Source organism: Salminus brasiliensis, chromosome 11 (genome assembly GCF_030463535.1).
Source record: "Salminus brasiliensis chromosome 11, fSalBra1.hap2, whole genome shotgun sequence".
Lineage (NCBI taxonomy): Eukaryota > Metazoa > Chordata > Actinopteri > Characiformes > Bryconidae > Salminus > Salminus brasiliensis.
Genome location: NC_132888.1, coordinates 21,253,516 through 21,776,632, shown reverse-complemented (window position 1 = coordinate 21,776,632; position 523,117 = coordinate 21,253,516). Strand labels below are relative to the sequence as shown.

The 523,117-nt window shown below is 41.1% G+C and overlaps 7 protein-coding genes and 1 non-coding gene across 17 annotated transcripts in view; 3 read left to right on the top strand and 5 right to left on the bottom strand.

Moving 5' to 3' along the window:
* acad8 (acyl-CoA dehydrogenase family, member 8) overlaps positions 1–5,568 on the bottom strand; it is a 6,184-nt gene extending 616 nt beyond the window's left edge. The window contains exons 1-11 of the mRNA XM_072692172.1: positions 5,444–5,568; positions 3,872–3,972; positions 3,612–3,781; positions 3,374–3,483; positions 2,563–2,639; positions 2,345–2,482; positions 1,605–1,740; positions 940–1,037; positions 602–754; positions 254–356; positions 1–36 (exon numbers count right to left, since the gene is read on the bottom strand). The exon at positions 1–36 is cut by the window's left edge and continues 616 nt beyond it. Coding sequence (XP_072548273.1) covers positions 1–36; positions 254–356; positions 602–754; positions 940–1,037; positions 1,605–1,740; positions 2,345–2,482; positions 2,563–2,639; positions 3,374–3,483; positions 3,612–3,781; positions 3,872–3,972; positions 5,444–5,561 — 1,240 coding nt within the window. The 5' untranslated portion in view covers positions 5,562–5,568. The remainder of the gene's footprint in view (positions 37–253; positions 357–601; positions 755–939; positions 1,038–1,604; positions 1,741–2,344; positions 2,483–2,562; positions 2,640–3,373; positions 3,484–3,611; positions 3,782–3,871; positions 3,973–5,443) is intronic.
* thyn1 (thymocyte nuclear protein 1) lies at positions 5,377–8,321 on the top strand. The gene is made up of 7 exons (XM_072692176.1): positions 5,377–6,019; positions 6,113–6,297; positions 6,386–6,454; positions 6,729–6,821; positions 6,897–6,992; positions 7,098–7,248; positions 8,140–8,321. The coding sequence occupies exons 1-7, from the start codon at positions 5,971–5,973 to the stop codon at positions 8,184–8,186; spliced, it is 690 nt and encodes a 229-aa protein (XP_072548277.1). The 5' UTR covers positions 5,377–5,970; the 3' UTR covers positions 8,187–8,321.
* Positions 8,322–8,864: 543 nt separating this feature from the next.
* Positions 8,865–14,857, bottom strand: vps26b (VPS26, retromer complex component B). The gene is made up of 6 exons (XM_072692175.1): positions 14,190–14,857; positions 13,934–14,090; positions 12,312–12,476; positions 11,394–11,569; positions 11,144–11,286; positions 8,865–9,955 (listed from the first exon to the last, which is right to left on the bottom strand). Exons 1-6 carry the CDS (start codon positions 14,410–14,412, stop codon positions 9,821–9,823), a joined length of 999 nt encoding a protein of 332 aa, XP_072548276.1. The 5' UTR covers positions 14,413–14,857; the 3' UTR covers positions 8,865–9,820.
* A 1,333-nt stretch (positions 14,858–16,190) lies between these two features.
* On the bottom strand, positions 16,191–28,985 carry jam3a (junctional adhesion molecule 3a). The gene is made up of 9 exons (XM_072692169.1): positions 28,904–28,985; positions 23,005–23,073; positions 22,782–22,895; positions 22,495–22,647; positions 21,194–21,396; positions 20,730–20,829; positions 20,433–20,562; positions 20,214–20,265; positions 16,191–19,127 (listed from the first exon to the last, which is right to left on the bottom strand). Exons 1-9 carry the CDS (start codon positions 28,971–28,973, stop codon positions 19,092–19,094), a joined length of 927 nt encoding a protein of 308 aa, XP_072548270.1. The 5' UTR covers positions 28,974–28,985; the 3' UTR covers positions 16,191–19,091.
* Positions 28,986–47,676: 18,691 nt separating this feature from the next.
* igsf9ba (immunoglobulin superfamily, member 9Ba) lies at positions 47,677–147,857 on the top strand. Of its 5 annotated transcripts, none has more exons than XM_072692166.1 (21): positions 47,677–47,968; positions 69,721–69,918; positions 78,042–78,188; positions 99,806–99,957; positions 109,630–109,747; positions 116,386–116,527; positions 119,136–119,281; positions 123,387–123,529; positions 123,622–123,762; positions 124,426–124,545; positions 125,773–125,923; positions 128,933–129,056; positions 129,820–129,995; positions 131,637–131,863; positions 132,358–132,442; positions 132,992–133,153; positions 133,277–133,322; positions 134,029–134,115; positions 134,702–136,360; positions 136,971–137,016; positions 138,536–138,621. In XM_072692166.1, the coding sequence occupies exons 1-20, from the start codon at positions 47,905–47,907 to the stop codon at positions 137,011–137,013; spliced, it is 4,131 nt and encodes a 1,376-aa protein (XP_072548267.1). In that variant the 5' UTR covers positions 47,677–47,904; the 3' UTR covers positions 137,014–137,016; positions 138,536–138,621. The 5 variants fall into 5 exon arrangements, with proteins under 5 accessions (XP_072548267.1, XP_072548266.1, XP_072548264.1 ...); XM_072692165.1 differs by lacking the exon at positions 138,536–138,621 and adding an exon at positions 137,668–138,462; XM_072692163.1 differs by lacking the exon at positions 136,971–137,016 and adding an exon at positions 140,863–147,857 and having other exon boundaries at positions 47,678–47,968; positions 138,536–138,666.
* A 1,197-nt stretch (positions 147,858–149,054) lies between these two features.
* arhgap32a (Rho GTPase activating protein 32a) lies at positions 149,055–182,719 on the top strand. Of its 5 annotated transcripts, none has more exons than XM_072692157.1 (22): positions 149,055–149,311; positions 152,678–152,795; positions 156,666–156,756; positions 156,864–156,958; positions 157,454–157,538; positions 170,438–170,524; positions 171,345–171,482; positions 172,889–172,981; positions 173,897–174,019; positions 174,109–174,186; positions 174,638–174,719; positions 174,806–174,955; positions 175,047–175,149; positions 176,001–176,145; positions 176,282–176,364; positions 176,571–176,678; positions 176,978–177,123; positions 177,247–177,448; positions 177,582–177,727; positions 177,840–177,911; positions 177,996–178,679; positions 178,793–182,719. In XM_072692157.1, exons 2-22 carry the CDS (start codon positions 152,707–152,709, stop codon positions 181,117–181,119), a joined length of 5,127 nt encoding a protein of 1,708 aa, XP_072548258.1. In that variant the 5' UTR covers positions 149,055–149,311; positions 152,678–152,706; the 3' UTR covers positions 181,120–182,719. The 5 variants fall into 5 exon arrangements, with proteins under 5 accessions (XP_072548258.1, XP_072548262.1, XP_072548261.1 ...); XM_072692161.1 differs by lacking the exon at positions 149,055–149,311 and adding an exon at positions 149,589–149,609; XM_072692160.1 differs by lacking the exon at positions 149,055–149,311 and adding an exon at positions 149,632–149,652.
* Positions 182,720–212,228: 29,509 nt separating this feature from the next.
* On the bottom strand, positions 212,229–468,400 carry cadm1b (cell adhesion molecule 1b). Of its 2 annotated transcripts, XM_072692170.1 has the most exons (11): positions 468,293–468,400; positions 314,179–314,199; positions 295,692–295,838; positions 284,674–284,826; positions 281,798–281,935; positions 273,208–273,366; positions 271,102–271,198; positions 268,933–269,105; positions 249,981–250,040; positions 220,138–220,263; positions 212,229–218,086 (listed from the first exon to the last, which is right to left on the bottom strand). In XM_072692170.1, exons 1-11 carry the CDS (start codon positions 468,366–468,368, stop codon positions 217,968–217,970), a joined length of 1,269 nt encoding a protein of 422 aa, XP_072548271.1. In that variant the 5' UTR covers positions 468,369–468,400; the 3' UTR covers positions 212,229–217,967. The 2 variants fall into 2 exon arrangements, with proteins under 2 accessions (XP_072548271.1, XP_072548272.1); XM_072692171.1 differs by lacking the exon at positions 249,981–250,040.
* A 45,036-nt stretch (positions 468,401–513,436) lies between these two features.
* Positions 513,437–513,507, bottom strand: trnag-gcc (transfer RNA glycine (anticodon GCC)). The gene has a single exon. It is a non-coding gene; the product is annotated as a tRNA-Gly (tRNA).
* Between the last annotated feature and the right edge of the window lie 9,610 nt (positions 513,508–523,117).

Here is a 523,117-nt window from a genome sequence, read left to right as displayed (position 1 = left end):
TCCTGGCAATGATCATCCTCATCACTTCATTTGTTCCTTTAAAAAAAAAGTAAAATTATTAAATATATATAACATTAAACAAATATATAATAAATATAGGCTGTTTACATTGCCTAAATCAAAGTACTGCCTGATGATTAGTAGTACAATACAATACACCATCAGTGAATCTCCAGGAAATGTTAAATGGCAAAAGTAAAATTACAGCCCAGCTAAATAGATTTGTGGGTCTCGTCCACTGTTGCAGGTGTACCTTCTAATATCTGATGCACTCGAATATCTCGAACAAACTGCTGGACTGCATAATCCTTCAGGTACCCATATCCCCCATGCATCTGTAGAGCCTGGTTACAAATCTGCAAGCACAGGAAGAAACAACTATTTACAACATGTCAGTGTCAATCTACTCACAGCAGGATGGACAGACAGACAGGATATTTAACACATGTATCCAGAGTAACACAAGATCTGCGTTCAGAATCACTCCTTTCCAGCAACACAGAACTTAAACGATTGCAAACTTAAGCTACTACTGTAAAAAAACAAAAAACAACAACAACAAAAATCAGAACTCTGACCTACTCTGAGCTCTGACACTCACTGTAAAGCACTCGTCAGTGGCAAACAGCTTGGCCATAGAGCAGAGTGAGACAGCGTCGGGCCGATCTTCCTGCAGAGCCACAGCCGCCTGTCGCACCAACAACCGAGACGCTACCAGCCTGGTGGCCATCTCAGCAAGCTTAAACTGCAGAAACTGAGAAGAACACAGATAACAAATCATGCTATTAGCAATAATTCCTTCCTCATTATCATCCTTTAAAAGAACACTTAGTAGAAGTTCAGTGCTCCACTTAACATTACCACACTAAAACTGATGAAAGATGACGAGGTTAATATGCAGTAATAATAATAATAATAATAATAACACAGACTCGTCACCTGGCTGTTTGAAAGAGTTTCCCCAAACTGCTTGCGTACACACAGATGATCCCGGGCCAGCTGAACACTTGCATGTGCAGCCCCAAGAGAGCAGGAAGCTGTGGATTCAGCAGAAGTACCACAAGTACACTTAGATGATGGAGCAAAGAAAGTTATGTCAGAAATAACGTTGGTGTAAAAAAAAAAAAAATACAATATCTGTGGGTTCTTAGTGAATAACGTCCTGATCATTCTAAACAGCACAACATGGAATTTGCATGCATGCTTCAGTAAAGCATTACTGGAAATATGCAGGAGACAGGCGCCAAATGACGAGGGTGGAATTCAATTTTGCATGCTTGTCCAAAATGACAGTAATAAAACTGCCTATGGTCACATTCATATGCATTACTTGATTATCTGATCATATCAATCTATCTTAAATATTTTCATGTATTATTTTTACATACATTATTATATAAGCAAGCATGATGTGAGACTACTAGTCTTACCATGAACTGTACATAACAAATGTATGTCCAAACAGTTTAAGAGTTTTCACCAAGAGGCATTCAGCACAGTGGTTGGAGAGATTTTTCTTTTTGTATCTTAAAGGCTACAATAGCTCTGAGAAACAGACCCCAAACAGTGAGCACACTGCACTCCTTTCTCCTCTGATAACTTACCGATGTTAATCCTGCCCCCATTCAGGCCTTTCATGGCAATGTTGAAACCTTGTCCTTCCACTCCCAGCCGATTAGTCACAGGAACTGCACAGTCTTCAAATATCACTGCTCTCGTCGGCTGGGAGTTCCAGCCCACCTATAGAACACAGGCTGCAGTTATACTGGTGATGGTTATTGGGACGGATTGAATGATTGCCATTAGTGCCCTCTAGCGGTGGAGCTACAGCTACATTCAGACTATTGCATTTTAAGAACAAACCAGTGTATTGGTATTACTGCTGATTAATACAGCACTTTAGTGCAATACTACTGATCATAGTAAGTATTTTTGCATGCAAACAATGTCCTAGTCTTAACAATACTGTATTGGCCTTTTCAATGTAAGTAGTACTATTATATACAAACTATATACAAACTATATACAGGGATGCACTTCAACAATAGACGAATAGAGATGGTCCAAAATAAAACTAAGCTTGTTACATTAATGTACATTAGTATGCTACATTAGTGGATTTTACAGTTAATTCTTTACTTCCGCTTCTATAAATGTTCAGAAATACTAAGTTTTGTTACAACAGTGCCAATAGGCATTGATGTTATTAGAGAACACACACAGTTTATACCATCTGACCAGCACAGCAACTTGGTCCAAGAGCAAGACCAAGAGAACCTATATGTATTTCCACAGAGTAATAACATTAATAACATTCCCTGTATCTAATCATATTAGAGCTCACCTTCTTCTCCTTTTTGCCGAAACTGAGTCCTGGAGTTCCTTTCTCCACCACCACACAGGAAATCCCTTTAGGACCCTTCCCGCCAGTACGACACATCACCACATACACATCTGTGTCGCCTCCTCCGCTGATAAAAGCCTAGGAAATACACACATGCAACTATAAGGGCCTGTCTTTTCCCACCACATTAAGACCTTTATGATGAAGAACTCGTGTACCTTAGAGCCGTTCAGTATGTAATGGTCTCCTTGTAGCTTTGCGCTGGTTAACAGTGACGCTGCATCACTTCCACTACCTTAAAGCAGGAGGAGAAATATTGTTTCAGTGACTGATGACATATTATGAGGCTCTCTCACCATAAAAACTTCAGGCTTCAGGCTATGACATACATTATTTAGCCATAACATTAGCACCTTTAACAGAAGAAGCAATAATCTTAATCTGGCATAGAACCTATTAGGTAGCAAGTGAACAGGGTGTCAGGGTCATGGGCACCCAAAGTTCATTGATGGGATCCATGGAGACCCCCACTCCGAACTGTGACAGGACTTTCTTGATGCCAGATACTACAGGACACCTTCAGAGGTCTTGTGGGGTCCATGCCTCAAATGGTCAAGATCAACAGAAGGAATTTGGAAATAGGCTTTGGATCACAAATATCACTCCCACTCACCACAAAGGTTCTGGGTGGAGATCCATCATTCCAGAGATCACAGTCCAAAGTTGGAGAGATTCACACCCCTTTAGCTAATGCTACTGGGCATGTTTGAACTTAGGCTAATGTTAGGGTGTTTCAGAGCATTTTGTATGTACGTTGTACAAGTTGTGTGTGCACAACTGATTCCCCATGTCAGATAAATTCATTAATTTAAAGGGTGTCTAGATACTGTTGAACAAATAGTGCAGTTCTGGTAGAGACCGAAAGCCGAAATCCAACACAGACAAATCCTACATGAAGGTCATCTACACATCACATAGAGGAATTAGATGTACTGAGAGTGTCGTATAAATCGGCACCATCTTACTTACCAGGCTCTGTCAGACAGTAGGAGGCAAACTTCTCCATGGAGCAGAGTTCAGGACAGAACTTCTCTCTCTGCTCATTACTACCAAACACGTCAATCATCCAGGCACACATACTGCAACGCAAGCGGCAAAGGTCTATTCATCCTAAACAGTGCTAGGAAAGCCAGTGCATTTGCCGTTTAGAGCAGATGCACTGCTGACAGTGGAGAAGAGAAAGCATGCACTGTAAACTCTGACTGACTTGTGAATACTCATGTAGGCAGTGGTGCTGGTGCAGCCCGTGGACAGAGCTTCAAAGATGATGGAGGTGTCAAGCCGAGACAGCCCAGAACCTCCCACCTCTGGGCGCACATAAATCCCCCCGAACCCCAACTGGGCAGCTTTTCTCATGGTCTCCACGGGGAAGATTTCCTTGAATAAAACATACATATATGACTCGACACTGAACTGATCTAGATGGAAAACACCAGGATCAATTAGAGCAGAAAAGCGTCTCCTTACATTCTGGTCCCATTCTGCCATATGTGGAGCCATTTCATTGGCGGCAAAATCAAATGCCACTTTCTGAAATTCTTTCTGTTCATCTGTGAGACCGGCTGAAGCTGTAAAGACACAAAAACAGTCACTTACTTCTGTTTTTTGTAGCTTTTCTTCAATTATTAGTGAAATCCAATTCCCACCCACTATCTAGGACTCCCCAACCACATGACACTAGCAGTGCTGGAAGGGTAACTATCAGGTACATCAGCCACCACAGACTGAGGCTGCTTCCCAATTATGTACTACACACTAATCCAACACTACTACTACTACTACTACTACTACTAATAATAATAATCCTAAAAGTGCAGGTTTGGAAGACTCTTTCTTGGAGAATTTTGGAGAATCTGGTCCCTGCTCTGGCTTAGACGGCTGTGCCACTCAGGAGCCCCACTTCCTCCTCCAATGATAAATGCAGTTGACAGGTGATGCAGATATTAAAAAAAGACATTAAAGGCTTAAAAACATTAATCATTAAAATGTATTAATGTAATGCTTTGTATATGTGTTCTTATAACTACATTCTTAAACACTGCTTTGCGTAGTTTTAGAGAAACTAGAAAAGGGGACGAGATTAGCTGCAGCAGCTAGATTAGATTTACATTACAGAAGGCTAACATGCTAACAAGCTGCTCTACTGACGTTCAGTTAAACCTCAGTGTTTATATATATATATATATATATATATATATATATATATATATATATATATATAAGTAAACAACTGCAGTGTATGTTATACATTTAAAATGCCTCGTTATTCCTGTGACTGGAGCTGGTCTAAGCAGTAAACTCTGTAGGAGCTGGGAGTGCACCGTTAGCTTAATGCTACATTGCTAACACTGTAATTCACACAGATGTTTTGCTGCTATTGGATCATTTTAGAGACTCAGAGTTCCTCTCTGACTTTTTCTGCAGCACTGTGTTTCATATTAAAGCATGTTTAGGTATTTTGTCATCGGTCAGAATCTCCGTTACTGTTCAGTTAAGCCTGACTGTTGATCTTTACACTTGTCCTTGTCCAGGTTTCTGACCACACCGGTTTCGCTGCGCTGTGCTGTGGCCTCTATAAGGCAGGAGGCGCACACACACCCCCAAACAGGAGTGGTGGGAGTCAGCAGGTCCTGACCAATAGTGGAGCTTTTCTCTCTGAGGGCAAGGAGGATTCAGGTGTACAATCCTAAACAGCCTTCAGGAACAGGCTGTACAACACTGCTGCCTTACTACATTACTCTACATATTAAACTTCACTCTACACTGAGAACCAGGGCGTGCTGTGAACAGTAGCTAGGAGCGCTAGCTAGCTGTCGGTGTCAATATCAGCAGTTGTTTGTAAATGTATTTAACAATATTCTCTAATACTGTTTCTCCAGCAGAAGCTCATATGATGATTTAACAGCCACCACCAGAAGAACAGAGCTGCAGTGCACCGACACAGCTGATGATCTGCTAGCTAGCTAACTTTCTGCTGTCTGTGGTCAGACATCTTTATTTACCTCTTTATCTCAGATAACCTCCGAGCTTCTTACTTACGGTCAATGCAGGCTGCGATCCCCCGTCTCTGCACTCTGTTAAATATTAAACCTCTGCTTCTTCTAATGCCGTACGAGCCCAGCTGAGCAAGCCTAGAAAGAGTTGCAGTCGCTGCCATGTTGATTCCCAGACCTAATGTGCTGACATAAGCCGTGCTCATGGGTAATGTAGTTCAGCTCGACGTTATTTGTAGTTCCGCTCAGCGAGAGACGGTTTTGCCTCAATCGCGTCAAACGTGCGCAATATTTATGCGCACACACAAACCCAAACGTGGCGTAAATTTATATAATTATGTTTTTAAACCACGAAAACTGTCTTGAATTTAAAATGAAATTAAAGCACTGTTTACATTAGTAGCTGAATAGAGAATTTATACACATGGCATATTTGTCTGTGTGCTGTTTTAACCACTAGCTATGTTTTACGGAATGTGCGCATGAGCTTTACATGGCGACTTGCTCTGCTTGTGAATGTTTAGCAGGTCTGCTTCTCTAGCTTTTTACTTTTCTTAAGCATCGGTGTGGGAAATGCCTCCCAAGAGGACAACACGAGCTGGAGTGAAATCCAGTAAGGAGAGTAAGTTGGACCAGACCAAGCTGTATGAAGTTCAGAGATTCTGGGCATTACATTAGCTGGGTCACATACTGAAGTTCTGATGATTCTGTGCAGGTAAAGGTCCAGAGGGATCTCCTAAGGATGATGCTGTTCAGAAAGGACCTGGCAAAAGGAAGAGAGCTGCAGACAAGTCTGAGGAGCAGAAGAGTCCAAGTGACACTTCATCAAGCCCCTCATACAGCCACTGGCTGATGAAGTCTGAACCTGAGAGTCGGATTGAGGATGGGGTGGATGTGAAGGTAAACCTGACACCTCTACCCACTTAACTCCATCTCAGGAGTCTCATTCACTCATCTGGTGTCTCTTTAAAACACATGCTTGTTGCAGTTTGGCATCGAGGACCTTAAAGCTCTACCCAACCAAACGAGCTGCTGGGATGGAGTGAGAAATTATCAGGTAAACTTAATGCACTGGCTACATCTAGGTTGCACCATCTTCAGACACCATGTTTAGTTTGCTAGTGGTTCTATTGAGCTATGCACCGACATGGGAATTGTGTGCTGATGCCTGATATCTGATATGAATAATTCATAAATAATAAATAGAGGGCTACAGATGCAGTCGAATGAACCCAAAGAAGATTATACACAGGTGACCTCCTCAGACCATACATCTTTGTATTAAAACCTTTGTATCATCATGCATCCCTACTTCTGCTTATTGTTTTCAGGCCCGAAACTTCATGAGGGATATGAAAGAGGGCCATCAGGCTTTCTTCTACCACAGCAACTGTAAAGAACCTGGCATAGCTGGTTTAATGAAGGTGAGGATGGCTCTTTGGTGGTAGAAATTCTTCATATTCGTTTGAAAGAAGACAGCTGTGTAACTCATGTTCCAGATTGTGAAGGAGGCCTACGTTGACCATACGCAGTTTGACAAGAAAGATGTGCATTACGATCCCTCCAGCAAATCCGAGAACCCAAAGTGGAGTATGGTAGGTCCCAAGCAGTTGGATACAGTCAAAATGTAACGCATCCACGTCTTTTCTACCATTAAAGCTTATGAACGTTCTCTTGACAACTCTTGTTTGTGTGTATAGGTGGACGTGAAGTATGAGAGGATGACCGAACGCTTCATTCCATTGGCAGAGCTGAAGAAATATCACTTGCAGCATAAGAGCAAGGGCGGCCCACTCCGGAACATGGCTCTGTTCACCAGGGCTAGGCTTTCAGTTCAGCCATTAACTACAGGTAAGTCACATACCAAAAGAACTTGTCTATGGTCATTACTTGTGCTGTTAGACATGGTTACCTTTCACCAAACACCAGTGCTGCATGGATGTCATGAGGGCATGTGTCAGTGTTGAGAAATGAGGTACACCACGAAATTTAACACACTATTTTAGTCCAAGAAGCTACAGTTTCATCAGAGAGTAGTTTCACAAGCTCCCATGTCAATGTCGCATTATGATCCCATGCTGTATTTGATGTGTGTACAGCTTTTTTAGTGTGGTATTGGTCTAAACACCTTCACAGTAAAGATTGCAGAGAACCAAGGGTCTCCCATCTGACCCAAAAAATATAATTCCAAAAGTGAATGAAGACTGCTTGTGCTGTTACACGAAAACTACAATACTGCTATTTAAAATCACATTTGGGTACTAAATGTAAAAATAAATCAACTATGTTTATTGTAAACATGCTATGCTATAGATTCTTAAAGGGCCATTATCCTATACTATTTCCTTGAGGCCCACTTATAACATTTATGAGGTTTTATGTTCCATACTTTACGTTTCCAAATGTAAGTTTTTTTAATAACTTTTTATGTTGTAGAATTATACAGGCTGTTTCTGTGCCTTTATGATGGATATCAGATAAACAAGCTCTGTCTTGATTGGCTGTTCTGTATTGCACCTCATTCAAAAAGCACTCAAAGCTGCACTATGAATGGGGGGATGGCTATACTGTGGTTGGTTAGTGCTTGTGACATCAGAAAAAAATCTAATTGAGATTTGGCTATTTTTGCAGCTTAGTTTTCAAACACGCAAGTGAAATTCAGTTTTCCATTTTATGAACACTTTAAGGTTACAGTTTCAAAGTAGTGACTGTGTCTTGTTCTTGTGTTTTTGTTGTTCTCAGAGGAGTTCGACTTTGTCTTGAGTCTGGAAGATGCAGATCCAATCTAACAAAGGGTAAAGACTGTGGGTCAGTTTAGTAAACCTCAGTTCAGATTTTATAAGCTGTCCTACATGTAGTCAGACACTGATGCCCATGTTCATGTTAAACACATGATTATCTAATAAAAAGATTCTTGTATATTAGTTCTTATTGTCTAATATATGCCTGTTCGCTCTGCTTCCATGTGCAACACCACCGGGCAGTTATTTCCAGTCACTCAAAAACAAGCTCTGATCTATATGAATGGGCAGAGACCAAAATACTGGAAACTGCAGGTCAGATTACTGTTACAAAAAGTGTAAATCATGGCTAAAATGTGGCAAAAACCCCATTAATAGTTTATAGCATTTGGCTCAGGAATGCACAAAGGAAATGTTTTTTCACCTTGTTCTGGCTACTGCACTTGCTTCAAGGGGGGCTTTCCCAGCTAGCTCATCAATCCTCCTCCACTCGCAGCATGACGAGCCAGCAGATTGCCCATTTTTGCTGAAGGGTGGGACTTTTTGTACGAGCACCCCCTTTCATATATGGAACAGAGGCTGGTCTCCTCATTTAGTAAAACAAAGTTTCTGATATTACACTTACTACATGTGAAATTGCAGCCAACAACACAGGAAGCTAAAACCTCACAGGATGTCCTGTATTCCTGTTATTCCTGTAAGGTTTTAGGAGGAATCGACCACTCGTTGACCCAAAAGTTAGCCAAGTTTATTTACAATATGGCTCATCAAGCGTCCATTGTGCAAAAGTGCTTTCCAATCACAACAGCGTGAATGATCACTCTACCTGAGCAACGTCAAAATGGCAAGATATAGGAAACGTAGAGCTCAACATCCATCAGAAAACTCACTTTTTGATTATGCAGCATATATAAACACCACTCATACAGCTTGGCTGTCTGGAACACAGTGGGCTTGTTGAGAGCACTTTTAGGTACAAAGTCACATGAGACACATCCCAAAAAAAAAAAAAAGTTCTCAATCAGAAGTACAAATACATTTGGAAACGTGGACAGCCTTTGCTCAGCATGTAATATGATTTGTTCCCTTTCTGAGAAGCGTACAGAGCACTCTGTGCCATCCCTCCTTTCTAAACTGTAAAATAATACTGTGCAGATTGTACTTTTTTATGAATAAAAGAATTGTAAATATACAAACATTTGACACTAATGCAAAACACAAAAACTCCCAGTGTTTACTTCAGGCTCATTTACCAGAACACAAATGCTAGATTTTAAAAATAATTAGTAGTAACTTGATTATAAAGATAGGAATGTTTCAGAATAGACAATTAATGTGAAAGTCATTTTTGTAAATATATAATGTTAATAAAAAAACAAAACAGCAACAAGCCACAGCTTGGGTTTTTGATTTGAAATAGGAAGTTAGTACAGCTTTGATTTTTCTTCAATTCATGATCAAGAAGTGTGATAGAGAAGCTTCAGAATTCAATCAATAACAGCTTTGTAACTGTACAACGTTTTAGGAACTGAGCACCTGCATGTTCTTTGTGGACGATTTCCTTTCCCTAAATCTGCCTTATAGTCTTCACGTTATTTCTGCTTCCTTAGATACATGATGTAAGACAATTTGCATCAGAGACCATATATAGACAAATATACTGTGCCTCTAACCAAGTCTTCTTAATTGCTGCCCTCTTTGGCTTGCGCCAAAGAGGCATTTGCAGTGCTCGACCCTTCGAATCTCTGAGAAGCGATGGCAGCCTGTTGGGACATACTCCTCTTGACAATGTCTCCTTTCCTCCAGAGTGTGATTTCCTTGAGTGGATCAGTGCAGACAAGACATTTAAAAGACTTTGATTAATTGTGTTAAATAAGGCCTGTCTATCTATAAGGATGCACCATATAGACTATATCAACCAAATCAAATTGATGTGTATAGCGCTTTCTACAACTGCTGTTGTCACAAAGCAGCTTTACAGAATCAGTACCAACCAAGTCTCACAAGGGACCCATTTTCTTATGGTTCTTATTATTCTTATTATTGATTAAAAAGTCACTGTACTACCACAAAAGACTGTTCTTCCCAGGAGTAATGATAATGTAATTAAATTATATATATAATCATAATTAGTATTACAATTAAACAGCTTGTGTTTTGTTACAATGTTAAAATTTTTAACATACATTTTCTATGGTTATCCTTCATTATGCTTCATTCAGGAAAATCTGTTCAAATAATTTGAACATGAACGTAAAGGAAAACCGATCTCTATATGTTTCTGAAGAATACAGAGTATGTAAATATGTTTGTCTCAGAGACAAAAACAATTAACCTTAAAACAGGCTTAGGGCATTTTCACACTATTGACATTATTGATTTTTTTGGTAAAGTGTGAAAAAACATTTTCTAGACCAGAGGTGGTCCAGAGAATCGCGCTCTGGTCCTCCTGAAATCAGTGCTGTTTGCTTTAAGTCTACTCCGCTTCTGGCACAGTGTGTGGGGTTGCATGGTTGATTCCTTTCTAATGTGACTGCTTCTACTCATCGCCTGTATGGGTGAATGCCCTGACCTCAGAAAGCGCTTTTGTTCGCTGTTTTGTGATTGTATAGGAAAACAACCAGTAATAATAAACAAACAGTAATAAACGGATAAAGCTAGGTCCTACGTTTTTGCAGAAACCCACACTTAAAATTGGTGTTGGTCCATGCTTCAGATGGAATTCTTCTGTGTGAAAGCAAACCAGCGATAATGGGCCCTTCTCCTGAACGAGCCCAGAATCGATCAGGGGTGCGGACATGAATATTCCTTTATACAATTACGTTTAACTGGATGTCTTTTCCCTTTTCTAATGCCCACATTCTGACTTAGGAAGGGCTTGATAATTAGCTGATGAGTTCCCTCAGGTGTGCAGGGCTGGGGGTGCTCCACAGGAACACATCTGGAAGGTCCATCATTAAGTTACTACTGCAAAGGCCAGTGTTGTATCAAACAGTATACTGTACCTGCTGTTTGAAGTACCGCCTCTCTTCCTCATCTATCAGGACTAGGTTCAGGTAATATCGCACAGAGAACTTCTTATTAACGTCCCTCATGGTGGGGGTCAGTTCATAGCCAGCGAGAAATAATCGGATGGGGATCGATTCACCTAACGGAGATAAACAAGATGTGCCAAACATTAGAAAGTGGACCTGAAAAGTAACATTATGTGCTTGCTTATCATAATTTCATATTATATGAGGCTCCTAGCCTTACCTCTCACTGGTGCACCATCCATGATCTCGTATTTGGCAATGGTGTCATTTTCATGGTACACGCTGGGTCCTGTGCCTGTTGTCTCACGTTTTATTATATCGATCTCCATGTGCTTTATTTTTATCCGCACAAGTAGGAAATAGATCTTTCCTACAATTACGTCCTTCATGTGATATCTAAACAAAGCATGTACATGTTGATTTGTGTACTTAGTGCAGGACCTGGCTTCAGCAGAGGACATTTAAACAGTTAAGCTCACTGGACAGAAGATCAGCAATATTGCTTTTCTAATACTTGTTTATGCATCCCCATGGCTTAATCCTATCAGGTAAACTCAAAGCAAAAAGGGTTATTTGACTCAGAACAATGGGGGAAACCCTTTTTAATGTATATTAAGGACCATCTACAAAAGGGTTCCACCTATTTGAAGAATCCATTAACCAAGCAAAGGACCATTTAAGCATCCAGCTGGTTCTCTAAGGTGGTTCTATAATGTACCGCTGTCTTAACTAAAGCACAGAGTTCATGCATGTCTGCTTCAGCCGTTCACCTGCTGGTCCAAATATGAGAACTCGGATTGAGGTCTGGTCATTTTGCTGGTGAGTCAAAGTGTCCCAGCATGTCTGTTGGCTGGATGTTGACTAGTAACATTCAGATTTGGACCTGTGCTCCCTAAAGTTGTTATTCAAGTTGGTGGAAGAGTGGACCAAAAATGGCAGGAGCTCATAAGACTCATAAAGAGAATTGGTCAAGTGGATGCATTACCAAGTATCAAGAGAAAAAATATCTTGCCCCCGGAGCTTATAAGCTACTTTATGCAGCTTCTAGCAATGCATTTATGATGTTTACATTTTTATAATAAAATAATCTGAATAATAATATAAGGACCTCTGTGCAGTAGCATAACATGAAGCTTACTTGGATTTGTTGTACTCAAACTCAATATGCAGACAATCTTCAATTCCAACCTCCATCTTTATGGAGGAGTTTAACTCTGGATATGTACACAGGGTGTGCACCACAATATCCATTTCTTTGGTGATGTCGTTCAGTCTTCGGCTAATTGTTGCACGAAGGAAGTACCTAAATAGACATTCAGAGATCAATATAGGACACAGTACTACTGTATTAGGATAAAATGTCAGTCCTTACAGGAGAAGATCCAATCTGAGTCATTTCTGGTATGCGAGCAAGGGAAGCAGTCATGGTAATTCAAAAACCTCCAAAATTTACACTTTACAGGAGAGGAAAAACCCTTCTGTGTAAAAGAATGTAAAATCTAACAAGTCAAACGTGAGCAAAGTACACATTACAGGATATTTGCACTTTTTTTTTTTTTTTTTAAACACAGTCCTCCTCATTTCAGAGCACCATAATGTTTGGGATATATGGCTTCACAAGTGTTTATGATTACTCAGGTGTTTCATTGCTTCATTAGTACAGACATAGGATACACAGGCTTGCTTCTAAACTTTCAACCCCCTTTTGGAGTCTGTTGTTGAGGACGAGCTATGCCAATGATGAAGAAGAAAAGACTAAAGAACAAGAATAAAACCATTAGAATTAGAGGAACCCCCACTAATCTTCAGACAAATCCTCAATTGTCTGTCTGACAGATCAGAAACAGCCTTCAAAAGGTGTGTGTCAATTGGTCAGGGACTGCTCTCTGCAGAAGACTTCATGACCAGAAACACCGAGGCTACACTGCATGAATGGCCAGAATACAGTTTCCAAGAAAGTACTTATGGACAAATGTCTGTCAAGATTAACCTGGATCAGAGTGACGACAAGAATAAGGGCGGACTGCCCATGATCCAAAGCATACCACCTCATCTGTAAAACATGGTGGTGGGTGCCATGGCTTGGGCATGTATGACTGTCTGACTCTATGTATGACTATCTTCACTGATGAAATAACTGCTGAGCATGGTAGCACCATGAATTGTGAGGTGAATAGGAACGGTCAGGATCTTATCGGCTCAATTCTGGGGAAAGCTTTCTACCAGATTTTGGGCCCAACCCATCCCAAAAGTTTTGAAAGGAGCACCATCAATCATTCCAGAGATCACAGCTCCACAGCTCAATGCTTCGGGGCTTTATACCCCTCTAGCCTACACCTGCCATTAGGCATGGTGCCAACAGGGTCATGCTTATCTGCTCCAGAGAGTCCTATTCCATTGCCAATACTTCTATATAGGGATTAGACAAGCTGAGCGATGAAGCTGTGCATTTGCACATCGGTGTCAGCAATGGGTGCAAATTAAAGTAGCTGAACAGATTCATTAAAAGGGGTGTCCACACACATTTGGATGGTACTCTGAAATTAGGGGGTCTGTATTAAAAAAGGAAAGAAAAAAAAAAAAAAGTGTTGCAATTTCAAGACCCTTAAACCTAAGTGTGGGGTGTGTCCTTTGATCACGTCTGATCTGATTGGTCTGATCTGAGAAGGCAGATCAGAAAAAAAAAACACGTGATACACACTGCTGTAGCAGAGCATCTACCCCAGTCCTACTGCAGGTGTGAAGTGTAGGGTGCTTCACCTTAGCTTCACGTTCTGGCCGGTGTATGATTCATACGGCTTTTCCACATGGGCGAACTCGAAGTCAAACGACTGGGAGTTGGGAAGTTCGCCAGGTCGAGCCAGATCCTTCACAAGCGAGACGAACTCATGATGGTTCCCCCGGTCGTAGTACAGCTCTGCACACAACAAGCGAGGCAGAAGTCACACACCTCCACACACACCTCCACACACACCACCGCAACCAGCTGGTCAAACTAGTCTAGCCCTCCACTCACCGATCTGACCCACGAACTCGATTTTGATCCCGTAGTGCTCGAGTCTCTTCCCCGGGTTTTTCAGCGTCACGTTAACTTTCCCGCTGACCGTCTCTCCGTCATAAAACAGGAAATATCGGTCCTTCTTGCCGTCCTCGCTCTTGTGTTCCGCCTTCTTTCTCGTCTCTCCGTCGTTCAGCACGATGTCGATGTCCGCGCTCTGGCCAAAGCCGAAGAAGCTCATAGCTGTGGCTGGGTGCGAGCGGTTATCTTCTCAAACACTTGCAGCAGGTTGGATCAGCTGGATCAGATGAGGATCTTGGTGGAACTGGAGTGAAAACTGTATAGCTAGTATAAACGATAGAGTAGATTAGCTAGCTAGCTAAAATATCCACTGTAAAACTTCCCCCAGACACGAACCAAAGCAGAGCGGAGGTTACAGGTAGCTAGATAGACAGCTACTTTATTAGCTATAGCTAACTAAGTTAGTTATCTAGCAGGCTGGCTAACTAACGGCTACTCAAAACACACGTCTGCAAACGTCTATAGGTTCTTCTCATATCAGTGTGGCTCCCTCGGTACCAGAAGACGAGTATGTCTGACAAATACACTCAAAGAAAGACCTGAAGTTCAGTGGAAACGAAACGACAGCTAATGTTATTGCCTCCACTTACTTCCGACTGACAGCGCTGTGAATGACGGCGGGAGGCTTTTCAAAATAAGAGCACAGGTCAGACTGACAGCGCTGTGAATGACGGCGGGAGGCTTTTCAAAATAAGAGCACAGGTCAGACTGACAGCGCTGTGAATGACGGCGGGAGGCTTTTCAAAATAAGAGCACAGGTCAGACTGACAGCGCTGTGAATGACGGCGGGAGGCTTTTCAAAATAAGAGCACAGGTCAGACTGACAGCGCTGTGAATGACGGCGGGAGGCTTTTCAAAATAAGAGCACAGGTCAGACTGACAGCTGCGTATAACGGTGCTGAAACTTTTCATAATACAATTTACATTTCTTTATTGCACAGATGACATAATTACATCATTAAGTAACGATCCAGACATCGGTTCGCACTAGCAGATTATATTTAGACTAGAGGATGCAGAAATCAAATTAAATATAGTGAAGTGCAACATGTGTATAACAGCTGAGTCAAGTGCAAATATAAAATCTGATGTATTGGAGCACTGGAAAAACTCCCTGGTTGGCCACATGGACAAGCAATGCAGGCTATAAATATGTTCATACATAAAATGCAAATATTCCACTGGGGATGTTGCACTGTTGCAAATATGAACAAGTAATATGAATATAAACATGCTAAAGTAAACATCAGTGCAGTGATCTATACGTGCAGCGGTTGTGTTGTGGTGCATGCACACCAGTCAGGGTTAGTGTGTTCAGCAGTGTTCAGTACATGTGTGGCCCTGGGGTAGAAGCTGCTCTTAGGTCTGAAAGAGCTGTGCATGATGGCAGGGAGGCTTTTCAAAATAAAAGCACAGAGACAGACAGCGGTGTATAAGAGCGGATAGGCTTTTTAAAATAAAAGCACAAAAATCATTGGATTTGTTGCACAGATTACAACATAATTAAGTAGCAATCCTGATGATGGTTTTCACAAACATATTATAATTAAACTCAAGGTGCAGTAATCAAATAAAATAATCAGATATAAAATGAGGTATTGCACATTTTCTGAATTCCTGAATAGCCCTATAAACAAGCAATGCAGATTAAATGAGTATGATCATATATAAAATGTCAATATTCCACTAGGGATATTGCACAAATTCTAAATATAAATATGCTAAGATGTTTAGAAAATTAAGTACGTATCAGTGCTGTGATCTATAAATGTAACTGTAGTGTTGTGGTGCATGCAGTGAGTGTTAGTGTGTGGCAGTGTTTAGTACATGTATGGCGCTGGGGTAGAATCTGCTCCTAGGTCTGACAGAGCTGTGTACAAATGTAAGGGGGGTTTCTTTTTATGAAAGCACAGAGACACAAATAGCAAGAGTGAAATCTTCAATTACAACATCTTTATTATTAAAATGAAAAGAAAACAGATTTGAACCTCTCACAACATACAGAAACGGTTACTTGTTTTAAACTGTTCCTGAGTAATATTAGAATCTAGACTGTATAGAGACTGAATATATATTCATTGTACAATGGTTTAATGCTATTCATATATTACGATACCACTCTCCCCGCCCACCCAACAGCACGTAAAACAATACACTTTTCTTACAATACAAAATGAACTGGACAACAGTTAAGCTTGTGAATTTGTTACGGAAATGACATACATTCAACACTTAATCATTTCTGGAATGTCACATATAGTATCTGATGTTGTAATGGTTATTGGTTCAAATGGCAGATAGATGACTGAACTTATTGTGGCTCTAAGGAATCGATTTGGCCGATAATGCACCTTTTAGGCCAAATATGTAGCTAAATATGTCAAGCAGCAAATCTGACTTTACCAGCACTGTCCATAAAACTGGCACACAGTGGTTAAGAAAAGAGTGATAAATAGTCTAATACTCTGGTAATACACAGCAAAATAGTTTAGTATCAAACAGGCAGTTGTGGTGAGATTATATACTGTATATATAGATATAGATTTCTATGTTTTTAATAAATAACTGTAAGCATATGTTTTTTTTTTTAAGTAATTCATCTGGCATCATTCTACTTAAATCATGCATATTCAAGCTTATTCTCCAATAGAGCCTCCAACGAGAATAACATCAGACAGTTTGGTAAGAACTTTCAGGACACCACTCTGCCGATTTGGTTGAAGCTCAAGAAGTCTAATTTGAGAAATATCCACGCTGCGCTGCCCGAACCCCGACTCAGACCCAAGCTGTTTTCTAGGTGCGTTCTTTTGCAGCACTCGTCTTACTGCTATGACGTGCTATGATGGAAGACTAGTATATAAGACAGCTTTACAAGGTAACAGTCGATAATAGCTCGTTTTGAATAGTAAAGCTAAGGAACATTACAGTTGTTGGCCTCAGGTCCACAGGTGCACTGATCTCTGTTAGCAAAAACAGTCTCCTGGGAAAAAACCTAATACTGTGATGAAAATACTAGTCAGGATTGGTTCAGGGAAAAATCTGATGTACACAATTTCATCCTTAAGACATCAGTAGTCGATCAGCCAAGACATGTCTGGCATCCAAAGTTTAACCTCTTGAGGCTAACGAACACTAGAATTCAATAGTCACCCAACTCACTTTGCTCTAAACCACTCAAACCACATCATGCTCTATTTTACAGTGCAGCAGTCTTGTCAGTGAGGGTTAGGAAAAACTGTCAGGTGGCTCTGCGCACATATTGTGACCAACACAAATAATCATTTAGCTACAGAAACGTTTTTTGGGGGGTTCTATAGTTCACAGTAAGATCTAGATCAAATCTGTGTCCCCTTGAAGAAGAACTGGATGTGGTTTAAGTGGGCTGAGAAAAGTGTTGGCATGTATGGGGGGGTGGACTACTGACTATTGATTTCTCTTTGTTAGCAACCTAGCCTGTTAGCGAGCCTAGCTTTGAGGGAGCAAAATTCAGACCCCAAGCATGTCTTGGATGATTTACTATGTCTGAGGTGAGGAAAAAAAATGTGTACATTAGATTTTTTGCCGAACTACTCCTTTAACTCAATTAGAATTTATAGGGGAAAAAAACAAACAAACACAAACAAAAAACATGAAATCAGACAGAAAACTGAAATGCCTGAAGTGTTCTCAAAACCCTTATTATTTATTTGTCATGGCCCACAATCTTTCCAGCGATTTTACTTGAGTGAACTTCAATACAACCACAAATCGCGAACAGAGTCAAACAATAACACAGTCCAAAACCTGGACAATATGTCCAAAAATGTATAAAACAATTCTAGAAGTATAGAAGGTCACTTAAACACAGAGAAAGCACTCTGAAAAAAATATAAGTGCATAATCTGCATCTTTAGAATTATTTCAAAAATGAAACCAAGTGAAAATAATAAGCTTGTGTCATTTAGCACAACCGAGTCTATAGACTTTATACACATATTTGATTGACCCTCCAACTAAACTAAATGTTATACCTTAAATTTACAACCTGTACAACGATCACTAAAACACCAACACGTCACGTCCCACCACATCCGTAATATCGAAAAGTGGCCCAGGCAGAACAGTCGTGGCATGGCATTGTACACACGCGTGCAAACCCTGGCTTCTTGACTGAATCCGCAGAGTCAAAAAGATTGCGTGTGTCTCAACAGTGTGGTATTGACCTCGCTGACTGACTGAACCACGCTCTGTAGTACTCGGATTTGTCTGAAGGAGCACGATGCAGCAGAAGCTCAGTGCAATTTAGCTTTCCCCAACAGCAGAAATCAGCACCATCTGTGCTTTAATTTACTGTTGCGCCGGCTTCTCAGCCTTTCACTCTGGACATTCCTCCAGTGCACGTCATCGCCTTATTCGCATTCAGCATTCTTGAAAGACTGCTCAGTTGTAAACTTTGTCTGTGGCTGAACGGGTTTTGAACTATGGCTCGGTCACTTATCCGATATGAAAACATTCTTCTCCATCTCCTCTAACCTAACCTCGTCTCTCTCGGCTGGATGTTTCTGCTATCTACAAGTATGAGTGTAATCCGCAGGGCAGTCCTTACACAGTGTACAGACTGTGACAGTATGGATGCTGAGTCAGTCTGGTTGAAAGTCTGTGATGAATTGAAAATAAAGGGAGTAAAACGTCCCCAGAGGATTGTAACACTTTAACTGTCTGTTGTGATAATACCTTTGGCAAGCTAAGAAGCTCATGTTTCTGCACCTCTGAAAAAAATGCACAAAGTGATAGCTCGTATGTGTGGCACAGCGCTCACATAGTCAGTGGCTCTTCTGTGTCTTCGGTTTCACTTCATGGTCATATGACAAAAGAGGACTTGTGGCGAAAATGTCCCTGTAAAAAAAAAAAAAAAAAAAGAAACACACACACACACACACACACACACACACACACACACACACACACACACACACACAGAGAGAGAGAGAGAGAGAGAGAGAAAGTCAGAAGTTACTGCCTAAAAGATAAATTGTTAATAGGACTTTATTGAAAACCTAAAAGACTATTTAACGATTTAAATTCCTCTACAGAGTGTACAGTGTGTTTTTTTCTGCATATTTTAAAGCACAGTTATTATTTATTTGAAATATATGAAAAAATATATATATTTATAATAATATCAATATTTTATATAAGCCTAACTGCTTTGGTGGTCCTTGCAGGAGCCAGCCTAGCAACTGGGTCAGTGGTTTTTATGGTGTTGCTAGGTGGTTGCTAAGTGGTTGCTATGGTATTTTCGGTAGTTGCATTGGTGTTGCTTGCTGGTTCCTAGGGTATCCCAGGCAGTTGCAATAGAGTTACAAAATATATTCAGATTAATTCAGACGACACAAAGTCCAATTTTTGAAAATCGGATCCAAACCACAATTTAGATGGTTTAAAACGCGATTGCAATCAAATCTGTACAGCTCTGTCTCAGTCTGAAAGCGTTCCAATCAGATTTCAAAGTTTATTTTGTGCCACCCGTAATGCGACAGACCACGACCACGTCAAATCCAGATGGACCTCCATCTCTCCTGCTTTACGCGGATGAAAGCAGCTTGTTTAGTGGCAACGTTGTTCCTATAGCAGTCCGTGCAGATGGGTACCTCAACAGATCTGATTTGAGAAACAAATTTGCCTGCAGTCTGAACACAGCCTAGGAGATTACTAGGTGGTTGCTTTGGTGTTACAACATGGTTGCTATGGCATTTTAGGTGATTGCTGCTTGGCAGTTGCAATAGAATGTCAGGTGGTTGCTATAATGTTACTTAGTGATTGCTAAGTGGTTCCTTTGCAATGTGCAATCGACCAAAATTTAATATGTTCTGTGCAGTAAATGTTGTGCTAATGTGCTAATGTTATACCACTGGAAAAATGAGGTAAACCGAGCAAAAGTACATTAAAATTAGCTGTGATCTCTCTTAAGCAAATGCTCACCTCATCTGCGCTGACGTAATCCATCGTACTGTTGTGTTGGGGGACTTTATAACTGTAAGAGACGGTGTATCATGATAAGCATTTCTCAGTACACCCAACATGGCATCATTTCATAGACTTCAAAAGAGGTCTTTAATGAGTATTTAGAACAGACCAGTATTGTGCGGTGCTGACCTCCTGAACACATCCCACATATTTCTGTGTGAGGTCTTTACTCACTTGTTTTCTCTGTGGTCCTTGCAGGAACAGTAGCCGTGTTTCTGAGCGTGACAGAGCCCCACTGTAACAAGAATGAGCGCACTCACTCCCCCCAGAACCTTTAAGGAAATCCCCATGATGTCCGGATCGTCTGGAGAGGGAAAGAATGCAAAGGATTTGAATCCTTGATTAATGACTAGTCTCGGGTTATAAAAGGAGCAGAGAGCTCTAAACACGGATATTCACATCAGTACTCTTCATAACACAAGATTTGTCTCTTTTAACTGATGCGTGTTATGCTAAGAGAGCATGACTTACAGACTTCCATAAGCTGTGGCTCACATTTGGAGTACCCAGCCTCATTTCTGGCCTGGCAGTGGTACTCGCCTGCATCCTCTTTCTTCACCATCCTAAATTTCTAGAATAAGACAAGAAAAATATACATGAATAAAAATGTACAAGAAAAAGAAACAGACACCCTTTTTAGATCAAAATCAATCCAAAGGGGACAGAGTTAAGCTTGAGCTGATAGACAATGATATCAGCAACCACTGATCCATCAACACTTCCTACGCTCAGCGCTGTGCAAGCCAGGACTCTTTTCTTTACTCTGGTCAGGCTGCCAAAAAAAAAAAAAAACTACACCAATAACAGAATACAGAGTTTGACAGAGGCTAGCTCAACACATACGCTTATACTGTATGACAAGAAGCAGTTTATAGGTTGTTATTAAGCCCACATCAAGGAAAAAATACACAGCAAAAATACCACACCATGCTTACCAGTGAGCCAGTGTCAGTATTCATGACATATGAGGAGTTGGTGAAGCGGGTGCTGGTTTTGGGGTCTTCGGGAAGTTCCTCGCTGTTGCGGAACCACTGGTACTGAGATGGAGGGTAGCCCTCATTCTCCATGCAGCGAAGCTCTGTGGTGGAGCCCACAGTGACGGACTCTGGCACGGTGCATCTCGGCGCTACTGGTTTCACTGGAATCCCATTGGAAAAGAGCATAAGTGTTACCTCACCAGCAGCATTGAACCTTATGGTCATATAGTAATGATGGACCTGAAAAAAATCACTCTGTTGGAATAGATGAATGTAGAAGTACCGGGGACATTTGTTATACATGACCATGGAAACAACCAATCAACATCATGCATATTAATGAACAATACTGCCTGTTTTGAAGTCAAAAATGGAGCAAGAAACCGAGCCATAGATTCTAATTAAAAGACAGAAGTTCTTTTTGGTTTCTGCTTGATCATTACGACAACAAATTCGCAGCTGAAAAAAACAAACAAACAAAACAACACCACACAAATACAAATACTGGGTAAACGATCAATCAATAGCAAAGTGATATCAAATGTAAGAACTTCCAACATCAGGACACACAAAAAAAGCATCCAGACATACAGTCAGTTTCAGTGCTCGACAAACTGCACAGATGAGCTGATGACTTCATAATGAGCAACAGCAGATCAAAATGTATATCTGAAAAATATCTGCTGAGTGTGTGTTTGTACATCAAGGCATGCCCGTGAGGCCAAACATGTTTGAAAAGACTATAGAAAAGACCTCTTACCAGGACATGTATAGTCAGCATCATTCAGGTGAGTTTGTTTTACAAGGTGGTGTGGTTCACAAACACTGCATGAAGCTGAAGAAAGGTGCAATACTGCTACTTTTCACAGACAGTAAAGCATGGCAGTAGTCTTTGTTTATAAATGACAAAGCTGGTAAATCTGGTGGTGTGTTTTATGATTCTGGCTATTTATTTTAAATAAAGTAATTCAAACAAATACATGATAAAGTACAATGAGCAGAGATTTCCCTGCTCATACACACCTGATGTTCAACACCGCTCAAACACTCTTTTTAGTGAGTGTTTAAGCAAGGAATAATGAAAATAAATAAATAAATCAGTCAATCACCCAGCTGTTTTGTACACAAGCCCCCACTAGAACTAGAAATATGGACCCTTGTTCACCTCAATACACAATATGACCCAAATACTGCTAATGCTTGTCACTCACATCTATGATGTGTAGCTGTTTATGAATAAATGGTAAGAATCAAAGTACCTCTAACAGCCAGGCTGATCAGTATTTCATCAAAGGGTTTCTGGTCGTCGATGGCGGCCACCTCACATCTATACAGAGCGCTGTCCGATCTGGTGGTGTTCAGGATCAGCAGGTTTGCTGGCTCTTTCAATGTCGCTCTGTGCTCCAGGTCACCTGTCAGTAATAGCCAAAATTAGTGTCTGGCTCCTTCATCATTTCAATACATAGAACGCACTGAATGGTTTGTGGACCATTGTGGATTCAATTACATCTAAAAATAATCAGGAGATGAATGTAAAACATGTTACCTGATATTTTATTTTGGAAATACACATAACTGGGAACCCCATTTTTAATTTTCTTCCATTCAATCCTGGGATTGTTTGTAGATATAGACTCTATCAAGCAGGTCAACTCAATTGCTTAAAAGGAGAAAGAGGGGTTGTTATTAATTTCAGTAGTCAAAGTCACATGAGATGAAGGCTGGGCAGTATTATGACTACAGTAATAATGTACAGTGTGTTTACTTACGCTCAAATTCATTGGCCCACACGTCTTTATCTGTAGTTCTGAGTATGACTGCAAACGTTGTGATGCAACCTGGGAAGGACCACAGGGGACATTTCAGTTATCAGTACACTATAAAGGGCAATTTAATTCTGTATTTGTCTTTTTACACAATGTTTACACAAAGTTGATCAAACTGCTGATTTTTTTTACAGTACATTATATACACACAGATTTTCAAGACTTCTTCCTACTAGTTCACTTTTTTTATTTAATACCCTTAAAGTTCATGTGCCTTACAAAATTACGAATTGCTGTTTGGGGGGGTGGTACATTTCAGTTCTGGTGTGACACTGAGCAGTATTGACTGTATTGATTTTTTAAAGTATTGATTTGACATTGCTGTCAATGAGACTGCTTTGATGTCGACAGAACCAATTTTAACCAATGGTTAGTCCTTATTTAGCTTATCAACTGGTTAACGAAGACCTTGTGGATTGGTTGATATTATGAAGGTCTTCCAGAGCTCATTAAACATGATGCTCTATACTAAGGCTTCCACTGAAAATCATGTGTCAGGATATGCTCGTTCAATGAGAACTGGCCGCACTATGTGAACCTGCCACAAATGCAGATTTAATTCATCATCAAACCATCTGCCATGGGCTAGTTCTTGGAAAAGAAATGAAACAACTACATGCCTTTGACTTTCATTGTGTGGGACAAAACAGTATGTCCTAAAAATACACAAACTGAACCTGATCCTGCTGGCAAATCCTTTCATTTTTGCTGTGTTTTATGCATTTCTTTATTTTGCTGCTCAGAAACATGAATAACCCACATAGTAGAGCTCATCCACACCTAATATTCTGTTTCTCAACACTGAGGTTTTCTGTCATAGTGTCAGTCTAAAAATATTGAAATGTCTGCTGTCTGATGCCAATTATCTTTCCAGACTGATGTGATTCTGACATCATTTTGTATCCTCTACATATTTATATTACAGACAGATATAACAGCATTTTGGAAGGATACTTCATATGCAATATGTAAGTGCACACACAGCAGCTATGTTATTATAATTATAGGTAATTTGATTAAATGTTCTGTCATATTCCTATGTTAAAATTATTACCATTACAAATCAGTAGCACATTGGATTAATCTTCACTTTTAACAAATGTTCAAGTTTACTAAAATAGCTGACAAAACTAATAGGTAGATAATGAATATCATTTACATAATTAACCTGACACAGTGCTCATACAGTGCTGACCAGCAATCAGTGCTGTTCTATGCCCTGTGGAGCCTTTTGGAGGTCATTGTAAAAGCACTGATTATAAAAAGGAAAATAGTTGTAGTCTGAAAACTGGGGAAAATGTATTTTGAGGAAAAAAACAAAACAAACATTTGACAAGATGAACAAGAAAGGACTCATCATGATAACTTTAATAAAGATTTGGGTAGTCTGAAGTCATGGTCACTTACTCAATGTAAAATCAGTGGTAAATGTATAGCTACAAAGCATTTAACTGATCAGAAAAGAAATGCTAGGCCTCGATAATACTCTAAAAGTAGCAGCGCTAATCAGGAGCAAAAGAAAAGTGCCTACGTTCTCCAAGTGGGGTCTGGGGAACCCCAGGGCTCCTGCAGGCCAAGAGAGACTTAGATATGAGCCAAAAGAAACATATGAGACATGTCACATCATCACCACACTCATCACTCGGTAAACAGCGGAGAACAGTGACAGTAGACCAAAATGGAATCTGCCTCAAGGTTCAAGCAAATGAGGCCAAGAATCTGGTTTCAAAGCAGCCTGATTATCCCAGCAAAACACAAAAACATGAGAAGAACCACATCCAGAAACAAAAATAACCTGGACACAAAAAGCCACTGGTGACTATAGAGGAGCTTGAGCTTGCGGATTTACGTGTTTAGATCATATTTGGCTTATATTTGCAATATGACAGTATAACAGACTGTAAGAGCGTGACTGTATTCACACAATAAATCTGCAGGGGCCTTTGAGGCTCTGGCTGAAATACATCAGAGAAGCCTCGCTGAAGACCACTGTATGGATTAGGGTTAAAACGGTATGAGATTTTCATGGTTTGATAACCATCTCTGAAAATATCACAGTTTTGCTGCATCACAGTACTTCACAATCCTTCCTTAGACTATTATTATTATTATTATTATTATTCATTGACCCTATCAGAATCAGAATCTCTTTATTTCACCAAGTATGTTACACATACAAGGAATTTGTCTTGGTGAGGAATAAAATGAATGAATAAGGAATGAATGAATGAATGAATGAATGAGGAATAAAAAAAAGTTTTTTTTTTGGTTGAAGAAACTATTGGTAAAACCTAAAACAATTTACTAATTGAATTATATGTCAAATTTCTCCAATTGAAAAAAAAAAAGAAATAAAATAAGAAATAAAATAAATAGGAATTTCAGGATGAGCTTTTTCCTGCTAATGATTATTTTATTATGAATTAATCTGATTATTGTCTCCATTAGTCACTTGATTGATTGATTATTATTGAATATTAAACACTATTCTATAAACATTTTACTTTTTACAATACTGCAATACTGTATTAAGCAACTGTACACAGCATGATAACCATCAGTTTTCATACTGTGGTATACCTTACAACAGCATACCGCTGCAACCCTAGTTTGGGTGCTGAGGAGCTAATCTCCTTGTGGAAGTCAACTCTAAAACCAATGAGGAGACACCCTACTGTTTTTTTTTCCGAAAACATGGGAAGCCCAAACAGAGTCACTGCATCACAGCTGGAACTGATGGCACATGAGGGTCTCAGCTGACGTTTCCCAGACTTTCCCAACAAGGGCTATTTTTACATCTGCTGCTGACATTTGACCATTAGTAAGACCGTTATGCGCCACATTTTTTCCCCTGTCCTGGAGCGTGGACGGACTTTGTGACGCTTGTCCTTTAGTAAAGTGGAGTGGGATGTTGGTTATTGCTTCATGTATGTTAAAGACGGCTGGAGACCCCCCCCCCAAAAAAAAAAAAAAAAAAAAAAAATGCGCTTCCACAAGGCAGGATAAGAGGTCAGACTGTAACTGGGAGCTGGGCCAAAGTGAATGCGTTTACATTTTCATGTTGACTCCCCAATGATTCAGCTCTCAAACTCAGAGTAGTGAGTAGGCTTGTATGAATGTTAAAACATGTCGATGAGAAGCTACAGAAAACGCTTGCATAGAAACATTTGACACCGTCCCCAAAATATACATATATATGTTTATATAAAGCAAGCATAAGGCAACTCAACCTCCAAGCGATCACTTTAACAGTAAATGAACATGACAGGCTAAGATAAACAAAGCCCATGCTAACACAGATAGGTGTTCACAAATCCCAAAGGCTGTTAGAGTGTGCACTTCATTGTTAGTTTAAAAAAAATGGATGATTTGTCTTGGCAAACTAAAAACTAAACATTCCAGCGTGCAGTGCATACTCAAGTCCCACTGGTACTTAGAGGGGAGGTTTGCTGAAAGTTTTTATTTTCACAGTTCTCCTATTACCCCAAATCCAGTCGATTGCCCAAGACATATTTTGTATCCAAATGTTTGCGTCTCCAGTCATTTTATCTCCGCAGCGACAGAGCTCTCACATCCAGACTATACAGGCTATTAAATGATGGCAGGGCATGGGAGTTTCTAGTCCTTGAGTTGTACTGTCCTCGAACTTTGACGTTTCCCTCAAAAAATGCCCATGTGACAATAGTAAACCAAATGTTGATGGTAAAAATCAGCCTGCGGACTCTTACATGTGTAAAGAAGGACCTTCATTCAGCTCCACAGCTAAATTTGCTCAATTCCTGGACTGCACTGCCATGTAGTCCTTCTAGCTCAGACTACTGCTTATTTTCCAACGCTGAATCTATGAAAACATGTTCCTAAATACACATTCCTTAATTAGGAATACATACATACATACTGGCCAAGTCTTCATGTTGCTCTCAAAACAGCTTCAGTCTACACATCATGGATTCCACATGATATTGGGAACATTCCTCATGAAAGTCTCGTAGGTTCTTCAGGAGGACTCTCATCGCAAAGGTGTTCTACTGGATTCAGATTCGGTGCCTAGGAAGCCAATGAAGAACACTGAACTCTCGGTCATCTTCATGAAACGAGACGGAGGCGGTTTTTCGCTTTGTGACTAGCAGTCCTTAGAAGATGTGTAAATTGCCTTCAACTGTCTTTAACTGTCCAGTTCTGGTGAGCCTCAGATTTCTGTTCTTGGCTGGCAGAAACGGACGCCAGTGAGGTCTTCTCCTGTTGTAGAACATCTGCATGCATGTTTTCCTGCTCACCACAGCTGGGCAGGGTGGTTATAAACTTTCTATCAGCTTGAACCAGTCTGGCTGTTCTCTTTTGACCTCGCTCATCAACAAGGCTGAACCGTCGCTGTTTTTTTGTGTGTGTGTGTTTAGCATCTCTAGCATCTATGCTAAGGTCATTGGGAAATTCAAATGATTTACTCAAAATAGAGGTGAACATGTCCAGGTAACATGGTTGAGTGCAAGTTGTGGAGGACAACTCAACTCATCATGAAAAAGTCATGATCGGTTTACATGGATTCCCACATTAATGCAAATAAAAAGGTACAATTCAAGTATTTTAATTCATATAACTGGTGCTGAAGATCAGCCACGGTGACACGGGCTCACATGACTGGACAGCTACATTCGCCTCGCACCCTCAGTGCAGAGCTGACGGAGAAAACTTCAGCGTGCTTGGGGTTAGGGTGTGTAAGTGTTATTTTTGGGTGAACAGCTCCTTTAAAAGGTTGTGCAAAACAGGCCTGAGAGGGTGACCGAGTGAGCGAGTGAGGGAGACAAAGAGGGAGAGAGATGTTTCTATTTGCTGGTCAAGCACATTTTAATATTCAGAGCACACCGCCTGGCCACCAAACACTGTCCAGAGCCAGAGACCACCACTACAATCCTCTTCCAGCTACATTTCCAGCTCCTATTTTCAGCTGCCAGCTTCTGTGACTAAAATCAATAGCCTGGCTCTCCTACACTGCTTCAGCACAGCCTATAGCTAAAGTCTGCTCTGTCAGTGAAAACACACACACACACACACACACACAGTATAGCTATATATATATATATATATATATATATATATATATATATATATATATATACACACACACATACACACATATATATATATACACACATATATATATACATACATACATATATACACACACACACACACACACACAGTATAGCTATATATATATATATATATATATATATACACACACACATATATATGTATACATATATATATATACACACACACACACACACACACACACACACACACTCCCTCCCTCCCTCACATGTTCACGACCCCTTCAGTGTCAAATCAGGAGTCCAAATGCGACAGGGGTAACGTACCCCTCATATCCCCCCCCCCTGAGCTAGCTGAGCAGATGGAGCTATATTTGCCAATGCAAACACAATGGTATGAGAAGGACTGTGACAGGCAGGGTAACGTTACTCTCCCCTCGTGGGTGGGTGGGTGGGCTAGGGGGTCCAATTTCACTCAGATTTGATCATACTGACATCTATCTGAAAAACAAACCAGCAGTTTTAAGCAGGCAATACGAGGTTAGCGCTATCCGTTGTTATGTAAGATGATTTCATATAGCCATATGCTAAACCCAGCCCGGTGTGTGTCAGCGCTGAGCGGTATCTATCGTTAAACCGAGCCTCCAGCCTGGCGAGGCGGATTACGGCCAGTCAGCGAGAAAACCCCGCCGCCGCCGTACCGCCAACACGAAGGTCAACCCTTCCGAAAACAAGCGTTTAAATCGAAAACACTAACCGGGAACCCGGTCGTTAAAACCCCGTGTACTTACAGAGCGAGCAGAGCAGCAGCACTACGAGCGTTCGTCGTCGTATCGCCATTTTGAAGGCGGTGATTTCCATGCGCGGTCGGAGAGCTGATCAGCGCGAGGATGCTGCCAGTTTCCATGGATACAAGGACATCCGCGCACGCGAGGACAAACGCGCATTTATACAATGTTTATAATCAGTCCTGCTTATAATTAGGAGGAAATTCTAAATAATTCGAGTAATTATCGGCAGATAAAGGCATTAAAATAATACTGTACTCACTAATGCCCTTAACTCACCATATGGTCATGTGTTCTAATAAGATAAATAGCAAACACGGCCCTGCGGCCCCGCTCTCCATCAGCAGATGGCGCTGCTGGACAACAAAAAGGCGCTGTGACTACAATCACGCTCAAGTGAGATTTTCCTCTTTTTTTATTATTGATTTTATTGATTTTTATTATTAAATTATTATTATTTTGTTATGTTGGAAATGTGCATAGTTGCTGAAAAGGACTACAAAAATGTAATATATTAAATAAAATCATTCAATCAAAACTACACTATATAAAGATAAAATATTTGCTTATATTGGCAACTGAGATTTTTTTTCTTGGGGTCAATCAACCCAAATTAACCCAGTTCCAAACCTAACCGACCAATACCCCCAATTATTGTCTTGTTCTTCAGTAGCTGTGCAGCGTTCTGCAACCAAGGATCCCTTTCTCTGTGAAAACAAATCCACAGACCGGCACAGATATGTTGTATGAAACATGAAATCATATTTGTTGGATTAATTGGATGGATAAGATAAGATAAGATAAGATAGTCCTTTATTAGTCCCGCAGTGGGGAAATTCACAGTGTAACAGCACAAAGGGATAGCAAGACACTCAGTTACAAAAATTTAGATAAATAAATAATTTACACTATATACACACAATATAGATAAGAATTAAAAAAGCAATAAACAATATTATTTACAGTAAAAGACTCTTAATAGAGAAAGCTCAGAAGTGAGCAGGAGCTGCTGCAACAGGCTGCCACCTCCGCGGCGCCATCTTGGATGGGAGGATGGGAGCTCATGGGAGTTTTTCTCCAGTGATGTGGAGCCTTTGTAGCTTTTAATATTCCCACAGTGACCTACAGTGTGTGCAGATCACTATTACTAGCGTATGTGTGCTGCACAGCTACAGCAGGGGTCTGGTGTAGTGGGTTCAATCCTTGCTCCGGTCTCCGTCTGTGAGGAGTTTGGTGGTTCTCCCATAGTTCTCCCATAGGTGTCCATGTGGGTTTCCTCCACGTACTCTGGTTTCCTCCCACCTACCAAAAACTCAAGTGGACCCACTGTAGAAGCAGTAAAATCAGGGTGCTTTGTAACCAGACGTGGCTTGGTTTGCTTTTTTGCCTCGTTGGCTGGAATCTTAGGACAGATCACATTTTGGTCAAAGGTCACAAGTGATATTAAGCGTATTACTCTTGTGATCTATCTCATATTACTTATGTATATTTTGGCGTGTGTCAAAATGTGTATCGTCTCAGATTCCCTGGTTAAATGGCTATGAGACCCATGCCTGTGTTCATTCTTAGGAGACAGGTCTGAAGCACTGGAGTTATAAGGCTAAAGTAGCTACCAAGTAATGGCGGTCCGTGTCACCCAAAACACTTCTGAAGAGCAGTGAAGCCGTATTGTCATTTTGTAGTCGGCACCATGTTAGGCTCATATTTTGAGTCCAAAATGAATTTTCAGTGGCAGAAATGAATGGGGCAGTAGTTTGATATCAGTAAAGCTACACCAAAGTAAGGCAGACTATGACGGTTGTATCACTGTAGTAGTGAAAACCACTTTTACTGGTCATGTTCACAGTTTAGCCTGAGTGCAGGTCAACTTGTAGGGCTTGTCAAAGCAAGCTAGGATGGTAAAGCTCAATGGTGTTTCAGTAGGTATTAGATAAAGAACAGGTAACAGCATTGTAACCTACATTACTTCCCTGCTGCAACATCCAGCTTGACACCAGCCTTTGCTGGTAACTGGTTTCAGGTGATGTGGTGGTCTGTGGTGGTCATCCAGGTAAAAACACATTCTATGAGGGTTGACCAGATTGCTCAGGCTGGTCATATTGATGGGCTAGCGTGGTAAACAACTGCTTCTCAAACTGAACTGCTGCCAGGTCTAATGACATCAATTCTGTGTTCTGTAGCATTAGCTTACATGTGGTAAAATGTATATTTTGACCGGCGTAATTCAGAGGATCCAGTGATGTACAGGAGAAAAATGTACACAGCACCAAATGTATAGTGCTCTGGATATATTTATTTACCACAGAACGGGATAGAGGGCATTTTTGCCACATATGGGCATAACATGGGCGGACTACAGAATGACATACGACTTCAGTGGTCTATTATGATGGCCTAACAGCTCCAAAGCAGACACCAAAAAAGTTCATTTCAGACACCAATCTGGCTGATCGACCACAAATAATACATTAATACAATAATACACACAATATTTTGGGCAAAGTAATTTTACCACAGACTGCAAACTTTTATTTGAGGTTATTTACTGTATATTTGGAGCGATGCGGCTGGTTGTTTGGAATGGCTCACTTTCCATTAGCCGGGGTCTGTGATATAGCCTAGAAAAGGAAACCGAAAGACAATGTTGTAAGTTTAAAAGTATCCCCTACACTTATGTTATTGCTAGCGCTCAGTCCAAGCGTACTCATCACAGAAATACAAAATGGATCCTATATTATTAGTATACTGTATTATATTATTTTAGCCGGAGTTTCATTATCTTGAGATTTCTAGCATGAAGTGGAGCTCCCGTAGACTTAAACAATTCTTTTCTTTTCCTTTCAGACGTGTAGCTCTTTGTGTATGGTAACTGTCAGGGTCTGGCACACTGATTCACTTGAAGTAAATCTCCTGTGACGCTTTGATGGAGCGCAGTGTGGAACGTGGTTGTGCTGACACTGCTACATGTCAGCTGGAGCAGTAATATGTATTGTAATCTAAGAGTCAAAGAGCACATTAACATTAGTGTTCTATATGCTAATGGGGCTGGAGAATGCATGATTGCAATCTTTAGGAAGCCAGTGCACTTGCTGAGTGGCACGGCCAGTAAAAGGTGTATCCTGCAGCGGGGAATAGGCTTCACAGTGCAAGCTGTGGGAGGTGCAGTGGATGCACAGCAAACAGAGATTGGCTGATTTCAGTTACAGAATTGGGAAGTTGACCTGACAAAGTAGGAGAAGTTAGCCGGAGAGCAACACGTTGAGATCGTTTACAGTGTACTGGGGAAATCCGGTTTCCTCACCCATTCCGAAAACACACATGGTAGGTGAATTGGCTATGCTAAACTGCCCTTAGGTGTGAGTGGACGGGTATGTGTGCTACCCTGCAATGGACTAGCACTTTGTCCAAAGGGTATTATTGGATATTCATAAGCTCCGACCCACCGCAACCCTGTACTAGACATGCATATAAGAAGATAAATGAATGAATGAAGGGCAGTAAATATACTGTAGACCTAACCATATATACACAATGTCTTTTCTTTGACTTGTGTCCAGAGCATTGTAGTGCTTTTACTGAAATATGCAAATTAACGGTTGTTCTCATTTAAGTGGCCTGGATGAAAGCAATAATAACCTAGTCAACAGACCAATCCATTCATAAATTGGACTAAACTCTGCAATAGAAAACATAAATAATGAATTTAGTAATGACTGCGTATGAATTACCATGCATCTTACTGTTCATTTTTGTGTATGACAAGGGTCTTATACTTTGGGTTACTATCCCTCTACCCATTTCCTCATCTCCATATACATGGTTGGACCTAAGCTCTTGGCCTCTGAGGCTCTCAGCTTGGGATGGTGTGGGAAGCGAGGGGGAAATAACAGGAATTTATCCAGAAGGGTCCCTGGAGAGGAACAACATGTTACCAGCTCTGGAGCATAACAGAGAAGACACAGCTTTACTATCACACCCTGCCTTCACACCAGTGCTCTATATGCTATGACCAGACCGGCCTGCTCGTTTCTCGTCTGATCAGGTCACCTGAAAGGCCTGAGGTTGTTCAGCCGCTGGGAAGAAGACGCCCTAGGAAAGAATGGTCTTGGTGTTTGACTCCAAAGTGCTTTCACATTCAAAATGTTTGTGAAAGAATTGGAAGCTTTTAAGAGCACAAGATGGATTTTGGAGGTAATTTCGTCAGGTCCTTGGCATCTCATGACTGGTGCGTAATGTCAACACGAAACCATGGCAACCATCTCTGGGGTGCTTTGGCGGGATATAATAAGGACTTGAGAAGGTGTGACACAAACCTTCATCACCACCGAAATGGTGTTAGTCTAACACATCAACAGTGCATTTGCAAAAAAAAAAAAAAAAAAAAAAGTTGTCAAAAACATCTCAGTTTATCTCAAATTAGATACATTGAGTGCGTTATTAATTTCACATATTTTTGTTTTGCGTGCGTATGGAAGACCACACTTTTATGATTGATTGGGTGGCAGTTTTTGCAGTTCACATGGTACCCAATGCTGGCCCTACCTGGAGCGCCCCCTGCCCTGTACATTTCAGTATTTTTACTAATACCAATACAAGCTGATTTAGTTAACCAAAGCTTTAGAGATTGTTAAGATACTAAAAATCCTAATCAGTCATATTATGTAACATTATTTGTCCTGTCCTGTTTTTCCACCATGTTTGCATATTTCTTGAAAACATTTTTTATTGAAGGATTTACTTATATAGAACATTAGAACCGTCAGTAAGTCAATGAGAACATGAGGAAAAACAAAACAGGTTTTAAATGATTGTTTATTTATTGAAGGAAACACGTTTGTGACTCCTGTATCATGAACACCTGTATGTGAACTGGTTGTAACGCCATAACTGTATCACCTTATCTGTTGACCAGATATTTTCCTGCAGGATGTTCTGATTGAGAGAAGAATTCATGGTTCCTTCAGTTGTGGCAAGTAACCTAGACCCTGAAGCCATAAAGCATCCCTACTCTATCACACTTCCACCACCATGTTTGACTGTTGGTGTGATGTTCTTAATGTGGAACGCTGTGTTAGCTTTACGCCAGATGTAACAGGACCAGAGGCGCTACCAGGGATTTTTGAAAAGATATCTTCCATGAAAAGATATTACATTGGTCCCCACAATTCTTCACTACAATTCTGCCAAAAAAACATTAGAATCGTCCTTGAAAGACAATACTTGCCAATCGTGATCATAGCCTTCAATGTCCATGTCTTTTCCATTTGCAGATAACAGCTGCCATAAAGTCTCACAGCTTTAGAAATGGCCTTGTAACTTTTTCCAAACTTATATACATTGATTTTCTATTTCTCAGAATTTATTTTGATCGCAGCATAGTGTGCTTTTAGTCTACTTCACATTGCTGGAAAAGTTTACTTTAGTGATGTTTCAATCCAACAGGGCTGGCAGTAATCAAGCTTGGCTGTGTCTAGTTTATTTAATCCCAATATTATCTTAACTGTCTTAACTGAGTAAATAAGACATGTATCCTTTACCATGAATGATTAATAATAAATGCATACAAATGCATATTAAAAAATTATATATTTAAGCCAATATCTTATATATTAACATAAATTAACATCTTAGGCCTTAAGCAGTGTATTTATAGCTATGTCATGTAATATATGTTTGAGGTATTTTTTGGATGTGCAGTTTCTATCACCACCACTGTAACAATTCTGTGTAATTTTCATATTAGTATTCATATTTCATATGAGATTTAAAAATAAACCCCTCTGAATTAAACCGCTTCCATCTTAGCCATTAAATTACGGTGAAATATAAATACATCTGTGGAATTCTTCTTTAAGCAGCATTTCCTGAATTGATGTGAGAGTTTTAGATCAGGAAAAACACCAATATGTGCAGGACAGGGGTTCTCCTCATACCATCCATCCATCCCTCCATCCATTCATCCGTCTTCTCATCTGCTTCTTCCTGGTCAGGCTCAAGTAGGCCCGGAGCCTATCCAGAATCGGTGGGTGCAAAGCAGAAATACCCCCAGGACAGACCACCAGTCCATCGCATCCCAGTATTCACAAGAGGGTCAATTTAGCATAGCCGATTCACCTATTGTGTGGTTTTGGGAGGGGGGGAGAAAACCGGAGCATCCAGAGGAAACCTACATGGACTCAGGAGGAATGCTCTCCTGAACCATTATTTCTACTGGTTTAATGCAGAAATAATTCAAGTTGTATTGAACTGAAATGAACTGAATTCAATTTAAAGGGCGGAGCTTAGATATGTAATTTGTGGGCCAGTGGCTAAGCAATGCTACAATGCTGCTAATGGAAAATGGCCAGATGATGCTTAGCTTTGATTATCAGCCTCTGTGTGTGCATGTGTGTTGGACTGCTAATAGTGTAATCACTGCTGCTGGCTTCCTCATGTTTCTAGGCATTTCTTCATCTTGCACTCTAATCGTGAGCATGGCTGGACAGTATCATTAACACAGCTGGCTTATTATGAAGCATATCATTACAGGATAAAGTGGATTACAGATATATTTGCTTTCTGTAAAGGTTTTGCAGTGGATTTAGGCACACAATGTGGCTCATAACAATCGCATACAGTCCCCCTGTCCTGTTAAGCTATTCTCAGTCCTTGTGCCAGAGCATATTTTCATAATATCCTGCCTTTGTCTCCAAATTGCAACTAATTGACTTAATTTGCCATATCATTAGGCTTGTTCCTTCATACTACTGTTTCAGGAGGTAGTTATTAAATTTTTTCTTTTGGCACATGTTTCGCAGTGTGTTTGGTTGCTTGGTAACAGGGGATCGTCGTCTAAACTCAATTTACGGAGCCCTTTCAGACTGCAGTAGTGGAAATCCACCTGTGAACAGTGGGCCAATACTTTACACTAATAGTTTTGTATACTGAACAACATTACAATAAATACTATAAATGGAGACACTAGCACACTGACACACTTCCATCTGCATTCACTGTAATACTGAGTACTTGAGCAAAGCAAAGGTTTAGCGTACTTGACTAAGCCTTTAAAAGGAAATCTTTTGAAATGCACAAAAAAGAGGTTTGCATTACAGTACATTTATGAAGTATGTCTGTATGTAAGTGACATTTACATAACTTTAATGTAAATATCAAAACCAAAATTTTATAGACCATTAAAAATCTAACTTAAGTCCAAACATGGGGATAAAATGTGTTACTGTCTATCACCAGCAGTTCAGACCGTTCTTTATATTGTATCAACATTACGTGACAAATGGACCAATGAAATTGTCTCAAATTAAAGGAATTAACCATTTTGATTTTGTTCTGATAATATTTGCAAAGGCATGAGAGAATTGAAAGACATTTTAACTGCTGAGATATGGGGCAGTGGTGGCTCAGCACTTTGAGCTCTGGGGTTGTGGGTTCGATACCCGGGCTTGGCAAGCTGCCACTGTTGGGCCCTTGAGCAAGGCTCTTCACCCTCTCTGCTCCTTGGGCACTGGAGTTGGCTGCCCACCGCCCTAGTTGAGTAGTGTGTGTGTGTGTTCACTACCACAGATGGGTCAAATGCGAAGGACACATTCCGCTGTACTTAGTACAGTGACAAATACGTCCAGGTTATAGTACATCTACCCATTCATCTACTGTCTCCTTAAATCTGCAAGTCCAAAGTAATCCCATGTAGATGGCTCTGGTGGAATTGTTACTTGGAGAAAATATTAGTCATGTACTCCAATGCAGACTAAAATACAGGAGCAACTACAGCCGAATTACAATACAAGGACAAAAGTATTTAGACACCTGCCCATTAATTGTTATTTCTAAAATTAAGAGTATTAAAAAAGAGTTTCTCCTGCTTTCGTTGGAGTATCTGTCTCTACTGTCCTGGGAAGGCTTTTTACTGCATTTTGGTGCAGCATTGCTGTGAGGATTTTATTGTGTGTCTGTGACAAGAGTGTGACAAGAGTGACAATACTTCTCTGCAGGACCTAGACAAGCTGTGTGTGTGCATTTGCACATCTGTTTCAGCAATGGGTGCACCTTAAAGTAGCCGAATGCATTCATTAAAAGGGGTGTCCACCCACAATTTGGACATATATTGAGTTCAACACCTACAAAAAGTTAATGCCCAAAAACTGAACCTTTGTCTTGGCAGTTTGATTTATTTGTTAAAATGTCAATGGTATAAAATTTGGCTGATAATTGAATTTCGCTTTAATTACAAGTAGGTTCTTGCAAAGGTCGTTGAGTATCCTACAATCGACTGCATTGCTGGCACAGCGACAATGAACAGCCAGTTGCATATAGCCCTCCTCCACATTTGAATAAGTACATCAGTCAGTATTTGAGCCTTTGAAACAGCATTTGCCACCTGCTCAGCGGGCTATGACATTGAAAAGCGATGAGCCTGTGGCAGCATGGCATCTTTGCTGCTTTGCAACGTGCCCAAGATCCTCTGTGATTATTGATCATCTGATGAAGGAGGTTTCACAATTAAGTTAAAGGTCTTCGTAGGCATTATTCTGTTCTCCAGATTTATAGCTATAATATCAAACAGCAACAAACTGCTGGTCTGCAAACGGTTTGTTCCTCTGCCCTCTATTTACTCTGTCAGAAGAAGGATGTTACACACAAATAATCTATCCTGGATCCATCCTCAAGTACTAAGACGTGAGGTGTCAGCAGTCTGTCGGCCTCACTGGCACTTATAATCATGTCACACTTAAAATCACTGAAACCACAACTTCCCTCATTCTGATGGCTGCTCAATCGTATCTGCATGATGTTCTGCACTGCCTGAGTTAATAACTGCATGAGTAGGTGTACAGGTGTTTCATAATAAAGTGCTCAACGAGTGTGTCCTTTACTTTTCTACCATGTAATGGTCATTCCAAAAAAGACAAAAAGGGGAAGATTATGTAATGTGCAACACATTTTGAGGGAAATTACAATACAATATTCTAGACTTGCCTGCTGAAGAACCCAGCTAAGAACATCTTTAACTGGTTGCTGGTTCCAGATGGTCTATGCTAGCCTTTAATGGTAATTAGCACGGTTCTTGCAGGTCCAAAATTTATAAAATGGTTTGAATGGCTGGATGTTCACCTAAACTAAGTGAAAATATACCTTTTACTGGTAATGCTGGTAAAATGCTAAACAGTCAAACTCAAAATGTAAACATATACTAGATTAAACATTGTCTGCATACACAGTCTTATCAGAATATTAAGACCACCCCTTGTGCCAGAAGGCTGTGACAACTGATAAAGGACCAATACAAACCGTATCGAAACAGCAACAGATGACCTTCTGGCTCTGACTTTACATCTACAAGGTGGACCAACTACGAAGGAGTGTCTAATAGGATGGACATTGCGTGGACACAGTGTATAAAAACTCTAGCAGGACCGCTATATTGGATCCACTAGTACCAAGGGTGGTACCATAGTATTTAAAAGCTGCATCACGCATGATGCCGCAGCCATCCATGGCCAGGCGTTCCATTGATCACATTGGGCCTCTCTTTTCCCCTGTTACTCAGTGTGATGTGAGACAGCGCAGGCATCTGTTAGCTGACACAACAGAACTGACAGTTAGCGTTCTCCTCTAGGGGTGTTTAGCTGTCCAATGATTTTGTGTTAGCGGCAGTTTGAAAACATGTGATGTGGCTTTACGTGTCCTTGAGAAAGCATGTGCTAGACATCACCTTTCCCAGAGCTGGTAACGTCTTTATTAGCACTGATGCATTTGGACCCCATCTCCAAGCATAGCTTCTCCCAGTTGGCTAGTGTTAGCTTTTAGCTTTTTGGCCCCGCTTAGCTATTGCACTTAGGCTTTAAAGGCTTTCTATGAAAACTTTTGGGGCATAGTCAAGACTGTCCTGAAAGTTTTGGGTTTTTGAATGGGTCCGTTTTCCCAGTTTTTTCAATGTGGGGTTTTCTGTTAGAGGAGGAGACAACAGTGAGAGTTTCACAGTGTTGCCTTCATTCTAGGGCACCTTAAAAGAAAGTGCCATCACTGCTAATCTGTGGTCCTGTAAAGTAAGGTAGAGTCACCTTTCTGTTCTTGTCTGCAGACGGAACAGGACGGTGTGTGGGGAATCTCTTGTTCACTGGGTTAGTAACAGCTGGCAGTGTCCTGCAGTGACTCTAGGCTGTGGGCCAGGCTGCGCTGGTAAATGTTAGCAGAATCTGCGTTCGGAGCCAAAGCAGCACCTATGGAGCTCCGCTTCCATGCTGGGAGAATGTCACACTTCTGTTTAAGTGTGTCCAGTGTCCTTTGCCTGTGCTGTGCCTGAAGAGTAAAATAGAAACCATATGCACCTCCGTTTCAGATACAATATACTGCGCTTAGCCCCATCTGTTAAAGAAACATGTGGCTAATAGTTCCTTAGTTAAATCTGGAATGTGCCTGAGCATGAAAATGAGTAACACTGCACACAGCTGTTTCACTGCCCATCACACATGAATAGCAGCGCCCCACTCAAGGCCTTAACAGCAAACACGCTGGTGTAAAGGCAATCTGGTTTGTGGGTGCTACCTAACAAAGCAGTCTTATCGTTACAGCTCCACGCCAGAATTGTGAACATGAGGGAGAGCTCTAGTGCACATTACTGTATGTGCAGTTTGCGTGTCATGTGACCGCCAAGATCATGCTTACATATAATGCGCTGAATTTGTTATTGCTCAAGAACAGGAGCTTTTTGGACTTCTGGCTTGTGGGTTTTCCTGGATTCATATGTCAGTGTTATAGTCCTACTGAAAAGAAGACAACACCCAGAACATGAGCTCAAACTAATGAAAATACTCGATGCTTATTTTCGTCTAAACTGTTGCAGGAGGAAGAAGGGCAATATATCTCTTTAATATTTCTAACATTTCTCTTTAATGTAGCTCATTGATCTGACTTTTGACCTCACTGTGGAAGTGCTCAACATGGTGGTTGTATTATGAAAAGTAAGTAAACTCAAGGCTCAGTAGACGTAGACAAAAGCTATTGACTTTTAATTGCTTGCTACTAATGCTAGCCCTTCCAAATAATGTAAAAAAATGTTTGACCCTTGCAGTTATATACACCAATCAGGAACAATGTGAAAAACACTGACAGGTGAAGTGAATAACATTGATTATCCGCTTACAATGACAACCTGTCAAGGGCTGGGCTATATTAGGCAGCAGTTGATTTGTTGAAAGCAGGAAAAATGAACAAGCGTATTTGAGAGACTTTAACAAGAGACACATTTTGATGTCTATACGACCGGATCACCAAAATGACAGGTCTTGTGGAATTTTTCTAATCTGCAGCAGTCAATACCTACCAAAAGTTGTCCAAGGTCGAGAAAAAACCGACAGATGCAACAGTGTTTGAGGTTTATGGTATGTTGTTTGCCCTTCTAGGGCTCCTTTAAAGAACATGAAGTGCGATTATCTATTGCTTATCTTTGGTCCATTAAAGTAAGGTAGAGCCACCTTTATGTTGGGTTTTCTCGGTCTGAAGTTGTTAGTACCTACCAAAAAATGCTCCAAGTATGGACAACTGGTGAATCAGCGACGAGAGTCAAGGGTCCTCAAGGCTTATCGATGCCTCCTGTATTAGATCCACGGAGGCCATAACTCACAACTTATTTAAGACTGGTAAAATCTTGGTGCCTGATTTGGCCTGCACACAACCTTATAAGAGCACTGGTATAGAACCTTTACATTATGTACATTTTGTAATTCTTCAAAGAACCACTCATCAACATGTTCTCTCCAAAGAAACCTTTTAGCACTTTTTTAGAAGAGTTTATTATTGTCTTGATTAATACGTACACTTAATTGTTTTTGTTTTGGATAAGTCTGTATGCGATATGCTGGTGTATTGGTCATCATTTCTACAGTTTTATTCATTTTGAATTGATGAAATGCAAAAATAAAACAGTAATTCAGACACATTCTGGATAATTAATGCACAGGGAACTTAACTGACTATATAGGATTGCTTAGGAAGGCCAAGAACTGCCATTCTTATTAGCAGCCAGAGTCCACGAGAGCACAATTGGCCATGCTCTCTCTGGGTAGGTAGATGGCGATAGAGGGGAGTCTTAGTGGAAGGGTGAGGACTGCCATCTGTGAGCTGATTCTATGATAAGATATCTCAATATTCTCAGCTCGCACTCCACTCTCTGAAATAGCAGTTCAGGGGAACTGTGGACATCACAGCGAGATCTGGAAGACCAAGAAAACACTTTTAGGTCTATGCTAAATATTTAAAACTTGATGTGCTTTTTTTTAAAAAAAACACTGCGGAACTAGAAGTGTTCTCCAAGGAAGAGGGGATGAGAATTCCTTAAACATAAACAGAACGAGATTGGCTACAAAAAGCTGTATATGGGGAGTTCCTAAACACTAAACACATGCCACAATTACCATTTAATTGTTATTACGTGTATTTTTTTGTGGAATGAATATGAATAAATATTTCTAGAAAAGTGTCAATTAAGTCTGCAATTTGCTTTCAATTAAATGTCTGATTATACTACAGAAAATGCAACAGATTGAGCCCCTGCTTGTAGGATGCATGCCCTTGCTTGGGACAGCAGATGTTCGGGAAATGTGGCTGTAAGCATTTGGAAAAGGCTGCTTAATTCCAAACTCAAGCTGCCCTACTAGGAATCACATGTAGCATTGGTGTGTGTGTGTGTGTGTGAGATGGTGGTGGGGGGTGTGTGGGGATTACATGCATTGGAGCCATTGTGTGTTGGCACTTTAGCCACAGCAGATGAAGCCTTAAATGCAGAAAGGCTGATGAGGTCAAGTACTGCATTGCTGTTGGTGTGACTGTAAAAAGCAGGTCTTGCAGTCATTCTCATTTTGCAAACCAACTTTAGCCGTTTTTAATTAGATTCTGTACCATTTGTTCTGTGAAAGGTTTGTGCAGGTTTATATCCTGAATGAATCGGCTTAGGGATTAGTTTGTGATTTGAATGATAAAGAGGGTATATATCAGTCCAGATTACTAATAACAGATATTGACAGCTGTACTGTACATTAATGCTTTATACACATGAGCATTTTACACCGCAGGTCAGTGGACTTTATAATGACAATGTACCACTATTTAGGCCAAATTCCAGGCTAGCTAACTGACAAAACACTGACAAACACAAATGAGCTCACCTAAACAGCCTCACTGTCTCTGTGAATGTAATACAACATGGCTAAATACAGCTTCGAAAAAAAAACCCTTGTTGTTTGTTGCTCCTGCAGCAAGAAGCCGAGGTAATGCCATTACACCATACTTTGCGTAAAACCAGGCTCGTATTTATCAGAGCTTGTTTCCTCAGAGGGTCAGGAGAGTTGCTCTGGTCTCTGGTCAGGAGGTGATGTGTCAGCACTTCTGAACTTGCACTGTGCTTCGGAGGGGGGGGGGGCCTACGGAGGGAAATGACCTTGCACCCCGTCCTCCATGCGGCAGTTCGATGAATGGAGTCCACCCATCAAGTCCTGTTTCGCACTACGACCCACAGACTCACCAGGTGGTACTTTTTACTGCTTCAGGAATTCTGCATTAGCTCTGCCATTCTTTCAAAAGAATATTTTCCCCATTTTGTTGTGTGCGTGTTTTACCGCTTTGTTTGAGCTCTGATATCAGTTCTACACGATAGGTCATTCAGTTCACTCGACAGTGTTCATGCTAAATCTTTCAACATTTGAATAATAACATTTATAAAGGGCCCGTGTTTCACCATCAGATCCACTTAGGACTTTTATTTGGGTTTATGGACCAAAAACAAAGCGTAGCACTTTTTTCAATTTTCATCTTTAGCATTAAACAGGTTGATTTAGTACTGTGCCTTTAAGACTAATCTATGTACATGACCTCTGTTCTGATTGGCTGCCCTGTATTACATCTCATTCAAAATGTAGTCTGGACTGGGCTAATGTACTGCTAATAAATGTGGCAACACTGGCATCAGCAATAAAAATAAACAAATAAATAATTAATACAGCCTCTATCCATCTTATTTTGCCACAAATTTCAGGTAGTGTGGACTGCTGTGGACACTGATCGTAAAGGGGCTAGCTGTGCTAACAACGTTACGTAGAGCCATCTAGAGAAGAGCTAACTAGCTATAATACAAAATGATTGGCGAATCCAAAAAAGAAAGGGACCTGTGTCTGTGATTAATATAGCTTAATGTCTAGATGTCTGCCCTTACCATTTTGTGGCAGGGAAAACTCCACCAATACATCCATACCCAGTAAAACAGCTTGGTCATGAAGCTCTGCTGAAGCGTACGTGTTGGGTGTTTGGAAGGCTATTGGGTAAGACGTTAGCATAAGCACTAACTTACCCAAGAGCCTCACAAGCACCCAATGCATCCATTTAACCAGAGCTTAATAACCAAGCAATTCCTCAGTGTAAGGACGTTCTGGTGTTGGTTTCCCCTCCACAAAATGGTAAGAGCAGACGTCTAGACGTTTAGGTAGATGTTTTTTAGCCTGTTCAGTCACAGGCCCAAGTCCTCTTCTTCGGAAGGCGGTGGATATAAAAGTTATATATTCTCGTCTTCTTCGGGTCACTGGGGCTCCCTCTAACTGAGCATATTCTACTACTCATTTTTATGTTTATCATCACTGTGGTGATTATCGATATTATCTGATTTGCTGTTGCATCGGAAGTTCTACACAAGATAACCAAAGTCCCCCCTGATTGTTTAATGGAAAATAAGGTGGATACTTCTATATGGATCATATGAACTGGAAAGTGACCAAATGGTTCTGAATTTTTTATAATTCTACATTCTAATTCTTATTTAAAACCAAAAAGGAGGGAGGAGGGTTTTTTTTTATAAAAGGCCCTTTAAACACCCAATTTCAGTCTTTACATTTGTAGCCTTAGTGTTATAAATTAATTAATATCGTCTCTGAATTCATTTGAAGGCAGTAATGAACCTCAACAATTGAAGTTACACTTCCCAAATAAATCCCCAGGATCTCACCGGCGTCGGTTATGAAATGGGAATATTACGACACCCATAAACTGAAACGAATTAACCCAGCAGTTCACGCTGACTGACTGGCCTAGATTCGCCTTCCACAACGCCAGAACCAGAGCGGGGCTGCCATGCCAAGCTACCCCTGGACTAAATGGATATGGAAGCGTTCCAAACCCAAGGGACTGGATAACTATGTAATTATGCTCCGGCCTCAATGAAGCCTCTGTGAGGTCGGATTTTATCAGCCCATCCCTTTGTACAAATATTTGGCTCCACTTGTGACACCAGTGCACGTTCTGTTTGAAGACGGCCATTGTAATTGACATACTAAGGCATTTAGCTGAGCATGTTTTGCAGGAGATTATTAACAGCCTGGCACAGAGGCCACTGGGCTCTATCTATACAGCCTCATGCAAACGTTTGGGCACCCTATGCATTGCGAAGGGCCCAGGTTTTGAGTCGATGAGCAGTGCAGGCCTGATGTACGTCACCAGCTGACTCTTCAAACCTTGTACTAGCCCTCAACTCATACTCAAACATGCGCTCCTCTAAGCAACTGTATGCTGACCTGAAAACGAAAGTAACTGATGCCCACAAGGTGAAGACTGAGAAGACAGCCAAGCGTTCTCAGCTTGAAGTGTCTACAATGCAGACCGCTATTAAGAAACAGCAGTTGAGGGGAAGTGTGGAGATCTAGTTTTATAAAGCTTGGAAATTTGAGTGTCAGTGCGAGGTTTGAAGAGTCAGAAATTGCATGAAGCTCGGAAATCAGATGCAGCATTTGGGCAAATTTATCTATATATATTGTTTGAAAGATCAAATATGTCCATATTTAAAAAATTTTATCAGGTGTACTAATTTTTTTCACATGACTGTATAGAAAGAGAGGGAGGGAGGGAGGGAGAAAGAGGAAAAGAGCTTGTGTGTGTGTGTGTGAGAGAGAGAGAGAGAGAGAGAGAGAGAGAAAGAGAGAGGGCTCTATACGAAGGTGGGCCTATAGGAGTGGAATGGGGGCACATATAGGCCTACGTCTGATTCTGCCAGCATTTGGTGCAGCTCCACAGTGAAAGTGAAGGACGGTGTTGCGATTGGTCGCATGCAGCAAATGAATCCTCCTCGCGTCCCTGCAATTATTTCATTTGCTTAAACGAAGCGACTCGCTTGTGTTTCAAACTGGCTCCCTCCTTCTCTCCTTCCACTGCAGTATTGGCGTCCGTGCAGACGGCACAGACAAAACCTTCTGGTCTTCAATCAGCTATAAAAGCCTGTCCCTCTCCATTGATCGCATATGCTTTGACCAGAGCTCACCTATCTGTAATACCTCTAGGTAAGAATAACATTTGTCTATTAGGAATGATTCATTTGATGTGGAGAGGACATGAGCTGAGCTGTGAATTCCCTCCTGAAAACAGTGCCAGTCAAAACAAACTGCCCCTTATTTCTGTGCGTTCATTATCCCTGATAATTGCTTTCTCATGGGAATCCTCCTTTGTTTTCCCTCTGGAATTAGCAGCACAAAGGACAACTGTGTCCAGCAATGAGACTTCACTCAGGCTTCAGTGTTCAGTCAATACAAATGACTAAACTACATACACTACAGCAGCCTCTCCACACAGGCCACTGGCACTAGGCTGTGCCTTCAGGGGCTCGCAGGGAGAGCACTGGACTGCACTGCTGTGTGGGATGTAACAGGGATGTACGGTGAAAAACAGCCCCTGCCTGAACAGCCCTAGAGCCAAATACCGTCTAAAAAAGGAGCATACAGAGACCTGGTTGTGGAGATGTGAGGAACATGCCGCTCAGCGACGTCGCCACACCCTGAAAACGCAGTGTGACTACAGCTCCAACACGCCAGAAGTTTGCTCTCCACACCAGCCCTCGCTCCGTCTCTCCCGCACCCGCGAGCCGTTAGGGTATAATAACGAACGAGCCAAAACGGGGACACACACCGGGAGAGGAGGCAGCCCAGCGTGGAGGCTCCGGCAGTGCGCATGATGCTGCAGTTGTACTCCGCCAGCACGCTCCAACTCACCTTGACCGCGAGCCGCTGCCGCCGCCGCCGCCACGCCATTTTACTACCAAAAGGGGAGAGCCAAGACACGCCCCGACGCGGCCAGGCAGCCAATCGTACTGCGGCACGGGGGCGGAGCCACCGGCCGAATTCCCGCACTGGGTTTCGCTTCTCGTGATGGGAAGTTCGATTCCGTTGACCGAACCGAATCCTTCGCCGTGCCCGGTTCACTGAATCCACAGAACGAGTCAACGATTCACTGCTGATTCCCTAGTCAAGCTAATTTCAGCCCCATCCTCCTCCTCCTCCTTCTCCTCCTCCTCATCATCATCATCATCATCTGTGGACACTGAGATTCGGTTCACTTCACCTCACTGATGGAGGTGAGATGGAGCGGTGCTCATGCAGTTAAGTCAGTTGAGGTGGACGTTAAAGGTGGATGTTTCTGAGGTAAATGGTGGCAGAAATGAGTCAGTGAAGGTGTACAATGAGGAACTGGGCTAAATGAATCACATTATCAGCCTTTAATCCTTCAGTAGGTTTTTTGAGGGGAAAAGGAGTCGTGCCGGAAACATTCTGAATGATGGGTGAGGCGTGTTGGAGCAGAGCGTTAAAGGTCACTGAAATTTAGGAATGTAAAAAAATGTGGGTTTTGGGAACACTGTTTTCAGTGTTTTTGTGTGGACTTTTTTTGAACGTTGCCGACTAACGACATGGTTTAGCCTAGTCTCTTATTACACTGTGACAGGCCTGCGCTTACCAAAAAAAAAAACAAACAAACAAACAAACAAAAAAACTTGCTTCTTTTCTGTCTAATTAAGAGTGTATTTCTGGTTCAAGACAGATGTGTCACCATGGCAACAGAAAAAAAAGCACTTAAAAAATCCACTGTAAACTTTTTTTGTAAACTCTGCTGTTCGAACACGGTGAGAAAATCTTTGCTGTTATTAGAAAATGTGGTTCAGCTTTGCGCTGTACTTAGGTCTGTTTTGGCCGTTATACTGCTTCTATAATAAAATTGACATCAAACCTTGTGAGATGTTAGCACCCCTTGATGAATTGGCTTGATCCCAGGAGTGGTTTGGAGTTGTTCTCATGTTTTGGTGCGGACAAAGACATGTTTTGAAGCGCTGCTGGAGGATACTTCTTGTGGAGATGACACTTGAAAATGAAAACCACAGAGTTTACTGTTAAAAACAAAGGTACTACAAAGTGGTCTTCAAGCGATGCCATTGAAGAACCACAGTTCTCCCTTCTTTACAGCCTCCTTGAGTTCTTCTATGGTGTCGCTTGAAGAACCCTTTTTAGCACCTTTATAAAAAGAAATTATAAATATTATAAATATATATAATAATAAATATTATTATAAATAGATATTGTAGAGATGACACTTAACTGGAATACAAAGTATTTTAAAGAGTCATTTTTTGGTTTGAGAGAAGTGAGTCAAGTAGTTCTTTCTGGAAACACAAATGATTCTTCTAGAGGTGCAGCCAGTGATTTTGGGTCCCATGAAAGTATATTATACCCAATTTTAGGGCACCTGTCAGTCACAGACCCTTAGAATGGTCTTGAACCAGTAACGAACCAGTATGCCCACTATTTGAAGAGTGTTCATTAGTGTAGTGTGTGTGTGTGTGTGTGTGTGTGTGTGTGTGTGGACGCAGTGTAGGGCTGGACTCAGACGCTCCGAGAGGAAAGCTCGATTCAGCTGACTTGTGAATCGGTTCGTCTGTCCTGCTGAGAAGAACCGGTTCAACAGCACGATTCGTTGGCGAGTCGGACTTCGCCAGTCTTCCGCCGAAAGCTGCTGGTGTTCGCAGGTGCTCGGTGTGTGTGCGTGTGTGTGTTCGGAGGGGGGGAGGATGCCATTAGGACGGACGGGCAGGGGAGGCATGAAGGGAGCGAGGAGGATAGAGCAGAGGACGTGAACGCCGAGGAGGACGAATATGAGCACATCGTTGAAAGGGGCACGTTGAGCCGTTATCTCTGGCCGGCAACAGTACTATGATTTGGTATGTGGCCACTTTGATAGCAAGTGTATTCAGCACCCGGGGAACGACAGCTCAAGGTGAGTCGAAGTGCGGCGTTTTCCCAGTGTGTCAAAATCCCATTCTCCCATTCCCATTTCTTTTAGGAGGAACGGCACTGTTGGCGTCGCGGTGGGCTTACTCTGCTCTTTTTGCTCTGGAATGGTGCTTTGGTGCGTAAAACTTCAATGCATGGCTGAGATCGCCTGGTGTTGTCTCAGCCACAGTCTCAGCACGAGGCCGTGAGCGATGGCCAGACACAAGGCGTGTTGCAATGTGCACACAGCGGCTGTAGTAGCTGCAGCCCACCTCTCCTATGAGGACAAATGAGCCTCTAAGAGGATTTTAGGTGCCACTGCAACCATTTAAGAGCGATCGATTGCAGTCGTCGCCCTGTTGGAGGATTGCAATTTGCATTGCGCGCGAGGGTGAAGCCCCGCTCCGGAGGAAGACTGTCCAGTGAAGGGGCCACATATGAAATCCAGTTAGTGCTGAAAAAGGGGCGTGCATCACGTTAAAGACAGCAGCTGACTTAGAGGGATGTGGGAGAGAGAGAGGGAGGGAGGGAGGGAGGGATGGGGTGGGGGGGGGGGGTGCCATTGTCTGCCCGTCCCTATTTACTACTGCTTGCATGCATGCATGCTGCTGTGCCCTTACTATAGCGCCCGTTGTCTTAAAGGCTGTGGATAGACCAGTCCTGGCCCTGCTCTGCTTTGCTGTTTTCCATGGTGAATTTCGCGCAGTCGCCATTGGTTGCCTTCAGCAGCCCGTCTGCATGTCAGACCCCAGCCGTCGACATCCTCGGTGCACTGGTCTGGTGTGGTCTGCTGCTGGCGTGTTATTTGCTGCCCACAAATCGGAGGTTGTCTCACCGTCATTTGCTTATTTGTCTCATTTTTGTTTTCAGCACCCTGGACACCGTAGCCTGTTGACCAATGGACTTACTTAACCTTGCGCTTCCAGCCGCGTCCGCTAGAGGGGGTCGTTTGCTCGCCGCTGTAATTGCCAGGTTGAACGTGCAGTCTGTGTAATTAGTGCGTGGCTTGAATGGGAGGTGTGTTAGGGGGATTGAACTCGTTAAATGGTTCAGCAATCTCACAAATACTGAGTTTGTAATTATCATAGCACTAGCAACAGCTCCTCTGGGTTATTTTGGCTTGTTTGGCTTGTTGTGATACTGACCTTAGACTATAGCTAGGCATGAACTAGGCCAGAGGTGTCTCCAGGCCTAGATTTTGTCATCAACAAGTGGTTCGTCTATATCAGAGCTCTTCATTCTCAACATGGGTTGGTGATTTCCCTCACTAAGTCCCACTAACTCCCAAACTTACTAAACTGTGCTGGAAACTGTCTCACAGAACTAAACCTTAAGAACCGGAGTTTCTCATTTCTAGTTCTGGAGATCCACCGCTACCCACTGGTAGAAATAGTGCACACATCCTTAAAGAGAGAGTAGGGGAGTAAGAACTAGGATATGTCTCTTGAATTTGACTTAAGACCTATTATTGAAGTACCGTCAGTACCGTCTGTGGGACTAATATGTAACTTAGGGTGGTTTAAGGGTGAGGAGTTGAAGTAAGGGCCCAAATAGATGCCATTAGTCCCTAGGTTCCTAGTCCTGGGCCTGGAATAGCCCCTGTCCTGCACATGTTAGTGCTTTCCCTGCTTTGGCACACCTGATCCAACTAGTCTGCTGATTGGCCTGCCATCCTGAGGTGAAGTGGGGATGCTCGGTGCAGGGTGTACAGCACTGGGGGTACTCCATGACCAGGGGGACTGTAAAAACTGCTCATCCATAGTTAACCACTTAACTAACCAAGAAGGTGAAATAGGGGTGCTGGAGCAGGGAAAACACTACAACAGTGGTGCTCATTCCTGGTCTTGGAGATCCCCAATCCACACACCTAACACAGCTAACATTCAGATGCTCCTACACATCATTTTTACCCTTCCTTGTTAGCTTAAAATTGCTAAAAGCTACACTCTGCAGGGTGGTAGGTCACCAAGACCGGGATTGGGCACTCCTGCTTTACAACATGTAGGGCAGTGGTACTCCAGAGCCAAGTTCGAGAACCACTGCTTTAGGACTTCTCATATCTCAGAATAAAACCACGGAGAACCACGTCTTACTTCTTAGGCCACTGTTTTAGTTCCTCAAAGAGCAAGAACATGCCTGGAGGGGTTTAAGGCCAAGGAATGTGATTATATAAATCTCGAAACCTCTTACACAAACATTGACACAACATTGTAACTCTGAAACCATCGCTGCTAAAAGGAATAGCTGTCGCTGGAGGCCCTGTCGCATATCAACAAATGAGCGGCCGGAGACTGCTTCCAGAACATCAGGCTCTAAATACTGGCCCAATGAGACAATGAAGAAAACGTGAGCTCTCTTTATTGGCAGAGTCATTTCTGGGCCCTACAAGTAGCCTTCGTCGTGTAGAGGCTTGTGGTTGTGTACTAGTGTGGCCTGTCAGAGTGCTCATTTGCAGTTGATGTGTGTGTGTGTGTGTGTGTGTGTGTGTGTGAAACCCAAAAATCTGAGCTGCTGGTTTTCTTGAGCGAGCACCTGACAGGCTCACGGGACTGTGGGAGGGATTATGCACTGCAAATACAGCTGAGGCAGTGAAGGAGAAAATTGATTTCATCACAAGCTGCAAGGTTTCAGAGATGTAAATGTGAGAAATAATGGCAACAGTTATTCTATCCCACGCCGTTTTAGAGATTCAGTTATGCGGTCATATTGATGGGCATATTGACAGTTAAGGGGAGGGGCAATGGCGCATGAACATGAGTCCCTGCAAAATGATAATTTCTGAAGCTTCTGGCTAGTCCTTAGGTGTCTATGACACAAGCCTAAAAAGCCATTAGATGTATAATTGATGGTTTCACCTGTATTCATCATGTATATGTAATGTTTTTGGCATTCATAGATAAATCACTAATGAGTCACTAAGGTCAGGCTAAGGGTGTAACGATACACACCATTCAAAATTCTAGTTGATTTGACACGGCAGTGTCTTAATTAGGGACGTACACAGGTACTCGAGTACTTGGTTATCAGTTTGAGGTGCCAGTATTCAAATACTGAGATCACTGTCGGGACATTCATTAGATTTCATGTTTAAGACGGGCTTGTATTTGTGATTAAGCCTGTTATACACGATTACACTTCACTCCTCTGAAACCCAACTGCCTAAATGTGACTTCATTGCCAAGCAAGCGTTATTAAGGCTGAGACAACGCGCTTGGAAATATTCTAGATTCTAGATGATGTTACCTAGATATTAACTACTTTAACTGATGTTAAAGCAGCATTGTGTAACATTTCATACCTTATAATAACAGCTTATAAAGCAGCCATTGACTTGAAGTAAGAAGAACAGTGTCTCTAGCATTGCTACTCCGAGCTCAGCTCGCTGCAAACTGCACTATGTAACTTTGGTGAAGTGGGCAGGACAGTGCTCACGAGAATGACGCTACGCTGCGTACCCTGAGTCAAAAACTTGTAGTCTTACTCTACTGCCTCAGTCCACAGTCTTCTTTCTCTCTCACTGTCGGTTCTGTATCTCTCAGCTTGTCCAAAAAGGTGTGTAAACATGTCCTCCTTGGAGGGGTGATTGTAATTAGTCTGATGCATCTATGTAACTTATTACATAAAGTAAAACCTGTAGCCCACTCTTACTGTAAAATACTTTTCTTTATATGTCTTTATATATATATATATATATATATATATATATATATATATATATATATATATATAAAGAATAATTGTCACCCTTTCATGACATTTGTGTGTTGCACCACAAAAAAACACCAAAAAACCAAATCAAGATTCATTTCTAAAGGACAAACAGGACATGTTTATACCTTAAAATTAAACAGAGCAGTTTTGTTATTCTGTCTTTAAAATTGCAAATGGCAGATGCTGTGTTTTGCTTCCTTATATTGTGTAATTGCTTATTGGTACAGTGTAAATATGTAGGGTTATGTGACTGTAAGTCAAGTCAAGTCAAGTGGGTTTTATTGTCATGTCAACTACATACAGAGTACACAGTGAAACGAAACAACGTTCCTCCAGGACCATGGTGCAACATAAACAGTGCATACAAGACACAAGTGAAACACAAACAAACAAGTGCGGACAGACAACACAACACAGTACAGACAGAGGATAATAAATAATGACGGTAGTGTGCAAATTGTGCAATGTGTAATAAATAGAGTCCAGTGAGGTAGTAAAGTAAAGTTATTAGTGCAATGCTTTGTGCAAAAATGCTTCCCCTTTTTTCCTGGGGTAAATGGTTGGAGAGAGAGAGAGAGAGAGAGAGAGAGAGAGAGAGAGAGAGAGGGAGAGTGTACATGTACCAGAAAGATATCAGTTCAGAAGTTGAGTTGTGTTGAGGAGTCTGATGGCTTGGGGAAAGAAGCTGTTGCAGAGTCTGGTAGGCTGAATAAGTGGATATACTATTATTGTGACATCAAACATACAATGAACTGAAAACTGACTGTTTTGTATGGGCCCTTTAAGTTACGAACCGTAATACCTAATATCCTATGTGAAATGGGTTGATATGTGAAGGATATGAGAAATTTCTGTGTTTTTTTTTCTTGCAGTTAACCACCTGAACTCATCATTCAGATATTAAGCTTTGATTAATGTTTTTATGTCATTTTAAAGAGCATGAGGAACTAAAGTGAGGAGCTTAAGGGGTTAAATTTGGCCATACGTGGCCAGACTATATGCTTAGATCATAATGAGGCAGTGTGATGTGTGAAAAGTCGAGAATAAGTAGCCCATGCAGAGCTACGAGGAGGAGTACTTGGCACAGTAGGCTGATTGCTGGTAATGGACACCTCTGGCAAAGCAGCCTCCTTTTTCACTCTGCCAAGCAGCGTTTGTCTGACCTGTGGCCTTCTGACGTGATGGGTCCATATTACACTCCTTAGCCTGATTCAGTTAGAGCACAAGCTACTCGCTTAATGTAGTGCTTCACTCTCCACTGTAGGTAGTTCGTGGTTTCGTATGTTTTGTTGAGCTTCTACTACAAGAACCTCATAAGACAGGACAAGGCAACCAAATTAATCATATGTGTTGGATCCACAGCTGGAATTTGGCCTTATACACTTATACACACTACTGAGCACACACACACGTGCTGATACGGGGAGCACACATGCCCAGAGCAGTGGGCAGCCATCGCCGCGGTGCCAGAGGAGCATAGTGGGTAAAGGGCCTTGTTCGAACCCACAACCCTGTGCTAACCGCCAAAGGTATTGGTGGTAATAAAAATATCTTTATATACTAGATTGTTGAGCATTGCTGTGAGGATTTGATTGCAACGATTCAGTGATCATGTTGGATGATCACCACCCCACCTCATCCCCAACTCTCAAATTCATCCCATAATTTTACTGCTCCACAGCCCAATGCTGATGGGGCTGTATACCCCTCTAGCCCACACCTGGCATTTGGCATGCACCAATAGGCTCATGTTTATTTGCTCCAGAGGGTCCTATTCTATTGGTAGTAACCTCTACAGCTTGACTTTACTGTATTCAATACTATATTCTATAGATTTTTTATGCAAAGAGATCAACAAATCACAATAAGGGAAACTCTGTGCTTCACCTAAACGTGTCTGACTGAAAAGTGTGTTTTTACACTGGTGTGTGGCCTTGTCACTGTGTGTTTCGCCTCATATGGGGGGGGGGGGTATGTTGTTACAATTGCAATCCCCCCTGAACCGCTCAAGGGTTGCATGTAGATGCAGGTGCGCATTTTACGCAATGTAGAAATCCTAACCGGACCTTTTCTTTATCTCAAAAAGAGGACATATCCAAGATAAACAGGACGTCTGATCACCCGACTGTAAACATGTTCAAACGCTTTCTAGAAAAGCCCATTAAATTGGGATTTTCACCCCCAGAATCATTCAAGTGGAATGCTTTTACATAACAGCACATGCAAATGAGGGGAGTAAAAGGCCAGTAAAGTTAGTTTAGCACTAGTCTGAGAACATAAGCAAACAGGCAGTTCCAAAAAATCCCTCGAACCCAGAATAAATGTCATAGTAAGAACATTCAGTTATCTCATATGGCTTGATTACGCGTTTAAAAGTGAGTCGTGTTTAAAAGTCAGCCGGTGTTTGTGGGTGGCCCCAGTCGGCCTGCGAACGTGTGGCTCAGCGTGGTCTTAGCGCTGCTGTCAGCGCTGGCAGAAGCAGGCTGAGTTGTAGCTGTGTGCGCTCGCCTGAGCTAGGACAGTAGCTCCTGCCAGAGTAGGGCATGCTGCCACCGCACTCTCCCTCCCTCTCTCCACATCCTCTCTCTGTCTCACCTTACAGTCTGTCTCCTCCAGCCCTCCGTCAGCTGGAGTTGTGTCAACTCGGCCCGTGCTGTCTCCTTCAAGGCCATTAAATATTCAGCAGGCTGCTTACAGAGACCGGACTGCACTCTGCACTCACCACTTCTGCTCGGCCCAGCGCCGCAAACTGCTCTGTACCTCTTCCTCTTCCGGATGCACTGTCATTCTGCTCATTCTGATGCTGCCATAGCGCACACAGGGCTGCATTTTAGATGGACCTGTCTTGTGAGTTGCTCACTCATATTTGGCAGGTTTAAGCAAGATTGAGACGGTGTTCAGTTGTACTTGAAACTTGGGAAAATACTCCCTGCAACGTAAGCTGTAATTCCCAATCAGAAACCAACCTCACATAAAATTCCCTGACTTCACAGTTAAATTGGTGGCGCACTTGACATTAGAACATTGGGCATAATTCCTCAGCCTCTATTTTACTGTATAAAACAATATATTGTTGCTGTCGCGTAAAAACCTTACATCTCCACTGTCCGTTTATTAATTTTTATTAATTTTTTACATATTTTTTTTTAAATAATTTGAATCTGGCAGTTGTTATTTACCCTGTGTCAGAATTTTGAGATGGATGGACCAATATAAATGTTCCAAAATTTTAACTTGGAAGAAAATTACTATTATACATTATTATAAATTACTAGTATTATATTAATTATTATTAGTTAAGAAGGTTTTTTCTATCTCCTGTAAAGTTCATGTCATCTTGGAGCATGCTAGCCCTGTATGGGACGACAGTACCTCCCAGTACCTTAAAAAGACGAAAAAGGAAGAAAACACAGAGGTTTAATCCCAAATGACACACTGCTCCCTATGCAGTGCACGATTCAAGTCACAGAATTACGGATTCTACATCTAAATGGAGCAGTACATATAAACATATCTATCTCTAATAGAACCGTATTTACATTTATTCATAAGTGGAAATCTGAAATCTGGGGCTGTCTGGGTGTAGACGTTGTAGTGTTATGATTTGTGTAGTTCACTATATAGGGAGTAAGGATGTATTTGAGATTCAGCCAGAAACATGTGTGCACTGTGACGTCAGTGTTTTCATGAAGCTCCGTTTCTGTTCTTTTCAACAGGTTTGGTAGGGATGCGTATGATATGGGAATTCTGTGCTGATGCTTATAGCTGCTGATTCTGAAACATAAACATTCATAAAATGTAGAAACTGGGTCTAAATCATTACGGAAATAGCATATTTATTTTCCATAGATGCAGTCAAATGAATAAACTGCAAATATTTTAGCGAAGTAGTCTGGCATTACCTAAACCTTCTGCTCTTCCGGAGTACAAGAAATACTTCATCCAGTACTGTTGTAAACTATTTGTCAAACCTGCATGATTTCAATACTGTCCTGCACTTCTACCGAAAACCGTACATGAACAAACACCAGCAGGATCTCATGAATACGTGCATGTGGTCAAGGGCCAAAACAAAACCTATGCAAGCTAATGAATGCAAGGTAAATGCTGCTGCCAGTACTTCAGCTAGCTCATAAAGATAAGAAGGCCGCTCCATAAGAGTAGTGCTTTTTGTCAGTGATACTGCGTGTCCTTCTTGGGGGTTCTAGGAGGAGTTGCAGGAGTGGCTCTTGCATTTGGTTGTTCTTCTCTCCTGAGCTGGTTCTGGTGAGGTATTCCACTACTTGCCGTGTGTTTTAGAGGTTGTGACAGCTCTAAGACTGCCTTATCAGCTAACACCCTTCATTATCTCACAGTGTCTGCTCCTGATGAGGAACCGCTATAAAACCAGGGTTATATGCCTATAGACGTCCCAGGATCGTGTTAGGTTTACTTTATAATTCGTAAGGTTCCATTCGAGTTATAAAGGAGATGCTCTAAATGTGGTCGTCACAGTGTTTCTGCACTTGCTCTTGCTGATTTGATCATACTTCAGCGTAATGTTGAGAAAGTCGCTGCTTGCCCCGCTTTGTTTTACTCAAGATGGGATTTCCTGCTGAGAATGTGCATTGCTTTCTCAGCTGTCATCAGTTTTAGCTATAACGGTAATCAAATGCCTCCGTATGGATTATGGAGAGGGAGATATGCATCCTGCCTGCAATGACTGCCATGTGCCCTCCTCTCAGGCCTTCCTCTATTGCCACGCTCTGTGATTTAGCAGATGACTCCGAATAACTGTCACTTTTTATTATGCTAGCGTACCCCCTTTTTACTGGGCAGAAAAAAGGCCGTAATGTTCAAACATTCTCTCCAAAGTGGTGCCTGGAGGGGACTGTTTAACGTATGGTGCCTTCAAATCCATGTCGAGGCCAGGAACAGATTGGAATGTTCAGGGACACCAGGCTCCAGATGGGACGGGGCGATGGGACAAGCGCAGGGTGTGCTCCATCAGGCGGACACCTATGACCCTGTTGAAGTGACCACGTCTTCCGTTTCCAAAGAGCCGAGTGACCATCTGGTGTCCCTGAGCTCTCAGCTGCAGTTTTTGTCCTGTGCACTTGAGTTAGGGAAAGTCTTCTGCAGATATTGTAACTTTGATGATGCAACAGCGAGTTTATCTGATGCACCCTCAGATTTAACCTTTTAAACTGCAAGAGGACGTATGTGAGCCCCCACTCGCTTCCCTGGGTTTGTAAATCCGCTGTTCTTGTAGCCGCTATCTCAGAATTTTCATAGAATACGTGACTAAGAGAAATAGTGAAGGCTAGAACTTTGATTATGTGCTTTGGGCTTGACTGAATACAACCCATATCTAATTACTTTGTTTGGCCATTATTTTAAGCACATTTCTCTGTGTAGGAAACGACATAAATACAATACATCACATACACTTTGACAAGGAGTATAAATACCCCACTGCTCTGCTGACTGTTGTGCTGGGGTTCTTGTTTAAACCTACAGTTGTCCAAATACTAAGAATTTGTCAATCAATAGAAAATAATTGTAAATGGCAGCCCTACTGTCATGTACATTTACAGATCTGCGTTCGTTTTTCCCAGCAATGTCAGGAGATGATTCCGATTACTCTTATCTTACTGGTATTACCCTATAATATGCATTACTCTAGCTGTACAGGGACACATTCCACTCCTGGGGCTTCTCAAGTGTCTCCAGCACCTTTATCCCTACCCTCAACAGGTTATTTGTAGGATTTTAGCCCTTTCAGTCTGAAGTCACATGTTTTGAAGCATTTCAGAAGTTGTGCCAGACTGGCTAGCGTGCTGCAGTGCACCAGCCCTGTTTTGAAACGTGGTGTGGGAGGGTCTCTAAAACTGAATCTCCACACTGATTGGATCTGCTGAATGGTGTGTTTTATCCTCTGATTGGTTCCCCAGCGTTGACAGAACAGAACAAAATGAGTGCCGGCTACTGAACTTCAGAACACTGATCTGTTTCTGATCGTTTTAAACACAACACGTCCTGAACGCACCCCTGGCGTTACTTAAAGGGCTAGTAGCTGTTCTAGTGCCTAATGGGTCACACGTTGTTGCCCACAGAACTGTTCTTGCAGTGTTCCATGTGTGATCTATAAACTGGGCAGAAGTATCTGTGGTGGATATTACACTGATATTAGAATAAATAAACAAGTAAAATTCATACAGAATGTAGTGGATTTACTAGGGATGTACCGATACCACTTTTTCCTTTCCGATATGATACCAGATTTTCAAGAATCTGCCAGTACTGAGTATCAATACCGATACCAATACCGCTAACTTAACCGGACTTAAATACTCCATACATGGCATACATATAAATCCTGATATTTATAGTATCCCACTTGTTATAGGTTGTACGTTTTTATATCTGATCCCAAATAAGATCTAATAAGCTTGAAAGAACAGCATTTAACTGCTTGAGTAACTGCACATTTGAAAAGTTTCAGAGCTATGGAAAATGAAAATGTGCACATGCAAGTAGGGAAGCAGAATTTTGCTAAGCTTGACCAAACTTCACATTTCAGAGCAGTTAAAAAATGAAATGTAGAAATGTAGAAATAAAAAAGCCTTAATCACCGATTTCACATTCAGGTCCACGTCTCTGTGTAAAAGGTACTAAACTTCAGTGTGTGTTAGTGTTTAAACAAGCTGCTGAAACTCAACCTTTGGTTTCAGAACCAAAAAAAACATGAAATGGAAAGAAAAAGTGCTGTAAATGTAAAAGTTCGTAAATGTCTGTTTAATGGTAATAACTGTTTAGCACTAGCTTTACCTGGTCGTTTGAAACGTGAAACGTTTGGTTTCATAACAAAGTATACCAACCGAAAAAAAGTAGGCATCAATAAGGTTCAGGTATCGGTGTTCTCTGTTGCCGATACCGATGCTGTAAGTGCCGGTATCGGCGCTGATACCGATACGGTATGGGTGCAACACTAGTATTTACGTCCCTGTGTTTATTAAAACATCTCCAAAGCTCTCTTTATGGGCGTCTAGTATTATTTACAGTTATATTCAACGCCTGGTTTGGTAAATCAGCGCTTAATGATGGTAAATTCATATATTATTCAAGCCTTTGTCTATATAAAGAGTATATACTCTCACCGGCCTCCTTATTAGATACGCTGTTTTTGGTCTGCCTTTCTGGCCTACAGTTAGACGGTAATCACTTCAATTCGCCACATTCCCATTCATTGTAGGTACTGAATAATGATTAATAATTCAGATTAATAATTGGACAATAAGCCTGTAAATTAAGAAGCTAATAAAATGTAACCTTTGCAGTGATTGTGTTGAGTCCATTAGCACAGCAATCCACATATGCACAACATTTGGTTGAAACAGCTGTGTTTCTCGGTCCATTTCTGAGCACTAAGGTCATTCGGAGAGACTCCAAGTCTGCAGCAGTCTGCCGGGTTTGTGGTGCTGTTTTGGCCTGGTCACTCACTCGTTCTCATGCGTGTCCATGTGTTTCTTGCATGGCACTGCTCTGACCAGTCGCTCTCTGTGAAGTGACCTTCACCAAATGCAGGCTGGCGTTCAATTACAGATCTATCAATGGCCCACGCCGTGGAGAGTGGCCCTCCGTCCTTGAGAGTCCACTTCAGCTTCGGTCTCCGCCTGACTGCCCATTCCTAGTTTGTCTCAGAGCCCCAACTGATGATGAAAGGGATGCTGTTCAGCAGGGCGCAGATTGGGGTTGAGCCCAGGCTCCACGTTCAGCTCAACAGAGGTCCTACAGCCCGTATAGTGTCAGGGCTGGTAAACAACCTGAAATCAGGCCTCAGACGATGAATAGAAAATCATTTTAGGAATTTGCTATATGTCCTTAAATTTCCAGATTATTAGGTACATCTGCGTATATAAGGCAAGTAGACAAGAGGGGATTTGACCCATCACTCTAACAATCTGCAGTAGCCCATAAAAAGACAAGCTATAATCGATAACAACAATGTGCCTGTTTACACCTGGGTTTTGGGGGCTTTGGTAATTGTGTCTTGTACGAATGAAAAGTCAGGTGACAACACCCCCCAAGATTACGATTGGATCAGCCAAACAACATTTGGAGGTGGTCAGAGACGGATCTCGTCCACATTTGATAAGTTTTTACCTTTTTTACATGTGTAAACAGAATCCGGTCAAAGTAGATCCAGATACTGTCCAGATACCAAACGCATGTTAACGCCTGGTGTAAACAGGCCCTATGGGTTGGGGAGTGGGGACAGTCTAGGTCAGTTAAAGAACCATCCGTTTCTTCTTGGGGTGGGTTAGGGTGGGTTGGACAAACTCAGCAGAATTAGTCCCCAATCTTCTCCCCAATGTAGTCACCTTCCAGTTCCCACCCAGCAGCTAGATCTCCCCCAAGATCACACGATGCCACCAGCACTGAGAGGGTGAAGGCTATCACACGCTTTTTCTGAGACACATTAGGCACCACCACAACGGCCACTAACACAACACCAGTGGACAGCTGAACACGCTTGTAGGAGACCACTAACTGCCAATTCTTTAATATCTGGAAAGCATCATGCTTATTGATGAGAGAGAGGAAGGGCTAGTCTATTTGTCTTGGACTTCTAGCCACGAATGACTGTGGCAATATCTGTGAGGACCACTAGCTTTTAAGCTGCTCTAGCTTTTTTTATTCTACTCGTCAAACATTATTCACAATGGCAAGCTAGTGACACCATTCTTTATTTTGATCAACTTTTAAAAAGCAAGAATTTTGTAATAACTGAAAATATTCCCACCCAGGCCAGGCCTCACTCTCTCTATAAGACCTCATTGATATTTCTGAGGTGATACATCATGAAATCTTCCCTATGCCCACTCTCTGCCTTTATAAAAAGGCCGGGTCACTGTAATATGTAATTTCCATTAAGGAGATGAAAACAGTGGCGGAAGCGGCCTGCCTTGTGCTGATCTTCTCGTTGGTATGATCTCGTAAATGTACTGCAGAGTTATTAGGCAGGCTGTATATTATAATGTTATTCTCAGCCTTGATAGGAATTCTTTAAGTCAGGCAGTCGCTGCTGGACTTTCAGCTGACCAGGTTCAGAGAAGAATAGGTGTTCTGGAGCAGCTCCCAGTGTAATTATGCAGGTTATGCTCTCTTATATAATAATATAAGGTTCTGTAGTTTGTACCGTCGATAGGGTTAGGTGTAGAGAAGGAAAGGAATAAATGGCCACAGTGCACCCTATAAGTAACTGGACAGTGAAGCAATTTCTCTTGTTTTGGCGCTACTCCAGCACATTGAGTCAGAGACGCAATAATGAGGTTAAAGTGCAGAGTATCAGCTTTAATTCAAGGGTATTGCTACATAGATGTTGTATTTTAATAAGAATAGCAGAAGGTTATTTTATACATCCCACGTCCCTACAGGAGACTTGTTGGTGAAGCAGGTATTAGCAGTGTTAAAATCTGCTTTGGTGCATTGTTAAGCAGCAGGAACACACCGGAGAACACAGCAATTCAGTTACACGGATACACTATTGAAAGATGCAGCGCTGGGCCGCAGTATTTATCCACAACATTAAAACCACTGGTGAAGTGAATAACATTGATTTTCTGGTTACAAGGGCACCCGTCAAGGGGTGAGATACAGCAGACAGCACGTAAACAGCCTGTTCTCGAAGTTGATGTGTTGAAAGCTGGAAAGTGGGCAAATGTAAAGATCTAAGCCATTTTGACAAGAGCCAAACTGTAAAGGCTAGACGTCTGGGTCAGAGCATCTCCAAAATGGCAGGCCTTGTGTAATGTACCCAGTATGCAGTGGTCGGTACCTACCAAAAGCGGTCCAATGAAAGGACAACCGGTGAACCGGCTCTCGCAGATCACAGGCTATTAACGTATTGGTGCTAGGTAGCACAGGACACCTTCCCTGTCTCGATGAATCAGAACCTTTGGCAGCACAAGGAGGACCTACACAATATTAGACAGTTGGTTTTATATCCAGACATCCCAGCACCATTGCTGATACAGAGAATCAGCTGCACATGCTTGGAAAATCTCTATAGAAACAATATAAGGTCACTAAGTCCAGTGCCAACTGTGAGTTAGAGGGGTATAAAGCCCCCAGTATTGGGCTGTGGAGTGATGGAGCTCGGTGGAAAACTAGTAGTCAAACATCAGTACCTGACCTCGTAATGCTCTTGGGACTACATGCAATCAAATTCCAGAGAAGTAGAAGCAATGGGGGTTTATATCATTGACTTTAGAAGAATTGTTGGGTAAGCAGGTGACTTACAACCTTTGGACATACAGTGGTGGTTTCTCAGACCTAGCCTAAGTCTAAGCTTAGATTCATGGAGATTTTTAATGGTGTAACATCATTTTAAGTGCAGTAAATGGGCTTTAGGCCACAATCATCAAACAGGTACTAAACAGGTTCCACTTTATTTAAAATCAGCTCATCAGATCATATATAAAACTGGCCAATGAATATATTTTATTAAATATATTTTAAAATATGTTTCTTTTAATTTAAATAAATGATATATTATATATAAATAATAATAAATGGCATGTTAAAACTTAACATGTACATGTGGGGCCTGCTGGCATATGCGTTTTTTCCTCGGGTTTCAGTTTGCCCCTACATATGGATGCCCACCAGGGTAAATGCTGGAGCAGGGGGCGTTAAACATGGGTCCCATCTGGGTTGTACTTACTCTAGACCCATGTGAGATCAAGATGGGCTGTTACAATGGGGCCCATTTGGGAAGTCCCAGTAACAACGTATATACAAACCCACTCAGAGCCCATGCACACCTGGAACCCATCAAGCCTGTGTTCCACCATATGTGAGCATAACAACATAAGCATGTTGGCTGGGACATATCTGTGTTTAATTTTTACCCATATATTTTAAAATATATATTTTGGTATATAGGCATTATATTCTGAAATACTGTAAAAATACTTATATCCTTAGATTAGTGTAGGCAATGATGAGCTGTGCTCGAATCGGAGCTGTGTGCATATTTCTAATGCAGTTAAGTGTCCCACGAGTACGACCGGGACAATCCCATTCAGACCCTGGGGGGATAAGATATGCACGCTGCCCAGTGCCGGTCGTGGCATGCATGTTTTTGCAGTGTAAATGTGCAGTGTGAGTGATGGGTTTGTGGATGTGTCATGAAGGGTTCATGTGACTTTGTTGTGCCTGTGGGAGCACGAGCGGACTAAAGTGGATTAAAAGGTGAGCACTCCCACGAGTGTGGTCACAGCTCCTGAAATACAGAAGCTCCACTGACCTACTCAGCCTTCTGCACTCTCATTTAGAGCCGTGCCGAGGTTTCCTACACTTGTACTCGGCATCAGAAATAACCAGGGGGCAAAGGGCAAGAACATTTTTTGCTCCATTAAATCCAAGTATGGCAAAAATGCCCCCTAAAACTGTATGCAGTAAACGTGAACGATTAGAGTGAATAAGCGCATGATATGAATGAATGTCACAGTAAAAAAATAAAAATAAAGACACCAATGAAAAGCTGGTGTCTACTAACGTCACTGTCACCACAAGCCAGATCTGCTCAGTGAGTCAGCTTCACTCCCATTGAGAAGTGGAAGTTTGACTGGCTCAAGAGTGAAACTGTACTGATGGTATTACTCTCTTTGAGGGGTGTAAAAATTCACAAAATTCAGAATTTGATTCTACACAATATGCTAATGTCTCATTTTCCATGTTTGTGAAACATAAAAAATAGAGTGACTGAAAATGTGCTTTTTATTATTAACATATTACATATTAATGTTATGTTTATTAGAACATTCAGCATTATAAAAACACTAGATTTAAAACAAAGCTGTGCTTTACTATCTCTTTATCTAGCACTCTATCCACTAGCTAACATGCTAGCCCAAAGCTAACACACTTACATCAAGCTAATACGTAAGTCCCAAGCTAACACACTAGATATGAACGAACACATTAGCTGAAGGCTAACACGTTAACAGCAAGCTAATATGTAAGTCCCAAGCTAACACACTAGACATGAACTAACATGTTAGCCCAAAGCTAACACACTAACAGCAAGCTAACACACTAGACATGAACTAACACCTTAGCTCAAAGCTAACACACTAACAGCAAGCTAATATGTAAGTCCCAAGCTAACATACTAGACATGAGCTAACACCTTAGCTCAAAGCTAACACACTAACAGCAAGCTAATACGTAAGTCCCAAGCTAACATACTAGACATGAGCTAACACCTTAGCTCAAAGCTAACACACTAACAGCAAGCTAACACACTAGCCACAACCTAAAGTGCTTGTCCCATGGTAACACATATGCTGCCTGTAAGTCATGTCGGATTTATCGTATGTACAAGATGAGCGCTCATAAACACCACCACAAACTCTTATTAAGTTAGCTTTGGGCTAACATGTTAGCTTATATCTAGCATGTAAGCTTGGGACTAACATGGTTAGTGTGTTAGCTTTGAGCTAATGTGTTAGCTTGCTGTGAGTATGTTAGCTTTGGGCTAACATGTTAGCTTATATCTAGCATGTAAGCTTGGGACTAACATGGTTAGTGTGTTAGCTTTGGGCTAATGTGTTAGCTTGCTGTTAGTATGTTAGCTTTGTGCTAATGTGTTAGCTTGCTGTTAGTGTGTTAGCTTTGTGCTAATGTGTTAGCTTGCTGTTAGTATGTTAGCTTTGTGCTAATGTGTTAGCTTGCTGTTAGTATGTTAGCTTTGAGCTAATGTGTTAGCTTGCTGTTAGTATGTTAGCTTTGTGCTAATGTGTTAGCTTGCTGTTAGTGTGTTAGCTTTGGGCTAATGTGTTAGCTTGCTGTTAGTGTGTTAGCTTTGAACTAATGTGTTAGCTTGCTGTTAGTGTGTTAGCTTTAAACTAATGTGTTAGCTTGCTGTTAGTATGTTAGCTTTGGGCTGATGTGTTAGCTTGCTGTTAGTATGTTAGCTTTGGGCTAATGTGTTAGCTTACTATTAGTGTGTTAGCTTTGGGCTAATGTGTTAGCTTACTATTAGTGTGGTAGCTTTAAACTAATGTGTTAGCTTGCTGTTAGTATGTGAGCTTTGGGATAATGTGTTAGCTTGCTGTTAGTGTGTTAGCTTTGAACTAATGTGTTAGCTTGCTGTTAGTGTGTTAGCTTTAAACTAATGTGTTAGCTTGCTGTTAGTATGTTAGCTTTGGGCTAATGTGTTAGCTTACTGTTAGTGTGTTAGCTTTGGGATAATGTGTTAGCTTGCTGTTAGTGAGTTAGCTTTAAACTAACATGTTAGCTTGCTGTTAGTGAGTTAGCTTTGGGCTAATGTGTTAGCTTGCTGTTAGTGTGTTAGCTTTGAACTAACGTGTTAGCTTGCTGTTAGTTTGTTAGCTTTGAACTAACGTGTTAGCTTGCTGTTAGTATGTTAGCTTTGGGCTAATGTGTTAGCTTGCTGTTAGTATGTTAGCTTTGGGATAATGTGTTAGCTTGCTGTTAGTATGTTAGCTTTGGGCTAATGTGTTAGCTTGCTGTTAGTGTGTTAGCTTTGAACTAATTTGTTAGCTTGCTGTTAGTGTGTTAGCTTTGAACTAACGTGTTAGCTTGCTGTTAGTATGTGAGCTTTGGGATAATGTGTTAGCTTGCTGTTAGTATGTTAGCTCTGAGCTAATGTGTTAGCTTGCTGTTAGTATGTTAGCTTTGAGCTAATGTGTTAGCTTGCTGTTAGTATGTTAGCTTTGGGCTAATGTGTTAGCTTGCTGTTAGTATGTTAGCTTTGAGCTAATGTGTTAGCTTGCTGTTAGTATGTTAGCTTTGGGATAATGTATTAGCTTGCTGTTAGTATGTTAGCTTTGGGCTGATGTGTTAGCTTGCTGTTAGTATGTTAGCTTTGGCTAATGTGTTAGTTCATGTCTAGTGTGTTAGCTTTGAACTAATGTGTTAGCTTGCTGTTAGTGTGGTAGCTTTAAACTAACGTGTTAGCTTGCTGTTAGTGTGTTAGCTTTGGGCTAATGTGTTAGCTTGCTGTTAGTGTGTTAGCTTTGAGCTAATGTGTTAGCTTGCTGTTAGTATGTGAGCTTTGGGATAATGTGTTAGCTTGCTGTTAGTATGTTAGCTTTGGGCTAATGTGTTAGCTTGCTGTTAGTGTGTTAGCTTTGAACTAACGTGTTAGCTTGCTGTTAGTATGTGAGCTTTGGGATAATGTGTTAGCTTGCTGTTAGTGTGTTAGCTTTGAACTAATGTGTTAGCTTGCTGTTAGTATGTTAGCTTTGGGCTAATGTGTTAGCTTACTGTTAGTGTGGTAGCTTTGAACTAACGTGTTAGCTTGCTGTTAGTATGTGAGCTTTGGGCTAATGTGTTAGCTTGCTGTTAGTATGTTAGCTTTGGGCTAATGTGTTAGCTTGCTGTTAGTGTGTTAGCTTTGAACTAACGTGTTAGCTTGCTGTTAGTATGTGAGCTTTGGGATAATGTGTTAGCTTGCTGTTAGTGTGTTAGCTTTGAACTAATGTGTTAGCTTGCTGTTAGTATGTTAGCTCTGAGCTAATGTGTTAGCTTGCTGTTAGTATGTTAGCTTTGAGCTAATGTGTTAGCTTGCTGTTAGTATGTTAGCTTTGGGCTAATGTGTTAGCTTGCTGTTAGTATGTTAGCTTTGAGCTAATGTGTTAGCTTGCTGTTAGTATGTTAGCTTTGGGATAATGTGTTAGCTTGCTGTTAGTATGTTAGCTTTGAGCTAATGTGTTAGCTTGCTGTTAGTATGTTAGCTTTGAGCTAATGTATTAGCTTGCTGTTAGTATGTTAGCTTTGGCTAATGTGTTAGTTCATGTCTAGTGTGTTAGCTTGGGACATATTGTCCTGCTGTTAGTGTGTTAGCTTTAGGCTAGCATGTTAGCTGGTGGATAGAGTGTTAGATTAAGATTATTTGATGAACAGACCAATAGAAATGCTCCAAAATAACTTGTATTCTCTGTATTTTATTTTCATTTTATTTTCATTTTTACATATATTTTTATATATTTATGTATATTCTATTTATTTAAGTACTGCTGTCTGGGTAAAACTGGGTCCTTGGGTACCACAATTTCGTTCCACCCCATGTACCACATGTGATGCGAATGACAATAAAGTCTCCTTGAATCCTTGAATCCTTGAAATAGGAAGTATTTTTATCTTGACTTCCACTGAACATTAAGGAGCTGTTTTCCCTTCTCCTGTAAAGTTGTCATTTTGGGGATACACATTTATTGCGTGACGATATGCTGGTGAACAACTATGCAGCTATGCCGGTAATGTCCTGTCCTGTCCTGCTTCTGATGTAAATACCCAGGGTCTGTTGCACCCACAATAAAGTCTCATGCTTTTTTCAGACTCTGCTGTAGCTGCTGTAAAACACAATATTTCTGGGTAGGAAATAAGCTTTGTGTAATTGATGCCTAAAATGTTTTAATAAGGCTCGAAGTAGAGTGTATGATATCCACACACACAAGTTTAAACCTGCAGCTCCTCAACCCATGTCTTGTGCGTGTGCTGCTGAAAGGCTTTCGGGGGGAGATGCCGTAAGCCTGTGCTGGGCTGGTCATGTGCAGGATCTGCTGAGTTTAGGGGAGCGTGCACATGCCCCATTGGCCTTTTATTAAAACCTAAAGCCACCCTTTCATGTGGCCCACATTTACACCCTTTTGCTGTCACAATAGCCAAGTGGATTTCAGGGCCTGGCCCACGGCTGGACGGCCCTGGGCCCCACTTTAGAGAGAGAGAGAGAGAAAAAAAAAATGAAATTATAATTTGATTAAATCTGCTCTGTTTCAGTCCAAAAGCTGTGCTGGCTAAATCAAATAAAGTGGATTAACTCTTCCACTGGATAAAGCAGATTAAACTGGTAAATACAATCACTAACTGATGCATGGGAGCACTTGGGAAAGGGTTTGTGGAAATAGATAGAGATGCGAGATGATATCGGAATCGTCACGTTTAAGGAAATACAGAACCGGATGCAACTGCAGACAGACGTTTCAGTGGGACTTAGTCAAGGGAGTCCAAAAATCAACAGATGGATAATAAACACTGAAGGCAGCGGCTTAGGCAGAGGTCAAACATGCAATAGGCTAAAATAGCATAGAGAACCTGAGCTTTCACAGTCGTGTTTAACCCATCTGTGGTAGTAAACACACACTGTGACATTAGTGATTAGGGCAGTGAGAACACACACCTGCTGGGCAGCCACCTCAGCACCCAGGAGCAATAGGGGGTTAGGATGCCTGGGGATTGAAGCAGCGATCTTTCGATCACAAGCCTGCTTCTCTAACCTCAAAAAGCAGTCTTCACTGACCGGGAATTGAACCCAGGCCACGGCAATGAGAACACTGAATCCTAACCACTAGACCACCCTGGAATAATTTATATATTTGCCGATAATTGCTTGGAAAATATGACATCAACCCGCAAATCCCAAATCGGTGCATCGCGGAAATAGATCCTGTTTTAGAGCAGCAACTCTATAAATACATTAAAAAGTCATTTTGAGCTTTGCTTTAGAAAGTTTCAAAGTTCTGGGGATAAGAAGAAGGAAACTTTCCATTGTTCCTAATGACTACATTGTAGTTTCCATTTTGTGGCCCTCTTGAGAAGTTTTTACTGTTACTGAGTCACTTAGCTTTCCACACAGTGTCTAGAGTGGTGGGGAACGCACTGTCAGCAGGTTTTTTGATTCCGGAGGTGATTTTCCCCTTCATTGAGGCGCTGAAGCCATGCTAACTCTGATAGAGGGGAAAGTGCTCAATGCAAGCAGTGGAGCCAAGGGGCGAAAATCCATTCTTGAGTATATTTTCTGCTGAGGCAGGTACAATGACCTTTAGTGGTGCGATAGGTCACTCATAGGCGTTTGATGGGCCTGCTCATTGATTGGCTAAAACTCAGGCTCCCTTATTGTAAAATCCATCCAAGCGTGAATTAGCAGTGATCAGTGAGCTGGCCGGACGAGCTGCTTATCATCTCAGTAATGCTGTGGTCAACTCATATCTGCTGGTTAAAATGTAAAGGTATCCACGTCTGTTAGTGCTAGTTGGATTAGCTGGCAAATTCAGGTAATCCAGAATTTGAATCGTTTTTAGAGATTAATGAAATTGAATTGTGAAGTCATATCAGAATATAATGACCACCTATCTAATAGTGGGCATAACCCCTGGCTTGGTTGACACCAGCGAGACAGTGGCATGACCTGTAGTAGGTGACGGAAGATGTTTATTTTGCTGTGCATCATTGGCCCGTGGGGCACCATTGTTATGCCGTTGGGAGTCACTTACTTAATGTGCAAAAAGACTATTCTCTGCACACCTTCACTATGCCGGCTTTTGAACATCTCACGACGTTAGCGGTTTACCAAGCTTTGCCTAGTAGCCTATTATCATGCCCTTTTGGACATCAGTCAGATCGCTTGCTTCACCCATGAAAATCAATTTGCATTCTTGTACAACTGACTGGTGTGCTCGCTTAAACACGACTACAGTTATATTGTAAAAACACTGTGACAAGGAGTACATTAGAAACGAATGTACTGCTGCAGTTCACAGAAACTACTGGAATCCAGGCACTGAAACGTGTAGGAGCTCACCGAGTGGTGAAGTCATGCTCCGAAAACGGGAGGGGGAAAATCAAGCCCACTGTAGCTGTGAATTTAGCAAATTTATGCTAAGTTCACATAAGAGGGAAAGCTAGCAAACCATTCACTCATCTTTGGGCTCTCAGATATGAGGCTTTATCTTCTAAACGGGTGATTTGAGCCTCAGTTAGCTGGACCTTCCTGGCTACACAACCGTGTCCAAAAACCCTGGGCCGAGTTCATTCCACCCCAGGAGTGGTCATAATGTTCTGATATGGCTGTGTATTTCCAAAATTGCCATAACTTAATAAAAACAAAAACAGTTCCTGGATAACTGATCATCAGGGATTTGCCGGTTTACTGCAAAATATGTTGGCTTTATTCTGGGATGCTTGATTTATTTGACATCTACAGTTATGGGCTGTTATTCAAACCCTTCACTTGTGTCTGGTTGCCTCTAGGTGCCCACGGAGTGAGAGAGGAGCCCCAGTTTGTGACGGCCCGTGCAGGAGAGAGCGTAGTTCTGGGATGTGACGTGAGCCACCCCCTCAACGGCCAGCAGACCCCCTACGTGGTGGAGTGGTTTAAGTTCGGAGTGCCTATCCCATTCTTCATCAACTTCCGCTTCTATCCTCCCCATGTGGACCCGGAGTATGCTGGTAAGTTTGGGATATGATAGGTGAACTGAGTTTGATCTAATGTCTGTTTTGGATGCTTATCATGTTTATAGTTTCTGTTAGAGCCTGAAGCAGTAACCCAAACCCAGCTGAAACTGACCTTTCACGCTGGGTTTGAATGCCATTTGTCAAATCTTCGGGTCAGAGACACAAGCATTACATGCTTATTTGCAGTTTCTCACCTTTGAAGATGCGCTAAAATGGAAAACTGTATTTCTCTTGAAATAGTTGAATAATGATAAGACGTCAGTACATGGAAGTGACATATCGTGAACCTTGAACACTGGTGTCTCTTCACTGAAAGGAGAATCCAGCATAACCAAAATAGAGCTGTGAAACAGGCCAGCTCCAAAACTCCAAAACCAACAGTCTTGACTCATTATATTTATGCCCCCAGAATGTACAGACACCCAGCCCACTAGCAAAAGCCCTCTTAACCCTAGTCAAAGCTGGCAACATGGTAAATTCGCAACGGGCACTTGTGGTCCAGAAGTTTTTGCTATGTGTAGTGAGTATTCTGAAACATGTTCCAAAATATGTCAAAAGCAGGGCCTGAGGAACCAGAAGTCAGGAAGTGAGTGAGTATCAGTGCTAGGTTAAAAGCTAACCCAAAACTTTCAGCTTCAGATAGCTAGCTACACACCGCGGGGCAGGGTAGCAGCACTATCTCGCAACTCATGAATAATTACAATAATTACGATGCTCTTGTTACAGTGCTATAAAAACTATGCGAAGACTATGTGATGCTAGGCAATGCTTTGTGGCTTATGCCATCACAGTGCCTCACAGTAAACCAGACATTCAGAGCAGAGCTCGTGAAATCATTCACTAGCCCACTACGAATGGAAAACTAGCTTGTTTTGTTCTAAGGTCAAATTACAGTATTGGTAATAAATGTGTAAAATGACAAAATTCACCCGATTAGCAAAGTAACAAGATCTTTGGTTGTGATGTGTAGCATACCCACATTTCTTTGTTAGTAATGCTAACCAGTCAACTGCCTTTCTTTTGGTCATGCTCAGTCTATAGACAGCAGAAGCAATCTTCCAATGACATCCGTTTGAAACATTAAGCTGGCTTCATGTGACATGCTGGCCTTCACCCTCCCAGCACCGGTAGCATTGTTTGGTGGTCCTAGTTGGTGGGTGGGAAATGGAAATGACTAAATTGGAGAGAATTGGATTTGGAAATATTAATTAAAGCGTCAGTCCCTGTATGGAACCCAGCTTGTTTTGAAAGTGGCCGTCGTCGTATTTAGATGCATTACAAACAAAATCCTGTGATGTACATAAAGCAGGCTCTGTTCGGCCCGAACCTGCTAATGAGAAGCTAGTTGAATCCGATCTAATGTTTAACTGGTGCAAGGGTTTGTAGAGCCTTAGCTCGTGTTTTCATTCCACTAAGCATGAGCCATGTGAGAGAGAGGCCTTAACCCTGAGCCTAAGAAGCAGGCAGGGGCCAGAGGGGGCAACTAGCAGGCACTAGTAAGGGTTTAGCAGTGAGGCTTTAGCAAGGCCCCCTGCTAACCTGCCACTTGCTCCTGTTAAAAATGCATTACACTGCCTATTAATTATTGTCTGATTTGGTGAAGAGTCGCACTTCACTACGCTCACACATGCTTCTCTACATGCACACAGAGCTACGAGAGACTCACCCACACTATCTTCATCAGCCGTACCCAGTGTGCAAAGCACAGCAGCAGACTTGGAAGATGCGGTCGCCCCCTTGCCCGAGTAATACTCATTTACCTTGGCTCGTGGACAGTTTTCGCATAATTTGCCTCAGACCGGAGATCGTGGTTGACCAAAAAAAAGAGTTTGTCATCTGTTATGCAGATGAGGATATGTCCCGGGATAAGCATACAGCATGCGAAAGGCCGTGGTTTAACACCACTGCAGCTTTATTAGACACAAAGACACGATGATTGCTGATTAGACGCTCCCACAGGGAGGGCATGCAATTTTAATCGGGCGGTCACCCTCTCCCTGTGAATCAAAATAAAAATAGACGGCCATTCAAAGGGGTAGGCCCACAGTCCAAATGCACTCTCTGATCCATGTCTTTATATGGCAATTCCCATAAATCTGCACCTCGCATAAAGTAAATAATTGATTTTTAGTGGGAGAGAGGAGGGGAGTAAATGAACTGATTGCCGTGCTGTTTGGCTGCCGCTTCATCACATTTTAAATGAAATTTGAAGTCTGATGTTGAATTTAAGCAAGTCTGCAATGTGGCTGTGCTGCAGCTCATTCGGCACAACTACTCCTGCCTCCAAGTGGTGTTTGTCTACGACTCTGACTGGCGGCCTCACACAGGTACTTAGCAGCTGCAATCGTAGGCTCCCAAGATTTAGTTTTTCTACATTTATGCCAGGGTTTCAGCTAGCTGGGTAAATACTGGTGGCTCTCTAAAATCTCTGGGAAATTCTACCTGGATTCCCCTGTTTTTCCTCATGTGGGTGAGATACTACTCCTAAATTACAAGCAGCACTACACTTCATTTCAAATTTAATGCCATTTTATTCTTGTAAAAGTCCCATGAATTGTTTTTCTCAAATAGCAATGTATGTTTATACTGATCTGAATATCAAACATAGACATTTATTGAATTAGTCATCACCAAGAAATATATTATTAATGAGAGGGGCACATATCAACTCCACCAGAATGCCAAAACTTGGGTTTTCTGATGAGTTCTGAGCTGATATTATATTATAAATTTGCTGTGTTTGATGGTATTAAGCAGCAGCACATTAATACTGCAGTCTAAAATATTTTTTTAATAACTTGCTCTTATCTACATCTTATAAAAAAAAATTATTCTGATGCTGTTTACTGAATAAAAACATTGTTCACCTGATGCTCTACTACTACCAAACTCTACTACTTTGTTCTGTTTCTGTAATATCAAAAATGTGTGCTCTTATTTGGCGACAGAAAAACAGGAGTAAAGAAAAAGGATTTTCATGTTGTGTTCATGCTGTTTCTGCTGAAAACCACGTCAACATGAATCTTGCTGTATTTACTCCAAAGTTGTAAGTAGGAACTTCTGAGGAGTACTTGAAGGCAGCATCTGATTAAGATGGATAAATTGATAAGATTTTTCGTTCAGGCCGCCACACTACAGTGTAAAACTAGTTTCAGTAAAGCTGGAGAAAGAAAGTAATTTTTAGGATAACCAGGATGCTGAATTCTGGTTCTGGGGGACTCGATTTGCGCACAGGTTGGAGATGTTCCTGCTGATTCAACTGATCAGTGAACAATATACCAACAGTATCAACAGTATATGAGACTGGTGGTTGTTTATATCTCATGATGAACGGACCAATAGGAATGCTCAAATTTACTTGAAATAAAATATTTGTACATCGACTTCCATTGAACATTACCTTCCATTTAGGTTTTTTTTCTTGTTCTGTAAACTTGCCATTTTAGAGACATGACGTTTTTGCATAAAAATTATGATATGCTCTTTATAATACATTTTTAAATTCTAATTTCTTTTTGTATACTCTATTATATATAACACATAATTATATTGTATACTGTATGATATAGAACATATATATGTGAAAATATGTGGTGTTTTTTTTTTTGGCTCATTTGTCCGGTATCTGAATCAATCTCTGGACACAAAACATATTAGCGGAAACCCTCATTCACACTTTAACTTAACTGGACAATAAGACAGTCGACTGTTTCATGAAATTTACGCAGTTTCCTGTTTAGATGGTCTGCAGATAGCAAGAGATCACTTTCGCTCCTAGCAGGCTGTGTGTACAGTCAGTAAAACACAACATGGACATCACAAATCCTCCCCCCATCAGTGCATGTGTGCAGCCTGCTGCAGGATTATGTTCATTAAGCAGCTAAAAAGCTTGGCCTGTGTCCCTGACAACAACATGTGTGCAACACTGCACTAATGTAAACCTAAAAAAAACCCCAGAAAACTTTCAATAAAATTCAAATACCAAGCTTTTAAAATGATCTCACAAATTCAGAACATAAAATACATAGTTATTGTCTATTTAATTTGTTCTATTCTTGGGGATTTGGAGCCCTCACTGGTGGAAATATGGAATTGCCAGCAAAGTGTGGAAGAACATTTTTGCAAGGTCTGTTGTAATGTTCCGCTCTCCTGTCACATATTAATCCAGGTAACTGGGACTTGAAATATACTCTTTGCTTAAGAAGGTATTTAAGCTCTTATGCTTTGTGACTTATTACACCCTAAGAATTACCAATTGGTAACTACATACATAGCAATAAAAACTGTTGTTCCAAAGTTATAACAGTGTGGGAAAAAAACTCAGTTGGTTCCAATGAGTTTAAGAAGTTAAAATTGACATATTACACCCCTCATCTACAAGTTAATGCAGTCCCCTGGGGTCTCCTTTTCCTCTGTTTGCACCAGCAAGCAATTACTCCACCTTGAGTTCATGTAGTTCCTTATTTTTCCAGCATGATGCTGTTAATTTTATTTTCTGCTATACAGTTTTCAAAGGGATCCAAAAAAAACAGACCCTCTGACCTGACAGTCATGGCCCATGGCTGCCTTTTGAATTTCTGCCCTCTCAAAGATAGTGGGTGGAGCTATTCAGATAGGGGGGTGGTATAAATTGTAATAAGATGACCGAGCCAGATCTGAACGTTATGTTCAATGATCTGTTGAACACATCTTTGAATTTCCAAAAAAGACTGACTGGGTTGTGTCATTTAACACTGTGGGTTGATAGACAGTCCATAATAATCCAAACCTGCCATGTTTACCTGCAGTCTGAATGGAGTCCCAAAGTCAGTGTAAATTTTTTTTTTGCATATATCAGAGCAGGTACGCAAATAGGTCATCCCACAGCCTGCCCTGTGTTTGGTCCATTTAGATGTCTTTGGTCTTGTGTTGGTTTCATATGTAAAACTGTAACATATGTAACTGTCCTGGGGTTCGTTCTAAACGAAACAAACCTGAAAGACGTCAGAGTCACCCGCTGGACTGAAGGATGAGGATGAATATAATGCTAACTAGATGTGTGAATCAATGAATCGCTGAATCGCTGGATATTTGATTCTCTGAGGGGCGGTTTGAATGAACTGGGTCGGTGAGCCATATCGAACTGGACCTTTGCTATGAGTAATCCATAGTCTATAGAGGTGATGGCAGGGAAAATGCCTCCCTTGCAGTGGTTGAGATAATCTTTTTTCAATTTGTGTGTAGAGCACGGAGAAGCTCTCCAACCTCAGTGCCGATTCCTCCCCTCATCAGCACTTTATCACCTCATGCAAAAATAGATGTGATTTTTTGAAGCTGTGATATATAGATATATATATTCTCTATGCTGCAAGGCTGCTGCCTCATTTTTCCCCATGGCTTATTGATTTTCTACTGTGGAAACCTGCAGTTTCCTCTCTCAGGTGCTGCCTCTGATCCCAGGCCTATGATATCTACTGCTCGATACAGCAGCACACTGAAGCGTGGATGCAAGCTGCAGCGGTCAATACGCGAGTCTGCAAAGGCCAGGCCAAAGCAGCCTCTGACGTTTTTTGGTCCAATCGCTTAATCCCAGCCACAGTCTTCCGGGAGGGAGATGAGAGATTGCATCTTGCTTGGTTGCTGGTGCAGGCCTTACCGATGCACTGGTCCATGTGCGCCTATAGAACAGCACAATGCCTGACTTGCGTGATCTCGCGCGCTCTCGTGAAGCTCCTTTCCATTCGTGAGAGCACCGCTAAGCCTCTTAGCTAAAGAAAGTGTAACATTCTTGCTGCAAGCTTTGACACTTTGTTCTTTTTTTTTCCTTTTTCAAGTACAGTACACTTCTCATTTGATAGCGTGGGAGGGATGAAATCAAGGGAAGATTGCTTTCCGAGCAATGTTATACACTGATCTTCATGCTAGCTTGCAGGGCTGCCTCTAGTCACTTTGCGCAGTGCAAGAAGCCTGTCAGTGAGACGCTGGAAAAACGCTGGAATCCAAATGGATTATTTTCTCCACTAGATTGCTATTCAGTGTTTCTGCACTGCTTGCTGGTTTGAATGTCAATTAAGGCTAAATGCGTCAGACAGATTAGGAATTCATAAAATGTGTGCTGGTTATGATATTGTTGTTTTTCCATAAGCATTTTTCCAAAAGACATTAAGGCTTGTTATATTCAGCTTGCCTCGTATGCCCGTCTACATCTATATAAAAGTGAGGTTTGGTACATAAACCATTCCCGGCATTGCAGAAACATGTATGCCTGTTTAAACCTTGTACATCTTAATGTCCTGCACATCCGCTCATTCAGGCCATTACCTAATCAGCCAATCACATGACATCTGTTCAGTTAACAAAATAGACAAGGGCCAGTGGCTTTAGGTAATATTCACATTTTGATCAACCATCAAAATTGTTTAAAAAACATGATCTCATGATAGGCATGGCATGAATGTTGACAAGAATGGCCAGACTGGGTAGAGCTGACAGAAAGGCTACTGTAACTCCAATAACCACTCAGTACACCTATGGTGGGCACGTCCAACCTTGTGGCAGATGGGCTACAACAGCAGAAGACCACATCAGGTTCCTTAGTATTTTTGGAGTAAATCATACTGGTAGTAATGTGAAGCTGAAAAAAGACACTGTACTGCATTAGATCAACCATAATTAGCAAAGTAACATTTTAGGCAGTCCTTCCAGACAGTAATGAATAGGGGCTTTACAATATATCATTTGTTACTAGTATTGTGATATTGGTCTATTGGCCTGCATTACTGACATCTCAAGATGCAATATTCCAATGACTGTAATACTGTAATTCGGCAGGGTTCGGCAAGCTGCCACTGTTGATCCCTTGAGCAAGGCCCTGCACCCTCTCTGCTCCCCGGGTGCTGTAGCCATACCATAAACTGTGATGCCACTGTGGCATTTTCTGAGACGGTTATCATACTGTGAAAATCTCATACCGTTTCAACCCTGCTACTCAGACAGTATTTTGGGACAGGAAGGTATTCAGTCTGAACCGACTGTTGGTAAGAAAACACTTCCTGCTGGGATGTTTTCGTTTAGCTAGTTTTCCTCCATTATAATGCGTTTCTCCAAATATTCTGTGTCAAAGGCAACATGGTTAGGAGAAATAGATAAACCATAAAGCAACATTATGTCGCTTTACCTTAAAATAGCTTCAAAATTATTGTGATGCTCCACTGACTGTAACAGGGAGAATGGCATCTCTGTCAATGCCACTCTGTTCAGGAACGCTGCTACAGCACTATGGAACTTTGGTGGAGCAGCACAAGACCTCTTATGAAAACTGCATAACACTGCATAATCCATGTAATATATCTATGTAAATATTATTAATATTACTCTACCACATCAGTCCACATACATCTTCCACTTCAGATGCTGGTATCTGTATCTCCCAGCTTGTCAGCAAATGCAAAAAGGCTAAAAGTTAATGCTAACTAAATGCTAAAAGTTAGTGTTATGGCATATTGCTTTCGTATCACGTCTCAAATGTAAATATAAAGGCTACAGTTAGTACAGTTAGCAATTGCTATGCTGCATTTTTGAGGGACTGACAGATAGGGCAGCATGGGCTACAAAGCATTGAGGCAGCTGCCTTTGGTTTTGGACACAGACATTATTTCCACTGAAGTTTAACAGGATGTTGGCTAAAAGGTGGACATCATGGCTACATTTTATACATCTGCAGAGCACTTGCAGAGTTAGTGAAAGGTTAGTGAAAATAACATTGTAGAAATGTTCTTCCCTTAATAAATCCTCATGTGTGAAAGTAAATAAACGTTAAAATATGCCGCTGAAGACTGTGGTTGGTGTGGCGCAACAGATAACACCACTACCAGCCAGTAAGCTACCACATCATGTGGGAGACTGGGGTTCGAGTCCTAGTCTGGGTGACTATGCTGCGCTACACCAATAAGAGTCCCTGGGCAAGACTCCTAACACTACATTGGCCCACCTCTGTAATTTGAGTAACCTTGTAAGTCGCTCTGGATAAGAGCGTCTGCTAAATGCAGATAATGTAATGTAATGTAAATTTAAGACTGTGAAGGCTATGAAGGTAGATGCATTACAAAATGCTGTGCTCTTGTGCCTTTCTTCTGCAGGAAGGACCAGCCTGCATGGAAAGGCGTCTCTGCAGATTGAGCAGGTGCGCTCAGAGGACCAGGGCTGGTATGAGTGCAGGGTTCTCATGCTGGAGCAGCAGTATGACACCTTCCACAACGGTAGCTGGGTCCACCTCACCGTCAATGGTGAGTCTCATACACACACACACATACGCACACACACATACAGATTTGCTGTGTGAAGCTCCAACTCACTTCCCCTATTCCCTTCCCTTTAGAGTAGTGCAAGGGATAATGAGCTTCTCTGTGTAATGGTACTGATGCTGTCAGTTCAAATGGAAGAACATCTAAAATTTGAATAAGCAACACCATCATTTGGAGGGTCCATACCTTACATTTTTCTGTATTTTTTATTTCCTTGAGAGCCACTTGAAAAAAATACAAACAGACATTTCATTCATTTCATGAATATGTGGTTACTGTGACTTTAAGACTGATATAATGTATCTACAACTTCAGCATGAGTGGGGGAGGCTGACCTGCAAAATAGACAGATATATGTAAATGTGGCCTATTTTTGCAGCCTAGTTTCCATATATGGAAATTTCAACAATGTTGACATTCCATGTCAAATTCCTATTTCAATAAAAGTGAGGGAAATTCAGTTGTCCATGATATGGGCCCTTTAAAGATCGTTTTGTGGTTACTTGCCATAAAATGCTTTTTGAAATCCAATATGAACAATTGTATGCTCTCATTAATATGCTCTTTTTAAATTAATATTTCAACATTACTGTAATGAACAGTAAATCAGTAAAAACAGTAATAAAGATGTTCTTCCTGCCTGTGTCCTCCATATTCACGTGGCATAACTCAACAACACCACTAAAAAAATAAAAAACAATACCAATTTCCCAGTAAAAATAAATGCATTTGATGACAGTTTGTATGATCTTTTCAAACATGTTTGGTCACACAGGCAAGTCTTAATGTGCATACACACACTCAGCCGAATAGCTGAAATGCTTATTTTGATTTCTTTGAATTGAACATGATGATGAACATCACAACTGCTACCTTCCTGGGAGGAATTTAGGAGCACATTCACTCAGAATTCAGTTCTGAATACTTGGCTCTGCCAAGGAGAGATTATTCTGCAGGGCTTCCTGCAGTTTGTGACTTGAACTGAAACTGCATGCACGCTTGTGAAATTACAGCATTTACCATAATAACATGCACCGTATATTCTTTACATGCCCATATAGATACATCTACTGTTACAACCCTACATATCCTAACCTATCCTAAATTATTTATTGGGTAAAAAAAAAATGCCAAAAGCTAAAACGAACAAATTTAATCGTTGGTGTCTTGGTGATGTTGTGACATGTTGCTTTTAAAGGACGCCTCAAGCATAAATATAAACGCTACAGTTAGCCTTATTACTTTGCTGCCTGAACTGCATGCTGTTGGATGGACGTTTGCTAAAAGGTGGACATCAGGGCTAACTCATATACATAGAAAGATAGTAAGCACTTACAGAGTGAACATTGATACAGTAGACATTAGGGCTAATTTCACACCTGTGAGATTACCTTAAATACCATAATCGCATGCACTGTGTATTCTTCATGCGATTACGTGTACCAAACCATGCCCCCAGACTGTGACGATTACATTTGTTTTTCCTTTTTTACATTTAGTAGTTACTAATTATTTTCTGTCTATTTTAACACTCTATGTTCTTTATATTTTGACATAGACACATAGAATTGATCATTCATATATCTCAATAACATGGCCTATCTAATTGCTTTTACCAGGGTCATATGTAAAAATACAGTAGTAGTAAAAAGACACTGGTGCACTGGGCAATGCCACAGTGAGGTTACCTTACTATGCCACACATTTATGTATCTGGTCCACTGAATCAAGCCACACTTATAAACAAAGCCAGAACGCAGTTGCTGAATTCAATACATAAACACTTGGAATACGTAACTGAATAACACTGCTCAGTAACAAGGTGCTTAGTTCTAAGGTTTTTCAGTGCATATGAACGCAGTTCTGGTTACCTTCACTTTCCCTAAGGTTCTCTTGTAGCCATGCATAATCAGGCAGTAGCCTGTGAAAGCTCCACCCACACTGCTATACCGCTACCATATGACCACAAATTCTTCCCACTGGAAAAACTATTCCCATCTCATGAATTATACAGATTTACAGCTTTTGGAGACTTGCACTTTTGTGCACTGCATTCATAGCCACTTTCAGCTCAAGGTTCCTAATAAATACTGTACCATGTAAAGGCAGCAACACAGCTGATATGATATTTGAGAATACAGCGTTTTTGTTGAAGTGTTTTGTAGAAGTGTACAGCCTCCTGCCGAGTTGTATTTGACTGAGTAAATCACCTATCAGATGTCCCAGAGGGTCCATTCAATCTTGTGTGTAAAGAATACAGCTTTGAAAGGCCAGTTTTTGGCAGGTTTGCAGTCGCCGATCCTAATGACTGTGCGGAATCGCCCGTGATGCTTCACTCAATTTTGTAACAGATCACAGGCGGCCTAGAATAGAGAATTGATTGGAATCCGTCAAACTTCTCCAGCCTTGGAGCTCCTTCAGATGGCCCGCAAGCTCCTGAACTGATGACGGCACAGAAACCCAAAATGCCCATTCGCATTTCCTCACGAGCCGCCTTTGCAGGTTGTTGGCGTGTGATGAGAAGGCTTTTCTGCTCCTTTGGGAGCAGAAGAACGTGAAATCCACATTGACGGTGGAGACTAGGGGTTCAGAAAGGCCGAACACAATCAGGGCGAGATGTTCAAAGCTTGTTGCAGCAGGTTTCAGGCGCAAATACGACCTATTAGGCCCAGAAAAGCATGTATATTGCTAAAGAAAGTGGCTTACAAGCCTAAGTGCTCTCGTAAGCACACTAAACAGATGACACATACATGATTCAGACGTGTCAAGCGAAGACAATCAAGAAATTATTACAATTAAATAACAACAAAAATGGAATAATAAATAATTGATGTCACATTTTATTCATGTGCAGCCACTTGATACAACTTAATCATGAATATTGTTTTTCCCAGTTTGTTCATTGGAGGAAGGATTGCGTGAAAATATGTGCAGAGCAACTGAGACAGCAGCTGATTCCCCTCATATTTCATGTTTTAGTGTTGGATGTGTGAACCAGGTGCAAATTGATGGAAGCGTCTCAAAGGTACACTCTAAGCACAAATGGTTGTGTTTAGTTCTTGAACATTTATAGCTCTTCATCAATAGGGAAACACTTTTCTGTGCTACATAGAACCACCTACAAAAGGTTTTTCACCATCTTAAGAAACCCTTAACCAAGTAATGACCCATTTAAGCAGCTGAAGGATTCTTTGAGTTGTCATGGTTCTATATAAAACCATGGCCTTTAGCAAAGAACCCTTGAAGATTGACCAATATTGATCAGAACACTTGCAGACCTACTTTAAAATTCTTCATTCATTCAAGGATCAAGTAGGATTTTTTTACATACATGTTAACATACACTTAAGATTTGATGTACAAATGTACACTAGTTTATTTTTGCCCCTGATGTATTTGATCAGCCATGGCATCTTTGGTGCCATGTCACTCCACTGCTGCGTTCTCTCCACTGGCTTCCTGTAGCTGCCCGCATCAGATTCAAAACCCTGACGCTGGCCTACAAAGCCAAGAGCGGACCAGCCCCTCCATACTTGATGGCAATGGTCAAAAGCCGATCTGCACCAAGAGCCCTTCGAGCTTCAAGTACGGCTCGGCTCGACCCGCCATCCCTCAAAATCTGCGGAACACAAGTGTCCAGGCTTTTTTCTGTCCTGGCACCAAAGTGGTGGAACGAGCTTCCCCCGGGTGTCGGAACGGCCAAGTCGCTCACTGTCTTCAAACGCAGACTGAAGACCCACCTCTTCAGAGAGTACTTGGGCGAATAGAGTACTATGGTCGCCTTATTGTATTGTGTTTAGTAATGTCTAAACTTAGAGGTATCATTGAACTATTAGTCTATTCTAACTAGCTGAGGTTTTCTTGGGTAAATAGCAAAGCACTTTGTAAGTCACTCTGGATAAGAGCGTCTGCTAAATGCCATAAATGTAAATGTAAATGGTGCCCAAAGACATTGCTGACAAAGTTTTTCCATAAATGCCTTGCCCACATATGCTCTTCCCAACCCTCTCAGACCTTACCATGGTGCCATACTGTATGTATAAAGAGCATGTAAGCATAACAATAATGCTGAACAACAAACTACATAATAAAAGATATGCTTTTGAAAGTCAAACAACATGCAAACTTGTGTACTCCTCCATATTACTCTGTAGGTGGTGTTGTAGAAGAGAGTGTGAATTACTGACAGCTGGTGGGAAGGAATGGTACTGCAGAATTAACTGGAAATCTGACTTTTCCTAGAAGTCAAATCAAGTCAAGTGGCTTTTATTGTCATTTCAGCTCTGTACAAGAGTGCAATTGTGTTTATTTCCAAAACAAAAGGTGCAACAAAGACAATACAGTACAGGACAGACTGCAGAATGTGCACCGTGCAGACGTAGGTGACATCAAAAAACAATAAATACGACTCATTACTGATTTTAAGGTGCATAGATATTTAACAGGTAGGACGTGAGAATAGGTCTGTTTGTGTCTAAATGCAGTAAAGGCACAGAACGCATCACCTGTGTTTTAACCAAGCTGAATGTACTTTTTCGCTCCTAAAAGCAAATCTTAATCCTATTAGGAGTTCGCATGTATGGTAATGCTGGAAAACAGATGAGGAAATTCTTAGATAAATGCGCATGTCCACTTTCCCAAATGATCAGCATGTATGCTTATTACTGTTGGCTGTTGTGAGGACAAGCTGGGCCACTGGAGACCCAATCAGATATGACTTGGTGTCTTCACTTACAGAAAACTGGCTTGTATCAGGTAAAGTGGAGAAACCTGTAGCTACATCGGTAATGGCTAACTGCTGTAACCGCTGCACCATTTAAAAAGCCTGTATCTGACATTTGTCTTGTATCTGGAGTCAACTTATAACATTTTATGTTTTATGCTGGAACTGCTGCATCGTTTAAAATGCCTATAATCTACATTCTTCATGTTTCTGAGGTTCCAAAAATCATAATTTTACCATTAACTACATTATAAATACATTTCAGTATTTCATACATAAAGCTATTTAATGTTCCACGATAATGGCTCTTTAACATGGAATGGACATTTGGCTACGGTGTGATGAAGGAGAAACTTAACATCAGTGTTGTAAAATGACTTTATCAAGTTGTTCTTTGATGGATAAATAGTGTGAGTTTGGGTGTTAAATGCTCAGATGCGGTTTTACAAACCTATTTACAACCCTGTTATTTCGTCTCAGAATTAATGTACACAGATTTTTTCTTTGACGTTGGGCTAGTTTGAAAAAAAAACAGCTTTTATTGTCTAGTTTATGTAAGGCGGCCTCAGCCACATAGCATAGCCTAGCCTAGCATAGCTTAGACTCGCTGTCCTCTCGTTTTTCAGTCAGTGTGGTATGTGAGGAGCTAGCGTAAGAGACTGTCGGCAGTCGGCTAGGTTAGCTTTCAGCACTGTGTTGGCGCTTCTCTACTTGACCTAGCTTTAGCTTTTAGCACGTTTAGTCGCTTCTGCTTGCAAAACAGCTGCTCTGGTTGGCCATTCTCTCTTCTCTGTTTGGCCTGGCGTCCATATTCGTGTGTGTATGTAAACTTTAGGGGCTTGAGTGAAATTATGTATTCAAGACTGTGATGTAACAGTTTTGGGGTTTTGGGATTGGCCCATTTTCCAGCTCTGTTTTGGGTATGTTGGCTCAGCAGTGTTTGAGGGTCATAGTTGATCATTCCCATTTACTGAACTTTTTTCACTATTCCAAGATAAATCGTTTTCTCTCTAGGGCACCTTCACTATGCATCAGAATCATCACACAGTTAGTATGCAAGAGTTAAATGGCTACAAATTTAATAAGTAAATAGAAGGTGAATTTCAGACTTCTCACGTCTGTACATCTGCTCACAGCGCTGTGTATCACTGTCTTTCTGTGCTTTTTTTTCGTGGCAACGTGGCAACTTGTTCTGTTCCTGAGAATTGCTAAACTAGGATGATTGAGTGTGTGTGTGTGTGTGTGTGTGTATGTGCGTGTAATATATGTGTGGTGGGGTGGGAGGGAGGGTGTTACCAGCATCTATCTTGAGAGCCCCTCCTACACGGCCAGAGCTGACAGGCATTTCTTTATGCGGTCTTCCTCTCTATGTACTCTTTCCCAGCCTGCTGCTCACGTGTAATGGATGTGTGTTGTTGGTGGGGGCTGAAAGATAAGATAAGTAATCATGGCTTGATTTCATATTCATCAGCAATAGAAGCGGTGAATTAGAGCCGTCTAGGGCTGGAGAAGGTGGCGACGGGGGGTGATGAAGTGCCATTGCGTCCCTGTGTTATACTCGACTATGCTATTCAAACAGTTAGAGATGTTTATGACAGGCTGAAGCAGTCTTTTGCGATGTTGTAAGTAGGGCTGTACAATTTATCACCTCACAAATCACAAATTTAGTCCTTTTATGCCTAATTTATGTGAAAAAGCCACAAATGCACCACTCCATTCAGCAGCTGCAGCACATTCATCACTGCAAAACACTGCAAACAGCACTACTCGAGTGAATGGCATGTTCGATCACTTTTGGAAAAAAATCATTAAAGGAACATTATGTGAAAATTGGCATTTTTTGCTCTTGGGCTCCCCCTACAGATGGGAAGAGTAATTTCGCTTTTCTTTTTGCATTTCTGGACAAGCTGAGAGATACAGAACCTTCACTGACAGTGAATGTAAATGGGGTGGACAGATGTAGAGTTTTAATGAAAAAGTCTACATAATGCTGCTTTAAAACAAGACGCAGGCCATAGATAAAAAGGCCACTTCAGGTTCAAGGGTAAAACAGGCTCATGCCTTAAGTATATTAAGTTAGATAGGGTTAGAGGTCATCTAATTTGATACTCAGGTATTCCATTGTATGTGTCACTGTGTAGGCTATTGTCCCTGCTCCACCAAACTTTACAGCTAGCATTGTGTGGGTAGCTAGCATACCTTATTAGTTCAGCAGACTTCCAGATAGTCCAGTGTAATTCACCAAGCCCTGCAGAGAACCAGTCCAGCAGAAATGTGCTTTACACCGCTCCAGACGCAAGACATTGCGATTCATGGTGATTTTCTGGTTGCTCTGCCATAGAAACCCAGTCCATGAAGACCAATTCTTATAGACGCAGTTTAAAACTTGCCGAAGAATTGCAACCAAAGGCGGATGATCGTACATGTTGTAAGCTCCAGTGCTTGCTAGTCCCGTTGTGTGGCCTACCACTGAGCAACCGCTGTTGCTGCTTTTAGATGTTGGAGAAGGGGTGTCCACACACTTTTGTAGTCAAGTCGTTATCAGGTCACTGCTTTGCATGTCTATATATCACAGGTCCAGATGCTTTGACTTATCACTACTAAGTCATTCATAGTGACCAGGATTTAAGGAGCGACCTTCACAGACAATTTTTAATTTGCCATTATCATGCAGCCTGAGTGCAACATCCCCCCAGACGTAACCCACACGTCTCCACACTGTGCCGTCTACTCTGGTGCATGAAAATGAGGGGGAGAAAAAAATAGTGTAACAAAGGAAAGCAGTGTAATGTGAACCTATTGTCATTTATACTCATACAGTCCAATGGACTCCTACTCTCCACATACCCCAGCTCAGAAGGACAGGGTCAGCCATGCTACAGCACCCCTAGAGCAGAGAGGGTTAATGGTGCTGTTAGGTGGGTTTTCAGGCTCTATAAGGCATATACATTTATTTAGCAGTTTAAAAGCTTTAGATACCTTAATTATCATTGTACTTGTACAGTTCCACAAGACTGTTCCCCTCTCCCCCATAGAGAGGGTTATAAAGGCCTTGCGGTTTCAAACCCACAACCCTGTAATTAATAGCCCAGCACTCTGACCACTGAGCCACCAGTGTGATTACTGTGCTGCTTGGTTAGTTATGTTCTGGGTTTAAGAACAGATGCTTCCCAGTGTGTCCCACATTGGTTAAGATGATAAAGAATCCTGAACTGTCCCTGCGCTGTTACTGGATTTTGAATATTTTTTTAATATATATATTCCTTTTTAAAGAAACCCATTAGCCCCCTCCTGGAATCGGTCTGCCTTTGGTGTCAGATAAACAGAGCAATATTTTACCCTGCAGAGTATCGAAGATTTCCATTAAACTAATGGAGATGTCCGCTGTGGTGCCAAAGCACAAAGGCGAATTCAAGCTTTGGTCCCTTTTGCTCCTTTTGAGCATCACATTTTGCCTGATTCATTATTTATAGCGCAGATTCAGCGCTGCCAGAAATGTATGATCTCCTCTTTGCATTTTATTAGATGATGAATTTAATATGACCCATTACCCATATGTAAACTATCATGCTTCATGGCTCTGTAATCATTGCCTGAAGGTCAGTTTTTTCAAAAGACCCTCCATCGCATATTAATAGTATCGCCGTAGGCTTTGCGTATGTGCTGACAGGGCAGATTAATTCGAACACTAGTGTGTTTTGTATTCTGGCCGCACAACACACACACGCACAGGCACACACAAACACACACAGACACACAAAAGCCCTAGCACGCTAAATCTTCAGCACTCATTAATTTACACATGGGAGCTGCAGGAAAAAAGTGGAATGAAAGGTGGTCGTTATGGTCGCCAGTACTGGGTTGCACGGGTTCGGTGTAAACTCTCAATTTAAGTGCGTAAAACCCTGAGTGAGCACACATTAGCCGCTTTACTCAATTCCTTTGGACCCTCAAGTAAATAAGTAATGTTTGCGGGTCAGGAAAGGTCAGAGAAATCATGCTAAAGTGCGCATGCTACATACCAGGAAGCCATGCCACCTGCTACCATACTGAGCATACTATGATGAATGTGCTACTAATAATGGTAGTGTACTATTTTTACACACTAATTAGCATGGTAGTTTGTGGTTTGGGACACAGCAGTAGTCTCAGCCTCAAATGCTTAGCACACACTAGGCAGAGAGCCTCATGACTACACTGCCGCGGCTGTCCAACAGGTCGTGCTGGGAGAATGGTTAGGTGGTTAGGGGGCTGGGTTATTAATCACAAGGTTGTGGGTTTGGGTCCTGTGTCTGCTAAGCTGCTGTGCCCTTGAGCAGGGCCCTTAACTTCTCTGCTCCAAGCTGGGATATGCAAAGGGAGCAAATTGGCTGTGTTTAGTATAATGGCTCTACTTAAGGCTTTCAGGCTTTCTCACTGTTTCAAAGCTCTCAAAACTCAGCTTGTTAAGTCACGGTCAATCTCAATTTTTGCTATTTTTTTTTTTTGACGTAATGTGGATCTGGCAGCTTTTTCTTAGAATATAAAAAAATAACAATTCAGAATGACTGTAATTCTTTTTTTTTTTACATCGACTTCCATTAAAAGTTAAGAAGTTTTTCCTTCTCCCATAACGTTTTGCAAGACAGTGACGAATGCATTGCGAAATCTGAATACCAACGATTTTTGCTAAGTGGTTGCTATGGTGATTTCAGGTGGTTGCTATGTTGTTGATAAGTGGTTGCTAAGGTGTTGCCAGGTAGTTGCATGGCAGTTACTAAGTGGTTGCTGTGGTTTTGCACCCCATTCATTCCAGAAAAGCAGCAAATCAGTGCATGTATTTAGTAGCCACAGAAAGCTGGTGTAAACACTGTCATTATCGCATATAACGAGGCTCAGATTCGTCATGCGATGCAAGAATTATATTTTACGTTCAGCTTATAAATTCTGTTTGTCCACATCCCGCATTGTTGTGGTGAAATCATCAGATCGTCATATTCTCTCCATCTGCTCTTACCGGTTGAAATTCGCTGTTGAGTGCTGTTCGTTATACATCAGGAAGCTTTAGCAGCTCTCCAAACTTCTTTGTCTCCTGTCAGACGCTGAGGTGCCATCCACAGGAACAGTGTAATTAGCACAGGAGTGTGCAGAGAGCTGTCAGCTCACAGTATGCACTCCATATTTGTTCACTAAACATATGCTTGTGAGGTGAGGCTCATGCATATTCCAGCCTCCAAACAATAATGCCTGCAAGGGCAACAGGGGCACACAATACCTGCATGGTAACTGAGCAATGCACAGGACAGAGTAGCGTTGATAAGGTGGTTGTGGCGTGTGTGCCGTGTGCAGTGCTCAATGGAGTACAGGGGGGAACAGATGCACACTTGAAAAGCGCTGCGCTTATAATTAAGCACTATTTGCTACTCTCTAAGTTCTATGGCTTGTTTTGTAGAGCATCCATGTAAATGTGGAGTTCTTAGTACAGACAGAGTCCTTCATGGCAAGTCTGTTCACTCCGCGGCCATGTTTGCAGCACTGAGGAGCAGATATTTTCAGTTGTATGAGGCCAGGCTTCTGTCTCTGTGAATAGGGGGAGGCCAATATACTCTGGACACTGAGGGTCAGCTTACCTTTTTTAATTACTGATAATTTCTGACAAACGTCATTAATTATTTTTAGTGTTCGGCTCAATTATGCAAAATCCTGCTTTTTTACTGTGCAGATCTCCAGATAGTTATATATATATATATATATATATATAATTTCATATATGGAAACTCAGCTGTGAAAGCAACTCACTTTGAAATCACTTCCAATCTTCCAAGAACCAACTGATTTACATATCCCCGCCTATTCAGCCTACTGCAGTCTAGCCCTGCCCACTCATACTGCAGCTCTCAGCAGGGTTTCAGTGTTTTTGAATGAGGCACAATACAGGCAGAATTAGCTCTTAGCCTAGCACGGATACCTGCAGTGGCCCTGTTCTTAACAGTCCTTCCCCGGGTCAAGTAGAGGTAGCTTTTAGTCTAAGCCCAGGTAAATGTAAATGCAAATGCAACCCTGACCGGCAGTAAAATACATCACATGGTACATTACAGAGAATCACAGCCAACAATAGGCGGCATAATATCTCTTATTTAAACGATCACGACATTCCATATCAGCAACATCAGTCATTGGACCAAGGCTTCTATAGAAGTGTGTGTGATGTTGGATGCGGCCTTCAGTGAACAGAGATGGAGTGTGTTCTGTAAGAGCGGTTGGCTCTGTGTGAATGGCTCTCTATGTGCTGTGCTGCGTTCTCGTTTCTCTGTGAATCGTCACCTGCACAGCTGCGGCGCAGGAACCTCTGCGGCTTCCTGTCCACCACATTTACATTCATGGTCAGCACACACACACCTCCACCCTTAGACACGATTGGGCACACACACACACACCCACTTCAACTCTGCAGTGCAGCATTAAACGGTACATGCCTTCAACTTTAAACACACACCAATGTACACACACACACACACACACGCACACACACATATAGATTCACCTCTGCAGTGCTGCATTACATGCTTTAGACAACCTTGACACACTCGTGCACACACCAGCATATATTGTATGTGTGCATGCCAGCACGCACCATCTCTGCAGTGCTGCATTAAATACATTAGACTGCCTGCACACACACACGTGAATGAATACACACCTATACACATACACGCGCTCCACGCCCTTCCCCCTTAAACAGTGTATGAAATGTCAGTATCAGTGGCTGCTCAGTGCAGATGGTTTGAGGCTGTTTTATGTCATGAAGAGATTTTAAAGCCAGAACACAATAGCCTTTCAGCAGCATTACTCGGGGTGCTGCATTGCATCTAAAACTGCTCTAAGCCTGCTTGAGATTCATTGTGTTTGCTGGGGATACAGGCGGGCGGAAATGCAGCAGGAGTGGCATGCGGCGTCTGGGCTGAAACAGAAGAGGGGAAAGCCACCCAACGGGCTCCGGGACAGGGTGTGTGGGAAATTTGTGTAGGAGAAAGCCTGTCTTGCTCAAAACACAGGTCGTTTCTGTGTTATCGCGTCTTCCCTCGTCACGTCAAATGACCCGTAGTGTGCTATTACATGCTTCTTTGTGTTCATTATGTATTCGTTTTGCAAACATCTGGATGTGACCATCTGGGCATTCTGGGTTAAAAATATCCATATCCAAAAATCAATCCAGTTATTCCTTACCTATTTTATTATTTTCCAGGCCTTTCAGTGTGTAAAACCAAGAATTACAGTAAAATGAACTGCACTGTAAATAAGAATGACATTTTACAGAAGCTTTTCCACCATTAGAATTACAGCACATTCCAGGGTTTGTATCCCAAATGTGTAATGTATTAGGGATACACCTTTTTCCTATGTAAACATACACATAAGAATTCTTAGGGGTCATTCCAGAGGAAATTAGCATTCTTTTTTACCTATAAATCTTTACCTGTAGGTTTCTAATTGAATAATGTAAGCTTTGCTGGGTGACCTGCAAAAGCATAAGTTCATCAGGTTGTCTCCTACTTGCTCACTTTCATTTTGACATAAAAAAAAGCATATGGACAAAAAAATACAGCCCTTTAAGATCAACACAAACAAGGCAAATGGAACTGTGGTCAAAAATGTACGTGCCGTTTAGGTTGTAGTTTGAGGTTATGTAATAAAGAGAAGAGGTAGTCCTCCTTCTTGATTATTCCATTCACTTCATTCCATCCAGCCTTAGAGCGAGATGCTACCACCACCATGTTTAACAGTTGGGACAGTGCTCTTGTGGTTAAAAGCCTCACCTTTAGTTCTCCTCACATAATTCTGGTTAACTCAAGATTCTTCTTTTTATGGTCCCATCTGATCATATAACTGTCCTCCAGAAGACTTGGTATTTCTCAATGTGATCAGCAGCAAACTTTAGCTGAGCTTGAAGGTGTCGATTTTGGCACAGAGACCTCTATCTTGGACGGTAGCCTCTCAGCTTATGTTGCTATAAAACTCGCTGGACTGTAGACAGGGACACTGTTGTTCCAGCAGATTCCACATTTATGACAGACCACTGCACTTTGGTGGTCTTTGGGTTGTTCCTGGCCATTCAAACCAATTTCCTGCCAGACGAGGGTGACAGTTTGGGTCTTTTGTGGCAAAGTGGTTACACCTGCCAATAACTTGTACCTATACAAAGTAAATTGAACTTATTATTTTACATATTATTTTTCTGCAAGTTAAAAAATCTGACTGGTGTAAATCTGTGATCAGAGCCTACCAACTGTAGTCCATCATGATCACTAACAGGAAGTTAAGAGGCCTCGGCAAGTTAAGGTATTTTGGAACTTTCGGCATCACTGAATTAATCATATGAGTGGTTGTAAGTATAGTTTTGATCCTAAGTGTTTTGATTTCAGAAAACCCCAACTTGTGCATCAAACTGTGTATGATGTACAGCCAAACCCTGTGTAAATAATGCAATCTGACAATGCCAAAACAGATATTTATGTCATTAAAAACATATAATACATATAGAAACACTGTATTTGTTATTGTTACTGTCATGAATAAATCAATAATAAGTGCTTACATATTTGAACTCCATTCCCAGTGTGTGCGCAATCACTCTGTGATCACAGTTCATACAACAAGGAAGATAGGAAGAATTGTGCTTCTCCTATGTAGTGATAGAAAACACTGTAGCACACAGAAAGCACCAGTTCATAGGGGTTCAATATATCACCAGCCAATATATTATTTGTCGACATGTAATTACTAGTATTGATGTTGGAATTATCGCTCATAATTAGGACCAATAATTTAGTGCCCTGTTTTCAGTTCACACATGCATACATTGGTAGGTGCTGATCGATCGGCTCAGGCCTGCATTAAGTCAGAAGAGCCTAACAATGACAATGGACTAATGAAGAAAGCAGAGAAAATAATGTTGTTGTTGATCTGTAGATCCACAATAAGTGGTGTTGGGACCACGCCCCAACTCCTCCTTCTCAGCCCTATATATACCTTGCCACGGAGGGGCTCGGCTTCACGCACCAACCACCAAGCCTCCTTGAACTCCAGCCAAAAAGTCTTCTGCGTTTGCCTCCCTATTCCAGCTCCACCGGTGTGGTCCATTTTACCAAAGGTGTTAATTATCAATTATTTTACCAGCCTGGAAATTTCACATAAGTGTATTTCTACCATGATATCCATTTTAATTAGCATATTGTTGCTGTCGCAAAAACCACTTGCATCTCCATGTTTGACACTATAAATCTGGCACTTCTTTATACTGTGTTCAAATTTCATGATGAATGAACCAATAGATGCTCCAAAGGTTTTTTGCTTCTCCTGTAAAGTTAATATTTTGGAGATACAAAGGTTTTTGCATGACAGTGACGAGTCTATACGCTGTGGTCACTCTGGTGGCAGAACAGTAGTACACCTGATGCTGAACTCCTAAAGCAGACAAAGGCGATTCCGGACACCTCGTTATGTGTGAGAGCTCATTGCTTTGCGACAGCGGATTCGTCACATTACCACAAAGTCAGTCTGAAAGTTGGTCTTTTTCAGAGAAGCTTCATGTTCAGAGAAGTGTACGAGTTCAAGCAAAACAATGCAGTGAATTATGGGTATCCCATGTCTGATAGGATACATTGTTTGTACACTACTTATTGTGGTGCACTGTGGGATTGTTATAGTGCACTGAAAATCTGCACTGCGTTTTCAGACACCAGAACCCCTAAGTGGTGCACTATATAGTGAATAAGGCAGTTTTGGACATGGCTTATTTTTCTAAAATTAGGAAATTAGCAACCATACAGGAAAAGGGAAAAATATTTTCAATGGAAGTCAGTGTAAAATGATTTTATTATTTTTATCATATTTCATTCATTTTGGAGCATTTCTGTTGGTCCGTATATCATGAAATTCTGACTGCCAAATTGACATTAGGCTAAAAAGTGAAAAACGACGAGAATGGAGATATGTGTTTTTTGAGTGACAGCGATGTCATACTAAGAAGAGTTCAGATATCTGCATATTTGAATACTTATGCCCATCCTTATATCACACAGTGTTTTTATGTAGCCACTGTTGCATCTCTTGGAGCTCTGACAGTTTAGTCTTGTCATAAAGGACAGAGACGGGTGCTGAATTGGTATTCATGCTGCCGCCTCCTCTTGTCAAAAAGCGTCTTTGTCGGGGCAGGTGCTATCTGGCCTTCACTGAAGCTGAAAGGTTTCCTGTGGCCGGCTGCATTAGCATGCGCTTGTGTATGGATCTGTGTATGTGGCCAGTGTTTCACTTCCTGCCAGAGAAGGGTAAGCAAGCGAGAAGGAGAGAGAGAGAGGGTCTGTCTGTCCACTCTGGAGCCCTGCAGGTGTCAGATGGGCAGCTGTAGCCCTGCTCAGAACAGTAGCAGGTTTGAGGAAGCTTCTTGGACCACCACACACACATATATACACACACACACACACACAAACACACCCTCCTCATCAGTGCTGTCATTGCACTCCTCACTCCCCCAGCATCCTCCCAACTCCTACTGCAGCCGCAGGTCATTAAGTGCTAATGCCAAGAGTAAATCTGCCCGGCGTAGGAGGCAGTTTGAGAGCGATGATGATAGTCCTCATAGCTGTATTAGGTGATGGGATGCATTTAGGACTGAAGCGAAATTAACACTGTAGGAACAGTGAGTCGCAAGTGTATATTTATGAGGCATCTGGGTGAAATTGTCAAAGCCCTACACTGTATGTTTCTGGCTTTGCCGAGACCATGCATTTAACTGTGGCAAACATGTAGTGTCATGGTTTTGGAATTAGGACAGGCCTGTAGCATTCGCTAATGCACAAGCACCTTGTTGGTTCGAGCAGACAGAAAGGCTACTGTGACTCATATTATCACTCTGTACAATTATGGTGAGCAGAAAAGCATCCCAGAATGCAGCATATGTCCAGCCCTTAGCCGGATGGTCTACAACAGCAGGAGACCATGCCAGGTTCCACAAGCCAAGAACAGAAAGCTGAGGCTGCAGTGGGCAGGAAAACCATAGTCTGTGAGTTAGATAGATCAGTATAATTGCATCATGTTCTGAAATCTTCTTTTCAGAGATCCCTCTACCCCAGAGTTTCCAGGGGGTCGAGGATCACCTGTATTTTGCACCTAGCAACAAAACATTGTGTTGGTGTTGGGTAGCCTGACAGGAATTAAGGCTAGTCATAAACTAAATTTTACTTTCAATGGAAAAAGTCCATTCAAAATATTGTGTAGTCCAGGACTAGGCTTGATCCCTGTCTGGGAAAGCGGCTCATAGTGTAGTGATTAATTAAATATGGAAAAATAGCAGCGTACAATGGTGGCTCAATGCAAGCCCTAGACTGTATATAAGCATGGACTGGACAACAGCACTTGAACCCACATTTATACCCCCCCCTCCCCCCACCACCAGTTATTCAGTGATATTTAAAGAGGTAATTGCCAGTAGTGAGCAAGTTGATAGACAGCTATTACTGACCATCCGATATTGGGAATGCACAGGTATTTCGAGACAAGGCGTATTGGTGTAATCACAAGCTTGGTGTACAGTTGGTTGAGCCGTTATTGTATGGTGATTGCATTTTCTCATTTCTCATGAAAGTGAAGTTTGAGAATTTGGGTGGGGTTTGGCAGTCACACAACCTTGTCACCCATTTTACTGTACACGTCCCTGTCTCCAATTATTCTTTACTGCGCAAGCGCAAACAAGATGGCTGCTTCCATTTTGCCCATTTCATCCACATGTTGACTTGAAATGGAAGTGAATAGGGAAATACTGTCCACTTTTAGGGGCTCACTGCCCCCTAGTTCACTAGTTTGTGCATGTGTGTTCACTACCACAGATGGGTCAAATGCGGAGGACACATTTCACTGCACATAGTACAGTGACAAATACATGCACCTTCACCTTTACCTTTTATGTACAGTCTATGTTACGAGCTAATAGAGTGTAATAGGCCCCTGTTCACTGACTTTAAATTTTGAGACTACAAGCTCACTGAAACCACTATGTGAAGTGTACACTGTCCTTGAGGAACTTTTAGGAGTTCTTCGATTTAAAACTATGGAGGAACCTCCTAAGGTGCTTTGAGGAACCTTGAAGAAAAGGGTTTCTTGAAGGTTCAAATTGACGAACCTCTGAAAGTTCTTTAAGGAACATTTAACAGCGTAGGCAAAGAAACCACTGGAGTATTTAAAGAATATGCAGCAATGTACAGCTAATAAGCTAATCTTTTTTTTTTTTGGTCCTCAGCCCATCACAGACACCCCTGATCTACACCTTACGTATTTTTGTTGTTAGCTTACCTTGAAAATGTCAAACACCAATGAAGGAAGCTTTCCTCAGAGAATGTGTCAGGACTCAGCTCTTGGAACAGAGTGGACTGGAGAAAGAAGGAGCAATGCTGTGAGCTCCATCCAGACCATCTGTTCACATGGACAGGACTGCGTAGAGGAGCAGGCTGAAATATGTCTCCTCGCCGTCTACTTTACCAGAACTCAGACCAAAATGTCTCACAAAGAGCGAGAGGAACGAGGGGAAAGTAGGACAAATATGTGGCGGGGCTGAGGTTTGTGTTGCTGAGAAGCTCCAGAGCTTCTGAGGAGGAAAATCACCATTGCTTTTTAGTATTTCTAAATGTTGGCAAAAAAACGTGCACCTCCTGTCTGTCGTTTAAACACTTCATATGGACTGGACCAGCAGAAATGCCCACATTTTTTTTTGTTTTTTTTTGTATAATGGCGAAGATTTTATTTACTGATGGCATATTGAATATTGACAGTGGTCAAGACTATAGTACAAAGTGGTGTCTGGAAAAGTGGGAATGCGCTGCCTTTTTAAGGACTCTGTGAACCCACACTGTTACTCTTGGCCAAGCATATGGCCAGCAGGTATTGGACAACTTTGGTTTTAGCCAATTACTATGAAACCTGATACAGTATGTATCTCCAAGTATGTTCTCTCTGACAGTTCGCAGTATTAAATGCTTTGACCTATAGGGGGAGCAATACTCATGTTATACATATTAAGTAAAGGTCTTTTACCCGTCAACAATGCACATGCAGTAAGGCTTATGCTAACAATGCTCCTCAGTAGGAGTCATGTTATACATTTTTCAAACTAGTCTGCGGACTGGCAGCCAGTCAAATTGAAATGTTAGCAAATGATTATCAAAAGAATTTCGATTTCGAAAGTGTAGCTACAACATGTGGATAGAGCATTTATCACTTTTTACAACAACTCAATCATACATTGTTTGTAAATTTGGTACTGATTTGTTTTCTGCTTGAACTTTTTTATAAAAATAAATGTCTTCAATTGTATTTTTGATTTATTTTTAGTAAATACAATAATGTTCCTTTTTAAAACTCGGCAAGTATTACAGAAATACTCTTTTTTCCATTATTACATTGGGGTTGGCAATGAATTGGGAACATTTGTGAACCACTAAATGCATTGAGCATTTAAGCATCATTCAAAAATTGGTATTTCTTGTAATTTGTGCTTTGAGGCACTTGAGTACACTCTGAGTACACGTTTTACACATGCATTTCTGGACAAGCTGAGAGATACAGAACCATCCACTGAAAGTGAAAGAAGCATGTGGACTGTCTTGGTAGAGAACCATTACAGGATTGTATCTAAATCCTTATGCAGCTCTTGCAAACATTTTTTTTTTGTCCGCTTCACCAAAGTTGCTTAGTGTAGTTAGCAGTGTTTCAGGCCTAAAGTGGGAATGGTAGAGACCCCGTTTTCCATATTACAGATGTCAGTGGAGAATCACCATGATTTTGAAGCTGTTCTTGTAAGGTAAAAATTCTACATAATGTTTCTTTAAACAGCAATGTTATCCCATTGGGTAAGACTGAAGGCCTAATGCATCAGCTTAACCATTACGATTTTTAATGGGTGGGAACAATTTTCTCCAAAGGGCAGAAGCAATTTTCATCATTCTAAAAATAAATCACTGAGTGGCAATAAAATACGAGTGGCAGCCTAACCAGGATTCAGTCAGTTTTCTGAGAAGACATGCCTTTTACCGGCTCTTACTGAAAGTGACACTGTTAAACTGGTACATGCAAGGTAAAATCTATGCAAATGTTAAATATTCTTTCACAAGCTATGAATGTTTGTGTTTAATCCAGAGCAGTCAAAACACTTTGTATCGCTGTAAGCTTAGTGCTCACATACTACCGGACTCTCATATCATAGGGGGGCTAGCAGAAATTAGTCTTTTTTTTACTTTTGACATTTGTGGCCTAAACCTAGGATCTAAATCTGATAGTCACAGTTCACCACTGTATGTAGCACTACACTGCTGGGTGTTTTGGGATTCATGAAAATATCCTTGCATGCTGTGCGTATGGCAAACGCACCACGTAAGCACAGATAGACAGATGTTCTGAGGTATTAATTGCTACCTTTGTTTGTTTTGCACCAGGTGTGTGATCCATTTTAAGTGAAGGCTAAACTCCCATAGGCCGATTGTGACCCACATGCATAAAAAAAATTCAATTGTATGTATGTATTGTACATGCTGCAGGGAGGTATGTCTTGTGTAAGTACTAACTCATGAAAAATACACATGCACATACACAATATATATATAGAGTGACTTCTCATCTATATTCTGCATGTGGGCCTATATAGCTAAAAGTTGCGTTGCTATAGAGATGGAAGCGTAGGCTGATTTGTCCCTAATGTATAGTGGAAACTTGCTCTGAAGTGGGAGGTTGTGGGCTTAGAGAATCTCAGGTATTAACCTTCCTTAGCAGTACTAACTGTACTGCATCTGAGTAATGACTGTACAGGGACCCTGATTCAACAATTTCGAGACCTTGTCTTTAAAGCAAACTCATCACTGGTATATATTAGAGCCGTCAATGTTAGCAGGTTAATGCACACAATTAATCTGCCCATTTTAACATGTTAACCTTTATTTAGCACAAATAAATCATCTTACCCCCAAATTTGCCCCAACTTACTCTTTATTTATGCTGAAATATGGATTAAATCTCATAACTAACTCTCATTCTCTTACACACACTCACACAACACACTAACACACAGCTGCTCCTCTCTCAGCTCTCAGCTTAATCCTCTGTGTCCGAGCAATGTTAATGTTCAAGGCTAAAGTTTTCATATAACTACACTGAGATCGGATGCCTCTAGACTAGTTTAGATTTAACTACTCTAGTTTATTTGGCACACATTTATTTTTCCCCCTGCCCAATCATTCAAGGACATCCTAGCTAGCATTTTAATGTGTGATTAGTCATAAGTAATCACAGAATATTGTTGTGGTTAATGTCATTAAACTTTTTAATCGATTGACACCACTGGTATTTAGTATACAGTCTTACGCAAATGCTTAGACATGTGTAGTTTTTGTTGATTTGATTTGCGCACTGTTCCACTGTGCAGCGTTGCTTGCACAAAATAGAGAAAATAGAACTCTTCGACCACAATCAGCAAAGATATGTTGGGAGAAAAAAAGAACGGCATTTCATTAAAAGAACACTTTGCCAACTGTGAAGCATGGAGGAGGGGCATCGATTATGCTTTGGGTTTGTATTGCTGCCAGTGACACTGGTAATATTGCACGACTGAAGGACAGAATAAATTCCACCAAATACCAAAAAATCCTGGATGCAAATCTCAGTCCATCTGTTAAAGGGCTGAAGCCAAAAAGGGATGGCTTGTACAATAGGATAATGATCCAAGAATATCTCAGAACTAAACGTAGAGTGGGGGAAAAATGCGCTACAAGAAATGAAAGAAGAAAGCTGCTTAGCTTAGCTGCTAAAAATTCATGAATTCTGTCAGAGACTGTATTACTAAATCTTGACTGTGTAAGGTGCCCAAACCCAAATGTTTGCACAGGCTACACTGAAGGTTTTTTTATGTAATGAAAGACATGGAAATGGTGCATTAGCATTTACGTTCTGTTTGAGTAGCTAAAAAGGATGTGTTTACTGCTTCTCTGTAAAAAAAAAAAGACAAAGGGTGCTCAAACTTTTGCATACAACTGTAGTCAAGTCAAGTCAAGTCAAGTCAAGTGGGTTTATTGTCATTTCAACTACATACAGAGTACACAGTGAAACGAAACAACGTTCCTCCCGGACCATGGTGCAACATAGACAGTGCATACAAGATACATGATAACCCCTAAGGTTTACCTATATAAATGTTTTCTTATATTATGTAATTCTGGAGGTATGTGGGTATCTAAGGGCACTTGAGTAAGCACCGGATCTGGGCTCGTTTGGGGGAGGGGCTCTTTAGCACTGGTTTGCTTTTACACTGTAGAATTCCATTTGAACCGTGGCTCAATTTAGAAACAAATTCTGGGCATATTTTTGCAAAATAGTAGAACTTAGATCTATCCGTTTATTGATTTGTCTTATTTTCCTTGGATACAAACACTTAAGCAGCAAAGAACAGAGCTTTCTGAAGTTCTGGCCTTTCACTGTGTAGCATCTGCCAACAAGGAGTCGTTCTCACTGGAGATGGTTTTAGCCCTACAGGCAGGTTGAAGGAGTCACATGAAAAAATTAACCAATCACACAACACCACACATGGGACCTGCAGTGGTCCACAACCGAGTTCACTAGAATCAAAATCCAGACCACAGATTTCAGGAGGACCAGAGATCGGTGTTGTGGACTGCTCCCGGGCTCGAAACCAGGTTTCACACTTGAGCAAACTCACAGAGCAAGCGGACCTGTGTCCGGAAAAAAGCTCTAGTGTGAAAGCGGGAATAGACAACAGCTGGAACTCATCTGGGACAGTGCAGGCTGTGTTGTAGAACATACTTAGACTCTAACTTGTGTGTTTTTTTTGTTTATCTTGCAGCGCCCCCCACGTTCACGGACACGCCGCCGCAGTACGTGGAAGCGAGGGAGGGGGGCAGCATCACACTGAGCTGCACTGCCTTTGGGAACCCCAAACCTGTGGTCACGTGGCTTCGGGAAGGGGAGCAGCTGACCAGCAACAAAAAATACACGGTAACTGAGCTCTGTTTGCAAACTCGGACGCTTTGAGTGGAAATTTGACTGGAATGCACACGTTCAAATCATGGCCTGATCTACCATATGGCTGACCTGGGTGAGTGCCCAGTGTCACCCAATGTCCAAAATGTTGCTTAGAAACAACATAATAAATATAAAAAAATAGGTAGTGTCTATAGACCGCCAAGTCTTCATCCTGCCCGACTGTTTAGCCCTGTTCGCACCTGACATTAACATGCACATAGGCGTTTACACCTGGCATTTTGAATGACCACTCGTGCTGTGGAATTTCCGCTGGAGGAGGACTTCTGAGCACACTCACTTCTATGAAGGCCAAACTGTCCCGTGAATCCTCGCTTGTGTTCCAGTATGGGCTATTTCAGACTTTTAAACCGCGTGGTTTGCTAGCTGAACCTTCATATGAGTATGAGAGAAAAGCTATTTATTTAATATGTTGCCACTGAACACATTTACTGAGTATTTTTGATGTGTAAACAATAAGTATGTGATTTTATATGGGTTAAAAAATGCTCAGATGCAACCCTGTATACAACCCTGTTACTTTATCTCAGAATGAAACAGGCTAATTTTCCTTCAGTGGTGGGCTTATGGACACAACCCTGCTTTTGAGCCCTGCTTTTATAGATTTTATTGCTTTTTACAATGCAGAGATGACCCACAGCTTGGCCTAGCACCACATAACACTTCAGCTTACCAAATCAAACATATTTTGTAATAAATATACTGAGTAGCATTGCTGTCCTCTCCGAGTCCTCTTGCTGTCCAGTTGGCAATGTGTGAGCGATTGTAGCAAGTCAGCCTAGTATTAGCTTTTAGCCTTTTCAGAGTGTATGTCAATTTTGGGGAGTAAATATATAACAGCCTTGTAGAATTGGCTCGTTTTACTTTTGAAAGAGGACAGAACTGTGTTTGAAGTTCACAGTGCATCACTTCCAAGTACCGAACTCTCATTTTTCAAATATTCCTAGGAAAATGCAGTTCCAATCTAGGTTCCCTTTCAAATACTTCAACTATTGTTGAAAATTTCCTGTGAAATGTGAAACCTCAGGAAAGTTGATGCCAAAAGCCACCTAACCCACCTGTTCCAAGTAATCAGCTCATTAACAAGCCCTTCCTGGTTAAAGTAGGGGTGCACCAGAACCAGGAATGGGAATCACTGCAATCGTTCTCTTTGCCGTGAAAGAATTGAGCTCTGAAGAAAGCTCCATCAGGCATTGCTGCGCCAGTCGCACTGACAGATGAAAAACGCAGTGGTGCTGAAGCCGTCTGAAAAACTGGCAAGCATGTTTGCACCTTGCGCTGCCTGTGTTGGAAATGACAGAGCAGACAGACAGTCTAGCTTCAACAGCACTGTCGGCAGCACATCACCCCTGAGTAACAGGGGAGGGTTGAATAATAGGCCACGGAGGAGGCCCACACTTGTTCCCTGTAGTGTGTACTGTGTGTTTTGCCAAAGTTCTCAATTAAGCTCAGTGAAAGGTTGTGGGTTCGATACTCAGGTTTACTATGCTGCCACTGCCACCCTCTCTGAGGTGTTGTAGCATGCCTAACCCTGCACTTTGACTCAGGCTTTCTGACCAAAAGGTTATTGGGTTTGATACCCAGCTCTGCTAAGCTGCCACTGTTGGACTTATCAGCAAGGATCATAACCCTCTCTGCTCCAGGGGTCGTCATAGCATGGTTGACCTCTGCGCTCTGACCCTGGCTTTCCATCCAAAGAGGTAATTATCGTGGCTCAGTAGTTACAGCACAGGGCTGCGGTATCACATGGTTGTGAGTTCAATACCTGGGTCTGCTACATTACATACAGTATATCCATCTAATTAGCCTATATAGTTTAGCCCACTTTAGTCACACTGAAGTTATAAGGAGTGTTTACATACAGGGCAGCCAATCAGGGCAGAGGTCATTTACACACACCAGTCATAATAACACAGTAACCAAAACAACCTGTTTAATTCTAGACAGCCGAGCTGGTATGTTGACTTAGTTTTAGAAGAATGGTATTATTTTATTTGTATTTTATTTATTCTATATTTAACAATTTTTAATTTACAATTCCATTTTCTGAACATTCTCAATGATAATAAATAACTTTATTGCTCTTTAAAAGGGTGTTGTTATGCTTTTGTATTAACATTGTATCGTTGGCATAATGTGGTCTTTAAAAGACAAAAAGATTGTTTATTGCAGTTATTTCTGTGATAATTTGTAGTCCAAAAAAGGGCCTACAGTGTAGGACATTCAGCTACCGACACTCACCAACAGCCTACTTGGTGGGTAAGTGGCTTTAATGCAGGGCATGTTAATACAGAATGTAAATCAAATGTATATAAAGGCAAATTAATCCTAATAATTAACCATATTTATGTAATGATGTAATTACAGTTGAACAGTTATGAAATGTAAGTAGAATATATAGCAGGATAAGTCTTCTAAGAGTTAATGCTCAGATTCCCACTGAACCTTCCCTCGCTTGCTCTACGTCTCTGATCCTGCTGTTGGCTATAGCTAACATTTACACGTTTTGCTTTTTGAGTGGCATTTGCCTTACTCACGCTGCCACTTTTACTCACTGGTGTGTGATGAACAGCGAGTGAAGGCCGGCTGCTGTTCTGCCCTGCATTCACTTTCAGGGAGCAGCTTCCTCCCGGCACGTAGCCTCTCTTGGCCTTTCTCCCGCTGCTGCAGCGCCGAGAAGCGTTCACAAAAGGTCACGTCCGTAACGTACCATGCAGTGAGCTGGTCATGGAGATGAACGCTTTCAACCTCCTGCATATGCTTCATCGCAGCATTAATATTCACATTGTGTTAGCTTTATTTTATGCTAAAGCTAAGCGGCCTGGAATCAGGAAGTGTCTTAGCATCAGGAATTAGATTAGAAGCAGTTAGATTGAAGTCACGTTACAAACAGTTTTGCTTCCAATTGTTTTGTTAAAAACACTGAAATTGTCTGAATTATACTGGAACCTATTAACATGGGACTGAACTAGACACAAGACTTAAACTGTACTTGAACCTAGAGACTCAAGACTCAACTAGGACTTACATCCAGAGACTAAAGATTTGAATCTTAATTGAACCTAGAGACTCAAGACTCAACCAGGACTCACATCCAGATACTCAAGATTTTAATCTTACTAGAACCTAGAGACTCAAGACTCAACTAGGATTCACATCCAGATACTCAAGATTTTAATATTACTAGAACCTAGAGACTCAAGACTCAACTAGGACTCACATCTTAAGACTAAAGATTTGAATTTTAATTGAACCTAGAGACTCAAGACTTGAACTATATTTGAACCTAGAGACTCAAGACTCAACTAGGACTCTTATTTGAACCTAGAGACTCAAGGCTCAACTAGGACCCAAACATTCAAGACTTGTTTGGGCTTGAACCCAGAGACTCAAACTTGCATCCAGGGACTGGAGACTCGAATCATACTTGAACCCACATACTCAAAATTCAACTTGTACTGCACTTGACTCATAACCCAGAGACCCAGAAACTCAGAATTCAACTCACACTCATAATCCACCAACACTTATTTAGCTCGGACTCACACATAGAGCCTCCAGACTCGATTCATACCATAGACTCGATACTCAACTCGGACTTGCACCCAGACACTCGAGATTTAATTCAAACTCATAACCCAGAGACTCGAAACTCAGCTCGGACTTAGACACTTCAGAACCTAGACACTTAAGATTTGACTCTAATTTGTACCCTGGAGACTCAAGACCCAACTCGGACTTGCACCCAGACAGACCAGAGGTTCGAGATTTGACTGTTCCACACCCTAGAGAGACTCAAACTTAAATTAAGTGACTTATGTAACTGGACTGGACAGATTTTAAAACTAAAAATGAATATGTGCATTAAAAATAATTGTTTTAAGCTGTATTCAATTTACATCTTATTAGAAGTACTGATTTTATAAAGTGTACATGAGTGTAGGGGTCAACAAGATTAATCTGCACAATACAATGAAAAACTAATGTCTTGTTCACCACAACAGAAGGCCAGGCAGGCCATAAAAGCAAAAACTGCATCACTGAGATATTGACATTTATTAGCCAGACACATTAGAATTTAAAAGCTAGACATGTCTGGTTAATGCATTTTAATATCTCCAGGGATTCTCCTTTCAGGCCTGTCTGGTAGGGTGACCACCTGTCCCACTTTACGTTGCACCGTACAGCAATTTTAGCCTTTGTCTCGCGTCACGCAATTGGAGCATCCTGTCCCGCTTTTTAATTTGACCCTACCTACTTAAAAAAAAGGCTTACTACTGACTTTTTTATCCAATAGTTCAGAGGAGAGCAATTCAAGCGGTAGTCGGCAGGTTGAGTCGTATGTCATTCAAGCTGTTGACACACGCGCGAACGCCTTCTTAACTTTAAATTTGAGAGCACGCTGTTTGGTCAGGTTAGACAGCAGAAGATACGGTTTCAGTAGCGAATGGGACGTAGCATACACTTGGATAGGACGGGTGGAAGGTGAAGCAGAGAGATGTTTTTGCATTTTATGTAAAATCTGTTTTTCTGTCGGGCATAAGCACAACAACAAGAAACATATTCAGATATTCAATATATTCAATCGGTTTTCATAGGCTAGGCCTAATATAGGCTAGTATAGGCTAGGCCTGATACTTTTTGTGCCTTGTATATTAAGTTAAATGTGATCAAAACTGAGAGCATACTTTTAGTTGCATAATGCCTGGTCTTTTGGACAGTTGACTAGCTAATTTAATAGTCCCAATATGTTTAATAGTCCCGAGATGTTGCAAAATTAATGTTTTGTCTTGTATCGGCCTAAGCCTTAAACTGTAGCAACTGTGTTCTAGCTTTTGAGTCAGGTAGTGTCTTAATCTCTTGGTCAGTGGAGTTGGACATTATATCTTAAGCCTAAAGTTATTACGTCTGTCCCGCATTGTCCTCCTTAAACTTGCTACTTGTCCCACATTTTGCCTGTCTGGAGGTGGTCACCCTACTGTCTGGCCTTCTGTTTTGTGGGGTTTTTTTGTATATGAACAAAAAAAACACGATAATTGTGATCTGAGGGAGTCTCATTATGATCACATGGCCGTGTATCCCATGTGTGTCATATGAAACCACATCTGAAAGATTCTGACTGTTCACACTGTATACAGATCAATGTAGGAAAAACTGGATTTGTGCCACTTTAGCACTGTAATGTATACGCATAGTCTAAAGTTTCATTTACACCGAGGACGCCTGGTCAGCCTCTGATTCTTCCCGTTTTTAGAGTCATTCCGGTAAAAGGCATTTACACAATAGCGCTGTGTCGTGACCTCACCTTTAAGAGAAGTGCCGACGCAGCCAGTGAATTGCCGCTCGACACCCAGGCTGCCATGGCCAGAGGGCGGAGAATAGAAGGAATGTGAGGATGGGGCAGCGAGCGTAAAGAGCAGGAAGGACGAGTCTGGTCTCAAAAAGGCCGTCTGTTTAATCTCCCAGCGTTCTGTGCTCACAGTGTGTAGAAAGCCTCCTTTCTCACCCTTCCTGACTCCCTTCTGCCGCACTGCTGCGTGCGTGTATTCAAATGGAGCTCTTAGCACAAGCAGCGTTTGTGGAAGTTTATTACCTTTCTCTTGTCTGGGTCTTCAGTGTGGGGGCTCGGACACTGACGCTAAGGTGATGGGGCAGTAAGGGGAGTGCTGGGTGGGTTAGAGGTGTAGAGCAGTGTGGCAAAGATGTGATATCATGATACTTAAGGCAAGTTTCATGACAGTATATTGAGGTCATTGATCAGAGGGTTGTGGGTTTGTTACCTTGGTTTGTTAAGATAAGGCTGTTGGGACCTTGAGCAAGGCTCTTAACCCTTTCTGCTCCAGGATCACCATAGCATAGCTATGCTGTAGAAGTATAATGACAGTAAAATCAATTAATTCATTCATTAAAATAATCCTTAAAATGTCCTAAACCATTTCTCTTCTTGAATTTTGATTGTGCATGCCCACTTGTGTTTAATTTTGTCACTACAAAGGGCATGTAATAATGATGATAATATTAATAATAATAATAATAATAATATAAATGTTAAGTTTCCTTAAGCCCTTCCTCAAATCCAAGGTCAAATCCAAACAATAAATACACATTCAATAGATACACTAGACACACAAAGCAACAAAAGACAAAATGCACACGCGCAGACATTTCAAAAGCTGGCTGATTGCTCCCTACTCCCTATATAGTACTTCACATAAGTCACAATCTTCTACATGCTAATAGTGATCTAAATGTAAATGCAAATGCGGGAGTCTTGCAGCATATGGCTGAATACTAATGGATTTCGATTAAATATGTAAGGTATTAATTGGGTGCATGAGCTTTCACTATATGCCTTACATAGTGCACTAAAAAAGGGAGCCACTTGAGATTCAGCCTTGGGCATTCTCTTTTGCTCTCAGTCAGTGGATTTGCTGAATGTGCTATGCCAGTATCTCTCCAGTCAAACAAAGCGTCCTGCAGACACATGCACCAGTACAACCCCAACTTGTGACCAGGGGGGGCAGCTTACTTAGTTCCCCACATCCTTCCCTCAGTGTAGTTGTGGTCAACATTTCATATCACGCCCAATTTAGGTTGGGACTTGGTAAACTTGTTGTTATTACATAAAGCTAGTTATACTGTATCCACACGCTAGTCAGCTAAAACATTATGACCCCAAAAAACCTAGTATGCTATTGGTCCACCGCATTCTGCAAAAAACGCACCGTTACCATGGATTCTACAAGACCTCTGAAGCCGAACATTGCACAGAGCAGAGCATCACACTGCCTCCAGCAAGTTGTTCATTTTTCCGCTAATAAACTGCGCAGATGTACATGTGGCCATTCAAGTGATGTAATGGAAGACAGGACTCATGGGACCAGTAGACTTTCATTGCTTTAAGGTCCAATTCTGATGTCCTTTATTGGTGCTTTTGACGGTGGACAAGGGCCGCAGTGACCCTCCTGTCGGTTCAGATTAGATAGCATACGTTGTCCTTCAGCACCTTCAGCACGTGTTTTCTCTCCTTCTGTCTTTCTCTCTTTCTCTCTCTTTCTCTGTCAGAATCCAGGGCTCTAATACATGTAGTGAAAGCACTTGCAGCAGGTCATGTATAGAAAATCCAGAAAATGCTCCCACTTGCATCTGAGGCGTTACAGCACAAGGCACAAGGCAGTTTGCTTGGTATAAACTCAAGAGATTAGCTACTGAGTTTAGAGTATAGCTGGTGTGCTTAATATAGATGTACTCAAATGTACACACTCCTACACGGATAACTACCTGCATTGTAAAAGTGTCCTGATAATAGCCTGCAGAGAACAGCATGCATAGAGATGCTCCACTTTGGATTTAAGCCATTTAGATGTGGGTTGTAGATGTAAGCTTGTCATGTGACAGAAAGGTCTTAAATGAAGTGATTGCGAAATAAAGAAATGTTCATGACTACACATAGCAGCACCATTTAACATTGATCTCAATGTCTTATTTTACATATTGGAACATTGGAACAAAAAGGCTAGTGTTAAGGGTTAAGCCTAGTCTCAGACTACAGAGCATTTTGAATGGGGATTCTCTATTTAAAGGAAATTATAGTCTGGGAAAACAACCCCTTCAATATATTGTATGAATTACATGAACATGTTGATAAAAGTGAAAAACAAAAGGTAAAAGACAAGATTCCCTTGATTATATATACAGTACCTTGGTCATCAGATTGTATTATTATTATTATTATTATTATTTAACCCCCATAGAAGTCATTATTAGACTACTTTAGTCAAGTGCTTGGCAAAAATACTTTTTTATTGAGATCTGTACTTTGACTTGGCCACGTGGAGGGTGGCAGCATCTCGGAAGCCGCTAACTTCATGGGACGTTCTAGAGCCGCTGTAGTGAAGGTGCACCGAGAATGGACTTGCCAGAGGAGAACCTCAACTCCAGCCAGTAGTACAGAGCAATTGATGTGGACCAGCTAAGCTCCATAATAAACACCTTCCATCACACCACCTAATACAGTTCCCTGCCATGTTGTCTTGTTAGTGTCACCCGAGCCATGGAGAGCTAGTCCCACTATAAGGCAGGTGGTCATAATCTTCTGATTTGACTGCATATACGCAGTATTCATGTTTCAGGAGATCTGGATCTTTGACTTGGCCATTGCAGAACGTTCATATGTTGCTTTGGCCTGGCGCTTGTTTCTCCCTAGCTTTATTTAGTTAGACTGAAGCTGGTTGTCTTGCATTATCTTAGTTATGCACCTAACAGCTTAATGCTGCCACCGTCATATTTTGCTGTTGGGATAGTGTTTGCGAAGGAATGTTAGGTTTTTGCCCCATTTTGAATTTTGACTAGAAAGCTCTATTTTTCATATCTCACATTTTAGCCGAGTCACTCTGATGAACTCCACATGGGCTTTAATGTGTTTTCTCTTCAGTAATGGCTTCTTTCTAGCCATCCTTATATACAGGCCAGTTGTATGCAGAGCTCTTGGTATTGTTGACTGGTGCACCTTCACTCCAGTCTCAGATATTGAACTCTGATCTCTAGCCTCTCTGTGGCTGTGGCTTTTGAGGGATGGCCTTGTCCAGGCAGTGCCTGGGTGGTGTGATGCAGCTTCCATTCCATTTCCTCACAGTTGATCCAGCAGTGCTCACTGCGAGATCCAAACAACGGGATATTGTTTTGTAGTCTACAATTTCCTTAGAATGTTCTGTGGTCATCATTTTCTCAGCTTTTCTTTAGCTTTATAGAGCTTCCACAGCACAGAGGTCGAATAGTGAGCCAAGCAGCATTTTTCAGTCAGTAGTTTCTGTCACATGTCAAAAGGGTTGACGTGTCAGGTTCAATTCAATTCAGTTTGGTATTTCTTGCTTCTGGCTCCCCCTACAGTTGAGAAGCATAAGTCCCACTATGAGCCACCACTATAGGGCTTGTTTTTCTGGACAAGCTGAAGCAATGCAAGACAGAACCGTCACTGAAAGAAGCGAGTGGACTGATGTGGTATGGTAATATTCCCGTGCTTTACACAAATGTGACTCGGGCTATGCAGACGCTACACCGTTCTCGCGAGCGTTATCTCCAAAGTTATATACGTGCCAAGCCTGGAATGGCAATGACAGCTAGGCTATTCTCCTTTATAACGTCAATGGAGCATCACAGTTATTTTGAAACTGTAATTTTAAGGTAAAAATGCTACGTAATGTTGCTTTAAAGGGGTTCAATAATTTTGTAAGGCACTGTGTATGTGATGTGGAAATTATATACAGTTTGAGATATGGCTTTTTAGGCTTTTATGATGGGGTAAAAAAAAAGAAATAAAATGCTAATGCATGGTACTAAATATGAATCCTTTCTGTACTTCCTGTGCCTCAAATTGAGGCTTTTACTTTGTATGCCACTCATCTATTGCTCCCTGCGACAGGAACGTGCTTGAAATCTCTTACCATCCGAGTTGTGTACTGCAATTCATCTCAGAGCCCAATTCCGGGAAAAAAAGAAACACTTTAATGCATGGTATAGGAATTCTGATACCACCCGATTCTAATGGCTGCTATTACTGGTGTTATAATGGATATAAAGAATCTGAGATGTTGTGTTGGCTTTGTATGTGTGTGTGTGTGTGTGTAGGTGAGTGATGGCAGTCTGACGGTGCAGGCCATTGCACGGGAGGACCGAGGAGCGTACAGCTGCCGTGCTCACAGTGACCAGGGAGAGGCCGTTCACACCACACGCCTCCTGGTACAAGGTGAGGAACGCTCTTTCTTTGGTCCCATTTAACCCAGATAAGATTAACTTAATGGGAAAATACATGTTCAGTATTTTTTGTTTCTTAGTTTTCACTGAAGCTATGAGGTGTGAAGAACCTCTAATGATGTAAAGGTTCTTTACCAATTATTCAAACATGGTTCTTTATGGAACCAAAAGTTGTTCTTCTATTGAAGCCCTGTCCATCACTATTGTATTCATAAGCTTTCTGACCTTGTAGGTTGAACTGTATGTCCAAAGGTTTGCATACACATGCTCCTCCAACAGTTCTCTTCTCTCCTGCCCAGCCTTTATGCCAGATGCTGGAACATTGCTGGGAGGATTTGATTGCTTGCAGACACAAGAACACTAGTCATATTGGATGATTAGAGCTGAAGCACAAATGCCGCTCCAGCTCATACCAAAGGTCTTGGATGGAGCTTCATCACTCCAGGGAACACAGTTCCTTTGGTCTACAGCCCAGTGCTCGGGGGTTCTTTTGGAGATTATAGATACTATAGCTGTGTGTACACAATTGCTCTTGTGTCTCGTCAGCATCTTTTCAGCATCATAATGTCTTGATAGCGTTATCTCTGACTAACTGACTAATGCGGTCTACAATTTTAGGCTACACTGAGATGTTACCACATTCAATATTCTGACAATAACACATTTAACACCACGGTAACCCTGTCACAGCTTTTTCTGTCAAGCTTTTTTATTCAACAGTATAACTAGAAGGCAACAAAATGCTTTTGATTGATAGAGCCAAGCCTCTGCAACATTCAGCCCATTGAGAAGCAGCAGATAACCAGAAGCCTGAAGAAGCCTGAAGTGAAGTAGTACCATAGATATAGTTTGTCCACTTATCCACACTGTCCATGAATTAGACTAATTGTCTGAATCGTGTCTGGACCCATTGATGTCTTTCTTTCATGTCTGCCCTCCCTAAGCACAACGGTCAATACTCTCACAGCCATTCAGAGCACATAGATCACAGCCTGTCACTCAGCTCCTAATGGAGTCTTCCACCAGAGCATGTTCATGACCCTGATCAGGAAGATTGCAGCAATGTGGGCCGTCTGTTTTTTCCTAAGTCTCAGCATGCATTCATTACTCTTTAAAGCATAAATAAAGAAGTAGAAAATATTGTTACTGTATATAAGTATTATTTGATCTCTGATTAAGAGTTGAGCTTTACTATTGCAGATATTGTTGAAATTGAATAGTTTAGTTAATTAGTTAATTTAAAAAATGTGTCCATTGGCAATTTTGGTTATTGGTTATTATTTGTGATAAACATTTTTTCCTGAAACATATTTATTACTGAAATATTTTCCCACTTGGTTCTCTCCAAAAACCTTACTAGACAATAAATAAATTAATTAATTTATTAATGAACCAGTATTTTTATGTATAAGTACATATTTTAATTAGGGATTTCACAATAGCACTTTTTTCATGTCCGATACCGATACTGCAACCTTGAATATCTGCCAATACCAATAGCAATCCGATACCATCGTTTCCCCTCTCCTAACTCCTCTTTTAAGACATCTAGGCCAAGTGGGTATGATTTCTGACAGACTGACGTAACTTGATTTGCCCCAAAGATTTCTAAAGAATTTATAAGAGGCAGTCACACATGCCACGTTATTTCTCGAAGAGTTTAGTACAAATTGGACCATATTTTGGTCATAAAGTTACTTCTCACCTGCAGTTGGAGTTTGTAAAGATAATGAAAACCTGGTTAGCTAGGGTAAGTATTGCTACTTGTTGCAGTGTCTGTAAGTTACACTGATCCTGTGCTATAAAGCCTGAAATACTGACATGTAGGCTTGAACCTATGCAACCAATGCATTTACGTGATAGTATCTAGGGAATTGAATCAGATTATACTTTTTTCCAAAATCTAATCCAGTTTGGCCAGTATCAAACCAATACCGTTATTAAGTATCGGATCGGTGCACCCCTAATTTCAACGCCATATTTTCTGCATATACCCACCTTGGTTTACAGATTAGACAAAATTCGAAATCAATATAATAAGGACAAACCTTATGCTAGAATTTGTTTTAGGTGTTAGCTGAGCACAGCAAAATACTCAACATGAAATATGAATATATGTAATTATATACGGTGGTGCTAGCTCCCTAAAATGAGGTGTTGCAGGGTGGGATGTCTGACATCAGGTCTGCTTCTTCTTAATAATGTGACATCGTTATGTCAGTTGCATTCTAAAGATTATTATTTAGTAATTACCTGGAAATCAACATCTGCTGGCTGAGTTTTTCTTACCTTATAGTAGTGAGAACCGCAACTGCCGCTAGTTCTGAGGTGCTTAAGAGCTTAGGAAGAATGAGGTCATGCATGTCTGATGGCTGTTCAGAAATCAGAGTCTGAATCAGACTGGTCTATGAGTTCATATTTGGAGCAGTGTAGCCTCTAAACATTGGCCTGGTATTCTGCTCTCATGGCCTTGAGCTCTGAGATGCTCCAGAGTTGTACCTTTATCCTTTTATCCCGGCACTCTTGTGCAATTTTGATTTTGTAAGGGAAAGCCTTTTGAGAGAAGACTGAAAGTTTAAGGGGGCTTTTTCCATCGTTCCTCTTTTGTGATTTGCTACGTTTTAGACAGAGAAAAGGCTCAAACCTGTTTTCTATCTCTCCCTGAATGTAATTGCTTATAAAGATTAAATAAAGGGATGAAAAACAGAAGTGATACGTCTTGGGTGCTTGTTGCCAGAAACATGTCCTGATCTCTGAACAAATGGAATATAAAAGTAGAACAGCCTACCCTGCCTTCAGCTTATTCGGATAAGACATGAAATGTTTGCGTGTGTTTATTTGTGTGTGTGTGTGTGTGTGTGTGTATAAGCGCAGGCACTTGTTGCTGGTGCTGGTGCTGGAGCCTGTCCTCCGTTTGCCCCGGTGTACGTGGGTGAATGATGAAGTGGTCACGTTTATTACCCCTGCTCTGTACGCACAACAATGGCAAACACCATCAGCCTGCCTGTCGCCCGCTTTGCTTTCACTGCAGCCAGATTTATGAGGGCCAGTAATCCTGGACAACACGCCCCCGACTTCACACACAGGCTCTCTGGGACCTACCATATAACATCTCTTCCACTTTGTCATTCAGAACATTTTAAGGGTATTAAATGGATCAGTGCGTCTGACGGGGGCGATTGAACTGCGTCTATGAGAGATTAGAATCAATTAGAATGAATCAGGATTCATTAAAATTCAAATTCGATAAGCTGTACGTTTATTTCTGTGGCCATAATGAATGCTCAATTCTCTTGTTGTCTTTAATAAATAAATAAACTAGAAAAGTGCATTTTCTAAAGGAAACGCAGAAGGTTGCACAGCTTAAATGGTTCTCACATCCGGGCATTTACGGTCACTATAAAATTGTAAATGTTTTTCATTTATATTACATTTTTATAAAAAGAATTTAAATGGTGTGATGTGTGTTGAAATATGTTTAATAGCGTTTATGTTACTGGCCCATAATCAAAATTATTATTATTATTGTTATTATTATCTGAACTACACCGCTATTTGGTGGTGGTATTTGCAATGGTATTTCAGGTGGTTGCCATAGTGTTGCTTAGCAGTTGCTATGGTATCTCAGATGGTTGCATTGGTGTTGCTTGAAGATTAAGTGTTTGTAATTGGTTACTATGTGGTTGCTATAGTGTGTGTATAAGTGGTTGTTAAATGGGTGCTGTAGTGTTGCAAGGTGGTTGCTAATATATTATAGGTGGTTGCTGTGGTGTTGCTTAGTGGTTGCGAAGGTGTTGCTAGCTGGGTGATACTAGTTACTATGACTTCCCAGGTGGTATCTCAAGTGGTTGCTATGGTACCCAATGTGCTTGTTTGGGTGTTTGTATTGTAATGACATGGGAACACTACTGTCAGTACATCCTCCAGTCACATCTGGTAAGAGTCTGTGACAAATAAGGCATTTCAATGTGATTGTTAAGAAATGTTTCATTTAAATATTATTTAAAATAATTATTTTATAAAAATATTACAAATGGTATTGTATCTGCAACAATCTCTTCAGTGTCTTAAAATGTGTTTCATGGCTTTTATAACAAAATATAAAAAAAATGTTTTTAAACAGGTCGTTCCATCAGATGTTCTTAGACTTTATTTTGAAACTATATTACAGAAAATATAATATATATTATATTATATTAGAAAATAACAGACTTGATTACAATAAAAAGCATACCATGTGACTGACCCATAATTAACCATATTATTATTATTATTATTGTAGTTGTTTTTATTGTTGTTTTTGTTATTATTACCTAAAATACACCGCCACGTGATGGAGTAAAGCCTGTTCCAGTGGAGAGTCAGATGGAGTCGCAGCCAAGCCGTGCCAAGCCTTTTCTGGCCCAAGGCTTGTTTTCTTAGATTTTTAGTAAACTGGCAATATTGTTTTTTACAAAAAGCAATATTCTCACAAAGCCTCCGGAGACACACTTCGCTTAAGTCTTCCACAATAACGGCATGGGAGCCTGCCCAGGACATTTTCAGGACCGCTTGTGCGGTTTCTCTTGTGAAGTCTTTTTAATATTCAAAAAACCCACAGTATTGTCAGGAGTCCCTTTGTTAGCAGTATCACTGACTGCATTTAAAGGAAGTGTTTAGAAAGCTCAGGGCATCCTCCACATGTTAAGCTCGGCGCCTGTTCACCGACAAGGCAGACGCTGCATTTGTTTATGCCGAGAGGGACGGCCATGCTGTGACCACTCGTCGAGTGTGTGTAAGCATCACTGGTCAGAGGATATTGTGCCAGTCTGCTTGTATGCGCAATTAAGGGGATAGGGGCCCAATTTCAGTGACAGCCTCTAGAGAGGAGGCCTGTAGGGACAGAGGGAAAGGCTAATGCTGGTTAACCTGCTGATACACTGACCTCAATGTCAGAAGTAGTTTGGTGAAAAATTCAGAATCAAAATGACAATTTATTGGCTCATTACCAATGCAGACAATGAGACTAGGCTTGTTTGGCAGCCGGAGTGCGTCTGAATAGTCATTTTTAAGAATCTGACGCTACTGATGTCTTTAGTCTGTGATTACATGTATTGTGATAAATATCGTGTTTTGCGAAAAAAGTCTTTAAATATCGTGATACAGTATTTCTGCCCTACTGGAGTCTTATTAGTCAAGGCATTTTCCCAGGCATATCCTTTTTTTGGGTCTAAGCAATGCAGGTTTTTTTTTTTTTAATTGTGTCCAGAATTTTGCTTTGATTGTAGGCCAGTATTTGCTTCTACAGACAAAAAACACATTCTGTGTACATTTTTAGAAACACGTCTGCTTAAGTCCTGCCTTCTCTCTGCCAGTATTGGTCTGTACGCACATGGACAAAATTGTTGGTGCCCCTCGGTTAATGAAAGAAAAACCCACAATGGTCACAGAAATAACTTGAATCTAACAAATAATAATAAACAGAAATTCTGTGAAAATTAACAAATAAAAATCCAACATTGATTTTGAACCATGCTTCAACAGAATTATAAAAAAAAACTCATAAAATAGTTAATATAGTCATAAATTTAACTTTAATACTGTTAGTTTAGCCAACCAGCTAAAGCTAAGTTGTGAGAAAGAGGCGTTTTAACTAAGGATGCACCGATCCATCTTTTCAGATTTTTCTTATTCTGATACCGATACGATACATGAACTTTGCATATCGGCCTACACCAGATACCGATCCAGTACCATTGTTAAATACATAACCATATACCTGACCATCTGGGAGAGACTTAAGGAATCAGGATTGATGTAATCACTATTTCACAAACTTTGTAAAAGAAACTATAACAAATAAACACAGATATAAATGAACCCAATTTCTATTTATTTGTCATTAAAATATAAATATAATGATGGTGCTGGACCTTGACACAGTGTTGTCTGGGCTCAGGACTTTTATACTTAAATTCAAAGTCTGTGAGACTAAAGAGGAGCTAGCAGCTCAGACGAATTATCTGAAACTCGGTCCAGCTATTTTTGTTAGTATCAGGACTGTTATTCGATCCTAGTTTTAACCCTTTATTAGTTATTTAAAATAAATAGAGATTCATAACCATATGGTTATGATTGAACTGTATTAAAAACAATAAAAATGATTTTTCTATCTTAGCCTAACTGTAATTTCAACCAGTTTGTCCCACCACTGTACGAATAGATGTTTACATGGTAAAAAAGACGCTAAATACTTTAATTAAACTTTACATTTAATCATTTGAATTTGACACACCCTGTTCTCTCTCCTTCCCTGATCCTGATGCTTTTAGGCTTATTGTTTTTCTTGATCACGTCAGAAGTGACACACAGAGTTATGGCAGATATAAGGAAACAGTCTAGTCTGTTTGAGATTATTGAACAACCTGATGCAGTTTGAGGTGAGTGTGTGGTGATTTAGGCATGTAGTTTGCACAGTGTAATATCTGAGGGTTTTGAGCTGGACATTAGTTCCAGTAGCTCCAGTGCATAACAAAAGATACAAGCTGAACTTTCCCCTTAGAAGGACGCATGCTTGCAAAACAGACGTTTTGTGCTTTGTGATATTTTTATCTGCCAGCACTCAGTGAGTTGTTTTTAAATTTTTTCCAGGTCCTCCGTACATCGTAGCTCCTCCTGAGAACATCACTGTAAACATCTCCCAGAACGCCCTCTTCACGTGCCAAGCAGAGGCCTACCCCGGCAACCTGACCTACACATGGTTTTGGGAGGAGGACAACGTCTACTTCAAGAAGTAAAGTTATGATCGAGTTCACTACTGTGCCATGCCATAGACATCTAAGTGTAGGCGGCATGATGTGGTCAGGGTTACACGCTAGTTGTCATATTATTGTGACCATGAGATCAATACATTTTGATTAAATGACAACATGACAAAAAGCCCATTCACTATGGGCACCCCTGGTCACTGTTACAGTGCACTGGTACTGTGAATAGCTAAGCGAGTAAAAGATGACATTGTTTCCAACAAGCAAATAAAGACATAATTCTGTAATATTTTAAGCAAGATTTTTTTTTCTCAGTATTTTACAGTTTCAAATAATAAAAGCCATAAGTAAAAGTTTAGGCACCCTGCATGGTCAGTGCTTAAAAAAAAGTATCATAACTTTTGGTAGCAGCGTCCAGGTCTTGTTTGGGGGATTTTCACCAATTCTTCCTATTTAATTCTGCTAGATTCTTGGCCTGTCTTGCATACACTGCAGTTTTGAGGTTCCCATGGATTGTCTATAATTTTTTTCTGTTACCTTCTTCTTGCATTGTTATCCTGCTGGCACAGGGAAGATTTCAATTCCAGCATTTCCAAATAAATTTTCAGATCCTCATCATCTACTCACTTAACTTATAACCAGGGATGCACACACACTCAATTGCATATTGAAATATTATATATATATATATATATATATATAGTATAATAATTGCAAGGTATATCACAATTGCAATATTAGAGAAAATAATTTTAAATGGTATCTTGTCCACATCCATATGGCGCAGCCCTATTGCGTGTTCAGGAGGGAGTTTGGCTCTGCATATGTTCAGAGACGTACAGTCCTTGAGTCTCTGGCTAGCTGCAGCTGTGTTGCGTGTTGGGTGTGGAGAAGCACACACAGCAGGTTTTGATGCTGGAATAAGAACAGCTCGGGATAGTGTGCTTGTGTCATCACATGCCTAAAAAAACATGCTGATCATCTGATGTGGAGCCAAGAGTTGCTCTTCCCTGCCTAAGCAGCGCAATACTGCCCCTCTAATTCCTTCACTCTGACTGTAGCCTAAAATAATATGCTGAAAGCAAAGTGTCTCAGCTTCTGCTCATCCCAACCCCCCATGCCCTTTCTGCTGAGCAGGACTTTCTCATCTCTACAAAACACGCAGACTCAGGAAACATCAGTATTGCTGTGAAACATATGTGCATTGATCACGTACTGACTTGATGACTATAGTGTTACTTTTAGGTGCCACAGTTTTCGAGTTCAAAGCACAGCCAGCACACTTACATGGGACTTTATAAGGCATATGTTTTTTAGTCAGTTTGCTTTTCTTGCCATCTGCTAAATTTGTCTCTGATGTAAATGATGCTTCTAAACTCATATACAGACATTCAGCAGTTTGTTCCACATCTCTGACTGTTTCATCTAGTTTAACTACTTTCTCTTATTTAAGCCTTCTGTTATGTCCAGCTGTAAGCAACAGCAATAAAGTATGTAATACATATTACTATTACATACTGCATTTTATTAACTACTTATTACTTATTGTTGTGACGTATACATATTTACATGTATGTTATAAATATTGGGCACATAATTATTACATATGCAACATTACAAGTACATATTACTTGAATATATTGTTACTGTCTATAATATGTGTTATTACATATGATATGACACAATACATGTATGGTTACATATACCAAACATAGTAACTTACTAAACATTGTCTTTAGCTCAATTAATATTAATTTTATCAATATTTAGTCTAATCAAAATTTTTACTCCCTACCGGTTTACTTATTATAATTCCTTAAAAAAATAAACACTAAATAATATAATAAAAAAAATATACATCCACAATATATATAAACTTTTTTTTGTGAATTATAAAATCAAAGTCAAAATGTTGATTATATATATGTGTGTATTTCATTTTTTATTCTAGATTAATTCTTATTTTAATTTGGCTTTTTAATGAAATTGTATTTTGCCTAAAGACACATCTTCCTGCCCCCCCCCCCAGTCTTTTTGGAGTTATAAAACTTTCTGTTTACATGTTTTAAAGTAGCTTTTATAAGCATTTTGAGGATGCTGTTGGTGCTTCAAATGATCAGCTGCAAACAGTTTCATTTGACTGGTTTAATTAGATGAAGTGCAGCAGATGTTGAATAATAAAAATCACTGTATTCAGTACGGGAAAGTCTCAGAATAGTACTTTTTAAGAGTCTGTCGCTACTGATGTTTTTAGTCTGTGATTACATGTATCGTGATAAATATTGTGTATTGTGAAATTGTCTTTATATATCGTGATATAGTATTTGTACCATATCGCCCAGCCTTATGTTAAAGTGCATTTTTTGTTCAATTACAAATGATGTCTTGCCTATTTTGGTGTTTCCTTGCTGACCCACCCTTCCCGACCGATAAACTCATTAAGAAATCCATCCCAAGCTGAATTTGCTGTGTCAGTGCAGGAAAACCTGCGCAGGACAAGGGGCCTCTTGGGAACCCGAGCTCTGATGCTCTGACTGTGGATTTGACATTATAACCCTTCAAAGCTGTCAGGGTGTGAGCAGGCATCGGGCGGCGTATGTTTCACACGTGTTCTCTGTTCTGCTGTCTTTGCAGTGATCTGAAGCTCAGAGTGCGCATTCTGATCGATGGCACCCTCATAATCTTCCGTGTGAAACCTGAGGATGCTGGGAAATACACCTGCAGCCCCAGCAACAGCCTGGGCATCTCCCCCTCTGCCTCAGCCTACCTGACAGTACAGTGTAAGTACAACCTCATAAACCGATCATAAACTGTTAAGGTATTTAGATTTTGTTAGTTATTAATTGTTTATTAATATATTAACATTAACATTGTTTAAGTTATTTACTGTGTGAAGTTATTTTGGAAGTTTCCTGTTCCTGGCTCCACCCTCTTATGTCTACTCCCTAGCCCCGCCTTATCATTATTGTTTCCATTTGTGTCTAGTTTTTCACTCCACTTTTCCCAGGGGTTTCTAGTCTTGTCTGTGGTGTGAGTAGCTTTTATGTTTTGTGAGTAGCTTTGTTGTTTTTCCTGTGCTTTAGTTTAACTTGTCAATTAAAATGTATAGATATTTATATAAACTTATGCGTAATTTGCAAGTTTAACCCCTCGCCAGCCTATAGACTGCCTATAGACAAGAATACTCCTCCTCCCAAAACACAGATATTCCATAACTCTATGTTTTAATCATGGCCAAGAAAATCATTGTTGTTTGTTAATATTTAGCTTGTCCTTGTATTTTTAGCATTCTTTTCATGGGTATTTGCAAAGAACACATTTTTGTTGTATAATTAGTGAAATTAGTGAACAGTATATATTAACTAATAATAACTAACATAAGCGTACATCTGTGTATCTGTTTTAAATTAGAGATATATTAATACAGGTAGACTGTTTAATTTAATTAGTTTTACTTATTTAACTTAATAAGTTTAACTAATATAATCATATATTATATAATAATATAATAGTGCAAATTATTTTTATATTAGTTATTGATGAATAACTATAAAACTTAATATAATAATAATAATATATATAAGGTAATATATTAATTATAATATATTATAATATATTATTTAACTTTAAACTATAACATTAACAATAACTATAATATTAGGCTAAATTCACTCTATTTCAATACTACTATTTCAAGATTTGGGTGACTTTTATATGAGGTACCGAAATCTAATACATATCCGATGAACATCGCTGTGACTAGTGTCTAAACCACCAGATGAGAATTTACAGAACATACCTGCGTGTACACTGCAGGTAAAAAAAGACACAACTCTGATCTGGTTCTCCTTATGTGATGCAGATTTCATAAACACACTGAATGTTCAAATTTCAATCCTGATTTGGGTGACTTTTATATGAAGTACCGAAATCAGACTTTATGACTTTTATGTCAATCCAGATCAGTCTGGATCCCATCTTGTAATATGTGCAGGAACAGACCCCTCAAAACCTGCAGTGTGAACATAACCCTTGATAGATTGTACAGCTCTGGATAGGAGCACAGGAGCCGACAGTATGTGATGCATGTGTACGCATGATCTTCATGCACTGTTATGCATTGGTGTCCCTTGGTTGTCAAGGCATCGTTTTATGTGAAACTCATCGATTTTACATCAAGTGTTGACAAGTGATCCATTTCTGATAGATCTGTACATGTGAAGTAAGGACCATTTTCTTTCTAGGAATAACAGTTTTTACCTTTAAAGAGGTTACAGGAGACTAACTATGCATAACTATGGGAAAGCATGTTCATCTGTAGGCTGCGTAAGAATGCAAAGGCATTCAAGAGAAAAGAAGACAGAAGCCCAAATTATCATAATTGAATTAAATCATAGATAATTTAGATCATAATCTAAAGGCAAATCAAGTCGACAAATCAAGTATTTATTTACCGTAACACCCCTACTCACACCACACTGCCGTTTTTCTTTGTGCCTTTGAGGTGTTTTTATGTCGTACAGTCGGAGTGGGTAATTGGTGTCTGTCACGTACGGAAACAAGGCTGTTTGGCTCCCTCTGAGATGCTGTAGATGGTGCCTGGCGCCCGAGCTGTCCTAGTTTTCAGACTCTCTGTGGAGTACGTTGGGGCTTGTTTCCATCTGTACTGTGCTGTATGTGGGACTGTGAGCGGCGGATGGCGGATGAAGCTCGGAGCGTGAGGCAGGGCGGTGAGAGACGCCTCCAGCCTCTCACTGGAGTCAAGGCGCGAGTCATCATGACCTTTACGCACATCGTCAGCCTGCCGCAGAACGTCACTGAGGCAGCAAGTCTCTGACGGTGCAGATAACCGAGCCCTTGTTGTTTGGTTTTTAAATGTCCAGTTTAAAGCAACAACTTGCTGAAAAAAGAAAGGATCACATGATTTTCCCATTACTTCAGTTGTTAGGAACATTAGCATGTATGGATGAACTATTCCTTTAATCCTTTAACTTCAATGATGTGTGTAATCTAATGTTAATAATGTGACGCCTCCCTCATGTTGCTGCATTTATCTGATATGTTATAAACATAACAAAAAAACAATTAAACAAAACAATAATTAGTGCTTAGCGATCGTACACCCTGCGCAAGGTGCTATCTTACACCGTGCCAACAGTCGATGTTCACGCCTTCTGCCTGCTTCATTTAAATAGCAACGCTGCTTGTGAATATATCCACGCTGATAGGCGTGATGGTCTTGACATGAGGTGTCACCACTGACTGAAAACAACCCAGGCAGATGTCAACAGTCAGACATTCATTGCTATCTTGGCAGTGAGTTGTCAACACAGGCGCGTGCAGCCCAACGCTCGTACACCCCCGCTTTACCCCATTGAAATAGCAATCCGCCAAAGTCAGACCGTACTTGGCTCTTAACGGGATGGCGAGTGACACACTGATTGATTTATTACATGTTATGTCCAAAACACACCCATGATTTATTAAGAGACGTTTCGAGCAAGGCGTACTGTTCCCAAGTAATACTCTATAGAGCAGATAAACATGAACCTTTTGGCCCATTCCTCTATGCAGATCTCCTCTAGAGCAGTAATGTTTTGGAGCTGTTGGCGGGCAACACAGACTTTCAACTTTCACTCCAGGACCTTGAAATGCTTCTTACAAAGCCACTCATTTGTTGCCCTGGCAGTGTGCTTGGGATCATTGTCATGCTGAAAGACCCAGCCACGTATCATCTTCAATGCCCTTGCTGATGGAAGGAGGTTTGCACTCAAAATCTCACAATACATGGCCCCATTCATTCTTTCATGTACACGGACCAGTCGTCCTAGTCCCTTTGCAGAGAAACAGCCCCAAAGCATGATGTTGCCACCCCCATGCTTCACAGTTGGTATGGTGTTCTTTGGATGCAACTCAGCATTCACTCTCCTCCAAACACAATGAGTTGTGTTTGTACCAAACAGTTCTACTTTGGTTTCATCTGACCATTAGACATTCTCCCAATACTCTTCCGGAACATCCAAATGCTCTCTAGCAAACTTCAGACGCGCCCGGATATGTACTGGCTTAAGCAGGGGAACACGTCTGGCACTGCAAGATCTGAGTCCCTGGCGGCGTAGTGTGTTACTGACGGTAGCCTTTGTAATGTTGGTCCCAGCTTTCTGCAGGTCATTCACTAGGTCCCCCCGTGTGGTTCTGGGATTTTTGCTCACCGTTCTTGTGATCATTTTGACTCCACGGGCTGAGATGTTGCGTGGAGCCCCTGATCGAGGGAGATTAGCAGTGGTCTTATAGGTCTCCCATTTTCTGATTATTGCTCCCACAGTAGATTTTTTCACACCAAGCTGCTTGCCTATTGCACATTCAGTCTTCCCAGCCTGGTGCAGGTCTACAATTTTGTTTCTGGTGTCCTTCGACAGCTCTTTGGTCTTCACCATAGTGGAGTTTGGAGTGTGACTGTTTGAGGTTGTGGGCAGGTGTCTTTTATACTGTTAACGAGTTCAAACAGATGCCATTAATACAGGTAATGAGTGGAGGACAGAGAAACCTCTTAAAGAAGAAATTACAAGTCTGTGACAGCCAGAAATCTTGCTTGTTTGTACGCAACCAAATACTTATTTTCCACCATTATTTGCAAATAAATTCTTTAAAAATCAATGTGATTTTCAGATTTTTTTTTTCTCATTTTGTCTCTCATAGTTGAGTTATACTAAATTCTTGAGTTCTGACTAAATACTTTTTTCCCCACTCTATGTATGTGAGTAGGTAATTCTGTTTTTCTAGGTGATATTATGTTCGTGTATCAATGGTCACAAAAGTAATGAAGCAACTGTGGCGTGTTAGAGTTCATGAGCGTCCTTGGTGGTGTTTTGGTGATTTCTGCAGACCCTGCCCGTGTTCTCAACATGCCACCGGTCATCTACGTCCCAAGGAAGTTGCCAGGAGTCATTCGCTGTCCTGTTGATGCCAACCCACCCGTTACGTCAGTCAGATGGGAAAAAGATGGTTACCCCTTAAGAGTTGAGAAGGTCAGTCGTCCATTCACCATTCTGACCAACGTTTCATTTGTATGTTATGTATGGCAGTGAGCTCATAGGTCATTGTGTCTGGGCTCTCACAGTACCCAGGCTGGAGCCAGATGCCAGATGGAAGCATTCGGGTGGCAGAGGTCACTGAAGACTCTCTTGGCACCTACACCTGTGTGCCTTACAATGCCCTAGGTACCATGGGACAATCCCCTCCAGCCACTTTGGTGCTAAAGGTTTGTTCGTGCCTTTGTTATACAGATTATATACTCATCATTTTTAATGAATTGCTTTAATGCACTGACACATGATGCCCAGTGTTGTGGAATTTAACCCTTATCAATCTAAGCATTATGCCGGTAATCCATTCAGATGGTTTATCCCCCCAAACTCATTTAAATCTGCCGCCAGAGGAGGTATGGTGTGTGGTTTTGCTAATTTGGCTGTGGTAAAATGTGTCAGTGTGTAGAATGTGATATCAAAAAGAGTGTGCAGGCTGCTTTCCAAGGGTAAAGTGCTTTGTTACAGTTCAATTTTGTACATATTAAATAAAAGCAGCTACAGTATTGAGAAATTACGCTATTAAAGGAGAACAGTAGATTAAATGTTAGAAATAACCACTTTTTTGCACCTCAGCCTCCCCACACTACACGTACACTACTTTTAAAGCATAGTTAATTGCCTTGTTGCTATGAAACAAGGTAAGTTTCCATCAACTTCCATCTGCCTTCTACTAAGCAGAAGGCTGCAAATAGCTTTAGTACATCTCTTACATTTTTATAGGTATAGCATAGTAATAATAGATCATCCACTGTAAGTCACGAGGGATCAGAGCAGTCAGAGCAGCGTAGTTACAGAGCATGTAACTCAAATACTGTGATATCTGTTCCCACATGTAGGACCCCCCTTACTTTAATGTAAGGCCTGGGGGGGAATACCGTCAGGAGGCCGGGAGAGAGCTAGTCATCCCCTGTGCTGCTTCTGGAGATCCCGAGATTCCAACCATCACCTGGAGAAAGGTATTTGCCTCTGGCCTCAGGTAGTAGAGTATGTGCATCACACACTTCATCAAACTCAGTGGTATATGTTCTTTTTCGCAAAAAAAATGAGCAATTGTGGTTCTCGTGGTACAGTATTTTAACATGTGAACTCAGTAACAACCAGTCAAAATCAACATGTTAATGAGATCATGCATATTACTGCCTGTCCAAAAATAGACCAATACTCTTATAATCAGAGCCATGGATTCTATTAAAAGATAGTAGTGGTATACGTGCTGTTGGCTGAAATACAGCAGCAACTAAAACACAGCTAAAAATGTTAGTAAAAAAGTCTTTTAAATGCTTGACACAACCTGCAAGGATGCGCTAAGTTTATACCCTTCAACACTTTACAGAGCAGCAAAATAATCTCCTCCTAGTCTACATCTTGTTTTGGCTTCTGTATTACTGTACAAGGAAATCAGGGCAAAAGCACAATAGTACAAGGAAATCAGGGCAAAAGCACAATAGCATAGAAGCTCAGAAGTTGCAGTTTACAACCCTTTAATATGCCTCTTTACAACCCTGTTACTTGGCCTTAGAATGAAACAAGCTGACATTGCTTTTTTGGTGGGTTGTGATTAATTTGATGAGGCGCCGGGAAAGTTCACACAGAAGCCACATGGAACAGCATAGCATAGCATACCATAGCACAGGTTGCTTTTTAGCACTGTACAAGAAATCTTTTTTCAGAGTTTTACCAGATAGTGCTGCAATCCTCCCAGCATGGTGTGGTTAGCTGGGTGTTGGATATTCACCTCCCCACCTCATCTCTCATCCCCAAACTCCCCAGCCTGTCCATTTTTTTTTGTATTGGATGGAGCACCATCATACCAAAGAAAAACAGTTCCATTGCTCCACAGCTCAATGCAAGGTGCTATAGACTCCCCCAACCCTGGCCTTGCATTAGGTATGGTGCCAATAGGTTCATGTTGATCTGCTCCAGAGAGTCCACTCTTTTGGTAGTACTTCTCTACAGGGACTAGACAAGCTGTGTGTGTGTGTGTGTGTGTATTTGCACATCTGTGTCAGGAATTGGTGAAAGTAGCTAAAGTAGCTGAATGCATTAATTAGAAGGGGTTTCCACAAACATTTGGACATGGAGTGTGTCTTACTACTTGTAGTATTTTGTATTGATATTAAGATATTTGTTAAAAGGTATAACCTGTATGTAAGTGTATATCATTTGTTTTTGTGTGATTGAAGGTAGGGAAGCCCAGCAGAAGCAAGCACAACATCTTACCAAGCGGCAGCTTACAGTTTGTGTCTCTGAGCAAAGAGGACCACGGAGAGTGGGAGTGCGTTGCCACCAACGTCGTCACAAGCATCACTGCCAGCACACGACTTTTTGTAATAGGTACAGAGATCATGTTGGAGATGTTGCACACAATGCAAGTTACTCAGACACACTGAGAGTTAAAACTTGGTCTTGGATAAAACCAGCACAGCACTGCGTTTTTAGGGCTTGGATACAGTGTAAACATTGGACCTCTTGACAGTCAAAGCTAAAAATTGGTCTCCAAGTGCCGTGGTATTTTTGTATTTGGCTCACTGCAACACAAGCACATCACACTTTGCAAGAGTCCTTTTTTAAAGAGTCACGAAATCTGTCAGTCATATGATTTCATCACAGCCTAATCTGAGCCTTGGCTTGGTCTGTGTTGGGAAATTACACTGCATGCCCAAGCGACAGGACTGAGTCAGTGTGGCAAATGGCTTTGGTGCCTGCGGGTGCTCAATCCCAGCTGTCACCTCGTCAAGTTTGCCCTCATATGACAAGTGACGTTTCCGCACACACTCACGCCTATTAGCACGCGCTGTTTGTTTGATAATAGGCCACTTTTATGACTGTCCAGTTCTTGTGTTTAATGAGGGGCTAATTAAGACCCTTTGGACCGCTGTTCTTATTCTGCGATAAGAGAGCTGATGGTGCTCCTGGCCTGGTATGCCAGAGAGTATGAGAAAAGCTCGAAATTCTGACTTCACATGGGGGAAGTAGGATCTTCGGACTAATATGTGAAGGCAGCATTAAATTCAGGGGTTCACTTACTTTTTCTAGCCTGCTCTGTGGATGTTTAATCAATGTACTTTCACACAAAGGTGTATTACTCAGTAACTACAGGGACTTCTGTACAAACTGGTGGGGCTCTTCTTTGGTAATAGAAGTTTGTAATAACACTTTAGGCCCACCAGCAGTCCATAGGCTGTTTAAGGGGTTAATAAAAGACATGAACAGTATAACTGTTATTATTTTAGTTATATTGTTTTTTAGTTATATTGTTGTGTATATTTTTTTATCTATAATTGTGACTTGAGACCACTTTTTTCATAATCAATGCAGAAATCCTGGTGATTCCAAAGCGTCAGCTTACCTTTTCTTGCAACTGATTGGTGATTTCCTTAGATCTACTATAAGAACTATAAAATAATACTGATCTAGACCAAATCTGTTCTGACCAAAACATTGGTAAACAAGTTCAAACTCAAAATAATAATTTTAGATTTTTGATTTGGTTAGAATGTGTCTAACCATGCTTAAGTGTTAGAAACCAACATTGTGGACATTTTTGACATAAACCTTTAGATCACAGTGTCTTTAAAAGGGCTTTAAAACTATTAAAAGTAAAGATGTTTGGCTTAGTTGTTGAAAATAGTAAATCATTAACTGCATTTAATATGAAAATATGAAAATATGAAAATACTTTTTTGGCGTGGAAGGATAGAAAAACTCTGTCTAATCAGAAGTCTGTGGGTGTTTGAGGCCTCTCAGTGATTGACAGTAGTGTTGCCACGGCAACATGAAGTAACCCATGGCAGCAGATTTTCTTTTCTTACTGTTTTTTTTTTACTGTAAGCATTCATACACTTAGAATTTCTCCTCAGTTTTGCCAGTGCCATTTACCCACCCAATATATCTACTCCTATCCCATGATACTACCAGTGCTGGGAGAGTGAAGGCTAGCATGTGCTTCCTCAGAGACACTATTTTGCTATTGCAACGACATTGGACAATTCAGCACACTTGGAGGTGAACTCTAACTGCTTTTCTATCATTCTGATTGGTTCAAGGGATCATTTGATGGCAGCGTCTTCCAATTTAGCCCTGCCTAAATCAAATGCACCAGACCAAGACAAAACCCCAGAATTCTCTCTAATGAATGATCAAAATGTATTCTTTATTTGACTGTTAATAGCACATTTATGCACCCCTACTATAATTAAAAGCAACTTACGTCAAAATAAGTGGACAGTCCCTTTTCGGGTGTGTTTATACTTTACTGTAGTTTGGTTCTCTTGGTCTGGACCAAGCAAGAAAACGACACATTGTTACAAGCCTGCAATTAAACCAAATGGGAACAAATATGACCCAGACGGATGTGTTCGTAGGTTCTGCGTGATCTGCGCAATAACAGAAATAAAAATTGCTGGACCCTTAAACCTAGCTTATATCAGTCTTGATATCAGTATTACACCACAGTATTGATAATGTACACATGCCAATGTGTTCCTGGAACAATGTACATTAGCGTTGTTGGTATGGTGCAACAGATAACACGCCACATGGGAGACATGGGGGTTCCCAGTCTGGGTGACTATGCTATGCTACACCAATAAGTCCAATGAGTCCTTGGGCAAGACTCCCAAAACAACATTGGCCCACGCCTGTAATACGAGTAACATTGTAAGTCGCTCTGGATAAGAGTGTCAGCTTACATGCCATAAATTTAAGTCAAATAAAAAAAAATTAATGTTACTGTGGCTGCATCCCAACTCACACACTGATTGACTTTATTATTCAGGCAACTACACTAATGAATGCAGTTCTAATGGTTTTGAAACACTGTAGTGTGGCTGAGTGTGGTTTGGGACACAGCCCGCTAAACTAAAGCATCAGACAGGAGACTGTGTTAAAGCACTGAAAAGTGGGCAGGTCTCCACGGAGACTCACCCGTAATGAAGTGGGCAGGTGGAGGCGGTGTGATATTGGTGGAGCGAGCAGGCTGGGTTGAACTTGGGGAGTGAACTTAGATGCCTTCACCAGAGTTTGTTTAGAAACTCAGCAGGTGGGTCTCGGTAGCGTTCACACTTACTCTAACAGAGCAGTCACACCAGGGTTCAGTCGATCCAAAGCTGCCAAGTATAAACACACCCTAAAATTCTGCATAACTTGCATTCAGCCAGGTGTGCCTGGAGTTTGGAGTGTAACTTCCTGTTTATTATGATTCTCCTCTTAATCACTTTGCACACTACAGTAGCTGTGATTGCCTTGTCTATGATTTTCTATCAGAATATTACCAGAGCATAAGCTACAGAAGCATTAAGGTAGGAGACAACTGGACAATAACAGAGTTTCTCTGTGTTGCAGGCACTAGTCCTCATGCGCCAGCCAACGTCCACGTCTCAGCGTCCACAACCTCAGCTAACGTCTCCTGGGAACCTGGATACGACGGCGGCTTTGAGCAGACCTTTTCGGTCTGGTACGGCCCTGTGTAGGTCCCCCCCTAGCGTTTATAGCATAGCAGCGTGCACTCTCTTCCCCCTAACGTTATTTCATAGACCACATTAGCCTTAATCGTCCCGTACATTCTCGAGTATGAACAAAGGAAGAGAAAAGCGGACTTCAAATTCAGTCTCACTGGACTGTAAATAGTCTGTCCGTGTCATTTAACTGTGCCACGTTTGCCAGATGTCAGATGATCTATAATTTGATTCAATATGCATGTGCTTCTTTTAGTGGAACTGTAATGTACGATGTTGCTGCACATATTGATGCAGTAGGATAAGTTATACTTTAGTGTATTTCATACCAGGTTCACTGGGTTGTGATACACAAGAAATAGTGCTGGCGCTGGCAGAGTTATGCAGTTACTTATCATTTTCATTACACTTCTGTCATGCTCTGATGGTACAAACTCCTGGTGAATTACTTATTAAATCAATGCCTTGCGCTGCAAAGCCCCGTTCTCTGGTGCACTTAAATAATGTATGACTTTTGCTGGGGAACGCCACAGCAACAAATACATGGAAACAAATCACGCGATTACGTTGGGACAAGGCTAAAGACGTGACGGTTGTTAAAGGCACGGTACATTTATTTGACAGTATATTAAGAGGCACTCTAGATCAGAGGCCTGACCTTTGATGTATTGAGGTTTACATGTATGCTTGTGTGTAGAATTTGACATCAGCTTTTCTTAGCACTCACCATCGTGATTGTTTTCTGCTGTTTAATGAAGTGCTGTCTTTCAACAGGAAGAAGAAGACAGATTTAGGTCCTCACGATTGGCTCTCCATCCCTGTTCCCGGTTCTCAGACCTGGTTGGTTGTACAGGGGTTGGAGCCAAAGACTGCCTATCAATTCAGTGTGCTGGCCCAGAACAAGCTAGGCACGGGCCCCTTCAGTGAGGTAGTCACTGTGAATACAGTAGGTGGGTGCATGAGGTGTGACAACTTCCCATTAATGTATACACTGCAAAACATGATATTTTGGCAAGTGAAAACATCCTGAATCCAGTCAATACATGTAATTCCTACCATTTGAGACTGTTGTAAGAATGTTATAACATTTTTAACTTTTTCACTATTTCACCATTCAACATATTTTCCATTTATTGAGCATTTTAAGTAGATATTGGATGTATTAATAAGTACTTTTTGGGTACAACCCTGTTATTTTTCCTCAGAATAAAAAAAATGCTACGGTCTCTTTTACAGAGGGTTTGGGGGAAAAAATTATGAACTCTAGCTTTTATTGCCTGGTTTGCATCACCTAGACAGCCCACCGTATCCATATAGCATAACATAGCCTTACCTATAGCATATCTTACATGAACAAGAACATTTTTTATTATTCCAGACCGGATTGTAAACCAGATAGCGTTGCTGTCCTCTCTGGGTCCTCTTGGTGTTCAGATGGCATTGGTGTTACCTTTTATATATAAGAGCATTTTTCGGCTTTTGTGTTGTTTGCCTAATGTTAGCTTTTAACCTTCCTAGCCTTACTTTCTCCTGGAGTAGCCGTTGCATAGCTTCTAGCTAACCAGTGTAATGGGGGAATGAAAATTTAAGGCGAGTAAAGTGTAATGTAATGTGTAATAGTAGGAATAATAGTAGTAATTTTTTCTTACGACATTAAAATCAGCATGTGCACGTGTGGAACTGTGAGATGCAAAGTCTCACCAAGTCTTTGTAAAACCTGCTGTGACTTTAAAAGTTGTGTAGCTATGCCAAAATAAGGGGCCCCGGGTGGTCCAGTGGACTAAGGCACTGTCACTGTGATCAGAGGATCGTTGGTTTGTATCCCGATCACGCTGCTAGCCATCAGCAGCCGGGGCCTCGAGAGAGCGCAATTGGCCTTGCTCTCTCTAGGGTAGTTAGATGGCGCTCTCTCCCCACATTACTCTAGTACGGCGCTGATCGTCACTGGAGTCTGCTAGCCGGTGTGACAGAGCCATGTATACAGCGCTTCCCTCCAGACGCGTTGGTTGCCTGGTGACGTCGCATAGGCGTCAGTTCAAAAAAGAGGTGTGGCTGGCTGGGCACGTGTCGAAGGGGGCGTGTGTTGGTCTGGCCCTCACTAGTGTCCGGGGTGTTGCATGTGTATACCTACTGTTTGGGTAATTGGTGATCTAAATTGGGGAGAAAACAGGTAAAAAAAAACTATGCCAGGATGAATAGAGCCATATTGCCTAGATCTAATTTCTTACAGTGCATCTAGTGCCCTGTTGGGAGTGAGCAGTATCACAATACATGATCCTGATATTTCATTTTAAAAGTTGGAACAGGAAAAAATATACCATTAGTGCCACAACCAGTCTCTTTTCTTTATGACACATCAATCATCTTGTGTTCTGCAAGTGCTCTTTAAATAATGATCATGCACTTACATTTACAGCACTTAGCATGAACTACCTTAGACCCTTCAAGAAACCACACAGCATTACACATTCTGAAAACTGAATTGTGGCATAAATATTGTGATACTAATGTAATACCGTCATATCACCCACCCCTACACTCTCTCTGTTGTACTGTTGAATAAAAGTGTCTGTTTTACGCATTCTTTTCAGTGTACCCTGTAAGTACCCCGGAACCACTGGTGCTTCTTTCCCCACCGCGGTGCCTCACAGCCAACCGGACACAGCAGGGTGTACTGTTGACGTGGCTCCCTCCGGCCAACCACACTTCGCCAATAGATCGTTACATCATCGAGTTCCGTCTGGGAGAAAGATGGGAGGTGCTTGATGACTTGATCCCTGCGGACGAGACAGAGATCATGGCTAGAGACCTCATTCCGGTAAGAGTGTTGAAAGGAAAACCTGTGTGTTCCTGCTTGAATGAATCAAAGATATCAAAAATATATTGCAAAAATGATTCTCACGCTCATTCGAAGGTGGATCCCTTGATATATGAACATACTGTACATGCAGATGTGTTTCATGTCAGCAGAAGAAGCATGACACTCAAATACAGCACAATCTGGTCATGCCAGCCTTTACAATCATTTAATAGTTAAAAACAGGTTTGCTGAAACATGGAAAGCACTCAAACTAGAATCCCTGTTTTATGCTATACCTTGTTTGTCTCTCTTTCTTCTTCGTGTACCTCCTCATCACCTCCTTGTGGAAGGAACATATATCAGACACAGTTCGCTCATTAGTAACGCATTTGTGTAATGGATGGAGTCGCAGTATTACATTTGTTTAAGCTTCAGCTTCTTTGATGTATCTGACCTACATCCTGTTAACCCACTTTAAGGACCTTTTAATGTATTTTCCCCTCTTCCTCCAGGACTCATGGTATGAATTCCGTGCCCTGGCTGTCATGGATGATCTCATTAGTGAAAGCAGTAATGTAGTGGGAGTGTCAAGCACAGGTGAGAATTAGAAGAAGCTATTTTAGACCCCATGATTTCACTGCTTTAACCATGTGGAGCTTTAATGCCCCCTGCTGATCATAACAGATAGTGCGCTTCTTTTCCATACTGTCTATGTGGACATTTACCAGTGGCTTAACTATTGTCTGAGGCAGTGCAGGCGCCATAATGTCCCTATTGGACCTATTATATTGCCACTTGTGCAATTTTACAACCATGAGTTATGGGTAGCCATGTTGCCTTCATAATATAGTCAGCCATTAGCCTGCATTATAGCAGCAACTTGAGCTAGTCGAGATAGTAAGTAAACCAGCAAATTACAGTGTCAATTATTTAATCTACAATCATTCTCAAATGGGGGCCTTTTTTTTTTGCACTAAGGTCTGTAAGATCTTGGTTACGCCACTGACATCCACAATGGCTGTAGATTGTAATAGTGAAATAGTGAAAATAGCATAGATGCTGTGTCGGCTGCTCTGTAAATAACTGCATGCTACCCCACCATGCTTCCATCTTATTTCATGCTCTGGAGTGTGTCTCCTCTCTCAGACCCCTTCCCTCCCACAGAGATCACTGACGAAGGGCTGGCCAGGCCAGTGGTGGCCGGGATTGTGGCTACCATCTGCTTCCTGGCCGCTGCCGTCCTTTTCAGCACCCTGGCCGCCTGTTTTGTCAACAAGCAGCACCGCCGCAAACTCAAGCGCAAGCGAGGTAGGTCTTGTCACTCAGAACCGAGCGATGCATGGCATGTCCTAATGCCCTAAACTGGAGCGTTCCTTATCCGCGGACGTGTAGTCACCCCTGTTTTCTGTTGTTTTCTGTCTGTGTCTCTAGATCCACCTCTGTCGATAACCCATACCAGGAAAAGTGTCGAGTCACCGTAAGTATTGATGCATGGTAACATCCATCATACTTTGCATTGCAGCAGATCTGTTGAGTCCCAGGGTCCCTCTGGCGCACTGTGTGTGTGTGTATGTGTGTGTGATCGTGTGCTTATGCGTGAGAACAAGAGTGGGAGGGAGGTAATGCATGGACAGGGGAGTTAGAGCAAACGGCTGACCGTAGCAGCTGCCCTCTTACCGTGAGGGACGCATGGAGGAGGATTTGAGTGGTCCACTGAACGGCTGCTATAAATGCATCTGCGCTTACCTCTGCTTTTTGGCAGCGAGATGCATTGATTTGTCATTACCGGCGATCTTATGCAGCTTTTTCGTAGTCTGCTCAGGTGGGGCCTGAGCCTTATCGATAGAAGCAGAACACACGATCAACCTGACGCTTATGCATCAGCTCCTGAGAATCGATCAGTGCAGGCATGGCAGCAGGTCACCTCCACATTCAGACCATATTGAAGTTCATGGGGAGACTTCATTGGAGGAGAAGGCTGCAAACTGCATTTTTGACCCCCCCCTCCCCTCCTCCCAGCCCAAATGGGGAAGTCACTCTTCCATCCCGATTCCATGACGGTCCTTTGTAGTTTTAGGCCCATGCACCCATCCATCTCCATCCATCTCCGCATCGCTGTTTGGAAGCCTGGTCAGGTCTGACAGCCACCTCTTGCCCCCTCTCTATTGTGTCTCTCACCGCAGGCCTCCTCTTACCCCCTTGCCTGGCATTGAGCCCTACTGGGAAGAGCCAGACAGGAGCAGCTACAGGCCCCCATCCACCAGTCCTCAGTGAGTGCCTGCACCTGCACCCCTCTCTCAGCAGATGGCGCTGGCCGCGCCTAGCTGCCTTAGCTGCATGCTTTCTGTTTTGTGGTGCGGAGCTACTATGGTTTGAAGTCCATTTGGGGAGATAATACACAGCTGCTCCTATGTCTTCTTATGCTTTGATATATATCTATATCTATATATTTTTTTACGATCCCGAGGTGGACAGTTCTTGAATATTAAACGCAGCATTTATGTGTGACATAACGATAGCATCTATTAGCTCAGTCTGTCTCCTCTGTTTTCTGTCTCCTGGTCTCATTCTGTTGTCCTCATCATGGCGTACCATAACACTGTGTTTTCTTTCATCCCCAGTCCAAGTGGCCTATAAATAAAGGTCAAATGTGTGGTGTTACTTTGTTCATCATCAATATTAAACAGAGATTTGGGAGTTACATAATGTTCTTCAATCACTAAAGCTTCCCCAGAGCTTTGATTTAGCAGAAGAGATACACACAACACTAAAGGCAAAACCTACTACCTCTACTTCCTTTTTGTTTTAGTGCAGAGAGTGCCCCCTGCTAAGTACCTTGTCTGCTCTGATCGACAGGCTGTCCTCTGGGAAAATCAGTCCAGAGAGCATCGCCTCCTCCCGACCCCCGTCCCTGGCCAGTGTGGGAGTGCCTGGCCTTTACGTGAAGAAGCTGCCAAGCCCGAGGAAAGAAAAGGAGCTCTCTCTGTACAAGAGAACCAAGCGAGCAATAACGGGCAAAAAGTACAGCGTGTCCAAACATGAGGCCGAGGTCACCACACCCATTGAGCTGATCAGCCGCGGGCCAGATGGCCGCTTTGTCATGGAGTCAACTGACGGCGAGATGTCCCTGAAGTCGCGGCGCATCGAGGGCTTCCCCTTCGTCGAGGAGTCGGACTTGTACCCCGAGTTCCGGCAGTCGGATGAGGAGAATGATGACCCCGGGCCCCTTCCCCCAGTCATGGCCACGCTCAGGCCCCAGATATCCCCCGTGTCCTCCAGCCAGGAGTCCTACATGCAGCCCCCAGCCTACAGCCCCCGGTTCCAGAGGCCCATGGAAGGTATGAGCATCTTGGAGGGTAGTCGGCTTCAGGCCGCAGGGCAGAGCCGGGTCTCCCACTTTCACAGGGTCTTCCCCCCAGGCCCTTTCTACGGCTATCTAGGTAGTGGCGGCGAGATGGAGCTCCACCCTCCGTTCTACATGCCTGACGTCAGCCCGCGCAGCTCTGCCATGTCCTCCTCCTCACCCCCATACCCCCCCGAGGGGCCCTTCCGCCATCCCGCCATCCCCGAGGAGAGGGAGGGGCTGAGGATCCCACAGTATGGCGCCTCTGGCCACGCCCTTCCGCTGGCGCACAGCCCTCCCTCCTCTCGCTCCACCGAGACCTGGCAGCCTCCTGACTTCCCCTTTCTGGGTCAGGAGGGTGCCCGGCTCACTCTCCCACCCCACCATCCCTCCCATCTCCACCGGGACCTCCCTGAGCCACCGCCATACTTCTCCTCGCATAGTCGTGCGCTCAGCGCCCCGTCTCAGCCCCCCTCTAGCTCGGCTTTCCTGCAGCTGGAGGCGCCCCGGGCCCACCTGAGCCGATCACCCGGCGATTTCCCTCCTCCTCCTCCTCAGGGCCTCGCAGCCACGCATGTAACTATGCAACAGGCCCAAAGTCTGGGGCAGTTGAGACACACTGCCCACGGCATGGGCGTACCGGTGTTGCCTTACCCCGGGAGCCCCAGCACGCTGCGCAGCGAGAGCTCGGATGGCTGGCGGCCCGAGCCGGCGCCCTGGCTCAGCCCCAGGGCGAGGGCGCGCCGCCTGGATCTGGGCCTGCAGCAGCAGCAGGTGGTGCTGCAGCCGTCGCGCCTCTCGCCCCTCACCCAGACCCCTCCCAGCTCCCGCGCCGGCTCGCCGGACATCCTGGTGCGCCCGCCACCCCGGCCCAGCATCCTCCGCCACTCGCGCTCACAGGAGATGCCCGAGAGCGCAGCCCGCCACACCGCCAGCGTCTCGTTCTCCCGGAGGTCCCTCTCCTCTTCCCCAACCACCTCTCCCACCCAGGGCCTGGGCACTGGCCGTCGGCCCGGCCCCGCCTACCGCGCTCACATGGCCTTTGCCACCGCAGCGGCCAGCTACCCCTCCCAGTCCCCCTCACCCCCAACGGAGAGCAGCGATGCTTTTGGCCAACTGCCGTCTCAGAGGAGGACGGATGAGGAGATGCTGCCCTCAGAGCCCTCGCCAGGGTAGGTGAACCGCACTATTGGAAGACTCCGAAAACATGACAAGGAGATCACACTTTCATCAAGTAGCCTGCAAAAGCAATGCCTTCCATGCTTTTGCCATTTTTTGACTACAGCAGTAAGCTAAATTATATATACTTGTTTTTGTTCTGTTTTTTCGTCTTAAATTATAATTCTAAAACCAGCTATTTTTCTTTTCTTTTGTCTTCTTTTTTGTTCAAAGCTCTGTAATGTTGGTGTCAGCAGTGACATTTGTAGGCTGTAGCATTTTGAGTGGTTCAGTATTTTTCTAATGCATTCATGATGACCTCATGACTCTTTTCCTCTTTGTCCTATTATGTGGGCTGACCACCTCACTCACCTTCTCCAGCTCATTCCCTCCATCTCTCTCTCTGTCTCTCACTCCCACTGACTCAGGGCTTTCTCCATTGCGGTGGCCTTCTTAGGCGGCCTTCATTGCCAGGGATGAGCCTGCACTCGTCTCTCGCAATGCCCATCCTCATCTAGAGTAGCGACGGCTCTTTTGTTTTCCTTCCTTTCTTTTTTTCTTTCTTTCCTTTTGTCCTTTTCAGGCTCTTGTAGTCTTACCTTCTTTGTTTTTGATTGATCTCAGCTATCTGGGCAGCATTGTTGTGACCAGGTCCTCTACACCATAATAGGTAAGGGTTGAATCCATGTCTGAAAGGGGAGGGGTTAGCAGGCGGGGTCTTAAATTTTCTCATTCTCATTTAAAGGGGAATGACATTTATAGAGATTTCTGTTTTTATTTCTGCTTAGATTTTTTTTATTTTTTTGCAAATCAAACATTTGGACAGATTTCACCTGCATATTGAATTAATTGCATATGAATTTAACATTATAATGTTATAAGCACTTAAAAGGCAAAGGAACAAAACACAATTCGGTCCTTTTTTTTGACCAGGAAAGAGGATATGCTAAGGTGTAATTGTAACAGATTTCCTATTTAACCTGAAGACATGCATATTCCCCTTTAAACTTTTGTTCCATGTCCAAAAATATCATGCATGCTTTTCTCTAAGTGCTCCTCCTCAATGCCGAACCAATAATGGCGATTCTTGAACTAAAATTTCCGTCGCATTTGTCGTCCCAGTGGTTTGGTTTCTTTCTTTCATGTGACCGTTCTTTACCGCCATTCTTCCCCCCCTCCCTGCCATCTCTTCTCCTGTCAGCATGGTGAAGCCACAGTACACTGTATTCATGGTAACCGGAGTGTGTTTGATGTGACGGACTGTAGTGCTCGGCCATGTCTCCCCCCCTCTACTAATGCCTTTCGCTTTCTCTCTCCACAGCCTCAGCAGCAGGGGAGACTGTCTATAAACGCTTTGTGTTTCTATGCCTTGTGAAACCCATGAGTTGTTGGCTGACTCTTCCGTGCGGACTGTTCAGTTTTCATGATCTCCGTGTCATATCAGAGGGATGGCATGTATAATTTGAACCAAACGAAACAAAAACAAAACATAAAGCAGCTTTTTCCAGGAAAACTTGTGCTGGAGCTCGAATAAGAACCGCTGCCCGGTGACACGGTCACTGGGCAATGGCCGATTTTAACTAGTTTTTTTTTTTTCTTTTTTTTCTTTTTGTCTTTCCCTTATTATACAAGGGAGAGTACTTACAACATGGGGCAGGAGCTTACAGCACGAGGTAAATGTCTCAGTTCTGCAATGCTAATGTTCATTCACTGACCCTCTGAGGACTCAATGAGAACATCTGAGAAGAAACTGACCAAACTAAAAAGACAACTAACTTATAATCAAACACATATGAATTATCTAGATCATTTCTATTTAGGCAAAGTAATCATGATCTTGCAGGATTTGCCAAACACGACCCTTTATTTGTGTGCTTATTTTCCTTCATTCTTTTCTTCTTTAACTTTTGTATGTTTATTTGTATCTTCACTGGTCAAGGTAGAGATGTTGCAAACGATTCACTCACAAAATCAGTGTCTCTAACAGGTAATCATGTGACAGCTCAGTCATGGTTGATACGACTTGATTTGACTCTCCGTTGCTCAGTGAGACTTGTTCCATACATGTGTAATTATAAAGCATCTCCAATGTGTAACACTTGAACTGAACAGATGTGGGGAGGGTGGCGCTCTCTGGTGGCCGTGCGAAGTAACGCTGCTTGTTTTGCCTCTACCTGCTTGTCTTTTAGGGAACCTCTAGGTGCAGTGAGAGTCCCTGCAGGGTCTGAGAGCTTTGAAGCACTGATTTACCATTGTATTAAAAAAGCCAAGAAAGTAGCGGCCAACAACAACAACAACTCCAAAGCCAAGAAAAAAACAGGTCAGTATTTTCCCCGTTCTAGTTTTTGTGGTTGCATTTAATATCAGTACAGTCATGACTGTGTTGCTTAAGGTCTTAATTAAATTCATATTTGTCTGCTGTAATGGCAGAATATCAGTCACCCCAGATGCTTATTTTCAGGCTATATTCATTCACTTTCTTAATCAGTTCTAGGCTTAAGTTTTAACATAGACATAAAGCATCACAACCTTCCAGCCTAGAGATTCATGTTTTAATTAATTCATTTCATTCATTTAATTCCTAGCTGTGTTTTAATGTCAAAAACCTCCTGCAGTCAAAAACTCTATTAAAATAGTTCACTACTATTGGATGGTATTTGTATTTGCTGATTGGTTGTATTTGTACCTCATATTTTTTCCAAATAGAATTCGGGAAATAAATTGTCATAAAAAGGTTCACAAACCTCTATATTAAACACTATATATTAAACCCACTAAAATGTTATATTAGCCAGGCCGAAAGACAGCATGCTTGGCAACCACTTGCTACTGCGCCAGATTTTGAGTATATTAGGTATGTAACTTTAGTTGGGGTGAAATTGCTTAAGTTCAGTTTTACACACCTATTTACAACCCTGTTATTTTGATAAGCTTTGCCTTTATTAGCTGGTTAGCGGCACTGTAACAGATCACAATAGTAGCATATACTCCTGGCCTAATGTGCTGTTAGCTTTTCAAAGAGATCATAGATGGTTTCATTTTTAAGCTAGCCTTTTCCCACCTAGCATGCGGTCGGCCCCCTCCTAGCGTTAGCATTTAGTCTAAAAAAAACTAACAACTTGATGGTACCTGTCTCTTTTTGGGCCCTTGGAATCATCCTAATCCACCCTATATATGCAGTACTCATACCTGTACTAATTACAGATTTTTTTTTATTTGTTTTACGGCTTTTTATCACTTTCAGTACTTTTTAAACTTTTTTTTTTCTTTTATTCTATTTATTGTTTAATGTATTCTTCAGTCTGTCTGTTTGTTTGTTACATGTCATACTTGTGTTGCTCTCAGTAAAATTCCTTGTATGTGGTGTAACATACTTGGCGAAATAAAGAGATTCTGATTCTGATATATTAACACTGCCCCAGGTATAAACGTCTGTTTAGTTTGAATTAGTGCATTATGTCTTGTGAAAGCGATGAACTGTCAAAAAAGGGTTCAAGTGTTCTATAGTAAAATTATTGGTTCTAGATAAAAATCAATAGATAGCAACTCAGTAATGATTTGGCTACTTTAAATGGTTCTTTGCCTGATTAAAGGGATCTTGGTGTGATATCATCGAGTCACATGTCTAGAAAACCTCTAGGAGCACACACACAGACCACGGTGTGATGTCACCAACAGTGTTTTTATTCACACGTGCACAAAACACAAACCCCGAAAAATAAGCAGACTGATCCACAGGCTTTAAAGAGTCACCCAGCAGTGCTAGGTCTGCTCCTTGGACTAAAGTTCCTGGGCCTGGTGCTATCTTCTCCCATGCGTACTACTTGGCCCACTCTGTGTCTGCCTTTTACGGAGACGTTGAGCTCTCTCAGCTCCAGAGTGTCTTAATCTGACTCTGATCTGTTCTGGTCTGCTGTCTGCCTCTGTGTGAGAGCTGAGCTTTTTAACAGGGCTGGGAGCCCCTCCCTAAGCAGCTGCACCTGTCTGTGACCCGAGAGTCCTATCCCAGCAGTCAAAGAACCTTTAACGCAGTGCTATATAGAACCCTTATGTCGTAGAGTGTAGCAGAAGCAGGGGTTAAAGGGTTGGGTTTGGGTGGCCACAGGAGCATTTCTTAATTTTCATTTTACTTATTATTCAACTTATAAATTTTAATGCTTTAAATGGTCAATTTAGGGTCATTTAAAGCCTGTAGCCACACATTTAACAGCACAGTGTTTCATGTGCCTTCCATCAGATAAGCTCACTCTAGGGTGACTGATAAACAGCCTTTGCTGTGGAAAACACAAAATTAAAAATACGACTTTCATCCTCTATACTTCAGTGGATGCCCAGAATTAATAGATGGTGAAATCTTAATGGAAAAATGCTAAGTCATCATATCTAATCATAGACTTGATGAGTAGTGTAATAAGTAAGTTTCTGCTCACTTGCACTTGTTCGGCCCACCCACCTCAGTGGCAGTGTTGTTCAGTCTTGCATTCTCCTTCTCTCTCCTTTGCGTTGCTGTCTGCAGATGTGTCCTTCTCTCAGACCCAGCAGCAACATGCATCTCAGGCACCCCTGCAACGACAAGACATCGGCTCTCCCACCAGGAAGAGTAGGAAAAAAACACTGAGAAAATCTCCCTATCTCCACTTATCTTCCATTCTACGCTGGTCTCCCCCCAGAGAAGACCGCAAAGCCCTACTGGCCAGCGTGAAGTCCGCCCTCCCGAACTACGGCTCTCTGCTCTGACCGGTCTAAATCCTGCAGGGAGAATCATGTCCCAGTCCATTAGCAGCAACAAAGCGGATATGCAGTCAGTATTGTCTTGAAATGACCTAAAAGAATTCTGTTCAGATCTGCTCTCCTCCTTTCGGCACAGCATGGTTGTGCGTATACATGCATATATAAATATATATATATATATATGTATGTTTACATGCATTGACAAAGAGGAGAGAAAAGAGAAAGTAGAGTTCTGTTACTTATCTTAAAAAGAAACAAAGCTTACAGACAAAGTTAGGTTTGTCTGAATTCTTGTGTATATCGTGAAACCTGAAGAGCTCTAGGCTGTCCCTCAGAAAACGTAGAATTAATACAGGGTTTCTTTTCTTCCTCTTACAAAATATACCTCAGATGAGAAAACAAACAAACAAACAAACAAACAAAAAAAACTATTCTGGCACATGTTACAGCACTTAGACCATCGTTTGTGCAGAATAACAGTATTTTGTAATGAGTTCAATGGCCTTGGTTGTCTGTTTTTGGCAAAACTCCAATAACGTTTAGTATTCTTTGTTCCAGTGACGAGGGGGCATCGACCCAGAGAGTGTTTTTCCTTTGGCTTTTGTCAGTTAGGTATCAAGTGTCATCTAATGCAAAGCACAGAATCTCATAGAAATTGTAAGCTACAACTTAAAAGTCTTTGGATCACAATGCAATACTGGTCTGCTGCTATATTTGGATCTTTCGTCATGAACCTTTCTGAGGGGGGCTCTTATGTGAATTTGCCATGTGCTAAATATAGTCGCTTTAGCCCAGTTTCTCTCCAGTATCAAAACTCAGTGTAAACCCATTTTTATTTGTAGTTTATTTTGGAAGACAGACAATTAGTGCTATTTTTTGATATACTGAATAGTAAACGTGGGGACTGAACATAGGATACGAAAAACATACTTTTGTACTTTTTGGGAGAAAAAAAACGTGTGTAGTTACAGTGAACATAAAAAAAAGAAAAAACTGAAAAAAAACCAACAACAACATCTTTGGCATGTTAAACCGACATTAACTCTAGACTGCTAGTAATGTTTGTTTTCTTAAGATGTTTAAAAGACTGCCTTTTCCAGGGGATTTTTGATCGAATTAATGCTCACGCCTCAGATTCTCTTTTGTACGCTAGAGATCGTCGGGCGAATACATTCAGCTCTGAGAGAAGACTAACGTAAACCAGTATAACGTGAAATTCTGCCCAGAGGTTTCCTCGGCGTGTGCTTCGATCAGAATCAGGGCCTCAAAATTGGAGCAACTGATTTTCTTTTTGTTTTATTTTATTTTATTTATTTTTTTTGCCAAATCCTGATGTCAGAATGATATGATTTGTATGTCTCTCGGGCTGCGTTCGGCCCCTACAAGCTTAACATGTGAAAAAATGAAAAAAATAATAATTGCCTTTAGACATTCTTTATTCCAAATGACTTAACTGATCTTGATATGACGCTTACAACTGTAATTTTGGAAACATCAACAAGTAATGTAAGTATTGTACTTTGGTGACCCTTGCACAAATGTAACTAGAAGTGGTGAAATGCATTGTTAGTGTAATGTTGAACTGTTCCAATCAGTTTGATAGAGATAATCAAGTATTAATTCATAGGTTACATTAGATAGACACCAAGGAAGTACTGTAGATATTGTGCCGACAAACCAAGACGCGACGCGACGTATAGCGATGAGAAATGAACATCAGTCGAATCGTTGAAAACGTAGCGTACCTGCGAGTTCGTCTAGATCGCTTTATACCTGACAAAGTCAGCTACGAAAAGTAGCTCTGCAGAGATTTTATTAGGGGGAAAAAAGCATGGATTATCCTCATAATCTTTGGTTTTCCATCCATTGTAACTGTTCGTAGAGCACAGCGCAGGTCTGTTTGTGTTGCCGGAGTACAGCTAACCAGTAACCGCTTAAATGCTTTATATCTGTCTGGAGCTCACTAACAGCTGCTGCCGACCCGCTCTCTGCAGCTAACCCTCTGCGCTGGCTCAGTTTAGCTCTAACCGATGATGAATGTATGGTTTAGTTTGAGGACTACTGATTTCTTGTTGGGTTTTTTTTTTTTTGAGGGGGGGAGGTGCTCATTTGAATGCCTGCTGTCATATATGACTTAATTACTTAGAGCCTGCTGTTAATATTCCCATTCGTCAGAACGGACTCCTCCTTTATGATCGTTAACGATTTCAAGAACAGCACTTCCTGCAGTATCATAATCACAGACGGAAGAGGTTATGAACCGCAGGTGTTTTGAGGAACAACCAGAAGTGAATATTTGAAGAGCAGCGCTCAAAAAGCATTCAAAAGTTTGGAATCAACAGTGTAAAACGAATATGAGCAGTGTGTAAAAGGACCTAAAACAGTTCTGCTCTCCTCCTTTTGGCACAGCCCAGTTGTGCATATACAGTAGAATACAGTATCAAATAATGGAGATGTGCTACTCCTGTGCGACCTCACAGGTTTCACGTCACTAGTATGACACTAAGAGCCATTCCACGTCTCTAGGAAAGCTACCAGCGACATAGAAGATTCCACAATGATGGAGAAAGCTGTATAGCAGCAAGTCCTGATCTCAGAAGGCAATGTATTTTTACAGTGGCATGCAAATATGTGGTCACCCCTGGTCAAGTATTTCACGATTCAGAAGCAAAGGTTTGGGCACCCTGGTTGGTTAGAACACACCCTGTGGCAAGTACAAAGAAATCTACCAAAAATGTTGCCAGTTAAGAGTCTTTCCATTCTTTTGTGGGGATTCTTTTCTGCCTGTTTTTCTTTGCAAAAGGCTTCTAGTTCTGTGAGATTTTAGAAAGGCTTGCATGTTTTTTTAAGTGTCTGACACTGGATTTTGTGATAAGGATTGCAGGAAAAGGTTCCTTCTCATGGCTCTACCATGAAGGTCATATTTGTGGAGGTGTCGCAGAACAGTAGAACAGTAGAACAGTTTTCCGAGTCCCTCTGCAGGTCTTTTGGAGTAAAAAAGGGGGTTTAATTTGATTGGATATTAATGTTGGTGAACCAGGCGTTCTCTCTGAACATTTTCTTGGTCTTCCAGATCTCAACTTGACCTTCACCAATCCTGTTAACTGCAATGCTGTTGCTGTCTTATTATATCCTTCTTTATGGGCAGCAGTTATTTACATGTTCAGAGCGCTAGGCAGCTGCTTACCATCAGAGCCAATGGCTGCTGATTGTTGGGGCAAGGTTTTACAAAGGTTCATGAAAATTGGCATCACCTGCCCTATTCCTAGCAATGATTGTGAGCAAGCCATATCCAGAACAAGCCAATGAAGTGGTAAATAGGGAAAAGTAGAAGTCTAATCTATTGGACAACAATGTTTCATCAAAACACATTTATTTATATATTTTTTAGATCAGTTCACCTGGTAATTACTTAAAGAATTTTTGACCGGGGTACCAAAACTTTTGCAAGCCACTGTATGTCTCTCTGACTGTGCTTGGCCTTGGCCAGGTTACTTAACTAATCTCGATTAGTAAATGTAAGTATTGTACTTTGGTGACCATTGCACAGCTGTAGCCACAAGTTGCATTGACAGCATAATGCTGAACTGTTTCAGTCACTGAAGTAATGTAGATATTGAGCGAACAGTGACATGACATATACCAGTGATTAATTACCATCAGTCTGAGCAGTATTTCATTTCGCATCTTAAAAGCGGAGCTCAAATCTTGAGGCAGATCATTTTACAGACTGTAAGACTGTATTTTAATGACTGTAAGTAGGTCATTGCAGTATATATCATACTACTTACTCACTTATTTTTCACAGTATGCTTACAATTCTACCCTAACAGATATTATTGGCAGTATAATATATGATATGGCAGGTGATTCCCAACTTTTGAGAGCTAATATCCGTTTTCATATTTAAAGGAGTGGTCACTGAATGAAAGCTAATATAGGTTTCTTTCTCTGGCACAACATCTGGCTAGCATATCTGAGCTACCGCCGACCGCACAGGTCCCTGTTTGCTTCTGTTGCTGTTTTCCCCTCATGTATTATATGTATGACTTTGTAAAGCTGCTTTACGTGTGTAGAAGGTGGAGGCCGCAGTAAGGCGTCCACATTTTTACTTGCCTTTAGCCGGTGAGCGAAAAAAAAACAAAAAAAACAAAAAAAAAGAAAAACAACCCTAAACTACATCTTCTGCTTGAACGTTTGTTTCTTTTTTGTTCGATTTTTTGTTTATTTTTTGTCAACATGCCGCTGAAGAAGTCCTACGAAAAACGTACACATGTTTACATTACTTAGAAATAACCGTGTGAGGATGTAGGCACTCCGTACGCATTATGACTTGGTGCTATGTCTTTTTTGAACTCTCGTGGTGCTGTGTTTCCAGAGGTCGACACGTAATGATTCATGCACAGTCCTCTGTCTTAAACTAACTCAACTAGCTCCATTGTGGTCCCTCTCGTCAAGGTGTCATAGTGAGTAGGGTTGTAAGCAATAATAATGCCATTCTAACAGGACAGAACCTGCATTCTCACTGCATCTCACTACGGAAAATGAGGGGAGGGGGAGGGTGCGTTTAAATATTGGTGTCAGAAGTGGAAGAGGCTGCTTAACGCTTGTAGAAGGAAATTAACCGGAAAACTGAGAAAGGTTTGCTGACCTTTCGGAAGGGGGGAAGGAAAAAAAAAGGAGCAAAGCGAAGCGTCATGCTTTTCAGTGCAACCAGGGTAGAGTCGACAGCGTTCCGTGGAGCAAAGGGCAGTCTGGAGAATCCGATTACAGTACTGTCGTTTTTACAGTCATTTTTACAAGCACTGTCACGAACACTGCTACGTGGTGACAGGTATTTCTGTACATCCAAAAACAGGCATTCTTCAGACGATGGTTGATGGGATTCTTCTTCTTCTACTACTTCTTCTTCTTTTATTTATTTAATTAATTTTGATTTGATTTATTTTTATTCTTTTGCCTAGTTCCTCCAGTACGTGCATGGAGATGAGAGCGAGTATGCCTCTCTTGTAGAATATAACTAATACTGTACATGTAAACACCCCCCTTTTTTGCTTGTTATGAAAAAAAGACTAACTCTTAAGAGGGCTCATTCGCAGGAATTGTCATTATTCAACTGCCTGTATTCGCTTATCACGCTTTTTATCATTTTTGGGTTTGGGTTTGTCTATTTTTTGGGGTTTTCTAACGTAACGTATTTGATTTACCGCGCTTTGTGAAAGTCAGAACTTTAGGCCAAGTTTCCTGGGCCAGGGTTAAGCCTAGTCCTGGATTACGCAGCATTTGGTCTTGAAAACCGGCCGGTGTTTAATTTCAAACTACTTTGTTTGTTTTGTTTTGATTATTATTTTTTATTTGCATATGTCAGCTTTCGTTCATGCGCTGTTCTTACTTTCTCCTCGTGGCTTTTCATGTTTACCAGCACTGAGAATCTAGAATGTACTACTACATTATGCACTAATTTATGACTGTTTTAAGATTTTAACCTCATACGTAGAGAAACGTAGTGCTCGTCGGAAGCATATGTCAGAACTGCGTCGATCGTGCATTTTTCTAACTGCGTTTGATTTGTGTTGTGAGTTTGACTTTACAGTTTACAGATTACTTTATTGTCGATGGTTTCTGGGCTGACTTTTTTATTATTATTATTATTATTATTATTATTATTGTTTGGCATACATGGCTCATGACTTTCTTCCTCCACCTCAAATGCAGTGTACTGAGACTGTTCACGTGTTACAAAACACACAAATAATACATTTCTTTCCTTTTTTCTTACTTACTTTTTCTTTCTGTTTTTGTTTTCTTTCTTTCTCTTTGTCTTTCTTTTCTCTGATTTATATGGTCGAATGACGGACGGACGTCCTTAGTTTTGAGGCTTCTTTCTTTCGGTAATCTGATTTGTTTCAGGTATTCTTCTTAAACAGTATGGTGCTGTACCAAAGCCTTATGTAAAAATATTATTCTGCTGTATTGTTTGACTCTTCTGCCACTGCTGTTAAGACAAGTGAACACTCTCTCCAACCAATTGTGATATGTCGCTCGCCAAAACCGACCCCATACGACTCCAGTGCAGTGTGCCTCGAATTCCTCGTCCTTGAACAAGTTCTCCTCAGTATGGTCACGGACTTACTACTACAACAACAACAACAACAATGCCAACAACAGCAAACGAAAAAAAAAAAAAAAACATGTACCACATGCTCAGTAAGACAGTAGGATTTGGTGCCTGGTGTGTCTTCTTCTTGCCTGCTGCTAGGAGTAAATGTAAACGGTGTCTCATATCTGTATAACATTACCCCAACCATGTCGTGGGTCTCCACACTTTTACTCATTTGGACTTTGCGGAGCAGCATCTTATCTCAGCTGAAAGGGATCAACCTGGTAAAGGGTAATTAACTGGCTTCATACACCAACAAGGGACGCGTCCCATTCTTGCTTGTTTGTGTCTTTCTTTTATTGCTTTCCATACGACCACATTAGAACATGAGAAGAACATGCTATCCTAACTTGAAGCATTGTTCCAGATCTGCTCTCAGGAGCAGGGCGGGTGGTGGTAGGTCTAGGAGGTGTAGGCTGTAATATCTGAATGCTGTCTCAGAGGGTCCAGTTGAGGTATTGTAATGTGGAGCAGTTAAAATAGCATTGTTTACATCACCAGATGCCCAGATATGCACATGTTGGCAGGTTCTATTAAGTTGACATTTTCCAATGCTTCGTTCCATCTAATAACCCTCTAAAATTTTTGTATTTTGATATAATAAAATACATAAGAGTGTATTCCCATGTCTGTGAGTGCTCTGTTCTCTGTTCTGCGAGTCATTTGGGTCAATTCCAAACTGTGAACTTTTACTCACTGACCACAAGGGGGCTCAATTTCCAGCTTGTACATGGACTCTAATTTGGGTCTTGTCAGGAAACTATGCAAATATGTTTCATACCATCAACAATCACATTTGGACACATCATAGGCCATCATCCTGCAGTCCTGCAGCATCTTACAATCATTAAGATGTCCTTATATATGGATTTCATGAAGCTCCCATGCCTACTGCTAATGGTAATCAGCAGGATGATGATACTGATCCCATTTAATGGGTTTGCACAGTCCCTAGTGAAGTACTACCACCAAGCAAACTCTTAGAGTTAACCACATGTCTCAGTGAGAAAAATGACAATTGGGTGTCTGGGAGTTTGACTGACCGCATGGAGCTTTCTACACAGACCACCTGACCAAATAGGCCTAGCTGCTCTACGGTCAGCTCTTAAGTGACTTAATACAAGGTTAAATAGAAACAGGTACGGACAGAGTAGAAGATCCCCCTCAGTGTTCTCTCAGTGAACACACACACAGTGACAGTCAGCGGTGGGCAGCCATTGCTGCGGCGCCCAGGGAGCAAAGAGGGTGAAGGGTGCCTTGCTCAAGGGCCCACCAGTGCCAAGCCCGGGTATCGAACCCACAACGAACCCACATTTTGTACCTCCTGGTCAGGGTCATGGTGAGTCCAGAGCCTACCCACAATCATTGGGCGCAAGGCAGAAATTACCATGCCCACCAGGCCATCGCAGAGTAGTACACAGCCATTCACCCACACTCACACCTCTGGCCAGTTTACCCAGGAACCCCTGCCACCATGACGTCAGAAATACACTTTCACAGAACAGAGGGATGTATATTTGATGTATATGTATGTAGCATTAGCATTAGCATTAGCATCCACTCAAAAATCCATGAAATGTGCCCTGACTACTGCCTGCTCACTTCTGCCTGTAGTGCCGGAGGTCCTCAGCATTCTTCAGGATTGCCTCTGCTTTCATACGTTATGGTGAGAATGACATCATCACTTCTGCGCTGCCAGTTTAATGACGTCACTGCAGGTGTCACCGCATGCAAGGCAAAAGGTTGCGGTAACGCCCCGCCCATTCGGATTACATCATACCGCCGGCGACACGCCCCTCCGCCGCCCAGGCAACACAACGAACTTTTCGAGCTCGAGCTCGTGCTGCGGGAGCGGAGTTGCTGCAGTAGCCGCAGCAGCAGTAGCAGCAGCAGCAGTAGTAGCAGCAGCAGCAGCAGCAGTAGTAGTAGTATCTAGTAGTAGTAGACTTTATCGGTCATCAGTCTCCTCTGTTCACTCGGCGTGCCTCCAAAAGACCCACAGAAATGGGCAGGACGTCCAGACGAAGCCCTGTCCGTAAGGCAACCACGCTGTGAGACGCCGAGCCGTGGACAGGTGAGTCGTTTATAAGGTGATATTGAGTCCTTCCTCATCTGAGGAGGAGGAGGAGGAGGAGGAGGAGGAGGAGGTGGAGGTGGAGGTGACTAGCTGTGCGGCTAACTCTCATGCCTTCCTTCTGCTGCATGTTTGTTTATTTTTCTGAGGAAAGAACCCCTGAAGCCATGTTTCTCCTCTGTTCTGGCCTGTTCCTCTCAGTCTGTTCAATTCTGGGGTGACCGTGAGGATGGACTGACCTGCTGCAGGAGACCGAGCACAGCCTAACACGATAGGTCAACGTTTCACTTCATCTCAGGTCCAGAAGCAGCTCTGTGGACGGGTCCAACTTCCTCTGCAGTGTGTGTGTGTGTATATATATATGTGTGAGTGTGTGTGTGTGTGTGTGTATATGTGTATATGTGTGTGTTGGTGTAGTGGAAGAAGTCCTGTCGCTTAGCAACTAAACATTAATCCAACATTTATCTTTTGCCATAAAATCCCACACACACACACACACGACTGTGACAGATGCAGATCTGAGCATGGCCATCAAACAGTGTGGATCTCCACAGTAAGAGCTGCATATAACAAATAAGGGGCCTGAACATGGAGATGGAGATTTTATATACCGTCCCTTATATACCCTATAATATCACATGGTTAAGGTATATAGTATAAGGTATATAGTTAAAGGATTACCCACTTCTAAATGCCCTACAGATCATAACTTTATCCCAGTTCCTAATTTTTGGAATATAGAAATGTATATCGCTGCTGTTCAATGAAAAGCATTCATCTCCATTTTTGTCCATTTATATTTTCCCCAGGGTTTGAATTTTACATTGACTTCCATTCAAAGTTGAGACTATCATTTTAGAGATGCATGTTTTTCATTGGACCGTGATATGTATAATATAAATGTAAATGTATATTATGTATGTTCATATGTTGTTCTTTTTAATATGTAAAGAAAAAAAGGCGTCTAATTCAAATGTTTGTCCTTAACCACAATATGTCAAAATATGCTTCTCTGAGTGTTTTTCAAAACATAGTGCAGTGAAGTGTGTGAAATGTGATAGAATGTATAAATACAGTGTTTTATGTAATATTAAATAGGGCTGGGTAATATAACATCAGTTATTATATCCTGAACCATTTTGATCAATTTACACCTTTACTGATCCTTAGTGCTTACAGAACACTGGCCAGTTGTTTAATAAAATATCATGATGAATATTGCATATTTTTATACCAGATTTTAATAACATTTTTATCATATTGCCCAGCCCTAGTATTAGATAGTATTTTTCAGTGTGCCACCGCTGATTCTTTTTCTGACCATTGCACCTCATCAGATCGTGCCATATTGGGTATCATGAAACTTGCTTCAGTTATGGTTATTATTGTATTTATGCCATATGGCCCACCCCTTAGGCAATGTTTGTTAGTTCAGTTTGCCCTACATAGTCATAGGTTTAGGTGAAAAGGACAGAACACCGGCTCTCAGTAAGTGCTTTTATTGGAGGTACACACTCTGGGATGGATACATTTAGCCTGCATGTATTTTAAGTCTGTCCTGTCAGATAAAGGTAAACTCTGCTGAGTCAAGGTTTCAGATGATCTTAGTCAGCAAAACACGTATCTGTTTGTTAAAGACTCATATTTTGCTGTTACACCTACTACATGTATGCAGGTCCTTTAGTATTAGCAAATTCTTGCCCTATTAAGGGTAATTGTAGCTTAATCCAAGTAGTGACCATTAAAATAATGACTGTTGTGCTTGTGTTGGTGCTTTCCCATGCAGATGGAGGACTATATAGAAGTTCCTTGGGAAACTAATGTTATTTGAGCTGAACATATGGATTGATAGGAAATTTGTAATCGTGGTTGTATGTATGGATTTGGTAGTGTAATGTACCATATACAAACATGTATGTGCTGCATACTGAGTACTGCATTTACATGACCAGCCATAATGTTAGTACCACCTTCCTAATATTGAGTTGATACCTTTGTGCTGCCACGTCAGAGCTCAACATTCGAAGCGAGAACTCCCCAAGATGCCTGAAGGTGTCCTGTGGTATCTGGCACCAAGACGTCAGTGAGCCTTAGCTGCCCATGAACCTGTCGGTTGTCCTTCCTTGGACCACTTTTGGTAGGTACTGACCTCTGCATACCAGAAAAAACTCACAACACCCCAAAGACTCATCCCACACGACCCACCTTTTGGACCTAAAATATCCCACCCCTTCACAGATGCCCCTGTGGATGAAGATACTCACTGTTTTACACTTCACCTGTCAGTGGTGCTAATGTTATGGCTGATTGGTGTATATTCACACGTGTATGCACTTGAGGCTGTCTTTTAAGTCCAGAAAGCATAATTGGGCTCATTCTCTGGCCCTCCCTCTCCCCCATCCCTTAGCATAATGCTAGTCGTCTTGATGAATCCTCAAAAAATAGTCGGCCATGTTGATTGATCTGTAGGTTTCTCAATTTTGTACATTTGTCAATAAAGCAAAAACAAGGATTGCTCCTGAGTCCAGTATTTTACAATCTAGCACTAGCCACAAGCTAATCTACGTAAATCACTATGTTCTTATCATGAATGCGCTTTTCCTCTGTCAGTTTTGGAGGTGAAGTGGAAGTGATATTTTTGGAGGAGGGTTGGTTTGTTCTCATTGTGGTCTTAGTGGTTTAGGGCTTGTATGGGACAGTACAGTAGTATGATATGATGTATTGTTAATGTATGTCCATACTGTACTTTAGTAGATATATTAAATTCTCCTCCTGGGCTGTATTACAGTACAAAACACTGATGCACTTTGTCCAAAGGTTTTTATTTGGCTTTTTTTAAAGTATTTGTTTTAAATAATCTTCAAAAAGTTATGAATTTGTTATTTTTATAATTGCAATTATGTCCAATATTCAGTAGATTACTTTATCACTAATATAACCAATTGATTAATTGCTTAGTTAGATTGCTTACTTTATTGCTTCCTTGATTGAATCACATAATCGTAGTTGTCTGATAATGATTGGGTTGATTAATCGAGCATTCGATTATCTCCTGATTATCAATTGCTCCATTAATTGACCAATTTGTATTTATTTATTTATTTATTTTATTTTTTGAAAGACTATACATGGTTTGTTATTGTCCATTTTTAATGGTTTGCCTTTTACAAAAATGTTGCCGATTAATCGTCCGAATAATCAGTAGAATGTTCGATTACCAGTTTTACATCCACTTTACATTACTGTTCTAGCATACTTGCCGCGCACCACAGCTCGGCGTGGGTTAACGTCTAGCCCTTCTGCTAGCCAAGGTTGAAGCTTTATTCTGAACAGAGGACCAATCTCTTTTCCTCCCTCCCCTTGCAGACGGGCAGCTGTTGCAGTGAGTCAGTATCATGGAGGCAGGCAGCGAGACTGCTGCAGCGCCACACAGCTCAGCTCCAGCACCTCTGGGAGACGCAGCCAGTCATGATCCACTCCAAGGGTGAGTCTCAGCCTGCCTACTGCAAACGTCTGTCGCTCCTCTCCCATCGCTTTCACATTCGCTGTAGCGGAGGATTATGATTAGTCATGCTGTTGAATGTGTACAGGGTGTGTGTGTGTGTGTATGTACGTACGTACGTGTGTATGTGTGTATATGTCAGAGACTTTTAAATGGCTGGCTTGAACCTCTGTACATGTTGCAAGACTCAGAACGATCGTCTTCTGGAGGGCAATGTATGTAGAACGCCATGGTTATGTTTGGACAAGCATTTTCCCTGTTCAGATGATTGATTGCCTCTTCTGTTCGCTTTGGCCTATTTCAGTTGCGCTGCAGCAGTTCCCTGGAAGGTTTGCCCACGGACTAGAAAGATGAGACTTCCGTAGCAATACAACAGGTCATTTGTATGCAGCTTGAGCGCTGTAAAGTGCTGCATATATACAGCTGATGGTAGAGTAGGGCTCCAGCATCCTTTACATAAGATTAAGATAAGATTACATACATTACTGTTCCTAATGGACTTTATTTATTGCTTACCAATATGCTTTACTTAATTAGTTTTCCTTAGTATATAACTTGAGTATTTTCTTATCGGCGGTGTTATGTGACAGATACACAAGCTCTATTAATTAATTGTTGTGGTACATAATCTCTGTCACTCAAGAACCTGGTATCTCCATTTTTGCCATTTGTCCCTTTTTTTTTGATACTAGGAATCTGGCAGCTGTTCTTTATATTGTGTCAGACTTTCATGATGAGCGAACCAATAGAAACGCTCCAAAAGTGACTTGGAATCAAATCTTTTTAGTTTGACTCCCATTGAAAGTTAAGAAGGCTTTTTCCTTCTTCTGTAGTTGTCGTTTTGGAGATATGAGGTTTTGCAGTGCTGCACACAATATGCAGTACTTTCTAGACTTCTGTCTGAATGGCCTGTTGTTGTCAGTAACATAAATTTGTTGGTATCTTTTACAGTATCGTTAGGTTCTCCTGCATCAGAATGCATTTGCAGTTGCTGCACTCAGGCCCATTTCCATCATAAAGGTTCTCAGATCTCACTAATCCTAGTGCTTGCCCACATCTCTGGGGGCCAGAGGCTTTCCCCAGTTCATATTGTCCTCAGTGCAGCAGACGGGCCGCTAAAACCCACCTTTTTTAGGTGCAATAAAAGGCTCCGCTGTCCCCACTGCTACACTGAGTCACCCGAGTTCCCTGCCCTGCACGGCTACTCCAGTTTCAGGGTATTATTCCAGTAATTCAGGCCAGTTCTTTACTTCAGATTTCGTTTGTGACTGACTCACTGAAGTCACGTCTTTGTTCGCCACTAAAGTGGACAATAGCTTGCTTGTTGGGTGCATGTGGTCAGATCAGGCAGGTCCAGTGTGCCTTGCCTTCACCTCACTGCGTCCTTTTGCGACTATGTGTAGAATAATGCTGCAGCTTTGCAGTCTGTCATGTTATAGGTTACTTCCTTCATTGTGTGGATGTAATGATTAATGGAACCAGTAGGAATGATGCAAAATGACTTGGTGTAAAATATTGTTTATTTATATTTCATTTAGAGCTGCAGAAAGTAACAAATGTTTCATGCTAACACACTTTGTTTGAATGATCTAGCAGCAGGTTGGCATCTTCTTTTGCCATAGTAATGTTTCATATCGTGCATTGTAACACTACTTTCTCTGTTATTGATACTGATGTTGAAACCGGGTCCAACATTTTTTTTCTACTAAGAGATGTTTTAAATTGAAGCACTTTAAAGCCACATAAAAGAAGACTCTCATGCTCAGACACTCCACCACACCACTGGAAGAAACTCACAGCTAACAACATCACACCAAAGTGAGTAAAGTAACCGCACCAAACTTCTAGTGTAATGAATAACTTACATTCATTTAATATATATATTATATATTATTATATTCATCATAATTTTTTACTTCTCTTATATATATATATATATATATATATATATATATATATATATATATATATATATATATATATATATATATATATATATATATATTCCAAGAGAATCCTTCCTAATGTAAATTGTGTATTATCGTAGATTTTATTCTATGTAATTTTTGAGCATTTCTATTGGTCTGTTCACCATTACATTTGAAACCATTTAAAGATTAACTGCCAGATTTACATCATGTTTGAAAAGTGAAAAACTTGGAGATGTGGAGATACAAGGATTTCACATGGCAGCAACAATATACAGTATGTAATGATTGTGAATCTTTTTTTTTCCCCACACACTGCACTGCGCCAAATCCAGTTAACCAGGACTAATTGTGCTTTCTCTGTAATGAAACATGCAGGTGCTTAGTGCCTTACTGTTGATATCCGAGATACACTCAGAAATCTATACTGTAACACACTGTAAAGTAGTTTATCACACCAATGGTAAATGTAGTCAGACCAATGTACTATAATATCCTTTAGAAATGGGCAGAACTGGCACATGAAGCACATGAGCCTAGTGTCCTTTAGACACGTGTGTATGTTTAACCCACCCGGTGTTAACCTGTGACTTGTTTGAGAATTGCCTCACTCTCAGGTCAGAAGTTCAATAGACTGACTCTAGCACTCTGAGCTTCTCTGAGCTGTTTATTAGGAAGGATTAGGAAGTTGGTATTTACAGTTTTTATTTATTATATATTGATTGGCCATAACATTAACACCAACTACTCACTGACCTTTAAATCGACTCCACTTGCCATAAAGGAGCACTTTGTAGTTCCATAATTCCAGACTGTAGTCCATCTGTTTCTCTGCATACTTTGTCAGCCTTCTTTCATCCAGTTTTCCAATAGTCCGGACCCCACAGCGCTGACCACCACAGAGCAGGTAATTATGGATCAGATTTTAACCCAGTTTAAAAACAGTGTCCACTCACTGTCCACTCCTACCTAGTTTGTCCACCCAGTAGAAATAAATACAGAGATGGTTCATCTTTTGCTGCACATTTTTTCCCCCTAATCCTTCATCAGTGGTCACAGGACGCTGGTTGGTGGACTATTCTCAGTCCAGCAGTAAAGCTGAGGGGTTTAAACACTCCAGCAGCACTGCTGTGTCTGATCGTGTCGTACAAGCGCAGCACACACTGCTAACACACCCCCACCATGTCAGTGTCACTGCAGTGCTGAGAATGACCTGCCTCCCAAATAATACCTGCTCTGTGGTGGTCAGTCCTGTGGGGTCCTGAGTATTGGAGAACAGGGTAAAAGGAGGCTAACAAAGTATGCAGAGAAAGAGATACACTACACCCCTTCATGGCAGTGGTGTTCCCACTGCACACAGTTCAGAAATCTGACTTCTAGATCTCAATATAACCTACACCATGTAGGATGTTAACAACAGCTCCACCTCCTAATCTTCAAGACTTAGTGGATGGATGGATCTTCTGGTTCCAGATACCACAGTATACCTTTAGTGGTCTTGTAGAATGAGTTTTTTTGGGGGACATGTGTTGGACCAGCAGCACATTGGCCAGGCCATAACATTTGGCATATCTCTGTTCTAAATATACCATGTGCTAGCAGGTTCTAGACGTCCATGTGAAGTTTATGTTGCAAAATGGTAAATGCTTGGTCTGTTATCCAGTACAGGTAACCGACACCTTTCAGTAAGGAGTATTACTCAGTAAAGGTAAAATAAAGCATATGAAGGCATGTCCTCTCTTTGATTTGACTCCTTTTTCTGCTGAACGTGTAATTGTGTAATTTGGCTAATAATGACAATAGTAATTAATCTATGCATATATTAATAAATACATGAAATCTGTACCCCTCAGACCTGAACTGAACCCCCAATTATTGAATTATCATTTTCTTCAAATGCTAACCCTCTGTATCTGTGTGTCAGAGTGTGCCTGCCCAGCCCCCACCCGCTGGAGGTGGAGAGGAGGCCGCAGTCAGCGGAGAGAGCAGGCTGGGAGGACGCCATCGCTCTTATGGTCAGATTTTACTGCGCATGCTCCAGACTGCTGTAGCTCACCGCCCGCATATAGACTGCTGTATAAGATGTGTGTGTGCGTGTGTGTTTGTGTGTGTATGTATGCAGGCGAGGAGCGCAGATGTAGTCCCTGAGCTGCCTGCTGAGTCGTCTCTTCGCTCATGCACCAGCACTGCCAGCATGAAGGTCAAGAATGTGAAAAAGTAAGTGCCCCTCCCCTCAGAACAGAGCACTTATAGGATTCGGTTGTGTCTTATGACCTTTTTCTCTCCTCGCTTCTCTCCCACCCCCCCCTCTCTCACACCTTGATTTTTTTTACTGTTTTGCTCTCCCCCTCTCTTTCACGCTATAGTTTCCTTCTTTTTTCTCTCATTCATTTTCATTCTCTCTCTCTCTCTCTTTCTCATTCTGCCTCATTCTCTCTCTCTTCCTCCCTCTCATTCCACCTTATTCTCTCTATCCCTGTCTCATTTTGCCTCATTTCTCTCATCTCACCTCATTCTCACCTCATCCTCTTTTCATTTTGTCTCATTCCCGCTATCCCCTTCTCATTTTGCCTTATTCGCTCTCTCATTCTGCCTCATCCTCTCTTATTCTGCCTCATTCAGCTGCATTCTATGTCTCATTCCGCTCACTTATTCACTCATCCACTCACTCCGAGCCCCAGCTGCATACTGATGAGTTGTGCTATCTTACAGGCTGACCCTCGGTAAAGGCCATTTTCCTCGTCTGGCGGAGTGTGCCCACTTCCACTATGAGAACGTGGACTTTGGCTCAGTTCAGGTGAGTACTGAAGGACGCAGATGCCGTGCTGCTTAAGGTGTTCTCCTGATTGTGGTAAACAGCTTAATTGTGCTCTTGGCTGTGGTTCATAGGAGATGCAGAGTGTCAGTGTTCTCATTGCTCATCCAATTCATTGAATTAAGCGCCTCATTTGGAATTACAAGCTAGCTCTGTCCGTTCCTTCTGGCTCGTTGGTGTGACGTACCATCCATCAGGTTAAATGGAAACCCCTTTCAGTGCATCTTGTCTTTGATGCACACAGCCTTCCGGCAAACCTTTCTGCAGTTCCTTTTGGCCTCCAGCAGAGAGCAGTGGTTATCTATATTGACTGTGAGCTTCTCAGTTGGTCTGCGTATTCTAGAGCGCATTGATTTGGGTGTTATTCTGGTATTCATGCTGTAGCTCACAGTGCAGTAATGTTGCCACAAAAGAGGATCTCTCCTCTTACTGATCTTCAACTGTAGTTTCTGTTGTAAACATAGTTTTTGACGCAAAGCTCCACAAGCCCTCTCAGTTTCAAGGTCACTCATATGCGCATGTGTGCACATGTGCAGGTGTGTGTGTTCGAGCAGTACTGCAGCAAACTGCTCACTCCTCCCGTGACCGATTCACAGTCCTTAGTGTGACATGCTGCAGTGAGGAGCTGCGGCCTACACTGGAGCGCACACACACCGTACACACTGCTGCTGCTTGCAGAAAGGTCCATAACGGGCTCTTCAGTTTTCGAATGACCAAGATGCAGAAGGTGTGTGTGTTATATGTGAAATTTGCTCAGCTCTTATTGGCATATAAAATACAAATGCCACTAATGCAGTGCTGTGTCCTTGTCCAGCACTGATGCTGTATAATGCTGTATAAATGAAATCATATTGGGCTACTCTTACTATTATCCACTTTACCTTTGTGAATGGTTACTATTTCTTCTATACACTGATTTTCCAGTACTTTTGTGTGCATACTTAAAGCCCCAGTATACCCAAATCCATTTTTTTTACTTTCTTTCTAGGTTAATCTTTCTCTTGTAGGCAATCAGCATACTTTGACAAACTGTGCTGCCCCAATAGCATTCCATTAATGCCAATAAATAACCAAGATATGCCAGAGCTTTGCCCTGTCGATGCGAACTGGGATGTGCTAATCTGCTTTCCTAGTCACTGGGCTGATTGGGTTTGTTCCACAGCTGTAACTATCAGTTTTACCAGCATGTCAACCATATTTCTGTGACAGTTCTAAGATAGATCTGATAAATGTTTTTACTAGGAACAGCGCACCATCTCACAAGTGAATCCACCATTGGTTGCAGAATGCAGAATGATTTGTAGCTCCGCCCATCCCCATATGTTTTAGTGCAGCCCATCTCTGTCTTTTCAGTGTCTAATTCCAACAGTTAGTTTTTCCTCAGCTAATATTGGCACATTTTGTTTCCCCCTAAAATTCAGTTGTTTTTTTTTTTATTTCATTTTTTTATATTACTCTCTGTTGTAAGAAGGCAGAGTTACACTTAGGAATGAAGCGATTGACAGATTGGTTGGAAGAGACCCTTTTTACAGGACCTTTCGGTTTACATGGAGTAGCTGCGAGCTGTCGGGCATCTAGCTAGTCAGTCGTACTATTATTTAGCATGTCATGTGCTGTTGGTCATGCTATCAGACACTCTGTAAGTCTGATGTTGGTGTAAAGTGGCCAGTGTGATCTAAATAGTGGTTCCCACTCTCGCCACATGTATTTTGTGGTCTGGACCAAGTCCAAATACGGTTTCAAAAATGTTTTTTTTGAAAGTATTATATTTTCTTCTTTAATCTGGACTGTGGTAGTGTCAGGTTCATTACGGCGGTGAACAGGGCAAACAGAGCTGAGCTCCAGTTCTGTAATTTGATGGAAATATGAATAGTTTTGTAATAAAATACATGAACTGCACTTAATGGATAACCTTGATATACAAGGGGAAAAATCCACTTTGCGTCTGGTTCTTTAGGCTGCACAGTAAACTCTGTGTTTACCACAGGGTGCAATGGCAGCGATTTTTACGCTGTTCCTGCGCGTCAACGCTCTAACATAGCCCATTTGTTTTCAATTGGTAGCATCGGTTGCATCAATTGCAGCCGTGTGGTGCATGAAGGGTCCAGTATGTCGAGTCCGGAGGACGTGGTGCGGTGAAAAGTTGAGCCGAAACGAACACTAGCTGGTGTTTGGGCCAGAAGTGTTCACAATGCATTGCATCCCTCCAAAATTCAAATCACCTCTGCCTCATCACCCATAAAAACATACAATTTTAAACCTAAATGTTTAAAAAAAAGATTTTTAATAATTGGAAAATTGACAGATTTATTAAGTATAAATGGACTTGGCAGGATAGTATTTCAATTCGGCGGCATGTGTTCATGTGCGTTGCCACCCCTGAGTGGTGTAAATGTGTATGGAAGTTTGATGCAACAAGTATGTTCCATGATGAAACACTGGCCTGCATAATTTTGATAAAAAAATTCCGTTTGTTCAGTCAGGAGTGTCTTGACTCATATACACCCATCAGCCATAACATTAAAAACATTTCCGACCGGGACTTCATAATACCTCTGGAGGTGTTCTACACCATAATGTTAGCAGTAGATCCTTTAAGTCCTATAAGTTGAGAGTGAGAAGCCTCTAAAGATCACATCAATGAGCTTTGGGTGCTCATGACCCGGTCGCTGGTTGTTCTTCCTGGACCCCTTTTGAGGTTCCAACCATTGCATTCCAGGAATACCCCACAAGTCCTGCCTGATGCTTTGGAGATGCTCTGACCCTGTCCAGTCGTCTAGACATCACAGTTTGTCTCTTGATTGCTCAGATTTTTACTGATTCCAACACATCAAGCTTCATTAACTGACCGTTCACTCGCTGACTAATATGTAGATCCTCCCCTTGACCGTTGCCATTGTAACTGATCTGTGTTCGTATTTGATTCATATCACTTAGTAGCCAAAACCCAATTTAAAGTCCTCTCTGCTTCACCTGCTTCCAGATCCAGTTTTATCTGCTTTGTGATTTGTTCACACATGATTACTCGCATAGCTGTTCGGCTGACATATCAGAGGGTGTGGCTCCCTAAAATGTCTTCTCCTGCTTTGTTGCCCCTAGATTGCTTTCAGCAGCCCTACAATAGAATATTAAAACCATTGTGGATCAGATATCAGCAGTATCCTGCCATCCTCTAAAGATGAAAGCCACCATCCTTTGGTCTATGTCGTCCATTTGCAGATCTAATCTCACTTTTCTGCATGAGCACAGTGTCTTTCCTTAGCTGTGTGTCTGATAACTGTGAAGCCGTAAAGCCACTCCACAGAGAGGCACTCGCTCTCAACAGTTGTCAACAATGTTGTCCTTTTGTGTTCTGTCCTGCAGGTTGTCCTTAATGCAGCTGTCTTCACTTTGGGTTCATTTGCTGGGCTGTAGATTATGGAAGAAATTGGTAGGGCTGTCCCGAATACCATGAGTACCATTGTAGTAATCTGTGGTGAATATTCAAAGCCTAACCTCGGGGGGTGGGTGGGAAGGGGGGCGGTTAATAACAGCAGCACAGCACATCTTAATAAACATGCAATTTCTTGACAGTCTTTTAAAGTCTTTTAAATAAACAGATAAATTAATCAGGCCTACCTACACTATTGCTACCCACACTGTGTGCGGGTTTGTCCACGGTTTCAGGTAAATGGGAACCTCTGGTCTTGTTCTTAACGTAGCCAGCCTTTGAGAAAATGTGCCCAAATACGGTTGCCTGCAAATACCAATTTATAGGGCAGCAGTTGGCTCATCTGCTTATTTGCGTACACATGTTTTCAACATGTGTAAAGTTACTATTTAAACAGTGCATAAAAGCAGCTTCATAAGAACCCTTATAGCTTATATACAGATACTCACACATACACAAATATATAAGAAAAAGTACTAAAAGAAACATAATATACAAATATAAACAGAGAAAAGAATTACAGCAGCGGGACAACACATTAGCCAAGCTAGGCTAAGTTTGCTCACTGGTGGGCTAGTTTTTCTTGTTTTATTTTTTACACCATCATAAAATAGCTTAATGCTTACAGCATGCAGGTTATTTGTTTTTCTTTAGCATTGGCATGATTTGTTTTTATTTAGCTAGTATGCTAGGTTGTTTTTAGAGTTACACAATAGTCTAATGCTATTGTATTAATACAGCATTTTCCCCTCCCCCACCTAGTTTTTTAGTTTTTTCGTTTTTTCCCTAGCACTCAGGTGATTTTTTATTTTTTTTCTATTTTCAGCATTAGCATGATTTTATTTTTTTTTAGCTAGTATGCTAGCTTGTTTTTACATCGTCACACAGTAGCCTAATGATTTTTTATTTTTTTTTGTGTGTTGTGTGTTTGTGTCAATCGAAGGTCAGCCAGATTTCAGATTTCTCATGTAGCACGCTGCCATTTCCTTGTCAGAGTTTAATTAAAAGTGTTCCTCCACTGCTGAGCTGACCGTGGTCAGCGTAAACTAAAGAGTGATGTCTGAGCAAGAGAGTCAGACGCCCAAGCTGAGAGTGTATTTAACTCCACGGTTAAAACACTGCATTTAAGAAGTATACATCTTGGTCTGTATGTATTTTGCATATTGTTTATTGATCGCCTAAACAGTAAACCAATTTTGCCAAATTCTAACCTTAGCTTAGCTTGATTTGTGAAACGATCGTGAAGGGTTTGCTGAGTTCATTTGGTACTCTGTTTCTGCAGAGGCTGCCACATAGGGAGTTCTCTGAGGAAATCTTAACGTTGATTTATAGTATCAGGTCATGGATTCTGACCTCCTACAGCACAAGGCTCCTCTTACCCATCTGCTGTGCCAAAAATTCTAGATTTCTCTGATTTTCCACTACAGTATCGAGCTATGAAAAAAAGCTTGAGCATGCAGGGTGGATATTTAAACCAGAAAATGAATCAGAGGTTGTAGCTGCATGAATAGCCAGTCCATTTGCAGTGAGAAATTGAAGCACAGAATCAAGCTCCTTTCAGCTAGGTCTTTACTGCATTCCCAGAGGCGGTATGGATGTCCCACATACCTCGGGTCCGGTTTACAGAGGAGCCAACAGCAAATCTTCCCTGAAAGAGGAAGCGGGCTGCATAATACTAGCAATGCTAGATAAGAATCAACCTTATATTTAAAAAATAATAATAATAATAATCTTTGAGTGATGTTTAAAGTGATATGTGATTATGTATTTGATAAACACAAAAAAAAAAGCAGAAGCTTTAGTTGGACTACTGCCTCAAAATAATGCTTACAGCATTCAGGTGATTTGCTAGCTAGCATGATGGCTGTTTTTCAAATAAATAGTCAAATAAATATTATCCAGATGAGTTTCTACTGTTACTCTGTTTATTCTGAATGAATGTATTCATATAATACAGCATTTTCTTTTGCCAACATATTGCAAGTTAGTGTCTAAGTCACACTAGTGATTCTCCAGTCTATTTTAGCTTCTTAATCTTCAAGCTCACTATTTAGTATGTAAATTAATGGTGTAAAAAAAACATATTGAATTATATTAAATATTATATTATATGGTGATTGCCATACATAGCATTACAATTCTGTTGGCAAAGCCCTGGATGTGACCTGGAGAAACCTTCGACTGCATTTACTTGGTTCACTTGCCGAGGGGCCTCCTCAGGTCATATATGTCATGTATTTTAGATATGTTAAGACATTTTAACAGGACTTGGTTAAAACAAATGACTTGCCAACAGTAACTATTTTATGCTGATACATTTCACTTTTGCTGCTCCAAGCCTGGCTAGTACACCTCCAAGTAGTTGAAAGACCAGTTCTTTACTGTGTGTAACTCCACCCTGATTAATAATGACATGGCAACCTTCCAAATGTTCCCCACTTCTTGCTGCGTCGTATGATGCATCATCAGCCCCCTAAACTGCATTTTTTAAAATGTGCTGTGGGGACTGGAAACCATCAGATTGATAGATATAAGGGTAGATGTACTTATTAAAACAGCTTTTTTGCTGCGTTTAAGTCTCTTGTACACATGAACACTGCGCTTTAGGTGACTCAAACCGGAGGTGGAGATTTGACTTTAATGACTGGAGGGTGACTTTAATTAATATGTGGAAACAGCTAGGTTTGCCCTTTCATTCAAAATCAGCTTTGCTGTGTATTTAGGTCTGTTTTGGCCGTTGCACTTGCTGCTTTATCAAACTTTGAGAGTTGTTGGTGTCTCCTGCTGGGGTGATAGGTTCACATGAGCAATTTAAGGACTGTTTTTGTGTTGTTTTGTCGACAGAGATGTTTAGATGCTCAAAACCTGAATTTCCTAGAATATTCGGATACACATGGACATGGACTAAGGTCCACCAATTTGTGGTGGTGTTCACAAATCAAGTACAACAATTATTGTTTTTTTTTGGGGGGGGTTATAGTTTATAGTTATTGTTTATTATTATTATTATTATTGTTTTTTGTATTTTGTTTTGTTTTTCTGTTTTGTTTTGGGGCAGTGGTGGCTCAGCGGTTAGAGCGCCGGGATATCGATAACAGGGTTGTGGGTTCGATTCCCGGGCTCGGCAAGCTGCCACTGTTGGGCCCTTGAGCAAGGCCCTTTACCCTCTCTGCTCTCCGGGCGCTGGAGTTGGCTGCCCACCGCTCTGGGTGTGTGTGTGTACTCACTGCCCCTAACACATGTGTGTGTGTGTGAGTGTGTGTTCACTACCAGATGGGTTAAATGCGGAGGACACATTTCGCTGTACAGTGACAAATACGTGCACCTTTACCTTTGTTTTGTTTTTTTTGGTAACATTTTACATGGAGGTTTGACAACTGGATGCCGGTAGCTTTATACAGGCATCATTTCTATAGGCCACCACAATGGAGAGCCACCTCATTAGAGAGCGAGCGAGCGAGCAAAAATATGTGGAATCACTCTGCCACTCGTTTGTTGCCACTAGTTTACAGGCAGGCTATGCTGGCAAACGGTCATGGGGAAAATCTGAAAATCCTTACTCCCTATGTAGTACACTATGTAGGTCATGAAATGATGATCTCTGCACCCTAAAGTCTGACTTGGGGCCACTGACAGAAACACAAAAGAAAGTCAGATTTGCACGGATTTAGTCCGGATATATTGCAAGTTGCTAAACAAACCCAACATATAGCAGTTTTAGCACAATGCTAGTATTTTGTTATGCAGCACTAAAACACAGCAGTGCGTGCATGCATGAGCTCTTGCTGATTTGAGACCAGCGTCTCCTCGGGTTTCCCCGTCCTGGTCGCTGCGCCTGCTTCAGACTCAGATTAACTTTCCTTCCCTTCATCCGTAAATCCTAAAGCTGTAAAAGGAGGGGGGTTGTGTGTAGCTGTAGCTTTCATTCAACACTATTTTATTAGAGCGCTTTCGAACCTGAAGCTTGCCGTAGTCTCTGGTCTACTGTACGAGTGCCTGGCAGTTCCTGAAACGTCTCCACTGTCCTTGTGCAACCTCAATTCTTATTTGATGATGCCATAGAAAAGATTAAACTAAGAGATTTGGCTTCTTAGATTTAGGGATAATATATTCTGGAAACAGTCAGATCCTGTGTGTGTTTTGTGGAATCTTGCAACATTTATCTAGGAAGGGAGAAGATCTGATGCACACATCATAATCTGGGTCAGCAGTGGATTAACTTTTCTCATATTTTAGGCTCTGGTGAAACTAGATTAATTTCTGGTCTTTTAAAGATGATATCTTGCTGGTGTCACAGATACTGAGTCACAATTTTGCCTTTGCAGTACTGATGTTGCGTAATGCTACTATATATAAATCAGTTCTATGCTGAATAAAACAAATATGTTCATGCGCTATGAGTGGTCCTGATCAGTCTCAGATGTTCTGTATGAGCTTTGTGGGTATGTTCATGCATTAGTGCGCTCAAAAGATCCAACGAGCAAGTATAGTCCTAATAAAATAGTGCAGGCTCGTCTAACCAAGTGAGTTGGCATGTCAGTCATTGTATGTAGCAGTGTAATTGTTGCATGTTATTTTGAGCTAGTTTGAGGTCACAAGGTTGGATTGTTCAGATTTGACACTGCTCAAGGGCGAAGGTGGACTAAAGATCAGACTAAAGATTGGGTTATTGTGCAGTTTGTGGAATTTCTTTGATGATCATTGTTTCCTCGATTGCAAAAGGCTTATGCTGTATTTATTGCACCATATGAATTTCAAGCAGTTTGTATTGCCATTGGCTTCCTAGTGACCTTTTGGTGCTGCTTTTCACCCAGTTTTTGAGCTGCTGTGCTCACAGTTTTTGAAGGAGATGCACTAATGGTGGTATGTGACTTTGGTTGTTTTTTGTTTTAGTTTTTTTACCCTGTAATTTGGCCTCATAATGAAACACACTGGTCTTTTATTACAGAGGGCCTGTGGGGAAAATTGGTGGTGAATTTTATTGCCTGGTTTATGGCACCATGGCGGATTACAGGAGCTACGTAGCATAGCATAGCGTTTAGTCCTACTTCTTTATCCTGAGTCTTACAGGATATTGTTGTTCTCTCAGTGTCCTCTCAGTGTCCTCTCAGCGCAACGTGGCATTATCAAGCTGAAGAAATTGTAGCTTATTAGCATTTAGCCTTGTACCCGTTGTCTGCCCCTGGATTGACTTTCTTGAGTATTACAGGTATATAAAAAATATGTTGGTGGCACAGGAAAAGCCACAGAGTTTGAGGTGCACAGTGTTTCACTTTCATGTACCAAACTATCATTATTCCACTATTCTACGGCACTTTTAGGTACTGACAATACTACTGATCTACTCAGAAAAGCATTAATTTTGAGTTTCTGCGTATGTATAGCTCAGATTATCGGGACTGCCCTAAAGACATTCTGATGGGAGCTTCTGTCATGCGTAGCTGTCTTTGAGTCCTGCCCTCTCTCTCATTTTCTCTCTGGGCTGTGTCTGATATTTGTGGAGAGAGTGCTGAGCTGGTAGAGGGAGCTGGGCCAGCTCTCAGTGCCACTCCACTCCATCCCAGCGCTGTTCTCAGTACAGCCCAGCCCAGCCCAGCCCTGTGCAGTCCTGCATCTCCTCAGGGCTGCCATCCAGCACAGCAGAGGAGAAAAGGGGAGGGGGAGGGGAGAAGGGAGAAGGGAGGAGGGGGGGTGCCGTAGGGAAGCTCCCTCTCTAGATTCGTTCTTCTCTCCAGTTGCGTTTAGACACGGAGGTGTGCGCAGCTGCCTGCTGCAGCAGCTGAGCCAGGGGAAGGCTTTAGAGGAGCAGCTTGTGGAGAAGTACACAGAGGGTCTCTCATGCTCTTGTTGGCAACATTAGTGGAAATCTTGGTGGAGATGGGCTGCTTTTCTGCCTGATCCAAATTTGGCTCTTGGCTCGCTGCGTTTGATGAGCCCGAGCAGAAGCTGATGGGATTGCGGAGGTGTGCGTCAGAAGCGTGAAGGGCTGCTGTTCGTCGGCGTGCCTGTTTGTGTGTGCGCGCGTGTGTGTGTGTGTGTGTGTGTGTGTATATATTTATGTTGTGCACTGCGAGCTTGCAGAGTGATTGAGAGAGGCCTGAGGAGGGACGGCTCAGATGTTGGACCAGAACGTTCATCAGAATGGGGCTGGCCTAGGCTGATGAGGCGAGACGGACTCTATCCTGGTGAGGCTCGATCGTGGCTGGTTTCCTTTCTGTCTTAGGCAGATGTTTGTTACGGTATGGGTGAAGGGCTCTGTGGCTGAGGGAATGCAAATTATAGTGAGATAATAAGCTAGCATGTCTAAGTACTAGCTTTGAAGCATGCACATATACCTCTATCAAGAATTGTTAATTATGGCACATCAGTAACAACACAGATCTGTACCAAACAGAACAGTCTACTGTGATGGGGAAGTTTAGCGTAAGCCGTTCCTGCTTACACTCTTAAGTCATCAAATGTATAGTTTAGTTGCTTCTTCATTTTATATTGGCAGTCTTTGGTAAAGTGCGCTAGATAACTGGTCTGCAGTAATACTGTGGATGAATGTGTGCTATTTTCTGCAAGTAGGTTTTCAATACTGCGGTATCGACCCAGCAACTTATCATTTCAATTACAATGAACCGCTTAACTGGGTCATTTAGTCTCCTGTGACATTGCTGTAGTTATAGCTATAAATAAGACATGCTTTCATATTTTGGGGCTCTTTGATGTTCTTCGTTATTGGTGTCTCTATAAATTAGGCATCCCACATTTTTGGTTCTTTGATCTGCGCAACTGATATATATTGTATGACGCATGAAGAGGGTGCATTAATGAGATGATGCAAACTAGTAAATTGCAGCAGGCACTGCAAAGCTGTTCATTTGTGTGTGTGGTTTTTTGTGCCGGTTGCACAGGCATACACTTATTTTTGTTAATTGTTAATAAGAGTGCATCTGTTGGATGCAGAGCCCGCAGTGCATGCTTTGAGCGCATCTGATCAAATTTGTGACATAAATATTTAATGGAAAGTCGCTTTTCCTCACTGGGGATCTTTCACTACTAACAGAACTTCCAAACCATCAGAACTTGGGTAAAGTGGGATAAAGAAATACATACATATATGTCATAGAGGATAGAGGATTTTATTTTTGACATTATACAAGATTTTAGAAGATTAGATAACGTTACAGACCGTGCCAGGATGATCGTATTTTTTGATTAATGAAGTGGAAAGACGTAAACGTCTCTGCAGCAAACTATTAAAAAATTATAATAATATTGACAGTTACCGTAGCTGACAGTTACTTGCAAATTATGCAAACTATGCAAATTACTTAAAAAAAACTCCTTCTATTACAAATAGAAAATGGAGAAAATGGTAATTGTGCCTTGTGAAAAAGCCCTCTTTCATTTGTAATGAAACTCATTGGAAATTGTCAGCTGATGTCAGTTCCTGGATTATTTAATTTGCTGACTTTACAAACCTTAGCAGCTGCTGAAGGATCTGGAAAAACATGTTAATTAGCAGAAATACTGGTTTTATTGTATCATGGTATGAAAATTGGTTATCATATCATAATATATTTGCTTAATACCGGTAAAAAAAAATGTAAAAAGACAGAATTGACCAATTTTGAAGGCCATTCATGTGGACCCTCCCTATCACTAGCAGTGCCCTCATCTCTTGGAGCGTAAAGACTAGCTCATCTCCCACAACACTTGCGAAGTCAGACCATGCCTATTTTTCGTACTGCCAGTGATGCAGCATCGCTAGGTAGCCAGAATGTTCGGTGGAAAAATGACTTCCCAGCTTCGATACAACAGCTAACAGCTACCTGTGCAGAGCAACGTCACACTAGGAGTGATGTGAGTAGGAAGTGCTGTCAACCCACTTCTAAAAGAGGAAGGCCAGGTGTGCTCTCTCGGACTCCAGCTGCTGATGGCAAACAGCATGCCCCAGCGATCCTTGGATTATAGTGGCATGGTCTTAGTCCCAGAATCTGGGGCTCCGATCAGTCGAATAATGAAAAAAATGATCAGCAGATTAATCCATAATGAAAATAATCATTAGATAGAAATAAATGAATTTCAAAGGGAGATATTTTACATGTACTCCATTAATAAATTGTTTTAATTATAGTAAACAGTTTATTAAAACAAAAATAAATCCTTAATGGTTCAGTGTGTCATAATAACAACAATAACAACAACGACTTTATCATACCATGAAAATCTCACACCACTGCAATCTTAACCCTTGGTTATAAAACTTATAAAAGAAATTTCGCTGTCTGTAATATCATTAACGTATAGTACTTAAAGTGAACTTTGGAAATCTGTGCAAGATCTGAAACACCAGGAAACCTCTCGCATTGAACTGCTCATATGCTGACCAAAAAGGCAAACTAATAATTGATGATTTTGTGATAGGGTCACAGGATGAAGTCCTCCTCAATGTGGAAAGTACACACTTTTCAGTGCAGACGAAATGCTGCAGTGTAGAACAGTGCACCACTACTCGTGTTGGCAAAAAATCCCATATGGGTGGACTGTAGTACATAAAACAAGGACTAAATAAGCCAGAGGCGATTTGTAAACAAGTACTACAGACTCAGATAATTACTGCAGAAAACATGACCTCGTTGGAGGAGAGAAGCATAAAGCTTTTTATGAAAAGGACTTCTGGCCAACTGTGGATTTACTGTGGTTGTGTGGCAGTTGGTGCCACAGGAGACTGGAGTGCTTGGGTAGCTGGGAGACCTCGCTCTGATTCTGATTCTAAAGGTTTAACTAAATAACAGCAAACAGGCTTCTACAGCAGGACTGCACTTGTTGACTCTCAGTCCCCTGGTCTGAGCATCATTACAGGTCTTTGGGTAGATCTTAAACCTGTGCAATAAAGCCCACGAATATTGCAGAACTAGAAGCAGTCTGCGAGGAAGAGTGGCATACATTTCCTAAAACAAGCAAACAAAGACTTGCAAGCTGTGATTTCTGCCAAAGGAGGTACCTACAAACCTTTGCATGTGTTTTTTTAAGTGCATCAAATAATAGCCATGCAACATTTGCAGAAAAGCCTGCTTCGTTTTCTGCAGAGGTTGTGGTTACCTCTCTTCGATGTGATGTGATTTAATTTGGCTGGTGTGGCCAAACTTTTGCACACAGCAGTTTAAAATGATAAAGAATGTCTCGCTGCTATTAATGGTTATATTAAATATTGTGGTTCTGTCTAGACATCCGTGCTCTCTCTTGTAAAATGATTCCTATGTTCTTTCATTAATTCATAAATAATTCATTCATACAGGTAAGATCTCATCGTTGTCCCTTTTTATCTTCGCTTTCAAAAGAGCTATCCTTCTAAATTAGAGCTGATTCTGCTGACATGACTCTTCCCCATGCTCTCTTCTCCAGCTCCTGGGCTCTCCGTCCTCCTAAATCATTCTTCTCTCCCTCCATCTCTCTCCAGCTCTCTCTAGCCAAGGATCAGAATGATCTGATGCGCAGCAGCCCAGACTCAAAGGAGCTTGTGTATCTCATCCAGATCTGCTGCCAGGTATGGCTGTGCTCTTTAGAAAAGATAAGGCTCCATGTGGATACATGTGCATGCTCTGCAGGGTTCTAGAGACGGAAGCCTCACTCTGGATCGCTGGTTTGTTATGGCAACAGTGCTGAAGCCAGGCTTTGCCGTTATGGTCGGAAAAGGGGGAAGTTAAAAAAAGAACTTTGAGTTCGGAAAAAAAGGCAAAACAACCACATGCAGAGCCTTCAGTATTTTTGTTTTTTTAAACTTCTTCTGGCCTGGTTGTAAGTTTAGAAGGAAACAGGACTATAAGCATTGGGAGACTTCACAAGGACGAATTGGAAGAGCTGAATGAGGAACAATGGCTGCTTCCAATATGCATAGGAAAGGTTTTATTTTGTGAAAAGGCAAGGGTGTCTTGTAACAATTGCTACTTGAGAAGTTCTAAAAATATACTTTGAGCTCCATTTTGTAATTGTGGAATTGGGTATATTGAGGCCAGTATATGTGTAAGAGAACTGGGGGATTTTGGTCCTATGAGGCGTGTGCTGCTCCACTGATATGAAGTCGTCTTTCTTTACTGCAGCAAATCTTATTATCTAGATGTATAAAATCTCAGTGCTGCAGAGTGAAATTCACAATATTTAGGCCCTAGATTTAGCTTCCTCAACCCACAAATGTTTTGTTTTGTTTTTTTGCAAAATGGCACTAACGCCATAAGCCTCTATAAGACTGCACTGGGCTTTATTCTCCATTCTGAGGAGATTTGAAGGTTATGCTCAGTCAAAGGGACCTCTGTTCTCCCTACACTGCGCTTGCCCTAATGTCATATATTTCTTTCTCTGCGTGCCAGGGGCGGAAATGGATTGTAAGACGGTCATATGAAGACTTCCGTGTCCTTGACAAGCACCTCCATCTCTGTATATATGACAGAAGATTCTCTCGGCTCACAGAGCTGCCCCGATTTGACAGCCTAACGGACAAATCAGAGGTAACACAGCCCTGTTGTATTTTACAGCTGAATTATCAGCTATCTTTATTTTCATTGTATACAACTATTTTAAAATCATTTTGTAACTGCTGCGAATGTAATCTGCTATGAATGGAAATATACATTTTGTTTTTAAGGCTAGTTAAAATACAAAGGCTAGTTTTTAAGGCTTGTTTTTAATAGTTCTAACAGTCAATAAAACGTTTGGTGAAATCGGTGAAAAACTCCACCGGTTCAATTAAATTTCCAACCTAAATACATACAAATATCTGTTAACAATGTCCAGGAGCTATATAAATAAACTTGACTTGGCTATCTGCTTCCAAATGAATAAAATGTAAATATTAAAAAAGACCTCAGGGCAAGTTACAAACTGCAATAAGGAACTGTCAGCTGATTTACATTTCCAAGCTTAATAAATTTGTAAAAATCTTCAGACCTTGTACTAACTACTCAGCAACGATGGGCTCCTCTAAGCAACCATCTAAAGATCTGAAACAAAAGTAATGGATGTTTGCAAGACCGGGGAAGGCAATGAGAATATAATGATGTGTTTTCAGCGTGTATGGAAACTGGTTGTATGTTCATAGGATTAAAATCCTAATATGTCTGCCAACAGCCTGTTAAGAGAGTGGTGTACTGTTAAACTGTACAGCATTGTTTTTTACAATCGTAATCTTTTTCACCCTTACTCATGACCTTACCTTCGTCTCAAGTATGCTACAGAGCATCTAGAGAAGCCAGATGAAGCCTGCAGAAGTCATGGAAACAAGTCATGTGGACTGATGAAGGCAAAATATGACTCTTTGGCCACAATCAGCATTTTATGAAATTAATTCCTTGCCATTTGTGAAGCATGGGGAATGGACCCATCATGCCTTGTGTGAAGACATGTGGTACTTCTACAACAGGATAATGATTCAAAATATACCTCATTATAACTCTATAATGAACAGATACAACGTTCCCCAAACCCGGACTAGAAGAGTAAAACACCCCCCCAGCTTTGGATTTGTGGAGCAGAGAAACTGCATTTTCTGTAGTGATGGAATCCTAAGACTGTATGCCTTATAATTCATTACTCAGCAGGCACCAATCTGGGTTTGTTCTACAGCAAATCGTCCAAAGAAAATGCTAGTTTTTATCATCTTCTTATATGCTGTTCTAAAATAGAGCATTATATAAACCCTATAAATAAACAAACACCACTAAACTAGGAGAACATGGTCGTGAGGAGGGGGGTCGGCACACTGACACAATGACGACAGTACTGGAAGGAGAGTACAGTGCAATGTATTAAAGCTGATTGATACAAACGCTTTGGGATGCCGTTAGGTCAGCTTTTTAGCGGAACTGAAGACTTCATTACTTCCCTTGTTCATCTGTCTCTCCTCCTGCTTCCTCAGCCACTTTCCCAGATGCTTACTGCCTACCTTTCCCGCCTCTCAGCCATTGCTGACAACAAGATAAACTGTGGACCTGCACTAACATGGATGGAGGTAGAGTACAAAACAGTGCAGCAGTCAATTCCACTTTTGCTTTAAACTGTATTACTTCAGTCAGCTTAACCTTGTGTTTTTCAAGACCTAATAGCCTAGTTGCTTTTCTTATCCACTGGACAGAAAAGAAGGGGGGCAGGGTGGCAGCAGAAGTGATTGATGGAAGTTACAGTCTTGTGTCAGGATGCTTTTGGTCTTGCAAGGCAGTATGAGGCAGCTGAAACCAGATTTGTGTTACTGAAGCTGAAGCACTAGTCTCACACACCCATGTTCTCATATAACATTTGTCATTTGAAAAATACAAAGCATCTTTGTTCCCGAATCAACTTGTATTTCACCAACACAATGAGTATGGCTCTTTGTGAAGTCTGTGGCTATTAGAGCTGCAGTATTTGTCTAAATTATACAGTGTGTAATTGTAATTACAGTGTCTTACAGTGTACTTGCAATTTGTCAAATTACACTGGTGAGCACTTAATATTGACTTAGGAAAGGGTCAGTGTTGCATGGGATGTGTGCTCGTGAGATTTAAAAGAGAACAAGTAATTGAGATGAGTCAGTCTGCTGATAGCACACAATGGTTCTTTCAATGATTTGTATCCTTAGTGAAGGGTCACTATTCAATGGTTGGAACTAGAAATACTTGCTTTGTTTTGTGCTTTGCCTGAATGCACTTTCTTGTGGCATACTACAGAAGCCACTATAGCTATTGACTGAATTTCTGTTGATTTTGATGGCTTAAGGCATGGGTGTGCAACCCTGTGTTTTTGTTGGAATGAAAATCTGCAGCCACACCAGCTCTTTGCAGATACGCCCCTGGCGGAAGGTGACTCGCGGTTGTTCTTGTTAAATGACATCAGTGGATTTGTTGGGGAATACTCACCCACTCACGCTCTTTCTCTCTCTGTGTTTTAGATTGATAATAAAGGGAACCATCTGCTAGTCCATGATGAGTCCTCCATTAATGTTCCAGCGGTGGCTGCCGCCCATGTCATCAAGCGCTACATAGCCCAGGCTGCAGATGAGCTCTCCTTTGAGGTGAACCTTTTTAGTTCAGCTTTTGCATTGCTATTTGCCAAAATTTTTCTCACTACACAAGTACATGTGGCATTCTCTTCTGTTTTTAGGTTGGAGACATAGTCTCAGTCATTGATATGCCTCCCAAAGAAGACACTGGCTGGTGGAGGGGGAAACATGGCTTTCAGGTGAAAAAGAAATACTTTAGTATTTAAATTGTTTTAATTAGAAGGATTTACTGTTCTTACAGTGACTGAGACATCCGTTATGCTCTAAAATTCTACTTTTTAAAATAATTCTGCTTATTATTTTAGCCCTGGAGCTCAGTGGTCTATCCTAAACCCAAAGCTATATGTGATAATAGATTTGATCAAATAAATATTAGTGTTCAATACCTATCCATCTGTCAGATTAACCTAAATGTGTGCCAGTGTCCCAGTCCTCTTTAGAATATGGAAGGCAGTCTAGTATATCAGATAAGAATGGTGTGTGTGTGTGTGTGTGTGTGTGTGTGTATATATATATATATATATATATATATATATATATATATATAAAATGTGTGTGTGTGTGTATGATCAGTGTTTAGATTTCCACTGCATCCAAAACTCGTCTGCCCTTTTTGTTCTTTCTGTGAAGGTGGGGTTTTTCCCTTGTGAATGTGTGGAACTAATCAGTGAAAAAATCCCCCCACACGTGACCAGTTCCCTGCCCAAACCAGGTATTTACTGTGTAGTGTACACTGTATTATGTCAAAAAGCAAAGTGCTCCTCTAAAGAGTTTTTGGTCTTTGTGTCGGGTTCCCAGTGTCTAAGAAGCATGGGAAGCTAATCACGTTCCTGCGGACTTTCGTAAAGTCACGCCCCACCAAGCAGAAGCTGAAGCAGAGAGGGATCTTGAGGGAGAGGGTATTTGGTTGTGACCTGGGAGAACACCTCCTCAACTCAGGCCATGATGGTGAGCAAGAAAGGGAAAGCAGTAGAGTGCTGGTTTAGGGTACAGCATTACATGATACTAACTGATATGTTTGTTTCCATATGTTTGTAAGTCCCTCAAGTCATCAAGAGCTGTGCAGAGTTTATAGAAAAGCATGGGGTAGTGGATGGAATTTACCGTTTGTCTGGGATTGCCTCCAACATTCAAAAACTGCGGTAAGAGGAAAAAAAAGATTGATAGATTATTGCGGACACCCCTTCTAATGAATGCATTCAGCTGCTGCCCTCACTGCTGACACTGATGTGCAAATGCTCACTCACAGCTTACATTTACATTTTATGGCATTTAGCTGATGCTCTTATCCAGAGCGAATTAAAAGGTTACTCGTATTACAGATGTGGGCCAATGTAGTGTTAGGAGTCTTGTCCAAGGACTCTTATTGGTATAGTGCAGCATAGTCACCCAGACTGGGAATCGAACCCCAGTCTCCCACATGATGTGGTAGCTCACTGACAGGTATTGGTGTTATCTGTTGCACCACACCAACCACTAGTCCCTGTAGAGAAGTACTGCCAACAGGACAGCAGATAAAGATGAACCTATTGGCAACATGTCTAATGCTAGGTTTGGGCTAGAGGGGTTTAAAGCCCCCGGCACTGATCTGTGTAGCGGTGGAACTGGGTTCTCTGGAATTATTGTGCTTAAGTACTTTTGGGAGGAGTTGTGAAGTAGAAGATAAGGTGGTGATCATTCAGCTTCTGGACCTTACTAATGCTTTGGTGCTCTTACAATGGACTCCTCACAGCAATGCTCCAAAATCTAATAGAAAGCCTTTCATGGACAGTACAGACAGTTTATCCACCAGTTTTATTTTTTATACGTTTGATTTAGGAAGAAACTGTGAATCAGCAGGTGTCCAAATAGTTTTTTTTCAGTATAGTGCATGCTAAACACATGTGGGATCCACTGAATTGGGATTTAGAACCACTGCAATAAATATAAACAGTGAATCAGCTGTACTATTATGGTAAATTAATAAAGGCTGTATTTTCTTCTGTTTCTCTAGCCATGAGTTTGACTCCGAGCACATTCCAGACCTCACTAAGGATGCATATATCCAGGACATCCATTCCGTAGGCTCCCTGTGCAAGCTCTATTTCCGTGAGCTTCCCAACCCCCTGCTCACCTACCAGCTCTATGACAAATTCTCAGTAAGCACAGAGGCATTAGGGATTTGACACACTAATCTACCTTACCTAAATCTAATAACGTCTAGCTAAAGTGTATTATGAACACAGGTGGTGTGGTTGCTTTTTGTGTGTGTGTGTGTGTGTTTTTTTTCCCTAGGATGCAGTATCAGCAGCCACAGATGATGAGAGGCTCGTTAAAATCCATGACGTTATTCAGCAGTTGCCTCCTCCGCATTACAGGTTTGTTTGGTGTACAGCGCACTCTAGCGACAAGAAGGAGAACTGCACTATACTCACTGTTGTCACTCTTATGTTGTGCTGCTGTAGGCTGCATAGACCTGTTAAATAGATCTCACCAAATGAGGCATAGACCACTGGTATTATGCAGAGTTTAAACTTTTCTAAACCATTTCTAAATTAGGCCTCCTGTTCTCCATTTTTTCCAGAACTCTTGAGTTTCTTATGAGGCACTTGGCCCGTATGGCAACCTTTAGCTATGTCACAAACATGCACTGCAAAAACTTGGCAATTGTCTGGGCTCCCAATCTCCTCAGGTAAGTTGCCATATGTTGTGTGAGATTTGTATAAATAAATTCATGTTAATAAATTCATGCTTCTAATTTCCATACCTAAATCTGGTAACATATGGATGTCCTTCAACAGCAACACTGCATCCATTAACTCATACAGTAACAACATGTAATTTACTTTTCCATGTTTTCTGTTATCGAATGTTGTGAGGTAGCCATGGTGCTGCACATATACTAAGAAGTTAGCTCTTTGGGACAAAATCCCAGTAAAATGATGAGTTGGAAAAATGTTCCTCTCCTTAATTGTTCCTGTGTGTTTGCAGGTCTAAACAAATCGAGTCAGCCTGCTTCAGTGGCACGTCTGCATTCATGGAGGTTCGCATTCAGTCAGTGGTGGTGGAGTTCATCCTCAATCATGTTGATGTGCTTTTCAGTCCCAAACTCAGCACTCTGATCCGTGAGAGCACAGGTACCAAGAGAAAAAACAAAGCTTATTTTTATGCCGCCACCACCAGCGTGGATCGACTTTTCAATGAAGCTCAGCTAACAAAGATCTTAAATATTAACACGTTTCAGTCATTTGTCTTTGCAGGCCACAGCACTTTGTCCCGGCCCAAATCTTTGCTGGTGTGCTCCCCGTCCACTAAGCTACTCTCTCTGGAGGAGGCGCAGGCCCGTACCCAGGCTCAGCTCGTCTCTCCTGTGTCCCCTGACAGCAAGTACATTGAAGTTGGGGAGGGGCCTGCTGCCCTGCAAGGAAGGTTCCACACAGTCATAGAGTTCCCCATGGAGAGGTGTGTCTCTTTGGGTATACAGATTCTTCATGTAAAAAAAAAATGATATACATATGGTATATGCTTTTTGCCTTCTCTTTTTGTTTCTTTCTCTGCGTACGTAAATTGACCATAATATTGCATGTGCTCATAGAAAGAAGGCCCAGACCAAGGTGAAGAAATCTCCTGTTGCAAGCTGGCGTTCATTCTTCAATATGGGAAAATCCTCCACCACAGCCAAGCGCAAATTGCATCGGCATCCCAGTGAGCCCAACGAGATAAAGACCATGGCCCTCCCAGGTTAGGACTTTTGATGGTCATTGCCGATACTGTTGGTGTGCGTAGCACGTGAAATGTGTTGAAAGGATATGAAATGGCCCTAATATGATATAGCCTTGTCGTAATTTTCCAGGTGGTAGAGGAGATACTGGAACACTGCGATCAGCTAAAAGTGAAGAATCTCTTTCTTCGCATAACCTTGAGGGTAAAGTCAGATCTAGACTGTACACTAATGGAATGCTTTTTCTTTGATATATCATTTGAACTAACTCCTTTGCTATTTTAATAGGATCAGGGGCCTATCGACCACGTAGACCTCGTTCTACTAGTGATGCCCTGTCCACCTCATTTAACGAAGAGCTACTCAACAGCAGAGTCCACAGAGACTTCTCGTCCAGCCACAAAGACAGCAGAAAGGACCCAGCTGTGTCTACCTCTTGTGTGCCTGCTCTCATATCGCCCCCACACTCTGCTGAAGCTGATCTTGGCATGGCTTTTCCAGACTTTGACCCCATGTCCTTTCAGTGCGGTGCACCTCCAGCTGAGGCCACTGTATCTGATGGGAGAAAGAAAGGCAGCAGAAGGAAGAATGGAGGTAGCTCCAGTGAGTCAGAACCCTTGAACAAAGTCACCAGTCCTGTACTTTTATCCGATGCCAACCCAAAGGCCACGGAGGATGCAAGTCATAGACATTCAACTTCAGGGAAATTTGTGCCAGCTATTAAAGCTAAAGTAGAGCTGGAGTCTTCCGAGATTGTTCCAGAGGGCCTCATCCAGAACACTGAGGTTGATTTGGAGACGAAAGGTATGCCTGTGGCTCCCACTGAGGTGATCTCGCCTCTGATTAAGCCTGGTGAGTCCACGAGAGGTGATGAATGTCAAAATAAGCCCTTCTCTTCAAGTCAGACAAAGGCTGGAACTCCAGAAGAAAGTCACGGTGACCAAGCCCAGTCAATGAAACAAACAGAATCAGGTCAGTCCAAAGACATTTTGCCTTTAAATGTTTAAACCACCATTTGGTAGCTTTTGCAACTGTTTCATGATTTATAAATAAATGCATGATTATTTTACTTTTCTAATTCATAGGTGCAGTGATGTTCGATTGCACTCCAGGCCTGGTGAGGTCTGTGTCTCTCGTTACCCCCCAGCCTTCAGTGAAGAGTGCTGCCCGTATGCTGGCTCTGGCTTTGGCTGAGTCTGCCCAACAGGCTACCCGGCTGAGGAAGCGAGGGAGTTCAGAACCACCCACTCCTATTTCTCCAGTACATCTCCAGGATCCACTCTCCATGCTGCAATGGCCTCAACCGTCTTCTCTACAACCTCAAACATCTACTACTAGAGAGGACCGCTGCAAAAACTGCAAAACCTTTGTAGGTCCTTCAAGCACCTTTTCCACTGAAAGCCGCACTGACGCTGGTAGCCTACAGAGCACCTGCGCCTGTCATGGCAGTGAAAGTGGACTTAGCTATTCTGATGGAGGTGATTTGTCTTCAACAAGTCATGGAGCCAGTGTTCTCCCTCAGGACATATCTGCTGGTAAAAGCCTTGACGTGGGTCAGGCCCCTGAGAACCATGCGGCCATGAGAGAGAATGTCCGCCATGTTGGAGTTGGTACAGATGCTGGAGGCACAGACCAAAGCTCTGAGATGGAGTCCTATAACAGCCTGAAACCCTCTCTCTCCCAGGCAGAGAGCTCTCTCCATTGCACCTCTGAGAGTCAGACAGCCACGGCTGCTCTCTTCAGCAAGCAAGTTGCCAATGCATCCAACTTCCGTGCTATATTAGCTGAAGCTTCCATGCCAGCTTCTGTGCACGAGGTTCTTCCACATGCTCCAATTACACCACCGAGTTCAGGTTACCACTACAGCCCCAAGGAGGAGAATATGCAGAGGTCTATTGGACACATGTACCCCCATCATTGGTCGAGTCCAGCTGAACAGAACACTTCATACATTCAGCCTGACTATGTGCAGCACCAGGCCAAGATCCACTCCAAGGACCACTACAACACCCTGGCACCAAGGTCCCTCCACCAGTCCATTAAATACAAAGGTCAACCGAGGGATGAATACTCCCCGGGTCGTCTTTACAGACACGGTGGACCAAGATACCCGCCAATGGATGGCGCCTCTGTTTACCCCACCATCCGTAGGGTACGCTCCATGCATGCACCACCAGAGGACAAATTTTACTTCTACCAGCATCCGTCCTGCCAGAACAATCCTTACCAGATACCGGTTCCCTCAGATATCCACCATGTGCGGCCTTACTTTGAGGATGGTAAAGTTCAGTATAGGTACAGCCCCTACTCAGAGGCCCGATATAACAATATGGATCAATACAGAGTAAACAGCCACGGGTACAGCCACTCCTACACCCTCCGTAGGCTACCTTCCCATCCTGGCAGGGTGATGAGTAGTATCGAAAACTATCACAACCCTTGCCTCAACCCACCTTTCAGCAGAGAAGGCAGTTTTATAAAACAAGATGCTGGTCAGCTGCCAAGAGGGAAGAACAGCTCTCTGTACAAGATGTTTGATTCTGGTTTGTCCGATCAACATTATGGTCCATCCAATCGACAAGGGAATGCAGGCAGAAAGCGACTGCCTGACCCTGCTGTGGCTCAGCCCCATCTTCAGAAAGGGAGCCAGAGGTGCCAAGAAACGATGCACACAAGGAGCAAGTCTGATTCAGGCAAAGATCTGCTTATTTCCACCGAAGGGGCTGATGGGAAATACAGAGTGACCATGGTGTCCCATTACTCTCCTGAGCACCCACTCTCTGAGCCGGACATATCCCTTCCCATCCAGTTGGAGAGGCAAGGGAGTGGGCATGTTGCCAAAACCTCCCTAAGGCTAAAGCAAAGCCGCTCCATGTTCAACTATCCACAGCATGTGCTGGAGGCCCAACCACTGCCACGCAACCTGACTCTGCATAAGGAATACAGCTGCCCTGATTTTAAACACCCTGATTCCTCCGAAGGTGGACCTACCCGATTTCACACCCAGGATAAGCAGATGTTTAAGACCCTCCGAAGTTATCCTAAAGAGGACTACCAATACATCTGGGTCAAGGGGCACGATCTGCAGAGATCGGAGAGATCACAGAGTGTGAAAAGTCGTCAGCCACCCGGCCGGGCTAAAATGACTCTGGAACGAGATCATAGACCCTCGTATCCTGCCCAGAGCAGGGCGAGGACTCGCAGCATGTATGTGCCGTCTCGCACCGATTACTTGGATGGATATGTGTCTGTGCAGGCGAAAGTACCTAAGCCCAGTCGAATGGGAACTGGCGTTTTCCCTAACTACGGTTGCATGCCCCCTCATAGTAACAGACTGTACTCCACAGCTGTGGGCCAAGGAGGATTTCTCCATTCCGAGCTTAGGCCCGAGACTGAGATATATGCCGAATGAACAACGTTTATCGGAATTTTAAACCTCAGAAGTGTATAAAAAAGAAAAATAGCCTCTGCTGGCCAGTGGTCTTTTATTGTTCAGAGATTACTGTATAAAAGAGAAAGGAGCTTTAAAAGTTTATTAATATGGTGTTCATTTATATCATTTCATATTAAATCACATCAAATAACACACCTCTTACAGAGCTAGGAGCCACTCCATTCGAAGAGTCTAAGACCCTGTTTACACCCAGTCACTTCATGTGATTAGTATCTGGATTGTATCCTGATAAGATTTTCACCACATGCATTTGCAGTGCTGTGCTTAAGACTGTTGCTGTCTCAAAATTCATGATTTTCACATGCCGTCGTCCTCCATGATCATCTTCTTTGCAGACGCTGATCACATGCCCAGCGACGCACTGCACGGGGCGGTGTTTCTGACACAAATGTGTCTCAGGCCTCCTCCTGAAGTGGCTGAGTGATGGGATTTGTATCTAGTTATGAGTCTTGGGTGTGTTTACCCTTGCATTTTGATGTGGCTTGGTCTTATCCAGGTATAATCCTGATACTCAAAGACATGTGACCAGGTGTAAATGGGGCCTAAGTCAAGTCAAAGGTTCTGCTTGAGAATTTTTCTCTTGAGATTTTTTATAAGATATGAAGAAGTGAAGTAATTTTCTGAAGTGGAAATCTTAAACTCTGAAAATATTAATTTTACCACTGAATGCTGGGCAGGGATAACAGTCCAGAATCTTGTAGTTTACATGCGTATGCTGATTTCTGCATTGCTGAAATAGTTTACATGGTTCCTCCAGAAACATATCCAGAGAAATGATTGATGGTTCCGGTTTAAAGTTGTTGGTTCCTCTTAATATATTATATTTTAATTATATTTTAATTTTCTGTGTTTTGACGATATGCTTGGACAATGTGAAGCAGATGATATTTATTTTTGGCCTATAAAAATGGAAGTATTCCTATGTACAAAACAAACAAACCATAGAAATGACGAGATATTCTAAGCTGTTTCTTAAACTCTAAAAGCTAAGGTCTTAAACTCTGAAATTCTGAAAATTCGAAAGTATGGTTACAGTGTGGTTTCATTCTCAAGCAGTGCCTTTGTTGTGTTGTGTATCACTTGGTGGTGTGTCTCCCAAATCTGAGCAATGTGGAAACCGGTGGTGATTTAACATGGAATGCTACACATCTTTTTGTTTTATGCACTGTACGCACTGCATACCTTTTTACACAAGGCTTTTGGGTGTGCTTTTGGGGGAGATCACTTCACTCACACTCACTGCGGGAAATAGGGATGTTTTAGTTGCTTTTTGGGCTTGTTTATCTTGGGGTTACATTGGTTCTATTATCGAAGGCTGGGGATTCCAAAGTATTTGAAATATTACAGATATAAAGATATTTATTTTAAGCATATAAAATGCAAACTGTGATCAATTTTCTTGCTTTACATTTCACCAGAGCTCCACTGCATTTCCTCATTCCTCTCCTGTGTTTATTTATGGCTGTGAAAGTGTATCACAGTTCAACGTGTTCAGATGAAACTAACCGATTAAAAGTAAAACAGCTATCACAAATTGGAGCTGAAATTGCTGTTTGCCCAGTAATACTGTATCGTATGAGCCTCTCGTGGTGGTGAGTTGTTGATCTTTTCCTGCGACTTTTGCTTCTCTGTAGTTGTCGGATAGGCAAGCACTTTACAGTTAGGCCTAGCGTGCGTTAGGTAACGACAGGCACTTTAAGAAATCGGATGTCATCATTTCGTCACCTGGGTATGCAAAGCAGGATCGAAGACGAGAGTGACCCTAAAACTGCCGACCACTGGCAGACAGACGGGGTCATGTGAGGCTGAACTGACCATTAAATGGTTACAAATGGAAATATGTAAATGAATATATTCATTCAAAATGAGAACTCTTGCAGTGTTGTTCAACAAATGTGTACTGTTCTTTATTCTAGATTCCTATGTTGTCTACTCCTTTTTATGTTGTACTATTACTTTCATTAAAGTTATCTATTCAAAATCACAACACCTGCATCCTTGTTTAGTCTTCTTTAAAAGTTTAGACATCAATGAGCAATTATTATTTATTTTTAATTTATTATGTTTTCTGTCTACACTGAAGCTTGTGTTTAGTATTTCATTATATTACTCAGTTCAGTTCGTAAGTACTTGAGTTTTCTGGGGACACACTGGAATGCAATCTGTGCAACAGACGTTGACATTTCTCACTGTGGTTTTTCTCCCATTGGTTAAAAAAAACAGCTGGTAGTCACGCTCCAATTAAGAGTGTCTTATATTAATTACTACTTTGGGCTCTGAAGGGACTCTGGCACTTTCTTAGGCACTGTTACAACAAGACATTCTACTATTATGGTGGTAGTTGAGTTAGAAATATTCGCATGTAATGGGTGGTCTGTTCTATCTCAGCTGTTCTGAAATATAGTCCACAGCCTCTTTAGTTTCAGTCACACTGGATGTAGAACATTACAGATACTGGAGTCATGCTGTTTTACAATCTGTCAATCTGTCAGTCATCTTGTCGCACAAGCAACTCTGCAGTCTAGGCAAGTGTGTGTGTGTGTGTGTGTGTGTGTGTGTGTATTGTTGCTGTTCAATGAAAAATATCAAAATCTCCAAAATGGTGACTTTACAGGGGAAGGCAAAAATGGCCTTAACTATGAATGGAAGTCAATTTAATAATAACAGTTTATTCCAAAGACCATTTCTATTGGTCTATTCATCCATAATTATTTACATGGTGTACAGAGCAGCTTCAGGGTTCAGACCATGGTGAAAAATGGAGATGCATTTTTTTTGGACAGCAGTAAGCTATAAATATAATTATATTAATTATATATATATCTGTAATAAATATGTGGGAAATCTAAAAAAAAGTTTTTCTGTAATGGTAAACTAGTAAACTGATATTTATACACTTTACATTCATAAGAAAAGTCAGACTATATTTTAAATCTCAATTTGCACTGTATTTTATTCTCATTTAGAGCTCATTTACTTGACCTCCGCTTTTCTCCCTGTGATCCTAGAACAACAGATCTTCTCAAACTAAGGCTCGCCTGGTCTCCTCTCAAACAGCACACATGTTGAGTTGATTGTTAAAAATCTTATTAATTATAATCTGACTGAAGTTTCACTGGAGTGCTTTTAAAATCATTTTCAGTAATAAGCTGTAGAGGGCGCCACAGCACTGGAGAAAGATGGAGGGCGTCCCAAGGATCATGCATCAACCTTTCTCACTACTGACATATCAGTGCCCTTTTAACTTCTCCAAATACAGAACTAGAGAACTGCAACTGCACTAATTAACTGCAGTAACTGCATTACAGATTTATTCCTGGAAGGTTTTGTATTGAACACAGTTCATATAAAAACATCTTTAAATGTTTCATCAAGAAGAGAAAATTCTCCACCCTCCCATGAATAAGAGTCAACTCCAGTACTGGTTCCAAATGAGTCAATTCCGAGAGCTGGTTTCACGCAAATAGGCTTAGGAAATAAGATCTAGCTAGTTAATTTAATATGTACACTATTACCCAACGACAAATACACTATTTTATTTGCACTGATAGTATGAATGACATGGGATCTTTAACTTACTGCTCTCTCCTCAGTTGTTCCTTAGGGACACAAGGGCTGTGTCCCAATTGCGTACTACACACTAACACTGCTAGGTATACACTACGTACTATTCTTATATGTGTGTGTCTTGAAAACCTGCGAAACAAGACAAGACAACCATGTTCACTATTAGTGTTGGACACAGATGGAATTTGGCCTCCATGCAGTTAACACCCCCAGTGACAGTGAGCACATGTGCCCAGGAAGGTGGGCATCTATCGCTGTGCCGCCCGGGGAGCAGAGAGGGTGAAAGGCCATGCTCAAGGGCCCAACAGTGGCAGCTTGCCGAGCCCGGGTATCGAACCCACAACCCTGTCATCAACAGAGAGATCATCATACTAACATACTAACAGAAGTAATGAAGCGCTGCTACACCATCACACACGTCACTGTATCAGTTCTCCAGCAGCACTTGTATAATCACTATCTGCCATTTTCCCCCCAACTGTTCCAGACTTGAGTAGCCCCTCCTCTTGCCGTTTCGCATTGCATTGTGGGATAATAGTGTACATCGTAAGCATACTCAAAAAACGGCCGCTTCTGAGTATGCATCTTGGATGTTTGTACCACATACTTGAAAACTAGTTAGTATTAGTAATAAGAATGCAATTGGGATGAACCTAATTTAACATCAACAGCTATTTGACATTAGCAAGGAGATGCTGGGAGTAGAGCTGGGCAATAAGGCGATATTTTATCGTATCGTGATACATTTAGTTATTGTGATAATATGATTTTCTAAGCATATCGGGGTTATCTGCTAGTGCTTAAAAAACACTGATCAGTTTATATTACAAACAGTGTAATTAGATTAGTTTAATTAGATGAAGAGCAGCAGATGTTAAATAAAAATCACTGTGTTCAGTACAAGTTTTTAAGAATCGCTACTGATATTTTAGTCTGTGATGTACATGTACTGTGATAAACATTGTGTAGTGCGAAAAAAAGTCATGAAAAAGTCATGAAATACTTACTTTAAATATTATAAAGTATTTTTACCTTATTGGCCAGCTCTACCTGTGAGCTAATGCTGGCTAAATTAAACAGGGTAGCTTAAGTAAACTGATTGATTCCCCTAGGTCAGTTGATCTGGTGTGTGTCCAGATGTGTCCAGCACTGGCAGTGCTGTTTTAATGTATCCAAGTTTAGTACAACATGTCTCTGCGTCTCTGTGTGGAATCGACTCCGACGTTTTGAAGGCGTCCCTCGATTCCCAAACAATTAGAATCTGAGAATCGACTCTTTTTTGATTCAAATCCAAGCCCCTGTCTGAGAGTCGAAGAGTTTACCGGCGATGTAGCTGGAACATAGCTAGCTAACACACCATGCTGTCCTAAAAGAGCACCTCTACAAAGCGAAAGTGCAGTGTGTGTGTGTGTGTGTGTGTTGACGTCTGACCTGTGCGATGTGTCCTAATGTTTACAGCGAGAGTTTCAAAGCCGCCGCTAGCTCTCATTTGCATGTTAAGGAACGGTTACCATGGTAAGGATTGAAAGGCTTGTATTTCTTCACCAGAGTAATTTTCCTGTCCTTCACTTTCAGCCAAATAGCCCGTGAACCCCGCTGGCTTATTGTGAGGGAACCGTGTCGTGGCTGTCAAGCTTTTCAACACAGCAGCAGGTTCTAACACCGAGGCAGAACAAGCTGCTTAGCTCCGACCTCCACACTGGCCCGGTGTTCTGTCGAGCTGCGCTACCCAGCGATATGTGCTACTTAGCGGCCTTGCGCATGCGCAGACCGACAACTGTATTATACTGTTTTCCATGATTTTGTCGGATGATTTATACAGTCTTAACTTAGTTATTATTTTCTTGAGTGTTTCAAAAGTGTACATCGCGAAATAAATTAAACAACAAAAATAAATACAAAAATTAATTCTCCTTAAATTACCTTACCCCTGATACAGGGGTAAATGCCGGGAGCATTTTCCGACATGGTGCTTTTCCCTGTTTACTTTTATTAGTCTTTTATTTAGGCAGCTGTACCTATGAACATACACTAAGGGATTACACTTAATATACAAAATAACGCAAAGTCAGCGGGCCAACTGGCCAAATCCAGGAGCAGCGGAGGGTGAGGGTATCCACGCACGGTGAAGGCAGCTCACAGGCGGCACCGATGGCCCTGACCTAACCCTCTCAAGACCTCTGTTTATGTACTCTCGCACGCGCAGCCCCCCCTGCGCCCTTGGATTCGTGAACGCGCACGCGCGCACCCGCGGCACCGCAGAGCTCGTCCTTGTGTTTGGACGGTAACACAACAGCCCTCAGCTACAGGTTGAATGAGAGGCAGCAGTTTCTGTGGCACAATGGGCACAGCAGCGAGGCAGTCATGTAGACCAGCGGATGCCCTTGAGAGAGGCGCTGTTCTTGTAGCTAGCTAGTTCAGCTGCGTACGGTGCGTGTTTTCCCTTGACCCAACTCTCCGAACTCTGTCGGTAATAAGTTGTGGCAGGGAAGGAGAATTGCGAATACGACTGCTTTTCATTTGCCAGCTTCGGTACTGTGTCCATTTTCCATTTTCTGTGATTCACTATCAGGCCAGCAGTCCTCACGCAGCTTTGAGGCGAACTGAAAGGCAGAATTGAATATTTTCCACTTTTATTACGATTTCCATCTTTTTTTCTTTTTTTTTTTGATAACACAACCACTACTTTTGTTGTCAGGAGATATTTTTTCAGGAAAAAGACCTCATTCCTGACTCTCTGCTCGCTTTTAAGGAGAGTGTTTTAACGCTGCTTCCGGCTCGTATGTGTGACCCGGTGCAGGTGTTATAGTGAGGTGTACCGCAGCCTAGAGGGCGCTGTTGATTTCCATCGATGCAAGGCGCGCTCTCGACCGGCTGGCGCATGCTCGAGCACTTCTCTACCTGTTAAAAACAGGGCTGCCAACACACACACACACACACACACACACACACACTTTTTCCTGAAATAGGATTCAGGCTGGACCAGCCCTGAATTTTCATTTTTTATTTATTTTCATTTTTACATATATTTTTATATATTTATGTATATTTTATTTATTTAAGTACTGCTGTCTGGGTAAAACTGGGTCCTTGGGTACCACAATTTCGTTCCACCCCATGTACCACATGTGATGCGAATGACAATAAAGTCTCCTTGAATCCTTGAATCCTTGAATCCTTGAAAGGACCGTGGTGGGGTTAGTATTACCTGAGTTTCATCGCACTGCAGTTTTTAACTCTGCTTTTATTTGCTAAGTGAATGGTTTATTAGGGGCCACTTCAGATCAGACTGTTGAGCATACGGGCACTTTCTACAACTGTCTTTATAAGGATTAGTAAGGATTAGTTTAGTCCCCACCATTTAATCAGGAGAGAAAATAAGGCGGTTGGTGGGACAACTTCCCTTCGCCACCTTCTTACCCTACAAGTTGTTTAAGGGTTTGATGGGATGCTCATGTCTGGGGTAGGATGCTGATCATCAAACATCCTGACCTCACTAATGCTATTGTCGCTGAATGCAATCAAACCCTTACAGTAATGCTCCAACATCTAGCAGGAACTAGACATTCTCTGGACAGTAGAGACAGTTTCTCCAACAAAAGCTGGATAAACTTTTTTTTTTTAGTACCCCCAAGGAATTAGCAAGTGTCCCAATACTTTTGTCCATATAGTGTATAATATATTTAGGAATATTGTGTATTGCGATGTGTAAGGATTTTAAAGTTTAGTCAGGAGAGAAAATAGGGGGGTGGTGGGACCGCCTTCTGACCCTACAATGCTCATGTCTGACATTTGATAAAACTATTAAATAAAACATGCTAATTTTCATCAGGCAATTAATTCATTTAACTTGAAAGAGGCTTTAATGAGAAGATATGTAAAAAGCCTGCTGCTTTATCCTCCTACAAAAAAAAAAACTGAATGTGGGCTGAATCCCAAGAAACTTGAAATTGTGGAGCTGCAAGGCAAACATGCCATAAAATTTGAACTCAGTCTGGAATATGAAATTATCTAATAGAGTGCTATATATATATATATATATATATATATATATATATATAAAACTGACAGTAACCATATCTCTGTATGTCTATGTTCTTAAAGGGAGTGTATAATGTATGTGCACTGCTGACAAAAGGAAATCATGCACTACGCATGGAGTGGATTCACTTCATTAGGCTCCTCTGCTGCTCATGCTTTTGTGGGCGTATGGGGTTGTGATTGGTCCTGGTGAGGGAAGATGGTGCTTTTGTGTTCTATGCAGTTGCTTCAGACACATATCAGTGTAGGAATGATCGTTAGCTCTGCACGAGGAGCAACGCCAGCTGACCACTTTAAATCCCTCCTCAGGTGCCGGCTGATGGCCCCTTTTACCGTTTGCGGTCCGGCATGTCACTCAGATCCCTTTTGGAACTGATTTTTGCTGAAGCACAGAAGTTTGTCGCTGATGTTCTACGCGTGTGCTAAGGAAAGCGGTTTAGAGTTCATGTCAATGACTTTTGCTGTTTGTCATGTACCTCCCCCCACATCAGAATACTTTTATATGCTTGGATCTAAAAAATGAAGCAAAATAGGGAGCTTGTTGAGATAGCAGATGGTTGCGGACCTTGATGCAGCAGGCTCTCTCTCTTCCTCTCCCTCTCTCTTTTCACCGTTTATCCAGGTTCATTCAGGGTGCCTCTGTGGATTTATCTTGTAATCTAAACCATCCTGCTCTGGCAAGCCCCTTCAACAGGGGGTTGACTCAAGTACCACCAGCACCAGATAGGCCTAAATAGCTCACTGGAGAGGGACCTAGAGCAGTTCGTTGAGTAATACAGCCAGGAGCTGTGCTAGAAATGCTGTTCCCAGGTGGAAAGAAATTAACATCTTTATAAACAAATAAACAGTGTGGTATCTTGAGCCCCTTCTGTTTATGCGGAGCCCTCTGAGTTGATCTTCCTTTCACCCTCTTGAATGCAGGGGATGCTCTTAGCAGACATCTGGAAATAGCAGGCCTTAAGGAGCCATAGAAGCCTGTGTTCTATTCTTCAGCATCGTTTGCTACAGTAAGAGCCGTCGGTCTGTAATTACTGAGTTCAGCTGAAAAATAATAATCCACTCGTTGTCTGATCCAGAAACTAAATGACAGAATTCTAAAAAAAAGGATGAAAACCAGTCGTTAAAACCATTCTTGCACACCAAACACGATTTTTCAGCAACATTATTTTATTTACCCCCCGTGTTCAGGTTTTCACTTTCACGAGCAACAGGAACTCTGTCCACCAGTCACTGCTGTCTCAATGGTTGACATAGCAACAACCTAGCTGAGTGAACGGTATGGTCCCATTAAAGAGTACACCCACCCTCAGTATCACCCAGTCTCCCACCCTCTCTGCACATTTGAAAAATGCACGTTATGAGGGCGATAACAAGCATGTGGAGGCAAGGCTTAGTGAGACACGGGCAGGATAGAAAGTCGCCAATGGCAGGCTTTTCAGCGTTTGGAAGGTCACCGCCCACCGCTATGTAATAGAGGGTATGCGTGTATGATCATGACCCCCGAAACACGTAGGAGCTCAGAATTCGGTGATGAGTGGGCAAAAAACAAGCCCACCGTAGTCGAGCTGTCTTTAACTTCAGCAGATGATCGCTTGTTTTATTCCCTCTTTGGCTGTCTCCCTTATAAAAGCAGCCATGTTGCCCAACTACAAGTGGTATGTTTCAGTGGGAAAATCCTCTCTGTTGCATCATCAATTGAGGCGGAGTTACAGGTGCAGCAGAACTGGCTTTCCAACCACTAGGGGGCACACTAGCCAGGTTTGGATCAGCAAAATTGTAATCTATCAGTATCGAGTGGCTTTAGTTGGACATATTACTTTTAAAAAACATCGTCTTCTACTTTTTCATGTATGATGCAAGCAGCTTGTCGTGTGGAAGGTGTGGGAGGGCCATCCCTCTCACCTAGAGACAGAGACAGAGACAGAGACAGAGACAGAGACAGACACGCTAATTATGCTTTCTGGGACTCCCAACCACAGATGACTTTGGCATCACTTGGGACTTGTGTACACAGCACCACCTGGGAGCGCTGTTTGGGAACAGTGTTTTACGGACACCACTTCTTATGAACGCTTTCAGATACTTTAAGCTGCTCTCGTTGCTGACATAGATGTGCAAATGCGCGCGTACACACACACACACACACACACACCACTTGTCTAGTCCCGTAGAGATGTACTGCCAATGGAATATGGCTCCCTAGAGCAGATTAACAAGAGCATATTGGCATCATGCCTAAAGCCAGGCGTGGGCTAAAGGAGTATAAAGCCCCCCACATTGAGATGTGGAGCAGTGGAACTGTCCTTTGGAATGATGGTGCTCCATCCAGTTGTGTAGTTGGGGATGAGGTGGGGTGGGATCATCCAACATCCTAACCTTACTAGTGCTTCTATCGCTGAATACAAAAGTCCTCATAGTTGTAAAACTGCAGCAAAAACACTGTAACACTGTCCTCTCATGTGCTGTTAGCAAGCTGAAGAGATTGTAGCCGGTTAGCTTTTAGCCTTGCCCCCCACTCACTTTCTTGGGTTTTCTGGCCATTCAAAAAATAAGCTGGTAGTTTCCCCTCTCACGTGTGTTTAGCTCCAGTTTGGTTCAGATGAGGTAGCCCTGAGAGATTTTTTTTTGAGGGAGAGGATGTTTGATTGAAAAGAGACATGGCTAGTGTTAGCCTTTAGCCTAGCACAGATCACTGTTTGCATTGACAGCTTTTGCTTCATTGCATAACGAGTCCCCTTTAAGCCGCCCTTCTGCAGACACTGGCACAAGAAAAGCCACGGTCACAAGGTCTGGTTCACCACATAGCAACCTGTCTCGTATATCATCACCACCACATTCTCCATTGTGTCAACACTGTTAGGTAACAGTCTTGGGGTTTTGGAATTGGCCCATTTTACAGCTCTGTTTTGGTTATGCCTGATTTGTGCCTGACAGTGTTTGAGGTTCCCGGCATGTCACTTCCATAACTCCGTATTCAACGACGCCAATAAATATACCATATGACATGGTAGGACACCCCTAAACCAGGAAAGTCAGTGTGCCACTGTATTTTCAGACAAGCTGGCACTGAGGGGGGAAAAAGGCATGTCCTAAAACTGAAGATAAAAACTACTTTTGCTGACAATTAATGCGGTTGTGACCCGGTTCAGATTGTGCTCCCACCTGGATGTGTTGGATGTGCTAAGACGTGAAAAGATGTGCAAAGACGTGTCTTCATAAAAGATACGAATGGGAGAGCGGGAAAGTGAGGTGGTTAAGGAGACTGTCACAATAGCTTATTTCAGAGGATGCCATTTTCAGCTGAAATAATAGGCCAGCGTGCATGCATGTACCCGTGCACACACACACATTATCTATCTCCCTCTCTCTCTCTTTCTCTCTCTGTCTTTCTCTCTCCACATCCTTCACCCCTGATTATACATTTGAGATTGTACCTCTGGCATCTGCATGCTGATGACTTGATTATCCACAAGAAGCAAAGCTCTGATTTTCAGTTTAACTCTCAGTGGAACAGCCGTGCCACAAAACGCACCGGCAGCCTCAAACCCACGACTGAAACACTGCACAGGAACAGATTTCAGCATGTTATTCGCCTGTCATTTTCATACAGTACCATACAGTAGTGGTGTAGAGGAGGGGGCTATACGCTATTGTGCTCCTGTCATGATATACTGCTGTTCATTTCTCAGACAGGGCAGTGCATTTCTTCCGATAGTTAAATAATAGTATGGCCACTAACATGTCATCATATTTGTGCCTCCTCCTATAAAAGAAGCATGTAGCTGATGGTTTATGGTTATTTGGAAGAATTCTGAGGTAATCTCCTTCTTCATTACTCCATCCACTCCGTGCAATATATAACGCACCAGTTCTAAAATCCCAGAGCATGATGCTACCACCACCATGCTTATTGGCTGGTACAGTGTTCTTGAAGTTACATGCTTTAACAACCTAATCATCATCTAATCTTACCACACAATGTTTCCCCGGAATGCTTTTTTTCTTTGTCAGTGTGGTCAGCAGCAAAGCAGTTCATGGCAGGCATGGTGTTTTTTGGGTTGTCCCCCACCATCCAACTTAATTCAGTCTCAGCTGAGGGTGACAGGGTGAGTGGCTACACCTCTCAATATCTTGTCGCTGTGTACAATTGTTCAACTGATGATCTTAGAAATGGCTCTAAAAGAAATGTCAGGTATAATCTATGAACATCCTTCGCAGATCTGCACTGAGCTCCTTGGATTTTCCCACTGTGTGTCGGTCAAGCCAATATGTGCTGTCAAACTTATGTTTTCTTCTTTTAATTATTCTTAGTTTTATTCTGTTTCTAGTTATGAACATTAAATATGTGTTGTACACTCATTCTGTCCCAGAAAAGCAGTTTAAATAAATAATTAAAACGCATTTATTCCATGACCTTTCCATGACACTTCTATATGTAAATTATCTCTAGTCTGATTGTTGGCACTGTTTTGTGCACGAATCGAAAAGCAGTCCAGGCTGAGACAAATATGGTAAATATCACAAATAATGATGACCACAACTGTCTGTCTATGAAGACAAATGTGTTCAGAATTCAATGTCACCTTGCAGTGTCAAAAACCCAGTCTACAGGAAATACTTGTCAAAATTTGTGCCCTGTCAGTCCCAGTCCATCACGTTTGCTTTCGGCCACAATTGTGACAAGAATGTCCTGTAGACTGTGTATTTTGCCACTGCTGGTAGACCTGTATGACCGTATGCTTCCATACATCTGCAGATTCAGCTACTTCCTTCACACTGTGGCCTTTTGCATGCCCAAATGCAATCACTTCTTTTTGCCCATCCTTAACATCTACTTTCTGACCCTCGAACAAGACATTTACTGCACTGCACCACCTCTTCTCAAACTATGAATCCACTCAGACACCCCTGATCATCCTTGTACAACGCCATCTGCATGAGCCTGAAGATACTACCACCTTAAACACACAAGGTAACTAAATTTTTTGTCCGGGGGGCTTTTTTGTTAATAGCATGGAAGAAATAATATATGGCAGGGGTGCAGTTAAAAGCACCTTTTTCTAATGCTTGGATGTACAACAACATTTAGTTTCTCCCAGTCTTCCCAGTTCTTTCAACCTTTAATCTTTAATTTGTTTGCGATCGTCTCTCTTTCTCAGCCATTCTTGGGTGTGTACTTTGCTCCTTATCCTGTTGGAGGCCTCATTTAGTTTAACCCAAACCCAGTTTTCTTAAACGTAAGCACATTTCTCTCTGAAATGTCTTGATATTCCTCTCATTTCATTATTCCTGCAACACGTTCGAGGTGTCTAGTCCCAGAAGCCACAAAGCAGCCCCACAACATTATTGATCCTCCATTATGTTTCACTGTAGGGTAGGTGCACCTTTCCTTATAGGCTTCATTTCTTCGTCTGTAAAAATAAAGCTGATATACAGTGCCTATAAAGAGCTCTAGTGGTGGCTTCATCAATCCATAAGACGTTTTCCTCAGAGGGACTGTGGTCTACACAGGATTTGGCAAAGTTCAGTCATCCCTTTTAAGCCCTTTTTCTTTGTCTTTTTTTTTTTAAAGAAGTGTTGAGTCTTCGCACATAGAACCCTTCACTGTTCAGTGTGCAGCGTATGTTACGTGCAGCATATCAATCCATCTGTCTCCAGCTCAACCTGCAGTTTTTTGGTGTTTAATTTCTGATTTAACTTTAGTGTAAATTGCTGGAGATTGCTGAATGCAATCAGAATCTGCAGCAATGCTCCAACCTAGTAGAAAACCTTCCCTGGACAGTAGTCAAGTCAAGTCAGATTTATTTGTATAGCGCTTTTTACGACTGTTGTCATCACAAAGCAGCTTTACATAATTAGTACTTAATAAAGGACAGAGACAGAGAAGAAAGAAGAAATAACATGAAGGGTCAAAGACCCCCGTGAGCAAGCCAAACGGTGACAGTGGCAAGGAAAAACTTTCTTCCTCAGAGCTGGAGGAAGAAACCTTGGGAGGAACCAAGACTCACAAGGGGGACCCATCCTCCTCTGGTCAGAACTATTTAAACATTAATGATAGAAATTACTAAACCAGATACAACAGAAAGTTAATAGTGGTGATATTAATAGTGGCAGACAGCCACGAGTCCATCTAGGTTTCAATACGGCCACCAAACCATAGGTGGTGGCGGGTGCGGGGGCCCGCTGGCCGGACTGGTAGGTGGCAGCTGGTTTGACGCAGGTAGAGGGGACCTCAGCGGGCAGTCTTCCAGCAGGTCGGGCTGGGTGGCCGTTTACTCGGAGAAGGTAAAAAGAGAAAGAGAAAGTTAGTTCTGAGAGGAATTTTATGGAGGGCGGAGAATGTTGAGCATTCGCATCAGAGTGTGTCTGACGACTCCGGCAGGTCTGATTATAACAGCCTAATTAAAAGGAGAGAGCCAGAAGGTAACACGGACACGGGAGCACCCTGAAAACACCAGCATCTATCTGCTTCACCGTCAACAAACAGTAGAAGCAGTTACTCCAGCAAAAGCAGGAGAAAACCATTGAAATCAAATAGATTTGGATGCATTGCTTTATGGATTTGACTGCATTCAGCGACAAGAGCGAGATTTCGGATGATCACCACCCTACCTCATCCCTAATTTCCCAACTCATCCCAAAAGTATTGGATGGAACACAGTTTCACTGCTCCACAGCTCAATGCTGGGGGCGTTATACCCCTCTAGCCCACACCTGGCATTAGGCATGGTGCCAATAGGGGTGTGTGTGTGGGCGTTTGTACGTCTGTGTCAGCAGTGGGTACAACCTAAAGTAGCTGAATCCATTCATTAGAAAGGGTGTCCACAAATATGTGGCATGTGCGTCTATATGAATAAAGAATGGTCTAACAGTCAGGGTTGTTGTTGTTTTCCTGTTAGTCCATCGCAGTATGGCTCACGTCCAGAGCACCAGAGTATCCGAGTTACTGCAGTCATCTGTCTCAGCAGGGGTGCTCAGGGCTAAAGCTTTCTGTTTTTTGTCCTGTTACCGTCCTCGGGAAGAGTCCATAAGCGGCTGGGGGACTGTAAGAAATGAGATGGCCAACGCTACAATCATTGTGCACTCAGCTATAGAGGGGCAATGGGAAGCCGTAATTGCCGAGCAGGAACCATCAGCTCAGTCTTAGATGTCACATCAAGGACTGTCTTAAACGTCCGGAAATGTGCTGCTTTGTGTGAACCGAAGCCCAAGTGGAAACAGTGGCATATGGGCAAATGTGCTGTTTAATAATGGATGCGGCGTACGACTAAGCATTGTGTCGTCTCTAAATAAGCCGTGTCATTTATGATTAATAGACTTTAATCCCCAGTGGTCCAAACTACTTTAGTTCATTGTAAACGACTGCTTACTCTTCAGCAACTGTTTTTTTTTCATGAAAAGGAAGTAATAAGAGTTTTTGTACATTCCAACAGTGGAGTAGGAGTGTAGCGATACAATGTATCATACTGTATCGAACTGAACCTCAGCTTTTCACATTATTTCATATAATTTTGTCATGACTAGCATGCGTAATTGTGGCTAATGTGGTAGTTTGGGGCTAATGTATTATGCTTGAGCTAATGCTCGAGTAGTAATTTGTTATGTTGGTATTCGTCTCTTTATTTAAGTACTATTTAGACCCCCCCCCCTAACACACACACACACACACACACAAAGCCAACTCGCACCATTTCTTTAAAATATTTCAGAATGATTGGTGAAGGATATTAAAATAACAAACAATGGATACACAAAGAGGAGCTGATTTTGACTGATTTTGATTCTTATTTTGACTCTTGAACAACATTTAGGTGAAGTTGAGTGCATGCTCATTCACTCTGACATTAGCTATGTTTACCTACACACAATAGTACAGCTTCTTAGTACATTTAAGAAACTGGATAGAACCAAGACAAAGACTAGACTAGTTATAACATAACAAACTTTTTAATGATGCAGGAGGTTTCTAAACGTATGAGTTTCCCCCATTTTAAAATGATCTGTATTTTTTTAAGCTGCATCTACAGGTTATTAAGTTCAAGGGTTCACTTACTTTTTCTAGCCTGCACTGTAAATGTTTACTCGACATATGAGTTTCCCCCATTGTGAATTGATCTGCAATTTTTAAGTAGGATCTAGTTTATTAAATTCAAGGGTTCACTTACTACTTCTAGCCTGCACTGAGTTTTTACTTGATGTGCTCCATTTTAAAAGGATCTGTGTTCTAACCAATATCTACAGGTTATTAAATTCAAGGGTTTACTTACTTTTTCTAGCCTACAATGTGAGTATTTACTCAACATGCTCATGTATGAATTTCCCCAATTTTAAAAGGATCTTCATTTTTTAAGCGGAATCTACAGGTTATTAAATTCAAGGGTTCACTTACTTTTTCTAGCCTGCACTGTGAGTGTTTACTCAATGTGCTCAGTAAAGGCATGAACTAAACAACGGTTAGTGGTATTAGTTTAGTTAGATTGTGCTATAATTGGGACTATAATTGGGGTTCAATGGTGATCACACACTCAGTTTAGAAATCCAGGTAAATCCAAAATGTTGACTTATTTTTCTTGCAACTGTCTTACACAGAAGTGTAGGAATTTACCACAGTTGTGCTTATTTGAGAAGTGTTCAGCTCAAATAGCCGTCAGGCTGCAGCATTTGCAGCATTTGGGCTCCCAAAGTAAACAGAGACAGAAGTCATTCCACACTGAGAAGATTATTGAACTGATAATCAGACACGAAATGAGAGTCATGATTCATTTGCATGTGATCGCGCACAGGCCGACGCTTCCAAAATGTATTTTAATAGCTCTAATTGGAAAAGCTCGGTCTCCATGGAGAGCATATCAAACATCATTTAACCTCATCAAGTAAACTAGCTAATTAACGACCAATAAAGAAACTGCACAAGTAGACAAAATCCAAATAAAAAAAGTTTTGGCTGAGAACAATGAGGAAGGAGCGTGACTTGGCCTTCCAACAATGGCGTGTGTACTCTCTACTGTCTCTTTCGCGCAGACGTACAGAAGCCGTAGTTATGTTTCAGGCTTGATTAATTAAAAAAACAATTAGGCTTTAACAATGCTAAATATGATGCCGGAGAGATAAAGGAAGGTACCAATGCTCTCTGTGCTGTGACGGTAAAGGAGAGCAGGGAATGTGCTATGCGGTAATGGTTAAGGAACTTGCTTGAGGTGGGGGTGGGTGTATTTCAGTGGCCATCATTTGTGTAAGGCAGGATTTCAAGACTGAGTCACAGCTGCAGTTAAGCTACGAGCACTACCGGAGAGCTTAGCCATGGACGAAGTGAATAAAACCCCTGAATTACACGTAGCAGTGGTCAACTGGGATATTCACAACAGGGGGGGGGGTGGGGACGGAACTTATGCTTGGGTCAGAACCGTAACACATGTCAGAGTGGGGGAAATGTCCAGGAGTGATGGGGTGATTATTAGCTACAGGGCTTAATGTCATGTTGGCCATTTATCAAGGCTTTTTCTTTCCCGCTGAGTGCTTTTCGGTGCAGCGTTTGAAGTACAGCTGGCGAAACGATCTTGCCTGGTTGCCTTTGGCCCCCCTCGGGATATTGCTAGCATTAGGTGCAAGTGCCTGTCAAGTGTCTGTGTAGCATTCATTTGAGCCTGCCATTCACCTGGAGCTGTACACATACCCACATTCACACACATGCGCATACACACAAGCCCAGCTCCTGAGCCCTATTTGCCAAATTACAGTCTCCTTCCTATTCTTCCTGTGTCATATTCTTGTTGTTAGAGATGACTCAACAGCAGTGTGTGGTACGGCGCCCTCTCTCAGCTCAGGCAGGCTGCCTTTCCCACTGACAGCAGCCATGAGAAAGATCAAGCTCTCAGACACAGAACCTCTGACAGCGATGAAGATATTTATTTGCCGCCTGCTCTGGCCGTGTGGAGTTTGGAGCCGGAGCGAGGCTACAGAGCGAATCCGAGCCAAAGTGCATGAGCCTGCTCTGCCTGGATGGAGGACATACTTTAATGCAGGGCTTCAAGTCTGGATGACTCGCTTTGCCATCAGGGGTGTGAGTCTCTCTCTTTCTGACAATGGGATACAATACAATGTGAAAACAGCACAGTGAAACAAGTAACGAAGCTGAAAGTGGCAGTGAAATGAGATCCCCCACTCATGTACACATTTTGGCCAAAAGTTAATGGACCCCCTGTCTTACCAGTAAATTCAGCTGCATTACAGTTAAGGCCTTAGAATGCAGGCCTATGTACATCTTCACAGAAAAGCACTGCTAAGTAGAATGGGACACACTGGGTTCACATATAAGCCGAAGCTCAGCGTGGCCAATGCCAAGCATCAGCTAGAAGGCTATAAAGCCCCCCAGCATTAAACTGCTGTGAAGCAGTGGAACTGTGTTCTCTGGAGTGAAAGAGCTTTATCCAATACCTTTGGGATGAGTTGGAGTGAAGTTTGTGATCCAGAACCAATCATCTAACATCAGTACCTGACATGAGTAATGCTCTTGTGACTAATGCAACCAAATCCTCACAGCAAGGTTCTAAAATCTAGTGAAAAGCCTTCCCAAGAGAAGGCCTTCCTTTGACTTTTGTGTTTCTCTGTATGAGGAAATGAGGCCTGTGGTGTGTTTATGGGGTGTCTGTTGTCTTTCTGGATGGACATCATCTTCGAGAAGGTCGTTGGGATTCAGATAAGGGCTTGTTTATGCCCGTCTCCTCCAATTACTCTGCCTAGGTAAACTGTGGAGATTATTCTGGAACGTTTGAGACCTTGAAGGCTGACTCAAAGGTGACAGTTTTAAGCAGGACAGAAGGTGGTACATGATTGGACACTAACGTGTCTACCATAGTTTCTCTTTTCCTTATTTAAGATCCTTAGGTAAGTGTTTTTCTGATGAGATGCTTTATTTATATATATAATGTGTTTATTAAGTCAGGTCAAGAGGCTTTATTGTCATTTCAACTATATACAAAGTACACAATGAAATTCTGTATATAGACAGACACCACAGTGCAGACAGTACAGTCCAATACACAGAGTGTAGACGAGACCCAGAGTGTAGACGAGAAATTGTAGAAGGCAGGATACAATAAATAAATCAGACAGACTGAGCTTTGACTGAGATTGTAGTGGGAAGTGCAGCACAGGTTAGTATGGTACTCTAGCAGCTACTTTTAAAATAAATACATAATTGTGTATGTAAAAATGCTTTCATATTGTCTGGGATTCACATTTAGGGTGTGTGTGTGTGTGTGTGTGTGTGTGTATGGAGTCCATCCATTCAGTCTCTGGAGTGGAGAAGTCTGATGGCTTGTGGGAAAAAGCTGTGGCGGCACTAGCACTAGCACTCTCCCCATTCTTCTCTGATACATGCGAAGCCAGCCACTGCCTCTTTTCAAACTGCCACGGATGCGGCATCATTAGACAGCAAACACACTCCGAGGAAAGCGCCAGGATCCACAGCTCTGTCACCCCAGTTAACACAGAGGCCTGTGACAGCCAGCGTCGCTTCAAGAGTGATGAGTAGAGAGAGTCCTGTCTACCCACCTGGAGAGAGCACAGCTAATTGTGCTCTCTTTGACTCTGGTCGCTGATGGCAAAGCGGCATGGGTTGGGTTTCGAACTCACAACCACTGGGCCATAGTGGTAGGGCATTAGATGTTCCATCAAACCTGGACATCAATATTTTTATTATATATATATATATATATATATATATATATATATATATGAATCTAATTTAGAATTCCCCTTGTCCCAATAGGAATAGGAGGCTAAGAAGATGGTTGGATATATGGGTATTACAGCAGTGCCAGTATCCTGCTCAGGTATTAAGGCTACTTTTAAACTAAATTACAGTATCAGGGTTCAATTCTCTGCTGGAAGTCTTTGTAGTCTAGGCTTAGGCTTAATCTGGGTCTGGGTTACTGACTGTAATTGTTTACCTTAGTGTTTATAAGGTGAACACTTGAAGCACTTTGATATAATATGATTCTGTTCAGTACTAATACGATTCGGTTGAGGCCTGATTGGATGAGATTTGGTTTAGTTAAGATAAAGAATCCACACCTTTAACAGAATTTCTCAGCTTGTCTTTAGTATGAAACAAATTGACTTCAGATACACTGATTTACCAGTTCATCAGGGACACCTACCACACACAGTCTGAAAAAAGATGCCATAAAGACTACTGTGGGACCACCACTGGTCAGAATTTATTTGGATAGTGGACAGTTCTTAGCATAGTCCAGGAACCAAAAATATCTAGTCAGCAGTGGTCCAGCAGTGGTCAGAAACACTCTTCATTGCTGTCCACACCTCCCATGGTGGTTGGATTTTCTTCTCCACACTGTTGGTGAATACTTAAAGACTTACTGTGCATCACATGTTGTCTGATGGAGCCTCATCACTTCAAAGAATGCAATTCCACCATTCCACAGTCCAGTAGCTAGGCACTTTACACCCTACATCTAGTTGCCACTCACTGTGCATGGAGATGTTTACAATGTAAAAAAAAGTAGAGGGCAGAGGTTGATTGGATTTGAATGACCCCTCTTAAAAGCACCTGTTACCGTACAAATAATGTTTTTGTTTTTTTTAGATGGTTGATGTGCAATGTCTGTAAAAGTGCAGGCTAAGTAAATCGTACAGTTTTAATTTATCATTTCATTTATTGAAGAAAAAAGCTATCCAACACCAGCTGACCCTTTCTGAAAGAAGGTACTTTCCACAGTTGATCAATAATTTAGATTTATTTGATAACCAGAATCAATTAAACTAGACACAAGATTACTTAAATAGGACCTTTTCAGCAGCATAAATGGGACTAAAAGGAACATAATTGTAAACATAAGCACCTGACAGGCATCTTTTGCTGTTATGATCTGCAGCTTTTTGCATTGTTCCTGAGGACTCAGCCCATTCCACCAAGCCACTGCCGTGCTTCACTGTAGGCTGTTCACTTTTCAACATATGCTTCGTTCTTCTTCCTCCAAACATATTGCTGATCCATAGGCCAGGATTTCAAAACCTCTGTAGAGGTTCAGCAGAATGTCTGGAGGAAGAAGAATAAAGCATACATTAAAAGAAAACATTGCCTACAGTGCAGCATGACGTTGGCTTTGCTTTCTCTGCAGCATGTGGAGGGCAAGATGGATGCAATCAAGTATCAGGAAATCCTAGGAGAAAACCTCATGCCCTCTGTGAGGAAGCTGAAGCTTAGGGGTCATTGGACCTTCCAGCAGGACAATGATCCTAGGCATGATTCAAAGTCCACCAAGGCTTGGTTTCAGAAGAAGTCCTTGAGTGGTCATCGCATTTGCCTGACTTGAACCTCATGAAAAATCCTTGGTGGGATTTAAAGAAGGCTGTTGCAGCAGTAAACCCAAGGATATTAGTGAACTGGGGGCCCTGGGATAAGATTATTCAGAAACACAGCAAGACATGGTGTCTGGCTGTGCGTCATGCTTGCAGCAGGTAATCACAGTAAAAGGGTCACTACTGAGTCTACTGAGTATTTAAGACGCTGTCATGAAGAGGTTGAATAGTTGAATAATAAAAGTGTCATTCTGTGTTGAATTTGGCGAAACCACTTGTTCTATTAGTTGTGTTGAGTTATTTCATTTGTTAGCTGAAAGTTTATACATTATGCTAATAAACTGGGCAGTATTACAGTACTACTGTATACCGTGGCATTTAGAAAATGTTGACAGTATCTCAAAACAAGGACAGTACATCAAAATGACGACGTGTCTGATGTGTGAAATCTCTGTTCTATGTCTATCTCGTATATGGGCAAAAAAGCTTTGAGATTGACTAAAAGACAAGGAAACCTGGATGAACCAGTCAACTAAATGTGCCGGAAGACAGTCGAAAACTCTCATAGCTCTATTCAACGTTGTGCTCTCAGATATGCGCTTTTATCCTGTGTGATTTGAGCCTCAGTTAGCTGGAACATGGTCTATGCTGTGGTTTTTAGCCTGCTTGCTAACTTCTCTCAGTCTATAGCTAGCTGCCCGTCCAAACACCGCAGAACCAGTCTCTCGTTTCACCTTTCTGTTACTCCCAACACCAGTCGATTGACTTCACTCTCCGTTTTTATTGTCAACACCTGTGTCTGCAGTTCAGCGCTTAGTCAACAGCAGCTGAACTGAACGGATAGCGCCCAACCCTAGGCCTGGTCGAAGTCCTGACTTGAACCGTATTGAGATGATGTAGCAGGACCCTAAATACCACCCATGCTTAAAAACTCTCCAGTGTGGCGGATTTAGAGCAATTATGCAACCAAGAGTAGGTTGAAATTGCTCCACAGCCGTGTGAAATACTACTCTCCGGTTAAAGGAAGCATTTGGTTGCAGTTGTTGCTGCTAAAGGTGACAAGAGCAGTTGCTAAGTTGCTAAGGCAATTACTTTTGCAGATGGTTGATAACGGGTTTTGCAAAAAACGTTTTCATGGCAATGTCGATACCTTTTATTTAAAAGATTATATGCATGTTTTCACGCCAGAATCAGAAATAAATGTAATTTAAAGTAGACAGCTTCACTAATTAGATCAAGATCCTTTAAGATCATGTTTAGTTCCCAAATGTGATCATATTCATATTCAGATTCACACCACAGGTAAACAGGTGTCAGATAAATGAGGAATTAAGCAATATCAGTGTTAATGCTAATTAGACACTTTAGGACATCTACTTCAGGAGCCTGATTGATACCCCCGCATTTACAGTGATGGTAATCTCTCTCCGCAAGGCCACGAGTGGCTGCCATTTCTGCCATTTCTCCATTACTGTTATGTCTCGCTGATATGTCTCAGTGTTGCACATATCAGTTCTGTGTCTTTCATGATTACTGTGTTCGGTTTCCTCGGGCTGATCAGTTAATTTTTTGAGCTATGATGAGTCTTGAGAGTGTAGTCCACCACCTTTCGCAGAAATTAAGCATGATTGTTATGTAAGGAACGCATTAGACAACCGTCCTAAAAAAATCTGCATATGCTCTCAGTGTAGTTATATTAAATAAGCTATAGAGAAAGAAGATTACAGCTGGCAACGAGCAAAGTTCACCAGTGACCAAGTGTTTTACCCCCCATCTAGCTGGCACTTGGACGAATGACACTTTATTACAAAAAAAGGGAAAGGGCACAGGTTGATTGGATTGACATAAACCCCCTAATAAGTGTCTGTTACCAAACAAAGAAGGTTTTTAATGGTTGAGTTGCTTTTTTTTTTTTTTTTTTTCAGAATTAAAAATCAGGCAGGATGAGATTGTATGGCCGCCGCATAAACGTAAGACCACCCACGGTAATATCATACACCACGTTATTATATTATTTTAAGGTGATATAACTCTAGAAAAACGTGGATACCACTCAACCCTAGGCCTCGTCAAAGTCCTGACTTGAACCTCATTGAGATGATGTAGCAGGACCCTAAATAGGCTGCCCATGCTCAAAAACTCTCCAGTGTGGCGGAATTAGAGCAATTATGCAACAAAGAGTGGGTCGAAATTGTTCCACAGCCGTGTGAAATACTACTCTCCGGTTAAAGGAAGCATTTGGTTGCAGTTGGTGCTGCTAAAGGGTGACAAGACCAGTTATTATGTTTAAGAGGTAATTACTTTTTCAGATGGTTGATGACTGGGACTGCAAAAGAATTCCATGGCAATGTAGAAACTTTTTTTCAGTCTCTCTCCAGTGCGGTTTATTATAGCAATCAAGTAAAATACAAGGCATGTGCAGCATGACAGATGTCACATATTAAAAGATATAATCCCCATCCCTCTTCCCTAGGTGATGACTAAATGTCAGAGGTACTAAAATGATGAAATATGACAAAAGAGTTGAAATACAGCAGAGCTAGACTGCAAAAAAACATTTTTATAAATATGGCAGCTTCCACTGAAAGCTGAAACTGTACAGGACTAGGATAGTAACGCTAGCTGAGGTAACTGGGGCCTTAGCATTTGTTTAGTGACCAATAGATTAAATTAAATTGTAAATTGTAGGTCACAGGTCATCTACTGTGGCCTTTTGTGGCCTTCATACGGCTTAAATGTAATGCAGTGCTGTCAAAATGCTGTGTGGCGTGTTGTGGCGCACTGAGATTCAAGATTCAAGAGTTTATTGTCATGTGCAAAGCAGAAACACAAAGCAGTTATACTGTACAATGAAATTCTTACTTTGCATTTCCTTCATTTACCAACATAATCTTATAAATATCTTACAGAAGGTAAATCTGAAGTATGAGGTGCACTTGTTCTATCAGACAAAACTTCAGATGCCCCCAAAAATTAGCAGCAACTTGCGAATTCAGTGACGTGGAGAAAGAAATAAAGTTGTAGACAATTCCGAGATGCAATTCCTTAAGGTTTTGTAGGATGGTGCTCAAAAACGACTCTGAGACGCTTAAACGGGCTCTTGATGTCGTAGGATTACAAGAAATATGAGAAAGGCAAGCAAAGTGTATGAAACAACCACAACCATCACACAGAGGTGAATTACCATTGCATGCAGAACAATCAGAGAGGCCATTACACAAGAGAAAGTCATTACACAAGCATTTTCTGTGGAGGGCAGTTTCCCCATGATAGTGGTCAGTTACATCGTCCTGCAAGAGGAAAGCTGTGTAGAGCATGCTAAAAGTTGAAGGTTTACAAATCCCAGAACAAGGAGGCATACACTTGAACATCTTAAAGTCAAGGCCCACAGTATTCCACCGCCCAGTCACTGTGCCGGACGGCAGGACACCTCATCAGCCGCAGATGATTATTATGTATATACTGTCTCCACACTACAAAAGCCTACGCAGCCGCACAGGAAGGTTGACATTTTGCATACACCAACAGATGCGATTATAGATTCAGAGTCCAGTGATTGAAACCACCTATGAAAAAGTCAAGGACCACTGCAAGTTAGACCACTCCAAGGCCAGAATATGTGTATATGGGTCCACAGAGGCATTGCCATTAAAAGGCTAATCCTTTGCTGTGGTGAGTTCCAAGCATAAGCGTGTTCCGGCGACATTCTGTCACTAATGGCAACTGTGGCTCTCTGAGGCAGCTACAGGCAGCTGCTCAAAATGATAAACTCCCTGTCCACTGTGGCAGAGTCGGCAAACCCAGGCCTTATCAACCAACTCATTGAAGACTGTGACGATCTGTTTCGAGGCACTGGTAAGCTAAAAGGATACCAAGTCAGACTGCACATAGATGACCCTGTGTAACCTCCTGCTCAGTCACATTGCAGAATACCTTGCCACAGGAGAAAGCAGGTGGAGAGCCATGACAGGAACAAGCACTGGACCAGCATCATGTGTTTCATCCATAGTCGTGCAATAAAATATGAGCGGCACATCATGCCAATAGTTGATGACCTTATCCATGATCTGAATGTTGCCGTTGTCTGGCAGCTGCTCAAAACACCATAAAGCCAGTGCTGGAGGGTATCTGTTATGCCAGAAACATCAGCGATGATGTACTTGTGTATGGGAAAACACTAGATGAGCACTACAACAGCCTCAAAGCTGTGCTCCAGAGGCTCCGAGAGATACACCCCACCCTAAGCTTAGGGATGGTTCTGTCACCATGACGCACAAGATGACCAAAAGGTGGAATAACGTTATTCCCAAACGAAAAGGGAAGCACTGTTCATCCGCAGACCATACCGTTCCCAAAGCCATGCCGCATGCAGAGGTGCAAAGTCATGTGTCTGTTACCTTCTGGAACCTGGTCCAGAACCTGAATAACCATTGAATGAAGCTCTTTTCCATTTAAAGGAGGAACTTTGTAAATCTTGGTCCCAGTGTGCTCCTGAGAGGCACAACGCTCGTTCTCTCAAATTCACTGCAGGCACAAGCTGTTAGTCTTGCTCACACAGGACATTTTAGACATTGTAAAATCAAAGCAGCTACTGAGGGAGAAGATACGGATTCCAAGTATGGGCAGCATGGTTGACAAAGCAATCAAACACTGCTTTCCTTGCCCAGCCGTCACAGTGCAACATCATAGAGAGCCACTACAAATATCAGAGCTCCCCAGAGGTCCACGGCTAGATGTCTCTATAGATTTCATGGGTCTGTTTCTATCTGGGGAAAACCTGATGGTAGGTTTTGATGAGGGATACTCTCAGATATCCTGAGGTGGAAATTGTGAAATCCACTTCTTCCATCACAGCCATCCCAAAGCTAGACAGGAGCTTTTTGTCCTATGGGATTCTGGAAGCTGTGCAGGCTGATAATGGGCCTCCATCCAATAGTCAGGATTTCAAAAAGTTCAGTCAACACTAGGGATTCAGACATTGAAAAAGAACACCTTACTGGCCAGCAGCTAAACAGTCACTGCTAGGCTTCCTTTGCAACTACAGGACTACACCACACAGCAGAAGCTGACAAATAGCTGCTGAACTGCTTTTTGGATGCAGATTTCACCCAACACTTCCCACCATGAATCAGTCACGGAGAGACACCATACTTTAGCAGGCCGATCCTAAAATAAAGCAGCATATGAAGGATCAAGCAGACTGCAGCTAGAAAACAGGCTTCTTGTCCTCTGTCGTCAGCTAGCAGGATTGACCAGAGAAGTCCATTATGTGTGGTGGCCACTAAAGTAAGAGCAGCACCTATGGCTACAACATCTGCACAGCATCTTCACCCACAAACCAACCAACGACCACTACAGTTCCTTATAGATGAACTCTGATGAACATTGCCATTTTGTGTTGTTAACTGTGCAAGTGATCAACGTGAACACAGCATATTAATACAGAGGGAGAGATGTAACATGGTGGGCGTAGATCCTGTATCTTTGATGCTCACTGTATGCAGTTCCCTCCGAGTGATCTGTTCCATGTTTTGGGTCATGGGACCTGATAGGCCAGCCCCGTTTGTGAAAGTCCATGAGTGTTATGTGGGGAATACATTTGTACTTGTTGCAAAGTATGATCTAGAGGGAAAATAGAACAATACCATTCCTCCACAGCTTGCAGCAGCATTAGGTCTGAAACAGCTTCAAACAATTAGCCTTTCATCATAGAAAGTCTGAAGGGCCTAACAACGGTCTGAGAATTCGTACAGATATCACTATCGTGTGCAGCCCAAGAAATTTGTAACGCTTGCTTAAAGATATTTATACACATTTTGAAATTTATTTTATATTCGCAAGGAGCTCCCGTCCACTGGTGGTGCTGTTTTGCCAAGTACACACAACCCAGCCTGCCATGTGCTTGAAGAAGAACTGAGTAAACTGTGGTGCCTCAGCATTCAGCGTTTCTCCATTTTATAGCTTATAAAGGGATTCATGGATGGAAACTCTTGCAGACATGGTTAGACATTTCACATTTTACTATGGTTAAGGGTTGGTGAAGTTAAGGGTTTGGTTAAGGGTCTGGCTACGTTTAGGTTATGGTTAAGTTTAGGTTATGGTTAAGGGTCTGGCTAAGCTTAGGTTATGGTTTAGGTTAAGGGTTTGGTTAAGTGTAGGTTATGGTTAAGGGTTTGGTTAAGGATCTGGCTAAGTTTAGGTTATGGTTTAGGTTAAGGGTTTGGTTAAGTGTAGGTTATGGTCAAGGTTCTGGCTAAGTTTAGGTTATGGTTAAGGTTAGAGTTAGGTTGAGGGTTTGGTTAAGTGTAGGTTATGGTCAAGGTTCTGGCTAAGTTTAGGTTATGGTTAAGGTTAGAGTTAGGTTGAGGGTTTGGTTAAGGTTAGGTTATGATTAAGCTTAGGTTATGGCTAAGGGACTGGCTAATTTTAAGTTCTGGTTAAGTTTAGGTTATGGCTAAAGGACTGGCTAAGTGTAGGTTATGCTTAAGTGTAGGTTATGGCTAAGGGTCTGGCTAAGTTTAGGTTATGGTTAAGGGTCTGACTAAGTTTAGGTTATGGTTAAGTTTAGGTCATGTCCATTTTTGTCTGTTTTTAGTTTTCAATAATGAATGGATCAATAGAAATATTTTACATTGACTTCCATTCAAAGTTGAGAACCTTTTAGTCTTCTCCTGTAAAGTCACCATTTTGTAAATGCATGTTTTTCAAACTATATTTAGTACACATTGCACAAATCCTGAAGTGGTCTTTTAGTCCATTAGTTCAAGTTCAATCCCACTGTATTTATTGTGGGTAACGCTTTAGCTCAGTTCTTCAGATAGAATGTTTTTCTGCAGTTAAAGACATCAAACCTGCCATGTTTTTGGAAGTGTTTTACTTTTTCTTGCAGCAAATAGCAGAAAACGTAATAGTAAAACTTGCAGAAAGGCTAAACACCAATTCTCAACTAAAGACATAAGAGATTGACAGACTCACACCTCAGTATATGAACATGGGCTGAACAGGTTTAAATAAGGACTGTTCAGGTGTCTCAGAAGTTCACGATTCTTTAGCACTGATGCTTGGAATCATTTCATTAACCAAATCTGAAATGAGGAACGTGCAGAGCAGTTGAACGTACATTCTTACAATGTCCATCCTAATGGCAACTGCTTCAAGGCATGGCAGTGGTTAATCTCTGTGGCTCACTAAACTACACAGTGCACTGTTTGCCACAGTTCTCGAAATTTTGGATTTCCTTCACTAGCTTGCTAATTTTACTCCGTAATCCTTTAAGAAATCTTTGTTTAAAGAGTTTTAGTTGAATCCACCGGGCTGTTGAGCAGTCTGGACTCGTGGCATAAACTGAGGATTCATACAGCACCCAATCTGATGACCGCTACAAGATAGACTGACAGTGATTAATCGCTGTGGCCCACAAAGCTCACACTGCCAACAATGTTTGCCACAGTGCTCAAAGTGGAATACTGCGACGCTGGAAAACTGGAACGGTGAAGCCGACAGAAGGGCAATAGACAAATCAATGACCCTCTTTAGAGGAAGTTGACCTCCAACCTACTCTGAGTCTGGTTCGGCACCTCCTTAACCCCCTAACATGTTGGTGTGTTCAGCCTTCTGTCTCTCAGTGCTGCACTCTTAAAAATGAAGATGCCAAAAAGAGGGTTCTTTTGGAGTGATGCCACAGAAGATTTTTTCATTCCTATTGATCCAGTGGATGTGTGGTGTGAAGAATCATTCTCCTTTAGAGTTCATTCTCCTCGTAATGTAAAGGTTCTACAGCAGAACTGTTTAAAAGCCCCTATTTTAATAGTGTAATTTTATAGTACCTCATATTGTACTGTATTGATTTGATTGTAGTTCCTGAATTATACAAACTGAGCATTTGAAGATGGATACAGTCAAATGACCTGTGCCCTGACTGGCTGCCCTGTGCTATGACCCTAGTCAGGTCTAAAACAATTCCGCGCTAAGCTGCTGTGGGCTGAATAGGTAGATATACTGAGTGCCCTATTAGAAACACTATAGTAAAAGTGGGGAAGGCACTCAAAAGGACCCCTGTTCTTTATAGCATGGATACCACAAGATGTTGGAAACATAACTCTAAGATTCATAATTGCATCACTCTATTTTTTTTAGATAATGTGAACCTCCCATTCTACCACATCCCAAAGCGTTCCATTGGATTCAGATCTGGTGATTGGGAAGACCACTGAAAAACACTAAACTCAATGTAATGTTCATGGAACCAGTTTGAGATGATTTTTGCTTTGTGACATGTTGCATCATCATGCTGGAAGTCGTTGTAGTAGAAGATGGTAAATTGTGGTCATTAAGGGATGTGTGTGGTCAGCAACAATACTCAGATGATACTCTGAAGTGTGCCAAGAAACCATTCCACACACCATTACACCACCTCCACCCGCCTGGACTGTTGACACAAGGCAGATTGGCACCAAACTCTGCCCCTGCCACCTATGTACCTCAGCAGAGACCGAGATTCATTAGACCAGGCTATGTTTGTGTAGTGTTGGTGAGGCACTGCAGCCTCAGCTTTGTGTTCTTGGCTGATAGTAGTGAAACCAACTGTGGTTTTCTGCTGTTCTGAGAAGACTCTAGAGGCTGTTGTGCTGAAAATCCCAAGAGATCCACAGTTCTAGAAACACTCTCTTTTGGCACCATGCTTAAAATCTGATAGTTGATGTAAAGATTGCCTGAAGCTGCTGAACTGTACCTGCATGATTGCATGCTTTCTACTACGACCAAATGATTGACTGATTAGCTCATTTTATGATTGAGTCAAACGAGTCTTCCTGTTTTTGCAGCCTAGCTGGTCCGTGAGGTCAATGATAAGTTTCCAAAACAGTGTTCACGTACTACATCACTTCATTAATTTTGTAAAGCAAAGACATATGATCTTAGTGATTCAGGATGTTTTTTGATGCTTTTAAAGTAGTGCTGTCAGCATTCTACACATTAACCTTCCATTGGTCCCCCTCTTTACAGAGCCTGGTGACGTATCAGTGGTTTTATTGAGTGATGTAAACACAGCTTCGCTACTGTTGAGCTTAGAGGGTTGATTACCCTTTATTTATGCTGAAATATGGATTAAATCTCATAACTAACTCTCATTCTCTTAGCCCTCACTGCTCTATCTCTCTCGCTCTTTATCTCTCAGCTGCTCCTCTAATTTTTTCTAATAAAACTTCTGGGTCTGAGCTTCTTCGTGTTCCAAAATATCCTAAGAAACAAAAAAACTGATTCCTCTAGACAGTTTTTAGGCATACATTTATTTGTTCTTCTACCCAAATTCAAGGACATGCTAGCTAGCAGTCATCATTACTCACAGAATATTGTGATTAACGCAATTAAACTTCTTGACAGATTGACACCACTAGTTTAGTTATCTTTTTGCAACCACTGACCGAAAAAAGAATCAAATTAAGGTTGTTCAGCACCTTCATTTTAGTTGAAGAGATAAAAATATTTCTTACAACACGTTTAGTTTCCAAACTAAAGCGAAAATTTCAACTGATGCAGGTAAACAAGTGTCAGATAAATAAGATGAAGATTTAAGCAATAACGCCGCTGATGCCAAAGCAGTTGACAGGCTCTTTCGGGCTTAGAGCTAATCACCTCTCCAGAGACTTTTCCAACAAAAGGTTTAAGACCAAAACAGGAGATTAGCTGTACTGTACTGCCACAATACAGTGGATATGCTCAGCCATGAGGAGTAAGACATAACTATAGTGCTTCCAAAGGAATTACAATTACAGGGAAGAGTCGACTGCGTCGCTTTTTGATGGTTTTAAAGCTTTTGTTCTGTATTAAGATTGCAATTGTAATTGGCATCACATTGACAAACCCTGTTCAGACGTTTCCTCAGAAAGCTCACCTTTGGCGTGGTTGGTGTCAGTGTTCTGGAAATAATTAGCATCTTTGATCCACTGTTTTCTTCACTCACTGAAGTCCAGCCTAATCCCGCCCCCCCCCCAGCATGTTCTGTAGGGCCCACCAAATCGAAGACATTAAAGCATTTTAAGAGGCGGTAATGAAGGGACGAGGACTGTAGAAGAAAAGAGCTGAAGCAGTGTTTGAACATTTAATATATCTTTTTTTTATTAAGACAAGTACTGCTCCATTTCTTTAAAAATGTACTTTTATGATCAAATACAAATCGTAGATGGAAACATGTAGATAGCTCTCATTACACAGAAATACAAACTACAGAGATGAGACAAAATATCGGACAGAAAATCTATCTGAACAGTGAACACCAACTCACTCTGGGCGATGCAGGAGGTGGTCTAAAAAGAACGGAACGGTGAATCGTGAAGGTGGAATTCCAAAAATCACTTTTGAGAGAACTTTTTCACAAGCCTGATAGCATTTGCTGTGACCTATCTATACAAAGTATCAACATTTAAAACAGTGCACTGCATTTGAAGGACTGATTGAACGCACTGAATGGAAAACATGGGGTGCTGAATGGTGGACTATAGGTGAAACCAGTTCAAACGTTGTCTCTTATGCTATGGGGCCTAATTTTTGCATTCTACCTGAGATGCAATAAAATGGAATAGCGGACACAGACCTGTAGACCTGAGACAGGAAAGAATCAAAATGACGTTGGGAAATGGTGCCTGTTGCTGGTAATATTTCTCACTTTTTTTGTGGTAAACCACAGAAGAGAAATCATTCCTTATTTTAAACCCTTGTACATCTGTTGGTTACTTTTGCAAAAGTATGGGCACCCATGGCTCTTGGCCAAAAGACACATTGTGTCATTTTGTTTTTAATTGAGAAGCAGCCTCAGTAGCTAATCAACCATTATCAAATTAAGCAAAACCTAATGAACAGTTTCTTTGTCTTCCATAACATGAATCTAAATCATCAGTGTGGCCTGTGCAAAAGATTGGACACCCTAGGTGTTGCAAAACTCTTAGACCTTAATTAGCATCAGACCTAAGGCAAGGACTGTCAGCTGAATTAAATCTCCAAGCTTTAGGAATTCGCTGACTCTTCAAGTAATGGATGTCCAAGAATCAAGAAGATCAAGAATACCTTCGTATAAAACAGCTCATGTGCTGGTAAGACAGGCAAACCAGTGCCCCAATATGACTGGCTAGAACCTGCATGAAAGTTTAGCTACAAACGTCAAGAGGCCTTGGAGATGCCCAGTGGGTTTTGGGAACAATGACTGTGGACTGAACAATCAAAACAGAATGATTTGGCCACAATTAGCAAAGGTTCATTTAGAGAGAAAAAAAGAACACCTTGCCAACTGTGAAGTGAACTATGAGCATGAAGCTGCACCTCAGCTGCATTGCCAATTAACTACGGGAACCTTTGCAACTGTCTGCAAGATTTTATTCTGACACCAGTGTGATGTCCAAACCTTTACACAGGTCATACAGATTTAGATTTTTAGAAGTAGCTACAGAGGCTTTATTATATATATTATTATCTTTTATTATTATTATTTTTTAAAGTAATTGCTGTTTCAGAAATCCAAGGTTTTGTTAGGACAAACCTCTGAAGTTCTGTACATTCTGTAGCCAGAATCATGTCCTTGTTCGTAATTTTGGGTCTGTGGTAGATTTTCTATAACAAAAATTAATGGATTTCAAAAACTTTGCTACTGCACCCTGTAGAAATGTTCCAAACCCCATACAAGATTACGATATGTATTACAAGATGTATTAATAAGACTGTTGTTACATGCAAGCATTGGACTGACCTTCTAAGACAACCTCACCAAAATACTGAACCTGCAGGCTTAATCCATTGTGGTAGGTAGGCAAGTTGCTTTGGCAGTAGTAGCCATTGGTTTGACCAGCTGGTGTGGTAAGATGGTGTTAAAGTTTAGTAGTGGACTTGCTTTCGCATTCAGGAGTGTTAGCTTTGTGTAGCACAGATGTAGCAATATATTAATATACTGAATATACTGATTTAGAGGCTCTGGTGACATTCGGGAGAAAATCTACACAGGACAAACGTCTGGCTTTGGAACATCTGTTTACCACAGGGTATGACTGCACCAATTTTTAAAACCACTTCATTTTGTCATAGAAGCCCTGGAGCTGCGAACATGGGCATGATGCTGACTACAGAGTCATGACATGAACTTCAGCGATCAGTGCTCTTGTTGGAAAGATCATGCAATGTGGAATAAAATGGTGTTGAACTGGTGGTGAAACACTAGGGGTGGAAATCTCTTGACCCCTGTAGGTGCTGTGATGTGAACAGATAACAGTTCTTAATCCATCTGTTTATTTTAATAAGATCTCATAAAATGTGAACATATAACTAAAAGTGTACCTCGAGACATATGTAACATTTGCTCATATTCTGCACATATTTTATGACTTCCACTACAGCTCCAGTCCACTGGTGGCGCTGTTTTGCCGAACACTCGCAACCTGTCTGCCATGTACTTGATGAAGAATTGGGAAAGGACTTGAAGGACAGAAACTCCTGCAGAATGGGTAAGAGTTTCCCATTCTACTGTGGCTAAGTTTAAGTTAAGGTTAGGATGATGGTTAGGTTAAGTTTAGGTTGTGGTTGAGATTAGACTTCGAAAACTACACTGGTTGCTTTGTAACATTTGTTTGATTCCTGCGTATTTGGGTTGTGTCTAATTTGTACACATCGTTGCTGTCCAATGAAAAAAAAACCAGATCTTCAGGTCAGTATATATTTAGTAAACACTGTACGAATGCAATGGTTATTTAGTTGCTTATGTACGAATTCCTCTTGAGACCATTATTAGTTCATCAAGGTTTTTACTCTAAAGAAGTGCAATAGCTTTTGCTTGATGTTTGTGAGCTTGTGGCCTGGGCTTTAAACATGCCCAAAAGCAACTTGTGTGTAATAGTTCATCATTTTGTAACCTTAATGAACCACTGGGGCACTTAAACTGCATGGGAAATTCAGAAAATTAACTGCGGATGATAGGCACACTCTTGAAACCCCCAGTGTAGTTTTTATTTGTACTTTATATTTAGCTGTTTGCATTCTAACGCTTACAAATTGTTAAAAAGCCTGTGTTCTTACATACATTTCATTACTGTCAAAAATCTTTAATGTCATGTTAAACGGACTAATAGAAATGCTCCCGAAATCCTTGGGATATAATCTTGCTACATTTCCATTGAATGTCAAGTAGGTTGACATTTTTGGGATACGACCTTTTTTTTTTTTTCCATGACCACAACAATATGTTTAGGAATCATTGAATTCCTAAATTTCTTTTTGAGTTTGAGTTTGTGTTTATATGACACTGAATGTGTCTTTGATGCTAAAATGAATTGATTACTGGTTGTCACTGTAAAAGCCACAGAAGTCCCCCTCAAATAAAAAAAAAGCCTTATTGGTAACGGGATATTAGCTTTGGTAATACTTGATATTGAATGGGAAAATGTTTGATATGAAGGTTTTTAAAGTCAATTCAGAATCTTTTTAAGAAAGATTTGTGACTCTTTTAAGAATCAGTTTTTCCCATCTCTGGTGTCACACCACCTGGTATTAACTGCCTCAAAATTTTGAGTTTACTGAATGTTCTGTTTGGATCATGCTGTCAGCATGTGACTATATGGGAGGAGACTGTAAGAGACGAAGGAGAACTCCGAACTTGGAGATAAAAGGCCAGTCCCCTCTCTGATAAAGGAGGCTAAAACAGAGACTTGGCCGAGTTAAAGGTAGGAAACTGGGTGGTAGTGCTTTATGGTGAACATGTAGAGATGGGACTTATATATGCTCCTCCTCCCGGAATTCAGGTATTTCAGATCTCCGCTCGGATGTTCAACAAACACAAAATGTTAAGGCAGCCTGGATACTACATTTTAGTGTCCTTTTACTGAAACACCAAATAGTTTTTTACATTGTGAACGAATTTAAACTTTGACGTATTCTCAGATGATGGGTCAAGAAACATGACGAAAGTTAGACAAAAGGCTTTAGTGATACAAAATGTTTTATAACCAGCTTTCACCAAGTCACTTATGGCAGAGTGGTGGATGACAAGATGTTGAAAATGTTTGTTTCTACTTTTTTTTCCCCCATTCAGCTTTTAATTCCTTCAGTAATGCAGGCGAGTTGTTTGAAATTCAAGGCATTGTGCATTGGAAAAAAAACCCACATATGCCTAATAAAACCGAAAAAACACTGTACAACAAACAATCAAAAAAGCAAAAGGAAAGCAAGGTAAATGAACAAACAGCGATGCTGGCTAACTATGAGACTAGCATAAATATATCATAATATATTAGCTTTTTTTTTTTTAGACTGTAATAAGAGTTCCCAGGTTCCAAATCCTGTTAAATAGTCTTGGCCAGATTATACAATAAAATTCAAATAATAATAGTAATAATAATAATAATAAAAAAGTAGTAGCATTCTATATTTCACAAGTCATGTAAACTCTATGACCAAGAAAACAATGTGCAGCCATGAGAATTTCAAAGTCAACAATATATTCAAACTTCTCAAATACTGTCACTTTATGTATTCTACACTATTCATCATGTGGTTCATCCTATTTCAGCCCCCTAGGACACTAAATGGCATGAAGGAAAAACAAAGAATAAGAAAACGATATGTAAGGCCCCCACAGAATTACATGAAACACGTACCATCAAAGCGGCGGGCGTCTATGTAGGATGCGAGCTGAAGGGAGTTTGAGGATGCAGAAGTAGGTTTTAAAAAAAATTGCGCCAGTAGGAGGGCACGCAGCGGCACATGGCTCAGAACGTACAGGCTGATGTTACTGTATGCCTTATTGCAGGGTGTACACATAAGCGCAAAACCGCTAGTGCTCAATCTTGCAGCCAGTGGCAGCCCGCCAACCTTGAGGACTACACCTGATGCCATCTTCTGAAAACAGAAATAGAGCACAAGCTACTTTATAGTCTGGAGCATGTCTGTTTTATGATATGAGGACGGTGGTGGGGGCTTGCTGGCATTAGAGAGTTTCTCTATCCATTTGAACCGAGGCCAATTTAATGTATTTGCTTTGGCATTCATTTTTAATGCACGGATGCAATTACCATTAAACCGCTAGGTGGGCATTTACGGCATGGCGCTAATGAATGAATACTAACACAAGCAGATTATTTGCACACACGGAACAGCTATTAAATAATGCAACAACACAAGAGGACCGGAATGGGTTTCAGCTCAGGTTTGTCACAACAATGTCACCCACTTCTAAGCTTAATATCAGGAGAGGGATGAAGAGACCCAATAGGCGATAAATCACTCAGAAACAAGTCATTATAGAGACCTAAACAGTACTCCCAAAACTGAATCTCATGTCTGAACTAGTGTGTGTTTGTGTGTATGTGTGTGTGTCTGTGTATGTGGCGTGTATTCCACTCAGCTGGCAGGAGAGCATGTGAATGCTGGAGTGTGTGCTTGGTGTGCGGGCGTCAAAAAAGCACAGCATGACGGGGCCTGCTGTATGAAGGGAGCCAGCAGTACGCAACTCGTGGGTGCGGGAATGAGAAAGTAGGTGTTTTCCATCTAAATAAATAGAACAAGGCACAAAATTTCTCTTCTTTTTTCTTTTTTTTTTCTCGCGAAAATGTCGAAAAAACTAAACAAAACTGGCACCAGCAGGAGGTGTTGGGAGGTGTTGGATGGCGAAGCTTCTCTAAAAGTGAGCTCTCCTTCACGCTCCTCCATCCCACACCCCTTCAGTCTCAATGGCAGCGCTCCTCTCCTCTCCTTTCCTCTTCTGCTGCGCAGGGTTGACCCCCAATCCAAAAAAAAAAACCCAGCCTGACCTAACCCGAGCCCTCCCTCCCAAACCCAGCAGGACCCCCTCAGGCTCCTGGTCCGGCAGGGGGGGTTGGGGTGGCTAGCGGCTCTAGTCAGAGTTAGATATAGTACTCCTTCTTGTCGTCCGTGTTGTTGTGTCCGCCCTCGGCATTGATGATGGCCGTGTCGGCGTCCGCAGCATCTTCTGCTCCTTTAGCTTCATGAGTGAAGTAGGTGCCTGAAGCAGAGAGAGAGATTTTTGTAATGTTAGAAAGTGTTGAAGTGAATTAGAATAATATTCAGTGAAGCATACACTCAGTTTCTGGCTAAATATATTTCCACTTGTAAAAACACACCGTTTATAGTCTGGATTTAGTGTGAATAGTTCCCCTAGTCTCATCTGTCTGCATTTTACATTAAAATAATGGAACTCACATACCATAAACCACCCAGCCCACAAGTGAAAGCCTTTCAAAGCTAAACACAATGCCTACTCTAGTCGAGTGGATGAAGCATCGCTCAGTGCGGGGGCTACCGGAGGGCTGGGGAAGAACCAGAGAAGTGAGCAGGTGCTAGGCAAAAAGCTACCATACCTGACCCTGCTACAGTCTCTTCGGCTAGCTAACCACACACTGTGCCTTCTGGACATTGAGAAGACAGCAACACTCTTGTCATTTTTCTTGAATCTAACCAAAGTTCTTTCTTGCTACGGTGTTAAAAACTGGACTAAGCTAGGCTATTCTATGCTGGGCCACTATAGGCCATCTCGTAAACCAGCCAATAAAAGCAGAGCTCTTCTCAGAAGCTCTCCATAAAAGGTGTTACAGTCTGAGGCAAAATAACAGGGTTATAAATAGGCTTATAAAACCACTTTAGCACATTTTTCACCCCAACCAAAGCCACATATTTATTAGAGATGGAAAAATTGATTAGTTGTGTATCAGTATCGGGTGATTTTTAGCCAACATATGCAATCTGCAATATTTCTCCAATTTCGCTGACCCTGAGAACCGATCAGCTCATATTTCCATAGTAAGGGATTATAGCAGCACTGCACGAGGCTTCTCAGTCACAGGGTCCTGCAGTTCCTTGTCCAACCGCTAGTGCAGTAGCAGCTCACTACATGTCCTGTGTTGTGCAGGATTTGCTCAGTCAGTCTGGCGTTTTATTATTATTAATATATTTATTTATTTACTGTCTTACTCAAACTCACATATTTATAGAATGTGTGAAGCTAACGCACCTTGTGGAGAAAGCAGAGCTAAGACTTTTAACACCACTAACCGGATACCATGCTACGAAAACATTGAGTACTGTGAGAACACAGCAGAGAACGCAAACACCACTAACCACAACAGCAAACACTGCAGACCACATTTAACCACCACCAAAAGTACAGCAGCAGCTGTCGGAAAGCTAAAAGAAGCTAACAGAGAGCTCCACAGTGCAGTTCTGTAGGGGACTTCACGCGTGGGCTCGCTCAGCTGGTGCTCGGAGTTCCACGGTGTGTTAAATGTGGTTGATTCCACATCTAACACACAGTGGAACACAGTGGGTGCACGATGATACATTACCAAGTTTACCTGAAAAGGTTAATGTGGAATCCAGCCCTGCCCTGAAAGACGATCAATGATCGGTATCTGCCCCAAAAACGCTGATCGCTCCTGATCTCTACTACTCTTAATACATCAAAAAACGACTTGAAATGCTGCTATTGAATAATGCATTGGTTAATGTGTTAAAGTGTAGTTTGATCTGATTGTGACTGCAGACATTCAGGAGATGCAGATAGCCTACAGGTTAAGGGTCAGAGGCTTCAGGATCAGTCAGAAATAGCCTGTCGCAACTGCCTAGATCGTAAAGATTGAGCATCTATTTAAAGAATATACATGTTGCCCCTCCCTAAAGCTGTAAACCAGCTATAAAGCTGTATAATGAGACACAATACAGGGAAACTTGGGGAATTTAGGGTTGACCTGCCTGTAGAACAGACTGTGAACTAAGATGAATTAAAGAGCTTATTCATTCAGCTTATTTTTTGGGTTCAAATAAAACACAATTTTCCACCACAATGGTTGAATGACCCGTTCAGCTCTACTGGACCCACCAAAATCTTTTTTCTTTTTTTATTCCTTCTTACTCAAAAATAATCAGAAAAATAGCAGAGGACTTGCACCATGTTAATCAATTCACACAACTACCTCAATGTTTTAGTGATCATTTCAGCTGTTGGAACAGCAAAACACCACTGAAAAACCAGCAGCATCTATGAAAGGGCAGTTGATTTACCTTTGTGTCTGGCAAAGTAGCGGCCCAAAATGATGAGCAGACAGAGCATGGCGAACACGACCACGGCAACAACCCCGCCGATGACTGCGTGATCGATTTTCTGCGGCCCTCCGTCCGCTCTTGAATCTGCAAAAAATACATATATAAATAACTAAAAAATTGAGGGGGATAAACAAGCAGAAACAAATGATGGCGGCTCACGCTGTTATCTGAGGTGTCCGCTGCCGCTTCAGTGACCCCACCGAGGTATTATTTTAAATAAAGTCCCAAACATGTCACTCTTCCTGAATGTGTTGCTCTTGTACAGCAGGACAGCCTTGAACATTTGTTTTACAACAACAGCTTAGTCTCTCAGATTAAAGATGAAAAGCTGGTTTTACTTCAGATTAATCACAAAAATCTGCTACGTTATTTCTCAGTCCTTCATTTTTGTCCTTTAGGAAGGAAGGATTCGGCTCGCCAGTAGCCTGCTAGCATTTACTATACTTACCAATATATATATATGCAATTATTTAGTATACTAGAGGTATACTGCCAATATTAATGCTAGCAATTAGTATACTAGAGGTGTATTGGCATTAGATGTACTAGCATTTAGTATATTAAAGGTATATTGCCAATATTTATGCAATCATTTAGTATACTAGAGGTATGTTACCAACAGATGTGCTAGCATTTAGCATACTTGAGGTATTGTACCAACAGATGTGCTAGCATTTAGTATACTTGAGGTATATTACCAACAGATGTGCTAGCATTTAGTATACGTGAGGTATATTACCAACAGATGTGCTAGCATTTAGTATACGTGAGGTATATTACCAACAGATGTGCTAGCATTTAGTATACGTGAGGTATATTACCAACAGATGTGCTAGCATTTAATATACTTGAGGTATATTACCAACAGATGTGCTAGCATTTAATATACTTGAGGTATATTACCAACAGATGTGCTAGCATTTAGTATACGTGAGGTATATTACCAACAGATGTGCTAGCATTTAGTGTACTTGAGGTATTTTATCAACAGATGTGCTAGCATTTAGTGTACTTGAGGTATTTTATCAACAGATGTGCTAGCATTTAGTATACGTGAGGTATATTACCAACAGATGTGCTAGCATTTACTATACGTGAGGTATATTACCAACAGATGTGCTAGCATTTACTATACGTGAGGTATATTACCAACAGATGTGCTAGCATTTACTATATGTGAGGTATATTATCAACAGATGTGCTAGCATTTAGTGTACTTGAGGTATATTACCAACAGATGTGCTAGCATTTAGTATACGTGAGGTATATTACCAACAGATGTGCTAGCATTTAGTATACGTGAGGTATATTACCAACAGATGTGCTAGCATTTAGTATACGTGAGGTATATTACCAACAGATGTGCTAGCATTTACTATACGTGAGGTATTGTACCAACAGATGTGCTAGCATTTAGTATACTTGAGGTATATTACCAACAGATGTGCTAGCATTTAGTATACGTGAGGTATATTACCAACAGATGTGCTAGCATTTAGTATACTTGAGGTATATTACCAACAGATGTGCTAGCATTTAGTATACGTGAGGTATATTACCAACAGATGTGCTAGCATTTAGTATACGTGAGGTATATTACCAACAGATGTGCTAGCATTTAGTATACGTGAGGTATATTACCAACAGATGTGCTAGCATTTACTATACTTGAGGTATATTACCAACAGATGTGCTAGCATTTACTATACTTGAGGTATATTACCAACAGATGTGCTAGCATTTACTATACTTGAGGTATATTACCAACAGATGTGCTAGCATTTAGTATACTTGAGGTATATTACCAACAGATGTGCTAGCATTTACTATACGTGAGGTATATTACCAACAGATGTGCTAGCATTTAGTATACTTGAGGTATATTACCAACAGATGTGCTAGCATTTAGTGTACTTGAGGTATATTACCAACGGATGTGCTAGCATTTACTATACGTGAGGTATGTATTAGCAACAGATGTGCTAGCATTTAGTATACGTGAGGTATATTACCAACAGATGTGCTAGCATTTAGTATACTTGAGGTATATTACCAACAGATGTGCTAGCATTTACTATACGTGAGGTATATTACCAACAGATGTGCTAGCATTTACTATACGTTAGGTATATTACCAACAGATGTGCTAGCATTTACTATACGTGAGGTATATTACCAACAGATGTGCTAGCATTTAGTATACTTGAGGTATATTACCAACAGATGTGCTAGCATTTAGTATACTTGAGGTATATTACCAACAGATGTGCTAGCATTTACTATACGTGAGGTATATTACCAACAGATGTGCTAGCATTTAGTATACTTGAGGTATATTACCAACAGATGTGCTAGCATTTACTATACGTGAGGTATATTACCAACAGATGTGCTAGCATTTAGTATACGTGAGGTATATTACCAACAGATGTGCTAGCATTTACTATACGTTAGGTATATTACCAACAGATGTGCTAGCATTTAGTATACGTGAGGTATATTACCAACAGATGTGCTAGCATTTAGTATACGTGAGGTATATTACCAACAGATGTGCTAGCATTTAGTATACGTGAGGTATATTACCAACGGATGTGCTAGCATTTACTATACGTGAGGTATGTATTAGCAACTGATGTGCTAGCATTTACTATACGTGAGGTATGTATTAGCAACAGATATGACTAAGAGTGGTGCAAAATGTCAGTTACACCTGTAGCAGCCAGTGAAGTGATGCAGTGCCTCCATTTGTAACAGCTTTTGTGTGAGATGAAATCACAGCTATGAGATGAAGAGGCCTCCATTATTAAACATAAAAAGTATGTCAATGAACAGGTGCAGCCCAATTTTAGACAGAAAAGGGAGCAATGAGGGCTAATCATAAACTGAAGAATATTTCCTCTCAGAAAAGGATCTTTCAGTACTGGTTTACATGTAAAAAAAAAAAAAAGGTTGATGATTTGGCATACATTCATTTAGCAAGTTTACACTCACTTCAGTAATCTAATAAGAATAAAATGGGTATATACACAACAGGACCCATTTGTGCATTTTTTTAATATTTTAAGTGAGATTACTCCACTCCCCATATTTTACAGTTTCAAAATAATAAAAAAAAGGGCCTAAAGCAAATGTAAGTACCCTGCCTGGCCAGTACGTACTGCACATCACTGCACAGTAGAACAGTGCACAACTACTCCAGAGACTGCTAAATCTTCACTTTTGATTGGCCTCTCTAGCAACCCTACCAGCACTTCTCAGTGATCGTGAACAAGCCATAGCCCTCATAAGCTAATTAAGGTCAGTGACCTTGATTGACTAGCCCTGTGCCAGCTACACTACATGGACAACAGTACTGGGACACTTGCTCTTTCATTGCTTCTTCCGAGTATCTCCTGCCTTTGTTGGAGTAACTGTCTCTACTGTCCAGGGAGGGCTTTCTATTAGATTTTGGAGCATTGCTGTGAAGATTTGCATTCCACGACAAGAGCGCTAGTGAAGTCGGGATGTTGAAAGGTCACAACCCCACTTCAGCGTCACCTCCAGATCCAGATCCACCTCCAGATCCAGACCCAGCTCTCTCTCTCTCTCTCTCTCTCTCTATATATATATATATATACTGCTCAAAAAAATAAAGGGAACACTTAAACAACACAATATAACACCAAGTAAATCTAACTTTTGTGAAATCAAACTGTCCACTTAGGAAGCAACACTGATTGACAATCAGTTTCACATGCTGTTGTGCAAATGGAATAGACAACAGGTGGAAATTATTGGCAATTAGTAAAACACACTCAATAAAGGAGTGGTTCTGCAGTTGGGGACCACAGACCACTTCTCAGTACCTATGCTTTCTGGCTGATGTTTTGATCACTTGTTGGTGGTGCTTTCTGCACAAATGTGCATGTGTCTGCACAAACGATTAGAAACCGACTCCATGAGGATGGTATGAGGGCCCGATGTCCACAGATGGGGGTTGTGCTCACAGCCCAACCGAGTCTGGAAACGCCGTGGAGAGCGATCTGCTGCCTGCAACATCCTTCAGCATGACCGGTTTGGCAGAGGGTCAGTAATGGTGTGGGGTGGCATTTCTTTGGAGGGCCGCACAGCCCTCCATGTTCTCGCCAGAGGTAGCCTGACTGCCGTTAGGTACTGAGATGAGATCCTCAGACCCTGGGTTCCTCCTAATGCAGGACAATGCTAGACCTCATGTGGCTGGAGTGTGTCAGCAGTTCCTGCAAGATGAAGGCATTGAAGCTATGGACTGGCCCGTCCGTTCCCCAGACCTGAATCAGATTGTAGCACATCTGGGACATTGTCTCGCTCCATCCACCAACGTCACATTGCACCACAGACTGTCCAGGAGTTGGTGGATGCTTAAGTCCAGGTCTGGGAGGAGATCCCTCAGGAGACCATTCGCCACCTCATCAGGAGCATGCCCAGGCGTTGTAGGGAGGTCATACACGCACATGAAGGCCACACACAATACTGAGCCTTGTTTTAAGGACATTACATCAAAGTTGGATCAGCCTGTAGTGTGTGTTTTCACTTTAATTTTGTGTGTGACTCCAAATCCAGGCCTCCATTGGTTAATAAATTTGATTTCCATTGATTTCATTGAACAAAGTATTCAATGAGAATATTTCATTCATTCAGATCTAGGATGTGTTATTTGAGTGTTCCCTTTGTTCTTTTGAGCAGTGTATATAAAGGAAGTTTTGAGAAAAGCCAAAGCTATTCTGCCCTGCCCAGACCATGTCTTGGTATTAGATTTGTCATACGAACAACTTTTGTCAGGATGGATGTTTAGGGCACCTGTTGGAAGAACTAAATGTGTTAAGGTAACTGTGTAAATGTTGTGTGAACGGTGTAAAGTTTTAAGAACCTTGGTCTAAAGACTCTTTACTTGATGTAAAGTTGTTGTTGTTGCTGTTTTGTTTTAACAATTGAAAGATTCTTTACATTCACACATCTCTATTACAAACATGGTTCTTTATGGAAACAGTGGTTCTTCGATGCCATCCCTTAAAGAACCTTTTAAAGCATCTTTTGTTTTTGAGTGAACCTGTATGTTTACGAGTATTCTGATTTGGTCTATAAACACCTTCACTGTTGTCTCTAGAACAGCAGGACCAAAACCTGTCCAATTCTAAAGCTTCAACACATTAAACAATTCTCTGGACTAACAGCAGATTAATCCAGACAACATTGATTCATACAGGTCATCTGAAATCTCAAAAAATCATAGCTGCTAATCGTACAATTGCACACATGGTTCAGCAAACATATCCAGAAAAAACATAGCATCTAGTTTCTAAGCAACTAACCTTAATAAAGGGGGTGGAAGATTTGACAGTTTGGCCTTTAAGTGCAGGGAGAAACGACCATGTTCCCTACGGCAGTGGGCATTCAACTTAGCGATATACGGAACTTTCATGACCAGTTCTTGGTATGCAACCTTTACATAAATTGAGCGACTCTGAGAAAGCTGCTGGAGACTGACTGCCTGGCTGATACCACAACACATCATTATTTCTACAGACACTTTCACACCGGAAATGATGAATACACCTCGCAACCTCCACCTTAAGAGTTTTCTAGGTGTCAAAACTGTCCAGCATTTCTTAGCCCAAACACAGGGTTTTGCATCAGTTAAACGTCCCCGCTAAACTCTGAGGCAAACTCAAAGACTTTCATGTGCTAATTTGAATACAAAAAAGATTTAGCAGCTAGATTGGCTCTTGTCTGCAGCGAGCAGATAGAGGAAGCCCCCCATGGGGGTCTGCTGGGTTTATTCCAGACGCTGTTTCTGCTTTTGGGTATCAGACAGGGATGCCCCTGCATTGCGTCACGTCCCACCAGGGGCCCTGAGAGCTTCACATTGGGGTCCGCGTGCTTCTGGAAAGCCTCTTCGCGGCGGCGCTAATTAGCATGAGACCGGGAACGAAGAGAAAAGCACTGTCACGATCCATTCACTCCCTCCGCACAGCGCTCCAGCCCTCAACTCGTCTCTCCTCCCCTGCTGCCTTCCGCTTGACACCCCCAGATAAATTAGCTGTCTAAGGGCACAGACATCTCAGCCAAGTGAAGGGGAAATTTGGCCTAGCGCTTTTCCTTTCCCGCCCTGGCTAGCTCGACTTCTCAAAAAAAAAAGGAAAAAAAAAAAGAAAACCAAAAGGTGTGCTGAGATCAAACGGCACAGTGTAATTATGAATTAATGAAATGTCACTGAGAGAAAATAAAGTGCATACATAATGCATCAAGTCGTGTCATATAGGTTAACGTTCGGGACGCTAATGTCAACGGCCCTGCCCCTCTCTGATCTTCTGCTGGTTCACTGCCAGGAGGAGAGTGAATAACTTTTTTTTCAGCCATTCGTGGAGAGATGATAATAAAACTCCCCGTGCACCTCTTACTTTGACATGTGATAATAGGCTCTTTGGACCTCGTTTAACTGGGCCCTTATTGCATCAAAACTAGGCCCCCGTTAAATGTTTACCGAGTGCCGAGCAAAACGGCTTCCTAAGCTGCGGCTGCTGTGCGATTTGGAAATTTATAGGGGAATAAAGGCTTGCGCATTGATTTGCGGCTGGCCCAAGCTGGGGGGAGCCATATGCGGCTGCTGCGGGGGCCTGGGATGCGTGCTTTATGAGCCCCATTCCGCATCTGTGCTGGAGTGACTAATTAAACTGCGGGCCCACCGTCATTACAGCAGCTGCAGACTGGCTGGAAATGGCCGGCGTCAGAGCACAGCGCACATGGCCAGCCGCCGCCGTCTGCTCTCCCTACGGCTAAAGAACCTGCTCTCGGGGCAAGGGCAGGCTCATGGCAAGCCTGGGAAAATGAGAGCAGCTCGGGTTTGTTTGCTTCGGAGTTTAATACAAAACAAGCAAACAAAGGGCATCAGCGCTAGTCCTCTGAAGTGCCTCTCATGGTAGGCCAGGCACCAATAACCAAATACCCCAGGTATTTAAAGATAGCTCACTTAACCCCTTAAACTGCAGGCTTATTATTCAGTTAGTACCCATTTGAGTTTTTGGGCCATTATCCCAGACTCTGTTAGGCCCAAGTCTATAGTAAGAATTTGTTAATCGTGAATCACCACTGGCACGGCTGTTTAGTTCAAGACTGTGGAACTGGTCCTTAATTCAGTAAGTGCATTTACATTCAAACTAATAATCTGGTTTAATAGTTATCTGATTTCGACAGCACTCTACAAGGTCTTACATTGGATAAAAGCAGTTGCTCACCTGAACCTAACCCAATAATCAGTTTGTTCAGGTTGTTAAGTAAATGTAGAGCTGCAGAACTCTATATAATCTGTAGGAATTTACTAATCTACTATGCAGCAACTTGGAAACTCTCAGAACTGATGGACACTGCTTCCTTAACATCATCTACATGAGCCGCTTCCCACAAATTCTTCTCTCAAATCTTCGACACCAATATAATGGGTTAGATCCCTATCCCTATCTTAAAGAGATTCCAAACATCAGTGTATGGCAGAGGTACATCTAAACAATCCTTATAGTGAAACTTAAGAGACTGTGGACCTAAGAGATGCATGGACCAAAGCATGTTAGAGGGTTGCAATGATCTGCTCAATGCTTCACTGCTTCTCTTTCACACTTCCTAACATTCATGCAGGTATGCTATTTAGCTGGGGTTAAAGAAAATATATCTCCGAGGGCCAGCCCTGCTACCCCACTATTAACAACCATGCCGACGTACCTGCGGAGTCTTGTTCACCCAAGACCTCAGCCATGTGCTTTCAACAAAAGACTACCAAGCAGCCAGTAGATAAGTGGATAAAGAGGCTATAAACAAGCCAATAAACACTGCTTTCTTAAAAAAAAACTCCTACAGCTAAGAACGCAGAATGTAAACAAGAATCAAGACAATGAAAGAGCGATAATGTAAACAGTGGGCGAGACTGCAAAAAGAAGCGTTTTCAGAAAAGTTGATCTTGAACTCGGAGCTATTAAGACGAGAGCAAGGCTTTAGCTGGGGGAGTAGAAGACCTTTCCAACCACAGAGGGGACTTGGAGCATGTGGCGTCTTTCAAACACACTCTTCTGAAAGAGCTCATGCCTGCTGTCTCTGAATTGAACTAAATGGTCCCTGAGAGCTCAATCACAATCCTAGGGTTAACTCGCTGAATACAAAAACTCTGCACAAATGTGCTTTCAGAACGGTCAACTATATGCGACAAGCACACGGCTGCTGACATTTTCCAAACGTGTGGATAAAATGATAACGGCTGCTGCTTTAGGCTAATGCTAGTTCCATGACCACTCTTAGCTAGCACTACAGCAATATAAATATAAAACCAGCATATGTAGGCCAATGACAATAACCAATATCTCTCAAATACATATCTGCTGATGCATTCGGATACATTAACATTGATAAAATATGGAAATTTGACCTACATCTGCCTGCATTACTGAGATATGAAACATTTACTTTTGTGGGGCTACAAATGTCGTGAAATTGGTCTCTATTTTGAACGCAGATATGCAGTCACCAACATGGAAAACTGGTATGCTGTCCCCCTCCCAAAAAAAAAAAACAGCATGTTGTGTTGTGTTTTAGACACCAGCATGATTGCACTTGGTGACCAGCTAAACCAGTGTCTGACCAGCACGTAAACCATAAACCAGTTGGAATTTCACGCTGATCCTGGGTACTCAGAACCTATGTCTAAAACGGAGTATTTCCGTAGTGTATTAGTCACTTTAAGAGCATGTAGCATACTGTTTACGTAGCAGCAGGGGTGCCGTAGGAGGGGAATTAGGATGATTTTAAGGGCCTGTGATTGACGGGGGCCCTAAAAATATATGTATTTTCGCAGAATTGTTCGAGTTGTGGGGCACAGTGTGATATCTTTTAATGGGACTCAACATTTCTGGCTGTACCCCTATGTAGTTACATTGCAAGTGAATGTAGCTTACTGGTGTAAGCTAACTGCTAACCTAGGCACGGTTCCATGTTTTGAAATGCAGAAATATGGAGATCTTATAATGAGAGATGGTCTAGACTACTTTCAAACCATACCGTCTATCTTTCTGCAACTCGTTCTGTTAAGTTTGCTCCCACCCATCCTGTTCCAGTCATATGAGTTGTTGGTAAGAGGTTACATATGACATTACTGAAATCTCAGTGCTGATTTGACCTCGGTGAACAAAAAGATTCAAACACATGGATAAACACCTTTAAACGTCTAAACTGGAACATAGGATTTACAAATTCAGCAGTGAAGAATTGTGAAGGCTTTTGATCTGATCAGACGAGCTCGTGTCTGCTGTCACCTTCCTCACAATGAAAAGGCACCTTGTCTTTGATGAAATCACCCAGCCTTATTTTCACTCCTTCCGGCTTGCTATCTTTGGCGGCGCTACGGCGAGCGAGGAGCCGACGTTATAGAGCGTTTCCACAAGTAATGCATTGAAAACCATCACATTCTCATTGGATCCTGTTAGAGCTGCTCTATTTTGTCAGTCAGTGTGGCAGCTCAGCACCTTGGTGCAAACTCTATTCCATTCCAGATGCGTTCCTTTAGGGGTAGGCTGGGTAATGCTGGCACTCTTCAGCATTCGCAGATTACATAACGAGACTTTTCTGCACGGATGATGGTGCGTTCGAGATGCAGCTCGACATTTGCCACCTGATTAATTACGTAATCATCGCAAGACTTCATCAGAGCTTATACATTCTCGTTTCGTGTAATTCAGAAGGGCACAATGTATAAAAACAAGGATAACAAATAGCTGCGTTGCAACTGAAAGCGGCCTTCTGAAAGCGTGACTTTTTGTACAGGGAGCCGTTTAGCATAATTTAGGGTGGTACCATTAGCGCTGAGAATGTAGGAGGTGCATGGTACCAGCTGTGACCTACATTGAGGCTCACCACTACAAGCAACCCTCAGATTACTGCAATCTAGAGTCTGATTGAGCTATAACCTCTATTCATGCCATCTGAGAAGATGATGCACATCCTGCACATCCTGCACATCCTGAAATTCTCACATACACTGTGCAAAGTGTGTACAGCTTCCAGCAACTCAGTTTCAGTGTCCAATGATTTCTGGTGAAATGATAGCTCATGTGACGTGACCTCATGCTGGTGTTTTTCCACGAATGGACAAAGTACTGGGTAAACTGTGTGGTTGCACCTATATATATTTATACTGGTAACTGCTTCGGTGTAGATCTGCTTCATACTGTACATTATCCTAACAAACCCACAATAGGTCATACCCACATTGCTGCCCTGTTGCTTTTGGAGTTGCTGTGGAGCTTTGGTTTAAGACGTTGTGTTGATTTGGAGCTTTGCCTTAAGCACATCAATAGAAGCTTGGAGATAGACATACTCAACCCATCACTTGTATTCTTGGCCTGGGAATCAAACCAAGAACCTACTGGCTCTTCTATGTTGAAACCCTAAATAACTGAGTCACAGTCCCACAACACAACACATGATACTGTGAAGCGAAGTCTTCCGGTGCACCCGAGTTGGATCTGGGTTCCACCAGAACCACGAGCACTTAGTTTTAAGTTCAAAGACCACCTCAGGCTGATGAATGGACGAGTATTTGCGGATACGGCGTGTAATTACATGAAAGAGGGGAGCAAACCGAGGACCATAAACATGGTCTCTTCATTTGCGCCTCTCAATTTGCTGTCGAAATGACTCTCGAGGGTCCGACTCATTTGCACGTTATTACCTCCTGAACAAAGCAAGGCGATGGCACGCGGTAGAGGAGTTCACCTTTTTCTCTCCTTGGATTGCTGCCTATAAATCGCCTCTCACTTTGCTGAAGGGACAGCAGTGCCAGTGGTGTCGGTTGCTTCATTTCAGACGGATCGCTTTCATTTCGCCGTGATCAAAGATGACTCTATCTGCAAATAACACACCCCAGACCTGCGGTGCTCCACGTGGTGAGACGGCGTGGGATTTTGTCCTGTGATGCAGTGGAAAAGGAGCATGGCGAATGGGCTTTTGTCATGGGAGAGCTGTGACTACGCCGAGAAATAAAGCAGCGTACTGCCACTAACATTATCGCAAGAGAGCAAGAAGAGTGCGCTCTGGTGAATGGATCTGTTCTGGGAGAATCTGAAATATATTAGATTAAATAAAAATGATTTCATGAGCTGCAGATGTGTACATTCACTTCACTTCCCTCACCTTGCCTTATGTACAGTGCTGCAGTGGAGCTTTTTTGAAAACTCCAAGAACTGCATCGCTGGACCCAACAATGGGATGCATTTAGTACACTGTAAACGGCACAGTGTGGAAATGTGAGGTGAGGTGAGGCACAAAGCGGGTCATTTCCCCCTCATATTTGGCACTCCCCAAGACCCACTTAGTCTTCTCTTCAGTGCCAATTTTGTAATTCATTTATCTGTGACAGGCAAATCCATCCACAAATGTATGGCAAGTACATTTCTTCAAAACTCCTCATACATCAACTTGATGCCCTTCATTTCACCATGCTTTACAACTGCTACTGGCAGGCAGCAATGGTGGAAAATAAAGGAGTAAGTAAATAAGAGCATTATTGTAGCCATTTTAAAATGCTCAGCACCCTCCTAAGTCATAATAATGCTGTATAATGGCTTGTGGAGACAGGTAGCGCTGTCTCGCGGGTGAAGAACGATGGGCTGAGGTAAATTGCAAGCAGAGCCACCGATTTTACTCCAGTTGTATGCAGTCAGCCAGGCTTCCTCATGCCAATGTGCAGCATGACATTCCAGAGGTGGGTAGAGTTGCCTAAAACCATCCTTGTGGAGGCCTTATACAACAATGTAATACTGACTTGGACAGAAGTAGAAGCACCTACTAAAAACTTTGGTAGAAGAGGGGAGGGAAAAGTGTCAAAATCCTTAAAGAACCGCTGAAGAACTTCTAGTACTTCCAGCATCTCTCAGCACAGGGACTGAGGTTTGTCAGGATCTTTTCTTCTCTGTTTGGGATCTTTTTGGGATCTTTTTGGTCTGAAATTGCAAAAGCTTGAAGGTAGGAGGTCTAGGCAGGAGTACAGCAGTCCAAAGACTTTTACAAACACAATAGAATGAAATGAAGCCTGGCTTCATGGGACTAATGTAAAGGAAATTCCTTTCCTCACAGATGTATTAAAGTGCCAGGGCCTGACCAATATATCTGTCTCGTAACATACTGATGATACAACTATGCCAAAGGTCTCCAGACCAAATCTTTAGCATGAATAATGCTGAGATACTTTAAGTTGCACCCATTGCTGACACAGATGTGCAAAGGCACACACAGCTTTAGAGAAGTACTGCCAGAATAATAGGACTCTCTGGAGCAGATAACCATAAACCTTTGGGCATAATGCTGCCTAATGCCAGGTGTGGGCTAGAGGGGTATAAAGCCCCCCAGCATTGAGCTGTGAAGCAGCAGAACTGGGTTCTCTGGAATGATGGATGGTGCTCTATCCAGTACTTTTGGGGACGAGATTGGGTAGTGATCTTCCAACATCCTGACCTCACTAACGTTGAATGCAACCAAATCCTCACAGCAGCATCCTTAAAAAACACCATATTACACTATAACAGCTGCAGGTGAAGAAGAATACAGTGAAAAGAGTAGAAGAAACTAGTTGAGATCTTATGAGCTAGTCTGAAGAACAAAGCTTGGGTCCAGGTTTCCCCCAGCCAGCACAGCATGCATGTGTTCAGTTCCATCTCCAGCTCACCTGATTTGCCATCATTAAGCACTAATTTACCAAAGCAGGTGTTGGATGAGGACTCTAAATAATATTAGACTCCTTGAGGAGAGCTTTGAAGATGGTTTAATGAACACTGATGTACAATCACTACTTTTAGAAGGAGTACTCTAATATTATTATAATTATTACTTTTAAATGAGTGTTTTACTTCCTGCCCAGATAAAGACCTTATTAATTCTATCGTTTGCACATATGTAATAATTATACTGTCTGATATTACTTATCAGAATTTGAGTACACATAAGTGTCATCATTTGAAAACCTTTAACAAATCTATCCTAACGGAGCTAAACTACATGTAGTTCAGTAAATGTGACTAGTTCAGCATCATGCACATATACAAAGCATCTGCTCTCCTCTAAAAGCCCAGTCTGATTAAAAACGGCAACACTAAATAGGGAGCTCAAGCACTCACAACCTGTTTTGGGGCAGCGGAACAGCGTTCAGTGAAAATTAATCACCTGTGAAAACTATGTGCTGCGATATAATGAAGCCGGAATGAGTTTGGTTTAGTGCCATTGACAGAAATCACCTGCCCGTGCCTAATGTGCCTCTGAAATTAAATACAAGATGTCTTCTGATCTGTAAACAATAGCTGGAGTCAGGCAGAATTGATCTCACACATTCTCATTTTTCCTTCTGTCATTATATAGCAAATAATCAGAGCAATTACAATACCAAATACTAAAAACAATGAAATAGCGCGTGATGTGTTGACTGTTAGCCTACACAGCAAATGACCTGTTAGCAGACTGGATGCTTGTTAAACGATTAGCATAATAGTTGGTCTCACTTTATATGGATAGGTCCTTATATATTATCTACCGATGTTCAACAGACTATAGGGTTGGTGATTCGGCCCATGGCTCGGTTTAGGAGCAGGGTGAGGGTTAGGACTGAATTGAGGTTATGGTTAGGATTAAAATACATTTAATAGATTTAGCTGAATGTAGTTATTTTTTTTTATTTATTTTTTTACAGGATTATAACACACCTCATTGTTTTTACATTTACAGTTAGGTCCATAAGTATTTGGACAGTGGCACAATTTTTGTAATTTTACAAACATTTAAAATATTTTTTACAGCTTTTTTTTTCATCATCATCAAACTTTTAACAGCCTCAGAAGTAAGCATTTTAAAGGCAGAAGATATGGTCTGTTCTCTGTTTATTTTATAATAAATTAACAACATAAAAGGTCTGGAGTGCATTCCAAGTGCTGCCATTCACAGTAACTATGCAAGTGAAGAAGGTCATTCATAGGCTGGAAATAAAAGACGGAAGAAAATTCAGAAGTGGCTAATTCAACAATTCAGCAGCCTGTAAAAGAATGGCAGACAACTAAAGCACATGAATGCACAATTCTTTGCTTTGTAAAGTAAAAAAAAAAAAAAAATCTAATTGAGGTGATGTACACAAAAATTACAATATAATGAATCTGACTGACCATGTAAGTGCCCATCAGTTGAATTTCTGTTTTATTATTATAAGTATTATAATCAAGTAAAATTAAGTAAAATGAAACTGCCCTCGACAACACTAATATACAAAGAAAAAATGTAATAATTGTTTTTACTTCATATAAGATAAGATAAGATAATCCTTTATTAGTCCCACAGTGGAGAGTATGCTAAAATGTAGAACATCTAAGTATTTTATTTTTGTATTCATGTAGCATTTATTCAATATATTCTTTACCATCCCACTTTTTTCACCCCACAAGTTTTGATTAAATTCTATTCTATTCTATTAATTCTTATTCTATTTTCTTTTCTTTTCTTTTCTTTTTTTATTCCTTTAACATTTTCCTTTACATTATTTAACACATTTTCTTTCTATTTTCATTTATTTTAATGGTGCAAATTATACAGTACTTTTCCAAATGTACAATAATGTTCACACTTTTTACAATTAAATTACAATATATTGTACATTTTATGTGTGTGTTCTTTTTATTTAACTACAGTAAATCGTGAACCAGTTTACACTGCTATTATACAATGATTTTTATATATTTATTCTTTTAATTTAAACCCTGGTCATTCGTATTAGTAGGAAACGTAACACTAGCATGGCTAATGTACATTGATGTACGCTAAAGTCTGAACACTTCAGAGGCGATCATGTATTTGAAACGAAATACACAAGCTGAAAACCTTTTTTTTATCATCATGACGTAACATTCTTCTAAATTACTTTCAGGGATTACATTTAACCATATTAGATATGGCTGGTATCTTCAGTCCCCGCAGGGAAAGCCTGCCCACAGTGTGTTATGACGCATGCTATCTGAGCAGTCAAAACACAGGGGCGAGCTTATAGGGCCTTCACACCGTCCTGATTAGATTACTGCAATGAAGGTATGTGCAGAAAAGTACGGTAAATTACATTCCGAAAGTGCTAGAGCTTCCCAGAGAACTGTGTCTGAGTAGAAGGCAGACTGTGCTTGACTGAAAATTCATCTGACCAGCCTTGGATGCATTTAGAGTCCAGACTAGATTTTGAAGGATGTGCAGTAAGAAACGGTCAGCATAGCATCTCTGTCCAAACAAACAAAATTTGGACCATTTCTTGTGCTCCCTTAATTACACAATTTAAAGGATATCTGATGTGTCCAATGGTAATAAAAAGACACAGTGGCATGCAAAAGTTTGGACACCCCCAGTAATCATTTCTGTTACTGTAAATAGCTAAGCAATATGACTTGTCCCCCCCCCCCCCCCCCCCCAAAAAAAATGCTTTGCAGGCTTTTACAGTTTTTTACAGTTACAGATGATTCTTTAAAAAATTAGGACGCTAAATTTTGTGGTTAGGATGCAGGAAAGTGCACCACAGCTCCAGAGTTTTGGGGAGGTTTCACGGGGTGTTTTGATTTGCCTTTCTAGCAAGCGGTTTCCCAAGATCCTCCCTACCATGATTCCTGTTAACTGACATTTCTTAATTACATTATGAACCGAGGAACTGGCTAGTGTTGGGCAACTCCCCAAAAGACCTCCTGCGGCCCAAACATTGCAATGGTACTCTTTGTATTTCTTTAAAAATAATACAATAATCCTGTTTAAAATGTTGAGGAATCTTTCATCTTTAACTTTGTCTTTTGGAGATCCGTTCAGCATGTTCATAACAGACATTTTGACCAGAGGTGCCCAAATTTTGCCCCTTACCATTGGGGTTTTGGCAACAATCACTGGCAGGTTTGAAGAAATCTAGTGAATCCTCAAATCCAGTATCTAAATGAAGTATGATCATGTGGTGTTGTCCCACTACTGAAAAATGCAGTCCAGTGCAAATTTGGACCAATTACATATATGCAGGAATATTTGCTTGAATTTGCTTGAATTGTCTCAAGCCAATCAATTAATGCCTAATCAAATCTATGCATCACGGTTGGCCCCCAGGTGATGCTCTTCTTGTTTAGCAGCCATCTTAGCAGTGACTTTTTTTTTCTATCACTCCACCTATCAAACCTGCAGGTCTTTCTCTTCACAGTTGAAACTGAGACTTGGTCACTGCAGTGTGAGCTACAAGGTGTTACCATGTGAACTGCCTGTCACACAAGCTGTTGACTCTCAGAACCTTGTCGTCTGATGAGTCTTTCGATGGTGTAAGGAGCTAAACACGCGACACTCTGGCTTTATTGGTCATTTCTGTAAAGGAAAGAGCTTCACTTAGTTTGAACCTAATCTTTCTTTTAAGTGTGTTTTTCTAGACATTGTAATAGCAATCCCGACGTGCAGTGTTTGGAAAAAGACAAAGCCGAGCCGGCCCAAGGCATACTCAAATTATGCGGCCGCTAGAGGCCCAACATCACCAGGGGACCCCCGAGAACACCAAGATATCATGATAAAAAATATTTCTTTTAAAAATAACATTGAATAATAAAATGAAATGGTAATAAAATGCCGCTTGGGTGGTCTATAAAGGCCCGGGTGCTTCAGCATATTGCACTATATTTCTTCGCAAATCGCTCTAAGAAAAAAAACACAAAAAAACGCCAGCTTCCGCCTTAGACCTTCCACTTCCTTTTTGTGTTTTTTTTTTCTCGCCCAGAGAGAAAGGGAATTGTGCAATATGCAAAGGTGGTCAGAGTTAGGGGACCTGTCGATAATAGGTGCCTTCCTCACACTTTTGCACTGCATCTGTTCAAAATTTTGTTAACTGTAAATGCAGTGTCTGCTGATGTTACTGAACACGTAAACACCACACCAGGTTAAAGCAATCGCCAGAATGACACCGGTGTGATGTAAGCTAATGACAAATAATGCTAATGATAATGGGTACGTATGTATGGAATGATGAAGCATGGTGGGCCCCAAATGAAAATCTGCTTAGGGCCCTATAAGGGCTTGGGCCGGCCATGAGACCAAGGGTTTGTACGTTGTTCACCATTTGTAATTTTTATTTTAAGGTCAGCGGACCATTTCAGGTTATTCACTTAACTGTTAACTTCTTAAATGTCAATGTTTTTTTGGGTTTTTTTTTTTTACATTTTTCTACGATGTTCGACAGGTAGTGTACATCATTAAAATATATGAGAAGCATAAAGTTAGGGATTTTGATTAGTGTGATTAGATTACTGTTGGTTCTGCAGAGCATAGTAGAGCTGTAGAGATCATCACAATAGTCATGAACATGCCACTGCCATAGCCATTTCTTATTTCCATGAGAGCACCAGCTCAACAGCAAGCAAGTATTCAAATGTATTATCGCATTGCACGATCTTCAGGAAGTCTACACTGGAGATGTTGAGTCTGTGTGTCAAGTCTGAATGAAGACAAACTACCGACCTGTCAGTCAACTGCTCTAAGTAATAGCTATGAATTCTATAGTCTCAGAAAATGTATGTTTTAGCTCTACAACATCAGTTCCTCCTCAGGGTTTAACCAGTTCGACCATGTTTTGCTTATGAAGAGGGCTGGCTGAACCAGAGTCTTTGTCCAAGTAGTAGAAGGTCAGCGCAAAGCGATGCCATAAATTAAACAAATAGTACCATGGCATCCAGCAGAAGTGGCACGTTGCATTGCACGCCGACTATTGAGGCTGCTTTAGGCAGCTTGGCTGATTATAATGCCAACACTTTGATTTTGTCCTTGGCACTCTCTCGCGCTGCTCGCTGGCTGCTTGCTGTTAAGACAAGGTGTGTCAGCTAATCAAGGAGCTTCTGCACCGCACTGCCTGCACAGAGCAAGGGTTGCGCGAACACCGTAGGAAGGAACATACGGTCAGTGTGTTCAAAGCTTCAAGTCTAGCTGTGTGCCACTTGAAACTGCATGAAACACTCCCACGGCATTTCTTACTCACGGAACCCTTTTCTGCCACTTTACCTGGCTTTTGGTAGCACTGCAACGGCCCAAACAGCGAGTGCCTTAAGCACACACGCACACATTCTGCTGTATACGGGCATCATTAAGTAAGGCTCCCTACAGGCAACAGTTGGTTTGTATAGTTGATCGGTACAGGCTTCTCCTTTTCTGCAGTTTTGCAGTTACATTATTTAACTTTTTTTACTTTGATATTATTTCAACCTGGCAGTTGTGCTTTTACATTATTTCAAAATATCAATAGAAATAGAAATGTAAAGTTGCCATGTTGGAGATGCAAGGTTTTTGCGTGACAGTGACAATATATGTGTTTATATGTTTGTAATATCTGTTCATATTGAACACCGTGATTTACTGATGTGTTGAAGTATCTTAAGTGGTAATCTCTATTTTAAGCCAAAATGATGGGCATCATTTTTTGTTTTTTAAATTTTCAATAATTTTAATCCCATTTGTCCCATTTAGTCAAGAATAGTGCAGTCCCATGCCAGAGACACTGTTTTATGGTTTCTTTTTTGGGAAGATCAAGCACACTAGGGATGCCGGATGACGTTTGGAAACAAGTGCTGTGGACCGATGCCATCTAAACAGAACTCTTTGGCCACAACCAGCTATGGTAAGTTTGGAGACTTACCTTTATGAAAAGAACTCCTTGCCAACTGTGAGGCATGGGGGTGGATCTGGCATGCTTTGAGATTGTCTTACTGCCAGTGGCACTGTCAAAAATACTTGGGTAGAAGGAAAAAATCCACAAACTACCAGCAAACCCTGGATATCAGAACATGGCTTCTGCAACAGGATAACATATCACCAGGGACTACCTGAAGCTTTTGAAATGACCCTCGCAGGCCTGAACTGACCTAAACATCATAGAACATTTGTTGGAGATCCTTGAAGCTATCTAAACTTCAAGAACTGAAAGAGAGTTTTAGCTGCAAAGTGTTTACAAGCTGTGGTTTATGCAAAAATGGGGTTGTTAAGTCCACACTCTGTAAGATACCTGAAATTTTGTGCAGCTTGATCTATTTTTTTCTTTTTGTTTTATATTTCTTTAATTAATCTTTCAAGGAAATACAGAATAGGTACGCCTAAGGATTTGCTGAAAATCATGTTTTATGTTTGACTAGCTATAGACGCTGTGTTCACCACTCCTCAATAATTATAACAATAATGATTAATCATTTCAGCCACTTGAGCAAGAAATAGCTTTCCAGGAAATGCCATTTCATCAGAATGGTTCCTTTTAAGCTCTGAACATGTTTTCAACAACTTTAAGGGAAAAAAGAAAAAGAAAACAAAATGGTGTGTGTGTGTGTGTGTGTGTGAGAGAGAGTTTGGCTGTGGCAGTGTTTAAGTGACTGTGTGTGCTTCTTTGAAGCACTGTGCCACTTGCTCCCCCCTTCCATAGAAAACCATATTTAGGCCTTGAACTGTTGCCTGCTGCCTGTTGCTAGGCTACACGGCGTGCGGATGAAAAATAAAACACTTATCAAATGAGAGAGAAGTGTGCGAGGGGTGTGAAAGCATAAAAATGCGCTTGTGAAAGGCAAAAACTCCTCGCGTACCTGTTCTCAAACGAATAGGTAGAGGAAGAGGCGTTCAAAAACCTGACATCTCAATTAGCCATCGCCTCCTGAATCCCCACAGCCGCTCCCCACAGCACCCCACAGCAATGCCCTCCATGAAGAGTTTATTTGTGTACACGTCTACAGCATGCTATTCGGAATTGAATTTGGCATGAATAGCAAGGTGGTTTTCGTTTCGCCCCCTAAAATATTGGCCTGTTGAAAGAAGGTTTAGTGCAACTAGCTGGTGCAGACAGTAAGGGAAAGTAATTCAGTACAGCTGGAGTGGAGCAGGACGAGCAGCAGGAGAGTTAGTCAGTCATGCTCGGTGTTTGATAATGTATACTTACATTTGAATGAGCAACCTAACCATTAATAGGCCCATGTGATGAAAATTTGAAATAATATATGTATGTATTTGACATCTTTACACCACCTCTGTGGATTTGAAAAGAAGCAGTCAAAATATGAAGTATAAACTTGTGGCTTTAATTCAGATGGTTGCATTAACCGTTTAGGAATTTATATGCAGCCCATTTTCACAGGCTCAAAAGTAACTGGAGTAATGAACACAATTATAAATATAACAAGCAAATCTTTTGTAGTCAATAATTGCCTGAAGTCTTGGTTTTCCTCTTGGCATTTACTACAGCGTCTTTCAGTTGCTGCATGTTTGTAGGTTTTGCTGCCTTCATTTTCATGTCATCACTGAGTGAAAACCGAGCTTAATTGGGTTGAGCTTAAGTGACTGCCTCACCCATTTAAGAAACCCCCATGTCTTTATTATCCAGCCTGTCCAGTTTTGCAGGATTTGACCGAATCTGAGCTGAAATGAAAGCTCTGTACAACTTTAGAATTCATCCTGCTACTTCTGTCAACAGTCACATCGTCAATAAACACCAGTGACTCAGTTCCGTTGGCAGCCGTATATGGCCATGCAATAACAGTGCCTCCGCTGTCCAAATGAAATCTTGCATCTTGTTCTGGAGATGGGCAGGCTTTTTAAGATGTTTCCCAGCAGTCTCGTCAAACCTTTGTGTTCTTGTGTGGTACTAATGGTCATAATTTGTCATAAAATTAAGAAACAGGCCACATCAACCTTTCAGCTAATGAGGAAATTACTGGAGGAACTGCGTTAAAAAAAAAAAAAAAAAAAAAGCTGTAAATGTGGTGGACTAAGGTGCTGCCATTATGACCTGAGGATCGCTGGTTCGAATCCATGGACATGCTGTCTGCCATCAGCAGCCAGAGCCTGAGAGAACACCATTGGCCTTGCTCTCTGTGGGTGGGTAGATGGCGCTCTCTCTCCCCACATTACTTCAGTTTCACGCTGGCCGCCATGGGCGTCTGTTAGCCAATGTATCGGAGCTGGCTTGCATTGGCGGCACTTTAAAAGAAGAGGTGGTGGCTGGTTGCACGTGTCAGAGCAGGCACATCAGTCCTCACCCTTCCAGTGTCAGGAGCATTAGATGTGATAGTGGGTTGGATAATTGGCTAGCTAAAATTGTGGAGGAAAATTGTGGGAAAAAAAAGCCTCTACCCCACACTGATTGCTTCATTTCACATCCATTGAGGTCATGTGCACTAAATATTGTCACTGTCTAAATACTGCATATTGTGTGTGTGTGTGTATCTTTATTTAGTTAAGGTAGTTTTATTTATTTCATTTTTATTTCAATAATTATCTAAATTATTGGGAGCTGTGATACTTGGGTATGTTTTTACTCCCCGTCCCCTCTGGAAATGAGTCCAAGTCCCCACGCTGCTCGCATTAAACATATGCAACCCACAAGAAATATAGTCTAAGAGGTACATGCACTGTGCATTTACAGCTACATGTACATGCTCTTTCTCGTAGCTCCACAGTGAATTAGGCACCGTCCTCGTCAGCCCATCATGATGGCATTTCATTCCCCATTGGCCACAGCTCACGCAGCGAACCCCACGTTGAGCTAATCTACCAGGCTTTTATCTCTCCACATGGAACCAAACTGACATCCGCATACATGGCCTACGTGCGCCGGGGTGTGTATTATTAAAGCAGGCTGAGGGACCGGACATGAAAGAGCAGGGCTGGCGGGTGGGGTGTGTTGGGGGGGGGGTGGGGGGGCAAACGGGTTGAGATAGTGGAGCACCAAAAAGAGAAAACGGGCTAGAGCAGGACAGAGGGCAGAGGCGGCATGCAGAAGAGGAGGAACGGTGGTCTAAATGGGACAGGTGGCATCCGCAGCATCAGGCTAAGGCTTAGTGCTGCAACAGGCCAGACCGGCCAAGAGAAAGAAAGGCCATTACAGGCGATGGTACAGGAAGCAAAGAGGGGAATGCTGAGAGAAAGGGTCATAGAGAGCTGCAGGGCCATCTGGACAACAGACAGGACAGGCCTCTAATGTATGTGGCCTCTAGAATTTGGGACACCTCAACCTTCTTTTAAAATTGTCCATGTAATGTTGGATTTTCACAGTTTTATTCCCTGGATTAACTCTTAGAATCCCAGGCCATTGCCCAGTGCATTTTCTACCTTTACGTTTGAACTGTGAGTGAGCATAGGTAAGAATTAATGTAAGTGTTGCATGTCTGCAGAATCTACACCTTGCATTAACGTGTTTTTGGTGATCAGATCACGTTCGAATTTGACTTGACCACACGAAAAGCCAGGTGTAACCACAGGGGCAGTGGTGGCTCAGCGGTTAGAGCTCTGGGCTATTGATGACGGGGTTGTGGGTACAATACCTGTGCTCGGCAAGCCACTGTGGGGCCCTTCACCTCTTCACCCTCTCTGTGCCCTGGGTGCCGCAGCAATGGCTGCCCACCGCTCTGGATACATGTGCTCACAGTCCACTGTGTGTGTTCACTGCACGGATGGGATAAATCAGATTCCATCTGTGTCCATCACAAATAGTAAAAATGGTTGTCTTGTCTTGTCTTAGAAAACACGTTAACAGAGTGTATGTATGTGTTTACCAGTGCTTTTTTACCAGTAGATGATCGACCACACCTTGCAGTTTTACAAAGTGAATAGTCCTTTTCTGCAAACCGTGTTGTGGAATTCCCACCGTACCTATAAACTGTTTATGCTCTGCCAGAGCTGGACCACCTTGGTGAGAAACCTACAGTTCCAGGATGTAAAATGAAAATGATGTGCTGATTATGCAGGAAAGTCAAAATGGTCTGGTTACTCTGGGAATGCATGTCATATCTGGATGTGAAGCACATGTTGATGCCAGGTGTAAACAAGGGAAAAAAGTACCTACAAAGTAATGATGCACTGATCCACAACACTGGACCAGTACCAGTACTAATACTTAGCCCGTTAAACACATCCACATTCAGTACTGTTTCTTAGTCATGGTTGTTCTGCCATTTGCAATACCTCTTGGATCAATAATGTGTGAGAGACTACCTTTATATAATTCCAAAATCCAAACTGGGTCTAAGTTATTCCCAGGTAGATAATACAACACACACACACACACAACACAGCTCGTTTTGCACAGTATTTGTAATGATGTTCATAAACGATAAAAATGATTTAGGATTCCACCATATTTAACTACCGCAAACATCGAACAAAGGCTTCCCTTTGTATGTGTAATCAAATTTTATTAGCTAGCAGCTGCTATGGTGAGGAAAAGGATTAGCCATTTGGGATCAGGACTTTTTCCCTTTATTGTCTGAAAACTTCTCGCCAGCTAGCTACACTAGGAGCTTTACTGCAGGATCAGAAAAGGACACATCCTTTCAGACCTCTACTCACAGTGGAAGGATGGACAGAGCATCTGTGGATGGTTTCAGATCTGAACTGAAAAGCGAAAGCGGGGCTTGATCTTCTGGTTTCGAGGGTCTACCAGGTCTGTGGTTGTTATGAGTCCCATTTTCTCTGTATCTAAAACTCCCTAACTCTCCCCAAAACTAAAAGTTTTTCATATAAGCTTGTTTCACTTTCTTCTTCCTTCCTAAAACAGAATAATGTACGGAAAGTACGCCTGAAAACCAATAACTCCTACTTAACAGCTGTTTTGACTGAAGACTAAATAAGGGTTGGAAGGGTGCTCTCTGAATTTTGCACAGCTCTCTGCATTTTCTACATTATACACCTTAATGCAGAACTATCAAGTTGTGTACATCAGATGAAGGTTCTTTAGACCTTTAAAAAGTTCTTCACACTTGCACAACTCAAACTTTAGGAACCAAAAGTAGCTCCTCTGTGGCATCGCTAAAATAATCATTTAACGTACCTACATCTTTAAGAGCGGATTCCAGTGGTGTAGGTGGGGTAGGTTATCCTCTACTCTAGCATACATTTATGCATCTTGCCACTGCGAGTGCTAGCTTTAGCACGGAACAGGTATCAGATCGGTGTTCAGTATTGGCCGGTGTCATGGTTAGTCAGGGTGTCTGATCAGATGGCTGCCTCAGTATTCTCTTATTCCAAATACAGATTAAAATGTGCTTCGTTCTGTTAGACTCTGTGCATTGGTTTTCATACAATCCCCCCACAGCAGCACTTATCAACCTATTCGAGCCGTGACCTCTTCCCTCTTGACACACTAGAGCAACCTTCTTCACATTTCTCTGCGTTGACATCCGAGCACTGAATGGTCTATTTCTGTAAACACATGCTGCACAGCTAACCCTGATGCTCCGCTGCTACTCCATATGTTCCAGGATTTATCCCATTATCACATACTACTGCTAGCAAACACATGGAGGAACATGCTATTGTTCAGTGTATAAATAAATGGAGCAACTTGCCTGACGCTTCGTTCAGAGCTGAACAAAACAAACCTCTATCTGCTTTCTGTACACTTTTTTATTTTTACTGCAGTTAATTATAATTCCAGTGTTGAGACACATATGAGATGGTTTGGCTAGGCACACTGCAGGGCTCAACACAGCCTTTACGTTCGCAGTCCCTGTTTTGGCTTATAATGAAGCTCACACTACAGCAGTATCAGTGACGTGAGTCATTAATAGAATTACATTACCATAATATCATAATTCGCCTCCACAAGTCCCCAGAATTAACCCAGAGTTTTGCAAAAAAAAAAAAAGTTCAGTAATCAAGGTTACCTTTTATATAGCACCAGTTGAAATGTAGTAAAGGATAATCTCGGTTTCATTCACTTGGCTTTTTGTACTTTTCTTACACAGACCTAGAAAGATTTAAAACTTTGCGAACTTAATGTTCAATAAAAACACCATTGAATGTTAATTTAGATGCATTAGTGAATGGATTTTAATTCAGTTTGTTTTTAATGTTCATAATGTTTATGGTTTAAACAGCCAACAATAAACATCTGACATCACAACAAGTTGATAAACTGGAGTCCTGGCATCATTCTTGATGTACTGGTTGCTATGACAGTGTTTACATGTTTATTTAAAAAATGTACAGTCAAAAATATTTATATAAATATAAAAAAATAATATAAAAAATATTACTGCTGCAACGATGCACAACCTGTGTCATTTTTGATATTGCAAAATATGTGCCTTGTGCCTTTCTGAGGTTGTAGTTTAATTACATTTTTCAAAAAAATTGTTATATAATAAATATTGAAATAATTATTTATTTATTACCATATTTAAAATGAATCATTCCTTTGAGTGTAGACACAATAATCACATAGTAATACAATTAAGCCATTTGATATTCTTAACTAATAGTTTATAAATGATACAACTTCATGTATTACACAATATTGATTATGAAAAACTGCTTGTTAATTATCTACACTGAGATTTGAGCTATGACTTAAGAGTATCACAAACCTAAATTGTCACAAAATCTTCTTAATATTTGTTTTTTCATTTATTAATCTTAATATTAATTACACACAAAAGCATTAACAATCTAAAACAACCAATTGGAAATTGATTAAGTGGCTATGTAGAGAGGTATAAATGTCTAATCTTTAAAAAAGACCAACTTTAAATTTTTATTTTGATTTTAACTTCAAGGCTATATTTTTATGTGGAAGATTAACCAGCTAGATTTAAAGGTTTTAAAGTATGAATGGACAAATTTTAAAAATGCAATATTTTTGGAAAGATGTTCTTTACAAGCAGTGTAAACGAGTGCAGTTAAATTGTTAAAATGCGTAGTAAAAAAGTAGGTGTCTGAAGAGCTTAAAAACTCTCCAGCTGTTAAAAACTGTTAATTTGACAAAATCTGTAGAATTAGCTAATTTGTCTAAAGATCATTCCAGCTCTGTCTACACCTCCATTCAGGTGATCCTCAAATACAAAACTCTACTGCTCATTTTTGAGACTTTCTGTCTTGTTAAGGTTTCATTTCTTGCAGTGTGAAAAGTAGAGCTCGAAGTGGACGTCACACCGAGAAAATGAAATATGCCTAATAATAAGCCAGCTCCTTATCTGAAGCTCTTAACAAACCTGAACTTAACTTGGACCTTCGGTTCTCGCAATGAAACTAGCTGTTAATGCAAATCACCTCATGCCTCAGTGTGTAGAGAAAATGTGTAAAATCGTCCTGGCTCAGCGTGGCTGTGGGAGTGGGCTGTAGAGCTGTTCCTGATGAAAAATTAAACCACGGCTGAGAGTGGAGAGCCCATTGTAAGAATAATGAGCCACCTTGTCTTGTGTGTGTCATTCGCCCGGCGGCAACTCCATCATCCCCACACACAGCAGCATAAATGCCCCCCTCATCAGACAGATATATGAGGCTACCTCGCCGTGCTTTACCTAAGGGCGTCCAAGCACATATTGGAAAAAGCCCTGAAAAATATCCTGGGAGGAACTCATTATATGGGAAAACACTGTTGATGTCAAAACGTGGACTTAAGACACAGTTCAACACTATTCATCTATCGAGAGGAGGAGATTAGACCCAAAGTCCAAAGTCTATAAGGTGTATTCCTCTGGTGATCGAGAAAATACAGGCCTGCTAGATGGGCCGCCGAGTTTCACTCTCCCAGCCAAGGGAAAAAAAAAAAAAAAAAGGTTAGCTAATGATGTTAGCCGGTAGGTGGCTTATTTATTCAGCCATTTAATATAGATGCATTTCCTGCCACAACATTTTTAAAACCTGACATCCACCTACGAGTTTCCAAAACAGACCCACATTATAGCAACCTACCCTTATATAATACACCATGTCCCATACCCACCTTTATCCAGCATAAATCTCCATCTCATTTTACATTTTGACTACAGCATCCACAAAAAGCTTTCACGTCCAAAAAAAAACAAAAAAAGCTACTCACTTTTCACTATTGACCTGCGATTGCTTGTCTTTCACTTCCAACGTTATTGGGCGAGATCCACCGGACTTCGGCATCATTGCAGGGTCTATCGACGACCTGATAGAATGAACTTTCACGGCTGATAATGCTCAGGCTGGTGCAAACTGGCCCGCGACCCCCTGAGCTCTTCGCTGCCCACGGTTCGACTGGATTAGCTTGCGTGTGTTTGAAAGCTTGTACTGCTTGAATGCTAATCCGAGGCTAAGACTGACACACCGATAATGCACCTTCTTGTAGCTTTCTTCTGTATTCACAGAGGCTTTACAGATAGGGGAAGAGAGAATATGTTCTTGATATTCTTCACAGATGAAACATACGTCTCAGTTCAGCCGTATGATCACGCAGAAGCAGGGCCTTGAAGGTTCTTCTGCGGTTCTGGGAAGGCTAATGCTGCACCCCGCTCCTAGCATATCAATTATAAGGCGGTGTTTGATGGCGGGGGGGTGGTTCAGGCACCTGTCAAAAGTTGCAACTATTGGTGTGCAGAGCACTTCCATTTAGCCATTTATTTTGTGTTATAAATGGCAATCATCTCGAAATGTCAGCGCCTAAAGCTACCCAGCACTTCAGCAAGACATTATGGCTTAATTGATTTTTTTTTAAGTGGAGTGCTCCCTATCCTTTATCACTCTTTGCCAGTTCATCAAAAATGCATTACGGTTCTAGGTTCCCTGGACCTCCTAACATTGATTTATTTGGCTGGCATTCCCGGTACTAAGCTGCTGTCTTTATGTGGAGGAGCATGAATTAGACCTGAAGGTGCCTACATATGGCACTGGAGCACACAACACAGATGTTTTCTAAGCAAGACCCCTTCAGTCCTTGTCAAGATCTCAAGTTCGTTTCGTTTTAGCCGGCAAAGCAGCCGGTCTGTTCACACAATCTGGAATTCCACACTTACAGTTTTAACCCTTACAAGTTGCACTTACTGACGGCAATAAGAAAAGCGTGGTTCAGTAAATTAAGTGAGAATGAATATTCATTACTTCTCACTTGTGGTTCATTGGAACAAGCTGGGAAATGTAAATTTCTGACAGTTCTGTGTCTATCGAAAACCTTTAAACCGTGCTTGTAAGTTTGTAAGCTGTTTCATTATTTAAATCTGAATTTCAGATTTAAGAATTATTTCCCCTGATCAACCTCTACAACCACAGACAGATGAGGTGAATAACATTTATTAACTCTGTACAGTAGCACCTGTCAAGGGGTGAGCTATATTACACAGCAAATCAACAGTCAGTTCTTGACGTTGATGTGTTGGAAGGGGAAATGGACAAGCATAAGGAACTCATTGTGTATGCAGTGGTTAACACCTACTAAGAGTGGTCCAAAGAACAACAACTGGTGAACTGGCGACAGGGTCATGAGTGCCAAAGGCTCACTGAAGAGGTTCCACCTCACATCATACAGGATTTAAAGGATTTGCTACTATCATTTTAGAGCCAGGTACCAGGTCTGTGGGAACCCAAGACTTGAAGGGTCAGAGCAGTTCTTGTGGCCTGATGGGGACTTACACAAATTTAGGCAGGTGGTAATGTTAATGTTATGGCTTATGGGTGTATATAAATGAGTTCTATTCTGATTGGCTGCACTGTACTGTACTGTACTGTGCCTTTTTTTAAAAAGCAGCAACGTCCGTGTAAATAGGTAGGGCTTAACTGTTGTAGGCTGAATAGGTGGAACACAAATCAGATAAAATCGAATCCAACAAACTGTTCTGATTCGTCCTTCAGAGTGAACAAAATCTATGTCAATGTCGCCTCATTTCACAGCCCAACCACCCCCCCCCCCTCCCCCGAGGGCCATTCCACTGTAGAATGGAAATCAATTGGTACTGGTTTAAATCAGATGTCATCAGATAAGTACTTGTCATTACTGGGGACAGTGGAACTGTGTCAGTGTGTACTGTAGAATCAGAGGTCTTCATGAGCTACCATATTTGTCAGTGTATACAGTACATATACGAGGCTTCCTCATTTGCAGGATGAACTATGTTTTTTTTTAGATAGTTTTTCCCAAGCAAACGTGAGAGCTCATTCAGAGCACAGTTTGAATCGGTAAGTGTTTATTATAACTTTTTTTCTCCAACTGATTAACAATGGAATGCAATTTATATGTGGCTTATATTCCCTTTCCAGTGTTTACTAGTTCAAAATAAGAGTTTGTGACACTAACTAACTACTAACTAAATGTGAAATTCTGGCTTTCGTGAATCACATCTATTACATTTGAAGAAAGTACCCAAACATCAGTAACTCTAAACTGCAATATGACAGCAACTACAGATGTCTTCACTGTGAAATATTTGTTAAGGTGGTATAAATTTTATCTATAAATAATGAATCCTTGCTTTTCTTTTTTAATCATCCGGTCAACATTTGGCTCTTGCTGTTGATGACTTGGCTAATAATGCCGAGGTCTTGTGAGGAACCACGAGCCGGAGAACGGCAGTGGCAGATTGGGGAAAAAGATTCTCTCTGTAAAAATGAATCTCCAGCGCTGAAGATCAAACAGGTGACAGGAAAAGGATTTGACAAGCACAACCTGACAAGTGCTGCAGCCGCGCGGCCACTGAGTGTGTTATCAGCGGGGTGATCTTATTACAGCGGCCTGCCTGCCCTGCACAAGCCCCTGATCTTTCACCCTCTCCTGCTGTCTGTTACAGCTTATACTCCATAAACATGCACCTCACTTCCTCTCTCTCTCTCTCTCTCTCTCTGTCTCTCTCTATTCCGCTCTCTCTCTTCCTCTTGCACATACACTCACAAGACACACAGACACATACATTTACACACATAGGCAAAACAGAACACAGGAGGCACAAAGAAAGAGACCAAAAAAAAGGCAAACAGGTGAGATGGAAGCAGCACCCTGAAGCCGGGAGGGCGTACGGTACCTTGGGCAGCATCAGGGTTGATGGTGGTAGTAGTGGGTGGGGGGGTTGTGGCGAGAACATCTAGATGGGAAACAAAATGAAAAACACACACACAAGAGGCAGAAAATGAAAAAAGGGAAATAACCCCCCGGAATAAAGCATTCTGAAAGCACTGAAATGTTAGTACAACACGAGAAATCTGACAGAACTGAGTTCACCTCTCCGGGAAAGACCTGCTGCTCACATGAAACCAACAGAACAGAGCTCGTTAATTCGCCTGTTTCAAAGTAATGTCGCATGCGTCTGACAGTTCTATAGTGAACCAATGCCTTCTGCATTATTATTGTGTTATTATCTTAATTAGACAACCTGAAGGCGAGCTGACCTCTAAGAGACGTTTTGTCTATTTTCATGTAAATAACCCAGAACGAGAATCAGAGCACAACAGAGAATGATGCTTTTGCTTAATTATGAGGACAAAAAGATAAGGTTACATTGTCCAAGGAGGGGTACGGAAGTGAACATGGCGAATACGTGACCTACAGGGGCTCTTCGAAAAGACTATGGTAATCAGCCACACATCAAAAGAAGGCCCTTCGAGGTTCAAAGTCCACCGATCGTATATTTTTGGTAGTTTTTCAGCACATACAAGACAATCACAGCAGGCCTGGACAACAGGGCAGTGTAATCAGACGGTACCCTGAGGATGATGAACTGACAGAAAACTAGAGAGGAAAACCAGAGATGGCACTATACCACGTTTTCTCTTTCGAGTAGATTGTTTGTTTGTTGGTTTTACAAAAGTTCCAGAATTTGCTGGTATTTAATTAACTCCATACTTTTCCTTCTACCAGTGTAAAGTTCCTCCTGCCACTGGCTGCAACATAAACCCAAAGCCTGATCAACTCACCAGTTGGAAAGATGTTCTTTTTCACAAGACTTGTCTCTAAAATGCGTCAGGCTTGTTTAAATGATCCACTTTAAAAGTCTGATGCTGAATTTTGTGGTAAGGATGACGGTTTTGTTTTGTTTTTTTATCTGATGACTCTTCCGTGAAGGTCCTATTTGTGTAGGTGCCACTGCACAGTAGAACAGTGCACCGCCACTCCAGAGTCTACTAAATCTTTCTGAAGTTCTTTTGCGGTCAAGCAGAGCTTTTGATTTGTTCGGAAAGTTTTCTCTGAAAGTTTCCTTGGTCTTCCAGACCTCAACTTGATAGAGTGCTCGGCAGCTGTCTTGGGACAAGGCTTGAGGAGTCAGAGTATTTATAAAGCTTTGGAATTTCTAACAATAACTGCCAACAAGCCCAAGTTAATTAAGGTCTGAACCCTTTCTTCTACTCACTTAGCTATTCTCAGTAGCAGAAATCTTGACCAGGGGTGCCCAGCCTATTGCATGGCACTGTAGATCTGGTCTGAGTGTGCATTTTAGGATTTGGGCAGTAATGACACCTTTGGATACCTTTGCTAGCAATGTAAACATGGCCTGAAACTCAAACACTATCCCACAGAAAGAAAGGCAGGATTTGATCGGTTGATTCTTCTTTTCCCTCCTGGTATCCAAATCAATGCCGTTCCGATGCCAGTACCCATCAGTATCCATTTTTAGTTAAATCAGTGGGTTACAGCCTGGCATTAATACGCCAATAGGCTACAGCAGAGTCAATGTTCCGCTGTCTGTGGATTTCCCAAAGTGCGGCACAATCTGAGGGAAAATCAAAGCATTTTTCCTTACAGCTCAGCGTCCTGGTGGGGTACAAGAATACTTCGTGTTTTCCCAGGAGTGTGTATAACAATGGAAAAAGATTTGTTATTTTTTTTCTTTTTTTGTAAAGCAAGCTAATGTTGCTTTGCGGCTTTGTAACTTTGTGAAGTGCAGCAGTGTGTGAAGTTAGCACACAATTAGCGTGGGATATTAGCGGCAAATCTCTTTAGTGTCAGTAATTTAAAGACCATCCACACGCAAAACATCACATAATGATCAAAACAAGAAGTGATTATCAAAAAGAAAAGAAAAAAAAACAAGCTAAAGAACTGCACACTAGCACATAGAACATACACTACCGGTCAAAAGTTTTAGAACAACCCATTTTTTCCCAGTTTTTATAGGAATTTAATCAGTTCAAGTCCCGAGAACAACCTAAAATGGTACAAAGCCCAGTGTCCTTAAATGTTACGAAGGTAAGCAGTAAACTGTCTGTGTTTTTAACCCCTTAAACAGCCTTTAAGGGGACCGCCGGCGGGTTATTACAAACTTCTATTACCAAAGAATAGCCCCACCCATCTGTACAGAAATCCAAATCTAAAACCTGAAAAATCTGATAACACTCTGCTGCAGTATTTAGACAATACTGCACATTCAGATTGCTCTTATAATCTCTATAAAGCGAGTGTGTTTGCAGAGAAGGGGTGATTATGATCAATAATGCCTTTTTCTTAACAGGAAAGTATCGTGTTGAGTATTTTTAGATATCACCCAGCAACAAACAGTACGCCTGGCACACTGTATTACAGTGGCCTCACTGGCATCATTACATTTCTTAAAGCCCGGAGAATCACACACATAATGCAATGATGGTTTCCAGAAGCAGGTGAGCTTTGTGCTGTGGATGTAGAAGGCTGTCTGCAGTGTGCCCATCATCATCCTTTGCTTTCTCTCTCTCTCTCTCTCTCTCTCTCTCCCCTGCTTTTTTTTATTTTTATTTTTTTTACCACAAATACTCAGCCCCCTTGCTGGGGTAGAGTCACAGCGGGCAAAATTGGCTGGCTGTCTCCACCGCTTTATTGTCTGCGCTCCATCAAAAGATCTCAGTAGGGGCCCAAACACTTCCCAACTAATGATAAAACATCAAGAACGGCATAATGTCCACGGACGCGGGGAGCTGCAGGCCCGGATTCTCTGATGAAAATATTTCGGAGAGGATTTCATGCCTTGTGACCGGCTGCAGACGCGGCTATTGGAAATGTCAGCGTCTCCTGTTCGGGAAAGAGGGGGAAAAAAAATAAAATTGTGCATGCAGAGGAGACGGCCAACACCAAAAGGTCTGAATGGGATGTGGCATGCATAATAGTCAAGCAAACAAGCGTTTTCCATGGGCAATTTGCAGGCCGGGTGACTCTTGGCTTAACGTTATGAGCGCTGAAATATGAATGTGTTCTGGACGTGCAATATTTCTTTTTTTCTTTTTTTCCGCAGGCTGCGAGGACGAGAGCGCGGAATTCCAATCAGCAAGGCACACGGGTGATCATCGCCGGCGGGATCCTGACAACCCTCGTGATTTGCCCCTAATCTCACCCACAGTGTGTCTCTTCTCTTCCTCCTTCCGCCATGATTTGCCACCTCTCCAAATGTTGGCTGAAAATGTTGCGCCTTGATTTAATTACCCTGCGGAAGTTTTGGTTTTAGCTTAAGCTTAAATCAACAGTTATTAATAGGTTTAATATTTATGTTTAATATTTATATTATGTAGCATTTTTTACCTAAATATAATTTAAAATTTCAAAACCACTGTGATGCTTCACTGACTGTAAAAAGGATAATAGCATCTCTATCAATTCCATTCCTGGCTCCGCCACTGGTAACTGACCTATGTAACTTTACATAGCGGGCTGGGCAAAGCTAGTGAGAATGCTGCGTAACCTGAGTTGTATTTGCGAATAAATTCTCATAATTTATTCTTCCATGTCAGTCCACATGCTTCTTCCACTCTCAGCGATGGTCCTGTATCTCTCAGCCTGCCCAGAAATGCATGTGTAAAGCGTGTCCTTCAGTCAAACTGCGAATTTCACTTCCCAGTTTAGGGGGAGCCCAGGAGTGAGGAATAACAATTTTCCCATAATGCTGCTTTAAAACCTCAAAAACACTTCTAAACACTTCTGCCATGTTTTAGGTTTGTGCAGTGTAGGGGTGGGCAGTACAACGACATAATGCTAGATATAACGGTTGTTATAAACTGGCCCGGGTTCGCAGCAAAGGTCACTGGAGTAAATTATGTTTCACAAATGAGCACAGCATGAATTATGGAGCAAATGAAAGTACATGCTTCTGGTTTAACATCATTATGGTTGCGCATTACAAATTTGCTCTTTAATTTTAATTTTAGAATTAATTGTTTTGTGACAGATTGACGTTGTGTAACTCACCCTGCAGTTCAGTTCAGATACTGACACCATTCTAACTGCAGTTTATTCAGTGTGATTGTACGATTTGGGCAACTTTTGGCGTGCAAACGTTTGTGCACACTTGATCCAAATACACCTTTAACACCAAACCAACTGCATGGAGTATCAAAGCAGCCACTTGATAATACCTGATTGACCACATGCAACACCAAAGCAACTGTCTAGCAACCACCAAGCAGCATCCTCTCAACCACTGAGCAACACCTTGGCAACCACTTGAAATAGAATAGCAATCACCTTATACTACCATAACATCTAACAAGCACTTAGCAACCCCATATCAACCACCTGGGGTGCTATAGCAAGCACTTAGAAACACTTTAGCAACCACCTAGGATAACATAGCAAAACCCTAGCAAGACCATAGCAACCACCTAGCAGCCACTTACCAATACCATAGCAACAACATAGGATAACATGGCAAGCACTTAGCAACAATTTAGCAACTACCTAGCATAACATAGTAACTAGCACTTAGCAACCCCATATCAACCACCTGGGGTGCTATAGCAAGCACTTAGAAACACTTTAGCAACCACCTAGGATAACATAGCAAAACCCTAACAACACCAGAGTAACCACCTAGCAGCCACTTACCAACACCATAGCAACCGCATAGAATAACATAGCAAGCACTTAGCAACACCACATTAACCACCTGGGATGCCACAGCAACCACTTAGCAACACTTTAGCAACCACCGGGGATGCCATAGCAACCACTTAGCAACACTTTAGCAACCACCTAGGATAACATAGCAAAACCCTAGCAATACCATAGCAAGCACTTAGCAACACCACATTAACCACCTGGGATGCCACAGCAACCACTTAGCAACACTTTAGCAACCACCTGGGATGCCATAGCAACCACTTAGCAACATAACATAGCAAAACCCTAGCAATACCATAGCAAGCACTTAGCAACACCGTAGCAACCACATAGCAACATTACTAAAACTGCCTGGAAGTGGGAGCCACTTAAGCTGTGCACTTTTCTAGTTGTTCATGTTGACCTCGGCACACAGAAAAGGACTATGATGGATCTGGCTTTCTCTTGTTAATACCAGCCAGGTGATTTGCTGCTTATCATGATATAAGTGGTAAGGAAAATGAGAAGCCAGTAAATAAATAAGTAAAGCAGTGTGATGTAATAGAAGGTGACAGGTGCACGTGTACCCTGCTTTTGCTTGTGTTGCCAGAGACTACAACTGATGTTAGACACTGCTACCTGGAGCAGTAAACCTCCTGGAGATAACGCACACGTTTCCAGAGGAGCGTAATCTAGCTTAATTACAGTCTTCATCCTAAGTTTACTTTACTGCATTTTCTCCAGAGCTCATCTGAAGATGCAGAAATGCTAACTGGAGGTGCAGTGCATGTGTTTGCATCCTCATATATCTGAGCACTGTGATCAATTCCATCGTAATATACTTCTCTGACTATTCAACCGTGCCGTCAGTGCAACAGTGTGACTTTAAAGATGCTGTAAAATGCATTTATTAGCATTTCTGTGTTGTTCTTTAATGTACAGAGCATAACCTAAGCTTTGGGTGAAAAATGCTTAGCTGCTACTTAACAAGACTGTTTGTTTACAACGCGACGATATTCCTTTTATGGTGGTACTCTTTTTAGCACTGTAACAATAGCATTGTAAGATTTTTTTGTAACAATTTAGGTAGCTAGAAATGCATTTTAATTATTATAAATTCATTTCACAAACACACACACACACACACAAACACTTTAGAATAATCAATAAAGTAGCTGTTAGATAAATTGACTAAAGCAAAAAATGGTACCACTTCACGTGGATGGTCTGTTGTAGATGCCTCAAAAGTGCAGCTGAACACTAAGTTGAATCTGAATGATTGACTAATGAATGTAAACCTGCACCTAATCTTAAACCTGCAACCTTACTCTTTTAGGATTAGGTTTAGATATAAGAGTTAGGGTTAGGTTTTAGGGTTGATGGTTAGGGTTTAAATGTTAGGCTTAGATTTGGGGTTAGATTTAAGGTTTAGGTTAGGTTTTAGAGTTAGATTTAAGATTTAGGTTAGGATTTAAGCTTGAGTTAAGCTTAGGATTTAAATTTAGATTTAAGGTTTAGGTCTGGTTTTAGAGTTAGATTTAAGGTTTAGGTTAGGTTTTAGAGTTAGATTTAAGATTTAGGTTAGGGTTTAGGCTTGAGTTAAGCTTAGGATTTAAATTTAGATTTAAGGTTTAGGTTAGGCTTTAGGGTTAGATTTAAGGTTTAGGTTAGGTTTTAGAGTTAGATTTAAGATTTAGGTTAGGGTTTAGGCTTGAGTTAAGCTTAGGATTTAAATTTAGATTTAAGGTTTAGGTTAGGCTTTAGGGTTGAGTTAAGGTTAGTTTTTAGGGTTGATTTAAGGTTAGTTTTTAGGGTCGATTTAAGGTTAGGTTTTAGGGTTAGATTTAAGATTTAGGTTAGGTTTTAGGGTTGCGTTAAGGTTAGTTTTTAGGGTCGATTTAAGGTTAGGTTTTAGGGTTAGATTTAGGATTTAGGTTAGGTTTTAGGGTTGAGTTAAGGTTAGTTTTTAGGGTCGATTTAAGGTTAGGTTTTAGGGTTAGATTTAAGATTTAGGTTAGGTTTTAGGGTTGAGTTAAGGTTAGTTTTTAGGGTCGATTTAAGGTTAGGTTTTAGGGTTAGATTTAAGATTTAGGTTAGGTTTTAGGGTTGAGTTAAGGTTAGTTTTTAGGGTCGATTTAAGGTTAGGTTTTAGGGTTAGATTTAGGATTTAGGTTAGGTTTTAGGGTTGAGTTAAGATTATTTTTTAGGGTTGATTTAAGGTTAGGTTTTAGGGTTAGATTTAAGATTTAGATTAGGTTTTAGGGTTAGATTTAAGATTTTCGTTAGGTTTTAGGGTTAGATTTAGGATTTAGGTTAGGTTTTAGGGTTGAGTTAAGGTTAGGTTTTAGGGTTAGATTTAGGATTTAGCTTAGGTTTTAGGGTTGATTCAAGGGTAAGGTTAGGGTTAGATTTAAGGGTAAGGTTTAGGTTAGTTTTGAGATTTAGGTTAGGGTTAGGTTGTGGAGTTAATTCAAGGGTACAGTTAAGGTGAGGTATAGGGTTACATTCAACATTGACCTCAGTTGTATTTAATAGACATTCAGTTCAATGTTAGTTGAATGTCAGGTGAGCATCTATGAGGGCATCTACAAAGGACCTTCCAAGTAAAGTGATAAATCCTCAATTAGATGAATCAATAGAGAAATAATTGTGAGGTGGAGCCCTATTATTAATTAGAATCCATACTGTGCTTTTGAGAATCTGTGCAGTATTACAAAACATATTGTGATACTTTAATATATCAGTATTTTCTAACACTACTATTATAAAGAGCAACAAAGTTCAGGAGAGTGCTTCAGTCCACACCGCTTTCCGAACAGAGGTCAATTACAAACATCTCAATGCCACACGGTCGTACTGATGATAGCAGAAAAGTAAAAGCTGTCATTAATAGAATAATATAAAAATACTATACGATTAAATATTCTGTCTGTTTCAGCTTGCTCACAAAACTCACACAAACTAATGCGGTACATATTGTGCATCCATACGTAATCCATTTTCTCAATGACAGGAGAGTTAGGAGAGCTTATTTACAGACCCTCTTTGATCTGTGGGCTGAGGTGAAATCTGGGACAGAGGCAGCTCGGAAGCTAACAGATGGACAGATAGGCTTCTTTTCTCTGCCAGTAGACTCTAGGTGTGACTTTCAGCACCTGGCTTCTCTGCTTCTCTACATGAAAATGTAGCGCAATACTGACCGCAACATAAGCAACACCCCAGCAATACTGTGCAGAATGGAGCAGGCATTTTAGCCTAAAAAAAAAACAACAACCCTGAAACTAACGGCTCCAAACAGGTCTGCATGCAATACAAAGGAGGAAAATTGACTCTAAGGCTTTCCTATGAATTGCAACACCTATGCTCTGTATGGATGCCCATTCAGTTACATTATGTGTAATAGCAGTATAGTAAGGGCTGTAATAGTGTGTATAATAGTGAAGCCCTCAAAGTCTGAAATGCTGTCGCTTGTGGCTGAAACAAATACAAAGGAAACAGCACTACTACCTACTCAAGGCCATTTATAGACACAGCAGATCCTTCATACGGAAAAATCAATGCAATCAGCCACAGCTTGAGCTCAACACCTTCACAGTAAAAGAGCTACTTGCTTTTATGCTTCTTTCTAAACCAGTCCAAGAACAAGGCTGCAAAAGTCCATGTTGTTAATTAGAATCGTAAAGACATGGAGCTTTTTTGAAAAAAAAACTACAGTATGTAAACATATTCATTCACCAACCGTCAGGCCTACAATGCACAGCGTAGGGATCCTCAGTCCATTTCAAACACTGTCCATTTTAAATGAACTTTAAAGTTTTAATGTTTGACTGTACTGCACTTCTGACCGTTGACTGTTCTAATGAGTTGTGGTCAAAAGACTAGTGTATCCTTTGTCTTCTGTACCATTGTAGAGTGAAAAAGGGCACGAAATATCATGCAGATGTTCAAGAACCCAGGTTTCTGACCTTAATTAGCTTGTTAGGGCTTGTTCACAATCACTGCTGGAAAAGGCCAGGTGATGCAATTTTACTTTAAAAATACTCAGGTTTCAGGTAGCCATTGGAATTATGGGGGTCAAGTTGAGGTCACTGGGGATGAGATACCAAGAAAACTTTCACAGGGGACCGCTTCTAGAGTTGCTAGAAAGGCAAATCAAAAGCCTTCAGGATGATTCCACAGACTGAATCACAGAGTGATGGTCCACTGTTCTACCTTTCCTGCGTCCTCGCCACAAATTTCACTCATCTCAACAAACCTGATGCATTTTGGAAATTAGTCCAGTGGACTGATGATGTTCAAACAGAATCTTGTGGCCTTAATTAGCAAAGGTATGTTTGGAGAAAAAAAAAAGTATTATAGTGTTTCATGAAAAGAACATCTCTCCAACTGTTCAGCGTTAAGCACGGGAGTAGATCGGTCATGCTTTGGCCAGTGGTATGGGGAACATCTCACCGGTAAAAGCAAGAATGGTTTTTAATTAAATAGCAGCAGATTCTGGATGCAAGCACCAAATTATTCAGCTTCTTTGACACAACTCTCTGTGAAGCAAGCTGAAAAGGAGCAGAGGATGGCTTCCACAGCAGGATAATGATCCTAAACACACCTCAAAATCTACAATGGACTGCCGCCAGAGGCGCAAGCTAGAGGTTTTGCCATGGCCCTTACAGTCTGAGAACTGAGAAATCCCCCAAACACGAACTGAAAGACATTTAGCTGCTACAAAGCGTTTTCAAGCTGTGCAACTTGCCACAGGGGGGTGTTACTAAGTACTGACCATGCAGGGTGCCTAAACTTTTGTTTTAGGTCCTTTTCCTTTTTAGTTAAAGCTGTAAAAGACAGAATAAAAAAATCTGGTACAAAATATGAACCCCTTAAAAAGATTAGGGCTCGCTGCCGGACTGAAAGTATTACAAACTTCTATTACCAAAGAATAGCCCCACCAATTTGTACAGAAGTCCATGCAGATACTCAGTAGTACACATTAGTGTGTAATAAGCCTTGCTGCATTAAGGAGTTAAAGAAATGTTATCTGTAACTTATGCATTTTGGAAATTAGGTCATTTTTGCTTCACTATTCACTATTCACTATTTTGACCAAGAGTGCCCAAACATGTTGCTGTATACAGCATGTGTAGTTCTACATTTAAAAGGAGTATTTCAGCAAATACAAACACAGGTGATTCACATACATCAATCCTAAAGACACAGTAACATAACCAGCCAATTTAAAAGGTTATTTAAAAGGTTTAAAAGGTATTGCCTGAATATGGTACATGTACAGATACAGTGGCTCTGCAGTAATGGCTACAGTTCACTTTGAAGTTTGTTAATGTTTCAGCAAGGGTTTGTTGGACAGTGGGGTTTCTTAGCAGGATATGGAGGTTAATGCTGGACACAAGCTCCATCAATACTCTCCTCTTGCTTTTTACTTCTATTGGCCAGGGCTCACCACATCCAAGTGAGTGTAATTGAAACACACCTGGGGGCCCACCGGGAGGAGAGTGGGTAAAAGAAGCGGTCAGTAACAACTTAGCAAACCAGCATGTGCCAAATGGAAAATACTGAAGTTTACTGTGCTCCAACCATGCACTATAAAATCTGTCAAGCTTAATCTGGTACTGGAAAAATGCAACTTCATGGTTGAAGCATACTGGTAAAAAGTAGCTATAAAAGGCTGTTTTAGTAATTATAAATGACATGGGCTGTTTTTAATATGTCGGGCCAGATAATAAATGAGAAAATTGGTCCTTTATGCAACTGCACATTCCTAATCATGATCCACTGACTGGTGATTAAAAGGTAAACATGCAATTAGCTAGACTAGATTGATTAGCTCTACCAACAAATGAAATGCTTTGCCTGAATCACACCTGCTAGCCGTATTCCACTGTGAATACCATATAAAAACGCACATGCTGGGAGATAAAAGACATACACTAATTAAGCAAGATCACATGATTACTGAGAGAAATCAATTCCCCTGTGAGCAACAACATGTATTTAGCTGGTTGTGTTTGGACCAGGACCTAAGCTGAAAATAATGAAACGCTACTATTAACATATTCAAACCTTCAAAGGAATTATATACATAGACCCTTTTCCTTCTTTTAAATGGCTCTTCTGCAGTTGTTAATAAAATAGCATGCACATACAGTAAATACACATACAGTTAGTTTTAGGCGCATTGTATAATTTCCAAAAGCCAATGGATTGGCCATTCTGAAGGTCCTGTAATGTTGATAAAAGACCAATCAAATATTGCTACAATTCAGTGGACGCACACATCATTATTACTCGTCATAACTTTACCAAATAATACTACTAAATAATAATAAATTTATATATATATATATATATATATATATATATATATATATATATATATATATATATATGTTTAAATAAAAAACTAAATCAAAAAACATGTTGCTACTTAAAACTACTGAATCCTTACTGAATCACTAAGCATTGCCTCACTACTGAAAGCTACTGTATCATTACTGAGTCACTAAGCATTGCTTCACTACTGAAAGCTACTGTATCATTACTGAGTCACTAAACATTACTTCATTACTGGAAACTACTGAATCATTACTGAATCACTAAACATTACTTCACTACTGGAAACTACTGAATCATTACTGAATCACTAAACATTCCTTCACTACTGGAAACTACTGAATCATTATTGAATCACTAAACATTATCTCACAATACAGTAATACTGATTCACTTTTGAACCATTACTAAATCACTAACTACTACTTCATAAATCTCAAACATTTTAAAAGACAATAAATTATATTTGAAATTTGAGATTTAAAATGAATATTGTTTAATATTATCATATCAGACATCATTCATCATGAAGCTGTTTTGCACACCATTCAAAGGTCTTTGTTTTGGTGTTTAATTCTGTACTTTATATATATATATATATTTGTTTTTGTTTTTTTTTTTTGTTTTTTTTGTTAGTTTGTTTTTTTGTTTGTACTGTACTCCTAAATTTCAGCTCCTCATGAAAAGCTGTCAATTTGTTTTAGTCAAGTGATACTTCTGCAGCTAGATTAGTGATACTAGTATTGTTATGTTTCAAGTGGAGAGAAATGGTGGATAATTAAAATGTAATGGCCATATTTAGTGATTTACAGTTGGTTTGTTTTTTTTATTAAATGTTTTTCACCTGGGAATGACACACCAACACAAAGTAGTCAAGCTAAACCCCTCATGCCAATATCTAAAAATAATATGAGAATTTGTGGCTTTGTGTTAGTTTGCTAATCAGGTAGATTAGCTGGGGAAATGTATGGACTAGCCACGCGGTTATGTGTGGAAATTGTTTAAAAAAAAACAATATTAATATTAAAGTACTTAAAATGCCCTATTAGTTAGTTTACACAGAAAGATACAGAATCTGTCATCCACTGTCAAACTGTCCAACACATAGAAGGAATTTTGATTCTCCTGGTCATGAAATTGGCAGCTAGGTCAGACAGAGTTAAGTCCAGGAAATCCATTGTTCCACTTCAGACTATCATATTCACTAACCACAGCAAGACGCTTTTTGTCGTAAGCAGCCGAAGCATCACAAAGGACAAAAAAGCCTTTCAAAAGAACTGAAAACTTTCTTTCACTTTTGCCAAACTTATAATAGAAAAGGGGGAATGTTGAAAGATGGAGTGATGATAATGGTGTGTCCATGGTGAAACACGAAAGGAATAAGACTTCAAGACAGATCAATGACGCTATTCCCTGTCTGCCACCCAGGTTCGGCATTGTTTTCTGTTTTCCTTTTTTCTTTCTGGCTAATCCTCATTCCTGTTTTGACATCTGTCGCAATTATGTTGAGATTTGAAAATGGATGATTTTTGACTGTGCCTGTGTGAGGCTAGCACCACTAATGCATTCACGTTCATATACAATACACTGTAAATTAGTAATGTAGCAGTAGTGAAGAAAGTCCACTGTGAATCCCACAACTGTGAATAATGTGATGTTCAAAACACTCTGCACAGTGAAATGTACTACATAATGAAAAATTAATTATAGGAAACATTAATATTCTGTCATATTCATAGTTACTATTAGAATTGGCATGCAACGCGAAAGAAGGGTTACCGCAGTCTACACCCAAGCTCACTAAACTGGGACACTGAAAAAAGTAATGCACTGGATTTATTGGATCCAAAACTTCTTGTACACTTTCATTCCAATTCTACCTATTTAAGATTTTAAGAAGCATTCCCTTGATGTAAAGGTTTTTCCCCCAATTTAAAGGTTCTTCATACTCACATCTCTAATACAAACATGGTTCTTTATTAAACCAAAAGTGGTTCTTCTATGGCATGACTCAAAGAACCATTTGTAGATGTGTACATCCTACAGTTCCACATAAATGTAATATATTACTTGGGAATGATGCAACACAGGCTTTACATTACCTGGGAATGATGCTACACTGGCTAAGCATTACTTGGGAATACTGCTACACTGACTTAGCATTACTTGGGATATAATAATTGGGATATAATAATGCTAAGGGGCAGTGGTGGCTCAGCGGTTAGAGCGCCGGGATATCGATAACAGGGTTGTGGGTTCTGTACAGTCCACACTGTACAGTGACAAATACATGCACCTTTACCTACACTGTATGATGCTTCATAACAGTATTCCAAATTGAACAAGCTTTAGTTAAGTTCATATAATGTACACTATAAACATTTCCATCATAAAACACCCTTATGATTTCATTCACCCTTATTATTTTGCAAATACTAACATAACCTGTATACAAAGTATCGATATTAATTGTTATTCACTGCTTATGAATGTGTTATGAGGATGCGGTTACATCAGAACAACAGTAACCTTCAGTTTACTTCCTTTGGTCAATGCCTTTATTCACACAATGTCTAATCTTTTGAATCCAGGTAATTCAAAGCATCACTATTTCAGTATACATACTTGTTGACTATAAGCAGAGGCACTACTCAAAAGCAACCAAGACCCCTTTTGTAAATCAGCCGGCCCCAGAGGTTGAACAGACTGTAACTTCGGCAATTCAAGTTTATACCCCAGCTTGACACTCGAGAGCAGCAAGGTTGACATATATGCGTGCGTTGACCGTTGTGCTGTTAAAGAGCATATTTCACTGAAACAGTCTAGTGAAGTACACTTCTTTAAAAGGCTGTGTAGCGCAGCATGGCCCTGGTATCAAGTGCAACTGTAAAATAGATAAAAGTTAGCCACCTTATATTTCACTTTTTATTTTGCCCATAGTGACTTATTACTTATATTAACCCAATGGTGCAACGCTATCGGGAGAGGTGAGGATACTGTCCCTCAACTCAGTATTCTCTATAGATACAGTTGATTTAAACAAAAAATAGAGAATCATTAAAAAGTTAATAAAAAATTTACAGTATGCAAGGGCAGGATAAAGCACACAAATCCAGTGCTTTAGTGAACTTAAAGGTACCCTTTGTAAACTATTACTCAGATAATAGTAGTTAAAAGTCCTAGTTATACTTCTGCTTGAGCTGAAGCACAAAAGTAGTTGTTTTCAATGTGTTTGATTGATACTGAAATACAACTTGATGTTACTGTTAGCGTTTCTGTCATTACTAAAGGAAGGGTTTAATGAAATATGTGGTTTGGTTAATCTGAAAGTGCATCATACAGTAAATTCTATTTACCAGTTTTACCCCACTTTGCATTAAAGTAAAAAATCCACTGAAATGTTGTGAGGTGAAATTAAAAGTCTCAAAGAAAGAAGTACCGAAAGCTTGTTATGTGAGAACTGATATTTTTTCTCCCGGGCTCCCCCTACAGGTAGGGAGTAATTCACTTTTACCTCACTACAGTAAAAACAAACTGCACATTTAAAATGCTTTTATCATAACAGTTAAAGTCACTGTTTCACTCGCTGCCTCCAAAAACAGCAAGCCGAAATGTGCCATGAGACACAACTACTTTGTTATATTTAATCAATTTTAGCTGCAGCTCATTTCCTCATGTTTTGAGGCTCAACTTAAAATGTATTGTTGACCCACCAGAACTAATAATAACAACTAATAACTTTAACTAATACTTAATAACTAATACTATCAACTAATAAAAATGCGTTGAGACTAGATTGATGCGTTGAGATCAATCACTGCATCATTTTAAGTTGGTTAATCAGGAGAATTCCTCATATCTGTTATGTTTTATATATACGTTTTTTAGAATATTATGAACACCTATGCCTCAGATGGCTCGGCATAACAGTGGTGCCCTACAGGACACTGATGCCAGAGGGGAACAATGACTCGAAGGGTGCAGAGCAATCGACGCACCACTGTTGACCCTTCTAACCTCAATAATGAACACCATCACCAACTGCTACGACGTCTCATTAGTATCATCCGAGTCAAGGGCGGTTATTTCCATTATTAGGTCAGTGGTCATAATATTCTGATATGACTGTATATAATATCGATATAACACATCTATTATATCATATATTGCCAGCTAGCTAGCTAGCTATCCACCACAGCCACAGACGATGTGGTGTTAGCTATTTCAACATTAAAGTAGCGTTAACAATAAAACCAATAGTTTGGTTATATTTTATTACCAAAGAATTCTTATTATTAATTATTAGGGAATTGTACGGAAGAATTATGATTATTTAGAGGGGGCTTGTAACCCTACACCGCTCCCCTGGAGGTTAAAATTATGTATTACTAGGTGCATATATGGTAAATCGGTCTCCTCAGAGATCAGTGTAGGACTTGCGGCCGAGTACCACTAGCTTATTGACCTCATTTATGAACACAGCTAAGTAACTTCAGGTACACAGGCTTGAACTGAGACTGACCCCTTTACCCCCATTCATAGCCCACCAACGACACTGCTCAACTGCTTCACCAATTCATCCATTCAAAGAAGCCGATGTTCATTTAAAATTCAGCTAAATCGACGTGTGATGATAATGCGCTCCATTCTCACCGGCTCGTGGAATCAGACATAATAGTGCTTAAGTTGGGACACTGTGAGAATTCTCCTGCGCCAGCAATGGAAGATGTGCATTGTATTTCAATCTCATGTAAGACCCCTTTTGTTAAGGCCATGAATGCAGTGGGTGAATGAATGGAGTGTAAATGGAGAAACCAATGGCTGCCGTCTCTGCCTTTGTGTTTGTAATGTACCCAGCGCCCCCTTACGCACGCCCATATTGAATTGTAAGAACTAGTGCATCAGACATGCAAGTAAATAAGAGAGATGGGAATTTTCTCAAACGGTTATAGTCACTGTTTCACTCGCTGCCTACAAAAACAGCAAGCCCTCCCCGTAGCGCCGAGGTAAAAGCAACGCCGACAGGCCATAGAGGAATACGCGGGGTCTGGGATTATCAGCCTACGAGAGGTCTTCATGCTTGTTAGCGCCTCGGAGGTATGTCATGTTCTGCAGCTGTCTCGCTAAATTGATTTCGAAATGCGCCACGAGACACAACTACTTTGTTTACAACAAACGTGAGCCGTGTTGGCCTTCCCTAAGGCGGAATGCAACTAGCAAAGGCTTTTAAAGAGAAACAACAAATATGCATTAAGCCATGGTAATCTAATTGTCCATGTTGTGGAGAGTGGACCTGCCGTAATTGAATCCAACAGCTAATACGGAATATCTCCTCACCGCCCTTTATCTGAGGAGCACGATTCTAAAATTCTCATGTCTTTTTCAGACCAAATCAAGGTTCTGCTTTCTGAAATCACTTCAAGAGAAGAAAAATTACACGTGTAGATGAGAACAAGGGAAACTGAAGCCTCTTTTGAAAGAGCGAGTGTGATCAGTGATTTTCCGCTTAAGTTGAGGTGTCATGGAAGTGTCATGCTCAACGACTGCTGCCAGATATGACTCAGCCTCACTCCCACATCTACACATGGTTCTGGCGTTATCTGGAGCTGCACAATACATTGTTTAGGCAGCATGAGAGATGGACCTTAAAAAGAAACCGGATCAAGAGGAGATGTAGAGTGAGCCTGTGTGAAATTCATACATGTTCCATTAGAGGGCCCGTGTCCTGTATTATTATGTCATGCGTTTTTATTCGTTGTTGACAGTTTACATACATTCATCATGGGCATGAATGTCAGGGCAATATTGGGCTTTTTACATCATTTGTTTGAACATCATTTGTTTCTTTTTCTGGGGCAGAATGAGTGACAACACACACCTTTAAATATGATGTGGCAGCCATTTCTATTCAGTTATGATGAAAATAAAGACAGAGTAGCACAAAGTATGCAAGAACTAGAAGTGCCCAAAACAAAATACACCATATAATATGTTTTTAGTGGCATTGAAGGACTTTTTTTTTTAACACTCGGTTTGAAAATTGGGCCTGTGAATTCCAAGTCAGAGGACATTGGTCCCTCCAAGCCCTTCATAACTACGCTTCTTACCTGCAGTTAATATGTAATTTAGCCAGACTTGGCATAGATTTTGCACAATGTTCTAATTTTCATCTGTGTGTTTATGATAGTTTGGTGTTTATATTTTGATTTTTGAAGAAGAATGCAATAAAATATATATTTTTTAATTATAATTATTTGTAATATATTTTATAAGATTTTTGCTCAAACCAAACATCAGAATCAATATATGTATTACTACAACCCCAATCTTTTAAATAATCGCACTGTATATTTCCAGACTAGTTGCCTACCCAGCATTCCTGGTATCCGCTACACTTTACACCTTAAATTACGGCTACATTCACACAGCAGGTCAAAGTGGCCCTAATCTGATGTGATATGTCTGGTGTGAACAGCAAAAACACACAGAATCGGTCATTTTCATTTGAAATCTGATGCATATCCGATACGCAACAGTACAACTTGATCTCAGCCTGATCGGAATTCAAGAGACTGTTATCTGAGTCAAACTCTACATTAGCTAAGGAGAAGCGAAAATGGACGCATTGAAGGAAGGTTTCAGTGGCGGGACAGTGAGGTAACAGACCTCATATAATTTGGTCTCGTTAAAAAACGTTAGACGACACATCGCAACAGCCACTCTGCGTTTTATGTCATGTCTAAGGAAATGGACGTTTGCGGCCATGGGAGGGCGCTGCTGCTGCAACAAAGGAAAATACAAGGCTTTAAAACTAAGTGTAAAGAAACCAAGGACGCAGAACAAAGAAGCGTCCGTGTCCGAATAACATGCTCTTTGTACAGCAAGCTTGAGCACATTCTCGCGATGAGCCCAGCTGGCAGCTGAAACCGAGTCTTCATGTGAAGCTTTGCTCTTTTGCGAATGCAGGTCAGTTTAGGAGCGTGAACTTTTCAGACGAATGTCTGATTATAGGCCACATTAAATAGATAATATGAACATCATTAACTGTAGATTTGATGAGAATCGGATTTGGGCCACTTTACTTGCTGTGTCATCCTGATGTACCAACACTTGGATATATGATGGAATGGATTCAGCATTACTACTACTATTACTACTGTTAAGCACAATAATGATTATTTCAATACACCTGAGCAGAACAATGGGTGTATGTGGTGTTAGGGTGACTTTATACCATTTATTAGTCGCGTATAAGTGAGTTTTTTTTCCTTACCACTGTTGCCCTATGGCTTGCTTGTTTTGTTTATTTTTGTCTAATTTTTAGATTTCTGTAATGTTGCTTTGTGACAATAGGTTGTTAAAAGTGCTATAAAAATACATTTGACCTGACCTAGAGTTGAAAATCAGAATACTCATACCTTCCTTCCCAAATACTGACTTGACAGCACTTCCGCTCCTGAACCTCCATTTATCAAGGTAAACGAGTAGTCAATCAATCTAAGTCGCTCTTACCCCTCACTGTGCAGCCCGACCATATGCCCAATCAGAAGAACATACTGCAGTAGTCGAAAGGCTACGAGTGTAGAAAACAAAAGCTGTCTGGTATGAATATAAAAGCACTGAATAATTCTGCCTCATTGTCCTTTTTATACAAGAAAAACAGGTTACGGCGTAGAATGGGAAACATTGTCCCCTGAAGTAGAAAATGAATGTGGAAACACAAGCACGGAGCATGAGTCAGAGATATTCAGACAGAAGAAGGAAGGATCATTACGCAGCAGTAGCGTCTGTACAACTTTTCTTTTTTTTTTTAAAGCTTTTAAACAGGACCAAATGGAAGGCAGGCAAACCTGAATACATACCGTACACATACAGGATGTATTCATCATAGGCTTCTCCCACTAAGTTGGAGGCCACGCAGCGGTACGTTCCGTTGTAGGACTTGTTGAGGTTCTCGATGAACAGATCAGAGCCTGTAATCACCGCGTGGGAGGGAACATCATCATCCACTTTGAACCAGTTAATTTGATGAGGCCTGTAAAACAGCACAACGATAATTTAGAGATGTCTGTGTCAACATCCCGGCTGAGAGTGGATAACGAGGAGAACTCATTCAGCTTCCTCGCTGCAGAAATAATAAAAAAAAACATCGCCCTCAGACTTTCTACTCACTGAAATACACCAGCAGCCATACCTAAACTGCTACAGACCACACTAATGCATGGGCACTAGGGCTGGGCGATATGGTAAAAATACTGAATTACGATATTTAAAGACCTTTTTCACAATACACGATATTTATCACAATACATGTAAGCAAAGACTAAAAACATCACTAGTGACAGATTCTTAAAAACTACTATACAGATCCTCTCCTATAGTGAATTCTGTGATTTTATTCAACATCTGCTGCTCTTCATCTAATTAAACCAGTCTAATTACACTGTTTGTTTGCATGTTGCTATCACGATAATAAAATTGATCACGATACAATAAAATAATGCCATATTGCCAAGCTGTGATGGGCACCCATTTACTTTTTTATTAATAAAAATTAATAAAACAGCATTTTTATATTTAGATTTTCAATCTGATCATTACTTCATTTAAAATGTAAATGCAAAAACAAAAGTCTACAGCATGGGGCTAGAAGTGTTATCCACTATGCTGTCCCAACCTCTATGCAAAGTTGAGTTTTTTTAAGGCCAGGAATGCAGTGGGTGAATGAATGGAGTGTAAATGGAGAAGCTAATCGCTGCCGTTGCTGCCTTTGTGTTTGTAGTGTGTATCCAAAGCCCTAGTTTGTACACACACAATTGTAAGCACTAGTGCATCAAAGATGCAAGTAAATATGAGAGATGGGAATTTGAAGTATTTTCTTCTTTAGTCTCAATCTAATATTTTTGTAAATAATACATACTATACAGGGCATTTAATACAACTACACTTTTACTCTGTGCCTTACTGTATTATCTCATCTATTTTTACATTGTATATAAGACATAAAACCCTAATTTGGAGTAGATATGACCATTCAAATCATGGACTCCACAAGACCTCTGAAGGCATCTTGTGGCCACCAAGACATTAGCAGCAGATCCTTTTTTATTAAGTCCTGTAAGTTGTGAGGTGGGATCTCAATGGATCACATCAATGAGCCTTAGGTGCCCATGACCCTGTCAATGGTTCACTAGTCATTCCTTTTTTAAAACCAGGGTCATGGGCACTTCAGAAAGGTGCTGACCACTGCATAAGGGGAAAACGCCACAAGACCTGCCTGATGTTTTGGAGATGCTCTGACCCAGTCGTCTAGACATCACAATTTGTCTCTTGTCAAAGTGGCTCAGATTCTTGTATTTGACTGAACTGACTGTTCACTTGCTGCCTAATATATCCACTCCTTGACAGATGCCACTGTAGAGGGAGAAAATCACTCTTTTTCACCTCACCTGTCAGCAGTATTAGTGGTATGGCTGATTGGTGTATGCTGCCAATTAATTTTAAAAGGCTATTGCTAAATAATCTCATGTATAGTTTATTCCAAAGTGTGACACACTCTGAATTGTTGAAGCAGAAATCCACACAGAGGTACTAGAGATGCTACCAGGGCATTGTATGGCACAATAGGCCCTAAAGAAAATGGACTTACTACTGTTTTACCATTATCTGCATTCACTAGTGCCTTTGGATAGTACATAAAATGGCTAGATTTGCATTGTAGATATTGTGAGCCATTTCACCTCAAATCACTTCAGAAAGGTCTGAAAAAATCTATGATTATCTGTGCCAGTTTACAGACAATTCAAAATCCTAGTTTAGTAGTTAAGTAAATCTGGGGCTGAACACAACGGTTCCACACTGAAGACAGTGTCACGGAGTACACCACGGTTAAACAGCCATAAAAACCGGAGCAGACAGTCGATTGGGCTTAATATAGCCATTCCAAATCCATTAAAATGTGCCTTGACATCGATCTTTCCGCTCGGACTCTTACACAAGAGGTGAAGTGTTAAATGAATGGGAACACTCACTGTGGTTTGCCCTTGGCTTTGCAGGTCAGCTCAAGGTTCTCCCCTTCCCTCGTGGGACCCTCTGGAAACTCCACCACAATCTTCACCTCTGGTTTATCTGGAGAACAGAACAACTGCATATATGAATCCATGAGCCCGGATTTAAGCAGGGCAGTGGAGGGGAGCGCCCATGTTCCTTCTCTATTGTAAACGCGGCATTCCTAGTGATCATATTGTGGAACCATTAAAAGTCTGTTAGCCCAATTAAACAGCATCTTTAATCAAATGAATCAAACTCCATTAACACTTACACGCTAATGTCACACTTAGTGTAGAAGTGCTGAGCTACTGAGCTAGCTTACTGTCTGGATTTTTATGTATTTTATCAACACAGTGTGAAGCAGGGCTCTTTGTTCCCATAGCTTTTTCCTTCTGCAGTTACATAACAAATTCCCTTCCAGCCCCCCTATTCAATCTGAAAAATATACAATGGGTTCTTTGACTGGTGCTATAGAAGAACCAATTTTAGTTCGGTGAAGAAACATTCTTATATAAGACATGTGAGTCTGAAGAACCTTTTAAATTGGTAAGGAGCCTTTACAATGACTTCTTTAAAGCCCATGGAGTTTAAGTCACAAAGCAGAAGTATGACCAAACACTCCTTACAAAATATCCAAAACACACTCCTCAGCCCTCTCTGAAACTTTTTACTGGGCTGTGATTTCACAGATCTTTAGGCTTTACTGAGGTTCTGATATCTGTAACTGAGTTACCAGCATATTTAGAGATACAAGCTTGAGGCGCAGCTGGGGGAGTGGCTGTTCTTCCCGTCCGGCACCCCTCTGCTTTTCCGCATTGGTTGGCCAGCTACGTGCTGTGCCAGTAGGGCGGCTTATGGGTGGGCGGAAGACAGCAGCTCTCCCCGGCTGACTTGTGACATCCTGTCCGTCCCGGACCCAGCCGCTACATTCTGCAGTAAAGTGGAGCGGCCCTAGGTGTAGAACAAGGGCCAGCTGCTCCCCCAGTCGCAGCTCAAGCTTTAGCTCGCCAGGAACCATGTTGGCCGTGATTGGTCAGGGATACGCTGACGTAAACCTCACCCACTTTTAGAACTGCCCATTCCACATGGAGAGGAGAGCAAAACTGGTGAAATACAGCAGACATTTATTAGACTTTTAATAGGGAAGATATTCATAAGACATACTTTGTACATTTACACTGGGGGGTCTGAGGAGTCTCTGAGGAGTCAGATTTACTTAATTAGGAAGGAAATTCAGGTACTCAGGGGGTTCCCAGGGGCTTTAAACCTTTAGAAAGGTGTCCACATATATGTCTCACTTATAAAAAATTATGCTTTATGGAACCAAACATTGTTCTTCTATGGTATTGCTCAAAGAACCCTTCATTTTATTAGAGTGCATGATACACACCATCATTAACCGAGTCTTATAACAAAATAAATAAATAAATAAATAAAGCAGTATGTGTGGCATAGGCAGAGCAACACATGTTTTTTAAAACAAACCTTTAGCCCTCGGGTGGGGGGGGGGGGGGGGCTTGAATTCCAGCAGCCTGTTTATAGCAGTGTACTGTAAAAGTGTTTTTATTTTCTCTTCGCCTTTATCTGTGTTTGTCAAAATGTCAAGCTTTTTACAGTCAGGCTGATCCCTCCTGTCTTTTTCTCTGCAAAGGTCAGGCCGAATAGTCAGCCGTCTGAATAAATTAATATTCGACAAAGATTACAAAAGGGTAGGTCAACCTTTCTGGGACTTTCCATGGCCCGTAATAACGCACACTGATCACAGTCAATTACGGCGCTATTTAGAGAATAGCATTATCAAACCGTGTCACAACAAGACAAAGCCTGTTTTAATTAAAGCAAATCCCAAGGCTCTGTCTAGGTTAATATCTTCAAACAGAAAAAGTCTTTTTCCCCTTTCTTATTTGGCATGAACCCTTTCTTCCAGTGCAACAATCCAATCAAAAAGGCCTATTTTCCCCATATGGATCAACAGCCAGGAGCTAGCTAGTGTGTGTTTGTGTGACTGGTTACACAGTTGGCCCACTGTCTGTGTCTGTGTGTGTGTGTGTGTGTGTGTATGTGTGTGTGTTTGAGGGATGACTCACATTGCACTTCCAGGTATTTCTGTGCTTGGAAGTCCTTCACGGCCGGGTGGTCAATGATGCAGATGACGGCCTCTCCATCGTCCTCCTTGGAGACGGTGAGCCTGAGTCGGCTGGTGACGGTGAACATCCTGTCGTACGTCTCCTCAACCGTCTCCTCACCTGGGAGCAAACAGGAGAATGACATGGCGCCCCGTAAACAAGAGCACTCGCTCTATCCTGACCCGCCTGATAATAACTTCCGTGTCCCAGCGTGGCGCCACAGACGTCTTTGAGAAATGATCCATCACCTCCGAGCAAATCTTACATTCATTTAAAGTGGCAGACACGTCTTCTCGCTGTCACGCCTGCTATACTGACCATGACACAATAACTACTGTTGCACCACATCAGCGCACAATGATGCAGGTTCACATGAGGCTTTTCATACAGTGCTGCTCGGACATAGGTTACAACATGCTGTATTGCGTATACTGGCTGTTAACGGTTTGGGGACAATACCCCAACCGCCATTACTTCTTATTGTGTTCCCAACAAATTTGACCAATTTACTAAAGTTTTCTCTCTAAAAAACATTATTTATTAATTTATTAAACTGTATTTTATTTAAATTGTGCACATCCTTAGTGATTGGTCATTAGAAATGAACAGGTGACACTAATATAAGTATATAAAATTAAGACATGACCATCCATCAGATGTTCCTCTCCTACACCCACATCTCACGCATGTGTGCAGCAGGTTTGTGGTGTGGATGAAGGTGAAGGTGAATCCAGGATGGAAGCAAGAGGTTCTTGTTCTTCAAGGTTGGACACTATTTTTAGAAGAATATCCCAGTCTGCAGTTTTTGAGATAGGTCTACAGTCTGTTCAGTCTGATTTGGAGATTTGGGGTTATTATACATCCTCTTCTCCAATAGGAACGAATGAGGTGCACAGGTTTGTGCACCTTTGTAGTGTACATATTATACAGATACACTAGTAACACTCAACCAACCATATGGGGTACCGCAACAACCACTTAGCACCTTCTTAACAGCCTCAACCTGAAGGGAGAGCCACTTAAGCTTCAAAATCATTCTGCTTTTTCTTCAGGAAACACACTTTTCTAGTTGTTACTGGTGTTCACTAATAAACTGTAACAACTAGAAAAGTGCATTTTACTGAAGGAAACATGAATGTTGATCAATATTTGCTAATAAAGTAATATAAATGTTAGAATGTTATGCCATTACTAAAAAAAGGTTGGTTCAAAACAAATATCCTTGTGAAACGTCGTGATAAAAGTCTGTGATAAATAGCACAATATGGTTACAAACACAGGCCAGAAAATGGCAAATAGAAGTTCAAAACTTGCTCACATATGTATGATTATGGGTTTGTAATCAGCTGTAATTGGCCAGTAATTTTTGACCAGAAATGAACACAACAGGTGGGTACATTTCTTAAGTTAACTACTAGTATGATCAGGTTTTCTCTGATTATATCCCAGGTAGCTGGGGAAAGCTAGGGTCAGGGATACTATGGCACCCCATTAAGGGCATCAAGAACCCAACTGTAGCAGCTTAGCAGAGGCAAGTATTGAACCCACAACCCTGTGATCAACAGCCCCGTGCTCTAATTACTGAGCCACTGTTGCCATTCTATTAGCCCATTTATCACAAGGCTTCCAACACATGGAAAACATGGACATACAAAGGTTTTAATATAACAGTAGAAAAATATATATTTTTAATACTATATAGAACCATTTAATAAACAAACAAGGTTTCTACCATAGTAAAGAACATCTTAACAAGGAAAACAGCCCTTTAAACATTCAACACAGGGTTCTTTAAGAGTTAAGTAGAACTATTAGCTTTACCAAAAATCCCCAGACAAACTTCTTTTCTAAGGTTAAAATGTTCTCCAAAGCAGTAGTACATTTCCGTTTCACTCTGTTATGTTTGGATTACGTTTTGTTGTTTTCATAAAATAAAATCAAGAGTTAAACAATTTCAGTATGATGTATTTGTACCTAACACAAGGAAAACAAGAAAACTGCACTGCTTGTGTGCTTTACAGACTGCCTACATAGGACTTCATTGCATATGCATAAGCATTGAATAAGCTATTTAGAAAACAATACTTGAATAATGTAGCGCTTATGTCATTGATCCCAAAATGACAAGATGAAGTAAACTGATGTAATGACCCAGATATTGTTTTTCATTTCTAACACTGTTTTGATGCATCAGATGTTTAGTTAAGAACACCACCAGTTCTATGGATGTTTATCATGTTTTTCCATGTGTCTGATTAAACGGATATATTTGTACTGCACACAAATCATGTGCTTGATTGACAGTATAGATACAATTAAGTACCAGAGCACTCAATTTTAAACCTAAGTATCAAAGTATGAAAAGTAATTATACTGTGAGTTAATACAGTTATTATGCCGTTTTGATATTATGGGGAGTTATGTGGCTGCAAACATGAACAACATACCAAACGTCCCTTTGTGAAATTTACAGATGGACGTAAACGCAGGTGTTTATTAAAACAAGGAAAACAAAACCAAACAAACAAAACAAAATGAGATACAAACTAGGAAACAAACCAAACACTGAAACCAACAAAGATAACAAACAGAAACAGAATGAAACAAGAAAGACAACTACAACACCGCAAACCGACATGATCATACACATGCACAAGACCAGACAAAGGAAGGCTGAAACAAAGGGGTACTTGTACACAGGGACAACGAGGGACACACGAGAAACACCTGGGATTAACAAGGGGGCATGGCTAGAGAGGAGGCACAGGTGGGAACACTAATGAACAGGAGGGGCTTAAACTGACAAGGCATAAACAGTAAACAGGGACAGGCATGACGTGTCTGTCCAGTGAAATCCTCGTCTCTCCAAAATGAGGACTTTACAGGAGAAGGCAAAACTTTTTTTTTTAACTCTGAATAAAAGCTGATTATTGGTTTACAGTGTGTACAGAGCAGCTACAGGGGTCAAACCATGGAGAAAACAGACAAAAATGGAGAGCAGTGATATAAACATTGTATAAAACTGAAATGAGTGGGAAGTCTTTGTTGGGTGCAGAAGTACTAATAGAAATTAAACCTTCTCATCTCAAGGTGAAATACATGCACACTGAGTTATGCAAAAGTTTGAGTACTCCTGTGCGAATGCCACATTCTGTTTATTTTCTGTTTAAATAAAGGAACAAATCTTTTTTTTTTCAGGAAACAAACTTAAATATGACCTGATGGGGACAAAAATAAAACACATCGCATATGGTGCATTTTTATTTATTTATTTATTTATTTAGCAATATTATAAATTATGCAAATAAATAAATAAGGGTGTAGAGTATGCAAGCTTATTTACAAAACACATGTCATTTGACCAGGGATGCCCAAACTTTTGCATGAGACTATATATGGTGTCCTCATACTTATACTCAAATAATCATATTCATACTTATACATTTCAGTTACTTCTGTAAATCTGTTTTATGAATGAAACGAATGCCTCTTGTTTCAATATAGCATCACTTACTTCATAATTACGTCATCTGGAACAAGCCATTCATAAACACTCAAGCATTGATTTACAAATATGCTATAACACATTCATATGCAGATTTTATGAAGTCCCTATGTATGAAGCCTGTAAATACAGTGTTCACAAGTAAACGACATAACTATAAGTGTCTTGAAGCATCGGGTACTTTGGGCCTGCTTTTGTCTTGGAAGGTAGCCTACACTGTCAACTGCACTCCTGGGAATTTGGTGGATTTCCTAGCTGAGCTTTTTAGACCAAACCCAGATCAGATACAGCTGCGTGCTACTATTCTCAGTTTGGTTCATTTTCTGTGACGTATGAAAAGCTTTTCATCCCAGCTCAATTTTTAATGTCTAACTTAAAAGGGCTGTGCACAGACCCTTAGAGGGGCAAGTGCTCAGAGTTAAAAATGGGCACAAAGATTAAGAATTTAAAACACCAACTACAGCACAACCTCCTGAACCACGGTAGGACCTTCAAGCAGAACACAGCAAGGACTCTTACAACAAGCCATTCCATATTACATGATTAGACTGGCATTTATCCAAATGATATGGTATATTAATGTGAAATATTACTATCATCAAATAAAGCTACCAACATAGCTTAATAGTAAAGCATGTTTTACTGAAATAACTGAGGCTTTTAATACTGAATTACTCACACAAGGCCACTGCGATAGTTTCCTAAAGGCATCTTAGCACAAAGCTAATTCTTAAATAAACAAATGAATGAATAAAGTGTGTGGATGCTAGGCTAAAGCCAGCTCAGTCGACTGGCTACAATCACTTTAGCTAGTTAACCGATTACCATGTTGATAGGGTAGCAGCACTATCCGATAAGACTCGGGAATAGTTCCAAGAAATAATTACAATGATGTTATTATAGTGCTAGGCTAGGCTAGGCTATGGTATACTATGTAGCTCCTGTCAGCATTGATGGTGTCGTAAACCAGCCAATAAAAGTAGAGTTTGTCCTTTTTGGTTTTCTCAAGCCCACCATAAAAGGGAAACCAGCAAGTATAATTTTAGGGCAAAATAACAGGGTTGTAAATAGGCTTGTTGAACCACATCTGAGCATTTCTTGCAGTGTCGTCACATACTTCAATAAACAATTTAAAAGACTGAGTAAAAGCATTTACGGCTTATTAAGGAAGACCTTAACACTAAAATGCTTTTGGTAAAGTGTGTGCTGATTGGTGGTTGTTGATTCTTTTATTCATTATTCCACCAATTATTCCACTAAATTGATGGCAACTCTACAGGGAGAAAAACGGCTTGAGTAAATTCTCACAGTATGAAAGGAGATAAATGAACAGACCTCATCCTTGCTGCTGTACTAATCTTCAGCTGGATAAGTTAACTCACTCGCTCTACTGTAAGGTTACTGTAAAGACGTCACGGTAAAAGCAATTAAAATGTTACGTTAATGCCTATTCCAAGAAATTAAGAATTGGACTAAGGGTTTTCACACCTTGCTAGTTGGTTAGCTTTGGTCTGAATCAGTTAAAGAGTAAAGTTGGTGTGTTTTCCCCTTGGTCTGTTTTTTTTTTTTTTACACAGGAAAAAAATTAAAGAGCACCAAAATATGTTACAACAAACCATGTGAGAACGTTCTCTCCACTGATTGGTCAGAGGTGTCTGGGGCGGGAGCAAGAAAGTAAACACAGGAAGACGAAGACGGCAATCCTGTGTTCTGGATCAGTGGTGATTTCCATGCAGTTTAACATGGAGCAACAGCAGAGATGGCATTTGTTCATAGCTGTAGTAATTAATTATCAACACCTGGCTATGGGAGCCATTTAGCTCAAACTTGCGGAATACGGCAGATCTGATGGGCCGGCTTGAGGTCATATCACGTTCTTACCACAAACAACCAGAGCTCCAGGGTTCTTGTGGGACGGGACCGAGACCACCTCCTCTCAAGGGTCTCGGTGCGGTTGTTTTTGGTCCACATCCGAGTGTGATTACTGTATTCACTCCTGCCCAAACAAATCGCACCAAGGGTGAAACCAGGGTCTGATTTAACTGGACTAAAAGTACTGGTGCGAACACGCCCTAGCGTTGCCAGCTAAAATTGCGCTTGGATTGTAAAACTGAGATGCACTTTTCACGGGACTTATTATTAGCTTATTACCCACTCAAGCTAACTTCAAATTCCGAACTAAACTGCAAATTAAACAACTCAACTTTTTTTTTTTCATTATTGCCTTTCAAAAACTGCATCATTTAGTCTGTCGGGCTATGCGGTGTCTCCCAGGCCCATCTTAAGACTGTGACTGTTTCATATTCAAAAGTATACACACAGGAAATAGGCCATGACCGAAATACTGGTAAATAGCAGCAGCAGCTGCTAAGCAGTGATTGGAGGGCTAAGCAAATAAAGTCTTGAGTATTAGTAATAGCTGTTTTCTATAAACAGCCCTTATTTGAGAGTGTCTTATCTTGCTTAATTGAACAGCAAGGGTGCAAGAACTCACATTTCAAAAGGAGGAGGCAAGATGTCCCCAAACGTTTGACAACTGCAGTGTAGCTATCAGTGTGAAGCATGCACCGCACTGTTTTACACTGAACTGTCTGAACTTCAAGGCAGCTAAACTCACACAATCGGCGAAGATGCCAAAACGACTGTTAAGAAGCCAAACTCAGCCGAGCCTCCGGGTCAGCTGGAGCACGTCAAGCCACTGGCTGTCGAGGCTGCCTTCTTTTAAAGACAATCTGGAAGCTCCAAGGGCAGAGAACTAATTGCAGTGCTGAGGATGATGGTTTACTTGGACCTAATGAAGTGGGGAAATAATTATAGCCTAGCACTGACCTACAACACAGCTCGCTCAAGAGACATGCAAAGAATAACAAAAGCACTAGAAGGAGGTGTGTGTTGGGAATGGGGGGGGGGGGGGGGGGGGGCTTTGTGTATCTTTTGCTCACTGTTTCTGAAGAGTTTTGGGGGAAAAAAATGCAATTTGCAAAGCACTAACGAACAATCTGCCGGCTTGCGGATTCTCTGCGGGGGACATGGAACTCAAGAGGCTGTAACTACTGTCAAAGACGAGCACTGAATCTGATCGCTTACAATAGGCATTAGCGCGATATGGAAACTAGCTGTATGGCAATTAGGCATATAGAAGGTAGCTGTACGCCAACACGCCAAGACAAATTGTGGTACCATCAAATGACACATGCTGCTGATTAAGCATCATTTTGTGTCAGTCCTGACATTAGTTAGGAGGATGTGGAAAGCCACTGATCCTGCATGACTCATCGTTTAAAATCGGGAGCTCTGACGGCTTCATTCATTTCGCTCCGTGAGACGCGTACCATGAAAGCGTTCGCTCCTCGCGTGTTTCTTGCCACCAGGTAGTCTTAGAGTGTTACTCAGCGCACCCTCCCCACTGTCTTAATGGAGAAAGGCATTCATGAGCAGATTACCCAGCCTGCAGATTCCCTTTATCGCGCAGTCTGCGACGGCCTCAACCGGTGTCAGCTAATACGCAGGCAGCGCGGCGGCTGAGTGGGAGGGAAACAGCTGGAGTTCGTTCAAAGCCACTTATTTAAGCAGCGCTGAAGAAAGAAGGGGGAAAAAAACACTAGGGGAAAAAAAATTCCCGTCTCGGAGCTCTGTACGCAGCGCCATTCTTCTCGCCACTTTATGGCGAACGCTCCCCCCCACCTCATCACCGCCTTGTTAAGACGTAATTAAAAATCATTACAGGATTATCCGAATGGAATCGAGCCGCATTCCTTGCACATTGTGCACAAGGGAGATGGGTGTAATCGCAAAAGTGCCATCAGTGGCGTGTGATTAGTGACTTCCGATTCAGAAACGAATCATTCTTTTGAACTGGGTCTTTTCAGCAAACCAGTTGAAACAGTTTGCCAGGGCCGGTTCGTCCTTCGTATACTACCCACGCAAGTTGAGTAGGGCTCCTCACCTGCCAAAGGCCCCCTCTCACTTCGCAAGAATGACGTCATATATTTTAGAGCTAATTATTAAGCACATTATGCATACTTAAAGAGCTGACGAGCACATTGTGTTTAAATAGGCCTATGTATTTATTTATGACCATGTCATGTACATCACAACAAGTTGTTGTTAACAAAGAGTTAGTGAACAATTTATTAGGAACAATAGAAAGACAACTATGACCTAATCGTCATAGCCAAGCATGTGACAACAGTGCAGTGCATAAAGTAAGGCAGATATGGGCCGGCAGCTTCAGCTAATGTTCACATCAACCATCAGAATGTGATGCAATAATGTGACCTCATTGATTCTGACCGTAGCACGATTGGCTGGTTTAGAGTATTTCTAGAGCACAACAGTCTCCAGAGTCATCCAGTGAGCCACAGTTCTCCGGATGGAAATGCCTGGTTGATGAAAAAGGTCAAGGAAGAATGGCCAGACTGGTCTGAGGGGGTAGAAAGGCTATGATAACCTTAATTTGGAGAATTGTGGTGAGCAGAAAGGCATCTCAGAATATACAACTAGCCAAACTTTGAGATGGAAGGGCTGCAATAGTAGAAGACCACGTCGAGTTCCAGTCCTTTTTCAGCCAAGAACAGAAAGCTGAGGCTGCAGTAGGTGCAGGCTCGCCAAAACTGGGCAGTTGAAGACTGGGAAAACGTAGCCTTGTCTAATCTATCTTAATTTCACAGGGCAGGTCAGACTTTAGTGACCTCAGCAGAGCCAATGTCAGGTTAACTGTGTCTAGAGAACCACTGAAGCCATTATGATTTTTTTAAAATGACATAACTGAGGACTTACATAGGTACTAGAGTGTCACAATTTACAGCACATGCTTGTAGGAGGAAATAAGGGAGGCATGTGAAAGTCACTCTGGTAGAGAATGTAGCTGCAGTGTAGGTGGTGGGGGGCCCAGGTCACGTTTTGCTTAGGCCCCTGGAAAAGCAGGGATTTTACGGTGCAAATCTATGAGTCATGAATCAGTACTTTGAGTCACTGAATCACATGGGTTTAAAAGAATCGTTTTAGGAAGCTGAAGTGAATCGTGATTGTGAATGTGAAGCTGACCTTGTAGGATTTGGTCTCCTTTCATCCACGTGATGGAGGAGGCAGGCTTGCTGCCCATGGCGGTGCAGGTTATCTCAGTCTCATTCCCTTCACTCACCACGTCCTCGCGGGACTCGATGATTGGGTTGCCTGGCGGAACTAGAGGAACGTAAACAGCAGCAGGATTAGAGATGGGTTTTTGGGCTCCCTTCAGTTGGATCTCTATCTGGATCTAAAGCCGGCTGCACAACATTCTCTTTCATCGAGATCTGCTCTGATGAGCGTTTGGCCTAGCGGCTGTAAAAAGACACCCTAGGAAGTACAATGAACAAATATCAACTTAAGTGTCTCGTTAACTGTTTGAAGGAAGAATCTAGCATTTTTGAGCATGGCCTGCCAACGTTGTTACATAATGACCCACAATTATTGGAGTGGATCGCAGTTGTTTAAGCAGACTGCATTTATTTTCTGCAGATGTCGGCTCTTAATCACATGTTTACGTCACAAGTGCATGCAATTGTGAATTTACAACACAAAATTAACATTCAATTAAATGCGGTGTATCTGTATTGCACAGTACGTTAGCACAGATTACCATTTTGACTTTGTAAGACAAGTATTTGGTAACACCTGTGTCAGTGTAAAACGTTTTTACGAGTTTACTGACTGTGGTTTTTATACTTACTTACAGAATTTAGCAGCTTTAGCCCATCAGATTCTGTTATATGTGAGTTTGGAATTAATAGATTTTCTAAAGTCCAGAGAATTGCATCTAACGTAGAGATGACATGATACACTGCATGGACAAAAGTATTGAGATACCTGCTCATTTATGGTTTCTTCCAATATTAAAGGTTAAGATACTGTTTTTGTTGGAGTAACTGACCTCTACTGTCCAGGGATTGCTTTCTACTGGATTTGATTGCATTCAGCGACAAGAGTTTTAGTGAGTTCAGTATGTCCTATTCTATTGGCAGTGCTTCTCTACAGGCTTCTCGACTAACTGTGTGCGCTTATGCTAATAGTAACTAAATGTGTTTATTAGAAGGGGTGTCCACAACCAATTGAACATACTGTTTAGTGTACCTCTTTTCTTTTACTGATAGTGATACTGATACAGGAGTTTTTGCTTATATTAGTCTGACACCTATATCCATACATACTGATATCCAATGTTTAATCAACTTAATCAATGGTATCCAATGTTATTGTACAGAAACTGAAACTACTGATTGAAAAATGCTGGCATATTACATTACTAATGTTTCTCATACAGCAACATAATTATCAGATTCTTAGTAGTTACTGAATAATTTATAGTATTTAGTGAATAATTTATAGTAGTGAATATTTTTATTGTACATACTGAATAGTTTATAGTATTTAGTGAATAGTTTACAGTATTTAGTGAATATTTTAGTGTAGTGAATATTGTTATTGTACAAACTAAATAGTTTATAGTATTTAGTAAGTAATTTACATTATTTATTGAATATTTTAATGTAGTGAATATTTTTATTGTAGTTACTGAATAGTCTGTAGTATTTAGTGAATATTTCATAGTAGTGAATGTTTTATAGTATTTATAAAACATTAATAGTATTTACTAAATAACTTACTGTACTAGTAAGTGGTGAGTAAGTAGTAAGTGTACTAGTAAGTAAGTGAGCAGTGGTGGCTCAGCGGTTAGAGCGGTTAGAGCGCCAGGATATCGATAACAGGGTTGTGGGTTCGATTCCCGGGCTTGGCAAGCTGCCACTGTTGGGCCCTTGAGCAAGGCCCTTTACCCTCTCTGCTCCCTGGGCGCTGGAGTCCAGTGTCTGTACTCACTGCCCCTAACACGTGTGTGTGTTAAATGCGGAGGACACATTTCGCTGTACAGTGACAAAAAAATTCTATTTAATGTATACTTGTTACTGAATGATGTAAAGTACTTACTAAAAAAAAGTATACAATTTTCTGAACAAGCTGTTTGATGGGTGAAAGAACCTGCTCTGAGCTTCAGTCTCAAATCTCTAGAGATCTTATAATCTCTAAGCACAGCCGAGATGAGACGATGGTTGAAACCTTCATTTTAGTGTGCCAGTGAATTGCCTTCCAATCATCTACTGGCACTATCAGGGAGCCTTTTTTCACCACAATTATGAAAGCAGTAATCACTTCTGGACCTTGAAAGTATTTTCGTTTACCATCTTCTCGCTTGGCCTACATCCATCGAACAAATGGCAATGTGTAATGTGACGAGCCTCTACTTTGCTATGACCTTACAGGGGCATGTTTGTATATTCCTGGTGTGCCTGTTCATGCGTTTGCACCATATTTAGCCTTCATGTTTTCCATGCTAAGTGCTGGTGGCATATTCAGCCTTGTAGCACGTTCCTGGTGACACTGTGAGATGCCCCTTTTTTCTATGTATGATCAAACGTAATGTTAACGTGGGCAGCAGTTCCTTATCCATACTGTGACTATACAGAGTCACTACACAACATAGAAATCTAGGAACAATCAAGTTATTTTGGAGTATGCTCACTTACATTCAGCTCCCTAGGATGTGTAAAATAATACAATCCATAATAACCCTCCAAACACCAAAGCTACTAGAGGCTGCAAGCCCCACAAAAAAAGCTGACTTCATGAAAAAAAATAAGCGCTCGATGAGGTCTTTTCAACATCTAAGAGGAATCCAGTCGATTCGGCTGCCAAAAGTGGACCGCCAATATCAATAGCTCAACATCTGTTCCTCTTTTCTTTGCCCGTGTTATTGGAAACGGCATGAGGGTAATTGGTTGATATTGTGTCATGGCGGGATTCAATTAGACGGGTTCAATTGACTGAAAGGATCAATGAGGGAAATCAATAATCATGATTTTAGCATTCAGAAAGGTGCTCAAGCGTACCCAGGACGGTGATGTCTGCGTAAGCCTCCTGCGGGGGGTCCGTGTAGAGCTGGCACACGTACCGTCCCTCGTCCGACAGTGTCACGTTGGACAGCGACACGCGCAGCTCGTTGTCGGAGAAGTTAACCAGCTGAAACCGGCTGTCCTTCAGGGCTGGGAAAACACAAGCATGATCAAGAGTGAGAGACACAAGAGTGCAGGGAGGGGAGACTCTAGGTGCATGAGAAGATTTCAGAGCATGCAGGACCTGAACTACAGCTCCGAAGATTTGTCCCAACCTGGACAAATCGCCATGAAAGTAAAACTGCTAACTAGCTTCTCTGTAATGTTCACCATACATTCATACTGAAGAACCACCAAATGTCTGAAATTTATACTCCACCAGAGGACAGTGTAGAATCTGTATTTTTGGCTGACATACCCACATTCAGCTAGGGGCTTTACAGCCCTGTAGCCTTTGCCTGGCATTAGGCATGGTGTCAATAGGTTCATGTCTAGCTACTCCAGAGAGTCCTATTCCATTGGCAATACTTCTCTACAGGGACTAGACAAGCTGTGTATGTGCATTTGCACATCTGTGTCAGCAATGGGTACAACTTAAAGCAGCTGAATGCATTCATTAGAAGGACATATTGTGTATTTCAACTTGTTAATCAAGTCTGTTTTTCATGTCTAACCTCTTTTGAATCCATCCATCCAGTCATCCATCCATCCATCCATCCATCCAGTTATCTATAATCCATCCATCCATCCAGTCATCCAATCATCCGTCCCTCCATCCATCCAATCATCCATCCATCCATCCATCCATCCATCCAATCATCCACCTATCCATCCATCTAATCATTCATCCATCCATCCATCCATCCATCCAGTCATCCATCCAATCATCCATCCATTCATCCAATCATCCATCCATCCAAACATCCATCCATCCATCCATCCATCCATCCAGTCATTCCAATTATCCATCTATCCATTTTTTGTGTGCCAGCATGTTCTCCACAACCACATTATTTTCTAAATGCAGGCTATACCTTGTCAGTGTACCCAGGCCTGACCAATAATACACTATATGGACAAAAGTATTTGGACATGTGCTCATTCATTGTTTCTTTAGACATTATATAAAAAAACTATATAATATTAAAAAGACAATGAAAAATAGCTATTTAACCACATTGTTTTGTATTTCAGAAAAGGTCTGTCTAACCAAACCAAACCAAAACACAACCACCCAGGTTAAGTGTCTCCTGTCAGTCATAAAACACTTCCATTTACTGTTTTTCTCTGGAATGAAGAGTGCATAGAAATTACTGTGGTTTTCTATTTCTAAATAAAAACCCTTTGATAAGCTGCAGTTCAACCTATCTGTACTGTGTTTGAATCATAGCCTGTGTAATGCATCTAAATTGTCACCCTTTACATCACTAAAAAAGATGACAGAGCTATAGACCCAACAGTAGTGCTCGCAGTGTACCAGACAGCAGCCCAGACCATCTGTTTTTTTATATTTATGTGGCAAAAAGAAGTCTGCCAACAAATGGACACTGATGTGATAGACTGCTGTAGTTTCAAGTAAATAAATAAATAAAACATCAATAAAAAAGTTATAGTACTATGAATATTTGTAGTACAAAGCATTGTAAGTAAGAATGGTGTGGTGATTTCTGTAATGTGAAATATGACTGCAACATTCCAATCATTGTAAATAAATGTATTATTATTTATATGACTTGAATTATATATTTTTTTCTCTGCTGTGTTTTTATGCAGTTTTAGATTTTGCAGTTTCTGAGTGAGTGCGCACACATCCATACATGCAGTTCAGATCAATAAGGGCTGATTATTGACCTGTTTTGTCAGAGTAACATTACAATAGCAACATAAAACTGAACACAAATAAACAGTCGTCTATACATTTTCATCTTTGTTAGACTATGTTCTTCAAATATCACAAATAAACGCAGAAACGCAGACAACAGAAATTAAAGGAGAAAAATGTCTGTTATTTAGATTCAAGAAACACAACCTCTAGTGGTTAAATAGGTGAACACAACAACAATGGAACAACACTTTCCCTTTTGAGAGATGGGGTGGAGTAAGGGGGTGTTGAAGAGATGGGGTGGAGTAATATGGGTTTAAAGAGATGGGTTGGAGTAAGGGGGTGTTGAAGAGATGGGTTGGAATAAGATGGCTTTGAGGAAATGGGTTGGAGTAAGGGGGTGTTGAAGAGATGGGGTGGAGTAAGATGGCTTTGAGGAGATGGGTTGGAGTAAGGGGGTGTTGAAGAGATGGGTTGGAATAAGATGGCTTTGAGGAAATAGGTTGGAGTAAGGGGGTGTTGAAGAGATGGGAGCAGAAGAGTGATGGGCCGTTTAGAAGATGGAGTGGAGTAATAGAGCGTTACGAAGATGTGGTGGATTAATGGGGTGTTGAGGAGCTGGGGGTGGATTCATGGGGTGTTGAGGAGCTGGGGAGGATTTATGGGGTGTTGAGGAAATGGGAGTGGGTTAATAAGGTGTTGAGGAAATGGGGGTGGATTAATGGGGTGTTGAGGAGCTGGGGTGGATTAATGGGGTATTGGGGAGCTGGGGTGGATTAATGGGGTGTTGAGGAGCTGGGGTGGATTAATGGGGTGTTGAGTAGCTGTGGTGGATTAATGGGGTGTTGAGGAAATGGGAGTGGGTTAATAAGGTGTTGAGGAAATGGGGGTGGATTAATGGGGTGTTGAGGAAATGGGAGTGGGTTAATAAGGTGTTGAGGAAATGGGAGTGGGTTAATAAGGTGTTGAGGAAATGGGGGTGGGTTAATGGGGTGTTGAGGAGTGTCTCATTCAGACTGACAGGATGTCAGTGTAAAGACACAGATCCAGTCCAAGAAGGGTCAATTCGGTCCATTTGTTTCAGGCACCTAAGGCTTGTGTCCTGATGACTTTGCTAAAATGTAATATTCTACATATTTCAGAGTGCATTTGAATTAGTAAGAAAAGGAAGGGAAATCGACTAATTGACCTTTTAATGGCTCATATCATCAAATGATCAGAATGATGAATACAAGAGTGATTCCAAATAGGCAGAAATAGCAGCTTTCTGATGCAGTATGAAAGGGTCTAAACTCTAGTCTGCACAGAAAGGCTGAATGAGTGAAAGCCCCCCCTGTCTGACAGGCCTAAGTAACCAGCGAGTGTTTCTGAAATGCTGAAGCTCTGAAGGTCTGCGTCGGAGCCCTAATTGAGAATCTTGATCACAAGTTCTGAGAGCTTACATTTAAGAACTTGCTCTTAATCCTATCCCCTAATTTGAAGAGTGTGTGGAAAAAAGTCTTCCTCCTAAGAATAATGATGAGGCCTACTTGTTTTTTTGAGGAGCCAGCGTGGGATGAAAGGACTGCTCTCTACGTCTGGAATTGAATAGCTGTCGACGTGCGTTCGTTTCGTTTGCTGACAGGTGCTACCTGAGCTTTCTCATCCGCCGCGCTGAAAAGTCTGGGAGAACTACTATAGGGACAAGCTTAATGCATTAATCCAACACGTCCAGTACAAGCCAGTGCTGGAGAAGAAAGATCGGGAGGCGTGAGAGAAACGCAGCTCAAGCCGCAAATAAATATATTATCTAGGATCATTAGAGTGCATTAGAGATTTGGAGGCAAAACACTCTGTAAGTGGCTGACGGTAAGTGGATTTGAATGCTTATGTGTCCCAGCTGGCTTGCTATGCGCAATACTTCTTCTTCGGTCTCCTTCAGGATCACACACACAGCAAAATAACAAAGGGGGGATGTTACAAGGTAGAACAGAAAAGGATTTTTTTTTTCAGATTGGAGAGAGGGAACCGCTAGGCATTGAGCAGAACTAGCACAGTGTTTGTATTAGCTTTAATCTTTGAGTATCAAACCGAAAAGCAGCTATTTCCAGCAGACTTCCAGCCTAAAACTAGCACTCTATGCTATTTAGCACGTCCTGCGATATTCTGTAGTACAACACTGCATTCCTCATCTTTTCGAGAGAATTCACAATTTTCTATGTTGTTTGTTTTTGTCTCTCTGTTTAAATACTGAAATCCCCCATGATAATAAAAATAGCATGACTGCTACCATAGTCACATAGACTCAAATAAATATAAGCACAGAACAACTTCCAGATTTCCTGTGTGCTTGCAGTTTGTCAAACGTTCCTCCCTCTTTTAAGATGCATCATCAGATGGACGTTTTTCTTTAAATCTGAAAATCTCGCAATGGTATCTAAATAAAGTAGAATGGAAAGAGGCATGTGCAGGCACTTTTATTAACATACATTTAAAATACAAACAAACTAAATAGAAAATGACAGGTGCATGATGATATCAGCATCATGTTAGTATCAACATATTGACAATGTTTGCTTAGAAAAAAAACCCTGACTTTTCTCAGACATTTAGATTTGATCAATGAGTTGATTAGATATTTGACGTATTTATTGAACTGTGTTTATAACCAGTCCCAGTTTCTATCATTTATACATGTTTATCTGTACTCATATGTGATATGACAAATTTAAGAATTTCAGATATCAGCATCTGTCCACAGTTCCCATATTGACAATTGGGCCTACTGAAAACGCCTTGATTTTCTTTTGTTTAAACTCAGTATTTTATACTTTATACTTTAGTTGCCTTTTATTAGTCTGATGATACAAATGAACAATGACCTAAGTGATGACATAAGATTATATATTATACATTTCATAACATTCATCATTTGAATTCCTTTCTATATGTGCATAAATTGCTTATCCATGTGATACTGATGCAAACTATTACAGTGCATCCAGCAATAAAGGTAGCACAGTTTCTTTTATATCCTACTAGAAATCATGCTAGCATCCAGAAAATTCCAATTCTTGATAGAAATTGTTGATGCATTTTACTATAGACAATCCACTAATGATTTTAATCTTCACTCACAAAGTTTTATTTTTTCTCCTATTCTGAAATCTGAAATCTAAAACCCAAGTATTAAGAGCTGTGATTCATTTAGAAAGAACAGCAGAAATCAGACAAACTATTCTAATTTGGTGGGGAAATCAGGAATCTGGCAACCAGTGAGCGAAAAAAGAGCAAAAACAGGCCAGTGTTTCTTATTGCTGTAATGATGCCACAGCTTAATCCTCCTGTTTCCAGTTTCACTTTTACTCCAGTTTTCAATCATGGTTTTTCTCATGCTTGCCGGGTTGCCCGACTTTTGTTATATTTTTGTTGGGGGGCAAACAACTCTTTCCTGCTTTCCTGTAACTGGCGGCTAGGGATACTGTTTAAAAAAGGCATTTTCTGAGCAGCAAGTCTGGGAAAAAGCAGGGTTTCAGCTTGGCATTTTCAAAGCCTTGTAGTAGTATTTTGATCACCTCTGTAACGCACATCATTTCCATCGTGGGTTTTCGGCGCTGATGCTTTAAGGGGATCGTTATTTAGAGCTGACCTCACTAAAAACCTCTGCTTCCGTGCTGAAGGGTTAAGTCTATGAATTGTTCACGAGCCTGTACTTTCCCCACAAACAGAGCGCTTGCAGCCCACTAAACATTAGATGGAATTATACATTACAGCACTAAAGAGACTGAAGACTGAGCGATCCACAAAGCCACATCCACAGTCTTAATGTCAGAGCTCGTGGCTAGAGTCCTTTCTCTCTCTCTCTCTCTCTCTTCTTCGGGATGAGCTCTTGTCAGGTATAATTGGCACCAAAATATAGCTACTAGAACAACGTTGCACTAAGACATGTTCATTATATTCTAGGTAAGGACATGACAAAAATGTCGCCTGACCTTTTAAAAGAATCCGCTCTTTTGCTTTAATATGAGCGGAGGAATGTGCAGGAAGCAGCATTATAATCCTGGATAATACGCTTTGTGCTGGAAAAAGACCCTAGCTTATTTTCCTCTTTAACAAACGAGTGTGTGAAAACAACTGCTTTTTCTCCCCTCCCCTCTTCACTGTGAGCAGCGTCTCAAGGGATAAAAAAGGTCAAACAGAAACAAACCAGTAGGGGAAAAAAAGACGCTATGACATATGGTAATACATAATTAATATAAATACATATTCCGGTTTTTATCTTAATATCAATGAGCAGGCACAACAAAAGGACACACCACATGAGCAGGTCACATTCATAAATATTCTTTAGTTTTCACAACAAAGCCCATATATATATATATATATATATATATATATATATATATATATATATATATATACACACATTTATGAAGTGCATTACCCCCTCCTCAGGGCCGAGGGGGTGCATCTGCAAAGGAAAGTCATTTCAAATCCCTGAAAAACAACATTCACCCCACTGGAGGAGTAGGAACGCAATTGCAGGAGGTTCCCTCTTACAGGCTAAAGTAGACGCTGATTACCGGTCAGACCATCACTTAGCAGCTCATCAAGGCCCTTATTAGGCAGAGAAGGCATGATTATATGCTTTGCATGCAGCACGCCAGCAGAGGATCTAAACAATCTCAAGGCTAGAATATAAATGGACTGTTCGGAGTGCTCTAATCAGGCCAACACAATTACACACTGTCACTCAGTTGTTAGAAGGACCTTGTCAACAATGCCATGCCTTGCTGCACTTTTCAATAATAAGAAGCCTTCAAACCAAAGCTCGGCTTAGCCAGAAGGTGACTGATGAATTCCTCAAGGCTACATGAAGGACAAAAATAAATAAATAAATAAATAAATAAATATAAACACACTGCCAGGTTTATAACATATAACTCCTAGGGGAGGGTATGACCTGTACAGTTTTAGTATGTATCACAATATACAGTGAGTCCAAGAAGTATTTGATCCCTTGCTGATTTTCTTCGTTGGCCCACTAATAAAGACATGATCATTCTATACTTTTAATGGTAGATGTATTCTTACATGGAGAGACAGAATATTAAAAAGAAAATCCAGAAAATAAATCTAAGGAATATATATTAATTGATTTGTATTTCATGGAGTGAAATAAGTATTTGATCCCTTAGTATTCATTAGCAGTTCTGGCTTTTACAGACCAGTTAGACACTCCCAATCAACTTGTTACCTGACCTGAAGCCACCTGTTCTCACTAATCACTTGTGTGAAAAACACCTGTCCACAGAATCAGACAGATCACACAGATTTCAAGTCTCCAACATGGGTAAAACCAAAGAGCTGTCACAGGACCTCAGAGTCAGAATTGTTGACCTTCACAAAGCTGGAATGGGCTACAAAAAGATTAGTAAGGTGTTGGATGTGAAAGTAACAACTATTGGTGCAATTATCAGAAAGTTTAAAGAGTATAACATGACAATCAACAGACCTCGGCCCGGTGCTCCAAAGAAGATTTCGCCTCGTGGGGTGGCAATGATGCTGAGAACAGTCAGAAATCGTCCTGCAACCACTCGGCAGGAGTTAGCAAATGACCTGAAGGCAGCTGGGACCACAGTTTGCAAGGAAACAATTGGCAACACTTTGCGCAACAATGGATTCACATCCTGCAGTGCCCGAAAGGTACCCCTGCTGAAGAGAGCACATGTGGAGGCGCGCCTCAAGTATGCCAATGATCATTTGAAAGATGAACCAAGTTATTGGGAGAAGGTTTTGTGGTCAGACGAGACCAAAATTGAACTTTTTGGCCTCAACTCCACCCGCCATGTGTGGAGGAAGAAAAATGCTGCCTATGACCCCAAGAACACTGTGCCCACCGTCAAGCATGGAGGTGGAAGCATAATGTTTTGGGGGTGTTTCTCTGCCAAGGGTACAGGGCTACTTCACCGCATCACTGGGAAGATGGATGGAGCCATGTACCGCACAATCCTGAGGGACAACCTCCTCCCCTCTGCCAGGGATCTGAAAATGGGCCGTGGTTGGGTCTTCCAACATGATAACGACCCTAAACATACAGCAAAGGCAACAAAGGATTGGCTCAAGAAAAATCACATTAAGGTCATGGAGTGGCCCAGCCAGTCGCCAGACCTCAATCCGATCGAAAATCTATGGAGGGAGCTGAAGGTCAGAGTTGCCAAGCGACAGCCCACCAACCTTCATGATTTAGAGAGGATCTGCAAAGAAGAGTGGGCCAAAATTCCCCCTGGTGTGTGTGCTAAACTTGTGGTTAACTACAACAAACGTCTCACCGCTGTGCTTGCAAACAAAGGCTTTGCCACTAAGTATTGAGTGTGTTTGGCAAGAGGGATCAAATACTTATTTTCCTCATTGAAATACAAATTAATTAAAATATATTCTTTAAAATTATATTCTGGATTTTTGTCTTGATATTCTGTCTCTCCATGTTAGAATATATCTACCATTAAAAGTGCAGAAGGATAGTGTCTTTATTAGTGGGCAAACAAAGAAAATCAGCAAGGGATCAAATACTTCTTGGACTCACTGTAGTATATTAAATATTACATAATATTTTAAAAAATGCAATCATTTTAGGTGCGTAAAGGTGTCAAAAATGCATTTATGAAGTATATTTTAAGCTGTTCTTTGATGAATGAATAGTACGGATGTAAATTTGGTTGGGGTGAAAACTGCTGAGGCGCAATGTTACAAGCTTATTTACAACCCTGTTATTTTGCCACATAATAATCCTGTAATTTTATATTATAGTGCCGTTTTAACACAAACACAGTAATTATTCCCCAGTTTTACTGGATAGTGTTGCTGTCCACTCATCGTGTCCTCTCAGCATAATGTGGTTTTAGCAAGCTAAAGCGACTGCAGCCAGATTAGCTTTGAGCCCTGCCCCCACCACCCTTCTCAGGTTCAAGTTTCTCAAGTCTCATCAGTAAAACACAAAACACTTCTTTCCCTCCTGAGGTGTGTTTAGCTCCAGTTTGACTGTCAGCTGAGGTGGACCAGTTAAACGATGGAAAGACGAGATGGTAAAAGCTAGCGTTGGCTAGAGTTAGCTTTTTGCCTAATGCGGATCCCAATTTGCCTCCTTAGCTTTCATTTCATTGCATGCTGAGTTTGAGCTCTGGTCAGCTTCTGCTGACAGTGGCAAAGAAAAAGCAGCAAACGCAAGGCCTGCTCATGGAGCAATCCATATTCCCATAACTAGCAGTAGAGGTGATGTGTTGCCCTCCAGTAATAACACCATACTCTCCCGGAATAGCCGTTGCTGTTTACTGCTTTGCCGGCTTTGAATAGGGCTTTCGCCAGTGGGCTGGGTGTATGACTGTTTTGGGGGTGTACATTTAATCAGTCAAGACTGTTAGGAAACAATTTGGGGGGGTTGAATTGGCCTGTTTTACAGCTACTCTTTTGGTTAGGCCAGACTTTCTTGTGAAGGTTCACGGTATGTCACTTCCACATTCTAGGGCCCCTTTAACTACAAATGTCAATGCATAGTTACCATTCATATAATGAACTTGTTTTTGAGTTTTTTAACAAGGACACAGTCAAGGTTTCCTTTTCCGGGAGGATCACATTTGTGCAAGCAACTCTACACAGTGGGACGCTGCACCATCCTAGCTCAACTTTCATGTAGGTTGTTGGATATCATATAGAGGATCTGATTTGCCTGTCTTACCAGCATATGGGCCCCTTTATAATAATAACATAGCGTATGTTACATGCATGTATGTAAACCACATATGTACTTAAACCTAAAGTGGGGCTAAATGTTGCTTTACACGAACGTTTCTTTAGAAGGCATTTGTATCATATGTGCATCCCTTAGACTTGTGCTTACATCTACAACCATCAGACACTCGGCAAGTGAGCTGTGTTTCTGCACGCCTCAAGGCTAACCCCAAGAAGCTGTCCAATCCTTTCATATCACTACTCTCTTATATCTTCGAAGAGCAAAATGCAACTCAGCAGACTCCAACAGACTATACAGCAGGAGGTGATCGAGGGGCGGCTGTGTTTTCATTTTGAGTTCACTGAAACATTGCGAGCGCTCAGCTCAACAGGCTAACGCTGGCATGTTTCACATTTGTATGCTATGTTATCTACGTTTAGTCGTGGCTCTGAAGGTTCTGAATTTTACCCTGAAAGAACCGACATCTCGATCCACTCATTAAGGTGCACTTTGTTGTACTTTCGGTATCCCATGTGTTGCCATACAACTTATCCTCTCCCTTTTCCATCAATAAAGAAAAATGACCACCAAAAGGCCCCCACTCACCAGATATTTTTGGGTGGTGGAACGTTCTCAGCACGGCAGTGACACTGACATGCGTGTTTCTGACCACAGGGCCAACACTGCCTGGATCGTTTTGGCTGACAGGACTATTTTCAACCCTTACAGCAACACTGAGGTGTGTAAAAATCCCAGCTATTGTACCTGATGCCCTCGTACCTGTGCTATACACACTAACATGCCATGATATTGTTGGCACTACTGCTATGCTGCGGTAATAATCCCCCACCCTGACTGATTATCTGGTCCTAAGATTGTCCCTTTCCATTGGTGGATGGTCATTTGTGCAGCAACATCCGGGCTACAGTCAGCAAGGCTAATCAAAAAAGTAAATGTTGGTAGGTCGTTTCTAATAAAATGGTTAATATAGGTACAAGGTAAATATTCCTAATAAACCAGCAACTCAGGGTGTATATGCAGTTGTGTACAAAAGTCTAGACACCCCTGGTGTAAAGTAATTCAGATGTTGAAGATGCTGAAGTGACTTCACTCTTGACTCTCAAGGTAAACTTTCATGCAGGTTCTTGGCATTTAGGGGCTTTGATCTTACCAGCATATGAGCAGATCTGGTCTTCCAGATCTCATCTTGACGTTCACAGTTTCCCTGAACTGCCAATTCTTAATAGCAGTCCTGAGACCTTGTCAAAACTAGGCTTTGCAACACTTAGGGCACCATTTGGCCAAAAATGCTCAAAGCGTTGCATATGACTGTCTGTGTATTCATATTTGTGCACAGCTGCTCCGTAGGTGTTGGCATTTAGGTTCAGTGAAACAAGGATTCAAAAAGATCTTCTCCACAGCAGATACGTCTAGAGAGCTGGCCTTGTGTATAGCATGAGAATAAGTGAAGGAAGCAGTTCTTACGCCTGACGTCTCTGAAGTAGATGGTCTGTCTGTTGGGGTTGAGGAGCTGGATGACCGAGTCGTCGTTGTTCTTCACCCGGCAGCTGATAGTCGCCGTCTCGCCCTCAATCACTGAGACGTTTCCCGTCACCAGGTTCTGACCCTGTGCTGCAGAAGCAGAACAAAGATCTTTTATACAGAGCTCGCCTTTTCAGTTCTCACACTCTCTTATGCACTAGAGTAGCTAGGCCTGGTTTTACCACAATTTGAATGTTGCATGTGTTCAGTTTTTCTTTACACACTAATGATCATTTATTTATGTTTGTTTATTTGAACCAGGATTTTTAACCCATTAAACTGCAGGTTTGCCATTTATTATAATACTATTATAAAAACTAATCTGTATAACTGGTCATATTATCAGGATGTTTGGCTGGGATTTTCATCTCTGCAGATGATACCCAACTTTATATTGCTGCAGCATAATTTCCTTTAAGGGAACACAGACTGCACTGTACATCCAGGACAGTACTGCATCATGTGCACCTAAGCACATGATTTAAAACCAAAAACACCATATCCCATTAAAATAGATGCAGTTAAACATAAATATGTTACAACGTAAGAAGGATTTCTCACGTTGAAGAAAGTAGTTGAGATCTTGCGAGCTAGTCTGAAGAACAAAGCTTGGTTCCAGGATTCTCCTGGTCGCCCCCAGCCAGTGTGTGATATTTATCAATCCAGGTGTTGGAAATAACAAAAAATAATACTAGATTCCTATGAGGAGAACTTTGGATATTTTGAAGGACACAATGAGGCAAAACCATATTTGCTGAGCAAATAAACACTTAAAAGGTGCTTAGAGTTGATGCCCAATATTGTATAGGCCACAACATGGTGTATATATTCAGTAGCAATAATTACCAAATTACCAAACAAAATACTTCTTACCAAAAACCATTGGTTGTTCTCTGTTGTGCACTCAGGATTTTGTTTATCCATCATGAAACATATAACACATTTATTCTGCTTATACATACTGCAATAGTATGGGTCATGGGACCTATTTTAAGGCATGTCTTAACAGTCAGGGTTCTCTTAAAGCAACATTATGTATGAACTCCTACAGTTGAGGAGTGTATTCCAAGCTTTTAGCCACCCCTAAAGGACAAACTGGGAGATACAGAATGAAAGAAGTCACTGGAAGAAGTATCTGTATATAAGTGGCGCAACTGTCTAAGCATTGGAAATCCATCATTGGACAATTGCGATTTCAACCCCCCGCTCATACCACAGCCATTCATGAATAGGAGTCCAAAAAGGCAGAAATGGCCTCGCTGTCTTTGGCCCTCCTTCACCCTTATAAAGGGTAAGCATGTGACATCACAGGCGTGAGTAACTGTAGCCTCCCCCATAGAGTGGCAAAAGGACCAGCTATGTGGCAGCGTTAGTGTTCAGAGTGAATGCCACTAACATCAAAATGAGAAAGAGCTGTTGTGTCATTGACTGTTCAAACAGATTCAGCAGATATTCAGAGCTCTCCTTCTACAGACTGCTAAAGGCTAAAGAGAAGAGAAACTAATGGATTGCTACAATTCACAGAAACTACTGGAATCCAGGCACTGAAACGTTTAGGAGCTTAGCAAGTCATGCTCCGAAAACAGGTGGGAAAAAAATCAAGCCCACTGTAGCTGTGAAATTAGTGACATGCTAAGTTCAAGTAAGAAGGAAAGCAAGCAAACCTGGATGAGCCAGTCTACTAAATGTGCCCGAAAACAGGCCCAAGACCATTTACTCAACTTTGTGCTCTCAGAGCCTCAGTGTGACTGTGTGACTTGAGCCTCAGTAAGCTGGAAGTTCCAAGCCACACATCGTTGTCCATGGACCATTGGTTCTTTAGTCATTTGAATGGATCGCTGAGCGCTTAAGCGCTTTATTCCCGTTTCATAATTCCCTTGTAAAGAGGTGTGTTCCAATGGGGCATCAATACAAACCCTCTGCTACTCAAAATGATGCTAGCTTTCTCCTCCAAGCGCGTCGAGCTGACTGATGTCCTTGTGTTAGCAGCAGTTTCACAGGTCTTGGAGAAAACACTGTGCATTGTATAATACAGAGAGTCCTAACTAATCGGTGGGAATTAGCAATGAGGGAATTGAGGAGAATACTGCTAAATGTCTTACAAAACGTTTGTGACCATTTTTCTTACAGGCTGATGCTGAAAGACTAATACATGCTTTCATTACCACACTGACTACTGACTACTGTAATGACCTTTTCTTTGGCTTAACTGTCAGATCTCTTAAGAAGCTGCAGTATGAGTATGTGCAGAACTGTGCAGCTCCTTCTGACTCATACCTCAGCCCATCAGCACATCAGTCCAGCACTTATGAAATTACATTCACACAGGCTTCCTGCCTGTGAATGCATTAGCTACAAAATTCTCATCTTAACGTCTGAGGCAGGACATGGTATAGCACTGCAGTAGCTCTGTGATTTAATTAAGCACTACCAGCCTCCTCGTTCCTTCTGCTCTGTAGGTTCGCTCACCTTGCTGCGGCCTCCCTGCAAACCTAAATCTATAGGTGAGAGAACCTTTAACGTGGCAAGAACCTTGCCTGATGAAATGTCAAAAAGAAAAGTCAGAAATGTGTCTTTTTAACTGGGCTTATTCTGTTTTCGAGCTCTCTCTTGACTGTGGTGTTTTGCCTGTGTTGTCTTGTGGCAGTTTGCTGTGCTTTTACATCATCAAGGCCTGGTGCATTACAAAGGAATACATGGGCTGTTTGTCACAATGATACAAATATACTAGTAATGGTCCAACCAACCACTTGGGATGCCATTTTACCATATCAACCACCTAGCAACTACAGAGCAACTGCATACCACCATCACCACCACCAACAACAACAACAACCACTTAGCAAAAGCATTACAGCAAGCAACTGTGTACGTTTCTTTTGCACAGATCACAACATCAGGTCTAGCTTACTGTATTTTACTATTAGCATCTTTGTTGAGAATGACTTTCCCAGACTGTGTGAGTGAAGAAGAGACACATGCTAAGCTATAGCAGAAAGGTCTACCTTTTATCTGTGTCAGTACTTACTACTTTTGTCTATTGTCTATCTGTGCTACAGAGCATCTAACCAACCTTTGGCTTATCACAAAAACATCTGCCATCTGAAGCACCTTGCTTACCTCACACAAGAATGCGTTTCTGCCTCTCACTGGTAATTACTTTATAGCCATATCGCTTTATACAGAATGTCAGACATGCTGAAGTACTTACAGATGCTTGAAATGATTCTCATACATTAAAAAACCCTCTAATTTAACTCTAATTACCCAAATAAAGATGATTTTATGTGCAGTGAGTTGAATTATCACATTCTTTACTTTTGAGGTATTTAGCAATTGCCTACCAATGTGCCCCTTCCAGACCATATTTGCACCCTGATCCAAACACAAAATAACAGATGCTATTTAGCTGAGAGCTCAAGGAAAGCTGAAGATCCAAATGATGACAATTAAGTAAAACAATTTAATGTAATTATCGTAGTAGTCTTTAGAAAATGATGATGGCAGTTAAAATTGATAAAGCAACAAACAATATCTACACAATATCAATAAAAATATCAAAATGTGTGTATCTGATGCATCAGTGTAATCAAACTCAACAAGCTCTCCTTTCCAGAGAAAATGCTCTTCAGAGTTTAGCTGCTGGGTGCTCTTGCTTAGCATCCGTTCCAGTAGCCTGTTTATCTTGTATGTCAGAGGGCTTTAGTCTGAGGATCTTTACTGGTCAGTAGTTGTGATGGTGTTTGTGTGCCAGTGGGTTTTACTCTGTATATGGGGATGCACTGATCCGATATTAGGATCGTATATCGGTCCGGATATTAAAAAAATTAGCTGGATCAGGGAATCGAATAATTAGGCCAATTCATTTTAATTTGGTGGGGTAAGACTGCACTAAAGGTGCAAATATATAAATGACAAATGACTACTTAGTAGTGTTAATTAGTTATAATATATAAAGTAATGTTTAAGTCATTCCTGATGCCGTAAGTCTCTCCCACATGGTGAGGTATACAGTTTATTAATTCAACAATGGTATTTGATCGGTATCGGGTATCGACCGATATGCAAAGTTTATGTATCTGTATCGGAACTGAAAAAGCCGGATCGGTGCATCCCTAATATTTATGTATCAGAGAGCTTTAATCTGAGGGGTTGTTTTGGTCAGTAATTCTGGTTGTGCAGGAAGGAGATGTTTGTGTATCAGTGGGCTCTAATTTGAGGGGCTATTCTGGGCAGTAGTGCTGGTGATGCAGTGAGGAGGTGTTTATATGCCAGTGGGCTTTAATCTGAGGGGCTGTACTGGTCAGTCATTCTGGTGGTGCAATAAGGAGATGTTTATGTATCTGGGCTTTAATTTAAGAGGCTGTACTGGTCATTAGTGCTGGTGGTGCAGTGAGGAGGTGCTTACTTATCAGAGAGCTTTAATCTGAGGGGTTGTATTGGTCAGTAGTGCTGTTGGTGCAGTGAGGAGGTGCTTACATATCAGAGAACTTTAATCTGAGGGGTTGTATTGGTCAGTAGTGCTGTTGGTGCAGTGAGGAGGTGCTTACTTATCAGAGAGCTTTAATCTGAGGGGTTGTATTGGTCAGTAGTGCTGGTGGTGCAGTGAGGAGGTGCTTACATATCAGAGAGCTTTAATCTGAGGGGTTGTATTGGTCAGTAGTGCTGGTGGTGCAGTGAGGATGTGCTTACATATCAGAGAGCTTTAATCTGAGGGGTTGTATTGGTCAGTAGTGCTGGTGGTGCAGTGAGGAGGTGCTTACATATCAGAGAGCTTTAATCTGAGGGGTTGTATTGGTCAGTAGTGCTGGTGGTGCAGTGAGGAGGTGCTTACATATCAGAGAGCTTTAATCTGAGGGGTTGTATTGGTCAGTAGTGCTGGTGGTGCAGTGAGGATGTGCTTACTTATCAGAGAGCTTTAATCTGAGGGGTTGTATTGGTCAGCAATTCTGGTGGTGCAGTAAGTAGATGTTTATGAACTGTAATCTGATGCTCTGTATTGGTAAGCAGCACTGATGGAGCAGTAAACCGAGCCATGTGGTTGATGTGATGCAGCATGCTGTGAGTTTGCGTTGAGAAAATTAAAGGTGCATTCATGGCCATTAAAACCAGCCAGGGGGGAAACATGACTGTTGTTTGGGTAAATTGAGTTCAGACAATCTCACAGGGTATCTGATAGTCTCACAAATTAGGAAAACACAGATCTCTAATTAATTATGGCATCATCTCATCAAAACAAATAATGCAAAATGGAGTTAAAGGAGACACATTATGCAAGAATTAGCATATCTTGCTCCTGGGCTCCCCCTACAATCAGGAGCCATCACTAAAGGACATGCTGAGAGGTACAGATCCGTCACTGAGAGTGAAAGAAGCATGTGGACTGACATGGTAGAGTAATATTAAAGGATTTCATAGAAATATGACTCAGGTTAATCCTGCCCATTGTGCCAAGATTGCATGTTGCAGTTTCTGGTGAACTAGGCCCGGAATACCGGAATGGTAGCGTTAGAATAATAGCGGTAATAGTAATATCTCTATTACAGGTCACTGGAACATTAATAGCAGTTTTAATCTGTAATTTTAAGGCAAACTTGTTACATAATGCTGCTTTAAGGCTTCTGTGGTTAACAGTTATGCATGTAATGTATGTATGTATGCAGTTATGTATTATGTTATTATTGGAAAATTGTATTTCCATTTTTGCAGCTTTTTTATGAATTAATTTATAGAATTATAGAAGCTCATGATAAATAAACCAGAAATGCCCCAAAAGTAATTGGAATTAAATCATTTTTACATTATCTATTAAAAGTAGAGAGGAAATACACTGTTTTTGCTTGACCGCAAAAAAATAAAAAATATATAATGTTAAAAATACCAAGGCTGTGAAAGGAGAGGAAAAGTAACCCACATGTGCACGGGAAATTGCACGTGCAATGTTAAAATGTTCCGTCTCAGTGGTCTATTTGGCCATATTGATTTTTTACAGGGCTGTTTGTAGCAGGTGAGTGTGGAACAGCTGGGCTAAAGCCTGCAGATCGCAGCGGGGGGAGGCGAGGCCTGGTAATTGCTGCTCACGGCACAACTTTATCAACCCTCTCCATCTAAACACATGCTGATGGAGGCTGGCAATCAAGAGCAAGCTCTCGATGGTTAAAAAAATAAAATCTCAGGGTATCAGTGTACTCCACTCTATGGCAAGCAACAGGTCCTGATGCACTTTTTAGTTATGTGTTATAGCTGCTTATTAATGTTTATTACTCAGTTAATAAACATCTTATTGATAAACCGTCAATTTAACAGTTCTTAGCCCCCCAATTCTTAATATGGGCATAATGCCAACTACATGATGACTTTATAGGCCTAGAGTGGTTGGTCAGAGAGGCTTTTTTTTGCGTACTGCAATTTAATGAACAATCAGTATTGCAAAAAACAATATCTAAATATGATTGGTAAATTAAAAAAGCGCAGCCTCAGCACACACACATTCACATACACACGCATACACCAGCCCACCTATCCAATATCTGATGCACTTCTCTGCAAGCCTACAACAGTCTGTAATTAGAGGCAGCTTTATTGCGCTTACTCATTTCAGTTTACATTCACAACTGAATCCCATTATGCCTTCCAGGTGAAGATAGTAGAAAAGCAAAAGTCACCTTGTTCTATATTTACATCCGCAGAGCTGAGACACATGAGAAAGGGGGGAAAAAAACAGAGAGAGAGAGAGAGAGAGAAAGAGAGAGAGAGTGTGAGAGCTACCAGAGAATGCTTTTAAATGCCTCATTCTCGCAAACAGTGAGGGAGGCGGCCCGCAACGTTAGCTGTGAGAAAACACCCAGTGCAAATTTGCATGGCTGAGCAATCAGCCACCTTCAACCCCCCTTGATATTTACCCAGCCTACAAAAGCATCTCAATTTTCTTACTTCAATAGGTAGGGACAGACCACCTAACACGACTCGGCGACGCCTGGCCGAGGTGCGGCATGGCACCCGGCCGCTTGGAGGCTGTAAATGACTAAATAAATAAATAAATAAATAAGTGCCTGCCGATATTCCTGGCCTCCATGTGTGGGGATGCTGACAATGACGTTGCTCTACTTCACAAGAATTAGCATTAGCTGGCACATCGTCTGAACGTGTCGGCGAAGCGAGAGCTGTGCCGCACTGTACGAACACCAGACTGAGGTTAAACATCCATGACGCTGGGTTTCACACTGCCACATTCACTATACCCTCAGCCAAAGAGGAAAGAAAAAAAAGGAGGGAAAAAAAGCCAGGCCCTCGCTTGAAAGGCTGTCAGAAGCTGGAGGAAAAAGGCTTCAGTCCACTGTACACAGGGGAAATAGAATATTCTCAAGCACAAATCCAATAAAACCTTTAATTCTCCAGTTCTCTCTCCTCTTTAAAAACTACCAGGCCTACCGAGCCACCAGAAGCGCTTTGTCCTCAACAAGGGTGATCTATAATATTTAGATGAATTGAAGAATTGAAGGAAGATGTATTTTAGGCTTTGGCTAATCCTCGCTGATTCTTCGTTTCAGAGGCAGACAGGCTTGACTGGGGGAGGGCAAAGGCTGGCAACAGTGTGCGTGTGTGCGCAAGAGCAATCCAGCGCCACAAAAGCATCAATGCATTAATCAGCATTCAGTCTGTAATGACACAGACTCGTGATTCGCCGTAATCACATCTGTACAACATCCCCTGTGAGACACCTAAAAATAGTGTCAGCAGAAGAGGGCTGATTGTGTTCGAAATCAGCCGTTTGCCCCTCCAGTGCTTGTTCACTAACCCCTGACAGCACACTCCTCAAAGGCCTAGAGGGTCCTCACTCCACTCTGCTGCACCAGGTGACTGACACGGGCCTAGTATAACCTCTGATGACTCTGACCTCCTTCGGCCTGAGGTGGAGATCTACACACGGGCAGCAAATAGTAAACCATGCTCTCGCATAATGTGTCCGCTCACTTTTAGGAGAACTATCTACTCTATAGAGCCACTCTATACAAGTACATGTAATGTGGTGGCCGCATTCAATGGTATGAAATTGATACCTGCTGAATGATTACGCTGCACCACAGCCCAGATGGCACAGCACACTGCGTCAGAATTTGCAATGAGGCAAAACTGCGAGTGGACTGGTCAAGAAAAAATGGCTTTTGTATTAAAGCAACATTATGTAGAATTTGTATCTTAAAACAGCAGCTTTAAAGTTAGTTAGACGTGCTCCTCACTTTCAGTGCTGGTTCTGTATCTCTTGTGTCCTTTAAAATGGTTCAAAGCATGAATTACACTTCCTGACTATAGAGGAAGAGAGTCCAGGAGCAACGGAATACGTTTTGCATAATGTTGCTTTAAATAGCTGTTTGCTAATATATAAGCAGGCTTGAATTAAAGGAGGAAAACAATGTCTCATTTTCCATTTGTAAACTGTGCTCTTATTTCGAACTCTAATGGATCTAAGCTAGATTTTGGAACAACAGTAAAAGAAGGGATTTTCACATAATGGCCACTATCGCTCCCCTAGTAAACACACCAGTCTCAAACCCACGATTTGTTGCTGGATTCTTATTTACAAAGTCTTTAACGAGTCACAGCACGGATTTTGCTACATGCAAGCCTGGAGCATGTTTGAAAGTCTACCAACGTCAGGAGCCAGGAGCCCAGTAGTAACAGTGGGATGTATTGTGGTAATTTTGATGCTCTCTTTTCATAATTTTTTTGAATATTATATATTCCTCCTGAAAAGGTGCAGCTGTTACACCCTCGATCTAGAGTGTGACAACTGTGCCATTTAAGGTGGAAAGAAAATTTAAGGCTAGTGAACAAGAAGCCAAATTGAGCCTCTATGGCCTATAAGATCTCAACAGAGAGTGGGATTATTAACTATGTTGTTCTTTCAGTTTGACGTGGTCTGGATGTGTAAGTGGTTTATGTATCCATTTAAGGTATCCTGAATGGGAACAGGTTTGTATCCCTGAGAAACATTTGGAGCAATTTGCAATCCTGAGGCATGCTAACACAGCTGCACATTGAACTGGTAAGTAGACTGGGAACCTCTACAACATGTTACAAACAAGTGTGAGAAGTGTTTTCAACTTGCAGGATTAGTGCAGTGTCACATATTGATTCATATTTTGAGTCCTTAACAACCTCATATTTCAGGGCGCCACTCACTACAGAATTGTCTATGCCTTTAGTGGCCTATGTCATTGAAAACTGCTTATGGAAATATGATTTTTTACCTTTCAAAGCCTGAATTATCAGGTAATTGCCAAAAAACTAAACAAATGTTAACTATAAAGTTTAATTGACCTCCTGACCAATGATAAAAAAAAGAAAATAAATAATTAATTTGCCTAAATGAATTAATTTTTGTCTCATATTTGATAAATCTGAAATGACATATAGTAATTACTTATATATTAATACAAGATAACTAATTATATGAAAATATCATACATTTTGTGCAGGTTTTAAATACTCAAATATGATACATCTTTAAATGGTATTGTGTATTTAGCAGCAGCTTTACAGAGATCTGGGTTTGAGTTTCTTGTGAGCAAGCCAGTGGTGACAGTAGCAAGGAAAAATTCTCTCAGATCAAGAGGAACCAAGGCTTAAAAGGGGAACTGGTCCTCCTCTGGTCGACACCAAATAGCTCAACAGATAACACAACAGCAGTAGAATAACTGGGCAGATAGCGGGAGATAAAGGGGAACTATGGTTAATGTGAAAGCAAGACCTGAGTCGTGAAGATGGGAGTTGAGTGCAGGAGACTCTCAGTATTAGTGTGAGAGGGGCTGAAACTGGTGTAAAGTCCATTCAGGCCAAACAGCTACGCAGTATCATCCTGCTGTGAACGAATCGACGCAAGGATCTAGAGCAGGGCAGCGTGGAAGCGGGCAGCAGGGGAGGAGAGAACACATTAGCATATTGATATAAGGCCCATTCTCAGACAGTTAGGTTTTCTGTGTGGAAGAATACATGAAATCTAGACAGCTCAGTGTGCACAGTGTTACACCCCTTGTCTATAAGTATCCTCTGAAAAGGCCCGGTGAGTGTATAAAGTCATTCGCCATCTTCTTAAAACAGAGGTAATATTAGTGAAAGTGTCAGGTAGCCGTGTACACTACAGTCAGGGGTGTTGATTAGTAAGTTAAACTGCTGGAGAGAAGAAAGGGTCCTTGGGGAGCACATGCTGCCTTGCCTGCTCACAGTAGTGCTGCCACTGCGATATTTCTTTTTTTAAAAAGGGGCTGCAGAGGCTTTCCTGGGCTGTCAAGAAGCACCTCGCTCGGTACAGCAGTGTGACTAGCAGCTAGCAGGCCTTAGCCCCTGGCGGCCTCCACACTGAAGGGGGGGATGCAGTGGCCTGGATTCATCCTTGGATGGATGAAGGAGCAGGAGAATCAGGTAAGGGTCAGGGGAGCTGTGTGTGAGCTTGCAGAGTTTGGGGTGGGGGGTAGGGAGGGGAAGGGGCGAGGGCGGTGATGGAATGGGGGTGAGAGACACACACACATACACACACACATACACTCCCACAACAAACCCCTTCATCAATCCTCAGAGGAGAGCCCGCTGTTCTGCTCTCATCTCATCACATCCCACAGCTATAAAGCATTCTACCATCCACCTCCTCACACACACTCACACTCCCAGCCCAGCACGACAAAGAAAAAACAGACCGATCCAGCCTCGGTCGGATTTGCTAGGTCTATCTGAAGCATTGATCACACTGTTAATAACGTGAATGTCACCTAAATATATATTAAATACTCCACGCCTGCGCCTGGATCTGGAGGTTTCACTGAATTATGTGGACGAGATCTTCTCTGTTCCACAGAGACGTAATGAAATCCAAATCATCAGTGATGTCACCGCCGAGGTTCCAGTTAATACAGCCACTGAAGCGCTCTCCAAGGAAAAGTAATAAATTAATTGCGTAATACAGTGCCATGTGCAAAGTGACTAATACATGAGAGTTTTCATTAAAACGGCATTTTAATTTATTCACTCTTTCTCCTTTCTTTTTTCATATTAATACCATGGAGACTCAAATAAATTATCAAGAGATCTGTCCATAAGATGAAAAGCAGTCAACAAAAGCTGATTCTGAAGAGCTGTTTTTCTGATAGCTCCAGTGCCTTTTCTGGTTTGACTAATTGAAGTGATATGATGTACAAACCTGTCGAAAGCTGTGTTCACGCCATTAGTTTTGAGGTCTAGTTTGCAAAGTTGGTAGCACAGTACGGGATTCGATCCCCCATACAAGCCATGCACCACCACTGACCCCTTAAACAGCCTATGGACCTAACTTCTATTAGCAAAGAATACATTTACATTACATTTATGGCATTTAGCAGACGCTCTTATCCAGAGCGACTTACAAGGTTACTCGTATTACAGAGGTGGGTCAGTGTAGTGTTAGTAGTCTTGCCCAAGGACTCTTATTGATGTAGCACAGCATAGGCACTCCGATCGAGATTCAAACCCCAGCCTTCCACATGGTGTGGTAGCTCAGTGGCAAGTAGCGCCACACCAACCACAGCCCCACCTGTTTGCACAGAAGCCCCTGCAGTTACTGACCAATATGCCTTAGTGTGTAATAAGGCTTTCTGCGTTACGTTGTTAAGAGACCTTCGGAACGTTTACTAACACTACATTCACCTGCCTCTGTAACAGTGTTCATTCCGTTAACGAGAACCATGACGAAAAATATTTGTTGATGACAGTTTTTCACGACGAAAACGAGACAAGAACTAAACAAAAAGTTACATTTGAAAGCAAAAATGACTTTTTGTCAAAGAATAAAATCTAATAATGTATAAAAAATGTGGAGAAAATGTGGAAAACTGACAAACTGACATAACCTGTTTATCTTTCCAGTGATCAGCAATTAATAACTTTTCAAACCAGCCGTATTACACTGTATCCTTATGAACATCCTGAAATCTCTAAAATGACCTTTTGTAAATCACGGTGGAACAGACAAGAAACTACATTCTTTAGATTTTGTTAGAGTTTCTTCATATTTTGCAGAATACAGTTCATCATAACAGCCGGAATCACTGCAACAGGCACTGAAGACAGTGAGGGCCCGTCTATAAAGCGTGGGCACTGTTTAAAAATGTAAAACATTCACAACTATAAGGAGCCTGTAGATGTTTGTTTTTTAAGTCCTGAAACCCAGAAGGTGGCGAAACTCAAAAATGTGCAATACTAAATCACTGGGAAAAAAACCCTACAACAAACCTCAAAACGAACAATAAAGTTAGCTAATGTTGCCGTCAGATTTGCGGAGGCAGATTGTGCATTCAACATACATTAGCGGTGTTTAGTTTGACTGTAGTCTGAAATGGTTCAGGTTTCATTTTTAGTGTCGTTTACTGTCGACAAAAGGTTAGCCTATATGTATTTAATCATCATTAGCTTAAGTATCATTAGCATCATTAGCTCTTCAGTCTGAATTCCAAGGAGAATAGACGTGAGTCTGAATACCAAGGAGATTGGACGCAAGTCTGAATTAGATGATTAGATGTATAATAATTGCATTAGAAAGGGGAAAGCCATATGAAAATAAGTGAAACACAAAGGTCTGATTTAAGGATACAGAGAAAATGGGACCCCTAACAACTATGGAATATTTAGTAGACCACCAAAACCATCCCCACATAAACATCACTAAGAGCCAGCTTAGGGAGAAAATCAAGCTGTGCTGAATGTTGTGTTGAATCACTGAATGTGTTTGGATTGATTTGGATGGTGAGAAATAGAAAATGCTCCAACTTCTGAGACTGAACTTTAGAGGTGTGAAACATCTCCCTGCTGATTTCTGCACTGAAAGAACGTCTCCTGAAAGAATTGGAAACTGGAATAGGTAGAGTTTATAGGGTTTATATACATGTATATACACTATCTATCTATCTATCTATCTATATCTATCTATATATATATAAACATCATACACAAAAGGGACCCTGACGTAAAAAAAAAAAAACATGGCTAACATGGTAGACATTTAACATATTTATTAAGAAAATATATTCAACACCCAATCCCCCAGTGTGAAAAAGTGATTACCCCTTACTGGCTACACCGCCTTAGCAGCAGGAACTGCAACCAAAAGCTTTCTGTACTTGTTAATTAGTGTCTCACAACAGCATGGAGGAATGTTGGCTCACTCCTCATTGCAGAACTGCCTCAGCTCAGTGACATTTGTAGGCCTTCGGGCATGAAGTGCACATTTCAGGTCCTGCCATAACATTTCAATAGGGTTTAAGTCTGGATTTTGACGCTGAATAGGTATTTACCAAGCTTTGAGTAGGCACTAATTCCAGGAGATGAAGGGTGTTTTCAAAAGACGCAGTGGGAATTTGAACAGGATGCGTGCAGTTCAACAGGCTGCTTTATGCTTCATAGCTGAGGAACTTAGCAAGCCATGTATTTGTTAGCTACAACTCACGCTGTTTGATAGCAGGCATGAGGGTCACTATGTGGGCAGATGTCTTTTCTGATGTGGGTGGAACTTGTTGCTAATAAATCTCCAGTGACCAGCTGTCCTTACAGAACCCAAGGTGTCTAGTACCAAGACAAACATGTAACCAAACAAGGGTATCTGTGAATATGTTCCATGGTATTAGAAATAGGTTTAGTCTAAATAATGATTAGACATCAGACAATTTTTGGCCCAAAGACAGAGATGAGTGCTAAACAGAGCTACAGCAGGATCTTTATTTAAGGTCTCAGATCTTAATTAGCCTGTTAGGGCTATGACTTATTCACAAGCATGGGAGCTTGGAGGAAGTTAGCAAAGGCCATGTGATGCAAATTTCTATGTGATGCTTTAAAAATACTGAGACACCTCAAAGCTTCAAGCCAACATTCACCACCTATGGTCTTCTCCAAGCAGCTGACTAGCACTCAAAAATTACTATAAATGATGCTCACAATACAGGAGACGTCTATTAATGGATAGAAAGGCAAATCAAAACCTTGGTTTGCAAAAGAATTTCAGGAAGCTTTAGCAGACTGTGGAGTGGTGATGCACTGGTCTACTGTGAAGCGACCCATGCACTAATAATAGTAATAATAATTTATAGGAAAACCTATTATTACTAGAAATAGTACTATTACTATTACTACTATTACTAGAAATAAAGGTTCTCAAAGAAAGGTCATGCATGCCATGACCAAAGATATGCTTAAAGAAAACAGAGTGCAGTATTTCATGAAAAGAACACCTCTCCAACTGTTAAGCACGAGGGTGGATCAGTGTGGTGCAGCCAGTGGCAGGGGGGAAAGTCACCACACTGTCTGTAAAAAGTTAAAGATGAAAAAGAAGATGGCTTCTATAGCAGGATAATAATTCTAAACACACCTCAAAATCTACAATGGACCTCAAAAGGTGCAAGCTGAAGGTTTTTTCCATGGCCCATACGGTTCCTCAACCTAAACATCACTGGGAAATCTTTGGATAGACCTCAAAAGAGAAGGGCATGCAAGATAGCCCAAAAATCTCACAGAACTTGAAGTCTTTTGCAAGGAAGAATGATTGAAAAATCCCCCAAACAGGAATCAAACCATTAGCTGGCTACAGAAAGTGGATAAATAAGAATTCTGTACTTGCATATTTCCTATGGAGGATTCATTCACCTATTTTCACTTACAAAATAAAGAAATGTGTAATTTGACTGGGGGGGGCATTTGCATAAAACTGTATATAGTGTAACCACAAGAGCAAGATAATCCAAATGAGAAAGATTGCACTGATTAAAATCCCCTGGAGCTTTAATGCTAACTAGAACCTGCTATCTAGGAATGCAGTGTTGCCAATTATACACAAAAAAGGCTGTGAATTTAGATGATACTTCATCCTCAATGTTTTGCATAACAGGGTTTTATTTATAGACCTGCAATTACTTATTAATACAGGGTATAATTAATAAAGCTAAATATGTAGTGAACACATCATGTATGTGTATGCATTTGTGCTTTCTTCACCAACCAACACGATTCAATAAACTCCAGTATTTCTAGTGTTCCTAGGCCCACACTTCAGTTCTTCACATCACTGCCACAATTTGAAAACCCTAAAACAGAGCCCTGTGGGACTCCACAACAATAACTAAATAACGTATAGTGTTTTCTGCATTATATCTAATACGTAAATAATAAATCCAGGGTTCAATGTGCTAAAATGAAAAATTTGAAAGATGAAGAATTTGGTTTACTCAGTAAAAATCCAAGACGGCAATCCTGATGTCACTACGGGTGTTGGTATCAAAACGTTTCTATTAAATGTCCTTAAACCTGTGGAGAAAAGTGTACAAGGCTGTGGCTGTGTTTTTTTTTTGCTTTTCAGGTGTGATATTGCGTGGATATAAAGGCATCAAGAAGAGGGTAGGCTTGGCCTTCATGTTTAGAACACAAAAAGCTGAAAGCGCAGTGTATATTCGGGAAGCTCTCCATTCACTCCATTTTTTTTCAGCGACAACCAGGGCAAGTGGAGAGTGATCAGGAATGGAAATTACTCTCATTCTCTTCTTTTCACTGCGGCACTGCGGAAGATTTCTGCTGTTCGAATGGACCTATTCATATGTGCTGTGCGAAGTTGGAATATATTTGTCCTTGTGCAGGAGGTGGTGTGTTTTTTTAATTTTTATATATTTTTTCAAATACAAACTTGGTAAAGGGGTGCAGAAGCACTGCTGGTGATGCAGCAATTGTGCGCGTGGGAGGGAATCAAATCTTTTTGCATTTTACAGTCATGGTTATTGTGAAGAGGCTGTTCTAAATAGATTTTACATGTCTGAATTGTTAAGAAAGCCTTATTTGTGCTCACAGAACATCATCTTTTCTTCCCCTGTGCTGCTTTACTGGAAATGCATTTTTCTTCTGGGACTTTTCGGTCATCCTTGACCGGTCTGCTCAATCTAAATCTCATCATAACAACCTCCGTTTAGTCAGTGTGTGTGTGTGTGTGTGTGTGTGTGGGGGGGGTGTTGGTGTCCCAAACGGCCGCTAAAAGCACTTAACTTGCTTGACACTTATGGGCTCCTTTGAGAAAACAATGCATACTGAAACATGATCTTTACCCGCCAGTGCTCTTCAGCCAAAAGCCATTTTGCACTGGAATTAAGGCTCGTCTGATATAGCCGCTGATGTATAATATGCAAGATCCCTTGGAATCACTGCTTTCAGCAAAGACTCCATTGATAAAGCATTGATATTTAGTGGTGAGAGTTTTGTGCTATACCATCCTTGAGGTCAGGAAAGGTCTGTTTCTTTGGATTTAATTGTTTATTGTTTCTATACCAGTCTTTAAAGTCATCATGAATTGGAAATGGGACTGTTTCTATTCCATGTCATGACATATTTCGCCTCAGGGAGGGTCCCTGAGCTAGATGAAGTGACAGGGTTGGAGAGAAATGGCACCAACCATTGCTTAGCATTGACTATTGGTGTAAAAAAAAAAAGTCTTCTATATCTTTTATAGCCAGAAAAAGTCATTACATTTTGATGACAAATCACAGGCAAGCAAGTGTTCTGCCTTTTAAATGATGTGATGTGATAAACTGTGCGTAATGTAACCAGGCTCATGAACTAACAAGGGAAATAAGAAGCATCTAAGAAAAGAGTCACTGCCTACTCACTTCTATTACAGGCTAAAGGGATAAACACAAAAAAAAAAAAAAAAAGTATATGATGCCATAGAAGAACCATTTTTGTAAAAATGGGTGTCTGAATAACCTTCCAATTGGTAGTGACTTTACTATAGCTGCATCATATCGTATCTTTATTCGGAACAGTTTGCATTACAGCATTCATTACCATGATAATGATGATTAATCGAAATTTATAGTAGGGCTGGGTGATATGATCAAATTTAAGTTTATGTCAGTGGATAGAGCACTATTTAACTACGTGTTTATTGTTTTTTCAACAATAATCGTCATTTCCAATTCCTACTCACTAGCTGCTAGTGCTGGGAAGGTTAAGACTAGTGCAAGTGCATCTTCTGAGACGTTAAGGCAGCCAAATGCTTTTTAATTTGACAAAAATAGACAAATAGCACAAAAGCCTAACTTGAATTGTACTTAACCATGCTAAAATAAACTAGGTAGGCTTTAAACATAAATAGTCCATAAATCCATATTGTACATAAACTTAAAGTGAAATTATCATCAATCATCAAATATTCCAACTGCATCTGTTAAACACTGAGTATATTAGAAAGGTAGTAAAAACAGACTACATAAATATCTTCACAAATGCTGAAAGCATAATTCTGCATTGGTGCATGAGTAGCACTTGCTCGTACAGCCCTCAGAACTGAGGCCAGGCAAGTGCAATACAATGTAGACTACAAGTGAACACATAGGGAAAGGTAGTCCATTGGGAATGACTACACACTGATGGTGAGTGAGAGGGGAAGACATGCCTAGAATGCAAATACACAGTGCCAAGAACCAATGGAAAAAGAGTGAGTTTGTACTGTACACAAAAAAGCACTGTATATGATTAAGCCAGCATAGCTGACTCAGTTACTGGACTTGTTGAGAGACGTAAATATGAGAGAAATTAGTTGAAATAGCCGTGTAATATGTGGGATCTATGCACCTTTATGTAACAGACTTTATTTGGATAAAAACTACTTTTGGGATTATAGTCCCATTTCAAGGGTGCTTTTGAATTACATAAATTATTGTAGAATTACCGTTTTCTTATACACTTGGCAAAATGTTATGTATTAATTAAATTAAACTATTTTATCTTAGAATATACTTCATAGTAATGTATTTATGACCAAAGTATATCTGCAAGCATTCAACGAAAGCATGATATTACATATTTTCAACATATTTTGAGTAAGTACATACATTTTATAAATATAAATTATATATAGTAGATACATTTAAGTGCATTTTTGTTTCACTAGGGTTTGAACTTCCACTAACCTAACATTATTGAATAGCTTTGAGGAGGAAGCCTACTGTCAAGCTGCTATGCTGGCTAGCATCACGTTAAGCGTGGATGGGGAAGAGTGAGGGCCATCCCTCTCCAGAGAGAATGAGGCCAAGTATGCTCTCTAGGACTCCTGGCCACGTATGGCTGTGGCATCACCAATGATTGAACCAGACCATAATGAACCATATTAAATAATATAAGCTGAGGTCACTGGTTTTCCAACGTGACCTATTACAATTTTTAAAAGTCAGTACAGTATCAGTGAGTCCCTTTCTGGTTCCAGTAGCATTTAGGATCGGAAACTGGGTGGTGTTTAGTGTTCAGTGGGGCAGCATGCATTTAGAACAGCTAACCATGCAGATGATGTACAAAACTAAAAATAATAAAGTACACAGACAATGACCATCACAATGAGAGACTGCAGTGAGAAAGCTAGAGAAGAAAACAGCTCTACCTGTTATGGTCTGGGTAGCTCCTGAGGAAGCAGAAGAAAAAAGAGAAGACAATGGCATACGTGTTAATACACTCCTCTCTTCCCCCCCACGCAGACCATCACAAAACAGTCACACTTCTCGCACAACCACAGAAACGGCCCTCTCAACTTTCACATTCTTTACATGAGAAACATACAGACACGTGGACTTTTCAGCAGCACTTCATCAGAATGGAGAAGCAAAGGCTTGTCTGTTCTGCATCAATCTGTCATTGGCATTCAGAGCCAAGGTGACTATACTCTGGATGTGGCTTTCACATCTGTACACGTAAAGCAGAGGACAGAGCACAGGGAAGAAAGAATCAGGGAAAAAAAAAAAACCTGAATGCCTCAGTGAGAAAAAAATCACAGCAGGAGGTCCAATCCTGGCGGAGATACATCCTCATGAGACCAGGGTGGTACATCACAGTTTGAAATGAAACAAGGTAAAGGCAGAAGACGCCTCTCTCTTTTCACACTACAAATGCATCAAAAACACACAGATCACTGGCAGTTCTAGCTGATGTGTGTGTGTGTGTGTTGTGTGTGTGTGTGTATTAAACTAAGACCAGAACAGAAAGTTCACAGTCTTGAGATTTTGCAAATGAAGAAAGAAATGACTGCCATGTCGCTCTGCAAGGTGTAACACTTTTACACACATGCTTACACTACATGTCCAAATGTTTGTGGACACCCCTTCCAGTGAATGCATTCAGCTACTTTAAGTCACACACACACACACAGCTTGTCTAGGCCATGTATAGAAGTATTGTAAATAGAATAATTGGGACTCATTGGAGCAGATAATGCCAGGCGTGGGCTAGGGGGGTATAAAGCTCCCCAGCATTGAGCTGTGCAGCAGTGGAGCTGTGTTCTCTGCAATAGATGGTGCTCCGTCCAATACTTTTGGGATGAGTTGGAGAGTTGGAAATGAGGTAGGGTGGTGCTCATTCAACATCCTGACCTCACCACACTAATGTCCTTGTAGCTGGATGCCTATCAAAACCTCACAGCAATGCTCTACACGGCTCTATTACAGTAGAGTAGACAGTCGAGTAGACATTACTTCAACAAATGCAGTATAAACTCCTGTTTGTTTAATCCCCTTGTTTCAGCAGTATTCTGAGAATCTGTCCAAAACCTGGTTAGACTACTACTCATATGCACAGTCAGTGATGTATGTAGGACATCCAGAGAGGCACATTTTTTAACAAAATTCCTCCCACCTATGGAAAATAATGGCAATTAAAAGTGATTGGTTGATTCCTCCATTAGGGCTAATTATTTTGGTGGTTAATCTGATGTGGACTTGCTTGGCTGCACTGAGATAGGAAAAATACCTTTTTGTTGCCAAACAAAAGTAATACTCACATAGCTGAAAAAAACTGTCTGAAAGTAAACTAAAGCTACTGACATGAATTTCCAAATTTCCAGAAATGATCAGGCCTGATCTGAAGGCCTTGACGGCCCTGATGGTAATGCAATGTAATGCATTACTCCCATGGTTCAAATTTTGAAAAATTTATGTTTACAGTTAAAAAAAGTGAAAAGAAGAGTGTGTGCTGAATATAAGCATATTTGGGATCAAAGGTTTTAGGTGAATTATTAAAACTACCTCAAAAGTGTCGGGCGGGCCATAGATTCCAGACGGTTAATATGCACTGCTGTCCTTTTCTGAGATCACACAAACCCATGGGCGGACATTCTCCTGAGGAGTTTGGTTTTAGCCACTGGGATTGCTAGGAGACTGTGTGTGTGTGTGTGTGTGTGTGTGTGTGTGTGTGTGTGTGTGTGTGTACAGTAAGCTTTGAGGTTTATTGACCATATAGCGAAACATGAAGCGTAGATTTAGTTTCTGCATAAATTAATTGTACCACAAAACAAACCACAGACGAACCGCACTGAGACCACCTCAGAGTCTGATTCACTTGTGAGTTCTTTTGACATGTTCACATATGCATAAAAAACATGACTCGGTGGTCTCAAGCGGTCTGAGATCACTCGAAAAGCACACACACAAACACACTCACAGCTCATCTTGTTTTTATGCACAGTTTGTTTTTGTATTAGTTATCCTTTAGCTTTTCATCAGGGGTCACTTTCTGACCACTCGATGTTTTTGGTTTTATGGACTATTCTCAAGCCAGCAGTGAAGCTACGCTCAACAATTAGCGTCGCACCTCCATGGTGGTATCACTGCTGTGCTGAGAATGATATCCGGTCAGTGGTGATCCCTTTCTATTGACAGATGGGGTGGAGGATGGCTGGTAAATTGTGCCGCAACAGATGGGCTACAGTCAGAGATTGAAAACCTACTAAGTGCACCTATTTGTCAGGTCTACCTGCTAAACTGGCTAACTCAGTGTATGCAATGCAGTTGATCTGAACAAAGGATATCAATGATACAGCTGTGTTGGAACAGTGTGACTGCATCTGCTCAGCCACAGCGACATAAAAGCATCATTACCTTAAATAAAGGTATCATTACATCATTATTTGTCTTCTTTACAAGCTCTCATGGGGATCATCATTCCCTACTGAAGCCTTCAAGGATGCATCTGTTCATTACTCACCAAACGGACACTCCACCTTTCACCATTATGGGAACAGACAAGACTGACAACTGACACACAGTGAAGGTAACAGATATGACGCTGCTCATCATACGCCTGGACTCCATATACAATAGCAGCTGTTAGTGCTACAGACTGGCATATTATCTGGGCTCTGTCAGCTCCATTTAGAGGCAAAGGCTATTTACTCTACACTCCAGCCAGTAATGTTTCCTAGAACTCCTTGCCTTACTGTAATGCACGTTTGTGTATTTTGTCAGTGAATTCCCTCTGTTAGCAAGGCCCATTACTGTAGACACTATGGGTCTGTGGGCTGGGAGTCAATTCCAAAAAAAGTCGATTATCCAATTCCAAGCATTTGGGAATCAAGGGTTTGCCGGGCCTGTGCACACACAGTGATGTTATTTAGACTCACTATCTGAAAGATGCAGCCTACAATACACACTATCATGGTGGTATTTTACTTTAAACAGAGTGGAAAACAATAAAAATGTCAAATTTGTAGCCAAAACGTGGCTCAACCAGCTTCACCAATGCTGGGCTCTGACCCGCTAAATGAATTTAGTCAGCATTTAGCCTGAGCTCACCAAATTGCCAGGCTAAGGTCAAACAGGGCATGTAATTAAACTGACATCTTGCGTCCCAGAAGATCAAATGAGGTGGAAACGCATTAAGATAATATGTCAAGATCCCTCATCATTCATACCATCAATCATAATAGTGTATTATGTTCATAATTAATAGTGTAAAGTTCATTTACCCTGTGTCTTGTGTGGAATTGACTCTTGCAATTTATTTAATCCCATCATTTGGAATCAGAGTCACCATCAAATTGTATGTAATGAAGCAGAACTAGAGGACACTAGGGACCGATGTGGATTGGGGCCAATCCAGACAAATTTCAATGGGTCAGGTATCGGATATTTTAATCCCAATCCAGTTCAGAGTCTTGGTTTTAACCCCAGTGTTCAGAGCTTCAGAGCTCATTGGATCAGGATCAGAGCCGATCCAGGCATATATTTTACTGGATTTGGTATCGGCTACCTTAGTCCCAATCCAGTTCTGAGTGTTTGCTTTGACCACAGTGTTCAGAGCCCCATCTCAGAAGGTAAATAAAGGAATTTAGAGTCTGCAGTGTGGAGCTATTTTACAGTGGATGAAGAAAACAGATCATAATATCTGACCCTTTATAAATCTATCATTGAAACGCTCTGTTTTACCAGCAGGAGAACGGGAGAAACCCAAATCACAGCACATTCACTCAGTATAAACCAGTTATTTCACACCAGTAGACCAGCAACAACAACGGATATCAGCCCAGAGTGTATCACCACTACACACACACACACACATGAAGTGATCTGACTGCAGTGTTGTAAAGGAGCTAGGAGCTGATTGGTCAGGGTGAGAGTCAGAGTGGATTATAAGATAAAAACACTATAAAACAGTCATTTTAAGAAAAGTCTTGATTAAACTAAATCAATCAGTCCAGAAAGTGTCATTACAGAAACTGATAATAAAAATAAAGAGATTTTACTAACTTATTGATCAGCGGCTCATCTGATCTAAACTGTGTGACTGTATTATTTATACAAACACAAAGATCGAATCAGTATCGCTACTGGCTGACACTCAGAATTAAGAGACTTCAATCGGATTGGGATGTAATAACCTGCTTGAGATGTCTATATTAAGCACTATTTGCAACCAGTAGCATATAAATCCTTCACAAAGACACCAATACCGCACTGTTATTAGTATTTATTGAATTCCAGAAGAGCAGAATGTTTAAGACGCCGAGTTACTGCAGTAAAACATCTACTTTGTTTATTCATTTTAATGCATTTGTAGACATGAATAATATAGTGCTGTAATGCCAGGTGGATTTAGTCCCACATTCTGCATTTATGAAGGTTTTTGTATCTGCATTATTGTTGGGAGACTCTTGGAAACATTCTTTGAGAGACGAGAGAGATGAGAGTGTGAAGAACCTTTAAATAGGTAAATAACCTTCACATCATAAGATGGTTGGGTTATTTTTCCACACTCACACATCTCTACTTTACGGAACCCAAAGTGGTTCTTCTTCTGGTCTTTTCTGAGCACATTATGGAGAGAGCCAGTGTTATACAGCAACAGCACTGAGCAACTGCTGCATTCTGCAATACAGGTGCACTGTGCGACCAATAATGCTGAGTTGGGCCTGATCCAGCTAATCAAACCTTAAAAGAACTAAATATAAATAAATATAATGGCATTTCTGATGTACCGCCCCTCCCTACATCCCTAAAAAAACAAGGTGCCAAAATGGTTCTTTGGATAGATTTCCTTGAAAGAACCGCATTTGCTTCCCTAAAAGCCTTTCAGTGACAGACTCTTTTAAAACCCCTTGAACCAGAGTGGCTAGAGCCTTTTAAAATTTAAAGAACCACCAAGTAATGCATGGATTCTACACCAATTAAAGGGTTTTCCAAGAACTGTACATTCAAGCCACGAAGCACTTAGAATCCATTTAGTGCGTGCTTGGATTTCCCCATTTGAAGCATCACCACAGCTCAGTCGATAGACTCCTCTCGCTGATGTGCATTAGGTAGGAGTTATGACACGCCAGCGGGACAGTGATTAGATGTCACCGCTGTCAGTCTTCTGACATGATATCGATGGTCAGATTTGGCGTTTGATGGCATCCAGGAGGATATGGCTACACTCTTATCTATTTTTCACAGGAGGAGATGAGTCCTCAGGAGATCGGTCCTGAGGATTATTTTTGAGGTTCGGCACACACCGCAGTTTGACTAGCAAGCGCTAATATATAGACTCATTTTCTTCTTTCGGAGCGTCGACGCAGAGGAGTGGATAATCTGATTTCAGGAAATGATTGCAATTCATTTCACCACATGCTTCTTTTTTGTGGTTGCTACCTTTTTATGCACAAAAGCCCGAAGATTATATGAGTATAGGTCTAAGAGAATCTGCATGAGCTGAGGACAAGCCAGTCAGAGAGCTTTTGTCTCAAATTTAATAGAGCACTTTTTTTTTATAGAGTTCTAAATGCTTAATATGACAATCTAATGCTTAACAGTGTTATGGTTAGGACCAGGTTTAGTGTTAGGGGACATTAAAGTGAATTAAACACTTAAACAGCCTAAAGCGGGCCCAAAGTGCTATTCCAAACTTCTTTTACCAAAGATTAGCCACACCAGTTTATACGGAAGTCCCTGTAGTAATTACTGAGTAAGACACTTAGTGTGTGATAAGCCTTGGAGTGTTAAGGGGTCAACATATGTTTAGAAGAATGTACATTAAGGATATGTTATATCTAAGGGAGTTTTCACAACTGCACTTTTTAGGCCCATTAAATCGGAGCTTGGTTTTCAGAAATTTTGGAGGTGTGAATACAGTAATCACACTCTTAAACCAACCAAAACAACAAGAGGTGGTCTCGATCCGGACCCCAAATGACCTCTGACCTTGATCCGACCCAACTATCAGGTGTTCTCCGCAAGTTTGAGCTAAACAGCTCCAACAGCCAATGTTGTCAACCTGCATATGTTGCCCAGGTAATTGTTGAAGCTATGAACCTTGTTGTTCACAGAAAGGGCATCTCTGCCGATGCTCCATGTTAAACTGCACAGAAATATGCACTAGAACATTTACTTTCTTGCTCCCGCCCAGACTGTTCTGACCAATCAGCGAAGAGAACGTTCTCACATAATTTGTTATAAAGCATGATGGGTGAAAACAAACCAAACCAATGGGAAAACGCTCCAAGTTTGCAGACTTCAGACCGAAGCAAAGCGCCCTGAAGGAAATGGTGAATGAAGAGTTCTGCATTTTGTTTTTGCAAACGTTCATGTGTATTTAAACCAAGAAGAAATAATTAAGCACAAATCATCAGCAACGACAAGAAAAAAAAAGTAAAAAAGCTTACTTTGACTCTGCCTTGATTTCACATGCTTGTTTCTTTGAGTTAGCCAACAGACCTCGAGTCAGCCAACAGATCTCTGAGATTGGCTTTTCTTTCCAGCTTTAGCAGAGTGAAACCATTCCTACAGAAGAATCGATCTGACGTTACAGCGGCCGTGCGTTCCCGAGCGGCGAAAGTGAACAAAAGAAGTGGATTGAGGCTGGTAAAAGCACTGCTTTAAACAGAAGCAAAGCAGGCCTTGACTTCTGTTTAAGATGGCGCTTTGAGGTGCTAGTGTGTCTCAAAAGTGTGTGTAGTTTGCAGAGTAGAATAAAGCTAGCCACATTTGCACCATAGCCCTCACTTACAATTCTTAGCAGCTGGCTAATGTGAAGCTGCTCTCTGTCACATGTACAGTATGCTGGCAATTAAAGAATAAAATCCTGCAAACTATCTCTTAGAATATGCCAGTTAACTGGAAATGGCAGGAGTGGTGTTAAGTTGAGGTCTGGAAGACCAGGAAGACTTTCAGAGAAAACTGCTAGTAGCGTTGCTAGAAAGGCAAATAAAAAAAACTCCTTCAGGAAGATTGAACAGACTCTGGAGTGGTGGGCACCACCTGCACAAATATGACCTTAATGGAAGAGCCATCAGAAGATAACCTTTCAAAGAAACATCTAATAAAAAGTCTGTAAAAATAGAACTTGGATGGATGGATGGAGAAAAAAGGCACAGAATTTCATGAAAAGACCACCTCTCCAACTGTTAAGCACAGGTTGAATTGATCATGTTTTGGGCTTGTGCTGCAGCCAGTGGCACCGCAAAGAAAGGATTCAATTAAATACCAGCAAATTGTGGAACTGTACACACTCTGTCTATACAAAATCCAAAGATGAACAGATTATGTCTTCTAGAGCAGGAGGATGATCCTAAGCACACCTCAAAAAATGAAATAATCCACAGTGGACTACCCCAAGAGACTCAAACTAATGGTTGTGTCATGGCCCTCACAGTGGCCCCACCTCAACTATGTAAAAAAACAAATCTGTAGCCTCAAGATGGCCCAAGAATCACACAGAACTAGCAACCTTTTGTAAGGGAGAACGGGAAGAAATCCCCCCCAACATGCACTGAAAGGCTCTGAGCTCCTACAAGATGTGTACAAGCTGTGATATTTGGGGGAGGGGTCTTTTCCTTTTTTTGATATTTTAAAACTGTAAATGGGAATAAAAATGTATCTTGCTTTAAAGAATTTTAAATATTAAAGAAATGTGTCATCTTTAACTTTAAGCCGTTTACTAGCGTGTCATCGGAAAGAAGCCTCTCTCTCCCTGTGAGGAACAGGCAAAGACATTTCATGAACCCCTCTGAGAAAAATCTACAACTTCAGCTTCAACCTTTCGTGATCAGAAGCAAAGTGACCAAAGGGACGGGGAGAGAAAAGGGCTGTGAAGTAAAAAGTGAAAGATCCTCCACTGCTATCAATTCTCAATCGGTTGTATTGCGGTTCCTGTAATTCTAGCCCATGAATGGGTTTCCTTTCTGATTAGGTTTCAGTTCATTTGATTCCTTTTAATTCTGTTTTATTTTACTTATAAAAATAATTTTTTGCTATAAAAACTACTATAATGTTCATATAAAATCAATTCCCCTCCCTCTTATAACTATCATACACTCCTTTTTTACACAATCTAAGCGCCTCTGTTTAAATGTTCCGATTAAGACCTGGAGCCAAAAGAACTAGCCCTGCAGAACGCCGGCGGCTTTGAAGAACACCTTGACTTTCTCTTTGTTTGTCTCTGTGATCTGTGTTTAATCCCTCGCCCTGCTGTGTGGCTGCGCTTCTGTATTCTAACCACAGGCACAATACCGTGCGGCCAGACAGGCTCAGTGAGTGGCACAGTGGGCTAAGAGGGCTGTGTTCTATTTACTGGACCCGAGTGCAATGGCCCTGAGAATGGCTCTGCTGTTCTCATTGTGTTGGATGGGTGGTTGAGTTCCTATCTCCCTTCAATTTGGAGAAATTTCAGCCAATCATAATCGTCTGGTAGGTCAGATGTTCAGAACAGGGCCTTTAATGTTCTCCTGCCAGCATGTACACACATGGACAAAATTGTTTGTATCATTCAGTTAATGAAAGAAAAACCCACAATGGTCACAGAAATAACTTGAATCTGACAAAAGTAATATGAAATAAAAATGCTATGAAAATTAACCAATGAAAGTCAGACATTGCTTTTCAACCGTGCTTCAATAGAATTATAAAAATAAATAAACTCATGAAACAGGCCTGGAAAGAAATGATGGTACCCTTAACCTAATATTTTGTTATGTTATTTTGTTATAACTGTCAATGAGACTTCTGCACCTCTCAGCAGGTATTTTGGCCCACTCCTCATGAGCAAACTGGTCCAGTTGCCTTAGGTATGAAGGGTGCCTTTTCCAGACGGCATGTTTCAGCTCCTTCCAAAGATGCTCAATAGGATTTAGGTCAGGGCTCATAGAAGGCCACTTCAGAATAGTCCAGTGTTTTCCTCTTAGCCATTCTTGGATGTTTTTAGCTGTGTTTTGGGTCATTATCCTGTTGCAAGACCCATGACCTGCGACTGAGATCAAGCTTTCTGACACTGGGCAGCACATTTCTCTCTAGAATCCCTTGATAGTCTTGAGATTTTATTGTACCCTGCACAGAATCAAGACACCCTGTACCAGATGCAGCAAAGCAGCCCCAGAACATAACAGAGCCTCCTCCATGGTTCAAAATCAATGTTGGATTTTCATTTGTTCATTTTCATAGAATTTTTATATATTATTACTTTTGTCAGATTCAAGTCATTTCTGTGACCATTGTGGGTTTTTCTTTCATTACCCGAGGGGTACCAACAATTTTGTCCACGTGTCCATGCACTACAGTTGCAATCGAAATGATTCAACCCCCAGATTAGGTTCGTTAGCAAAGTTGACCAACTTTCAGTGCTTTCTCCAAATGGCAGTGGCAGTGTTCCTGAAGAATCTTAGCCCATTCCTCGAGAGCAATGGCTTCCAGTTCACTAAAATTCTTGGGTTTGCTGCAGCAACCATCTTCTTCAAATCCCACAACAGATTTTTTATACAGTTTAGGTTAGACGACCACACCAGAATCCTCCTGGTCATTTGAAATTAAGCTTTAGGATCTGCTTGGAATCTATGTCCTGCTGGAAGGTCTAATGATACCCAAGCTTCAGTTTCCTCACCGAAGGCATGATGTTTTCTATGCTTCCAGCTGTATCTCTAGGAACATGCAGGGCCTAACCCTTACTAACCTAACCAACCTTACCTTAACTAACCTAACCCTAACCTAACCAATCTAACCCTAACTAAACTAACATTAACTCTAGCCCCTAATTTCTACCACCAACCCTAACTAACACAACACTAACCCTAACCCTAACTAACCTAACACTAACCCTAACCTGAACCCTAAACCCTAACATAACCCTAACCCTAGCCCCAACCCTAAACCTTAACTAATCTAACCATAACCCTAACTAGCTTAACCCTAAACCCTAACTAGCATATCCCTAATCCTAACTGAACCCTAACTAACTTAACCCTAAACCCTAACACTAGCCCCTAACCTTAACTCTAGCCCCTAACCCTAACTCTAGCCCCTAACCCTAACTCTAGTCCCAAACCCTAACCTAACCATAGCCCCTAACCTAACCCTAACTAACATAACCCTAACCCTAGCCCCTAACCTTAACTCTAGCCCCTAACCCTAGCCCCTTGCCCTAACCCTAACCAGCAATGACAGCGACACTGTTCTCTCTACTACAGGTCAGTGGAGCATCACAATGATTTTAAAGCTGTAATATTTGGTAATGACTCTACATATTGTTGCTTTAAACAGTGGAATGGATTGGTTATTGGAGAATGGGCTTGTGTTGCATCCAGTGACACAGGAAACATTTCACTGGTAGAAGGAAGAATATATTAAATTAAATACCAATAAACTCTGAATCTTTCTGGGTCTATGAATATCCCCTCCCAACCCAACTGTCTTGCATCTGTCTTGCAACAAGTCTATAGTTTAATAACTATACAGATCCAGAGTGAATTACATCACAGTCCCTGAGCCCTAAAGGGCTGGGTCCTTTCACCATGGTTATAGCAAACAATGTCACATCCCACCTCAGCCTCCTCAACATCTGTAAATACACTGGAGACAAACCCATCATGGACCTTATCTCTTACTCAATATCGTCATCAGATCAACCTCTCACATTTACCACACAAAATAAATCATTGACTTTAGGCTTAGAATAACACAAATCCCTCAAACTCATTCCTGCTGGCTCCCCATCACTAACTCATTCAGCTTTCTAGGCTCTACCATATGCATAGGGTCTTATGTGGAACATCAGTGCAGGCCACATAGTCAAGAAAAGCCCAGGTGAGATTACTTAGACAAACCCAAAAACAAAGGCATTACCTGCTTTCCATCTGGTGAACACAGACAGCATTTCCACCACAACAGTCTGCCACTGTAGCCTGCATAACCAATAATCTCCTGTGCATTGTCAACAAGCCATCCGAGATCATCATAGATGCCCCCCCTCCATTCAACTGAATCACTCCATCACAAACAGACAGCAAAACACAGCCATGAAGATCATCCCTGACCCCCCGTACAAGCAGCACGCTGTATTTTATCCTGTTCTGCCTACCAAAACAACCCGGTTCAAAACTGCTGCCTTTCTCACAGTCTGAGTCGTATTTTGACCTTCTGACCACATTGTAGCCCAAAGTTTGAGAACTATTGGCCAAAGGTATCTGCAGTTCACTGCATTCAACGTATTTACAAAAGTACTAGCATAAAACATAGCAATGGCTTAGCAACCACCATGGCAACAACCTAGCAACTGCTTGTGGACACAGCTCTGTTATCCAAACATACTGTATTTGTTAGCCAACTGCTTAGCAACCGCTTAGTAACAACATAGTAGTTACTGGGGATACCAGACCACAACCACCATATGTACATTTTGGCCAAAAGCTTGTGGACATAGATCTGTTAGCCAAACACATTTGTTAGCCAACACCATAGCAACCACTTAGTAACCTTTTTGCAACTTCATAGCAAGCCCCTGGGATACCATTGCAACATCATAGCAACCACCCATAATAACATAGCAACCGCTTAGCAGCACCATAGCACCCTCCAGGATACCATAGCAACCACCTACCAACCACTTTGCTATTGTATCCCAGGTGGCTGCTATGGTGCGGCAGCCAGTGGTGGCTCAGCGGTTAGAGCGGCAGGCTATCGATAACAGGGTTGTGGGTTCGATTCCCGGGCTCGGCAATAGCAAGCTGCCACTGTTGGGCCCTTGAACACACAGTGGCCCTTTAACCTCTCTGCTCCCCGGGCGCTGGAGTTGGCTGCCCACCGCTCTGGGTGTGTGTGTACTTACTGCCCCAAGTTCACTAGTGTGTGTGTTCACTACCACAGATGGGTTAAATGCGAAGGACACATTTCGCAGTGTACACTGTACAAATACGTGCACCTTTACCATCTACCAAACACTTTGCAACACCATGGGATACCAAAGCAACCACCTACCAACCACTTTGCCACACCATAGCAACACCATGCAACCACATCACAACTCTATGTGAATCACCTAGCAAACACTTAGGAACATCATAGCAACCACCTGGGATAAAGCAATCACGCAGCAACCACTCAGCTACAACATACATACATTTTAGCCAAAAGTTTTAGCCCCCTACACAACTCTGTTACATTAGAATTCCATCATTTAGCCAAAGGTTTTTGGACAAAAGTCCTTTGCACCTGACCAATTTTTGACTTCCACTGGTTATTGAATTAATCATTATTAAAATGAATTACCATGGAGTTATAATCACTGGAGTAGTTACAAACCCTGCAGAGGCCCCTGTAGAGCTCTACTTTCAATAAAAGTAGTTCTGTTCTCACTGAACTTTAAAGTAATGGGGTAACAAAACTTGCAAACAATCACTCTATTTTTATTGAGAGTGGTGAATGCTGATGACTGCAGCTAAGCAATCACTGCTAATTTGGGGGAAATTACACACATACTTTATCCTGTAGGAATCAACCAGTCAAATCCCTTACAAATTACATTACACAACCTCCTCCACAAAAACCAATCCAGCTCGAAAAGTGCTTCAGTTAGCGGACAACACTGGGAGACAACATTGTGGTAACCTTATTTACATAGCAGCAGGGCATCAGTCCAAACATCTCAAAAAGTCATGTGCCCTCCTACAGCCAGGGAGATCTCGCGATTAGTATCGCAGTCAATCCCGCCATATCCTCTCTTCTCCAGTATCAAATGTGTCTTTAAGAGCCAGCGAGCATGTAATTATATCGGGAGAAACAAATAAAAGCACAAATGGAGCTGCCAGCAGTCGTGCCATGTCACATTCAATATGCTAAAGAGACATTTGTAAATGCTGTGTGCTAGAGCAGAGTGGAGAAGGAAGCCTCCATGCCCTGCCGCATCCACACCTACTGGCGAAGTGTGAACAATCACTTTGAACGTGGAAAACCGTTCCGGAGTGCCTGACCCCGCACTAACCAGACGAACGCACAGCGCTCTGAATTTAGATGCGATAGCCAATGGGCTTTTGTGAAGCTGCTGTACGCACGTTTCAAAGAATCTCGGGCCATTGGAGAGAGCTGCTTCGGGCCACTGCGTCATGCTAATGAAGAAGCGTTTTGTACTCTAACCCATCTAACGCCGTCTCCGAGTTTTGGATGATGATTTAATGATCCGTTATGCTGCACGTGCCTGAGAAAACGCGACGCTACGGTTCTCGCACTATGCAAACAGATCAGAAGGCTCAGGTTGGCGGGTGAGGGAGGACGTTGTTGGGTCAGGGGAGGGAGAGAGAGACAGAGAGCGGGATAACGAGGACATCAGGGTGAAGAGAGCTGCCAGAGATGTCATCCTCTCAGCAGGGGCCAGTGGCACTCAGGACAAGGAGCGGCCGCTAAAGCTGCACTCAATCCTCCTGTGATCTTATCCATCACCCTGCACCAGCCCGATAAAGTGCGCTACCCAGATTAGAAAGGCAGTGTCAAAATGTGCTGTTACTACAGATGCTTTTTGTTACAGATACTATTATAGATACTGAGGTCACTGTTTGAATATGTTTGATTTGGTAGATGCCACATTAAGATTTGATATTTGCCAATATTTCAAGCAGTGCTATGATACGGTACAGCTCCTGCCAACGATATGCAATCAGCAGAGGCTGTCATTGTCAATTGTAAAGCTACATTTAGAAACTGGCTTTGGAAAAAACGGTGTTGCAGTAGGGCAGTGGGCCGAAGCTGAGATCCCATATCCGGTATCTGCCAATGCTGACACATGAACTACTCTAAATCTACATAAATTAGCATTAGAGATAAACATGTATTTGTATATGGTTACAGATGTGGTGAAAAAAATCAAATGCAGATATTTTAGTCCAGCATCATCTGAATCACCTACGCTTTTCTAGAGATTAATAAATACATCGTCAAATATCAGTCTGAAATATCGGTCAAATCTAAACTGATATGGTCCCAATGTTGTTGTGCATTCCTATCAATTAGTAATAATTGTATAGTAGTATAATTCATAGGGATGCACAACAACATTGCGACCATATTAGTATCACCAATGCTACTGAAATCAGACAGATGTTTGGATTTCACACAGTCTGAAACTGATGCTGCGTAAATGTTGCGATAAAATAAGATGCAGTAAAATCAGGCTGACCAATCAGAGCTTCGTTATTAACCAAACAAATAAGCATCCAGGCAGTGGCAAACCGCTCATCTTTTCCGTAGCAGTGTCTATGATAAGAAAAACACAACGACTCTAAAAATGCTGAGGTTCGGTTTGTCTAGGGCTAGGCATTCTAGTCAAATAACCAAGAACTATACCTATCCCTCGCTAATGAGCACCTGTGTGGAGGAGGGAAATTAGAGAGGGCAAAAGCGGACATGGAGCAGAGAAAAAGAGGGTACATTTATGAGAGCTATGGAGTTTCTAGCCCTGTTTACAGAGCACAAATGGCAAAAAAATGCATCAGACTTGAGGTGTGAAGGTTTCATGTCATTTTTTGGTCTGTCAAATTTTCACTAGGCCTTAGCATTATGTAGCAATTGTACTTTAAATAGCAGCTTGAGGATCATTTTGATGGCACACTGACTTGTAATCGGGAGAATGCCTTCTCTGTCATTACTACTCGGCAATGGCTCGACGCACCAGCTACTGCATTATGTTACATTTCACAAGAACTGTTTAACACTACATTCCCGAGTCATGTTTGCACAGAATCCTGTAATATGACTCGGCCCAGATGCTTATTTCATGTCAGATGCTGGTTCTTTATAACTCAGTGTACAGCTGTCCATGAGGGAGAGCTCAAAGCATGATTTGTATTTATGGCAGTGGTGCAAAAGTGAATTACACTCCCCACCTGTAGGGGGAGCCCCGGAGCAAAAAACAATGCTTTAATTTGACAGTCTTAGCTTACTGTTATTATTTGCTATCGAATCTATCCTGCCTATTCGGATATGGTGCTTTTAGCCTGTTAAAATACTCAATCTGCTGTTTTATTAAGGCAGCTTTACCTATAAATAGACAGTACGTTTGCATGCTTTGCCAAGGTAGCCCAGTCTAAAAGACTCCTTCGGGTTGATTCATGCTCAGAGGTGGTGCTGTATCCTGCCGTTTTTCTTGGAATAACTTTGAAATGCCTAAGATTAGAGAAGCTGTTTATGCAAGAGCATCCATGCGGCTTGGAGCAGATGTTAACAGCAAGAATGAGGAGAACGTCAATGAGGAAGTTATCTTTAGCAACTGACCGTGGGTAAAAACACCACCTTTGAGATGCAGCCTATGTATAGTCACTGGATTGACAGAACAACATAATGGGCTTTAGTACTGATACAGTGTTTTGTGACACTCCACAGTATCTGTTCTCTCTCACCTAGAAAGTGCCACAAATCTAGTTAATATGCACTACTACATGACGTGTGGTAGCAGTGATTTTAATGTGCATTAATTGGCATAAATATGACTGTAAACTTTCTATAAAAGACATTAACCTTATCACAGTCCTACAGTAAATTACTCAGGTGATTAATTTCCTTCATTTCAGGCCTGTCTGGACGAGACGGCGAAAGTGTGTCTTGCCACCCGTCTCTGCACACCACCTGTGCTATTCAGTCACTGTGCCTGGCGATCATATCCCTGGGTGACGGTATCCGTCAGCCTCACCTCCATTCACCACCAACCCACAAAAACTGCATCAATTTGTTTGCTATTTTAATGTCTGCTGGGGAGCGCAATCAGACACCTGTCAAAAGCACCTGCTGCGTTTTCGCGCGGGCTAAAAAATAGGACGGCGCACCCTTTTGTTTCCGCAGTTTACAATCCACGCCGAGTTTTCAATCTGCGGCCGCCATTTTTCAATTTGCCGTTCCCCTTCTCTCAATCAAATCACAGCTATCAATCAGCCGGGAATGGAGGGGGAAGCACAAATGCGTTCGGTGATGGAAACATCGCTGGTAATGTGGCCTTATTTGTCTGGTGTCTGTGTGACGGCGCACTCACTGTACTCACCACTTAGCATGCGTCTATATGAGGCCCCAGTAGGGGCTAGGCTAAAAGTGCACCGAGGTTGGCCTACATCTGTCGATTGTAACCCTCATTTAGAAACCAATGAATAGAACACTGGTTCTCAAAACCCCTGCCCTGCACATTTTAGTGTTTTCCCAGCTCCCAACACGCCTGACTCAACTCATCAGCTAATTAAAACGGATAAAAGGGATTAATAGAGGTTAACATGGGTGTGTTGGAGCGGGGAGATTGCTGAAATGCGAGGTGCAGTGGGTATTCTAGGATCAGGTTTGGGAAACTCTATAAAAAACTTCAGATTTACAGTGTACACCTTTATAACCATTCAAAGGCAATTGCAGTAGGTTCACTGACACAGGTCCAGACTTTAAATACCATGTTAACAACAAGGGACAAAAAACACTAAAGTTATAGCTGTTAGCGATATCTGGCAAGCTATATTAATAGGCTTCTCGTCTTTAAACCTGGTGCGTGCCATTGTGGATAGGCATTGCAGAACAGATCACTATGTGGAATTGTAATGTGCTTTAATTGCTGTATAAACAACACAAGGCTTAGGTTATGATGGACCTCCCTTCCGTCGGTTTCTGTAGGCAAGTTATCATGTTTCTGGTCAAACCGAAACAAATGTGCAGTCCAGTTTTCCAGCGTTTTGCCGTATTCCTTTGTGCCACAGTGCCCTTTTTTGCCCAATTTTTAAGTAAAAGCCACAGCTTTTCGTGTGTTTTCTGTTAAAAAGATGTATTAGCTAGTAATCAAAAGTTTACACTGCAAATCAAATTAAATGTAATACAGAATGATTCCTTATCATCTCTATTACTTAGCTTTACCTTTGCCTATACTTTTGCTGGGAGCGTTATCTGATATGGTGCTTTTAGCCTATCGAAATTTCCCATCTGCTGTTTTAATATGGCAGCTTTGCCTATAAATACTAAAATTGCACGTTTTCCAAGGTAGCTCAACCGGCGCTGTTCATGTCTGCAGCCGTTACTTCGCTGATAGCGTCGTCTAAAAGACCTCTTTCGGGTCGATTCACGCTCAGAGGTGGGGCTGTATCCTGCTGTTTCTCTTGGAATAACTTTCAAAAGCCCAAGACTAGAAAAGCTGTTTATGCAAGAGCATCCACACGGCAACAGCAAGAATGAGGAGAAGGTCAATGAAGTTATCTTTAGCATCTGTCCATGACTACAGGTCTCCATCACCCCTGGTAAATGAATGCCATTCTATGGTTTCTAAAGATGATTGAATTAATTGAATATTGAATACTGAATTCATGCTTGATATATGGTTAACCTTGGATATTCAATTATTTAAAAATAATAATCAATTTCTTTTTATATATATAAATTGGTTAACGTTACTGCTAAGATATGAGAAAGGGACTCAAGATCGTAGATATATGCATGTTTTAAAATGTCCAGGAGACTAACCGGCTGTGATTTTACCCGCTTAGTCGCCATCAGAATCCAATGGATACTATATGTTTTTTTCGCTAGCTGAGCGTGTAAGTTTATTCACAGCTCACTGAAGCAACAAAGCACTTATACTGATTACTATGATTGTTGAGAGATGACTGTACCAGACTGATGATCTGGTATTCATTGTCAAGAACAACTGATGGCTGAGACACAGCCAAAGAGGAGATTTCAATGGTGGAAAGGCCTCAGTAAGTTGAAAGGCATGAAAAGGGATGAGGAGGTTGCTCTGTGTCTGCTTAACAGGTGGGTTTCACTGAACCAATAGGTTTGCTTAAATATGTGATAGCTAATGATGGAGATGGTTAGTGTGCTAACCCACACACAAGTTAATTAGTGGGATGACATTTTCTTTCTAAACACACACCAACATTTTTACTGTATTGAGGAGAACTCAATACAGTAAGGGCAAAGATGGACATGGATGAATATTATGTACACTGCCTCATCTATATGGAATTTGGACAATGGACAGTCTATTAAGCTAAAACTTTAGCTAATTTAGCTTCTCAGCAGGACCTGTAGCAACAGTTGGCTAACCCACAACCTAGCTAACATCAGTTACATTAGCCTGCTTGCTGTTTGCTCTTAATAATATATCATGGTATTTGTCCATACGACACTTGCAAAGAGTTTTGGCCACAAAGACCTCATAACAATATGTGACAACAATGGCCAACATAGTGGGTCTTCGTCTTGTAAAAGAAAATGAGTAGAAAAGCATGGAAAATGTGATAAATGTGATTTTCCTGGCAGGAATTATCATTTGAATAGAATACAAACAATGCTGCACCACAGGAAATGGGTTGCTGTATATGAGCCGGTTTGCATATCACTTTAACCAGAGACACACTTACTGTAAACGTACCGGTTCCAATTCTGAAATCCTGACACCAGTACGTGTCTACCAGCATGTATCACCCAGCACTAGCTGCCACGCTGCCTCAACATCCTTGGCACCTACTCTGGATCTGAACCAAGAAAGCTTCAGCTGCCGTGTCCCGATGACGAACTTGCCACCCTCTACGCCGCAGCAGCGCAGCAGATGGACTACATTAGGCTGCTACTCTCAATACTATGCATAGTATTTGCCGTGGCATGCTCCTAATTGCTGCTTTAAATGCCTGTCATGAATGGGCCTAAGAGAAAATGCAGGCTCTAAGGGCCAAGCGATTATGGGAATGATGGGAAACCACTGCTCTCCGCATCTCGTGGTGGGATTCTGAAATCTCCGCAGGAGTCAACAGTAAACTGTTTGAAGAGCATGCTGAGCAAATGAACAGCGTTCATTCATTGACGAAATGGCATTTTCTCCCTTAACACAGACAGCCATTTTTACTGTATTCAGGAGAACATTCCTCAGAGGCCCTGAGCTGGACATGGATGAATATTTAATATTTTGTACACCGGCTCATGCGTGAATTATAAATTGCGGTGAATTATGAATGGACGTTTGGAGCGGGCATTCTATAAATCAAGCACCAGCGATGTTCTGCAGACCGGTTGCTTCCATAATGAAGGGACAAATGACAGTTAATCATTTGACATTTTCGTCGTGTGATCGCACGCCGCTCTCCAAACATCCAGGGTGATGACGGCATTTGCAGCTGCCCTCCTTCGAATGATTCACCTTGAAAAACTCTCATGCTTAAAAAAAAAAAAAAAAAAAAAAAAAACAGCACTCATCACCTGAAAATGCCATTCACTGCAAGACCTGAAATCAATGCCATTCCAATCAAGGTGCTCCTTCTGAATCAAGAAGGAACACTTTCAATTACGTCCGTGCCACAGTCAAGCTTTAAAAACGCCCAACGAGAACAGCAGTTCAGCATCTTACTGTAAGGTCAACAGCAAGCCGACTTGCACAGCAGGACCTGACGCTGGGTGATGCTCTGGGTCTGGGTACAACCTATCTGGGTCTGGTCGCAACTTCACTATATCAAACATATCAAACCACAGTGCCCCAGACCTTTAATCTCCTCAATTTGTGATGAATTAATGGAAACAATCTGTAACTGGCCATGAAACTGCTTGTCAGTTGATTGTCCAATTACTTTCAGGTCTGTGAAAGTAAATAAAAAAAATAGCTGTAAATTGTAAACAGTTAAAGCAATATTTGTGTTCAATTTCATGAATTAAGCTCCTGAGCTTTTTGCTTGGTGTGATTTTTAATTTATCCTATGCGGGATTAGTAGGACCTAACAAGTATACAAAGTAAACTTACTCTTTGTACAGGAAGTCATTTTTGCTAAAAACGAAGGGGGAAAAGTTTTTAAAAAATGAAGTATCATGGTGCAGAGAAGCAGAAATGTAATGTCCCCATATGAGGATGCAGGGTCTCAAGAGGTTAAAGCTGAAAGTCATACTCTAACATAATCTTGAAGGGCCGCAAAAGGTGGAACTCGGAGACGTGAGATAGATTAGTGAGAAATCCGACGCTTTGTCTTTGGTTCTGGTCGGTAGCAACTCCAACTGAGCCTTTTTTGTTGCTGCTAACCAAAGAACCACTGAGCAAGCGATGTCAAAGCTTCCACCCAACTCCTAAAGACTGAAGTGAATTACAAACTGCATTGTATTGTAAATATCTATATTTAGGTTATCTCGTTCAGGTCGTATCGAGCTACGGGTTCGACTGGCCGGCTGCAGAAGCGCTTCTAAAGAATGCACTTCTAAAATCGAATCCACACTTCATGCAAGTTTCTTCGTTAGTCTATACGCTGTTTTACCTGCCAGCACTGTAAAGTATGTCTTATTGATTGACGCTTTAATTACCCACCCCGCTTACTAATTTGTTGTTAATTTGCTCCTCACAGCAATCACATTTGACTGGCGAGAAGCCTGAAGCGCAGCTCGTATTTAACCTCCATCTGGCCCCACATCCCTGCAAGGGACTGGGAAGTAGTAGTATGGCTTAGATAAAGCTGCGCCATTAAAATGAGGGTTTAAAGCCCGTTTTGTAAGTGCTTTACGTCAGACCGCCTCACTTCTGATCACTACGCAGTGCTTTTTTAAAAAAAAGCTTATATCTCATGGGCATAAATGAGCGTCTGCCTTGTTTTCTATGCGATGTAATTTTGTACTTATGTTCGCTCGCTATACTTAGATCTTGTATGCACTTGATGATGACATTAAAACATGTATTTGCCTTAGGGTCCCTAAAACCTTTAACTTTTGTCTTGACTTACACTGGATATAGTCACATGTACTGTCACGATTAATGCAAAAGAATGCTTTATAACCCGAGCTCATCGTTATTGCTGAGCAGAAATCACAACTTCTGCAAAAAACGCCTCCCAGGCTTTATTACTTACATAGAAACACAAAGCATGGAAAGAACTGCTGAACTAACTTGTTTTCTATCTGTCAGGCCTGTAAAAAAAGGCTAGAAGGGTATTCTGTATGACTGCTTATTAACTTACAAGTCTAGAGTTTTTAAAGTAGTTATCATGGATATTAGTGTCAGTTCACTTGCCATATTAACAATGTATGTACATTTTCTATATAATAATAACATGTAGAGTTGATATAAATATAAGTCTATATAAGCTATATAGCTATATACTATATAAGCAATAGTGATTAATAATAATAATAATAATAATAATAATAATAAGAAGAAGACGAAGAAGAAAAAATATAATAAAATATAATAAATATAAAATAACAAAATATAATACAATATATTATATATAACATCTACAGTCTACAGATGTTATAGTTGTTATCATGGATAATCACTTGCCTTCTGCTGTGGTTTAAAAAATGTATTTAATATTAAACAACAAAAAAAAATATTTATACTATTTTTTGAAAACATATCTCCACATTAAATGTATGATAAAGTCTGGGTATTAATTATCCTTGTTTTGTCAATTTTGTTTTTCATATTACTGATGTTATAATTCTTTCATTATTTCTACAAACGTAACCAGAAAAGTTTCATTTCCTGAAGGAAGCACAGAATAGTTCTTAGTTCAACTCTGTGTTGAACAAACATCGCACCCACCTTCACAACGTCTCCTCCCTTTCTTCCATCACTCCCAGCTTCACGTACAGATGACAAGAAAGCCCACCCGGACTCCAAGCCAAAAATATTCTCTGAGTCCGCCCTCCCGTTCCATCCCAGAGAGTGGTCCGCAATGGCAAACTTCCCACAAGACAGGCTGTTACGGTCACTGTGTGTCACTCTGGCCTGGGATTGTGGGGTCAATCTAAGGCCCGGTCACTGTCTGTGTCTCGTCTAAATTAATATGAATCTACACAGTGCTATTGTCTCACTGTGATCGCTAACTGACGCTTTTCAGACTCTCCCTTTTCCAGCACTAAGCATAATTTCACTCTCCTGATTCAAGGCTCATCAAATCATCAAATAATCAGCAGATCCAGCAGTGCAGCACAGTGTGAGGCAACTACAGATACGCATGTAAAGATAAGAGAGTGGTGTTGTTTTTTCCAACTATCCACTGTAAGTGTGAGCATGGATGTATCTGGGATGCTTCAGTAGTTGAGTAGTTGACACACTGCTGCTCAAACTCGCTGAATTTCAAACTGTGACCTACAGGTTACACACTCTACCGACACGCTGGCTCACACCTATATCTTATTCTGTGTAATCTCTTCATAGCTGCACAGCACACATTCAAAGATGCTCCTCATGAGTACACACCAGCAACCAGTCATACCCCTATCAGTCATCTCTTCAGAGGTGAGCCAGGGGAATATATTTTCTGCAAACACTTTAAAATTCATTGTTGAATAATTGCTGAGGAGCTACTCGAGTCTAAACTGAAGCATCACCAAATTATGGATACAGTTAACAAAACATGAATATAAAATTTACATAAATTCTCTCAAGAAGCCTCCGAGCCAAACCTTGGCCTTTACTTTTTAGATTACAGTGCTGCCTTCTGTGAATCTGGAATCCTCTATTCTTTTCCAGAAATAACCACAGAAAAATAGCAGATTTCAGTTTAATGTTTCATACCTAACATGCTTAGTCCAAATAATCATTTCTTTTAAGCCTGTAATTTACATGCATAATACAAGTGCCCTATTTACTTAAATAGTGGTACAATCCCATCATACATTCCTTATTTCTAAACTTTTAGAAGATTCTTCCCTTCAAAGCACTACTGTCAAGCATAAAATACTTATTGCTGCTGGGATGCTCCCCAGCAGTAGCATGCAGGAAAGGGCCTGAACATCTGCAGGGTTAGCATGCGTCAACCGGTTAAAATGTGATAGCACTGGTTTTAAGAGGCAAACCCATTAGCGCAACAATATTTAGTCAAAAATAGCTAAGGAAAAGTGTAAGTAAAAAGAGGTGGCCTCTTCAAGCAAGCTAACAGGTTAACACTACAGCTAATCAGAACATCACAATGGTCAAAAGCCAATCTGTACCAAGAGCCCTTCCAGCTTCAAGTATAACTCTGCTTGACCCGCCATCCCTTATAATCCATGGAAGAGAAGCGTCCAGGCTTTTTTCTGTCCTCCACCTAAGTGGTGGAACGAGCTTCCCCTGGGTGTCCGAACAGCAGAGTCGCTCGCTGTCTTCAAACGAACTGTCTTCCAAGAGTACTTGGGCAAATAGTAGAGTGGTCACCTTATTGACTTGTGTTTAGTAGAGTCTAAACTTAGAGATATCTTTGAATATTTAGCCTATTTAAACTAGTTATTCTTGGGTAAACAGTGAAGCCCTTTTGTATATCGCTCTGGATAAGAGTGTCTGCTAAATGCCGTAAATGTAAATCACTGGACGCTATGTTAGCTTCTTTCACAGTACATTTTTATATATGTAGCCCACTTCCTTGTCTAGTTTTTCTAGTCTTTCTATTTCCTACATTTATCTTCCCTTAGTTACATTTCCTTCTTTTGAATCTGTGTTAGCAGTCTGAGTGCGTGTCTAGTCAAACATAGCGAAGATTCTGTTTCTTAGATTCTTAGATTCTGATGCTGAAGGGAGTGCGGGAGCATTTTTCATGACACCGATGGGTTAGTGGCATGTTAGAGTGTGTGGTGTTGGTATGATCGTGATTGTGTGGTGGCTAAGGTTTTCTTTCACACGTCGCCAGCACATGCTATATTTTGAACACTGAAAAAAAATGGTCAAACAGCACCAGGCCATCTTGAACACACTTTTGACAGCGTAATAAATAACTGATTCAAAAAATGTCAAAAAGTAAAAACTATGGAAGTGAAAAAAGCAGGTTTTTGCACAACAGCTATGAGATATGCTGTGTTTTGCTGCGTTGGTCAACCTGCATCACACCAGCACCACACTATGCTGGTCTAGGCTGAATCTCAGGTTCTATTCTTATAGGTTAAAATGTCATATTTTCTGAATAAAGCCTTTAGCAACTTTAGAGAAGGAAAAACTTGGTGTATAAAAACACTTACAGTCATGCCCGAAAGTATTCATACCCCTGTCAAAGTTTGACTTAAATTTACTTTTATTTAACCAGAAATTATATTTTTGCCTGGAAATGACACAGGCATCTCCCAGGAGATAACACGATGATGTACAAGAGGCATCATTGTGGGAAAAAATATTTCTCAGCTTTTATACACATTTAAACAAAAAGTGGCATGTCTAAAATTATTCATACCCTTCTCAATAATTAATAGAAAAGCCTTTATTGGCTATTACAGCAATCAAACGCTTCCTGTAATTGCTGACCAGCTTTTTGCATGTCTCCACTGGTATTTTTGCCCATTCATCTTTAGTGATGAGCTCCAACTCTTTGAGGTTCGAGGGTCTCCTTGCCATCACCCTGATCTTTAGCTCCCTCCACAGATTCTCAATTGGATTCAAGTCAGGACTCTGGCTGGGCCACTGCAAAACATTAATGTTTTTGTCTGCTAACCATTTCTTCACCACTTTGGCTGTGTGTTTTGGGTCGTTGTCGTGCTAAAATGTCCACCGGTTCCCAAGGCCAAGTTTCTCTGCAGACTGCCTGATGTTGTTGTTGAGAATCTTGATGTATTGCTCTTTTTTCATGGTGCCATTTACTGCGATCAAGTTCCCTGGTCCATTGGCTGAAAAACACCCCCAAAACATTAGGTTCCCACCACCATGTTTGACAGTGGGGATGGTGCTCTTAGGGTTGAAGGCTTCTCCTTTTTTACGCCAAATGGTGCACACATCATTGTGGCCAAACAATTCAATTTTTGTTTCATCTGACCACAAAACAGAACACCAGAAGTCTTCTTCTTTGTCCAGATGAGCATTTGCAAAGGTCAAGCGGGCTTTTGTGTGCCTTTTCTGGAGAAGTGGTGTCCTCCTTGGCCTGCGTCCGTGGAACCCAGCAGTGTGCAGTGTCCGTTGAACTGTCTGCCTTGAGATGTCGCCACCAGCAGAGTCCTGATTCACCAGGATGGCCTTGGTGGTGATCCTTGGATTTTTCTTCACCTCTCTCACTATTCTCCTGGCCAGCACAGGTGTCACTTTTGGCTTCCGACCACATCTTCTGAGATTTTCCACAGTGCGGAACTTCTTGTATTTTTTAATAATACTTTGCACTGTAGCCACTGGAACTTGAAAACATTTTGATATGGCTTTACAGCCCTTTCCTGACTTGTGAGCGGCCACAATGCACAGCCGCAGGTCCTTAGTGAGCTCCTTTGTCTTAGCCATGACTGTCCACAAACCAACTGCAGAGAGCTGCTGTTTTTCTCCTGTTGAGTTGATTAAAACAGCTGTTCCCAATGAATCAGGGTAATTAGGATGCTTTAAAACAGCTTGGACTATTTGGAATGGTATAGAACTTTGGATTTTCCCATATACTGTGACAGTTTTCAAAGGGTATGAATAATTTTGGACATGCCACTTTTTGTTCAAATGTGTATAAAAGCTGAGAAATACTTTTTCCCACAATGATGCCTCTTGTACATCATCGTGTTATCTCCTGGGAGATGCCTGTGTCGTTTCAAGGCAAAAATATAACTTCTGGTTAAATAAAAGTAAATTTAAGTCAAACTTTGCCAGGGGTATGAATACTTTCGGGCATGACTGTACATGTCTGAAGCTTCTCCTCTTCCCAATCTAACCGCTTACAGATTTACAAGTTTCCCATACCAGCTGTGAGACAATGTTGTTGCCCGTAGTCGGGATCACCTGCTTCCCCATGCTGCCTACCTTTGTCTCTGCATATGGGCTCCCCTGAACTCCCCTGGCCATTTGCCTGTTCAGCGGGTGGAAAGATCAGTGTTAATCATGCCACTCAACACCCTTACCAAGGTCCGTTCTCTCCGTTTCTGCTACCCTAGCTAATCAGATGTGCCTGCTCAGCTGTCTGAGTTCCCCAGCACTGTGCTACTGCACCCCTGTCCACACAGACCCTATGTAGTACACAGTGTCTCCTGTTTCAGTTCAGATGCTGATTTAATTGTCTTGCCCGTTTCCAATCACACCCCTTGCTCATCCCATCCCTGCGTGTGTGTCCTTCCCCATTCCCCTCTGTTCCAGTTCCATGGTCAACCCCAGCCTCCATCATCCCAATTCATCCTTCTGTTATCCCAACCCTCCCACTTGCATCACTACCCCACCTTCTATATCCCAATCCCATCTCCACATCATCCCAACCCCTCTCTCAATCATCTCACTCTATCAGCTTTCATCACACGTTTCCCCCTTCCTCACATCTCTCTATATTCTTCCTATCCCTCCCCTTTTAGTAATTTTCCCTCTCCACTCCATTCAGCCACTCATTCCAGGTGCCCTGGCCACTCAAGTGAACATGTTCACATGGGTCTCACATGGGTGGAATGTTGGCTATGCGGGTTCTAGGTGGACATGGGCTCTAAGTGGATATTGTACATACTTTGTTACCACCCTAATCTAACATGTGTCCCATCTAGGCCTCATCTTCAGTGTACTACCCATTAAGGCATAACATGGACATGTTAGCTAGGCCTCTGCTGCCAGCCTCACGGCTGGACAGGCCTCTAAATCTTTGTGCCTTCTCAGTCTGCCACTGCTTCCTTCTGGCCACACCCATGCATTCCTTGAGACTTGAGGTTCTCCCCCATAATGTGCCCCTCTGCCAGCTTCGTCATTCCCTAGGCTATCATCTTTGGTAAATCTCCTCTAGAAGGCTCCAGGGTTCTCTCATTCTCCATCACCTGGATCTCAACTAACATAGCTACTTTAACCTGGAGCCATTACTTACCACTGCAGGTCGTATGGTCCCTGCTTACGCTTTCTCATCTGGCTTGCCCAGTACCAGCCCTATGGACAATGTCCCACTACAAAACCTTTTCTAACAGCTCTCCAGTTACTTGATTTCTCCATCTACCCAGACGAGCTAGGCTCCAATCCATCTGCTTCCCATCACAAGGGCTCTTCTTCATCTCTCACTTTCGGCCCTCTGTCCACCTTTTTTTTATGTGATGGTTTGGCCCCCATGCATCACTCCTCGCATAGCTGTCATCTGTGTCTTCGAACTGCTCCCCTGTGAGCCAAGCTCCACCACTCCACTCCACTTCCTCTGCCTCACTCCGTCTGCCCCCTCCCTTCAATGTCCCCTGGACTAAACCAGCATCAGTTTGCCACATGATTCGGGCTCTGGCCCTGGAACCTGCTACTTCCTGCGGACACTGCCATACTGCTCCCAGATGTCTCCAACATGTCAAGCCTAACCACAGTCTACATGCTGCTGTTTTCAGATATATTTCACATACATCCAAACATAATCCGAGACCTCAGAACAGATCCTTAGCTGCTCTGGAGTTGTTTGGGGTTCTGGCCTTCTAGCTGCTTTGAACTGAAGCCCAAAGTTCTCAGAGTTCTCACCCTATTAGTGTCTCCTCACAGATCAAAATATATGGAAAATGGAGATTAAAAAAAATGGTTCAGGAGATGCCAGACCTTTCTTCCACGGCTAAAATTAACGATACGCCTTTGATACTATATATGCTCCCTTTAGTGCCACATTAAAATAGACAAATGCACATTTCATGAATACAGCCCCTTCCTTTTCCCTTTTAACATCTCCAACTGCATGTGCATATGTGTATACACACATGCAGCCGCGTCTGAATGCATGTAATCACAGATAAAGGCGGGAGAGAGCGTCTGGGAGCGATAGAGGGGGCTGGTAGGTGGGACGTTTTTCCACGCTTCAGCCTAAAGATAGGGAGCCAGATGCGCATCTCTATAAGCTCCCATGAAAGGCAGGAAGCGCCAGCTTTGATCGTCACCTGGCACGTCAAGCGCTCCTCCCCAGGGGTCTGCCCATTACCCCTGCTTATGCACTCCTCTGACAGGTGGGGGGTGGGGGGTGTGGGGTGTGAAAGCAGCTTCAACTGGCAGCGACATCACACACCTTTCCCTCCTACCACGGCTACACCGGGTTCAAGTGAGTCTTCCATGCAAAACACTGGCGTTTATTCTGCCTTATGTAAAGTCAGTGGGTTAGGTGCGGAAATGAAGTGTCACCGTGGCGCTGTGTATAGCGCTACCCTTGACTCGCGGTACACTCATTAGCTGCCTATGAATGCTCTATTAGATGTGCACAGTTACACAGGAAACCCTTGACATATCTCTGCTGCATTTAATGTGTGAAGTGGCACTGTAAAAACAATGAGCTCCGGCGCACTCCTCATGAAGTTATTAATGCTAACACACCGCGCTGATGAATGACATTTCAAATAGGCATAAATCCCTGCATTCATGACGGCGCTGGGAGAATAAAGCAGGTGGATAGAAGATCCTCTTGGGAGTTTGGCTTCTCTCTCTCACCATTTCTATCTCTCGCTCTCTCTCTCTCTCTCTCCCCCTTTCTTTCTCGCTCTCACTATCAGTCTTACCATCTCTTTCTCTCTCCCGTACACACAAATTCTGTATCTCTCTCTCACACACACACAATATCTGTATATGCCTTTCTCACTATCTCACTCACCATTTCTCTCTGTCTATCTGTCTCCCATTCGACCACTATTTCCCCAGATCTCTCCCTCACTAACTTTTACAATTTCACTATCACTCCTTCTCCATCTCTCACTAGCACTCCTACCATCTCTCTCTATCTCACTATTTCACTATCACTCTTACCCTCTCCCTAACTATCTATCTCACTCTATATTTTATCATTTCACTATCACTCCTTCTCCATCTCTCACTAGCACTCCTACCATCTCTTTCTTTCACCATTTCACTATCACTCCTTCTCTATCTCTCACTATCATACTTACCATATCTCTCTCTATCTCACCATTTCACTAGCACTCCTTCTCCATCTCTCACTAGCACTCCTACCATCTCTTTCTTTCACCATTTCACTATCACTCCTTCTTTATCTCTCACTATCATACTTACCATATCTCTCTCTATCTCACCATTTCACTAGCACTCCTTCTCTATCTCTCACTATCACTCTTACCATATCTCTCTCTATCTCACCATTTCACTATCACTCCTTCTCTATCTCTCACTATCACCCTTATCATATCTCTCTCTATCTCACCATTTCACTATCACTCTTTCTCTATCTCTCACTATCACTCTTACCATTTCTCTCTCTAGCTCACCATTTCACTATCACTCTTTCTCTGTCTCTCACTATCACTCTTACCATTTCTCTCTCTATCTCACCATTTCACTATCACTCTTTCCTCATCTCTCACTATCACTCATACCCTCTCCCTCACTATCTATCTCTCACTCACTCGCTCTTACCATTTCCCTATCACTCTTACCATCTCTCTCCCTCACTATCTATCTCTCTCACTCGCTCTCACCATTTCACAAGCACTCTTTCCACTTCTATCACTATCACACTTACAATTTCTCTCTCACTTACTTTCACTCTTTCTCCATATCTCATTAGCATCTCTCTATCTCTTACCATTTTACTATCACGCTCTCTCTCTCCTACCCGTACCATTTCATCTAGCACCCTTTCCCCTTCTCTTTCCTTCTCTCTCTTTCATTCATTATCACTCTTTCTCCATCTCTCACTATCACTCTCATCATCTTTCTCTCACTCTCTCTCTCTCTCTCTCTCTCTCTCATTCATTATCACTTTTTCTCCATCTCTCACTATCACTCTTATCATCTTTCTCTCACTCTCTCTCTCTTTAATTCATTATCACTCTTTCTCCATCTCTCACTATCACTCTCATCATCTTTCTCTCACTCTCTCTCTCTCTCATTCATTATCACTCTTTCTCCATCTCTCACTATCACTCTCATCATCTTTCTCTCACTCTCTCTCTCATTCATTATCACTCTTTCTCCATCTCTCACTATCACTCTCATCATCTTTCTCTCACTCTCTCTCTCTCTTTAATTCATTATCACTCTTTCTCCATCTCTCACTATCACTCTCATCATCTTTCTCTCACTCTCTCTCTCTCTCTCTCTCTCATTCATTATCACTTTTTCTCCATCTCTCACTATCACTCTTATCATCTTTCTCTCACTCTCTCTCTCTTTAACTCATTATCACTCTTTCTCCATCTCTCACTATCACTCTCATCATCTTTCTCTCACTCTCTCTCTCTCATTCATTATCACTCTTTCTCCATCTCTCACTATCACTCTCATCATCTTTCTCTCACTCTCTCTCTCATTCATTATCACTCTTTCTCCATCTCTCACTATCACTCTCATCATCTTTCTCTCACTCTCTCTCTCTTAGATGTTCTTTTCTTTTCTGTAAATATATTTTTCAGCTCTTTATTACCTTTATTACCTTTAGTACTTTCTACTTTTTTTAATTTATCCCCTACCCTATTTATTGTTTAGTGTCATTTTCCTTTAGTTTAAGACTGTGTTCTGTGTTTCTTTGTTACTTGTCATACGTGTTGCTCTCACCAAGACAAATTCCTTGTATGGGTAACATACTTGGTGAAATAAAGAGATTCTGATTCTGATTCTGATTTAATTCATTATCACTCTTTCTCCATCTCTCACTATCACTCTCATCATCTTTCTCTCACTCTCTCTCTCTTTAATTCATTATCACTCTTTCTCCATCTCTCACTATCACTCTCATCATCTTTCTCTCACTCTCTCTTTCTCATTCATTATCACTCTTTCTCCATCTCTCACTTTCACTCTCATCATCTTTCTCTCACTCTCTCTCTCTCTCTCTCTCTCTCTTTCAGTCATTATGACCCTTTCTCCATCTCTCACTATCACTCTCATCATTTTTCTCTCGCTCTCTTTCATTCATTATTACTCTTACTCCATCGCTCACTAACACTTTTATCACCTCTCTCTCTCTCGCTTTCTCTATCTCACTGCCTCTAACCATTTCTCTCATACAATTCTAAACTATCACTCTTACCATCTCTTTCTCATCCAATTTCTGCGTCTCTCTCTCTCATACTCTGTCTGTCCTCCCATCTCTCTCACTGTCTCTGTCTTACCATTTCTCTTTCTCCATAACTGCGCTCTCTCTCTTCTCCCATCTCTCTCGCTTAAATTCCTCTCTAGCCCTATCTCTCTCTCTCTCTCCATCTCACTTTTCCTCTTTTATTATTCCTGCTCTCTCTCTCATCTCTTTCTGTTGCTTTCCTCTAAATGTTCCTTTGCTACTCTCACTCTCTCTTTTGCCTGTCTGTCTACCTCTTTCCCTCTTCTCCTGCGTCTCTCTGCTAAATCTCGCTCTCTTTGTTTCTCTCTTGTGCTTTCTCTCTCCCTCTGCAATCTCCTCTCTCTCTCTCTCTCTCTCTCCCTCTATCTCTCTCCCTCTCTCTCTGATTGCTAACTGAGCTGAATGTGCCGCGGGCGTCAGCAGACTAACTCTGACAGACGGGCTGGTTTTTGGTGCTCGTGCTGATGTTTGTTAAGTGAGGGAAGCTGCACCATGACTAACAGCCCGTCTCTCTGACTGGAGGTGGAGAGTTTTTCCATACTGCATGTGCATGCACACATACACACGCACACACATGCGCGCACACACACTCTTCCTCTGCCTGCCCCCCCCATCTGCCCACCCGCCACAGCCGCCCACAGATCAAGCTTCTGTCACTGGAGGGAGACGCGCTGCTGGGCCTGTCCGTCCAAAACGCAGCACACACTCTTCACACATCCTGACTACTAGATGGCATCTGCCCATGCACTGATACACCTCTGCAGTATAGAGGAACAGGGTGTGATAACTTACCATAATAAAGACTGACCAGGTTTATTGAATATAAGCTACATTACCTTACAATAACAGCTTCAAAATCACTGTGATAGTACACTCACCTGTAATAGGGAGCATGGTGTCTCTATCATTACCACTCCGGACCAAAACACAGCAACTACTCTATGTAACTGGGTTTATACGCATCTGGGTTTGGCAGATGTCAGGAGAACACTAGCTACCAACAGTACCAAGAGTTTGTTTGAGGACAGGTGAGGATCTGGGGGTGTTTTACAGGGTTTGGGCTGGGCTGAGCTTTGTGGCAACAGTCTGGGGAAGGCCATGTCCTGTTCCAGCAAGATTTTCCCCTAATTCACAAAGTGAGGTCCATAAATCTTGGTTTGGAGGAACGCTTGGAATTCTGGCCTCAGCCCCACTGAAAACCTTGGGGATGAACTAAAACACTGATTGCGAGCCAAGCCTTCTCGTCCAACATCGGTGCCTGACCTCACAAATGCTCATTTGATTCGATGGGAGGGAATTCTCACAGACATACTCTAAACACTTGTGGAAAGAATTACTTGAAAACTGGAGGCTGTTAAAGTCACAGCAGGGGTAATTCTGACATGAGCAGTTCTTAACCTTTACCCCTTAGTATCAACCAGACTGCATTTACATATATCAGCCAGTCATTAAGTCTATACATACATCAACTCTGTTCTATTTGGCTAGCCTGCATTTTGGCACAGTAACTAAAAAGCAGTCTTTAATGCTCCTTTTAATTTCATTGCTGAAGAAAAATATAGGAAAATATACGTACATTATTTTTGTACTAGCTGGCTGTCCTGTGTTGCGCCTTTATCAAAAAATAGTCTGGGCTGAAAAACTCTATTTAACTTGGATGGGCTAAATATAATAATTGGTCTAAACTGCTGTAGGCTGAACAGAAAGAGATATATAAATGCATCATTTTTTTGTGAAATCACAAAAGCTATCAATTTAAAAACAGGGTGTTTGTGCAGCTTAATTTCCATATTGACTATATGGCTCAGATATGGATACTCAGTGCTGAAACCAAACCTATGCTATGCTGTGTTATTCGGCTCCTATGTGCTGTTACGATGCTGTAAACCAGCCAATAACAGCAGGACTTTTCTACAAAAGTAGAAAAAGTAGTTGCCTCTGTTCTGAGGCAAAATAACAGGGTTGTAAATTGCTTAAAACTTTGTGTCTGAGCATTTTTGTTGCCCCAAACAAGACACATACCTAATACCCATACTTAACACATACTTAATTTCTACATCACTCAATAGGAAGTTAACTGACAGGTTACTATGGCTTCTACTGAAAGGCCTCTCTCTGCCTGTGTGATGAAGCCCCTCTTAATTATGTTATACTTGTGTTGTCAGCAGTCTGTCGGTTTTACACAGTTACATAGTACCTTACATAGTTCCATTACATTAGCTGATGACTACACTGCTCTGTTAGATACACAGACACCCAGCAACGACCCTGCCCCCGTCTTCCCCCAAAAAGTAACTGCAACCACCCCCTACCCCTACTACACTAAACCGAACTGCTGCACAATGAATGAGAGTGGTCAACTGTAAATCCCGCCCACAAAGAACACTGATAGGTCTACTGAGCAAAAAGAGAGAGAATGCTCTCTGTGTCACGCCCTCTTTCACTCCTTCTTTCACTCACTCTCTCCTTCTCACTCACTCGCTCCGAAAACATGCGCAAGCAAGCCCAATATACAGAATTCCCATTTCCAGGATACTGCATGCAATTTGCGGGCATCATGGAGACGATATTAATACGTGGGAGAACCCCGCAGTGTTATAAGAGTGAGGGATTGAAGTCTGGACCTGTAGACGAGCTCATAGAGTTTAAGGGGTTAAGCTGGCATGACCACAGCTGATGTCACATAGTCACTTGGAGTGTCACTCACAGCATAGCGTCAGTGGAGGCCTAGAAAGACAGGGATAGTGAGTAACTCGTGTCTATCACTTTTAAAAATTACCCAGTCTTTCCTCTGCATGCTCAGTGCAATTACCGGCTCAGCAGGGTGCAGTGCGAGGGAGGGTGTGTGTGTGTCTGTGTGTGTGTGTGTGTAGGGTGTTGAGTGCAGCGCCAGTGGCACTGCTCCCCATTGGTGGCCGGATGGAAAGGGATTTGGGGCGTCTTCCAGAGTAGTGGCAGAAGCTGGGGCTTGCCCGAGGCCTAGTTGTGGGATATTGCAGGGAAAGGCTTTGGTAAATCACAAGTCAAATGCCAAACGAAATGGTCGAGCACGAGGAGGTGACCAGGGTGATTTGATTCATCCCTTCTCACTAAGGATAGGACATTTTTTTTTTATCCTAGTTCCCAACCCTATATAGAAGCATTCCAGGCTCGGATGTCCATATCAATAGCAGCAGGCATCCTATAATAACCAGTTCCAAACAATTAGTCTCAGCATTTAGTTTGCTAATGTATTCAAAGCACCAAATACGGCCTGGAAATGTACTGCAGCATCTTCACTTTCAATATGGCAACTTGGCAACTTGCCTTTCTTTCTTTCTTTCTTTCTTACTTTCTTTCTTTTTTTTAAACCGAAATAATGAGCATACACATTCATTCTTCATGCATATATCTTAACTTATATACCAGTAAATCCTCATTTTATGCTCATTTTTACTCTCTAGCTTTTTTGATATAACATGAATCTGACAGTTGTTTGTTACATTCATCATGATGAACGGACCAATAGAAATACTCCAATAAAACTTTTATTTAAATTGAAATTTAGGACGTTTTTTCTTTCTTCTCCTGTAAAGTTGCCAATATGGAGATAAATATGAGAGGTTTTTGCGTGACAGTGACAATATACATAAATGCAGGGGTCCTGGGTGGCCCTGTCCATTGAAAAACACACACATGTATATATACAATGAAAACCATGTATCTCCATTTTTGAACCCTGTAGCTGCTCTGTACACTGTGTAGACAACTCTGCATGAATAGACCAATAGAAATGCTCTAAATTACTTGGACTAAATTCTTATTTTACAAAGACCCTTTAAAGACCCTGTAAAATCACCATTTTGGAGATCCGTTTTTCATTGGATGGTATACTAACTGTCATGAGCACATGAGCCTTAAGTTACAACTCCCAATGGCAACGCCATCGGCTAAATGGTTATAAAGCCCCCCAGAATTGGACTGAGCAGCAGTGAGACTGCATTCTGAGGAGCTCCATGCAATGCCTTTCAGAGCTGGAGTGGAGTTTATGACCCGGGACTAATCAGAACATCAGTGCCTGACCTCACTAATGCTTCTGTTGCAAAAATCCTCACTGCAAGGTTCCAAAATCTACTTTATAGCCTTCTAAGAAGAGTAGAGGCTGCTGATGCAGTTTGTCACTTTTGCACATACTTGCATGTGTGCATTTATGGCACATATGGTACAGAGTATTAAATATTCTTCATAATAGAATAATAGATACAACATAATAGAACTTAAATAGGCCCAACCATCTTAGCACTGACCCAATCACAGGGAGACACCAGCAATGACACAGACACCCCATACTAGGAGTTCAAGACAGAGTAATTGGCCTTGTTCTCTAGATGGGTAATATGGCCCGCCCTTAGCCCCCGTCACTCAGCATGATGCTAATTAACATAAGCACATCTGTTAGCTGCTGTAACAGAATTAGCAGTTAGCGCCTTTTATTCCGCAAGCATGTTCAGCTGTACGATAGCACTGGGTTAGCAGCGGCTGGAAAGCTACAGCCTTGCTGGCATGTTTTTTTTACCCATCTAGTGCTGGTAAATTTTTGTGATAGGGAAAGGCCATGCTGGCAAGTAAGAATTGGCAAGAAAATCCTGCTATAAATATATAAAGAGCATTTTTAAAACGTCTCAGTACAGCCTTAACAAGCTTTCCTCTACTGAACCGTTTTCGGGTACTAGAACCCTCCGGGATCAGAACGTGTCTATAGTTCAGAACCGTCTAGATGCATAGCAAGAAAAGGCATTCCCTCCAGACACACAGGATCTTCTGTATTAGAGCCTCGGCGTCGGCACCCCCCACCCCCCCACCCCCAGATCAACAGGTCCACCTACAGCACGCTTACTCATGACCCGACGGGTTGCCATAGCAACAAAAAATAAGCCCAGTTATCTAAGTAAATTTGCATTTGTTTTATAAGGTGAATATCACAGCTCCTGCTTGGTTCACACACTGCACACAGGCAGGCTATAGCTTGTTTGTAGAGGGACCCTTACACCAGATAAGAAATATCACAGACAACTGTGCTTCTTTTTTTCACAGACATATATTAAACCTAATGCTGGAGCGAAATTATAGCCAATGGGGGTCAGCACTAACCGTTTAAGGTTAGGACAAGGCTTTATCTGGAACAGTCCCTTTCTGCTTCAGAGAAAGCTCACTCGCTACAACACACTAAATAATGAAAAGCCAACCCTGCCTTTGCAAAACTGAAAGGTAAGCCTTGAGCTATAGACCTATTCATTCGTTGTTTTCTGAAGCATGCAAGACTTCGCCTAGAGATGCACAGTACATTCACAGTACATCTACTAAACCATCTCAATGCATTTTGAACATCGTGCTGGCGAAATCTCCTTAGCGCTCCTTTTACAGCAGGGGTCTCACACTCCTGTCCCGGAGGTTGGAGACCAGTACAGGTTTTTGTCTGCTCAAACACACCTGGTAATTATCAGGGAAATTACCAGGGAAATTACCAGTTGAGCCAGTAAATCAGTACATTGTGTGCAACACCGGTGTCGTGACACATCGCAAAAAAGAATAAATCGCATTGTGATTAATTGTCCATCTTCACGCGGCTGTCATACTTATATGCCAGATTTTAATGTATGGAAACATATTTACTGATCATTAATGAGAGGTTTATTTTATCTCGATAAATCATTGCTATTTAACTTTATTTGATTACATTTTAAAATGTTAAACACTTATTAGCAAGTTCAACGATATAATATTGTTGTTGCTACACTGGCATATAAAGCTGATACCAACAGTTAAAGCTAGTTTTTGTGCACCTGCTATCCACTATCGGGCTAACCTTGTGCAAGATCAGCAGATAATTGAGATCCAAATAAAATAATTAAGCTTAAAAAAAAAAAAAAAAAAAAAAATATATATATATATATATATATATATATATATATATATATATATATATATATATACCACTAGATAAGGGGGTGCAACTCGGCTGGCTAACTAATAGCATGCTAGCTGATACAATCCAAAGGGGAATCAGCTCGGCTGGCTAACCAGTAGCATGCTAGCGTATTGGGTCCTAAATGGTCCTTCTGTAAGATGGCCCTGTAAGATGCTGTCAGAGGGAATAAGATGTATCCGGTGGGACAGGATGTGTCACGACACCGGCTTTGAGACCACTGCTTCTTAACTGTACCAGGTTTGAATGGGTGCTGTGAACTCACATGTATATCGCAAGAAGTTCTTTATTATCACAATATTTCATATCTGCAACTAATGATGATGTAGTATTATAATATACAATGTGCTAGTATGGACCATGCTCCGTGGTCTGCGCGTAAAGCTGGAACTGTCTGGTTAGAAAAGAAGAAAAGGAGGTGAGGGTTGGAGGTGGGTGTGACATTTGTTCAACTGAGAAGTGGGATTATATAAGGGGCTTGAGGGCCTGGACGAAGAGTTCAGGGTGTGGTCCTTCTCCCAAAAGTACCACTCGTGCATGCATAGAACTACTACGTAGAACTACATGTGCAAAAGTTTTGGGACATCCACACATTACACCTACAGGAGCCCTTTGCTGCTCTACCAACAGGTTTGGAGCTCTGCAGTTATTGAGTCAGCAGACTGTCTGAGACGTTCCGGCACTATGCTCTGAGCTCCGTACTCGGCCCTGATCCCGCTCTGTGACTTTAAGTGATCTGCCACTTTATGGCTGAGTTGTTGTGGTTCCTAAACGCTTCCACTTTTCAATATTATGGCTCACAGTTGATGCTGGAAGATCTAGGAGGGAAGAAATGTCACCAGCTGACTTTTAGCTGGCTCTTATTACCAGAACCATGCTGGTGTTCCGTGAGCTCTTTAGAACCACCCATTCTTTCACTAATGTTCATAAAGGCAGACTACATGACTAAAGATTAAACCGTACTTGATGCTCACAAGCCAGAGGAACGTTCTAAGAAGATAGCAAGACATTCTGGTGATGCCCTGTTTTACTGTGTGGCTGTACTATGAAATAGTTATATATATAAAACTTAAAATATTAAAGATATGTTTAATCTTTAACCGGGAGTGGCCAGACTTTCATGCCACTGTATCCTCTATCTGTAATCTGACCAGCAGGTATCAACCACCCGAGCTGTCTAAAACAGTGCTCGAAAAGCCTCCACCATTTCCCATCACACAGAGAAAGGCATGCATGCACATGGATGTGTGACCAGCCAATCAGGCTGAGGCTTCGACTAGGGCAGTGCTAAACAATGTGTAAAAATTGTACAGCACTATTAGCAGCACATTCATCATAACATGCTTAGTGTAATAAAATAATATAAAAATAAATAAAGGTGCACGTATTTGTCACTGTACAGCAAAATGTGTCCTCTGCATTTAACCCATCTGTGGTAGTGAACACACACACACACACACACACACACACACACACACACTAGTGCACTGTGAGTACACACACCCAGAGCGGTGGGCAGCCAACTCCAGCGCCCGGGGAGCAGAGAGGGTAAAGGGCCTTGCTCAAGGGGCCCAACAGTGGCAGCTTGCCAAGCCCGGGAATCGAACCCACAACCTTGTTATCGATAGTCTGGCGCTCTAACCGCTGAGTGCTAACAGTGCTTCACTTGTGGTTTAGATGTTTAGCGTGAAAATAGCCCGGCGATTGGTCATAATTGCGAGGCCTGGCAAATTCTAGCATTTACAAGATCCCAAATTCCTGGATGGACGGCTTCATGTATCTGCTGGGCCATTTAAGGTGGAACGAGAAAAAACAACGAGCAGGAAGTCTTCAGAAGAAGCTTCAGCCTCATTTCATATGCGTAAAGGCCGTAAGAAACACATAAAGAAAAGCTGAACACTTGTCACTGTAGACTGCCTTCAGGTAAGTAGTTGATAGTGTTAAGACTGCTCAGCTAATCCTGTCGCTAACAACACAAAAAGGCATCATTCATAACGCTGTCGTCAAACATTAGACGAACGCTGGCGTGACGGATCCAACAAATTGATTTTTTCTCTCTTACAGCTCTGCATGGCTCTTTTTTCAGCTGCCTTCAAGTAGAATAATTGTCGCCGCTCCTATTCTCTACGGAGTCGTAGTTGTTTATTCAACTTTACCTGTCTGCGCCCGGCTTTGCTTCAATAATGTCACGAAAAGGATCACAAACTCAGCGACAGTGAGAAGGAACTGCTAATATAGCTGAGCTTCAAAGCACACACTTCTAATACAAGGTTGCGGAAAGATAATGAATGGTTCTATTCCGAAACAGCTATTTGCCCACTTTTACAGTAATCTGCATTTAAAGACACCTATTTCTCTCTTTTCCCAATTTATTAGAGTTGCTCTTTTAAAAGACAACTGTGAAGCTCAACCACGGCTGCGGCAGAGCATGTTATGAACAGAGTGACAATTTTTGAGTGTTTATGATCAACCTGATCATCAAGCTAGACAACCGCTGTGACTAAGCTTGACCATGCTGGTTGACCAGCGCAACCAGCATCACAAAACTGGTTGACCAACATGACCAGTTTGACCATACTGGTTGACCAACATGACCATCAAGACCAAGTGCATTGACCAACATGACCAGTTTGACCATACTGGTTGACCAACATGACCAGTTTGACCATACTGGTTGACCAACATGTCCAACATGACCAGCATCACCAAGCTTGTTGACCAGCATGACCAGTACGACCAAGCTGACTGACCAGCATGACCAAGCTGGTCAACCAGCATGATTAAACCTGATCAAGCTAGACAACCGTGACCAACATGACCAGCAAGACCAAGCACATTGACCAACATGACCGGTTTGACCATACTGGTTGACCAACATAACCAGCATGACCAGCATCACCAAGCTTGTTGACCAGCATGACCAGTAAGACCAAGCTGGCTGACAAGCATGACCAGCATAACTAAGCATGTCATCTAGCAAGACCTGGTTTACCAAGCTGGTCGACCAGCATGAGCAGCATCACCAAGCTGGTTGGTCAGCATGACCAAACTGGACAACCAGTATGACCAGCATCACCCAGCAGATTGACTAGCATGACCAACATGATCAAACCAGTCAGGCAGTATGACCAGTTTCACCAAGCAGGTTGACCAGCATAACAAAATCAAATGCTACATAAACTAGAGCTGGTTAACCAGGTAGCTTACCAGCTTTGAATAGACCTATGTTTTCACCTGGAAGACCAGCTTATCAACCACCTTGACCATAAAAGACAAGACTAGACCATCTAAAATATTACTGGAGTCTCTTAGCTTAGCTAAACAAAACTCTACTTCTTACTCTAGTGAGGACAGAATATGGTCCTATTCACTCACAGAGTAAAAAAAAAGAGTCTGCTAAGTCCAACACTGACACTAAAACTGAAGTATAATGTGTGTGATTTGTAACGTTACGTCTGTATTACAATGCCCTGTCCATCAGAGACTGCCTGAAATAAGCCGCAGGACCACTGTGAAAGTTTGAGAGCTGTCAGAGTGGGCATCTTTGTTAGAGTGGGCGGTGAGACACTTGCTCGGTGTGGCATACAATCGAGCAGAAAATCCAAACAGCCTGTAGAAGCACATGAAAAGAAAATAGTTCAAAATGGCAGAGCCTTTATCGTCATTCTGTGGTTGGTGTCATACTCATATCAGGAACTCTATGGCTCTATGTTTCTCTGGACAGAAATCAATGTTTTTGGGTTTTTTTGGAAAATTGCTGCAGTCAAGCAATACTGTTATGTTCTGAGTCTGTTTCGTTCATATGTGTCTTGAATGCTACTGGACTTCTCTGAATTACTGGGTCATAAACAAATGGAAATATGAATAATGATAATAACACGTCCATGCTACAAGAAGACTAACACTCCTGTGCGCTGAAATGATGACTAACTTTAACGACTAACACTTTAAGGTGACCATATTTTGGTTTCTAAACAGCTTTTAGTAGGCCCACGTTGTAGAACCATGGCAGTGTTCAAGTGTGAGGGTAGGAGGAAACTTAAGGACCTCTAAAATCATACAACTATGGTAAGGAACATCAATACATAATTATTTACTGTAATAATAAATAGCCTAAATAGCCCATCTTACTTTCATTTGAACATATGTGCATTACAATAAAATGAGAAAAAAGCAAACAAAAAGGGTAGTTTACCACCTTTTACAGAACAGTTTTTCTGTAATTTCATGCCAATTCAAATATTATAATATTATAATATAATTATAATAAATGCATCAATAAAATGAAAAGATAAAGCCAAACTGATTTATTTATATTTGCGTTTAGGCATTTTTAGCCTGTGGTGGGAAGCAGTTTGACCAATGGTTGACATAGATGCAGGTACTTGTAGACCAACAATGGTGGTGAGAAGATGGGACTTAAGCAGAGTGACCAATGGTTAATGTAGATGCAGGTACATGTAGACCTGTAACGGTGAAGAGAAGGCGGAGCTTAAGCGCTTTGACCAATGGTTGATGTAGATGCAGGTACTTATAGACCAACAATGGTGGTGAGAAGGTGGGACTTAAGCAGAGTGACCAGTGGCTGACATAGATGCAGATACTTGTAGACCAACAGTGGTGGTGAGAAGGCGGGGCTTACGCAGAGTGACCAATGGTTAATGTAGAAGCAGATACTTGTAGACCAACAGTGGTGGTGAGAAGGCAGTACTTAAGCAGAGTGACCAATGGCTGACGTAGATGCAGATACTTGTAGACCAAAAGTGGTGGTGAGAAGGCGGGACCTAAGCAGTTTGACCAATGGTTGATGTAGATGCAGGTACGTGTAGACCCGTAATGATGGAGAGAAGGTGGGACTTAAGCAGTTTGACCAATGGCTGATGTAGATGCAGGTACGTGTAGATCCGTAATGATGGAGAGAAGGTGGGACTTAAGCAGTTTGACCAATGGCTGATGTGGATGCATGTACATGTAGACCAATAGTGGCGGTGAGAAGGCGGGGCTTAAACAGATGTGTTTGAAGCTGTAGAAATCCGCACACACAGTGGGTTGCGACTGTACAAACAAACACTGTCGTGAAATCAGTGCAAAAACCCAGACATTTTACACAATGCAGAAATCCTGACCAGACGTCTTTCACGTTTCTAAAGGAGGACATGTCCAGGAAAAAGAAGACATATAGTCCTCTTAAACACCAATTACTTAACATGTTGCTCCAGAACTAACTAACAAACATAACATAATTTGGCAAAGCTTGCAGCACTTTTTTAAGGCAACGTTGGCAATGTTTCCAGCGTCACGTTGTCAGCTCACATGTAGCAAAGTAATTCTCAAAATCCTAGTTCAGAGGATCAGAGTCACATCCAGGGAACACTTGTTTTCCACAGGATGTGATAGCAGGGATTTAAAAAAAAAAAAAGGCCTTTCATACAGAAATCCATCCATACCACGGATGCGTAGCAGTAAAGGAAACACAGGTTTGTTTACTTGGCCTCCTGTGCAGTGCAAAAAATGCTTTACCGCAGCGTAGTTCTGTTGTGCTTCGTCCGTAGAACAGCACTGTACAATGACACAGCATAATAGAGGGGTAATTTGGCTACAAGGTGAGAAAGTCACTGTAGCTGTCAGTCAGATGTTCGCTTTCTTTCTTCGTGTTAGATCATTAGCAGTGTTCCTTCTCAGGGAACACTGTCCACTTCAAAAAAAAAAAAAAAAAAGGGAAAGAAAAAGAGCCATCTATTTAGGACATCTGTTCTTTCATTTCCAAATTACCACCAGATTGTTTGGACAGATGACACAAGTGGCAAGTGTAGTGCAGCTAAGGAAAATGACAAATTAGCTCCAGCACTGTTGCCTCACAGCACAACTTTGCTTTGGAACAAAAAGGAAAGGGGGAGGAAATTAGCCTGCTAATTACGGAAAATTACAGCTGTTACGTTAATGTTGTATTATGGACTTTTTTTTTATAGCAAATCGCAAACCCTCTTAAATCTGACATTTCCAAACGCTCAACGATACAGAACTTGACTAATTTCATCACTGCAGGCAGGGTGAAAAAAGAAAACAACGTACAGCTTTAAAGTTTCCTCCATTTAAACTACTGCCTCTTCAAATTTAGTGCTGAAATTATGCAAGCCCGGTTAAAAACTCCAGAGAGTAATGTGGTGGACAATAGGCCATAAATAATTCTCCAAACAGCCTGAGCACTATTTACAGTGCATGAAACATTATTTTGCAAGTGAAATTTTTTCGAACCCATTTCTCTCTCATCAGCCAGCATCACTAGAAGTGCTTTCCGATGATCAATTATTAAAATCAGCCTCAAATGGCTCCCTTTGTCAACAATTTGAGAAAATCTGATTTATTCTTTGGTTTAAGACTTTTGAGAGGTAATTTTTCATTTAAATGGCCTTTAGCATTTCTTATTAAAATACATTATTGCTCTTGTAGATTTATTTATTCAATGTGATAGATCATTAGTCAGATTAATGTAATGTGCTCTCATCCTATTAGAACTGGTGAGCCTGCAGAGAGCTCGCCTTTTTCCACTGTAAGTTTCCTCCGCAGTCGAACGGGAAGCAAGCGCCGTATGTGCTGAATGCTAAATTCATTAGGGTTTCTTCAGGTATGCTGAGGCACGGCTGAAGCCGTATTCTTTTTCTGCCGGGTGGAAATCTGTATGCACCATTTGCTAAGGCAAATGTGGCCCCGTCCCATTTTCAGAAATGTATATTATGCTATAGGCCTTGATGAGGCAGGCCAGACTCGGCTCTCCACTGTTGCAATGACAGCCTCGCTAAAATGCTGAAGCCTAATGCTAAAATCTTCCATGGGTGACATTCGGGGCAACTCATACTTAGTTTGAGCATATGCTGTTTTGAACAGTACCACGTAGGCCTATACCTTCTTTTTTTGTTTTTTAAGCAGTACCCTAGGGAGTAGATTAAGGGTCGGTAGATGTATGCATCCTTCATATTCAGTCTGATGTCACAAAAGCCAATGCATTTCCATATACTGAGGAGCACCTTCATAATATGCCATTGGTTCTCCTCGTCTGAAGATGCCTTGTGGTAACTGGCATCAAGCCGTTAAGCAGTAGATCCTTTAGTCCAGCTGTGACATTGTGAAGTGGGGTGGCCAGAGTGGCACAGGGACCTGGAGTTGTGGGTTCGAACTGTGCTCTGGTCAAAATATGTATGGAGTGTTCTCCTGTGTGGGTTTCCTTAGGGTTTCCTGTGGTTTCCTAAAATGACTAAATTTCCCCTAGGTATGATTGTACTATGCCCTGTCCAGGTGATATTCCAGCCTTGTGCCCAGTGATTCCGGGTAGGATCTGGACCCACTGCGACCCTGACCAGGAAGAAGTGGATACAGAGGGTTGTGATTTGGAGATCAGACCTCACTAATCAGACCTCCTACACACATCGAAGGGTGCGTTTACCTGCTGGAAGAGACCACTGTGAAAGTCATTACCATGTATGGGTGGACCCGATGATCATTAAAAATCACCAGGCCCTTCTGTCAGTCCATTCCTTCGTTGCTGGTTTGTGGTTTGTCCATCCTTGGTACTTACCACTGCTGACCTGAAGTATGCAGCAAGCCTTGCCATTTCACAGATGCTGGCCATAGTGATTTGGCCCTCCTCAAAGTCACTTAGGTCTTCATCCCATTTCTTCGGAATCCATCACATCAGCTAGAAGGACTGACTGTTCGTTAAGACGTCTAATACATCCCAGACCTTGACATGTCCTGTTGTTACAAGATAATCAGTGCTATTTGCTTCATCTGTGAGTGGTCCTGTTTTGGCTCATCAGTGTATAGCCCCCTATTCAGCCTTCAGCGTCGAAGTTAAAAGTAACGTTTCAGCCTTGACTGCTTTTTGAATGAGCCACAATAAAAGGCAGCCTGTCAGAACAGAGGACAATTAGATATATCAGTCTCAGTAGGCACAATCACAAAAACAACCAGGGGTAAGGGATAAAGAGACGTTGGAAAATAGACATGTAGAAATCCCGTTTCTTGGTAGAAAGAATGGGTCTAATGTCTCTTGTTTAGTTTATGTGTTGTGCTTTGGTGCTATCGAAGTGCTACTGAAGACCAGAAAAAGCATACAATCCTGGAATCAATCGCAGTAACAATCACATGTTGTGATATTACCAATCTCTAGATTTTGCATCATTATATATAAAGCCTGATCTACCTCCTTCTCCTCATGGTCAAAGGAAAAAAAACACATTTTGATGGTAGGATCCTCAATCTCCTTCACTCCCTCCTGCTCTTCAAAAACCTTCAGCTTCACTGTCTGCGCTCCAGCGGCAACCTCTAGAGAGAATTAATCAGTCTTCATTTCCATTCAATTCAGGGCCGTCCGTGAGCAAAGACTGCAGAAAGCTGGATTCCGCACCATGCTGCCGCCTCAAAATGAGCCCCTTAATCCACTGATTATCCAACCTGAACTCTCCACCTCCAGAGAGACTCCATTCCTGCACATCGGCAGCGAGGCTGGGCCGCAGAGGGCACCTCCTCCTCGTTAAAAAATCTAGCATTAGTTAACACTGCGACCCACCACTGTCATTACAACTAAGTGAGAATATGGAGAGACAAGAGTATGGCTCATGTGCCTTTTTTTTTTTCGTTTCAACAATTATTCAGCCCACTGATGCAGGAACGTCTGACTGTGAGGAGAGCACGGCTGGCCACGGGTGGGTCAATCTCAAGATCAGCCACCACTGATCGCCTACAGGTTGGCAATGGGAAATGTAGAGCTGGGTGATACAGATAAATAAATAAATGAATGAATGAATAAATAAATAAGAGCAATAAATATTTTAGCAGAATATCTCAATAACACGGATGCGGTGATAATTAAGAGACAAAAAAGGAAACACCATGAATTACTGGTAGAGGATTCAAACAGTCAACAGATGGTCTTAATTAGTGATGCTCATACTGAATCATTCAAACCCAGTGGGCAACCGTGACTGCTAGAGCTAGGCCTTCAGATCTGGCCCTAAGACAGAAACGGCAAAACTCAATGTCAAACAAAAACAAGCCAAAAAAAACTCTCTAATATTGCTAATTTCTGCTAGCCCCCTACGAGTCCCGACGCACTCCTGGAATGGCATTCCATGTTTGATTTGATGCTCCGAACAGCCTCGTATATTGCGGTTTTACAGCAACTCCTTCGGTGAAGAGTCCTGGTACAGAGCTGCCGCCGCTGTTTCCCGTTTCTAACAAATGACTGAAGCCCGTTTAGGCCACCACTGGTGTTCAAAGATCTTACTGACAAACTTCCAAAAGACCTAGAATTATATTTAACCCTTTGTTTCCAATCAAAGCTTAAGAATGGAATAAGTAAAGGAAATGTAGCAGTGAAACTAGTTGCAGAGTTTAAATAGAGCATGTTAAAAAAAAAAAAAGGCCTTGAGTGATCTCTACTGTTCAAACTATTAAAGGAAAATGAATCAACTCTTTTGATTGGATTTTAAGCTGCGAAACCTGAAGTCAGATTAGCTAATGATGTCAATGAAAGCCCAACAGGCCTCATCTTTGCTCTTCGACATTTTGTATTTTCCTTTAAGTAAAAATGAAGAAGTTTAGCCTAAAGCTGTTCATGTCGTTCGACTGTTGTTGAGAATTCATCCTAAAAAGATAAAAACTTCAGTGATAACAAGGCCAAAAAACAAATTGACCAGTAAAACTTCAAATTTGAACACTTTGTCAATTATTCCCTAAAATCAGACACATGTGATCAGTATTACTGCATCCGGAAGTAATTGAGAGCTGAAGCTCTATAGCACATGTAAATGGCTGATAGATAGTAGTTTTGACTGGAGCTTATTTAAGGTAAACCATTAACTGTTTGCATTCCAGTAAGGCTATGTTCACTCAGCAGGTAAAGTGGCCCAAATCCAATGTTCACATAGTTTTAATGTGACCTATATCCAACATTCATCTGAACGGTTCACGCTCCTAAACCTTCACCAGCATCCCAGCAGCTATCAGGGAGTTCAGGGAGTGGCTAACAGCTGAACTTATGAGCTCACTGTAAAAAGAGCATGTTATTCGGCTGGAGTCCTTGGTTTGTTTAAACATTTTAAAAGCGTTTAAAAGCGTTTAAAAGCGCCGCTGCAGCAGCGCCCTCTTGTGGTTATGTTCAGCCATTTCTTGTATGAGTGAGTGGTTGTCACCTCGCCACTGAAAAGCCTCGTCCATTTTCCGCTCTCCTCAGCGCACATTTATGACAAATGTTGAGTTGGATTGTCGTGTAAGTCGCATCGGACTTCAATGCCATATATGAAAGGTTCTCAAATCAGAATTGAAAATGTCAGATTCAGTGTGTTTGCCGTTCACACTGCCACCCAGATAATACAGCTGTGTCACATATGACGAAAAAGATCAGATTTATTGAAATTGCATTTGCATACTGCATGAAATCCTGATCGTTTTGATTCTCTAACAGAACAGGATGAACACGACTGGGTATGTTCTTTTGTTAGTATGAGGAAAGAAAAAAAATGGAGCAAGTGCATTCTACCTGCTATCCTCTGTGGAAATACAATCCGTGCCTGGACTCATTTCTCATAGTCTCATATCCTTAGAGGCAGCAGGGGCCCAAGCACTCCTTTCCTGTCACGTCCGTGTTCATGTTGTCCAAACTGTCCTCCCGCCGGCCGCCTGCGGCCCATCCATTTTTTTCTGTCCAATCGATGGCGCACTCCGACAGGCTGTTCAATCAGAGCCCCAGAGCGAGCGCTCCTCAGCCGCGAGAAACAGGTGGCCTTTGGGGCTGTCTTTAGAAATCACTCCCTGTGATTATGCCCGCAGCTCTGACAGCTCTGTTTTTACCTGGCCCTGATATGCTTGCCTGGCAAATTAACGCAGGCGCAGCGAAGCGCCTCGGCACCCTGGCCGTACGCGGCGGACCACCGAGGCCGTAATCCTGCTGCTGACACTTTAAAACAGTTTAATTTAGATTCCACTCCCCAGGGCCCTGCCACACAGGTGTCTCCAGCCACAGCGTCCTATCATAACGCCGTTTCTGACAGAAAAATCAATTTGCCCCCCTCCCTAGGTGTCAGCTCCTCTTTTGCGGCGGCAGTTATGAAATAAGCACTTGGACCACTGAGTTTAAGACACAGTAGCAATTAGCAGTTGTGGTCATAATGGGACAGGGGCAGGGGCGGGGGGTTAGCGGTGATCTGTGCTAATTGCTCACATCGCAGCTAGCCTTCGATGCAGGAGCAGATAGAAGAGAGCAGGTGATGGCACTGACACGTGCTCGCAAGGTGAGTTTGTGCCAAGAGGTTGAGGCCAAAAATATGCTAACTCACGCAATATGCTAACTCGCATTCACAGTACGAATGAAAATAGATCATACTGTCACAGGGTCATGGAAGCATTCTCCAGAAATGGGACCTACATTGGCAGCACTCCCTGGGAAGTTGTCACTACTACAATCTGACAAAAAAATAATAAACAACACCTATACAATAGAAATTACATGACATTAGGGTTGTCGAGATACCACAGTTTTGATTTCGATACTAATTAAGTATTGTAGCATTACATTACTTCTATTATTACATTACCATTTCAATGGTACTATTGCAAAAATAAATAAATAAATGAATAAATAAATAAATAAAAATAATAAAACACTATAGCCTGAACACTAGATGTTTACTGGACTGGACAAAAAAAATTACATACCCCTTAAAGTAGCTCAGGATTTTAAAACATGCATACCCGTCTCTAAGAATTTATAGTTGCTAAGAATGGGGCAATAAAGGAAAAACATCCAATGAGCAGCAGTACTGCAGATGGAAACACCTAGTTGAAGTCAACACACTGGTTGGAGCTGACAGAAAGGCTACAGTAATCACTGTGCAACTGTGGTGAGCAGAGAAACATCTCAGAATTCAACCTTCTGTCAGCCAAGAACACAAAGCTGAGGCTGCAGTGGGCACAAGCTCACCAAAACTGGGCCGGCAACTGTTGAAAAAGGCCAAAATCTGGTACCGGCAGCTTGAAGTAACGGACCCAACCTGCCTTGTATCAACAATCCAGGCTGGTGGAGGTGGTGTAATGGTGTGGGGAATGGTTTCTTGGCACACTTTGGACTCATTAATACCAGTCAATCTTCACTTGAATGTCACAGTCTATTGGAGGATTGTTGCTGACCATGTGCATCCCTTCATGATCGCAATGTACCATCTTCTAATGGCTACTTCCAGCATGATAATGCACCTGGTCACAAAGCAAAAGTTTCAAAGTCGTCTTAATAACAATACCAGTTTTTTTACATTTTGTAGAATGCGTGCCTCAAAAAATGTACCTCCAAAAAAAAGAAAAAGTCTTTCTAAAAAAGTGCTATGGGTGAGAGTGAAAATGCCGTCATGTTACAGGGTCTGTTTGCATACCAATGCAAACTTATGAAAATCACTAGACTGAAGAGGACTGCATGCTGTACTTGTATATACACAGAATACGATAAGCAGCAGGGGATGCTTCTTTATAACTACGTTCCATGGAAGAGGTTGTATTAAACTGAAAGAATAAATATCGTATATGAATAAATTCTATTACTGCAAAATTGCTAGGTTTGGCCAGCTGCTTTTTTTTCAGAAATAAATAGTATTTTGGAGAACTCAGTGCAATCTTCTGAATAGCTCCTTTAGAAAGTAGGTTTCAGTCTAAACCCTCTTCAGCTGGCCCATTAGATGGGAGGGACAGAAACCTGGCAATTGCCTTGAAAGTACAACTCCACTTAGTATATTGTTATTGCATTATATTTATCTCAAACAAAGCAAATATGTTCTCAGACAATAAGTCAGACAGTACGTTTAAACCATTATCATATTACAGCCAAAAAAGACGAGTCAACTATTGAAAGCTGAAATACTGAGTGTAAAAGTACTGGCAGAGGGGTACTCATTTCCTTTAGCCCAAAGTGGCTCTTAAACTGTTCTCCATTTTTTAAATTGCTTTTGATAATAGGGGTGTGCTGTATAGAGACAGTACATTAGGAGATATGGGGGTTTCACAATGACCAAACTGAAGAAACTGACAAAATAGACAGACATTTCATACTGGAAGGGGAGCATGTGTGTGGACTTTCATACTATATATATTATATTAAATAAAAAAGGTGAATATAAGTTACACAATCAACTACCATGTATGTCAACAGGTTGGTTTCTCCACTACTTTTCCTTTTTTTATGCCAAAACCACTATTGAAAGCTTGTGTATAGGCCAATGCATATACTGATCTGTTGCTATTGTAACTTTACTTAACCCCTTAAACAGCCTATGGCCCAAACGATGGTGGGCCGAAAGTGTTATTACAAACTTCTATTACCAAAGAATAGCCCCACCAGTTTCTACAGAAGTCCCCCTGTAGTTCCTGAGTAATACACCTTAGTGTGTAATAAGCCTTGAAGTCATAAGGGGTTAAGATGAGTGTCTAGGTAGACTATCATACTCAAACTACTCAAACACTCTACCATCCCAGGATGAAAAACACAGCTAACAACATCACATAACACAGTGGGAGTGTGTTGCTGTTACAGGCTAGGTTTCTGACATTGGATCAGGCAGGATTAAAATCCCTGCTTTGGTCCCCTTCAATACTCAATCCAGCATTTGGCCCGGTATCAATTGCCAAAAAAAGCCAATATGCCATCTGTAAAAATGTCTACTTTCATCACATTCAAATTCTAATAAAACATGCCACAGATACCAAATCACGATAAAATATTTTACAATAAAACTGGATGAATGTTTTTGATTCCACTTATTGGACTGAACTCCCCCTTGTCTCAGTGAGCTATGAGTGAACTGGAATCTCTAAGGCTTAATAGCAAAGTCTTGTTTTAATCATTTTTGTATTTTCATGGTAGCAGCTTTTGCCCTAATACCCCTTAATAATTAGAATCCACCACCTATTCCAGGCTTAGATAACATCCTGAACATAAGGATGTGTGACAGAAGCATCAAATCCCTCCCTCATAGGAAGGGTCAGATGTTCTCATTTCACTAGTCAACTGGGCTCGAATCGTTGTCTAGTTCAAATAACATAAAACTGTAATTGTGTTGGTATCAATTTACAAACCTAGTGGGTTCCAGTTCAACCTGCCTGTGGGATTACTTATGGGGTAACGCTTGCACTCAAGCCACTTTCATACAAGTGGTTCATAAGGAGTATGTAGGTATGCTTAAGCAAATGTAGACTAGATTGTAGCAAGGATTTGCAGGTTGATTTTATGACAATTTTATATTTTAGGAAAGAAAACGAGCATTTCATAGGTAATTATTACTTATTATACCTTTGAATAATTGCCAACAGTTGATGTTCTGAAGAACCTCCACATAAAGCCTTGATTTTCGTGGGCTGCATCAGAATGTCCATTAGAAGTTTAAGAAAGCATCGAGGAGAATGAAAATGCTTTCCGTGTTTACGACGGCATGCTCGCCTCTGTGGCACTCTCTACCATTGAGAACCCCCTCAAGAACCCTTCTTGTTCCTCCAAGAGCGCACGTTCAATTCTTTAACTGTAAGAGAGTGAAATAAATTAGCATGGACTGTGGAGCGAACTGGAGAAATCTAGGTATGAAACATTACACATGCAGACGCATGCCCCTTCTTGACAAGCAGGGACATTCAGAAGGGATTACTTGAGATGTGAAGCACCGTATCCAGCCCTCTGACTGGAAGGCACAATTAAGAGAGAACTTCTGAACCGAATGGCAAATTGCAATGAGACTCAAAACATTTTACTTTCTGCATACGATTAGCCGACCTGATTAATTATTCATTATGAACAAGCCCGTGTGGATGGAAACCTCCTTTTTTGGGAGTCGCTTCCACTCCGAGGAGCCGAGGGACAGGGCTTGATGAAGATGACATTCGAAGACAGCAATTAAAGATTCCAATAATGATCTACAGTTCTTTTTTTATCAAGGCATGCTATCAAATTGATGCAGAGATGCGGCTTTTCTTAAGGCGAGGGTGTAGCGAAAGAGTTTGCGTGAGAGAAGTCCTTTCTAAAAGAACGTGAGGTGACATCTTGTCCATGGTCAAAATAAAGAAAACTAAGGTAGATATCAATATGGCTGAACATGAACAGACATCGAGTAAAGAAACTTGAGGCCGAGTGATTTTACCAAGAGTAAGTGATTCTCTTACTCAGCACTCAAAGCTGTAGGTATGTCCCATTATTTTTATCAGGGGTGTAGATTTGGTCTGACAAGTGGAGCGGGACCATCCTCGGTAGGCAGTAGCCTACATTAGGCTGATCTGATCAAATGTCATATGTCTCCATTAAAGCACATGTAAAATATGAGATTACATCATATTATCACCATAATATCACGTTTTCTGATACATAATCATTGTATGAATTCAATTTTATTGCACATTCTTACAAGTAAAGGAGCTACAAAGGGTTATTTGGGTAATGCCATAGAAGAACCACTTTTGGTCTCATAAAGAACCAGGTTTGTAAAAGTGACGTCTGGTTGAGAACCTTCTCATTAAGTGAAAGGTCTTTAACCCCTTAATGCAGAAAGGTTTATTACACAGTAACTACAGGGACTTCTGTGCAAACTGATGGAGCTATTGCATGGTAAAGAAGTTTGTAATTATCATGTAATTAATTTGTATTTAAGACCAAGAGTACTGTACCAACTGTTAAGCATGGTGGTGGTAGCTACATACACTGCAGCTGTTTTGCTGGAGTACTTTGTACTAAGTGGATTTTATTATGAAGGGGAACTGCTGCAGAATTCTTCCGCATAGCCTCTAACCATCAGCTAGATTGTTAAACATGGTCATTACTGGGCTTTCCAACAGGCCAATGACCCCAAAAACACACATCAAATGTGGTTGCGGAATGGATAATGTAAAGCTTACGGAAGTCCTGACTTCAACCCTACTAAGAAAAAGTGTGGGTCGTGCTTAAAAGCCAGGTCAGTGTTAGGAAACCAGCTAGGCTAATTTAACTGAAGGCTGCCAGGAATAGTGGTCAAAATCCCAACCAGAATTCGGCCAGAAGCTTTCTGGCCAAACTTCTGTCCACTTGCTAATAGGGGCAATTAGCCAAATATTAGTGTCCTAGAGTCCTCAGCCGAAGACACAGCCATAGCACCCTAGCGATGCAGCCGCAACCTCTCTGGATTCAGATCTTTATAAAAGGTTTTATTTTGATATTGCACTTCAAAGTGTTGGGACTGCACCGAGCACTCCCCTTTGGTATTCATGACTATTGTACTTCAAAAAGGAGTCAGAGGTAACACAGAAGTTCAAGCGAAGATAGAAAAAACTTTTATCCATAAGACCTTAACAGACGCAGAGAAACCTGCCTACTTGCCTTCTTACCTTTCACCAACAGCACCGGTAATCTCCGATAACACCAAAGACAGCAGAAGAATTATTCTTTCATGTTCTGAGGTTTACGCACGAATAGGTTATGAAGATATTAACAGGGGTACAAATGTGAGGATGAGCGGGCTACTAACTGCCCTGCATGCGAAATCGCTTTTCAAACGGACACAAAGACCCTCCCTGAGGCATGCCACCAGGAAGACATTTCCATAACGGAGCTAGACTCGTAGACCTGCGTTTTCTTCCCTTTGGCTGAATAATTTAGTCTCTGACCTTTTCGAAAGAGAGATTTAAATGTCTTCAGGCAAAGATCCAGAACCACAACTTTGATAAGTTAAGTGACATGCAGTGAAGCCTGCCCGGAAACAAGAGTGCCATGCCCTGGGCGAAACTCTAGGACTGCTTTACAAGTTCTGGCAAATGTGGCTCTGCGGACAGGCGAGAAGCCGCTTGCTCTCTGTGTACCCAAAATTATAACCTGGGTGTTCAATTGCTTTTACATGGCATGGCCACTTTGCTTTAGGCTTCTAATTACACCTCTGCATTCGGGCTTACTGAAACACACTTGTAAACAGAGCCACCGGGCCTGAAACGGCTGCCTTTGTTAAAAGACCCAAAAACAAGTTAATAGAGTTGTTTACTTTCCTTAGTTACAGTTCATCCCAGCAAACACACTGCAGCCCATCACTGCCTTGCCCTTTCTCTTTACCTCTCGCTCTAACCCCTGTGTTTGCTTATAGGGCATGGTGAGCTTTTGACCAGTGAGGAGCAACTCAAGCGAGAATGGCCATGAACAAGCTGGAAAACCACAATTATGTGCCGATTTATGTCCCCAACAATAGGTTTACCGACAAGCCTCAAGAAGCACCATGTACACATCAAGGGCAAACTATTGCCATTGGACCCAGAGTAATATACCCATAGAAGATAGATCACTACAGAGAAAAGCTATGTCAGTGCTGTCTAGGAAACCTCAAACTCTGACAAACTTCTGTAATTTTGCTTCTATACATTACCTGAATGGATTTGGAATTAAGCCATCAAGGTATGATTGAGGTGTAGACTTTCAGCTTTAGTTCAAGGGGTTTAACAGTTACAGAGTTACAGCTATTTTTTACATAGACTCAAAAGTAATTGGACTGTCATTGTGCTAACAATTCTAAATGGACTGCTTATTCCTAACACTTGAATGCAAATTCCTTGCAGTCAATGACTGCCTGAAGTCTAGAAACCATGGACAGCACCAACAGCATTATTTCCTCCAATAAGATTCTTTGCCAGGCCTTTACTACAGTAACCTTAAGTTACTGCTAGTCTGTGGGTCCTACTGGCTTTAGTTTTGTTTTCAGTAGGAGAAAGACATGCTTAATTACACTGAGGTCAAGTAATTGACTCGACTATGTAAGAACATTCAATTACTTTGTTCTAATAAGCTCTTGAGTTGCTTCCTCAGTTTGTTTTAGGTTAGCGTTTCTCAACCCTGGTCCTTGGAGTCCACTGCCCCACACATTTGAGTGCTTTTCCTGCTTTAACACACCCACTTTACCTCAATAAATCAGCTGTTAATCAGCTTATTAGTTGGATCATGTGTGTTGGGAGCAGGGAAAACACTGAAAATTGCTGGACCAGGGTTAAGAAATACTGTGTTAGGTTAAACTGTGAGCACCCGGTTTTTCAGAATTTGACTGAATCTGAGCAGAAAGTGTAGCTCTGTACACTTCAGAATTTATCCTGATACTTCTATTAGTATCAGTCATATCACCAATAAACACCAGTTCCTCAGCTCCATTGGCAGCCTTACATGCCAATGGCTTTACAGTGCCTCCACCATGTTTGACAGATGAAGCTGTATTGCCGTGGTTTATTAACCTTTCCTTTTCTATACTCCAGTTAATCTTGGGGTAAGTTAAAGTTCAAGTTACTGGACCAGGTAGGTTTTTTTTGCGTGGTGGTTTAGGTCTTGAGGAATTTGCAGTTCATCCCCTTATCGCAAAAAGGCTTATTACACACTATGGTGTATTATTCAGTAATTACCAGCAATTCTGTACAAACTGGTGGGGCTATTCCATGGAATTAAAAGTTTGTAATAACACTTTTGCCCCGCAGGCAGGCCCTAGGCTGTTTGAGGGGTTAACCCAGTATGTATTCTGTTGTATAGCAACCCAACGCTGGGTTTTGAAAATGACCCAAATTGTGTTGTTTTTCTGCCAGTACCTTTTTGAGTGTCTTTGAGAGTCTTTTAACAAAACATTTTTGTTTGGATTGTGTGAAGCAGTGGTATGTGATGTAGTGGCTAGTGAGTGGTACAAGTCCTCAAAGAGAAATTAGCTCAGTAGTGGGCTTTTAGTGAGTTTTTAATTTTACATTGATATGAATTTGGTTGAATGTTTTAACTAACCAATCATTCTAAATGCACTGTAACTGATGAAGATAACAAAAAGAGAAAAGAGAAATCTCCTGGTTTCTTTGAGTGCTTTCAAGGTCTACATGAAAATACATTAAAAACGTAACTGAGTAAAAAGTACAAGTATTTCATGTCAATAATACTTGAGCAAAATAATAATTTTCCACCCCTATGCACTAGTGATACCCGGCTAATTCCACAGCATGAACACAAACGCTCTTGTTGTCTTATTATTCAAATCGAAATCTTTGGAGTAATTGAGGTTTGACTTGGCTGACGGAACCCTGGAACTAGCCTGTAGAAGCGGTAAATAGTGATGATTCATCATCTTCTACACAAAGGTTTTTCTCGTCTGTGACTTCCAATATGTCAATTTGTCTGCCACCACTGAGAACAGAGAGATCTTTTTGGTTCGAGCTAATGCCGGCTAGTGAAGATTGATTAGTTACTGTCACACTAGCTCTGCCTTCTAAGTCGTATTCTTAGCAACGCTCTTTCAGTCTGAAACTTTAAATACACACAGCATGACACCACTTTTTTCCCTTCTGATGCCATTTTGAAACCTTGAGTACTGGGCAGTGCTGATACCGATCCCGATATCGCTCATGTACCCACTACTAAGCTTAAAGAATTCTAATGGAAGCTCTTCATTTAAGATGTGCATCTAAAAGAACTCTGCAACCTGATTCAGCGGATTAGATCAGATCCATTCATTCTTTTCCCTTAGATATCCCATCAAGCACTTCATGCTGATATCAGTTAGATAGTGACACCCATTCATACTGGTCTGTCTTCTCTCGTTTGAAGATGGGTTAATGTAACTTTTCATTTGCCTTCTTAAAGACTTCTTCAGGTCACCCAGAAAGACAGGAATACCCCCCGGACAGGGCGCCAGTCCATCGCAAGGTAACACACACACCGATTCACTCACACCTAGGGGGCAATTTAGCATGGCCAATTCACCCACCATCTGTTTTTGGGAAGTAAGAGGAAACCGGCGTGCCCAGAGGAAACCCACACGGACCTGTTAATATGACTTGCAAAATTTAAAAGGTTTGCTTTCTATATTTAAAATCTAATATTTTTTTATATGGAACAAAATGTGCTAACTAATATTCTCTTATCATTTGCAGTCTGACTAATTTTTGGTATATGAATATCTATAAGAGTTAAGGCATGGATTTTTAGCAGAGTAGGAAATGAGAAGAAGGTCCACTGGCAGGGGTGGAAATATAGTATGTCAAATATTACAGAAGTACAGAACTTTTAAACACACCATATTAATAAGGAGTTGGTCCCCCTTTGCAGCTCTAACAGCAGTTTTTAAACTTAAGCTGAGTTGCTCTCTGTGGTTCTTAAACTCTTCAACCTTTCAATAATATCACTCCCAGTTAATGGTGGAATATCTAGGAGGGAAGAAATTTCACCAGCTGACTTACCTTTGCAATTGCAGCATCTTATTACATACAGAACCACTGTGGAATTCAGTGAGCTCTTTAGAACAACCAATTCTGAATGAAACACCTTAAGAGGTGTGTCCCAATATTTATATATGTCCAAATATAAATGGATAGATTTATGTTGGGTACTTGGATTGGTAAGGCACAATTTTGACTGTATTGAATTGCAACTGGAGATAAAAAAAAATGTAAAAACGTTGGGTGTGGAGGGTGGTGGTGTGGTCTCTACTGACCTGGGATTTTTAAAAAAAATAACGAAATAACAAAAAAATAAATAATAAATACAAATAAAGACAATTAATCTGACAACATTTCTTTATTTTGGGAGGAAGTTTGGCCCCAACTTCCTCCCATAGGTCGCTCTCTTTACAGAGCCTAGTGACGTCATAGTGTTAGGCTAGATCACACTTTATTTATGCTGAAATATGGATTCAATCTCATAACTAACTCTCATTCTCTTACCCCTCCTTAACCCATCCCAATGACTGATCAGCCATTGATCTCTAAAAAAGTTGTTGAAGCATGTTCTCTATTAAAGCTTCTGTGTTTGAGCTTCATCGTGTTCAAGACCAAAGTTCACAAAACCACACTGAGATATTATAAGAAAAAAATAATTGGATTCCTGTAGCCATTTCATTAGGAACATTTATTTGTTCTTCTGCCCAACCACTCAACTTGCGATTAATCATCATTGATCACAGAATATTTTCGATTGAATCAATTGACATCTCTAATTCCTAAAACTAGTTCATTATTAGTTACTATTAAATTAAAAGTAAAACATTTTTGCTCAACCATATATTCTGTATATACCTGCAACAGTAACTACTGCTAATACTAAACGTCTACTGTAAAACTGTACGATTCCTGAAATACTCTTAACTCAACTCGTTCTGTTAATGCAACTGAAAGAAAAGAAAAAAACACACACACGCTTCCTGACAGCTCTTAATACAGTATCCGCTGAAGCAGAGCAGCTAGCTGGCACACGACAGGCTGGAGAACTAATTTGACCGCTGATGGAAGGTGAAGGTGCACTAACTTTTTCTTCTGATACAGCAACGTCTGGAGTCTGGCAGTTTGTGTGTTCCCCACATACATGGCTCAGATTCTGAAATCGTCATCATTATCCAGCAAGTCGCTGCCATGAAAAATGTATAGCAAGTGCTTGTGAACAGACTCCTGTGAGATTGACCTGTCACTCCTGCCAGCTGCCTGACATATCAGCGTCCCGGCTGAAAGAGAGAAGAGCGGCGCAGGCCTGCTGCATCTCACTCTCAGCTGAAGTTATCACACACACAGCCCGGGAAAAAAAAAAGAAAGAGAGCGAGAGAGAGAGAGCGCCACTATGTCCTTCAAACGCCAGCCGTGATCAATGCGCCAAACGACCTCTGCAGCCGAGTGCCCCGGCACACTCCAGATCCAGTAATGTCATGGAAGACCAATAGACCCCACTGCATGTTTTCTCATCTAAATGAAGGATAGGAGCGCGTGGCTCTGTGTTTTGGGAGATGCTTTATAAATTACCCCTGTTCATCATAAATTCGTCACTCGTGTGTGCCCCGACACGCCATTAGGCCCCCCCCCCTCCCTCCCACACTGAAATATCCACTAATGTCATGCATTAGCCAAGAGTTTAATACGGATAACGATATAATGTGGGGTCATTAATTATTCATGCACTGTCAGGCCATATATTTCTCAAACGCCAGCACTATGAAGTGATGTTGTCATGATTGCACGCAAATTTGCACTGACAGAAAGCACTGGCAGACACAGAGAGAGCTGAACAGAATCCATCAGAATGGACAAAACCTCTCATCTCACTCCCACAATCACAGGCTATCCCGAGCCAACACTTGTGCTGGTGCTAACGCTGTGCCTTTCGATTCGCTACAGAAAAACTTAGCATAGGCAACACACCACATTTCTTTCCTTTTTTTGTGGTGCCGTGTTGATATTGTTTACTCTGATTACTGCTTCAAAACACAGACTCAGACTCGTCTACATTAGAAACAAGAGCTTCCAGAATACCGATGTCGGCCGCAGACGTCTACTGCACAGGAGGCGATTAACAGCTGAGGCTTCTGTAATTTTTTATCCATGTTTTGACATGTTCAGACCATGCCACAATGTGAGAGGAGACTGCAAGAGATCTGTAAGAGGAGAACTCAGAGAACTTCGGGCTAGAGCTTGTGATAGAAGGCCAGGCCCCACTCAGATATGGCTAAGTTAATAAGAGGGAGACAGGGTAATGGTGGGTTGGGAAAACTGTGTTGTGAATATGTGGACAAGGTAGAGGTGAAATGGGCTCCGAGTGGATCAGTGGTCTAATGTGCTACCACTATGACTCGGGAGGTGGGGGGGGGGCATGGTTTCGAATCCCAAGCCATGCTGCGTTGCCATCAGGGGCCGGAGTCCCCTCACTCTTAAAGTGGTGTTGGCCAGCACATGCGGCTATTGGCTGGCGTAGTGGAGCTAAGGCTCCAGTGCTTTCCTCCTGGCTTCACATATATTAGAGCAGACATGTGTTAGCCTCCTATGCTTACCCATTGCCAGTGCTAGGGGTAGTTATGGACGGGTGGGTTAATTATAATTATTAATTATTATATAATAATTTTTAACCTTTGGTTAAGCACCTCCCCTTCCAGAACTGGTTGCACTGTCATGTAGCAGGAGTCCTGGCTAGTTGGTAGGGATTGGAACAGGCTATAGAAAACTGTAGAAAACTGTCAGTCCACAGTTTTAGCGCTGGTGATTAGTTCAGGAGGTGAAATATGCAAAACAACAATTATAAACATCTTATAAACTGATGTGTGTACGGAAATGAACAAAAAAAAAATCGGCAAGCTAAATCACACTGTTGTTAGTGTTAAAAAAGAAAGTGTGTAGTGTAGAATTTTACACACATTAGCATATCTTATAATTAACACTTTGAGGCATTTAACACTTCTGTTGTTTGTACTTCTTTTTCTAACTCATTTAATTAACACCAACATCAGAACTCTCCTGAAACCACAGACTGTCAATCTAACCTAACTGGAATGAATACCATGGAACACTGCTTCTCTGTTTTTATACTGATGATCTCACAGTGTTTGAACATATGCTAGTTTTATCTGTAACGCTAATTCAGGTGGGTGCAGTCTACTTCTGCCGTTTATCAATGTTATGATATGTACATTGAAATATTGAATCCTAGATTGGTGCATCTCTAATTTTAGGCATAAATGATCATATCCAAAAAGAAAATCTTTTCTGATAAAACCGTATGCAGGGATGCATAATCCGAGTAATCAGAATCACTTCTGTATAACTAGACAGTTTCTAAAAAAAATCAGTATCAGACAGCTATTCAGATTGACGGACATTGGAAAGTAATAGATTTGAAGACTCCAGGACAGCAGAAGGTTTAGTTGACTATACTGCTGGACTACTGCACTAAAGTATCCGCATCTAGATTTACTACAATTTTAACTTGAAAAGTCAAACAAAATTAGAACTTATACATGCTACACAATCCCGGATTGACTTACTAATTTGACCTGATCCCTTGCCTTTTACTAGTCGAGCCGTTTTTGGTGGCTACTCTTACTTGTGCTGGAATCGTGATTTTACTTGTGTATGGGTTTAGGCTACTCTGCCCACCACTGCCCAAGCACCCCCCTCCCTGCACACTCTGTCCCACTGTGCTCCATGTGTCGGTTGGTCTGGCACGACATCTCTTCATTAGGCAGCTCCTGAGAGCCAGCTCGCAGCCTGTGATCAGCCTATTAGAGTGCACTTCCTCTCTCCGCCACAGCCCTTTGAAATGCCTATGAAACAACAGCGTGATAAGCCTGTTTATCACTTGCCATTATTTCTAACTACCTTTGAGATTTTGCATTGTGAACTCTAATTGTTCAAATGAGGAGCGGACATTATGTAATTGGCTAGGCGGGTGAGCGTGCGGATTGATTGTTCTGACAATATGGGGGAGGGGGGGAAACAATAAAAAAAGCGCTTTGTGCATAATGCGAGCCTTACATCCGAATACACACGAGCCATTCCTTAAACCAGAGCATGCATATTTATGCTGACGAGATGGAAATCTTGCGTGCAATTATCGTGTCGGCTAAACATTTCAGAAAAAAAAGCATGTTGGCGTTAATAATCCCAGATGAGACATGATACCTTTTAACGCTGCATGTTCCGACCGTTTCATCCATCTCCCACCCTTAATGGACATACCACATTAACCTTAATTGAGTAAACATCAACTTCCCACAGGACCACTTACACAAACAGTCTTGATGGGGGGGAGGAAGACTCGTACACAGGCCAGAGAACCATTAAAACCCCCCAATTATCAACTAATTTATGTTTTTTTTTTAAATTAACTTTACTACAGCTTATTGTTGCTCCTATCTGAAACTAATGAAACCTCATGTTTTGTTTTTTTTTGCATTCTTTTTTTACTTTAATACTTTAATATTAAAAAAAGTTTGGTCCCACTTTATCTGAAGGGTCTGTGATAACTGTGTAGTTACAAATTAACAACCCGTACAATAACAATGTAACTACTGGTGATCTGTCTGCCATTCCAGGTGCATTGCAGTGGTACAGCTTGTGTGAATACTGGTGATGGATTCACATTCACTGTTGAAAATGGATTACTGTAGTACGGCTTGTGTAAATGTGTAAATACTTCACAACTACCACCATTTTATTACACATGTATAAACACAAGAGAGATAGAATATGCTGTTGAAGCTGTGCAGGTAAGTACACTAGTCAAAACACAAACATGCATTGATACACATGTATTTACACATTTACACAAGCTGTACTACAGTAATCCATTTCATAAAAGTGGGCCAAATTTTTCATTGTAAATGATATTATCAACATAATCGGATTAGAAGACTGTGAATGTTCAACATGAATTTCCAAATTTTCTAGTATTTGGTGGAGTGTCCCTCCTTTTTGCTTTAATGATAGAGCACTCAAGCAGCCTGGACTTCACAAGTTTGTGTAAAAGCTTCTTAAGAGCTGATCAAACTCACCGTCTGAGAGTCATTTAAACATAAGGCTTTAATTATGAAGGCCTTAACGTGTTCAATGTGGTACACTTGCTTCTGTTTGAATATTTACCCATATTCATATTCATATTCATATTCATTGGTCCATTCATGTTTTTAAATGTTTCAAAACATGGGGTGAGAGGGAGGACATACCCAATATTTAATGGTAAAGGTACCGGCATCTTCCTCAAATATTTTACCAACGTCAGTTTGACTTCATATCGAGTAAAATAATACTTTGTAGTGTAACAGTGAAAATGCAATTGGCACTTATTAATAAACCCATTTAGTTCTGTTAATGTTTTAATATTTAAATATTTTCTTTACAAACTGGCAGATCTAAATGAGGAAATATTAGATTACAATCTTTTTGGAGTGAAGGTTGGTCTATTAAGATACCTAGGCAATAGGCAACATCTACTCTTTCCATCTCTCATCAGAACCTTTATGTCCATTCTCAACTATGGTTTATTTGGGGTGCTTTCACATCTACCTTTTTTGGTCAGACTTTTCAGTTTGGTCCGAACCAAACAAAGAAGAGTAAGTGTGAAAGGTGCTCCAGAACTATGGAGCCAAAGTAAGAACATTTGGTCAGACCAAAAGAGGTGGTTTCAGTCCAGATCAACTGAACCATGGTCCGGTCCGTTCGTAGTGTGAAATCATTTTTTTGGATCGTTTGGACTCTCGGACCAATTAGAGAAGGCTGAGGCAGGCTATCATCACTCATCAGACCCAACAGGAGAAGAAAAAAGAAGCAGAAAAGCAGCAAAAATGAGTCGTGGGACACAGCTTTCAGCTCCAGAAACAGTTGAAAGTTGCCAAGAATCTCAGGGTTGCTTGCAGTCTTTTCCTCCTTATCATAAATACCATAATATTAGCAAGATAGTGGTAACGAAATAATTCTGTTTATTTATTTGAACCGGAAAAATAAATCTGTTCATTCATTTTATCTGTTCATTCACTTTTACGGGAGAAGGGGAAAAAAACATCAATGTGATTTTTTTTTCTAGTCATTTCCATTGGTGAGTTGATCATGAAATTCCAACTGAATGCGAAGGACTATATGTATACAATGTAACAAAAATACAAACCTTGGTTCAGACCTTGGTCCAGACCTTCAGGTGTGAATACACTCAACCCTGAAAAAAGGCAGTCTTTTAAATTTTCAATAGAAGTCAATGTGAAAAGATTTTTTTTCCAAATCATTTCGGAGCATTTCTATTGGTGCGTTCATCATGAAATTCTGACACAATGTCAAGGACACCTGCCTGGACTGGAACTCCATCAGAAAGTGAAAAACATAAAAAAAAATACAATATAAAATACAAAACACAAGGTTTTTGTGTGACAGCGACAATATCTTTTTTCGAGGGGGAGTGTTTAAAGCAGTAATGAAACAGTAAGCGCCTGTAATAAACAGCAGCCTCACGCTGGGCCTCCTGAGTCAGCTGCTGTCAACAGTTCACAGAAACAGGCTTATAAAAGACAATAACAATTCCACCACTGCTGTGGCAAATTACAACTAGAACCTTTTGGCTCTCAAACAGCATTCAAAGCAGGGAGAGCGCACGTGGGAGCGTCCATCGCTTTTGATTAGCGTAAGGCTCTATTAAAAGCTTCTCTGACGTATCATTCATCTCACATGTGACCCTCGTCCGCTGACCTCGCCACACAAGCACCATGATGGATGCCTGCTGTAGACGTTAACTGGTGTAATTTTGCCGGGAGATAAAGCCCCTAATTAATGTCTCAATTTTGTTATCTCTCATTTATTTCAATCGTGCAGAGGTGACTCTAGCTGCGAAACGGAGAACAATAGGCATCGGAGGAGACAAGCTTTTGGCAGAGGCGTGCGCCGGAGAAATGCTGAATAACAATACCGTCATCCATCATGGCACGCTGAGAGCTAAGCAGACCAAATTCAGCCAATGGAGGACCTCCTGGGAGGAGCAGAGAGTCTGAAACGTGTGCAGTTCACCCAGTCCTGCAAACTTTCATTCGTCCAAGCAGAGAAGCAGAGGAACTCACCTCAGACTGAGCATTACAGATTACTGGGATGCACAATAGGGGTGTAACGGCACACAAACACTGACCAAGCACTTTATTAAAAAAGTAATAGTGGGTAAAGCTTTCTTTTGTCCTGAAAGCAGCTTCACTTCTTTGTGGCATGGATTCCTGTAAGATGCTGGAAGCAGTCCTTGTTGACGTGACTGCATCATGCAAATTCTCAGATTTATGATTTTTCAATATCTGGATTTATGTCTGGTGACGAAGAAGAACACTGAAGAACACAGAAGAACCCACTCTCATGCTCATGAAACCAGTTTGCCTTTTGCTTCGTGACATGGTGCACCATCATGCTGGAAGTTGCCATTAGAAAATGGTCAATTGTGGTCATGAAGGGATGCACATGTTCAGAAACAAGACCCAAATAGGCTGTGGCATTCAAGCCATGATTGGAATTAATGAGCCCAAAGTGTGCCAAGAAAACATTCCTCACACCATTACACCACCTCCACCAGCCTGGACTGAGAATACATAGTCAAGTCAAGTCAGATTTATTTGTATAGCGCTTTTTACAACTGTTGTCGTCACAAAGCAGCTTTACATAATTAGTAATTAATAAGAGACAGAGACAAAGAAGAAAGAAGAAATAATGTAAGACATGAAGGATCAAAGACCCCCAGTGAGCAAGCCAACGGCGACAGTGGCAAGAAAAAACTCCCTCAGAACTGGAGGAAGAAATCTTGGGAGGAACCAAGACTCACAAGGGGAACCCATCCACCTCTGGTCAGAACTATTTAAACATTACATACATAGCAGGTTAAGTCCATGGGTTCATGCAGCTGGCGCCAAATTCTGACCCGACCATCTATGCGCTGCAGCGGAACTCAAGGTTCATCAGACCAGGCTACTGGTATTTTACACTTCTGGTGAGCCTGTTTCCACTGCAGCCTCGGCTTTCTGTTCATGGTGGACAGAGGTGGAACTTGCCTGGTCTGCTGCTGCTGTTGTAGCCCTTCCAGGTTTGATGGGTTGTGCATGCTGAGATGCTTTTCTGCTCACTGCTATTGAACAGAATGGCAATCTGAGTTACTGTAGCCTTTCTGTCAGCTTAAACCAGTCTGACCATTCTGCGTTGACCTGCGCGTCCGTCCACCCTGCCATTGCACACTATTCTGAGTAAACTCTAGAGACTATTGTGATGAAAATCTCAGGAGATCAGCAGTTCTAGAAATCTCAAACCAGCCGGTCTGGCACCAACAATCGTGGCATGCTAAGAATCATTCATATTACATTTCCCATATTCTGATGGTTGCTGTATTCTAAAGCTGCTGGTCTGTATAATTTTATGCACTGCACTGCTAACACTACCTACCCATGCTCTCTGAGACTCTCAGCCCCAAAGCCTCAATTCAAGTGCATTCCTAGAACCTACACATTATGTGGAGCTAGGCCTGTCAGCTACTTTCCTTGGACGATATATAATTGCAGAAATACTTGCAATAATAATGGTATAATAGCTATTAATAATGCAATCTTTTAAAGAGCAATGAACTTGAATTGGATATAATATCAATAAATACAATAAATGAAATATACACTGATCACAATACGCCGTTCAGACAGCAGCTCTTTAGTTTGAATGGTCTGTCCTTACTAAGTAAACACAATTGGCGATATTGAGGTCAGCAAAAATGATTTATGGCATGTCCATATTAATGTTGTCTAATTAAAAAAATGTATCTCCGTTTTTGTCCATTTGTAGTTTTGTCCATAATTTGAACCCTGTAGCTGCTCTGTACATTGTGTAAATGATTCTGGATGAATGGACCAATAGAAAGGCTCTAAATGATCCTGAATAAACTCTTTTCTTACATTGACTTCCAAGTTTCAAAGTTAAGACCGTTTTTACCTTCTCATGAAAAGTCACCATTTTGGACATGTTTTTCATCGGACAGCAACGTTATATTGTACAGTAAGTCGCAACTACGTAATTATCGTGACAGACCTATGTTGAGGTTCTTTAACTTCTTTAAAATGGTTCTCCAAAGAAGACCAAAAATGGTTCTTCTTAGGCAACAAACTGAGAACCCTTTTGGCGCCATTGATTTGAAAAGTGTGTAGTTGCTAACGGCTGAATGGGATCGAGGCAGCTCCTCGCTAAGCTTTAATTAGTGGAACAGTCTTAAATGAATGCTCAAACAGTTGCATCAGCCAGCCCAGCAGACTGGGGCTGTCGAACAGGCTTTCCATGAATGAGTATTTCATTCGCCACAATAATTGACTTCTTTCTCTTTTCTATTTTTTCCAATTTACAGGTGAGTTAAAGGCATCATCAAGCAGAGGCTACACAGGTTAAGAAAGTGATAGCCGTGCTCGAGAGCGGCCAAATGCAATCACGGACTGAGGTGCAGGACAACAATGAATCTGACAGAGACCAGCAGCCCTGACGGTGCAGCGAGATGGAGATCAATGAGAATTCTAAATGGGCATTGTGCAGCGATCACCGCTAACAACTAAATCCACTACAGCGCAAAGTCCAAACAGAAACAACGCGAGCTTTTGGACACTGATGGGCCTCGCTGAAAAATATGGAGAGCTTATGGGGGAGGCTAACTTTCAGTATTAACTAACTCAATAATGAAAGGAAATAAAGTAAGAGGCATTAAACTTACAGACGGCACAATCCAGCTTGTGAATATTATACAGATGTTTGGCTGGTATGGGTTTTAGGCAATAAATGCTCAAGCTATAATTCTATTTCTTAGATCTATCTCTTAGATTTATTAAAGAAACATTTAAAGCTTTGTGCCAAACGACACTAAACAGTCACTACACAGCAGGCTAAAAGAATTCCAGGCACTAAATTGTAAGCATGAGCCAAGCATGTCATTAGACAGCAATGTTTAACACCTTGTAATTTGCTTTCACAGTAGCATTTATTTACATGTTTATCCCCACTAAGATAATGCTAAATTCCGCTAGCCTGATAATAAGGATTTGCCTGAAAGCATAAATATATTAGTGATTAATTGTATAGCAACTCTTTTAACTAAAGACATTGGAAGCTCCTAATAGAGTCACCGTATTTCCTCTTTTCCTGGACATGCCCCGTTGTATTTGGATGTGAAAAATACATTCCGACGGGAAATTGTGTAAAAGGTCCAGGTCCATTTCTTCAAGTCATGGCGGCCGCCACCGCCAACCACCAACGCCACCGCAAACTTGTACTTAGGAATGGGAAACTCGGATTCTTCGGTGAGCCCCGATTTTCCAAGATGGGTGCGTGTCAATAGAAATGATGCTAACTGTATAAATGATATATATATATTATATATATATATAAGTTATATGTTAGCTAGTGCTAGTTTTTTTTTCCATTTTTCCCAGGATGTTTTCCCAACGTGAATTCCTAGAAATGCTGAGACTTTGGAGCTGGTAAGCATTAAACAAGTCCTGCCTTCTCGCTATTGCGTCTACATGTACCTGCATCCACATGTAACTCCTTCGCACCACAGCAGATTGACCACAGCCTAAAAAGCCTGAAGTAAAAACTAAATAAACACAAATGAGTTTAGCTGTACATGATTTTTAACTTTACTGATGCATTTATTCATTCTTATTGATGCATTTAATAATTGTGTAAAAGGTGGTAAACAAATGTTATTATTTTGTTAATTACGTTTTATTTTAAGACATAAGTTGAAATGAAAGGAGATGATTAAGCCATACAGGCCATTAAGACTATTTATTAGTTTTGTTAAATGAGTAAATACAGTCATGCCCGAAAGTATTCATACCCCTGTCAAAGTTTGACTTAAATTTACTTTTATTTAACCAGAAATTATATTTTTGCCTGGAAATGACACAGGCATCTCCCAGGAGATAACACGATGATGTACAAGAGGCATCATTGTGGGAAAAAATATTTCTCAGCTTTTATACACATTTGAACAAAAAGTGGCATGTCCAAAATTATTCATACCCTTCTCAATAATTAATAGAAAAGCCTTTATTGGCTATTACAGCAATCAAACGCTTCCTGTAATTGCTGACCAGCTTTTTGCATGTCTCCACTGGTATTTTTGCCCATTCATCTTTAGTGATGAGCTCCAACTCTTTGAGGTTCGAGGGTCTCCTTGCCATCACCCTGATCTTTAGCTCCCTCCACAGATTCTCAATTGGATTCAAGTCAGGACTCTGGCTGGGCCACTGCAAAACATTAATGTTTTTGTCTGCTAACCATTTCTTCACCACTTTGGCTGTGTGTTTTGGGTCGTTGTCGTGCTGAAATGTCCACCGGTTCCCAAGGCCAAGTTTCTCTGCAGACTGCCTGATGTTGTTGTTGTTGAGAATCTTGATGTATTGCTCTTTTTTCATGGTGCCATTTACTGCGATCAAGTTCCCTGGTCCATTGGCTGAAAAACACCCCCAAAACATTAGGTTCCCACCACCATGTTTGACAGTGGGGATGGTGTTCTTAGGGTTGAAGGCTTCTCCTTTTTCACGCCAAATGGTGCACACATCATTGTGGCCAAACAATTCAATTTTTGTTTCATCTGACCATAAAACAGAACACCAGAAGTCTTCTTCTTTGTCCAGATGAGCATTTGCAAAGGTCAAGCGGGCTTTTGTGTGCCTTTTCTGGAGAAGTGGTGTCCTCCTTGGCCTGCGTCCGTGGAACCCAGCAGTGTGCAGTGTCCGTTGAACTGTCTGCCTTGAGATGTTGCCACCAGCAGAGTCCAGATTCACCAGGATGGCCTTGGTGGTGATCCTTGGATTTTTCTTCACCTCTCTCACTATTCTCCTGGCCAGCACAGGTGTCACTTTTGGCTTCCGACCACATCTTCTGAGATTTTCCACAGTGCGGAACTTCTTGTATTTTTTAATAATACTTTGCACTGTAGCCACTGGAACTTGAAAACATTTTGATATGGCTTTATAGCCCTTTCCTGACTTGTGAGCGGCCACAATGCACAGCCGCAGGTCCTTAGTGAGCTCCTTTGTCTTAGCCATGACTGTCCACAAACCAACTGCAGAGAGCTGCTGTTTTTCTCCTGTTGAGTTGATTAAAACAGCTGTTCCCAATGAATCAGGGTAATTAGGATGCTTTAAAACAGCTTGGACTATTTGGAATGGTATAGAACTTTGGATTTTCCCATATACTGTGACAGTTTTCAAAGGGTATGAATAATTTTGGACATGCCACTTTTTGTTCAAATGTGTATAAAAGCTGAGAAATACTTTTTCCCACAATGATGCCTCTTGTACATCATCGTGTTATCTCCTGGGAGATGCCTGTGTCGTTTCAAGGCAAAAATATAACTTCTGGTTAAATAAAAGTAAATTTAAGTCAAACTTTGCCAGGGGTATGAATACTTTCGGGCATGACTGTATGTATGTATTAATGTTCATTAATACAGATGCATAATTTTAGACTCACCCACTGCCATGGTCTTATAACTCAAGTCCCCTAGGCAGAGGGTTCAGGAGTGTGTCCAAGTGGCTCAGAGGTCTAATGTGGTCTAAGACTGTGGCCCAAAGGTCGAGAGTGCAAATCCCAAGCTACGCCACAATTGATCATGCTCTCTCTGAGCTTTCTGGATAGATGGTGCTCTCTCTCCTGTTAATTAGTGCGGCGAAGCTAGGGACCGGCCTTCCTGCCACATCATGGCTGGCTTTGCATGTATCAGAGGAGACATGTGTCTTTACCCACTCAGTGTGAGGAGCATCGCTAGTGCTAAGGGGGGGTTTCTACGAACAGTTGAGATTATTGGCAGTACCAAACTAAGAAAAAAAGGGAAAAAATCTACAAAACAAATTATAAAAAAAGAACAAGATCACAATGAAACCATGACATATGCCTGTCCAGTGTCCTCTTCTTTGAAAACCAAAATATGTTTACCCTAACTCATAACATTTTCACAAAATTTTTCAGTAGTACATTCTTTACTCTGGATGAAAGAATTTGGATGTTGACTCCTAAGTCTGACTTTTCTTTAACCTTTTTGTTTTGATGTTAAAAATACAATGTTCACACATGAGTGAGATATGAGCTTGCCACTGCTGGGGACAACTGTGAGTGTGACCAGGTAGACCCAAATGTGGAAGTATCTGCTGTGAACCCTGCGAAAAACAGGTTAAGTGCCCCGTCATTGAACTATGTTCAAAAGCGTGCCTCTGACAAGGTCACCGATAACACCAGTCATTACATATTTAAGATTTTGGGAAGATCAAAGTTGTCCTTATTCTCTAAGTCCAGACCCATTAATGCAGCCTTAGCCCTGATCAAGCAGTGTAAACTCACTCAGTATAATGATGCTAGTCCCTGAGCTCTTTCTGACATTTTTTTTTTTTGCCAGCAAAGCAAACTCCGGCCTCAATTCATTAGAAGATTGATTGAGAAATACTATAAAGATGAAAGCCCTTGGTTTGCGCCGCAACAATCAGGAAGATTATTAGACTGCAGGCCTGGCTCCTCCTGTTGGTTTAACCTTTCTCCAGCCTTCATTAACTCTCACGCCCAAGCCAGTGTTCCGGCTTGTCATGAGAAAGTGAAATTAACAACACCAACTTCGCAGAGACCCTGCTGGGATCATGCTGACTGAGGTTTATCTTAAGAACTCTCCACTCGCAAATGTAAAGTCTACACAGCTTGAGTATAGTACGCTCTTGTGATTCATGAAGCAAACTGAAATTCTGCCAAAAACGTAGGCTCTTAACATTAGTGTCTGTTAAAGGTAGAAGGTTTAAATTTCACAAGTTATCCATTGCATGAATGTCAAAACTCAGAGTAAAAAATGACATTAAAAATATAATACTCTGAATTAATCATTTGCTCTTAATTATAGTCATACCAGAATATTATAACCACCCCTGGTTTGTAATGAAATCGACCCATTATATCAGCTCCGCTTCTCATATAGCAGCACTTTGTTGTACTATAATTCCAGTCTGTCGTCCATCTGTTTCTCTGCATACTTTGTTGTTAGCCTCCTTTCACCCTGTTCTTCAATGGCCAGGACTACCACAGGACAGACCACCACAGAGCAGATATTATTTGGGTGGTGGGTCATTCTCAGCACTGCAGTGACCTATATAGTGACCTATAACTCAACTCTCCTAGGCAGAGGGCTGAGAGTGGCTCTGAGTGGCTCCGAGGTCTAATGTGCTAAGGCCATGGCCCGAAGATCGAGAGTTCAAATCCCAAGCTATGACATAAGTGATCGTGCGCTCTCTCTGAGCTCTCTGGATAGATGGCGCTCACTTTCCTCATCACCTAGTAGGGACCTAGTGTTTTCTTGCCGCATCGCTGGCTGGCTTTGCATGTATCGGAGGAGACACGTGTCATTCTCAGCATTGCAGTGGCATGGTGACATGGTGGTGGCGAGTTGGTGTGGGTTGCACTGGTACGAGTGAATCACATGCGGCAGTGCTGCTGGAGTGTTTTAACACCTCAACGTCACTGCTGGACTGAGAACAGTCCACCAACCAGAAAATATCTAGTTTTAAAACTGTGTCTGATTCACTCGTACCAGAGCAAGAATACTGGGAGAGACACACTAACACGCCACTACCTCACTTTTACCACAGTGCTGAGAATGATCACCACCCCAGTAATACCTAGTAGTCCTGTAAGATCCTGAGCATTGAAGTACATAGTAGCCAATAAAAATTTTTTTGTGCATTCAAGAGCCAAATGCTTTTTGTCAGATTTGATCAGTGATTTCAAACATGTTTTTTGAAACGGTAATCTGACCTTCAGTTTCCAGTATTTTGGCCTCCCCCCATTCATACAGATGGGAGCCTGGGCTCGTGCGACTGGAAATAACTGCCTGGCAGACTTGCAAAGATGGCCATCGAGTGAACAGGCTTGCCAATAAAGTCTCTGGCTGTGTTCATTCCAAACCAGGGGTGGTCATAATATTCTGATATAGTTAACCCATTAAACAGCCTATGGTCCGCCGTCGGGCTGAAAGTGTTATTACAAACTTCCATTCCCAAAGAATAGCCCCACCAGTTTGTACAGAAGTCCCTGTAGATACTGAGCAATACACCTTAGTGTGTAATAATCTTTGCTGCGTTACGGGGTTAAACAAGTGTAATTCTTAATAGACACCCCTTTGTGAATACCCCTTCTAATGAATGCATGACTGTCGATTTCACTGTAGGTGACGACCCTGTTGAAATGATGTTTGGTTGGATTTTCTAAATGAAAATGTTAATTTATTTGTATAGCATATAAAATTTGGTTCAACCTTTACATCACTTTATTTTATTAACTATATTTTAATTGAATTGTTTTCATTAGCTATATGTACACAAATCATGTCATTAGAACAGGGGGCCACAACCTTTGCATACAAAAGGCAACCACATGGCTTGAAGAACGGCTTGAATTTCTTAAACTTACCTACTTAGTCTTTTAATACAGATTAATTTACCCTTAAATCAGATTAATATGTATCTACAGTTTCCAGGACCAGTGTTTAGACCACGTGTTCACAGTTTACCAAGGTTATTTTCACCCAAATGAAGAAGAAACTGTGTTAAAGTCAGTTAGTTTAAATGCAGGTCATTTATAATTAACGCAGAGAACATTACCCATATTCATGTCAAGGTGAGAGAAGAGGAGCCGGACATTGCGCAGGGGGGAAAGTGAACAGAGACGGGTCTCTTTGAAGACGACCGACGCCAGGCAGTCAGACGGTGGAGGAAGTGGGGAGACCTGTCATAATACCTAATTGACACTTAAGACGCTCATATCAAACGGGCTCACACCCCGTCCCCTTCCGTCTAGGGTAAGAAATAATTAACATCCTGGGACAGTCCGCGGACATCACACCGTACAGCTGCCATCCGGTGGGCTCGATCAAAGACGGGCGCGGCGGAGAGCATGTGACAGCATGCGGAGGAAAGAGTGTGAATGGAACACTTTCTTCCGCTTACAGGGGGACCTGCTCCCCTCTTCTCACTCTAATGAAATCTCATTAGCTGCAGGAGTAATGTGCAGCGGACGGTAATGAATCCCTACGCTGCATTCACAGGCCTGTGCACGGTGGATTAGGATGAGGGTGGCGCTGCCAGGGAATTTCCCCACGCCATTCCCTGAGGAGCAAACAGGAACACGCAACGGACAGACAAGGAACAGAGTTTAATTGACTGACGATTTCAGTCCGCGGCAGCTCTCAGAGCCAGAACAGCTCTCCCAACTCTGATAATTGCAATTCCGAACAATGTGATTCCGTAACAAAGGCGCGGTCTCGGTGGAGGAGCACCCAGTATCCAAGAGAGTGTCAGGCAGGCTTGCGGATGAAGTCCTTCTCTGCTGACAGACTATCAAAAAATGACATTCTGAGATGTAGCCCATCTCTAATCTTCCACTGCCTGCAACTACGCATTTTCCTAGTTGATCAAAAGGTCTGATTTTCCTGAAGTTCTCCAATGACTCCTCAAGACTGAAAAAGGCTGAGTAAAAATGGGCCTAGACTCTCCCTAAATGCTGCCTGGATTGTCTGCAGGCTTCCAGGAAAAGCATTTTATTGGTATAGAACTTTTGTATTATGAGTATGTTCTGTATCCATGCCAAACTGAACATCTCGCTGGTGATGCCTTCAGTGCAGGGATGCACTGTGAGGAGTAATGGTCCATGTTGGTCATGGTAAAATGGATGTAGAATCTAAGTTTTCTGTGAGCTACTGTTTCTACAGCTACACATTTATATTTATGGCATCTGGTCGATGCTCTCATCCAGAACAGCCAACAATTCTTTAGAGTCATTAATGTAAAGATAGCTTACGCAGGTGGGGGATTGAACACTAGTCTGACGATTGGGATACAGCAGTATTTCCCACTTTACTGTAGCAAAGAAAAGAAGTTATTCATAGAAGATACTTTCTTGAATGTTGGCTCTACGGATATTTTGTGAGCTCATGAGTGCATGAGCTCAATCAGAGATATATGCAGTGTGAAACACTATTTTTTGATGGTTTGGACTTTTAGACCATTCACAGGAAGTTAAGGCAGGTATTCCTTACCCATTAAACAACAGAAGATGTAAAAGAACTGGCAAAGGAGTAAAATGTGCACTAGTCCCTAGTACCCTAGTCTCAGGTACTATGCTAGTAGTTGTTGCTAATGTAGTGCAGTAGTGGTAGTTTTTAGCAGTGTAGTGGAAACCAAGTGAGGCTACCGGCAGAATTGACAACTTTCAGGTGTGAAAACATCCAAATTCTTTATGGAAATATAGAATTACGTATTCAATCAAAATGATTCAACCCCCACTGAATAAGGGCTTTCTCTACATTCAACACAGAATACCACTTTTAATGACCACTGTAGTCTCAGAATTATTCAACCCCTTCACGACAAGCGTCTTTAGAACTTAGTGGAGCACCCTTATGCTGCTGCAAACGTGATGCGTAGCCAGACACCAGCTTCTGCCAACATTTTTAAGGAATCTTAGCCCATTCCTTAAGGGCAGTGGCCTCCAGTTCACTAATATATTTGACATTGCATACTGTAGCCATCTTTCCACCAATATTTTGTACATGGTTGATTTCAGGCGACTGTGGCGACCACTCCAGAATCTTTCAAGACTTGACTCTAGACTTTGAGGTATGTTTGGGATCACTGTTCTGATGCAAGGTCCAGTGATGCCCAAGCTTCAGCTTCCTCGCAGAGGGCATGATGTTTTCTCCTAGAATTTCCTGATACTTGAACTGAAATCTTTCTGCAGGTCTTTTGACCACGTGCCTCCTCAGGAATCTGGTATTACACAGTAATAGCTTCCTGTTTCCGCCATATCCAGGTAGCAGAGCCAGTGTTCTGGTTAGTTAGTTCTCTGACTTTGAACTTGTGACCTATGATTCCAGTTGTATCTCTAAGAACATCCAGGGAATCTTTTTGGATCCTTTTTTCTTTTCCGTTTGTGGAAGCCTATGATCTCTTCTCTAAACTTTTTGGCAACTCTCTTAGTCAAATTTCTAACATGCAGTCAAACACCACAGTCAAACAACCCCCTAGAGCCCAGGTATATAAGGTGTTTTATCTCAAGCACATCTGATGCAACTAATGAAGCCCTTGATTTGCCACCTGATTCGCAGATATGTGCTCTTATGAGAGATTCTGTTCAGCGGTTGAATAATTTAGTAACTGCAGTTGTCATTAAAAGTGTAATTCTGTGGTAAATTTTGAGAAACTTGTTCTGTTAGTTGTGTTGAGCTATTCAAATTGGTCTTGTTTTATTGGTTTATTGTAAGTAACTGAAAGTTTGTACACTTTGCTAATAAAGATCACTTTCCTTATGTGATTAAACATCTTATCTGATAAATAATCTACTCTTGTTTTTATGACTGACAGTAAATACTGACTGTGTGCTGTCTAGTACCTGGGAAATGCTCACTTGGCTTGACAGGGTCTTTACTATACTAAATGTAGCTTACAACTGTTTCTGCTCATTTCAGAGAACCGGTTGCGTTTATTTGCTAAATTTAACACTGAAAAAACATAAAACCCCATCAAAAGTGCTAAAACAACAAAATATTACACTTTATTTTTCAATGTCTTAAATTCAGCAAATAAACGTAGAGCCGCGTTCTCTGTAGAGTATATCGTCGCTGTCCAATGAAAAACATGCATCTTCAAAACTGTGACTTTTCAGAAGAATGTAAAAATGGTCTTAACTTTGAATGGAAGTAAATTGTAAATATGTAAAATGAGAGTTTAATCCAGGTCATTTAGAGCATTTCTATTGGTCCTTTCACTTATAATTATACCTACAGTGTACAGAAGCAGCTACAGGGTTCAAATCATGAAGAAAATTAAAAACAGACAAAAGTGGAGATACATGTTTTTCATTGGACAGTAGCATATGTGTACTTAATAACACTTTAACAACAAAAAAGACATGTAATTTGGCCAGGGGTGATCAAACATTAGCATACATGTACATGCATAAACAGAGGACTACAATAACGCAGTTCTGGCAATGGTTCTATACAACAGCACCATAATAACTTTAACAGCCAACTTTAACAATGCCCAGACTGTCTAAATTGTTCTGTTCTATGATGAAAACATCTCGATCGAGGTTCTTTGTGGAATCTTTTTTGTGACAAGGAAAAGAACCCTTTTCCCAAACTCAGTCTGACTGACAGAATGGTAATCAAACAAGAACAGTACGACTGATTAGTTGGCTACAGTCGACTTAGAGGGAACAGCCCTCCTGTAATCGCATGTGTCGGTTTTGAAGAGGATGCCTGATCAGAATGCTGCCTCCTTCACCTCTAAAACGATGCCACATGTAGACTTCCGTAGCTGCCATCTGCTGCCGAAACAGATGGCGTGTAATGTCAGGGTTACTCCCTCATTTCCAACCCATCCTATTACCCCTTCAATTGTTTGTTTTAACACTGCATAAAGGTCATGACTGCCATTTGGAAATCACCAAAGGTCTGGAACATTCCGCGCCCTTTCTCTGACATGCTACAGGGGGCATGATCTCCCCCCTCACTCACCCTGAGTGGACTGCCAATACGCTCCCCTAACAGTGCCGCTTATCCCTCCCACCCCCCGAAAAACGGACAGACGACAGCGGCCTTGAGGGTATTTCACATGGTGTTTGTGGACAGCGGAGTTTGTGAATGGCATTGCTTCCACACCGGCTTGTCTGTAACCTTCTGTGGACAAATCTGGACAATATATATATATATATATATATATTAAACGCACAGAAACACCTTCTTTCTCAGTGGATGATGGACTATGGACTTGAGCCTCTCACTCTGGTTGTGCTCTGAAGAGCTTAATGAACCCATTTATATCTGATTCACCAATCCAATATTCTCAGGCTGTTTGCAATTTCAAAGAGTTGGTGGTGGAAGGGCGGTGGGAGAACAGAGAGGAGCGCATGGCACTTTTTCCAGCAGCTCCTAAGCCCAATGATTGAACGGCCCATTACATCACAGCTAATAAATCACTGCTTAAATCTGGAAACAGAACAGGCTCTTCAGACAGGGTCTAATGTACACTTCAGCCTCTGGAGTTTTTTTTTTATTTAAAGTTCACTTTGCTGAGCTTTAAAAGGACTCTATGAAGAGCTGGGGAGATTGATTATTTAGACTAAACAGCTTCCAGGAAGCATACAAATGACATATGCCAATCACTGAGGTGTGTTTTTCTCAGTCAAACATTTAGCATGGAAATTAACCATTGACATCATAGAAGTTTTTGACTTAAATTTGGCCTAAATGACAAGTTTAGCCTCCAACTTTAATGCAGTAAATGAATAAAGGTAAGTCAATGTCTGTCATTCGCAACCTTCTAAACAGGGCCAAGCCTTTTTGGGGCCCTAAGCAGTTTTTTTTACATTTGAGGGAAACCCCCTTAAATAATACCACCACCTCAGCACCAGATGCTTCATCATTCCATATGCTACACTGTGTGTGTAACTAATTAACCTAGTGTTGGTGTGCCAACTATGAAAATAAATTATTATAAAAATCGCTTTTACCTTTGCAGTTTTATTATTCAATGCTATGCTCTTGGGGGCCCCCTGGTGGTGCTGGGACCCTAAGCAGTCAGGTTATTTAGAACCGTTTTTTAAACAACCCTTGAAGAACCCCTTTTTATAAAGTGTGTAGCTATGCTTTATAAGTGAGTATTTAAGGTTTGATAAAGAAAGAAACTAAGCTTGTTTCAGCTAATTCTGAAATCTGAATCAGACATTCTATTTACGATTTTTATGTTTTGTTTTTGTTTTTTATTGCAGTTATAAAGTTTTTGCCACTGATGGTTTTGCTTTTGAAATTATTTTTACTAGCAGTAACAACTTGTTTTGCTCCTGGTGCACCAAAACAAAAATCAGAAGACCAGGAACATGAACTAACACGTTCAAACTGTACATTTCCAGTTGATTGTAAGCCGTTTCAGAGAAATAAATAAACACTGAAACATTTACAGTATTGTGTTAAGGTTTTAGGCATCTAAGCACATTACCTAAAACCAGGTTTTTGCTTGTAGAAATCACTTAGATGCTAAAAAAAGATGCTAGTAAACATTATATTAACCCTTTAAACCATAGGTTTATTAGTCTGTTATTGTTCATGAAGCAGAAACTACTATGAATTACTGGTAATAACTGGTCATAAGTTGACCGTGTTAAACCCTAAGTCCCTCAGGGTTCTATTGTAAGGCCTATGTAAGATGTAAATGTTACATTTGGTTTTTCTCAATATATTTACTTTATTAATCAAAGGTTGTTCCATACATCAGGTATTACTTATAACAATAATGTTTAACCATGTTAACTACCCCCCCCCTTCACTCCCACCCCCCTCCCCCGAACAAAGGAAAGGCAAATGTAAATGAATACTTGTCTAAATAAATAGCAACTACAATTACACAAGAAGGTATACAGAAGATAAAACAATGGTATTGGATATGGTATGTGTATGAGTATCCATATTAATATACTTGAATACACAGCAGTGCCTGTATTTGTAATTGGCCAAAAAAGGGGCAGTGGTAATACTAAGCTTTACAATCATGCCAAAGTCATTAATAGCTATATACATCAATTCTTATTTTAAAAAAATGACAGAAAATTGTATGTTGACATTAAAGTGACAAAGTTTTCCCCAACTGGTTTGAAATGTCATTGACATTTTCCTTAAAATATACAGAATCGTTTCAGATTCATTAGAATGTTAGTTGTATTGATTGAAATATTAATCTTTTACTAAATTGCACAGATAAGGAGCTTTTTAACTCATATTTTCCAACAGGTGCCAAAACCTTTTGCACAGTACTGTAAAAACAAGGACAATATTAAATAAACAGGTCAGGTGTTTGGTCCTAATTCAACAATCCGCATTATACTTAAGAGCTTCTGGTTTATTCATTGACTTTTTTATGGCTGTAGTGTGTTAGTCTGAAGAGCATTTGAGGGCCTGGTAGAATAATACCCATCGCTTTTATACTTTCAATGCAGCTTATACATAATGCAAGCAATGTGCTGCAGTCTTGTATGTGATGCGTTTTATTCTTCAGTTCGATGGTCCTGAAAGCGTACACCCTATATATACCCCCTCGGAAAAATGTTCAAATGCGCCGTCCTTCCACTTTTCACGTCAGTCACTGGAAATGTGCGCTTGACCCAATTCCGTAAACAAAGAGGGCTGAAGGATCTGCCGCTCTGCTGATTGTGAATGAGGGGAAAGTAGTTGGGCAACCAATTAGCTGAATAACGTTGACAAAATGTTAAAGATGCAGGGAGGCATAAACCCGTCACTTACACAGAAAGAGGGTTTTTATTTCCAACAGACACTAAGAGAAAGGGTTCTGAAGTGGCCCTGATGAGACATTTGTGATATGCAAGATATGGACTGAAGTGATTGGGGGTATAATGCAGAGTGTATTCGGACAGAGTATATCGCTCACCCAGATAAAGCACCTCTAGATAGCTCTTACTGTCCTACATAATTAATGCACCTTTTCTCCCCTCCAATTATAGGCCACTTCATCTTCCAAAAGAAAAAAAAAAAAACATAAAGGGCAAATAAGCTCACCTAAATGAGAAAGAAATACATTCCAAATCCAAGCTGAACATCATCCATTCATTCATTTAAGCTCTCAGAGACATCTCTGTTATGCAGTGCATCTCAACTGTATCTCAAACAAAGCACTGTGATGAATGTGCTATCAAACAAGCTTTGAAAGCTCTGAAACACTGTGGAGAATGGGGGGCTCAAGCTTGGTTCTGGCTTGGTCCTCTATGACTCTGCTGACTCTAATAATCAGATGCCCCAGAGGGTCTTCATTATGTAGATCAGGTGTGTTACATGAGCTGAGGTTAAACTTCTATCCTAAATCTAACTGCTAGTAGACAAACAAGGTATACATTGATACTCAACACACACACTACACTGTTATCGGCGACCCCCCCCCCCCCCCAACCAGATAAGTCCCAACATGACATGGTGGTACAAGGAACGCTAGCATGTGCTTCCTCCTAGCACTTGCACAACATCACTGGACAGCTCAGCACACTTGTAGGAGAACCCTAACTGTGCTAACTACCATTGTTCTAAGTGATCAGGAAGAGTGAGGGCCATCCTACTCATCCAGAGGGTGAGAGACCAGTAAGGCTGTCCTGGAGCCACTTAGCTTGATCACACTCTTTAAAACTAAGGTGCCAACAATGACTTTTGGTTTGGAGTGTGAGGAAAAGGTTCTCCACACACATACATTTAGTTTTACAATAGGGGAAGTGGGGGTAATTACACCCTCTTCAGCTTTATGTGGACAGGGTTAGTTTTGCGTGGGAAGGTAGAGAAATGGAATTTTACTACAGGACGTCTGTAGAATTTATGACTGATTCTCACGGGATAAGAAATCTCAACATAAGTGACTTAGATGGGAGTGGCTACTCGACTTGCGCACTGCCGTCACCAACCAAACATGTTTCAGGTAATTCAATTCAAATCACTCAAATCTCTGTACACATGCATTTGTTGACAAGCTGAAGTGAAAGAGTCATGTGGACTGACTCAATCGACTATTATATTACAACATTTGAAATGAATATGACTGGTTGCACAGAATTACACAGTTCTGGAGAGCTATTGCTCACACTCTACCAAAGTTACACAGTGCAGTAGCAGCGTTCTGGCCTGCAGTGGTAATAACAGAGACGCCATTCTAACTATTTTAAGGTAAGAATGCTATATTACATCCCTATAAGTCCCTATAAGTATTTTGCCAGACGTTCCTTCCTTACATCTGATCTGTAGGCTTACAGTTCCGAAGGATTGCACTACCTTGGGTACTTCAGTTTCTAATGCCTGTAGAACGTTAGTGCAGTGAGCCCCTGCAGAAATGCACACCTTTGGCGCAAAGCAAAGAAATTCGAGCTCGTTCTTAATAGCCAGGAAATAACAAGAATGTGACATGTGGACACGTGCACCTCCTGCATCCAGTGCCATCTGTTTGAGCAGCAACTCTGGGCAAGTTACAAAACGGATAATGATGTGGATATCACGCGACAACGCACGGCAGAAAAACTGTACTGTCAGGACGTAAACACAGATGGGGATTATCATGAGAAATGGATAGATTAATACAGTGTCTTACAAAAGGCCCCGCGGTGCATCTGGAGCCTCTATTATGGCAATGCTAACAAAATGAAAAGGTGGTTATGCTGAAGTGTTAGATGCTGATGTATAGCTCTAACATACTGGTCAGAGCTATAACCTCCACTATCCCCTCCATTTCATAGCATCCAGTTAGTTGCAATGCTATCTCACATGCTTTCAGTCTATAGGCATAAGTATACCTGCAGTTCTTAAATTGGATTCTCCACATTTTTGCTCAATAATAGCTCCCAATACATAAAGAGATCTCTGACTGTGTACCCCAGTACTTAAACTTACAATTTACTTAACATACACTCATAACAGAAGTCAACGGGCAACTGCTTCAACACACGCTTTTAACACATCCCATCAAAATGACTGCCTGTAATAATCAACCATATGCTACAGACATTACGTTGTTGTTCTAGGTGTCCTTAAGATACCCATGATATTCTCTGAAAAGCATATTGTAAAATGATGCATCACTGGAACTTTAACATATTGTAAAATTGCCCACCCATACCCCAGCTTAATTGAGCATTTTAACACTATGGCAGATCCAGCCGTTACTAAAGCAAACACTGCCAGTGCAATTCAGCAGCAAGCGCTAGCACAGCTGCAGGACTGAAGAACAGTAGTCATTTCCATGATGGCGAGCCATTCATCTTGAGGTAGAGCCTTCAGTTTCAGTAGCGCACTAGGTTGTGTGGTTGTGGTCAGCACCTAGACAGCTGTTGATGGGTGGCCATAGCTTATAAATACGAGCCGCTGAGTCAGCAGCTCACTGTAGGCGTGCACATCTATCCTCCATGCATTAAAGCCTTTGCGCTGCTATACGTCACCTTAATCAGACTCAGCCTGCCTTCATTGGCACCAGCCAGCCCATACGGCCCGCCATTACCAGATCGAAAAGTGCTTACCTAGAAGAAAAGAGAAAGAGAGAAGTGTTAACAACCAGCCCGTGAGATTCTCGCGTCCCAGCTGCAGTTCATTCAGCCTCTGTTCTGCGGGCGATAATCCCGGAGTAAAGGAAATTTTCAGGATATAAGGATGGCTGATTAGTCACTGCGATTTTGCCATGGAGTTTGCGATCCTCGAACTTCAGAAGCTGAGGTGTGCTTTTCTGCTTAATGCAGGCATTTGGCGAGACATGACGTTCCACTCCGCACATCATTGAAAACAGCGGTGGCTTCACAAATACAAAAAACACACAAGCCTAGAAACCAATACAGCTCACCTCTTCGGGGTGCGTTTACAAATGTGCTCCCAGTGCGCCCATTGACTGTTGGGAAATAGAAAGTGCTCGAGTCAAAACTGCAGGGCGAATTTATTTCACCTGCCTTTTATCTTTCCTAGGCGTAGATGGATCACCACTGAAAAAGTATCGATACATTCAATTCTGAGGAGAATTGATCAACACTAGACCAGTCTTGGGCCAGATGTAATACATACAAGCGTAAGTGTAGCGCAAAATGTGCCTTAATGTGGTCTGAGATGAACTCAATATGCGACGCAAATCAACATTTCATTTATAACCGCTGTTGCTTGTGATATAAACCATGCAGAGCACCGTCTACTACAGGCCACTGCACACAAACAGTGTAAACTATTGTCTTTAATTAAGTTACACACCTGCATCGACTCAGCGTCGATGATCATTACCGCTCCCACTTGCAGCCTTCCAGCACAGCTCAATTGCTCTGAGCACCACCGCATGGCAATTAGCATTCTACCATTACTGCTTTAAATTAAACCCATAAACGAGGCCACAGAAAGCCACCATACTACACCTTGCTTGAAATTTACACCAAGAAGGACAGTCTATATTAGCATTCTCAAGTTTTCAGGATAAACGTGATTCGGCTGGCGTGATTAACCTAGCCTTATTTGACCTTGTATCTTTCAGTGCATACTGTATTGACATGGTAGGGGTTGTATAGAGGTTTGTTCAACCTTAAAAATGTTACTTCGTGTGGTGACAATGAACTGAACTGAATTTATTCAATACTTCAAATCCAGTAATGGTTCGTTGTTAATGGTATAATGGTATTTATTTGAGGTGAATAAACCCAGTTTGATTGCTTGTTACCAAATGAAGGCCAGTGTTGTAGTAGTTTGAGCATGATATGCTAATTTCAAATGAAACTTTAATGTCATAAGTGAAATGAAGTGAAGCATTGGTCTTATGATATGTAGTATCAGTACATCAAATGTAAACAGTGCCATCATGCTATCTCCAATACTAATGCAAAGACTTGCAAATGTAACTGTATGATGTTTACTGGCTTACAATGTAGAAATTACACCGATTTCCCCTCTTATCAGTTTATGTATTGGGAAATTAGCCTTGGTATTACTTGGTATTGGATTAGAAGTTCAGCAGTACCAGCTTAAACCTGAAAGCCAACTGATCTGTTCATGCTCTACAACATACACATTCTTTCATTGCAGATTTTGCCAGGTTGGACAGGTTTTACAGAACACTGGCAAACGATTCACAACTTATTGTGGAATTACGGCATCCTTTCATCACAGTACATAAATGTTGAGTGTTTTATTTATTTTAGATGCTATTTTGCCAAAAAAAGAGTATGCTTTATAATACTTTTTCATTGATAATAGGTAATGGCTAAAAGGAATGTCCGGTGCTGGATTAAAAAGCCTAATTCACTACTATTAATGGTCAGAGTTGTTGTATACAGCAATAAATTTGTAGTTTTTACAAAAAGCTACAGTTAGAAGGAAGTTCTCCATGAGATATATAAACAACCAGAACTAACCAGAACCAGTAATCAACAGTAGTGATATAGGTGTTAATACAGCACTATTCATTAGGTCCTGCTTAGTTCCCCATTAACTATTTAAAAACAAGTATTATATTGTTACCGATTCTGTAAAGCTTTTCCAACTGCAACAGGTATTATTAAAGGATTCATGCTGTTGTGGACGGAGCACAGATCACAGGTCAGTTAATGAATGACGTGTTGTTAATCATGTCGTTTTCATTAACTGAAAGTGTTTTTCTCCCTCCCAAGCATGGCACTAACGTCTAACTCCGCTTTCCCATTACCCCTGTAAAGCAAGGCGCAGCAAAGAGAGCATAAAACAAAGCCATGTCTGATCTGTCGCGGCTTTCACTGAAAATTACAACCTGAGGCACTCACAAGTTTTAACTGAGCATCTATTTACCAGGTCCAGCCATAAACAGGCCCAGAGAACCCAACATCGCCAGATAAACCCTGTTTTACCAGCCAACAAACACTCGCCCCTGGGAAATAGACATCTCTCATTTGGCTGAAAGGCCCCCTCTGTTCTCCAGCTTTAGACAAGTGTAGGCAAAGTGCTGCAGTTGACCAAAGCAGCCTCTGAAAAGACGTTTGAGCTCGCTGACAAAACACAGCGTTGTTTTTTCTTTTCTTTTTTTTTTTTGGGGGGTGGGGGGGGGTCTTTTTTTGAAGACGGACCAGCTAAAAGACATGAACATTGGCAAGCCTTTCACTTCAAGCCAAAAGTCTGATATGCCTTCTGTCTTCTGCACAGGAAACAGCATCAGAATCACAAACCACAATCACAGTTTCAGCATGGCTATCATTGGAGAGTGAACTGGAGTCCAAAAGGACCTTTTTATTACAAAAAAATATATAAAAATCCAAAAATCAAATGGCCGTTTATTGAAATCACTGGTGCTTTCGAGTTAAATCAAACACTATTGTGATTGCCTTCATCAATCGGAGGACACACTAAATTTGTATTACCAATCTGCATGCTTCATTATTACAGACGTAGCCATTTCAAATCAGACAGATTCATTAAATAGGCCAGCTCTTTACAGACAGCAAGTTCATTATGTATATTAATGTTTCTGTCTGAGCTCCCGTGAGAATAGACCTGACTAGGCTGAGCTCGCGGTACCTAAACGCTCTCCCTGGACTCATTCAAAGCACACTGCGCATTGGATGTGCCTCTCAGAGACCGCAGGCAAAAACCAGAATGAATTTGAGGAAGCGCAGCACGGTACTTATGTTAATAGTGTCCCTATGAAAGATTTCTAAGTATACTCTGCAGTAAAAATTTTACTATTAGAAATGGGAGTGCAGTAATGATCTGTGCCTTCTGAGGCCTGAAACCAACGTCCTGTGTCCCACAGGGCTACACGAGGGAGGAGATGAGCTGAACTGGTGGCTGGGAATAAGGAACTCTAATGTCTGAATGCAGTACATTGAGGGGCCAGTTGATTCTCATTGGCGATTTTATCAGAAACACCTGCCATCTAGATGGACTTTGCAGGTTACCAACTGTAGCTCATCTGTTGATTTGTTAGACAACTGCTTCTCCATACAGCAAAGTAAAGGGTCCACAACAGGACCACAAGTGACCAGAAATTATTTGGGCAGTGGGCCATCCTTAGCACAGTAGTGACATTGCAGTGGCATGTTTGCAGCATTTTAGTGGCCAATGGTATCATTACCACGGTCTGTAGGACGGTAAACACAAATTGTGCATGGAGAATGAATAGCTAGTAAGGTCTAAAGGCCATCAAAAGCTAGACACACGTTCAAAAACTATATTGTTTTTAATGAAGCGTTGACACATGAAGGCACTTGGCGACTTCCAAACCTGCTCAGTTCTTCCTAGCACCTCCTCAGCATGCTTACCCCATTAAATTAAACCCCCAAACAGACTACATAAAGCTGTCAAATGCGTCTCCGGTTAGTCAGACTGAAATCTGACTGCTGCGTAGGGCGGAATATGCAGATTCACTCATTCTGCGGCAATTATTAGTAGTGTTTTGGTTGTACTGGGATCAGTTTTGGTAGTCGCATGCGAGACGGATTGGAGAGATGGATGCGTTTACACTGCCATGACATCCCAAACAACATGCCCATGTGGGGCCAGTATGGGTAGCCCAACTGGGCACCAGAAGGTTTTGTCCATGGGTTCCATGTTGGCTCCACATATGGATGCCTACCAGAGTCAGTGATGGGCCCCAGAAGGGGTTAAACATGGCCCCATCTGGACTGTACACTGCCATCTAGGCCCCCATGTGAGATTTAGGTGGGCTGTCACAAAGAGGCACATTTGGGAAGCTGAACTGGGTCCCAGTAAAAACATATATACAAACCCACTCAGAGTCTGTGTCTACATGTTGAGGCAAGTCGCCTCCTAAAGTGGGTTGAGGATTTGTATCTGTTTTAAATGGACGTGTTTACACTGGCGTGAAGTAACCAGGTGTAAAAGGGGTCTAAGTGTCATGTGGCGTAATGGAACTCTGGGTAGCAGCTTGCGGGGAACTTAATGGCTAGTTGCACAGTTCCCCCTTAAATGCATGTAGCATGTTTAATGTGCCGTTAGATGCTGGTTGTTGTGATAGTGACATATCTTTGTCAGCTACCAAGCTCATGAAACCCCTTAGTGGCATGTCTAGTTAGTGGCATGTCTAGTGTGTGTATGTGTGTTGAGCTAAGCTCAGTGAGTTGTTGCACCATTTGATTCAAGTACTGAATCAAGTGAGTCACTCTGCTGGGCTTCACAATAAAGAGCTCCTAGTTGAGAAAAAGGTCTTTGAGAGGCCTTCTCTGTCGATGCTACAGCATTAACCAATTAACATGAAGCTCATTTCCAGCATTAAGGGTCAATGTCAGTGGTTTCCGGTCCTGGTTCTGGACTGTGCCTGGCCTGCACATTTAAGGGCATCAAAGCCGACTCAACTCTTCAGCTAATTAACCCCGTAAAAAGTAGTTGACAGGTTTTAAGATTAATCACTGGATAGTAAATCTAGGGTTTAAGGGGTTAACCACTCATTCTAATGTCAACTAACAGAATCTATTCAAAGCATTTCAATATGTTGTCTTTATTTTCTTTTAACCCCTTAAAAAGCCTAATGCTCACCGGTGGGCTGAAAGTGTTATTACAAACTTCAATTACCAAAGGATAGCCCCACCAGTTTGTACAGAAGCCCTGTAGTTACTGAGTAATACACCTTAGTGTGTGATAAACCTTGGAGTGGGTTAAGAAGTTTAACTCACGATGCTACAAATGCTAAATGTTGGGAGTTATTATGTGAAACTGGAGCTTTTAGTGTGCTAGCATGTTTTCTATCACTATATGCCTTGGTTTAGTGGATGCCCTTGGAGCAAAGCAAAAATCTGACCACAAATTTGAGGCTTATTAACAATTTGGTTGAGTTCTTTACTTATCAAAATAAATGCACGGAAAGCATTGCGTATTTACGACATTGCGTATTTAGAGAAAGAAAAAAGTAGAAACAGGCACTCTCCTATATGTGTTAGCTCAGGGAAAATGCTGAAATGTGCAGGGCAGTGGTAGTCCAGCAGCAGGACTGGGATCCACTGCAATGATAATGGTTTTTAGCATCAGAAATGGCAAATTACACCCCATGATGATATGGAGCTAGGGTCATTTGGTTTTTGAGAGAGGAAACAAACAAACCAAAAAAACTGCTCATGGGGCTTTGCTGAGGGTAATGAGGGAAGGTAAGGAGAAGAGGTCATCTGGCAGAGAGGCAAGTAGCACGAGGGGAGAAAAAAAGCCCGTTCACGCCACTCTCCATTCACACTGACACTCCGCCACTACGGCGAGCCATTTAATTAAAAGCAGCTGAGCTGTGACAGGCGAGCTGGTGTGTTCAGCTCCACAGCCGGCACTCTATCCCTCCCCACGCCATCGATCCGCAGCACTGCGATGCTCCCCCCCCCTTTCTCCATCCCCACCCCCACCAAAGCTTCACTCCTCCGCCATGGCCCTCCGTTCTTACTGTATCAATCTCAGCCCACTCTCTGCATCCGTTGGCGACCAATTCATGGTGAAAGAAAACAAACGAAAAAAAAACAAAACAGAGGAAGCAAAGCATTTCACTTGCAGCTCCTACGGGATCTGTCTTGACTGAAAAACAGATGGCTTTAAATATGCTCGAGTGGTACCCACTAATTTAGAGACTGTTATATGATGCATGTCTTGTCTACAACACTGGTGATTACACAGGGAAGGGAAAATATGGAGGGGAAACGAGGTTAGGGCTCTGCTAAGCAGGCTGGGCCGGCGAAAGGAAGTTTGTTTTTGCGCTCCCGCAGCAATATGCAAAGCACAATTCTCACCAAAACCATGTCTAAATCTAACCTGCTGTGCACGCAGGCTTATTCTTTATGGGAGGCCAAGGCAAGAATGGAGAAGTGTGCTTTTAATATATTGTTTCTCACTATGTGTGGAAAACAAGAAATCCAGGGCTTTTCATTCAGTGAAATCCATTACTTTCCACTACTCCCATCAATTTCTATTCTCTTTTTAGCTGCATTTCTGCCAGGCCTTCTCATAACGTGTCTATCAACGAGTTTGTGACTAAAGTACCCATATCCTACGTTTTTTCTTGCTTTTTCTTTATTTTTAGACACTTATTTGACTACATGTGCAATTTGTGTGGTTTTGTGAACCACAAACAGTCAATCATTTATTTCTATATGACCATTTTCAACCTCTATCCCCATAATTTAAGAGGCTGGCTTTTGTTACTGTGACTTTAAAGTATATGAAAATTACAAAATGACTGGAAATGAACGAAAATCTGTTCTGATTGGCTGCCCTGAAGCAGCAAAATGGATAAGACATTTCATCTTAGTGATTTTGAGTGTGGCATGATTATTGGCACCATACAGGCTGATGTGAGAGCAACTTGGTATCACGCCTGAAACGCAACTATGCTAGCTTCACTTTGCCTCATTTAACTCACCATGCAACGCCGCGGCTGCAAAGGGCGGCTTGGAGAGTTGCATACCGTAGCGGTCTGCAACACAGCATTGTGGTAAAGGTGGTTCACTAGCTGCAGTTACCGAAGTTAACGGTAGCGTGTTGTGAGAGCAACAAATCGGTCCATTTGCATCGCTGCATGTTTGAAAAGGGGTCTAACAAACACGCTTGTGGTAAGTTATTAATCACGCATTAATTACGGCACCTAGCGACATGATGCTGGCTAGCATATTAGCTAGCTAAAGCTAGGAAACGAGAACAGTCTTGTTTACTTTACCAATCTATTGAAGTAAAATCCACAGTTACTACAATGAACACTTTGCCTGCACCTTCGTCTCCACCCTTTCGGGGACGTGGTAGATAAAAAAAAATTGGGGCATGGGGCAACAAAAATGGACAAATCAACATATTTTTAGCAGCTATGGTCTTTTAATGGTATGGTTATGTTTCAGCTGTGATACCAGGTAGTCTGAGAAACAACAATATTGATTAGAGCTGACAGAAAAGCTACTGTAACTATTCTAGACAATAGAGGCGGATGGGCTACAACAGAAAGAGACCACATCGGGTTTCACTTTTGTCAGCCAAGAACAGAAAGCTGAGGCTGCAGTGGGCACAGGCTCACCAAAACTAGGCAGTTGAAGCCCACAGATGATATGAGCAGAAAAAATCACACAGAATGCAAAACTACAACAGGAGATGACCACGCTGGGTTCCACGTCAGTCAGCTAATGGACTGGTGCGTAAATGGCATATTTCACAATGTTACATACTACATACTTAAACTGATTTTCCAGGGAAGGGGGCCTTTAAAATTGAAAGGGTATTGAAAAGGACAGACAACAAGGTAGTACTGTAGCTCGCGCACTGCTAAGTAAATCCACACATTCACAGTTTCAAACAACACCGAATCCCAATTATCTGCTACTCTTAATGGCTGAGGTGGGTGGACATATTTGACGGGGCTAGAAAAGATGAGATGCGTCTATAAAGGATCCTGCTAGCAAGGTTGATACTAGTACAGTATTCCATCAATCCATCACACGCACAAAAAAGCAGTGACAGGCTCTTTAGAACAAATGAAAGGTGTAACATTAGAGACTAGGCGTATGAAAAGGAGAGGCCATGCAAATAATAAGAAAGCAGACAGTCAGAAAGAGAAATAGCTAAAAGGCTGAGGGGCTTTCAGGGTCTCGATACGGACTTGACACTAATTACACACGCACTGATTGCATGGACTTCCATTTCAGATCATTCAGGTCCAGCCATCTGAACTAGTGTATTGTCAAATCTGTCTGACTCACACTGTATTGAAATGAATGACAAAGCCCCCTTGCAGTTGAGGCTTATCAGGGCTGCATATGTATGCACACAAGACATATGCTGGCAGATGGTCTGCAAAGTCAAAGACAGTTAGACTGACAGCGCTTTTACACAGCTAGAGGAGCATAGCATGTATGACGGCATCCACATTTAGACAAGATCACTGACGGAAAGAGCTGCCAAGCAAAGAGCAGGGCTATGGGCAGAACAGTATATGAGACACTTGCCCTTGCCTTATGCACAGAAAGTCATGTTGCTACATCCAGAACACTGACCAACAAAGAAAAGCATCCAATGAGTGGCAGTTCTGAGGATGGAAACCTGTTGTAGATGAAGAACAGGCAACAGTAAGGCTACAGTAACTCAGATAAGCACTAAGAATGCCCAAACATGTCCAACCTTGAGGTGGAATGGCTACAACAGCAGAAGACCATGTTAGGTTCCACTTCGGACAGCCAAGAACAGAAAGCTGAGGTTGCAGTGAGCAAAGGCCCACCAAAACTGGACAGCTGAAGATCGGACAAACATAGCCTGGCCTGATGGATCTCTACTTCTGCTGAGGCACACAGATGGTAGGGTCAGTATTGGGCACCAACAGCATGAATCATGGACCCAACCTGCTGTATGTCAACAGTCCAGGCTGGTGAAGGTGGTGTAATAATGTGGAGAAGGCTTTCTAAGCACAATATGGGCCCATTAGTATCAGTGAGTCACCACTTCAATGCCGCAGCCTACTTGAGTATTGTTGCTGACCATGGCATGGTCCTAATAAAGTGCTCTGTGGCCATAGTGCCCCCTTGTAAAATAGATGCACTTTCTAAGTATATATTTACTCACTGTAGTCCACCAGTGCAATTTATCAGTGAAAAAAAGGCCAACTACCGACTACCACTGGATAGATATTATTTGGTTGGTGGATCAACCTCAGCTTCACTGCTGGGTTGCGAACAGTTTGCCTACCAACAGTGTCCAACCAACAATGGTCCAGTGGTCAGAAACTGACCACTGATGAAAGGCTAGAGGATTTTGTGCATGGAAAAAGATGAGATACAGTATTACTTGCACTGTACTGTAAGTGTGTCTAGTGAGTACAGTAAAAAACACAGCTATTCTGTGCTTCAGAGCACAGGCTCACAGTGGTTCACCACCCATCAAAAGTGGTCCTATTGTTGTCCTTTTCCACTGATTGGTTTGGTATGGGGGGTCTGATAAATTGTATGATGAATGGACTACAATGAATGTACTACAGCACATGATAGGTGCACCTGATATATGGCTAATGAGTGTAGGTAATGGCTAGACGTACCCTGGGCTTGACTGAATGGGGATGCAAGAGGATCTCCCTGTTCTAAATACAAACTGGACATGCAGACATGTCCTTTTCCATCTACTTTGGAGCAATGTAATGTGATATGACACAGACCCAAACAGTCCTAATTATCATCCATATGTTAATGCCTAATTGCCTGGTAACAATCCTAGCCCACAATCCAGAAATCCTCACCAGACTGCACTATTATTTTTCACTTACTTAAAACATTTCAAGGATTATAAGACTAATATACGATGGATGAACTCATTTTAATAACCTGTCACACTCCTAAATATTCCTAAAAACACCTTTTTTTTTTGCAATCATATTATTGACCATGGGAAATTTCCGGATCTGTCCCAAAAGACTATCCCAGAGAAACAACAAACTGCATGAAATAGTAATTAGCTCTTGATCCTATTGATTGAGCTGGCTTACAGGATGCATGCTAATACGAGGTGGCCTTAGTTTGGTTTAGGACCACTTCCAGCTGCTCGAGTGAATCACAGCCATCTGAGAAATGTGTCAGAAGCTGAGCTGTCTCCCTAAGGGCACTGGCTCACACTATGCCAGCACTGTTAGCTAATTCAGCTCTACCGACATGGCAGCGAAATCCAAAAACATAGAAGAATAAGCCAAGATCACTCATTTGGTTCAATCTTTCGTTCACTTCCAAGATCCGTCCCTGAATGAAGTGCACTCAACCTGCTAGAAATAGACCTGACAGATGCAGACAAACTCCTCGTGAAATGTGACAAAGTATGGAATTTGCAACAAAAAAAAAGTGCTGCACTCTGCCTACCCCAAACTACATCCTGCACATGTTAAAGTCCATTTAACACTGCATGCAAATACCTGAGGAGGACCGTAAATGATCACAAAGAGAGGTCAATCATCTGTCGCCTGAAGTAATAACTATCATTACCACAGACTTCTTTTAAGAATGTATGAGGATGAGAATTGTTAAAACAGGCCTACTCAAAGAAGGCACTTTAAGAACTACTCTACTAATCCCATTTGGCAAATGCTCCTCCAGCAAAGTGGCCCAGGAGTCTTTCAATCAGGTCTCTCCATCAAATAACAAAGCAGCTAAGGCTAGGAGAAGGTAATCATTCTTCCACCAAGCAATTCTGTCCGTGCTACTCTAATAATCACTGAACCAGACTCGGCCCAGGCTTGGCTGCGGTTAGAACTAGAGTAATTTGGGCCACGGCAGAAGATTTTTAAGATCTAATTTAAGCGTTTGGAGATGATCTTTAGCTGAGACAACAGTGATCAGTCTTTCTTAACCGCCCTAACCTTCGCGAAGGATCCAAAGCTTAGTAGAAACTGATGGATAGCCCCTCCTCTTCTGTCTCCTAAAGTGCTACTGGTGGGAAAACCACTGTAGGGGGGGACTTGTGCGCTCTTTAAAATAAAAGTGGCTAAATGGTTCTTGGCCCTGATGTACGGAACTGGGAAAAGTCTTTAACTGGTGTAGAGCCTTTACATTATACAGAGGCTCTTTAAAGGAGGCTGGTACTTTGATTGCAAATATGACACATCTGGACAGTACTGTGTGGGCAATTCAGACTACATAGTGATCGGTAGTGGTGTTGCCATAGTAATGTATACATTACTCCGTGTCAACAGGATTTTCTGCCTTTTAAAGCTTTTCATTGCTGTCAGAGGTGAAACCTTGAATCTGAATGTGTAATATCTGATTACAGAGGTAACACCACCGGGCTAGTCATGCACACACTGTTCGCATTTTGGCAACATGGAAAAAACTCTTTTAATGTTAAAGTTAATGCAAATACATTTTTCCATTTTTCCTTTCCACACTGACCCCTTCATCATGGGGTTGTCATATGAAGTAATGACGGGAGCTTTGATCTTAAAAAGTGAAAATTTACCTTTTGTGTTTTACAGTAAAACTATTTAAATTACTGGTATTCGGTCAGGCTGCAAAAGACTTTGGGGGTGGGGACAGAGCTGTGGTCAGGGCCCAGTATCTAAAAAAATCAGTTCAAATTTTGACTAGTTCATGGGATCACTTGATATCAGCACCTTCCAGTATAGTCACAACACCAAGGATTCAACCAAAAAGACATGGGCAGTGGTTATCACATTGGTCCCGGCACCGGTCTACTTTTTTCTCTGTCTCTATGTGAGGTGAGTTGGTGTGGACCATCTAAGGGACTGGTTTGAGGACCACTTTAAAGAGGCTCTAGGATGCATCTAATGAGTATCTGAAGTTGTTCTTTCATGTCTGCACATCAGCATGAGACTTTGATTGGAGTGAAAAATGTCCAGACGTGGTTTTACAAGCCTATTTACAACCCTAGACATAATTTTATTTAATTAATTTAAATTTTCTGGTTCCCTTGTGCTGCTTCGCCCAGCTAGGGTTAGCTTTTAGCCAAGCATGAATACCCGGTCGCTTTCCCTACTTTAGCTTCCTGGCTTGTCCAGTTAAAGTTACTTCTTTACCTCTTTCCAGACAGTGTCATCTAGGGAAACCTGGACTCTGGACTAAGTCAAGACTGTGACTGGAACTGGCCTGTTTTCCAGCCCTGTTTTGGTTATGCCATATTTTCAAGAGACAACAGTGTTGGAGGTTGATGGCATGGCCACTTCCATGTAACAATCTCTTATTATTAACCTTTGCCAAGGACAATTATCCATTCTAGGGCATCTTTAATGAACAAAAAAAAGGTTTTATGTTGGAACTGCTCCAAAAAAAACCCTGCAGTAGCGTTTTTAAAGGAATGGCAGTTTCTTTCTATTTAAAATAGGATCTCAAACTGAGAGGACAGGTTTCTGCATCTTGCATCAAGACACTGTCTATGACTGCATCTCACTGCACCTTCATTGATGCTTTGGTGAGTTCTTATTGCTTCTTTTAAAAGAGAAAGTTCTTTGCCAACATGACGCCGAAAAGATGAGTTCATTTCACTGTAAAAACGTGAAGACACATGTGTCCTTGAACATCCAATATTCAATGAAGGCAAAAAGAAATAAATTCAATCTTGAAGCGTAACTTTGAATGCTTTTCACAGCACATGTAGGGTCACGGTGCCATAGATGAAGAAGTTACATAACAAGGGTGTCGAGCACAAGAGCAATAAAGATTAGCGATTAAATTTGGCTTACGAATGGAAATCCTCAATGAATATGGACGTGGACATGGTAAAAAGGCTTTTCATTTCCAGGTGAGGTGACCCTTCCAACGTATTCCGTATTCCGCCAGCATGTGAAGGACTCGTTCACTGAAACATCTGCATGACATAATAATTGCATCACTAGAAAGCGCCCTCGGGGGAACGGTGAAGGAAAGAGGATATTTTTTACATCCAAATGAGAAGCAGCTTGCCTTATTTGAAGTGGGATTCCTTACCTCTGCCCTCAGAGACTTGTGCAGTGCAATCATATAGTTTGCTTTACTCAAACAGCTTCTGACGGTTCCACTGGACTCCATATTAAATCGCTTTTGGCTACGGTGTGGACCGAACTGAACAAAGCAACCTACCTGTAAATGTTCTTACAGGAGCTAGGCTGTTTTCTATTTCTTACTCTATTACAATTTGTTCTTATTGGGTAATCAACAGGGTACGCCTGTGTTAATTTCATGGCTGTTAGCATAAAATTAGCCACCCAGGAGGCAGACCTGTCACTGATTAAGTCTACATCTGTCAGCTTCTAAAGAAATCTTCAAATCTAGCAAGGAAGGTTACGTCTTCTGTGGACCAGAAACCCCATTTACTTTTTTCGGGAGACAAAGTACAACATTTGGAACAGCTAGATTTCCTGAACAGTTGATATGTTAAATAATATGCACAGAGAATCGCCACAAACAATTATGAAAATCTTATTAGACATATTAGACATTATTCACCCACTATGATCCTGAATCATATCAATAATGCTCTAGTTTTCTCAAAATTCTGTATCTATTACTGACTACACAGATTTTTAAATAGGTCACCAAGAACCAGTCAGGTAAATAATATAAATCAATAGCCACCAAGACCACCACTACCCTGGTGGTCAGTCACACTAGCATTTCTCAGTGAAATTTCAGTCAATTCAAAGGGCTAAGACAAGATGAGGGGTTTTACCGCATGGACTTATAGAGGGAACCAAATTGCATTCTTCACCAACAGCACTTTCGGTATTGCAACACGTAAGTAACACATCCAAAATGTGGCCTGCTGAAGAAAAAACAATCATCATAAACCAGCATGAATTGCTGATTTAAGCAGTTTTGCTGGTCTGGTGTGGGTTTAGCATCCAAACACAACATATGCTATGCTGGTGTATCAGGGAAAGAAACACTGAATTAGCAGTGTGCGGAGATGGGTAGTACTCTCCGTTATTACTTCGTTATATCTGTTTAAAGCAACACTATGAAGAATTGCCATTTCTTGCTCTTGGGCTCCTCTTACAGACAGGAAGTGTAATTTGTGCTGTGAGCCAAGACAAGAAGAGCGGTGAGATACAGAACTGTCTACAGTGACTACAGTGATAACAGGATTTTACAGTGTGTTGCAGTTCTCGCTAGCATGGTCCTGCCCGCTTCACCAGAGTTCCATAGTGCAGCTAGCAGCATGCCGAGCCAGGAGTGGATATATCAGCGACGCTATTCTGCCTATTACAGGTCAGTGGAGCATCATAATAATTTTGAAGCTGTTATTGTGCTACATAGTGTTGTTTGAACAAATTATACTTTTATTTATACTTCTAAGTTTTTAAAAAATTAATATAAAATTTTATAAATTTATTTATGTGGTAAAATGTACTTTTTTGTATTCATATCTATTATTTTATTAGATCACAGGAATTAGTGCTTATTTGAGCCGTTTTACTACATACTTTCTTACTTTTACAGATGTAATCATTTACATGGCCATTTTTATTTCTACTTGAGTAATTATTATTATTATTATTATTATTATTTTATAATTATTATTATCTGTCGTGAATTAGGCTTTTGTGTTTGAACTGTTTATGGTTGGTAAGTTGGAAAGTCATTTGCTCGCTGCACCAAAATGGAAGATCCATTTGATACATCTTTGGCCATATTCATCTTTAGTTGGTGAGTTATCCAGCATGCAAACTACTAGGTTAGCTGCTTGGCTAAGTACTCCACACATGATAAATGACCTGATATGATTATGTTGACTTTTAGGTTTTTGCTGTTTATGGTTGGTACTATAGCTTAGGTACTAGGTACTATAGCTATAGTTTACGGCACCAAAACGATATGATGGTAGTAGTAGTGTAGTCTTTATCATTGGCAATCTTCCAGACCACCCATGTTCACAAGGCAACACAAACAGCAAATATCTCATCTGAATACAACTTAATACTGTTTGGAAAAACGCTGCGCTACGGAAGGAAATACGTGCCGATATCCGTTTTACACTTTTACTTTATTGTGCAACTTTTTGCAGTACAATCATGCTATTCATGTAAAGCCATTTGAAGCTGCTTTGCTGGCCAGTAACTGTGTGCAGTATGGCCACAGCCTGTTTGCTCTCCTCGCTCTCCATCGGGAAGGCATATGGAGTGTAATGGAATAAGGAACCACACAATCAGCCAGATCAATCATGCTGATGGCGGGTTGACAAAGGTCAGCACCGGGTCACTTTCTTTCCCACTGAGGGGTCTGAATTACATTCACGAAGTAAGTCAGCCCTCAGTATAATGGTTTATGGAAATGATGCCTTTGAGACATTGCGTTGTTTACTCTATGAATTATGTATGTTCTTACAGTATGGTAACTTTTATTGGATTAAGTCGGAGAGAAATTCATCTAAGCACACTTCCCATAAAATCCTACCAAAAAGCCACCCCTGATTCTTACGACGTTTACACATAATAACTCATGAGCTGGCGTAGCTGTGGTCGATGAAGCTGTTTTGATCCCCACAATGCACGCAGACGACGTGCGGCCATTGATGAAGAGCATAATCACAAAATCACTATTTATCACCACATCAGCGCATGGCACACCCTAAATAAATCAAAGAGAGTGCAATTATTCATCGCTAATTATCATAGGCTTCTTGACATCTCATAGCATGCACACCATCCTCTGCTTTAATTAACTTATTTTGGAACAGTTGACAAAAAATAAATATATAACTGTTAAAGGAAGAGGTGCAGTTTAGGGAGTCATGGAGACCTGAAGCATCTGGCAGTCTCCCTAGAGTTCAGCAGCCACTTCTTTCCCTCTGTCTCTCTCTCTCTCATACACACACATCCCCTTTTGAACACACATCTGTCATCAGTTGAAAAGCCTCCTCCAATACACTGAGCAGAATCCATCGACTCACTATTTAGACTTCTGCAATAAAAGCATGGCTACTACAAGGCTAGAGCTGCTGCTGCTTAAGCCCGAGAGTCGTATATTTTCGAGCCAAAAACTATTAACTCCTTCTTACATGGTCAAACAGAGTGTTTCTGTTACTGTGCCTTTAAGAACGATATATGCAAATGACCCCTGTTATGATTGGCGCCTCTTTTTTAAAAAACATTTATTATGACCCCATTGTTTTTGTGTCTGTAGCCACCTATGTAAGACTCAGGAGAGAGACGTTAAAGGCTCCTCCCCTTTGATGACCTGGATGAGCACCCTGTGCAGACCAACCCGGCACTCTACACTGCTCTTCAAACTCTTTTAAGCTTTCTTACACTTAATCAACCTCAAAAATATAGAATATAAATATACTGATTCATATGCTTATACTGTTTCCGGACCTTCTGAAACCGTCTGAAATCTGGCCTCTTTTTTTATTGCAGGGCCAAAGGGTTACTAAGGCTGTGCCATACCGTTCCACGCCGGTATACCAGTTACCGTTTCTTTTTTCCATTTGCTGTGTTGCTAAATCAGGACCAGTAAGGGCACGTCATCTCGTAATAATTATGCATCCATTTCGCTCTTTGGTCTTGAACTCCAACTACAATTATTAATTATTATTAATTAATGTAGCCAGCTAACGCTAGCTAACTTCCTGTAGCTTACTGTATTCTGTATCTTTTAGCACTGTTTATTGTAGAATATGTGTAGATTGACAATGTTGAAATCCACTTAAACAAGTCTGTGATCGGTTATCCCTAAGCTAACGGATAGCTGTTTTATGCCGGTGGCCCTGGCATTAAAGATGATGTACAGTCAGTATACACCAGCTTTTACACAAGTATGCTACAGTGCACTAAAAGAGATGCTACAGTGGAACAACTGTACTTGTACTTATTAAATAGTCATTCCACCATTTTCTGTACCGGAAATATAAAGACTCAAGATCTTGCAACGCAAATATGGAGCCAATTAGCAGATCTCTACGTCATTAAGCCCTCCCACCAAACAGTCCTGTGGCCCCAATTATGGTTAGCTAACCGTGCTGAGGAACTGTGTCCGTGTGGAATAGCCACCGGAACGTTTACCTTCCAGGCTCAGAATGTTTTCAGTCCTGCTGTGGAAATAAGGTCCATGAAGCGTCCTGAGCGTCCTGAAACTTTAACAATCTGTCAGGCAAATGTGTAATCCTGTGATAAGGGCCAGTTACATGCTCAAACAAGTTTTATCCTGGCTATATTCATCCACCAGTTCCAAAAACCCCTCTCGAATCGTTCGAAGGAGCTATTATTTTCATCCATTACATCAAAATTGTCACTTCCAGGTCACAGTTGTCATTGCGGCCTGTTCCCCGGTATCCGACGGTTGTATCTCTGTCTGACTGGCAACAAAGGGACATACTCAGCCTTCTCCCAAGATACCAATTAACTAGCTCTTTCCCATTACAAAAGCCACAGTTTGCTCTCATATTGTATCTGCGCAGCGCCGCAGTGTGATCTGCTGAAGGGATGACATGAGGGCTTTTTTTCAGCTAGCATAAATAAACGAAAAAAAAGCAATTAGCACAGGCGCTAACAACACAATGGAGCTGCTCGCGTAAGGAGAGCGAGATAAAGAACAACGCGCGAACCCAGCTCCAGCGGAGAAAACCACTCGGGCTCGTTGCAGCGCGCCTTTATCTCGCAGATTAAACAGAAGGCAAATCTGCTTTAGATGCCACAGAGCGATTGTTAGGAGGCTTTGTCGGGATACTCTCGGCCACTTTTGTGAGCGGAAAACAATACAAGCTCTCGTTTATGGAGGCATCGTTTTCACACGGATGCGCCATTATAGCCGCCTCGTGTCGGTTACGCAGCCGTTCATTTCACATTCGAGAGTCTCCTTCAAAACTACGACTACAGACCGAGCGCCGGACCAGAGAACAGTGGAGAAGGATGAGGCGGACGCTTCCTTTTGTGGCGGGCTCTCTCATTTGAAGAAATTAACAAGGGACTGCACAATGCGCTGAGACAAAGCGGCCTAGTTGGAGGCAGCCATTCAGTTCCCCTTGCCGACTACGCGAAAGAAAAGGGAAGGAAAAAATGGACCATCTGTCTCAATGCGCCACGGTACGGCCTGAGGAAGAAAGTGAAGCGGGATTTAAACTTTCTTTTTTTTTTTTTAATGAGTCCGCCGCCCAATTCAACAGCTGCAGACGCTGAAAGTGCAGCTCGACAGGTGGACGTAGCCTAAGTGGCCGGATATTAATGGAGCCTAATTAGCTAGAGTTTGTCGGTGGGAAGTTAATATCTAACGGGGCAAAGGGCACGTGACGGCTGGTGAAAAATGGCCTGACCCAGTTCAGTTCACATTCCAGTGTCATGTAGCTAATGATGCTGTGTACATTACCCACTGTAAAACAGAAGACAATGAGATAATGAAGTGCCTCATTTCACACAGTAGCTGTAGAACCCTAAATCTAGGAGGTGAACAGGCTGATTTTCAAATCGTAAGAGGCCTTAGAATGGAAAACTGTATTTTCCTTGGCATCGATGAATAATAAGAGTTCAGTACATGGAACAAACATACCGTGCAATCCAAACACAGTTGTGTCCTCCTTCAAAAGAAAATCTGGCGGACAGACCAATTCCAGCAACCCCTAATACCCACAAGTTTACATACACCCAGGCCATTAGCGAAAGCCCTGCTGGCTAAGTTAAAGCTTTAGGAGAATATGGTGATGTTGATCCTCGAGAGCAGCACATCACCTCCAGACCTCCAGGTTGTTACAAAACCAGGCCAGAAAAGGGAAGCTCAGGGAGGCAAATGGTGGTCCGCACAAGGCTAAAAGAGAATGCTTGCCTTTTATCATCGCTACTCTCCAATGTCCGCTCCCTCAGAAACAAACTGGACTACTTCAGTTGACCCAAACTGGAGCTAAACACAATCAGAAGGAAAAGTACAGCTTATTGTTTTATCGCTAAGACTTGAGAACCCGAAGAAACGTGTGGGGCAAGGCTAAAAGCTAACCCAGCTACAACTCAGCTTGCCAACAGAGGACGCAACAAGAGGACAGTGGCATTATCTGTTAAAGCACACAAATATTAGTGTTTTTATTACAGTATTAACACTATGATATAATAGGCAGCTTCTGGGAGCTTTGCCAGTGCCACAAACCAGCCAATAAAAGCTAAAAAAAAAAAGAGATTGTTGTTGTTGCTTGTTACATCCAGAGGTAAAATAACAGAGTTGTAAATAGGCTTGTTAACTGACTTCTGAGCACTTTTTTTGCACATATGTAATATTTATACATTAAAAAACAGCTCTCTGGCACATTTCAACCATATTAAAGAGGCACTCTGGCCTTAAACTACAGTTTACTCTGCTATTTGTCGTGTTTCGCAGCTTTCTATAACGCAGCATTCTGTCCCTCAGCCTCATCAGTTTGACAGAATTCAGCATTTCTATTGCTTTCAGGGCCAAATGCCATTGCCACTTCATGTTTTTGTTCATCAGCGTTCTCCCACGACAATACCCAGCATGTATTATGCAAATGTGTCACACCAATCCAGACTGCCAACCTAGCCACTGAGCTATGGGCAAATAAATGCAGCCAAGCTACCATTAGTGTGACTCTTACCTCAGCCATCGAAGCAAGTTGCATGTTTACCAGCTAGAAATAAACACCTTTTTAAAACAGACAACCCCCAAAAAACCACCTTACAGCAAGTTGTAGTTTCTTTCTCCCACCTTCAAGACATGCCACCAGGAGGGGATATTCCCGTTCTTTAAAATCTAGAGTAATCTAGCAAAGTAGCAATGTAGCGATGACAATAACTATGTAGAATATTTAATAATGCTTAATAATGTGTGTGGTGCCTTACATTTTTGGACCTTTTCATCCTGAGTAATAGAGTTATATAAAGTTATATATATGAAATTGGTCCGATGGCAGGCCATGAGTCTTATTACAAACTCCTGTAAGCAGAGCATAGCCCTACCAGTTAGTACAGAAGTCCCTGTAGATACTGAGTAATAGACCGTGGAGAGTGGAGTAAACCTTGGAGTGTTAAGGGGATACTTCTTGGATTACATTCATTCAAAAATCAATTACTATCTCGCATGATCCCTATTAACACACTAATGCCAAACTTTTTATTGCCACAAACCCAACTCGGGTTTCAGTGCTGAATGAACACACCGAATTCATATCTCAAGGTTTTAAGCCTCAGGCAACAGCAACTTCGATGAGCTGAGGAATTGCTCATGTTTTTTTCAGTTTTATTTTAACTATCTGTTGTGATTCCCAAATCTCAGGCAATTTTCCGATTGCCCAAGTGGTCGAAACTGCGAGAAGACTTGTGATGCCTGGATAACAGTTTGTGTGGGAGACGCCGGTAAATGGGCAATAGAGAAAGACAAGTGCAGCCAAGTAATGTGAGACCTATTAAAGTAGTGAGGGCTGCTCGACTGAGCCAAGATTAAAAAGGCCGACATCTGTTACAATGATTCATCAATTCTGTTTCTTAACTTTATCTGTCCAGTGACGTATTGTGGCATATGTTTGCCTTGACCGATGAAAATAAATAGGCTTCCTGCATTACAGCGACGCTCCGAACTGAGCCCGAAATAAATTTAAGAGCAATTCATTTAGCCACTTTTTGGGAGATTGTCCTCGTCATTTTACAGCTTTCGGAATTCGGAAAGTTGCGTCAACAAAATGTTGACAGAATGGTCCTACAACAAGTCAAACTGACACAATTTCACCCTTGTTCAAGAGGTATTCAATCAACCAAGATATTACTGTGGCACTGTTGAATAATACGCATAACACGCAAATTCCAGACCCCCAAAACTGTAACTATGAAACTACGAAGTCTTGGTATCTGTGCTCAGCTAAAAGTTAAACCTAGCTCACTGGATTTACATCTCATTATCTAGCCATGCTATGCTATGTAGCTTCTGTTTGAGTCGCCATAGAGCCTCCATAAAATGGAAATACACTCTTTTTTGAATTCTAAGACCAAAACTAGGGTCGTAAATAGAAATGTAAAACCGCATTTGGGCAATTTTGTCTTTGAACAAGTCTTGGCTGATCAATTACATCTGGGAAAGTGGAAATCAGATTTTCTATTCACTGATTCAGTCCTTTAAAGGACGGCACTGTACAGTGTTTCACCAATTGCACCTGTTTCTTTCATTTAAGGCAAAAACAGCCCAAAGATCTACATTCTAAACCATCCTTCCTAAAGCAGCCTTTGAGCAGAGTCTGGATCTGCCACGATGGCTATGAGGCTCTGTCGCTGACACACACATGCATACACACACACACACACAAACAAACACCCTTCCCACACGCGTGCTGGCAAACAACAAAGGCCTATTCTGTTCCCTTCGAATGAGACCAATCACACTTGAGAGGGGGCAGCAGCTGTATCTCCCTTTGTACCCTGCGTTTTAGACAGCTCTCCAGAGGAGCACAACACAAAAGGAGTCAAATGTATTTTCTGATCACAGAGGTGAGACAGGCCTGCCATCAGCAGCCATCTCCCTCACAATGTCGGAAAGCCCTGCAATCATGCGGCGGCTCGGCGGCGGGGCTGATGGATGGAGCGAGAGGGCCCCAGCCTCCCTCTCTGACTGCGCCGCTCGTTCTCTGCACGCTGCTCTGAGACAAAATGGTGCACAGCTCAATTATAAACAGATTGACAGTCGCATTATGCCATTATCAACAGCCTGGTCACCCAGGGCAAGGATGGATGGAAAAAGCAGATCATCCGCACATGTCAAAGTCGGCGATGGCGAACGCTCCTGTAGGATACTTTTGCTGAGGCTGCTGCGCCAACAAAGAACATTGTGGAGAACATCACAGAGGTCTGATCATTCTTTTAGGTATCTGGAGTGTGGTTCTACCTAATAACGACCCTATCTTGGTGCTACCTCTCCAACCCTAACCTAACAAATCATAATCAGGTAATGAAGGCTTCTGGAGATATCTGAATATTGGTTTGTTGGATCTGAACTCCAGAATGGTGTGTTGCCATGAACAGGAGTTAGAACCCCAAACACAGTGAAGGCACTGAAGTGTGTAGAGAAACTCCAGTACGACCATTTTGGCACCACTACCATGTTGATGTCACTGCTGTGCTATGAAGACTCCACCACCCAAATAATATCTGATCAGTGGAGGTCCTATGGGGGTCCCTTTCCATGGACCGATTGGGTAGAGGGTGGGTGATGAACTTTGGCGCAACAAGTAGTAACTGAAAAGTAATAAGTAATACATCATTTATGATAATTAATGAATACAAAATTAATAGAAATACACCTGTCATGTGAGGCAAGTGTAAGAGAACCCTATGCCATAATAGCTGATATTTGCCACTTTGGCTGAAATAGTCTTAATTAGACGTTTCCTAGAAATCTACCAGTCTCCATTATTGACTGGGAGTTCGTCCCACTCCTCCAGGCAGAATTCTTTCAGCTGTGTGATGGTTCAGCTTCAATGTTAGTAGATGATTCCACATTTTCAAAGAATTTACAGTGGGTTCTATGATGGAGAGCTTTGCAGACCCTGCTGCAGCAAGGCAACCTCAAGTTCAAGACATTTCCACCTCCACATTTCAGAGTAGGCATGGGGTTCCTGTGTTTTTCTTCTGTTACTGTGTCCAAATAATTAAATTTTGAGTTAAACTGATAAAAGCACACTGTTAAATAACAAAAGACACACTGGTAAACTTTAGCTCTCATGAAAATCTAACATGTACAGTCTCTTTCTGATGGTAGATACACGAAGCTTGACATCAGCTGTGGCAAGAGCTACCTGTAGGCCATGACTGTCTGAGACTTATTTTCATGGTCTCATGGTCTGCTTTTAGGCTGAACTCACTAGAACAGTCTGACCTGGCCATGCTGCCAGTAGTTTCCCTTGCACATTATTTTGCGGACAGTGGAACAGCTGATTTCTAAGTGTTCTTTTTTTTCAAATCTCTTTCCAGACTCATGTGTGTCAACAACTTTCTCTCTGAAGGTCTTTGGGAGCTTTTTAAATCTCGCCAGGGTGAAACCACTCCCTTTAACACTCAAACCAACAAGCAAACCAAACTAAATGTCTGAGCTTTAGTAGGTGTATCTATTAAGCCTACAATTTTGCATATTTGTTGGTAGCTATAACATCATAAACCAAGATACTGATACCTTCCACCTCCTAAATGAGCTTTATCTCCAAACCACCTTGGAGATTTACAACAGCAGCTACGTCAGTGAAGCTGAGCTTATTCGGTTAGCTTGAACTATGCAGAGCCAAACAACAGACATATCAGTTTTTTCTTGTAAGAGCCAGGTTTAATGCATGGAAGGTCCATCTGGCAGTGAGCAGTGAAAAGCTTCCCCTCGTTAGTCGGCGTGTACCAGTAGTTTGAACTGCATCAGCATGATGCAGATATGCCTTCTGCTTTACATGCATCTAGACGTCGTTTTTCAAAAACACCAGAGCTTGGATCACAGCCAGGGTGCATTGGCGTTACTGCTGACTGGACAGCATTCCGACACTTCAGGAGAACATGGGTTGTTATGCTTGAAAATGTTCAGACCAAGCACGCAAACTGGACGATGATAAAGCCATCTCAAAAAAATGATACTAGATTTGGACAAGATAATCATTTCTCATGCTTATAAGTATCCCATTTTCTTGGTGTCCCATCCCTTTGATTAATAGCACACATAAGTAGCTCTGGTTTTCTCCAGCCAGCTGGGTTTCAATACTGATTTTCACACTTCCTGTTTTAACTAATCACATGGGAACAACATTCGGGAAGGTGCCCTATCTTGGTGCTGGACATCTACTACCCACAATAATTTAGCTCCAACCCTAACCTAACACAAGGTAATGAAGGAGACATCTGAATATTAGAACCAGTACTCTCAACCCAGCGATGGCAATAAGGTGTGTAGAGAAACTCCAGCATGGCCATTTTGGCACCACTACCATGTTGATGTCACTACAGTGCTACGAATAATCCACTACCCAAACAATATCTGATCAATGGCGGTCTTATGGTGGTCCCTTTTTCAATGGGCCGATGGGGCAGAGGGCGGGTGATTCACTGTGGATTAACAAGCAGTAACTAGCAGAAACACCTACAAAGTGCATCTACAGTCATGTAAAAAAATAAGGACACCCCATGAAAACCTTTGGCTTTTTTATCTTTGATCTTCATTTGAGCAATACTGAAAGATGGAGGTAATATAACTACACACATCCAACAGAGGAAATGTCTTCTAAAAATCATAAGTAATACATGATTAATCAGAAAATCAAGCCCCTATATGGCTGAAATAACCTTAATTAGATGTTTCCTAGAACTCTCAGAAGTCTCTGACTTTCAACTAATCACATGTGAACAATATTCATTTCAGGAACAGCTGTAATTATTTCAGGAAGCAGGTTATGGTAATGGAAGTAAAAAAATTTAAATATTTTTATAAAATATAGATGTTTACAGTCGTTAGATGTTTACTGTTTATACAATACTATAGCTACTTGTTGAATTTTGATCCACGGTCTGCATGATGTCATCACAGTCAGGCCATATGGCACCACTGGGAATAAGTGTTTGCCATTCTCCCACATGGCTCCATTATCTTTGCTGCAGAGACTGTTTTTCTGCATCACTTATATAGTTGATATTGCTTTCTTTCTACTTCAGAAACTCCATTTATCAGTTACACTATCACTCATTTACATATACTACATGAGTCAGATGCTGGTATCGAGTCCAATGCAGAGGACATTGAGAGTAGACAAACCTTCATCCACATTAGAGGCTCTTTTTACTTTTTTTATACTTTTCAAGTATAAAGTTGAAATAATGAAGGGAACACAACTCCATGAATGATCACTTAATATGGTTGTTTAAGTGCATCCCACTTTCAGGCAGTTGCTAGGCTGTTGCTATGTGGCCAATAGAGTGAAACTATTTGCTAAGTGGTTTCTATGATATACTAGGTGGTTCCTAGATGGTTGTTATGGAATCCTAGGTGGTTGCTATGGTGTTGCAGATTTGCTGCTAGAAAGGTGATTTGTGTTGCTAGATGGTTGTTGCAGTGTTGCTAACTAGTTTCTATGTAGTTTCTATGTAGTAGTTGCAAGGGCACTGCTAGGTAACTGCTAGGCAGTTGCTATGGTATTGTACATAATGGATTAGAATGTGGTTACTACCATTGTTTTTACCCCCGGATGTTCAGATTGTAAAGCTTATTTCCTGTTTTTTTTTTTCTTTTTAAAAGTTTTTCTAAGTTTCTAAGTGTGCGGCAACGTGTTTATTTTTTCTGATGAGTAGAACATAGTTTGGTTCAGGAAAAGGTTTAACAGAACCACGTTATGCAATCACTTCTCTTTTATGTTTTCTTAGGATTCCGTGTAATTCCGAGCTGTTTGGGATCTTTTATGTACTGGATGCTCTGATTGGAATAATTGCAGTGGAAAAAAAGAATACCCCATATTCAACCAAACTATTCCTTACAAAATGATACTGAAATTTCAGAAAGCAGCCCTCCTCTTAATAGTGATGTGAAGTTTAGTGGTTAGGATAATTACAGTACACATTTTTTTGTCCTTGATGAACAAATATGCGCTTGTTGTGAGAATCAGCATGTATTAGAACCCCTCTTATTCTCCGCCTATCAAAGCAGATCACTGCTTCATTTTGCATATGGTATTGAGCACCTATCAGCATTGACCGGCACGCGGCTCTGGTCCACCGGACGCGGGTGTGCTGATGCGTATGATGTACAATGTCAATATTCCGACATTGTAAATGGGCCTCTGAAGCAATCTATATTTAAGCCTGTAGTGATTGCTTTATATATTAATGAGCTGGTTAATCGAGGTTGCTATTAATCGAAAATAGCACACTGCATTTTTATTCTGATGACAGTGATTAATGCCTCATCTGCAGCCCTCGCGCTGGAAAATTTATAGAAAGACGTGACTTTAATGAATCCTTACGGGATCAGGCTGCTGCTGAATGTACGGAAGGTTACAGTAAATACAGGCTTGTTTTCGACTTCCCTCAAACGCAGTGACTAATATTTGCACCCTGTAATATTCACAGCCCTAGCCGAACACTTCAGCTTGTTTGGATTGATGGCAACTGTTATTTAAAAATGCATGTTGCTTACTTAGTTTTTCTTTATGGGAACGTGATTTTATCACTGTGAGACAGTTTTTCAAATTGGCAGCCAGCGTGAAACCTCTTCATTCTCTCTAGCATAGGGTGCTCATATTCGTTACTGCTAATCCATTTCACGTTCATCTCGCCGTGAGCTGGTTTTGAAAGTGGGCTGCCATTTGCAGAACTGCTTTCAGAGAAGAATGCAGCGCAGACCCTTTTGCAAGGCCCCTTTCACACAAGACAGGATTGTTCTGCAATTGGTGAAGGACAAATTCCATCTAGGTGTTTGTTTTTTTTAATTATTAGCAAAAACAACCAAAAAACAAAACGTAGTACTTACTCCATCAGTCAAGAGTCAAAGAGCTTTTTTTAAAGAGAGTGCAAAGATCTGCAGATGAATAAAAAATTAAAAAGAACATTTTCCAAAGAAAAAAGCAAAGCATACTTGAGAATCGTAATTATAAAACCTCATATCTTCATCTGATTTTTTTGCCAGTTGATCTTCACACTGTGTCAAACTTTCCGTTTGACTAGACCAATAGAAATGCAGTAAAAGTAGTTAGTAAGTAGTTTTTTTCTTCTTCTTCTGTAAAAATACTACAGGACACATAAGGCCCAGCCCCTTCCCTTTACCTCAATTCTAATCACCCACTACGTTACATGTTGCTGTAAGCAGAACATAGCAACCGCTACAGTCTGATACTGGCTTGAACAGGATCCAGAAGCACAGTACAACACTATATTGATGGTCCATTGTCTCAATCACCAAGTAAAATTGTGACAGCGATAATGTGTTTTTAAGGTCCGACCACTTACGGTTTATCGTGTATGCAAAATTTGATGGTTAACATGTGAACAAGATTATGGGGGGTATGAAATTCCAGCTGCATTCTAGGAAAACTTTCAGAGTCAGAACTGTTCACACTGGTGGCGCATGGCACAGAAGGCTATTACACGGAATGGTTATAAATACACTGTCTGATACCTGGGACATCGTTTTGAAGTGGTTCTGCATTAATAAAAGTTCTAAAGCCTAAAAATCCTTAGAAATTCATGGTTGAGAGGTACATGCATGGCGTTGTGAAGCACAACCATTTATTGGTGGTTTTAGAAAGTTAACAAAATGCCAGTATCTTTGTGATGTGAGCATGGTGACCCCTGCATCCTATCACCACCCCAGTAAAGAAATCCAGTAAGTGATCTCACATCAAACCAATTGGAATGACTTGGAAAGTTTTCATCTCAACCACTGAATTAAGCTGACTAAAGCTTTGTCTTCCAAGTGTATTTTTATCATTTATATTATTATTACACTATTATTTGTCAATAAATATATCCAGGCGTAACCGCTCATCAACACAACCCTATTATTTCGAAGGACAGTCGGCTTCCCTTTCTCCGCACTGTGCTTTAGTTGATGGCCGTCTTACAGGGGACCAATAGAGGACAAGTCACCATGACAGGCCTCCCATGCTCGCCAAGGAGCAACATTGAGGAATTAACTGCTTGTCTCAGTTTCCCCTGGCTCCCCCTCACTAAAGACCCATTAATAAAGGACATGACAGTGAAGAGGCCGGTACCGCCAACCCTCCGGCACATACCACCGCGACCTAATACACTGTCCGAGAGATTCAGTCCATTTAGAATACTGCCTTCACCTCCGCCACCTTCTACCTTTACTACCGAGCTCATTCAGCCTGCACTGAGGAAACAACAGCAGCGTCTTAGAGGGAACAAAGAGGCAGTAAGGGACGACAATATTGTCCCCTCGCCGCGTTCCTTTGCCAAAGCTGGAATTTGTTATGCAAACCGCTGAGTGCATTTTCCAGATGATATACTTTAAAGAAGATAATCATTCTCGGGGGGGAAGTGAGGTAGAAATTTTATGATTTGCCAGTGAATGTCTTATTTATAACCCACAGCCAGTAAAGCACTGAATGGTAAATTTGAGGATTTAAATGGAGACACAGGCGTGTGAACGGCGGAGGGCATCATCATCAGTGTGTCATTTTAGCGTGTTTTGGAGAAGGCATTACACCGCGCATTGGATCTTTTTCTTTCCCTCATCTGTCTGGAAAGAGCAAGTTGCAGGTGTGTTCATTACTACTATGGGAGATATTTTGGTCTGTGAAAATGGGGCCAAACAAATTAGGCCTCTTGACTGCAAAAAAAAGACACTTCATCCGAGTGCAAAAATAAATAAATATGTAAATACACAACAGCCAATCTTCAAGTCTGATATGACACTTTAGACACACTTTTATACTTTTTTTTAAAGAATTAGATTTTTTTTTTCCAACAAATGAAGCACCAACCTTCCACACTATGAAGTCAATGGCGCGTTCAGTAAATCACAAACATGGCATTTGATTAGCGTTCTGAGATGCCATAAAACTAAAGCAAACCACATTGTGGGAGCACCTCTGTGACCTATTTTACAGCAGATATATTGTGGCCGTAAAACAGCTAAACAGTGAACAGAGTTGAAGTATCACTACGCATTTCAGCTAGAGAAAGCCAGTTTGGTTTAGAGACTTCTTCTGCCTTACTCTCGCCCTACCTTTAGCTTACTGTATCAACTGCAATTACGAGTTATAGTGCACTTTTCCTTCTGATTGGAAATCCTTTGTCTATGAGACCTGGCAATTTACCTGCACAAGGCCTAGTAGAAAGCCCAGAACGTTACAGGGACAGCTTATGTGTGAACAGAAGTTAATAGATTAGCAGGAAAACCAATGACGTTCCTATTATAACCAACAAAGTTTTAGAATTTTTTACCCAACTTGATTTTTCCCCCAACATTGCCAATTCCCACCTACTAGCAAGGACTTCCCTCTTCAGACGATGCCACCAACACTGAGAGAGCGAATGCTAGAATGTGCTTCCTCCAAGTTACGTGAAGCACTATTGCATCTTTGTGAACTTCAACTAACACAATGTCATTGCTCTTGGAGGAGAACACTAATTGCTAATTTTGTTGTTTACAGACAGTTAACAAACGTCCCAGTTGGCAGATGGGGGGCATCATACCCACCCATAGAAGACGAGACCAATTATGTTCTCTTGGACTCCCAGCTACGGATGGCTGTGGCATCTTTTGGGATCCCACTTGTTCAAAAAAGCAAAACATCATACGCACTTGGGGCTGGGATTCAAATCCCTGGCTGGGGACGTTACACCAGTGAGAATCAACAAGACTCCTAAATCTACATTGTCCCACCTGTCCTTTCAAAGGTAAGTTGCTCTGGATAAGACAAATGTCATAGTCATAAATGTCCAGATCAGGTTATTTTGCCCACCAGTCCGATCTTTGTGTTTGTATAAATAATAACACAGCGACACAGTTTAGATAAGATGAGCGGCTGAATAATACATTCAGTAAAGTCCCTTTATTTTTAGTAACAGTTCCTATAATGAGACATTCTGGACAGACTGATTTAGTTGACTGTTTTATAGTGCGTTAAGCCTCCATTCAGTTCTGAATGTGCTCTTCAGTTCTGGTTTAAAGACAAAGAAAGATGTGAGGTTCTCCCGCTGGTAAAACAGAGCGTTTCAGTGATAGTTTTATGATCTGTTTTCATCTTCCATTGTAAAGTAGCTCCACACTGCCTAGGCTCTAAACTCTTTATTTACCATCTGAGAATGTCCGCACTGCTGCCAGCTGGGCAATAATGTCCGTTCATGGCACCTTGAGGACACCCGATGGCCCTCTCGACACTGTAGTAAAAACTAAGTCTTGGAACTTATCTAGTCATAAATGTAAAATGGTCTGGATGTGATTCTGACATTGAAGAGCTGATGGACTTTCGTGCTAAAGATGTCCTGTTTCCCAGGAATTTAATGTCAGGTATAAACGAGTGCACTTCTGCAACTCACTGTTTAAGGGCTGCATGTGTGAATGGTGCAAAGCCCAGGCATTACCAGTACAAGCAACCCAGTAATGTTGTGGGATCTAATAGTAAAAAGGGAATTAGACTTAAGGCTGTCTGCAGTAGTGCAAGGCCTTTCTGTTCAAGCTACACATCCGCAAATATCTCATACTCAGAAAATCCTGCCATTTCAAATGTTCTTTCTGTTTATTTTAAATTTACGCGCCACCAAAGCACGTTAATCTAGCCTTACTCGCAGCTGCATGCTTATTTTATTAAAAGCTCATTTTTGAGCTCCATAGCCCACAGGCCAGCACTTGGCCACAGCAGTTTTTATTTTTTTCTTTTGACCCAGTTCATGGTAACATAGTAACAGATTTGGTACTGAGGTGTTAGACCATTGAGGAGAGAATTACTGGCAGAAGAAATCTTCTCGCCCTCCAGACATGGAAAAATAGCACAGGTGGTGGAGACCGCGGGGGTCATCCAAATCGCCACTTCCCAATTGGAGCCATCAGCTGTGGGAGAATGGAGGGGCTGAATTCAATATGGTGCAGTTTTCCCCTGGCCTAACAGTTTGACCTCCTTGTATGAGTCAAGTGCCAAGAGAGCTTGAAAATAATTAAGGATCAAATGTGTTTCCCAAATCTTTACGTCTCCAAGTTTTATTAGTCATATTTACTATTCCGCAGCGACTGCTACATGCATTCAGTTTAAATCTGCGCCTACTAAGCTCTCTACCCTCATGGTAAAAACGAACCGCTGCTTCAAAGTCCACCCAGTAGAGTATTTCACAGTCAGACGACTTCCAAGCCAGGAGTCAAGACTGTCTAAAGGGAGGAAGGCAGCAAGGAATGCTTCTATTGGACAATCCTCAACCCTCCACCCTACCAAGAAAAAGTCTAAATTCCAAACCTTTTTCTGGTTCCAGTTTGGGAAACTGGAGACTCAGAATGGTCAGAATGTCGGCAAGTTCTACATAGTAACACATGAGAAATGCACATGTGTAGACATATGCAGTGTTTCAAACCAGTGCCTTTTATATGCCATCTTTTTTATTCTAAAGGTTCAGATTTGGTAATAACAGGGTGAATCTGTAAAATGACAAATGGAAAACCGTCCAATTAAAATTAGTTTTTACTCTGTCTCTAGGTACATATAGCCAAGTGAGCTCTCTCATTGGTTAGGACTCCAAAAGCATACATGAAGCCTACTGACATTGTTGGAAAGTGACCAAGCAACCATTTTGATTTCCGATGGGTAGGGCATAATTAGTAAGAGCAACCATCCCTTTGGTTTCTGGAAGTCCTAGATATCTCACTCACTGCGAAGGAAAGCCTTAGCCTAATCAGGTTTCAGCCAGTTGTCAGAAATAAACAAAAATGAACAAAAAACTCACTGTGAAACAACTTGTGGCACTAATACATCTTAATAAGTCTGTTACAAGCTTTTCATACAGCACGGAATATCTTTTACATGCTTCGAGTGTCAGTGTTTAACCTGGACCAGCTTAAAAAAGGTTCAAGTGCACTGGCAATAGCTTAGTGCTAACATCCCAGCTTACATGTCCATGTGGGGCCTGTATGGGTAGCCCAGCTGGGAACCAGGAAGTTTTGTTCTGAGGTTCCACGTTGGCCCCACATATGGATGTCCACCAGTGTCCGTGTAAACATTGTACACTGCATACGGGCCTAGGTGGGACTCATGTGAGATTATCGATGGGGCCCATTTGGGAAGCCCAGCTGTACAAACCCACTCAGAGCCCAAGCCCACCTGGAAACCACACCTAGGCCACGTTCCACCCATGTGAGCCCCACGTGAGCATGCTGGCTGGGATACTACTAGAATCTCATAGAGGGAAGAGCAGAAAAAGCTTGTTTTAATGAAGAGCTTCAAGAACAAGAGGTACCAGGATGTTCATCAGCAGTTGCAGTGGTGATCATACATGTACATTTAGACTCATTACAGCACGCTATTGGTGTATTACTTTCTTTCACAGAGAGTCAGAATAATCAAGTTTCATTTTTACAGGCTAGAAGTTAAGAATAGAAGCGTTTTTGAGCTGTGTGTGAGTGTGTGTATGCTTTGTGGGTGGCTCGGATCCAAAACTCCCTCTGCGAAGCACAGTGCTCCTCTAATATTAGACGCAACTCCTAGCGTTACCATCTAATTACTGTAACATTGCATGTGTGTGTAATGTGATTTGATCCTTTCTCTCAACGTAGCTCTTGAACGCACAGTGTGCTCACTCTGGAAACCTTTATCACACTAAAAATAAGATAAACTGTGATGCATTAGTACTTAGCATTGCTGACATTTAATATTTTCAGTTTATTAGGTACACTTTGATGTGGTCTTCTGCTGTTGCAGCCCATTCACCTCAAGGTTGGACATGCTGTGTATTCTGAGACTCCACTCTAGACTCTAGTTCATACTCACACTTCATGGAACCAAGAGTGGCAAAACAAAGTGGTCCTCTATAGCACTGCTCAAAGAACCCTTTGTGGCATCTTTCTTGTTAACAGTGCAGTTGTACAGTAGTCATCTGAGTTACTGTAGCCTTTTTGTCAGCTCCAACCAGTGTGGCCATTCTCCGTTGACCCCTCTCATCAAGAAGATGTTTCTGTCTGCAGAACCGCCACTCACTGGACGTTTTTTCATTATTACACCATACTGAGTGAACTATAGGCCGTTGTGCTGTAAATCCCAGGAGATCGGCAGTCCTAGAAATACACAAACCAGCCCTTCTGACACCAAAAATCAATGTAAGCTCAGAATCAGAGACCACATTTTCCTGTAGCTGCTGGTCGGTATCTGCATGATCGTATACTTTGCATGGCTGCCACACGATTGGCTAATTAGTTAACTGCATGAATAAATAAATGGAAAGGTGTTATGCCCCCCCCCCCACACACACACACCTGAAAAAGCTTTTTTCATCCAGGACCAAGCCCATACCAGCTGTAACTGGAACCCATCAGCTCCTGGAACCAGTCAAAAAAGGTCTGAAAGGCCCACACAGAAGAAAGTGGGAACGGAACAAACACAGTGATGCAGGACAAGCCTTGCCAGGAGTCATACCACCTGCACTTTAAAATGCATTGGGTAGCGCTTCTGAGTGCTTTTAAGCACTGCAAGTTAAACCCAAAGTGATATGAGGGGGGGGGGCAAAAAAAGAAAAGAAAGAAACATATTTTCCCTCAGTTCAGCCTGTGCTGGTGTGCAGATAAGGCTGCAGCGTCTGGGTGTGTGTGCTCGAGTCCTTTATCAGTGGAGGAGAGCACCCTGAACCGTGACTAATGCGGGTTCGGCTCGCCTCCTCCGGCCGGGCGGCAGACAGAGGCCGGCGGCGTGTCAGCGCTCCATCTGCTGACCCGTCTCCTCGTCCTCAGAGAAGGTTGCCCCACCTCCCCACATGGTCGGCGCGTGGTCAGCGAGCGGAGTGTCCCTCCTCCCCTCCACCTGGAGGTGAAGCACTCAAGCACTGCAAGGTCCTTCTTAACCAAACTCACTCCATCACCTAGCAAAGCAGAGGTCAAACTCGCCTACACTCCTAAAAAAATCAAGGCTTTTAGGAACAGTTCTTGGCTAGAAGGAACTTAAATTAGCACGGAACCAATACATGGCGTACGTGTGGGGTGTTTTGAACGGTACCAGGTCCGACAGTCCACTACAAATATACTCTTAAAGTACATAAGAGGTATACTGTTCCCTCTACCTGATCATTTGCTGCTACTCGTAAATACACTGTACACCTTGTTTACGTGACTGGCCTACCTCTGAACTCCCTGTTTTACTCTCCCATTTACACGCACAACACATCAGTGGTCTTCATATTTATTCCATTTAACTCTTAGCGTAGTAACTATCTGTATATTTTTGTATTCATTGTATTCATTGTCTTTGTACTTACTGTCTATGCACCCTGTCTCGTGTTTTGTCTGATGACCTTATTATTGCACTATTGCACTGCTGCATGTCCTACCTATTCTGCACCGGAGATTCGGCTTAACAGTATTCGGCTGTACTGAATAATTAATACAATGAAAACAAAGTTGAACTGAAATTGAATTGAATTAAAAGTTCTACAAATGTTTTTTTAAGACATTTTTGATTGTAGAAAGAACCATGTTTGTAAAAGAGATGTGTGAGTGTGAAGAACCTTTACATCAAGCAAATGGTTATTTAAGCCATCATATCTTATTGAACCAAAAATGGATATTCTATGGCATCGCTCAAAAAACCATGTGTAGCACTTTTATTTAAGAGTGGGGCAGCTTAATCATTGTGTAATTAGCCTTTAATGCTGGTTAGTAATCATGGAATCATTGCTTACAAAATGATATCGCTATCATTTGTCTTCATTCTGTCCTAATTACCATTTACTTTGTGGCCTGTAAGTAACTAAATCACTTTTCTCCCCCCACAAATTTAAAAATAATTATTTACCAGATTTACTGTAATTACACACCTGCCTCAAGTGTAATAAGTAACATTATATATGCTTATAAATAGGGACGTCCCAAACAGGTTTAGTGTGTATAAAATCTTACAATCCAGTCTGATTCTCCTCCCAGACCAATCAGCTCCCAGGTCTTTTAAAACACTGAAGGCAAGCCACTACCTGTGTGTGTATGTTTAGTGGTACACACTCTGGACCAATATCTGCTTGTCGACTACTGATATGAAATAACTGGTTTACTGACTCCGAGCTGAATTGGGATTAAAATAGTCGATACCTGATCCATCAAAATATGCGTTGATCGATGGAATCGGGACATCCCTACTTATAGGTACATCAGAAAGTCAAAGTCTCATATATACAGGGGTTCAAATAATGATGGTTAATGTTTTAAAAGGTAATAAATACAACATAACAAACGACTAATTATTAACATATGCAGTGACAAAAGATTTCGGCATCACAACGTAGCATGAAAATAAATAACTATGTCTAAAAAGTGGACACAAAAAGAGGCAAAATAGTGTTTATGTAGCTAATAAGCTAAAATCAACAATTAAATAATCCGTTTCCAGAGTTCAAAATAACGATGAAATATTCACGTCACTAAGTGAATAGTTAATTATTAAAATGACTATTACAGAGTGATTAACACTCATTAACAAACTGTTATTTGATGATTACGTTGCTGTATTGCTTAAAAGCCTGTTTCCAAGGTTCTTCACGCTTACAAAACAAGGTTCTTAAAAGGTCCATCGACTGAAAGGCACTTCAGGGAACCCAAAGTGGTTCTTCTATGGCAAAGAGGAGTGCACAGATCACCAAGCCAAAACAGGCAAAAGAACTCCCCGCCGCTATCGACCCGGCACAATCTGATTTAAAGCCCCTTTGATGGACCCCTCCACTGCTGGCAGTCCAGCGTGACCTCCGCTCCGCGTTTGTTTTTGTGTACTCCGACAAGGAATGCATTAAAACAATGAAAAGGGGGGAACATTTGGATGACTGACATGAAAGGCAAAGTTCAAAGGGATTGTGAATTACAGCGAGTTGCATCATGTGAGGCACTGGGGAATCAGTTGCTGAGGAAAATGAGTTCTCAGATTTGAATAGCGCACAGCAACACGAAAACTGCTGGAAATTGCATCTAGATCACAACCTGTTTAATATATTCTGACATGAGCGTGATGACAGAAATGTGTTCCAGACAGATCCGAGACGGGGGAGAAAAACACAAATAAACGAAAGAGTAGATTCATACCAACAATTAGCATTTTCATAACCCCTGTTTTGGCTTTTTGCTTCGGCTTCATGCAGATACTTCTTCAATTATTTGTCACTCGCTGTTTTCTTCCTTCTGTAGGTGTGAACACAGAGAAGCAACACTACTTGTATGCAATCACATCTCAAGCCACGATCGAAAACTACCAGCGCGCTCTTAAAGGCAGGTCTGAGAAGTCGCCATAACAGAAGGTCTCCCGCAGGTTTTCATAGCCTGACCATGACTGTCTAATTGGAGCTCGGCTTCAAACCCGTAAGCCACACGAACACACCCTCTGATCACCACACGACCTCGACACTGGGCTAAACACAGGGCGTTTCCCTTCAGCAGGAACATAATAACACCCTTCTATTTCTGTAGCAGCAGATGGGAGCTGTTCGTACGTTACGCTCCAGTTTTCAATCCTCTTGTTTTCCAGAGCCGACTGTTTCGGTCAGCCTTTGCTGGGGATACTACACTTTTTTTCCCCCCTCCCTGTTTCGGCTCAGGTGTCAGTGCAAGGTCTTTGCAGCCTTTAAAGCGACCCGTGCGAAAAATAAGAGAAAATGAAAACGAAGCTGCATGGCAAGCGCGGCTGAGGAACACGGGGCATGCACGGCCAGTCAGGAGGCCTGGAGGGCAGCAGATGATCATGCACTGTACACGCTGTATCCATTATACAGTCATTTAACACACTTTTATGGGAAGTCTGGGCCACGTTTGACGGAGGCAGGCCGAGTGCGTTTGGAAAATTGCCATGCCTGCTTGATTTTTTTCTTTTTTTTTTTCTTTTGCTTTCTGATTGCAATCTTTAACCTTGGAGAACGGCGAGAGCAGGTTTGGGAAGATGGCGAAAAAGCAACAAGAGAAACGGCCCGAAAAACAGCAGCGAATAAGGGGTTGGAATATGAATAGAAAACATTGATTAAGCGTAGGATTATCAAGTCTCAAACTTTGACAAACAGCAGATGTATTAAAGGTAGGCTCAGTTCCAAGATCCAGAGCGTCTTCTACTTTTTTTTGCCATTTGCATCAGAAAAAAAAAGAAAACGCAGGAGATGAACAATCAAATGTTCCTCAATATTCAAATATGCATGAATTGTGATTGCACTCAACTCCTCCACACAATTCCCCATGCAGGGAGGGGTAAAGCCCCTCTGGTGAGAAACTCAATAAATGTCTTTAGAAACTATGAGCAACAGGCGAATCGGAAATCTGCAGGGCCCGCAAGCGCTAAGACAGAAAATATTGATGAAGACAAGCGCCCGCTGTTCATCCGTTTTAGGCTTTGATTGAGTTCATTTGACAAGTTGGAAGAACATTATCAAGCGTAACATGATAAAGCTTAAAAGCTTATTTCCACTGCCACCATTCTGGAAGGCACACGCAGTGAATTTATCAGCTGAACAGAAAGAGAAATAATCCAAACAGACCACCCGAGCCTTACATGCCAACAACTCAACATTTGATTTCGTACAATTCAGTCCACAGCTACTCAAGAGCATAAAAAGTGCTGGACAAAAAAAAACATGGCATGAGGAATGCACTACTGCGGAGACACTCCATATAATGTCACACAGTAAATCCTAGACTACCGCTACAGGGCAGTGGTGGCTCACCGGGCTATTGAAGACAGGGTTGTGGGTTTGATTCCCGGAGTCGGCAAGCTGCCATTGTTGAGCAAGGCCCTTCACCTTCTCTGCTCCCTGGGCGCCGCAGCGATGGCTGCCCACCGCTCCGGGTGTGTGTGCTCACTGTCACTGGGTGTGTTTGATCACTAGTGTGTATGTGTGTGTTCACTGCACAGAAGGCAGAGGCTAAATTCCATCTGTATCCAACACTAATGGTGAATATGGATTTTTTGTCTTGAGGAATCCTGGACTACCACTAGAGACTATGGACGACATCCATCGTGGCAACTTAACTGCTAGCAAATGAGAAATTTTACAGTGGAAGACATCACATATTCCAACGCAAATTAATACATCATTAATATCAGTAATACTAAAACCAAATAAGGGTCCTACTCAATGTTTAAGCTATGGTCCAACTTCACTCATCAACACAGACGTAAAACAGTCACGTCCTACCTATTACATCCAGATTAAACTGGCTTTATTACAGGAAGAACCTCTGCAAATAATACACCTCTAATTTAATTTAATTTAATTTAATTTAATTTTTTTTCCCAAAATAAAAGCACAATTATTGCAAAGCTGCAAAAGAAGCATTTAGTAAATTGGAACTTCCTTTTTTATAACACTATAAAGGTTTGGCTTTGAACAATCCTTTAGACACTGGTTGAAAATACTATACTCATCACCTATGGTGTCAGTTGTCACCAGTAACCTAACCTCACAGAGCTTCTCCCTATATCACATAACCAGGCAAGGATGTTCAAATAATAATAAATAAATTTAAAATAATCTTAGCGGAATAAGGCGTCCTTGCCTTTAAAGCAACATTATGCAAGAATTGGTATGTCTTGCTCCTGGGCTCCACTTACAGTCAGAGAGTCAAATTTGCACCCCTTAAAAAGTACACATGCTACACGTCAGCATTTCTGGACAAGCTAACAGAAACAGAACCAAAGACACATGTGGACTGAGGCGGTAGAGTATTAATATCGGGTTATTGCGACTGTTGTCTTGCCCGCTTCTCCAGGGTTACACAGTGCACTTAGCAGCGTGCCGAGCCCATATCAAAAAGTATCAATAATATAATTGCTACTCTCTCTATTACAAGTCAGGGGAGCATCACAATGATTTTTAAGCTGTTATTTTAAGGCAGAAAATGCTACATAATGTTGCTTTAAGTCTGAAAGCTGTTTCATTGTATGCTGCACAGTTTCATCACACCATCAGCCAGCACAGCGTGTTTACAGTGTAATGTCCAGCACCACTGACTAATATAGTACATTTCGTGCACTTGCACTTAAACTGACTAGCAAACAAGACGCTAACATTGGCTTCTTGTTCGAATATGCTGTTTTACCTTCACCAGAGCCTGTACCGGGCTTGTTTACCAAAAAAAAAAAAAGCTAGGGGGAATCCAGCAACCAGCAGGGCTCTTATATAACAGAACTGAAGCGATTGAGTCGAGGAGTCAAAACTATGGGAACAAGTTTGTAGGGTTTGCAAGTGTGCTGGAACTTTGCGAAGTTGGTAGGATTGCAGCATCATAAGAGATTGACCTTAATGCTAATCTGAGTGGAAAGCCGGTTGCAATACAGCAACACACACTTATTGTTGCTTTCACGCAAAAACCCTTGTATCTTAATTTTCACCATTTTGCACTGACATATTTGAAATGTGACTGTAATTCTTTAAATTGTATCCAATAGTCCTGCCGAACTGACCAATAGGAACACTCCAAAATTACTTACATCCTTTTACAGTTTTACTAAGTTAAGAAGTTTTTCTGTAAAGTTACCTTATGCATTATGCTACTTATCACTTAAAGCAGCATGATGCGAGAAATGCTCTTGTTTGAACCTGGGCTACCCCTACAGGCGGAAAGTGGACTTCTAAAGGACACAAAAACACCTGGTCCAACCCATGTTATTTAGGCCTACAAGATTTTGTAGCTATGTTTGTACATGAGAAATCTCTAATCTTTGCTGGACATCAATCACCAAAGACTGGTACTCCAGACCCCTGACCTTAGGTATTGAAAATGTACTATTTGAAAGGAGTAAACAACAATTCAATCAATGAAGCAATCAATAAATCAACAAACAAACTGCTCTGAATTTGAGAGGGTCACCAGCTTCAAGTACAATAAAGACTCTTACAGTGTGGAGGTTATTAGCCTGCCTTCCCAAAGCCCTCACAGCTTCTCCAGAGCCGAAAGCTCTCACAGTCTGGTACAGCAACTGCGAAGCCCTCTAGAGTGTGATGAAATCAGTGCAGCGCATCATTGGGACACCACTCCCCCTCATCTCCCACATCGATCAGGGACCCCACGCAACCCCCAGCCGAGACCTCTTCACATTACTGCCATCTGGCAAAAGGAACCAAGCATCCGGTCCAGCAGCAGCAGCAGCCTAAAGCACAGTTCCGACACCAGAGCCATCAGGCTCCGCAACCTGCCTCCTACCTGCACTCATAATTAACCACCCCACCTCAATCCACCCCCGTGCTGCCACTTCAGAGGCAGTTTTAAATGTCTTCATTTATTTAACTCTGACTTTAACAAGCCATTTGTCAACTCCATTATCTGTTGCACTTTAATGTTTAATGTCTATTTGCAGCGTTTAAGGTTATACACCTGCTATGTCTGCAGTCTAACATCTCTACACTCTCAAAAATAAAGGTTTCTCAACCACTATATGCAGGTTTTTGCAGAACAACTGTTGAAAATGTAAAAAGTGTACGAGTATGAAGAACCACTGCACACAACGTAAAGACTCAATACTAATGAAATGCTTTCCTACAGGCGTAAAGCCAAGACAAGACACAATAAGGACGTCGAGCAGTAACGATACACATATTTATTAAATTAAGGCCCCTAATTACAGTGGCAGTTTGGGTACCCAGCATGGTCAGTTTCTTTTTTTGTAGCAGCTAAGGCTAATCATACACTAGAAGATGTTGAGAAGACTTTAAGACTTTAAGAGAAGAAAAAAAGACTGAAGTCTGACATTCACTCACATCTAAAGTCAATCTGAGGATCTCGCGCTACTTACAAGACCGTAACTAGATTCCTTTGGAGATTATTTCCCATCATGCTCCCAGTGGAAACTTACAAGAAGAGAAACTGTTGAACAATGGTGCAGAATCAGAAGCAGAAAGGGGCGTCAGAATATGGACATAGCCCTGGTTATATGAGCGGGGACAGCAAGGTTGATTTTATCAGATTGGGAGGTGGGCCATTGTGGACATTGTGGATCATTATCAGGCTGTAGAAGCCATCCTCTGTTCATCCTCAGCTTTTTTACAGACATCTTCAGCTTTGCATCCAGAATCTGCGGTACAGTTTGACATTACTTTAAAGGAACCTCAATAGGAACCTTAACAGGAACCTTTACTTTCAAAGGTGCCATATCATGGAAAATAAATTTCCTTTCCATTCTGAGAGAAAATATGCCCCTTTTTAACATTACATTCTTATGGTTTCAGCCGTGGTCACTTTCCTTCTTTATCTGTTTGACCACCAACTATATGGTAATACAATCAACCCTCTGGAAAGTGCTGATGATCGGCCACCTTTGCACAGCCTTTGTTGTGTGATGACCATCCACCCCACCCCCAAATGTTGATACTAAAAGTTCCCTCACCTTCACCCCCCTCATTCCTTCCTTAAACTCCTTTTCTTCATCATCTTTTCCCTTACATTTTTCCCTTACGGCATTTAGCTCTTATCCAGAGCGATAAGGTTATTCATATCACAGAGGTGGGCCAATGTAGTGTTAGGAGTCTGGCCCAAGGACTCTTATTGGTGTAGCGCAGTGTCACCCAGACCGGGAATCAAACCCTGGTCTCCCACATGGTGTCGTAACTCAGTGGTAGGTAGTGGTGTTATCTGTTGCGCCACACCAACTAATCTGTTTCCTTCCCACAGTTCCCAATGTATATAAGGTCCTCCTGAAATATCCCTAATTAGACTGGATTGGATTGAAGCGTACTGGGTCAGACTGGACTAGGGTGTCCGTGATCAACTAAGCTATGCCTGTGTAACATTTTCTGTCTACATGTAAATAAACTCTGACGCTAAAGATCCAGTCTCCTGACTCCTGAATATGCCTCCTGTATGCCGGATTTCTGTATGCCAACAATTCCTAAAGAAACTGTTTGATTTAGTATGTAAACACTGTTAAAGTTTCCATATAGTCTCTTTTTAAGCCCCACCTGGTCTATATGTATATGTAGCCATTGGTCAACTTGGTCAAAAAAAGAGATCAATGGGGCGATTGACTGCAACCTAAAAATGCCTTAGTGCAAATGAACACAAATCAGTTATCGGACTATAGTAAAAAAGTCAGACACACCAGCAGGACTGAATAGTGTCTAGTGAAATACTAACTGACTTTTTATTGATTTATTCTTTTATATGCATGAAACTGTTCTATTACAGGCTATTAAGGTTATATATTAGAGTATTAATAGGCTTATATGGTTATTTATTCATTCTGGCAAATAGGTAAATGTTTATGTATTAATGTTCATTAAGATAGCTGCATGGTTTTAGAGGTATTTAACTCCTCCCCACCCTCACATATACACACTGCAACGGTCCTACAACTTGGGCCTACTTAAAGCCCCCCCAGCCCTGAAATCCTAACCATCACAAACAGCCATGCGTCCCCAGTGTCCTGTTGTTTAAAATGTGATAATGCGGCCCCCTCAGAGAATAAATTGAGATCACTCTGTTGTGTGCTCATGTGCAATGGACATGACAATCAAGCAGATTTGGACTTTGACTTAGAAACTATTAAAAATGCTTCCCAAGGACTTGAGAACAGGCTGAAGCTGGAAAATTGGACCCCGCTGCTGACCAGCATGTTCTTTCACATCCCAGCCAAACACGCTACTGTACGTTAAACTAATCGGCCCCGCGTTTGAAACAAATCTGCAACGCTATCCCACTGTACAGCTGCTCGGATTGTTGCATAGGCTACAGAGGCTAAATGCATTCTTTCTTCCTGGCCCGGACCTGTGTGTTGAACAGTGCGCGTCCTAAAGAAGCCGCACAGCTCCCTGGCTCTATTTTACAGCGCAAGCAAAGAGAAAGCAGCTTCTGCTGGACCAAAGCAGATTGCTGCAGCAAACCACAAATGCTGACAGATGGCTTCTCAACCTTTTCACTGGCAGCCATTGTGGTTAGGAGGGAGCCCTGCAAGAAAAACCACCCATTTGGAAGTATTTTTGGAGTTTGTTCTGGGTTCTGAGGACGACGGGCTTGAAATAACTCCCGAACTTCGGGAGCGCATGCAGAGCAATAACACTGAACTCAGTAAACAAGGCTCTAATATTATAACTAATCCGGCGTGATTAGATGATTGTAATATGTAAAGGAAGACGCTGAAGTCTCGACACTGCGTCTGCAGGGGCCCAGCTGTCATCTATGAATGATTTCACTCTCTACTGCTTAAGTATTCCATTAGAATTAAGCACGCAGGATTATTCATCTCTGAAATTTCCGAAGTGCAAAATAATCTTAGGGGCAGAGAGTAAAACGCAGCGTTTGATTGAAGTGTGTTCCTGGCAGAAAATAAACAGAGATAATGAAACAGAGATAATTGAAACTATAAGCTGTCGCATATGATGCAAAGGTTCACTCATCTAATTAGACAGCAAAGAAGCACTTAAAAAAATGGAGAAGGGGGATCTGGGGAGAAGGTAGTCCTGTTCTACACAAAGATTTTTAGACACCTGCTCATTCAACGTAGAGTGTTAATTCGTCCCTTCTTTGCTGCAGTAACAGCTTCTACCTTTTCTGAGAAGGTCTCAGAAGGTCTATACACTCGATTTGGAAGCACTGCTAAGAGGATCTGACACACAGAAACACCATGTTGAATGATCGGTTCTTGATCACAAATGCCACTCCATCTTATCCCAAAGGTATTGGATGGAGCTCCATCATTCCAGTGAACACAGTTCAATGCTGCAGGGGCTTTATATCTCTCTAACATTTACATTTAGGGCATTTAGCAGATGTTCTTATCCAGAGCGACTTACAAAAGTGCTTCGCTGTTTACTTAAGAATAACCTCAACTAGTCTGAATAGACTAGAATTCAAAGATACCTCTAAGCTTAGACACTACTAAACACAAATCAGTATGGAGACCATAATACTCAACACTACACTTCCTCCAAGTGCTCTCTGAAGAGGTGGGTCTTCTAAACTCTCGGAATAATGTACTAAACTGTATTTGTGGGTACCAATGCTGAAAACCAAGGTGGTACCCTCAAAGAAGGGGTGGGTGAAATGGTACGAAATGCTATATCACAAATTTTAAAAACAATTTGATGATACACAATATTTATCACAATATTTTGACATGCAAACAAAATGCATCAGTAGCGACAGTTTCTTAAAAACGGCTATACTCTTGAAATACTCCCATACTGAGTACAGTGATTGATAACCGAAATCTAATTACACAGCACTAATTACGATGTCTCTAATGAAAAGTGCAGTTGGTCAGTGTTTATTAAGTACTGATGTTATCCACAATGCTCTTGCTTGTATCATGATAACAACATTTATCACAATTTCAATAAAATATCGTTATATTGCCCACCCCTACCCCTTTAGCTACATCTTTAGTTCGTTTAGCTAGGGAATAGGGAATTACAGACTTTTCAGGTTTTTGACTGTCTTGACAGTCTTTTATTTTATTTGTCTGTTTAACACGTTCTAGTCAGACCTCCAGGTTCTATGGAGAACCTGTTGTTGTGTATCATTCTTTGAATTCTTTGACTCTCCAACTGGGGCATGGGAGGCTAAGAGGGCCACTAAGAGGGCCTAAAAAATTATGTAATAATGTAATTAGTAAGTACTTTTGAATCTTGTCTGAAATCTGTACTTGTTTTTAAATGTTAAACATCAGTAAAAAAGAAAAATCTGCCAACCAATCACAATTCACAATCATCCTGTGTTCCGGTTCCTGGTTCGTCCAGTGAAAGTAATGAAGAATAACGGGGCAACATGGCACTTAATATTCACAGTGAGGCCTTCAGAGTGTTGCCATAAAGCAGTCATAAGAGTGCCGCTATTGTTAGAACCTTTCTGGTACTGCTGTGTGGGACTCTGGGAAGAGGACGTCAGTGTGGCTTTGCTTTGCTTTGCTCTGTAGGGATCGCCCTCACCTCAAGGTCACAACAGGCAGCCAATGCTAGGTAAATGAAATACTTAAGGAAGACATAAGTCTCATTAAAGCTCATAAAGGACATCCCTAATAAAATCCTTGGCCTGACATTAAGCAGCTCTCTCCAGTGATGGCTGATTAATTGGAGGTGGAAATGAGAGAGCTTAGATCCTGCGCATGCAGTTTATCCCAGCGTGTCCTTGCAGCCAGGAAGAATCTGTCTGGAGTTACTTAGCGAGATGCAGCCCACCACTCTGAAAGCCCAAGCTCTTCTCCCCTTCCTCCCCACCACCCCCACCGCCACCACCACCACAACCACAGCAAGGCCAGGGTAGAGGCTTTTTATAGCCCTTAGAAGTTGCAGTTATTGCAGTTTTGCAGGGGATCATTTGAGATTCGGACGTTTCAAGCGATTCCACATGTGTGTCCATTAGCAGAAGAGAAGACATTTTATCATGATTTGAATTTGATGAAAAGTTTATGAAAAGTTAAGAAAAATAAAGAACAACCCTGTTGATCTGAACAGAAATGGGATGAACCGAGCTACTCGCTGTGTAATTAAAGTGCCCGTCAACTTATTTCACTAATCTGTTCACGCTGTTAACTTTAGGGGCCTCTATGACAGTACTACCTCCAGTCAAAGACAAAACTGCCCTTTAGTGCTTGTTCTGTTGGATGTGAGTTAGACAGAGCTATATTAGAGGATGCTGAAGTCAAGTGGTCCCTTTTGTCAGCAGCTCTTTAGCACAGGCCTGCCCCACACAAACTAAAGTCTCTTAGTCGTGTCCGACCAAGGAGCAGTGAGTGAGTGAGAGCCAGACATGATGACTGTAATGCATGGCTTTAATAAAAAATGTCTGCTGTGCCTGCTTTACAAAAAAAGCTCCTCAATTTCATACAAGCAAAACTCGCCTTCGGAGACCTCTGTTGCTTTTCTCTTCTTCGCTCTCTCTCTGCTATCTGAGCTATCCAAGCTGCAGGCAGGGTGTGCAAGTTAATAAGCTAAACTATAGTCCTATCAGAGTGAATCAACCTCAGTACTCAGTAGGGCTGGGCAATATATCTGATATATTGGGGTTTAACTGGATGAGGTGCAGCACATTTTGAATAAAAAAACACTGCACTCTATGCAGTATGAAGAATCCAATGCTACTGATGCATTTTGTCTGTGATCAGTAGCATCAGTGTCTTGAGATAAACATTGTGATATAATATTTTTACCATATGGCCTTGGCAGGTTACCATCTGTGTCCGATTTCATTCTAGAAAAAATAAATGTGGACAAGGGGTCCGCTTTGCCATCAGTGGCAGGAGCCTGAGAGACCACAAGAGAGACAAGGGCCAGGAAGGATACATCAGTTGCGTCCTATAATATACTCCTAACATAGGCTGCATTTCTGGGCTGTATATGGAGGGTCCTTCACTGTGGAACATTCTCCTATGACGTAGCAGCTGAGAAATGCGTCCTACCTCTGCAGCAGAGTGGGCTTTGGAATGCAGCTATTGTGCAGTGTAGCCTATAGCCTACATATGTGCTATGAACATGTAGCTGCAAAATATCAAACCCAAAATTGTATTTTTACTATTAGTGGGTTATACGATTGGTTATCATGGGTTTTTTTTAGGTGACCCAAACAAAAGTAATAATTCTTGACTTTTATGAGTTGAAGTTAAAGTACTAAGAAGATAAACAATGGTTGTGTGGTTGTGTCAGATGAACTTTATGAATGAAGATGTGTGGGAAATGCCTTCTGGGCAGGCTCCAGACCTACTGTGACCCTGACAGGGGCAAGCAGATAAGATGAAGATAATTGAATAAATGAATGTCTGAAAAATGCACAATGCGCTAGTCATAACTTCATCACCCAAGTTCATGCTAGCAGGCAAACAGTAGTCAGGAGCCAGTCTTCACTCTTAAAAATAAGGGTGCTACTAAGGATTCTTTGAGCAATGGCATAGAGGACACTTACGCTCACACCTCATGGTTCTTTATGGAACCAAAAGCGGTTCTTCTATGGCAACGCTAGAGAACCCATTATTTTTTAGAGTGCAATATTATGTCCTTATCCTACACCAGCTTAAAGTATCAGAGAGAAACAAGCAGTAGGAAGAAGAAGAAGGTTTAGTGGAGAGAAACTGCCAAGCACAGCGGCTGTCATTCTGAAAGGTCAACGCGAAAGCATAAAGCATGTGTGAAACGAGGTTTAGCCTCTTAAGCATCATTATGCGGTCACGTGGCACCGGCGTGGTCCACTCGAGACAACAAGCAGAAAAGCGCGACAATAAGAAGCTCATTAACATGCACTCCCTATCTGTGCTGGCAAAATACAGTTAGCACCTTGACAGATTCAATGTCACTTCGGCAGGCCCGGGTGCACCAGCCTTTTAATAGGTTATATAAAGGCTATACGTCATGTGAACCAACAAGCTCGGCTGATAATGATTTAAAAGGCTGTGAGAGACAGGCCCTATAAAAGGCTTCTGACAGCTGGTCTACAACGCTGCGTTTCCGACAGGATGTCAGCATCATAGAACAATACGTCCCCATGTCACCTCCAAATAGGCCGTGCTTGACTGAAACCCTGATTGGTCCCATAAATTCTGCTTCTAATTACACCCACAAAAGGCAACACAAGCCCTCGCGCAAGCCTTTTCGGATGACTGTTGAAAGAAACAATGAGCACCGCTGTCATACCACTTTGCATATCGTGACGAGCTCATGTGTCATTGTGATGGCTTAATATACCATAATTAGGCCATTGTAAATGTCTGTTAGCAGGGCAACAGTAATGTGTCGAGCCATCGAACGGAAAGAGATGTTTGAGCTTAAGGCGACTGCGCTGATGTCCGTGGAACAGGGGTTGATGAATACTGATAGGTAACTGGCCGAGCAAAAAAGACTAATGGCCGGAAAAACAAACAAGCATACATTATACATAGCTGCTCTGTCTGGGAATTATTATTAGGCATAATCAGTGACCAAGGAATGCCTTGCACTCTAAAATGAACACACGTGTCATTCATCACCTTAACAGTGATTCACACTAATTTATGCCTGTCAGTAATTCAAAGTAAAATCTAGCAGCAGAACCTGAGAATAAATAAGAAACTTGGTCAAACATACAAGCAGCAATCAAAAATTACAAACATCTAAACATTTAGTGCAGTCTTACACCAACCAAAAGTGAAAAGATCGGTTCCATGGATCGGCCTAATTATCCGATACCCAGCCAATTTTGTTAATATCAGGACCGATATCTGATCTTAATATCGGATCGGTGCATCTCTACTTCAAGACATTCAAGACAAGGAACGGTACATTTAGAAAAACTTAGCACTGTTAGCTTGTGGTTAGCACACTGCCTCCTGGCTAGCATTTTGGTTGTGTACTATTACATAAAAAACTCTTCGTAGTGTTTCCGTGCTGCTAAAAAGTTCGGAGTCTTGCCCAAGGACACCTTGTCATAGTGACTATTGTCACAGTGTGACATGTGACATGAATTCAACCCTAGTCTACCATGGCAAAGGCCGTGATGTAAGTGACTGCCTTCTGAAGTGAGATGGAATGGGGTGTGCTGGATTTAGGTTGGAGCTGAAACCTGCAGGAAAGTGGCTCTCCAGTAAGAGGTTTGGAGACCACTGACCTATATAAACATCAAATGGACCCATGTCTACCAGGGGGGTTGGCAGTGTTGTTAGCCACTAAACTACACCACCCCTGAGCATTGTACTTATATGCTAAACGCTCTAATACACTGAAATGGAAACAGTGGCACATAAACAAAGCCTAAAGATGAGCTGCAAGGGAGGCTGCAATTCTGAAATATGTCACTAGAGGCATACTTGAGCTGAAGCTGCAGTTCTGCCTTTGAATATTTCAGGTCTCATACCCCAAAAACTAAACAAACAGCTTCTACTGCATGAGTGGTTAGCAAATCAATGTCCCAAGCCGAGAGGTTTTGCTCATGCGTCACTGAGCCCTCGCGCCCGTGTTGTTTTTATTGGCGTTTTTCTCTCCAAGCTCCCAAACAGGCTAAGTGAAAGGGACAGTTGGTGCATGCACACAGCATGCTACATTTTAGCTCACTTCTTTAGTCCAACTTCAGTATGGTCATACACGGTACTGCTCAAAAGTCTGGACTCACTTTAAGGGTTACAACAAATATGAGACTTTGACAGTATGATAACCATCTCAGAAAATAACGTATTTTTTAATTGAATCACAATATACAATATTACACAACTCCTTCTATTAGTAGTATTAGTTACAGATACCTTTAAAAGTAGTGAAAACTGTTTTTGTTTTGGTTGAACACACAAGCTTTACTATAGTAAAAAATGGAATATGTATATGTAAAAAGTTTTTGTTTAAAAATGAATGAAAAATAAGAAGTATGCTACACATGAAGTGAAGTTCTTTTGAATTATTTCTATCCCTATAACAATAATTTTCATTCTGGATTAATTTGCTGATTATTATCTTCATTAATTGACTGATTTGGTCTCTGAAATCTCTGAAAATAGTAAGAAAATTGTGGAATTTCCTGGTTTTATTTTTCAATACTGGTGTTAAGCAAATGTCAGATACCCTGGCATACCTAAACCTGGTTTCCCATCGCAGCACTACTTTTCATATGAATAAATATTAATCTTTTTTAAAGTTTTAAATACAATTCCTCAAGCCATGCAATTTTAATTCAAGTTTTTAAATGCATTACAAATATGTAAGAATCATCTTTAGGTCTGTTTTATATTTATTATTTTGTATTATATTTTTACTAATTATTTGTAATAATACAAATCTATGAAGTTGCTCAAGAATTATACAGTCATTTTAACACCTTTCTCTGTCACCTTCTGAAAAGCAGTGTGTACTGACACATATTTTTGACACGTCTCTGTAGCTTGTTGCATAAACGTACTTAACAGCCTATGGCCCACCGGCGGGCTGAAAGAATAGCCTCACCAGTTTCTACAGAAGTCCCTGTAGTTACTGAGTAAGAAGCCTTTCTGTGTTATGGGGTTGATATGTGATTGCGGTGCTAGATCCACTTAAAAACGATGGTGGGTTTAATCAGGATAGTGGCAGATCTGAGACTGTGAGGCAGAACAACCAACATTATGTTAACTGATATTAACTGATACATTAGGTTCTCCATAAAGAAGAGACCACAGACAGCCCTTTTTGTTTGTTACTCCAAAGATTTAGATTAGTGGTCTCCAACCCTTCTCTTGGGGAACTACCTTCTGGCGGACTTCTGGAACACCCCAATCCACTCTACTTGATCCAACTAATCACTGCCTTCAGAAGTCCCTGACTGGCTGAATGGGGTGTGCTAGATTTGGGTTGGAGTTGAAACCTGCAGGAAAGTGGCTCTCCAGTAAGAGGTTTGGAGACCACTGACCTAGATGAACTCCACGCAAAGCTCAATTTACTGCTAACGGAAGCAAATTCCTTTTCATTGGATTCCGTCCTTTTCCATTCCAGTAAACTGGCTTTTTTTTTTTACCAGGCAGGATTTTTCTTTCACATTACTTACTTTGTATGTAAGTAAAAGGTCACACTGCTGGCAAAGGGTTTAGTTCATCAAGTGGAGCCGAACAAGAGGATGCTCATGCTGTTCATCTAGCTCTTTAAAAGGTTATTGGGTTTGTTCTGTGTGTAAAATCATCAGTCCATTCATAACTCTTTCAACTTTTTCTCCTTTCATCTCGTATTGACAAACAGTTATAGACAGACTGTGACAGCTGAAGGCTAATCATCTCAAATGATATGATTACCATTTCATGGATTACCGTGTGTGTGTGTGTCTTACACTTTCATCATCCAGCGGTGCATGGTTGGGCATTTGTAATGTTTGGTTTGTTTTGTTCATTTTGGGCGGCTAAGTGGGGGGGGGGGTTACTGGGAGATCAGCGTTTAATAAGGCTAATTTGCTGTGCAGGTGCTTCTGTGTAAAACAAGCTACATCAGGAAGCTCTAGTCATTACTACTACAGAAATAATACATCCAGAGGCTTTCAAAATGTCATAATTGACACCAACAGCTCAATTAGGCAGCAACCACTACTGTCCACGGTGCACCACGCACATTTTAGTGTGACAGCGACAGTGCTTTCCTTTATTGGAGAAGGAAAAGAATAAAGTTTTTTATTTTAATTGGGAGGAAATACATCACTGATCACAATCTCCTCATTCCGTCAAGTTCCCTGAACCTTCTGCCGGCTCCTTCTCCTCAGCAACGGGTTCTTTGTCTGTCCTAAAGCGCTGATAAAATGCGAGGGGCTGAATGAGGTTTCACAAATAGTCCAACTTCCACGGCTGCAACCCAATTACCATGGCTTAGATAACCTCTCCTCTGTCAGAGGGAATTAACTATTGTTCTGGCGGTGCGTTTCTCAGAGGCAAGTCACTGCGCTCGAGAGCCAGCGTCGTACGGCGTCGCTGTTTAACCCCCCGACTTTATGCGGAACTAATTATTTACAGTTCTCCAGGCAGCTTATTTACATTTGCGTATAAACTGCCTAATTGATAGATGTCACCCCTTTCCTCCCAGGGCACGCTTCACGCTGCGGCGGCATAATGCAGTGTTTTGCTTTATCCTCACTTTCATTTTGTTTGCCCTTTCCATTCATCTCGAGCACTGTCTCCAGGCACCTCCCGTGCGCCTCGCACTAGCGCACACCGACTGTAAACACACATTGTCTTAAGCCTTCGGCGAGCGCTCTCAGATCATACGCTGAGATGAGTTATTGCTTTCGTAAGTGGTATATTAATGCCTACTATGACCCGCATAGCTGATGTTTTGGTAGGGGTCTGGCATTCTGTATTACATGCTGTTACGGTCGGACTCAGGGTTTTCAGAGTTTTCTCCATCGCAGACTCCAGCATCGGCCTGGAAACTGGAAAAAATGTTACGAGTTAGAAACGTATCTAAAAGGAGGCCCAAAACAGTCCGATTGCACTATTGCAGCAGCCCAGCTCTGATTTATTCATCTGTAGGTCTCTAGCTAAAAAAGTCAATCGCCTGGTTGGACAAAAATGAATCAGCGCCAAGGAAAAACACAGCTAACCAAGCTTAGCAACAATTTCACAAGGTGACATATTACACTCCTTTTCCACAAGTTAACACAGTTCCCTGGGGTCTTAATGCAATGTCTGTGACATGCTTTGGTTAAAATACCCCAATAGCCCAGCTCCACACCACCCTGTGAGCAGCTCTGTTAGGAACGGCTGGTTGGAGTCATTCTCATTTGCCCCTGTTTGCACTAGCTTGCTAACATTTACTTCACCTTGAGTTCACATCTCTCTCTGTCTTCCTGTGGCTCGCTGGTTTGCTCTCCCATGCCATACACACACACACATACATTGCAATTACTATTCAAATGTTACATTGTTTATTGAGCATATTACATATTTGTTATCATACTGTATTGTATTACTGCCCTTTACAAACAAAAAGTTAGGAAGTTAGAAGTTTAGAAAATTGGGCCCAATTTTAAGGGGCTAAAATTTAGAGAACTGATAATCTCAGCTTATATAATCATATATTATAAGTTTTACTGACTAATCTTATTGACCAGTTCTCAGTGGTCATACTCAATTATTAATTATATGTCAATTATTGATAATATGATGGTTGTCTATGTTTAAATCCACCAGTTCCGTCTGTAATGCTGTTATTATAAGTCAGACCGATGAGTTCCAATATTGGTCTTTCTGGTGAGAAGAAAGTTAATAATAATGAGATTTATTTTCACATATAACACACAGCATAGTGTGGTATACTGCCTTATTTTACTAGTGCACTTTAACATATGTAATATTCAACCAATGTTAAATAAAAACCATTTTATTAGTCCTGTTATCATGTCATTATATTTCTATGTTTCCAAAGTTATTAGATAAGAGGTCCTGTGACCAATTGCCATCTTCATTAAGGTTGTGAAGTTGTGAAGCTTGTGAAGTAGTTGGAAAAAAAAAGAAAACATCTTAAACATCTTAAAATGACTTTTTGTGTTCATCCCTATCCTCTATTAGTATTCCTTTGTTTAATTAAGCCTTAATTAGAGGCTCAGGGAGATTCTCGTGGCATGGGTGTTAACTCCTGGTGTTCATGCAGGGTTTTGCAGTCTTTTATGTCATAAACCCAAACAGTCTAGCCAGGCTTATTCGAGGAGTGGAGTGCTCAGTTCTCACACTCCTGAGGAGTCTCTCAGAAAAAGTGTTCAAAGTGAGGACTCTCGCATAAGCCTACTCATAACCAATACAGTAATCTGCTTGCACAGAACACAGCTATACATTACAACTAATGTAATAACATTTTAATATCTTTATATTAAACATTCTGCAGAGTAACACACAACGCTATACTGATTCATGGTTGCATTTAATCCATTTGATTTAAGCCTGCGTCTGCCTTTGCTGCTGTTATAGCTTAGAGTTTGGTACACTGATAGACAGCAATTAACTAGCATTGAGGTCTGCACAATGCATCATGATACTGGCACTTTATAAATATCTCAAATATAGTATCAGTATCAGTAGTAGAGAACACTGATACCCTGACACCAGCATGTCGGCAGTGTAGAAATTTGTTTCACGTTTGAGACAAATAGCACCAAAAAAGCCCATGGCAACATCGGTAATGCCAATATTTAGAGGAGTGACTGACCTGAACATGCTGTTAAATAACTGCAATTATCTGTGTAATCCAGAGGAAACAGAATCTTGTATGGCTGAACATTTGCTTGAAGTGTTTTTGTGTTTAACCTTTTAACACTGCCAGGCTTATTACACACTAAGGTGTCTTTCTCAGTAACTACAGGGACTTCTGTACATACTGGTGGGGCTATTCTTTGATAATAGAGGTTTGGTGGAACTTGGTGGTCCACAAACCTTTTAAGGGGTTAAACAACAAGCTAAAAATTTGTCTTTTCAGATTTATTATGTTGGAATTGTGACACAAAACAGTCCTAATCAAAATAAAGTGTATGACAAGGTGTATTATAAAGGGTTTATAGGCACCTATCGATTAGTTTGGTTAGACAGAGTTGGTTTCAGTGCCTGTACTCCGTATTGGCAGGCACTTAAGGCTCAAGTATTGGAAGGAAAAAAGGAGTATCGATGAATCCCTAGTCTTTAAATAATCACAGGGTGTGCTGTGAGAATCCTGGCCAATAGCTGTTCGACGTGAGTGTTGCTGTGGGTATTTTGAGTGCAGTGGTAAATCAATATTGGAACATAATGAAAACTGTTCTGACCAAAATAATTGACTTTTGTGAGATTACAGAAATACGTTGATTCACTAATATATTGCAGACTGTATCACAATCACAATACGCAGCAATATAAACATATTATTATTATTGCTTATACTATATTTTTAAGCTAATTAATTATGTTGCCTGGCATCCATTTACCTGCTGTTAATGAACTGCGTGTTCCTTGATACAAGTATTCCTTCTTGCAATTATTATTGATAAGAAAGTAGAAACAGAATTTATTAAATTACTAAATTATTAAACTGTACACAGAAATAAACAGTTTATGTGCTTATATAAGCGAATGCATATAACCCCCTTTGATTTTTTCTGTTTAGTCCATACTGATACACCCAGTAATCTTGGCTTCACCCTCAAACTCACGCAAATCTGCCAACAGAATAGCTGCAGTACAGCAAATTTAAATTTTCGAATACATTCATATAGAGTTTCTCACCACGAATGTGAGAGCCCATTTTTCCCTTGTGCTACTATTACTACATAGTGCCTTCTCTCACTATATAAGAGAAGCAGGATGCTTCCTTTATTGTTGGATGCACTGCAATGGCCTCTGAGTGAAGGTGCACACATATTGAGAACTAATTGTGACAAATATATGACGTATTCCTGGTCTAGTAGCAACGAGATAAGTAAACTATAACAGAAACTGTTTTTCTTACTAGAGTTAGAGTGTTAAGGGGGTTTACGAAAACAACACACCTTAACAACTGAAAAATCGCTGCAATTCCTGGCCTCTATGCCTTTATATATACTGTTTACATATAATCCTACTTAAGCCTACAAATCACAGCCCAGCATAGTTTACCTCCCAGCACCTACTAATACTACGATCATTACGCAGAGTGGCTTTGCCTTTCGTTGTTTTGTTCCTCAGCCTCTGAGGGGGTTTCCAGCTACAGACGAAGCCTATTCCCACCGGAGCAGTGATCAATAGGGGTCTGCTTGGGCTGAACACTACTCGCATAGTCCTGATTTAGTGAAGGTAACCCAGGAATACAGGCCAGACTTGTCTACTGCATTAAGCCACCCTGGATAAGAGCATCTGTTATATCTGGATAGTGTTCTTCCCTTTTCAGTTCTAGGAAACAGGTGTGGTTAAACTGTGGGAGCCTGCATACTGCAGGTGGATAAATATACCATATGGGCAAAAGTATTGGGACACCTGTTTCTGATGAAATCAAGGGTATTAAAATAGGGTTTATCCTGCTTTTGTTGAAGTAACTGAGTAATAAATCTACTGTTCCGGAAAGGGAAACTACTAGATTTCGAAGCATTGCTGTGAGGATTTGATTGCACTCAGCAACAAGAGCGTTAGTGAGGTCAGGGTGTTGGATGATCCGCATCCCACCTTATGCTGTGGTACCCCTTGCACCCCCTTTTTGCTACCACTAAACTGTGTATGTTAGGGGTTGGTGATATAGTCAAAAATAATATATCACAATATTTAAAGACATTTTCATATATGAAATTGATTGCGGTCGCAGTCAAAATTACTGGAAATGGGCAGTTGATCAGTGTTCTATAAGCACTGACGATATCCCCGATATGCCTAGAAATGCATATTGTGTATCATGATAGCAAACGTTATCAAAATATGGTCATATGGCCCACCCCATGTATGTGTATGGGTGGGTGGTGGGAAAATTAATACATGAGGCCCCAGGGCTTAAACCAGCATTATGCAAGAATTGCTCATTTTCACTCCTGTGCTCCCCCTACAGTTGGGATGTGTAATCCACCATTACTCCCCAGCCACAAATACAGATCACGCATTGAGCGCCTCTTCATGGACAGTTCTTCTTGTGCATTTGTTGACAAGCTGAGAGATACAGAGTATGTGGACTGAAGTGGTAGAGTCATGTTACATAATTATACACAAATATGACTCGGGTTACGTAGCATTACGCAGTTCTGGTGAGAGGTCTGGTGCAGCTCCACCAAAGTTCTATAGTGCAGTAGCAGCGTTATGGCCCATAGTGGCACTGAGAGAGACGCCATTCTCCTTGTTACAGTCAGGGGAGCATCAACATGATTTTGAAGCTGTTATTTGAAGGTACAATTGCTACATAATGTTGCTTTAAGTCTAAGTAAGCCTGTGAATTAAACTGCCAATGGTTGGAGGAAGCTCATGCTGGGCTTCACCCTCTGAGCGCTCTGTAAATTGTGTGATATGGGGAGACCAAGCTAGTGAGTAGAATTTGGCAATTACAAAGGTTCGCATATATGTACTATGTGGACTGAAGACTGAATGGTTTGTTTTGATGCCATCATGCTACGTTTACATGCTACATGAAACTCTTACTTTACAAAAAGTTAAGTTTTCCACAATTCAGCCTCTTTAAGCTCAGTATTATTTGTAGCTATCATCTAATACCTGGTTTGCCTAGTCAATGCTAAAGCTATTCAAGTTAAATGCGGTGAGCTGCTGGTGGAATTGAGTAAATTCCCACAATGGCTGGTTTTAAACAGTATACATTAGTCATATGCCTATGACTTCTGCACAGTACTTTACCTTTTTAACCATTTTGCCCAGCTCTAGGCTGAGGTATTTCATCGTACAGCAGCTCTTGTGGCCTGGCCATAAAATTTGCAAGGACTACACACAGGATTTGACTCACAGCAACAGTGAAGTGCTTGGCATTGTTCCTCAGTGCAACCCTTTACAGGGAAATAATTCATAAACCTACACTGTACTGCAAGCTCATGACTTGCAATAAGACCGTGGCACCATAACGACGGCGAGTTTACCCATCAGCCGAATATTAGCGGGAACATTTATCTCATAAAACATAGGAGATAATTGTGTTATCACAGCGGAGCCAGTTGCGACTGGGCAGACAGATGCTGCCGTCGCGTCGCCTCGTCTTGCTTTAGGTAATGAGATTAACCACTGAGAGTATTCAATGTCCTGACACTCTTAAGTATTTAGCAGCTCTATTGAATAGCACCTTCCCTCTGAGCCACCATCTGTACCTCTTATTGATTGGTCACTCTCTCTTGCTCAGACAGCTGGAGTCCCACTCTCTGTCTCAATTGATCAATGTATATCCGAGCCGCGGTCCAGACTGCATTCAATATGACACTATGGCTTCTAGCTTGTATACCCACTCTACACTAATCTTTGATTTTTTTTGTGCCCACTTTTAAAGCTGGTTTCCAAACATGCTATAATCAATCATAGAGTCCCCAGACATTTGTGTGCCATAGTTGAATGATTTTTACCTGTATACTATTAAGGATGTCTAGAGGACCTTTCTTCTGTATTCTATAACTCTATTTGATGGCTCAATTCAATGGAAAAGGCAGTAGTTATCAAAAGGTAAAAAGCAACAAATCATGGGTATTAGAGAGTGTGTCTCTCTTTGCAGCAATACCAGCCTCTAATCTTCTGGGAGCTTTAAATTAGATGTTGGAACATCTAATTTGATTGAGGTCAAGTAACTGATGTTGGATGATCAGTTGTGGCTCAAACCCCACTCCAACTCATCCTAAAGGTAATGGATTGAGCTCTATCCCTCCAGGGAACACAGTTCCACCTCTCCACAACCCAATGGGGCTCTATTGGGATGCCAGTAGTAGGCTACAGGTTGGTACGAGTCGGTCATGAAGCAGCCTAACTTGTGCTGTTGCTTTTTTATATTCTTACAGTTACAGTAGGTAAACCACAGTAATACCAAGTAGCTGTATTACAAAACTATAGGCCTATTTTTAATAGTGAAGTATTGAACAGTTGGGGGAAAAAAAGCTGGCTCGGTGGTTAGAGTACTGGGTTATTGATCACAACATAACTAAGCTGGAACTGTTGGGCCCTTGATTAAGGGCCTTAATCCCTGCTCCAGGAGTGCCGTAGCATGGCTGACCCTGTACTCTGACTCTGGCTTGTACTATACACGTTTAAATGACAATAAAAACATCTTTATTTTTTCATTTTTAACAAATATTAAAAGTGATGGAAGTAAGCCAGCCTAGCACCCCTTGCCTTCGAATGGTGGCATCATGACGAATGTACTGCAAGGCTAAAACTAGTGAGAATACTGAGAACAACAGAGGCCTATGCATGTTTCATTCGTTTACCAAACCATACCATTGTTTTACTCAATAGAAGAATTTACTTCAAACCTGCTACATAACACTGACATAGCCTAGCATAGTCTAAACATATCGTGGCAGATATCACATGCTGTCTTAGCTAGTCATCCTTATTATAATGTCCAGTAAACCGTTGCCAGTCATTTTTGTTACAGATACTCTACCGTTTAAGGTCATGACTTTAAATTAGTGACATAAGCAGTCATTGTACTGTCAAACAACATAAAGGCATCTGTCATGATAGTTACTGGTAATGGTGAGGCAACACTGTTATATTACTGAACAAAGTCTGTCTTGAGGACATCATATGCAGGACATGAGCATCTGCCGTGACATGTTTAAGGAATGGTTATGTCAATGTTATGCAGCAGGTGCAGGGTAAACAGACGGTAAGCTTAAGGACTAATCACTTTTCTCTTCACACAAAGTCCAGGTGGGTTCCAGAACAAGCACTGTCTCTACATGTGGGTCCTGGCATGAGAAAGACCTGAGAACTCCTGCCTCTAGCTAACATTAAGCTCATGTGCATGTGTGATCTTGTGGCAGCTTTTCTATGGAGATTAAACAAGCTTCAACAGTAATAGGTGAACCCAAAAAGAAGCTGAACTCACCAGGTAAAACACGTGTATGGACACTTTTGAATAAATAGTTTAGAGCCTTGTAATGGCACCCCGCGAGCAAGGAGGGGAAATCAGTGTCTTGTTCAAGGTCCCAACAGTGGCAGCAGATGAAGGTATTGAACCCACAACCCTATGAACAATAGCCCCATGCTCTAACACCTAAGCCATCACTGCTCTCTTTTAGTGTTAGATTCCCAATTAGCCCTGTCATCTACCATTAGCTAAGCAGTTCTGCTAAGTAAAACACACAGACTAAACAAAATTCAAAAGATTTAATACCGTTCCAGAAACAGTAGGAAAAAAAGAAAGAAAATATATAATATTTATAATATTTATATATATATATATATATATATATATATATATATATATATATATATATATATATATATATATGAAGTAACAATCATCTGATTTCTTAATAGACTGCCAAATGGGTTCTTTGAAGCGGTGCCATAGAAGAATCCCTTGGAACTTTTCAATGGAAGCTTCTTTGATGTTCTTTGATTTTAAATAACCTCCACAGCATCAAGCAAAAGGATTTTCCAAGAATTGTGCATCTAAGCCAAGAATCATTTAGAAACCTTTATTGTTGTTTATGGAATGTAATTACATCGTCAGTCACCACTGATTAAACCATTTCTTAGATAGTGTAAGGATCATGCCAGCCAGCAGGTGGCAGCACCACCAGAAATGCACAATATCAGCAAAACATCTAAAAAACTAACATGGATGCAGTCGCCAAAGTCCAAAGCTACCTGACCTGACTTATTCTCGCTCACCTTCCCTGTTTCGGTATGTGAGTAAAGTTAAAGCAGCAGTATGCAAGAATTTGTATTTTTTGCTACCAAAGACATGAAGCATAGTTCACTTTAACTCCATTATAAACACACATTGTGCTTTGAGCGCCCCCTCGTGGACAGCTGTCCGCGTGGATTTGTTGATTCCCTGAGAGATACAGAACCGCGTGGACTGAGTCGGTAGACTCTTATTACAGGATTTTACACGAATACGTCTCATGCACATAGTTACATGCAGTGCAGTAGTAGCGTTTCGGCCCGGAGCAGCACTGACGCCGTTCTCCCTATCACAGCCAGTGAAGCATCACAATGACTGAAGCTGTTACTTTAAGCTACAACTTCTACATAATGTTGCTTTAGGGGAGGCCTTCTCCTTTGTCGAGCAACAGAAAAGCTATGCTAATTCAAGTATTAGCATTTTTAAATCAACAAACTGCACGACCATCCTCCTTTACTCGTAACTGTGAACAAGCTTTTCCTGGACTAAAGCCAGAAGGAATGATGCGTAAGACATCAAGAAGACATCAAGAACTTTCATTCTTCAAGAAATGCTAAACATGCCTTCCCAATTCAGCTGAGGACGACAGAACTTGAGGAAAATGTCCATCAAGTGAGATCGAACCTTCAATGTCTGGGCATGGAACACAGTCATAACGGGTGTGACTGTCCAAAGAAAGGACGAACAGCACATATTATAGACTATCCAGTTCACTTAAGTAGACTTACAGTAAGTAAGCCATTGCAATGCCATTGAAGAACTGCCTTTCATTCTCTATTAAACCTCGCCTGTGAATGGTTCTTTAGATCACTGATTCTAAAACTGGTCCTCACAGACCTCCAGATGGTCCAGATTTTTGCTCCACTTCGCAGTATATAGAGATAGAACAAAAAATGTGGACCATCTAGGGGCTCCCTGAGGACTGGATTGAAAATCACTGTTTGAACAAAAAGAAAAGAAAAACATTTGTGTTAAAGAGATGTGAGAGTCAGAAGAACTTCCATGCCATCTAAAGGTCTTAGGAAGAACCCTGTCGTTGAAGTGAAGCGCTACCACTGTAATGGGTAATTGATGTCTTACTGCTGTTTGCTATGCTATTCCAAAGCAAGCTTTCCCCAGACCTGCTATAAATGTTTGAAAATGGCTCCTTGCCTCAAGCGTATGCCAGTGGCTGTCCAGATCATGGCGAAAACAAGCTGGTCCAAGCCTATTCAGAATCAACAACAGTAGGCATGGTGCCAAATAACCATTAGCAGGCTAACTGCGCTTCAGTCTTCCCAACTGATTTATGATCTTTAAGCACTGCTTAAACCCTGCAAAAATCCACAATCAGCACCTTCACCACGTAAAGAAATCAACAAAATAAAGACACATCGTTTCCCCTATTTTTAACCACATCAGATGACTGCAAAATAAAATTAAAAAAAACAGAGGAAGAAAAAACAATAACGCTCCAAAATAAGAACAGCACAAAAGCAGGCTTTCTAAAGAGGACATGGGAATGGTTTCAGTCATGGAGGTTCTGTCATCAGCGTGGATTGCTAAGTGGGTCATATCTCACTGAGCTTTGTAGGCCGTGTTCTTTCACATATTCTTTTAGCGGCTTTCATGACAAGTTTCAAAGCAGAGTGAGAAGGTACTCGCACATTAAATTCACACTAACAAAACAGAGCTCAACGGCACTGTAAATAAAAAAGGATGAGCGCTAATTTAGACAAATTATTTGCAACTGTTTTGGGGGGTTTCATGTATTACGCCTGCAATGACAGCAGTGTTTACCTTTTTAAACCTTTAATTCTGGGTTTAGGCTTAATCTGGTAAGTGGGGAAAAACACAAAATTGAGGCATTCTACAATTCAAATTCAATGTCGATTCAGGATGTCAAGATTTAAAAATCAAATTTGATGTATGTCAGGAATCTTTTAAGCAGTGCTAGCTAAAGCTTTTATTCATTTATTCATTTGTATTTGTTGATAAGCTGAGAGATACAGAACCATGTGTAGGGATTTTACAAAAATACGTCTCGCGCAAATAGTTACATAGTGCAGTAGCAGCGTTTCGGCCTGGAGCGGCACTGACCTATTACAGCCAGTGAAGCATCACAATGAATGAAGCTGTTATTTAAAACTACAACTTCTACGTAATGTTGCTTTAAGGGAGGCCTTTTCCTTTGTTCAGCAACAAACTGCATGTGGAAAATGACCATCCTCCTTTACTCGTAACTGTGAACAAGCTTTTCCTGGACTACAGCCAGAAGGAAGGATGCATATTTTCAGTCTCAAAATCTGGATAAGACATCATGAACTTTCATTCTTCAAGGAGTGGTAAAAATGCTTTCCCAATTCAGCTGAGGACGTCATTTGAGGAAAATGTCCATCATATGAAGTGGAAATTGTTGATTCAGGGTGCCAAGATTTAAAAAGCTGTGCTAGCTAAAGCTTTTATTTATTTATTTATTTATTTATTTTTTATTTTATTTCCAAATCCCATTTCCAATACAATTTCCAATTTCTGATGCTACCAGTACTGGGGCAAGCTTGTACGTCCTCAGAGTCACATGAAGCTAGCCATCACATATTTTCAAACTGCTGCTAACGCTATGTCAGAAGTTCTTTAAACCCCCTAAACGTTTATGTAACACTCTTGGCTCATTGTATATTTATACACTCCCAAAATATATAGCTACATATATCCAGTCCACTAGTGAAGGCCTTTCGACAAAACACAATGGGCACTTTGGGAGAACATGGCTCTACAGCTTGTCTTATGCTGATGTCATTGGAAAGGAAGCTCAAAGGGGGGTGTGGATTCAGTGAAAGCTGGTGAAGCAAGAAAGTACCGTACTAGGCTAAAAGCTAAAGTTAGCTGACCAGCTTTTACCATCTCTACTCCACAACGTCTGCAACTGGACTACCACAGTCTAGAGCCAACAAAACATCAGAATGGGAACTCAAAAGTGGAGCTAGCCAATTAGGCATTTATCTTCTCTTCTGTCTTCTCAAACTGGACTACATCAGCTGACCAACACACTGGAGCTAAACACACATCAGTAGGGAAAGTACTGTGCTGAGCAAGACTTGTGCCAAACTTGTGGAAGGGAGCTAGGTGCTAGGCTAAAATTGTCTTATTACACACTAAGGTGAATAACTCAGTAACTACAGGGACTATTGGGGCTATTTGCCGCCGGCAGGCCAAATCTCCATACACGCACAAACTGAATTCAGAATGAAAGTCAGTACATTCGGCTGTTCATGGAATAATCTTTGACCGTTAGAAACATGAGCCCACTTTTAAGAAACTACAGAGAAAAATATCTGAAATTCAAGGCGCCCAGTGCCTGTAACTATCACTTGCTCATCCACCATATTCCCAATGAAACAATAGGGGCGGCCAATAACTGGAAGGAGAGGGTAATTTGGCTTGCAAAATGAACAACAGTTTTATGAACATAACACAAAAAGACGTGAAAGAGTGCTGTGAGATGCCATATTACTATCTGACTATTCTAAAGAAGAGGATAATTTTGTTGTATGTGAAACCAACACCTCAGCATCCATACCTGGAGAAACGGCTCAATTATGCAGCTCCAGCAAAGCTATGCTCGAAATCAGTGTTTCTCAACCCTGGTCCTGGAGGCCCCTTACCTTACCTTACTGCATAGTGCTTTCCCGGCTCCCAACACACCTGATTCAACTCACAGGCTCATTCAACTCATTGACAGGTCCTTTTAGAGTTCAGAGAGGGGTGTGTTAAAACAGGGAATCCACTACAGTGTGCGGGGCAGAGTGCCTTCAGGACCAGGGTTACGAAACACTTCTCTAAATAATGTTAGCCTATAGCTCGTTTAAATGTTGGGTCAGCTCAGCTGGCCACTTTATGGTCCTTTACGATCAGTGTCCACATCGGTAGCCTACTTCAGACTGCATCCACTTTTTTAATAATATATTAATAATAATGGTCCGCAAACCATTAGAATTGCAACGACGGGAAATTCCAACACAAAGGCAGAAGAAACACTCCAAAAGTGGCCATGGCGGAATAATGAGGACACAAGGAAACGCTATCGGCTTCATTTCGTTCCACTGTCTGTTGTTCAATAACAGAGAGACGTGCAATGCATTTTGGTCCCCATTCAGCTGATGCAGCGAGCTACACTGTTCACTCACAAATTCCACTTTACTTTTGACCCCTCAGGGAAAATGCTTTACGTACTTAATAGTGCCCTGAAACATAAATAGGAAGGCATTTTGGGGAGCCAGGGAGCCAGTTGTCCAGACCATTTTGGTGCATACAACTACGTCTGGACATTTTTCGCCACCTACGAAAGTCAATGACATACCACTCATGCATCATAGATATATAATATTAAGAATATATAGAATATAGAAGAATATATATATATATATATATATATATATATATATATATATATATATATATATATATATATATATATATATGAAATAATAAATAAATCAGATTTGAAACGGTTTGAATCTCAACTTGAGCATTGTCCAGTTTGGTAGCCAGCTGAGGTAGTCCAGTTTGTCTTTGAGGGAGCAGACGAGGGAGGGGAGTAAATAAAAGTCTCTCAGCTAGCATCAGCTTTCAAGCTTAGCATGGTATCCACCTGCTTCTCTGACCTTCGCTTCGATTTTAAGGGAACTAAAAGTGGTTCTTTCTGAGGGAGGTGTTTATTTTCAGTGCATGTCCTATCAAAATCGCAATGCGTCTAAGAATAGGTTACTTCTGCACTCCTAATGGCCACTAGTGTGTTTCTCATCTAACCTTGAGGTACGTGTTGTGATGTGGATCTAAACAAGCACATTAACACTCCAATGCTTATTAGTAACTACTGGGACTTCTGTACAGACTGGTGGGGCTATTCTTTAGTAATAGAGGTTTGGTACAACACCTTCGGCCCGCCGGCCGGACATTGCATAAACAGTGCATTGCATAAACCAGCCCATGAGCTCTACTGAGGACGGATCAAACAGATCACTGGCACTAATATTATTGCGACACGACACTTCTGTCAGCAGTACTCTGTGGAGCGGACCATTATGCACTGGGTGCCGTGAAAAAACGACACAATTTAATCCTTTTCCCCCTCTTGGTCAGTGCCAGAATGAATCAGGCTGTCAGTAAGTAGGGTAGACAATGGGTCCACTCCATGAAAGACAGGGCAGAGTGAGAACAATGACATATTTATCGCAGCAGACATGAACTCTCCTCCCCTCATCATATTCCCCTCTCATTACCCAAACGCTGTCATGAATGAAGCATTCTCTCTCCTCGGAGCCCGCCGCCAATCGGCCGCTTCTAATCAACCCTGTTCTCCCACAGTGTCTTCTACTACAGCCGGCCCTACAGTAACCTTATTAGTTTTCAAGCGTCCTTTCTTGCTCATCTCCAGTGCTAACAATGTGATTTTCTGATGGCCACAGGTCATTCAGTAAGGCTCTGTGCTCTGTGTATGCTAGATGAGTCAGTGAAGAGGCATTCGCTCACAAGTGCACCAAAACAACTTTCACTGTGTCATCATGAATGAATAACATGGAAGCCCTGTGGGTTCAAGCACAAAATTGCATTTCTCTCATGGTTACATTCGGTTAATCTGTTTGATAAAGGTGGAAGGGGGGGGGGGGGGGGATCCAAGAAAGAAAAAAAAACACAGAAGTTGAACTGCCAAATAATAAAACCTGGTACTCAGATTTGTAAGTAAGCGAGTAAACTGGCCAGAAAGCTGTTCACTCACCTGGCCAACCAATTAAGGCCTAACTAGTTAAAGGGTCCATATTTGACATTTTCCTTGTATTTGAATTATTTTATTGTCCCCACGGTCCATTTATCCACATCTGAATTCGTTTATGTTCCAAACCAACCTTTTTAGGCCTTCTTGTGTCTTTAAGACTAATATATCAGCACACACAAACCCCAAATGTACCATTAGATGAACCATTAGAAACGCAATGACCAGACATTCCAACACAATAGTGGAAAAAACAAACTCTTGTCCAGTTGTCCAGTTTGTCTTTGAGGGAGTGAACAATGGAGGGAAGAGTAAATAAAAGCCTCGCAGATGACCTTCCTGTCATTTTTAAGAGAACTTCAAGTGGTTCCTTCTGAAGGCGGTGTTTATTTTCAGTGCGTGCCACATTAAAAAATCTCATAGATACTGGCAACTAGTGTGTTTCTCATCTAACTGAATCTGAATCTGAATAATGTGAATGGACCAATAGAAATGCTCCAAAATAACTTCTTATATATACTCTATATACACTAAAAATATACTAAAATGTATAGTACAATTTTTTGACATTGACTTCCATTAAATACGTTTTCTTCTATGTAAAGTTGCCATTTTGGAGGTTAGGACATTTTTACGTGACAGTGACGGTATGTAAATCGTCTCTGTTCTGATTGGCTGCCTTGTACTGAGCATCATTTAAAAACAATCCGGCTTGAAAACACTCAGCGTGAATGGGTGGGGCTAAACTGCTGTTGGTTCTAATTCTATTTGGGCAAATTTTTTGTAACATCACAAAGACAATAAATGTACATTTTTACAGCTCAATTTCTTTTTAATTTCACCATGTGTGGATGTTATGAAACTTTAACAATGTTTACATACTACAATAAACTTTCATTTTAATTTCAAACAAATAAAAGCTAGATCATCTCTCAGATCTAAATGATATGGTTTCTTTAATTGAGACTGTGCAAATGAAAGGGTGCTCAAACATTTGCTAATAACTGCAGGCATGAGTCAAAATATTTAATTAGGGATGAGTCAAAAGACTGTTGCATAATGTGACAAGGGAATAATTTAGCCACTGTTTAATATTCTATTTATATATATGTTTTTTAATTAAAAAATATCTACATGACTATGGTAGAGTTCAGTCTTGCAACTTAGTCATTGTTTTTATAACTTACTCATCTTTCCTTAATGGTAGGTTCTAAACAGATGGCTTGGCGAAAAATCTCATTTTTCCTCTTTGAAACCAGGAGAAACTGTACTTGCACTAATTGTACTTTATAATTTACAAGTCGAAATATAAAATGCTGGTGCTGCTCCTTCTGGTCCTCACACAAAGATAAATTAACATAGATGTGGGCAGTTGCATTTTACACTGATATGGATGTATTAATACAAACTGATTTTAAATGCACAGGAACCCCATGGGAGTGTCTAACCAGAAAACCAGACAACATGCTGCATTCTGAGATCTGTGAAGTCCTGTGAAGGACTAATTAAAAATGAAAAAGAGTGGAAAAGGGTGCTTTTCTCTTGGAAATGTAATTCCGTAAAAGTTACTTAGGTGTTACATATGTTTATTGTGCGAGATTAGTCTCTTTAGTATTGCTCAGTTGAGAAGTCAATTTCACCAAAAAAGGTTTTGGGTGTCAAAGACTTCCATTACTTTTCAGCTACATTAGCCTCATAGCTCCAGCGATAAAACTTAAAAAAAAGCTCCAACAACAAATATATCTTGGCTGACTGATAACATTTGGGATAAGGAGGACAATTTGAGTAAATAGGATTTTTCAGTAAATTATTCTTTTAATGAGCACGCTCTATTGCGAGAATATCAAGCCAAATAGCCTCAATCACTGATAAGCTAATGCATACTGACCTATTATGAACAAGTGATATTTCTAAAAGCCCCATTTTTAACATATTTTCCCAGCAAGTTAATCACAAATCCCCCTCCCTCCTCCAACAACATTAGCATCTGCTCTGACCATAATGTAGTACTGTCCATTATTTAGCAATTAGAGAATGGCTTATAAGTCAGGGGATAATGCAAATCTAATGAGCTAAAAAATTGTATGGCTTGAAATAGAAAGCTGAATTATTGCTGTGAGTGATGTTGATCTAAACAGAACGTAGGCGATCTCATCAGTGCAGAAATCTTGCTGGATTATTAGTTGTTATTAATTTCAAAAGTAACAGGTGGGTGATTAAAAAGCTACCCTGATCTTTCAGGAATGTAGGCCCACGCATTCACCCTCAGAATACAGACACCAAAGAACTGCACAGAATTCTACTCTGGCGGGGTTTTTTTTTTTTTTTTTTCTTTCTCCCCCATCAACAATCTTAAAGACAGGGAATCTAAGACATCTGTCTAATGTCTGTTATGTAATAGTATTTACATAATGCTGCACAACCGCAGTGTTTCACAGCCGCGGAAAAATGAATGAAATAAAATATTGATTGAGACGTTCCTGTCAGAGTCATAATGCTCTGAGATCTCTTCAGCACAGATATGAGTTAAAGGATTATTGCGCAGCTCGATTTGGGGAAGACTATATAAGGCATCTGAAAAAAAAACAGCTCATAATTAATTGGCGCTGTGCGTCAGTGCGCTGCGTTTCTTCAGCGAGCATCCTAGCGCTGTCAGTGCCACAGAAGAGTCTGTGATGCAATAGCCACGCTATGTTTCCAGGATACGAATCTCATTCTTTACACTAATCAGACACACGGCCTGGAACTAATCCAAATTAAAAATCTGCCTGCTTTACAAAAAAGGCATGACACAATACACGTTCATACTGCGGGTGCTGTCATTATCTTGATGGCACCGATTCGGGCCTGATGACGGACAGTGCGAAGGAGGCTTTCAGAGGAGTTCATAAGGAAGCAGAAGTTCCTCCTCAGGTCATTTTGTAAATTGATAGGCAATAGTGTCAAATAAAAAAATGTCTGTGCACCTTAAGTGGTTCCCACATCCAGATTAAACTATTTTTGCCAAGGTGGTTGCTATGGTGTTGCTATGGTATTTCTGGTGGTTGCTAGGGTGTTGCTATGCAGTTGTTACGACATTTTAGGTGGTTCTAAGGTGTGCCAGTTGGTGGGTACGATGTTGTTAAGAGAGTGATATGGTGTTGCTAAGGTGCATCCTGGTGGTTGCTATGGTACTCCAGGTGGTTGCTATAAAATTTCATGTAGCTGCTGCCAAGGTGTCCCAGGTGGTGCATAAGGTGTTGCTAAGTTGTTTCGTGGTGGATGCTAGGCTGGTTGCTATGATATTGCAGGTGGCTGCTATGGTATCTCAGGCGATCTCTAGCATACTACCAAGTGGTCATTTGTCGAGTGGCCATTTCTGAAGAATTCCTCATGGGCATAGGCCTCCAGTTCAATAATATTATTGGGTCTCTGTGCTGCAGCTGCCTTCTTCAACTCCCAATACAGATTTTCTATGGGGCTGAAGTCAGGTGACTGTGACTGCGACTCCAGAATCTTCCAGAACTTCTTCTGAAACTAAGTCCTGGTAGATGTTTTGCTTCATCGCTCCACAGAACAGACCCCTCCAAAACGTCTGTGGCTTATTTATAGGGGTTTGAAAAGACTGGAGGCAACTTTACTTTTGCTTTTGGGTGAGTGGAGGTGTACAGGAATAAAGACCTTCAGGGTTTAGTATTCGCCTTACTGTGCAAACTGAAACCCCAGTTCTTGCCGCCACCAAATCCTGCTGCGGGTATTTTGCAGTCACTCAAGGATTTTTGACCACCTGCCTCCTCAGGAACTTGGTGGCAGCCGGTGATAGCTTTGTCTCTCTGTCACGTTCAGGTAGTGTAGCCAGTGATCCTTTGATAACTGTGCTTCCAGTTATCTCTAACACCAGTTAGTATCTCTATCACCATTGCTTTGCTTTGCTCTCTCTTTGTATTATTTTTTCATGCTTGTGTAAGACAATGATCTCTTCTCTGTATTCTTTTAGACCATTTTTCTAAACATGCAATCAACAATGTGCTTGCTTGATTGGCTTATTGCAAAAAGCTGAAGGTTTGTAAATAACTCTCAACCTCTAAACCTCATTTGAAAAAGGTGTTTGAATAATTTCCGTTTCAAATGTATATCATATCCATCACACCTATATTTATGGCAGTTAGCTGACACTCCAATGCAAATATAGGCCAATGTAGTGTTGGTGTGGCGCAACAGATAACACCACTACCTGACTGGGGTTCAATTCCCAGTCTGGGTGATTGTGCTGCGCTACACCAATAAGAGTCCTTGGGCAAGACTCCTAACACTACATTGGTCCACCTCAGAGGTGCAGCATAGTCATCCAGCATAGTCATCCAGACCAGAAATGTTCTAAACACGTCTACTACCTAAAGCCACATGGTCACAAATAAGCTGCCGCTGTCATGCAAAAACCTTGTATCTCTATTGTTGAGTCTTGCAGTTGTTCTTTACATTGTGTCAAGAATTCCTGAAAAGTTGACCAATAGAAATGCTCCAAAATGACTTGTAATAAAAAAAACACACTCAATGGAAGTGCATTTCTATGAGCATTTCTATTGGTCCATTCATGATGAAAAAACAAACGCTGGATTGAAAATGGGTCAAAAACGTGAAAGGTTTTGCATGACAGCAGCGGCTTATTTGTGATCATGTGGCTTTTAGACGCCTTATGTGTGAAATAGTGTGACTTGTGTGTTCAATATGTTCCATGTTGTATACATGTGCCTCATATGTGTGACACACACGTGATTCGGAATCTGATTTCATGAGCAGTATGGCTGTTTATAATCCACACGTTGGCACACATCTACAAGTAATACCCAGTTTTGGTGGGAGAATGCACTGTTTTTGGGACCCTTCTGCTCTCTTTGAAGATGCACAGCTCCAATTATCCGTGGTGAGCCTAAAGGCGTTCTATATCCACAAGTGTGGTGGAGGTAAACAGTTTGCTTTATTGCACTAATTAAGAAAAGCATGGAGAATTTAGAGCGCTGTCAGGGAAATGACTGGGTCGGAAAACAGAAGGATGTTCTGTATGAATCACGCTGATGCAGTCACACATTTGAGAGTTTGTTTGTTTGTTTGTTTGTTTAATTAAAGCACCAATATGATGGAAAATCTCATTTCCCTCACTCATGTGCAAGTTTCCAAGCGTACCATTCACTCGCCAGTCCATGCATGTGACCCATATTGTAAAAAAACAAAAAAAACAAAAACAAAGCGCCTGTTTTTCAATTCAGATTTGTGATGTCACAAGAGTCCCGACTTGAACAAGGCACTGAGAAGGGGAACCACTCAGAACAGAGAAAACATCAGTCCGAAAGGCACAGTAACAAGACCTGAGCCTTTTAATGATGTACCTTCTCCAAAACAATGGTCACACATGACCAGCTCAGAGAGTCAGAGGTTTCCTTCAAGAGTAACTTTGGGAGGCTTCACAACACTCACTGTTTTTTGAGCATCTGGAGATCTTGAAGGGAAACTGGGGTGATGTGAAATTCTTCCAGAAAGGTCAGAGAAAGAGACCTCATGACAACCAGACTTCCTTCAAGATCTTGTGTGTTTGAGCACCTGGACAATTTGAATGAAACCTGGGAAATACTTATACTAGCTGAGTTGGTAAGGTGGGACTATTGTTTTGGAAAAGATCAATCAAAGATCAAAGAAAATCAGGGTTTAGTGAGACTCTACAATGCAACTTAATAACTCCCTGGATTCCTTTAAGATCTCCACGTGCTCAAAACACACAAGATCTTGAAGGAAACCAGGGTGTCATGAAGTCTCTCCCTCTCACAGGAACTCATAAAATGCAGCTTAACCCTTTCTGTAGAACTTCAGGACTCCATGGTTTCCTTCATGTTGAGCCTCGTTGAGCCTCTCTGAGCTGGCTGTGTGTGACTATTGTTTTGGAGAAGATACATCAAACACAGAAGATCTTGAAGGCAACCGGGGTCTTCTGAAGTCCCTCACCTTTTAACCCTTTCTGAAGAACTTCCACCATGGTTTCACAACACCATGGTTTTCCTTCAAGATCTCCAGGTGCACAAACACATGAGAGAGGCTGCTCACAGCCTCCTCCTCAAACAGGCTTTCTTAGCCCATCTCTCCCAGCAAACCTGTTGATGGATGGGGATGCCAAAGGAGCGAATCCCCCAAGCCCAATTAACCGAAGCTGTGAAACGTTCACTCCACGGCACGGTGGTGTTCGCCCTGTCCTGTAGTGGATGGATAACGCAGAGTGACTCGCCAAAAACGCGCAACAAGCCAGATGGTGTGGATCCCCTTCAGAACTGCGTGGATGCGTTGGAGATGGACAGCATCCGAGCCTAATCTCGCACACAGCAGGTAATGCCAGCTCTTAGAGAAACGATGGAGCATTGATCATTCTGGGAGTGAACTACTATTTCCCAGTCATTCAGAAAAATGCTCGATCTGCCTCCTCGCAGCAATGGACTGTGCTTTTTAGAGCCCAAAAAAAAAAAACCCATCGATTCCCAAAGATCGATGGCAGTGTGAATGCACTCGGCACTAGTTCACCTTTCTCTCACTTCACTCTCTTCCTTTCTGCACTTTATCTCCACTCCATCTACTCTACCGCTGCAGCATCAGACGGAGCCTCCATCCGGAGTTTTCTCCCCAGTCTCCAGAGCACTGCGTGAACCAACAACAGGAGCGCAAGGAACGCAAAGCGGCTCGAGAAGCAAAGCAACACGCGGCCACTTAAAACCACGCACAGCTTAAAAAATAAAAACACACGAGCCCCCGCTGCCACGTCCATCCATCCATCCCACGCCTCCATGTGAGCTTTAGGAGCTTGCAGTGCTCGCCTCAACCCTGCCCTCATCCCCCAGCGCCGCTGCCGCTCGCCCCGGTAACTCCGGATCAACTTTAACGCCTTACCTTTGGGCAGAAGGGCTGCAGAAAGCAGGCAGACGAAGAGTGAAATAGAGAGAGATCCGCTCCCCGAGCACGCCATGTTGAACACCTGCTTCAGACTGGCGGCGCTAAATCACCTAGAGACGGAGCTCAGGATAATGAGATGCGGGGAAGGAGGGGGTGGGAGGGAGTAAAGGAGGGAGGCTGGGAGCCTCTGTTGGAGAGGGGAGGGGGGGGGGGGGCTGTCAGGCTGGTGACCAGTGTATGTCCATGTATGGACAGTTCATTAAATCTTACAAGCTCTTGCTTCATTTTCTTTTGCAGTGAATGCTCGCTGGTTTTAAAGGGGCCACATTCAGTCACGTGCGTGTTTATGCTAATGGGTTTTGTTTTATGTTAAATTAAAAGTATCTAAACACTCTAAACAGTTTTTACAGACCCCCCCCCCACCACACACACACACACACACACACATACACACACATACACACCCGCCGGCGCGCCAAAAAAGCGCCCGTTTGTCTCGCGTTCGTGTTTGTGACGTCACAATGGTCGTTCTACAGAAGCTCACCTCCGCTCCACGGTCCCAGCCTGGAAGGCTACCTAAGATTCCTTGAGATTGCAATGCAGGGCAGCCTATCAGCACAGAGGTAATTTACATACACCACTCTTACAAGCACAGCAGAGCCAATTTGAATCATTCTAGGATCAAGGTGGACTTCAGGAGACAGGAGATAGATCATTTAGATATCTCTTATCTTCACGGTCACACAAAAACCTTGTATCTCTAACATAACAAATTTACAGGTAAAGGTAAAGGTCAGTTTTGAAAGGTCTTGTCCCAAGAAGTGTTTCTATTGGTCCATTTATCATGGATTTTTCAGACTCAGACAGAAATAGAGATAAGACACTATATATATATGTATGTAAATGAATAATGTAGGATATGCCCAGTATTTTATTTTTTTTATTGATCATCATTTTTAAGCTGTAATCTTCCAGACACTGGTCTCGTATGGATCTTATTAGTGTGTTCTGAGCTTCAGTATAGAAACTTGCTGGCCATTTGGAGCTGGGGCGCACAGGGACTGGCACGTTAAAACTGCCCTACCAGAGACTAATTGTCCGGAGAGGAAAGTTACACAACAGGGGGATCGTTTCATACACGAGCAGCGCCCCCTGTACTCCTGAGAAAGAATTGCACGCTGGAGAGCAGAGACGAAGAGAAAATCACTAATAGCAGAGCTGCAGTGATTCCACCTGTACGCTTTCCACACCGGATTCATATGAAGATGTTTATGTATTGGGTACAATTGGAGGGAATAATGATATGTCACATGGAGTGAGTTGCAAAACCCTTCTGAGACAATGATACAGTAAGCTTATATTTATTAGGAAAAACAATATTTCATTAGCTAGAAAAACAAACAGCACATTTTAATTGCATTTGAATTTCAGCTTAGCTAACTATCTCCAAGCCTCTCTCCTGAAGTGAGAGTTTAACAGTTATATAGCTAACTTAATAAATTCTGTCTGGAGCTCACAGATGAGACAGGCGCTTATGTAGGCTATAGAAAACCTGCAGTTCTGTGGCAGATCGTTAAATGCCTTACATTACTGAATGCATTTTAGTCAGTTTAGTGTAATATTGTTAACTGAAGCAGAATTACTGATCAACCCTGGTCTAGAGATGGACTGCTGGACTGCCAGTTGAGATCCTAACAATTAGTTTAACCTGAATCAGACCGTGTACAGGTGGGAGGAATCATGAAAGAGTCGTGCAAGAAGAGTACCAGGCTATTGATGATGGGGTTCTGGGTTTGATACCCAGGCTTGGAAAGCTGCCAGTGTTGGGTTTACAAATGGTGAAAATGCGTGTCTTGCCTTGTGTCTTCACAATAGCAACTTTACAAAAAAGAAAAAAAACTTCAATGTAAAGAAAATCATCAAGTTATTTTGGAAGAACAGCTTTTTAGATCAGTTAGGAAAACAGCAAAACTGGATTTTTTATTCATCAAACTGTGCAAAATAAAAAATTACTCAAATTCAGTTTCCCGATTTATATGGTTATTGTCAGACGTCTTTCTGTTAAGACGCTGCCACAGAGATGAACCATCATGATTGCTGCTGCGTGTTTGTGCTCAGGCTTAATCTAAAGTTTAGAATGACATATGAAGTTGACTTTATCAAGTATTAAATCCTGACAGCACTCTATGCTTGGCATGCCATCTGTCAGCTATAAGCTATAACTAAGTCAAGCCTCATTTTACATTACTCTGCTCTACTTGCTCTACTTCAGGTTGTTTACCAGAAGAAAAAGTACATTATGAAAAATTAATGACAAATTCATTATTATTAGTACAAAAAACTGGCAAAAACAAAGAAATTACAGCTTAATTGGATAGACAGATCCTATTACTTATTAATTATGCTCCAAGTAATTACCCTAATTAGGAAGTACTTTCTTCAAAAGTAGATTGTGTATTCACATTAATTGTTCATCTTAAATCTTTCATTATGAAAAATGTAAATGTAAATATACTACCAATTAAATATTTCCATATTAAATTTTCCATTCCAGTTCAGTATTTTACTGAATCTATTGGAACTATATCATAGTAATGGAAAAACAATGTTTGTTTTTAGGATTCTTTCATTTAGGATTTCTGATTCATGTCAACTTCAAATCAAAAATAGTTGGATAAAGGGTATATTTGACCAAACAATCCAAAACGGAAATTTGTGGATTTCTGTAATCTTAACTTCAACCTTAAACCTATTCCTTATCTTAAATTTAACCCTAACTTTAACTCAACTTTAACCCTAACCTCAGCTCAAAGCATAATCCTGCCCTTAACCTTAAATTCAACCCAAAACCTAACCTAAACCTTAAACCAAAACCTAATACTAAACCTAACCCTAAATTAAATTAAACCCAAAACTTAACACTAATCATAACTTTAACCCAAAACCAAATGCTAAACCTAACCCTAAATTAAATTAAACCCAAAACCTAACACTAATCATAACTTTAACCCAAAACCAAATGCTAAACCTAACCCTAAATTTAAATTAAATTAAAACCTAAACCCAGCCTAACCTGACCTAAACAAACTTGAACTTGAACTTAAAACCCAAACCTAACCTTAACTTTAGCCCAAAACCTAATCTTAAACCTAACTTAAATTAAATTTACCCAAAACCTAACACTAACCTTAACTTTAGCCCAGAACCTAATACTAAACCTCACCCTAAATTAAATTAAACCCAAATCATAAACCTAACACTAACCTTGAGAATTTCACCACTGTGGGACTAATAAAAGATTATCTTATCTTATTTTATCTTAACCTTAACTTTAACCTAAAACCTAATCATAACCCAAAATGAATGTTAACCAAAAACCTAAACATAATCCTAACCTTAACTTCAAACTGAAACCTAAATCTAATCCCAAAACCTAACTCCCATACAGTAAAGTGTTTCCCCTAAAACAAACTCTAATTATCCACTAAGTTTCAGAAGACAGTCTGCTAATGGTTTGAATCTGTTGTAAAAAAATAAATAAATAAAAAGAATGATATAAAAAACAACTGCTTTGCTGAAAGTTTATCATGCTTAGAAAGACTCCATAGGTTGTATTTGGAGATATTTTTCTATTGCCAGCAGTATTCATTCTTATTGTATTTCTGATGTAATATCACCGCCATCCATAAACATGACAATACATACACACAAACACAATACATACACACACAGTATACGAATGGCACTTATTTTTCATAGTCCCGAGCAGGCAGAATTTATTGCCGCTGTATTCAGAGCATTTGTGTCAATCCTCATTCTGCAGGCTACACAGCTAGCATTTAGACACTCATTTAAATCTCCCACCCAGGTTTATTTCCACAGGAATTCAATTCCACACATCAAATTCACTTCTGATATCATTATCCATGGCAGCTTGCCTGCTTTAACTTCGTTAGCAAAGGTAAATGCTGTGCCAACGTATTGTATCACAGCAATAATGCTGTGTTACCTCTCCACACATTTCTCCTGTGCCTTTCACATGTGTGACAGTGACAATTGACTTATCGAGTCACTGTTTGGATTCTGATTGAACTCCATGTTCTCTTCCTACTCTAAACATTCATATTTTACCAATAAGGAGATAAGGCAGTTTGACAGAACCTAAGTGAATCTACTTACTGAACATAAACCTCCAACTGATCTTTCCTCTGATTGACTGGCAGCACAGTAATAAAGGTCTCACATAATGTAAAATGACATTTTTTTTGTTTTATATACACTAAGGGATATTATCTTCTGTTGTATTATAACTCAGTATCTGTTGTTGTATTATAACTCAGTATCTGCTGTTGTATTATAACTCAGTATCTGTTGTTGTATTATAACTCAGTATCTGTTGTTGTATTATAACTCAGTATCTGCTGTTGTATTATAACTCAGTATCTGCTGTTGTATTATAACTCAGTATCTGTTGTTGTATTATAACTCAATATCTGTTGTTGTATTATAACTCAATATCTGTTGTTGTATTATAACTCAATATCTGTTGTTGTATTATTACTCAGTATCTGTTGTTGTTGTATTATAACTCAGTATCTGTTGTATTATAACTCAGTATCTGCTGTTGTATTATAACTCAGTATCTGCTGTTGTATTATAACTCAGTATCTGTTGTATTATAACTCAGTATCTGCTGTTGTATTATAACTCAGTATCTGTTGTTGTATTATAACTCAGTATCTGCTGTTGTATTATAACTCAGTATCTGTTGTTGTATTATAACTCAGTATCTGTTGTTGTATTATAACTCAGTAGCTGCTGTTGTATTATAACTCAGTATCTGTTGTTGTATTATAACTCAGTAGCTGCTGTTGTATTATAACTCAGTATCTGTTGTTGTATTATAACTCAGTATCTGTTGTTGTATTATAACTCAGTATCTGCTGTTGTATTATAACTCAGTATCTGTTGTTGTTGTATTATAACTCAGTATCTGTTGTTGTATTATAACTCAGTAGCTGCTGATGTATTATAACTCAGTATCTGTTGTTGTATTATAACTCAGTATCTGCTGTTGTATTATAACTCAGTATCTGCTGTTGTATTATAACTCAGTATCTGCTGTTGTATTATAACTCAGTATCTGCTGTTGTATTATAACTCAGTATCTGTTGTTGTATTATAACTCAGTATCTGTTGTTGTATTATAACTCAGTATCTGTTGTTGTATTATAACTCAATATCTGTTGTTGTATTATAACTCAATATCTGTCGTTGTATTATAACTCAATATCTGTTGTTGTATTATTACTCAGTATCTGTTGTTGTTGTATTATAACTCAGTATCTGTTGTATTATAACTCAGTATCTGTTGTTGTATTATAACTCAGTATCAGTTGTTGTATTATAACTCAGTATCTGCTGTTGTATTATAACTCAGTATCAGTTGTTGTATTATAACTCAGTATCTGTTGTTGTATTATAACTCAGTATCAGTTGTTGTATTATAACTCAGTATCTGCTGTTGTATTATAACTCAGTATCTGCTGTTGTATTATAACTCAGTATCTGCTGTTGTATTATAACTCAGTATCTGTTGTTGTATTATAACTCAATATCTGTTGTTGTATTATAACTCAGTATCTGTTGTATTATAACTCAGTATCTGCTGTTGTATTATAACTCAGTATCTGCTGTTGTATTATAACTCAGTATATGTTGTTGTATTATAACTCCGTATCTGTTGTTGTATTATAACTCAGTATCTGTTGTATTATAACTCAATATCTGCTGTTGTATTATAACTCAGTATCTGCTGTTGTATTATAACTCAGTATCTGTTGTATTATAACTCAGTATCTGCTGTTGTATTATAACTCAGTATCTGCTGTTGTATTATAACTCAGTATCTGCTGTTGTATTATAACTCAGTATCTGTTGTTGTATTATAACTCAGTATCTGCTGTTGTATTATAACTCAGTATCTGCTGTTGTATTATAACTCAGTATCTGCTGTTGTATTATAACTCAGTATCTGCTGTTGTATTATAACTCAGTATCTGTTGTTGTATTATAACTCAGTATCTGTTATTGTATTATAACTCAGTATCTGTTGTTGTATTATAACTCAGTATCTGCTGTTGTATTATAACTCAGTATCTGTTGTTGTATTATAACTCAGTATCTGTTGTTGTATTATAACTCAGTAGCTGCTGTTGTATTATAACTCAGTATCTGTTGTTGTTGTATTATAACTCAGTATCTGTTGTATTATAACTCAGTATCTGTTGTTGTTGTATTATAACTCAGTATCTGTTGTATTATAACTCAGTATCTGTTGTTGTTGTATTATAACTCAGTATCTGTTGTATTATAACTCAGTATCTGTTGTTGTATTATAACTCAGTATCTGTTGTTGTATTATAACTCAGTATCTGTTGTTGTTGTATTATAACTCAGCATCTGTTGTTGTATTATAACTCAGTATCTGTTGTTGTATTATAACTCAGTATCTGTTGTTGTATTATAACTCAGTATCTGTTGTTGTATTATAACTCAGTATCTGCTGTTGTATTATAACTCAGTATATCCTGTTTAATTATAACTCCTTTTGCATATAGTTAAGATGGAGTCTTTTTTTGGAGTCCGCCGTCAGCTCTTAGTGTACTCTTACATTCTTTTGGCATGACAATATTGGACACTGAGGTATGTATGAGCTGCTGCAAAGTTTGCACCCATGTCAGCACATCTGCCAAGAGTTGTCTACCATCAGGGTCAGGATGTGGTCACTGGTGGTTTTACTGTGGTTGAGGAGTACGTTGGATGTAAGGGTGGTATCACAGCAACTGTGAAAATACAAAGTTCTCCAGTATGTTTGGATTTTCTGATAAAATGGTCAGTGAATGTAAATAAGTAACTACTAACCTTGCAACTCATTGTAAGTAAAATTTAACTAAACTACTATTGAGCTCACTTGTCAGTGAATGACTGCATCTTCTCCTTTCCTGACAGTTCAGGATTTGAAGCCTTTTCTTCTAGACCTGGTAAAATGGCTGGATGTCTGAGGCTTTCCTTCCCTGCCTTCCAGGGCCCTAAATAAATCATGCAAGTGCATTTAAGATACAGTGCAGTGGACGACTGTGTGTCCTGAGGTCATTCGGTCGCACAGGGCTGCCCGCAGCTCATCCTGATCCCAGCAGCACATCAGAGCAGCCAACCACAAACCTTATTCTGTGTGTGTGTGTGTGTGTGTGTGTGTGTGTGTGTGTGTGTGTGTGTGTGAGTATGTGTGTATGTGTATGTATGTATGTGCAGTGCAGGTGACCACAGTGCCATTGAACCCTCTGGGGAGCCACAAGGAGGACAGAGAGCCAAGACAGTTGGGTCTCTCTTTGTTTTGCCTGGAGGCTATGGCAGTAATGAATGCTGACAAAACTCATAAATTCCTAATACTGGGGCACCGCGAATTCCCTTTTTCCATAGATCAGAGCTGCGTCAGTGGCAAACGTAAAAAGGCGTTAAGCAGTTTATTAGGCCACGGCTGAGAGAGAGAGAGAGATGTGCAGGCATGCGCCAGTAAAGCGAAGAACATTCCAACGGTTTTAAATCATTGCTTTTTTCTCACTCGCGGCATGAAAAACACAGCAATATATAAAGGGAACAATCGCAGGGAAGATGAACTGGAAGGAAGGCTCTTATGATCTCCATCAATACGTCCACAGTGCATTTTCTGCTTATAAAGTGGTCTACTCTAGCCCTTTGAAGAGTTATTGTTTGCCATTTGGCTATGCCATATAAAGGTATGTACACAATTGCATCATTTTTTTACATAGTTACTTTATATAATGCAGGGTTTCCCAACCAGGGGTTCACCAGCCCTTAGGGACCCGAACCCCTAGGTATTGCAAGGAGATTCTCGAGGCTGTGAAAAAAAAAGTCACTGTCAAGCGGACCCTTTATCATTTCCAACCTGCCTCTTCCATCAGTCTCTGATGCAAGATATGATGTTTCTGGTCTAAACATAGCAAATACCATAGTCAATGGGATGGAAGAATGCAGGAAATTGGCAGGAAAACTGTATTTATCTTGACATACTTTATTAATGAGAGGCAGAAACATAAAATGTACATGTCACAAACCTTGAATAACATAATCATGACCAAAACAGAGCTGTAAAAATGGGCTAAATCCAAAACCCCAAAACTGTTGTATAACTGTCCTGACTTATTTTTATTTATGCTCCCAGAATTTGTGTTTACCAGTGTCCAGGATAGTGCTGTGGTAACATGCAGCAGCCACTAAACATGCTTAAAAACACTTTTCTTTTCAAACGGTGTTGTCACTAGCCAGGAAAAGAGGGTGAAAGTGGTGAGCAAATAAGAGAAAGCTCAGGGAGGCAGCAGCATAAATAAAGTGTACTGGATTAACACATATCAAATACTTTTTGCATCTAAACATAAACACGTACTGTGTTTCTTTTTTTTACCTAAATAAATCATCTTTTTGTAATACTTAAATATTTATTGTAGACACAAAGTTATTTGTTTGCATCCAAACTACCTCACACAAGGTAAACTCTTGCATGACCATGCCCACAACTAATTTAATTGGCAGCTGACAGTTTGGGCTTCAGAATGCATTTCTGGGCTTAGTGCTAAATTTCCGTGCCTTATGTTTGGCCATTGCAACCTTGATTAGTAAAACTCACATCGTTCCCATTAGCTCCTGGCATCATCTCTTTGCATTAATGTCTGCATCAACGTGTAGTCGTTCCTCCTAGGCTACATTCTCTTACGTGTGCACCAATATGTTTATTATAATAGTTGGCTGCCTGGCTGTAAGAGCAAGTTACCAATTTCTCTGCTGATGAGTGTGGCTCTATGTTGGCTGATTGCTAATTTAGCAAGATCTTTGTATAAAAAATCCTACTTCATCTAAGTTACTTTGTACTTTGATGTAATTTATTTTTAGGTGAAAAGTTTTTTTTTTTCACTGAAAAGATTTGTATAGTTCCAAAAAGACATTTTCATGTAAAAAAAACATGATTAAATTAAATTAGGTTTGTTTACAGAGTTTTTAATGTGAGACCACAATAAAAGTGAAATCAGCCTGTTTCATTCTAGGAACAAATCGTTAGGTTGTAAACGGGCATATAAACAAATAAAGCATTTGGGCATTTTTCAACCTGATCAAAGGTTCATGTAGAAATTGGAGTACAGTAAGTACAAAATAATGAGTAAATGCATTCTATGGCAATTATACTTATAAATATAATAATTGCAGATATAACACAGCTCAATTTATTTTAATTACTTTTGTATTATTGTATTTTGTATTAATATTCAGAAAATCCCTATGCAACAAACCAACATGATGGCACATAGTTCACTGGGGAGAAAATATCTCCTAATAAAAGATGGCTTATATACTTAAATTCACAGTGTTTCTTCATATTGAGAGCACAGTTTAAATCAGAATATGCGTATTATTGTTGTTAAGACAGTAACAATAAAACAAGTAATATGTGACATATATTCCTGTTTATGTGTTTTCTTGTTCAGAATTAGAATATCTGAAACTAAGGTACTGCAGGAAGTTCTGAAATGCAAGGAATGTTATAGCTGTTAGCTCTAGCTTTAGCTCAACAAGCAGCCTTTTCCACCACTCAGGCCTCCTGCTGATCAGACATGAAAAACGATCAATGTAATTTACAGCAGCTGTTGGCTTTTTCATGAAAAAGCAGAAATTCTTTGAATAATAAAACATCTTCTTAAACATTCTCCTCCATGTCTTAAAGCCAGTAACTTAAAGACATGGTACCTACTGACCTCTGAGCCACCGCTTCAAACTAAATCAGCTAAACTCGCTATCATTTCATTTATTCCCAACTGAGACACATTTCAAATTCATCAGGGCTATTTGCATGTTTAGTTATTATACATATACAATTGTAGGGCTTTCCATGCTTAGGGTTAGGCATCCCTGTCTGCTACAGGGTTAAGTACCTGCCAAAAGTATTCACTCATCCATCCAAATGATTGAATTCAGGTGTTCCAATCAATTCCATGGCCACATATGTCTAAAAGCAAGCACCTAGGCATGCAGACAGACTACAAACATTTGTCAAAGAATGGGTGGCTCTCAGGAGCTCAATGAATTCCAGCATGGTACCGTGATAGGATGCCACCTGTGCAACAAGTCCAGTCGTGAAATTTCCTCGCTACTAAATATTCCACAGTCAACTGTCAGTGGTATTATAGCAAAGTGGAAGTGATTGGGAATGACAGCAACTCAGCCATTAAGTGGTATGCCACATAAAATGAAAGAGCGGGGTCAGCAGATGCTGAGGTGCATTGTGCGCAGAGGTCGCCAACTTTCTGCAGAGTCAATCGTTACAGACCTCCAAACTTCATTCGGCCTTCAGATTAGCTCAAGAAGAGTGTGAAAGAGCTTTATGGAATGGGTTTCCATGGCTGAGCAGCTGCTTCCAAGCCCTACATCACCAAGCGCAATGCAAAGCATTGGATGCAGTGGTGTAAAGCACACCACCACTGGACTCTAAAGCAGTGGAGACATTCTCTGGAGAGCTGAACGTGTTCTTCTGCCAATCTGATTGTCGAGTCTGGGTTTGGCGGTTGCCAGAAGAACAGTACTTGTCTGACTGCATTGTGTCAAGTGTAAAGTTTGGTGGAGGGGGGATTATGATGTGGGGTTGTTTTTCAGGAGTTGGGTTTGGCCCCTTAGTTCCAGTAAAAAGAAACTCTTAATGCTTCCGCATAGAAATTGACAGATTTTAGTCAATTTCATGGTCCCAACTTTGCGGGAACAGTTTGGGGGTGGCCCCTTCCTGTACCAACATGACTGCACACCAGAGCACAAAGCAAGAGCCATAAAGAGAAGAATATGCGAGTGTGGTGTAGAAGAACTTGACTGACCTGCGTCCTGACCTCAACCCGATAGAACACCTGAATGAATTGGATGAATTAGAGCGGAGACTGTGAGCCAGGCCTTCTCATCCAACATCAGTGTCTAACCTCACAAATGCACTTCTTGAAGAATGGTCAGAATTTACCATAAACACACTCCTTGTGGAAAGCCTTACCTGAAGAGTTGAAGCTTTTATAGCTGCAAAGGGTGGCCCGACATCATATTACATCCTGTGCACTAAGAATGGGATGTCACTCAAGTTCGTATGCGTGCAAAGGCAGGCAACTGAATACATTTGGCAGTATTGTGTACCTTGCTCAAGGGTCCAACAGTGGCACCTTGTGCTCCAACCAACGTTCCACCGCCACATTTGAGGAGTGGATGATCCTCCTTTTTGCTGTTTACATCTGCAGCTGTCTTGTTGAAGCTAATGTGATTCATTGGGGGCTGCTCTCAACTCAGCAATGTCATTAAGTATGTAGGACATTATCACAAAGGACTCAAAAGTTTATATTTCTATAATATATTCCATTACATTCCAAGTCGTGCTGCAGAGACGAGATTAATGATGTTCTACTTTAGTTCCAGAAACACAGTGTAAAATATTAAAAATGTTTGATCCTAAAAATAGTGTTATATTAACCTAGCAAAGTTTGGGTGAAAAACGAACTTTTGACGGAATCCTCCTGCTTGTTTTAATGAGCTAAAAGTGAGAAGTGATTCATATGAAAAAAACTGTTTTGTTTTTTTTTTTTGTGATAACTAAGCTTCTAAGGGTCAATGTGTTCTCCTGTGAGTTACGCTAGACGAACATCTACCGCATGTGAGCGCAATAAAAGATTAAAAAATATTGCAGCTGGACCCGTCTGAGTATTTTAATTACAGTTGAAGGAAATACATTGCACGCTGACTGGAACCCTGTCAGTACGTTCATATGGAGTTGTCAGTTGACAGCTGTGTAATGTATCCTTCTGCAGTGATCTGTCAGTAAATTAGGCTGCTAGAGAAATAGAATAAGCTGTCATGACTGGTAGTGACCTCTGCTCTAATGATTCTGCACTCAGCCTGATTGCATTAAAGTTTGATGGACTTTGATGGAGCTTCGTCTGCTTTATTTCCATGCCTACACTGAAACACTCAAACGTGAACTCTTTAACAAACCCTTTTGTTAAAAATGTGAGCCAATCCAGTGATCAAAAACATAACAGATGATAATAAGAGGAATAGTGCTGTTAACCAAATTTATTGACTTCCATAGATGATATGTTCCATTCATCTGCTGTTTAACTCCTTTGTAGGTCATTTCAGTGGTTGACAAGGGTTAGCATGGACACTCTGACCAGTTTGTAACTATGCAGCCCCATACCCAACAGGTTGTGAAAGATTGTTCCCATAACTATCATCAGTACCCTTTCTGTTAGCTTAGAACTAAAGCCTTGATGCCTAGCCTTGGAGCATAACAGCCTCTCTGTGATTTGTGGGTTGCGCCTCCTCTGATCACTGTTTGTAGGTACTTACCACTCACTCAGTAATCTGGCTAGTTTGGCCTTGTCAAAGTCACTCAGGTCTTTACATCTGCCCTTTTTTCTCACATCCAACTACAAGAAGCCACTGTTCGCTTACCTATATCACTTACCGTCTAATGTAATGTATGAAGGCTGCAAAATCACTGTGCAAAATTTACAGTGTAGGGTGTTGCTAAGTGGTGGTTGGGTGTGGTACCCTATGTGACTGGTTGGGTGTTAATAGTGTATTTGTGTCATCATGACATAAGAAAAGTTTACAAACTTTCAAAACCTGTTGCTACATGGAAACCATATATTTGATTAAAAAGTCGTATAGAAGCCCAAATCTCACGTCTGAAATGTGTTGATATCTCAAAAACTGCAGGGATGAGGTAGCCGACAAAGAAAAAGAATAAAAAAGTTTCCTAAGTTATCATAGTTCTACATATAACCACTGCCCTCACTAAAGAACCCTAGATGAAACCTGTGCAGACTTCCGAAGTTACTGATGTTGCAATCAACTAATGGTGCAGTTAGAAATTCATATTAGAGGATTATTATTGAATTCATATTCAATCATATTAGAGGATTATCATGGTCATTGTTTGCTTCTATGTCAAACTAGTTTGCAAGATGCATTTGCATAGCTTGTTTGGATGAGGGGTTTCCATACGTATACACTGTAACAAAACTTAAAACAGCTGCTGAGTCAATAATGGCTTTTTAGAGTAAACTCATAAACACCTCGGTTGCTGGCTTTTGGAGTTCTGTGAACTTTGAGGGAAGTCTTTGGTGATAGTGGATCAAGTTATTAAGGATTCAGTTTCAGCAGAACACTGAATTGTTTTAGAGTCCAGAGGAGAATATCAAGGAACTTCAGCCTCAGCCCTTGCAAATGAACACTCTGACCAGATAAGGGCCTTCAGACAAAGCCTGTCAAATGCCAGCTGGGACGTGAAACAGTAGGGTGGTCATTTTAGAACAGGATTTATTGAGCTCTTCAGTTGTAAGTTATATATATATATATAAAAGAAACGAGGCAAAGTGCAGCACTGCAATTTCAGTTAATAGATGCAGTGATGTTGTTAAAAGAATTGAGCTCAATTAACACAGCATGTCACGTTGTTAAAAACAGTGAAACCAGACAAGTATCCGCATCTCATACAAATGCCTCTTTTGTACAACACAGATAAGCTTGAACACATCATTCACTGTACTTATATATGCTGGGTAAGGACACGGCTAAGGGAGACATCTCAGCAGGCTGAACAACATGCTGCCTACTCCGACATAGCTTATTATATAAAAAAAAGGTGGACAGGAAACTTTGAAGAGGAAGCTTTGTGTCCAAATAGCAGTAGCTTCTAATAGCTAACAGGTTTGCTTCTGCTAAAATACTCAACAGATGCAAGTTTAGATGATAAAGACGCAAATTGTTCTTAGCTAGTATTAGACACTTCACACCACAACACAGAAGTTCATTGGTGCTTAGTGCATAAAAACCCTGAACTGAGCAAGTGAAGCTGAGTGACTGGCATTATAATGACAACTGATCTGTGGTAGACTATGTTTAGCCTGCTTATTAGTCTGCTATGCTTACACTAGCATAATTAGCTTCACTGTACTTTCATTAGAACAGTTTGGCATGTTACAGTTGTTGGATTTTTGATGTAACATTTACTGCCTGATAAGTTGAATATTCTGCTATTTTTTGGGTTAATAACGTCACAAGATGAGCAGTTTTCATAAAATCGTGTATCGTGCCTTCCCCCGGGGCGATTCCGAGCCGCCGCCCACAGGCCCAAATAAGGACTTCCGCCTCATTTACGTTCATGTGTTTGGTTCAGTGTATCGATTCATGTTCATTTGGTTCATGTGTTTCACCTGGGACTGGGGGGTACTTATGGAGCCTCAACACTGCCATTCGCTGCCGAGAATTGAACCTATTGGAGCCTTCAGGACGCCCTGCGGTTCCTCTTTGGTCTCAGGTGTGTCTAGGTCAGCTCAGGCGATTCACCCTCGTTTTCGTACCCTTGGTGTTTTAAGTTCGTTTTGTTAAATAAATTCTCTTGCATTGGATTTCATCTCTGCGAGTGTTCATCCCTTCATGTCTGGCCTAACACGCCATGACAGTACAGTATAGCGGGTGAATGGGCGGGGTTTAAAAAGTGGAACAGAAGAACCATCTACATTTTCTGAATCATGCAAAAATTCATAAATCATTCTTAATAACCCTGCTGAAAAAGTCCAGCTCAAGACCAGCTTTTGCTGGTAGCAGGTTTTAGATGGTCTAAGCTGATCTTTGATGGTCAGGATGGTTAAAAAGCATCATGCTGGTCGACCTACTTGGTGAAGCTGGTCGTGCTGGTCGACCAGCTTGGTAATGATGGTCATACTGATGGTCTAGCTTGGTCAGGTTTATCACACTTGTAAACCAGCTAAACCATCAAACTCAAACAAAAGCATACAAACTGGTCAAGGTCTTTAAATCCAGCTTGATGAACTTAAACTGGTCAGGCTGTTTTTTTTTTCAGCAGGGAAGTATCCAGGTGTAGGGGTGTTTATTGGACATGTCTAGTAGTTTCTTTGGACATAACAATAATATATGAAACGTTAGAATAATGTTTTGTCATCACAGATTTTGATATGGTTGAATTTATGACCTTAAGAGTTCTAGCTTAGCTTTAAGTCTGCACTAGACATGAAAGTACTGGGTAATTCAGTATATCACAGCAGTCATACAAGCTGCAGTTCCACCAGGGATGTTTCAGATATTCAGTAGTCCTCTGCTTTCACAAGCTCCCACTACACTGTCACGGACTGATGTTAGGTGCTTCCAATTTGTTTAATAACCAGCTCCAAAATCTTTTTAGATTGCTGGCAGATTGCTAGCAGGCCAAATTGCTACTCCTGCAGTATTCAAAGTTTACAGAAGTTTGCAGTATTCAAAGTCTTGAAATGCTTGTTGAAATGCTTAAGAAAGGATGTACTGCAAACTTTAGTACACACAATAAAAGTATGGTACCTGACTGTCTATTGGAAGCTATAAACCCAGATGTAGTTGGGTCTAGAACTGTGTAGTGTTATTAAACCTGTTAGCTTTATGTCTTTTTCAATTGAGAAAGAAAAAACCTTTGGTTATCAAGGGTTCACAGCTCTGAATAGTATATGTATATTCCTCTAATCCTCAAAATTCAATATTGCATTAATATTGTAAACTAGGAAAAAAGTCATTATTGTGATGACCATGTTTAGACAGACACTGCATGTAACACTTTATGTTCTCTTGAGTCAAATTACCATGTTAAACCCAGTCACAACTCCGTAAGAACCCCATAAGCTATTTTCTATAGCACTTTATCATAGTGTCCAGGAGCTAACAGTTAAGTACAGCGTACAGTGCCTGTTCAGACACACTTAAAGACTTCAATACTAAAAATGAGCTTCTTTCACATACATATACAGTGACATTCCTCCTCCACAGAGTGGTTTTCAAGCAGCCACAAGTATTCAGTGTCTATAGCATAGGCAGCATAAGTACCTACTCATGGGTCTGTCTTGAGAGACCAGCAAGAGTGTGCGACGCTGCTTCAAGGCATATACGTGCAGCTTTAATGGCATATTCATGTGCAGTACAGTACCTCCCCAATGCAATTACCTAATCATTTTGTATGTGTTAATGAGTGATGAGTGCATAATGTAATAGAGTAAAAACTCTAAACACAGTAAATCAATTAAGATATGATTATAAATACATTATAAATGATTTAGGGAATTCATACCCTATGATAGTAAACATACAGTAAGCATATTTTAATGTCTACTTTATGTTCATTGTTGTTTAAATTGTTTTTATTTTCATAAAAATATGCACAATTCATGCATTAAATCTATACTCGTATGTTGATTCGTGTAGCAAACAAAACAAAACATACAAACAAAAAAACAAAACATTACAGTGCTGTGCTTTTAGGTTAAACTGTTATTTTGTAATGAAAAAATCATGAAAATAGGTGAGTGGATAAATGTGAATATTATCAGGGAAGCAATATTGAATGCATTGTGAATACATTTTGGAAATCATGTGGACGGCAGCGTACATTATATTTCAAAAAGTTTGTAGACACCTGCCCATCCATCTTTTAATAAAAAAGTTTGTCCCCTGTTTGCTGCAGTGGCCGCCTCTTCTCTTGTGGGAAGGATTTGATCATATTCAGCCACAAGAGCTTTAGTGAGGTCAGGAGCTAATGTTGGATGATTAGTTCTGGATTACAAACACAGATCCAGCTCATCCCAGAAATATTGGATGGAGCTCCATCACTCCAGTAAAGGCAGTTTTACTGCTCCACAGCCCAGTGCTGGGGGGCGTTATGCCCCTCTAGCCAACCCCTGGCGGTGGTAATGGTCACCGTAGGCTCATTCATGGCTGCTCCAGAGCATCCATTCTATTAGTGAGCACAGCTGAAGACCTGTGTCAGCTTAATGCAGCTGAATTCATTAATGGTAAGGGGTGTTTTAACCCCTTAACACTCAAAAGGTGGACCATGGACTGTTTGAGGGGTTAATCTATTTGTAATCAGACTGTATACTCACATAGTATACACACATACTCATTAATAAATGGTTACATAACTGTATTGGAGGGTTACTGTACTGTTCATGTCCATATGCATTGCATTGTTTATGTACATATACACTGTAAAAAGCACTTCAACTGTTCGTTCAACCAAAAGCAAGCAGTAGTAACAGGCAATTGGACTGGACTGATTCAAATCAAATAAATGGTTTGAATGAAATAATGGTTCATTTATTGAATGTATTTATTAGAGTTGACTTTTTATTACTTAAACTGCTTTTTACAGTGTAGCAAAACTGGTTCTATCTGGTTCTACCAGAAGACTCCAAAGGCATTTGGCGTAGGCCCCGTCATCTGTCCTGATCTTGTAACATCAGGACCCTTGCATATCCTGCTGTGCATGGAAAGTAGGGATGGAGCCAACCTCCCTGGGACCAAACATCATCATCTGACAACAGCAAAGTAAGTGTTTAGGGGTGGAGAGGTCAGGTGGAAGTGGATGAAACCATGAGGAAACCATGTTGGTGCTAAAGTGGACCCCTTTGTTGGTGCTATATGGGAACTGTTTTTGAGCTCCTTTGTTTCAAGGGGAAGTTTACATTTATTGACTTCACATAACTCTAAAATGGTTATATCATAGCGCAGGCCGACTATTGGACTGGTACACTATTAAAAATAGGGTCTCTTTTTAAAATGTAAGATCTTTTCTTTTTTGAAGTTGATGTGTTGGAAGCAGGAAAAACAAGCATATACATTAATTTGAGCCACTTTGACATGGGCCAGATTGCAGTGTCAGAACATCTCTTGTGGGGTGTTTCTGGTATGGAGTGTTCAGTACCTACCAAAAATGGTCCACCGGTAAAGTGGCAACAGGATAATTGGAGCCCAAGGCTCACCGATATGCATGGAGAGTGAAGCCTAACCGGTCTGGTCCGATTTCAGTATTCAGTATTCACTGCTGTAGCACAAACTGCTGAAAACATTAATGCTATCTATGTCTTGTGGAATTCATGCCTAAGAAGATTTGCGCTGTTACAAGGATAACCTTCCTATAATAGGTTTGTTAGTGTATGGCTGATTGGTGTATATGGAAATTGTCCCGATATTGATGTAGAAAATGAATGGAGGTTAGGAGGTTTCCTAAGCTATGTAACAGTAGCAGGTTAGCATGTTCACTGTTGTTGCTGCCTTCATTGTTTGTCCACTGAGTTGGATTGTGAATGGAAAGGGAGAGAACGGGCCTTGTTTCAAACCCTCTTGCTCTTCAGTTTTTTTATGCCGCAGTGTAACGATTGCATCATGCTTTGTGTTCTGCGCTGTATTTCGGTCTTGTAATCTCTGCTTTAGCCGGGAAAATCAGGAACAAAAAAAAAGCAAGAAAGCTCCAGCACACAGCACACGTATGACTACCTCACTATCTTCCGTCAACTCCGAATAAGTGCTTGGCTGTGATTGGAAGTTAAGCCGTGTGGGATTTAGGAACTTTGAAGCATGTGAGAACTTGGCTTTTGTCAGATAGAACCCTGTAATTCTGAGGTCTCGGTGGAGTTTGTAGCAGAGGCAAAGATTTATTGAATGCTGGAGATAAGTAACTCTCACGCCGCACTGTAAACTGATGCTACAGCTATCTCTGCTGAACTAGCAAACTCTGCACATCCTCTGCAGCTTGCCTCCATACCCACTCTGAGGACCAGCGCTGCGGAAAGATGTAGAGCCTGACGCCACCCAAGCAAAAAGCTAATATTAAGCAGTTATTTATTAGCGTTTGTTTATCATAGTTACACTGATATTAATATCCTCTCTCCCAAGTGAGCCCCAATAAAATTCAATTAAATATAGATAGTATATGAATAGAAAACAGTTCAGAAGGTCAGTTCAGTGCAACAGCAAACATTATGATATGATATATGACGGCTAAATTAAAAAAAGGTTCATGTATAAAATATATGAGTTTATATCTAGAAATAAATTACATTTCGAATGCATTGCTGTCATAAAAACCAATGGATGGTTTCAATGAATTTGCAATAGAAGTCGATGTAAAGAGATTTTTTTCCAGAGTCATCTTGGAGCATTTCTATTGGTCCGTTTATTTTAGGGCATTTTGAACAATGTAAAGAGCAATTATTATGCATGCCCAGTACCTACCAAAAATGGTCCAAGAAAGACAAACGGTGAACTGGCAACAGGGTCACTGACGTCCAAGGCTCATTGGTACATGTGGGAAGTGAAGCCTAGTGAAGCCTGTTGGTGTGGCGCAACAGATAACACCACTACTGGCCAATGTGGGAGACTGAGGTTCAATTCCCAGTCTGGGTGCCTATGCAGCACTACACCAATAAGAGTCCTTGGGAAAGACTCCTAACACTGCATTGGCCCACCTCTGTAATACGAGTAACCTTGTACGTTGCTCTGCATAAGAGTGTCAACTAAATGCCATAAATGCAAACCTTGCATCTTGTCTGATTGATGTATATGGAAATTTTACATTTACAGTATTTAGCAGATCTTTTTATCCAGAGTGACTTACAAAAGTGCTTCACTGTTCACTTAGAAAATACCCTTATCTAGTTGGTATAAAGTAGTAACCTAAAGATCCCTCTTAGCTTAGATACTACTTAAACTACAAAAGTTAGTTTTGGCAAAAATAGAGATTTAGAAGGTTTAGAAATAGAAGGTTTTTTTTGTGTGACAGCAGCAATATACTGTATTCGGTCCAGAGCAGTTTAGCCCACTATTTTATTTAGACATTACAACATTATATGTTTTTCAGCCTGGACTGAACATATCTCTTACATACATCTGTCTTAAAGACAGAGTAACAAAAACAGCCTGTTAATAAGGGATCCAGAAACCTTTTCCTGTAGGTTTTGTACATAAAACCACACCTGTATCATAAGTGTAGCCAAGGGAAGAAAATAATAATATAGAAAAATAATAATGTAGAAAATGTAGGACAATGTAATTTCTTTAGTTTGTCCTGAAATGATGAATCTTTATAACTAAAACTGCACTTCTAAATGCAGATCTTACTATAGGAGCCTGGGTTGTATCTACTGTAGATGCTGAGGGTGTCAGTGGCAGGCACTAGCACAAACTCAGCAATGCAGTAAGACACATTTATACCACAGAGAGGAGGAGGGGTAATGTTACCATATTTATAGTCCCTGATTGCAGTGGCTTGTCCCCAGCCATCTCCTTTGGGACAGAAAATGTACCTGTGGGACAGAAATATACCTAAATGCACAGTTTCTGCTGTAAAAAGATATCTTCAATACACCACAATATTGTTTTGTTAATGAAAACATGCTGTTTTAGATGTGTTCTGGTCAGAACCATGGCTGATTTGGTCAAGGCCCTCCGTTCAAGCAGCAGATTAGGAATGTTTATATGGATGTTCTGCTTCACCATTTTACTGGTATGTAACCCATATCATGAAAATCCAATAAACACTTTTTTTCCAAATTTGGAACATTTTAGAGTGCATGTTTATGTTCCTAAACTTCATAAGTGTAAGCGAAGATGCTGAAATGGCCAATTACATTTTAATTTTATTGCTTTTGGCCTTTATTGAGCACCAATGCTTTAGCATCAGCCTTCTAAACACATGGTTTGACAACTGCATTCTGGATTTGCTGGTATTTTGTGGAACCCATATTGTCACTGGCAGCAAGACAACAGATCCACTCCCATGCTTCACAGTTGGCAAGGTGTTCTTTTTTCCTTTAAACTTGTCTTTTGTTCCATTGGCGGGTGGGGGACTGTAAGCTGAGTTTTTTTTTGCATTACTGATAAACTTTTAAACTCAATTTTATGCCATCTAGAACCATCTAGAACATCTAGGCAGCCAACCTCTCCCAACCAAACTGGTGATGGTGGGGGAGGAAGGATGGAGAAGATGAATTGTCATCAACAGAAAACAGCAAAGTAGGCATTTAAGTAGAGTTCAGGTGGAAGCGGATGACTGGCATAGGTAAACAAAACCACACCTGTATCATAAATGAACCCAAGTGAAGAAACATAAAACATGTAGAAAATGTAGGACAATGTCATTTCTTTAGTTTGTTCTGAAATTATGGGTCTTTATAACTAACAGTGGCACATATGAACAGTGAGACAACATGTGCCTATTCCAAGCTCTCATTTAAAGAAACACTGACAAACCATTGGACATCATCAGCCTAACATTCGTCACAATACTGAACCTCACTACCTGCAGATCACCAATTTTCAACTTCACCTGTGATTCTGCCTTTCTACCTGCCTCTCCTCTGTCTGAGTTACTACACAGTCAGGGTTGTTTCTGTCACCTGACAAAATAGCACATGGATGCTGCCATATGAACAGAGAGCAGAAACACATTATTATTATTCTTATTATTCTTCTTCTTATTATTATTATTAATATTATTACCATTGTTAATACTACCTTCCTTTTAAAACTACTTTTCTTTTTTTGGCTTGACTGAGTGTCTCTCTAAATTATGCTAATTGCCAAACACACAAGGTTAGTGTTAGGGTTGACACCAGTTCTGTATAATAGCCTATGTAATCTTTCCTAATTTACTAATAAACTGCACTGTCCACTACTGGATCAGTACGAGGCGTAGTCTTTGTGCACGTAGCTGTTGAATGGTGTCTCTCAGCATTTGACATAGCTTTGGTGCTTCTAAAACCACAGTTTCTGACACGTTAGCACAAAATGGCAAAGCTAATCCTGTTAGCGATGTGGGTTAGAGAGATTAAGCGTTTGGGTACCAAGTACATCGACTACACACTGATGGACCGTTATATTTATTTATTTTTTATAAAGATGACTGCTAGGAACAATTCAATAGTGTCTGGATATTGGTTGGAATGGGTCCATATCCAATTCTACACTCTTGTGCACAGCACTTTTTCTTTTTTCTAAAACTAATCTCAGAGAGGTTGAAAGGTTGGGCAAAATGAATGAACTTGTTTGTAGTTTTAAACAGTATAATTTCACAACTCAACTTTGTTGTGCTCTTTGTCATTTAAAGAAATAGGACCTAAGCACCTATGGTCAATCTGTTTGTCTCCAGCTTTAGTGACTCCAAAATTGGGCCCAAGGTCCGAAGAACGTAAGTAGAGCCAAGTCAATCTTTTTAATCTGTCCTAAAAGTTTCAGGGGTTTCTGTAGTCCCACTTTTTACTCAAGCCATTACTGAACGATGAAGCAACACTCTTGTGTTCTGTTTAATGGCATTCAGAGCTAAACAAATGCCACATCATACATCAATAATATTTGCATTAATCAATACACAAATTGAATTATGTTATTGGGATGGGCTATCTTGGTCTATCTTCCACACCACATATGGAGAGAGCTGCATTTTAGGGCTGCATATCAGAAGCCTCCTCTACTTGGTGTTGGCTGCTCATATAATGCTGGTGTGTTTTCCATTGTAGTCAGTTCTGACTGATTTGCAACTCTTGTTTTCTGTTTAATAGCAGCAAATTTCCATATCTAACATTCCTATCTAACAAGTTCACAAGAAAAAAAATATTTCAATAGAGGTCAATGTAAAAAGATTTTATTGATTATAGATTTGATACATTTTTATTTGACTGTTTATCATTGGTGCAAGAACAGCAACAATGATCTCCTGTGTTAAAGAGCAGAATATATGTTAACAGTATCAGCAGTCTAATCAACCTCTTTGGCCAAGCCTATGGACGGCCGACAGGCCGGAAGTGTTACTACAAACGTCTGAGGATGGTTGTGGATAAGTGTATCATTTTAATGTTCATAAGTCAATTCAATGTAATTATCACAATACATGGAGATGTCCAGTGCACAAATCCTGCTGAAGATTCTTTAAGCCTGATGAAAAGCGGGTACATAACACACAATGTTGTACCCCTTCTTATATCAGTATATTTATGCCTATTTTTCAACATAATACTGGCAAATTGGCCCAGTTTACTTTGAGCACTAAAACTCCACCACAAATGATGTAATGGCATTGCAAACATGACATGAATGACAGCCAAAGAAAGCAAAGAAAACTACAGCACATTGCATGGCTTAAGGCAACATTATAATGAGACGTGATTGGCAGTTAAATCAACAGAGCTAGTTTTAACTACGTCAGGTGACCTTTCAGGCAACATTTGCTTAATTCCTGTCACATACCCATACTTCACATTACGGTCAATTGCAGCACCTTCGCTATCGTTCAGAAGTTTGTTATCTTTGGGAATAAGGTATGAAATATTAATTTACAAATTAAAGAATGATATTGCAAGAAAAGGTTAACTGCTTTTAATTGAATTCATTTGCATGCGAAAATTAGTTTTATGTATCTTCAAACATCATAATCCGTAATTATTTCACGATTACTTCCTGGGCCATATTTACCACGTTATTTGCATAATATTAATTAGGAGAAATGTTCTGTCACAAAGGGAGAGTTAAACTCAACATTGTTGTGCTCTTTGTCATTTAAAAACTAGGATAATTACCTATGGTCAATCCTTTTGTTTCCAGCTATAGTGACTCCAAAATGGGGCCCGAGGTCCAATGAACCCGAGTAGAGCCAAGGCAACCTTTTAATTTCCACTAAAAGTTTCAGGGGTTTCTTTAGATCCACTTTTTACTCAAGCCGTTACTGAACGATGAGGCAATACTGTTTAATGATCTGTTTAATGGCATTCAGAGCTAAACAAATGCCACATCATACATCAATAATATTCAGGAGTATAAATACTTTATTACCTTACTTAAGTAGACATTTTGGTTATCTATACTTTACTGGAGTAATTGTTTTTCAGCCGACTTATTACTTCTACTCCTGACATTTTCACCCAATTATCTGTACTGTCTACGCCTTACTTTTTTAAAAATAGCCTCCTTACTATTATTTCATTTCCATTTGTTTTCATTCCAGCTTGTCATCGTTCAAAAAAAAGGAAGAAAAAAAATCGTAAAAAAAAAAACGAAACCCTATTCAGATAAATCGCTCCATCTGGAAACCTTCTATTCATACCATTCTGACACTGAACTTAAGTGAAATGTCCCAACTAAGCACCACATTATCATTCCAATAAAGGTTATTGATCACATGCCTCTGAAGTTTGACTTTTTGCACCATTACAAAACTTCTAGGCAACTACTCATCATATTTTCCCTCCATGAAACATATGTTAATGCTCAGTAGTACACATAGATGCTCCATTAAATATTTGATATTACTAAAATGCATTCATTTTCAATGGGCAGATCTGCAGCTGAAACAGGCAGCCCAGTGCATCCCAACATTTTTCAACATCAACATTTTAATAGAACATTCTCCTCATTATGGCTTTTAGAAAAATGTTTTTGGGGAGGTGGGGTAGTGCACTATATGCCCCTGTGGTGCAGCCTATGCGTTTAGTCTTTGTTTTCCTTACTCTTTACTTTTACTTTTATACTTTAAGCCGTTTTGAAACCAGTGCTTTTACTTTTACACTTTTACACTTTTGAGTTGATATTGTAACTTCTAAAAAGGCCTTTTTAAACTCTAGTATCTTCACTTCTACCTGAGTAATGAATGTGAATACCTTTGACACCTTTGATAACATTTGCATTAATACAAAAATTGTATTGTATTGTAAATAGGAATGGGCTATCTTGGTCTATTCTCAACACCACATATGGAGAGCTGCATTTTAGGGCTAAATTTAAAAGGCCTCCTTTATTTGGTGATGACTACTCATATAAATATGCTGTAAAATATTTTCTATTAGTCTCTGACAAAGATGTGCATCATTAAAGTTATAAAAAATTGAACATAACTAACTAACTAACTAAAAAAGAACAAGAGCAAAATACATGAAGTAAAACATGTCCAAGCATGAACTGTAATGAAGGGGTTGCGGCGGGCTGAAAGTTCAGAATGCCTTTATTAGGGCTTGTCCAAAACGTTAAATAAGCAGGTGGGGTCAACACACATTTGCAACACACATAGGTACATCCTAACGTTAAAAACACAGGCAGCAAGAGTACAGATTCAAAAACCACTTCAACCAATAATACTGACAAGGCTCAGAACTCAGAGTAGCAAACACAGAAACACAAAGGTTTATTTAGTCCAAATTCGTCCAGCCATGAGCCTCAGTTGAGGCTGGAAAGTAGTGTTGTAGTACTCAAAGCTCATATCGGGACCATGAATGATAATGAATTATTAATTTACTTCTTTTTTTATTTTTATATGAAGAAGAACATCTCTGCCATTCCCTTGGTCTTGACTCAGACTCTAGTGCATTTGTTTTTTCAGATGTGGGGAAGAGCCTATAGCAAGCACATTAGAGCACATAAGACCTCCTCTGAGCCCTTACCTAACCCAACATTAGTGATTTCAGACGTCAAACTGCATCACAGAATGCATGCATTTATCTGCATAATGGCTGGGAGGAGATGGAGAGTGTGTGGTGGGCTGGGCGAGAGAGGGAAGTGGGAGAGTCACAGTGCATTCATTTCACAGTAAAGAGCTGTTTTTCAGAATAATGGGATAATCCTGTTCAATTGGCTGTTCATTTACATCCAATATTAGTTTTACAATAAAGAGCTGGTTTTAAAGAGTACTATTGAAAGGATTGTTATTTTACTGCATTTTTTGCATATAGGAGTTGTATGATTATTGGCCATAACGTGACATTGTGCTTCACCCTGAAGCCAGGCACTGAAGTCTATTAGGTTGAAGGACACATCAGCATGCTGCAATTGCAAATGCACATGTGCATACCATACAAAGCGTGCAATTAGGTCAGTTGTTATATACTCAGTAGCTTCTGTACATGGGATCAACAGGCTAACTTTGCTGCCCTGGCTCCATGGCCCAAAAACGTCCGCATTCCTTTGAGGGCACTGAATGAAATATCATTCTGAAATGAATGAAACCCTTTCGTATGCCCAGGACATATGTAAGCAAGGTGCATAATAGTGGATCCCGATAAGACAGTTGATTGTCACTGAACAGGATACGCGTACGTATGACTCGAGAATGAGAAACTGCATACTCTACAGTGTGTCCCTGCGATGGAAGAGGATCAGGATTTATTTGAGGCTGAGGCTGAGGCCAAACTGAAACAGACTGGGATTGGGAGCCATAAAGGCTAAAGATAGCAATAGGCCAAGGATGAACACCATAATGATCAACCTAGCATTCTGGGGGTCATCAAAGCTAGGTAAAGGGGCAAACTGCTACTGTGAATTATAATGGCGAGACAAGGAAACAGGCTGAGGCTTTGGCACCTGTAGGTTGGGCAGGGAAACAGGGAGGCAATTCTGTTGTTGCTGGGGCAGAACATGAACTTCTAGTCTTCCTCCTGAGAGAGTTTGTTGAATGCCACATAGCTATGGGGCCTTCCTGTGCATTGGTATCCATCATCTGAAGAATCGGAATCATAGTGAGAACTGAAAGAGGGTTGAAGTAGCGTGGATTTCTTGGCAACAGAACTTCCCTTTCGTTCATAAGATATGCCAGTTTTTGGCTGCTCTAAACTTCCTGCTTGTGGATGGAGGAGTGAATGGGGTGGAGGTTCTAAGGGAGCTGCACTATCAGGTATATGGGAAATGGAAACGGACTGTCAATTGCAATTCTCCTAGTTAGTTTTCACAAAAAGTACATTGTCCTCCTTTCAGGTTGCATTTCAGGAGCCTGAAGACATCAGAGTGTGGCTGGTTTTCCAAGCACTACAACAAGAAAGCAAACATAAAAACATATCCATGCTTTTATCCGACCTAACATTAATATTAAAGTGGCCCTACAATGTCAAACTGTATTTTCCTTGGCATAGACGAATACTGAGAGTTTGGTACATGAAGCAGACATGCCATAAACCTCAAACACTGTTGTGTCCTTTTTTAAAATGAAATCTGGCTTAATCAAAACAGGGCTAGAAAACAGACTGATTTCATACCCCAAGGCTGTAGAAGCCCCTAGTAGTCCTAGGAAAAGCTTGCGAAATGGTAAAACACGACAGTGACAGGAGAACATGGTGTGATTGATACTAGAGAGCAGCACATCCCCTTCAGACTCGGCTAGTTATGGGAATGTGGGTTGCTATATTGTGATCCAGTCCTTGTGACAGCGACTTTTCCTCTGCCAGTATCCATAGGGATCTATATACTAGGTTGAAAAAGCCAACATGACCAAGCCAACCAAGATGCCAAGGATTGGGAGTTGGGAGTTGGAACCCCAGGTCATGCTGCTTCGCCATAAGCAGCTGGAGCCCGAGACAGCACATTTGACCCTGCTCTCTCTGGATGGGTAGATGGCACTCTCTCTCTCTCTCTCTCTTCATCACTCCCATTATGATGCAGGCCAGTACAGGCAGGCCAGTACATCTGTTGGCTGATGAATCAGAGCTGGGGATCCGTTGCTTTCCTCTGAGCATGCTGGCTGCTGAGTTCCAGTGCTGCATTGGTTCGAAGAGAGGTGGTGGCTGACTTCACATCTATTGAAGGAAGCATCCTAGTACTGGGAACATTGTAAGTGATTGGGGGCGTCCTAGGGAGTGGGTGGGTTAATTGGCTCAGCTGAATTTAAGAGAATGTAGGGTAGAACATCACGCTGAGAGAACATAACGAGGGAACAGCAGCACAGTCCTGTGCTTTTGTTACAGTGTTAAAATTGCTATTATTTGCAGGTTCTGTGAGCTTGCTGCAGTGCCATGAACCAGCCAATAAATGCAAAGATGAAGATTATTTTTCCACAAACCTGCCATAAAAGCAAAACGAACGTGTTTCATTCCAAAGGCCTATAAATGCATCTAAGCATTTCTCAGAATTCCCCATTAAATAGACCCTGAAAACCTGATGTTGATGGAACAGGTACATGTCTGTAGTTCTTTATTTATCTTGGTTTAAATGATGTGTTTAGTTTAATTTGTATAGTATAGTGTACAGTTTTACGTGTCCTAATGGCATGTGTGTTAATAGAGGAGAGTAAGAATTTCATTGTACATTGTACAGTGTTGACCATTTGTTCCAAAAACAAAATAACATGATGAGTTATGGGTATTTCATGTCCGAGAGGATATGTCGTTTGTACAATATATATTACGGTGCATTGTGGGATTGTTACAGTGCACTAAAAATTCAGCACTACGATTTTGGACAGCACCATAAAATGGCGGAAATCCAAATTAGTGCGTTATATAGTAAATAGGGCACAGTTCTGGACACAGCTCACATGTTAGGACAGCTTCTATTACTTTACATACATCCCAATACAAAGAACTATGGGAAATGGAGTCCCTTAACAATATACTTTTTTTTATGTTGATTTAAAAAGCAAATCGTTTTTTATGACTCACGTGATACTCAGTAATCCATTGGCTTTGTTTTTTCTTGCAGTTGAAAGAAAAACTGATAGGAATAAATGAAATTGGACATTTTTGAAAGCTGTCCATCAAAATGATCCAAATGAAATAGATTTATAACATCAACTAGTTTCTCTTGGTCTGCCCGAGCTATTAAATCAGATGGAGTGGTAGTCTCCTCCCTAAAAGGGTTTAATGCTGTCTGGCTCATTACACTGTGCTGAGTGTGTGTGGGGCAGAGATAAACATTAGCTTCATGGCTCACAAAGCGGAACTGCAGTCCTCCGGCAATTTGGATGTAACAAGTTCTTCCTCATACCCCTTGAGACCATTTTAACTGGGTTTTTCCCAACCGAGCTGCCAATCATAGACTGCAGAGGCTACTGGAGAGAGGGCCACTATTAAACTATTTGCGAGAAAATATAGCCAATAATCCCACTCAAATTGTCATAGATTACCCCACCTCTGCTTGTTATAGAGTGGTCTACCCATGGGATAGGAACGCCTGACCTAAGGTGGGGCTAATTTAAGGTGCCTTAGCAGTCCAAGTGAGTTATATTCCAAACTAATTGGCACTGGGCAGCCCACGCCACACCAAAGGGTCCACCAACTCGGAGACACCGCAGCTAGTTCAGAGTATTAAAGAATCTTTATGCTGAATAAAAAAGTCACTGTTACACAGTTCCATTCAGTCATAATAGAGCAGAGTCACCATATTCTCACATATATACTATAAGTTGTCCAAAAATATCCGGACAACTTCAGGTATTTTATGCTACACCCATTGCGGACAATGGTGTTCAACTACTGAAACACATGCATGTATAATGTCTAGAGAAAAGCATTGCCATTAGAATAAAATGCTCTGTGGCAACAATACACATTGTGCACGACTGGTCACTGTTGCTGTGAATAGCCGAGTAGGTGAGTAAAAGATGACCAAAGGTGTAAAGGTGTGACACGTTTCCGTCTCTTACAGCTAGCAAATATCAAAAAAATTAAAATGACCTGAAGCACCCTGTTTGGGCATCTGGCATGGTCAGTACTTTGGCAGTTGTGGTTTGAGAATGGTTCACTTTTTTTCTTGCAAAACACTTCAAAAGGCTTCTAATTATTCTGTCTTCCTGCATGCACTGCTCTTTTAAGGTCTATTTACAGGTTTTAGATGACGTTTTGGTTGGAGGGCTGTGAGGGTTATGGCAAAACCATCAGCTTGCATCTCTTGACTCATTTTGAGTTTTTGTGATAGCATTCAGGCTGTGTGATGTTTGTTTACAGAATTTGCTGGTATTTAATTGAATCCATTTTTCCATCTACCATTTTCCCATGCCACTGGCTGCAACACAAACCTAAAGTATGATACATCCATGCAGTTGAACAGTTGGAGAGGTGCTCTTTTCATGAAATCATGCACCCTTGTTTTTCTTAAGATACCTTTGGTCAATGTTGCCAAAATGTTCTACTGTAACTCCAGCAGTCCTTTAATGTTCCCTAGCAGCCAATAGATTTCTTTGAAAGAAATACTGAGTTTGTGGTTGAGGACATAAAAAGTACAGAGAAAGGAAAAATACAGTGTATAATATCTGGACTGATTAGCATTAGATTAATGGAACATTTGAAAAATTCTAACTAAATGAAAGTAAATGCATGAAATACTGAAGTTGGATATATAACCTAACTTCAACCCAAAATGTAAACCTATTCCTAACCCTGGCACTGTTGACAGTTAATTCAGGTTAAACAGATGCACATGCATCTTATTTGAGCAGCATTTTAGGTGACCTTTCTTTTTCCTTTATGGAGTTACTAAAACAGGGGGCCCAGAGGAGGTCAGAATGGAGCTCTGTGTCCATCTGATCAAATTTAAAAAGGAGCTTCACTCAGCACATTAACAGATTCAGAGAACACTGCAGTATACAGTAAACAGCATGAACACCCCTCTGAGAGCACATCTCTCTAAACAGTGCTCTGAAGAACTCCAGTGATGTCTACCACTTCATAGAACTTTGAAGAAAGAGAGACAGATGAAGTCCTACAGATCGCTCTTTCCTTAAGCTCAGAAAGCATGCGGCTAAGTTTGAGCCTCTGTAAATTACCATTTCATTCAGTGCACTGCAGTCTATCGTGGAATGTGAGGAAATCCCATGTGGTCTGTCAAAAACATGATTTGCTGAGATGAAATGATGATTAAAAGTGTCACATACATCTTACCATCACTGCCAGGCCCAATATCTCACATGCATTCCTATTTCCTCTGCCTAATAATGTAGAATTCCTTAAAAAGGATGTTATGCAATACATTTCTTTAGTTAGTTAAAGCCTCACTACTCTTTTATGATCTTTTTTTTCCGCAGGTATGGCTTCATATAGCTTCAGTTGCAGGCTCTCATACATTACAAATATACAGTATATAGTTATCAACATTCAGGTGAGACTGTAAGTGAAATGTGGGATGTGTTGCCTATTATATATCAGTGTTGGATGATTCCTGCTTCTTAGGCAGACAGAGCCATCCTGGAGGTAATTTGTCTTTGCAGTCTTACTGTAGCTTTACTGGTCCAATAAAATAATGGCCAGATGTCTTTAAAAGATTTCTCTCTCTCTCTCTTTATCTCTCTCTCTTTTGTCAGCAGATACCACAAAAAGTAAAATAGATAGAATATATAGAATATACTATTTCAGTCCTTTTTAAAGTCTCAATTACTCAAAACTCATTGCTTTGTCAGTGTAAAGGCATATCAGCAAATATTATATACTAATATAAGACAAATAAAGGCAATTACCATGTGTGACTGGTAAACTATAGCAAAATAAGGCTATGTTGGGGCAGCAAGGGTGTTTTCACACTGACATTACATTCCAGCTGGAACACGCTGGCTTTAGTCAGACCGTGGCAAAACTTTCAGAAGCACAGCTGCTTTTATTAGGAAAACTGTCAAACTGGGAATGAAACAAGCAATTATCTGTTCAGCAATCCATCCAGATGACTAAAGAACCACTGGTCCATGGACAGCGATGTGTAACCAGGAACTTCCAGCTAACTGAAGCTCAAATCACACCCGTTTAGGGGACAAAGCCTCATATCTGAGAGCACAAAGATGAGTGAATGGGTTTCCACTGTTTTCAGGCTCATTTAGTAGACTGGCTCATCCAGGTTTGCTTGCTTTCCCTCTTACTTGAACTTAGCATGTAGCTAAATCCACGCTTGTTTTTTTTTCTACCTGTTTTCAGAGCGTGACTTCACCACTCGATGAGCTCCTACAACTTTCGGTGCCTGGATTCCAGTTGTTTCTGCAAGTTGCAGCAGTACATTAGTTTCTATTCTCTTTAGCTTTCAGCAGAGCTCTGAATTACTGCTGAATCTGCTTGTACAGTCAACACTTTATGTTAGCGACATTACCACCGAGCACTTACACTGCCAATCAGTTGGCCTTTTTGCCTCTAAGTGGGTGTGGCAGGAGTGACACAGAAGTCCACACCAAGGACCGATTCCAGGCTTGGTTGGGGGAGTGGCTAATTATTGCTGGTTTGCTTTCACACAGATGAATTTATGACTTTATGACAAAACCATAAGAAAATAACTTTTCATTGAGACAGCTACAGTTATCAGACATCCCACCTCCACAAGGTCTGTTATTAGATATAAAATAAAGTAAATAATGAGAAATTAAATGTAAAGTTGTCCTCAGTCAGTGAGCCAAGCACAAAACAGTCAGTATCATAGTCATTCCATCCACAACAACACAGATTAATGCACACTTATAGATATTTGAGCGTTAGGAGTTACAGCTGGTTGATATCTACGAATAATACTGGGCCTCTTCAAGAGCCTAGGAAGTAGCTCTAGCTGAAGTGAATGCAGTGACATACAATCAGTAAATTCGATATAACTGATCTTTAATCAAATACTAGTGTTTTTGGTACACAGAGCCACTCGAATGCCACAACTGCATCCCAGGAAAAATTACAATAAAGCACTGGGGCTCTTCAATATTGATTGAATTGTGAGACTCACTGAGACAATTGAGTACTGGGTTTGTGATAGTTTCAGCAGCCCGTCCACAATACCAGGAGAATGATGATAGGCCCAACAAGGTGAAGCTTTTAAATGTCCAGGTATATGTCTGTTATACAAAAATTGTTACAGCTCCTTACATACATAAGTCTGACAACTGTATGGCATATAACAATATCTTAAAAACATATTTGCATATAAAGAAAACTACCATAATAAAAAATAAAATGTGGTTCAGGACTAATTTTAAAAACTCTATATTGCTCTATGATCAACCTGGCTGGCTTCTAATATGACTAATATGTGATCTACATGGATGGTGAATAGTGTTGACCTGACCAGGAATGTCAAGATATGAAATGTAGCTGAGCTTGTTGAGTGGCTTTACAAGCCAGATCTTTCTATTTCTCTGATGATTGTCTGAGACGGTGGGCAGTGAAGTCTTCAAGTCTTTACCCAAACTAGGTCACCTGTCTAGAAGTGCTCCATCTTCCTTTGATGGTTGTAAAACAAAATGGTTTGTCCTGGGCATTTCCACATTTTGTTAGACTTGAAGGTGTTTCTCCTTGTCTGTATGTATGACGAAAGCTTTGCGATCGGGGCCTGTTACCTGGATCAGAAAACTCTACAGAAGATCTCCGAGCATCTCAGCCTGTATAAGCCCTGTGCTTATACTAAAGCAGGACTCAAAAATCCACCACTCCCTGGGGCAATGTCTCTCTTCTCTTGCAAAGGCATCGTAGTCTTCAGCAGATTAATGCAGTCAGGGCCAGATGTAGTATGCCTTTTGCATCAGTTTCATGTCCAAATAAGACACATATGGAAATGCCTGCATGTTATGGACAAAAGTGGCAGGTGTGTTTTTCTGTCTCATACATATGCATTTGAGAAAGGATCATAGAAAATGTCAGAGGATCAAAAAAAAAAAATAGAGATACTAGAAGTGTGGATGATTATTTAGTCCATTCGATGTACTAAAGTTTAAACAGCAGTGTGAAAGCTTCCCTTCAAAGGAAGTAATAATTACTAGGCATGAAAAAATACATGTCTGTACTACTGATTTCATTTTTTATTTTTCAGTACAATCATGCTTGCTTGAAAGTATTACAGTGCTAGCTTTTTTCATTGTTATGTTTCACCTGGAAAGGGAAAGGTTAAAGTCTTGAATAAATGGATGGAACATTGTCTAACCATAATATATAAAGTATAACAGATACAGTTAAGTGGGCCCTCAGTGGTTAGGACTTTAGGAGCTTGACTAAGGGCCAAGTACCTTCGATTTCCAACCAACATAATTAGGTAAAAAGTTGTTCTAGGCTAGGCAACGGGTTTCAATCAGCTATAAGAAATGCAAAGTGTACTGTGGCATCAGCTCTGAACCTGGATTGGTCCTTAAAAGTAACTGTACAACTAGCCAATCATTTTACAAGCTTTAGATAAAAATGGGAATGTCCACATGTCTAAACTAGAATGGCCAGAGAATGTTTCAGTGCATTGCTGTTTGCTTAGCGCTAACATATTACTTGTTTTTTATAGCGGCCTCTGCAGAAATTATGATTCATTTAGAGGTGGTTTTTCATATATATATTTATTTAGCCCATATTAGAAGGCCTAGTTCTAATAGTCAGGGTTGGGTGCCAATGAAAAACATGTAACAGCGTTATGTAATCAGGTAACAAAATCTTTTACAGTGACAGTGAAAAAGTAAGTAATTATGTTACAGTTCCATTTTAGAAATATAGTAATTACAAGCAGGATCGCAATACAGCCTATAAAGGATCACTTCTCTTACCATGTGTGTTTCTAATCAAGTGAGTCAGTCTGTTTTTGTTAGATGCTGCTGTTGTTGATGTTCATCTGACTTTTGACTTTTTCTTTCTCTTTTATTTGACTCACACAGAGCTAGTTTAGTGCTAACAGCACCCCCTGGTAGAGAGTCTTACATTTTTAAAAGTGAAAAGGAGAACAATATCACTGTCCAGTGTAAATTAGGCCCTCCTGCAATTAATATTCTCTCAGCTTCAACAGACACGAATTTAAAGAAGAATATGAAGGTAAGAAAATTGCCATTGTATCCATTTAGGCAAGCTGACTGCTGGACGCTGCGTTGTCTATATCTTTCTCCCTCTGTGTAATATTTCAGTATTAATGCTAATAATCACAGTAACCCATGAGCTAAATCTTATATATCCTTGCTCACATAATGAAACCTTCTCAAATCACTGCCCGGTTAGAAATACCAGCATACAGCCTGGGACTGGGAGGAGTTGGGAGCTGAGCAGGAACCAAAAGGGGGCTAGAACCAAACTCTACAGGCAGCACCTGGGCGATAGTGGGGGTTAATGCAAACGAAAACCTGAGCAACACCCGATAACAAAATGAGGGCGGCTGGGGAACCAGCCGCTAGACCAAATGGCAAGGCCGACCAAACCTGTAACTGCAGCGCGCCGCTAAGAACGTGGGTCGCCTTGCTGGAGCGTCCTAGAGCATCCAAACAGGAAGCGAGCAAGCCTCGCTTGATACGTGAGTGGCCTGGAGACCGACCCCTAAACGAATCCTGAGCCGCCCTAAGCACACCTGAAATCAACGCAGAACCTCAGGGCGTCCTGGAGGCTCCAGTATGTACAACTCTCTGCACCAAATGGTGGTGTCGAGGCTCCTTAAATATCCCCCAGTCCCAGGTGTAACTCATAAACCAAACGAACATGAATCGAGTCACTGAACCAACACACATGAACGTAAATGAAACGAAAGTCCTTATTTGGGCCTGTGGGCGGCGGCTCGGAATCGCCCAGGGGGAGGGCGCGATACCGAGGGGCTGACGGAGGCTATTTACCATCCGCATACTCCTAGTTAAACTATCTGGACAGTCATTTGTGCATTTTGTGCAATTAGCTAAGTTTAATTTCCGACTAATTTTGGCTGCTGAGGTTGCTTTGGAGGTAATCAGTGGTGAATTTTGTACTATTCAGTATTACTGAGTCACTATCCTACAGGTGTCCTTCAGTAGCTAAAGGGTGTCTTAATCAGGATGTTAGCTGTATCTTCTTTGCCCTTTACCAAGTTGCTGCAACAATAGACCAATGCTAGAATGTGCTTTCTTTGGTGTGGGCTTCAGAATAGTGGTCCCATGAGGTCAGGCTATTACACCACGCAAGTCAGCAAGCTTTAAAAATATGTGGGTTATATTTCTGCCAGCCCTATTGTAGAGCTAGATATCCTTACGGATGACCAATACCCCCCCATGTCCAACAGGAGCTGATAGAGCTGACAACTCAAGGGGAGAAAGAGTAGGTCCAGCTTGGAGATAAAGTAATCAGTATTGTTAATGACATGACTAATGGTTCTTAGCTTCATCAGGTAGAAAAAAAGGAGTCTGCTTTTTCAACTGTGGCAAAATCCTCCCAATTAACTGGCAGTGAGGATGCAGCCATATGGACATACAGACTCAGAATTTTGCAGCTGTTGGGTTTTGAATGTGCCCAGGGAGGCCTTTCGACACAATACCACATTTCAAATCAAAACCTTACAGCCTGGTAGCATATTGGGTCAACCTGGAGGACGGTTTTGAGTTGATTAAAGACCCATGCATGGGAAGTAGGCTCAGTAATGACCTTGAAATAATGCCGCCCTCAGTATTCCAAACCACTGCCTGAAACAACCTTTCTAAGGAAATGTTATTCCTCTCTGGTTCCTTACCTTCAAATATTGCCATCCCCGCACTTCTTTCAGAAAATGCACCACTTCCCAGCCAACATTCTCATGTGGGCCTCACATGGGTGGAATGTGGGCTAGGAGAGTTCCAGGTGGGCATGAGCTCTGAGTGGGTATGTACATATGTTGTTACTGGACACAGTTACAGGGGCCTGTGGTATACTTTTAAAAGCACCCAGAAATGGTTTAAGACAAAGTACTAGATAGGTTTGAAGTGGCTAACAATGAGTCCACATCGAAATCCTATGGGGAGCTCTTAAACAGCAGTTGGGAAAAAGGCACCTTCAAATCTGAGAGACCTGGAGCAGTTTGCAAAAGAAGAATGCACCAAAGTTCATGGTTACAGGAAGTGATTGATATTAAGTTGAGGGTGCCAATATTTTTGTACAGTCTGTGTCTGGAGTTTGGTGTGGAATGATATCATGGATATCATGGATTCCAATGCAAACAAAATACATGGGAATACCAAAGCATTTCAGCCATGTCACTCCACTGCTGCGTTCTCTTCACTGGCTTCCTGTAGCTGCTGCCCACATCAGATTCAAAACCTTGACACTGGCCTACAAAGCCATTAATACTTGATGGCAATGGTCAAAAGTCGATCTGCACCAAGAGCCCTTCCAGCTTTAAGTACGGCTCGGCTCGACCCGCCATCCTTTAAAATCCATGGAAGACGAGCGTCCAGGCTTTTTTCTGTCCTGCACTGAAGTGGTGGAACGAACTTCCCCTGGATGTCCGAACAGCAGAGTCGCTCGCTGTCTTCAAACCCAGACTGAAGACCCTCCTCTTCATAGAGTACTTGGGCGAATAGCAGAGTGGTCACCTTACTGACTTGTGTTTAGTAGAGTCTAAACTTAGAGGTATCTTTGAATTTTTAGCCTATTCAAACTAGCTGAGGTTTTGATTGGGTAAACAGCAAAGCACTTTTGTAAGTATAAGTGGATAAGAGCGTCTGCTAAATGCCTTAAATGTAAATGTAAATTTGTATTGCAACTGTTCTGAGGTAAGTGGGGCATTTTCTAACATGAGTGCAGAGTGCCAATCTTTTGAGTTGCTGCTTATTTTAAAGGCACTGTATATGATTCTGGAGAACGCCTCTTGATATTAGAACTCAGCAGCAAAACAAACATACCCCTCGTGTCAGTGCTCCTTCAGAAGCTCCATCCCCCAAATTTATGCATGCACATTCCTAAGGCAACAACACTAGGCTTGTTAGCATTAGCTAGGTTGTGGGTTAGCAAACTATTGCTACAATTGTCGCTGCTAAGCAAACCAGTTATGATTATCTATTGCAAACATTCACAAACAGGACAAAACAAGACGGAGCTGTTTCCTCATCTCTTTTCATGCCTTTGGCATTTGGAGGTCTCTCCACCATCCAGTCACTGGTCCAAACACATCACCAGTGTTTACACGTGTCCTTGCCATCGCCTGATTATAAGAACTATTTATTAAGCCTTTGTTTATCAGATCTTTTTCTTTTTAGCAGTTTCTGCTTGACAATTTGTGTAGTTCAATTCATAGCATGTGCCAGATACACAGCCTCCGCTGCCCCTCCCCCTCCCTTGTCTTGTGCACAAGCACCAATGCCCCTTGTTACTGATTATCTGGAATAGTGTTGTGTTGTGTTTGTTTGGTCTCAGTGTGTTTCTGATTTACAGAGCCAGGGCTGGGTATGGACACTAGTGCGCAATCAGACCAGAGAGCTAGCGGACCATGAGGAAACATTTGCTGAATTTGATCCTACACAGCATCTTTAAATACAAATGATGCCGCAAAGACAAACATAGCTATGTCTCCATCCATGTTTTCTGCATTCCTGTCTGCACGTATGCTCTCCTGTTTTCGGAACCTTCCACACACACTACTGTAACAACTGATGCTTTAAGGCAGGATACAAGTGCAGAGTAGCTTTATTTGGGGCAATCCAACACCTGTAGTCATAACAGGCAGGAGGCAAAAGCAGTCCAGGCACATCCATAATCCAAAGTGAAACAGAGCTAGGGTCAGAACAGGAAACACAAACAGTATGGAATGAGACACCAAGAAATAGCTCAGAAGCGCACCATTAAAACTGTCTTAACAAAACCTTTGCTAAGAGCAAGGCCAAACACTGGGATATATACTGTAAGTGCGAGAGCTAATGAGTCCAGGAAAGAAGCAGTGGGAGTGTGTTGTGAGAGAGTGGAGCCAAGGTGGAACTGAAGCTGGAGGGGACCAATCCCAAATCGAGTTCATGAGCTCTCTCCCTGGAGTGGCGACACCATGACTACCTCTAACACCAATGGGAGAGACTGAGGCAGTTTTGGGGAGCTGCATGGCCACTAGGGGGCCTGCGGAAAGGAGTTAAAGGAGCTGCACTTGTTGAAAGCTCTCCTGCACACCTCTGTTAATGCACAGGTCGCATGCTTTCATGCCATCACCTGAGGACTATGTATGTATGTGTGTTTGTAATACTTACCTGACTACTTACCTGTGATACCTGTTGTCTGTGTTCATGTACATTTAGTAATAGGGAGGCAGAGCAGACGGAGCTCACTCATGAGCATACCGAAGGGCCATAGGCTAGCTCAGAATCAGGCAGGTGAACAAATATGCGCACTGTATTCAATAATGCTGGTAATATTACAGACCAAGGCCTGATGATTATGATTTTTTTTATTTATGTTTGTTTTAATCCACCCCTTATAGGACAGCAACAGCCTGAGGCTAGCCCTATAAGAAGTAAGGGGATGGTTTAAGAGGGGGCTCGCACATACTCACTTCAGAGTGCTGGTAGACTGAAATGAGTAGAGCTCAGAGTACAGTCCTATGGCCTTGCGGCCTGAGACTCTTTCTATTTACCTGTGCTGCCAGTTTTTCTTTTGTTTATCTTCACCATGTGAATAAATCACTCTGTTTATAAAGAATTATACAGCGTGGTCCCATTCCATCCCATTCTGTCATTCAGCCACAAACTAGCCGATGACTTTGTGCCTTCTCACGGGGTTCATCACAAAGATAGCATCGTCACAAAGATACATTACATTACAAGATACATTACATTACTTAACTTTTAGGTCAAGGTTCAGTTTCTGCGTGTCCAGGGTGTGTCGGTGCATACGCAGGGGAGTATATTTTGTAGAAATTGTAAGAATCCTGAAATGATCTTTTAGTCGCATCTGCACAAATTTCTCTTGAGACCAGGCTGCGATCACTAATGACCAGTTCCATTTAGTGAATGGAAACCTGGATATTCTCATAACGGCATGGCACAGACTACAGAATGCTAAATGGCTTCAGATGTCCATTTTCATTAGAAACAGCATATAAGCAATACATTAACGTTAATAATATGACTATAGATATGTTTCAAAGGGCCATAATAATAATAATGCATCTCTCCCAGAGAAATTGAACATCTTTCAGAAACTAAACGGACATACCTCCACATGCCAAAAGTGATCGTGTATGATGGGGCTGAAACCGAGCAGCTATAATGAAACTTCTGCTGTCCCGGTCTCTGAATTCCATTGTTTGATCCTGTGCACTGGTAGAGGCAAAGATTTCTTTCAGCGTCCAACTGGATAGAAGTGGGATAGAATTCACAGGGGAAATTCAGACCTCCTGTCATTTCCAATTTGGCACAATGTTCAGCATTACGGGACTTCATGACAGATCAGAATGCTGGGAAAGGCCATATGAGGCCTCCATACTTAATGAATCCAGGCAGAGAATTTAATTTTCTCCCAGTAATGATCTAATTTATTACATTATGTAATTATCTGAGAGCTGTCAAACTTTATGAAATGGGCAAGCGTGACATTTTTTGAGAAATTACATAATTAGACTGTAATGTACATAGCTTACTCCAGCGGGAGCAGTTTTCACTGTATCCGAAAAGAAGGTTTTGGACACTTGCTCGAGCAGGTGCATGCCTACTCATTGGGATATATGCGATGTGTCAGGGCGGATGTGGCTGGATTTCCCGGGCCTGTGGGGAGGAGGGGGGATGCCACATAGTTCATTAGCCCAATACATTCACAAGGTGAGTTTAGTGCTGTGAAAGTCATTCGCATCCACATACAAATGAAATGCGAAGTAAATTCCCAGGTGCGAACTGATGCCTAGTTTGAGTTCCTGGATTCGTGTTCCAGTTCAAGTCGTGGTACTTGGATCATAATTGGACATGCAACATGTGAAAAAACAGGATGTTATTGATGGGTACCTGCAGGCTCATGCTCTGATAATGGTGATGATGATTGGTGACATACAAATATTTGGCTCACATGTGTGATATGTGTAACTCTCCTGTGTGTTTCCTGTCTATAAACCCAACAGAATTCCAATAGGTGAATGTGAAAGCACTCGGTTGTTAATTCAGGATTCAGAACATGACCACCTTTTCAACCAGATGAAAGCTCTCGCAGCTACTTCAATTGGAGCGGATATAAATCATTCTCTTTGATATCCCCCTCCGTCTCTCTGTTATGGATTTTTCCACATAGGAGTTTCATCTTTGCCTCTGTTACTTACATTATTTTGATAAGCAATGCCCTTTAGGGCTAATTCCTCTGATGTCTATGACATAACTTCAGAGTGTAACCTAAGTGATCATGTGGTGTATCTGTCAGCTTGATGGCAAAAGAAAGAGAGAAGAAACAGTGATGATTTACTTAACAAGGTGAGGAGCCATTCTTCTTACATTGTGGTTTAAAGGTTTAATGAAGTTTTAGCCAAATCCAGTTGTGCTTTGAGGTAATAAATGGCTGAATTTAATGGATTTGACTTGAAAAAAGCACTGAAATGTATATTATCGGTTATTGAGCTTCCAAGCAGTTTCTCTCAGCTGTTGTCAAACTATACTGTTACACTTTGTCAAGGGTTTCAAGGGTTTCCATATTTTTGCAATCATATAAGACGTACAAATAAATGAATGAATAAATAATCTGCTATCTCTAGTCCCTCTCAAACACACTTAATTCTGGGTTGAGTTGAAAAGACCATGAACCTGCAGAGCAGTAGGTCTTTGGTACTGCATATGGCAGTCAGTCTTCCGTGATCATTTCAGCTGGAGTTCATGTGTGTCTATTTCAGCGTTTCACCTGCTGTTCCAAATTGAGAAAACTGGGATTGAGGTCTGGTGATGTGATTTCTTTCTTTTTTCTTTTTTTTTTGCCTGGTGATTCAAAGTGCCCCTCTGTTCCATCATGTGTGTTGGACCAGTCACACACAGATTCGGACCTCTGCTCCCTACAGTTGTCATCCTGGAGTGCCGGGGTGTCAGTGGTTCTGCTTGGATTGATGCTGTCATTAGGGCAAGGGGCACAGAGAGGAAAAATGATACATGTGATTAATAGGATTTTGAAAGCTACAGTACGCATCATGGCTGAGTCGCACTCTTACTTCAGGCACATTATTCTGTTTTACAGTCGGTTACATGGTTCTAACCAAAAGGGGTTCTTTGGCAAGGTGTGATGGAGTTCACTTTTTTCTGATGTGTTTATTTATTTATTTTTTGTCACTTCTCCAAAGACTTATTTTTTGTAGTTTTATTTTTAACACCTTAATATGTTATATTGCATAATACTGGAAGAACAGTGAGCAGTAGTTCTTGCTTATGCAGTTCCAAACACTGGGCCTCATTCACTACCATTCTAAAGACATTTCTTCTTTAACCCCGCTTACATGCAGTTTTCATGTAGATTCTGAAATTCATTTGTTTTCTTGTTTGGGATTTGTGAAGAGCTTTCAGTAGGACTCATTTTAAAAGAAGGTATTGGTGAATGAGGCCCAAGACTCTTGAAGCTGAAGTATGATTTTTAGAGTTGTTTATTGCATGAATGATGTGAATGCAAATTCAGGACTTGGAATCAAAACTCTAGACCTTTTGTCTCCTTCATTTGTTATGAAATACTAAGGGAATTGGCAACGCCTGGCCATAGTACTGCTTATCAGTCAGTTGTCCAATCACTTTTGAGTTCCATAATGGTTAATGTAATATTTTTTGTTGCCCCAATGTATATATTGTACACATTAAGGAAATGTAGCTGTTAGCAAATGAAAACACATTATATGAACAAAAGTTCAGGGACACCTGCTCATTCATTGTTTCTTCAGAAATTAAGAGTATTTGAAAAAAGAGTTTATCCTACTTTTGTTAGAGTAACTGTTCAGTTTACTGTGCAGGGAAGAAGGCTTTCTACTAGACTTTGGAGCATTGCTGTGTGGCTGTGACTCTATTCAGCAACAAGAGCGTTAGTGAGGTCAGGATGTTGGTGATCACCAACCCACCTATTACCCAACTCCCCGACTCATACTAAAAGACCATCATTATTCCAGAGAACACTTTCCACTGCTCCACAGCTCAGTGCTGGGGGGCTTTGTCCCCTTCTAGCTGCCAACAGGTTCATGTTCATCTGCTATTCTATTGGCAATACTTTTCTACCGGGACTAGACAAGCTGTGTGTGTCAGCAGTGGGTGCAACTTAAAGTAGATGAATGCATTCAGTAGAAGAGGGGTGTCCACAAATATTTGGACATATAGTGTATGCAGTTGCCCCATAGACAGGAGCTCTCATATTTTGTATAACTGTGTTATAGACTAAATATGTAATTGCTATATAGATATACTAATGTAGCAATAGAGTAGATAGAAAACTGACTACCTGCTGGATTTAAAGGAAACGTAGAATCTCTTTTGTTTTCATGTTTTTTTTTTTAAGTTTTTTTCCTTAAGGTACTTTTTACTGTGGCATTTGCCAGTATTGCCAGTATTGCCTCTGGGAGGGTGTGCAGAGAATGGCCTCTGTCCTTACCACGCAGTCTGAAGCACCTCCAGCTGTTTCTTGTCTAAATTAATCAATGTTTCTTGTCTTCAGGTCGTTGTGTAAAGCAGTGAACATGGTCCAATTAAGACTGAACCACTTTCTGTTTTGCTTTTTGTCTTTGATTTTGCACTTTGTACTTTTGTTTAACAAGTTTGGTGTTATGCAGAAGTATTAGCTCATTATTTTTTCTTATATATTTTTGCTAGTACTTTTGCATGGTTTTATGTTTGACAAGTTTCCACTTTGCCTACATGCGTGGAGTGAGCAATCGTTTGCCCCTTGAATACTGAACAGACTGCAACTTTAAACTAATGCACCAACAGTCTACAAGGTGTTATTAAGGGCCTCCAGCTGATGACGTAGATGATGTAGTAAGACGTAATGAAGATATGAATGAATGTGAACTGACTAGAACAGCCAAAATGGACTGTTGGATTCCTGAAGCAGACCGATACAGAACACAATCACAATGTGGATGTGCAAGTGTGAGGAACCATCGCAAAGTCTACAGAACCTCCACATATCTAAGATAAATACTCAGAACCGGTTGTTTTTTGAGTGTGGTTACAATGGACACTATTATTCTGACTGTTGGATTCCTGAAGTGATGTGGTGAGAGAGAGCAAGCCATCTACCCACTCGGAGAGAGCAAGGCCAATTGTGCTCTTTTGGGCTAGGGCTGCTGATGGCAAATATCTATATTTGCCATCAAATATCCAAATATCCAAGATACATACTCAGAACCGGTTGTTTTTTGAGCGTGGTTACAATGGACACTATTATCCTGACTGTTGGATTCCTGAAGCAGACCGATACAGAAGACAATCACAACGTGGATGTGCAAGTGTGAGGAACCATCGCAAAGTCTACAGAACCTCCACATAATGTAAAAGTTCTTGGATAAACCTGTAAATTGGTATAGCACAGGTTTTGGGACGTTCTTCAATCGAAGTCCTGGACAGCCAGCATCTATGACTGTTAGGTGATAGCCCTGCTTTAGCACAACTTTTTAAACCTAGTAATAAACAGACATATAATGTGAAAGGTTTTTCACATTCAGAAATCTCAACCATTGTTGTTTGTAGAGCCAAAGGTGGGTCTTTTCAACCTACCTTGGTTAGTCCAGACCAAAATAGCAGGTGTAAAAGGTGCCGCAGACCACAGAACAGACCAAAAGAGGTGGTCTCGGTCCAGATCAGCTGAACCCACTTTAAATGGTCCTGACTTTTGAGACCAATCACAGGACATTGAGGCAGGCTTTCATCACCCATTAAACAATAGAAGAGGAAAAATAAACCAGGGTGTGTCCCAATTACATAGTAGTTTGAGTACCCAACCCCCTCTGCCCCTATCACATGTAATGCTCCCAACACTGGGAAGGTGAGGACTGGCACATGCTTGTTTTCAAACTGCTGCCAATGTAAAGTTACCTGAGCACTCAAAAGTGTGGCTCTGATGCATTGGCTAGCAAACGTGTCGGCCAGCATCACACTGAAGTGATGTGGTGAGAGAGAGCAAGCCATCTACCCATTTGGAGAGAACAAGGCCAATTGTGCTCTCTTGGGCTAGGGCTGCTGATGACAAATATGGTTATATAAGATACATACTCAGAAACAGTTGTTTTTTCAGTGATTTTGAGTGGTTACGATAGACATTATTAATGCCAGCATTATTAATACAAAATGACGAAAAGAAAAAATGAAAAAAATGAAAAAATGACGGGATCCTTGGAGTACAACAGCAATGGCAGCTGGATAACTTTCAGTGACGTATGTTGGCATATTACTCAAAAAAAAAAATTCTAATTTTATTTGTCACATACATAGTCATACACAGTATAACTTGCAGTGAAATGCTTTTATGACAGTCTGCCCACATCAAGCTATACAATAAAAATCTACATTTAAACTTAACTAAACCTTAACTTAATGAAGTAAAGTGCAAAAGTGCAAAAGAAAAATAAAATGAAAAAAAAATAGAATAAGTTACATTTAAGTTAAAGAATAAAATATAAAAATATGAAAATATAGAAATATAAGCAAAAAAAATACAAATATACAAATATATATACACAGATGAAATAGTGCGTGTCTGTGTGTGTGTGTGTATATATATATATATATATATATATATATATATATGTATACATATGTACATATTTATCTGTATGTGAGTGTATGTGTGAGTTAAAAAGAAATATTTTCGTTATTGACCGTAGTGTGTTTTCCGTGAGCCATGGTTGTGTATTGTAGTGAAAGCTGGCAACTGCTGCATTGGCCGGGAATCGGACCCGGGTCTCCCGCGTGGCAGGCGAGAATTCTACCACTGAACCACCAATGCTCACATTACTTATGGTATTAGTGTGTAGCATTAAGATGCAGCCCTGGAATGGGCACAACAGATTAGGCTTCTACTGTATCTAATGGAACTGTAGATTAATTCTTATTTATAAACAGGAATGAAAGGAATCTGAGTCAAGTAATGTACAGGACCATCATCAGGATGTAGCAAAGCAGACCAAATGTGCACAGCGTCTATGAACAATGAATCTCGGTTCAGCCTTTGGTCTGGATTTTTAGCTGTGAAAACGCCCTGAGAGTGTGAGGGTCCGTATTTGGGTCCACACTTCAGTTCCACATTTTAAAGACTGTTAAAGAATAAGTCTTGGCTCACTAATTCTGTAATTCCTCAAGTCTGTCTTGGGGACCCATTCACCAGCCATTATAAGGTTCTTCAGGGCACAAATTGTGGTCTTTTTTTGTGACGTTGCTCCAAAGAACACCTTTTGGCAGCTTTCTTTGAAAGAGTGAACCGTCGTATATAGAAGGGGAGTTAAATGTCAGAGCCCTGCGAGTCCTTCTAATTTATCGGAGCACTGAAACTGTGCCACTGAAAACATCATGCCCCCGAGTTGTGATGAGAACATGACAGTTCCTACTTCCGGGTGTAGATAACCCCTTTGTGCCATTCATCCATCCATCAGCAGTTCTTTACAGAACCCCTGGAGCATTTTCCTCTACAAGTGTACTAATGGATTTCAAACAGCGAACCCATAACAGCCTCTACTGAGAGTCTGTCAAGAGCAGCCATCCTCATGTTCTTTGCATACTCATTCGCTCATGAATCTGAAATACCAGCAAAACAGCAAGACAGGAAACCGATACTGGCATTGCAAAAAAACATCAACAACAGGAAGGAACCAGGAGAACTGAGAGAGTTAGGTCAGAACACCCCAACAATCCCCTTAATAAATCTTCTGTTATGGCACAGATCTGTTTTTTATATACTCCCCTGGGTTGGCCTCTGGGCCGCCCTCCTCACATGTTTTAAGGTCACTCTGCAGCTCGGTGTTAGCAAAATAACTGTTTCTCCATCTCTGATTACATTTCTGACCTCAGGGGTGGTTTTCAGTGCTGGGCTTGTCGGTCCTTTGCACTCTAAAATGTCATCACCAAACAGGCGCTTTAATGCCTTCAAAATGAATCAATAGTCCTATCAATATTTTAAACAGTTTAGCATTAGTCCTTGAAGAGATTGAGGGTGAAAACAGCAGTTATGTGGAGGACAACTGTATTTTTTTCAGGTTGCTGTTTGCAGAGGCTGTCAACCCTTAAATGAGTTCCTCCAATTCATGCTGACCTTGGTATTCTTTGTCTCCCTGCCATTGGATGCACACTAGTGAACTCCTTATACAACAGTGCCGTTCTTTCCATCTGCACTCATGAAAGTGGCTATTATCTTGAACAGCAAAGACCTTTAATTGGTGTGGAACTTCTGCATTATGTGAAGGGTCTTCTTTAAACTTTAAAAAGGCCTTTTACATTCACTCCTAAGTCTAGGTTCTTGAGTAGTTCTTCTTTTGAGAAAATATTCTATTCTGTGTTTATTTGTAAAAATGTGCCTTAATGTTTGGGAATAGTAAACGCTGATTTCTTTGGGAGGTCGTTGATGATGACCCCGTGAATACAGGGACTTTTCTCTTTCAGAACCTAATAATCTCACAGTTCCTTTCATTTGTGAAGTTATTTCCATTTATTTAGCTGTACTGTTAACATCATTATGACCCTTTCGCACTCTGCAAAAAATGCAAGTCTCGTTTTGAAAACGAACACACAAATAATCAACGCTGTCTTTCACACCGAGTGCGAAACTGACGGAGTGCTATGCTGCGTACATTTTTAAAAAGTAGAACCTGCTCAATTTTCTGTGTTGGACGGATGCATTAAAATCAGGCTGACCAATCAGAGCTCTGTTATGGTTGCAGACCAAACAAATGAGCATCAGTACGGCGACAGAACCGCCCACTGAATACTGAAAAAAGCCTATATGATGAGCAGCAACACGCTGACTCTAAAAATGCAGAGGTTAAAGAGGTCAGCATCCTTACAACCACTTTACGCAGCGTTTTGTTTTTAAACTGAGAAATCTTTAGCTGGTTTCCTTCCCTAATGACCCAAAGGGAGCAAAAGTGGAAAGGAAGCAAAGAAAAAGAAAGTGGAGCTGTGGAGTTTGTAGCCCTGATAGCAAAAAACACAAAAAGTATACCATTCCCCCAGAAAAATCATACTAGATGTAAATAGGTGTTTAGTGTTGAGAATACAGAATTAGGAGTCTTGTCCAAGAACACTCGTTGCTGTAGAGTGGTGTGTGCTTGAATGCTCAGGGAAACTGGTACCAGATTCCTATGGGGAAGGCAGATATGTTATTCACTATGCTATGCACTGTTACACAAACTGCTTTTCTTAGGTGAAAAAATATTTGGTCTGGTAAAATATTACTTAAGTAAAAGCAAACATCTATTTACATGGAGATAAAGTGAATTATTTAGGGCTGTCCAAACAGAAAATTGCAAGCTTTCAATAGACGGGTTTCTGAGCAATGTCATCATAGAAATACTACTAAACCATGGGGCAGAAAGCAAGAGAAAGCAGCAGCCTTCATAATATAAAGCCAACATGACAAAGAAGATGGATGGAAAATGTTTAATATCCCAAGGGGATCACATCACTTTGCCAGAAATCGTAGAAGATGAAAAATGAAACAGATCGAGCGTCAACAAGACTTGCTCTATTTATGCCGATTATAGCAGTTAACTAATGCTACAATCTACTGACTGGCTATGTTTCCGAAACGCCTTTGTCCCCTGGCTGTAAGCACAGGAAACCTGCCTATGATCTACATTTATCTGTGATCTGTGGTGTGATCTGTGGTGTGAGAACTTGTATTTTTCGCTCTTGGGCTCCCCCTACAGTTGGGCAGTGTAATTCGTATTTACACCAATGTCATTAATACAAATCACACTAGTATCCTATGACTGTATAGAGCAAAAAGCTAAATGTCCATCAGTATAAAGCAGATATGTGCAGAAAACCACAGAAACTACTTGATGACCACATGTACAGAACTATGACACACTGTGGATATCCTACACTGTGCTGTGCCACATTTCCTAGAATCTACTGGATGTTAATTTGGCATCAGAAAGACCTTTTTGAAATCAGATTAACATCAAATCTCAACTTTTGGTAATCAAAATCCACATAAACAACAAAAATTCACATTAGTTTGACATCAAGCTCCAACATTAGACAGACGTTGGATTTGTCATGGCGTGGACAGCCTGACAGAAAGGGAATGAACGCTCGCAGAGATGGATCAATGAAAGACTGTTTAATAAAACAACGAAACGCAGTAACAGAACAAAGAATGAAGACGTGAGCAGCAAAGGGTGGCCAAAAATGTTAAACACAAACAAATGTGACCACACAAAATGGCGAACACAACAAACCTGGGACTGGTAGGAGCAGGGAGTTCAACGGGAGTGGAATGAGGGGGAGAACTAACGGGGTGAAGAACTTAGATCTGCAAGCCTACCTTGGGCAGAGAGGGGGATACTAAACTGAGATCAGAGCCGTGCTCTGAGAACAAATGAAGGTAGCTGGGGAGCCAGCAACTAGACTAGAAGCGGGACCAACCTAACCTGAACTAGCAGAGACTGCTTAGAGACAAGGTAGCTTAGGGACATGAACAGGAAGCAACCGTAACTCACTTGCTTTGAGAAAATATCCTAGAACCCACCTAACTATGAGCTAAACACTGCCAACCTGTACATGCCGTCGTCACGTGAGGAATCACAGAGCACCTAGGAGATTCTACCAGCCTGAGCGATACAACGTGAGTCGTGGAGACACAAAGTGATCCACCGAGATACCATGAGATCCAAACCGGTTGGGTAAGGTTAAGGTCTGGCTCTGTATCGTTGAATTTATGGCAGTGAACAAACAAAACAATGCTCCTTAAGTACTCCCAGTCCCAGGTGAAACACATGAACAAACAATGAGCAATGAATCAACACCAATGAACATGAATCAACTCTGAACAGAAACGAACAGGAAGTCCTTATTTGGCGAGGATTTTTGTTAATACAATGACTTACAACAGCATACCAACATCTAACAATGTTAGAATTTTACGTTGGGATGTTGGATGTTGGATGTTTTCATAGACTGAAAACGATGGAAATTACATGAAGACAAACTGCAATAGAAGAACTGTTCAATAGCCTCTTCTTCCCTTAAAATGCTGTTGGTATGGAGCAGGGGTGGGCAATGTTAGAATTTTATGTTGGGATGTTGGATGTTAACATTCTGAATTTTGAAATCAGGTATGGTTTTGGTTGCTAGACCTTACAGCTAAATGTTCTGATTTTGCGTCAACATGACGTTGGCCTATGGCGTTTGGAAGATGTTGGATTTTGGTTCCGTAATCACTCAATATAACATAACTCAAAACCAACACCAAAAAAAATGTTGGCCAACTGGGTTTACACCGCTGTCTGTGTGCATCGCCTCGAGAAGAAGGAGTCCTCACTACAAGACACATGGCAAATTCATTTTGGAGAAGAAAAGCTTGCACATTCATCATAATCAGTCTTTATGTCCTTGATGTTGATTGTTGTGTCTGTTCAAGAGCAGGGAACGTTGAGAAAGAGGAGGTCAAACGAGACGGAAAAAAAGGAAACCTCTCGGAATGTTTGTGTGTGCTGTTTGGCAGCTGACCTGCCAGATAGTCCCCGAGTGAGCTATCACAGTGCACAGTGTTTGTGTGTGCAAAGAAGTCAAGCAGAGAAATTGAAAATTGACGAGAAGCTAATGACAAAAGGAGACGTGCATGGTAAAAGGTTAGTGAATACAAATGAACGCTGTTCCGTCTGACTAGAACTGAACTATTTACAGTTTTTCCAGTGAATTCAGCAGAAAGGCTGGAGAAAGGCCACCACAGACCCGGTGCCATGGTTCATGGTTCTCATTTTTTATTCTTCTGAGTGAGTCAGATTTAAATGTTTTGCAAATACCGGAGCTTTATGCTGAGCAGTGGATTTGCAGCTGAACTGGCTATGTGAGAAAGGTAGAGGTCAGCAGAAGGTGAGAGACGAATTTGAAGGTGTCATATAATGCATTTATTCAGTATTTGTTTGATGTGTATATATGAAAAATGCCCAGATGTGGTTTTACCCTGTTAGTTTGCCTCAGAATGAAACACACTGATTTTCTGAATAATTTGATAAGATCTGGTTTAATTGACTGATTCCAGAGTCTTGCCAGATGCACAGAATCCTTCTGTTCATCAAGATTGATCATTTGTTTAAAAAAAACAGTTTTTCTAAATATGCACATCATTAAAGCAGCATTTTTTCTTATGCCAGTTAGCATGAAGTCGCTTTTACTTATGAATAACATCAATGGAGATTGGGTTGTCTCTGTGAATGTGGGAAGAACGGCAACCGGTTAAGTTTGCAGTGCAAAAAGGTCAAATAGTAAGGCATGGATTATGTGCTTCATCATCTTCAAAAAATCCTTTTTATCATTTTGTTTTGCTTTGTCAACACATATTCAGTCATACTGACCACAGTACAAAAACTAACCACCCCAAACAAAGTCACATACTTTTTAATAGTTGTAGCTGAAGTCCCAGAGAAACATCACTGAAAAAGGTATTGGCTATAACCAAGCTTCAGGCGTATTGTTCCACTGTTAAAAAGCAGAAAAGACTTTTCTGACATCTGTTTTGTTTGGTTTAATAACCAATTTGATAAAATAAGATGCATTAAAACAAGTTTTGTAGAGTGTTGCTTATTTGTCTAACTAAAAAGGCAAGCCCTCCAAACAGTATACTTTTATAGTGTATATATATATATATATATATATATATATATATATATATATATATATATATATATATATATATAGTGCTTTTCCTACTCAAGCACACCTGACTTACAATTTCCAGGTTCAGTAGGTCTGTTGGAGCAGGGAAATCAGCGAACTGTGTTGGACTCCGGCCCTCGCTGCCCAGCCCTGCTCTTAAATATATATAAATGAAGTGTACAACCTGAAATGGCATTGTTTTTGGTGGTGCTGAAAGGTCATACTTTTACTTGTTTAGCAGGTGTCAAAGATTAAAGGCATGTATGCACTATCCGTGTACCAATGCAGGAGCCTCCTATGTTACTTGTTTTACAAATTGTAGGTGGGGAATATGATGGTGTAGAAAAATACATTTTAGGATACATGGATACCCACTTGCTTCGACTTTAGCTTTGATGCATGCCACTTCTGAGCTCCACTGAGACAAAACTACGGTCACAAGGCCTGGTTCATGCAGCACTGCGTTTTTCAATATCTGCTAGATTTTCCCACAGTGGGTGTTGTGTTTTATGGCTTCATTAGCTTGGACTGGGGTTAGCAGGGCTTTCGCTAATAAACTACATGCATGTTTATTTTGGGGACCTAAATATAATGAGTCCAGACTGTTATGTAATATTTTTGGTGTTTTAGCATTGGCCTGTTTTATGGCTCTTGTTTTGGTTTTGGTGGATTTTCTTGCCAATGAAGAGACAACAGTCTTCGAGGTTCAAGGTTTGTCACTTTCCTGTACAGAACTTTTATTATTTAACTGAGATAAAGACAGTTTTCTGTTCTGTCTACCAGTTAAAAGTGCAGTAAGCAAAGCAATGCACTTTTTGTCAAATTCAGCAAATATCTCCTCACGGTCTGCTAGCTATCCATTCTGCAGAACAGGGCAAAGGGGAAGGAAGGCATGCTGAACTCAACGCATTGTCAAGAAGTAGAGATGGCAACGGCTATGTTATAAAAGGCAAATAAACACTGTGGCAAGGATTGTTTGTGAAGTGCATACTTCATTCATCTGTGGTCTCTCTCTGCTCTACATGTGTGTGTATGGCTTGGCAATGCACGTCCATTAATTTTGGGGGACAGAGCTTCTAAAGGAGCACTGAAGGGAGGGTTTGTTTTGTTGTCGAGTTCAAAATATCAACACATCTTTCTCCAGAATCTCTTGACTGCACCTTTAAGTAATCCATCGCTCTTTCATCCTGTTTGCAAAGAGAGCTGCTGATGAATAGAACGAGAAAAACCTTGTACACAAAACCTTGTAAAGCTCTGGAATGGTGACTAGAGAAGGAGGACATGTTGTCTAGTTCTTATGTTAGGACTGCAAGAAATGTTTTTTTTTTTTTTTTGTGGCATGGAAGAGACCCATTTTTGTAAAAGAGATGTTAGAGTTTGAAAAACCTTTACATTATATAAAGATTCCAGGAAGAACACTTCAATTGGTACTGAATGTTTACATATTGTAAAAGTTCTTTAAATCTTTAATGGTTCTATAAAAGGATCTTCACATTCATGAATCCCATTTTAAACATGCTCCTTTAGGATAGCAGAAGTTGTTCTGCTATGGCATCAGTCTAGAAACACTTTTGGAACCTTTTTGGTTTATTTAGTGCACATAAACATTTATAAAGGCCTTTTCCAATAGGTGGCATTTGTCACAAAGCTTGCTTTTATCAGCTCTGATGTGTAAGATCTATATCAGGAGACGTTTGGTGCACAGGCAGAGTTACTGTGACATTAAGAAAAAAAACATGGCAGTAACACAATTGCTCATTCATAAATTCATAATTTCCAATGTATTACTGTCTGCATGATGGCTCTAGCACACTTTTGCCTCATTTGCTTGCAATGTTAGTAATTCATAAACCACACTGTCATAGTAAAAAAAAGTACAATGGGTGCATGCTAAAAGTAAACATGTGTATGGAGTGTGGATAAGAACCTGGTAACCTGATCTTAGAAAGCTGATATTTATTTATTGCATTTATTGTCTTTTTATATTGGGTTTTCTAACATTTTTGGTCACACTGGCATGCCCTGATCCACATACACCCACTCAGCTGATAGACTGCTATATTTTTTAAAAATGTTGTTTTGACATCACAGCTAAATGTGCAAAAAGTAATGTTATAACATAAAATTACACATGTGAAAAGTATAAAAACTGAACAAACCGTGACGTGAGAAATATGTGTTATGCAAGCATTGTAATATGCACACATAATGCAAATATGTTTAAAAACATCATTATGGAAATCCCCTTTAGCTTTCATTGATATAAGAATTTCAATTTCAGGGCAGTATGTAAAAAAAGTAATTTGAAAAGTCAATGTAATTAATAACAAGGGGAACCCACTTTGGCTCTGTATAGAACCATTTTTTAAAGGTTCTTAAAAATAACATCTACGTTTCTCGATCTAGTAGTTCCATTAAAATTTTAAAAATACATGTAAAAAAGGGAACTGGAAGCAGTTCTGTTAAAGTAACAGTAGCCTACTTCTGTAAAATATTAAGTTCAGTATTGCATTTTATAAATGAGTACTTTTACAGTGTGATGCTGTTAAACTACATTTTACATGCACTTTTTTTGTTAACTACCTGCAGGAAATACCTCCACATTATCACTTTAACACAATACTGTGGTATCATAGAATTTCTCTCTTTACCTCAAGAAGTCACAAACTCCTGAAACTTGAATCTTGGAGTAAAGTCCACTCTCTATGCAGCTTAAGGGGGTTAATCATGATTGACTGTGTTTAGTGTTAATTTAACACTGGAAATTGAACACTTTCTTTTTTTTAACACCATCTATTTGCTGAGTAAAAGTAAACCTCCACACCTCATTGCTTTCTGCAACAAAATGCATTCATTTCACAGTAAAGAGTTTATGTTTTTTTAAAGGAATAACAGGATAATGCTGTTTAAATTGGCTCTTAATTTACAGCCAAAATGATTTTTTCTAGTAAATAGATGTTTTTTAAGAATAAACTGATAATATGTTTAAAATGATTTTACAGCTCTTTACTGTGTATTTGTACAGAGACTAGAACATGTATACTATGCTGGGATAAGGTAACAGAATGACAACATTCAGCAGGAAAAAAAATCAGAATCCAGTGAACTATTGCCATTGAATCAATGTAGGTGTCATTTTACAATGGATCAAATTGTTCAATCAACAATCATGGCTCTTTATAGAACCACTGCATCTTTAATGACCATGTGTTCTTGCTAGTGATCTTACATGCCAAAGTCTTTCCAATATTAAAAAAGTTTCCCATGTGTAATGATGAGATTTAAGATGTTGCTAAAAGAGTTTCCTATAAATTATCTCAGTGAATCAGAAAATTAACTCAGGACCGCAGTTGGAAACAGTTGGTGTTATTAGCGTTTACTTGTGAACACATGGTTTTAGAGAATCCTCATAGGATCATGTAAAATGTATGTGAGCTTTCTATAAGGGAGGCCAGGCCTGTTGTGCAAACCTATCGACCATCTGACAACTCCATTCTTCAAAGTATGGCTTATTCTGTTTGAAGATCATCTTTATTGGGATTATAAATGAATCATCAGAAACGTAGCTGTGACCAGAGCAAAGGATATAACACCATGTTGCTCGATGTTGTTAATGGCATTTCTCTAGTAGCTAATGACTGAGAAGCTATTGATTGGACATCACTCGGCCTTGGTGGCCTATCACTATCGACTCTTCATTTTAAATGGTTGAGGAATTTTAATGGATAAGGAATGCACTTAAG

Coding starts and splice junctions, on each gene's coding strand:
- jam3a (XM_072692169.1), bottom strand. CDS start 28,973: ATGGAAATCACCGCCTTCAAAATGGCGATACGACGACGAACGCTCGTA. Junction 23,074..28,903: donor GCTGCTGCTCTGCTCGCTCT/GTAAGTACACGG, acceptor GGTCCTTCCCAG/GTTGCATCACAACGTTTGCA. Junction 22,648..22,781: donor TTTCCAAAATAAAATATCAG/GTAACATGTTTT, acceptor TATTACTGACAG/GTGACCTGGAGCACAGAGCG.
- igsf9ba (XM_072692163.1), top strand. CDS start 47,905: ATGATTTGGTATGTGGCCACTTTGATAGCAAGTGTATTCAGCACCCGG. Junction 116,528..119,135: donor GACAACGTCTACTTCAAGAA/GTAAAGTTATGA, acceptor CTGTCTTTGCAG/TGATCTGAAGCTCAGAGTGC. Junction 125,924..128,932: donor CACACGACTTTTTGTAATAG/GTACAGAGATCA, acceptor TCTGTGTTGCAG/GCACTAGTCCTCATGCGCCA.
- vps26b (XM_072692175.1), bottom strand. CDS start 14,412: ATGAGCTTCTTCGGCTTTGGCCAGAGCGCGGACATCGACATCGTGCTG. Junction 11,570..12,311: donor TTTGAGTACAACAAATCCAA/GTAAGCTTCATG, acceptor TGCTTTGTTTAG/ATATCACATGAAGGACGTAA. Junction 11,287..11,393: donor GGATGGTGCACCAGTGAGAG/GTAAGGCTAGGA, acceptor TATCTCCGTTAG/GTGAATCGATCCCCATCCGA.
- cadm1b (XM_072692170.1), bottom strand. CDS start 468,368: ATGGCGTGCTCGGGGAGCGGATCTCTCTCTATTTCACTCTTCGTCTGC. Junction 281,936..284,673: donor CGCAGACATCACCGTCCTGG/GTACGCTTGAGC, acceptor ACGTTCCTCTAG/TTCCGCCAGGCAACCCAATC. Junction 271,199..273,207: donor GAAATACCTGGAAGTGCAAT/GTGAGTCATCCC, acceptor TCTGTTCTCCAG/ATAAACCAGAGGTGAAGATT.
- thyn1 (XM_072692176.1), top strand. CDS start 5,971: ATGCCTCCCAAGAGGACAACACGAGCTGGAGTGAAATCCAGTAAGGAG. Junction 6,298..6,385: donor AGGATGGGGTGGATGTGAAG/GTAAACCTGACA, acceptor TGCTTGTTGCAG/TTTGGCATCGAGGACCTTAA. Junction 6,993..7,097: donor AGAACCCAAAGTGGAGTATG/GTAGGTCCCAAG, acceptor TTGTGTGTATAG/GTGGACGTGAAGTATGAGAG.
- arhgap32a (XM_072692157.1), top strand. CDS start 152,707: ATGGAGGCAGGCAGCGAGACTGCTGCAGCGCCACACAGCTCAGCTCCA. Junction 174,956..175,046: donor CCTCAACTCAGGCCATGATG/GTGAGCAAGAAA, acceptor TATGTTTGTAAG/TCCCTCAAGTCATCAAGAGC. Junction 177,912..177,995: donor TTCTTCGCATAACCTTGAGG/GTAAAGTCAGAT, acceptor CTATTTTAATAG/GATCAGGGGCCTATCGACCA.